General features: G+C 39.3%; 3 protein-coding genes, 1 long non-coding RNA gene and 1 other non-coding gene across 12 annotated transcripts; 2 read left to right on the plus strand and 3 right to left on the minus strand.

Moving 5' to 3' along the window:
• The first annotated feature begins 168,104 nt into the window (after positions 1-168,104).
• LOC132684534 (U6 spliceosomal RNA) lies at positions 168,105-168,212 on the plus strand. Its single transcript, XR_009612719.1, has one exon. It is a non-coding gene; the product is annotated as a U6 spliceosomal RNA (small nuclear RNA).
• A 66,912-nt stretch (positions 168,213-235,124) lies between these two features.
• VEPH1 (ventricular zone expressed PH domain containing 1) lies at positions 235,125-480,196 on the plus strand. Of its 8 annotated transcripts, none has more exons than XM_060639068.3 (13): positions 235,125-235,262; positions 255,877-256,092; positions 265,556-265,730; positions 289,350-289,516; positions 303,003-303,212; positions 337,386-337,606; positions 360,736-360,945; positions 361,762-362,159; positions 409,982-410,121; positions 414,460-414,594; positions 443,903-444,020; positions 467,876-468,012; positions 479,263-480,196. In XM_060639068.3, exons 1-13 carry the CDS (start codon positions 235,125-235,127, stop codon positions 479,356-479,358), a joined length of 2,361 nt encoding a protein of 786 aa, XP_060495051.2. In that variant the 3' UTR covers positions 479,359-480,196. The 8 variants fall into 8 exon arrangements, 7 of the variants coding, with proteins under 7 accessions (XP_060495051.2, XP_060495049.3, XP_060495048.2 ...); XM_060639066.3 differs by lacking the exon at positions 479,263-480,196 and adding an exon at positions 477,969-478,170; XM_060639065.3 differs by lacking the exon at positions 479,263-480,196 and adding an exon at positions 472,476-474,443.
• Positions 235,143-252,367, minus strand: LOC132683304 (uncharacterized). Its single transcript, XR_009612156.2, has 4 exons — positions 252,174-252,367; positions 250,761-250,829; positions 238,898-238,973; positions 235,143-235,229 (listed from the first exon to the last, which is right to left on the minus strand). It is a non-coding gene; the product is annotated as an uncharacterized LOC132683304 (long non-coding RNA).
• On the minus strand, positions 272,289-281,972 carry PTX3 (pentraxin 3). Its single transcript, XM_060639072.3, has 3 exons — positions 281,600-281,972; positions 280,744-281,145; positions 272,289-276,679 (listed from the first exon to the last, which is right to left on the minus strand). The coding sequence occupies exons 1-3, from the start codon at positions 281,727-281,729 to the stop codon at positions 276,066-276,068; spliced, it is 1,146 nt and encodes a 381-aa protein (XP_060495055.1). The 5' UTR covers positions 281,730-281,972; the 3' UTR covers positions 272,289-276,065.
• Positions 450,469-463,013, minus strand: LOC145715747 (uncharacterized). The gene is made up of 3 exons (XM_081796568.1): positions 462,883-463,013; positions 453,618-454,263; positions 450,469-452,168 (listed from the first exon to the last, which is right to left on the minus strand). The coding sequence occupies exons 1-3, from the start codon at positions 463,011-463,013 to the stop codon at positions 451,983-451,985; spliced, it is 963 nt and encodes a 320-aa protein (XP_081652694.1). The 3' UTR covers positions 450,469-451,982.
• Positions 480,197-518,410: the final 38,214 nt, after the last annotated feature.

The raw sequence follows: 518,410 nt of genomic DNA on the forward strand, positions 1-518,410 counted from the left end.
CACCCAATTCCAAAATATTCAGCTAATGAACAGTTTCAGTTCAGAAATTCATATTATTTTATTGACTACATGCTATTATGTTTCAGAAAAATACTAAATATAATGCTGTAATAAAAAGTTGAATTTTGTTTCTAAAGGAAAAATCAAGCATTAACATATACTGTAATTTAACATTTGTGAAACTCTGGATTTCTCTAATTTTTCAAAATCTGTACATTAAGTCAGAACTTAAATTGTAAAACCTGCTTTTTTTTCTCCATAAGATTTCTGCTTTTATTTCAAACAAACCATGAAGATTAAGCTGTGTGTCTTCAGTTATGGTCTTGAGAATCACTAATGAATGCATTCAGTTTGCTGAGCTCTAGTCTATTCTACATCCCGGGTCTGGAATAAAGACTATTTTTTATGAATTTTAGTTTTGAACTTTAAAAAGGAAGCATTTTCCTCAAACTCCCTTTTGGTGGGTTTTCATTTCTATCAGGGAATCGGTGCAGGATTTTAGGAGAATGAGGCCGTGAATTTTCAAGCCCCTTTTCATTTGATAGGCACCTGGAGAGCCCGGCTCCCTGCAGGGGCCAGGCTGGAAGCAGGAAAATGACAGGGTCGGCCGAGTGTGAGCACACGTCCTTGTCACATTTGAGTTAGTGCTTCTTAAGGGGAAAAAAATGAGTTATTTTGACCACACTGTGGTGGTCAACCAGCCTTCACTTAAAGAAAATAATTTTCTTTGCCATGGTAATCTCCTAGGTTGTTGTAGCTGGCTGGAGCTGAAGTTTCACAAGATGAATGTGGTGTGCAGTGTATGTAGCTCTAATCAGTTGCACGTGTGTGATGGCTTCAGCCCTATGGCTTTGCAGAGGGTTTGAGTGGAAACGTCGGACCGACTGACGCTCTGAGCAACACAGGAACATGGGTGGGTTCACACACTCCACTTGTAGCTGCTCAGCCAGAAGCTGGCAGTTTTCACCCGGGGGGGTTAGAAACAGCAGAGAGAATGCGACGCTTGGGTGGCTCCGTCGGTTAGGTGTCTGACTTTGGCTCAGGTCATAATCTCTCGGTCTGTGGGTTCGAGCCCCGCGTGGGGTTCTGTGCCGACAGCTCAGAGCCCGGAGCCTGCTTTGGATTCTGACTCCTCTCTCTGCTCATGCTCTGTCTCTCTCTCTCTCTCAAAAATAAATAAACATTTAAAAAAAAAAAAAGGAACAGCAGAGAGTAAAAAAAGAAGAGAGAAACTGGGTCCATAAAAAAGAGAGAAAGAAGGATGGAAAAGTAGCAAAATAATAGCAGACTTTGAACTTGCTCTTGGAGTTGCAAGAAAAGAAGAGAAAAAAAGAGATGCCTAGGGTCAGATACTTGTTGATTCGTTTATTATTCATTCAACAAATTGAACTCCTGCTTTGTGCTCGGTATTTGTGCTAGTTGTTGGAGATCCAACAGTGAACAAAACAGATTCTGTCCCTGCCCTTGAGGAGCTGATGGTCTGCTGGAAAGGCCAGTCTTAAAAGTGCCTTCAAGAACTACTTACATGTCTAGCTTTGCTCAGAAAGAGAGGAACTCAACCGATGAGCTAGAGCCTCCCAACCACCCTGAGAAGGTACTCCTGCAAGCTCTGAGTTCTCCTCCTCAAGCGTAATGTGCTCCTGTTAGGCCCGCCTCACTCAGCTCCTCAACTGCTGAAGCTATGTGTTTGAGGAAGCACTTTCCAATTTTCAGTTTGGAAGACTGGTTGGCAAGTCACAGTTTAGAGTTTTCTACTAGACAGATTTCTACTAGACAGATTTGTTTGTGTTGGGGGAAGAACAGTTATAGAGTGACATATGCATTGTCCTGAAATGGAGTTGGAATACTTCTGTAGCATAATCAAAGTATTCAGCCCCTGAGGTAAGAACGGGTGAGAACAAAGGAGGACAAAACTGGGACGCAAATTGGTGACTTTCTTTTTGCCTCTCTCTGGTCCTCTTCAAACTCTTACCCTACTGAATGCTGGAGAATGGCCCTGGCCCCCCAGATCAGAAATCCGCAAGTCCGGCTCTATTTGTCCCGTATGTCAGTTCTGGATCTTGCTAGGCAACAGGAAGCATCAAATAAATTTCCTCAACCTGAACTGTCACTAGCAGATACTGATGAGGCCAGGAGTAAGTTCTCCCTCTACCAGCCACCCGTTAATGCCCATGTGGCTCAAATGAGTTAGTGACAGAGGATTTCAGACAGTCAGCCAGGGCAAGGGTACGGGCAGGGCCTTTTGACAATTGACTCTACTCAATTGTTTGCTTATTCTGAAAATGCTTAAATCTATTGGGGGAAAGTTCTGATGCTCTGTGACCGATGGGGAAGAAGGTAGAAGCATCTGGGGGCAGTTCTGGCAAAGCTTCTCATTCTTCGCACATGAAAAATCACTACTCAGATCTTTCCAGTAGAAATTCTAACAACTTAGAACCAAATTCTGACTTGAATTAAAACGTGTCTTTCATTTTAAGACTGCGTAAGTACACCTCATATGTAATCGTTTTTGTCAGATCCTCCCGCATCAAAAAGCGTGGCTTTTTAGGCCAATCCCTGGATGAAAAGTGCTTTGAGTTTGAGACCCATCCCCCACCCCTTTCACCATTTTGCCCTTAGCCTCTGCTAGAGCTACCAAAAGGGGCAAAACATCTGCAGCCCTGTCCCTGGGCTCCCCAGTGATGGACTCAAAGGGGGGGGGGGGGCTGAAAGCATCTCAAGTTTATTCTTCTAATCACTCATTGTTTAAGAAATAAAGTTTTGCTTATTTATTGTGGATTTTCTAGTCTTTTTTTTTTTCAAGTGAAAGATAGGAAATAGAAATTTGAAAGACTATGTGGCAGTTATGTTTATAAATATACTTATCTACATGCCTAAGTTAAATTTAATACGTTTAAAGATTCTTTTAACTACCGTTTATGGGGTATTTTAGCATTGCCAAGGTCCTTCATATACATTTTCTCATTTGATCCTCATAGCAGCTCCATGGAGCCTGTTACTGCCTTTTCCCCACCACCCCCCCCCCCCACCCCCCAGGAGGAAGGAAGAAACTCCCTGGACGGCACTAGTCACTTTTATAAATATCCTATTCATATGTATATTCATACAGGTCTTACTGTGAAGTAGATACTGTTTATGTTTATGTCTTCGCAAGTGACATTCACCCCCCTTTTAAACAGAGAAACCAGGACCTGAAGGAGGTTTGTTGGGCCTCAAAGCCCTGTGCTCTTCCTCCCCCACCTCCCCCACCTTCCCAGGGCTAGCATGGTTTATTCTGGCCCCCGATGGCTATTTCCTCTCCAAGCACCACTAACCCCTGTCTGCAGAAACAGCTGGCTTTGTTCCCAGTCATGTTAGAGGCCTCAGCCTGCTTGGGAGGTACCGTGGGCCAATATGGCAGGTTCTCTCACTTAATAAGGAACTGGGTGGATGCTTCTCCTACAGCGCCCCCAGCCTCTGAAATTCTGTGCTGGGGACATGGAAAGGTGTTGTTTTGTGCCTCACTTACCAAAGGCAGGCATTGCAGCTTTTACCCACGTGCAATCAATTATTGCTTATTGCCCACCCATCGCCTCAATCATATTTCTCTGAAGTCACTTCACTCTCTGCCCAGCACCTGGGGCCACAGGCCTGGAAGCTGTGGATTTCTGAGTTACTCCTTCACGTCATTCTGCCTGCTTCCTTCCACTTAGTAACATGCAGATTTTGTGCGCGCCCCCCCCCCCCCCACCCCCCACAACACACATGCATCTCCTTAGCCTCAACCCTTTTTTAAAACCCAGAAATGTTGGCTCCAGTCAGGATAGAAGGCAGGGGATGTAAAGGGGGAAAAAAAATCAATTCCAGCCTCTGGCTATCATTTAAACAAAATAGAATCAACTTCTGTGGACATCTGCTATTCTCATGCTAAATTATGGTGTTAAAAGACTTGAAATTGAAGAATGTAAATTACAAAATCTGTTTTATAAGTGATACTTATGTGATTCCAATATTTTAAAAATACATTCGATCCCTTATTTCTTGTCCCATCCTATAAACCTAGGAATAGGCTAGGCCCACTAAAAAACTCAAAAAAACTTACCTGGATTAAAATGCGGTAACCCATTTCAAAGTCCACACAAGTAAAGCCATTTTGCCATAATTTTGGCTACTTTAAAACAAACTCTTGCGATTGTTGTCAACTCTAGTTTTCACTGAACCTTTCAACATGGCGCCCAGAGGGAGCTTTCAAACCTGACAACCATTTCCTATTTGTCATGAACAAGAAAGAAAGGTTTTAAAGAAACCAAGATCTCCCCCTTTCAGATATAGAATGATAATAAAAAAGACTCTATGGTCCAAAGAGCTGGCTGGGAGACACATCCAAGAAGAGGCAGTGTGAGGACCTAATGGGTCGTGACAGCTCAGATATAGAAGTTATCTACCCACGGTAGGGGTGGCCTCATTACCCACTTCTGGTTTAGTTTTGCTGCAGCAGCCATGAGTGATGAAGCCACTCGTATCTCACAGAGACGAAGACCATATTCTCCACCACTGTGACGTGTTCTTTTTGTGTAACCACTTATGGCACAGATTTCGTTTCCCAACTACACATGTGCAGGTCTCTCTGTCTGTCTCTCTGTCTGTGTCTCTCTCTGACACACACACACACAGCGGAAGAAACAACTGCCTGTCTTCAAGTGACATTCAAAGATGAATGTGGCACTGCTGACGTTTTGAGAGAGAACTCCCCCTGCCCCAATGCTGTAGGCACTTGAATGACTTTCAAAAAAGCCAACTCCCCTTTCTCTGTCAACACGGTTTTCACACCAGTTTAGCTCCCTATGCCAAAACATTTTAGAAATGGCAGCGGCACATATGAAAAGCCAAAAAGTGACACCGCTTGTCCGTGCGGTGGAAAGCAAGGGGGCTCCTTGTCTCTAAAGTTCTGCTGTATTGGATCATCCCTGTCCCATGAGTCATCGGCGTCACAAAGCTGACAAAATGTACATTCTCAGGTCAGCTCTTTTCTAGAGCGGGGCTCCTGGAGGGAGGCCTGGTGACATGAAGAGGAAGTCTTCGCCCTGCTTAAATCAACCGATCATTCTATGTTGTGCTTTCTCTTTTTGGTCTTAAATTATTTATTAAAAGACACCATGCCTGTTAGGGCAACCTCATCAGGATGGAGAACATGGATTCAGAGACTTGTACATAAAATCTGCAGCTTGAATGAAAACTGTGGGGAAACTTCAAACAGTGACAGAAGAGAAGCGACTCACAAGTGAGGTGTTTTCCTTTCTGATTTCAGGTCAGCAAAGGAGATGGCTTGTAAATATCCTGGTTTTATTCTCCAAATGTTTCCCCCCCGCCTTTTCAAGGTAAAATGCTTTTAGAAACTCCCAACTCGGCTCTTCCTCAGAAAAACACAGGGAACCCTGCTTGGCATCGGTTTTGTCTCCTCCTTCAGGAGGTGCATGAGGGTTGCTTGGGAGGTGAAGGAGGGCTAGCTGCTCTCTTTTTCTTTGCTTTGATGGATTCCTCCCCTCATAAACCATAGCCCAGCTCATAATTATAATGCAAAACAGCATCCCCACAGCCTGCTTGGTGCATTTCAAATCTGAAGTTCCTTGAAGTTCTAAGGATTTTTAAATATTGATATTCATTAATTGTGTGGCTTTTTGTGACATAAATGCACATTACATACTTTCATGTGCTGGAAACAGCTAAAAATGCCATGTCACAAATGTTTACATGGCTGTTATGGAAAACGGTACCATGCTAATATATGTCTGCTTCTTAAATTCTGTTAGCAGTTGTAAGACAGTCAGATACCACCCGTGGGATCTTGTGCCCTCATGAAACACAATTACAATGAGAATATCTCATTATCTCATTGGCTTTAGCTTACTGCTCTGTTACCATGGTTTCAAATACACAGAGGAGTCTGAAACTAAGAGTGCTGCTAACAAAGAACATATCCTTGTACAATGACATCAGATCATGTTAGACAGAATAGACTTAATTAAATACCCCCTGATGGAGGCCAAAATACAGAAGTTGGGTCTACTTTTAAAAAAAGGAAGCCAGCCATTTCAAAACATTCTGCTTAATTTACTTGGGAATTTTGTATTCTGTTCTAATAGCAACGACAGTAATAAAAACAAACAACGCAGATCCCGTTTAATATTCACCGCCAGGGATGAGAAGTTAAGGAGATGGTGAAGAAAAAGACAACTGTCAGAAAAGAATGATGTCAAATGCAGTTTTTCTTCCGAGTGTCTGGCTGCTGAGCCAACCAAACCTCAGACTAAGCAATTGGAACAGTTCTTGAAGGTGCAAACTATCCACCTCTCCGCCCGTGATGTGTTGGCGGAATTTAAAGCGCGAATTCTGGCCTTTGCAAACGGCATCCAGTTCTGCCAGACACACTTAGGGCATTTCACCCTCTTTTCTGACACGTCAAGTGTCTAACTTCGCAAAACTGGACTTTTTCTATCTTTCTTGATGGGAAGCCAGTTGATTTTATGAGAAGACAGCAACTTTGGACTCTTGGATTTCTGACTGCTGTGTATGTAGCATTACGCTTTGATAGATTTCCAGCCCCTGGCTTACTCTGCATTGAGGCAAGTGCCTCATGACTCTGGCCAACATGGCTTTTGTTTAAGCAGATCTTTAAAATACACTTCAGTACAAGAAATCATTTAGGCCTCAGAGTTAGGCAAGTGTATAATTTTCTCCCAAAGACCTGAAACAGTGGCTTGCAGTTTTCTGTTGTGAAATTAATTTCCCTCTAATGGAAATCTCCTTTGTCAGTGTGAAGCTTATCCCTCCCCTGTCCAACACGTGCATACACACATACACACACACACACACACGAATCATAGCAGTAAGAACAAATTTAAATCACTTATAGGCCCTGGAGACTATCGGGTGACATAATGTGACAATAATGACATCCCTAGTGGTGTTAATTGATTTTGTCCTGGTAGAGGGTAATTTGGCTTCCACAGTGACTGCCGGATCATGGACTTACTGATTGGTCTGCCTAGGTAGTATTACCATTAATGAACAGAAAACACACTTTCCTCCTTAAAAGATACTGGTAATTATGGGGAAGGGAAGATGGAAAGCCATAGTTCTTAATCATTTAAGGAAAGTTAATTCTGAGCTGTTTGCATTAAAGGGGATATATGGTAAAAGACTGAATTAGCCATTCAGAGTCTCACTTCATAAAATCCAGCTGCTTTTATGCTACCTTAGGAAGATCTGTGAAAAAGTCAAATGATTTGTAAAGTGCGCTTTAGCAGAAAAAAATAGCAATTGGCAGCCGCATGTGCTGTGTGATTAAAAGTGATACATCATCTGTCAAACTGGCTTACTTTATTGGTCTACATTCCTTTCTTTATGGCTTCTAATTGGTGTGATTTTAAAAATATTTTAAAAATGGAAAACACATCTCATTCTAAATTGTGTGTGCAGAATCGGATACTGAGATAATTCTGATCTTCAGAAGAGCTGGAGAGATTTGGGAATCATTCATGCCAAAATCAAATCAAATAATCAATCATGTAAGTAGAAATGATGTTACCCATATCAATTCAAGGCACATTATTCTGCATGTCACTAAGCTTGAAAACTTTACAGGGAGGCATCTCAATTAATTTCTCACCAGTTGCGTTCGGGCTGGATATTCAGTTCTATCCATCTGCCCACGCCTGATGTATGATATTCTGCCTATAGGCACCAGTTCTGCCATAGCAGTGGTTTATGGTTGGTATCCATTCTGATGAGTTAACATCTGTGCACACTAGTTGTTAAATGTTTTGTATATCATCCCTGTATCCACTGTTTAAATATCTTTCAAATCTGCCCCATTTTCTCTGCTGCTGCCCTAGGTCAGATGTTAGTTTTCCCTAACTTGACTCTAGTAACAGACTTTATTTTTTTAGGATGATTATGAGCTAGTAATTTTTTTCTCTAGTAATAGCCTTTCAATAGGTCCTTTTTTTTTTTTTAATTTTTTTTTCAACGTTTTTTATTTATTTTTGGGACAGAGAGAGACAGAGCATGAACGGGGGAGGGGCAGAGAGAGAGGGAGACACAGAATCGGAAGCAGGCTCCAGGCTCTGAGCCATCAGCCCAGAGCCCGACGCGGGGCTCGAACTCACGGACCGCGAGATCGTGACCTGGCTGAAGTCGGACGCTCAACCGACTGCGCCACCCAGGCGCCCCTCAATAGGTCCTTTTTACTCCAATCTCCCCCTACTGTAATCCATGTTCCACACTGTAGCCACAGTTACTTTTTATATTTATATAAACTGTTTTTTAAAATAGAAGTAGGGAGTACATATACTAAAGTGCCCAGATTATAAGTCTATAGCTATCTTGTTTTAGAATGGGGTTCCTAGAAGCATAACCTGAGATGGGGATTTTTATGCATGTGATTTATTGAGGGAACACTCTCAACTAAGACCTGAAAGAGAGCAAATGAAGCAGGAAAGGTGGGAGAAGATATAAAGAAATGTGAAGGATCTGAAATTAGACTCGACTTGCAAGCTAACAAATTAGCTGGCCATAGTTTCATAGATGCGAGGTCAGAGATAAAGGGCTTTATTCCTGACAGCAATAGCACCAACAAGAATATTAGCATTTGTACTGGTTTCCTGAGCCATAATTTCCACAAAGAGATACAAGAGGGCCAGGGTGTGCTGCACAAGTAGTGGATTATGTTACACAAGAGGACTCTGACCTCTGAAGTTTTTATAATGGGCAGTAACCTGTCTGAACTTTGTCCTTGAAGGAGATATTACCTTTATTATACTGGACAGTAAACAAACCTACCTTCTGCTCCAGAGAGATGCTATTTTTACCTTCCCAGGCTATTTAGTATATAGACATCCTTGTAAGGATGATGCAGAACAAAGGCATTCAGCCTCTATTTTATAAGATGTGCAGACATGTGAAAGGCCCATAGGGAACTGTCTCCCAATGGAAGAATACAGGTTCATTTATAGTCTAGCCTTATTATGATCCCAGGGGGAGCTCTGGAGTATTAATGGCTCCTCAGGAAAGGGGGCTGAACTTTTGCACTCCCATATCATTCAACCATTGGCCATGGATCACCTGTAGAGTAAGGCGTGACCTAGAGAGTATTTCCAAGGGGAGCCACCTCCTTTGGCCTAGGTTAATTCTCAGAACAAGGATGTAGCTTGTGAGCCACTAGTAGCCACCTCTTACATCAGCTGAGGAAAGGATAGATTCAGTAAAGGGGATCTGGGTGAGACATCAATAGCATCTACTATATTGATTAATTATCACAAAACATACATACTTAGGGTACCTGGGTGGCTCAGTTGAGTGAGCATCCAGCTTCAGCTCAGGTTACGATATCTTGGTTCATGAGTTCAAGCTCCACATCAGGCTTGCTGCTGTCGGTGCATAGCCTGCTTTGGATCTTCTGTCCCTTTCTCTTTGTTCCTCTCTTGTTTATGCACTCTCTCTCTCTCTCAAAAGTAAATAAACCTTTAAACAAAATTAAACGGAACAAAACAAATGTACTCATGAATTTTGATCCAAGACAATAAATGGAACCTTACCAGCCCTCTGGAGCCTGCTTTTGTGTCTCCTCCTGGTTATCTACCCACTCCTCCTTAAATATAACCACTATCCTGACTTCCAGCACCATGGGTTGATGCCTGCTGTTGAACTTTTACAGGTGGAATTATACAATATGTACTCCTTTATGTCTGGTGTTTTTCACTCAATGTTATTTTTGTGAGAGTCATATGGACGGCCCTAGTAGTAGCTCATTCATTTCCATTGCTGTATAATATTCCATTTTGTGGACATGCCACAATGCATTTATTCTTTCTTCTCTTAATAGGTATTCTTCTCTTAATAATTCGTTCTGGGTTTTCTTACTTATGAATAAAACTCTATAATATTCTTGTACATGACTTTTATGTTCACGTTTCTGTAGAATATATACTTCAAATGGACTTGTTGATTCATTGGATATGTATGTGTTCAGCTTCAGTACTTGCTGCCAACCATTTTCCCAAAGCGATTGTCCTAATTTATACTCCTGCCAACAGAGTAGTAAAGTTTCATTTAGTCCACAGCATTACCAACTCTTGAGTTTGTCAGTCTTTTACATTTTAGATGTAGTTATTTTTATTGTGGTTTTACTATGTATTCCTCTGATGACTCACAAGGCTGAGCACTTTTTCATGTGTTTGTTGGCCATTTGAATAACTTTTTCTTAAGTGCTTATTTCAAATGTTTTGCTCATTTTTCTGTATTGTCTTTTGCTTAGTGGTTTGTAGGAATGTATTATATATTCTAGATATCAGTTCTTTATCAGGTATATGTATGCAAATATACAAATTAATGTCTTCTCTCATGCTGTACGTGCCTTTTCACACTTTTAGTGATGTCATTTGTTGAATAAAAGTTCTTAATTTTAATGTTACCCAACTTATTAATCATTTTAAAGTGCTTTTAGTGTCCCATTTAAGAAGTCTTATCTACCCTAGATCATAAAGTAATTGTGTTCTCATCTCTGAAAGTGTTATTGTTTTATATTTCACCTTTAGATCTACAATTCATCTGGAATTTATTTTTGAGTATGATATGATGCAGAACTCTGTTCACTTTTTTCCCACATGTGTATCAATTGACCCAGTACTGTTTTTGAAAAGATCATCCTTTCCCTGCTACACTTGTTACCCCTGTTACCTTTATTGTAAGTCAAATAACGATAAATGTATGATTAGTTTCTGGATACTATATTCTGTTCCATGGGTCTGTTTATCTTGCCTTCTCATGTCTGGCCAATTTCACATACTCTTAATTATTGTCGCTTTGTAATGTCGTGATAGTTGGTAATGTACAGATTCTAACCTTCTAACATTTTTATTCTTTTTCAAGGGTATTTTGACTATTCTTTGCTCTTTGCATTGTCAAATAAAATGTAAAATTAACTTTTCTAATGCTAACGAAACTGCTATGGACAAAACTCACAAATATAACCAGAAATAATGTTTAATCTGACAGCCTGTGGTCCAGTCAAGCTGATACATAAAATTAAGTAATCATACCTAGTATAGAGTTTTTCCTCCTTTGATTTTTCTATCATTCTTTATTCTTCTGTTTCACATCTTTGATTTGTAATTCACATATAGTTGCATTTTTATCCAGTCTGAAAAATTTGTCTTTTAATTGGAATATTTAGTACATTTACATCTGATGTAACTACTGATACAGCTGTGTTTAAATCTACCACCCCTCTTTTATCTATTTGACATCTGTTTCTGTTCCTTTTTCTCTTTTTTGGGGCTTCTTTTTATTAACATTATATTTTTGTTATTCTGTTTCTTCCTCACTGATTAGTTATTTGTTTTTACATTCGTTTACTATCTTTGAATGGTTATCTTAAAATTACAACATGTAGGGGTGCCTGAGTGACTCAGTTGGTTAAGCAGTCCACTTTTGATCTTGGCTAAGGTCATGATTTCACAGTTCGTAAGATCAAGCCCCATGTGGCGCTCTGCACTGACAGCGAGGAGCCTGCTTGGGATTCTCTCTCTCTCTCTCTCTCTCTCTCTCTCTCCTCTCTCTCTCTGTCCCTCCCCTGCTCACACTCTCTTACTCTCCAAAAAAAAAAAAAAAAACTTAAAAAAATTACAACTTGTGTCCTCAATTTATAAATTTCAATACGAATTAGTATTTTTACATTTCCTGAAAAATGAAAGTATTTTAGAACATGTAAATTCCATCAACCTGTGCCATCTTCAATGTAGTTTCATATTATTTTCTTTTCCTGAAGAACTCTCTTTTGTCTAAAGAGCTTCCTTTATATATTTCTTTTAATCTAGGACTAGGTGGAGATAAATGATCTCAATATTTGTTTTTATTTTTATTGGTATTTTATTGAAGTATAATTGACATACAATATTATATTTGTTTCATGTGTACAACGCAGTAATTCTATATTTGTACACATTGTGAACTGATCAACATAATAAATCTAGTCATCATCTATCAGTGTGCAACCTTATTACAATATTATTGACCATATTCCCTATGCTGTATTTTTCATCCCTGTGACTATTTATTTTATAACCAAAAGTTTGTACTTAATCTTCTTCACCTACTTTTCACATTCCCCAACCTCCTTCTCTCTGGCACACACCAGTTTGTTCTTTGTATTTATGAGTCTGTTTTTGTTTTTTGTTTGTTCATTTGTTTATTAGATTCCACATATAAGCAAAATAATATAGCATTTGTCTTTCTCTGTCTGACTTATTTCACTTAGCATAATACCCTCTAGGTCCATTCATATTGTCACAAATGGCAAGATTTCATTATTTTTTATGGCAGAGTAATATTTCATTGCATCTATATATCCCACATCTTTATCCATTCATCTATGGATAAACACTTGGGTTGCTTCCGTATCTTGGCTATTGTAAATAATGCTGCAGTGGACATGGTGCATATATCTTTTTAAATGAGTATTTTCATTTTCTTTGGGTAAATATCTAGTAGCAGAATCGTTGGATAATATGATATTACTATTTTTAATTTTTTGAGGAACCTCCATACTGTTTTCCATGGTGATTTCACCAATTTACATTCCCACCAAAACTGCCTACCTCACTAACACTTGTTGTTTCTTGTCTTTTTGATGTTAATAGCCATTCTATCAGCTGTGAAGTGATACCTCCTTATGGTTTGATTTTCATTTCCCTGATAATTGGTGAGGTTGAGCAACTTTTCATGTACCTATTGGCCATTTGTATGCCTTCTTTGCAAAATATATATTTAGTTCCTCTGCCTGTTTAAAAAATTTTAATCTTTAATTTTAATTTTATTTTAATTCCAGTCTAGTTAGTGTGCCGTGTTATATTAGTTTCAGGTGTACAATATAGGGACTCAACAATTCTGTATATTACTCAGTGCTAATCATGGTGACTGTACTTTTAATCCCCTTCATGTATTCCGCCCATCCCTCCATAGCTCTCCTCTGGTAACTATCAGTATGTTCTCTGTAGTTAAGGGTTTGCTGTTTTTGTTTGTCTCATTTTTCCTTTATTTGTTTTGTTGTTACAAATGGCAGGATTTCATTCTATTTTGTGGCTAAGCAATATTCCATTGTGTGTATATATATATATATATATATATATATATATATATATATATATATATATATATCTTCTTTATCTGTTCATCTGTTCAATAGTTAACTGTTGAATGAATAAGTATTCAAACCATTAAATCTTCTGGTTTATCTCACTATCGTTTCTCACTTACATTTTTCTCCAAACACGTCACAGCAATAAAGTTCATTCATTCATTTAAATTTTTTCATTTTACTCACTCAACAAACATTTACCAGTTACTAATCATGTGTCGGGCACTTTTCCAGGAAACTCAGGAAACACAATAATGAACAAGATAGAGTCAGTTATTGCCCACAGGGAGCTTCTAATCTAGAGAAGTTAAGCATTTCTTCTGAAAACATGCTTCTTACATTGTTTGGCAGGAAGTAGTTGCAGCCAGAATATTTCCTTCTTGGCTTTCTTTCTTTACTCTTTGTCCTAGATCTGCTAAGCTAAATGTCATTATTTGCAGTATTTCATGCTCTTATCTATTATTGCACCCTGTGTGCCATGGAAAACAGAAGGGCTCACATGCTGAGACTTCCCATCTCAAAGAGCAATTAAAATATTTTAGGTAGATCCTGTCAGTCAAGTTACAGAGAGTGTTTCATTAAACAATATAATTATTTTATCTTCATTTTAAGTGACAAGAACGTCAAATCTTTGATGTTAATGATATTTCCAATTGAAAGGTTGTTAAAAATCTTTCATTTGATGCCAAATAGCTATTTTGATGTCGAACTTTTTTTTTCATCGAATTGATTCATTTTGTGGGGTGAAGACATGGAGGGTGTTGGATATCTGAATTTTGTAGTAATTTCATGACAAGTATCAGCTGGAATAATATCTTGAACATATTATTTCAAACACATGATGGTTTTCTAATGGTGATATTGTAATTTTCTTTGTTATATTTACTACATTTCCCATATCTCTGGAAATGAAATAGTCCATGGAAGTAAGGATCATAGGCTATAAAAGAATTTCTTCTAAAAAGAATTTAAAAGTCCTAAAATTTAAATTGTGATTTAAAATTCTCACGCTTAATAATTCTTATACTGTTTTGTTTAAATTGACCCACAAATTTAAATATGATCATTTTTTTTAGATTTACATCTACACATTTGTAACACATGAAGCAAATAAATCCTGAGAAATATATATTTTGGTTATATGAACTCTACACTGTCTAAGCTAAAATTCTCACTATTTAATAAAAGTTGTGCTTAGGATTTTAAACCCTGTAAAAAATACCGAGAACTTTAAAAGAGGTGTTTAGTGTGAGTCAGCACACAATTACTAGAAGAACACAAAAGAGCATCTTTTAACAGGTTGAGAAGACAGTTGACCCTCGAGTTTGTAACATGTTTATTTATATTAAAACATTAAAAATCTGTCTAGGGGAGAAATAAACAAGTAGATCAAAATATTTGAGGAGCAGAAAATAATGGGTGTTACAGAAAGGGAGCTATTCTGGAAGGAGTAAGATGTCTCTAAAACGCATACAAATAACACCTTTATTCTGACTTTATACCTATCACCCAGGGTAAGTTCACATTTTGACAGTACATTTCCCCATGATGACACTACAAAGAGGGGCAAGGAATGGGACCCAGTTATTATAGTAGGGGAGACGGGCCCAGAGTGAAAGCGTGTGTATGTGTGTGAGGGGGTGCAGTTCTGCGTGCAGATGTATCAGATATTGAGATCAGAGGGCAAGAAGAATACAATGTACACGGAGCACAGAGCAGTTACTCCTCAGCTGCGAGACAGCAGCAAAGCCTCATTTGGCCACAGGGATACGCAGTACCAAAGAGCATGTGTAGGCCAGGGAAATTAACTGGCATGCATTGTTTAGAAGCAGCAGAGAAGATAATAGACTGTGACTTCTGGAATATTTGCAGTTCATCTTGGGCTTTCCTTAAAGTATAAACTTTCCTCTGCTTGAACCTGGAGAGGGATATAAAGAAAGCACAAAATTCCAGTGGGATATTAGCTGAGAAGACTCATTCTCTCTAATTACTGGAGGGAAAAAAAACCCCCACAACTCAGGATCAGTTTCTGGGAGAGAACAGGTATGTGGAAAAGTTTTAAAGTAGGGACAAGATACTTCGCTGGGATAAAATTCGGTGCCCTTATTAACTTTCCTCGCAGTTCAAACTAAGCTTTGTTCTGGGACATCAGGACCTGGAGCTCAACTCACACTCCTGTCAATATAGCTAATATTTCCTGGCTTCTCCAGTTCTAGGGTTCTAGACCACCTCCTGATGGCCTTGCCCCTCCACGGGAAGCACCTTTGCTCCTGCTGCAAGCGTCTCCCTGTGAACCAGGAAGCAGAGTCTGGGCACCTCTAGTCATGCTGCTCCTTCACCAAGATGCTTTCTCCCCGCCCCTCTGGAAAGCTGCCCATTGTTCCGTATGGACCTCACTGCCCTGTGTTTCATGACCTGCCAGTTCCCCATGTCTCTGAGTCCTTTGGGCCCCCGTGTCAGTGATCACATCTGGCTGTATTCAAAGTTAGTTTTACACAGTTCTCCCCTCTCAGATGGTAGGTTCCTTGAGCATCTTGACCACAAGTTATACGTATTCGATTCACTCATAGCATCTAGCTACCAACAACATTTATATAGCATTGTGTAAGACACGCCAGTCACATGCCTTTTCTTCATTTGTACCTTACAACAGTCTTGTGAGGGCAGTAAGACAGGCAGTGATTTCTGTAGTTTGCAGAAGCAGAATTCGAGGTTCAAAAGATTCAGCAATTTCTCTTCAGTCATGCAGCCAGGAACTAGAAGTTTCTAGACTCGAATTCAAGTCTTTTGACTGCATTCTCATTTTTCCTTGCTCTCTTCTACTTCAATAAATGACTGTGAAACTGAAGAAAAGTCACCACTGGCTTAATCCTAACAAGAAGAAAATAAGCTCCAAATAACTACTTCTATGTATGTTTAAGCTGGTGAATGAGCTCATGGAGAAAGACCTTGCTTCACGGGTTGGGATTTGTAGCTGCCCCAAACCTATAACTGAACTTGACTTTGAATCAGTGAAAAGGGGTATTTTCAGCTTCATTTTGCTTGGGGTTTGTGTGATCTCTGATTAAACACAACCAATCTCTGCTTTTTTCTATTCATCTTGTCAAATCACAGGCTTTCCTTTTCTCCCTGAGAGGAACACTTGAATCTCATCAAAGTAAATGGCAGGGGTTTTACTTAACACACATGGCAAAGCAAACAGAGAGGGCAGGAGATCTCCAGGAGTGAATCCAGAGAAGCTTCTAACAAAAAGGACAATTTGTGCATGTAGGACTAGGGGGAAAAATCATCAGCGATACTGGCGGTATCAACTGAGAAAACACTTTGAAGGAGGTAAGCTGTGGCCTCTTGGTGCCTTGTAGCAGAATGATGTGGACACAGAGCTCAGGAAGAGGTATACACAATGCTCTTCCCCGGATGGGGCAAGACCCCCTTCCCTCTGTGTGCTCTTTTGTATGAAGTTACTAAAGCTAGAGGGCGCTAGAGGACACCCTTCTTAGGAACGTGTCTTAATCCCCTTTTATTGGAAACTGCTCTCATACAAAAATAAGAACACATCCTCTCTTGATGTTAAACATCTGACTTCTCCAGGACGTAGGTTCTAAGTTAGAATGTTATGCCTTTTATTTGCCAGTATGAGTTTCTGTTGGGCTGATACCACATCAGTGAAGGCACAGTCTATGAAAATTTTTCTGCTAACAATTGGTAACAAAGCAATTTAGAATATTTGCCTCACAGCTCTTTTACCTTAGGCTTAAATCTGGTTTAGATACCATATAGAAAAATTTTAGTAGTACCAGATACAAAGTTCCCAAAAAAGTTTTACCTTGTCTGAATATCATCACTTAATTCTCTGTTTTCTTTTGTGCCTATAAATTTATACAGTCTTTGGTACTATAATAAAAACCTTGAGAGCCCAGGCCACTCAGACTAGGTTAAAAGAGGGTCATAGGAAGAATGACAGCCTTGCCTCTCACCTATTCACGAAGGCCCATCAGTCGTCCACAAAGTTCTGTTCAACGATTTCCAGGAGGGCTCAGCTCTGATCATGGATAATTAAGGCCAATATCACAATGCAAATGCTGGGCATTGCTGCCTCTTCAAGACTTCATTTCACTGTATATTGGTGTCCCTTGTTAGGTCTCCCGATGTACCTACTATGCAAATGACCATATCTTCTGGGCTTTGCCATTTATGCCACCACAAACCCTGGACACCATGGTCCAAGTCACTGCCAGGCATCTCTGCAGCCTTTCTGAGGTTCCATAGCCCTTTGTAGCCACTCCATGGCAAGAGCACACAGTGGACAGGTCTCTGTTCCCTCCTGTGTTACACCCTGCTAGCAGAGCTCCAATACAATGCTTCTTTGCACTTGCTGCTTTATGGTGGTTTTATTGAAAACAGTTATTTCAATGATTGCTTTGTAACACCTAAGAGTTCCTCCCCAGGCGACTAGACTGAGAACAAGAGCCAGTGACGAATGCCATGTACACTCTTCCTCTCCTCCTCCTACCCCCAGACCCTCTGAGGTTTTGTCATGAGGCCTGTCTGGCCCACCTCATCCCCTCTAACACAAGCCAAACAGATTTAGGGATATGTTAAGGATCATTTTCTTTGGGTAATTTATTTGTTTCCTATTGCCCTTGTAACAAATTGCTATAAGCTTAGTGGCTTAACACAACACAAATTTATTGACTTGTAGCTCCTGAGGTCAGAAGTCTGAAATGGGTCCTGCTGGGTCAAAATCAAGGTGTTGGCAGGGTGTACTGTTCTGGGGACTTTAGGGGGTGTTCTTTTCTTCTGCTTCTAAAGGTTACCTTCATTCCTTGAATCATGGTCCTCTTCCATCTTGAAAGCCAGCAATGGATTGTCAATCTCTCATGAAACTATCTCTGGTTCTTTCTCTTCCGCCTCCCTTTACTACTTATAAGGACTCATGTGATTACATTGGACTCGCCTGGAAAATCCAAGATAACCTTTCCATATCAAGGTCAGCTGAATCCTTAATTCCATCTGCAACTTTAATCCCTCCTTACCATATAGTGTAACTTATTCGCAGGTTCCAGGAATTCTGGACATGGTCATCATGCATGGGCATCATACCTAACCACAGGTAGATGGAAATAGCTACTCATGAAGGCTGTGCATTTGCAATGGGCAGGCTGCGTTGGCTGAGTGAACATGAGTCAGTGTGCCTTGGAATTTCTTCACAGATATGCCCTTATCCCTGGAGCATATATCAACCACGGTTTGGTTACACTAAGGTGGCCACTTCTTGTTCTTGCAAAGGCTCTCTGCTGTCACACACAAACCGCCCTTTCTTGGAATCATCTATCCCCCAAACTCTCTGATGCCATAAATCTAACTGGCTACTGTAGATGCTGTCTTAATTTTGGCGGACCTTTGTCAAGGTCTCCAGACCCAAACTGATACTCTCATCCACATATTAGATGCCAACAGGTAGGCAAATAGAGGGTTACTTTGTTTATGTCTTAATATATCCCCTGCTGGTCAGTATGTTTTAGGAACAATTATTGTGACCTGGAACTATCACATTAGTTACTTCAGTTGGTCCTTACCTTGACTCTGCACAGACCTTTCTCAGAAAGTAGGCACAGCACAACTGGGACTTCCATGCTTTCTCTCCATTGATTTAAAGACCGACAGACCTCCAGGCCACTTACATTGACCTCAATCTACTCTCACCTCAACACAAGAGACCTTCATGACAGAGGAGAACAAAGATGATGCTTAAGGAAACTGTGACAGGGAGGTGGGGTCAGAGTTACAAGTCAGTGGAATTCTTCCTCCACACCCACCCCCCACTAGAGATCTGTGGGTTGATTGTCAGTTTACCTCAGCCCCAAGGAACATTCTTGAGTCAGTGATATTTTCTGAGATATTTATGGTGCTTACACATACAGGCTCTCCACCCTTTGCCCTACAGAAGTACATTTTCACGTTTGGTTGATGAGGGATGCTAACTTGTTCTCCCTTGCACCTTCCCTGAGATCTTTCATTTTGTTTCATTTCTGAACCTGTTCAGGTTTTGGTGTGTGCGAACGCACACAATACTAATAGCAGGGCTAGTCCTTGGTAGCATATGTTAAAACAAGCTCCAACCAAACAAAATACCAGCAAGTTTCCCTGATTTTGAGATGGGCAGCTCATTTTCTCTGAAAGCACACAATGTTCAGAGTAAGCATCTCTTGAGAATACCAGAAATCTTGCAGAAATTCCTATCTTGGCATAATTTTGATCTAATTTATATGGAAAATATGAGAACTTTAACTTAAGATGGAAATGTAACCCATTTACAATATCTGTACACCCTTGATGAATAATAAGTTGTCATTCTCATGTGGTGCAAATGCATCTCCCAAGTTTGAATTTTCAGAATTTCTCGTTTTGCAAATCCCTTGAGAAGGAGACTCTCAAGAGGAAAGTAAGAAACAGCAAGAGGCAGCAAGTGGTCCCTGCGCCCCGCAGCTAATTTGAGCATCAGTGATACCCTAAGCAGCATCCTGCTGCCACCTGTAATGAAGAACATGCTTATCTCTAATTTGTAGCATTTCTCCCCTTCCTGATTATACAAGATGGGTTCATTCATTATTAATCTGGTTTGTCAGACAGCACGGCCCTCCAAGTGTCAGGCTTCCTTGTTTCCAGGCAGTGAGTTTGTGTAGGAGCAGTTAAATTTCAGAATGCATAGATCAGCAAGCTCTCGTCTGCACCTGATTAAAGTTAGATAGACCAACTTAACAACCTTAAAATAATTCTACATGAAGCAGCAGGACACCTTTCTATATTTGTCCTTATTATTGGAAAGGAAATAGACTAAAAAAAATCATTACTTTCCTTCCAAACTGCACATGATTTGAAAGGGAAGTAAGGGAAAGAAAACGATCCTTCTTTGTCTACACCAAGTAGCCTAGAAATCAAAAATAGCGAAGGAGACAAAACTCCAAGTTTGTTGTAAAGAAAGTCAGGGTCATTTTAGCACACATACACACATGCACTCATACACAAACATTCTCACATACACACAATGATCCTTGCTTTGTGAAGCTTATAACTTAATGTTAACCTGATCATGATATCGTCTTGTCCATGAAAAGAGTGCTGAACTTGCCAGATGAAAATTTGGGTTGATGTGATTCTCAGGGAAGGGGCCTGAAGAAGCAATCTGGTCATAGGTCATGTGACTGGGCTTCAGGGCACAGCTGGAGAGAAGGAAAAAGTAATGCATGATGGGAAACAGTTACACACACCATGCATTTCAAAACAGTAATTATTATGTAAAAGACTAAGAAATAGATTCTAGCTGATTTCCAAGTCATTTGAATGAGCGCTGGAATTATATTTCTTTTGTAACCACCTAGCTTTAGAGGAAGTGGGTAAATAAAAGGCCTGGATGATAAAATCTTGAACTAGATACAATGAACAAATTTCCATCTATGCCTGTTGAGAATTTTTTGATAAAGGTGTCTCTTGACCTTCTTTTTCTTCTTTGTACTCATCCGAAATCCAGCACTTTTGTCAACCCAGAAATCTCTGGGCTGGTTCTTGCCCCTGGGGTGGAGGTGCCCACATATGTGGCAGAAAAACCATTCACAATTATGACTTTTGGATCAGCAGCGTTACCCTGGAGAGTGTTTGGAAAAAGAGGAACAACAGTATGTGAGAGTGATGACGGATTATTTGTATGGACTTGCCAGCCAGAAAAATTAAGCAGACACTAGGTAGAGCCTGAAGCTGGCACAGGGACAAAGAGGGCAGACTGTGACTGTTAGGGGGGGAGGATATGCTGGAAGTCCCATTTGCCTGAAGAGTGTGGCTGATAAATCCTTGACACAGGTTGCCAAAATTTTATCCCCCAAAGTTAGAGGAAATAACAAAAGCAGTTTCTACTCTATACCAGTGGTTCTCAACAGGGGGAAGGGGGGTTATTTTGTCTTCCAGGAGACATTTAGCAATATCTAAAGACGCTTCTGTTTGTCACAACTGGGAAGAAGAGCCTTGTTATGACCAGAGAAGGAAAGAGAAAGGGGCTGGGGAAGAGCTAGCGAGTCTTTGCCACAACCTCACTGAACATCAATTGTTCTCATCTGTGTGATGGATAGTATCATAGTTACTATATATTAAATGAGATAATGTATGCAAAGTACTTATCACATTGCCTGACAGTCATGGTCCAACAAATCATCACTATTATCATTAGCCTTTTTGCATTCTTTTTAGGAATGGACTTTCATTATCAGACCAAAGGAAAATGACTTGAGAATTTTGTGAGACATTTAAGAAGAGATTTTTGACAAATCCCAAACAAAGGGTGCTACTGGAAAACTAGGTGGGGGTATGTGTGTGCAGAGCTCAATGTTGCAGCAATGGAAGCTCCTGACTGAGTTCTATTTACTAGAATGCATACAAAGCATAAAAGAACACATTACAAAGAAGTTATTTTTAAAGGAATATAAAACTGAGAGAGCAATCTTAATGACTAGAGCCTAGAGTAACACTGTCCAATAGAAATGTAATGGGACTCCCACTTACAATTTTAAATTTTGTACTTAACCACATTAAAAATGTAAAAAGAAATAGGAAAATTAAATTAATGGCATATTTTATTTTACCCAACATATAAAAAATATTATCATTTCAACATGAAATCAACATGAGAAATTGTTAACCAGATAGTTTGCATTATTTTTACCACGAAGTCCCCCAAATCAAGTGTATGTTTTAGACTTAGAGCACAGCTCAATTTGGACAGGTCACGTTTCAAGTGCTTAATAGTCACATGTGACTAGTGGCTACCATATTGCACAGCAAACGTATAGAAGATGGTTTTAAAAATGTTAGGAATGACAAAAACCACTCTTTATATCCAGAGTAAGGAGGGTGGGAAAGAAAATATAAACCTGGTGATATATGAAGATAATTTAATGTTAGCATTCCTCAACTACTTTTAACTTCCATTCTCTCCTTCATGAAACATATTCCTCAGCAGGTACAGTTAGATCTCACTGTAGTATATGATGCTTAAAGGCCAAAGTATGTGATAAAATGTGAAGAGATTGTTTTGAGTGATAATAATAAGTTAAAATACCTTTTGCTAGACTAAATATGTTTTAGGAAACTGAAAGATTCTTGAATAGGTTGGAGGAATTGTGAGTGGCAATAGAGGTGTGGAGACATAATGTTAAAAATACGCAATTAAGGGAGTCTGGGTGGCTCAGTCGATTAAGTGCCTGACTCTTGATTTTGGCTCAAGTCTTGATGTCTCAGTTCATGAGATTGAGCCCCACTTTGGGCTTTGTGGTGACAGTGCAGAGCCTGCTTGGTCTTATCTCTCTCCCGCTCTGTCTGCACCTCCACCACTCGTGCATGCACACACACTCTCTCTCAAAATAAATAAATAAAACTTGGGGCGCCTGGGTGGCTTGGTCGGTTAAGCGTCCGACTTCGGCTCAGGTCATGATCTCACGGTCCGTGAGTTCGAGTCCCGCGTCGGGCTCTGTGCTGACAGCTCAGAGCCTGGAGCCTGTTTCAGATTCTGTGTCTCCCTCTCTCTCTGCTCCTCACCTGTTCATGCTCTGTCTCTCTCTGTCTCAAAAATAAATAAACGTTAAAAAAAATTAAAAATAAATAAATAAATAAATAAATAAAACTTAAAAAAAAGAGAGAGAGAACTATTAAAACAATTAAGCAAGTAATGCCTCAAAAGGAGGAGGACCCGTGGGCTCCTGTGCAAACCTGATACACCCTTTTATGAAAGCCAACCTCTGGATCCTAGGTTTCTCATCTGTAGACTCAGAGGTTGAATCACAGGAATTCCATGATGCCTTGTGTTCTAACAGCCTATGAATCTGTAAGATTATCCAGAGTTGGCTTTTGAGCATTGAACAAGTTTATAAACTATAAAGCAATAGTTCATGAAAAACAAGTAACATGAGCCTAACCTCATTTCCTCTTTGTAAGAGGATCTCTAGTCTTACATTGTTAGGGGAAAGCTAGGGTCATAGCACATCTGGGTTTCAGGAAGAGGTTTGGAACCTATATTTAATGAGCACATACTATTCATTTAACATTAATTCAACAAATACTTATTGAGCATATACTGTGTTTTATTTATTATTGTTTAATGTTTATTTTTGAGAGAGATAGACACAGTGGGAGCAGGGGAGAGGCAGAGAGAGAGGGAGACACAGAGTCTGAAGCAGGCTCCAGGCTCTGAGCTGTCAGCACATAGCCCGGTGCAGGGCTCGAACTCATGAACTGTGAGATCTGACCTGAACTGAAGTCGGACGCTTAACTGAGTGAGCCACCCAGCCACCCCTGAACATATACTGTGTTTTAGACACAAAGGCTACAGCAGTAGATAATGTTTTTCTTAAGTAACTAATTACACAAACTTGATCATGGAACAATGTGGAAGATGCAGGGGAAGTAGGTTTGAGGGGTCACTTAATTCAGTCACAAGAATTTATGGGAGGGTTTCTCTAGGAAATGGCATCTATATGGATACCTGAAGGTGTTAGTCAGAAAAAACTTTGGGGTGTGAGATCAGGAAGACTATGTCAGGAAGAAGAAACAGTAGGTCTTAAGACTCAAAAGTTAGAACAGAGCTAATGTGTAGAAGAGCAGTGCTTCTCAAGGATTAAGGTACACAGGAATCATCTGAAAAAACTTGTTAGAATGCAGACTCTTACTCTGAAAGTCAGGGGTGGGATCTGAGAGTCTGAATTTCCAACAAGCTCTAAGGTACTGCCAATGCTGCCAGCCTGTGGACCTCACTTTGAGTAGCACCAGTGGAGAGTGCACAAAGAGACAGGTAAGAGAGACTACTAAAGAGGTGGGGATGGGTGGGACCATGAAGGACATGGTAGGTCATGTGGAGGGCTGTGAACTAATATTTCAAGGGCATTCAGCAGAGACAAGATGTGATTAGCTTTGTGTTTTTGAAGGATCACTCTGACAATAGTGAGGAGTTGAAATAAGCAAATCTGGAAGCGTTCTGTTGAGATCTTGTGTGAATTCCTGAAGAGATGATGGTGGTATTTAGGAGATGAAAAAGGATGATAGATTCAAGGGGGGAATTTAGGAAATGAGATTGATTCGACTTGATGATGAATTTGGCATGGCAGCTGAAGTGACAGAAGGGGTCAGGAATGAGATCCTGACACCCAGAGGGCTCACCTTGGACAATGGGAGGGAGGTAAATTCAGTTAATGGGGAAAACAGGAGAAGGAGAGGGGTTGAAGGGGTTTAGGATAGCACACTTGTAGACATACTGGAATGGATGTGAAACAGAACAACTACATGGAGATGTCCAGTAGGCAGATGAATATGCAGACCTGATACTCAGAAGAGATTATGAGTTAAAGATAGCAATTTAGTAGTCATTAGCATGAAATGAGTAATGAAAGACCTGAGAGTAGATGAGATTCCCCAATGGAAGAAAGGATTTAGAGGCTGTCCTACTATGCTTAAAGTGCTGTCATGGGTTCAAGACTTATTTTGTGTGTTTCCAGATAAGAGGATATTACATGGAGGTGGACTTTGATTCTTTATAGGGGAAGGGATTTCTCATGGAATTAGCTGACCCATTAAGGCCCGGGTTATCGTATAGGGTAGAGAGTTCCTTATTTATGGAGGCATTCAAATAGAGAGGATAAAAGTCCATTTCTCCAGAGTGTTGGAAAGAACATCCATGTGTCTGCAAAGAGGTTGGACAAAGGGTCTCTGAAGCAGTGATTCCCAAGTTGCATTACTAGAGTGGAAGGTGGAGGGGAGGGGTCTGGGAAGAGATTTTAAAAATACAGATTCTAAGGTTAAAACAGGATTGTATAGGCATGAAAATGGACAGATCAATGGAACAGAATAGAAAGGCCAGAAAAAAACACACGTATATATGGTCAATTAATCTATGACAAAGGAGGCAAGAATATACAATGGGGAAAAGACCTCTTTTTATAAAATGGTGTTGGGAAAACTGGACGACTACATGTAAAAAAAGAAAGAAACTGGACCACTGTGTTATACCGTATACATAAAAATGAATTCAAAAGGGATTAAAGACTTAATATAAGACCCGAAACCATAAAATTCCTAAAAGAAAACATAGGCATAAGCTCCTTGACAGAGGTCTTGACAATGTTGTTGTTGTTTAATTTGACACTAAAAGTAAAAGCAACAAAAACAAAAATAAACAAATAGGACTACATAAAACTAAAAAGCTTCTGCATCAAAGGTGCAGCAAAGGAAACCATCAACAAAATAAAAAGACAGCCTACTGAATGGGAGGAAATATTTGCAAATCACATACCTGATAAGGGATTAATGTACAAAATACATAAAGAACTCTTACAACTCATTAACAAACAAACAAAAAAAGATCCTATTAAGAAAAGGGCAGAAGATGTGAATAGACATTTTCCCAAAGAAGACATATGGAGGCCAACAGGTACATGAAAAGATGCTCAACATCACTAATAATCAGGGAAATGAACATTGAAACCACCTCGTACCTGTTACAATAGCTATTATCAAAAATACAAGAAATGACAATTGTTGGTGAAAAAGGAATGCTTGTGCCTTATTGGTCGGAATGTAAATCGGTGCAGCCACTATGAAAAACAGTGATGAGGTTTTATACAAAATTTAAAATAGAACTATATGATCCAGCAATGCCACTTCTGGGTATTTATCCAAAGAAAACAAAAACGCTAACTTGAAATGATATACGCACCCTTATGTTCATTGACGTACTATTTACAATAAGCAAGATATGGAAACAACCTAAGTGTCCATTGACGGATGACTGAATAAAGAGACTGTGAGATATACACTTAGGGATATTATTCAGCCATAAAAGAATGAAATCTTGTCATTTGTGACAACATAGATGTACCTTGAGGGCATTATGCTAAGTGGAATGTTAGACAGAGCAAGACAAATCTGTATGATCTCTCTTACAGCAGAATCTAAAAAGATGAAAACAAAAACAAACCAAGCCCATAGGTACAGAGAATAGAGTAGTGGTTGCCAGAAGGAGGGGATGGAGGGTGGGAAAAATGGGTGAAGGGAGTCCAAAAGTATTTTATAAAATCTCTCTAGATGATTCTAAGTGCATCTGGGTTCTTAAACTTGGACTATGTTGCCCCCAACTCTGAATTTTTGAAGTAACTTTTTTAACAAATCATCCTCAGGATCCTAATGTGTACATTTGTGAAGAGTCAACCCCCTCACTCCACCCCCAGTGTCATGACGAGACATTTCCTAGTTCTCCAGCTACCACTTTTGGGGCATGGTTTTCTTTTCAGAGCCACCTAATGTCCCATGCTTTCCCTATGCTTATGAGATGATGTTACAGGTCTTACCAGAAGGGCTTGTTAAATGGGAAAGCCATGCTATTAACAAGCACAAAACTTAGTGGCAGAAAGGTCACTAGCTTTTCCTTAATTGACGAAAAGCAAACATGCATGTTCCTTTTATAAACACTGATATTTAACATTTAACTCAACCCTCATGATACATTAAGAAAAGGAAATTCAATACAGTTGGGCAGATGTGACTGCAGGAAAAACTACCCCCAATGAATCTGTCTGTTTCCAGAACTTTGAATAAAAAAGAAATCAATTTTTAAAATAAATGCAAATACAGATGGCGACCATCATTATAAATACTAGTTTTTGCTTTTTGTCCTATTGTGACTATCTTTCATATCTTATACAACCGTGTTTCTTCATTCCCTGGGAACACTTGTTAAAGAATCTCATTGTGTGTGAACTTTACACTCTTGGGTCAGAAAGTGAGTCATGATAGCTAAGATCCTAGCCATTTCTGATTTCCAAAAACAAAAATTGATTTTTAGGAGACTCATTTTGTGGGTCTGAATTTGTGGGAAATGAAGTAGGCACAATAAATTGGTGGCAGAGAGGAGGCAGAAAATAATAGAAAACAGACATAAGAACTGGAAAAGAATGGCCGTCTGGGACCATTTAGTGAAGGGGCAGACAGTTCTACACACCTCAACAGTCCCTGGGGCACCCCTGGGTCAAAGGGCATAATCTATCTTACAAAGCTTTCCATCCAAATAAGTTTTAAAAGATGACACTAAATAGTGTTTGTGCCTAAAAGGCATAAAAGGTGCCTTGTAGGGAGCAAACAAGGGGTGCTTGGGAGGAGAGAGACGTTTAGGGATTAAAAACCCTGGAGATTTTGAGAGGGAGATGGAAACAAGAAATGATCCATGATAGTATTTGCATTTTCCAAAGCCACACAGCTCTAGGCACACTGTTTTAAACCATCAGTTTTGCAGGGTGGTGCCTGGGTAGCTCAGTCGGTTGAGCATCGGACTTTGGCTCACGTCATGAGCTCACATCGGGCTCTGTGCTGACAGCTCAGAGCCTGGAGCCTGCTTCAGATTCTTTGTCTCCCTCTCTCTCTGCCCCTCCCCTGCTCTCGCTCTGTCTCGCTCTCAAAAATAAATAAACATTTAAAAAAACCCATCAGTTTGGGAAAATTATAAAGAATATTTTTTTATTTAAAAAATATTTAATGTTTATTTATTTTTGACAGAGAGAGACAGAGCATGAGTGGAGGAGGGGCAGAGAGAGAGGGAGATACAGAATCCGAAGCAGGCTGCAGGCCCTGAGTGGTCAGCACAGAGTCTGACACGGGGCTCGAAGCCATGAACCGTGAGATGGTGACCTGAGCCGACGTCGGACGCTCAACCGACTGAGTCACCCAGGCGCCCCTATGAAGAGTATTTTAAAAAGTACAATCACACACTGAAAAGTGGCAAAGCTTCAGTTAAACTTTCTGCCTAACTGGAACCTAAGAAATGAGACAGTGGCAGGTTTCACACCGGCTTTCCCAAGCCGTCCCCTTGGAATTATGGTCAGTGACTCCCATCATTTCCTCTTGCAGTCACGCCTTCATTCTGCTGGGCCAAATAAATACCACTGAGGTCATTTTCTTTTTCCTTCACTCTAATGCAGTTAGGGACAAGAGGGTGTGAGCTTGGAAGAGGAAGGCCGACGGCTGAAGTCTGAAGGACTCTGTCAAGACAACAGCAGTGATTCCGGTCTACCAAAAAAGCAGGTCAGAGACTTAAGACAGAAATAGAAGCAATCCCAGAACTGACAGTTAAGGAAGTGACAGTGAATGGGACCATGGCAATAGTCCCATCTCAACATGAACTCAAGGACCATTTAAAATAATGCTTACTGGTTTCTTCATTATTGGGTGGTTTTGTGCATATCCTGTCTTCCTAGCTGACCCAATATGCAAATATTCTAAAGAATGTGATTAGGAATGTGATTAGTTATGCTACAGTTAGAATATTTGAGTGAATTTGGGGATTCATTACTAGAGTGAAATCCTCTCATTCTCTTTTCCTCCCCTCCCTCCTTCTTCTTTCCTTCTTTCCCTCCTTTCCTCCCTTTCTTTCTTCTTTTGATCCTTCCTTTCCTTCTTTCCTTCTCACTTTTCTCCCTCAAAAAGTTTTTTTCCCCACTTTTGGTAAACAATGCGTTCTATCTAGAAGCAAAAATGTAGGTCTCTGATTCAAGGCCCTGATATGCATGATCAGATTTGAGTTTCGTGGGTGGTGACAGTATAGGGGGTTAAGCTGGAAGCTAAATTGGGCGAACCGTCAGACTTTGATGCTATGCCAAGGAGTAAGAGCTCTCTCATCTAATGCCCAATAAGGGAGTCACTCAAGATTTGATATGCAATGCAAGTTATTATGGTAGACTTAGACTTTATGACTTTCACTCTTGGAGAAAATGTTGTGTCCTATAATTGATGTTCAATTCATGCTTTGCTATATTTGCTAACAAGAAGTACTATATACAACGTAATAAAGCATTCTTTTTGCTACAAGTTTTCCATGGCATTCCCACATTCCACATATTGGAATGCTCCATGGAATTGTTACCTATGGTAAAGTTAGAAAAATCTGGGGGAGCCTGGGTGGCTCAGTCGGTTGAGCGTCCAACTTCAGTTCTCGCAGTTTGTGGGTTCAAGCCCCGCGTCGGGCTCTGTGCTGACAGCTCAGAGCCTGGAGCCTGCTTTGGATTCTGTGTCTCCTTCTCTCTCTGTTCCTCCCCTGCTCACGCTCTGTCTCTCTCTCTCAAAAATAAATAAAGATTTTTTTAAAAAATTAAAAAAAGAGAAAAATCTGCAGCAATTGGATTTTGTTACCAATGATTTACTAAAAAAATTGTTATACAGACTTTCCAATGTTGAAAATAATTATTTCTCAGGACATCGTTAACTGGTTAGATAGAGCTCTCTGGTTACAGAGAAGCAGCAAAGTTTAGTGGGAAGGGCATGGGCTTTGGACTCAGCTGGGCCAAGTTCTGAATTTTCTATTTTTTTTATTTTTTTATTTTTAACGTTTATTTATTTTTGAGAGTAAGAGACAGAGCGTGAGGGGGAGAGGGAGACACAGAATTGGAAGCAGGCTCCAGGCTCTGAGCTGTCAGCACAGAGCCCGACGCGGGGCTCGAACTCACGAACCATGAGATCATGACCTGAGCTGAAGTTGGACGCTCAACCGACTGAGCCACCCAGGCGCCCCTGAATTTTCTATTTGATCTTAGGTGAGTTGCTTATGTTTTCTGAGACTCATTTGTTTTAACTGTCAAGTTGGGATCACAGGGTCATTTTAAGGATTATATAAATTTATTTACATAAAGCACTTAGCACAATGTTTGGCATATATAGTAGTGATGATGATGGTGATGATGATGATGATGATGGTGATGATGGTGATGATGACGTTAGTGAGGAATATGGTATATCTTCTGAGAGGTAGAGTGGTATCATTATTTAACAGCACAGGCTCAGGAGCCAGACTCTTTAGGTTCAACTTTTGGCTCTGCCACTTAATAGTTATATAAATGTTGGGTAAATGTGTTAGTTATCTTTTGCTTCATAACAAATTCCCCTAAAGCAGAGCACTTAAAACAAATATATTATCTTAAGGTTGTAGAAAATTAGGAATCAAAGAATGATCTAGTGGTGTTCTCTGCTTTTTAGTCTCTCAAAAGATTGCAATCAAGCCCTTGGCCCAACGTCTGTGATCTCATCTGAAGCTTGATTGGAGAAGGATGTACTTCCAAGCTCAGTCATGTGGTTGTCGGCAAGATTCCATTCTTTGAGGACTGTTGGACTGAGAGCTTAAATTCCTTGCTGGCTCTTGGCTGGAGGCTGCCCTCAGTTCCTTGCCCCATGGGCATTTCCAACATACCAGACATCAAATCCAGCAGGAAAAGAGCCTGCTAGGAAGACAGATATCACAGGCTTTTGTAATCTAGCCATATCATCTAGCCGTGACATCCCATCACTTTTTTTTTTCTGTATTCTATTCATTTGAAGTGACTTATTAGGTTCAGCCCACAACCAAAGGGCGGGAATTAACAGTGTGAATACCACTTGGGGACCATCTTATAAGTCTTCCTCAATAGCAAGTTATTTACCCTCTCTGTACCTTAGTTTTTCCATCTGTTAAATGGGAGTAATAATCGTAAGTACTTAATTGGACTGTTGTAAAGAGTAAACAAGTTAATATTTGTAAAGTACCTGTGCCGGTCACATAGTAAGTGATTAATGAATGTTTGACATTATTTTTCTAAAATATTGGTTTATAGCTTTTCTGCTTGTTAACAAAGCACTGGCTCCACCTGCTTTACAGCCCTTGTCACTCTGTGTCAAAGGGTGGTTGTAGCATCGCCAGTTAACACAGGGAAATGACAACAAAGTTCATGGCGAGGTGTGAGAACACCAAAGGAGCACTGGAGAATGAGGATCCAGTTCAAGTTCCGGTTTTCTCTTAACAAGATGTGTAGGGTGGGCAGCTCACTATATCTTTCTAGGTCACTGTGTCTTTATCTGTGAATTGAGTGCTTCAGACCCTATCAGGAGTGATATTCATGATATTTAGCAACTGCTTGGGGTCAGGCACTGGCCAATCAGAACAGGCTATGAGTATGGTATGGTTTTGCTCATGTGGACTCATTGTATGACAGCCTCAAGAAGCTATCTTTGCAGTCCCTTCTTGCTCCAGACATCTGTGATCCCATGACCTATTTCCAGATGACTTAATGATCTTGTGGTCTACACAGCCCGTTAGTTTTGTTTCCCTTACTTTTATAACTTTTTGCCAAAGTGGCTTATAAGCCAGGATACCAAAACAATCTAAATAAAAGGCCATTTAATGTGATATGATTATCCTGTTCTGTGGGCTTAAACAGTGTGAGCAAGTGTATCTAAATATAATCATGCTATTTGGTTCAAGAGCTAATCCCATTAAGTGTGTTTTTAAAATTCAACAAATGTTATTTCAGACACTCATTACCAGAATAAAAATTTTAGTCTGTTTGTTTCTGGCAGACCTTCTGGATCCTCCTCAAGAAGCTCACATATGCCTTCAAACAAAAATGTCACCCAGTGCGGTAACGATGTCCTTGCTCGGTGTCTGTTGTGTCCCAGACTCCCTGTGTGACCTGCCTCTTTCCTAATGCTTTGCTAAGTACCTGATACTTTCCTATGCAGGAAGCTCATATGAACTAATTAACATTTAATGAGAGGAAACCAACTGATTAGAATGCTTTTCGTGGTACTTTAGCTAATAAATGTTGTATATACTTTTGACTACATCTAGGCAGCATGTGGCTTCCTCTTCCCAACTGCACCCTTCTTTTTCACAGCTCTGCCACGCTCAAGGGCTTTCTGCAGTAACCTGGCTGAACAGTTTCCTTCGTTAATTTGAGGAAAGTTTTGGGCCAAATTATTGAGGTAAATATTTTGATTGAATTTTGCTTAGAGCAGTGACTGAAGCTTCTGAATCCAAATCAAGACCAAATCATTCCAACCATGGTTGATGGAGAACAGCAAGAGTTTGATGAAAAGCAAAATCTGCCCAGCAGAGTCCCAGGCAGCTGAAAATGATTTTGCCTGTGTTTACAAAGGCAATTAGGGTTGTACTCGTGTGCTCTGGAGGCCCAAAGGGAGGGGTGGGGAGGTGTAACTTCAGAGGCTCAAGTATTTGCCATGGAATATCTGGGTCTAGTCATTCAGTATCTACCAGTGGCTTCTGAATTATGGGAAGTGCCCTGGGATGGACCAGATTAAGGTCTCCCGTATCAGCAGTCTCCATTTTTTTTTGTTGTTGTTCAGGTGTTATTATCAGTAAAAGGTTGTTGAGCAGCACTTCCAATGTATTTATAAAGCATTTATATGTAGTTCAGTAATTAGTTAATATCTCAGAGAACACTATATACTTGGATTGAGATGCACTGCTGATGACAGTGGATAAATCCACATTTTAAATAATTTTGATAATTTATGTTACATTTAATTTTTTAATGTTTATTTACTTATTTTGAGAGAGAGAGTGAGTGAGAAGAGAGGCGGGGGAGAGGCAGAGAGAGAGGGAGGGAGAGAATCCCAAGTAGGCTCTTCACTGATAGCACGGAGCACTATGCGAGGCTCAGAGGCTGACTCTCATAAACTGAGATCATGACCTGAGCTGAAATTGAGCTGGACGCTAAACTGACTGAGGCACCCAGGTGTCCCTCTGTTCTATTTAAATAAATACTCATGGTTTCTCATGATGTGGCTGGGATCAAACCAAATATAAAGAGTATCATAAGTAGGACATGGGTCTGCTCTATCATTTTCTTGTGGTTTACCTGTTTTTGCCTCATTAGTATTATCTTCAGCATCCACATACTTTGGCTGGAATATTTTAAGTCATACGACTAACTTTACTTTTTTTGAAGATTCATTCTATTAAAGCTAGGTAACAATTGGTTTTATTAAAATCAGTGTGATAGTTAATTTTATGTGTCAATTTGACGGGGCTAAGGAGTGCACACATAGCTGGTAAAATATTACTTGTGTCTGTGGTAGTGTTTCTGGAAAAGATTACCATTTTATTTAATAAACTGAGTAAAGAGATTCACTCTCACCAGTTTGGGTGGGCATCATCTGATCTATTGAGGGCCAGAATAGGTGGAAGAAGAGTGAATTCCCTCTCTCTCTCTCTCTCTCTTTCTTCTTGAACTTGGACATCCATCTTATCTTGCCCTTGGACACTAGAGTTCCTGGTTCTCAGGCTTTCAGACTCTGGGACTTATACCAGGAGCCCCTGGTTCCCAAGCCTGTGACCTCAGACTGGGAGTTAAACCATTGGCTCCCCTGGTTCTTGGGTGTTCAGACCCACACTGAATTACACCACAAGCTTTCCTTGCTCTTGAGCTTGCAGACAGCGTATTGTGGGACTTCTCAGACTGCATAACCCCACTGGCCAATTCCTATGGTAAATCTTCTCTTATATGTATCTCTCTATGTTCTATTGGTTCTATTTCTCTGGAAAACAATGACTAATGCAACCAGATAAGATAACATAACATATAAATCTACTTAAACAGGGCATGTGAATTGCAGTGTGTTGCAAAACAGCCAAATGAAAGAACAAGGGCTCTGCTCTTAGGCTGCTGTGCCATGGAACTACCATTTTCTCTCCAGACATGTCAGATGTGCTTTTTGTCCTGTGTGACATAGGAAGGGATGAGAGCACTGGTATGAGCCTATTTATTAGGTGTTAGAAAAGCTTAATTTCATGTTTAAAAATAGAATTACTATGTTAAGAGAAGTTCTTATATTTTCTTCTCATTTCCCAGTGGATTGTTATGAGCATCTCCATCAAAGACCATCGGTGTAGATTTATGTCTGAAGACATTAATCTGGCCAGTTCTGTTTATACTGGAATAAGTCTCTAATAGTCTCACTTATTTCTGTCAGTTCCCAGCTCTTTGACCAAATTTCATAGAGCTGTGTTGGGCATTCTACTTAGTTGAAAGTCTACTTACGCACCACATGCATAGCAAATAGTGGTTGTAGCCTCCATCGAGATGTTCATTTTAGTTCTGATATCCCTTGTTTCCCACAAACCACAAATGAACTAAAAGTTCAGCCTGGTTCAGTGTATAGAGGGACCTCCATGAATAGGTATCCTCTTACATAAGGTGATCTGAGAGCTCCTAACAAGTCTCTTTAGTATATAGAAATCTGAACTTATTGCAGTTGGAAATCTGGCCTTTGTTGTCATTAGGAAGGAGCATGATGTTGCAGAAAAAGTATGGATATGGTCATTAGAAAAATGTGAGTTCAAGTCTTGGTTTTGGCACATTCTAGCTGTGTGACCTAGGGCAAATCCCTAACTCTCTGAGCTTCAGTCTTTTTATCTTTTAATGAGTATAATGATATATTCTTTCCTGGACTTTTGTGAGAATTAGGCATAATATATGTTTGATGGTAGGCACTTAGTATTTTCTAACTATTGTTCTCATTCTTGCAATTATTTAAATTTTTTTTCTTGGAGAGAATGTTTTTTCATACCTTAAAATGCTTGCCAGATAAATTTTATGTGTTAGCTACTACTTACATCCTAAGGCTGAAATAGGTCACAGATCACGTAGAGGGATCTATAGGAGATTGCTGGGGAAGGACTGGCTGTGGTGTAGGCCCCAGGGGCTTGGTGGGACTCAGTTACTAAAAGGCATTGATCCAAGTGTCTGAAGATAATCAAGCAGAAAGTCACCAAAGCACAGAAGTGCAGCAAAGCTGTGAAGATAACTAAGACTCATAAATGCTCTGTGGATGTGGAACTTCGTGTTTTTGGCGTGTTGTGTTTTTTTTTTTAATTTATTTTTTTAATTTACATCCAAGTTAGTTAGCATATAGTGCAACAATGATTTCAGGAGTAGATTCCTAAATGCCCTTTACCCATTTAGCCCATCCCCCCTCCCACAATCCCTCCAGTAACCCTCTATTTGTTCTCCATATTTAAGAGTCTCTTATCCCCCTCCCTGTTTTTATATTATTTTTGTTTCCCTTCCCTTATGTTCATCTGTTTTGTATCTTAAAGTCCTCATATGAGTGGAGTCATATGATACTTGTCTTTCTCTAATTTCGTTTAGCATAATACCCTCTAGTTCCATCCATATAGTTGCAAATGGCAAGATTTCATTCTTTTTGATTGCCGAGTAATACTCCATTGTATATATATACCACATCTTCTTTATACGTTCATCCGTCAATGGACATTTGGGGTCTTTCCATACTTTGGCTTTTGTTGATAGTGCGGCTATAAACGTTGGGGTGCATGTGCCCCTTCAAAACAACATACCTATATCCCTTGGATAAATACCTAGTAGTGCAGTTGCTGGGTAATATGGTAGTTCTATTTTTAATTTTTTGAGGAATCTCCATACAGTTTTCCACACTGGCTGCACTAGTTTACAGTCCCAACAGCAGTGCAAAAGAGATCCTCTTTCTCTGCATCCTTGCCAACATCTGTTGTTGCCTGAGTTGTTAACGTTAGCCATTCCGACAGGTGTGAGGTGGTATCTCATTGTGGTTTTGATTTGTATTTCCCTGATGATGGGTGATGTCGAGCGTTTTTTCACGTGTCAGTTGGCCATCTGGATGTCTTCTTTGGAGAAGTGTCTATTCATGTCTTTTGCCCATTTCTTCACTGGATTATTTGTTTTTTGGGGTGTTGAGTTTGAGAAGTTCTTTATAGATTTTGGATACCAACCCTTTACCTGATATGTCATTTGCAAATATCTTCTCCCATTCTGTCAGTTGCCTTTTAGTTTTGCTGATTGTTTTCTTTGCTGTGCAGAGGCTTTTTATTTTGATAAGGTCCCAATAGTTCATTTTTGCTTTGGTTTCCCTTGACTCTGGAGATGTATTGAGTGAGAAGTTGCTGCGGCCAAGGACAAAGAGGTTTTTGCCTGATTTCTCCTCGAGGATTTGGATAGCTTCCTGTCTGTACATTTAGGTCTTTCATCCATTTTGAATTTATTTTTGTGTATGGTATAAGAAAGTGGTCCAGGTTCATTTTTCTGCATGTCGCTGTCCAGTTTTCCCAGCACCACTTGCTGAAGAGACTGTCTTTATTCCATTGGATTTTCTTTCCTGCTTTGTCAAAGATTAGTTGGCCACAGATTTCTGGGTCCATTTATGAGTTCTCTATTCTGTTCCATTGATCTGAGTGTCTGTTTTGTGCCAGTACCATACTATCTTGATGATTACAGCTTTGTAATAGAGCTTGAAGTCTGGGATTGTGATGCCTCCTGCTTTGGTTTTCTTTTTCAAGATTGCTTTGGCTATTTGGGGTATTTTCTGGTTCCATACAAATTTTAGGATTCTTCTAGCTCTGTGAAAAATGCTGGTGTTATTTTGATAGGGATTGCACTGAATGTGTAGATTGCTTTGGATAGTATTGACATTTTAACAATATATGTTCTTCTTATTCAGGAGCATGGAATATTTTTTCCATTTTTTTGTGTATTCTTCAATTTCTTTCATAAGCCTTCTATAGTTTTCATTGTACAGGCTTTTTACATCTTTCCTTAGATTTATTCCTAGGTATTTTATGGTTTTTGGTGCAATTGTAAATGGGTCCTTGATTTCTCTTTCTGTTGCTTGATTATTGGTGTATAGGAATGCAACCAATTTCTGTGCATTGATTTTATATCCTGTGACTTTGTTGAATTCATGGGACAGTTCTAGCAGTTTTTTGGTGGAATATTTTGGGTTTTTCATATGGAGTATCATGTCATCTGCGAAGAGTAAAAGTTTGACTTCCTCCTGGCCGATTTGGATACCTTTTATCTCTTTGTGTTGTCTGATTGCTGAGGTTAAGACTTCCAAAAGTATGTTGAATAACAGTAGTGAGAGTGGATATCCCTGTCTTCCTGACCTTAGGGAAAAATGGGAGCTTTTCCCCATTGAGGATGATATTAGCATTGGGTCTTTCGTATATGGCTTTTATGATCTCGAGGTAAGATCCTTCTATCCCTACTTTCTTCAGGGTTTTAATCAAGAAAGGATGCTGTATTTTGTCAAATGCTTTCTCTGCATCTATTGAGAGGATGATGTAGTTCTTGTACTTTCTTTTATTGATGTGATGTATCACATTGATTGTTTTGCAAATATTGAACCAGTCCTGTATCCCAGGTATAAGTCCCACTTGTTTGTGGTGAATAATTTTTTTGATGTATTGTTGGATGTGGTTGGGTAATATCTTGTTGAGGATTTTTGCATCCGTGTTCATCAGGAAATTGGTCTATAGTTCTCCTTTTTAGTGGGGTGTTTGTCTCGTTTTGGAATCAAGGTAATGCCGGTTTCATACAAAGCCTTTGGAAGTTTTCCCTTCATTTCTATTTTTTGGAACAACTTCAAGAGAATAGGTATTAACACTTCCTTAAATTTTTGGGAGAATGCGTCTGGAAAGCCATCTGACCCTGGACTCTTATGTTTTGGGAGATTTTTGACTATGAATTTGATTTCTTTACTGGTTATGGGTCTGTTCTAATCTTTATTATTTCCTGTCTTCTTCTGGTTTGGGGTTTTATTTGCTGTTCTTTTGCCAGCTCTTTAAGGAGTAAGGTTAGGCTGTGTATCTGAGAACTTCCTTCTTTAGCAAGGCCTGGATTGCTATATACTTCCCTCTTATGATGGCCTTTGCTGCATCCCAGAGGTTTTGGGCTGTGGTGTTATCATTTTCATTGGCTGCCATGCACTTTTAATTTCCTCTTCAATTTCTTGGTTAGCCCATTCATTCTTTAGTAGGATGGTCTTTAGTCTCCAAGTATTTGTTATCTTTCCACATTTTTTCTTGTGGTTGATTTCAAGTTTCATAATGTTGTGGTCTGAAAATATGCATGGTATGATCTCGATCTTTTTGTACTTGCTGAGGGCTGCTTTGTGTCCCAGTATGTGGTGTATTCTGGAGAACGTTCCATGTGTACTGGAGAAGAATGTATATTCTGCTGCTTTAGGATGAAATGTTCTGAATAGATCTGTTAAGTCCATCTGGTCCAGTGTGTCATTCAAAGCCATTGTTTCCTTGTGGATTTTTTTTATTAGATGATCTGTCCATTGTTGTGCGTGGAGTGTTGAAGTCTCCTACTATTATGATATTACTATCAATAAGTTTCTTTATGTTTGTGATTAACTGATTTATATATTTGGGTGCTATCACATTTGGCACATAAATGTTTACAACTGTTAGTTCTTCTTTGTGGATAGACCCCTTGATTATGATATAATGCCCTTTTCATGTCTTGATACAGTCTTTATTTTAAAGTCTAGATTGTCTGATATAAGTATGGCTACTCTGGCTTTCTTTTGGTGACCATTAGCATGATAGATGGTTCTCCATCCCCTTCCTTTCAATCTGAAGGTGTCTTTAGGTCTAAAGTGGGTCTCTTGTAAACAGCATATAGATGGATCTTGTTTTTTTATTCATTCTGTTACCCTATGTCTTTTGATTGGAGCATTTAGTCTTTGATATTTAGAGTGAGTACTGAAAGAAATGAGCTTATTGCCATTATTTTGCCTATAGACTTGGGGTTTCTGGTGGTGGTCCCTGGTCCTTTCTAGTCTTTGTTGCTTTTGGTCTTTTATTCCCCCATCTTTTCTCCCCTCAGAGAGTACTCCTTAAAATTTCTTGCAGGCCTGGTTTAGTGGTCATGAACTCCTTTAATTTCTGTTTGGGAAACCTTTAATCTCTCCTATTTTGAATGATAGCCTTGCTGGATAAAGAATTCTTGGCTGCATGTTTTTCTGATTCAGCACATTGAATATATCCTGCCACTGCTTTCTGGCCTGCCAAGTTTCTGTGGATAGGTCAGCTGCAAACCTGATCTGTCTTCCCTTGTAGGTTAAGGGCTTTTTTTCCCTTGCTGCTTTCATGATTCTTTCCTTGCCTGAGTATTTTATGAATTTGACTATGATATGCCTTGTTGATGGTTGTTTTTTGTTGAATCTAATGGAAGTCCTCTGTGCTTCCTGGGTTTTGATGCCTGTGTCTTTGCCTAGATTAGGAAAGTTTTCCACTATGATTTGCTCACATAACCCTTCTACCCGTTTTTCTTTCTCTTCCTCTTCTGGGACCCCTATGATTCTGATGTTGTTCCTTTTTAATGAGTCACTGACTTCTCTAATTCTTAAATCATGCTCTTTTGCCTTAGTCTCCTTGTTTTTTTTCTGCTTCATTATTCTCCATAAGTTTGTCCTCTATATCACTGATTCACTGCTCTGGCTCATCCATCCTTGCCTCCAAGGCCTCCATTCGAGATTGCAGCTCAGTTATAGCATTTTTTTTTTATTTCATCCTGACTAGCTTTTACTTCTTTTATCTCCACACAAAAGGATTCTAATTTATTTTCAACCCCAGCTAATATTCTTATTATCGTGATTCTTAATTCTGGTTCAGTCATCTTCCTTGTATCTGTGTTGGTTAAGTCCTTGGCTGTTGTTTCTTCCTGCTCTTTCTTTTGTGATGAATTCCTTCGTTTTGTCATTTTGAGGGAATAAAAGGAATTAATGATATAAAAAATAAAATCAAAAAAATTAAAATAAAAAAATTAAAACTAAAAAATTAAAAACAACACACACACACACACGCACACATGCACACACACACACAAATCAAATAAATGATGCTAGATCCTAGGTGTGTTTTGGTGTGGATGTTGTAAGGGGCTTGATAGATTAGAGAAAAAAGGGGGAAAAAGAGAAAAAACAAAGAAAATCGTTTGAAAATTTGAAAAAATGAATACAATGAAATAGAATAAAATGAAATGATAGAAGTAAAATAGGATTTGAAAAATGTACAAAAAAGTAGAATATATAGTAGAAAAAAATTAAAGAAACATATTTTTAATAAAAATCGACAATAAAAGTTTTTCTTTCTGTATTCAAGAAAAAGAAAAGAAATGAAAAAGAGAAAACAAAAAAGAAAATTGAATAGATGGGCCAGCAAACAGACTAAAATACTGTTGAAATTACTTTGTTTTCCCATAGAAATCAAACTATGAAGCGCTTTATAGTCTGTAAACTAAGCAGGCAGAGAGATTTGTGGTGTGTCTGAAGAGTGAGTTAGGCCCAGTTCAGAGAGGCTTAGTGTATTGCCTCCGTTCTCCACTAGATGGCGCTGCTTAGCTCACTTGGGCGGATTGTTTTGGCGTTGGTAGGTGTGTAAGCGCATGCGCGGGAGGAGTGAAAATGGCGTCACTCAGCTGTAGTATTGGAACTCTGTTCTCCCCGATCAGCAATTGTGTGCTGTTCTTTGTCTCTGGCTTCTGTCCACTCCCTGCTTTTACACTGTCAGTGACCAAGCCCCAAGCAGCACCTCCCTCCAGAGTTTTATCTCAGATATGGCTGTGTTTCCTGATGCCTTACTTCTGAGGGACTATGGCTTTGACTTGTTCTGCCTGTCTGAGGGAGGGTCTCACCAAGAAACGGCTGGGTGCCAGCCACACTCAGGAACATTGGTGGGACTGTGCTGTTGCCGATGCCCAGAGACTGTGGCTGGGTGCCAGCCCACCCCAGAAAAAGTTCACGTGATCATTTGGCAGCAGCGTTTCAGGGATTATGGAACATCACAAGTCTGGTACCAGGCTTCCCCTTTAACGACCTTGTTCTAGCACCAGCGAATGTGGTTGTTCTCCCGGGTCCACTGGGGACTTTGCCTGTGGAGGGGGCACACAGCCTCTACCAGATGTCCTCCCAGCAGAGGAACCGCCTCTTTCCGTGTGGTCCAAAGATCCCTGGACTTCACTCTGCTCCTGGGGATTTGCCCTTCTCACCAGAGCACCACCAGGTATTGAGCTGCAGAGTTTCAGGCTCTGCACTCCCCCTGTTTATAGAGTCTTAACGGAATTTAAACTCTCTCCTTTCTTCCTTTTTGTTTCAGTCCTGTGGCTATTCCCACTTTTCCACTTTCTCTCCAGCTGCTTTTGGTGGGGGGTGCTTTTCCCGTACACCCTCCACCCCCATCTCTGTCCACTCTCTGCAAGCAAAAACAGCTCCCCACCTTCAGCTCCCCGCCCTCTGCGGCTTCTCTCTCCCCCACTTCACCTCTCTGTGCCGTGTACCTGCTGAGTTCTGTGGTTCAGTTTGTGCAGATTGTTGTGTTAATCCTCAAATCAGTTTTCTAGGTGTGCAGGATGGTTTAGTGTTGATCTGGCTGTATTTCATGGATGCGAGATGCAAAGAAAATCTTCCATGCATTCTGCCATCTTGGCTCCTCCCCGGGGTGCTGTGTTTTAAAGGAGCTGGTGTAAGGCTAGCAGCAAGAGAATGGATAAACTTACGTTGGTGTTCCCTCTTATATCAGCCCTATAGTTAGAATAATTAAAACTAAGTGATATAACAAACTCCTAATCTCAGCAGCTTAATGCAAATGGTTTGTATTTTACCCTGTCACAGTTCAGTGTCAGGTGATGAGGAAGCAGCTTTCCACATACACATTCAAGGGCTCAGACTCCTCCCATCTTATGGCTCCACCTTCCTCTGGGTTCCTCTCTATTCAGTTACATGTAGGGAAAAAGCAAGAATTATGTTTGCAAAGTTTTTATGGGCAAAATTTGAAAGGAATGCATGGCATTTCTATTCACACTTCTTAGCCAAAATTCAGTCATATGAGTACACTTAACTATAGAAAAGGCTTAAATGATCTAACAGCATTAGCAGGAAAAGGAGAACATACTAATACTGGTGAATACTTGTATTTTGCCATAACTGGATTTCAAAAATTTTGGATTACTATCGACAGAAAGCATATCAATACCAAATACACACACACACACACACACACACACACACACACACACACACAGAACCCGTTTGTCAGACAGTACTTGATCCTATTACGTATGATACTTTTTGATGTTTTCTAATGCATTATGCTTAAAAATGCTGATTGTGCCACATTAAATTAATTCCATGATCTGGCAGAGTGAAAAATACTAATCTGGATTGTAAGCATGAATATAATATTCCACTAAATATTACTAGAGATAGAGAATGAGGCACTGCCTACCATGATCAGGATCTAGGGTTCCTGAGAGCCCTTTCTGAGGGGACCTGTGAAAAAAATTTGGTCAATGTGTCCAAAAACTGCAGAACCCTGAGACACTGCCTGTGTAGTATAGGGTACAGCCTGGGATGAGACACAGCATTCAAACATTTCCCTTTCAATACAACAGCTTTGAAATATAGTTTAAAAAAAAAAAAGGCGAGACAAAACTAAACGTAGAGCCATTATGCTTGGTGAATGTTTCTCCTCATCTCCTCCAACATTTACAAGTTGTGAAACAGAATGCCTTTCTCATTAGCTGTACTTCATATCCCATATCTTCCCACCCCCCATGAAAGCAGAGAATCGGTATCTCATACTTTACATACCACTATCTTAAGAAAGTGAAACTTGAAAATTGCTCCTGTAGGGTGAATCATGGATATATACTATTTGTACTTGGACATTTGGATTGCTGTACAAATATGGACTCCTCCATAGCTCATTGCATGGGATTGGCTTTGTATTACAGCAGTACTGAATTTCCACATGGGAACTGAGAGGGAGAGCTTTATTGAAAAGGGAACACCAAATCAGGTGCACTGAAAGATTTCCTATATACATTTTTTTCTGTATGCAGAGAAATTCTAGGAGGTACCAAGTCCCACACATATCTCCAAATCATATACTGCATGTAAAGTAAGTTGTGTGTAGCATTTCATCTAGGAATACCCTTTCCAAACCCTTCTTGCGTTCCCAATTCCATCAATTAATCATAGAACAAAGCTCTTTTTTGTTTTTCATAGTGTGGCCATAGCTTATTGTCTTGATTATTAAAGTAACCTGGCTTTATATATGGGCTGCTGGTTTCTAATCTTTAGAAGCCTAATACAAAATGAACTAATAGGTTAGGGGCAACATAAAACTGGCTATATATTAATGAAACCAGTGTGTATAATGGGAATAAATTAGCTTTCATTTAACATAAGTTCACTTCCAGGTATGTATTTAATGATGCCTTATGTCAATAGAAAGAGTAGGAGGTAAAATTTTGAGCAACCAAGACAATAACATCCTACAATCTGATGAGCAGAGTCCCTTGAGAGTATTGTGACACATCATTATAGGGTCTGGGTCCCTAAAATGTATCACCAGGAAAACACTTAAGTTAGATCATTCTGATTTCATTTTTATGTTAGATTTAATGTCATTGCAAATTGGTACTAAATATTTTTGGCCTTGGTAAACTTTGTCTTTCTTTAGGCTGACTTTAGTTGGGCCAGGTTAATATGCAATGCCTGGAACTTTGCTTTTATGATTAACAGTATTATATTCAAGGCTAAATTGGCCCAATGAAAGACTTCACCAGTCCCTTGCCCCACTGAGGAAAAAAGAAACAACCACTGGACACTGTTGTTTTTATCAATGACAACATATGTATAGTGAGAACTGTGGAGTCTTCAGTTTAAATGGAAACCATGTAGACCTACATTCCCTTGCCTTTCAGAATCTTCAAGGAAAAATAAAACAACCTGAAGGAGTAGCAGTTGACAGTTAAAACTTTAAAGCTTTGATAAATGAATGGTATTTTTTTTTCAAGTGGTAAAAATACATTAACATATGCTCTATCAATGAGCCCTTCAAGAATCTAATTTAAGAAGTGACAAATGTACAAATATTGTTAAAGTTCAGTGTTAATATTTTATTTTCCCCTTGCTCTCAACTACCTATTTATTCATTTATTTGCTTATTTGACACTTATAAAGCCTACAAAGTGCTAAGCTCTATTCTGAGTTTAAGGGATAGATCAGTGAACATATCAGACAAAACCCTTGCCCTACAGTATCTTATACTGCAGCAGGAAATAAATGAGCAAATAAAATGCAAAATATGTTAGTGCTGAAATCTGAGGAGAACTAATAGAGAAGGGAAGAGGGAGAAGAAGTGGCAGGGTGAGGTTGCAATTTTAGATAGAACATCCAGAGAAGGGTTCACTAATAAAATGACACTTAGGTAAAGGAGGTGAGAGCGCCAGCCATATGATATCTTGGGGGGGAAATGTTCTAAACACAGGGAACAGAGGTTGCAAAGACCGAGATGGGAGCATGCCTGTTGTGTGGAGGAACATCAGTGAGAAGGTGGCTAGGTAGGTAGAGTGAGGTGAGTGCGGTAATAGAGCTGTCTGGGGCCAGACCGTGTGGGGCTCTGCTAGAGGGGGTAAGTGCCTTGGCTTTTACTCTGAGTGTGTCAGGGAGCCATTGGAGGGTTTTAAGTAGAGAAATAACAGACATATTTAGTTTTTAAGGGTCACTCCAGCCACTTGTTGAGAATAGACCAGTTAGGAGATCAGTGCAGCAGTCTAGGAGGGATGATGATGGCTTGGACCTGGGCAGTGTGGATGGGAGAAGTAATTGGATTTTGAAGGAGGTTGGAAGGTAGAGCCACTTAGATTTGCTGATGAATAAGATATGGCCTGTGCGGGAACAGCAGGTATCAAGCATGAAGGGGGCTGTCTGGGGATGGGAGGAGGGGGTGGAGACTATGGGAGGAGCAGGTTTAGGGCAAGAGAAAAGCTCAGTTCTGGTCCTGTTAAAATTGAGTGGAGATGCCAAATAGGTGGTTGGCCATATGAGCCTGCCGTTCAGGGGGCATTAGGGTATTGCACAGAAGAGCAGTCATAAAGGAGTGGAGCAGCTATGTTTTTAAAGAAAAAGGATCTGACCCTTGGTTAAAGGTCAGGTTTCCCTTTTATAAAGAATAATTATTACGTATGGTACATTTCTTAGGATTCATCTTCACGGCACCCCAATCCCCCAAGTTGCATAATGATGGTTTTCTCTTTCTGTAGTCTTTCTCATGATTTGTGGGTTTTGCTTCTGACCACACCCAAATTAGCAATTACTACTTCAGTTACTGATATAAAGATATGTAACATACATTAAGCACAGGGCATAACCTCTTTGTTCATGATGTGATAATTATGCATTAGGTCATGACTTATCAGAACCTGCAAAGGGCTATTCTTTGGATTTCTGCAGGGTTGTGGCCAACTGCTAATTGAAATATAGTTAGCACCCCACAACTTGTCAAGAAAAGTGTTTTATTCTAAACTGAGCCAGTCAGGGCACCAAATGTGGGCATCTGAGGTGGCTGAGAATGCACACTCAGAAACATCAGAGAACCTGGGCTCAGCTCTGATGATAACACACAGCACAAGTGAGCCTCACTATCTTGGAGAGTGGATTTTTTTCTTTTGTGTATGATAGGAGGTTGATGGATTGTGTCTGTTGCAGAGACACAAGGAGAAAAAGGTGACTCAAGTCCCAAAATAGCCCCTTTGAATGCATTAAGAGAAAGCATCTCTGACACAGACAGGAAGAAAGGAAAGAGGGGGCAGGAATCGGTGACAAAATGTTCATAGAGAGTTGGTCACCAGCATTGATTCATATTAAGTTATTGTCCTCTGCTAAGAATGACACTGTCCTTTGCTTTTATGTTAAATTATAAAACCCTTTAAAACTGTACAATTGTCTGAAGATTAAATTGATTGTCCATTATTGTATCTTAACAATCTACTTGGTAAGTGTTTCCTATAATTTCTTCATCACTTCAGACCCGGTTGGGGTTTGGAGTGGGTCTTATGCATGACTCTATTTGATAATGTGGTGGTAACATATCTGAACTCTCTATAAAAGTAAGAATATCAGTATTGAAGTGAGACAAAGGAAAAGTCTTATTTAAGTTTGCTTTAAATAGACAATATCTGAAAGAAATTTTAGTGGAAGAAATTATCCCATTCACAACGGCAGCAAAAACCATTATGCATCTTAAATTAAACATGGTAAGTGTGCAGGAAATATATAAAGAAAATTATAAAATTAGTACGGACATGAAAGGAGACTTAGTAAGTAGGCAGAAAGACTCAATCATGTAAAGGTACAAGTAATTCCTAAATTAAGCTATAAACCTGATACAGTCTCAATAAAAATCCCATTAGAGTTTCTTTTCTTTGTGCATTGTTTGTTTATTTTGGAGCTTAAGGATAGTGAGAAAAAAGTAGGAAAATACTATTGAAGGAAACTAAGCTTACCATACATTAAAATGTATTATAAAACTATAAGAATTAAAACTGTGTGGTGTCAGCACAGACTAGAAAGATTAGACTAGTGGAACAAAATTGAGAAATAGAGCTAATTTTATATGGAAATTTCATATATGATAAACCCATGATTTAAAATCAGTAGGAAAAGTGTATTTTTCAATAAATAGTTTTATGAAAACTATCTAGGCTTCTGGGAAAAGAATAAAACAGAAATTATTTCATCTTCCTCCTAACAAAAAGATGAATTAAGATTTAAACATGAAAAAATGAAACCATGGGAATACTAGAAGCAAATGTGAGGCTTGTATATAATTTTGAAATGACAAAAGCCTTTCTAAGCAAGAAAACAAACCCAGAAACCATAAAGTTAATAAATTTCATAACCTAAAAATTAAATGTTCTGCACAGCAAAAATATCATCACAAATACACTCAAAAGACAAATGGCCAACCAAAGAAACATTAGAATGTATATTACTGACAAATGATTAATTTTTTCAATATATAAAGAGTTTTCTCAAGTTGATAAGGAACAAGAACACAAATCCACATTTTAAAAAAGGTTATAAGTACATGAAAAGATTCCCAATCTCACTAATAATAAAAGACATTCATTTTAACAGTTAGATACCATTTTGCAATTTTCAGATTGAAAAAGATAAAAAAAAAAATACAAGAGGCAAAGATCTAAGCATGCTCCTTCACTGATGGGAGTATAAATTAGTTTGCCCGAGCTATGGTCTGAATGTTTGCATACCCCTTTACTACCCACTGCTGCTGCCCAAATTCATATGTTGAAATCCTAATGTTCAATGTGATGGTATTAGGAGGTGGGGCCTTTTGGGAGGGGATTATGTCATGAGGACAGAGCCCTCATAAGTAAGTAACATTAATACCCTTAAAAGCAAATGCCAGAGAGATTGCTTGCCTGCCTCTACCATGTGAAGATATGAGAAGTCTGCAATCTGCAAAGAGGATTCTCACCTGACCAAAGTAGTAACATTGATCTTGGACTCCCCAGCCTCCAGAATTGTAAGCAATACATTTCTCTTGTTTATAAGCTACGCAATCTAAGGTATTTTGCTATAGCAGCCTGAACTAAGACAGTCTTCCTTCAGAGGACAATCTGGTACTGTCTACCAAATATAAGGTGCACATGCCCTTTTAGTCCAGCAGCTCACACTTTGGGGAATTTGTCCCATGTTGTATTCACACATGTGCAAGAAGTGTGAGGGATATGTTTATTATAGTATTAATGGTCATAGAAAAAGGTCGAAAAAATTGTCAACAAATAGGCTATTTGTTTAAAAAAATTTAGCGTATACATATGATGGAACACTGTGCAGTTATTTAAAAAAGAATGAAGCCATTCTATTGGTTGTATAGAGTTACAAGATATATTTTTTAGTTAAAATTTTTTGAATGTTTATTTATTTTTGAGAGGGGGGGGGGCAGAGAATGAAGGAAACACAGAATCCAAAGCAGGTTCCAGGCTCTGCGTTGTCAGCACAAAGCCCAGTGAGGGACTCAAACTCAGGGAATGTGAGATCATGACCTGAGCTGAAGTTGATGCTTAACTGACTGAGCCACCCAGGCACCCCTATATTTTTTATTTAAAAAAATTTTAAATGTTTTTATTTATTTTTGAGACAGAGCATGAGCAGGGGAGGGGCAGAGAAAGAGGGAGACACAGAATCTGAAGCAGGCTCCAGGCTCTGAGCTGTCAGTACAGAGCTCGACGCGGAGCTAGAACTCACGGACTGTGAGACCATGACCTGAGCTGACGTCGGATGCTTAACTGACTGAGCCACCCAGGAGCCCCTATATTTTTTATTTTAAATGCCAAGAAGTAGGCACCCAGCTAATTCAGTTGGTAGAGCATGAGACTCTTAAATGCCAGGCAGTATATGTACTATGCTCTAATTTATGTAAGCATAGAAGAGGATACACATATATGTATATTTGTATGTATTATTTTTGCATCACACACATACTTTTCATGCTTGTATATGCCTAGAACATTCCTGAAAAATGGTTCCCTCTGGGGAGGGGTACTGAGGAACTAGAAGAGGTTGGTATAAGAGGGAGATTAATTATTGTATATTTTTTATACTTATGTCCTTTTTTATCCTGTACATATATTATTTTTGCAATAAAACAAGTTTTTTGTAAATAAATTCTAAACATGGAATTTTATAATATATAAATTTCACATTTCAAATCAATAGGGACAAGATGAATTATCCAATAGGTAGCAATGGCACAACTGGATGGCCATTTAAAATGAATTTGGATAACAAAATAAATTCTAGAGGGATCAAAGTTTTAAATGTAATAAAAAAATAAAACCATTAAGGTTGTTGTAGATGATGGTGATAATATTTTATAATGTTTGATTGGGAAAGAACTTTATTTTTTTATTTCAGTATAGTTGACATGCAATGTTACATTGGTTTCATGTGCATAACTTAGTGATTTGACAAGTTTATACATTATACTATGTTCACCACAAGTATTGCTACCATCTGTTCCATTACAGTATCGCTATTACAATATCATTGGCTGTATTCCTTATGCTTTGCTTTTTGTTCCTGTGACTTACTCTTTCCATGACTACAGGCTTGTATCTCCCTCTACCCCGACCCATTTTGCCCAAACTCCTATCTTCCTCCCTTCTAGCACCCATCAGTTTGTTCTTTGTATTTATACTTTTGCTTCTGCTTTTTGTTTATTCATTTTTTTTAGATTCCATTTATGAGTGGAATCATACAGCATTTGTCTTTCTCAGTCTGACTTATTTCACTTAGCATCATACCCTCTAGGTTCATCCATGTTGTCTCAAATGGCATGATCTCAGCCTTTTTTATGGTTGTGTTATATTCCATTGTGTATAAATACCACATTTTCCTTATCCATTCATCTATTGATTGATACTTAGGTTGTTTCCATGTTTTGGCTATTGTAAGTAATGCTGCAGTAAACATAGGGTTGCATGTATCTTTTTAATGGAGTGTTTTCATTTTCCCTGAGTAAATACCCAATAGTGGAATATTGGATCATATGGTATTTCTATTTTGAATTTTTTGAGGAACCTCCATACTGTTTTCCACAGTGGCTGCACCAGTTTACATTTCCAACAGAGCATGAGGATTCCTTTTTCTCTATATCCTCACCAACACTTGTTTCTTGTCTTATTATAACCATTCTGACAGGAGTGGGATGATATCTCATTATGGCTTTAAGTTTCATTTCCTTGATGGGTATGGATATTGAGCATCTGTTTATGTACAGTAAAACCTTGGTTTGTGAGCATAATTCATTCCAGAAATATGCTTGTAATCCAAAGCACTTGTATATCAAAGCGAATTTCAAGAACTGTTGGCTCAGTTGTGATCATGTGACATTCGGCAAGACATATTGCAAGATACTGCTCGTTTATTAGGTTAAAATTTATAAGAAATGTTTGATTATCTTGTGGAACACTCGCAGGACAAGTGACTTGCAATCCAAGGTTTTACTGTATTTCTTGGCCATCTGTATGTTTTCTTTGGAAAAATGTCTATTCAGGTCCTCTGCCCATTTCTTCTTAATTGGATTATTTGTTTCTTTGGTTTTGAGTTGTATGAGTACTTTATATATTTTGGACATTAACCCCTTATCAGATATATTATTTGCAAACACTTCTCCCATTCACTAGGTTGTCTTTTAGTTTTTGACGATTTTCTTTGCTGTGTAAAAGCTTTTTATTTTGATGTAGTCCCAATAGTTTATTTTTGCTTTTGTTTCCTTTGCCTTAGGAAACATATCTAGAAAAGTGTTGCTATGGCTGATGTCAGAGAAATCAGACTGTGTTCTCTTCTAAGATTTTTATGGTTTCAGGTCTCATCTTTAGGTCTTTAATGTACTTTGAGTTTATTTTTGTATATAGTGTCAAAAAGTAGTCCAATTTCTTCTTTTACATGCAACTGTCCAGTTTTCCCAGCACCATTTATTGAAAAGATTATCTTTTTCCCATCATATATTCTTGCCTCCTTTCTCATAGATTAATTGACCATATAAATGTGGGTTTATTTCTGGGGTATCTATTCTGTTCTATTGATCTATGTGTCTGTTTTTGAACTAGTACCATACTTTGATTACTACAGCTTTGTAGTATATCTTGAAAAATGGAATTGTGATGCGTCCAGATTTGTTCTTCTTTATCAGGATTACTTTGGCTATTCAGAGTCTTCTTTGGTTCCATACAAATTTCAGTTTCATTTGTTCTAGTTCTGTTAAGAATTCTATTGGTATTTTGATAGAAATTGCATTGAATGGGTAGATTGTTTTGGATAAATGGACATTATGACAATATTAATTCTTCCAATCCACGAGCATAAATATTCTACTTGTTGGTGTCATCTTCAATTTATTGTATCAGTGTTTTATACTTTTCAGAGTGCAAGTCTTTCACCTCTTTGGTTAAGTTTACTCCTAGGTATTTTATTCTTTTTGTGCAAGTGTAAATGGTGGTGTTTTTTATTTTTTATTTATTTAAAAAAATTTTTTTAACGTTTATTCGTTTTGAGAAACAGAATACAGTGTGAGCGGGGAGGGACAGAGAGAGAGGGAGACAGTATCCGAAGCAGGCTCCAGGCTGTGAGCCTGATGCGGGGCTTGAACTCACTGACTGCAAGATCACGACCTGAGCCAAAAGCGGACACTCAACCCACTGAGCCACCCAAGCACCCCATGTTTTTTAATTTTCTCTTTCTGTGAATTTGATATTTGTATAGAACTGTTACCAATTTCTGCATATTAATTTTGTATCCCACCTTTACTGAATTTGTTTATTACTTATAGTACTGTTTTGGTAGAATCTTCAGGATTTTCTATGTATAGTGTCATGTCATCTGCAATTAGTGACAGTTTAACTTTTTTTTTTTTTTTTTTTTTTTTTACCAATATAGATGCCTCATTTCTTTTTCTTGTTTAATTCCTTTGGCTAGGGCTTCTGGTACTATGTTGAATAAAAGTGGCAAGAGTGGACATCCTTGTCTTGTTCTGACGTTAGAGGGAAAGCTCTTAGTTTTTCACCAATGGGTTTTCATATATGGCCTTTATTATGTTGAAGTATGCTCTCTCTAGCCCCATTTTGTTGAGAGTTTATTATTATTATCATTATTATTATTATTATCATGAATGGATGTTGAATCTTGTCAAATGTTTTTTCTGCATCTACTGGGATGATTATATTATTTTATCCTTGGTTTTGTTGATGTATTTTATGATGTTGATTGATTTGTGAATATTGCACTATCTGTGTATCCTAGGAATAAATCCTACCTTATCATGGTGAATGATATTTTTAATGTATTGTTGTATGTGGTTTGCTAATATTTTGTTGAGGATTTTTGCATCTATGCTCATCAGGGACATTGGCATATAGTTTTCTTTTTTTGTGGTATCTTTTTCGGATTTTGGATTAGGGTATTGCTGGCTTCATAGAATGTATTTGGAAGCTTTCCTTCCTCTTCTATTTTTTTGGAATAGTTTGAGAAGAATAGGTATTAACTCTTCTTTAAGTGTCTGGTAGAATTTACTTGTAAATCCATCTGGTCTTGGACTTTTATTTTTTGGTAGTTTTTTGATTACCAGTTCACTTTTATTACTTATAATCAGTCTATTCAGATTTTCTGTTTCTTCTGGTTCAGCTTTGGAAGATTGTATGTTTCTAGGAATTTTCCATTTTTTTCTAGGTTGTCCAGTTTGTTGGCATATACTTTTTCATAGTATTCCCTTATCATCTTTTGTATTTTTGTGGTATCAGTTGTTATTTCTTTCTCATATCTGATTTTATTTGAATTTTTCTCTTTTTTTCTTGATGATTCTGGCTAAGAATTTTTCAGTTTTGTTTATCTTTTCAAAGAATGGCTGTTGGTTTCATTGGTTTTTTTTCCTTTTTTTTTTTTTTTTTAGTCTCTACATCATTTATTTCTGCTCTGATCTTTATTATTTCCTTTCTTCTACTCACCTTCAGCTTTGTTTGTTCTTTTTCTAGTCCCTTTAGGTATAAGGTTAGATTGTTAATTTGATTTTTTTGCTTTCACTGTGTCCCAGAGATTTTAAACTGTTATTTTTTTCATTTTAATTTGTCTCCATGTATTTTTTTTTTTTAATTTTCTGAATGTTAACCTTCCTAGGTTGCAGGTTTTTTGGTTTCAGGTTTTTTCTTTTGAGCTGTTTGACAATATCATGCTACTCTCTCTGGCTTACAAAGTTTCTGCTGAAAATCAGCTGATAGTCTTATAGGTTTCCCTTATAGGTAGCTTTTTGTTTCTCTCTTACTGCTCTCAGGATTCTCTCCTTATCTTTAAACTTTGACATTTTAATTATTGCATGCTGTGGTTCATCTTGTTTGGAACTCTCTATGCTTCTTGGGCTTGGATGTCTATTTTCTCCTTAAGTTAGAAAAGCTTTCAGTTATTATTTCTTCAAATAAGTTTTCTATACCTTTCTGTTTTCTTCTTCTTGGACCCCTAGAATGTGAATGTTTGTTCACGGATGTTGTCCAAGACATCTCTTAATCTATACTCATTTTTATTTATTTTTTTAAGTTTCTTTATTTTGAGAGAAAGAGAGAGAGAGAGAGAAACAGAAACAGCAGGGGAGGGACAGAGAGAAGGATAGACAAATTTCCAAGCAGGATCCACACCATCAGCTCATAGCCTTATGCAGGGCTTGAACTCATGAACTGTGAGATCATGATCTGAGTTGAGATCAAGAATCAGATGCTGAACTGACTGTGCCATTCAGGCGCCCCAATCTATACTCATTTTTAAAAATTCTTTTCTTTTTTTGCCACTCAGCTTGTGTGCTTTCAGTTATCCTGTCTCCAGATCACTGATACACTCTTCATCCTCTAATTTACTGTTGATTCCCTCTAGTGTGTTTTTTACTTCAGTTATTGTATTTTTCAGCTCTGATTGGTTCTTTTAAATATTTTTTATCTCTCTATTGAAGATATCACTGAGTTTTTCAATTCTTTTTTTCAGCCCAGTGAATATCTTTATGATCATTACTTTAAATAGGGGTACCTGGGTAGCTCAATTGGTTAAACATCTGACTTTGGCTCAGGTCACGATCTTGTGGTTCAAGGATTCAAGCATCGGGGTCTGGGCTGACAGTTCAGAGCCTGGAGCCTGCTTCAGATTCTGTGTCTCCCTATCTCTCTGCCCCTCCCCATTTGCACTCTATCTCTCCCTCAAAAACAAATAAACATCAAAAAAAATTTAAAAATAATTTATCAGGCATATTGCTTATTTCTGTTTCCTTTAATTCTTTTACTAAGGGTTTGTTGTTGTTTTTGTTGTTATTCTTTCTTTGGGAGCATATTCCTTTCTCTTTCCATTTTTCTTGACTTTCTATGTTTGTTTCTATGGATTTGGTAAAATGTCTATTTCTCCTAAATTTGAAGGAGTAATCTTATGTATGGTGACCCCTAAGCAGACTGTGTGTACTTGGTGACCTTTGCTGGCTGGCTGAAGCTATGGTGGTATATACTTGTCACTCTTTTAAACCATGGCTTTTTACAGCAAATAAGGAAAAAAATAAAGAATATAAAGAATAATAATAAAATCAAAAAGAAAAGGAAAGGAAAAAAGAAGAAATGAACAGAAAAGGAGAACAAGAAAGAAAAGAACAAAACAAGAAAGAGAAAAAGAAAAAAAGAAAAAGAAGATAAGACAAATAAAACAGTAAAAATTTAAAACAACCTCCCCCCCTCCCACACACACAAAACTGTGGCTTCTTTTCTGACCTCCTCTTCCACAGATGTGGGAGAGAACATTCCCACAGTTCCTTGGCCCTTTAAACTGTGACTTTTTTCCTATGCCCTAGTGTAACCTGGCTGATGTGGACTTCAGAATCCTGGGCCTGCTGAGGTCATAAGCTCCCTATGACAATGTGCCCATTATAGTGTCCAGATCCTGCTCTAGTCTAGGCTTTTAAGGTGGGGAGGGAATGTAAACCATGTCAGTCTCCAGTCCCCCTGACCTGGAGAGCTTTCCTACAGCTCCTTCACTGCCTGGCAGAGTTCTAGTGTTGTGTCTTTTTTATGCTAGTTGTTATTTTAAATCATAGTTTTTTTTCCTGTGCCTAAGCATAGAGGAATCTGTTCCCGATTCCTCAGTGCTATCCCCTCCCCAGTATGGGGGGCTGGGAGTTCCCTTTGTTATCATGTCTCTGTCTCTCTTACTGTTCTCTGTCTTTGGTTGTTGAATAGTTGTTCAGTCAGCCCTCAGTTCATCAGGAGGAATTGTTCTATTAATAGTTGTGATTTGGTGTGTTCCATGGAGGTGAATTCAGTTTTCCTACATTGCCATGTTGAACTAGAACCAGGAAAGCACTTTCTAAGCATGTCATGAAAACTTATGAAATTGAGCAATTTGACTACAAAAAGTAAACTTTAGCTCAGTTAAAAATATAAACAAAGTTGAAAGATAAGCAAAATGGAAAAAATATTTGCAAGACAAATGATATATCACCAGTCAATATTATTGACTAAATATTCTTACAAATCAATAAGGAAAAGCCTAAAAAAAAAAAAGAGGATAGGATGTGGAAAATTCACAGAAGGAAAATTTTACACATGAAAAGTTTCCAACCATGCTAGTAATCTGTGAAATGTAAATAAAAATAATAAATTTTGTTTTCACCCAGAAAATGGACAAAAATAAAAAATTTAACTTAATAAAAGTTGTTGAGCAAGAGTTCTTTCACATACTTTTTGGTAGAGATAAAAATTGGTACCTTCTGAACATCTCCTTAATAGCCCAAATGCACAATGTGTATGTAGTATTTGTTCCAGCAATTCCTCATGTAGGAATGCACTCTGAAGAAATAATCATCCAAGTTCAAACTGAGAAAAATCTCTGTGATGGTCATTAAAATGTTGTTTAGGATCACACGCACACACACACACACACACACACACACCAATTGATATGTTCATCAATGGGGTATTTGTTATATAAAGATTGGCAACTCTTACAATGGAATATAATGTAGCCCTTTAAAATGAAATGGATCTATATGTATGGACATACAAATTTCTCCTTGACCTGCTGCCAAGTGCTTAAAAGCAGATTACAAAACATCATGTAGATCACAAAATACTGTAGAGAAAGAGCTCTCAGGAAGGTTGCTTATACAAATATAGTGGTTTTTATTAAGTGGGAGGAATTTAGGTCATTTTTGCTTTCTCTCTTAGACTATTATTTTTTTTAATGTTTATTTATTTTTGGTGGGGGGAGGGAGGGGCACAGAGAGAGGGAGACACAGAATCTGAAGCAGGCACAGGCTCTGAGCTGACAGCACAGAGCCTGATGTGGGCTTGAACTCATGAACAGTGAGATCATGACCTGAGCCGAAGTCGTTTGCTTAACCCACTGAGACACCCAAGCATTTTTCCCTTAGACTCTTTAAATTAAATCTGAGCATGTACCATTTTACTTCACTCTCTAATTAAGTTATTCCTGTGCAGACATTAAAAATAATGGAGAAAAAATGAAATGGAATGAAAAGATGCTTATAATTTATTAAGTAGAGAAATATAGCTTACAAACCAATATGTACAGCACTGTTCCATTTTGGAATAAAGTATACAAATGTATATCCCCATTACATACATTTGTGACTGGAAAAAATGAGCTCAATTGTGTTAGCAGTGGTCCTTTCTGTGTGGTGGGACTTTGGCTGAATTTTTAGAATATATTTTCTGTATTTTTTTCAATGAAATATCACTTTTTAGTGGAAATTATTAGAGTTACCTCTTTAAAAATTATTTTAAGTATAAAAATATCAAAATCTTGTCTTAATGAAAACAGAGAATTATTCTCTCTTTAGTTCTTAACCCAATATTTAAAAAATTTTTTTAATGTTTTTTTTTTTTAATTTTTGAGAGACAGAGCAGGAACAAGGGAGGGACAGAGAGAGAGGGAGACACAGAATCTGAAGCAGGCTCCAGGCTCTGAGGGGTCAGCACAGAGTCTGATGCAGGGCTTGAACCCATGAACCATGAGATCATGACCCAAGCTGAAGTTGGACACTTAACTGATTGAGCCATCCAGGCACCCCTTCTTAACCCAATATTTAAAAACCAAGTTACAAAACGGGGAAGGAGGCATTGAGTGATGGTGAAAACTGTATGACTTAAGAGTTTTCTGTGATTCAGAGTCTCTATTAGAGACTTTCCATTATGAAATTAAGCCTTTTCCATGATATTTTTTAAAACTACCTTAGGTAGGGTAGAGATACAACTATCATTTGGATGAACTCCCTCCCAGTACGGACAACCATGTGTGCAGACAGACTTCCATCTAGGATTGGTGAATAATCAGATGTCTCTTAAAGCCATGGCCACATGAGCCCTCCTCAATGTCATGAGCCAAGAAGAATAAAGGGTTAAATTGATCATCAGAACTACAAAAAGACCTGGAGTTTGTTTTCACACAAGATCCTTAATCTCACTCTGTTGTAAACTGGCATTTGAGCAGTAGAAGTCCTTTTTCACAGAGAACTATGGGTTTTCACATTCTGATTTTATTTCTGATTTGTTTTTCATTATTTCCTGAAGCTATTGATGTTTCAGAGGCAGTGGGGGAAGTGAGAAAGCCCTGGGAGAGTTTCAGTCTTTGAATTTCGGAACTCAACCATTCAGAAGTTCATACTCATGTTCACAAAAACAATGTCACAGGGTCACTTTGGCCAATGGAGTGTTTTGTACGAGGGCTGGCGCTCAGGTCCTGTGCGTGTTTGCCGAAGCAGCCTTTCACCCCTTCTACACTTCCCTTTTTCTCTTTCTTTTTCCCTTTATATCAACATGTTGTAGCCTGTGACACCAGCTAAATTAATCACTCACTGCACTCAGGGAAGCCACCGCAGGATATAGAATAACAAAGACAACAAAATTATTGCAAAGCTGGAGAGAAGGGACTGGCATGTGAATAGAAACAGCACACCCTCACCAGCTGTGTCCTCACAGGGGCTGGAGCAGCAGATTAAATTGGGACTGTTTTTTATTCTATTTGTGTGGATTTGAGAATGGCCACAATACAGTGCCAAGGACCCCTAGTGAAGGGAAATCCCTTCAGAATTCTCAGCCTACTGACAAAGCTGAGGTTTAGGACTTCAGGATTACCCAGGAGTGTGTCCCCTTGGGGATGCTCTGGTGAGTAGATCCAGCTGACTGATTGCTGAGTCTCCAGGATCCAGAACATGCGGGGTCCTTAAGTCAGAGCCAACAGAGAAATAAAATCTCTAGTGGCCTAAAATGCACGGTTTGAGTCCTAGTGGGCCAATCATCTGCATAATAACCAAGAAAACGATGGAGAGGATGGAGGCTGTCAGTTTCTTTGACCCGGGGGATAAAGAAGCCCCTGATGACAAATGTCAGCTGAATGAAAGGTAGTGTGATGAGTTCACCAGTGTTCTATTCCATACCTAAATTCATGGACCAGTGTCAACCTACAGGGGGCTGTCCCAGAGTGACCTAGAGCTCTGTTGGACCTTTCCTCTTAAAGATGTCTTCTAACAACTTATTTAAGGCAGAGAAAACTTAGTTGTGCATTGGACATACAGCTGAGAGTCACAGCAAGGATACAGAATGACAGTTTTAAGATTCAGAGGCTCTTTAAAGCAACAAACAAGAAGTAAAAAATAGCAAGAGGAACTATAATGAGAATGATAATAAACACGTATCTTATACAATCATCAGCAAAAACAAATGTTAACTATAAACTATTGCATTTGGGTTCAGAAATTCAATTGAATGAAGATAGAGTATGATTTAGCTTAACGGCAGAATCACCCCAAAGAAGTTCTAGGGTCATGAAGAGCCAGCTCAGTGACAGGTGTAAAGCTAATGCCAGTGGCAGAATAGAGTTTGGAACAAGGGAAGTAAGAGTTATATGCTCCTCAGCACTGCTCAAACCATATTAGAAGAAAACCTACCTCTGGATGACTAGCATGGGCAAGAAAGCATGCAACATATTCTGGGGACCAGAGAGAGCAGAACTAGGTCCAGTATAGGAAAAATGAAGAAAGAAAAATCAGGGCTTGTTCCAGGCTGATTTCTGTCTCCTCCAAATTCATATGTTGAAGCTGTAACCCCCAGTATCTAGAATGTGGCTGTATTTGGAGATAGGGCCTATAAAGAGGTGCTTAAATTTAAACAGGCCATTAGTGGAGATTCTAATCCAGCCTGACTGGTGTCCTAATAAGAAGAGGAAATTAGGACACACCAAGAGGCACCATGGGTTCACACACACAGAGGAAAGGCATGTGAGGACACAGCAAGAAGGTGACAATCTGCAAGCCAAGGAGAGAGCCCTCAGAAGAAACTAGACCTGCCTATACCTTGATCTTGGACTTTTAGCTTCCAGGACTGTCAGAAAATAAATTTCTGCTCTTCAGGCCACCCAGGGTTCAAAAGAAAGAAATATTTTCTAACAAAGTGGCAGAGATAATGTAGGCTGTGGTCACAGATGACATGGAATCTTTTCTTGAGTGAACTTTAGTCAGGCTCCTGAGTCTTCTTCTCAGTTAGACCTCCACTTTGGCCTGTTGAGCCTCATTTTAGCAAAGAATCCTACTAAATCAGTTTATCAGGAATTCCTTCATCTTGTGGAGAAAGGGGAACCCTCTTACACTGTTAGTGGGAATACAAACTGGTGCAACCACTCTGGAAAACAGAGTTAAAAATAGAACTACCCTACAACCCAGCAATTTTACTACTAGGAATATACCCAAAGGATACAAAAAGGCTGATTTTTAAGGGGCATATGCACCCCAATGTTTATAGCAGCATTATTAACAAGAGTCAAATTATGGATAGAGCCCATGTGTCCATTGATTGATGAATGGATAAAGAAATGGTATATGTACATAATGGAATATTACTTGGTGATCAAAAAGAATGAAATCTTGCCATTTGCAATGATGTGGATGGAGCTAGAGTGTATTATGATAAGCAAAAGACAGTCAGAGAAAGATAAATACCATATGATTTCACTCATATGTGAAATTTAAGAAATAAAACAGATGAACATAGGGGAAAGGGAAAAAAAGAGAGAGAGGCAAACCATAAAACAGACTCTTAACCATAGAGAACAAACTGAGGGTTGCTGGAGGGAGGTGGGTGGGGGGTGGGCTAAATGGGTGATGGGCATTAAGAAGGGCACTTGTGATGAGCACTGTGTCTTGTACGCAAGTGATAAATCACTAAATTCTACTCCTGAAACCAATACTACACTATATGTGAATGAACTAGAATTTAAATAAATATTTGAAAAAGGAGTTCCTTTATCCTTGATATCTAATGAAGTTCCTTTTAGTAATTTTCAATCCACTGACCCTCTCACTGTGCCCATTGGCTGTACATCCTTGGTTGTCTTTTCTGTATTGGCACTTAAGTTCAGTTCTATTCTGGTCTCTTTCCCCTATTGCAGTAGCTCAGATAGAATCTGTCTGGCCATTTTTAACAGGTGTTCTGGGAAAATTTTCTCTTTAACACAAAGAACCTCAAAATCTCAGTGTCTTAAGAACATAAGTTCAGTACACTTTCATGCTACTCATGCTCTGTGGACCAGCTGTGGACTCACTGCAGTCACTGAAGGACCCAGGCTGATGCACCATCCTGAGATATGCTTCCACAGTCCTCACATCAGGGGGCAGCACTGTGCTGAAACACACACTGGCTCCTAAAGGCTCTGCCCAGATGTGACCTTCACTCTGCCCACATTTTTATTGGCCAAAGAAAGTCCAAGGCCACACCTAACTTTCATCGGGATGGGTAAATAAAATCCTACCATGTGCCTAGAAGGAGGAAATTTGAAATGTTTGTTTTTAGCCCTAAAGTCTATAGCTGTATTTTTTTATTAAATTAATTCATGTTTTTTATGAATTCCTCTAGAAAGTGGTTTTATTAAGATAGCTAAGATGTGATGATGCTTATGATCTAGTAGAGGAGACAAACACGTCTACCACTAATTTTGTCGATGTGGTACCTGGTGTTTCACTGTCAGCCCCATGTGTTACCTAGAGAATCTCTTTATTCCTAGGTCCCTGAAGAAATTGCCTTTGACCACCACTGATTGGGCTAGGAGGAGGCACCTCATCCAGGGTGACTTGACTGGACGTAGCCAATAAAATATTTATTCTTGGAAATTTGAACTAAAGGGCAGAAAGTCTAGCTACTTAGTTGGGGCCTGTTTCCTCTTTCCTGATAAGGGTGCTTTTGGGGACCACAATCCCTAGAGCTGACCTCTGTGGCTTGGATCCAGAACTCCTTTTTGTGTGTGGCTCCAACGGCCTGGCCCCAGCCAGCAGGGGCCTGATCTGATTTGTGTGGCTTCAGAAAAATTGCTGCTGAATTATGCTGGGACAGAGCCATTATAGAAAGGGTTCTTTAGTTTGGGAGGCAGTTGGAGGAGGCACTCTGAGAGTATGGATACTATTACTCAGACTCATTACCAGAGTTGAATGTGTGCTAGGATTAGATGCCCACAGTTGTAAGATGGAACATTACTATAAGTGGTATTCACCGCAATTTCTTATATTCCTATGACGTGGGTCCCTGTGTCTTGTCACTGGACTGAGCCACCTTCAGTAAAACATAGACATTTAACCCATGCAATGGGAACTTGGAGGAAATTACCAGGCTTTTGATTTTTTTTTTTTGAACTTTCAGGGAGTAACAGAAATATTAATGCTGACTTTCCTGGTATATAGGCCATTTATCAGTCTGCACAGTGTGAAGTGATGTGTGCATGCGTGCATGTGTGTGTGTGTGTGTGTGTGTGTCTTTGTGCATTTGGCTCCATGACTGTTTTTGCCATCAATGCCTCCTCTCTCTCCCTCACATGGCTTGTTGGAGTCCTTTTATGTTAACACCCTCCATAAGAAGCCTTCAGTTTGGTAGTACTGCTCACTACTAACAAATGCATCAGAAAACAATGCACACCCCTGCCCACTAGTAATCAGAGCAATTACTTAACGAGCACATCTCTATTTCCTCCAGGGTGGACTAATTAAAAGGCTTCCATGCTGTTGTCAGGAATGGACAGAGAGTGTTTTGTATTACTTTTTGGAGAAGCAGAAAGCTAACATTAGGTTTTATGTGGAAACATTTTCAACATTACTCATAGGATTCTTCTCATCTCTGTCCTTCTAGGGAAGGCTCAATTGTTGGCCATAGATTGAAAAGACAGGGCAAACAGTAGGTATGTGAGTTGCACCTGTTATTTTGAAGACAGGTGGTCTTAAGCTGTAGAGGAGAAGTTCTCAAACTTCAGCACTCTTCAGAATTCCCTAGAAGGCCTATTAAAACACAGCCTGTTGGCCCTGCCCCAGAGTTTCTGATTCAGTAGGTCTGGGATGGGGCCCAAAAACTTGTACTTCTAAGTTCCTAGGTGATGTGGATGCTGCTAGTGGGGAAACCATACTTTGAGAGCCCTGCTACAGAGAAGAGCTTTTCTTCTCTGGTTTCTACCATTCCTCAAGGCAACAGGAGCACTGCTCATCCAGCAGAGCTCATGAGAGAGAATCAGCTTTAGACACCATTACTTTGCAAGATGGAATAGATGTTAATGGACACTTACTTCAGGTGGAAGGAATGTAAACTCTGGGTTCAAATCCCAGGTCTGCCCCTTGGAAGTTATGTGAATGTGCACTGATTGCTCAATGCTGTGATTCTCAGTGTCCTTGTCCATAAAATGGGGGCATGCACTTCATAAGATTGCTGTGAGGCTGCATGAAGTCGCCAGTGTAGGTTGTGACATGCCCTTTGTGCCTAGTGAAATGAAGGCCCAAGTTAGTTTCTTCCTCTCACCACTCCCTGAATTTCCCTAGGGGGTTTGAAGTGACTTACTTATTCCTCAAGGTTCATGTAATGTTCATGTGATAAATGTCAGGCACAGTTTACTTTATGCTGCAGTACATTAGTTAAAAATATTTGTTGAAGGTGAATCAAGTCTTAAGAGATAAAGGATAAACTCCCTTCACCAGAGATTTTTCATGCAGAGAGCTTTTTTAATAAATAGAAAAAGAAAATAGGAAGCTCCAAAATTTACTTTATTCCATGGAAACATGGGTAGAAAAAATATGTTGATGTAGTACTACCTTCTAAACTTGTACATCAAAAAGCTTAAACACACAGTCAATTTAAGCCAAAAGACTACAGTAAAAATATTTTGAACGCAACAGGTCAGTAACAAAGGAATGTTTTGGAAAGAAGATTGTGAAAGGGTATGGAGTCATCTAATTCTCTATGTTCACATCCTCAACCTTGTAAAATCCGATCAAGATTATTAATCCTGCTTTTAGTGCTGGTAAAATAAAATTACCTTAAAGAGAACATCGCTCATACCTACTTCTTACCGAGCTTACTGAGAAACCAGGTCAGTTATTAATATTTGACTTTTAAGTCTTTATCAACAGCTATATTTTATTGAGCCATTATTATGTGCCAGACTTGGGGCCATGTACTTAGCATACATTATTAGATAATTCCTACAACAACCTAGCAGAGAGGGTACTAAAATCTTCCCCAATTTATAGATGAGGAGACAGAAGCCTCGGGAAAGAGATGCTTTGTCCAAGTTTGTAAGAATTGGAGGGCTTGAAACTCAGGCCTGTCTGACCCTTTGAACATTTACAAGGCCTTTCTAAACTCCTCCCATCAAAGGACACCAAATGCCCAAAAGATAGTTTTATAAAATGGAGACAAATTGGATCCACTTGTCAACTCTTGCCTTAGCACAAGCATCTCAGGTTTTCATGAGTCTGGAAACTATGTCCCAGTGAAACCTAAATATGCCCAAAGGTTAGAACTGTCTGCGAGGTCTGATGGAAGAGGAGTTAGACCACAGACTTTTCATTCATGCCTAAATATCTCCAGTCTCCACCAGGTCAGTGCCTGGCATTTTCTGAAGAGAATCCCAAACAACTGAAATTCACAGGGTCTCTTCTAGTCTGTAACTTCTTCTAGTAGGGAAATCTAACCCTTTAAGAGTCAAGTTCTTGAAACTAAAGTGAAAAATGAAGGTGGATATCTAGAACTACTTAGTATTCTGTGACATAACTTCCCCAATACACACAAATTTAGTGCACTTTTGATTGAGCCCATAATTATAAAATTTGTTTAAAGCCGTTATATTATCTTCTTATTTGACACAATATGGCACAATTTTGTTATAGGATTGAAAACCAAATAAGACAAGTACAGTTGGTAGCATTTCAAAGAAATATTCCCTTTAAGATGAAATCAATCCTGTTTTAAGTTTATTCCCCTGCTTTATGGCTGAGGCTCTAGGGGTGTATTTTGCTGAAAAATGTCTTTTTGATTTTTTAGAAATTCTTTAGATTAATATGCAGCTGTCATTGCAAGGCAAATCTAGATCTGCTTTTATGTTTCCTCTTTCCCCAGGCTGCAACTAGTGTCTACCTCTCCAGGAGAGACGGTCCACTCATTTCTGATTGGGGTTTGATATTCTGGGTCAGACAGCAAAGAATTCATCAACTCATCATCATTTAGAGCATGTCATACTTTGTCTATTTATATTGACTGAATACATTTTTTTGCTTAATGTGTCCAATATCTTGGTCTTAACATTTTGTTTCTGTCTAATTTTAATACCTGTTCTCACACACACACACACACACACACACACGTGCTCACACACTCACACCCACGGTGCACCATGCCATATTATCACAATTTTCAACATAGTAAGAAAAACACAGTGCTTTGATGTGTTTCTGAGTATTGTTTCTGCACTTACTTAATTCTATTCAAGGTTTTTCTTCCTATCTTTCCTTCTATTGAATTTAAAGGGCAATGGACTCTCCTCTTGTGCTCTACTGCATATTTTCAATGCTCCCCCTCTCTAATTCCTCTTTTACAGATGCAAGCTTGTTTATCTGTGCATTTTAAATGTAGGTTAGATTTGTGCCCTTGATCCCATGATAGGAAAACACAAGGAGGTATAGAATAAAATAAACTTTTCTGAAACTTCTTTGTAATATATGTCTGTAACAAAACGTCTAAACGAAATGTAGCTGCCAGTCAGTTCCACAGCACCCGAAGGACACACATTTGTGTTGACTTATTTGATGAGTATCTTCATTGTACTTCTTTAGATTGAATGTGGATGTGATTCATTGGATTGAACAAGATCTGTTGATGACAGAAAGATTAGGAGCTTTGTTTGTAAGAAATGGGAGTGTATTTCTTTGATATTAGTTACCATATAATTAGGACCAACTGTTTTGTCTTTTGCTTCTTTTAACACTTGTAAAGAAATCTGGAAAATATGGATTCCATTTAGTCAGTTATCAACAGAAAATATTAAAACGCTAGATCTGGTCAACATGCTGCAGTCTACAGACCAAATCCTGCCCTCCTACTTTTATAAACACAGTTTAGTTGGAGCACAGCCACGCCCACCAATTTACATATTGTCTGGATGATTTTGCTAGAGCGGCAGAGTTGAGTGGTTGAAACGGAGACTGTATGGCTCGCAAAGACTGAAATATTTACTCTCTGGTCCTTTAGAAAAAGTTTGTCAACTCCTAATATAGATGTTCAGAGGTGGTGATATTTTAAAGCCTTTCTTTCCTCAGAAGAGGGCCAGTCGGTTTTGTTCATGAGTCTCAAGAAAACAGGCTATAAAAGATGTTGTTTTAAAAGCTCTATAACAGGGCAGACTGTTCACAAAAAAAATGGTTTCTGCCTGAAATTTATAAAGACATCCCATATTATTCAACCAGTACAATAAAATGCCTCTAAGATAGGGTAAGCATATAATTTATCATCCAAACCAAAGTGCTTTAGAAAGTAAAAAGGACTCTATTAACAATTATACTGAGACAGCAGACGAAAACTAGGACTGTCCCAGGCAAACCAAGATGTGTGGTCACCCAAAAAGTGCACCAGATTCAGTAAAATCGTAATATGTAAGATAAATACATATGATTTTAAGTTCATTTCTTCCACTAAAGCATATGAATCATCAAAGCCTTCTTTGTAACTGGAATTTTTACCTAACTGGTAGGAATCAAATGGGTGTTCCCAGTTCATTTGGGGAGTTAACGTAAGATCATTGGACCATCAGAAAACATTATGCAGTAATCAATACAACATTTGAAGAGAAAATTGAGCTTGAATAATTCTTGCTATGATTGCTCACCTGGACAATGAGGAAGTAACAGATATAAGTTATCTCGATTTTTACTGACACTTTCAGTTGTGTCCTGCATGATTGGCAACCTACAAAGGAATGACTTTGACCTTTCTGTCATTCTCTTCAAGGGCAATGTACTCAGATTCCACTGATCCATACCAGCATGGTATGGGAAGAAAGGAGAGAGAGAGAACCTAAAATACAAAGATCCTCAGCTTCATTGTTTAGAATTCAAGATCTTAAATATTTATTCCTTCTACACCTAAACAATTCTAAAGCAAATAAAAAGATTATAGTCTAGGATGATTATACTGATTCATTTATATTTTACAGTAAGGTCTCTAGTCGAATATTTATTCTAGCCTCAAAAACCATAATAGAAAATATTAGAAACTACCATATGTTTGAATCTTTAAAATATCTTCTTTGATAATTCTATCCAATATCTGTTTGTATAAAGAAACTTAGAATGTGACTCCTACATGTGAAGATTCTAACAGTACCCCTAAACAAACCAACACTTGTGTGGTGCTTTATCTCTTACAAAGTACTTTCAAATTCATTCTCTTACCTGAGTCCTACCACATGCAGATTAGTCTGTGAGGCAGGATTACTATTACCTCTTTTGGTTGTGGGTAAAACAGAGTCTCATAGAGGATAAATGAGTTGCTCTAGATCACACAACTGATGAGTCCTAGACCCAGGATTGGTCTAGGCCTTCAGACTATAGGTTGTAGGTCATACAACTCTACCACATTGTTTTCTAAGTCATTAGGAATTAATAATGTTATTAATAACCCTGAAAAATTAATTCAAATGGAAATGACCTTGGTCTATAGGAGAAGAGGCCAAAATGAGCATGAAACTTAACACAGGCTATTTACAAATATTAAAAGAAAAATATAAATATGACAGGTTAAGTGTAAGCCATAGTTGCAGTTTCACTGTAGCGTAGGTCAACATGACAACAGAGATAAAAGGAAGCATAATATATAAGTGATTAAGGAATATACCCTATTTATTTACTAGTTAGAATTAAAGGTTAATATATATTTTGTCCACTTGAGATTGTCTTCCAGGCTTGGCTACATATAATAGAAAGCACCTAAGTAACAATGTCTTAAACAAGACACATGTTTATTCCTCTAACAAAGGAAGTCTGGTCGTAGGCAGATGAAGTCTGCATAAAACCTCAATGAATCACCCGAACCCCCTCCAGCTGTCTATTCTGTCATCTCTACTGTGTGACTTTTATCCCTGGAGTTCAGGATGGAAGCAGAAGCTCCAGCTGTAACATTTATGTTCTAGGCAACAGGAAGAAGGGAAAAACAAAGCAGGATGCTCCTTTTGAGGAGACCTTCTAGTGGAAGATACATGACCCTTTGGCTTATATTGATTGGCAGAATTTTTTCACATGGCTATATATAGCTGCAAGAGAAGTTAACAAATGTAGTCTTTAGCTAGGTCAGCTCAAAATTAGGGCCTTGTTATTAGAAGGGTGGGGGGTTTCAGATTGGGATGGGCAAATAGCAGTCTATTTTATTTTATTTTATTTTATTTTATTTATTTTATTTTGGGGTGCCTGGGTGGTTCAGTCGGTTGGGCGTCCGACTTCGGCAAAGTTTATTTATTTATTTTGGAGAGAGAAAGAGAGAGAGAGAGAGAAAGAGTGCATGCAAATGGGGGGGGGGGGCTGAAAGAGATGGAGAGAGAGAGAATCCCATGCAGGCTCTGCACCATCAGCATGGAGCCTGCTGTGGGGTTCAAACTCATAAACTGTGAGATCATGAACTGAACCGAAGTTGGACACTTAGAGCCACCCAGGCACCTCTGCCATGCTGTATTTTAAAAAGAATTGAGTAACTTGGAAGTTTTAGAGGATAGAGATAAAATTTTACTGTGTTTTTCAACTTATGGCAGGCTTTTTATCTATGTTACACAACAACCCTGAGGTCAGCTTCATTAATCCATGTAATAAAGAAAAAAACTAAGCCACAGAGAGGTTAAGCAACTTGTTCCAGTTTGTATAATTAATAGATGTGGTGCAAAAGCCATTTTGTTTCCCTAGTATGTCCTTTTCTCCCTAGTTTTTACAATGAAAAATCAGTTAAAAAAAAAACCCTGAAAAATAGTGAAAAAAATTGAGGGAAATCTAATTGCTTGGTCAAGAAAATAGGGTTTTGAAGGGGTATAAATACATTTGTTCATTCATTCATTCATTCATTCATTCAACAAACATTCACATTACTCCTACATGTCAAAACTTCTGTCTTCAAATAGAGAGTTTTTGTTTTTTAAGAGAAACCAAAAATCGTCAATGAAGGGAATCAGAATTTTTAAAGTGGAGGGCTTTATAGATAATCTTGTCAGTCTTCCTCATTTTATAGAAAAGGAGATGAGGTCTGGCATGATGAAGTCATTGTCCTTCTAATTCTCAGAGGACAAGGACAGGAAATGGATCCCTCTTTAAGCTAGAACAGATTAAGTGTGTCCCAGGATCATGTGACACTGGAGTACATCACTGAGGGAGGTTATGGGATGTCAAATCCTAGAGATCAAGGAAAGACTGGAAAGCTTTCTCTTCTAGAAGGTTCCTGTTTACTTGGACCAAATGACTACTTCAGACCACTTGCAATTCTATGATGCCATGAGTGAGGCATCTGTGATGGGTCTAAACCCCACCTGAGTTTAAACTAAGAATTTGAACCAGGCTTCCGTGTATTCAAGAATATGGCAAGGAAATTATTTTCAAACAGAAAAAGACCAAAGTAAGAATTACTTCCTTGTCTTATTTACAACAAATACATTGCTGGAAGTGAGAAAGCTACGTTCTATGTTTCAAATTTCATTCTTTAGGGAGATTTCCTGACTCCTCTCTTTCTTTGCTTGGCTCTGTTTTTAAGCATTTAATTATAGGCTTTATTTTACTGTAGTTATCATGGTTGTCCAATTTAGACAGAAGTTGACGTTCCTGTGTGTAACTCTGTGGCCCTGGGTATCCTATTACTATAGAAATCATCTCTGGAGTTGGCAATTTACCAAAACGACTTTCCACCAGGAAAGGCAGAGTAGGGGTGGTGGTAGCAAATTGTAGCAGAGGTAGGAACAGCAGCTGTGGCTAAAAGCAGCAGACGTGTCCTGCCAAAAGAGGGGAAATTCAATCTGTGTATTTATACTAATGAGACATAAGCAGGTCACGCCAAACACAGAATCACCCTTTTCTCAATGTTCGAAAGACGGCATACTACACATGATGCCATGATTCGTATCTAATATATTTTTGAGAAGTCCAATTCTATCTCATTGTTCCTATTTACATAATTCTGTTGTTTTAATTGTTCTTGCATTGGCCACTTTACTGAATAAAAATCGAGGGAAAGAAGAGAGGGAGGGAAGGAGGAAGGCAGGGAGAAAGGAAAGGAAAGGAAAAGACAAAGAGAAAGAAAAAAAGACAAAGACAAGACAGAACCTCCAAACTGTGTAACTTTTGCTTAGATGCATTTTTACAGAACTGACTAATTACTGTTGTGTCTCTTCCTTAAAACTGTTGTTAACCCAACAAACAGCCTTCCTCTGTAGCTGGAGCCACACAGGGAGGAGAAGCGAGTGTGCATGTAAATAGAGGGCTGCTACTTTGAATTTTGTACACAAAAGTAGTCCTCTCAAGTTCTTCTCACTTCCCATCTATGTTCTCAGTTTGATTTTCCTGTTTCTCATCTTCCTGCCTTCAGGGCAAGTGCCAAGAGATGGTCAGGGCCATGACAATGCCAAGTAGTAAGAGCCTGAGTTTAATGAGGTTTGAAAATTTGAATTTATGACAGGTGACATCAGCTTATGAAATCGGTGTTTGTTATTTTCAAATGACGCTCATCGAGAAATATATTAGAGTCACAAGACATGGAAAACAAAGCATAGCTGATCCCTTTTAAATAGGAAAAAAATGCAATCCTAGGCTTTTTTGTAAACACTCTTTCAAAATCCGAGAAAATGACTTTGAACCCATGTTTCAAGGGATGAAAAACTGGAAACCACTTACTTTTTCATTTTGGATGAGTAGTAAAATTGGCATTTAAGTGAGGTGTTGAAATTTATTTTAATTCTAGTCTAATATTGTTGGGAAAGGAACAAGATGGTAACATTGACAGTGACTGTACCTATTCCTCCCTGCCACCCCAAGCTGTTTCCAAATTAAGTTTAATGTCCCCAGAGCCCCATCACCCTTTCCTACTTCCTAAGAGAAGGTGTGATCACTCTCCCAGGAAGTCACCATTCTGAAGCTTCAGGAGTATCTGCCCAATGTGTTTATTCTTGATTTTTGAGAAAAAAAAAAATACCTAGAGAAATGAAATATTGAACCACTCCCAAACTCCCTCACTTTTCTGTTCCTTTCCTTACATTTTATCTGTTTGGATTAAGGAGGCAAAAACATCAGGGAGATGGTGTTACCTAACTGAAAGAAAGCTAATGGTGGCTATGTTCTCATATTACCAGAGGTTAGCAGAGAGCTACTTTAATATGACAGCTAATATAACTCATTGATGCAATTACTCAAAAAGAAGAATGCCATTGGTGTCCAGTTACATCCCAGCGGTTACAATTAGATAGGCCAGATGGATGGGGTCCAGCGAGACAGACTGACAAACCTGCAGACAGGTCAGCAGGGACATGACTGGGGCAAGGTGGACTTCATGAATCAGACAAAAGAAAAGGTGCTCTAATTAATTATAGTCTTTTTAATCCTGAGTTTCTTAAATAAGACCTGGATAAAAAGAACTAGCTTTTGGGTCTATTTGCTAACTCTAAGCCAAATATTTTGAATAAGCAGTTTCTTATAATGGATGATGACTAGTGACTATTAAAGTCATCTTAGGTTGACTTTAAAAATATAAAATTGAAACTCAAAGCCTCCTTAGAAAAGCAGGCTACTATTCTTTGAACGAGTCTGTGGTTGTAAAATTACGCTGCTCCCATCAGCAAACATAGTCAGAAAACAGTAGGGCTTAAAGGGACCTTAAGGTTCAACTTGTCTGAACCCTTTATTGTACATATTAGACAATCCCACCAGACAGCCCCACCCCCACCCCGGGACTTAGCACACTACAAAGGCTTAATTTAAGGGAGCTTTTTGAAGGGACTAGTCCAGAGGTCTCAGCAGAATTAGAGTTGTTGAAGCACTCTGAGACTAGCAACAGTGGGAAGCTTTAACCATCCTTCAACTGAAGGAGCAAAATGGGGGACTGTTCCAGAAGCTGGCAAGAGCTGAAGCTGCAGACAGGGGTGACCTAATGGGAGCAGAGGCCATAGATGAACACTGGCAAACCACTGTCCTACCAGGAGGGAGAGAGAGAGAGAGACAGGCAGAGATAGAAATAGAGATAAAAGGAGAGAGACAAACAGAATAGGGGTAATAATGAAACCCACCTCCTTGCACCCTCTGATTTCCTGCAGGTGACTCCCTTTTGCCAAACCAAACAAGAAGCCACAAGGTAGGAAAGGCACCACAGGGGTTAGCTCCCAGGGCCCAGAGCAGGGCAGAGTAGGACAGAGAACAAAGCTGGGGGAGATCAAGGGAGAATCACCAGCTCAGCAGCCAGAGAGGAGAAATGCCTCCTCGAAGGCTAGTTGGTATAAGGGTAAGACTAAAATCTAGTCTTTTGATCCTCACACACTGAGGTTCTTGGCATGAACCACCATACTTTTAGCTATAGATGACCAGACCCTCCAAAATAAAATGAGTTGCAAAGAATATGAGAGACTGTCCTTTGGATGCTCTTCCTGAATGTAGCCAATCTGGGAAGAGGCTGGCTTGTCTAACAGCAGATGTTTGAACCTTAGGCCTGAGAGGTGTGAGGGCTGTGTGCTCCTGGGACACCAGAGCCTCGAGGGTTGGGGTCCCTGCTGAGCCAAGCATGAGGCAGCTATTAGAGGCAACTTGGGCTGGAGTCAAGGTATGATTTAATGAGACTGCTCTTATAAATCACATACAAGGATCAGGATTTCCAAATGAGCATTGCACCCTTCTGCGACGTTCTATGAGAGACCGACATTGTTATACCGATTCTGCTATTTCTCAAGTAGCCTTTGAACCTGTCTCTGGAAATGATCTTTGGAGCCAATCTATGTGTCACCTAAGAAACTCAGTGTCTTATTATGCTACTCACCAGCTGCATTCTTACTTCTGCCCATTTTTCTAACCAACTTCAATATTATTTATCAAACTTGATTTGACAAAATGTGATGAATTCCAAAAATCAAAACCACCCTCAGAATTAAAAGATTTATCACACTTGAGCTAGATCAAAAGCCTAACAGGACACTGAAAAGTAGTTTGCACAGTGGAAGCTCAAAAGTTGTTGGACGATGACAGCCTTTTGGAAATAATTAATTAATTAATTAAATTTCTTATTAAATAAAATTAATTTGATTATAGATAACTCTATATGTAAAAATTATAACAATGTTAAGTACTAATACACAAATTGGCAAAATTTGTCTTAGAGAAGAATTACATATTACCTGTCCATAAATATTACATATGCACATGGACAGAGATGGGATAGAAAAGGAAAAATGAAAGCATGGTTTATTGAGAAGTGGAATTATGAATGACTTTCCTTCTCTTTGGGAAATATCTGCTATTGTTATAATATTGCTTGTGCAATATTTACAAGTATAAGACCATAAAATAAAAAAAAAAACATGGTCTTATGGAGACATTTCATAAATGCTATGAAAGGAGATGAAATACAGAAAGGAAAGTGACCACACAGACATAGAGCATAAGTGTGTATGCTGCACACACAATGCTTGTACTTTGCTCAAATACAGATACATTCTTATTCTTATTGATGTCAAAGAAATATTGCATACATTTGCTCTTAATACTTTTCCCATACAAACCTTATGACACAATGGAAGAAAAGATGCTTGACAATCTTTGGGAGGGGTCCTTGCATACCGCGAAGAGATTATGGAAAGAATGATTTGGAAGAGGGAATAAATAGAACCGTTGGAATGGGCATTGACTAATTAAATTTGGGCACAGAACTCATTATGTAATCACAGTTCCTAGAAGTCCAGTAAATTTGATAGCATTTATGAGCTAGTATGTTTTAGTTACTATTATATGTTGACTTCGTCAACATCAGGATTATCTGCATTCTAGAATAACTACTACCGCCATATGCCTAAAACTTCAGAATTTTAGAAAATTGGTGAAAGGGTGTAGGGGACACACAAAAAGGAGAGAAAAAGATTTAAATGTTACTTAGAAGATGCTCTTTGATTTCTTAAATGTGACCACATCTATTTGTTTGAGGAGGAAAAGGTGAGAGGTCCATGCTGCAATTTTATCACCTGTCCTCAGCAAGTTTTACACTTCATTGAATTGCTTAGAATTGTAGCCATCCCTCCAACACATAACTCAGAGGCATGGATATTGGTTTTATTGTTTTGCCATTTATAAAGCCAAAAAAAAAAAGATTCAGAAGGTTTTATTTATTTGTTTTATTTCCTTCTGTGAGCAGATGTTGCTGTTTTTAAAAAATCTCATTGTTCCTTCTAAAAACATACATAGTCTGACCTCCTAATTCAAAGATCTGGACTGTCTACATAATTGAGACATCCCATTTTCCCAAATGGGCTCAGTTTAGGCAAATCAATTCCCTATTTACAATGTAAATTTACAAGTGTTGGGTAAAGCCAGTAATTCAATGTGACCCTTTGCCAAGAAAACCAGTGACCTGTCCCGTATCACTCCTTCAATTCTCCCCACTCCTATGGACCTGCTAGAGTTTGAACTCTGCGACAGATAAGTGGTGGGAGGAGGTTTGCTTATAATAAAGTGAAGTGTAGCTCATGCCTACATGAGTTCGAGTAGGAAGAGATGAATGTGTTTAATAATTAATTTTTAGGTGATGAATCCTTGGCAGATATTGACATTGACTTTTTTGAAATACAAATGTAAATGCTCTTCTCTGGTTGAATAGATGAAGTGGATCGTGGCAGTTGCAGTGATGAGGGGAGGGGCCTACATGGCTGGAGTGGGGGACTGGAGTCACATCAGGGTCGAATCCTGACACCTCTGCTCACTAACCAGGTACTCATGAGCACAAAATCCCTCTGAGCCTGATTGTCTTCATCCATAAATATGGAAATAATAATAATAATACTTCTGAGAGTTGTTGTAAGGCTCAAAGAAGGTAGCTTGTGTAAATGTCCTGGTATATGTAGGTTCCAATAATCATTTTTAAAATAAATAATAAACAGTATTTCTGTTTTCTCAGATTTTAGGATTAACTAGGTTATTCCACATGCAAAAAGTCATCCCAAATAGTTTTCCAGCTGGGTTTCCTAGAGACTACCTAGATAATCAGTGTATTTTTTTCTCTGCTACACCTGTTCAGAACCCACTCTGCAGTTGCCTGTATTTCAAGGTCAAGCTGGATACAAGGGAACTGAATCATTTCTCAGAATGATTTCAAACAAAAGATATTGCCAGCTCCCAAAATACTGGGGTGGAGGTAATGGTGGTCCTGAGTAAGGTCCAGTTCTAAAGGGAAGCCATCTAATGCTTTTTCTGCAAGGAAGCCATGTCCAAGGCACTAGCTGGAAAGGGTTCACATGAATGTAGAAGTGGCAGCCAGAGGACTTAACATAAGGAAAAGGGGCAGGAAAGGCTAGAGACAGACCTTCAGGAGTCACTGGATTGAGATGAAGCTATGAGATGGGCACTACCTTCTCAGAAGATGGAACCACCCCTGGAACTTACACACCTAAGCCACTCAATTCATTGTCATCTATTGTGGGTTGTCTAGCATGTCATGCATTTCCCAGTCATTCACACTGCATGTTTTGGGGCAAAAGGGGTATTACAAAGACAGTGAATAAAAGCCCTCATCCTTCTTTCACAAGAAGTCATTTTTGTACTTAAAAGGAATTTGATGAGATAACGAACAAAGCTGCAGAAATGAGTTAAGGCCTAGGACCTGTGTTCTATTGCCGATTTTATGACTCATGGGCTTTCACGCAGAGGTTGACATAGCTGACCCTCAGTTTTCTTACCTGTAAAGTGGGGTAAAAAGAAAGCCTACAGCATGAGTTGTGAGGATTAACTAAATTAACGTATTCCATAGTTTTTAGAGATTTGTAGATGTTAAGTAAACGTAGAATAGCATTGATAAGCCACTTTTCATGTCCTGCTCACTGATGCCAGCAGATAGAAAGTACTGGCAGCAGCAGTGATAACCTGTACTGAACTGTCTCTATTAGCTCTGGTGCTTTGTGTAGGAGAGTAAACCAGACTAACTAACTAACTAACTAACCAACCAACCGACCAACCAACCAACAAGCTAACTCATTGCTTAAAACCTGACTTTCGCTTAAGAAGAAAGGAAAAAGTCCCTGCCCTTCCCGTCTTCTTCCAGAGCCCACATATATGCGCTCCCCGCCCCACCCCCAGTGGCTCCTCTCTTAACATGGTTCTACATCTGAATCTCTTTTGTGTGGCTGGGATGCTTCTTTCATTATGTTCTTCCCCTGAAGTTCAGCTTCAGTTGGAATATGTATTCTTGAGCTCTTCTGACTTATCAATCAATAAATGCATATTGAAGTTCAATTCTTCTCTAGATGAAGACCAAGAGGTAGAAGACACAGGGCCACAGTCAGCGAGCCTATGGATGCCGAGTGGCATTTAATCAAATCTACAAAGTGAATTAAGTGCTAAGAAAGCAGTACAGGTGATTCCAGATGGGAGGAGGGAGGTCTCTGTGTGACAGAGTGGTCAGGGGGCTTCCACTGATCTGCCTTATGGACAGCCTCTCCCCTGGGACCAGTCTGGAAAGAAAGCAAAATCTCGGTGCATGGGATTGCTTTAAAAACAAGCTCACCCTGCACCCCGAGTCTCTAGGTTTTGGGTGGACCCAAGGAGATGGGACCAAACAGGGAGAACAGCCTTTTGTGGTCCACACATCAGAGACAATAGATTTGTTCTTCGTTTTCATAGCTTGTGCCCTCTCAGGCATTTTCCATATAGCAGGATTCACACACTCACTGTGTTTCCAACTCTCATCCCCACATTGGATTTTACTGCTGTCACTTTGTTGTTAAATCACTGTGGAGTTCCCTGCATTAGAGCTAAGGAGGAAATGGATTACAATGTAGAGGACAGCCTTGCAATTTCCAACAGGAGCTGTCTGAATGAACACATTGTCTCTTACTATTTCTCTGGAAAGAGCACACATTATAATCGCTATTTGCAATATACTGTGTAAAATGATCTTCGTTTGTTTTCTACAATAGATATTGTGTCATTTAATTAATTTAGACTAAAGAAGAGCAATCAACATTCAGTAACAACATTCCCTTCGGGGATATAAATGAAAAATTTCCCATACCCTACACAGTAGTTAGAGCAAAGGAAGTGCTGATATTTATTTATGAACATCAGTGTTCATAGTTGCAAGCAACAGAATTCTGGCTGGTTTCAGCACTGATACATGTATGAAAAGAATACTGAATACTTTTCAGATCACCCTGAGGGCTAGAGGGACACACTTAAAGCTACGCATCCAGAGACGACAGCCACAATATGCCGGAGAGCAGGCCTGAGGAGAGAAACCACACTGCTCCCACCAAGCACTTGATGATGCTAATTAAGGCACCGTCATTTCAGCACCTAAAACGTGGTGGCCTTGCAACCCCCTAGTACCACTGCCAACAGAGAAAGGATCCGTGCAGTGCCCACTTCTATCTTTGGCTTCTCATTCTGTCTGGTATGGTTGAGTTGACTCTCAGAGGCCAGTTCACCAGCAAATGTCCTGTCTTGTAAGGGAGGCCAGGAAAGCAAGGATGTGAAGGTTTTCATTTTTAGAGTTGGGGTGGACCCTACCTATCTCTGAATCTCAAAAGGTAAGAAGTCTCCAAGTGTATGAAGTACTTGGCAGGAAAAAAAAATGAGACAAATGATCACCCCAAATTGCCATTGCCAGGAATAAGACCTCTGATGCCCTCAATCAAAGCTACAGAAATGTGTCAGGCCTTCCCCTTGAACTACACAAATAACCCAGCAGCCTGGCCCTCCTTGGAGAAAAAGGCATGAATCACTGGTAGGGAAAGATGCAGGAACAAATTTTTTTTTTCACCAAATACTGTACTTGATCAAACTTAGCTGAATGAAGTCTGATGCCCTTGTGTTAGTATCCTTCATTTTGAGCTCATCTTGATCAGATTTTAAATTGGGTGGAATTTCCTATTTTATGCCTTGTTTTTATTTACTAAGAACAGCATGTTCTTTGATGGGCCCAGGAGACCAAAGACTTGGATGTGCAGCTGTGGTTTGAAAGAAAACGAAAAATGTGATTTTTTTAAAGAATATTTATTTGACCATTAGAGCTCTAACAACAATTGGTTTGGAACACCGGTGGAAATAAAAAATAAATGTAGGTCAAAGAGAAATCCTGGCAGTGGGTAAAAGGACCCAATAGCCTACCAGGCATTTATGCAGTGCAAGTTCAAGATTCCAAGATAGGGGATAATCAAATGAACACCTGCCTTTTCTGTAATTGCATTTTAAAATCTCATTCTATCCACACAATTTTCCCCCTACTGTCTGATGCATGCTTGGGTGGATACAATTTTTTTTTATTAAGATAGATTGATTGACCAAAGTTTTAATTTTAATCCCTGGGTTTATTTAAAAGAAAGCGATTTAGCAATCTGTGTTGTTAGGGATGTTTATGGAAGATGAGGCAAAGGAGCAGAGATAGCCAGGAGAAAAAAAAACTCTGCAGTTTAGCATTCTTGTCCCTGTAGGATCCTTCCTTATATTATGGAAATTTCTGCAGACCTTAGGCCATGAGTATTGAACAGATCTCACCTTCCACAGCTTCTCATTGACCTACAGCACAATATAGGGTTTTTTGAACATGAAAGAATCATTGACAACCTCTATATTACTCTAAGAAATTGTTTACCCATGTGATAAAGAAGCTTCTCAAACTTCCTTAATTAAAAGTATGTTACATCGATGACCCACCTTCCTGGTGGAGAAACTGAAATCCACCAAGCCCATCTCCCCCCCTGTTAGATCACTCCCTCGGTTTGTTTGCCTCTCCTTTCCAACTAGGTCTGTGCTATCACGAGGGTGATTGCTTGTGCTGTCTGCACTGCATTTTGACTGACTGAAGAACAGAATGCCCAGGGTCTTGAAGGTCTCTGGGCAGTTGAACCTTTTGCCTTTGGGGTTATTAATTTATAATCACATTATCCCAGGAGTTTGGGGGAGGAAAGGGCTGAAGATATGTCTTGCCTGATTTGTCTGTCCCGTTCTTTTCAGCTTACCACGCTGGGTGGAGACTATAATTTCAAAAAAGGGGGCAGATTTAAATTTCCCTTCCTTTTATGATGCTGTGTTGGTATATGGGCTCCCACAATTTCCACATTCTTTCATAGGATAACATAAACATTTTTACAGGGGAGAGAAGCAAGGAAACAGGTCATAGGAACAAGAAAGGGAGAAGAAACCCTGCTGGACCCATCCTTGCGGGAGTAATGATCATTTCGCACAGATGTGTGGATTTCCTGGAACAGCCAGCCAGGCCAACCTTTCAGACTGCTAGGAATTTGCAAAGTTGTTTTAATTTAAAAACAATTAAAAAAAAACAAAAGACAGCATAGGAAGGCAAACAAGAAAGTAGCAGTTCTGTGTGTTAGCATTACTTTACTCTCTACTAGTGTCATTCATGATGTTTCTTTTTCTAAAAAGGCATTCAAAATTCAGTAAAGGGCAATTTTATGTGTCACTTCTTTTAAAGGAAGATATTTCTTTTAAATAGGGATGACATATAAGGAACTCAAAGATAAGTAGATTATTAAATAATTTAACTACTGTAAAGCTTAGTTACTAAGGGTTTATTCTAATTATTTAAATAATGAATCTTTTTTTCACTTAAAAAAGTTTTTAAGTAAAAATGGCTTTTTTTTGGTACAAGACCTAATTGGCAAGATAAAAAGCAAACTGTTTAGCCATCCAATCATCACCAATATCAGTGTTTTCTCCAGTCATGTAGAATTCATCCATTCATTCAACATTCAGTGAAATGACATCTGTGTTCCAGACATCATGTTGGATGGGGGTGTGGGGTGCAAAATGAGGAAAGTATAATCCCCGCACATAGGAGCTCAGTCGAAAGAGAATTTGAATGTATTCCTTTCCTAGGGCTGCCCTAACAAAACACTGCAAACTGGGTGCTTAAAACAACAAACATTTACTCTCTTACAGTTCTGGAGTCTTGAAGCCCAAGATCACAGTGTCAGCAGGGCTGGTTTCCTTTGGGGACCCAGAGGGAATACACGCTCCAGTGACTGCCCATAGTCCTTGGTGTTCCTTGGCTTGTGGCAGCAAATTCCAATCTCTGCCTCTGTCGTCACATGCAGTTCTCCATGTGTGTGTCAGTGTCCAGATTTCCTTTTGCTTATAAAGAAAGGCACTGGTCATTGGGCTTAGGGCCCACCCTGGCCCCATATGATCTCATCTTAACCTCATCATATCTGCAAAAGACCCTTTTTCCAAATAAAGGCACATTCTGAGATACTGGAGGTTAGGACTTCAACATATCTTTTTGGGGGTGGGGGCAGGAAGGAACGGGACATAATGAAACCCATGATACCATCCAGAAGACCCCACATAGTGCAGAGACCTCAGGCCAACAAGACTGGAGGTGTACCACCAGTGTGTGGGGGCTGCAGGAGGCCTTGTAAGTGACCTGCCATAGATGACGCAGGGAAATGGAAGACGGGGATGTGGGTCACCCGAGAGAAAGAGTTAGCTTTAACTATCTGTACTAGCAGGATAAACCAACACCATATTTAAGCCAGTCAAGCAACACCTCTCCTATAAGGAGTCAGAAACGGAGACCACCAGACTGGATAAGGTGGGGAAATAGAGAGGAAGACCACTGTCCCCTCTCCTACCACAGGATTCTACTCGCAGCAAGATCTACCTGCTTGAGGAGAGAAGACATCACCCGAAATGAAGTTCAGAGTTTTTATTATCAGCTAGGGTGAAACACATTGATTATTGGTCTGAGATTTTTCAGGGCTAAAGTGGTGAGGGAATTTATTAGCCAAGGGTGACCAGTGGCCTGTCTGTTTCTTATCCTGAGGAGGTGGCAGGAAGAGCTGCCCTACAGGGGTGGGTGGGGCAGTCACGAGGAAAGAACGAAGATGCTTTCAGTCACACCCTACAGAGCCCAGCTCATTCTACACAAGCCTTACAATGGAAATGAATGTGCCTGGTGTCTATAGGCAAAGAGGATGTGTTATGTCCTGAGATAGAGGTACACTTACACCCTCCTATCTCCCACAAGGCTCTCTCAATTCTGGCCCTGGAGTATGCACAGGAAGTTTCCCAGGACCACTGGGCATGGGCTTGAAAGATAGTTGAAGTTTGGGAGAGACACACTCAGTCTTGATGATGGTGAGCTTAGTCTTGATGATGGTGAGGATTCCTGTGTCCTAGGCTGTAGGGTGGTTACCCCAAGCTGCAAACCTGATGCTGACTTGGCTGAGCCTCAGAAGACCAGCAGCTCCCAACGGCCAAGTCAGAGTGAAGCGATGCCATGGAACGGATATGCACATGGGCCCCCCTCTCTGCCTGTGATAGGAATTAGAAGTCTTCTGTGTTGACAGTTCAGTTACAGCACTCTGTCACAGCTGAGACACCAAGGGCCAGAAGGCCACAAGCTGCACCAGCTGGGAACGTCCAGAACAGAAGTAAAGATTGACACTGGAATGGGGGTGGATCAGGAGAGATAATCCACACCACAGTGCAGGGCGGAGGTGACCGAGGATGGTTAAGGATAAGAAGCCTCACTCCAAAGGCAAGGCAGAAATCCAACGTTTTTTTGTTTTTTTTTTTTTTTTTATTTATTTTTGCGACAGAGAGAGACAGAGCATGAACGGGGGAGGGGCAGAGAGAGAGAGGGAGACACAGAATCTGAAACAGGCTCCAGGCTCCGAGCCATCAGCCCAGAGCCCGACGCGGGGCTCGAACTCACGGACCGCGAGATCGTGACCTGGCTGAAGTCGGACGCTTAACCGACTGCGCCACCCAGGCGCCCCTCAAGGCAGAAATCCATAGTCAAACACTCACCCCCTTTTCCCTCAGGAAAGAGGGGAGAATTTTGAGTTAAATCTGTTATCCAGTCCATTGACACAATCAGAAGTAACTGAGTTGCTTGATGATTAAGTTTTTAGCTGCACAGGGAAATACGGCTTCAAGAGATACACTGAGTTAATTCGTAGAGAAACGAAGATTGTTCTGTTTAGGCACGCCTATGTTAGGGCTGTGTGTTTTCATCCTATTACTGAAAAAGTTGTGTTGGTTGAAGAGAATGGGTGGAGCAGCCAGTGGATTGTAGGTATAGCCAGTGAGTGTGGGAGGGATGCCATGCATTCAGGGCAACCTGGATCAACATAGAACAGATTCATCCAATACAAAAATGCTTTCTTTCACTGGCTAACAAAAATCAAGATGTGGCAGTAAAAAGAGACTTGCATTTCTACACTAGCAAAATTAAGTGCATTGTTTGCTCAAAAGCTGCAGGGAAGTGTCATTTCTGAATTATATCATATCTGTGGAGTTGGGCAGGCAATATGGCCCATAGGTTACTCTAAGCTTCCGTGGGATGGGTGGGCCTTGTGGCCGTGGAAATTTATTGTAAACACCCCAGGAAACACCATACAGATGCCAGATTTGCTGGAACTTGGCCCCCAGTGGTGTTAAGTATGTAGAAATGCAAATATAGTATTATAATTTATTGATATAAAAGCAGAGAAAAGGAATCCCTGGAATTCTCTGGCTCTTGGTCCCAAGCTTTACCCTTTTCAATGGTGCATTTTCACCAGCGTGAAAATAGTTCTATTTTGAATGTCAAAATGAGACACTGTAATTAATACGTAGGTAATGTTTAGTAGGTAGCAGGCACTAATCTAAGGGCTTTATGTAAAATAATTCATCTAAACCATACACTGACCCTATAAAATGGGTACAATTATTATCCCCATTTCATGTATAAAGAAACTTAGGTACAGAAAAGCTAAGAAACTTGCCCAACATCATACATAGCAGCCCTGGGAATCATATAGGTGGTATGATAAATAAAATGGAAACAGACCAGTCTTGGGTAAGTGCAATTTGCTAATATTCTGTTCTTTGTAAATTGCAGGGAAGGGGCTGTGACAGTTTCCCCTCACTCCTCCTTCTCTTTGCCTTGGAGAAGGGCTCACCTTGCATAAGCTGGGCTCTGTGTTTGTTCAGCAGCCTTTGCCTACGGAGGTCCATTTGGAGCCCTGACACATCATTTATTTCCTGAAAGGATGCCACAGAATAGGGAGGAAGAGTTTAGCATCCAGTCTCAGAAAAGCATGCATCAGTTCTTCCAGAAAATACAGAAGAGAAATTAAAAATGATAGCAGTATGTCGCTCATTTGCTATCTGCCTTTAAAGAAGTCAGCATCTCCATGGATTTTTCTTCCACAATTATTAGATGATCTGTGCATATTATTGGTGAGATGAGAGATGGAAGTAACGATCCAGTTTCTAATCAGACCATAAAGTTTGTTGCACATGCCAAGAAAGACTGACTCTGGGTTGAAATGACAGCATTTTGAAAATAATTGTGAGATGCAAAAGAATAATGTGTGTAGGTTATGTGCATGTAGTTCTTCATTTTTCCCTATTTTTTTCCTCTTCAGGAAGACAAATGGCCTCCAAATCATGGCTATGGTTCCATCTGGAAGTTCATCTTGTGGCTTCAAGGAACCCGAGGTTTTGCCAGGCTCCTCCTGCTCCCTTTTGGCTCAGAGCTTAGCTGGGGGTGGAGCCTGAGGGTGGCCTTCCCATTTTTACATAGCAATACAATATTCATTAGAACAAAAGCTTCTGGTCTGCGTTGCTGGGTTCAATATAAGTGGTTTGCCTGGCCCACATATTGCAGCTCTGTTCATATTGCAATGATATCGTAATAGCTCATGTTGTACGTTGAGGTCAAACTTGGCTATTGATCTATTTAAACATAAATACTACGATTAATTAGAGATGGGCTCGAACTAAAATAGCTGACCTTTCTGGGTTCTTGAGAGTAACACTGGGATAACCTCAGATAAGAGATAAAGAGCCTGAGAAGGGCATTTTTTACCCAAAGATATTCTCGACAAATGACTCCACTGGGCTGGACCAAGGATTTGCTTCATCAGTATTCAGTGAATTCTATCAGCTTAGCATGAAAAACCACGCCCTTACACCCCAGAAAAGCTTAGGATGGCTGTGGGACAGGCTGGTGAGGAAAAGGCTCTTTTCCTGAAATATATATGCTGAAGCACAGAAAGAATACAGGAAGATTTTTCACTTGGCTTCAAGCCTCCGGGAGTCTCTGTCACCTCCCAGTGACAGATGGCCACACGGGGTGGGAAGATGGAGCTCTGTGCCATCCGGAGAGCTTCATTCATATTCCAGTTATCTTAGCAGAGATCAAGAATAGACGGCAACACAAATGGACACCAAGGCTTCCGGACAGAGCCCTCAGTGGGAGAGTGGGGGTGGGTGTGGGGCACCCAAACTCTCCAAGCACAAAGGAATACACGTATGTGTTCCCCACAGTGGTGCCTCCAGGCTTTTCATTGGATCAAGAGTCAGTTCTACTTTTTCACTGTGGCTAATGAGGCACCACCACAACCTGGCCCCAGTCTCTTTCTTCAACTTCATTCCGTGCCCCCGAGCCTCGCTCACACTGTCCAGGTCCACTGCCTGCTGTTCCCGTTCCTCAAACGTGACAGGTCGCTCCTTGTGCAGGCTGCGCTGCTGAGATTGGGTGGGACCACGGGACACTCTGTCTGAAAGTTCCCAGGGCCGGTTGCTCCTTGTCATCCCTGTCTCTGGACTTCAGTTCACATGTCCTCCCTGGCCACCCTCTCTGATGTGTCCTTCCCACCCCATCCCTCTCATTTCCTGATTTTATTTTCCTCCCAACACTTTATTACCGAGCTTCTCTTGCTTGTTTGTCTCTTCTTTCTTGTCTCTCTCCCCTATTCTAGAGGAAATCTTGGTGAAAAGAGAGAGCTCTACTGTCTTTTTTATCACTGTGTTTGGCAGACAGACAGTTCTCAGTAAAGACTTTTGAATAAAGAAAGGAATATTGGAGTAGGGGTGCAGCAATACCAGGGTTTCCTTGTCAAGATTTCTTCTTCCTCCTTAACTTATCAGGCAGGACGGAGCTGTAAGTCACAAGAGTGAGACTTGCTGTATCGGTTGATATGGCAAAAGTGATTCTAGCATGATATTGACAATTGGGATAAAACTTTTATTTTTCCAGAGCCTCTGGAGACGCAGGCCATCTCAGTGATATTTTGGAATCTCATCAAGCAGTGCATCAGGCAGTCAGGGACTAGAGGCACCCAAATGGCCAGGCAAGGCCCCTGGGCTCTTGCTGCTCTGGCTCAGTCTTTCCTAAGTCTTAATCTTCACCCTCTCTGAGGCCACCAGCCTGAGAGGCTCCATCTCTTATGCTTGCACTTGCTGCAACACAAAAATGTCTTGGCTGAGTGGCTCTCCCTTCAGGAGTATTGGTGTCCAGATCTCATTTGGGGCTAAACTGTGGTTCAAATGCTGGCTGTGCCACTTATGTGCTTTGTGATCTCAAGCAAGATATATAACCTCACTAGACCTCAGTTTTCCCCAATTGTAAAGTGGGAATGATATAATAAAGTTGTTACGAGGCTTAAGTGAGAAAATGCCATAAATAAATACTAGGATGACTATTTGCCAGGTGCTATACCTTCTCTTTACGTCCTCTCATCACTCAGTTTCAGCTGTGATGAAACCTCACTCCCGAGGCCCCCTTGGCCCTGACTATAATAAACACTTGTTCATGCCTCTATCCCAGCCCCTGTTTTGGTTTCTTGCTGGCAGTAATAATCCCCAGCAGACATGATCTGGGTGGCTCATGTGTTTCTAGTTTATGGTCTGTCTGCCCCCACCAGGATAGAACAGGGTCCCTGTCTTTCTTGCTTGCCGCCGTATCGTCAGTGCCAAGAACAGTGCCTCGATCATAGTGAATGCTCAACTAATGCTTGTTGAATAAATGACTGAATGTTCCAGCTGCTTCCCACATGTCACTTCAGTTAATCATGACAATTCAGCACAATATTATTGCCATCAGTTTAAAGATAGTAAAAACAAAACTGACATAACCTAAATAAGGTAATCAATACTATTTTCTGAATGCTCACTACAGGTCAGACACCAAGCTCAGAGATATTCGGTGATTATCTCTTCATTAAGGAAGAGAGGCAAATAAAGGAGGGAAGGGCCCAAAAGGACATTTAGGGCTGATCACTTCTACCCTGGGCTCAGTACTAATTTTAAATGAAAATCACTTCATAGGATGAAGTCCAAGTTTTCTTTCACCCCACAATGTTATGAAATCCCACTCCCACCCACATGGCATTACTTTAACTGCAACACAATTGGAATGAACATCAGTTGCAATTGTATCAGGCCATTGGTAACAGAAACCCACCTATAGGGCTTTAGTATATTTTCCTTTTTCAGCTATTAGGAAGTCTGGGGGGTAGATAGTACAGACCTGTTTAGCAGCTATGTGTTGTCACCAATGTCTCAGTGCCCTTTTGATTTTTTGTTCTGTCCCTCTCAGCATTGGCTTCTTCGTCATACCTGCTGCCTCATGGTTGCAAGATGGCTGCTGCATCTCCAGGATTCACATCCACATTCTGGTAGCCTTGAACAGAGGCTGGAATATTGAGTTATTTTGGTGGGTATTTTAGCTTTCAAGGAAGAAGAAAGTAGCTATTGAGTAAGAAACTACAAAAAATGATGAGTAGTTCAGCTGACAAGATGACCAATTGCTCTTTAATAAATATATCAGATAATCAGAGATCAAAATGAGTTAAGGGAATATAGTTAGCTCTTGGTGTTTCAAATTACCAGAGAATCAATTTGCATTGACTCCCACAAAATATTTACAGCTTTAAAAATATGTTGACGCATGCCCTTTGAACCAGACACTCTCAGATATTTGGAGGAATGGAGGCAAGTTGTTAGCTGTCTTCCAAACATTTGACTGACCCTACCCTTACCTTGTGGCATCCACAAGGGCCATCCACCTGAACCTGGCTACCATAGTGAAAACCCAAGGTGGAGAGTGCCACATGCACAGTTTAGTCCTGGTCAAAGAAGGCCTGGGGGTGGGCTGGGGTGATAGAGGTGACATCAGAGCTGAAAGTGAATGATGAGAGAACTTGGTAGGCATAGCACTTGGTAAATAGTCATCCTAGTATTTATTTACATTGTTTTTTTTTTTTTTTTTTTTACTTAAGCCTCATAACAGCTTCATTATATTATTCCCGTTTTACAAATGGGGAAAACTGAGGTCTAGGGAGGCTAAGTATCTTGCTCGAGATTACAAAGCACATAAGTGGCAGACCCAGCACTTGAACCATGATCCCTCTCTACAGTGGGTGGAGATGGGAGCTAACATCTGTTGAATGTTGGCAGGTACTGTAAATTGCCTCCCTAATAGCCATCTCTATCCCTTCTTCCCTGTAACATAATCCCAGTTTATTCAGTTACTGAGTAGAGATACTTTCCACCCTAGCTCCAAGGAACAAATTATGATTAATCTAAATTAGTCATGGCCAACTCCTTATCCCTGGACAGTAAATGATCTATGGCAGTGAGAGGGAGGAATGCACCCAGTTCTGGCCAATGAGAAGTAAGGAAAATTTGCTAGTGGTGGTAGTTCCTATGGAGGGTGGGGACTAGGAGTGGGGTAAGATACTTTCCTTCCCTCAAAGACAGAGACTCTTAAGGAGAAAGTACTTTCTCTTCCAGCTCTGAAGGTAGGTCTGTCACTGGAACTGTGACACCATCTTGGGAGACATCAATCCTGGCATTGTTTTATTGCTGAACAAATCTGAACAAATATTTCCTCTGTATTGCTTGCAATTTGAAAAAAGAACATCACTGTTTAAAACATTGACTTTTAAAGTCTTTATTTATTTTTTATTTTTGAGAGAGAGAGAGAGAGGGTGTGAGTGAATGAGGGGCAGAGAGAGAGAATCTCAGGAGGGGCAGAGAGAGAGAATCTCAGGAGGGGCAGAGAGAGAGAGAGAGAGAGAGAGAGAGAGAGAGAGAATCCCATGCAGGCTTCACACTGTCAACTCAGAGCCTGAGTTCACCTGACGCGGTGCTCGAGCTCAGGAACCGTGAGATGACCTGAGCTGAAGTCAGATGCTTAACTGACTGAGTTACCCAGGCGTCCCAAACATTGCAGTTTTTTTTCTTCCTATTACTTGCAGTCATACACAATTTTAACTCATACACATACTCTATGTCAGGCACGGAAATAGCACTTTATCTCCCAGTTCTGGCTATGGACTTGACTTCAGTTTCCAGTTCTGTAAAATAAAACTAATAACAGCACCTGTGCCATTGAGTATAGTGAGGATGAAATGAGCAGTTCATACTCATCCTGTCACATTGTAAGCTGTCAAAAAGTGGTAGCCATCATTAGTATTCAAGGGCATTTCCTTTTAAAATATTTTGGAAGCTGGATAAGGCAGGCTGGTAGAAAAGGAAAACTAATGAGAGGGTTATCAGTGGAGCTGCTGGGGGCAAGATGGGGATGAAAACACAGAGTAGGAAACTCCATGAGATTGTTAACAGCTATGAAGCCTGACTGGAAAAGTCTTGGGAGGAAAAGAGGGAGCAGAATGGCAGAGGTGAGGGAAAGAGTCATGTAGTATAGCACTGTGAACATATCAGATCTACAAAACTGCAAAATAAGCAAGAGGACATAGGATATGCATGATGGAAATGAGATCATGGGACAGTGTGCTTTCTGTAGTCAGAACCTGGGATAAAAGAATATACTTTTTTTGCTATACTTTCATTTCCAAGTGCTTTGTGTATGTCTGATAGAAGGGAATATGTGCAAAAACCAAACATGCAAAACCAAACAAAAACACAAAACAGAGACAGAGAAAGGAAGCCAAGCCTAATGTGGGAAGAATGGCATCATCTAGGTGGTGGAAAGGCCTCCTGGAGCCTTTGATTCATTCCATGTTGGTGTTTTGTTCTGCCAGCGGTTAGAGTTAATCCTCCCTAATCAGAATTATTCAGTTAGAAATTCTACTCACCCCCGGGATTCTTACACAGAAGGCAAAGCAACCTTGCTAACTGATCTTCCCCAGTTTTAGCTGGTTAGCTTGAACCACAGAGAAGCAAGTGTGTTCAGCTTAAAGATGCCCCAGCTGAAAGTGCCCAGACAGTAATGCTGACCTCTTTCACTTTAGGGCTTTCAGCATAAATACCTGGCAGATCTCAGACATGAATCAATAGTGCTACCAATCCCAGGTAGTTGGAACACACCCCAATTCTGACCTGTCTTGGACACAAAGCATTTCTGCTGGATGTGCATAGCAACCACGTTTTCGCATAGAAATCCTCAGGGAAAGCCAGTCTCTTGGAACCAAGAATCATGTGTAAGTGTTTAGGTGGAGTCTTCCTTGAATGTTTAGTGACAGAAAGGACTCCTATAATCACTAAAGTATTCCTTCTACTATTATGGTCTGAAGATGTGAGGCTCTTCTTTTGTTCCTGATGACTCTGGGAATGAACACATGACTTTATGGGAATTTTATAGGTCAGAAATATTTCATTTGGCAGAAATTAGCCCATCCTTTTTAAAAAATATTTTTTAATGTTTATTTATTTTTGAGAGAGAGAGAGAGAGAGAGAGAGCAAGCACAAGTGGGGGAGGGGCAGAGGAAGAGAGGGAGGCACAGAATGTGAAGCAGGCTCCAGGTTCTGAGCTGTCAGTACAGAGCCCGATGTGGGGCTCAAACCCAGGAACCACGATATCATGACCTGAGTCGAAGTCGGATGCTTAACTGACTGAGCCACCCAAGTGCCTCAGAAATGAGCCCATCTTTTGTATATGACAGGTAACACTTGTGTGTGTGTGTGTGTGTGTGTGTGTGTACATGTGTGTCTAGCCTTCCGTCTTCTCTCACCTGGATTATTACTAGGAATTATGGTCTACTTTACTTTGCCAATTCATCCTCCACATTATAGTCAGAATGAGCTTCCTAAAATGTAAACCTGCCTCTTCCCTGCTTAGGACCCTCCCAATATTTGTACACAGGATAAAGTCCAAGCCATATCATGGCTTGTTAGTCAGATAACCTCCCTGGTCTCCCTGGGATAGTCCTGATTCATGCCTTATACTTATTAGCAATAAATATTAACTGTATACTTATTAACAATGTCTCCTTTCACTCTCAAAAGTAGACTGGGAAGATATGGTGGAAGAAAAAGTATGTGGGCAACCTATTTATAAGGCCCCAAACCATTCAGCTTTAGTTATCCCTACTCCCTTCCATTCCAAGTTTAAAATACAAATATGTCACATTTCTCCTTGCCTCGGACCCTTCTATATGCATTTGTTCCCTTGCCTAAAACATTACCCCCTCCTTCAATCCCATTCACTTGACTAATTCCTACTCATTCTGGGATACCTTCCCCAAATCCATACTTCTAATGGAGTTGAATGGCCTTCCTTTGGCTTCCCATCATGCCCTACACTTTCCTTACTTCAGCTTATCACATCATCTTGAGATTGCCCACTGTGGGACAGATTCTATCATCCCTCTCAGTTATTTACTTGCCTCTGGAGAAGGGTTATATATCCCTGCCTATTGCCATGTAACTTGGCAGAGTTTGTTGGAGGAGTAACCCTGCCTATCTCATTGATGGCCAGCTTGGCCATGTGACCTGCTGGAGCCAATGCAAGGGAATACAACATACAGTGGGTCTGATTGGAGGTTTCAAGCCATGGTGTGTCTGCACCAGCCCAAATGCTTTTCCTTGGCCATGGGGTCAACATATCTTATGTAAAAAGTTCTCCTTCAGCCTGGATCTCAGAACGAAAAGACAGGTGGGCAAAGTCACAACCAACATCATATAACATGAATGGAAAAAAATAAAGTAGTGATTGTAAGCCACGTGAAATTTGGGGGTTGTTACTGCAGGATAACAGTGAAGGCTCATTGCTTTGTGTAGTCTCCTTCATTTCTTAGGCAGTAAACAACCTAAGGTCAGGAAGCTTGTCTATCTAATTCATTCTTGTATCACCATTTCCTAGAGCAACACCCAGCACCGATCATTTCTCATTAGATTTTGTTTAATAAATGTATGAATGTGTATCTTTGGCTTTCTGGAATACTAAATTGAATATTAACTTTTCCAAGGTCCAGATTGGTTACATCTTTAGAAAACATTATGTCTCTTGCACAACATTCCCATTTACTGCTTCATTCAATTTCACATTCAATTCTGTAAAAGAAAGAGGTGTCACCAGTTTGTAAATGAGAACACTGATCCCAAGGAGATCTTTGCCCCTAAAATCACATAGCTACTTAGCAGCAAAGGAAGAATGAATGCTTTGATTTTGGGGTGCCAATTTTAGGGTTCTTTTCCATACTATCCTTGACCCAATCCCAAAGAAGACAGGAAATAACTGTTCCTCTTCACCCAAAGCCTTCTTAGTATTGGCTTTCATCTGTTCATCATGACCAGTCTTATGGGGAGATACACTGAATCCATCATCCTTTCTTTGGGATTAAGTGAAGGGGGGCAGTTAACTAAAATGTCTTCTCTGTTTTAAAAAAGAGACCATTTGAAGAATAGAAACGAAGAGAGAATCACCCAAATTTAGTTCCTGTCTGGTCTTTGTAGATTTCAGGAACAAATTCTGAGCTCCCACAGAGTGAATGAGGTTTTTTTGTTCTCCACAAAGGTTGTGTTCAAGAGAACAGGCTCCAGTCTGCCTCACCAATCCACATTCTCTTAATATTTCAGTAAAGAGTACTCTTATTTTTGGTGGTTGATTTAAGTCAAAGCTGATGTTTAAGTGGCACATCTTCCTACAGCAACAAATATTTATTGATTATCTCTATGCACAAGGCATTGTGCTAGTGGGAGTTGAGTTAATTTTAAGTGCTTCCTAATTGCCCTCTGGCTGCTTGAGGTTAAAGTAATTCTTAATCAAAACCTTTGCATCTGTCTTTACTGAGGAAAATGTAAGGGCAGTGTTTCTCTAATTGGCCGCACATCGGAATCACCTGGGGAGCTTTTAAAAATAGTGGTGCCTAAGTCCCACCTCCTGTGTTCTCATTTAATTGCTCTGGGATGTCACCTGGACATTGGGATTTTTAAAAGTTCCCCAAATGGATCATATGTATAGGCAAGGTTAGAAACCACTGTGTTCAGGAGTCCCATCCCCAAATTGCTTCTTGTAGACCAGTGATCAGAATCATTAGCTCAAACAATGTTATGTTCTGAAGATCTTCCTGACCCAATTCACCAGCTGGATTTGAGACAGGATGGGGTGGAAAGAGACCCCACAGAGACAGTGGTCAGGAGATCTGAGCTCCAGATCTGGCTCTGCTGCTCACTAAAAATGTGACTAATCTTGACTTAAGTGCTCTGGATCTCAGCTTCCTGGTCTGAGAAATGAAAGAATTAGATCAGTGTTTTCCAAATGTTATCATCAATGACCACCTTTTAAGCCTCCTCTTTCCAAGTGGATATGATGCTTTTAAAAACTCCATCTATCAAATTTCACTTATTAAATGTTAATTCTCCCTCCTCCAATTAAATAAATTGAAGATATTGTCAGAAGTGTAAAGAAGGGGTCTAGTGCCTAAATTCTACTACATACCATTTTTCTTCTCCACATTTTGGCTTACTCTGGATAAATGCAAAATACTGAGTTGAGTGGGCATCAAATGTTACCCTTTTTCTCGTCTTAGAAAACGTCTTAGAAATGACTCCCAATCTGGGAGCTGGGCATGGCTGGGCCATCCTCACTTATCATCCCTACCACCTACCCCAGCATCTGCCAATGACCATCATGGAAGCCTAAGAACAGTGGGATCTCTCCTCTTAATTCTTGGGTAACACAGGAAGCTCCAGGAGGAAGCACACATGAGATCCTGCTTCCAATGGGACATTTAATGCACTAACCCTGCTCAACAGAGAGAAGAGGCCCTGGAGAATGCTAGGCTCCTTCCAATGTTATCAAACAGACTCTTCTGCTTTCTGTGGAGACGAATAAGAGGATGGAAGGAAGGGTGGGAGCTGCTTCTACAGTTCTGCAGGAGAGCTGCTGGTAGCAGAAGGTTTTTTTCTATGGGGACTGAGGCAAGAAGGAAAGAAAAATTGGACTTCTATGGTTATAACTGCCCCACCTGATCCTCTGATTAAGGTAAATTGTCAGCATTATCATTGAGCAAATAATGTTCAAGCCTAAAGCAAAGAAAACTGGTGAGTTAGCCTGCTCCTGAGTTTTAATAGGGATAAATGTTGATTTTTATTAGGGTTTTTTAAACAATAAAAATAGCTTATAGATCCCCATGACTAGCTTTGAAATGAGGGGATGGCTGGTGCTGCTGAATTCAACACTAAAAACTTCTTCTAACACTAAAAACCAAACAATTATATCATTTAACAATATAAATAGAAGGGATTTTTTTAATTCTTGTAGGTGGTAAAGAGGGATCAATCAATATTAAAGAAAAATTATAGGCATTGTTTTAACCACCTTTGAAAGTGCTTTGAAAGTGCCCAAAACCACCTATGATTATAAGAGGGAACTTTTTTGGAACTAGATGTGTGTTGTTATAGATAAACCATTTGGAAAATCTCATGTATGTGGAAAAATCATTGTGTTTTTAGCTGAAACTCTTTGTCTACTGACCTTAAGCCACTTAAGTAGGTGTTGAAGAAAACAAACATATGCATTACATAGTATTCTTTGGTGCTGTGTTAACTTTGATTATTCAATGGCTAATTATTTCATTAGACGAATGCCAGAGACTCCTGCTTCCCTCAAACCTTACCTGGCTGTTTAAGTACTGGCCTCCTTTAAATACTATGATGCTTCACTATTTTACTTCTTTCTGATGAGTGCAAGTATAAATCTGAAAAGAGACTAAATGGATCCATGTTGATACTTGAGGGCATCTCCACAGCAAGTATGCCTGGCATGAAGGTGGTGGTGGAATGGGTAGACTTGTCAATTTTCCAGTCATGCTTGACTTCTCCTCCAAACTGCCCTGTGCACACATACAGGGCACCCATCTTTCCTTATGCATGACCAGACAGACCACTGTTGATTGGACCAATGATAGACAGCTGATTAAAGGGGAACAAAAAGGGGTGCCTGAGTGGCTTTGTCGGTCGAGTAGCCATCTCTTCATTTCGGCTCAGGTCATGATATTGTGGTTTCATGGGATTGAGCCCCGTATCAGGCTCTACCCTGACAGTATGGAGCTTGCCTGGGATTCTCTCTCTCTCCCTCTGTCTCTGCTCCTCCCCTACTCACACTGTCTCTGTCTCTCTCAAAATAAACAAATAAACAAAAAAAATAAAGGAGAACAAAATATTCATTGAGTTAAATCAGATTTTTCTTAAAATTTGAACCAAGTGACACAGTAACTCTAGTGTTCTCTAGATCTCAAAAGTCATATGGAGTCAGGGCCAAAGTTGACTCTAAGCCAGTCAAGGAGTGAGATGAAGTCCCAAGGAAACAGAAACTATAAACCCTGCAGAGGAAAGCAGTGGTCAAGAGAATGGAGCAGAAACACAGAGAAAAGCAAAGATGAGAGACAATGTAGCCACATGAGTGAACAAATATTTAACAGTCCACTATGTGCTAAGAATATTAAAATGAGTAAGAATATACCTCATGCTTGAAGGAGTGTATAGTCTAAGGAGACACACATACACTATTAGCTACTACATTCATCAGATTTATTCCTCAAACTCTTGTTAATCTCATTATGCATCCTCTAAATAGTTTGTGAAAGTTCTATGGGAACACAGAGGACTGTGGTAACTCTGGCTGACACATTGAGGAAAGCCTCACAGAGGTGAAAATAAGCAGTTGAAAGTGTGCCTAGTATACCATATTTTCCAAAGTGTGCTCCATGGAACACTAGTTCCATGAGATGAATCATTGTTAGTGTGACTGGATGGATGGATGTATGGATGGATAGACGGATAGATGGACAAATAGATCTATGAACAAATAAGTCTGAGAAATGCTGGGTGTTATGTGTAAGTGATGAATCACTAAATTCTACTCCAGAAACTAGTATTACACTCTTTGTTAATTAACTAGAATTTAAAAACTTGAAACAAACTAAAAAAAATTCTGGGTTTAACAAAGTTCACTATTTATTTATAAATATTTACTATAAATATTTACTTACTGTTACTTACTGTAGGCCATCTCAGGGCCTTTAATATTCAAATGTAAATTCTGACTCTTCAGGAGAAACTTATATTATATTGCACTGTCCCAAATTATTGGGTTACAAAACTCTTTTTTCCTTTGAGCATTTTATAGGGACCAGTGTTTTGCAGGTATAGGGGGAAAAATAGATTTTGCCCGATTCTGGTTATTTCCTACTTTTGTTATCCAGAATGAGTAGAATATGACCACCATTATGCAGTCATGACAACATTTTAATGTCAAGACTACACAGGGAGGGCTTGCTTACAGAGTCCTAAAAAGATCTACCAACAGTTCAAAATATTTGTTTTATTTTGGTAAGAAATTGACCTATCTGATAAAAGGTTACTATCCAAAATATACAAAGAACTTATAAACAATCCTTAAAAAATGGGCAGAAGACATGAATAGACATTTTTCCAAAGAAGATACAGATGGCTAATAGACACATGAAAAGATCCTCAACATCACTCATCATCAGGGAAATACAAATCAAAACTACAATGAGATATCACCTCATATCAGCCAGAATGGCTAAAATGAACAACTCAGGAAATAGGTGTTGGCGAGGATGTGGAGAAAAGGGAGCCTTCTTACACTGTTAGTGGGAATGCAAACTGGTGCAGCCACTCTGGAAAACAGTACGGATGTTGATCAAAAAGTTAAAAATAGAACCCTCTGTGACCCAGAAATTGCACTACTAGGTATTTATCCAAAGGATACAAAAATACTAGTGGTGCCTGGGTGGCTCAGGGGCATATCAGGTGAGCATCCCACTTTGGTTCAGGTCATGATCTTGCGGTTCCGTGGGTTCCAGCCCCACATCAATCTCTGTGCTGACAGCTCAGTATTCAGTTTCTGTGTCTCTCTCTCTGTCCCTCCTCCATTCACACACACACACACACACACTCTCTCTCTCTCTCTCTCTCTCTCTCTCTCTCTCTGTCTCTGAAAATAAATAAATAAAATGATACAAAAATACTGATTCAAAGGGGCACGTATACCACAATGTTTATAGCAGCACTATCAACAATAGCCAAACTATAGACAGAGCCCAAATGTCCAATATCTGATGAATGGATAAAAAAGATGTGGTATGTGTATGTGTGTGTGTGTATATATATATATATATATACATATATATGTATAAATGGAATATTAATTTGAAATCTTGCCATTTGCAACAGTGTGTATGGAACTAGAATGTATTATGCTAAGCAAAATAAGTCAGTCAGAGAAAGACAAATACCATATGATTTCACTCATATGTGGAACTTAAGACACAAAACAGATGAACATAGGGGGAAAAAAGAGAGGCAAACCATAAAGCAGACTCCTAACTGTAGAGAACACACTGAGGGTTGCTGGAGGGAAGGTGGGCAGGGGCAGAGGTTAAATAGGTGATAGGTATTAAGGAGGGCACTTATGATGAGCACTAGGTGATATATGGAAGTGTTGAATCACTATATTTTACACCTGAAACTAATATTACATTGTATGTTAACTAACTTGAATTTAAATAAAAACTTGAAAAAGGGAGAAAAAAGAAATTGAGCCAATTTGACCGGAATAAGATGTTTTCTCCTTTAGATCATCTTCTTTCAGCAAGTTGCTTGAAACTATCAAAATCACATTTCAAGGACAGCAGTGGGAAGTGAGGTCCCTTACACCTTAGAGGCTCTGGGTCATGTCAGTGTGCAGGAGAATTGCGGCTGGATTGCACACACCTCCTTGCTTACCTGTGCGATCAGGTTGCCATTAGCATTCCAGGATTATTCCTGTGATCATACAACTGGCTCCAGGGTGCATCCTGGGTGATGTTTGTTCAGCTCAGACAAGAGAAAGTTGTTGCCTCAGAGTCAATAGAAATTCAAAATCCTGACAGTCTTGTGTCTCAGCATGTTTAAACCTGGCTACTTAATCCAAATCTTTAGTTGTTTTTTTCCACTGTCTTGTTTTCCTTCTTGCTAAGTTTGAGCTATGAAATGACCTCCTCAATAGCCTTCATTTGAAGTTCATTAAAATTCTAGGAAGTCTTTTATTTTCTTGCTCCTTTACAGTTATTAATTTGCTTGGCCCATCATAATAAGAGGGTTAAGGAGAACATGGAACTACTTGGTATAACACTTCACTCCCATCCATTGTTACTAAACAGGTCAAGTCAGCTATGTGGGTTCATGCTACCATTGGCTATCTGGCTTTTTGTTTCTCTTGCCATATTTGTGTCAGTTATTAAAGAGAACACTACACACTTAGGAAAAAAATCACTGTGCTTTTTGTTTGTTTGTTTTGGTTTTTGTGGGTTTTTTTGCACATAGGAAAGAAGGTTGACAAGGCAGCTTCTGTAGGAAACTTGTTAGCTATTTGGTTCCAGTGAAACTTTATAGTTTTATGCTTCTTACTTTATACTTTTCAGATTTTCAGCAGATCAGCTACAGCTACCAAAAACAGGTGTTTCTTTCCCATTGAAAAATTGAAAAACACTACACCTTGACATCCAAAGAGTTTTTCCTTCCTATAAATTAGGAGTTAACTTCTATTTCCAACATCACTAATTTATTATTATAATATTCTATTCTTATTTTAGAACCTCCTTTTTTTTCACAGATGCAATTCTTTCCTTTATTTCACTGGGGATATTAAACCTGATTATTTTAAATTCTTGTTCTGTTTTATTAACTCTATTTCTTTGTATGTAGGTAGATTCTTTTCTTTCTTTTGTCTATCTCTTTTTTTTAAGACAATGACTTTCCTCAAATTATGATGATTTTTTATTGTGTATCCATTTTTTTTTTTGCAATAGATTTCTCCACTAACCACCAGAATGGAAGCTTCATATTGTGATTACCTAAACTTCATATGCTTTTCTTAGATATCGTCTTAGTCTGGTCCACTGAGAGTCCTCCATTGTGTTTGAATGTCTTAAGGCATATATTGCAGTGTGTGCTCAGTCTACCCCCTTGTCCTAAGACCATTAGTTATTTTCATACATGCTTACTTCCCTGGGAAATCTTATATAATAAACTTTAGAAAAGCAGGGTTTTTGTTTTGTTTTAAATTTATTTAAGGTTTCCCCTATTCTGAAATTCTGTGGTGACTTTTCAGGTTTGATTTTTGCTATGGCATGCATTCACATCGTTTTAAATGTTTATTTATTTTTGAGAGAGAGAGAGAGAGAGAGAATGAGCAGGAGAGGAGCAGAGAGAGAGAGAGAGGGAGACACAGAATCCGAAGCAGGCTTCAGGCTCTGAGCTGTCAACATAGAGCCTGACATGGGATTTGAACCCATGAACCATGAGATCATGACCTGAGCCAAAGTTGGACGCTTAACCAATTGAGCCACCCAGGTTGCCCCATGTATTCACATTTTTAAGGAATGTCTACTTATCAAAGACCTGGTGTGTATTTTGGAATCATGGTTGATTTTCCCACTCTAACTAGGATGTGTGGCCTTGAGCTCAGTAAGTCTGTTTCTTCCTCAGTGAAATTGGGAGAGTAATTTCCACCTTGTAGGTTAATTTAAGGATATGTGTGATACATATAAAACAACTAGCAGAGTCTGCCACACAGTAAATATTCAAAAGAAAAGGAAAAAAGGACTTTATATTTTTGCCCATATATTTACTAGTTCCATTGTTCTTCATTCCTTTTTGTGAACCTAGATTTCCAGCTGGTATGATTTTTCTTCTGCTTGAAGGAGTTTCTTTTGTTTTTTTTAAAGATTTTATTTTTAAGTAATCTCTACCCCCAATGTGGAGCTTGAACTTGCAACCCTGAGATCAAGAGTCACATGCTCAACTGAGCCAGCCAGGTGTCCCAGGATTTTCTTTTAACAATTCTAATGGAGCAAGTTTGCTTTTAATGAATTCTCTCATCTTTTGTATGTCTAAAAAGGTCTTTATTTCACCTTTATTTGTGAAAGATATTTCTGGGTATAGGATTCTAGAATGATAATTTTTTTAATACTAATAAATGTAAATCCACTGTCTTCTGATTTGCATTCTTTCTAATTCAAAGTTGTTATCATTCTTATCTTTGTTCCTTTGTACATAATAAATCTGTTTTCTTCTAGGTGTTTTTAAGATTCTTTCTTTTTACTATTTTAAAGAAATTTTATTATTATATGCCTTGGAGTATCTTTATTCAAGTTTCTTGGGTTTGAAGGTCAATTGAGCGATTTGGGTCTGCAGGTTTATAGTTTAAAATTTGGAAAATTTTCAGCCATTATTTCATCAAATTTTTTTTTTTATCTCCACCTCTTCTTCAGGAATTCCAATTACATGGATAACAGGCTCCTTGAAAGTGTTCCACTGCTGATGAGACTCTCTTAATTTCATTTTGGTCTCTTGTCTTTCTGTTTTTCATTTTGGGTAGTTCCTATTGCCATATCTTCAAGTTCACTAATCCTTGCTTTAGCAAAGTCTAGTCTGCTGTTAATTTCATCCAGTGGACTTGACCTACTAGACATTATAGTTTACATGTCTAGAAGTTCAATTTGATTAGCATCATTTAAAAAAGTTTTTTTAATGTTTATTTATTGTTTTTGAGAGAGAGAGACAGAGTGCAAGTGGGTAAGACACAGAACTCAAATAGGTTTCAGTCTCTGAGCTTTCAGCACAGAGTCCAATGTGGGGCTCAAACCCATGAACCATGAGATCGTGACCTGAGCTGAAGTCAGACGCTTAACTGACTGAGCCACCCAGGCACTCCTGATTTGCATCATTTTTATATCTTCCTGCACTTAACATGATTATGATTTCCTATATCTTTTTTAATATATGGACTCTCGTTATGACCATTGTTTTAAAATCCTTGTCTGCTAATTTTAAACATTTTTTTAAGTAGTCTCTATGGTAAACATGGGGCTTGAACTCATGACCCTGAGATCAAGAATCACATGCCCTACTGACTGAGCCCCAGGTGTTCCCTTTTTCTGCCAATTCTATCATCAGTGTAATTTCTGAATCTTTTCTGTTGATTTTTTTATCCTTATCATGAGGCCTATTTTCTTCTGTGTATGCTTGGTAATTTTTGGTTGGATATAAGACATTGTGAATTTTGCCTTGCAGGTTGCTAAATATTTTATATTCCCCTAAACACTCTTGAGCTTTCTTTTTCTGAGATGCAATGAAGTTACTTTGGAAGCAGTTTGATGCTTCCAAGACTTTCTTTTAAGATATATTAGGTAGGCCAGAACAGACTTCAGTCTAGAGGCAATTTTCTCCACTACTGAGGTAATACCTTTCTGAGTATTCACTCCAATGCTCTGTGAATTGCAAGGTCTTCCTTCTCCTGCTGGTAAGAAAATTAAGTTAGTCCTGGTCTGTTCTTTTCCAATAGTTATTTCCCCTGCCTTGGGTGGTCTCCTCACCTGTGCGCACTGATCAGTACTCAGCTAAAGACTATTGGGAAACATCTGCAGAGCTCCAGAGAACTCCCTTTTTGTGCAGCTCTCCCTCTCGGTGACTCTACCCTGAGAAGTATAGTTGCTTTGGCCTTCCTTAATTCTCACCCTTGTCTCCTCAACTCAGAGACACCTCTGGGTTCTGTTTGGGTTCTCTTTCCCTACACTGTGGAATGGGAACCCTCCAGGCAGTAAGCTGGGACAGTCATAGGGTTCATCTGGTTTGTGTCCCTTCTCTTATGGGCTGTGCAGCCTGTTGCCCAATCTCTGCAAATCTTTGTGTCATATATTTTGTTTGTTTCTTTAATTGTTTATGATAGAGAGTAAATTCAGTCCCTATTATTTCATCTTGGAAATCAATTCTTAATCATGGTTATTCATTTTTTGTTTTGTTGTGTGTGTGTGTGTGTGTGTGTGTAATTTTTCCCCAGCTTTATTGAAGATTGACAAACAAAACTTGTATATATTTAAGGTATACAATGTGATGTTTAAATATATGTATACATTGTGAAATGATTACCACAATCAAGCTAATTAACATATCTACCACCTCATACGGTTATCATTTTGTGTGTGGTGAGAACACTTGAGATCTACTCTTTCAGCAAATTTCAAGTGTATAATATCTTATTAACTATAGTCACCATACTGTACATTAGTTCTGCAGGACTTATTCATTGTATGACTTAAAGTTTGTACCCTTTGAGCAACATCTGTCATTTCTCCCACTCCACCCCCATTCTTTACCCCTGGTAACTACCACTCTATTCTCTGTTTCCATGTGTTCACCTATGTGTGGATTCCACATATAAGTGAGATAGTGCAGTATTTACCTTTTGTATGTGACTTATTTCACTTAACATAATGTCCTCCAGGTTCATCCCTGTCATTGCAAGCACAGGATTTCTTTCCTTTCTTAGGTTGAATAATATTCCATTGTGCATATGTATATGGATACATTTCTTTGTTCATTAATCTGTTGGTGGACACTTAGGTTGTCTCTTCATCTTGGCTACTGTGAATAACGCTTCAGTGAACATGGGAGTGCAGCTATCTCTTCAAGATACTGATTTTATTTCCTTTGGATATATTTACAAAGATTGTCAGATCATATGGATTAAAACTTGGATAAGGTTTTAAATTCTTGAGAAATCTCTGTAGTGTTTTCCATAATGACTGTACCAACTCATGTTATTCTTATTTTTTACTTTTCCATCTACCCAACACTATATTAGGTCCTATGGATTTTAAAAAGTACACAGCGAAACTGGGTACTTTCTTATCTGTGTATGTACTCTTTGTCCTTATCCTCTGTACATCTCTACATTTTTATTTTCTGCTTTCTTTTTATACCAGTAATTTTATCCAATATATTTTCCTGTGTTTCTGCCTACTCTTTGCAACAATTGTTTTTAATATTTGCATATTCTTTTATTGAAGGGGATGTGCCTAAATTATTTACTTGTGCACTAATTTTTGAGTAATTAGGCTTTTTGTAATTTTCTCTGCTGAAATAAAACCAAACTATAACACACACTGTGTGTGTGTGTGTGTGTGTGTGTGTGTGTGTGTGTTAAGAAATCACCACATTAGGTTCCTTTGCCACAAGGAAGAAAGCCTTAATGATGTTATAAAGTCAGAGCTCCACTTGTTTGCTCTATAATTTTCTTCCTTTATTTCCTCCGTCCATTCTCTCTCTCTCTCTCGCTCTCTGCTTTTGATTCTCCTTTCTCTCCCTCCTTCCCTTGTTTCCTTCTTCCCAATAATCATTTATTGAATACCTTCTATGTTCCAGGCCCTGTGCTGGTGCATATGGTATAATTGTGAACAAAAGACAGAATTTTTGCCTCAGAGGAAGTTGTGATCAGGCAAGGAACAGAAAGAAAATGGGTAAGTTCTAACAACATATAATAAGTATTTTGACAGTGGAAGTATATTTGAAGAATTCAGATAACATTGGCCCATATAAATTTTACACATCTCTTACAAAGAAGTAAGAGACAGGAGGAAGGAAGAGGCACTCTGGCCAGGCTCTTTGTACATGATGTGGTACAGAAACATGCAGGCAGTTTGATACCTGACAGGCCAGGCTTAAAGAGCAGGATCTGCTACCTACTAGCTATGGAAGCATGGGCAAGTTAACTCTTCTTGGTGTGACTTACCTCTAAATAAGAGTCATAATGCATTATATGGGTACTGTGAGAATTACAGATAATGTATTTAAGTGCAAGCACATAGTAGGTACTTAGACAAATACATAATATTATTACCAGCTGTTTGATTCTGGGCAAAACAACCGCTCTGGACTTCAGTTTATTTACCTATAATATGATTTTTTGTATGATGCTTTTCTAAAGTTCTGCAAGGGCAATGATATTGTACAAATGCCTACTGTTGGTCTCAGTGACACACTGAGAAGATATTTTAGAACCTCTTTTGAGCCTAGTTATCCTTCCTTATCCCTGATCTGGCCTTGCACTTAGGCTGCTTTGAAATATAGTGGGGTTCTTCCTTATCTGGAAACCTGGAATTCATCTGGGAACTACCCAATGGCCAGCTGTCCCTCAACAGCTGCCTAGAAACCTTGGCACCAGCCAGGGAGAGCTAAAAGTTAACACATCAGATAAATAAAAACTTCAGACATAAAACATTTCTGTGAATAGAAGAAAGAGTCCTCTCCTATAACAATAAAAAAATATCTTAGATTTTTAAAAATTTTCTGAATTCTAGAAATAACTTTTTTAACATTTCATTAAATCATGAGGAGCCTGGGTGGCTCACTCAGTTCAGTGTCTGACTCTTGATTTCAGCTCAGGTCATGATCTCACACTTTCATGAGGTGGAGTCCCCCCATTGGGGTCTATAGTGATAGCGTGGGGCCTCCTTGGGATTCTCTCTCTCCTCTCTCTCTGCCCTCCCCCATTGCTTGTGAGTGCATGCATGCATGCTCTTGCTCTCTCTGAAAATAAATAAATATTTTTTAAAAATTTCATAAAAGAGAACTTCCATACCCTACTAAATATAAGGATCATCCCCTGTGAGAATTTCTGGCAGCCAAGAAAGCAGAGAGACCAATAAGAACAGTTCCAACTTACGTCAAAACAACCTTTGGCATGGAGACCTCGCTTCCTGGCTGCTGAACATTGGGGTGAAATTTTCCATTATTTCTTTCTTGTAAGCACATTTTTCTGTTTCCTAAATCTCATATTTTATGTTTTACAAATTCCAGGTGCTTTGCCTGTATTATGGAGCATATAGACACTGGAAGAACTTTATGAATCCCCAGGTCCTTCCCCTTTACTTTAAAGATAAGAAAGCTGATGTCCAGGTTTAATAGTAAATTAATAATAATAATAATAATAATAATAATAATACTTAGTGAATGTGGCTGGAGAAGAGGAGGAAAGAAATGAAAATGATTGTTCTTCTCCACTCAGGACCTAACCATGTTTAGGAAACCTTAGTCCTATTTGTGAGCTATTAGATTTGTGCAGTTGTTAGGAGCAAAGGAGATCACTTTTTAGCATTTGGGTCAATCTCCAGTGTCAGACCAACATCACATATTGCTAATTGCTCTTTAATCCTTAGAGGGACTCAAGGTCTTTAACATTGCCTACTAGCCAGCTATACTGACAGCTTTTTAAAAGGTGAGTTTACAAACCTCTTTAAAAACTTGCCCTAGATAACTTTGTAAAAACAAGTCAAACCAACATCCTATGTCCCCTGATATGATGTGCTCACTTGGACATAACTCTATTTATGGAGAATTCCTGCCCAAAATGCATAACCTGAATCTAATCATGAAGACACATAAGACAAACCCAAATCAAAGCACAATATACAAAACAACTGACCTATAGTCTTCAAAAATGCCAATGTCAAAAAAACAAAGTATTAAAAATGGCTGAGGAAATGTTTCAAGTTAAAGGAGACTAAAGAGACATGAAAACTAAATGTACTACATGATTTATGGTTAGATCTTAAGCTTGAAAAAATGCTAAAAAGAACATTATTGGGATAATTAATAAAATTTGAATATGGGCTACATTTATATAATAGTATTGTATCAATGTTAAGTATCTTGAATTTAATCATCATACTATAATTATGTAAAAGATTATTCTTCTTTTCAGGTAATATATACTGAAGTATTTAGGGACAAGGCACTGTCTGTAATTTAGGGACAACTTTCTCTCAAATGGTTAAAAAAAAAAACAATCTTATGTGTGCATATGTGTTTGAGTGTGTCTGTGTGTGTATGTGTGCATACATGTATATATATAGAGAGAGAGGGAGGGAGAATAATAAAATAGGGCAAAATGTTAATAATTGGTTAAGATACACAAAGGGCATACAAGAGTTCTTTATATTACTCTTGTACCATTTCTTTAAATTTGAAATTAAAATGAAAAGTTTCCTATATACTAGCAATAAACAAGTGAAATTTGAAATTTAAAACACATTATAATTTAGATTTGCACCCCAAAATATAAAATACTTAGATATAAATCTTTAAAAATACAAGATTTATATGGGGAAATTACAAAACTGTTATGAAAGAAAACAAATAACTAAATAAAAGGGTAAATATTGCATGTTCACAGATAGAAACATTCAATACTGTCAAGATGTCAGTTCCTCCTAACTCAATCTACAGATTCAATGCAATCCCAATCAAAACCTGAGAAAGTTATTTTACGGATATCGACAAACCGATTCTAAAATTTATATGGAGAGGCAAAAGACCCAGAATAGCCAACACAATATTGAAGGAGAAGAACAAATACGGAAGACTGATGCTACTTGACTTCAAGACCCACTATAAAGCTATAGTAATCCAGTGTGGTACTGGTGAAAGAATAGGCAAATAAATCAGTGGAACACAACAAAGAGCCCAGAAACAGACCTCTATTAATATGGTCAACTGATCTTTGACAAAAAAGCAAAGGCAATACATTGGAGCAGAGATAATCTTTTCAACAACTAGTGCAGAACAACTGAACGTCTACATGAAAAAGAATCTCAACGTAGATTTTACACCCCTTCATAAATACTAACTCAAAATGGTTCATAGACCCAAATGTAAATTATAAAACTATAAGGTTCCTAGAAATCAACACAGGACAAAATCTAGATGACCTTGGGTGTGTACATTACTTTTTAGATACAATATTAAGGCAAGGTCCTTGAAAGACAGAATTGAAAATCTGGACTTTATTAAAATTAAAAACTTTTCTTCTGTAAGAGACACTGTCAAGAGAGTGAAAAGACAAACCACAGAATGAGAGAAAATGTTTGCAAAAGATATATCTGAGAAAAGACTGTTATCTAAAATACACAAAGAACTCTTAAACTTTAACAGTAAAAAAACAAAAACAAAACAAACAAAAATAAACCCTAACCATCCCATTAAAAAGTGGACAAAAGACCTTAACAGACACCTTGCCAAAGAAGATAAAAAGATGACAAATAAGCATATGAAAAGATGAACAACATCATGTGTCATAAAGAAATTGTGTACATCAATTAGAATGGCCAAAATCCAAAACCCTTAAAACACCAAATGCTGGTAGAGATGTAGAGCAACAAGATCTCTTATTAATTTCTGGTGGGAATGCAAAATAGTACATCTACTTTGGAATACAGTCTGGAAGTTTCTTGTAAAACTAAACATACTCTTACAATATGATTCAGCTATTGTGCTTCTTGGTATTTTCCCAAAGGAGCTGAAAAATTATGTGCACACAAAAACCTGCACGTAGATGTTTATAGCAGTTTTATTCAAAATGGCCCAAATCTGAAAGCAATAAAGGTATCTCTCAGTAAGTGAATGGATAAATAAACTGTGGTAAATCCAGACAATGGGACATTATTCAACACCAAAAAGACATGAGCTATCAAGACATAAAAACACATGGAGGAAACTTAAATGCATATTACTAAATGAAAGAAGCCAGTCTGAAAAGGCTACATACCGAATTATTCAACTATATGACATTCTAGAAAAGGCAAAACTGTGGAGACAGAAAAAAGACCTGTGGTTACCAGGGTTTGGTGGTTGGGTAGGGGGAGAGATGAATAGATGGAGCACAGAGGATTTTTAGGGCAGTGAAAATACTCTGTATGATACTATAATGATGGATACGTATGATTATACATTTGTCCAAGCCCATAAAATGTACAACACCAAGAGTGAAATCTAATAGAAACTATGGACCTTGGGTGATTATGATGTGTCAGTGAAGGTTCATCCTTTTTTTTTTTTTTTTTTTTTTTTTTTTTTTTTTTTTTTTAGGTTCATCCTTTATAACACACGTACCGCTCTGGTGCAGGATGTCAATAGTCGGGGAGACTGTGCATACCTGGGGGCAGGTTCATATAGGAAATCTGTGTACCTTCTGCTCAGTTTTGCTGTGAACCTAAAACTGCCCTAAAAAATAAAGTATATTAAAAAAAAAATTTAACTTAAACCTTTCAGTATCTTTCTAGGGTGGGTTGGGTCAGGAGATGAAAAGACACACATACGTACATGTGGAGATCACCAACTTGTGTCGTGATACATCAGCAAGAGCAGGAATTGGAAGGAGGGGGTGGAGGTGATCCAAGAGTGAGGTTGTTCCTCATGCTTTTGGACAAATGACTGGGTAGTGGCTGATTTGCAAACAGACCCTCTCCTCTAATTTTATTTCACTAATATTTCAAATTACCTGCTGGCGTATCTACAGACCAAATGGACAAAATGGCCTCTTTGTTGAATTCCCCATCCTTTCAAAAGGGTCATATGTAATTGACACTCTCAGTACTGTGTGTCATGTGCCAGGCACATACCAACTCATAAAAATGTCCTAGGGCATTAATTATCACAGCTAAGGAGAGCAAAGACAGCAGCTCCTGCTAATTGTCAAAATCCCCTCTGTGACTGCACGCTGCCGCACACCCAGTCGGGGCTTAAGAAACTTGAATTGGCAATGAAAGTTGCTATTCTTCTTCCTTGCAGGCCACAGCAGTGATTAAGTCTGGAGGGTGGGGGGAGGTTCGCCTCAAAAATCCCCCTCTGCCTGCTCAGGCTCAAACACTCTAGCAGCACTTGGATCCCAAGCAAGTGGCGGCTGCCCCGCAATAGTGATCAGCAATTCAGTTTGATTTAGGAAGTGCTAATCAATAGCAAGTTCAACTTTGGGAACTGCACTGGCTTAATCATTTTGCATCTGGCACCCAGGACTGACACACCCCAGCTGGAAGGAAGGGAGACCCACAGGGATGGAGGGAAGGACAAGTGTGTGTGTGTGTGTGTGTGTGTGTGTGTGTGTGTGTGGTAGGGGGCGGAATGAGACAAACGAGTTCATGAAAAACCCAGTAAACCTCTTTCCTGAGTTAAAAATCGTTTCAACTTTCAAAGGCGAAATCTCACCCCCAAGTGAAAGACATGACATAAATGCAAAGGCAAGTGAAGATAAACAAAAGGCCCCGCTCAGATGTTCCCGAGGTTATCCGTCATTGTCAAGGAATTCTTTACACATCATAACGATTCCAAGCACCCTGCCAGGTTGTCTCAAATTCTATTTCTATATCTTACAGGGTTTTTTTTCTTTTCTCCAGTAAACAGCAGTTTACAACACACGGTTTGACTGTAATTTTCATCAAACTGCAAGTTGTGCAGGTTTGTGAGAGATGCATTATTACTTAAATCCAGCTGTAATGCTCTTTTACCTTCAAGGACCATTCATTTTATACATTCTGTCAGCTGAGGGTGGCAGGATAACAATTAGCCTGCAAGTCTATCCATTTAAACTAATAATAAAATGCAGGAGGAGTGCATGCGGGGTGTGTTCAAACTCCCCTCTCATGGATTCAAGCTGTGTCCATCCATTCCCCTCTCTCCACTACCTCCCAACCCAACCAGGGCCTCATTCCCAGACACAGGGTCTCAGGAGGCTGGACTATGGGGTCTGGTGATGGAAGAGAAGAGGCACGATGCAGAGATGCAGACCCAGCCCCCTGGGCAGCAGCCGTGAGCCAGCCCTATGGAGGCAAACCTGCAGTTGAAAACGAGGCTGATAGTCCAACCAGCTTTCCATCTGAAGAAGCTGAGCACTGGCTGAGATGCGGGCCCAGGGTGAGGTAAATGGATGGAAAATCGAGAGCAAGAGGGTTCTGAACAAAAGGCCAGAGGTAGAACCTGGTCTGATTTCCCGAGCCTCTGGGCCTCCCAGTGCCACAGGCTCATTTCACAGATGCTTCTGACTACCAAGGAGAGGAGGAAGGCAGACAGGGAGGGAGGGAGAGATTGTAAGGGCCCGGGGCAGCCAGGATTCTGATGAAGGGAAAACACTCAACTAAGTTTTTTTGGCTCCTTCAATGATAATATTTGTGAGGTTGGCTAATTTCTCTTTGTGAAAATGAAAATGGACACACTTATAAATAGTATTGACTCTTGTGGGAATTTTCTTGGGTCTTGGTTAAAATTGGTTGTTTTCTTTCTTTTTTTGTTTTTGCTCAAAATTGATGACTTTTATGAATGAAAAGGAGACATAAGCAAGTAGAAACAACACAGATATCACTGCTCACCCATCAGGTTGGCGATGGAACTCTCACTCCATGCCGGGGGGAGAGAAATTAGTTCCCCAGTCGGACAGCAACTCAGCAGTTCCTGTTACCAATAGTGGATCAACTTTCACTCATTCACTGAGAAGTCTAGTCCCATGGGGTGATAAACATGGCAAGATTTTATTCTCTCTGATAAATGCCCCACTGTACCAGGTTGAGCCTCCTTGCCAGCTGAGGAACAGGCTCCCTTAATATCCTTGGCCAGCTTCTCCAGCTTTAGCCACTTTTACTTATTAGAATAGTCTCATTGGTAGGGGCACCTGCGTGGCTCAGTCAGTTGAGCATCCCACTAAGGCTCAGGCCATGACCTCACAGTTTGTGAGTTGGAGCCCTGCATCAGGTTCTGCGTTAACAGTGCAGAGCCTGCTTCAGATCCTCTCTCTCTCTCTCTCTCTCTCTCTCAAAAATAAATAAACATTTAAAAAAATAGTCTCATTAATGTGCTTAAAACGGTCCTGCTTGTTTAAAGCTTCAATCTCTTAAGCTGATGCAAAGCACTTTTCTTTCTCTCTCTCAAGCAGAAGTTGTTGTGAGGGAAGCAGGTATCACAGCAACACTCAAGTGCCATCTTCCCCTCTCTCTTCCCCCTCTTGAGTCGGGTAGGGAAGAAGAAAAAGAAAATGGCAGAGCTCCTTCTCGAATGATTGAATGAGGGAGCAGTTTTCACTCTGTCAACTTCTCTCTGGCCCACAGCAAGGGGTTGATCTCCCCTCCACATCGCAGGGTCCAAATGCTGGGTTGTCATAGGACACATATGTGAATTCTTTGAAGGGTTCCATGAAGAGCTGTCCCTTGAATAGTTGCCTGACATGGGATTTATGTGTCTGAACTTCTACCCTGCCTCAGTGTCTTCGTACAGCATGACCTTCCCCCAGAGAATGGCACTGCTGTGGGAGTACCACCAAGATGGTTCAAGCACAGCCACCTTCGGTAGTGTCCCCTCAATTCACATAGACCAACAGTGGTATATTTGTCATGCCAAATGATGGGAATGCCCACTGCTTCTTTCTCAGTCCTGCCTTCCCTCTTCTGCATCTCTTTCTACACCCTGGAAACATTGGGCCCCATACAAGTCCAGGTCCTCACCCAATTTCTGCATGACAGGACCACCAAAATCTGACTTAGTTTATGTATGGAACAGAAGGGGGATGGTTATGATCGATGTCCAGAAAACCTTTATCATTGATTATCTTTGGTCTTCCTTCCTTGGCTTGCATAGTAGATTTTGTGGAAGTGTGAAGAGAGAATAGCCTTTCTGTGTGAACTTGATATTCTCCAGAAGACCCCCCTCCTCTCTGCTGGTTGTCCCCTTAGGTTGACCCTTGTGGGGGTGGTTAGAGAAAAGACCTATTCTCAGCATAGGTCTCCCAATATGCCTTCCTGGGAGGTAGCTGGTCACAACTGCTATGACATTATGTTGGTTATGTGGAATGTGGGGTACTTAACATCTTTTGTCCTCAGCTTTAGGCCTTTGCTACAATTCTGATACAATATAAAAATAAAATAGAACATATGTGTAGCAGACCACCCATCAATTCTACTCCTAAGTGTATATACTAGAGAAATTCTCACAGACGTGCATGAAGAGATGGCTACAAGAATATTTCTAGCAGTATTGTTTGTAATAGTGCAATATTAGAACCAACTTAAATGTCATAATAATGAACAGGAAATAGCGTGGAAGCTGGTTTGATTCTCAGCCAGGGGTGCACCGGTATGCACAGGTACCCAGAGCTGCTTTGTTTATGATGAACACCTGTGTGTGTTGGTTGATGGTGGAACCATGCCTGTTGTTAAATATTTTGACTATCACTCTGATCATCTGACTACAATTATAGTAATGAAAATGAATGAACTATGCAAATACCAATCAGCATGGATGGATCTCAAACGTGAGCTCATAGGAAGAAGTGCAGAAAGAACAATGATACTATATATACTAATATATACTAATACACTAATATATATATTAGTTCCATTTGCTATCCACATTTCATTCTTCATATATATATGAAGATACATATATACATATATTATACATGTATATATGTATATATGTATATATATATAAAATATATATATATATATATGAAGATATTCAAATGTCCAATAAGCACATGAAAAGGTGCTCAACATCATTAGTCCATAGGGAAATGCAAATTGAGACCACAATGAGATACTTCATTTTGTACCTACTAGAATGGCTAGTGACCAACAAAAGAGGGAAAGAGGGAAATAACAAGTGTTGGTGAAAATGTGAAGAAACTGGGACTCTCCTACATTGTTGTTGGGAATGTAAAATGGTGCATCCACTGTGGAGAACAGTTTGGCAGTTCCCTAAAAAGCTAAGTATGAAATTGCCATACAATCCAGCAATTCCACTCTTAGTTATGTACCCAAAGGAATTGAAAACAGGGACTTGAACACATACTTGTATGCCAATGTCTGTTGCAGTGTTATTCACAATAGCAAGAGATGGAAACACCCCAAGTGTCCATCGATGAATGGATAAAATGGATAAAATATATATAAATTTATATATATATTTATATATATATAATGGATTATATATATATATATAATGGATTATATATATATATAATGGATTATATATATATATATATATATATATATATATATATATGATGGGGATTTTATCTAGCCATAAAAAGGAATGAAGTTCTGATAGATGCTACAACATGGGTGAAACTTGAAAACATTTTGCTATGAAATAAGCCAGACACAAAAGAATAGATAGGATATTATTCCACATATATGAACTATCCAGAATAGGCAAATTCATAGAGACAGAAAATTGATTAGAGTTTACCAGGAACTGAGGTGTGGAAGAGCGGGATTGATTGTTCATGGTTCCTGAGTTTTTATTTGGGGTGATGAAAAGGCTTTGGACATAGAGTGGTGATGGTTACAAAATATCATGACTGTAATGAATGCCATTGAACTGTAGGCTTAAAAGTGGTTAAAATGCCAGTTTTGTTATAAATTTTAGCATGATTTTTAAAAATGAATAACATAATATTCATGAATTGTATACTTTGAATGGGTGAATTATATGATATGTGAATTATAACAATAAAACTTTTTTAAAAAGATCTGAAGTAAATATGGCAAAATTTTATTAGTCCTTGGAAATTAGTAAAAGGAGCTTTTTAGTGTTGTCTCTACTTGTCCAAATATTTGAAAACGTTTTTCTGAATTAAAAAACAGAAGACAAAAAGCAAGTGAGTGAAGAATGATATCTGAAAGAGAATGTGGATAAACATTTAAGAAAAGGGAAATAAAACAGGCAGATTTTCTTTCTCATTGCACTTGGAAACACACACATGCATCGTTAAGCAAACCATCTGTTTGCCCGATGTTTATCTCATAATGGTGAAAGAAGAAAATATTCGCCAGGAAAGGATTTATTTTTTCTTCTATTTCTCCCTTGAACTATAAAGGTACTAATTAGGTTAGGGTTTGTTTTTCTGGAGCTCCTTATCTGACCGGGTTTACTATGAAGGGAATGAGGATCATTCTCTGGTGGGCAAAGGGAAAGCAGATCAGAAGCACTGGAGGGTGTTCTATCCTTCGCATGTTCTCTTACCTCACCTCAGGATTCCGAGGTACTCTGTGAATGGTCTTCCTGGGAACTCTGACATCACCATTCCCACCTCTGCTCCACTAAGTACCCCTTATCTAGAGCAGCGCTTCACTGAGATACAGCTTAGAATGTCAAATGCTAGCGCACAGGCTACTGGAAAAAAGGAGAAATCTGCCTATCCTCCTGCTTGGATAGGTGGGGTCAGTAGGCAGGAAATAGTGCTACAGGAGAAGCTATCTGAAAAGAGATACTGTCTAGTAGAGAGTCCATGGAACACACAAGAATGAGTGAGGTTTGGGGAATAAAAGATTAAAAATCCTCTACATTCAGGGTTCTTGTAGGATCTTCAAGAAACTCCTTTTGTAGAACCCGAGATCCTCTGAGCAAGTGCCTCTCGGTTCCAAGACGATGACAACAATGACGACAGGACTATTTCTTCTCCTTCCCCCCTCCTCTTTCTTCCTCTTCCCCTCCTTTTCCCCCTCCTCCTCCTTCCTCTTCCTCTTCCCCTTCTCCTTCTCCTCTCCTTCCTCCTCCCACTTTTTCTCCTTCCTCTTCCCATTTCCTTCTCCTCCTCCTCCTCCTCCTCCTTCCTCTTCTTCCCCTTCTCCTTTTCCTCACCCCTCCCTCCTCCTTCTTCTCCTTCCTCTTCCCCTTCTCCTTCTTCTCCTTCTTCCTCACTTGCCTGTCTCCTGAAGTGATGGAAGCTTCTGGACCTGAAATATATAGCTTATTGATACCACCTGCTTGTAATACACCAGTTTGAAGCTAGTTGCCAATGCTGTGTTTGAAAAAGTTAGTTTGATTGGTGCTTGCTATATACTGTTAAAGGATTGGGATTTATTTTGGCGTAAGAATTCTGGCTCCAGCTGAGCCTCACTGATTGTCAAGGAAGAACCTGGTTTTCTTGAAGGTTGTGAACCTACCAGAAGGGCTTCACCCCACCCACCCTCTGCCACCATCAACAGACCTTGTCTGCTGCCGGAGTGAAGAGAAATCAGACTTGCAGGAGTCCTTCTGTGCTGGCTACTCATCTGCTGTCTCCACTGACACTGAAACTGGCTGGTGTTCCCTCGTGTCCCACAGGTCAGTATTCCTTTTACTATGGCCCACTCATTTAGAAGAAAAACAGCTGCCTATAGCAGCAACTCCTGGAACTAGAAAGTCAGTCCTTATTTGTCAAGATGAACTCTTCTAAATTTCCTCAAATTTAGAAAAGTTAATGATAGCTCCAGAGGCCTGCATGAAGTTTATTATTTTATGTGTAGCTGCTTCCAAGGAAATTAACATCATGGATAAGTTACAAAAGCCTTAACTGAATATTAAATTATTAGATATGTCTTAGGAAACAAGAGTTAAATCTTTTACGAAAGGCAGTATACACTGAAAACAAAATACCTGACATCTGAAAGTAAGAGTAATTTTCCCTGGATCTGCTCTTTGTCCCAGGTACGCAATGGGTATAGGGCTTAGTGACAGTAACAAACATCTTTATAGGCCTAATCAGAGAGAGAGAATTCAATTAGCCTAGCCAGCATATTTCAAATATTTAACTGATTCATGCATAATTTCACATCACTTTGCTGACATCAGGGACACTCAATGATATGCCAGGAATTGCCTGCAGTTTATAGATCTTTGTTATTTTAAGTACTGAGAGCTGCTCTGTGAGCTATGGGATGTCCTGCCTCTCTTCCCACCCCACCCCCCACCACCTGTGGACATGAGGTTGTAACATTTATTCCCACAGAATGTAGATTAAAGGGAGAGAACTCAAGTTCACAAAGTCATGTGTACAATGATCTGGCAAGTGTTAGGTAAAGCATACTGGTGTTGGGCCTGGGTATGAATGCTGCACCCATTGGTTATTAACTAGATGACTGTAGATAAGTTTCTTGTATGAAATAGAATTAATATCGTATCATTTCCTAGGGTTTCTGTAACAAAATACTACAACTGGGTGACTTAAAACAGCAGAAACGTATTCTCTCACAGCTCAAGACACCAGAAGTCCAAATTAAAGGTATCAGCAGGTTGGTTCCTGAGTAAGCCTTCGTTCATCTCAACCACATCTGCAAAGATCCTATTTCCACAAAGGGTCGTATTCACAGATACTGTGGGGTTAGGACTTCAACATACCTTTTTGGAGGACACAGTTCAACTCACTACACCATGCCATGGACTTCTACTTAGTATTTCATTTGACAATTCAGGGAAGCATTCTATACAGTGTCTGGCTCATAGTACATAGTGAATAAATGCTACTTCCCTTCCCCCGACGATATGGCATTTAAAAAAAAAGTCTTCTTTTACCTGTTCGGTAATCAGCAAAACTATTAGATTGTGTTTCCAAATCACAGGCATAAAACTATGATTTGACTGGAAATCTGTGAATTTCCAAAGTATTTTTTTCTGAGACTCAGCTATTCCTGGTAGTGGAAGTGAAATTGCCCTCAACTTGAAAAAACAATGTGCTACAAATGTTTATCACTGCAACCATCTCTGTCACAGGAACAAATGTGGCCTTTCATGTCTGTCTACTTATTGGTAAATATTGAATGGCAGTTAGTCAATGACAGCAGTGGTGCTTTCATAATAGTCACAAGAACCTACCGAAGAGAAGCCATAGAAAAAGCACATTTTTACATGACCATAAAGGGTTAAGAAACATAGCGGAGATATAAAAATTGAATAATCACACTTGATATAAGCACCTTTTCTTAAAATTTCAATTGGATTAATTCAAAACCTTAGCCGGAATAAGAACAGAGCGATATGCCAGATTCTTTGGCTAAATCCTTCATTGTCAAAGTCTTGAATTATTGCAAAGACCTCAAGATTTCAGAATAATGATGATGTAGAGCAGCAACTTTCTATCACTGCACAAAATGTGCAGAGCTATAAATCTTATTATAATATAACATAGAGTTCTAGAAATGCTTAAAATTCCAGTTGGTAAAACATAGTGTCCACAATTTGCTGGTAGAAAAACTGAGGTGAATGACCTCACTATAATCACAGCAGAGGGAAGGGTGGATTTGCTTAGCTAATTACACTACAACAAGTGATCTGGTCTACAACCTCCTCTGTAATATTTATTTTTAATGAAATATACAAAAGTTTGCAAACATCTTGTCTGCCTTATAAGTATTTCCCTCAGGACTATTTAAAGATCAAAAAGGAAATTTCAAATGTGCAATCTGCTGAAAAAAAAAGTAAGCAAGTAAACAGCAAAACAAGCTCTCTATCTTCCAGTAGGCAAACCCCCAGCTAATATATTCTGTTCCACATCCTCCACCCACTCCTTCTTTCATTAGTCCAGTTATCCAAGGGATATCTTGAAATTATGGGTCTGGGAGAGCTCACCTGTCCCTTTCTTCTTTTGATACTTTATTTCCAGGCTCATGAGCTCCCTCCCCTTAGCACAACCACTTATAAAGTTTCCAAACTACCCCATCCCTTTGCATTCTGATCTTCACCCCTGTTCCTCAGCTGTCCAGCACCCGGTGGACACACAATCGATACTGCTTATCAATGCTGATGATTCCTGGCTCTCTCAGTTTGTCCCTTTCTCTTGCTGGGAATACCACTTCGGGATACAGCTCATCCAGGGGAAATGTATTCAGCCTCTCACCTTGCCCTATTCTTATTTAGGCCAGCTAAAATCAATTTAAGACGATGGTGAGTTTGCCAAGAATCCCAAGACAGCAGCACCCTGAAAGCCGACCTGTTGAAAAATCTTTGATCGTGAAATACAGCCAATGCAAGTCTTGTCATGTCACTGTTTATCCCCATGCTCCCATCCCTATCTTTAAGGATGAATCCAATGGCAACAAGAAAGTTTTGTGAGAAAAAAAAAAAAAGCCCATGTGGGCCTTTGCAAAGCACAAGTCTGGTGATTCTTTCTGGTACACATTTTTTTTCCGAGATTTCAGTTCATAAGGACAACATCAACAACAACAGAACAAAAGGAGAATGGAATAAACTGACCAAACCCACCGCCACAAAAAAACCAGGCTCACAGAGGCATCACCTGAACTTGTGTGTGTGGGAGAGAGTGTCTCCCAGACCTGAGTAGAAATCCCAACCACCAGTGCAGCCTCATCTAGAACCAGGTGTTTGTAACTGGTTGAAGAGGGCTGGGTCTGATCAGCTGTCTAGGAGCTGCGGTTGGAAACTGGTCTTCCTCGAATGTGCGGCCTTGGAATACTTCAAGTAGATACAGCCTTTCAGGCCCTGTAACCTCAAACCTGAGCTGGGAATGAGGTCATGACAAAACTCAGCCTCAAGGTGCAGGAAAATTAGTGAGGATTAAGAACAGTTTCAGATGATGGTGAAGTCAAACTCCCGGCCAGAGAGAGTTAGGGTGGAGTCAGTTTAAAGACAACATGGAGGTCCAGGAGTTTGCCCTGGCAGAGGGCTTGGGGCCGGTGTGGATGGAGGAGCACTTCATCACCCCCCCGGGTGGAATGTCGCAGGCCATCCCAAGCCCTCTCGATGGGGTTGAAATGGAATGAGGAAGTATCTGAATGTGGAATAGACAGGGGTATGAGAAGAATGCTGTGACAGGAGTGTCTAGGCCTCCATCTGCTCACCTATATGGTAAGGAAAGCATGCTTAGCATGTAAGATTCTGTTCTATGGATGCCTGGGTGGTTCAGTCTATTAAGCGACCAACTCTTGATTTCAGCTCAGGTCATAATTTTACGGTTCCTGGGATGGAACCCTGAATCAGGCTCTGTGCTGACAGTGCAGAGCCTGCTTAGGGTTCTCTCTCTCCCTCTCTCTCTCTGTGCCCTCCACCATGTGGTCACTCACTTGCAGGCTCTCTCTCTCTCTCTCTCTCTCTCTCAAAATTTAAAAAAAAAATCTGCTTTTTTAAAATATGAAATTTATTATCAAATTGGTTTCCATACAACACCCAGTGCTTGTCCCAACAGGTGCCCTCCTCAATGCCCATCACCCACCCTCCCTCCCTCCCACCCCCCATCAACCCTCATACTGTTCCCAGTTTTTAAGAGTCTCTTATGGTTTGGCTCCCTCCCTAACTTTTTTTTTCCCTTCCCCTCCCCCATGGTCTTCTGTTAAGTTTCTCAGGATCCACATAAGAGTGAAAACATATGGTATCTGTCTTTCTCTGTGACTTATTTCACTTAGCATAACACTCTCCAGTTCCATCCACGTTGCTACAAAAGGCCATATTTCATTCTTTCTCATTGCCACATAGTATTCCATTGTGTATATAAACCACAATTTCTTTATCCATCTGTCAGTTGATGGAAATTTAGGCTTTTTCCATCATTTGGCTATTGTTGAGAGTGCTGCTACAAACATTGGGGTACAAGTGCCCCTATGCATCAGCATGCCTGTATCCCTTGGGCAAATTCCTAGCAGTGCTATTGCTGGGTCACAGGATAGATCTATTTTTAATTTTTTGAGGAAGCTCCACACTGTTTTCCAGAGCGGCTGCACCAGTTTGCATTCCCAAAAGATTCTGTTTCCCAATGGGAATGGAGGCAGAGAAAAGCAAGCATTAGGAAACCAAAGATTTCCCTTAGTTCATTCCTTTCCAAGAGTCCAGTGGATAGGACTGTGCTCATGCATATTTCACACCCAAATGCTTGACAAATGAAGATGTCACTCACCCACCATTGGTAGATCATGTGTGTTGAGTTTTTGCTACAGATGGGGCAAGGGACCCTGATTACCCATGTAGACTCTCAATCCGAGTTCTTGATTTGGGGCCTTCATTAAAAAAAATGTCTGGTTGGCATAACGCTTGTGAAATAGACCAAAACAAATTGTTTAAATATTTACATTGAAACTCTTCCTTTGAACTAATTATCATATTCCAACTAAGCAAACTTATTGACCATGTAGTTCTACAAATGTATACGTGTTTATAATGTTTTTAAATACTAAACAGCTAATATCTTGAATTAATATAGTATACTAACGTTTAGCCCTCCTTTACCAAGGTTAATTGTTCATTATTCCAAGGCAATTATTTATGTGCTTGAAAGTGGGTTTGCTGAGCCTGGGTCCTCCGTGCTATGTGTTAAGATTTGTAAGAGGCAAATACACTTGCATAAAGGCAAATTAATTATTTAGGGAGGAAAGGCTTAATCAAGGCAGTGGGCCGCTACAATAATTAGACTTCAGAAAAGGAAGCAAACAGCAGCACAGTCCATGATTATTTATTATTCTGCCTCCTCCTCAAATATCAGAATTAGATCTCTAGCTGTGAAAATATTCAGAGAAATGCATATACTCCCACCTGTACCATCTTTTTCCATTATTGTAGCTGAACGACTGTGAGAAACAGATCACTTACAGCGTTTTAGAGCAAATAATCCACTTGGTCATTCCTCAAGGCTCCAAAAAATAGACCTTTGAACAATGACAGCTGGAAAATCCTGAGGCATCAGATGTAGCTAATAGAGGATTCAACTCCTGTTTTCAGGAGTCTTTGAAAACCAAAAGGCATAGTCCGCAGCACAACATGTGACAAGGCATTTATTTTCATCTATTTGCTGTAAGCTGTTGAAAACTAGAAATATCAAATTAGATCAAATGTTTTAAAATAGGTTAAAGTCGATTCTTTCTTGCATTTTGGGTTCTACCCAAACAGTCCTCAGATCGGAGTGTCTGCAGCATGAATATATATTTCATTATAAGAGGGAAAGAAAAGCTGTTACTGGTGATAATTACTGTCACCAAACTAGAAGGCTAATTGTCAGAGGAGTTCTCTCTATGCGGGGACATGTGTTTCACTCTGACGAAGGGCGAGGTGGGTGGACCAGCCGTCTTTGGGCAGAACCGTTTTCTCCTTTCGGTTCTTTCAGGATGTTTAAAAGCATTTCATCTATAGGCACAGATTCATCAGGTGAAAATCCAGTGAGAATTTTGCCAAACAAAGGCTTTATTAGGTATTTTTGTTTTGTTTTGTCCCTGCCAACCCTCTTTGAGGAATGGGAAATGTGGAAACCCACAGGGCACAGAGCCCTTGCGACTTTGGCCGAAGTGTACTTATTCTATTTACTTTTATTACTCCAATCCAAGGATAAGCAGCACCTTTCTCAAAGAAACTCCAGGCCCTTGACTGCCTTTCTCTCATCATTAATCCTCACAACTTCCCAGAGAAGCAGAGAAGAGACAGCTCTCGGCACCCCCCTTTTATAGCTGGAGAAGCTGAGGTTTGGGAAGGTTAAGTGACTTGCCCAAGGTTATTTAGCAAATTAGGAGAGGCCACCTGGGAACAGAGCTCTGGGTTCATAGGTTCTGGGGCTGTGGCCAGGAAACACCAGCCACAAAGAGGCTCTTTTGTGCTTGATTTTGTTGACATCCCTATTTGTATAGAGACGAAGTAAATGTTTCAGTTCTTCTACCTGTCTTCCCCCTTTTATGCCACACCACCAACACACACCCCTCCTCCCTATTCAATGGCTGTCGGGGTGGGGGTGGGGGGGAGTTTCCCTCTGGATTAGAACCTGCAAATAAATTCACTGATTTGCTGCAATGGGCTCAATGTAGTCTATTGTTTTAGGTCCTATTGCTTGGAGGTGTCACTCCTACTTCCTGTCCTCACTCTGAGAGCTGGGCTCATATACCTCATTATGGCCATATTAAAGAGCTGGTACAAGAACAACTAGTCCATTGATGTGGACTTTCTTTAAAAAAAAAGTTTAAAGAAAATTTATTGCTATCATCATGAGGGAGAGGAAAGGTGGTGTGTAATTCGTAGAGAAGAATGGATGTCCTACAAATCAAGGTGCTCTTGCGGGATGTATCAGATTAGCATCCAGTCACGGGACCCGAAGAAGTGGTGCCTTAGTGCTCAGGAGCGAGTAGTGTTGAGGTAGGGGGAAGAAAGAAACCACATCTTAAGGAATACATTTTTCTGCCCAGTCACAGGGCTAGGAATAGAAGGATGACACACACCAGAAGTTTAAAAAGGTGAACTCCTACAGAGACACTGCCTGTGGGGAGAAGTGACCTGTCCTGAGGAAGGAGGGAGAGGCATATCAAAGTCTAGGAAGAAAGAAAAGAATACCATCTTCAGGGCAAGCAGTGCCTTCTCATTTGTGTACACGCTGGTTTGTAAGTACAATAGATCCTTTGGTAAAATGCTTGTACCTCCGGGGCTGAGATTTTTTTATTTTTGAATTGCAAGTGCTCCATCTAGTGGTCAGTTTCTAAAACAACAAGCCCATGGTGTTAACTGATGTCATCCTTTGGATGCAAATTACTTAGTTCAAGATTTTTTTTTTTTTTTAAATGACTAATGCCTGCATCAATCATAGCAAGCTATTGAGAATTTAACTTCCGGCAGGCACAGTTGGCAGTAGCTTCTAAGAACTAAAAGTATCTGTATATTGGCAATTTAAATCACAGCATTTTTCCACTGCTGAGATCAACTTCCCTGATTCATTATTATCTAAAATTTAATTATCTTGACATTGTTTCTGGGGTGAACAAGATAGTCCCTTGGAAAATTTACCAAAATTTATGCTTAAATTCAACATTTATTCTACTATAATAATGAAGGAGTGTAGGGCATTCATTTGGCATTGAGTTACCAAACAAGATGCATGAAGCTCCTCGAGTGAGTGTCCATACCCTTGAAAGGCCTTGCTGCGCCAGGGAAGGGAGGAGTCTGCTGACATCTAAGGACTCACAGAGACCTGGTGTGGCAGCAACATGGACCGCAACGGTCTCAAAGTGGGAGCACATCCCACTGATTGTATCGACAAAGGTTCTTCTCCTTGCTATAAAAATGGCATTAAGTAGCATTAAAATCAGATCCAGAACCACTGTCATGTGTCCTACTAAATCTTTAGCACCTCTGAGACTTGCCATTCATCCTTTATAGTCAGAACAGGTTTCCAGCTTCTTTTCTTTTCCCAGGCAACAATACCTAGTTAGAATTCCATACAATTACATTTCACATTGTCTTTATAACTTTCTATCAATGGCAAGTGATACGCCTTTTTCACTAGGTAATTATATAAAATCTCCCTTTGAAATAAATTTATCTAAATGAAAATGTGACAGAATCTGAAGACAAAGTATTGGGTAAATGATAATACAGTAGGTATAGGGATATAGCAGAGTTCATGAAGCTGGACGTGGGTGCAGGACGATTGGAAACATAGTGTGAGGATAGACTGTGCTCTGGAAACACCTGGGCCTGTACTCTCACCTGGATCTGCCATTTTCCCTCTGTGATTACTTGGACATGCTACTTAATCTCTTTCGACCTCCATTTTCCTCATTTGTTGAGTGAGGCTTTGGTTTTCGGTGAACCCAAAGACACCAATCAAATTAGAGCTTCTTTAGGCAACTTTTAAAGTGGAATTATTTTTTACCTGAATTCATCAGATGGGTGGGAGATAGGGAAGGAAATAGTACATCCTAATAAAACTTTATGAGAGAATGAAGGGGGACACGTGGAAAATCCAAGAGTACAGAGTGGTGGTGAATTATGTCTGGTGTCTGAGTTGTGCTTAACCACAAGCCCCAAATTATAGTCATGTTCTTTAAAATTCTAGCTCATGCATACTAAGGACCCATCAAATCAAAGGGCTATCAAAATATATCATTTCTTATTATAGGGTATCAGGAAAAAAAAAGCAGTATTTTGCCCCTTAAAGCCATGCAAAGGACTGTCCAGTGGGAATATAATGCATGCACCTTTCAACCTACCTTCAGACAGGCTTTTCCTGGTGCAGAGGGACAGCTTGCTAGGGACTGCTGGGTCTAAGGGGGCGTCTAGGTCTGGGTTCATGTGACTTAAGGTTTTAATAACAGTGAAGCACCAAGTATGAGTAGGGAAGTGTCCAGTGAGGGTTGACAAGGCCTCCTGGGACCTGAGATGCGGCTTCATCTTCTCCCTTCACTGAGCTGCCAGCTGAGAGTAACTGAGCACTGGAAGCTGGGCCCTGTGTTCACGGTCTGCGTACGTCTAGTCCTGACACAGGCCCTGCAGTGCAGGTATGTTACTCCATGTTAACAGGTGTGGAAACTAGGGCCCAGAACCAGTAAGCATCCTGCCAGAAGCCACCGGGCTTATGGAAGTGGCAACACCAAGTTTGGGTCTAGGTTTCTGTGATCCTAGGAATGCTGATTCCAACACCAGGTAGAACAGGATGCCTGGACTCCACATTGGGAAGCCATGGCTCCCCATCTTCTCTATGAGGGACAGAGGCAGTGGGCATGCAGAGAGACTGGCCTTCCACCTCTGTTACTATGTTAATCAGTCCTGATTCTGCCTTATGATCTTTTTTATCAGCCCAAGTCTCCAGTATTCATGCTGTGGTGCCTGGAATTATGAACTCCAGCCTTACATTTTCTTCCTCCGAACCCTCCTCCAGCCATTCACTCCTACAAGGAGCAATCCCTGCCTAGGTTTGGAGAACTGAGCCACTCCCCATCCCATGAGGAGAACAGAGTCCCTCCCTTTTCTTCCCTCTCTCAGGAGTGTACATGATGCTTCCTTATGCAAGGGCAGAAGGGCCTCCTTGGGTCACCTCAGACCTAATCTATGGAACATAAAAAACATAACTATGTTCTTCCAGGTGAGAACAATACCCAATTGCAAGAAAACACAACGAGCTGAATTGTGTCACTCTGAAACATCACCCAACATACTGAGCGGATACCATGCATCAGGCACTGCTCTAGGCAGGGTGGGGCAAGAGAAGATGAATAGGACCCTCCTCCTGCTCTCAAGACCTATTAGGGAAGATGCAAAATGGATTGACATACTACACGAGAAGGTACAGTAAAATGACATGTTACTTATTTGCTCTCAGTGTTTTTCTTTCTTTGTAAAATGGGGATAGTAACACCATCTGCCTTGGAGGGTGGGTTTGAAGGTTAAACAGAAAAACCCACATGTTTAATGCACTACCTGATGTGTAATAATCAATGTTATGCACCAACATCTTTGTCATCACCATCATTTGGAAAAGGAAAGTGTCAGACTTTGGATGACATTTGGGGTGAACTTTGATGGCTGGATTTTGGCAGACTGTGGGGAGAGCAGGGTGGCATCAACATGAGATTGCTAATCTGGAAAAAAAGGCAAGGAGGTGAAAAAGCTCAAAAAAGAATAAGTGTAAAGAACTCTAAGAAATATGACTTGGCAGGAGGGCAGGTCTGTGAAAGACAGGTCAGCCAGCAGGATGGGGAGGTGGCGCTCTGGGACGAGAGTTTGCTCGAATTGGTAAGCAGCGAAGACCTACCACTAAAAACTTTCAATGGGAGTAAGATAAAGTTGGCCTTGTATACAAAAGGAGAGAACAAGGACAATCAGGGGAAAGGAGACCAGTCAACTGGCAGTTGTAGCATCCAAATGACAGGTAAACACATTAATCTCATGTGTCCTGACCAAGGTGATTTGGGAATGTACATACCATTACTCCCTGGCCTTTCTCCTCTGAAGTCTGGCTTCTACTCAAGCAGAGCAATGGGAGTCCCCACCATCAGAAGCTGAACTCACATTCCCATTGCCCAATGCTCCACATAGGAGAAATTTGAAGAAAATCCAAGTCCATTCCCTCTAAGACTGTGGCTCCTAGTCCTTCCTATAGGCAAAGTTTGGATGAAGGTTTATAAGCACTGTTGGCCTTTCCAAATGCAATGAGGATCTCAGTATAAAATCAGCTCCTGGTCTGAGGACAGCCTGTCTCAGTAGACCCCCTTTCCTCCTTTCACCAGGTTTATGATGAGTGGGGACAGCCCCAGACATAGCTGATTGGACAAATCACCTCAGGAGGGGATGGAGAGCTGGAGAAGGGCTTCTAGAGAGGCAGGTCCCAGAGCCATCTCCCCTCCTTGTTGCCTAGACATCTTCTCTTCTGGAAAGTCTGTTGGTCTCCCTCTGGCCCAGCCTGGCTATTAAGATAGGGGGATGAGTCTTTTGACAGGATCCATTGCAATGTTTGCAACACTTGGGTCAATCATTGTTCAGTGCTTCTAATTTGGCTCATGAACAGAGTGGGGTAGGAAACACCTAAAGCCAAAATCCATATTCACATCTATTCTTTGGTTAAATTTCACTTGGAAAAGAGTGTCAGTTCCCCCCTTGAGTGTAGAATGGTGGAATTTGAGGTCTAAAAAAATGACAGTCATTGATTACTTTAAATCACTCCTCCCCACTGTTTCTGTCCAATAGAATCAAATACGGCGAACTGTGCCACCACCAGGTATAGCCATGGAGAGGCCCCTCACACACAGAGTTGGGGGCCCCTCATCAGGCCATTTTGCCTCAGTAGTTTCATTTATTTTTCTGCATGGAGCTGGGGGCTGGGGGTCCTTACAGTCTCAGATTCAATTCCAGTCTTACAAAAAACAAGTGCCAGACATAGTCATATGGTCAATATTAGTCTTATCCCCAATCCTTTTCCCTCACTGATAACTCGGGACAACAGATTCAGGACTGTGGGAAAGGAAAACATGAGTCAAGAGAAGGCGCTAGCTGGGAGCCAGGAGCTGCCCCTGGGCGTCTGGGGCAGACACGTGCAGGCTTCTCGCAGACCAAGAGGGAGAGGCAGCTCCCTGAGGGGACAGCTATTGGTCAGATGTCTTTCTTCTCTGTTTGATCCACAAACCGCAGAAAAAACAAACCCTGTGACTCTGGAAAATTGTTTCCTGAGCCAATTATCATCATCAACAACATGTTTAAAAACATTTTAAAAAATCTCTGTCTCATTAGGCTTCTATGAATATGTGGACGGTGGCACCAGGAGCTTTTTACAGGGGCTGAGCACAGAGGTATCTGCAGCCGCACCCCTTATCTGCCCCTCTCCAAAATGGGAGCAACAGTACTCAGGCTTAGCATCTACAGGGAATGTTGCTGTGGACACGTGGCCTGAGGGACACCTTCTCAGAACATGGCATTCCTGGGAGTACATTTACACATTGCCTGCCCTCCACCTAAGTAGATAAACAGACCATCGAGGCATGATCTTGGCCAGCCAGCAAGGCCTACTGACTAGCAAAGGAACTCATTCCTGCCTTTCAATGAGGGGGATTCAAATCCACCCCTCATCAAAATAGCCACGGTCCTTCCACAGCGCATACTGTGCATACCGAGGACCCACTGCCCTGCCTTATTCCAAGGGAGAGCTGGCAGGGGGGATGCCCTGAAGTCCTTCCCCCTACCTTTGCAGCAGCCCCGTGGCTTCCTGGTCCATGCTGTACAGGAAACATGGTCCACAGTCTGAGCCCTCATTGGGCCCAAGTGACAGATGGGGGAACAGACTCCTTAGGTGCACGCTGCTCCTTATAGCACCAGAGCGGAAGCAGCTTGAGACCCTGGGCTATAAGAGGCAGAATGGAAGCCACATCTGTCTGTCCATGAGCAGCCTGGGCCTGGACAGGGCTGTAGGCTCCTGTTACTCACATTCCTTCAGGAGTGCTGATCTCTTTCTGCAAATAAGCCTGTTTTCTGAGTATCGGATCTGAGAGGGTGCCAGGAAGATTAGGGGAATTTCCTTTCACTTTCCTTTCACCCTCAAGGCCTCCTTATGGAACAGGAAACTGTCACCAGGCTTACCTGGATTACCTTCAAGAAGAATGATATGTGGTGCCCTTTCCTCCTTCAGGATAAATATTGTACCTGACTCATCAAAACCAAAATCTTTGGCCCCTAATCCCAAGACTTTGAGCCAGTGTCTGTCCTTTGTGCAAACCTGATTCTGGGTTTAAAGGTCAGCACTGCTTCTTTTGTGCTGAGGGCATGGAGTGAGAGAGAGGGGCATAGGGGCTGTTCCCTTCAAATCCCCTAGAAGGAAGCTTTGTCACTACTCTCTAGAGAATGATCACTATTGTTTTTACATTTGGGGCCTTAATCAGATGCTCCAGTATCTTTCTTTTATTGCTCGTCCCCTTGTCATCCTTAATTGAGGCTGCCGTTGCATTAGATAATTACATTTTGCCTCCTCGGCTCCCCCTTCACAAACCTTCTTGGAAGGCTGAGCTCATGACTCATCTTTCTCTGATATAAAGTGACTCTCTGAATTCATCAATACCTGACACGGGGCTGCCCCTGTCCCCATTAGGCACCGCATCATTGACTGGTTGGTTTCAGGATTTGGTTTAGGGTCATAGGAATGGCTGCAAAAGTTTTGTGACATCAGGCTCTTGCAGCCCATCAGTTTATACAGGATCCAGGAATAACCTCTAACGTTAAGTACTGTTAGTCCTTGCCAGTTCCTAGGTGAATAGCACTTGTCTGGGAATGAGCCATAAAAATGGCCACTGCTCCTCCTAACCAACATTCCCCACTGTGTCTTCACACAGTCAGGCTGCTGCATGTTCAGGGGGCTGCCATGAGGCCACTGCACACCCCCTCCTTCTGGAAATGTCTATCTCTCTACTCTTACCTGGAATAAACCACTCCTAATGGGGTCTATCTCAACCTTCTTTCCTCTCCTCTTCCCTTGGACAGCCACAGAATTCTGAAGACTAGAGATGAGAACCCCAAGGCACACAGGGATGGCTTCCTCCTTGTCATAGACAGAGCCTATACATCCGGGCTGTGCTTTCCCCAGAGCCTCTCATCCCATAGGTGTAGTGAGACCGGAGTCTCCAGCCTCCCTGCCCAGGCCACCACCTCCCAACCCTTCACACACTGAGGTCTCTATCCCACATGCCTCCAGACCTTCCCTGCAAGAATCCCTGGATGAGTCAGCCTTGGGGGATGAGAAAGTCTTATTTTTACAGGGGCCATGAAAGGAGCTACTTGGGAGTTGGCCTTACCCTCTCAGTTCAAATTCAGGGTGTGTTCTCTTACAGAGGCAATGTTTTTGAAGGAATGGGTGTTGTTTATTAATATGAGGAATATGTTCAGCTATATTATGGTATCTGTGAAATGGTCTAGACAGTAAGCCATTAGTGAGCTGAAAGCTATCTATAATCCAGTTTTGCACATGAGCCCAACATTCCTACTGACTGAGCCAAACTTCTGCCTTCTACTTGACATAAGCAATGGCAGTACCAGGATGTGGAGTCAGACACGCCCCTGGGACCCCTCCCTGCAGCAGAGGGGATCCTGGAACCTGGTGCCAGAGATATGGGTTCAGCTGCTAATTGGTCCACCTTGGACACTGCTCTGGGAGTGTCCTCTGGGAGACTCTGTCTTTCCTCAAGGGTATAATGACAATGGTTGTGAAGGTGGAGTGTAATCACTGGGAAGAAGCTCGGAGACAATTGTTGTTCAAGAACTGTTAGTTGAATATGAATCCCAAACAGAATAATGAGTGATACCATGAACTGCCAAGGTTATTAATAGGTTGTGCAACTCTAGAATCACTCTTTCTGTTTCCAAAGACCAATATCCATCCCCCCACCCCCCACCCTGCCGCCACTTCAAAATCTCACTCTCTTACCTTTAAATGTTGCCAGCTCCTCCTCACATGATCGGGGAATGTTTCTGGTGCCTTAAGTCTTATACCTTTTGCTTTGTGTCAGAGACCCTCAGAATAGCCACACACCCCCCCCCCACACACACACACACCCACCCTTGACTTGGTAAGGAGGCATGAGGAATATTGCCAGATTTAGCAAATACAAATATAGGACATGCAGTTAAATCTGACTTCCAGTTGAACAACGACTATTTGCACAGGACATCCTTATAATTAGGAAATGACTCATTATATATCTGAAGGTCAGATTTAAACTGGGTACCAGGTATTTTATGTCAGCCCTAGGCATATAGTGTATTCATATCATGTAGGTGATGGGTCAGATGTCCTAGGGACAGTGCCATTGGAGCCACTGAATGATAGAACTCTCTTCAGTCCTAAGTAGTTTCAGGATATTTGGGGGGCCCACCCTTGTATCTCCTCTATTTTTCATTCCCTGGTCAGGACATGCCAGCAGCTGAAGGCTTCCTTTCAGCCCAAGGCCCCCTGTCAGGCAGGAAATTAGTTCCCCTTCCTCCAGGAACAGCCCTCAGCCAGTGTTGGGTGGAGGTTGGAGGATCAATATCTCAGCCCTTTCGTCTCTGGGTGGTGGCGATAAATCAGAGGCGTGTGTTCTCTTCTACAACTGTCCCCAAGTTCTGCAGTGTTACTCCAAATGCCCACGGGGTAACCACTAACAGTGCACCCCTTATAGGCTTCTCTTCCCTTCTCTGTCTCACTTTCCGACTCTTCTAATAGTGCTACCTTGGCCACCTCCCAGATAAACCCCCTGCACATAGATCCATAGTTCTAGGTTGGCTTTTGAAGGCCTCCGCCTAGGACAAAGCTGAATGTTCTTTCTCTAACTCCAGACTCTCCAGCCACCTCAGCCCTCAGGAATCACCAAAGGTTAAATTCAAAGGGTATGTCTAGAAAATACAGAACCAGGAACCCAAGGATGATGTCAGGAGTCCTAACACACTGGTTGCTGAGATTTGTGGACACCCTAGCAACCAAAGGAGACACTCATGGGAGGAGGGCTCAGCCTTATTGTCCTGTTACCAGCCTACCAAGCCAGGAGCCCCGGAGTGGAAGAGCCATGTTCTGTGTTCATGGACGAAGGATGGTATCCCACGTCCTATCCCATCCTTCCAGGAAGTTAACCCTGTAGTCCATTCACATATTGATATGTCTCCAGAACCTGTCCTGTGAGTAGATTCCAGAGTCTGTGGGGTCTTAGTTGGCCTAAGATACTGGGAAGGGCAAGGGCTTTGAAACCAGAGCAATCTGGGCTTAAATCTTGGTCTGCTTCTACCGACCCGTGATCCTGGATAAATGGCCTCTGTTTCTTCACCTATAAAATGAGAGCGATCATGATTTTCTTGGGTGAATTACATGAAATCATGTACGTAAGGGCTGAACACTGGGTGGCAGTCAGTAAAGCACTCCACGAACGCTATTTCTCTTTCCCGATTGTAGTGTACCAGTAAACCAAGCTGACAAGAACATGTACCCTGGTATAATGCTGTCTGCGTACTAGCAGCTCCCACACCCCTGTCTCTCACTCAGACTGGAAGTCAGGCAGAGACCTTGTTAATTGATTCAGCAGCCTTGATCTGCTAAGCTCTTCCTCCCACCTTGTCTTTCTCTTGGTTATCAAGAAGGTTCTGCAAAGATTGCCATCAGCAAGGCCGTCCAGCCTTATTCTAGAGTGGATCACACCAGTAATTTGCTGTGATGGATAGCGTGCCTCAAACAGCCTGTGTAATTGTGGTGAGCAGGCAGAGCAGTGGAGCCACTGTGTTTAGGAAATTCAGACTTGCAAGGAACACGGCGCTGCCTAAGCCACAGTCATTCCAAAATTAGACCTTTCCTCTACTCCATCATTACATGGGTAAGCAGTCAGAGCACTTCCTGAATACGAACCACATATCAGAAGTGATTTATGGAAACATCCACATGTGTGTGGATGGGTGGCAGAGGGAGGGAGGGAGCCTCGGGGTTGGCCCCAGACCTCACTGCCACTCTGCACATTTCTGCTCAGACCAGTCACTGGTAGTCTCAGCCATAGCTCTAGCAAAAATGGTGGCTGTCCCTCCACTGCAGGGACAGGGAAGGGCCACAGTCTACTGGGGAGAAGAAATTTAAAGTTCTTTCATTCATAGACTTGCCAGACCATATGGCCCCTGGCCGTGCACATTAATAGTTCAGGTGCCCTGGATCCTGCCCTAAAAGTACTGATTCAATGGATCTAGCTTGGGGTCTGGGCATCTGTGTTGAACAGGCTCCCTCAGTTAGAGGTTCTCAAACTGCGGCTGTGCATTAGAGTCACTGGGGAACTTTCAACTATCCTCATGCCCAGGTTTCATCCCAGACCAACAACATCAGAGTCGCTGGGTGTGGGACCCAAGGAAGGGGCTCTTTAAAGAGCTCCAGGTAATGCCCAAGTGTGTGATCAAGTTTGAGACTCAATGCCCGGATAATTTGTAAATCGGACACGTTTGGGAAATACAAGTTGAGGGACAAAGGCCTAACTAGGAGAGACTTATTTATTTGTCATCAGCAAACTGCAATTCAAAGCCCCTGATGGCTAAGGCAGATAAAAATGTGTTGTGGGGGCCGATTCCAAGCAGTTGTCCTGAAACCTGGCTGATCATTAGCATCACCAAGTTAATACATTTTTTCTAATGCAGTTTCCCAGATCTCAACTCAAATTCAATGAACCATAGCTCTATATTTTTTAAAGCTCCCATAGGTCATTTGGATGCTCCTCAGGTTCTTGGAACCAGTGACTTCAGAGAATTTATAAAAGGTTGAATCTTTTGATTTATAATTATGTAGGAGGCATAAGGGTTTGAGCCACAAGGAAATTTAATGGTGACTAAGCATTTCTAGACATATTTTTATTTGTTAAATTTTTGTTAAAAAAAAAGATGCTTGGTTGACAAGTCGAAATTCTAAAATAGATGCCATGTTCTAAATTTCTAATTTGGTGTTTCCTTAATTAACTCTTGTGTCCTCAGACAGAAGCTGTGGTGAGGTAACTCCACCGTTCAAGTTGATTTCCCCTTCTTGGTGCCACTTCTAACCAAAGCAAGAAAAAGAGGTTAAAATTTCCCTTCCCCTCCCAATCACTACAACAGGAAAACAAAATTACCCAGTCAGAGGATCCATGAGGTCCCCGGAATCACCTCCTGGGTGCGGTTACGGTTACAGGCCCTCTGTTTCCTGGGGGGGGGGGCTCCCCCTGCTGACAACATGTGGGATAATTTCTGATTAGTGCGCCACGAGGGCTGTGGGGCTGCCTCCTCCAGTGGTCCCGGCCTACTAGGCTTGGGTTTATCTCAGTGAGGCTTCTCTAAACCAAGCACTTCTGAGGCTCCTGAATTTTATTTTCAGCCCTGCCAAGGGCAGATTAAATGGCTACATGAATGGGAAAATGCAGGAGGCTTTGAAACAGATGGTTGGCTGTGCAGGCTCAGTGACTTGCCAGGCCCTGGATTGTGTTGCCATATGAATGAAAATCCCACCGCGGCTGGGTTTTTATTTCTCCATCCTGGGTTTTTATTTCTCCCTGGTCCCCCTGGCGGTGCGGCCTGGAGCAGTTACCTGCTATTATTTGCCTCCCATCAGGGCTCAGTTTCTTGCCTCTCTGGATTTTCCTGGTTCCTTTCTCTGAAAAGGAGTGCCATTCTAGACTAATTTCCTGACGGTGTAAATGATTTAGCAGGGCTGATGAATATCAATAGAGCTGCAGATGGGTTTAAGGCTCCTAATGAATGTGACAGTCACCAGTGCCAAATATTTTTCCAACTTGCATTTAGGATGAAAACAAGCTTGAATAGTGCCTACAAAGGTTACTTCTTTAATTATGCATTATAAATTTTAGACTCAGTAAACAGGTGTCAGCAAATTATGTCACAGATGAGAAGCTGTGTACATGGCCATGTGCTGAATGCACAGGAACCAGAGAGCCCTGGGTTCAAATCCCAACTCTGCCGCTAATGAGCTGTGTGAATTTGAACAGGTTATGTAATTTCTCAAAGCTTAATTGCAAAATGCAGATAGTAATACTTGCTCTTAGGCATTTTAAAAATAATGAGCATGAGTGACATTCATAATTCAACAAATAATTATTATGTCCTACTATGTGGAAAGGGGTATACTGGGTGCTGGGGAGTCAGAAAATTCTGGAAATCCTTCGATGAAGAAAACAAGTAGATCAATGGTATGCCAAGGGCAGGACAGAGAGAGTCGCCTAGGCTCGGGCAATAGGGTGTGTGTTGTCTTAGAGAGTTTAAAAACAATAACAGAGCTGACTACAAGTTCATCTGCTTTTTAGCATCAACGTGTGCCAACAATTCTAAACAGTATCGGTGATGAGACTCTTTCCCCCCCAAAAATCACTAGTTGGTCTAAGTTCTACAGAGCTATTATGGCTATTATTGGGTTTTAATACTATAGATGCAAGCTTCAGAGTAAATGTCATTCTTAAAATTATCCTCTAATAAATATTGTATTCTGCGTGGAAATTAAGTGGAAAGAGCTGCCAGTTACACAGTGGGCCTCCTCCACCCGGCTCCCCCAACATTCATGCAATTGGCCGCAGGAGTTTATTCTAGAGCAAGTTTGTAACCATTGGAGATTGTTGGAGCCACTGGTTCTACAGCAGGTTTTGCCTTAGCCCCGGTGGTAGCGCCTTTGCCTGCATTTAGACAATAAATTTAAAACAAAGAATGGAGGGATGCCCTGTGGCTCGGTTGGTTAAGCATCCTACTCTTGATTTTGGTTCAGGTCATAGTCTCTCAGTTAGTGAATTCGAGCCCCGCTGTGGGCTCTGCACTGACAGTGTGGAGCCTGCTTGGGATTCTGTCTCTTTCTCCCTCTCTCTCTCTCTCGCTGCCCCTCTTCCACTGGTTCTCTCTCTCTCTCTCTCTCTCTCTCTCAAAATAAATAAATACACTTAAAAACTTTTTAAACAAATAATAGCTCCTTGGTGATTGTAAAACCACACATACAAATATCTTGAAGAATATCAGTTCTGTCATTTATGTGTAACCTCTTGGAGACTCTGTTTTAAATTGAAAATAAGTAGACGGAACTGTGAGGTATAATATTTTTCTTCAGCAAGCGCACATTTTAGTTTATACCTGAAACGTATTGGATTCGAATGATCTTTAAATATGCAGTTTGCTTTTCTTTTTAAATTGTTAATTATTTACTTTAAAACTAAAGAACAAATCTGGGGCACCTGGGTGGCTCAGTTGACTAAGCATCCAATTTCAGCTCAGGTCGTGATCTCACGGTTTGTAGGTTGGTGCCCCGCGTCGGGCTCTGTGCTGACAGCTCAGAGCCTGGAGCCTGCTTCAGATTCTGTGTCTCCCTCTCTTTCTCTCTCTCTCTGCTCCTGCCCCACTCATGCTCTGTTTCTCTGTCTCAAACATAAATAAACATAAAAGATATTAAAAAAAAACTAAAGAACAATTCAAGAAAATAATGATTATTGATGATTATTGTGATAATTACTGGAAATAATTTTATCAGATAAAGAAGGGAGCGTTAAGCAGTGATTCACTCTAGATATCAATTATGCAAGGTATATCACTGCAATGGATTACACAGTTCATTTTTTAAAAACTGCAGTTGACATAAATGGTGGTCCTTCCTCTTCTAACATGACCTTACTTGAAGATGGACGTTCATTATGGAAGAGTTAAGGTGTCTGTAGTCTTTCTGAAGACCCAACTCTGTGGCCTTTTGTTTATATCAAGCATGGAGCTGGCATTTTACAAACATTATTTAGGCTTTTCAATGGTACACTGAGATGGATATTAGTATGCCGATTTAAACAATGAAGAAATGGAGGTTAGGAGTGACAGAGCTGGAGTCATACCATGGATTACCTGTTTCTGAAGCATGTTCTCTTAACCACCATGCCATTAAAGAAGGGACACTGATGCTGACATTTCAGTTCCTGACTAGATGGCAGGAGAGGCTTTAGGCCAGTGAGATGTTAGATTCTGCTTGTCTAAACAACCAAGCAATTAGACAAGACACTGATGCTCTTAAATCAAATCAGTCTCAGAGCTGAAATGCAGCACACGGGAATTATGGAGAACTTCTTCATTCACAGGGAATGAAGCTGAGGCCCTGAGAAATTCTTGCACTAACAATGACACAACTACTCTGGGATCAAAAAAGCAGGTTTCCGTCCACCTACACCATGCTAACTCTGGCTTAAATTATACACTATAAGCTCTGTTTTCCCTTTCCATGTCTCTCCCTCTCTTATTTCCATGGGCTTTGGCTTAAAAAGGGGAGATTCTGGTTGCATGATGCTTTAGCCTTGAGAGAGCAGGATGACAACATCACTGACAGAAAGGAGAAGTGTGTGGACCAGAGTTAGTGCAGGGACCGTGGCTGCAATGATTCTGGATATCTTCTATTCTCCTTGAGCTGTATTATTCAGCTTCCCAAACACTGCTTAATATTGATGGTGAGTGATAGCCTGGAAAAAGCCTTACCTTTCCTTTCAATGTAGAAGCATGGAGGGGTTTATGTAGAACTGTGCTTTTTCTTCTTTTATTGAGTTGTTTTGTCCTAAAATTTTCTCCAACTTTGTTGCAGCCCAGTTTGTCTGCCTGGCTTTAGAGAATTGGTATCATTTTCTGGCGAGACTGCTTCTGCCTCTAGAAGATATGAGCCCCTAGCTTAATGATTCTAAAATTTGAATGCATATGACTGTTGCAAAATGCACGTTCCCAGGCTTCACCCCAGATGTCCTGATTCACTAGGTCTGAGGCGGGCCTTGGAATCTGCAATTTCTGTGAAGGTTTGTTGCAGGTGTTGTATAGACTCCACTTTGAGATGCTCGCAAACAGTGACATTGTTCTTCCACCCTTCCCAACTCTTTATGAATGACAGGCCCTCAGTGTCTGCTGCTTGCAAATTAAGGCCACTTTTATCCTTCTCTGCACATATGCTGTTTGGAAAAGTTTATGACTGTCTCAGGCTAAGCTTATTTTAAATAACACTGATATTGATTCTTAAGGCCATTTCTCTCAGACATTATTTATAGTTTTTTGTTTGTTTGTTTGTTTGTTTTTTAAGGACCCAGGGGCACCTGGGTGGGTCAGTTAGTTGAGCATCAGACTCTTAATTTCAGCTCAGGTCATGATCCCAGGGTTGTGGGACAGAGCCCAGCATTGGGCTCCCTGCTGAGTGTGGAGTCTGTTTGAAATTCTTTCTCTCTCGCCCTCAGCCCCTCCCCCACTTGTGTGTGTGTGTGTGTGTGTGTGTGTGTGTGTGTGTGTGAGTGTGTGTTGCACACTCTCTCCCTCTCTCTCTCTCAAAAAATTAATTAATTAATTAAAGGATCCAAAAGTTATGTGCTAAAGAAGAAGTTGCTTAATCAGCAATCTGGCTAGAAAAGCATTTGGCAACATTTATTTCATAAGCATTTCACATTAACTGTTAGGAAATACATTGAAAGATAGAATAAGAAATTATAATCCATTTGTAGGTACTCCTAACAACAAAAAAATGCAGCTTAGGAAAAAAAAAACAATGGATTTCCCTTTCCTGATAATATAGAGTCCTTTTAATATTTGTAATGTCAAAAAAAGAATTGATTAGAAAGATTCAGAGAACCCAAATTCAAAGGAAGCCCAACAGTCATTTTTGCAATAATGAGACCTCCCAAGCATAATGTAGTGGCAGAATTTGGAATCTAATAGAGTCTAGGAAATCTAGGATAGTCTCTCAAAATAAAAAACGTAAAATCCTAGGGTTCTTCTGCCAGTTTTTGTGACAGTCATTATTTTACACTTACACCAAAGTTTTAAAAGATGAGTAAAACAATGGGAAGCATATGTTTCTCTAACATCTGTCAACAGTTTGTAAGACCAAAAAAAAAAAAAAAAATTAACAGAGGACTTGATGATTTGCTCTACAAGATATTCCAGGGCATCAGACAAGGTATTTACCAATTATTATACACCTCCTGGCATTAGTGAACTGCTGGAGGATTTTACCATTATTTCCCAAGAAATTCAGGTTGGAAATCCATTTGTCATATGTGACTTCATGATCAAATTATGGTAGAGCCCAAATCTGAGCCACTTAGAAGTTTGGTAAGCAAAAGTAAACCTACTTCCTGTTTTATAAGAATTTCACCTAAAAGCTAAGGTAATGTATTCTAAACCAACCATCTGTGTGGTTCTAATTTCAAATTAAGAATAATTCAAAATTCAAAACTCTCAAGAGCCTTTTTTATCATGCTCTCCCAATCATGCCCTGTCTAAAGCTCTCTGAACTTTGCATCTGCGTTACTTAGAGGTATCTCTGTCTCTTGAAGTAGCAGAGAAATGTTTGCTGTTCATCTGTTAGGGTCTGTCTCAGTTTATTTTGCCCAAGTGAGGAGTCAGATTAGGACCAATCACATATCTTGAAAAGAACATCTCTAAATCCCAAGTTAAAAGAGCAAAGACAATATAACATTTTAATTTCCCTTGATGTTAAAGAATATTCTGGAGACATCGGTGTAAAAATAGAGCAACTAAAGCTTACACAGATTTACATTTTTTCAGAATGAACCACAGTGGGAACAAAAGTAGAAGAAAAATCAACTTCAGGACATAATATCCTCAGCCCTCAACTTCTCTAGATCGGATCTCCTATAGAGTGGGGGAAATAGCTTTCTTCATAAGAAATGCTGGCTAACTTCATTTTTTTCCAGAAGTAATGCTGGATGTGAAGATCTCTGTCACCCACACTTTCAGGAAAACAGGAAATGGAACACAGGAACATTATCTTGTGTTTACATTTCAAGATCACTTGTTCTTCAATTTACTTGAATTTAAAGACAAAACAGCCCTTTGGCTATTCATTCATCTAAAGCAATGAATGTTCCTACACTTGATAACTAAAAACTAAGTGATTCAAAAAGACCATATTTTTATTCAGGATCTTAAAGTGAGCCCCCCAAATAGATGTGGAGCCTTATGGGATGTGTCCCTTTTTAAAAAGTGTTTATTTGGTTTTGAGAGAGAGAGAGAGGGAGAGAGAGAGAGAGAACGAGCACAAGCAGGGGAGGGGAAGAGAGAGAGAGGGAGACACAGAATACAAAGCAGGTTCCAGTCTCAGAACTGTCAGCGCAGAGCCCAACACAGGGCTCGAACCCACCAACTACAAGATCATGACCTGAGCAGTAGTCGGACACTTAACTGAGTGAGCCACCCAGGCACTGCAGATGTGCCCTCCACCCCCGGCTTTTTTTAAAGCTATTTAACCCAGTCTTACTCTTCCATGGTATCTGTAGATATAAGAGCAGTACCAGAGGTTTTGCTCAAACACACTTGCAAGCTCTACCTGTCTGAAAAGTTCCAGACCAGGGCTGGTGGAAATCATATCAGGTTGGGGGTCAGGGGATTCATCTCAGGCCTTCCACTTTATCTGTATGACTTTGTCTAAGTCATTTAACTTCCTGAGGCCTTAATATCTATATCTGTAAAATGGGAGATTTATAGATGAAATATCTATAAAGCTCTAGCTTTCTAGGTTGTGTGACATCACTTGCAAAGTACCTCCACTACTCAAAAGAAAGATACAAACCTCCAAATAACAGGAAACTCTATGAATCGTAAAGATAACAGCTAACATTCGCTGAGGCCCTACAATGTGCCAAGCAAAATGCTAAGTACTGTGCACTCACCACACTATTGGAAAATAGTAAGGTTTTTTTTTTTAATTCTACACATTTCAGTGTTGAATGACCCAGAAGATATAATTGCTTTTATATACACTGCTTGATTCGGCCAATATAAAAATCATTGTTATATTATGGTCATATAACTTTTATGTATCAGCTTAACAAGATTGACAGTGTCAAGGATCAAAGTAAATTTTTGAAGTGACTTGTAAAGAATATCTCCTTTTAGAAATATTCATTGCAACATGATATAAATACATTTCGTATTCAGATATGCCTATTACATTTATCTGAAGGATATGAAACATACAAAGGGCGCAGGGCCCCCTGATGTGACAGTCCAAACTTCTTCCTGGTGATGGATTGAGGTTCGAGCATCCTGAGAATGGGAACACTGATAATAAAATATCACCCAACGTTTACATTTGAATTTCAGTGAATGCTGGTTTCCATCTCAAAACAGAATACCAACTTGCAAAGTTGCCAATATTTCATGGAAAATTTGATGAACTATTATATAAACTAACGCCCAAAACATCTCACCCTTTTTATGACCTTTTTGGCATCTGCACCTCTACCCACTTGAAAACGTATACTTGAGGTAACCGGCACAGAGCAGGATGAGACCAGCTAACTTGGAATATTTATGGTATTTATGGTAGCCAACATGTTGCTAATGAAACTTTTTGATCTTTGAAAAGCAAACTGAATAACAAGTTATAACTTATATATGTATATGGTGATAATATTCAACCAAAATTCTTTCATCATGTATTATAGAAAATGTGTTGTATATATAGAATGTTCAAAATTTTACAAGTTCTGCCCCAAATTTTAATTTACACGCACACACACACACCACCACCACCACCACCACCACCAACAACAACAACAACAAAACAAAACAAAGCAAAAACTAAATATTGTGAAGCTGAACTTCATCATGAAAGAAAATGAAATTCTATACTTATAGGAGGCATTTAAGATCATCAGTGTTAATTTAATTTCAAACTTTTATTAAGCAAAAAGCAATGTACACATACAGGAGTGTGAATGTGCTCCTAACCCCTGTCAAACATTACACTTGACTACCTACTTGCAAAGCTGTAGTAAAACGAAAAGGAAAAAGATTAGAGTTATTGTTATACTTTCCAAAACTTATAAACATTTCAAAATATTTAGATTAAAATTTAGGCCTGAACATCTCAGGGACGATGATGGAGTAATGAAAGGAAAGATATTATAGGTAGAATTGGGTCCTTTTGTAATGACTCCATGTAACTGTGTCTCCCACCTTCTTCAGTCTCTAGTAGACATGTGACCTTGCAGAAATATACTACAAAAGGTATGAAAATTAATAGAGTATTTTCTTGCTCCTTTCCTCCAGGCCCTACCTACATAATTCATCGACTACATACCAAAACTGTATCAACTACTCATAGGAAAATATCCATTGTGTCCTAACGAACAGAAGGATTGAGCCCACCTACTCAAAAATGGGCAGATACAGGCAAGCTTTGCACAAAATTCTTGCATCAGACCAGTAAGGTGTGTCATTTGAAGGATATAGGGATGGCCTCTTGGTCTAAGGATAGCCACAGCTATTGCTGATGCCAACTATTCTCACACCGTTGTACGAAAACTTGACCTTTTTCTAACAGTACTTTCAAAGATATAGGGTGAAAGTCTGGGAGAATCCATTCATTCATTCATTTTTTTTTTCAACCAATGTTTATTGACTGCCTACCATTCTCCTAGTAGGAAGTCCTGGGGATACAACAAATAGACAGCCAATAGACAGTCTTTGCTCTTGTGAAATCATATAAAATAGGGGAGACTAAGGTAGCATAGAACATAACCAATGCATTCGTGTGAATGCATTTTATCAAGTTACTTTATTCTATGGTATTAACACCTCGGGTACAAAGAACTGGACACTTGACTACGGAAATGAAATACAACTGTGTCCTCCTTCCATAACTTTTCTCTGGTCTGTATCCCCTTCAGTGGTACCACTCTAGAATTGTGTATTTGCCACTAAGACATGTTAGAAAGACATTTAAAATTTTCTGTAGAATAACAGTGCCAAGTATTAATGTTTTTTTTTTCTTTTGGTGCTTCCTTTTTTCAGTAATAGGGAAAAACTTAAATTCACATTGCTCTTTAAAATGACTTTCATTAGAGTCTTGGAGTTTTTTCAAACAGGCTTATAGGGAGAAAGCTAAGTAAAGGGCTTGATGTTTTTTTAACTAAATGAAGTCAAGGCCCTTATATCAGAGTAAAGTAACAGAATGAAGTTAGAGAGGCCACAGAGCTTGTGTGTATGCTACAACTTTAGGTGAGTGAACTTGATTTCTAGCAATAAACATTCTATCAAATTCAATTTCCTTTCACAAACTTATAGTGAGTAAATGCAATTTCCCACTCCAAGCAAGTATGTCTCTGAGATTAAGGATATAGTCCAGAGAAGATAACAATAAAGTTTAGAGTCAGTATTTCTCCAAGGAAATTCTTGCAAACTAGTCAGAGAATGATTTAATGACAACAAGAAACGGAATAAATATAAACATGGGGAGAAAAAGACCTTCACTCCAACCTTGCTGTTTATATTCTTAGTGTGTTTAAAGTAAACATCTTACATTTTCTAACCACTATAGATTTAGATGTTCTGGCTAACTCAGTGCTTTGTGTTCGCCAAGCCCCATGTCAACATTCTTTAAAGTTCTTCATTAAACTGATCCCTAAAGCTGTGATCCTCTGGTTTTCATCACAGGTTCAGCCAAGGCCTAATGAAATAGGTTTCAGAGCTCTAATTTTCTATCTCCATCACTCCTTAGTGTCACCTGATGTTTTTAGCTGGGTGCTTATTGCCTTGGGGAACAAGTGGTGGTGCCTGAAGAGAGGAACAAGCCATTTTATTTAAAAAAAATTTCTTTTAATTTAGAGTTTATTTATTTTTTGAGGCGGGGGGAGGGGCAGCGAGAGAGGGGAAGAGAAAATCCCAAGCAGGCTCCATACTGTCAGCGCAGAGCTGGATGTGGGACTTGAACTCACGAACCGTGAGATCATGCATGACCCAAGTCAAAACCAAGAGTTGGATGCCCAACATACTGAGCCATTCAGTTGCCCTAAGGCATTTTCTCTGATTTGTTCAAAGGTCCAACCCTCAAAGGAAAACCAAAAGGGTGCTTGTACAGAAACAATGCAACAGATTTATAAGAATGCTTGATTATGTAAGCGCAAGGCTTGCTGCCCCAGAGGCTGGAAAAGATTTCCTGGAGCAGAGGGAGAAGCAGCAGGGAGGAGATGCTGGGGCCTTGAAGGAGGCGTGGGGGGGGGGGGGCTGCAACCACACACAAAGTGGAATGGAAGAAACGTACCCCTCTTTCCTGGGCACAGCATGGGGAGCAGCAGTATCCCAAAACAGAAATGGTCACCCTTTGTATGGTCATAAATTTGCCAGAGGCAACCACATGGTGTACCCCTGCCCAGGGCAGTGTGGAAGAAGCAGACTCATCTTCTTATGCCCAGGAGATGCACGAATTAGTGGAGACCCAAAGTTTTGCAGTGGGGTGTGAGGGATGACATAGCAGCAAGGACCAGTCAGGAAAGAGGTCATTTCAAGGATGCGGGCAGGAACAGTTGATGACTCCAAGCTCATGGATAACCTCCATGCCACCCCTCCATCCCTGTGCCTTGGACTCACTTATATTCCCAATAACTTAGTGCAACCCCTGGGAAAGAGGTAGCAAATACTCCTTATTGACTAAAACTAAGATTTTCCTCAGCTAATGGAATGGAGCATGAAATAAAAATAGAGTTGAGTTATAGAAAAATAAAGTTCCCTTTCTTGCACATCTAAATTTATGGACAATATTCTCACCTGGTATGTTTCTTATAAAGAGATTGGTATTTCAACTGAATTAGGATTAGTTGGTGGTAATTCTGGGCAGGGAATTGTTTTAGTAAAACAATTTTTTACTAAAACAATATTTACTTAAAAAGATTTTCTATCTTTTATTCACATGGTTTTGTTTTGATCGGTTGGTTTGAAGGAATCAAGAGGAAGAGAAGGGGATCTCTTTAAATTAGAGCAGAACGTAGAAGTGGCTGAATTTACCAGTTTGAATCCTGGACTGCAAAGCTTTTACTAGAGAAACTAATAAAGTTTGATAAAATTGGAATCATAGGGATTAAAATTCTTTGGTATCAAATTTAACCTTGTCCTCAAAACTGTTATAAGAGTTTGAAAAGTTGAATGTAATCAGTGGTTACCTATATGTCAAAATCATCCACAAGACTTTCTGTATGTATATATACCCAGAACCTACCAAATCAGAATCTCCCTGGGTGGGGACTTGTTCTTAATTAAGACTTTTCTGGGCAGTCATTTTTAAAAATGTCACAAGGCTCTAGAACAGCTAGTGTCAATGGAGGTGTGAGAAGCCTCTTCCGATGCAACAAGATACAAGTATTATCAAAAACCATGCAAAAGGACGTTACTGCATTTATTTAAAAAAATAGTAAGCACCAATAATATTATAGGTTCTCTAGGAGTTATTACACACAGATAAATAGGCTTTTAAGGTTTGGATGCAAGATAAAATGCTGTTTCAGCTTCAACACCTAATGGGAACAGTGTCATATAAACCAAAAGATGAACTAAAGTTTAGTCTCCCTGCGAGAGTTGAGCTGGGACTTTCTTCAGAAGCCTAGAGCCAAACATGCCTCCTGAATTCTTCCACTCATGGGTCTGTTCCCTGCTCAACTAAAAACCAAAAAAAGTCAAGAAGCCTGGCATCTCTCTTTTATTGGCAGGGGATTATCAGGGGTGAGGTGGTAAGAGTTAGAACTTTAGGGGCACCTGGGTGGCTCAGTAGGTTAAGCGGCCGACTTCGGCTTAGGTCATGATCTCACGGCCCGTGAGTTCAAGCCCCGCGTCGGGCTCTGTGCTGATAGCTCAGAGCCTGGAGCCTGTTTTGGATTCTGTGTCTCCCTCTCTCTGACCCTCCCCCGTTCATGCTCTGTCTCTCTCTGTCTCAAAAACAAATAAATGTTAAAAAAAAAAAAAGAGTTAGAACTTTAATAAGGCAGTAAAGATGCTTTTTCACTCATATGCAGTGGTGAGTCCTGACTCTCTCCCACCAATTCCACTCACCCTGAGCAGTGCTGTCAGCCATGCCTGGGATCCCGTCATACTCCTGCTGCTGACAGCCACAAGGATTTGGCAGGTGTCAGGCCTTCTCTGACAACTCCATATAAAACAATGTCTCCAAAATGCTGCCTTTATCATATCATTGTTCCAGAGTCTTCCAATGAAGCCACTGCCTGCCAATGGCCCTCAAGGCCCTAAGGATCTGACCTACCTCTTCTAGCCTGTTCTTCTACTCTGGCCCTGCAGTAATTCTCCCCTAGCCAAACAGTCTTATTATCTCAAGGACCTGCCCACCTTTAAGCTTTGCACTTTCTCTTCTGTCTGCCTGGAATTTCTTTCTTCTTATCTTGAGCTACTAAGGTACCCATTCTTTCGAGCCCACATCAAATGCTTCCTCCTCCATGAAGACTTCTGTATTAGCTTGCTTGGGCTGCTGTAATAAAGTAGCACAGGGTGGCTTAACCAATGATGCTTATAGTTCTGGAGTATATAATTCTGGAGTATAAGTATAGTTCTGGAGGCTGGAAGTTTGAGGCTAAGGTGTCAGGAGAGTTGATTCCTTCTAAGAGCCATGAGGACAGGCTCTGTGCTAGACTTCTCTCCTTACCTTATAGATGCCCCTTCACTCCGTTTCTACACATTGTCTTCCCTCTGTCCATGTTTGTATTCAAATTTCCTCTTCTTATAAGGAGACCAGTCATACTGGATTAGGGCTCTACCTTAATGACCTCATGTTGACATAACTACTTCTTTACAGACACTATCTCCAAACACGATTACATTCCTAGGTACTAGAGGTTAGGATTTCAACATATGAGCTTTTGGGGCAACACAATTAAACCCATAACAGCTGTAGTCCAGTCACTTATTTCAGCCAGAAGTGATCTCTCCTCCCTTGTGCTGATTGTCTCTACAGCACATAACACTTAGCAACAACTGGACTTCTGTCTTTGTTCCCCAACTGGGGACTGTCACATAGTGCTCTACATGGTAAGCATTGAATTCCACTCTAGTAGAAATGGCTTCACAGACCCCTGCATATAAATTCTGCAGATGACTGGTCCCTTCCACCCTCGGTAAGCCTCCTCCTTCTTTGCCCCAACTCTGAGAACCAGCAGAGATCAGACCTCTCTCTAGAACCATGGGCTTCTACTTTGAGTTGTAAGTTCATCAAGAATCCATTGTTTTTGATCCCCAAACTGTATGTGCCCTGTTGGGCTTCATATAAGTACACAATTTAAGTATATTATGTGAAGCAATGAAATATGAGTGTAAAGGGAAGGGGGTGTTTATGTGAAAATGAGGCAGGCTGCTTTGGAAAGGCTTGCCAAAAGGGAGCTCCTAAAAGTAGTGTGAAATTAAGCACGAGTGAGGCAACTGTAGAAGTCAGGGAAAAAATAATTACAATCTGGAGGCCTCTGTTCTTAGATGACAGTCCAAGTGTTTTTAAGTTCTCATAATGAAGACATAACTTTAAAGAAGCCAAAAACTGGAAACTGTAGATGGTGCATTGTAAATGGGGTTTGTGAAAGACAGCTCCAGTATCAGACCCAGATTCAAAGAAAAGACTTTCCCCTTCCTACATGAAGTGATTCCTGAATGAATACACTGTTTTATACTTTAAGTTAAAAGAAAATGTTTATGGTATGTATGTATTAGCTTTTTAAGATGACTCTTCATTTTATGTAACTTTTCCGATCAAGGATCTGGCTCCCCCTCTCTCCTGAATAAGTTGCCACGTCAATGAAGGATTGCACTGAGGTGTGGTTTTCATAAACAAAGAAGGCACTAGAGCTGCCTGTACATTTGCTAAGCTCCAGGCAGCAGCTGACAGACCTCAGGCTTGAGGAATGATGTTTCTTTCCAAACAAAGGGCTCAGTGCAACAGCCTCAGAGGCAAGTCCTGAACAGAGACATTGTCTGGAGTGGCTGTCTCAGTGGCTGCAGGGATCATCACAGCCCAGCCCCCTCCTGCCCAGGGAGGAAGGCCTGCACTGTTCTGTCCTCCTAGCCATACCCACCCACCCGTGCACAGGTCAGTACTCTCCGCAGTGTTTTATCCAATGTTTATGGAACGCCTCTTCATATTAGGCAATTCTGCTTTGAAAACGCTTTGCAACCTTTTCCAGAACCAGTTCACTCCACAGATGATCAATACATTCCTCAAAGCCTGCTAGGAAATGAAACATTTTATAATTACCCACAACAGAAGGGATGTCTAATCCCCACGCAACCCCTGTCTGCTTTAAGAGACCACGTTGTCACACAGAACACATCTGAGTGGTTTTTTGTTGTTTGTTTGTTTGTTGTTGTTGTTGTTGTTATTCTATACATTAAAGAAATAAGAACCACTGTGGATTACTGGATAAAGTTAGGAATAGAGATAGTAATTCCTACAGATGTTGAGATCAACTGAAATGTAGCCAGTTGCAGAAAACCTTGATGGGAAACACATTCTTTATTTTGCAACCAACGGACCCGGTTGGGGCAGAATGTTGTACAATGAACATGCTATAGACAAGAAAAGGCAGCAACTGGTTCCTGCACCCAAACAATGTCAGCTAGAGGACGTTTCTCATCGCCTGGCCGTCAGAGGCTGTGGGCGAGGCTGCAGGTCGTACTCTAGGATGCCTCTTCATATAAACTAGCAATGGGTCTCCTTCCAGCACCACCAAACTGGGCTGCCGTGGTCTCTGCCTGCAGTAGAGAATCAACTGTGCAATCACCTGGAATGCTTTTCTTACGGAAGAAGTTAAAAGGATTATTAATTCTGACACTACTTACAGAATTACACTGCAAATCATCAGCTATTTCCCCCTCATAGTAAATCTGAGATATGGGAAATTAACCCGCCTCCCACAGTCCTGTCACCCCATTACTTATCTGTAAGCTTATTTCCTTTCATTCTCCTCCAAGTTCTTTCTCACTCTTGTTTCCCCTTCCTGATTTTTGCCTTCCTTGCCTCCTTCCTGACTTGCTTGCTTTCCTTTACATCCTACACCCAAAGGAATTAAACAAACAAACCCAGAAAGCTCTTGAGTTGAATATAGAGAATAGACAAAGAATCCTAAAGCTGGAAAGGCTATTAAGGATGTAATTGAATTCCTTCCATTATTGACAAGCACAGTGAGGTGCAAAGACTCGAAAGCTGGTTACGGCAGAATCTGTGACTCCAGGGGTTCTTGCTGGTAGCTTTCAGGTTGTATTAGTGCAGGGATTTGCTAATGCAAAGATTATGTCCTGCTCTTTGAACTTGTTGAGGGCCTTCCCTCCAAAGAGCAACGAGTCTGAGATGCCATGTGTGAAACTGCTCTGTCAGCTGGAAAACATTGTAAATGTTTAAATGTTTTTAAAACTCTGTGTATCACCAGTATACCGTAGTGACATATCCTCGATTCCGAAGTCACATCCAGGCACGATGAGGTCTTGTGTGAAAACCTCGTTTAATTAGGTCTCTGACACGCATCCTCAGTGGAAGGAGTTAAATGAACACCTCCATAGGATACACACTTAAATTCTCTCATTTAAAATAGCCCAGCCTGGTTGGCTCAGTTGGTTAAGCGTCCGACTTTGGCTCAGGTCATGATCTCATGGTTGGTGGGTTGAACCCTGTGTTAGGCTCTGTGCTGAGAGCACAGATTTGGATTCTGTGTATCCCTTTCCCTGGCCCTCCCCCGCTCATGCTCGCTCTCTCTCTGTCTGTCTCTCTCTTTCAAAAATAGACAAACGTTAAAAAATTAAAATTAACATAGCCCAGAGCTCTCAGGAAAGCAATAATACAAAGAAGGAGAGTACCACATGCTAGGGCTGTGTGTTATTCTTGTCAGCACCTGGAATCACGTGTAAATCCAATCTCTTATGGGAAATTGACATTTTTCTCAGTTTAAACAAGAATAAAATTCATCTTTTGAATAATCTGAACATTTCTTATTTACTTACTTACTTACTGACTGACTGACTTATTTACTTCATATTTGGCATCGTCACTTCCTGCCTTTGTCACTGACGTTCTCCTCCAGGAGATATTCAGCCTTTGGCTCAGGAATTTCTAGAATTAAGTTCATGGCCAGATTGTTTTACAAGTATAAGATTCTGTATTATGGCACAAGTAATGAAAAATACAAGAGCACTTCTCAGTCTCTCATCTGGTAATCAGCCCTGAGGGATACTCTATCCATTGTTCTCATTCCTTTTAAATAAAGGATACATTTTGCTGTTAAGGAATGGAGTGCCATTGTACTAACTTTTCCTCTCTCATCTAGGTTCACTTAGACCATGGGGAGGTTCTATGCTCTGGCATCCAACATCAGTTTGGATCGAGATGACTCATGGAGAGGAAGCGTACAGAAAGAGTCATTCCTTCAAGCTGGCTGAACTCAACTTAGCACCCTTAGGACCTAAAATTGTCCTACCCTTCCTTAGCAGGGCTGCAAAACCTTGGTATAACATCACGTGGGTGACAGAGATTCCACCTGGTGCCACAGTACGCTGACATAGAACAGAGGGCACACAGGGCACTAAACACGGACAGCTGACCTAAAGATGAGGGAGGAGTGGAATGGACACCCTTAACGTCAGCCATTAGATCCAGAATCAAAGCAGAAAGCAGGAGGGAAATGAATCCAAATCTCATTCCCTCTCAATGTAAAATAATTTTAAAAGAGTTTTCTGAGGGCAGAAACCACCACCAAGGCTATAGGAGTCAGGCTAGCTGTGGTCTGTGACTGGTCTGACAAAGGCTAACTCTTACCCAGATGTCCAATAAAAACACTTAGCAAGTATCATTTCCATAAGGCTTTGTCTACTCGAAACACAAGCCAATTGTTTGGGCCCAATTTATGAAGCAAGGTCTTTCGAAGGTTATGGGGTGAGGAGGCCTGATGACAACTAAATTGCCTTAAATGGAGCTCAAAATACCACCTTAAACATTCTCCTCTCCCAAGAAATGCTTAATCATAAATCAAGTGGCTCAAAACGTATTAAAAATGACAAATAGAGCAAGCACTTACATTTCATTTTTTTCTTTTAATTCACCAATGCATCAAAGATTTCTGAAGGATATTATTCCACACAAAAGGGATGAAGTGCACCAGGAATGCGAGATTCTAGGGATAAAAGAGGAGATTAAAAATCAAATGGTGGACCAGACTTAATGCTGAAAATTATTCTGAAAATAGACGTACTCATTTTAGAAACAGGACATGAGGATGGTCTGTTCTGAACTTGTAGGGAGTGGTGAATCTCACAATAATTGGACACATGTTTTTCATCTTAGGAGAACTTATGAGTCCATTTTAACGCATTAAAGTTCATGGGGACTATTTGTCCACAAGTGAGCTCTCTCCTCCCTTTCCCCACCATGCGTACTTTAATGGGGTTCTGATTCAATGGGGGAAGAAAACCTTCCAAAACTCACTAATGTTTCCTGAATTGCCATTAGGCTAGCTTTAGAAGGAGTTTTATAGCATGTGTGAAATGAAACTTTCTGGACAATAATCTTTAATATTCTAGTACTTTGGGGTAACAATTTATTTTTTATGTGCCCCTTCCTCTATATGTAGACATTAATTCTCAGTAATAAGAATTATTAAGTGCCTAACATAAGATGCAAATTTGTTTTGACCTGGAATAGATTAGGATGTGGATTGGGCAGAAAAGTCCGGACTGGCTAATCATAATACATTTTCTCAAAAGGCACTGGTTCTGAGCACTCGGAGGGTTCAGTAGAAGGAAGGAAGGAAGGAAGGAAGGAAAGAAGGAAGGAAGGGAGGGAGGGAGGAAAGTGAAAGGGAGGGAAGGAAGGCAGGACAAGCTCCCTGAGAACAACTCCTTATTTCTCCTCCCTTCCTGTTGATTATAAATACCTGAAAATTCAACCAATCCTAAAGGCAGTGAACCTGATTTTTTTTTCCACAACCTTTTTCAGTCTATTTGGAAACATCTGTTTTTAATTGTATTTGGATTTGAAAACTAATTTCAGGTGAGATTGAGTTCAGGCTCCAATCAAGTTGGAACTGAGAGATTATTGCTTATCCACGCATCCCAACATTCAGGGAGGCTTGAGGCCAAGGATACCATACTTTCTGAATGCAGGCATGAGGCCCATATGTTTAGAAATGAAAAAGGAATGGCCTAATTCTCTCTGGGAAACTTTTTTAAGGCCATGATTGGGGGTTTTAGGTTACAGCTTTCAGATTCAGGATTTGATTTTGGGAAAGGTCATTTGGAGGACAATACCCTCCCAGGCATTCCGATACATAGAGCAGGAGATTAAGCATTCATATGATCAAACCAAAATAAAAATAGTATTTTGGGTTGTTCATTGAAGAGACCATAAATCCACCCCACTCACCCAATATGAAAGAAATTGAAAGAAACATGCTGCTGCACCACAATTTCCCTGTCGGTCTGCGATGGCATGGAGCTCCTCTCTGCCTGCCATCGTCCTCGAATGGTGGAGAGAAGTATGACTCAAGATTTCATCTTTGTACAGGTTCTCGGACTGCCTTGCCCACTCCGGAACTTGCTGCAGGTTCTGGGGACCTTGCCCCTCACTCACAGTGTATTCCTAAGCTCTCTGCCTCAAAGTTTGCAGTTTTAAATGAGGATCTTACTTTCCTGCTTCACAAAAACATTTTGGGAGTACTCATTACTGATCTGTCATAAAGCACTAAAAATCATAAAGATCTGCTAAAGTGCAAGAGGCTATTTTGATTTTCTTTAAAGGCTGGGTCCAAGAAATAAAAGTAAAACTCAGGCCAAGAATTCTTAAGTGATTATTTGACATTCTGCTTGACAATCCAGAACATGAGGCTTGGGTCCCTCACTTTGCAATTCCAAACGAGAACTACTACCAGTTTTATTTAGCCGATCCACGATAAGCACCGCTACGATTTTTAAAACTCAAAGTACCAATGAGTAAAAGTACGTAAAAATATATTTCAATTTGACTATAAAGCTATCATAAATTTTCATAAGCTAAGATACTGAGAATGCAGAGTGCACTCATATTTGTTCCCTACATTCGCAGGACGTAGATAGGCTCAACACTACTGTTAGTTTTCATTAAATTAATAAGCCAATTGTTCCAAATGTTTTACATACCATAAACTATTAATGCGTAAGATTCACTTTTATTGATGAATGGCAGAGCACCAGCAATCATTTGTTAATTGTCCCAGTGTTCTAATTCTGAGGGAGGAACCACAACAATTTTCCCTGAAGAAAGCACTGTTTCCATGAAGCTTTTTTTATTCTCATTCAGAGCCTGCAATGTGATTTTTGTGGCTGATTATTGGTTTATTTATTCTTCTTGGTATATATTTAGAGTTATATAAATGTATATATTGTTCTTAAATTTTTTACCTTTTGTAATACTTCATTTCAATATATTGACAAATATGTAAGAACATTTGTACTCTGTGCAAATTCAAAGGCATTAATTAGAGAAAAATATTATTTTACTTTCATTAAACATTTAGAAATTTAGTTGGAGGTTTTAATTTCTAGGACCTGACGGAATGAGAAAATGCAGTATCTGGACGCCCACATAAATCATGAAGATAAAGTACACGTATCCCAGTTGGGTCATACCTGCATGGCCATAAGGTAGTGAACTGGCTGCAAACTACAAGGAAAGAGTGACTTTTTCACAAGCTGAAACAACCATAATATCTATGGCAAATGCTTCGTATAATTTACTGTGACTTTGTTATGTTGACGTTAATATGCGAGCCCAGCAAAAACGGATGTAGCTAAAATTCTGGCTGATCTAGGGGCACCTGGGTGGCTCAGTCAGTTAAGCATCTGACTCTTGGTTTCGGCTCACATCACAATCTCACGATTTAGTGGGTTCGAGCCCCACGTCGGGCTCTGTGCTGGTAGTGCGGAGCCTGCTTGGGATTCTCACTCTCCCTCTCTCTGCCCCTCCCTCACTTGAGCTGTCACTGTCTCTTTCAAAAATAAACAAATAAATTAAAAAGTAAAATGCAATAAAGTTCTGGCTGATCTAATTCTATTGCCTAAGCTGAAAGGAGTTTAACAAACAAACAAATCTGAACAAGAATCGTTTCAGCCTTCCATGTTGCTGGTCCCAAAAGTACTTGTTAGAATTCTAAGGTATCTTCCAAAAGTAGACAAAAAGAAATAAGCACTTTTGATTTATTGGAGCATACAGATCAAATAATGTACTTAACTGGGAGAATTGAGATCCTACTTAGAACATACAATAAACATAGCCAGAAATAAAGCCTGACATTCCAACATACCTGGGATATCCTAAAAGTAGTAACACAGAAAGAAATGATAACATTTAGGGACAATCTAAATATACCTTAGGATATGAATATTTTAAGGGAAACTGGGAATCATTAGAGAAAAGTGGGATGGAGGTCATTTTTTTCTGCATCCTCGTTATTTTAGAGACCAATGAATGTTAAACATCTCTTTCTAGGATGGGTAGTATCCCTAATCATATAGCAAGATCATTTATCTATGTACTCAAATATGCTAAGTGGTTTTGAATAATAGCAATATAAAAATGTTTCCCAAATAACTTCAGTAGAGATATATTTATCTGGTTTCCATCTGAATTTCTGCTTCAGTCCCCACGGGACCCCTTCTCTGACCAATAGGAAATCATCTGCCTGTAGGAGGGCCAAGCGGACAAGTTCACCCGCGGGATAGGTATCCTCACTGTGGGTCAGGCCTTCCTGCCCATCAGTTTCTGACCCATGAGTAGAGAGGGTGCTTTCTGGATTGTCATGTATATGGATCTTACCAAGCCCTGATCAGTTATGGTATACTAAAGTTCACCACCCACGAAATCCCAAAGGATTGAAGTTTCTTAGATATATTTTAAAAAGTGAATAAAAACTCTTTCTTCAGCTTTTTTACTGGAAGATCACAGAGGGGGTGGGGATTGCTTCCTAGCACACTCTCATTTCTTTTTGAGATAATTATTTCCTAGACTAACATTGGCACACGTACAATATCCGTGTGAAGTTATAAAATTAACAACAATGAAAGACTAGGCAAAAGTATTTCTTTTTTAAAATGTATTTATTTTGGGGAGAGCACAAGTGGGGAAGGGGCAGAAAGAGGGGAACAGAGGATCCAAAGCGGGCTCTGCACTGACAGTCTGACAGCAGCAAGCCCCATGTGGGGCTTGAACACACGAACCGTGAGATCATGACCTGAGCTGAAGTCAGACGCGTAACTGACTGAGCCACCCAGGAGTGCCTCGAGCAAAAGTATTTCTTAAGTGACTCCCAAAAATGGATCTAAAAGAAAGAGTTTATTGCTATTCAAGTCCCATGTTGCTTTGTTGATTCTTCATCATAGACTTCGTATTGCCACTGAGGGCACAATGAACACCAGCACCCCTGAGAAAACAAATTTTCAAGCTTCTACTCCCCAGTGCTTAGCAATAAACAAACACGGCAATGGAGAACAAATGCCACAAACAACTGAACCGACACAAACTGGCACACGGAAAGAAATTATTGCCGCTGAATAGCACTTATCTGGTATTTAATCTCCCTAATACTTGCGTTTCTGGAATGGTTCCACAACAAAAGGTATCAGGGTAAAAAATATATACCCTCACATTTTTATGCCCTTAGAACTCAGCATCCATAAGTGCATCTGGGAGGACAGCCACAGGTGGTGTCTGATGGACTGTGGTGATTGGCTGAATCAATTATAGGAAAGCAACGTATTGTTCTAATTGCCCATCTACACGTCTATATAAGCTCAATGCCTCCATACTAGCATTGACAGACTTTGGGAAGGGACTGCAGGCGAGAGAGAGAACACTACAGAGATGACGTAGGAAGAGAGTGCAGAACAGGATAGAGGAGATTAAAAGCAGTGTTAGTGACAGCGTTGTCAGCAGAATTAAGAGCAGTAACAGAGAGGGCATCCAGGCCTCGGAGAGGAGAGAGGCAGCAAAACTCCCTGCACTAGAGATAGGTAGATAGCAAAGCGACCAAGGGAAACCCAGGCACCAGTGGAATGTGTCAAGCTAGGGTCCTGTGCTGGGGGAAAAGAGGAGTCATTTAGCCAACACATTCTGAATAAACACTCACATCTCATTGTCTACTTGTAGCACTCAAGGTTAAGTCAGCAGTGCCAGTCGAGGTACGTTTTGAGAAACCCTCCGAGGCAAAAACTGAAAGCCCCTGGCCCATAAACCATTAACTACTGCAGAACAGAATGGCTTCTTCTCCACCAGCACTAGCTGGCTGTATTCTAACTTCAGCGGGTAGTAATAAAAGCAAAAGAACTTCCAGGAGTGATGATCAGATTAAATACCCTTGTTTAGGGAGCTAGGAAATACTGGGATGTAGAACCTTAGCAAATGTGAAAGGCAGAGCCAGAAACCGAAACCAATTATGCAAAGTAGAAAACTGGGTCCCGTGTAAGATCATCACCCACCACAGTTTGCTAGGTGCAGAAGAAGTCCATGCAGTTTTACCTCTGTATTCTATTTCTAATTTTTTAGTTATGTTGCATCAGTATTAGGGTTAGCATCAGGAGACACCAGGCACACAGACATCTGACTTCAAGATTCTGGGTAAATCATTCCCACTTGTTTAACATCAAACTGATAAAGCTTTTTTAAAAAAAACATTTGTGAAGTTATAACTGCAGAGGTAGAACGCACAGTTTCTTACATATTACAACCACATGTTAAGACAATAGACTTCAATAAAAAATTACCTTCAAACACATTTTGTATTTGGGGGATTTGCTTTATCCCCTAATGCTCCAGGTTAGAGAGACCATCGAGCACACGTTCCTTTGCAAAACTTAATTTTCTTTTGAACCCTGCATTGACCTTAAGTTTAACACCATTCCAAATCCAGTCTACTTTGCCCACACAAGATATTGCAGCTAAGCAGAACTGTTCCGGAAGCCTCATAAATTGTATGAGCGGCTCATTTTAGGCCTGAGGGAATAAACTGAAGAGAGCTAGTCTGTCATATTGTTTTAGGCTGTTTGCCACAGAAATTCAGGATTTGTTCTAGATTGATTGAACTGGTTATGGTGGTGACTGCATGTGTGTTTATTATAAAATATATACATATAATTCATACTCCATTACTGTAGTGATCTTTACCAAGTTGTCCCTTTATTTTAGTTCCTGATGCCGTGTTTATTTAATACACTCAAAGTGGGTTTGGTGTTGTGGGAGGTATAGGGGAGAAAACCGATTAGGGACTCACTAAGTACCAAATGTTTCACTAGGGACGTCCACATATTTTTCAGTCTCATGTTTTTATTCACCATTTTAGAACTAAAGATGTAACACTTTATTTTTTACTTTTTTAATTTATTTTTTAAATTTACATCCAAGTTAGTTAGCATATAGTGCAACTGTGATTTCAGGAGTAGATTTCTAAATGCCCCTTACCCAATGTTCATCTGTTTTGTATCTTAAAGTCCTCATATGAGTGAAGTCATATGATATTTGTCTTTCTCTGACTGACTAATTTCGCCTTAGCATAGTACCCTCTAGTTCCAGCCACGTAGTTGTAAATGGAAAGATTTCATTCTTTTTGATTGCTGAGTAATACTCCACTGTATATATATGTACAACATCTTCTTTAAACATTCATCGATGGACCTTTGGGCTCTTTCCATTCTTTGGCTATTGTTGATAATGCTGTTATAAACCTTGAGGTGCATGTGCCCCTTCGGAACAGCATACCTGTATCCCTTGGATAAATACCTAGTAGTGCAATTGCTGAGTCATAGGGTAGTTCTATTTTTAATTTTTTGAGGAACCTCCATACTATTTTTCAGAGTGGCTGCACCAGTATGCATTCACACCAGCAGTGCACAAGAGATCCTCTTTCTCTGCATCCTAACCAACATCTGATGTTGCCTGAGTTGTTAATGTCAGCCATTCTGACAGGTATGAGGTGGTATCTCATTGTGGTTTTGATTTGTATTTCCCTTATGATGAGTGATGTGGAGTATTTTTTCATGTGTCGGCTGGCCATCGGGATATTTTCTTTGGAGAAGTGTCTATTCATGTCTTTTGCCCATTTCTTCACTGGGTTATTTGTTTTTTGGGTGTTGAGTTTGAGAAGTTCTTTATAGATTTTGGATACTAACCCGTTATCTGATATGTCGTTTGCAAATACCTTCTGCAATTTTGTTGGTTGCCTTTTAGTTTGCTGATTGTTTCCTTTACTGTGCAGAAGCTTTTTATTTTGATGAGGTCCCAGTAGTTCATTTTTGCTTTTGTTTCCCTTGCCTCTGGAGATGTGTTGAGTAAGAAGTTGCTGCGGGCAAGATCAAAGAGGTTTTTGCCTGCTTTCTCCTCAAGGATTTTGATGGCTTCCTGTCTTACATTTAGGTCTTTTATCAGTTTTGAGTTTATTTTGTGTATGGTGTAAGAAAGTGGTCCAGGTTTGGGCCGCCTTGGTGGCTCAGTCGGTTAAGCATCCGACTTTGGCTCAGGTCATGATTTCGCAGTCCGTGAGTTCGAGCTCTGCGTCGGGCTCTGTGTTGACAACTCAGAACCTGGAGCCTGTTTCAGATTCCGTGTCTCCCTCTCTCTGACCCTCCCCTGTTCATGCTCTGTCTCTCTCTGTCTCAAAAATAAATAAATGTTAAAAAATATATAAAAAAAAAGAAAGTGGTCCAGGTTCATTTTTCTTCATGTCACTGTTCAGTTTTCTCAGCACCACTTGCTGAAGAGACTGTCTTTATTCCATTAGATATTCTTTCCTGCTTTGTCAAAGATTAGTTGGCCACACGTTTCTGGGTCCAGTTCTGGGTTCTCTATTCTGTTCCATTGATCTGAGTGTCTGTTTTTGTGCCAGTACCATACTGTCTTGATGATTACAGTTTTGTAATAGAGCTTGAAGTCTGGGATTGTGATGCCTCCTGCTTTGGTTTTCTTTTTCAAGTTTGCTATTCAGGGTCTTTTCAGTTCCATACAAATTTTAGGATTGTTTGTTCTAGCTCTGTGAAGAAAGCTGGTGTTAGTTTGATAGGGATTGCATTGAATATGTAGACTGCTTTGGGTAGTATTGACATTTTAACAATATTTGTTCTTCCTATCCGGGAGCATGGAACCTTTTTCCATCTTTTTGTGTCTTCTTCAATTTCTTTCATAAGCCTTCTATAGTTTTCATTGTATAGATTTTTTAAATGTCTTTGGCTAGATTTATTCCTAGGTATTTTATGGGTTTTGGTGCAATTGTAAATGGGATCGATTCCTTGATTTCTCTTTCTGTTGATTCATTCTTAGTGTATAGAAATGCAATCGATTTCTGTGCATTGATTTTATATCCTGCAACATTGGTGAATTCATGGATCAGTTCTAGCGGCTTTTTGGTGGAATCTTTTGAATTTTCCATATAGAGTATCATTTCATGTGCAACGAGTAAAAGTTTGACCTCCTCCTGGCTGATTTGGATGCCTTTTATTTCTTTGTGTTCTCTGATTGCTGAGGCTAAGGCTTCCAATACTATGTTGAATAACAGTGGTGAGAGTGGACATCCATGTCTTGTTTCTGACCTTAGGGGGATGATATTAGCGTTGGGTCTTTCATATATGGCTTTTATGATCTAGAGGTAAGATCCTTCTATCCCTACTTTCTTGAGGGTTTTTATCAAGAAAGGATGCTGTATTTTGTCAAATGTTTTCTCTGCTCATATGGTTCATGTCCTTTCTTTTATTGATGTGATGTATTACATTGATTGCTTTGCAGATATTGAACCAACCCTGCATCCCAGGTATAAATCCTACTTGGTCGTGGTGAATAATTTTTTTAATGTATTGTTGGATCCGGTTGGCTAATATCTTGATGAGGATTTTTGCATCCATGTTCATCAGGGAAATTGGTCTACAGTCCTCCTTTTTAGTGGGGTCTCTGTCTGTTTTTGAAATCATGTAATGCTGGCTTCATAGAAAGAGTTTGGAAGTTTTCCTTCCATTTCTACTTTTTGGAACAGCTTCAAGAGAATAGGTGTTAACTCTTCCTTAAATGTTTGGTAGAATTCCCCTGGAAACCCATCTGGCCCTGGACTCTTGTTTTTTGGGAGATTTTTGATGATTAATTCAATTTCCTTACTGGTTATGGGTCTGTTCAAATTTTCTATTTCTTCCTGTTTTGCTTTTGATAGTGTATATGTTCTAGGAATTTGTCCATTTCTTCCAGATTACCCATATTATTGGTGTATAATTGTTCATAATATTCTCTTATTATTGTTTGTATTTCTGCTGTGTTGGTTGTGATCTCTCCTCTTTCATTCTTGATTTTATTTATTTGGGTCCTTTCCTTTTTCTTTTTGATCAATCTGGCTAGGGTTTATTAATTTTGTTAATTCTTTCCAGGAACCAGCTTCTGGTTTTATTGATCTGTTCTACTGCTTTTTGGTTTCAATAGCATTAATTTCTGCTCTAATCTTTATTATTTCCTGTCTTCTGCTGGTTTTGGGTTTCATTTGCTATTCTTTTTCCAGCTCCTTAAGGTGTAAGGTTAGGTTGTGTATCTGAGATCTTCCTTCCTTTGGTAGGAAAGCCTGGATTGCTATATACTTCCCTCTTATGACCACCTTTGTTGTGTCCCAGAGGTTTTGGGTTGTGGTGGTTTTCATTGGCTTCCATGTACTTTTTTAATTTCTTCTTTAATTTCTTGGTTAGCCCATTCATTCTTTAGTAGAATGGTCTTTAGTCTCCAAGTATTTATCTTTCCACATTTTTTCTTGTGGTTGATTTCAACTTTTATAGTGTTGTGGTCTGAAAATATGCATGGTATGATCTCGATCTTTTGGTACTTGTTGAGGGCTGATTTGTGTCCCAGTATGTGACCTATTCTGGCGAATGTCCCATGTGCACTGGAGAAAAATGTGTATTCGGCTGGTTTAGGAAGAATGTTCTGAATATATCTGTTAAGTCCATCTGATCCAGTGTGTCATTCAAAACCATTGTTTCCTTGTTGATTTTCTGTTTAGATGATTTGTCCATTATTGTAAGTGGGGTGTTGGAGACCCATACTATTATGGTATTATTATCAATGAGTTTCTTTATGTTTGTGATTAATTGATTTATATATTTGGGTGCTTTCACATTTGGACCATAAATGTTTACAATTGTTAGGTCTTCTTGGTGGATAGATCCCTTAATTATGATATAATGCCCTTCTTCATCTCCTGTTCCCTCTTTATTTTAAAGTCTAGATTGTCTGATATAAGTATGGCTACTCTGGCTTTCTTTTGTTGGCCATTAACACGATAGGTGGTTCTCCATCTCCTTCCTTTCATCTGAAGGTGTCTTTAGGTCTAAAGTGGGTCTCTTGTAAACAGAATATAGATGTATCTTGTTTTCTTATTCATTCTATTACCCTTTGTTTTTTGATTAGAACATTTAGTCCGTTGACTTTTAGAGTGAGTAGTGAAAGAGATGAATTTATTGCCATTATGTTGCCTGTAGTCTTGGAGTTTCTGGTGGTGTTCTCTGGTCCTTTCTAGTCTTTGTTGCTTTGGTCTTTTTCCCCCCCATCTTTTCTCCCCTCAGAGAGTCCCCTTTAAAATTTCTTGCCGGGCTGGTTTAGTTGTCACGAACTCCTTTAATTTTTCTTTGTCTGGGAAACCTTTAATCTCTCCTATTTTGAATGACAGGATTTCTGGATAAAGAATTCTTGGCTGCATATTTTTCCAATTCAGCACATTGAATATATCCTGCCACTCCTTTCTGGCCTGCCAAGTTTCCATGGATAGGTCTGCTGCAAACCTGATCTGTCTCCCCTTGTAGGTTAAGGACTTTTTTCCCTTGCTGCTTTCATAATTCTTTACTTGCCTGAGTATTTTGTTAATTTGACTATGATATGCCTTGTTGATGGTCGGTGTTTGTTGCTCCAATAGGAATCCTCTGTGCTTCCTGGATTTTGATGTCTTTGTCTTTGCCTAGGTTAGGAAAGTTCTCCACTATGATTTGTTCACATAACCCTTCTACCCCTTCTTCTCTCTCTTCATCTTCTGGGACCCCTATGATTCTGATGTTGTTCCTTTTTAATGAGTCACTGATTTCTCTAATTCTTAAATCAGGCTCTTTTGCCTTAGTCTCCCTCTTTTTTCTGCTTCATTATTCTCCATAAGTTTGTCCTCTATATTGCTGTTTCACTGCTCTGCCGTAGCATCCATTTGAGATTGCAGCTCAGTTATAGCATTTTTTGTTTCATCCTGACTAGTTTTACATCTTTTATCTCTGCAAAGAGGGATTCTAATCTACTTTCAACCCCAGCTAGTGTTCTTATTATCACGATTCTAAATTCTGGTTCAGTCATCTTGCTTGTATCTGTGTTGATTAAGTCTCTGGCTGTCGTTTCTTCCTGCTCTTTCTTTTGTGGTGAATTCCTTCATTTCATCATTTTTAAGGAAGAAAAGGAATTAGTGAGGTAAAAAGAAATTAAAATTAAAAAGAATTAAAACTAAAAAATTAAAAACAACACACACACAGAAATCAAATAAATGATGCTAGATCCTAGGTGTGTTTTGGTCTGGGTGTTGAAAGGGGCTTGATAGATTAGAGAAAAAAAGAGGGAAAAAAGGAAAAAAAAAGGAAATCGTTTGAAAATTTGAAAAAATTAATACAATGAAATGGAATAAAATGAAATTATGGGAGTAAAATAGAATTTGAAAAATTTATAAGGAAGTAGATAAAGTAGAAAAAATTAAAGAAAGATATTTTTAATAAAAATTGAAAATAAAAATAAATTTTTTCTCTTTCTGTATTCAAGAAAAATAAATGAAATAAATAAGAGGGGGAAAAAAAAGAAAATTGAACAGATGAACCAGCAAACAGACTGAAATACAATTGGAATAACTTTGTTTTCTCCTAGAAGTCAGACTATGAAGCGCTTTAGAGTCCCTAAACTAGGCAGGCAGAGAGATTTGTGGTGTTCCTGAAGAGTGAAGTTGGCCCAGTTGGGTGGGGCTTAGTGTAATGGCTCCATTCTCCACTAGATGGCGCTGCTTAGCTTACTTGGGTGGATTGTTTTGGCGCTTGTAGGTGCGTATGCGGATGCCTGGGAGTGGTAAAAATGGCATCTCTCAGCTACCCAGTATTTAGTATCAGAACTCTGTTCTGGATCAGCAATCGTGCACCAGTACTTTGTCTCCGGCTTCTGTCAACTCCCTGGGTTTACACTCTCCGTGACCAAGCCCCAGGCAGCACCTCCCTCCTGAGTTTTACCTCAGATGCTGCTGTGTTTCCTGACGCCTTGCTTCTGAGGGACTGTGGCTTTGACCTGTTGTGCCCCTCTGAGGGAGGGTCTCACCGAGCAATGGCCAGGTGCTGGCTGTACCCAGGAATGTTGGTGGGACCATGCTGCTGCCAATGCCCAGAGATTGCGGCTGGGTGCCAGCCCACAAGAAAAAGTTCACGCGATCGTGTAGCAGTAGCATTTCAGGGATTATGGAAAATCACAACACAAGTCTGGCACCAGGCTTCCCCCTTAATGACCTTGTTCCAGCACCAGTGAATGTGGTTGTTCTCCAGGGCCTGCTGGAACCGGGTGGCCACACAGCCTCTACCAGATGTCCTCCCAGCAGGGGAACTGCCTCTCCCCATCTGACCCGAAGACCTCTGGACTTCACTCTGCTCCTAAGGATTCGTCCTTCTCACCAGAGCACCACCAGGTATCAAGCTGCTGAGTTTCAGACTCTGTACTCCCCCTGTTTATAGAGTCTTAATGGATTTTAAACCCTCTCCTTTCTCCTTTCTCCCTTTATAATTCAGTCCCTGTGGCTATTTCCACTTTTCCACTTTCTCTCCACTGCTTTTGGGGGGGGGGGCTGCTTTTCCCGTACTACTCCCTCCACCCACCCACCCCTCTCTCTATCCTCTCTCCACAAGCAAAAACAGCTCCCTGCCTTCTGCGGCTTCTTTCTCCCCCAGTTCACCTCTCTGCGCCTCGTACCTGTTGAGTTCTGTGGTTCAGGTTGTGCAGATTGTTGTGTTAATCCTCAGATCAGTTTTCTAGGTGTGCAGGATGGTTTAGCATTGATCTGGCTGTATTTCATGGATGCAAGATGCAAAACAACTTCAATGCTGTTCCGCCATCTTGACCCCTCTTGGGGACGTCCACATATTTTATAATGAATTCTATTCCACTGCTATTCATTGAAATGCCTGCTACATGCTAGGTGCTTGGGGCTCAAAACTGAGTAGAGACCCTCTTCTCATGAAGGTTATTACTCACATGATAGCATTTAAACTGTGAATTGGTCAGATAAATTCCTGATATCCCCTAATATTGATTCAGAAATCTAATGGCCTTGGTCCAGTTCATGAACACCTCAGTTTTCTCATCTGTAAAGTTGAGGTCACTATGAGGAATAAGTGACAGCAAAGAGCACATATAAAAGGGACACCACTGGGAGGTGTCCCCATGCCTTCCTCACAACAGTACCCAGTGAGATTGGAGCTGATTGTATAGATTTGTGCAGCTGTCCTCACCTTTGTAACAATTATAGACACCAGGGGGCAGTAGGAAATATGTCCCATCAGTGCCAAGGAGAGAAATGGGGCCACTTTCACTGATACAGAGCTAAAATCAAATTTTGCTTTTGTGCTGGTTCCTAGTAAACAAATGGAGAGGCACACAGATTAAACAGTTTTTAAAGAAATGGTAATCAGAGTAAATTTAAAAATAATTCGAGTCAGATGGTTATTCAATAAATATATGTTGAGGGCTTCGAAGATAAAACCAGTACCTTCCCTATGGAGTGGTGTCAGGATTAAATGAGCTGAAACAGTACTGACAAATCAGTACACATTGGAACCATTTGTAGTTCTTATTTTGGGGAGGAGTGTTTTTCGAGTAGCCAGGAGAGAAAAAGCGGTACTGTTGATCACCGACCGAGATCTCTAAGAGTATTTGACTTGTCTTGCCAATCTCTCCCTCATCTAGAGGAACCAAAATTTTCTGATTTGTCATTTCTGTTCACTTTTCACCGAGACCAATTGAAATAAAAAGTAATAACATGGAATCTAAATGTGCCGCATCCAAAAATTCTCCAAGGACTCATTGCGATGAGTAAGAGAAATGTTATGTCTTATCAAAGTATGCCTTCTCCCATTGAAAATAACTCTAAGATGTTCTATTGGTTTTTAAATGAGAAAATGTCAATTACAAATAGAAGTATGAGAAAGAAGGATTACCAACCTTACATTTTTCTTCTGATTCTTTAACTTGTAGTACATGAATTGTGAGAGCACGCTTATATCCATATTCATGTAAAAATCTGGGGTGGTAAATAAGGATGGGGCACTCATGAATATAAAATCCAGGGCCACCATTATCCAACATTATAATGTGGTATAGGAAGATGACAGTCATTTACATGTTTAAATACATTAACACGAAATTTTAAAGCTTACAAATCTTCCACTTTAATTTTTTTTTTTCCATTTGAATGCTGTCGCAGAGACATTTGCCTTTGGCCACTGACTATATTTTTAATGATTACTCTCATTGTGGAGTATCTGTCAGCATCTGTGGATCATTCTTTGGCCTTCGTATAGAAAAGAATAAGATATCCCCTAACGGCAACATATCATGTTCAGCTACCTTGAGGCAAGAAAATATTAAAGCCGGATGAAGACAAGAAATTAAAACGGGATGTAGATTTAAAAAAAGAAAGAATATCTGAAAACAGACTGGCCTCTTTTTCACTGTACACAAGTTGCAATATTAAGGCAGTTGCTGGATAAAATACAGGCTATTCATGCAATATTTAAGGCATGTTCATACTAAAAATTTAATCATTGTTTATTTGAAAATCACATTTAACTGGGTATCCTGAATTTTTATTTGCTGTATCTGTAACCCTGCACATGAAGTCCTCCATGTACAACACAGAACCTTCACTCTTTTGAAGATAAATCCTGAGAAGGGTCTATCTCAATAGGCAGTTGGTTAGTCAGGTAGCAGCCCATGAATTTTGCCAGGTCCCCACCTATCCGGCACCTCTGAAAGCCCGGAGAAAGTGTTTCATCCACTTTTCCATTTCTGTAGGCCATGCCAAGGTGGCTGCAAAGTGACAGTTGACAAATAAACACTCAGAGGACAAAACTTAATGAGCCAACTTGGTACCAGTTACACACAAAACTGATAGTAGACAGCAATGACACATGTCATTCACTTCTGGTCAAGGTTCTACGACTGTTCTCTAACTTCACTTTTTATGGCAAGCAGCAAATACATTTAGGATCTAAAGGAAACCCAGGGGCAATGCTAAAAAATTAATCTGCCTCCTCTCTCTGCCTTTTCTTTGACCATTTGTAGGGAAAGTCATATACACGTCTTAGGTACATGCTGTCCTTTCTTGGCCTCAAAATGAGGGAATTTATTAAGTTAGGTAATTAGAGACACTAGACATGTCACTAAAACATAAATAAGACCACAGTTTCAAAATTTCTGTCAGTGGTTAGACTTTAAACCAGCACCTTTCTTACAAAATAAAATCACTTTTAAACAAATACCCATGTTCACTAGTGTAGATAGGGAAATGAGTGTAAAGATCTATTTGACTCTTATGTGGAATGGTTAAAAAAAAAAAAAAAAAAAAAAAGCTTGAGCTCTGAGATCCAAAAGACCTTAAGCTGTGACTTGTCCCCTGGGGGAAACCAGACAATTTCTTAACCTCTCAGAAACTCAGTTTCTGTGTCTATAAAGTAAGATTAAATGATGACAGTCACAAGCCAGCAGTAGAACTGGACATCACCCTCAGTGTCCTGGCTTCTGGCAAATCTTCCAGTAGGACAGAAACTACCTACCTAAGAGTTAACATTCCCAGCACACAGATCTGAGACCATGAACGTCAATTCTGAGTCATTCTCCCAGTGAGTGCTGGTGCATGGGATACCAATGCATTTTCAAAATGCAGTTCCTTATGTTTCAGATTTCCAATGTATCTGATGACTGACTGTATTCTGTACTTTTCTATAATATTTTCTAAACAGATGACTTATCTAGACGTGTAATATTTTACAGCTTCCCTAGAAGCAGCTCTCACTTATAGAGATTATTCGTACAGTAGATATGGTTGGTGCCTGACTTCTAATTATAAATAAGATGGACAATTTGCATAACTATACTTCTCAGACTCTTCTGAGAAGCACTCCCTTGTCCACTAGAGAGGATAGCATAATTCACTATCTGACCAAAGGTGATTTAAATTTTGCCCTCATCAAAGAACATATTCAAAAGGAATTCAACATAGAATAGCAAAGAGATAAAGTACATATGCTTTATTGTCATTTTTTTTTTTTTTTTACTAAATAAAAAGGTTGGTACATCTTAATCGAGAAAAAAGCAGTCAGGGCAATATAACAACAACCTTGCTGTCATATTTCAAGGTGTTTTAGAATGATGTTTCTCTAGAACCTTCAAAATATATAACTCAAATAGAACATTTGTTCAGTAGCAGGCCCAAGATAAATAGTTCAAATAAGAATACAGAATTTAAATTTTTAAAAATATGTAAGCATATTATGGGCAAGAGTATTCACTTATAAACTTGAAATCCAAGATTCTTAACTCATGGTAGAGTAGCAAATGGAAAACCGACAATGGAAACCAGTCCTATAAAGGTGCTCCAGTATTCCCAGGAACTGGACACACAGTCCTATAGGAGATGTCAAATCAATGACATCTCATTCATACAACTTTTCCTGTTCTCTGCTGAAGAGATGTTGACAGCAAGCAAGTTCACTTGAAATTGCACCATTAAAGCATGGGTAATTGATGGTGCTATCTTCTGAGAAAGTACAATTTTAATTTCAGAATGAAGTCTTGCAGCCTAGTTGGGAAAGTAGACAAGAGCTATGACAGAATGCTATGGGAGCACTCAGTGTGAGTACTTTACCTGCTCTGGGCCCAGGGAGTGAGATAGGGAGAGAGAGATGTGTAGTCAGGGTTATATGGTGCTTAGAAAAGGCTCTGCACATTCTGCCTCCAAACTGCACAACTTTAACAAGTTGAGTGTAACTGCAGAAATATTCTCTAAGCTTCTGCTATTTGCAAAACTCGGCTTAGCCTAGTGACTTAACTTATATACATAAGTTGAATTATAAATTAAATTTAATGAAGAATAGGCAATGGTTAAGCCTGTTAAAGAGACACAAATAAAATAATATGGGAGTGAGGAACAGTGATCATAGTTCAGAGTTCCGGAGATGAGGGAGCAGTGTAGAGAAAGGGCTCCATAAATCTGCATATGAGTCACCTTGAATCTTTGGTTTATCATTAATCCAAAGTAGGACAAGGCTCTATGAAGCCAGGCAGAGAATAACTACCGGGGAAGCAAAACTATTGGGGCTCACACAGGACTAGAAGACATTTGGGTTCTGCCTAGGCAAGGCAGAGACTTTGTTGAATTACGAGGAACACTCAGTAGAGATCCCAGAAGGCCACACCTTGTAAGTAGGGGTAACTTGCCTTAGAGGAGGTCTCAAATTTGAAAGAATGATGATACAAAGTTTTGGTGAGGATATGGAATAACTGATTCTCATGCATAGCTGATGGGAGTAGGAGATGTTTCAAGCACTCAGGAAGAGGTTCGGTTGTTCTTTGGCTTTTTTTTTTTTTAAATAAAATTAAAACACATTTACCTCATGACCCAGCAATTCCACTGACAGGTATTTTCCCAAGAGTAATGAAAACATGCCCACACAAAGAGCTGTACAAAAATATTTATAGGAGCTTTTATTCATAATTTCCAAAATTTGGAAACAACCCAAATGTCTATCAACGGAGGACTGGATAAAAATTTGTGGCTTAGTTGTACAATGAAATCTACTCAGGACTAAAAAAAGAATGAGTTACTGATACACTAACAAAATAGGCAAATCTTAAAAATATACTGAGCAAAAAAAGCTGGCCCCAAAAAAGTAAAGACACACAATATTTGCAAGAGGTTCTAAAATAGGGATACTAATCTGTGGTGTGAGAAAACAGACTAGAAGTCACTGGTTGGGCATGCCAAGTGGTGATGTGACTGGAAAGGAGCACAAGGGAAACTTTTTGGGTGATGGACATGTTACATATCTTGATTGAGGTGGTAATTATATGACTGTGTTATGTAAACACTCATGGACATATCCACTTAAATTGAGTGCATTTTATTGCATGGATATTATACCTCAATAAAAGATTTTTTAATTGAGGTGAAATTCACGTTATTAATTTTATATTAACTACCTTATTTTTTGCCCTTTAAAATACTTTATTTTTTATTAATTTTTTAAATTTTAATTCCAGTATAGTTAACAGTGTTATATTAGTTTCAGGTGTACAATATGGTGATACAGCAATTCTATACATCATTACTCAGTGCTCATCATAAGTGTAATACTAACCCCCCACACCTATTTCTCCATCCCCCCATCTCCCCACCTCCCGTCTGATATGCTCTATTTTATGTATTAACTATCTATGTATTAACTATTTTAATGTGTAAAACCCAGTGGCTTCCAGCACATTCAGTGTTAGACAACCACCACCTCCATCTAGTTCCAAAACATTTTCATCACCCCAGAAGAAATCTTCATGCCCATTAAATAGTTACTCCACATTGCTCCCTCATCCTGGCCCCTGGCAACCACCAATCTGCTTTCTGTCTCTGTGGATTTACCTATTATGGATATTTCAAAGCAATGAAATCATACAATATGTGACCTTTTGTGTTTGGCTTCTTTCACTTAGCATATGTTCTCAAGGTTCATCTATACTGTAGCATGTATCAGTACTTCAGTCCTTTTTACAGCTGGTTAATATTCCATTGTAGGCATATACCACACCTGGTTTATCCATTCATCTATTGATGGATATTTTGGTTGTTTCCACCTTTGGGCTATTGTAAATAGTGCTACTATGAACATGCACGTGTTTGAACCTATGGGGTTTCAATTATTTGAGGTTTATAAAGAAGTGGGATTTCTGGGTTATGTGGTAATTCCATGTTTAACTTTCTGAGGAAACAACAAGCTGTTTTCCAAAGCAGGTTGGACCATTTTACATTGCTACCCGCAATGTGTGAGGGTTCCAATTTTTCTGTATCCTCTCTAATACTTATTTTCCTTATAACTATCCTAGTAGGTGTGGAATGGTATCTCATTATGGTTTTTAACCGTAGTTCTTTAACGACGAATTATGTCAAGTGTCTTTCAATATGCTTGTTTTCATATCCATATCTGCTTTGGAGAAATGTCTATTCAAATCACTTGCCATTTTTTAATTGGATTATTGGTCTTTTTGCTATTGAGTTGGAAGGATTCTTTTTTTTTTTTTTTTTTAGAGAGAGACAGAGTGTGAGTGGGGGAGGGGCAGAGAGAGAGGGAGACACAGCATCTGAAGCAGTCTCCAGGCTCTGAGCTATCAGCACAGAGCCCCACGTGGGGCTTGAACTCACAAACTGTGCGATCATGACCTGAGCCGAAGTCAGATGCTTAACTGACTGAGCCACCTAGGCTCCCTTTGAGTTGGAAGCATTCTAATATCTTCTGGATACTAGACACTTACCAGGTAGTATATGATTTGAAAATAATTTCTCCCATTCTATGAGTTATCTTTTTACTTTTTTACAGTGTCCCTTGATGCACAAAGTTTTTAATTTTGATGAAATCCAATTTATTTTTCGTTTCGTTGCTCATGCTTTTGGTGTCATATCTACAAATCCATTGCCAAATCAAAGGTCATAAAGATTTAACTTTATACTTTCTTACAAGAGTTTTACAGTTTTTGCTCTTGTACATAGGTTATTGATCCATTTTGAGTTAATTTTCATATATGGGTGAGGTAAGGGTCCAACTTCACCTTTTGCTTGTAGATATCCAGTTGTCCCAGAACCACTGGTTGAAAACATGCTTTCCCCATTACATGACCTTGGCACCCTTGTCAAAAATCAATTGCCCATAAATGTATGGGTTTACTTATGGCTTCTCAATTCTATTCCATTATTCTATATGTCTATCCTTATGCCAGTACCACACTGTTTTGATTACTGTGGTTTTGTTGTAAATTTTGAAATTAGGAAGTGTGAGTACTCTAACTTTATCCTCCTTTTTCAATATTGTTTTGGCTATTCAAGGTCCCTTGCAAGTCCATATGAATTTGAGTATCATCTTTTCCATTTTTGCACAAAAGGCTGTTGGAATTTCAATAGGGATTTCATTGACTGTGTAGATTTCTTTGGGGGGTAGTATGCCATCTGAACAATATTAGATCCTCCAATCTGTGAAAGTAGATGTTTTTCCATTTATTTAGGTATTCTTTAAATATATCTAACAGTGTTTCATGGTGTTCCGTGTACAAGCCTTTCACATCCTTGGTTAAGTTTATTCCTAGGGGTTTTATTCTCTAGATGTTTTGTAAATGCAATTGTTTTCTTAGTTTCCTTTTTGGATAGTACATTGCTGGTGTCTAAGAAACACAACTGATTTTTGTGTATTAAACCTGTCCCCTGCAACTTTGCCGAATTCATTTATTAGCTCTTCTGGTTTTTTTTTTTTTTTTGTTGTTGTTGTTATATTTTGTTTTGTTTTGGGGCCCTTTGAGATTATCTATATTTAGTACTATGTCATCTGTGAATAGAGATAGTTTTACTTCTTCTTTTCCAATGTGGCTTTCTTTTATCCATTTGTTTCATCTAATTGCACTGGCTAGAACTTCCAGTACAGTAACAAATAGTAGTGGCAAAAGCAGGCACCATTGTGTTGTTCCTTATTTTAGGGAGAAAGCTTATAGTCTTTCACCACTGAGTGAAATGTTAGCTGTGAATTGATGTTAGCTGTGGGTTTTCCATAAGTGCCCTTTATCATGTTGAGGAGGTTCCTTCAATTTCTAGTTTTCTGAGTATTTTTATCATGAAAGGGTGTTGGGTTTTGTCAAACATGTTTTCTGTGTCAATTAAGATGATGTGCTTTTTCTTTCATTCCATTAATGTGATGTTTTACATTGATTTTCTTATGTTGACCCACTCTTGCATTCGTGACGTAAATCCCACTTGGTCATGGTGTATAATCCTTTTAAGGTACTATTGGATTCAGTTGACTAGAGTTGTATTGGTGATTCTTACACCTTTATTCATAAAAGCTATTACCTGTAGTTTTCTTGTGGAGACTTTATCTGATCTTGGTTTCAGAGTAAGGTGTATTGGCCTCATGGAATGAATTTGGAAGTGTTCTCTCCTCTTAAATTTTTTAGAAATGTTTGAGTAAGATTGGTGTTAATTCTTCTTTTTTAAATTTTTATTTATTTTGGGGGACAGAGAGCACACACACTTGCACGCGGTGGAGAGGAGCAGAGGGACAGACAGAGAGAATCTTAAATAGGCTCCACACTCAGCACAGAGACTGATGCAGGGCTCAATCTCATGGCCACGAGATCATGACCTGAGCCAAAATCAAGAATAGGACACTTGGGTGCTCGCTTCGGCAGCACATATACTAAAAATTGGAACGATACAGAGAAGATTAGCATGGCCCCTGCGCAAGGATGACACGCAAATTCGTGAAGTGTTCCATATTTAAAAAAAAAAAAAAAAAAAAAAAAAGAATAGGACACTTGGGGCGCCTGGGTGGCGTAGTCGGTTAAGCGTCGGACTTCAGCCAGGTCACGATCTCGCGGTCCGTGAGTTCGAGCCCCGCGTCAGGCTCTGGGCTGATGGCTCGGAGCCTGGAGCCTGTTTCCGATTCTGTGTCTCCCTCTCTCTCTGCCCCTCCCCTGTTCATGCTCTGTCTCTCTCTGTCCCAAAAATAAATAAAAAACGTTGAAAAAAAAATTTAAAAAAAAGAATAGGACACTTAACCAACTAAGCCACCCAGGCACCCCAATGTTAATTCTTTTTTAAATGTTTGGTAGAATTTACCAGCGAAGCCATCTGGCCCTAGACTTTTCTTTGTTGGGAGGTTTGATTATTGAGTCAATCTCTTGTTATAGATCTGTTCAGATTTTATTTTTTTCTGAGTCAGTTTTGGGTATTTACGTGTTTCTAGGAATTCGTTCATCTCATCTAGGCTATCTAATTTGTTGGCCTACAATTGTTCATAGTATTTTCTTTTAATCCATTTTGTTTTCTGTAAAGCTATTGATAACAACCTCCCTTCATTTCTGATTTTAGTTATTTGCACCTTTTTTTTTCCTCAGTAAATCTAACTAAAGTTTTGTCAATTTTGTTGATCTTTCCAAAGAACCAACTTTGGGTTCGCTGCTTCCCTCTGTTGTTTTTCTTCTCTAATACAATACATATATTTTTTAATGGTATAAAGGGTATCGATGACAGATAAATCAATTTTAATTAAGGACTCTTGGGAGGCTTTCTTTGAAGGGTTAGAATAGAATTTGGCATTAAATTCCTAAAAAGCAAACTTATTTCACAGCTCTCTCTCAAACTGAGAAAAAGACCTGGAAACAATTTTCCCCTTTTGAAGAAATGCTGGTTTAGGGAAGGTGATGCATTTGGCAAACCTTATGTGTTTATTTGACATCTTATTTAGTGGCTTTTTGGTAGTGGTTAGCTTTTAAAATGCTAATACTAAAAAAAAAATCATACAAGCAGTTTATCTTACGGTTTACTACTTCTTTCAACTTCCTGATCCTCAACAACGTGGATCATGATTGTTATTTTGAAATCTGAAATGATACAGAGGTCTATCTTGTTCATCAAAGTGCTACATGCTTACTTAGATCCTGAAGGATGTATTTTGGAAATGAGTATGATCAAAAGAAGTGTCATTCAAAAAAAAAAAAAAAAAAGAGAGAAAGAGAGGGAGAGAGCTTAAAGGTAAAGAATACCCATGTTTCTACAATGAAATGAGAGTGGGAAAAATAATTCATGCATAAGTATGTGGGAAACTTCTCTTGGAATTTGGAGATTAAAACCTTTTCTTAGGGCCATTCCCTAAGAAATGCTACTTCTTTTAACATACACATTAAAGCAAAGAAGAATGTAGAGCCAGTAGAAAAAAAATTTTTTTAGAAAAGGTTTACACCCTGTTTCATCATTGTATTTCTCATTAAATTTACTCTCCCACATACAAAATACAACAATAAGCCACTAATCACCTTAGAGATACCAACTTTATTAGTATAAAAACTCAGATCCCATCTATAAAATCCCTTAGGATTTCATTTGAAGCTAATCATCAACAGCTATGTTTTCTTTTGAGATCACATTTAGCTTTGAGATACACACACACCCCACTTTCCATTTACTGCTTCTCACTCATCTTCTATCGTAAAAACAAAACTATTAGAAAATGAGAGTCTTTGGTTTAATCTTTTGCAAACTATTCTTATTTATTCTCTAAAAAGGTATAAAAGGAGAAAGCTCACATGCCTCACATAACCACACATCACTATCGGTTTATCACAGTCAGTAAGTGTTAGTCCAATGTGGCAAATACCACCCAATATGCCATTAGTAGGCTCTTACTAATATTTCAAATGTGTGGCTCTAACATCATTCTCTTGTGCTTAGAAATAAATCCAAGATGGAAATTATACATCAAAGAATATACCTGTATTTAGGTCAGTCTAGTGTTCTATTGACCAACACTCAGCTATAAACTAAGCCATTGTCAGGTAGAATGACCTAGATTTTGTTGTTGTTATTGATACTTTATGCAATTTATAATAAAAAACTGCTGGCAGTTCAAGTGTGAACAGATTTCTGTAAAGATCCTCTCCCTCCACAGGGTGTGGAGCTGTGACATCAGTCTTTTCCCAGAGATTCTAAATAAAACCCAATCTTGGCAGATTGAAATCATTATACGCATGATCAAAGCTATTCAGACATCTAAAAATTAAATATTATACACTGGACATTCTGTACTGATCCTTTGCCTGCTTGAAGAACACACTTTCACATTTTCCTCAGACCACATAAGAACAGTGAACTAGTCTGTTGAATGAAAGACACAATCAGAAGTTTCAGGTAAAGAGTCTCCAAAGCAAATATTTCACACTCTGTTCTTCATCCACGTGTCATCCATGCTAGTCAAATACTTTATAGCACACTGTGCCCCCTTTTCTCTCACAGTGTCTGAAATTAATTCTAGGGTACAGGCTTGAGAATTGGTGGTGTCTGATCCCCAGGTACAAAGTGCCAAGCAAACAGTTGTCACCGCCAGACAACGCAGGATAGGCATCGTAACATTTCTCTTCCAGCAGTTAGAGATGCTGCGTCTAGAGGCACAGACTAGCATGAAGAACTCATCCAGACAGATTCCATTCTTTTCTTGTGCCTAGGGGGCTTGGTACGTGCCTCACAACCACCATTCGATGTTCTGGGCTAGTGATTTCGGTTCTTGAAAGGGATATAAAGACACAACATGTGTCTGAGAGGGCTGTCAGCTGGCTTGTTGCTACAGGGCCTTATCTGAAGTCAGACAAGTGGGGGGGCGCCTGGGTGGCTCAGTTGGTTGAGTACCCAACTTTGGCTCAAGTCATGATCTCACGGTTGGTGGGTTCGAGCCCTTCGTTGGGCTCTGTGCTGACACCTGGGAGCCTGGAGCCTGCTTCAGATTCTGGGGCTCCCTCTCTCTGCCCCTCCCCCACTCGTGTGTGCACACTCTGTCTCTCTCTCTCTCTCAAAAAATAAATAAACATAAAAAAAAAAGTCAGACAAGTGGGATGGCTGCCCTGGAGCCCACCTTGGGTGCTAGAGCATCAGGATCTGGAGCAAAATATGTCCCTCCCCAACCACCACCCACAACCTAGAAACCCTGGATCTAGTAGCACCAGAAATCCCAGGCCATATCACCAAGGTATAGGGGCCAGCTCTCACCCTCATCCTTCCTGAACCTCTTCTACCCCCTTCCATTTCTTATCCATCTCCTAAGCTCTATTTTGAGGGCAAAATACCAGAGAGCTGTGGTCAAATGCAGCCTGTAGGAGGATAATTTGGGGGGCTTTAGTTGTAAAAATTGTTTAAAGTTGTTGCCAACATTTAAAACCAAAGAGATTTAGGGACGTCTGGGTGACTCAGTTGGTTAAGCATCCGACTTTGGCTCAGGTCATGATCTCATGGTTCGGGAGTTCGAGCCCCACGAAGGGCTCTGTGCCTCCCTCTCACTATGTCCCTCCCCTACTTGCACTCTGTCTCTCTCTCAAAAATAAATAAACGTTACAATTTTTTTTAAAAGAACAACAAAAAAACCTAAAGAGATTTCAAATAACAATAGAGACTTTGGGCTTCTTTTGGAAATGAGCTTTCTCCATGACAGTGGACTGAGTTGAGGAACAGCTTCACCTTCTAAGACAGGACAAGCACCCTACGTACCTGCTGACATTTGAGTTCGCAACTCTGGCTCTCTACTTCCCAGAAACTTTTAAAACACGCTCACAGAGTCTACAGCGCGAATGCTGAGGGATCTGTAAGGAAGGTATTACTTTCGGAATGGGAGGCATGGTTTTGTGTGTGTCTTAGTAAAACTGGCCCAATATGACTCTCTGGTCTCTTGTTCATCTTGTTTACTCACTTAAAAAAATCTCTCTGAGGGTGCCTGGGTGGCTTAGTGGGTTAGGCGTCCATCTCTTGGTTTCAGCTCAGTCATGATCTCATGGTTTGTGAGTTTGAGCCCTGCATTCTGCATCGGACTCTGTGCTGACATTGCAGAGTCTCTCTGGGATTCTCTATCTCTCAAAGTAAATAAAAAACTTAAAAAAAAAACTCTCTGTTACTTTCTTGAGTAGCATTTGTGAAATTGTTGCGCCTCACTTCATTAAAGCCATTTGTTAAATGGCTGCAGATACCTTTCCTGCTCTAACTTCTCTCATGTCCCTAGATGCCTTAATACTATTACCTGTGAGACAATCATGCTTGGTTGAATGAGCAACAATTAGCATCACTTGAGAGCTTGTTAGATATGCAGAATCTCAGGCTCCAGCCCAGACCTACAGAATCAGAAACTGTCAGAAACGGTATCTTAACAAAATTTTCGGATGACTTCTATGCGCATTAAGGTGTGAGAAGCACTGCCATAGCTCACATACTTGTCAATCAGGCACTTGATTTTCTCTGTTCAGGGTGTTAGCTGAGCACTTTTTATGTGCCAGGTACTGTTAGAGCTTTTGATATTCTTTAACCTTCACAAAAGTAAGAATTATTATTATTAATTATCTCTGCTCAAACTGAAGCTCAGAGAGTTTGAGTGCTTTTCCTAAGAAAGACAAGTCAAGAAAGGATCATGGCATCTCTCTAGGAGGACTTTACCCCTCAATTCTAGAGCTGAGGCTCTCAAATGAGTTTAAGAGGCAGGGCCTGAAAGCTATGGTAATCTCTCTGAAGAACGCCTTGAAATATAAGACATATAATTTTATCATATGAATGAGAAGTACCTTTACTAGCAGGATATAGGTCTAAATTATGTGTTTGTAATATAAAACTCACAAGCTAGAGCATGGGGGGAAAAGCAAACTGTCACACTTTGCAGTTAGCTGCTTCTGAATTTTGCCATTAATATTCATCTGCTCCCAGATCACTCACTTTGCCTTCTGCTCACACTCACGAGCCAACAAGCTGTAACAGGCACCAAAGCTTTAGAAAATACATATGAGGAAATACTTAAAGATAAGACAATTTTGCTAATTTCCCCTCCCCCCGCACCCCTGTGATTTGGTTGAAAACCATGCCCAGCCCATTGGGGCAGTCAGGTATTGCTGGGTGTAGCTCTTCGTGTTTTGAGGGGGGAGAAGTTTGAGAAGCATTGGCTGAGAAACTACTTAGGCAGTTTATGATGCAGAAAACCAGCCACGCAGCCTCTTTGGTACTGGAAAGTCTTGCTCCCAAATAGGCCCGTGGGAAATCATGGATTTTCTGTACACCCCATCCCCTGAAAGTCCCCACAGCCATTGGTAGACCATTAATGGCAGCCAGGTGAGACAGCACCCCTCTCAACACCTACAGATTTTAAGGCCAGGAGTGAGATCTAAACTATGACATCCCCTGCTCCTTCTCCATCTTCGATCTTTCCCCATATTTCCATGCATTCAACGAGGGCTTATTGAATAAGACAACAATGCAAGTTGATAATATAATATTACCATTTATTGGGCACCTGCAAAGTGCCAGACACTGTAGGATACCTTCAGAAGCCATCTTCTTCAGTTCTCACAAAAATGGAAAACTCAGGCTTGCAGAGGTTAAGTGACTTGCCCTTGGTCATAGAGCTAGTAAAGGATGGGGGTGGGGGTGAGCTCAAACTTCAATTCTTTTTGAAAGAAAAAAATTGTTAGTGTTTATTTATTTTTGAGAGATAGACAGAGAAAGACAGAGCATGGGCAGGGGAGGGGCAGAGTGAGAGGGAGACACAGAATCCAAAGCAGGCTCCAGGCTCCCAGCTGTCAGCACAGAGCCTGACACAGGGCTCGAACTCACAAACCGTGAGATCGTGACCCGAGCCAAAGTCGGATGCTTAAGGGAATGAGCCACCCAGGCGCCCCTCAAACTTCAATTCTTGACAGCCCTGCTAGGCCACACTGCCTCCTTGAGGTCAGAAAACTAGATGTAGGCTTCTCTGGCAAACAGCCTTTCTTCCCACTTCACCAAGTGATCTGTCCACAAAGACGATAGGACTCCTGGAGTCCTACTGAGCTCAGGATTTTTTCGGGTTTCTACAGCACAGTTCTCATAGTTTATTCCCTGTGGACCTGCATGTGGGGCCCAGGAATCTGAATTTTCCACAACCCCCCCCCCCCCCCCCCACTCAGGTGTTCTCAGATGCTCATGAGACTGAATGGACTGGGGCTTATTCTACACAAAGCTGCTCTTGGGTTTCCCATCCAAATAACCAAATTACCCAGGCAAAATCCAGAGTGGCCTGGGGCCAGTTTACCAATCTCACAGAAATGTACGGTGTTTGGGGCCAAATCTCAGACAAAGGGGCACAGCATGCACACAGGTGGCTGTACCACATGGCCCCAGCGGAAGTCCCCCAGGAGCTGGGAGGAAAAGCTGTTCTGCCTTGGTCCGAGGGGCAGGTGGCCACACGCCCTGTCCTCTGGGTGCCCGGGAAGGTGCACCCTGGTCCAGTAAGGTGCAGGTCTGCTGGCTCCATTTGCATAAGGTCCTGCCACCCCGAACACTGCCCTCCTTGCAGGCCAAGTTTAGATTTTTTTAGGCCTGGGACATCCAGGTGCCCCCTCCAGACCTCTGGTGTGTGCCCCATTTTCTTTCAAGCCCATTTTAAGTGAGTGGAATCTGAGCAATGGCTGCCTCTGTGCAGAGAGGATTTAAGGGGTCTTGTCCAGCCTTCTGTTTGTTTGTTTTTTCCTCCCGTGCTAGCTCCTGGAACCCACCCAGAAAACCCAGTAAGCCTTCGCAGCCCCGCTGTGATCCCGGTTGTATCTGTGATCCCAGCCCAAGATCCTGGTCTGCTGCTCCACAGCAGGACATTGCGGCCGCTGGCTCCCTCACACCCACCGGTGCTGGGGGAAGATGCCCCTGTGCCCACTGATCAAGTGGCCCCGAAGAGGGTTAGGGGGAGTACAGGCTGGTGTGATGCCTGTCCTGAACAGCGACCCCTGCAGGTGGCCAGACAACAACCCTGGCGGACAACCAAACTCCTTGCCATTGCTAGTGTTTAAGGAGCTGCATGTTGGGGTGCGCTCCATGCTCACACCAAGTACAGGCACATGCACTTCCACAAGGGTGCACACGTGCATAGTCGCATGTCGACTGGACTTATGCACAGTAAGGACACTCAAACATACAAACTCAGTCACTCAGCACAAGCCGGATATACATATACAGCTGTGCACTTACACATTCTTTCATGCACATGTTAGCACACACAGGCACTCTCTTATACACACACCCCATCCACACACATATACATGGCAAACACACACATATGCTCGTGCTTAACACATACGTGCACAGCAACACGCTTTTTACTACATACATTAAAAAGCTAGGCTTTCTGTGGGGTAGGCTGAATAATGCCTCTCCCTACCCACCAAGGCATCCAGGTTCCTGGAACCTGTGAATACTACCTTTAAAACAAATGTTTGTTTACTTATTTTGAGAGGCAGGAGGGGGAGAGAGAGAAGGAGAGAGAATCGCAAGCAGGCTCCATGCTGACAGCACAAGCCGGATTCGCAGCTGGATCCCACAGACTGTGACATCATTACTTGAGCCGCCTAGATCAAGAGTCTGATGCTTAATCAACTGAGCCACCCAGGTGCCCCTTGAATGTTAACTTTTATGGCAAAAAAAAAAAAAAAAAAGGATTGTGCAGGTGTCATTAAATTAATGCTTTTGAGATGGGGAGATTATCCTGGGTTATCAAGTGAGTCCTAAATGTAATCACCTGTATTCTTAGAGGAGGGAAGCAGAGGGAGATTGAATTTAGAAGAGAAGGCAATGTGAGCAGGAGGCAAAGTTGGAGTGATGAGGTCAGATTCAAGGAGTGCTAGCAGCCACCAGAAGCTGAAGAGGCAAGGGAGCAACAGAGCCTGGGGTGGGAGTGCTCCCATGCCAACATTTAGATTTCAGCTCAGTGAAACTGATTTCTGACTTCTAGTGTACAGGACTGTGAAAGAATACGTGTCTGTTGTTTTAAGCCACCAAGGAGTTATGCATTACAGAAATCATTGGAAATTAGTACTTTCTTCTTCACACTTCTCACCCACAATTCAGCATGCTGGAGTCTTTGGAGTCAAAATTAGGACCATGTCATTTATAATAGTTGTTTCACTGTAGCCAAGTTACTGAACTTTGGCAGTCTCAGTGTCGTCATCCTGAAAACCTAGACAATAGTGCCTACTGGACGAGGCAGGTTATGGTGAGGACTCATACATGCATTCTTGCTTTCATTCCCAATTGATAAGCCACCTCCTGCCTTGTGCTAGGCACTGTTCTGGGGGCTGGGTTAAGTGAGACTCCTGAATGTAGGTACAGAGCAGCACTGAATTCTACTTCTGAAACCAGTATTGCACTGGATATTAACTAAAAGTTAAAGGAAAAAAAATGGATCACCTAGGTGGCTCAGTGGGTTAAGCGTCTGACTTTTGGTTTTGGCACAGGTCATGGTCTCACAGTTCATGAGATCGAGCCCTGCGTGGGGCTTTGCACAGCCTGCTTGGGATTCTCTCTCTCTTCCCCCACTCTCTCTGCCCCTCCCCCACTCTTTCTGGCTCAGAATAAATAAATAAACTTAAAAAAATAAAATAAAGGGAAAAAAACCTCTTGGATTCGTGACTGTCTAACATACTGATGTTACAGCCATCGTCACGGGAGTTCAAACACCCAGCCCCACTTTAACGGGAGTTCACACCAGCACCTTATGGGGAGAGAATCTAAAGAAACAGTAATAAAAAAGCTGAAAGAGACTTCTTACCCTCAGAACACAATAACTGTCCTTTCCACTCTCCCTAAGCTCCAGTCACTTTTCATCTTTCCCTCCAGCAATGCTACACATGCTTCCGTTCAAGACTGAAACATCCAGCGAGCAGGGTCTGTGATTGACTATCTGTGGCTCTCTCTGCTGAATGAGGTTCATGTTCATCCCTTACCATAAGCCCAGCCTGTATCCATACAGAGCTAAATCTCTCCTGAGGGGACTTCCTCTTCTCTCTGCTCTCTATCCCACTTCAAATGGTCATTCCATCTCTTACTTGAGCTGTTTTCGTAACTGAACTTGCCCTAACCTGGCTCGTAAGTTGCAGAACAGTACTCAGGCAGAAAGCCAAGCCCAGAATCCATGCTCCATCAAAACCACTCTAATAGCTCATTCTGAACACACACACGTCTTTTCTTCATAGTGACATGTGAGCCCCTCACAGAATGGACAGCCTACTGTGTCTACTGCCACACAGAGGCACCACTGGCTTTTTGATTCAGACAGTTCTTCGTGGGGTCAAGCTATCTTGGGCATTGTAGAACATCTAGCAGCCCTGGCCTTAATCATTTAATTTGTGTGGTGTCCCAGTGTTTGTGACCATCAAAACTGACCACACGTTTCCAAAAAGAAATGGGGAGGTGAGGCCACATGGGTGGGACAGTCCTCATTAAGTTTTTCAGTTGAATTTGGCCTTCACATTTTCCCGCTGTCACATTTAATAATGCCTTATTTAACAATAGATACGCATAATTATAAACAAAGCAAATACCCCAGAATATGTAGTAATCTTTAAAATAGAGAATGTTTCCATGGAGTACAATGGCTCCACCACTGTGATCTCAGGCAAGTTGCTTAACTTCCCTGTGCATTAATTTCCTCGACTGAAAAATGGAGATGGTAAGGGCCCTCGAGGACACACAATTCTAGTACCCTTTCCATAGTATATAATTGTTCCATGAAGTGACTTCCTGGCCAGAAGTGACTTCCTGGCCATTTCCTGGCCCCCACTGTATCTTGGTGGAACTATGTGGTTATTCACTAAATGTGAGAAGTGATGTGGTTATTCAATAAAATGTAACGTGATGTGTATTGCTTTCTGTCAGTGTGGTTCGGAAATAGGTGCACCTTCTGCACCTGTTTCCTCATTTGCCAGCTAGATGTCAGTGTCCAGAACACCCTAGGAAGCCACACCTTGGAAATGAAGAAACAGCAATGTGGAAAGAGCCTGCAATCTTCATTTGGAGGAGAACTGCCTGCCAATCAGGAATACTCATACCAGACCTGGATGGACAAAGAAGCTTCTATGGTGTTTGACCACAGTACATTTTGGAATTTGTTAGAGCAGGTAGCATTGCCTTAACTAATGCAAATATTTACCTCCTGTTGTAGATTAAATAATGTAAAGCACTAAGGAAAGCCCCTGGTACATAGTAAATAATAAATGCTAGCTATGCTTATTATAATTATTATTATTGTCTCCTAGTGGAGCAGAATGTACTGAAATCTCCTCCATTGTTTGAGGGAAATTAAGTCGTGTAGGTGCTTTTGGATACAACAAAAAACTCAATCTGAAAATGGCTTAAATGATCATAGAGTATAATCCCATTTTGTAAGTTCAGGGTCAGGGTTTCAGGATTGACCGGACTGTATTGTCACAGACCCTGCTGTCTGTCTTTCTCCCTATCATCTTGGTGTGTGATGATGTCTATCCTCATGGGCGCAAGGTGGCTGCCATAGTTTTAGGGATTACATGCAGGCAGGGCAATGCCCAGTGAAGAAAAAGGGACTTCCTCGTAATTAGTGAAGAAAACTTTTTCCCGGAAGACCCCAAACTCCTTCTCCAGGATTGGCTTACATGCCCATGACAAAACTAGTCATTAATGAAACCATCGTCATTGGTTACCTTCCCTGAGCAGATGGGAGAGCAAGAAGCCAAGATAAATTGAGACTCAATGGATGCTGTGGGTGCCCCCCTCTTACCACTTACCCTTACCACTTTACAGCATGCTAGCCTGACTTGTAACTGCCAATGCCTACATTTTGCTGGCTGGGGCCTTTCTCTGGCCTCCAGAGCCTGCTTTGCTCAAACCTGCAACAGGAAGAAGTGCTAGGGGATTAGCACTCCAGAAGCAGCCCTCAATCAATGACTGATGGCAGTTGGTACATAAATACCCAACTCTCCCTCATCTTTGATGAGATCACTCCAAGGTACATGACTATCCCTGTTCCTGTGGAATTAAACTGTAGTCACCCATGGGAATAACCTTGCTAAATAACAGAGTCTTTATTACCCATTTTCTTTTCCTTGTCTGCCTCAACTCCCTGTCAATATTTCCTGGAAAAGCTTCCCAAATGATACTTATACCAAAGTTCTACTAAAGTTCTTGTCACAGGATTTACTTCCAGGGGAACAAAACTAGGATAGCTTGAAAGAATAACTAGGGGAAATGACAACCAACTACGTTTACCAGTTAGCTTCTTCACAAAACACTTTCTTAATATCTCTTCTCTACTGACAAAAATCCCATTGACTCTTTTTGTTGAATGGAAAACTTTTCAAGGTCAAGGAGTTGCTAATTGTCCTGGTACCATCAGTACCCAGAACAGTGCCTGATACACAGTAAGTGTTCAAAAATGTCATTTATGGAACTAAAGCGGTTTACTAGGCTGAGGGTGACCAACTGCTCTGGTTTACCTGGGACTGAGGGATTTCCTGAGACACTTTAAATGTGAAAACTGAGGATGGATTGGCCACCCCATCTAGGGCCTCTGTAATCAGTTTCCACCCTATCTTCCCCTCATGAGTTTATGGGTAGGAACTATATATTTTCTGTTGAGACTGTAAGGTTTGGTATAGTGGTTTAATAAAGGTAGCTGATTTCATCTGAATACTAACATTTACTTTTCTGTCATTATAGCCATTCTGCCACCTGTGGCATTGTCCTGGGTAGAGAATAGATAGAGCCACCTGCTTGGCCAGGACCAGGGCACATGGATATTTCTAAGTAGCCAGCTGAGATGTGAAAGCTGGGATGAGACACAAGCCTGGGGCTCTGGCTGGGGGCTCAAAGAGGTTACATCTCCCTGCCCCCTCGGTCTGTAGCAGGGGTAATCTCAAATGGGCATAAATCCTGACAGTACATTTAATAGAATAGGATCAGAAAGCCATACTTTAAAGGCCCAATTTTATTTACCTCTCTGATTGCATTTCCTATTAGTTTTGTTTTCATTTCATACTTGCCAATTCCTTCTGTGAATTTCAGCTGATCTTGCTGTACTAAAACAGAAAAGGAGGTTGGTCTATCCTTGGGCTAGCATTTTTAATTAATGGAGAATTTTCTGGCTGGAAGACAATGGTAATCTACATAAGGGATCTCCAAGGGGAAGGGAAACACCATGGTAAAGGTCAGACTGTTTCACTGACCACCTCCTCCCATTTTCCAGGGCTGAAACTTGATGGGGCATGCGTTTTGTTTTAATAAGAGTAACAATCTCTTACCCCCTTCTGCTTAATAGCATGGACTGGGTAGCCAGATTGCATGAATTCTTAGTTCATAATATACCACAGACTGGGTGGCTTAAACAACAGAAATTTATTTCTCATAGTTCTAGAGTCTAGGAAGTCCAAGATCAAGATCCCAGCAGCATTCAACTTCTGGTGAGAACTCACTTTCTTGTTTGCAGATACCTTCTTGCCATGCCTTCACAAAGCCTTTCTTCTGTGATGCAAGCAGAGAGAGAGAGAGAGAGAGAGAGAGAGAGAAAGAGAAGGCTCTCTTGTGTCTCTTCTTATAAGGGCATTAATTCCATCAAGAAGGCCCCACCCTCCTGACCTCATCTAAACCTAATAATCTCCCAAAGGCTTCCTCTCCAAATACCATCACATTAGGGGTAGGGCTTCAACATATGCATTGTGGAGTTGGGGGTGGGGGATGGACACAAGCATTCACTCCATAACGAATTCAGTTCTGCTTCTGCCACTTATAAGCTAAGTGACCTTGGATAAGTTACTTCTATCTCAGTTTCCTCATCTACAAAAAGGGGATTAAAAAAAGGCCTCAGGGTGTCTGTGTGGCTCAGTAGGTTAAGCATCCGACTCTTGATTTCAGCTCAGGTCATGGTCTTGGGGTTCATGGGATTGAGTCCCGTGTTGGGCTCCACACTGGGAGCCTGCTTGGGATTCTTTCTCTCTCTCTCTCAAAATAAATGAATAAACTTCAACAAAAAAATGAAAATGAAAAAACAAAAAAAGTCCTCATAAGATTATTGTGAGGATTAAATGATATAATAGAGGCAAATGGCTTAGTAAAGTGTTAGTTGTTATTTGCATTATTGTTTCCCCAAAGGAGTGCTTTATACTTCCAACACAAGCCTATTTTACTCATCTTGTAAGCAGCCTTTATCACATTTACCTCTGTGCCTTTGCTCATCATGTCCACTGGGATGGGGGGAACAGGAATTGGAGGAAAGTGGTCACAAGGTACAAACTTCCAGTTATATGAAAAATAAATACTAGGGATGTAATGTGCAGCATGGGGACTAGAGTTAACACTGCTCTATGACATGTAGAAATGTGGTTAAGAGTAAATCCTAAGAGTTCTCATCACAAGGAACACAATATATTTTTCCTTCCTCTTTTTATTGTATCAGCGTGAGCTAATGGCAGCAAACTAAACTTATTGTGGTAATCATTTCACAATATTTTGTACACCTTAAAATTACACAGTGATGTATGTCAATTATACCTCGATAAAGCTGGGGGAAAAGGAGGATTAAATCTTCTCATCCATGAAAAAATTTCTTATCTGGCTCACACACTTGGTAGATATGGAGCAAGTAATTTAATCACTGTGAACCTTGGTTGTCTTATGAAAAAATGGGAATAATAAATTGCTTTTAAAAAATTTACCTGAAATAGCGTACCCATCTGGAAAACAAAGAATCACTACCACACAAACTCGATTTGTACCGTGTTCATCCGTTAGTGTACCACAGTCCTCACTCTCAAGCACTGAAATAACCCCAAGGGGAAACTTCATCACTACAGTTGCACCAAGAATGTAAAAGTGGCATGTTCCCAGCAGGTCAAAAGACTCCCAGTCATTCTGGATATCAGGTGTAATCGTGTATTTCCTTCTCAAGAAAAAATGTGTCACCATTTGTCTCTTCTCTGCAAAGTGATCTAGGGCATTAAATCACAAAGAAGAGAAAAGACAGGAAGAATGGATTTAGGAAATCACTTAGTAGTTGCCTTAGGACTTGCACACAGAATATACAAGATGAAAGAAAGTGAAGACACAATCACTTTTAATAGTCCCTTGGAAAAACTCCATCCCCAAATGTCCTTCATTCTTGTTTCTATTTGTTGAAGGTTCGCAAAGCTGACTAAGAGTGTTTTATGCTAATTGGCTTTATCTGACATCCCTTTATCATTTGAAATTAATAGACAGCCTAGTAGATACAAGGTTAATGGAATATCTTCTCCACCTCAGATTTGCAACTTGGCGTTTTCCCCAAAACACCACTTTCATCTTTGTATAAATGGTCGTGTCTATAAAGTCTTCTAAGAAAGGCATGCTGTCTAATCCCATCAACCCATTTGTGAAATGTTCCAGAGGGAAATTGTTACACTGTCATTGTAGAAGCTGTTCTGTTCTTGGCATGCTCCTAAATGCCCAACAGATCTGACATCCTCTTAGCATGGTAGGGAGACAGCAGGCTCGTGTGCCAAGCACTAAGCAACAGCTGGCCCTGCAGCAAAGCCTCCTCTTCTTCAGCTCTTTGGAATGATTGCCATCTGAGAAAAGGAAAGCTTAATGTGAAGTAGAACCAAACTCCACCCCAAGATGCAGGGATGATGGAGGCCATCTGTCCTCTACTCCCCCTTCTCCTTTTCTAGGAACATGGGCTGAGGTGACACTTGGAAAGGAAGTATGAAAATGTTCTAAGATCGGAAAGACGTAGGGCTGAAGGAAGGCTTCCCTGAGTATCTGTGAGGAACAAGAACAGAGGAGAGGAGGGGAAGCAGACAGGGTGGCTGCTTTGTTCTTCAAGGAAGAGAGTCAAAAGAACCTGCAGGTTTCTTTCTGTTTGTCCGACTCAGGTTAGCAAAGGGAAAGGAGAATCGAGGGGGGGCAGATCAAAACCAGGGTCCATAATGAATAATTCCATATGCCTTATGCTCCAAAGCCTCCAAAGTCTTAAATAGTGTGATGCCAGAATTTAAGACACACAGAAAAGTATAAAGAATACAGCAAAACTGAGTCGATACGTGTTGTATAGAAGTCTCCCAACTCTTCCCCCTGCACCCCATCCCAAAAGTAATCACAGTCCTGAATTTGTTGTTTACCACTGCATGCTTTGCCCTACCTTCGCTACACGCTAATTGATTTGCGTGATTTTAAATCTTACTTACATCTGTATCAAGTGTAATGGAAACAAGTGGATGTAACACAGAAAAAGGAAGGAAGGAAGGAAGGAAGGAAGGAAGGAAGGAAGGAAGGCAAGCAGCTTAAACCAAATACAAGTTTATTCCTCTATTGCATAAAAGCAATCTGAAGGTAGGCTATCCAGGGCTAATACAGTGGTACCTAGGAATCTGTTTCATCCTAGCTCATGGCTTCTATTCTCAATACCACCTTCTAGTCTAAAGTTAGTTGCTGTAGGGGCGGCTGGGTGGCTCAACCTGTTAAGTTTCCAAGTTCAGTTGCGGTCACTGTCTCATGGTTCGTGAGTTCGAGCCTGTATTGGGCTCTCTCTTGTAAGCATGGAGCCCACTTCAGATCCTCTGTCTCCCTCTCTCTCTGCCCCTCCCTTGCATGTGTGCCCTCTCTCTCTCTCTCTCAAAAATAAATAAACATTAAAAAAACAAATGAAGTTAGCTGCTGGAGTTTTGGCCACTATGTTCACATTGCTGGCTAGAAGAAAGGGAAAAGGCAGAAAGGCAAGAAAGGGTCATTAACAGCTGAGCAAGGCCCCTTTAAGTTCCTGGAAGTCATAGTTATCCCTTCCGATTACAACCCATTGGCCTGAACAAAATCACACGACCCCGCAAAACTACAGTGTCCCCTTTATTCTAAGAAGCAATTTGCCAAGTAATACTGGCATTCTATTACATGGAAGACAGTAGAGAACGGCTTGAGAAATTGTAGTTTCTGCAAAGGTCTACATATGCTTGTTTTTGCTTCATTACATTTGTGAGATTCATCCACATTGAATGTTATGCTCTGGCTCATTCATTTTCACTGCCGTATATTATTTCATTTTGTGAATATCCTACAACTTATTTATCCAGTGTTCTGTTTATGCTTTTTTTTTCTCTTTTTGGGGTGGTGAAAAGAAGGGTTTATGGAAATAATATGAATGCTCTCGTGTGTTTCCTGGTTCACACATATGAGTTTCTCTATGGTTCCTAATGGGGAGTGCAATTGCTGGATCAGGGGTATTTACTTGTTTAACTTTATAAGATATTACTGAATTTTTCTCCAAAGTGATGGTATTATTTATGCTCCACTAGCAGTCAGTGGGGTCCCTTACATTCCATTTCCTCAGCAACTTTTGGTGGTTTGAGACTTTTTTTTTGCCTTTGATGAGTATAAAATAGCTTTGTGGCTTTCTTCTCCATTTTCTTGGTTATTAATGTAGGTGAGCATCTTTTTTCTTAATTTTTTTTAAACGTTTATTTATTTTTGAGACAGAGAGAGACAGAGCATGAATGGGGGAGGGGCAGAGAGAGAGGGAGACACAGAATCCGAAGCAGGCTCCAGGCTCTGAGCCATCAGCCCAGAGCCCGACGTGGGGCTCGAACTCACGGACCGCGAGACCATGACCTGAGCTGAAGTCGGACATTTAACCGACTGAGCCACCCAGGCGTCCCAGTAGGTGAGCATCTTTATTGTGTTTACTAGCCATCTATGTTTTGTCTTCTGTAAACTGTCCGTCTTTTTGTCCATTTTTCAAAAATAGAGTTGTTTGCTTTGTTCTTTTTGATTATTTGTATATCCTGGCTATTAATACTTTGCTAGTTATAAGTGTAGAAAATATTTTTTTCCCAGTTGGGATTTGCCCTTTCACTTACTCCATGGTATCTTTTGATTAACATAAGGTTTTTTTTTCTTTTTCCTGATGAGAATTTTATTTTATTTTATTTATTTTTTTAAAATTTTACATCCAAATTAGTTAGCATATGGTGCAACAATGATTTCAGGAGTAGATTCCTAAATGCCCCTTACCCATTTAGCCCATCCCCCCTCCCACAACCCCTCCAGTAACCCTCAGTTATTCTCCATATTTATGAGTCTCTTCTGTTTTGTCCCCCTCCCTGTTTTTATATTATTTTTGTTTCCCTTCCCTTAGGTTCATCTGTTTTGTCTCTTAAAGTCCTCATATGAGTGAAATCATATGATTTTTGTCTTTTTCTGACTGACTAATTTCACTTAGCATAATACCCTCCGGTTCCATCGATGTAGTTGCAAATGGCAAGATTTCATTCTTTTTGATTGTCGAGTAATACTCCATTGTATATGTATATACCACATCTTCTTTATCCATTCATCCATCGAGGGACATTTGGGCTCTTTCCATACTTTGGCTATTGTTGATAGTGTTGCTATAAACATGGGGGTGCATGTGTCCCTTCAAAACAGCACACCTGTATCCCTTGGATAAATACCTAGTAGTGCAATTGCTGGGTCGTAGGGTATTTCTATTTTTAGTTTTTGAGGAACCTCCATACCGTTTTCCAGAGTGGCTGCACCAGCTTGATTCCCACCAACAATGCAAAAGAGATCCTCTTTCTCTTCATCCTCGCCAACATCTATTGTTGCCTGAGTTGTTAATGTTAGTCATTCTGACAGGTGTAAGGTCGTATCTCATTGTGGCTTTGATTTGTATTTCCCTGATGATGAGTGATGTGGAGCATTTTTTCATGTGTCAGTTGGCCACCTGGATGTCTTCTTTGGAGAAGTGTCTATTCATGTCTTTTGCCCATTTCTTCACTGGATTATTTGTTTTTTGGCTGTTGAGTTTGAGAAGTTCTTTATAGATTTTGGATACCAACCCTTTATCTGATACGTCATTTGCAACGATCTTCTCCCATTCTGTCAGTTGCCTTTTAGTTTTGCTGATTGTTTCCTTTGCTGTGCAGAAGCTTTTTATTTTGATGAGGTCCCAGTAGTTCATTTTTGCTTTTGTTTCCCTTGCCTTCGGAGATGTGTTGAGTAAGAAGTTGCTTCGGGCAAGATCAAAGAGGTTTTTGCCTGCTTTCTCCTCGAGGATTTTGATGGCTTCCTGTCTTACATTGAGGTCTTTCATCCATTTTGAGTTTGTTTTTGTGTATGGTGTAAGAAAGTGGTTCAGGTTCATTTTTCTGCATGTAGCTGTCCAGTTTTTCCAGCACCATTTGCTGAAGAGACTGTCTTTATTCCATTGGATATTGTTTCCTGCTTTGTAAAAAATTAGTTGGCCATACATTTGTGGGTCCATTTCTGGGTTCTCTATTCTGTTCCATTGATCTGAGTGTCTGTTTTTGTGCCAGTAACATACTGTCTTAATGATTACAGCTTTGTAGTATAGCTTGAAGTCTGGGATTGTGATGCCTCCTCTTTGATTTTCGTTTTCAAGATTGCTTTGTCTATTTTCTGGTTCCATACAAATTTTAGGATTATTTGTTCTAGCTCTGTGAAGAATGCTAGTGTTATTTTGATAGGGATTGCGTTGAATATGTAGATTGCTTTGGGTGGTATCGACATTTTAACAATATTTGTTCTTCCTATCCAGGAGCATGGAATCTTTTTCCATTTTTTTTGTGTCTTCTTCAATTTCTTTCATAAGCTTTCTATAGTTTTCAGTGTATAGATTTTTCACCTCTTTGGTTAGATTTATTCCTAGGTATTTATGGTTTTGGGGGCAAGTGTAAATGGGATGGATTCCTTGATTTCTCTTTCTGTCACTTCATTGCTGGTGTATAGGAATGCAACCAATTTCTTTGCGTTGATTTTATATCCTGCAACTTTGATGAACTCATGAATCAGTCCTAGCAGTTTTTTGGTGGCATCTTTTGGGTTTTCCATGTAGAGCATCACGTCATCTGTGAGGGGTGAAAGTTTGACCTCCTCCTGGCTGATTTGGATGCCTTTTATTTCTTTGTGTTGTCTGATTGCACAGGCTAAGACTTCCAATACTATGCTGAATAACAGTGCGAGAGTGGACATCCCTGTCTTGTTCCTGACCTTAGGGGGAAATCTGTCAGTTTTTCCCCATTGAGGATGATATTAGCGTTGGGTCTTTCATATATGGCTTTTATGATCTCAAGGTAAGATCCTTCTATCCCTACTTTCTTGAGGGTTTTTATCAAGAAAGGATGTTGTATTTTGTCAAATGCTTTCTCTGCATCTATTAAGAGGATCATATAGTTCTTGTCCTTTCTTTTATTGATGTGATGAATCACGTTAATTGTTTTGCAGATATTGAACCAACCCTGCATCCCAGGTATAAATCCCGCTTTGTCATGGTGAATAATTTTTTAATATATTGTTGGATCTGGTTGGTTAATATCTTGTTGAGGATTTTTGCATCCATTTTCATCAGGGAAATTGGTCTATAGTTCTCCTTTTTAGTGGGGTCTCTTTCTGGTTTTGGAATCAGGTAATGCTGGCTTCATAGAAAGGGTTTGGAAGTTTTCATTCCATTTCTACTTTTTGGAACAGCTTCAAGAGAATACATGTTAACTCTTCCTTAAATGTTTGGTAGAATTCCCCTGGAAACCCATCTGGCCCTTGACTCTTGTTTTTTGGCAGATTTTTTATTACTAATTTGATTTCTTTACTGGTTATGGGTCTGTTCAAATTTTCTATTTCTTCCTGTTTCACTTTTGGTAGTGTATATGTTTCTAGGAATTTGTCCATTTCTTCCAGCTTACCCATTTTACTGGCATATAATTGCTCATAATATTCTCTTATTATTGTTTGTATTTCTGGTGTGTTGGTTGTGATCTCTTCTCTTTCATTCTTGATTTTATTTATTTGGGTCCTTTCTTTTTTCTTTTTGATCATACTGGCTAGTGGTTTATCATTTTTGTTAATTCAAAGAACGAGCTTCTGGTTTCATTGATCTGTTCTACTGTTCTTTTGGTTTCAATAGCATTAATTTCTGTTCTAATCTTTATTATTTCCTGTCTTCTGCTGATTTGGGGTTTCATTTGCTGTTCTTTTTCCAGCTCCTTAAGGCGTTGGGTTAGGTTGTGTATCTGAGATCTTTCTTCCTTCTTTAGGAAGGCCTGGATTGCTATATACTTTCCTCTTATGACCGCCTTTGCTGTATCCCAGAGGTTTTGGATTGTGGTGGTATCATTTTCATTGACTTCCATATACTTCTTAATTTCGTCTTTAACTGCTTTGTTAGCCCATTCATTCTTCAGTCTCCAAGTATTTGTTATCTTTCCAAATTTTTTCTTGTGGTTGATTTTGAGTTTCATAGCGTTGTGGTCTGAAAATATGCATGGTATGATCTCAATTTTTTGTATTTCTTTAGGGCTGATTTGTGTCTCAGTATGTGACCTATTCTGTGCACTGGAGATGAATGTATATTCTGCTGCTATAGGATGAAATGTTCTGAATATATCTATTAAATCCATCTGGTTCAGTGTGTCATTCAAAGCCATTGTTTCCTAGTTGATTTTTTGATTAGATGATCTGTCCATTGTTGTGAGTGGGATGTGGAAGTCTCCTACTATTATGGTATTACTATTGATGAGTCTATGTTTGTGATTAATTGATTTATATATTTGGGTGCTTTCACATTTGGCACATAAATGTTTAAAACTGTTAGGTCTTCTTGGTGGATAGACCCCTTGATTATGATATAATGCCCTTGTACATCTCTTGATACAGTCTTTATTTTAAAATCTAGATTGTCTGATATAAGTACGGCTACTCTGGCTTTCTTTTGTTGACCATTAGCATGATAGATGGTTCTACATTCCCTTATTTTCAATCTGAAGGTGTCGTTAGGTCTAAAGTGGGTCTCTTGTACGTCGCTCCTTATCAGGGAAATACAAATCAAAACCACACTCAGATATCACCTCATGCCAGTCAGAGTGGCCAAAATGAGCAAATCAGGAGACTATAGATGCTGGAGAGTATCTGGAGAAACGGGAACCCTCTTGCACTGTTGGTGGGAATGCAAATTGGTGCAGCCGCTCTGGAAAGCAGTGTGGAGGTTCCTCAGAAAATTAAAAATAGACCTACCCTATGACCCAGCAATAGCACTGCTAGGAATTTATCCAAGGGATACAGGAGTACTGATGCATAGGGGCACTTGTACCCCAATGTTTATAGCAGCACTCTCAACAATAGCCAAATTATGGAAAGAGCCTAAATGTCCATCAACTGATGAATGGATAAAGAAATTGTGGTTTATATACACAATGGAATACTACGTGGCAATGAGAAAGAATGAAATATGACCTTTGGTAGTAACATGGATGGAACTGGAGAGTGTGATGCTAAGTGAAATAAGCCACACAGAGAAAGACAGATACCATATGGTTTCACTCTTATGTGGATCCTGAGAAACTTAACAGAAACCCATGGGGGAGGGGAAGGAAAAAAAAAAAAAAAGAGGTTAGAGTGGGAGAGAGCCAAAGCATAAGAGACTGTTAAAAACTGAGAACAAACTGAGGGTTGATGGGGGTGGGAGGGAGGGGAGGGTGGGTGATGGGTATTGAGGAGGGCACCTTTTGGGATGAGCACTGGGTGTTGTATGGAAACCAATTTGACAATAAATTTCATATATTAAAAAAGAAAAAAAAATAAAGTGGGTCTCTTGTAAACAGCATATAGATGGATCTTGTTTTCTTATCCATTCTGTTACCCTATGTCTTTTGATTGGAACATTGAGTCCACTGACATTTAGAGTTAAGTAGTGAAACTTATTTGCCATTATGATGCTTGTAGAGTTGGAGTTTCTGGTGTGTTCTCTGGTCCTTTCTAATCTTTGTTGCTTTTGGCATTTTATATATATATGTATATATATATGTGTGTGTGTATATATATATATAAATTCATCTTTTCTCCCCTCAGAGAGTACCCCTTAAAATTTCTTGCAGGGCTGGTTTAGTAGTCACAAACTCCTTTAATTTTTGTTTTTCTGGGAAACTTTTTTATCTTTCCTTCTATTTCGAATGACAGCCTTCCTGGAGAAAGAATTCTTGGCTGCATATTTTTTGATTCAACACATTGAATATAGCGTGCCACTCCTTTCTGGCCTGCCAAGTTTCTGTGGATAGGTCTGCTGCAAACCTGATCTGTCTTCCCTTGTAGGTTAGGGACTTTTTTTCCCTTGTTGCTGTAATGATTTTCTCTTTGTCTGAGTATTTTGTGAATTTGACTATGATATGCCTTGTTGATGGTCGGTTTTTGTTGAATCTATTGGGGGTCCTCTGTGCTTCCTGGATTTTGATGTCTGTGTCTTTCCCCAGGTTAGGAAGTTTTCTGCTATGATTTGCTCACATAACCCTTCTACCCCTATTTCTCTCTCTTCCTCTTCTGGGACCCCTATGATTCTGATGTTGCTCCTTTTTAATGAGTCACTGATTTCTCTAATTCTTAAATTGTGCTCTTTTGTCTTAATCTCCCTCTTTTTTTCTTCTTCATTTTTCTCCATAAGTTTGTCCTCTATATCACTGATTCTCTGTTCTGTCTCATCCATCCTTGCTGCCATGGCATCCATCTGTGATTGCTGCTCAGTTATAGCCTTTTAAATTTCATTCTACTTTTTACTTCTTTTATCTCTGCAGAAAGGGATTCTAATCTATTTATGACTCCAGCTGGTATTCTTATTATCATGATTTTAAATTCCGGTTCAGACACCTTGCTTGTATCTGTGTTGATTGAATCCCTGGGTGTTGTTTCTTCGTGCTCTTTCTTTTGGTGTGAATTCCTTCGTTTTGTCATTTTGAAGGGAGAAAAGAAATTAATGAGGTAGAAAAATTAAAATTAAAAAAATATTAAAATTAAAAATACACACACACACATACACACACAAATTGAATAAATGATGCTAGATCCTAGGTGTGTTTTGGTCTGGGTGTTGAAAGTGGTTTGACAGATTAGGGAAAAAAGAGGCGGGGGGACGGAAATTGTTTGAGAATTTGAAAAAAATGAATACACTGAAGTAGACTAAAATGAGATAATGGGAGTAAAATAGAATTTGAAAACATTTACACAAAGTAAAGAATATAGTAGAAAAAAATTAAAGAAAAATATTTTTAATAAAAATTAAAAATAAAAATGAATTTTTTTCTGTATTCAAGAAAAAGAAAAAAAATGAAAAAGAGAAAAAAGAAAAAGAAAAAAAGGAAATCGTTTGAAAATTTGAAAAAATGAATACACTGAAGTAGACTAAAATAAAATGATGTAAGAAAAATAGAATTTGAAAAAACTTACACAAAAGTAAAAATAGAGTAAAAAAATTAAAGGAACATATTTTTAATAAAAATTGAAAATAAAAATGAATTTTTTTCTTTCTGTATTCAAGAAAAAGAAGTGAAAAAGAGAAAAAAAAAGAAAGAAAACTGAATAGATGGGCCTGCTAACAGATTGAAATAAGACTGAAATTACTTCATTTTCCCCTAGAAGTCAGACTATGAAGTGCTTTCTAGTCCATAAACTAAGTAAGTGGTGAGACTTGTGTTCCTGAAGAGTGAGGTTGGCCCAGTTGGGCGGGGCTCAGTGTAACGGCTCTGTTCTCCACTAGATGGCACTGCTAGCCTACTGGGGTGGATTGTTGCTGCACTCATAGGTGCGTATGCGCATGCCTGGGAGCGGTGGAAAGGGCATCACCCAGTCTCTAGTATCGGAATTCCGTTCTCTCCGATCAGCAATCGAGCACCCATACTGTCTTCAGCTTTCGTCCACTCCCCTCTTTTTCACTGTTGTGACCAGGCCCCAGGCAGTACCTCTCTCCCGAGTTTTGTCTCAGATGCGGCTGTTTTCCCCGGCCCCTTACTTCTGAAGGACTGTGGCTTTGACCACTTCCGCCCCTCTGCAGGAGGGTCTCACCGAGCAATGGCCGAATGTTGGCTGCACCCAGGAACACTTGCTGGACCCTGCTGCTGCCGGTGGCTCAAGACTGCAGCCAGGTGCCAGCCCACCCCAGGAAAAATTCGGGAGATAGTGTAGCAGCAGCTTTTCAGGGATTATGGAAAATCACAACACACATCTGGCACAAGCTTCACCCTTAACGACCTTGTTCCAGCACCAGCGAATGTGACCGTTCTCTGGGGTCTGCTGGGACCAGGTGGCTTCAACAGTCTCTACCAAATGTCCTTCCAGCAGTGGAACCGCTTTTCCCCGTGTGGCTCGAGAACCTCCCGGACCCTACTCTGTTCCTGGGGATTCACCCTTCCCACCAGAGCACCGCCAGGTATGGAGCTGCGGAGTTGCTGACTTTGTGCTCCCCTTGTTTACAGTCTTAATGGAATTTAAACCCTCTCCTTTCTCCTTTCTCCTTTCTCCCTTTTTAGTTTAGTCCCTGTGGCTGTTTCCAATTTTCCACTTTCTCTCCAGCTGCTTTTGGGGAGGGGTGCTTTTCCCGTTTTCTCCCCGTCTCCATCCTCTCTCTGCCCACAAAAGCACCTCTCTTCCCGGGACTTCTTGCTCCCCAAGTTCACCTCTCCGTGCCACATACCTGCTGAATTCTGTGGTTCAGGTTGTGCAGATTGTTGTGTTAATCCTCCAGTCAGTTTTCTAAGTGTGCAGGATGGTTTAGTGTTGGTCTGGCTGTATTTCATGGATTCGAGACACACAAAAACTTCCACTCTCTGATTAACAGAAGTTTTAAATTATAATATAGTTGAAATTATCAAACTTATGTATAGTTTATGTTTTTTATTTTAAGAAATATTTTCTGCTCCAATTCAAAATATTTCTATATTCTCTTATAAAACTTCAAAACAATTTTTTTTAATGTTTATTTAGCTTTGAAAGAGAGAGAGAGAGAACTCAAGTGGAGGAGAGGGAGAGAGAGAAGAGACACAGAATCTGAAGCAGGTTCCAGGCTCTGAGCTGTCAGCACAGAGCCCAATGCAGGGCTCAAACCCAGGAACCCTGAGATCATGACCTGAGCCAAAGCTAGATGTTTAACCGACTGAGCCACCCAGGTGCCCCTCTCTTCTAAAACTTAAAAAAAAAATTTCACAATTCAGTCTTTAATTTACTTACACATAAATTTTGTTTATGATGTAAGCTAAAGTTCCAATTTTGCTTTTATTATTTGACTAATCATTAGTCCCAACACTACTTATTAAATAGTTCTTATTTCCTTCCTTGGCCTGCAATGCCAGGTATGAATTATATTGTTTCCAAATATCGATAGGACTTCCCGTGACTCTTTCATTCTTTTTCACTAGTTTACTTGTTTATCACTGTCAAGAAGACACTGTCTTAATTAGCACGGCTTTAGTCACAAAGTTAGCATGGTGTTAATGGTGTTAGACAAGTGAAGCAAAGACACAGAATGAAAGAACCCATGTTCTTCTGTCTTCTGTGTTCTTTCAAGTCAGTCAGGGCAGCCATAAGAGGAGCCCTAGGAGAGACTTAGAAAAACAGAGTTTATTGTACTCACAGGTCCTAGAGAGGGGATCATCACAGCTCTCTCCTGTCAGTACTCGCTTGGCATATTCTAGCCATCTTGGCCTCTCTGGACTATCAGCTCTGTCTCCTGAACTCAGAGAGTCCACCTGACTCCCCTTAGGTTTTCATCTCTGCAACGAGGTGTGGAAACTCTCTCAAGGCAATAATCTGTGGCAAGCAAAGGGCTCATCTCATTTGTTTTCCATATTTCAGGAATTACTGTCCTTCAATGCCTAATGTTCAACATCATGAAAAGCATTTTTTCATATATCTTGTCAATTTTTTGTTTTTTTTAGGTATTGGATAAATCTGGTCCTTGTTATACCAGCCTGACTGGAAACAACAACCTGGTCAATTTCCATTTTGTCAACATCCATGAACACATTAGTTAAGATTTTTACTGAAATGATATTGAATTCATACAAATGACACCACTGTGATATTGAGTCTTCCTATTTATTAGTGATATGAAATACATACAAGTAACTTTGATACAAACATGGTGCATCTCTCAACTTTTAAAGATTTAAAAACAATTTTTTATAATTTTATCCATTAAAGTCTTGCACATTTTTGTTACATTTATTCTTAATACTTTTTCTATCTCTACTATTTTTTAATTTTTTAATTTTAATGTTTTTTATTTATTTTTGAGAGGGAGAGAGACAGAGCATGGGCAGGGGAGGAACAGAGAGAAAGGGAGACACAGAACCAAAGCAGGCTCCAGGCTTCCAGCTGTCAGCACAGAGCCTGATGTGGGACTTGAATTCATCAACCATGAATGAGCTCAAGACCTGAGCCAAAATCGCCTGAGCCACCCAGGCGTCCCTATCTATCTCTACTATTATAAGAGCTACTTTAATTAACTTTTAAAAATGTGTTTCTATATTTTTTGTAGTTAGTGTTTTGGAATGCAGTTGGGCTTATATATATTGATCTTAAAATCTAGCAACCTTGCTAAACTCTCTTATGAATTATACCTAGAGAGTCTTTTAGATTTTTTATGTAGATAATTATATCATCTGTGTAAAATTAGTTTTTTCCTTCTTTCTAATATCATATCATACTTTTTCTTTTTTTTTCTCTACCTTTCCTTTCCTCCCTTCTCCCTTCATCCTTGCCCTTCCTTCCTTCCTTCCTTTTTTGTGATTTCTCCTCTTCTCCCCCCACCCCCAATCACATTGGACTGACTTGAATGTCCATTTCAGTGATCAATACTGAATACACGTTGCAGTAGAAGATCTTCTTGGTTTATTCCCTATTTCAAAAAGAATTTTTTTTAATATTTCACCAGTTTGAAGTTTGCTATAGGTTTTCATGAAGTTCTGTATTGTTTTTGTTTTTGTTTTTTTTGCCCTCTCAGCTTAAGTATCTACCAAACTTTTGCAACATGAAAGCCCTTGTGCTAGGTGCTATGAAGAGAACAAAGATGCAGGGCATGATTCCCACTTCAGGAAATTGACCAGACCATTCATGATAGTACATACATTCAAATAATTTTAATACAGGACAGGTTGAATGGGAACAGTTGAAAGATACAAATCACTAGTTTAGATAATGTATCATCTTGAAGGATTAAACTCCATAAATTAAGTACCTACTCTGTGCAAGATTTAGGGACGTCTCTATACAGAGGTTATTTAAATCTTAGAAATGTTTCTAAAAATGGAGTGAATAAACTCTTAGGTTAGTAAAAGGATAAATTTGTGTTCAGTATTTTATTTAATGATTTAGCTCTTAATGTCCCAAGTTTTTAAAAAGAGAAAAAGACCAATTGTATCCCCACAATAGTGCTAAACTCTAAAATGTACACTGCAAAAAGAAAAAAAGACATCTTATATGTCAGTATTATGGGAAATATTGTATTAGGAAGAAGAGATACATTTTAGACATAAATTTAGGAAATAATATGGACTGGGGCACCTGGGTGGCTAGTGGGTTAAGCATCTGACTATTTCGGCTCAGATCATGACCTCATGGTTCGTGAGACTGAGCCCCAAGTTGGGGCAGAGAATCCTTGCTTGGGATTGTCTCTCTCCCATTCTCTCTGCCCTTCCCCTTCTCATGTGTGCGTGGCATGTGTGTGTGTGTGTGTGCGTGTGTGTGTATGTCTCTCAAAATAAATAACTAAACATTTTAAAAAAAGAGAGTAGAGATGCAAAAGTTGTAGTACTATCTTTAGAGAAATAGAGGCCAAAAAATACTGTCCATAAGTAATTGCTTTTAGAGCCTTTAGAACTTGATTTTGTGTGTGTGTAATTTTGGAGTCAAATTCAATTCAGTAAGTTACAAGAAAAGATAACCTTCTAGGGCTTGTATAAAGCTATTTTTCAGTATGTTTTTCTCATTGTAAGTAGAGATAAAACATGATTGTACCCTCTTCTGACTATCATACAAAGAAGTAAATATGCACTTTCCTAAATCATTTGTACTTGGCAATGTTACATGTATATTACCACATAGGAAAAAAAAAAGACTTCTTGCAACATTTTCCTGTACAAAACGTACATCTATCTTATTATTGTTAATATTTTCTAGATAAAATCTTGTCTGGCTCAGTTGTGTGTGAGAAGTCAGAAAAAGCAATCCCTAATTCTCTGGTGTAAAGTCTAATAGTAATACTAGAGAGAAACAGGTAAGAATACTGAGGATGATCAACAGTTTCCTATGCCAGTGAGATGAAGAAAGATGTCTGAGAAGTGTCCCTTTGATTGGACCACAAGGAAGTTACTGGTGACCTCATCCAGACCATTTTCAGTGAAGTGACAAGGGAGGGAAACCCCTAATCATGAAAGAGGAAGGTAAGATGAAGGACAGGAGACAGTGATTATAGACAACTCTTTCCAGTGGTGAGTCTGCTGCTATATTTCAAATTCCCTCAGGGGAGTTGGAGTCCTGAAACCAATGGCTCCCAAATACGAATCGTTGTTCCCATAAAGGAGCATGACAGAATTTTCACTAGTCCAAATCAAAATGAGAAAACTATGGACCATGTAGGAGGTTGTTCATAAAACTACGTTTATTCCGTTTCAAAAACTGGCTCATACTCTGAGATAATGATCTACTGAAGAATCCCTCATTCCTTTTTTTTTTAATACGAAATTTATTGTCAAATTGGTTTCCATACAACACCCAGTGCTCATCCCAACAGGTGCCCTCCTCAATGCCCGTCACCCACTTTCCCCTCCCTCCCACCCCCCATGAATCCCTCATTCCTTGTTGGAGATGGGGTGGGAATGGAGGTGGGGAAAGTGTGTGAAACACCCTTTCTCCTATGAAATGATGGGGAAAGAAGAAAGAAAATTTTTAGTTGTGGCTTTTTTTTTGGTAAAAATGTTCTAACTTAGTAAATATTTAAAAGTTGGTAGTTGTATATTCGTTTTCCTTCATTTTTGTTTTTGTTTTGATTTTGTTTTTTTGTTTTGTTTTTGCTTTCTAGGATTTCAAAAGTCTTGGAATCAGATTTTTTTTTTACCTGAAAGAGAAACTGGATAGACCATTACCACAGCAACCCACCTGGGATAGTACCCAGGCTTCCACTCAGATGCTTGTCTACTTTCCCCCAAATTTGCTTCCTCGGCTACCCTGACTTAGGGAGCACACAGGGTCCCACATGGAGGGCCACTTCCCTTTCTTCTCAGACCAACTGCATGGATCAATCACATAGAAGAGAGTGCAACTTGACTTCTGTAGTCACAAGATTGCTAACTACCAGCTCTGGGCTACTCAGAACACTACACGGTCTTGATCAGGGCATCTGTTTATGGCAGCTATGCCAAGTGTGGTAGTATTTTTAGTCATATGCCATGGGTGGTGAATTCTTGTCGAGTTCACAGTATGAACACAGTAGACTCTACACATTCTTTTAGTCCTCTTTTACTAGATGATGATGATGATGATGATGATGATGATGATTGGCGTTCCATAGACAGAAAGCCCTTTAATGTTATAAATCATGCCTATTAAATTACTCCTCATTTACGAAACACAATTTTGTTCAAGAATGACAAATAGCAAGAATAATGTGCATATGTCACAACATTTCTCAATTTAGAAGCTCTGACGATTGTATTTTTCAACATGGCCACACAAGATCCCCCTTTTTCCATGCTTTTCCTAAGATGTGATGTTGACACTCTTCCAATTAAGAGGGCATGTCTATATTACTACCCTTTGAATCTCGGTGAGCCTAGCACTGTGGCAGAAGTGATGCCATGTGACTTCTAAGGCTAAGTCTCAAAAGACGATACAACTTCCACTGTTCTCTCATGGGATGCTTGCTCTTGGAGCCCAGCCACCATGCCACGAGGAAGTAGACCACCTGTGGGTAATCTTGCCCACAGCTTAGCTGAGATCCTAGAAAACTACCAGCACTGATTGTCCAACATCTGAGTGAATGAGCCTTCAGATGACTCTAGCCCCTAGATGCTAAGTCACTGCAGATGTTCAAGTCTTCCCAGCTGAAGTTTGGGACATTACGAGGCAGAAACAAGCTGTCCCCACTGTGCCCTATTTTGTTCCTGGCCCACATAATCTCTGAGCATATCTCCGAGACCATTTGTTGTTTTAAGCCACTAATTTTAGATGATTTGTTATGCAGCAGTAGTTAAGTGACAAAGAAGCTTATTGTATTATTATAAAATAGTAATAAAAGCTAACACTTATTGGGCCTTGCAATAGGTAAGTACTTTATAGTACTTTCTCATTGAATCCCCAAAATGAGTCCTTGTAGTAGGTATTATTTATTATTAATCCCATTTTATAGATGAGCAAACTGGTGCATAAAGGCATAGATGTAACCTCATGGAGACAAATATGTTTTATATCCTCGTAATTACTGCCATATTACTTTTTTCCAGTATTTTGGCTTTTTTATATGTGCCAGTGACAAAGGATCATTTAATGTGGAATATTTCTCTTTTTTTTTCAATCTGAACTACTTTTAGAAAAATCTAAATTCTGAGTAAACCTTGAAGTAAACTTATGAATGCAAACACATAGTTTGCATTGTCTTGTAAAAGAGGTTATAAAACAATTTAATGGAAGAATCCTGGCAAATACTTTGCTCATAGAGAAGATGTTATAATAAACTGATTTCTGTAAAGAATATAAAGCATTACATTCTTATATTTTATTATAAGGAGCTCAAAAGACTGCAAAGTGGTTATCATTATTTCTTAGCCACATCAACCATAGTTCTGTCTCTATTTTGAAGGCTTGGAATAGTATAATTAAGTGAGCTATAGGGGATCAAATGCTCATCAGGAGGGTGAAGTATAAGACTTGGACCCCTAATTTGTATTCTGGCCTCTTTGTTTACCCAACTGATGTTTTCTGACATTGAGCATATATTTATTCAGTCATTTACTTATTAACTTTTAAAGTTATAAATACCTGTTCTATCCCAACAATGTACCAGGCACAATAATAGTTTGATAGAGAAATATTTTTGAACCATTACTTTATTAAAAAAAAGTTTTTTCCCCCTCCTTGTTCAGCTCTTTCCCCCAATTTGGCCAGTTAGGGTTTTCTGGGTTCATAGGTTTAGGAAAGTGATATGAAAACAGAAAGAGTAGGGGTGCCTGGGTGGCTCAGTTAGTTAAGCATCCAACTCTTGATTTTGCTCAGGTCACGATCTCATGGTTCATGGGTTCAAGCCCCATGTTGGGCTCTGTGCTGACGGCACGGAGCCTGCTTGGGTTCTCTCTCTGCCCCTCGACCGCTCATGTACTCTCTCTCTCAGAATAAATAAATAAACTTAAAAAAAAAAGGAAGCAGAGAATAAAGTTTCCCTTTGCTTCTGAGTTTCAAAAGATTAGGCCCTTAAAGGAACACGTAGGGCACTATATAGAAAAGATGTTTGAGAGAGGGACCTCAAAAATAAGAGCTAGCCTTCTATCTATCTGTCTCCTGTTCCTTCTAAGAAAAGTTTCTCTGAGCTGAGACAAGAGAGGAATTAGAGGAAGGCAGTAAGAGTGCAGATGTCGGTGGGTCCTAGAAAGGGGTCCCTGTGCCCATCCCCAAGTAGGAATGACTAAGAGTCAGACTGAGACAGACCAAGCTCCAGCCCGTAGTGCAGACTGCCCGGGGCCCAGCATGGTGTCAGAACTGTAGAATAATTTGTTTGCACCTAATGAAAATAGTAGTGAGAACAACTGGTTGGAAGGGCCTTGTGTTTAGGAAGAGGAGGTCTCTCTGATAGCCTTTGTGAGATACTTCTCAAGGCTTGGAAGGAACAGGTATCCAACCAGGTGCTAGTATGGACACAGAACATGGAGATCTTGAGGGGGTGCCTATGTAATTCCTCCACAACTTGGGTACAACCCCAGTGAAGTGGATGGGGGTCCACCTTGACTTAGATTAAATTGTCTATCTTGGTATCATGGGAATATGTAAACAAAAATGAAATATGTAAATAGTCATATTTTTGGACACCTATGTTGTGGACAGTGATTTTTACTGACTGAGCCAGGGTTAGGGATTACATGGTTGGGGAGAGAGATAATAAAGAAGCAAGCAAAGAAATTAATAAAATAATTATAGGCTGCAAGAAGCACTAAAAAGGAAATAAATAGGATGCTAGTGAGCAACCAGGGGGACCTACCTACATAGGATGGCCAGGAGAGGCCTGAAGGAACAGCCAGCCCACAGGTCCCAAAGTATGGAAAAGCATTGCTTGTTCCAGATGCCATAGAAGGCCAGCTGCCTGGAATTACTATTGTAATAAAGTTGGGAAGGTTATAGGCCCTTTAAGACCCTCATAGGGAGTTGGAATTTTATTCTATGTGCAATGAGAAGCCATCGAAGGGTTTTAATTAGGAGAAATCAGAGTCAAATCTACATTTTAAGAAGACGAATTGTGGGGGCTGGATTGTCAGATAGAGACAAGAATAGGAGTGGGGGTCCAGTGAGCAGCTCCTACAGTGGTCCAGGCCAGAGATGACAGAATCTTGAACTGAAGTGGAACGTGAAATGGAAAGAAAACAGAAAAAAAATATAAGAGACCTTTTCAATATAGAGTCAAGAGGAATGGCTGATGCATGTGAGGCAAAGGTAGATGTCAGGATGACTCCTCCCCCAGGGTCTGGTTTTATGATGCTAGGCCATTTCTTGAACTTGGGGAAAAGGTGATGCCTTTTTGGGGTTGTGGTGGGAAATCAATTGCTTCATTAAGACCTGTTCAGTTTGACATGGCAAGAAGCTGTCTGCATGGAGTTGTCAGGAAGGTATTTAGACATGAATTGGGTTCAGAGGGGAGCTCTGGGGAGATAGAAGTTTGAGATTCATTACTCTACAAATGGTCTTCAATGTTACAAAAATGGACAAGGTCCATTAGGGAAAGAATGTGAGGGAAAAGAAGAGAGGGTCTGGAACTAAGCTGGATGCCCAGTTAGAGGTCAGGCAGGAAAAGAGGGCACAGTCAGCTTTACCTCAAAGTGAGACGTGTGTTTACATTTTTTTACTCTTTGTGATGGCTTGGGTCAGTAGACAGGGAACCAATCAAAGGATCCCTGTTCCTCAGATAGGACCCCCTCCTCAGGCTCTGAGTAAGTCCCCTCAGGCATTAGTTTCCTCAGCTATACAAAAAGGTCCCTGTGGTAGCACACCTACCTTCCTTACACGGTTTGGTGAGAAGTGTCAAGATGGAATTAAACTCAGGCACAAAGATTTACATTCAAATGCCAGCCGTTTTCTCAGTCTTAATGAATAGTCCAGACTTTGTATTTTAGGCCTTTAGAAATACTAATAATGCAAACGGAATCAAAATCATCATTCATATTATTAACAAGCAGTTTTGAGTAATGTTTTGAGTAAGTGCCTAATAAAGTTTAAGAAATACAAGTAACTCATGTTTATTAAAGAAGAATTACTAGGTCTCCATTCATAAGCTTCAATATCCTGCTTAATGGATTCCATACAACTTAACATAGAAACCCAGTGAATGAATTATGGAGAAACAGTCCACAAAAATTATATGGTTTCCTTTTTTACTGTTGTTCCCCCCTCCATGAAATAACAATGAGGAGTGTAGCTTGAATAAAGCCATTTCTTGCAGCAGAATGAAGGCATTAGGGTGACACTGGTTGTATTTTAGCTGACCGGCAGGCACATCCAAAGCTTTGTGGTCAGAATGCGCCCCCTTGTGGAAGATGTGAATAAGGATGGTGGAGAGGAAACCGCATCGCCTTCAAGATCTTGTGAGAACTGAGGTGGGGAGAGACCTGAGGAGGCAATGAATAAAAGACTGTGGACCACATTTTGTAAAGAGCTGTGTAAGGAAGAAGGCACTTCAACAAATAAAAGGAGTGTAGCCGGATGGAAAGGAGAGCCTGGGGCAATTAAGCTTGCAGCCTTAGGTTCTAGAAAACTTGAATCATTTATGATGAATAATAAATAGAAAAGCCACGGAATGAATTGTAAAGTGGTGGAGGAGGGTGTTGTCTCTGGGCAACGCCTGCCTGGGTTCAGATCTTGGCTCCCGAAGTAGCTGTGTGATTTTGGGGAGTCATTTTGCTGCTCTCTAAGCTTCTGTCACCCTGCCTGTAAAGCAGAATTAACAACAGCACCTTGGTTGTTGGTTGTTGCTATAGATCAGGGTTGTTGTGAAGAGGCAATGAAATAAGGTATAAAAAGTGTTTTGAGTACAGTGACTGCTATACGAAAACAGCTCTCACTGCTACCTGCCAGTATGTGCATTTCAAATCGGAGAAAGACATTCGCATTTCTTGTTTTAAAAAAATGGCTTCCCGATATAGACATTTGTCAGCTACAGAGGGAAGCTTCCCTTCTGTGGCTCTGTGCAAGTTGCAAGACTGAAGATGCTTGAACCCTTCTGTGAGGTACCCCAGCTGTGGTCCGCCAGGTTCCACCCTGCTCATCTGCTGTGTGTGTGTCACCAAAGGTGTCCAGACACATTTGGGTCAGTGTGACCAATCCGTTTTTACTACAGGTCCGTCAGGGCTGGCTGGGTGGGTGGCTGGGGCAGGGGTCACCTTGCTGTGAGTGACAGGTTAAGGCATACATGGGAAGTTAAGCCAGGGCCACAGGAAGGGCACAGATTCACTGGAACCCAGAAAAGTCGTACTCCAGGAGGACACAAAAGAGTATTCTCAGGGCAGTAACTATTTCCATTCAAGTGGCAACATGGTGCCAACGGGCAAACAGACGAATAGCAGGATAATTATAGGAAGGTCTCTGAAACTTGATTTAAACAAACAAACAAAAAAGTATTTGTCTTTTAATTCCCTCAGATGCGCCGCCAAAAATTCAAGTATTTGAAAATGTCAAGGAGCAGTGGTGAAACTAAGAATCTCAAGCAGGGAAGAGAGGCAGGATGGTGTGTGTTGGGTCCGAGGGCCATGCGCTGGGCTTAAGGCTCTCCTTTCCGGGGAGGGTCCTCGGGAGTGGTGCTGATGGATGGCTCTGCACATCTCTCTCATTCAGTGAAGAAGTCCACAGCCTGGATCTGAAATCCAACTTCTGTGAAACAGGTCTCAGATGGGGAGTTCCATTTCAACTAGCCAACCTTTGGAAGACTCTTCCCTCATGTCTCCTGTTCTTCCATATCGCGGAATTATAGTTCAGTGAGCTTTGGAAATTAATTCTAGTAAATGTTATGAAATGAAACAAAATGAGCTTAACGATTCTAATATTGATGTTGGACCTCCGTGACCTTCCCAGCCTCCATGCCATCCTTCTGGCTTCACGTGTCTGCCTCCTCGGCCAGAATCATACTTTTTCTGACCCCACAGCACTCTCTCCAGCACCCACAATCCTTCTCCTCATTGGCCTTCTGCGGTTCCCACCTGCCAGTTCACACCTCTGAGTGACTCGCGCTTTCTTTTTTGTCTTTTCTTCATCTGGGCTGACAAGTGTTACTTGGGGGAAACACATCCCTAAATAGTGCTATTAGATTCCATCGTGTTTTTGTGTTCTCAAAATCGGATCTGGGACCTTGAGCCTGTTTCAAATTTTTTATTCATTTCTTATTGTTCCCTCACAGTCCCCATAGTGTCTGAGTCAGACTTATTCCTCTGCCCTCAGGTTCCCAGCCCCAAAGGTGCCACTTCTCACTTTCAGTGAATCATATTCTGTCCTTTACTTTAGAAGGAGTTCTAGGGTAATTTTTCTTGGCCCTTCCTTATCCACAGTGAACTAATTTTTGTTGTCATTGTAGATGTTCTCTTCTGTGTCTCAGGGGGATGTGGCCCTTCCTTTCTGCCAAGGCTGATCTTACATTCTGCTGTAGATCTCATTCTTCGGAGATTTCTTCAGTGCCCTACTCCATCAATTATTCCCTTTCTGCCCCTTCATCACTAGCTTTCAATATACTTTCTTCTCCTCTAACTGGTTCCAACTATACTTACCTACCTTTCAATTTCTACTTCTCTTTCAAATTTCTTGAAATAGATCTCTGTGCCTATTGCCAGTGACGATGGTCCTTACTGTCTAGTCTGGCCCTTATCACTCTATTATGATGCTTTCTTTAGGGCCATTGATGATCTGTCTTCAGACCTTATCTTTCTTTTTTTGTTTGTTATTATTGTTTAGTCTTCAGGTTTTTATTTCAATTCCAGCTGGTTAGCATGTAGTGTAATATTAGTTTCAGGTGTACAATATAGTAATTCAACACTTACATATAACACCCAGTACTTACCACAAGTGCCTTCCTTAATACCCATCACCCCTTTAGCCAATCCCTCACCCACCTCCCCTGCAGCAACCCTCAGTTTGTTCTCTATTATCAAGAATCTGTTTTATAGATTGCCTTCTTCTCTTTTTTTCCCTTTCTCCTATGTTCATCTGTTTTGTTTCTTAAATTCCACATATGAGTGAAATCATTTGGTATTTGTCTTTCTCGGGCTGACTTATTTCACTTGGCATACATAATACACTCTAGCTCCATGTATGTTGTTGCAAATGGCAAGATTTCATTTTTTGGTGGCTGAGTAATATTCCATTTTACATGCACAAACATGCACACATGCATGTCCACACACACATATACATATGTATATATGTACATATACACACATACATATGCATATATACACCACGCCTTCTTCATCCGTTCATCAGTTGGTGGACATTTGGGCTCTTTCCATAATTTGGCTATTGTTGATAGTGCTACTATAAATGTCACTGTGCATGTGCCCCTTCCAATCAGCATTTTTTGTGTCTTTTGGGTAAATACCTAGAGTACAATCGCTCGGTTGTAGGGTAATTCTACTTTTAACTTTTTGAGGAACCTTCCACACTGTTTTCTAGAGTGGCCACACCAGTTTGCATTTCCACCAGCAGTGTAAGAGGGTTCCCCTTTGTCCACATCCTCCCCAACATCTGTTTCCTGTATTGTTAAATTTAGCCATTCTGACAGATGTGAGGTAGTATCACATTGTGGTTTCGATTTGTATTTCCCTAATGATGAGTGACGCTGAGCATCTTTTCATGTGTCTATTACAGACCTTATCTTTCTTAAACCTCTCTAGAAAGCTCCAAACAACTGACCATCCTCTGTCTTAATACTCTCTCCTCCCTGGTCACATACTTCTGCCCTCTCTTAGTGTTTTCTTCCTGCTTTTCCTAGCATCAGTTTTACATGCCAATCCATTCTCCATGTGCTGCTGGGTATTCTGTCTAGAGCACAAAGCTGACCATGTCATTCCTCCACTTAAACCATCTAAGCTTCCTTTTAGAATCAACCTCAAATCTTCAAGATGGTTCACGAAGGTCTGCCACTCTTTAGTCTCTCTCCTCATTACTTTCATCCACTCCATAATCCAGTTATATTTAACTCTTCTCAGCCTGTTTCCTCTAATTAAACACTCTCCCCTACATTTCCCAGTATGGTCTTCACCTCTCATGATCCCCTGGACTCACAAAGTCCTACTGGCTTTTCATATTTCAGTCCAGGCACCACTTCCTCCTGGAAGCCTCATCTGGTGTCCCGTGTTTTGATCAGATGTCTCTACTCTGTGCTCCTGATTCTGCCTGTCTAAAGAAGTCATGACCTATAATGATCCCTTTTCTCATCTCTGACGCCCACCATATTTTGAATTCCATGACAAGAAGGCTCTGTCTGATTAGGTCACCCCTGAAGTCTCAGACCAGCATAGGAAATAACAAAGAGTAGAGGCTTAATAAGTATTAGTTGAATGATCAAGACAATGAATTAAATGAATTATATAATCATATTAGAACTACTAGTAACAAAAGTAATAACTAGTAGTAGCAAAATTAGCTAATATTTTCAGAGAGCTTACTATGTGTGAGTCATACTTCTAAGTACTCAAGTACTATTTATTTATTTTTTTTAAATTTTTTTTTTAACGTTTATTTATTTTTGAGACAGAGACAGAGCATGAACAGGGGAGGGGCAGAGAGAGAGGGAGACACAGAATCGGAAACAGGCTCCAGGCTCTGAGCTGTCAGCACAGAGCCCGATGCGGGGCTCGAACTCACGGACCATGAGATCATGACCTGAGCTGAAGTCGGACGCTTAACCGACCGAGCCACCCAGGCGCCCCTCAAGTACTATTTAACTCATATAATTCTCCTAACACCCTCACAAGGAAGGTACATGTTTTCATGTTTTCATTTTACAGAGGAGTAAACTGAAGGATGATAGGACAATTTTCTAGACCAATGGTTAACAAAGTACTACCCTTGGGCCAAATCTGGCCAGCTGACTGATTTTGTACATAAAGTTTTGTTGGTTATACAGCCATGCCCATTTGTTTACATATCTTCTAAGGATGCTTTCCCACCACAGTGGAAGATTTGGGTAGTTGTGACAGACTGCGTGACCCAGAATGCTCGAACTATTTGCTTTTTGGCCCTTTATAGGGCATTTGGGGCATGCTGAATATCATGTTTACTTGTGCTATCTTATTGTTGATATCCTGAGAAGACAACCTCACGTTCTTAAACCCCATTTTAATTTTTGATGTTTTGGTAGCATATTAAAGCAAAATCTATCAGTCTATAATTTAAAATCTTTCCCTTGGTGGAGATATGTTAAAAATCCATGACCTGGCTCCTACTACCTCATAGAATTTAGAAATTAAAGATGCCCATGGCCTGTCCCATATGTTTTTTTAAAAAAAAAATGGAAAACAAGGTCTGGAGATCCTGATTTATTTCCTAATAGTTATGTGAACAGCCCAGTGGAGGGTCTGGACAAGAGGTCCCCTGGCTTACTAACAGAGGCCCCGGCAGCCCAGCTCTTCCTGCTCATTGGCAGGGCTCCCACAGCACCCACTTTATCTGAGGGACTCATTTTGGAGTCAGTGATTTGGGGACAGAAGCAGGAGGTTGGACTATTTATTTTCCGAATGTATAGAGCCAATTCTAAGCCCTCAACATCAACAGGATCCAGAAAGTCTAGCTAAAGATTGTTATCTCTCTGCTTTACTCTATATTCTGTTATTGTTCTGAATTATTCCCTGATTTTTTTGTTTATCTCATTTATGCACAGAGTATATGGGGGAGGGTGTGGGTGAGTGTGAGTGGGTGTTGGAGGTGGTGGTGTGGAGTCTCCAGTTTTCATGACCAAACCTTAAGCGTATGAGAAAAGTGCCTTAAGGTCTAACTAGGACAAATGCAACGTTAGTAAATATTGGTTTTGATACCATCTGAGCCCTGGGGTACAGAGTATGAAAATTCCAAATGGTTATTATTCAGATCAATCAGTAAAGAGCACATTAACGCCTCGGCGGAGCTGCATGGCTCAATTAGCACACACGGCATCCACTCCTCGCTTCTCGGATGCAGCTCACATCACCGAAGACCCTGTGTGAGCAACACTGTGGTTAAGGATATGTCACAGCAAATCAACAAAATATGCAGTTTGATCAGCACATTCTGAGAGCAGATCATTAAAATATGCAACCAGATCCCCCAAGTGCATGAAAAATTAACTAACAAGTTTTGTATCTTGATCAGTTTAATGAGTGAGAAGTCGCTGAACAAGAGTGTCAAATTGTACAGCCCAGCAAGGGGCAGATGATTGTCTGAGAGGAGAGGGGAGGGCCAGAGCTAATACTGTTGGTTTTCAAAATACCGATCCTTAGAATTCAATGTCAGAGAGAGCTGATTAGTATTAAGATGTTGTACAGTCTGTGTCCACCAGGATGTGATGAGATGTAGAGCCTTCTGATGTAAATGAAACATTGATTCTCCTTTTCAGGCTTCACTAAACCTTAATGGGCCCAGCCATGCGCCTAGAAGCCCCTGCCAATGGCATCATATACACATGTGTGGGACTAAGAGGCAGTGGCAGCCTTCTGGAAATATCTAAACCATCTGACCTTGAAGAACAGCTAAAAGGAAGAGAAAAAAAAAGCTCTTTAATCAAACTATATCAGAGATGCGGCATGCCATGAAGAAAGAAACAGGGCTTAATAAGCCAGGCATGCCCCCGCTAGAAAGTTGGTGGAGAATTTGAGCAAATTAAGCCCAAGTGGTTGATGATCACTGAGGAAACATGTGAATTGGATTGTCACAGAAGCCTATGGGGACTTCTGTCACCCTGCTATTGGCAGGATGCTGATGGGGAGGCTGACAACCCACTTTTAAAGCAGCCACACATGCCCCCAGTGACTTGGCCCATGTATAAACAGGAACTTGAGCACCAGTCTGTTAATCCTGCTCTGCTACTTTATCTTGGCCAACCGGCTGGCATTGCAGCTGCAGGAGTGTCGGTTTCCCAGGGCATAAATTTACCCCCTTCTCTAATGAGCTGGGCAACAGAAAAATGGCCATCCTGAATAAAAGGCAGAAAGCAAACCCAAATGGGAAACATTGTGCAGACAAAGGAGAAGATTGGCACTCTGGCAAATACTGAAGCTGGAGCTGGCAGCCAGTTACCCTTGTGTTGAGCATGTACTGTTGGGGCAGAGGAGGTGGGAGAGACGTAGACTTTTTTTTTTTTTTTGGTCTTTCTAATTTTTTATTAGATTTTCCCAAAGTGTAGCACATGGACATACCTAGAATGACTTTTGGTCAAATGTGTTATATGGACAAACTTTTAAAATTAGTAACAGTTATGATTCTTTTTCATAAATACCAGATAAAATGGAAATAGCACATCAACTTCCTGATTTGACTAATATTCTTTTTTAGAGTGAGGTAAAGATAGCAAAAGTGAGTCAAATTAAGTTTAAAGGAAAGTACTACTTATGTCATAGGGCATGTGATAAATGGTGATGTCAAAAATCATAAAGGGATTTTCAAATGGCTGAAGTTTAGAAAAATTTGGGCTAGAATATGTTCCTTGGGTTAAAAAATTTTCATGCGGTTCAGCCTATCAGTTTGGTGTCTGTGTTGAAAAGATGTAGGTTTCTGTTTAAAATGGTTTTAAACAGAAAAGGAAGAACAAGGATAGGAATAAATCATGAAAACAAAAGAAAGATTTTTAAATTTGTCACTTATCCCATTTACATTTGTCAGATGGGCTAAGGGAAGTTCTTCAGCCATAAGCCTGAGAGGAGAAAAAAGTTAAGATCTAACAGATTTTTTTTCCATGCTGTGTTTCAACGACACATATTGTGCACTGCTTAATGCTTGCATGGGGGCCAGACCCAGGTCTGCAGAAGGACCTTGCAAGCATCTGTGAATCTCTTTCTTAGAGCAATCAGAAAATGTTAATTTCAAAATTTTGCAATATACAGCCGAAAGGATCTAAAAGCACATCACTAGCGTTCATTAGTATCTTGATTTATACAGAGATACAAAGAAGCTAAGACCGAGAACATACTCTTGTGCTAGCACATTAATAAGTTGTCATAATACCATGAAAATGCTCTTTGGATTACCAAAAATTAATTTGCAACTGTTGAAAGTTTTAATTAAATTTTTATGAAGACTTTTAAACAAATTATAACACGCATCAAAGGTATGCATACTCTCTGTGTATGTATGGCATGCATACTTACACACACAGACAGATTTATGTACATTTTAAAAAATGTATAAATGTACGTGTGTACCCTCCAGCCAGCTTAAGAAATAGAAGATGGGGCACCTGGGTGGCTCAGTCAGTTAAGCAGCCGACTCTTGATTTCAGCTTAGGTCATGATCTCACAGTTTGTGGGATAGAGCCCTGTGTCGGACTCCTTGTTGGGCATGGAGCCTGTTTAAGATTCTCTCTTTCTCACGGGGCACCTGGGTGGCTCAGTTGGTTAAGCGTCTGACTTCAGCTCAGGTCACGATCTCACGTTCCGTGAGTTCAAGCCCCGCGTCGGGCTCTGGGCTGACGGCTCAGAGCCTGGAGCCTGCTTCCGATTCTGTGTCTCCCTCTCTCTCTGCCCCTCCCCCGTTCATGCTCTGTCTCTCTCTGTCTCAAAAATAAATAAATGTTAAAAAAATTTAAAAAAAAAAGATTCTCTCTTTCTCCCTCCCTTCTTCCCCTCCCTCTCCCTCTCTCAAAATAAATAAACTTAAAAAAAAATGACTAGTATTTTGAAGCTGCCAGTGTGCCCCCTCAACACAACCCTGTTCAACCCACCCCTTCCCAGGTACCTATTTTACTGAGCTTCATGTGATCATTCCTTTGCCTCTCTTTATAATCTTACTATGCATGCATGTACTCTACATAATATATTATCTAAATGTCCTGAACGTCAATTTTATATTAAGGGAATCACACCACATGGATTCTCTGTAACTTGCCTTTTCCACTCAATATTATGATTTTAGCATTGACCCATATCAATAGGCATAGATTTAGTTCTTATATTTTCACTCCTATGTACTGTTCCAGTGAATACCACACAATAGTTTATTCACCTTACTTTTCACGGACATTTGGACTGTTTTCATTTTTTAATATCATGAGTAATGCTGCTTTTACAGGTCTCCTGGTGTCCATGGCCAAGAGCTTCCCTTAGGTATGTACTTAGGGCTGGAATTGCTAGGCTGTCAGTAGTGTCACATGGTTTTCCAAAGCAGTTTATCAGTTTATACGTCCATTGTTTATAAGAGCAATAAAAATAAAGTGACTGGACCTTTACCTTGTAAAATACACAAAAATAAACTCAAATTGATTAAAACTTAAATATAATATCTGAAACTGCAAAATTCTTAGAAGAAAACATAGGGAAAAATCTTCCTGACGTTGGTGTTGGCAATAATTTCTTGAAAATGACACCAAAAACTTAGGCAACAAAAGCAAAAATAATAAGGAACTAAAAAGCTTCTGAACAGCAAAGGAAACAAACAACAGAATGAAAAAGGCAACGTAAGGAATTGAAAAAAAATATTTTCAAACCATGTATCTGACAAGGAGTTGATATCCAACGTATATAAGAAACTTCAACAACTCAATAGCAAGATGATAACAACAACAAAACAAGTAACCCAGTTAAAAAATGGGCAAAGGACTTGAATAGACATTTCTTCCAAGAAGACATACAAATGGCCACCAGGTATATGGAAAGGTGTTTAACATCACTAATAATCATGGAAACACACAAAAAAACCCACAATGATATACTACCTCCACCTGTTAGGATTGCTATTATCAAGAAAACATGGCAAATGTTGACAAGCTTGTAAGAAACTGAAACTCTTGTATACCATTGGTGTGAATGTAGAATGGTGAAGCTACTGTGGAAACAGTATGGTTTATGTTAAAAATAGTAAAACCATTTCATTCAACAATCTCACTTCTGTGTATATATCCAAAAGAATTGAAATCAGGATTGCAAAGAGATATCTGCATTTCCATGTTCACTGTAGCATCATTTACAAAAACTAAAGTAGGGAAGCAATCAAAATGCCATTGATGAATTAACAGATAAAGAACATGTATATGCATACAATGGAGTATTATTCCGCCCTAAAAAAGACAACAATGTTGCCATATGTGACAACTTGAATAAACCTGAAGGACACTATACTAGATGAAATAAGCCAGTTGCAGAAAGACCAATAGTTCATGATTCCATTTGTATAAGGTATCTAAAATAGTCAAACTCACAGAAGCACAGCATAGAATGGTGGTTGCCAGGGACTGGGGGCAGGAGTGTATGGGAAGTTATTGTCCAATGGGTGTAAGGTTTCAATAATGCAAGATGATTAAGTTCTAGATATATTCTGTACAACATAGTTCCTATAATTAACAATATTGTATTGTGCACTTAAAAAATTGTTCAGAGGGAAGATCTCATGTTAAGTATTCTTACCACAAAAGCAAAACCAAAGACAATGGAGCACAAGAAAACTTTTAGAGGTGATAGATACGTCTATAACCTTGCCTGTGGTGATAGTTTCATGAAAGAGTGTATATGTATATCCAAACTCATCAAGTCGTATACATTAAATAGGTGCAGCTTTTTGTGTACCAATTATACATTAATAATGATATTTTAAAAGTGTTTGACATTTAAAAAACGTATAATTTGTACATGAAAAACTAATGTATTGAAAAACATTAAAGAAGATCAAAATAATTTAGGAGTTATCATATACTATGGATAGGAAAATTCAATACTGTGTAAGTATTAATTCTCAAATTAACTGTAAATTCTATGCTCTTCCAATCAAAATCTATAGAGTTTTACATGGAAGTTACAATCTTATTTTCAAACTTATGTGGGAATTCAAAGGGCCAAGAATAGCCAATATAGTTTTGAAAGAGAAAATGATGAAGCAAGTTGCTCTACCAGATATAGTAATTAAGACAATGTGCCATTGGTATAAAGATGGACTGTATCTAAAAGAACAAAACACAGAACCCAGAAACAAAGCATTCCCCAGAAGGAAATGGCATACATTGATATGGCAGTGTGGATTACTAGAGAAGGGATGAATCCTATGAACGGTTCTCTGGCTATTGGTTGACAATATGGGGAAAGATAAAACAGATCCTCATATATACAGAACAATCAATTCCTTGTACATTAAGGACTTAAATGAGAAATGCAAAAGTTTTAAAACTTTTAAGAGACAGTAAAGTAGAATATATTTATGGTCTCTGTGTAGGGAAGAATTTCTTTAAAAAGAAACAAAAAGCACAAAGCATATACAAACAGATTTATAATTTTGACCACATTAAAATCAAGATCTCAAAAGACATTTTAAAATATCATAAAGAGGGTGAAATTCAAACCACAAACCAAGAGGACATATTTGTGATACACATATCTAGAAAAGAACTCATATTAAAAATACATATAAAGAACTCTTCTGAATAATCTAAAAAAAAAAAAAAAAAGACAAATAGCCAAGTAGAAAAATCAGCAAAAAAAGAAAACACAAATAGGAAGTTCACAAAAGAAAAATATAAATGCCCAATAAATATTAAAAGATGTTCAAATTCATTAGTAATCAAATAATTGAAATGTAAAACCAGGGTGAGAGATACAACTTCATATTCATCAGATGGCAAAAATTAAAAAGTCAAGCAGTGTTATCTGTTGGTAATGATGTAGAGCTAAGAACTCTCACCCGTTGTGAACGCAAATGTAAATCAAGACATTTTCCAGTGCAGTGGGAGGTTTGCATATCCTATGACCTAACGGTTCTACTGCTGAATATAAATGCAAGAGAAACACTTGCACACTTGCATCAAGAGACATGCATAAGGATGTCCAGAGCAGACTCTCTGTCACAGCCAAAACCGAACAAGTTAGGCACCCATCATTAAAGAAAGGATAAATCAAGTGAGACAAAGGTACACAATGGAATACTATACAGCTGTAAAAATTTAATCAACCACAATACCTTGGATGAATCACAAAAATAGAATGTTGAGTGAAAAACACTGAATCACAGAAGAATATATATTCCCAATTAATAATTTTAAAATGTGAAATATTTAGATAAACACATAGGTTATAAAACTATAAAGAAAGACAGAATGATACACAATTCAAACTGTGCATTATTTCTGGATGGAGACAAGGAGGGAAAATTGGGGAGGGGCACACGTTTTGACTACAGTTAATGTTTATTTCTTGAGCTGGATGGTGAGTACATGAGTGTTGATTTTGTTATCATCCCTTAAATTGTATTTCTTAAAATATACATTATATATACTCTTCTGTACATATTGTAAAACCCACAGTTTAAAAAAGACAAAAGAAATTCTACACCTAACAAATATGGCAAAAGTTGTGAAGATACATTTGACCGTTCACATTAGGGTTGTTCTGTGCCCGAGAAAAAAAAGGAAGTGTGACTGCAGTATATAAAATGCCAAACATCCTGCTAATTCTTTCAGGACAGTAGTGCCTATGTGAATATTCAGCAACTGGCACATAACAGATATTTAATACAGTTGGTGAAAGAAAGGAAGGAAAGAAGAGAAGGGAGAGAGAGAAGAGGGTCAAGAGAGAGAAGGAGAAAGGAAAGGGAAGGGGGTGGGGAGGGAAGAAGGCTGGCCACCCTGGATTTATGAATAATTGATTCTATGCAATAAGGAGATTCCCCATTGTTTGGAAAGAGTTTAGCCTTGTTTTGACTGAGAGAGAACTGTATTCTCTTGCAGAATTCAGCCCGTTGTGTCTTCATGTTCCTAATGGCTGCATTGACAGTTATAGTACACCACTGAGACTTGCTTGTCAAACATTAACTACTATGCCATGTTATTATAGACTTTTTTTTCGGATAGAGTAATCACTACTACTTATGCAGAATGACAGAAGTTGCCTGATAGTATTTAATCTAATCCGAAAATATAAGAAATAGCCCAGCTCTGTAAGACGTAGAAAGAACGCAAAGGGAATTTTTTTTTTTTTTTTTTTTTTTTTTTTTTTTTTTTGTGAAACTCAGGACAGGAAGGGAAGCATTAAACACATAACTAAACTCTGACAGACTGTACCTTTTGCTTTGGTTTCATGAGAATTGGGGCAGCAGGTAAATAATTCAGTATGTTGACTGCATGTTTAAATCTGCGTTTTAAATATTAGTTTTTAAAGGTTGAATCAATATAACATAATATTCATAGCACATTTTAAACTATAAAAATAATGTTAAAAACAATAATTTGTGTACACGCCACACAGTTTTTAAAAAATTGAACACTGATGCAATCTTAGAGGTTCTTAATCCCTTCTGCTTTTTAAAAAAATTTTTTATTCACATTTATTTATTTTTGAAAGACAGAATGAGACAGCATGAGAGAAAGAGGGGCAGAGAGAGGAGACACAGAACCTGAAGCAGGCTCCAGGCTCTGAGCAAGAATTCAGCACAGAGCCTGATGTGGGGCTCGAACCCACAAACCGTGAGATCTTAACCTGAGCTGAAGTTAGACACTCAACCGACAGCCACCCAGGCTCCCCTTATCCCTTCCGATTTTCATCACCCACGGGAAACAGTGACTATCCTGAATTGTATTTATATTATTCCATGACTTTTGTTTATATATTCTTAACCACTAACTTCTTTGTTTTTACAGATTTTTAAACTTCATATAAAGGCAATAATGCTGCATTTTTTTCTACTATGACTTTGGTCTTTATCATTCAACACTCTGTTTCTGAGACTTGTCCACATTGATAGTGTAACGTGTCTATACCTTATTCATTTCCATTGCTTTTTTACAATCATATTGTATGGATATCACGACATGCATATTCATTTTTCCTATTGATTAATACTTACATTGTTTCCAGTTTCTTATTATGACATTATGAACTTTCTTGCGTATGTCTCCTGGTTCACATGTGCAAATTTCTTTGGGACTATATCTAGGACTGGAATACTGGGTGAGAGGGCATGCACATCTGCAACCTTGCTAGATAATCATTGTTTTCCTCAGTGGTTGGCTAATTTGCACCCCACCAGCACTGATTGAAAATTCCCATTGCCCCTTATCTTCACCTGTCATTTTTGCCACTCTTACAGATTAGTATTCATCAAGTTTTCTGATGTGCCAACTTATATCATACCTTTAAGTAACTGCAGATGTCATTTAGTCAGTATACAAACCATACGCTTAGATGTATGCCCATGATTTGAAGTTAGTGGCCCATGTCGAATGGAGCCCTGGCCTCGTTTGGACATTTGTCAAAAAGCAGGACTTAAAAAGGAGAACAACTCTGTTGTTTTCTCAATAAAGTGCTGATTGACAAATATGAGGAAAAAATCATGATGTTAGTGGTAGAAATGAAATATTATATTTGGCACTGTTGGGAAATCACCCAGGTTTTGTGGGTTTCTGACTTCATAACTACAAGATATTTGGATCAAAGTATACTTACTTTAGGTGACATGTGAATTCATAATCCCAGGGAAAAAGCCTCATAAAAATAACTTAACATTAAATATGTCTTGCAAAAGAACCATTTAACTTGGCAAAATATTAATGAAATAAAACACATGGGTTAGATTTCCCTTATAATACACATAGGAATAAAATGTGCTCAACAAAATATGCTTTGGCTTTTGCCAAACTAGAAACATCTGAAAATAACCTAAGAGATTTCCCTAAACCATGGCATGTTTCTGGCTTTGTCCACCATTTAATTAAGTGTTGTTTTAATAATGAAGCACATTAGGGATGGGGGTTGTATCCAACCTACAAACCATTCTTTATGGGGTAGTAAAGAAATGGACAATAGTACCGACATAAAACAATGTTTAATTTCACGGTCTTACCTTTATAGCATGTGTTTCATATCAGCCTTATTAGTTGTTTTCTGAAATCCCCTTTAGTTAAGAAAGTTAGCCATTGTTTTGTCCTTGAAAATGTGGGTGGAAGTCTATTATGGCTCAAGGACAAAGGAGGTAGGTAAGATGTGTCCCTGGCAAGTGCAGTACTTTTGTTTATAAAGAACCAAGTTATGTATGCTGGTAAATCATAAATGGAATTCAGAAATTTTTCAAGGCAAGCTATTGATTTTTTTAGTGTCTTCACAATATAAACTCCTGAAACTTTAAAAACTCAGTTTGTAGAAATGATACAAAAATATCTGTAAATGTCATTTTAGTACAATCTCGGTGCATGTGTAGACAATTTATCTTATGAAACAACAATGCATTTTAGAGATTAAAACTTAACTGTGTTAGACTTCCACCCTCTTAATCTAGGTAAATCTGATCAGTCCGTCTACTGAGGACAATAAATTCTGGATAAAATATGTAAATTTAGGTATTTGGAGAAAAACTGTGTTTAGAGGCATTGAAAAGACAGAAAGATAATAAAGTATCCAGGTGTGAGCCAAGATGTGGAGGTACATACATGCACACACACACATTATATATATATACATACAACATAGTACACATCTATACAAATTACACTCTACAAGGAAGAACTAAGGAATAGTATATGAGCGTATAATTTCCAAGCTTACTGAGGAGAAAAGAGGAATAAAATATGCTCAATCAAAATAAGAGCAAGAAAAGAGAGAAAAAGAATCATAAAACAAATAGAACAAATAGAAAACAAATACTAAGATGATACATTTAAACCCAAATATAAGGGGCGCCTGGGTGGCTCAGTCGGTTAAGCGTCCGACTTCTGCTCAGGTCATGATCTCACGGTTCGTGAGTTCGAGACCCGCGTCGGGCTCTGTGCTGACAGCTCAGAGCCTGGACCCTGTTTCAGATTCTGTGTCTCCCTCTCTCTCTCTGACCCTCCCCCATTCATGCTCTGTCTCTCTCTGTCTCAAAAGTAAATAAACGTTAAAAAAAAATTAAAAAAAAAATAAACCCAAATATATAATTAGATGAAATGAACATGATGTAAATATTCTCATCAAAAGACAAAATGATCAGATTGAGGAGGGAAAGAGCCATATGATGTAAAAAGACATATCCAAAACATACGGGTAAGGAGAGGTTGAAATTAAAAGAGAGAAAGCCTATCTTATGACCCAGCAATTTCACTTCTGGTGTACATCCTAGGCAACTGTGCACCAGGAAACTCCTACAAGGATGTTCCGTTTGTGTGTATTTAACAAACACTCATGTAGCACTTAACTACATTCCAGTCATGGTTCTAAGCACTTCACAAATATTACCTCAGGTAATCCTCATAACAACTCTAGGAAGTAGGTACAGTTAATACCCCTGCCTTGTAGATTAAAAAAACAAAACAAAACAACAACAACAACAAAAGCCTGTATATAAAAAGGTTAAAATTGTTGCCCGAAGTCATGTGGCTAGTAAGTGGTAGGACTGGATATGAACCCAGGCAGCCCAGCCTGAGCGTGTTCTTTCAACCTCAACCCCACCATGTCTCTCAGTAAAATCCTTCTCAGCACCTACAACTTCATCAAACAAAAGAATGGATTCACAGAAAATGCTGTATTCACAGGATAAAATGCTAGCAGCCACAAAAAGATTTTTGAGTATATATTTATATACCTGTGGATACTGTATATATAAGTAGCTCTCAAAGCACCTTATTGTGAAATAAAATTTCTGAAAGAATTTGTATATGATTAGTATTATTTATTTCTTAAGTGTTTTGTAGAACATACCAATGAGACCATCTGGACCTTGAATTTTCTTCAGATGAATGTTTTTAGGTATGATTCCAATTTTGATTTTAAAAATTTATTTTTATTCAAGTACAATTAAAATTTTTTTAAGTTTTTTTTTTTATTTTTGAGAGAGAGAGAGACAGAGAGTGAATGGGGGAGGGACAGAGAAAAGGGGAGACACAGAATCTGAACTGTCAGCACAGAGCCCAACACGGGGCTTGAACTCACGAACTGTGAGATCATGACCTGAGCTGAAGTCGGACGCTTAACTGACTGAACCACCCAGGTGCCTGTCAAGTATAGTTAACATACAGTCTTATATTAGTTTCAGGTGTACAATAAAATGATTCAACAATTCTATACTTTACTCAGTGTTCATTGAGATAAGCATGATCTTTTTTAAAAAATTTTTTAAATGTTTATTTATTTTTTGAGAGAGAGAGAGAGAGAGAGAGTGCAAGCAGGAGAGGAGCAGAGAGAGAGACACAGAACTCAAAAAAGGCTCCAGCCTCTGAGCTGTCACCACAGAGCCCAATGCGGGGCTTGAGCTCAGGACCATGAGATCATGACCTGAGCCAAAGTCAATCGCTCAACTGACTGAGCCACCCAGGCACCCTGAGATAAATTCTTAATTTCCTTTATTTTACAGTCTTCTTGCTCCCCTCCCCTCTGACAACCATGTTTCTTCTCTGTATTTCAGTCTGTTTTTCTGCTTGTCTCTTTTTTCTTTTTTTTCTTTGTTTTGTTTCTTAAATTCCACATGAGTAAAATTGTATGGTATTTGTCTTTCCCTGACTGACTTATTTCACTTAGCATCATACTCTCTGGTGAACCTATGTTGTTATAAATGGCAATATTTTATTCTTTTTTATGTCTGAGTAATATTCCATGGCATATATGTTATATATATTATTTATATATCTACATATTGTATATCATATCTTCTTTTTTCCATTCATCTGTAAATAGACACTTGAGGTGCTTTCATATCTTGGCTGTTGTAAATAACACTGAAATAAACATAGGGATGCACATATCTTTTCGAATTAGTGTTTTTGTATTCTTTGGGTAAATATCCAGCAGCGAAATTACTGGATCACATGGTAATTCTATTTTCAATTTTTGAGGAATCTCAGCACTATTTTCCATAGTGGCTGCAACAATTTGTATTCCCACCAACAGTAGGATTCCTCTTTCTCCATATCCTCACTAACACTTGTTATTTCTTGTGTTTTTGATTTTAGGCAGTCTGACAGGTGTCACTATGGTTTTAATTTGCATCTTCCTGATGATTAATGATGTTGACAATTTTTTCACATGCTTCTTGGCCATCTGTGGTCTGTCCGTATGTTGAAGACATGTCTATTCAGGTTTGCCCATTTTTTAATAGGATGATTTGTTTTATTTTGGTCTTGAGTTTATAAGTTCTTTATAAATTTTAGATACTAACTCTTTGTTGGATATATCATTTGCAAATATCTTCCCCATTCGGTATGTTGCCTTATTTTGTTTATGGTTTCCTTTACTGTGCAGAAGCTTTTTGTTTTGTGTAGTCCCAATAGTTTAATTTTGTTTTTGTTTCCCTTGCCAGAGGAAAGATAATCTAGAAAAGTGTTTCTATGGCTGATGTCAAAGAAATTACTGCATTTGTTTTCTTCTAAGAATTTTATGGTTTCAGCCTCTTATTTATTTATTTATTTTAAAATTTACATCCAAATTAGCATATAGTGAAACAATGATTTCAGGAGTACATTCCTTAATGCCCCTTACCCATTTAGCCCATCCCCCCCCACAACCCCTGTAGCAACCCTCAGTTTGTTCTCCATATTTATGAGTCTCTTCTATTTTGTCTCCCTCTCTGTTTTTATATTATTTTTGTTTTCCTTCCCTTATGTTCATCTGTTTTGTCTCTTCAAGTCCTCATATGAGTGAAGTCATATGATTTTTGTCTTTCTCTGACTGACTAATTTCACTTAGCATAATACCCTCCAGTTCCATCCACATAGTTGCAAATGGCAAGATTTCATTCTTTCTGATTGCCAAGTAATACTCCATTGTATATATATACCACATCTTCTTTATCCATTCATCCATCGAGGGACATTTGGGCTCTTTCCATACTTTGGCTATTGTTGATAGTGCTGCTATAAACATGGGGTGCATGTGTCCCTTTTAAACAGCACACCTATATCCCTTGGATAAATGCCTAGTAGTGCAGTTGCTGGGTTGTAGGGTAGCTCTATTTTTAGTTTTTTGATGAACCTCCATACTGTTTTCCAGAGTGGCTGCACCAGCTTGCATTGCCACCAACAATGCAAAAGAGATCCTCTTTCTCTACATCCTCGCCAACATCTGTTGTTGCCTCAGTTATTAATGTTAGCCATTCTGACAGGTGTAAGATGATATCTCATCTTGGTTTTGATTTGTATTTCCCTGATGATGAGTGATGTGGAGCATTTTTTCATGTGTCAGTTGGCCATCTGGATGTCTTCCTTCGAGAAGTGTCTATTCATGTCTTTTGCCCATTTCTTCACTGGATTATTTTTTTGGCTGTTGAGTTTGAGAAGTTCTTTATAGATTTTGAATACTGACCCTTTATCTGATGTATCATTTGCAACTATCTCCTCCCATTCTGTCAGTTGCCTTTTAGTTTTGCTGATTGTTTCCTTTGCTGTGCAGAAGCTTTTTATTTTGATGAGGTCCCAGTAGTTCATTTTTGCTTTTGTTTCCCTTGCCTCCAGAGACATGCTGAGTAAGAAGTTGCTGTGGGCAAGATCAAAGAGGTTTTTGCCTGCTTTCTCCTCAAGGATTTTGATGGCTTCCTGTCTTACATTTAGGTCTTTCATCCATTTTGAGTTTATTTTTGTGTATGGTGTAAGAAAGTGGTCCAGGTTCATTCTTCTGCATGTTGCTGTCCAGTTTGCCCAGCACCACTTGCTGAAAAGACTGTCTTTATTCCATAGGATATTGTTTCCTGCTTTGTCAAAGATTAGTTGGCCACACGTTTCTGGGTCCAATTCTGGGTTCTCTATTCTGTTCCATTGATCTGAGTGTCTGTTTTTGTGCAAGTACCATACTGTCTTGATGATTGTAGTTTTTTAATAGAGCTTGAAGTCTGGGATTGTAATGCCTCCTGCTTTGGTTTTCTTTTTCAAGATTGCTTTGGCTATTCGGGGTCTTTTCTGGTTCCATACAAATTTTGGGATTATTTGTTCTAGCTCTGTGAAGAATGCTCATGTTATTTTGATAGAGATTGCATTGAATATGTAGACTGCTTTGGGTGGTATCGACATTTTAACAATATTTGTTCTTCCTATCCAGGAGCATGGAATCTTTTTCCATTTTTTTTGTGTCTTCTTCAATTTCTTTCATAAGCTTTCTATAGTTTTCAGTGTATAGATTTTTCACCTTTTTGGTTAGATTTATTCCTATGTATTTTATGGTTTTTGGTGCAATTGTAAATGGGATCGATTCCTTGATTTCTCTTTCTGTCACTTTATTGCTGGTGTATAGGAATGTAACCTATTTCTGTGCATTGATTTTATATCCTGCAACTTTGATGAATTCATGAATCAGTTCTAGCAGTTTTTTGGTGGCATCTTTTGGGTTTTCCATATAGAGTATCATTTCATGTGCAATGAGTGAAAGTTTGACCTCCTCCTGGCCGATTTGGATGCCTTTTATTTCTTTGTGTTGTCTGATTGCAGAGGCTAAGACTTCCAATACTATGTTGAATAACAGTGGCGAGAGTGGACATCCATGTCTTGTTCCTGACCTTTGGGGGAAAGCTGTCAGTTTTTCCCCATTGAGCATGATATTAGCGTTGGGTTGTTCATATATGGCTTTTATGATCTCGAGGTATGCTACTTCTATCCCTACTTTCTTGAGGGTTTTTACCAAGAAAGGATGTTGTATTTTGTCAAATGCTTTCTCTGCATCTATTGAGAGGATCATATGGTTCTTGTCCTTTCTTTTATTGATGTGATGAATCACATTAATTGTTTTGCGGATATTGAACCATCCCTGCATCCCAGGTATAAATCTCACTTGGTCGTGGTGAATAATTTTTTTAACGTATTGTTGGATCCTGTTGGCTGATATCTTGTTGAGGAGTTTTGTGTCCGTTTTCATCAGGGAAATTGGTCTATAGTTCTTTTTATGGGGATCTCTGCCTGGTTTTGGAATCAAGGTAATGCTGGCTTCGTAGAAAGAGTTTGGAAGTTTTCCTTCCATTTCTACGTTTTGGAACAGCTTCAAGAGAATAGGTGTTAACTCTTCCTTAAATGTTTGGTAGAATTCCCCTGGAAAGCCATCTGGCCCTGGACTCTTGTTTTTTGGCAGATTTTTGATTACTAATTTAATTTCCTTACTGGTTATGGGTCTGTTCAAATTTTCTATTTCTTCCTGTTTCACTTTTGGTAGTGTATATGTTTCTAGGAATTTGTCCATTTCTTCCAGATTACCCATCAGGTCTCATATTTAGATCTTTAATCCATTTTGAGTTTATTTTTGTGTATGGTGTAAGAAAGTCCAGTTTCATTCTATAATTCCAATTTTTAAGTAAATAAATAGAAGGCTGTTCTGGTTATCTATTTTTTCTTGGATGAGTGTTGACAGCTTTTGTCCTTCAAGGAATTTATTAATTTCATCTAAGTCATCAGATTTATTGATATAAAATTTCCATAATATTTCCTTATTCTTCTTTTAATATAGCTGTAGAATCTGTTGTAATGTCAACTTTCTTATTTGTGATATTGGTAATTTGTGTCTTCTCTCTGTTTTTCCAATGAGTCGTGTTAGAGTTTTTCAGCAAAAGGATATGCCCCCTTCTTCTTTACCAGTATGGGGAAATTAAAAAAAAATGTTACCAACATAGCAAGAAAATAATTATATCTCAGCCAAGTGTATTTCTTTGCTATCCATCTCTTTATTTCTGCATCATAATTCTTTTCAATTATATAATTATTATTTTATTGATGCTTTTATAAAGGAAGTCTTCAATCATGAAATTTTTATTGAATCCCTCCTTTGTGCCAGATAGTAGCCTAGTAGCCTAGTGCTGGAGTCCTCAGATGAATTAAAACCTAGTCCCTGTGTAGTCCCAGTGTGGCTGGAGCAGGGCAACCAAAATCAAGAGTGGTATGAGATGAATTTGAAGGAATGGAGGGAGAAGGGGGAAGCTTTGTTATACAGGGATTTGCTGATCTTGAAAGGACTTTGGCTCTGACTCAGGGTGAGATGGAGAGTCATTTCATTGCAGAGAATTGGGCAGAAGGGAGTCAGTTCTGTCTTGTATCTTTATAGGATTATCTGGATATTCTGCTAAGACCATATTGTAACAAGGCAAGGGCAAAATCCAGGAAGCTATTGCAATAATCTAAGCGAGACATGAGATGATAATGTTTTGATCACTGTAGTAGTGGTAGCAAAGATTGTGAAAGGTGATGGGTTCCTAGATACATTCTGAAGGTACTGACCCCACTGCACAGGGTTGTGTGTACATGAGTGGTGGAAGCAAAGCTGGAGGGGGGTGGGGGCCACATTACAAACTCCTTTGTGTGCCAAGCCATGAGGTTTATATGTCATCCTCAGGCAATGGGATGCCACTTATTAATTTTAAGCAAAAGAGTTACATATCATACTTTATTCTAGAAAGCTGATTTGATGGCAGAGTTGAAAGGGCTGTTATGGAGGTAGTGAGACCTGCTACGAGACTCCTGTCAATATCCAGACAGGAGAGAATGAAGACTTTAACATAAACAATAGGTATCTAGCTATCACAGTGGAGAGAGGGAGTAGTTATGTATTAGTTTTCTATTGCTATATGACAAACTACCATGAACTAAATGGCTTAAAATGACACATATTTATTAGTCCACATTTTCTATGGGTTTGGAGTCCAGGTAGGCTTAGGTGGGTCCTCTGCTCAGGGTGTCCCAAGACACTTAATCAAGGTGTTAGTTGGGCTGTGTTCCCATCTGAAGGCTTAACTGGGGAAAGAGTCCTCTTCTAACTTCATTCTGGTTGTTTTAAGAATTCATTTCCTTGTGTTTGTAGGACTGAGGGCCCTGCTTCATGCTGGTTATTGGCTGGAGGCCACCTTAAGCTCCTAGAGGCCACCCATAGTTCCTTGTCATGTGGGCTTTCTCAACATGACCAATTTTTTCATCAAACCAGCAAGGAGAATCTTTAGAATGAGTCTGTCAGCAAGATGGAATCATATAACATATGGTAATCGCAGGAGTGACAGTCCATCATCTGCGTCATATGCTATTTGTTAGAAGCAAGTCACAAGTCCCACCCATACTGAAGAGTAGAAAACTCCAAGTTCTAAAGACTAGAAAATGGATCATTGAGGGTAATCTTAGGATGTATCCACTATAGACCATGCAGAATGCTGAGGACATGGAATGGACAAAATCTAAGATCATTGGCTGTGAGCGGGAAAAGAAAAGAGAAATAAAGGATAATGCACAGCCTTCTAGTTTGTGTGCTTGGTGGATTGTGAGGGCCCTTCACCAAGATAAGAAACAGAAGGAGGAGTTAGTTTAGGAGAATAATGAATTCTCTCAAATATGAGGGCAAAGACATTACTTTTACTACCATTTTTTAATCAAATTATTCTCTATTAAAATGAATCAAACTCAATAAACCTTAGCCACAGGTCTTGATTTCCCTGTTCAAAACAAAACAAAACAAAACAAAACACCCACTTGATTCTCACAGTCCAAGCCACATGCTATGTTACTGAGCCAATAGGGAGTTTCTGAATATATCTGGGTTTTTCTGTGCCTATAATGAACTCTTGCAAAGCTGGGAGGCTGAACACAGAAATGGTGTATCTGAAGGAGTGTCACTGATTTCAGGTAGAAAATCTATTTTTAGAAAATGAAATCATCTAAAAATTCTGTGTTTATATGTAATTTGCCCACTTAAATCTGCTTTAAAATGTATATATTTCTTGTAAAGGAAGCATCTTAATACAACTTTGTGGTTAGAGAGAATGTTGTTTATTTCAAGCTTACCAAAGGGTTTAGGGACTGTGCAGAAACAGAAGGGGGGAAAAATAAAGATAAAGCCATGTTCTGTGCAACTGATTACTCAGAGGAATTAATAAAATTCCACATGGATGGATGGATTCCGTGATCAGGTTTATTGAGTTCAAACAGTATGTAGCTAGAAACTACCAGACAAGTCTAGGTGGTTTAAGTGGAAGTATTTGGGGGAAGTGAACATGTTGTTGGTTAAAAGAATCAATTTAGGAAGTCACACTTTAGGTATACGGAATGACTACATTCGTTTCTAGGTCTTTCCTGCCTCACTGACTGTCCATGAAAGCCTGTGATTGTTATTGAAGGGGCTCATTTGTCATAGTTGGTTCCTAATACATCTCCTAGTGCATCTTCCTTTGCAAGGAGCTGCACTGTGAGGACCCAGAAGAACCTTCTCACAACCCGGGGTTTGGCTAATTTAGCCAACCAGAACTTTTTCAATGGCAAATGGCAGAAAACCCAATGTAAAATCACTTAAGCTATTAAGCACTTGGTCCACAGTGAAGGGTGGATCTTGTCAACCCTTCAGGGGCAGCTGGTTTAATTGGCCTAAACAAAGTCACTAGGATTTGGTTTCTTGGTGGCCATGTGGCAAGGGCAACCAGACCTTCTATCTTCTTGTCATCAAATCTAGCAGGAAAGACTCTGTCCCCTCAATGCCAAACATTCATCTTTCTCATGACTCTCGCTGGCCTGGAAGGGGTCACACCTCATTCTCTGAGTCAATCACTATGGTCAGGAGAATGTCATCTCTCTGATTGGCTAAGACCAACATGTTTTATCTGAGTGAGCTCTGCCCAAAGAATGTTGCTTCCCAAGGGAAATTTGGGTACAGTTTTTACCAGATAAGTGGGTGTTGGGTGGTAAACACAGGACAAAGTCCTCTTCGCCCCAGGAGTGTGCCTATTAATTGAGCCAGGAATTTGTGTACATAGCAGCACAATTGCCAATGACATAGAAATATCAATATTTCCAGATATGTACCTTACACCTTATTCTTCCCCACACATTCATACACTTGGTTTGACTGAAAGCTAGTTAGAAGAGGTTCCGAAATATTCTGTTGCTTTATGTGTAGGCAAAACCTCAGATCAATAAGGGGAGAAAACCCATGTCATATACATAAAAGGGGAGAGGATAGCCTCCAGATATAACAATCCACTGGGTACCACCAATTAATTTATGCATTAGAGGTTTGGAGAGCATTCTCCTTAAAAGAGAGAGAGATGTAAGACTGCTCATAAGGGATCCCCAGTGTATTAGGCCTGAGAAGAGGAGTTCTATATTTGGATGGCAAAAGGAAGTGAATTAGCAACTTGGATTGGCGCAAGAAAGAGCAGTGCTGGCCTGGAGAAATCCCCAGTGGTACTTGGGATGCTTCGTTCCGTTGTTCAGTGTTTCACTAGCAATACCAATAGCATAGTTAGACTTTGTTCCTTTAGACAAGCCATTTTGTTTCTCTTGTGGTATTTTCTTCCATCGTCTTTGGTTTAAATACTATCTCATTCCACTACTTCCCTCTTTCCATTCCACACCAAGCCTTTCACTGATGCCTGCCTGATAAAAGGCTCTACATCTGATATTAACCTAAAACTTCCTTGATTCCTTAAAGTGAGTTATTCATTAATGGAAGCTAAGTTACTGGTTGTTAGGCAAATCTTCTAAAACTCTCTCTCAAACTACCGATCTGCTCAGAGAAGCTCCTATAAACCTACTGTAGAAATAGGTGAAGATTTGTGCCAATTGTTAGCTCTAAGCAGAAGGCTGGGAGAGAGAGAGGAGAAGTTACTCATTTGCCCGATTCCACACGGTGAGTCCAGGGGAGGGAATCAAGTGTACAGCCGGCCTGACAAGCAGCGCAGGGAAGCACGGCGCCTGCCAGCAGGACAGGACAGGACAGGAAGGGGCAGGGGCTCCCGGGCTGCCTCTGAGCATGGTCATGGGTTCCAGCCGAATTACTCTAAAGATCAAGCATTCTGCCTTCTATTTCCTATGATGGCCAGAGTTTCCTGTACTAAGAGGTATGGCTATCTTTTCCCCTGTCCTTTTGTTCAGCAAAAACAAAAGCTAATTAAAGTAAATGTCAGCAGCTGCAGTGATGAAGGAGTGGGCTGCGGGAGTGGGGCAGAGAAACTTCCAGGGGCTGGCTGATTATGCAGATAAAGCACATTTGGGAGTTGTGTGTCTAGCCCTGTATGCATGCTTTTCGGTTATTAGGGTAAAAAAGCCACCTCTCTGTGGGTTATTAAAACATGTCTCTAGGCCTCAGGAGCAGAAATTTGTGCTTCTAGATTCATAGTATGTGCATTTTTGTTTTATTCCTTAACTGTCTGGGCTCATTTCTATTTCACACTTTTGTTTACCTCAAGAAACATCTTACAACCAGCAAAGAAGCTGGCCCTGCCTATGGTTTTCAAAGAAAATTCAAGCATCTTTCCAGTCAGTGGGTTGAGCAGTCACCATTACTGTTTATTGTTGCTGTCATTTTTTCCTTTGATATTTATTTTAGTTATCTTATAAATCATAATTGAATCTAACTACTTTTTTGTTCTTCTAAATACATATTTAAATTTCTATAGTAACCAACCATTGGATTCCATGACATTTTAAATTGAAGCATGTATGTTTTCAATTTAAGGAATAGAAAAAATACTTAGACATTATTTGAATTGGTCAATGCAGGTGTTTAGTATATGGAATTTAAATGTAAATAAAGACACATTTAACAGTGAATTTTCTTTGTAATTTGAGAGTTTGGGTATGTTTTCTGGGAAAAAAAACCCTACAAAATTGGAATTAAAAATTTTAGCAAGATTTATATTAACTACTCATATTTATATTTATATAATATTTATTCAATTTATACAAAGATTTATATCAATTAGGAAAATATGACCTGCAAAGTCAAAATTTACGAAAATGGATACACTATGAAGTCATTATTACAGATCGCAAATTCTTGGTTTAGAAAGTTTGTTAGACTTGAAGATGTTTCCCTCATTTCCAATGAAAGAAAGTATTTCCTATTTGTGCTTCAATAAGTTGCGATATGTATTCAAAATAAAATATGTTTTTTGAACTGTTGCCTAAATAAGTCACCAAGCCTATTTTTGTATGTGCTTATGATAATTAGCCCGCTACAAACTGAGTATGAATTCTAGAAAAAGACCAAGGACTGAGTCCTTTAGCATCGTTTGGAACAACCCAGCCTCAGAGGCTTTCAGTAGAAGTGAATGTAGCAAGATGTCATGGCAGAGGAAACCGAGAGACGCACAGGGAACAATAGACATCTTGTGGGAAGGGCTGAAATGTATGCGGCCAATTCCCATGGGAACGCCTGTAGTTCTTTCACACTGTGTGAAAAAGATGCTCCTTGAAAAGAGTCTTTAATCCTTTCTTTCAAAGGAAAATCTATCCGAGAACTTTATTTAAATTTTCTAGAACCCAAATGGGTCTAACCTAGTCAGTGGGCATTTATAATACAGGTGAATAAAATGAGAAAATTTTGATGCGCAGTAGTGTTATCCAAAGCATAACGTAAATAAATGTTGTTATTCTAGAATTTTCTAACGTGAAGAAACCAGGGAATACTCTAACCCGAAGTTGGAAGCTAGAGGCTAATTTTCACAGAATAAATTGGCTTCCTGAGTTAATTATGTTTATTGAAACCTCCCAAAGAGCTTCAATTTTTTCCACAGGTGGTATCCCGATAGTGGGTCAATTAAGTCCACTGGTTCATATGTATTTTTATTTAATAGATCTACCGGTGCATAGTAGAATAAACCAGCAATGTTTTATTAGTGCCCATTGAGTGCAGGTCACCTTGAAGAGTCCTAAAGAACTTTTCCCTCTGGTGCCCTAGAGGGAATTATACACTCCATCCTTGCCAATAAATGTGGGAGTGAGCACTACACTTGCGTAGGAAACTCAAGTATTTGGATTACCCAGCCACAAAAAGTCTGAGATACGTTGTATCTTAGTCCATTTCCACTCTGTAAAAAATTCATTTACTGTTTAGCCATGGTTGAGGGGGTAAGGCTGTCTCTCCAGGGAACAAATTTGCCAAAAAACTAATATGGACACATTCAAGATAGTGTATAAACTACCCAGATTTAGGTTGGGGGGAGAGTACAATTAGGCTATAAATATGACCCAAATGGAAAAAGGACTTTATAAAAAATCTTTAACATGTGAACTCAGTGTTGGATAGCAGTACAGCAGTATATTAGCTCTTAGAAGGGATGGCATAGGGACATAGTACAGGAAAATGACCTATAAGAATAATGGCATTATTAGGGATATGATTGCTGTTACTTCTTGTGTGGTTGTTATATGCTAGGTTCTGTGGTGAATGCTTTACATAATCTCATAAAACCTCCCAACAACACATATCACAATCCTCAGGTGCAAATAAGGAACCTGAGGCTCTAGGAATTAATTGATCGACCCCAGTAATGATACAGCTGAATCCAGTTGTGTTTGCGTTCCCACACATTTAACCACTTTGCTTTTCTTACTGGGTTTCTATAAAATGTCCAAATCTGGACTGGAGATTCATTCCTTTTAAAGGAATGTAGTCATTCCTTTAAAAATGGAAGAAAATTGGATAAAACCTAGCGATAAGAGCCATTAATAAGGAATGGAGAATGAAGAAGAGGGAAGCCTAAAGACATACAGTCTGTTCCTTTAAAAGAGAAGACTGCATCACTATCTGTAAGCCAGAAAATTACCAGTGAAAGGCTACACCTGCTCATGGGTGCCTGGCTTCTCCATTTTTATAAAGAAAACTCTTAAAGAGAATTCTCCATATGTGGATGGCATAAAAATGTGATTGACCACCAAATGTCTAGAATGATTTACAAGGTCATTCCCCTGGGGCATATGACCTGGTTCAATGGTAGTGTGTGACCCCTCTGACCACATGCCTTTGTGGGGTAGCACTCGCGGGAGTCACATCTTTGTGACCACACGGATGAATTTGTCTGCCGCACAGCTTCCTGTACGTTTTGCCAGCAAAGAGGTGATTTGATGGGCAGAAGACCCTCAATAAGGACAGATAAATTGGGAGTAGAGAATAATACAATTTAAAAGCATGTTTTTTAATGCACCATTAAGCATTGAAACCATTAAGTGTTGAGAGTTTCAGTACCTTTTCCTCCTCTGGAGTGTCAGCAAGATAAACATATTCTCTGAGTGTCGCTGCAATATTTAAAGTACAAATCTGACTTAAAGGGCAAATCCAAGTGGATTTTTATGAACCTCCCAGCAAATAGAGTGGAAAAGAAGGTATGCATTTTTGTTTAGTAGTTTGTTCCTTTTAGCAACTTTCTCCATCCTTAAGTTTTCAACAATATTAATCTAGAGGCAGAACAAGAGGATCAGTGCTTTAGGAGCTGGGACTCTTAGTGGACAAATGCTCTGTGTTTCAAATTCTGGGTGTGAAATCTTGAGAGGGAGGGAGGTGTTCATTAAGCCGCAGTCCTCTCTTCCCCAGGCTTTGTGAAATGGCTCCCAATAGTCATTCCATTCACCTGTTTGAGTTTCTGCTGAAACTGTTTCCTGCGTGGCTTTCTCTCCCCAACACCTCCCACCCCCTCCCCATTCTTCCCAGGGAAAGTATAGATTTTCACGAACACAGGGAGTTTTGTTTTCTCTGTTAAAAACAACTCTACTTTACTGGAGCAGGCTTTCTGTTTCACCCCAGGAAACAGAGCATTTCACTCAGAGGCGACTCTGCACTGGGTGAGGTGCAGCCTGTCACCTGACCAGCTCTGGAGCTGCCAGTGGCATCAGGCTGCATTCCTTGAATTCTTCACCCAGCACTACCGCCACCGCAATGAACAACTTCAGGTTCACTGAGCTGAGGGGATTCCATCTGCTGTGCCCTCGGAGTTCGCTGTCCGAGTCTCGCGCCCAGGCTCAAAACCTATAGCTGAGTAACAGCAAGCTGTCTGCCTTTGAGGATAGCACGCAGGTAAAGCCAGTTTGTGGGGACAGCTGGGACTCCCTGAAATGTGTCACCCTTGGTGCATAATCATTTTTTTTGTGTGGTGTCTGCTTCTCTTTACAGAAACTTGACTTACCAACCAATATCTGCTTAAAAATATATATTACAAATAATGAGAAAGTGGGCTCCAATTTAGGATCCCTTAAAGATTAAGGGCAGAAATTAGGAGAGCAAAAGCTGGGAGTAAGAGGAATTTTATAAGCCAATTTTTGTAATTCAAAAAGTACGAGATTTGGAGGCTGACCTACTTGGTGTGAATCTTGGCTCTGTGTGTAACCTTTGGCACGATATCTCACCAGTCCTGTTTCCTCTTTGGTAATAATATCTACCTGCAGGGTTGATGGGAGAACTGAGAAGAAAGTATCTGGCAAAGAGCTTGGTGCATAGAAAGCATCTGAGGTGCACACATATGTGCATTTGTGTACGTATGTGTGTGCTTGTGTGTGTTTGGTGGACACGTGTATACAGGCATACAGGTCACAGGACTGTGGCGTTCATGAGGGCAGGGAATTTTTCAGAGGATGAGGTTGAATTTGATCTGTCGCTGACCTTCTCTGCTGTAGCAGAGAGATCAACAGGAGAAAGAAGCCAGACACCTGAGCAAAACACTGACCAGAGCTGCTGAAAAATAAATTACATGCCTTGCTGATCCTTAGGCAGGAAGGGGGCAGTATAGTATACCATGTGGGGTGCTCTTTAAATGAAGACTGATGGAAGGGAGGCAGTTTAATAGTTATCACACATGGTCATGTACGCAACTGACAGGGCTTTGTTCTGGGAGATCAACTGCCTTCGGTTCTGACTCTGCAACTTATTACTCCCTGGGTGTTCCTGGGCTGGTTGCTTTCCTCTCTGAACATCAGTTTCTCATCACATGGAATCGTCGTGAGAATTAAGTGACTCAGTCCTTACGAAACACTCATAGTAGTGCCTGCCACATGGTAAACACCTGCTAAACATTAGCTGTTGGTGTCATTATTTGACAAGGGGCTCTTTCATGTGTTTTAGCTTTGATCTTCAAAACAACCTGGTGAGATAGACTAGGCATGTATTAGCCCCATTGTGCAGATGAAGAAATTGAGGCTCAGAGAAGGGAAAAGCACGAACCAAAGGTCCAACAACCAGAGTGACCAGGCTAGGACTTGAATCTCAGTCTGCAGACAAGCGGCTGACTTAGTATGTACACGGGACATGTACATTGAATGAAATCTATCCTAAAAATGTCTAGCCCAAACACCATTTCTTTCACAAAGTCATTCCTCATCATCTTTCCCTAGGAGAGATCTCTCTCTCCCTTGTACTTCCCCAAACTTCCTTTATAGTATACAACAGACTTTTCTCTGGGTCATCCTTGTATTGTAAAATGTTTGGTGTAAGTTTCACCTCTCCCTACCCCACCTTTTAATGTGTAAAATTTCTCACGGATGGCAGTGTTTTGAACAATAATGTTTTGCACATGATGGACACTCAATAGTGATAGCATGAATGTAGGACTTCATACCAGGTGTCATTGTAAGTGTGGAGAGTAAAGAATGAGCCCAGGGATGCCTGGGTGGCTCATTTGGTTGAGCTCAACAGGACTCTTATTTTCGGCTCAGGTCACAGTCTCACGGTTTGTGGATTTGAGCCCTGTGTCAGGCTCTGCACTGACAGTGCAGAGCCTGCTTGGGATTCTCTTTCTCTCCTTCTCTCTCTGCCCCCCCCCCCCCATTTGCTCTCTCTCTCAAAATAAATAAAGGAAAAAGGAGCCCAGGAAAAACCGGGGGTGCTCCCCTCCACCAGCATGTATTTCTGTCCTCCTCAGAGCTCCAGCTGTGATACATTTGGGACAGCTGAATGTGCTTCAGGAACAGCCAGATACTGACCAAGAAACTGACTGGTCAAGGTGAAATCATATCCAGTGTCCGTCTAATATCTTATATTTCTGAATATTATTTCACTGAGACCCTGTCACTGTAAATGTCTGAGGCTACGGGGAGAATGCATTAAGGGGAAAATTCTGTCCTAAGGGGAACATGACGTCCTAATTTTCCCTGTAGATATTGTAACTCGCCCTTCCATATTTCCCAGGGCGCATCCTACCTTGTAGGGCTCTCTGCTCTCTCTCTACCCCATGGAATTCTCCCCCTCATCCCCAACTCTCCTGCTTTTCTCTTCCTCTAAGCTTCTGTTCCTTGTGACTCGCCTGCTGTCTGGTAGGCCTAAAGCCCAGGGCGTAGAAGGGCAAGGGTGCAGGGTCAGTGTAGGAGGAAAGAGAAATTCATTTTCATGCTTTATGACTCTACCCATATCTTCATCCTCAAATGTTAATAATGCTCTGAGGGTCTTTACTTATAACAGTAGCCTCACATGGAGCCTTACGTGGAACCAGCATACTATAGTGGTTATGAACTTGGGGGTCGCACTGGAATCTCTGGATCCAAATCCTAGCTGTACAGTTTACTGGCTGTGTGGCTTGGGCAAGTTATCTAATGCCTTGGTTCCTCACCATTAAAGTGGAAATGAAATATCCTCATATAGTTATTATGAAGGTTAAATGAGTTAATGTTTACAAAGCATCTAGAACAGCACCTGGCATACAGACAAGCATGTATAAGTATTGGGTATGATTTTTCTGAAGCTGGTGAGCAACACAAAAGTCGCACGTAGGCAATACTACCCTCCACTTCCCTTCAATGTCCTACAAACTGCACTGAGTGCCTGATGAAGGATTTGGCTTGCGTTTAGAGACCATATTGCATGGAGAGTGTGTATCTTTAACCTTTAAACTTGCATTCAGCACACAGAGGTGCCCACACAGTGGGAGCTCAGAGGGGAAGTTTAAGATCACCCGAGGAAGCAGCAGACTCCCCTGTCTCTTTAAAAATCGTTCTGGGGAACACATTCAGAATGAAATGTTGGGCAGACTTGCCTATTGCTTATATTCTTATATGAAATAAGTCGCCCTCAGCTGTTACTCTTTGCACGTGGGTCTTCATTTTTAAGTTACACGAGATGATTCCACTTCATTGTAAACCATAGGGGAAGCCCGCTGGCCTGAAGTCAGGGGAACAGCGCTCCTGCAGTTACTATGGAGCCTTCGGGAAGTCATTAAATAAATGATTGCTAAGGTCTCTACCATTGCAAGTGGTCCGTGATTTTATTAGGCCCAGAAGGGAACTGATGAGAAAAATCAGATATTTAATTTGTGCCATTGCGCTTCTCTCTGTGGACTGTTAATTGAGTAAGAAGTATAGTGGGACTTTATTATTTCAACTGTGGGAGGAGAGGGAAGATTGCCTGATCCCAAAGCCCTTCCTCTTTACCCTGCCTGGCAATGCTGGGGGGAGTTTCTCTTGTCAGTGTAGGAAAGAAACCTGGCCAAGAAGGCAAGCACTGGTTTCCATGTCCAGAAAAAAAGAGAAAACCAGGCAGTGGGTGTTTTCTGTGTTCCCTCTTTCCTTTCATTGCCCTTTTCTGTTTGCTTTCCATGGGAATCTGGGGGAAATATGGCAAGGGTTGGGTGTCCACTTGTTTCCTTGTGGCATAGAATGACAGAGAAGGATACAGAAAGGAGAAAAATAAGTGTGAGGTTTAAGCAGCTTTTTAACATTCCTGTTAAATTCTAGAGAAACCTACACATTTTTGATAGGATCTTTCTGGGGGGAAAAGAAAATAAATAAGGGAAGAGCTCATTTGAAGATCACCAAGCCAGGATCTGTGACTCTCTGCACATTTCCAAACTGTCTTCCCAGTCTCTGCTCAGTGGAGAGGTTACATTTTGAGCCCATGCCATTCTACTAACAGCAACATTGTTTCATTTGTTTCTTTTCCAGAGAGTGTCAAAGAAGACCTCAAATTCTGGAGAAAAATGACCTTTCAAGGACTACAAAGTATATACTTCCTGCTGCATGTTTCTGTCTTACTAACCTGTGATAACTGAAACACGTGGTCCTGGGGCTGCCGAAGGTCAATTGCTTATCAAATTTCCCATCATGCATCAGCTGTTCAGACTGGTTTTAGGACAAAAAGATCTTTCCCGCGCCGGGGACCTCTTCTCTTTAGATGACTCTGAGATTGAAGACAGCCTGACAGAAGCTCTGGAACAAATTAAAATAATTAGCTCATCTTCCGTAAGTAAACTAGTTTTTAAACTAGACTCCCAAAATGACTTATTCTAGGGCCAAAGGATTGTACGTATCCTGTAGGAAAGGAACTTTGCAGGGGAAAGAGGAAAGACCACTTAATACTGGTTCCCTTAATACTGGTTCTGCTCTGTGGTTTAATTTGGCGTCTAAGAAATAACACCAGAGCAGTCTTGACCTAGCGGGAGGCTAGGCTGCCTTTTGCCCATTCATGGAGATCAGAACTCTGGAAATTGCAGACCAGAGTGGAATTATCACAAAAGCTTATCTAAAGGCTGTTTCTCTATCCTTGAAATGACATGGAGAAGAGAGGGAGCAAATCCTGGGAAAAGCAGATCTGCCAAGCTGCCAACAGCATCAGTAAACAAAGCAGGGTGTGTGGAGGAGGCTGAATAATGAAAGAAGGCAGGATGACGCCTCCTGCCGCATAGGTAACATAAGACAAGGACAAGGATCACTCTGTTGCCAGAAGTGACAGTTGCCCGGGGCTTGATAACACTGATTCTGTGTATTTCTATAGAATCTCCATTAAAAAAAAAAATCTTACTTTTTTACTCCTTTTCCTAACCCCCACCCCCATTTAATTCAACTCACTCATCATTAGCCCCCAGTGTGATCAGACAAATTTATAATCTCCCTCAAGTCTCCCATTCCTTTGCTTCTCTTCAATGTCAAGATTATATATTCTGAAAGTGCTTCCCAAAGAGGGTGGATGTGGAGTGCCCAGTGTGGTTTGATGTTGCCCTTCCTGGTTGTGCATGGGCCCTCCATGAGATCAGTCCCATTTCAAAGACCAAGTCTACCAAGCATCTCTTGTGTCAACAGCATTTGCTAATACTTGGTGCAGACAGCCCCCAGGCAGACAGGAAAGAGACAGGACTTGGGCCATAAAATACTGAATTACCAAATGCGTACACATTTCAGAGATCACAGCTTCCTTCCACATTTTAATGTTTAAAAGGTGTACCAGCAACCAGTGCGGCTTCCTCCTCAAGACTGTCAGCGCGCTCACTTATTGGCCGCCAGGAACATACTAAATCCCCCCGGTGGCCAATGAAGTCATTGCCCACACACTCTTTTCTCAGCTAATGTCTTTGACAGCAATTATGTGTCCACATTTTTTTTTCAGAACATTAATCAACTTAGTCTGACTCAAAACACAAGTATTCCTGGTACATTTCCACTTTCTGGGCCATATTTGTGTGCTATTTCTAGCAGTCCCTTCCTTCACACTCCTGCAGAAATGAATTGGCTGAATATGCCACTGATTTTCATCTAACCTAATACAAATATATATATACATATTCCCCTGAAGCCTGTTTCCACTAGAGGTCACTAGTGTCAGTGATTTCTTTTGTTTCCTTCATCAGTTGCTTATTTTTAACAGATGTCAAATTCAGAATTTTAGAACTGGTGAGTTCTGTTATGTGTCGCCACCTTTACCCATTAAGGCAGGCAGGTCCCTTGTCATCAGGGTGTCATCTGTCCCCTCAGATCAGCATCCTACCAGGCAGATCTGGAGGGCCAGTCGTTCTCCTGTGTTCTTCACCTACTAACTGGTGTCACATCTCACTTCTTCCACTGCTCTATCTGTAACTGTGGCATGAGCAGATGGATGGCAGAATAAAAAGAATTAGTTTTTAGAAGGATTGTGCAGATCGATCCATTTTTTATGTCTGCTATTCAGTCCTAGTTATAAGCAAGTCTCAGTGTGGAATTCCTTCTCCCTTTCCATTCTTTTAAAAGCCAGTTCAAGGTTTATTATTCCTGAAATGACTTCTATGGTTCTAGTTCTTGGTGATTACTTCTCTCTAAAAATACATAGTTGCCCTTTTGCAGAGTATATAATTAATATACTCTGTTCTTATAGAAAATCATCTATTCATATAACCTCCTGTAGTGAAACTTCTACATCCAAGATCTATGTTTCCAGCCTTGGCATCTCCCCCTAAGCCTCAAGCCCGAACTAGTTGGTATCCGTTATCTCAAATTCAATCTATCTAAATTAGAAGTTATCATCTTTCTTCCAGCTGTACTATCACTTTCTTAGATCTCCAGGTTTGCAACCTGGAGTCACTCTTGACCTTTTACTCTCACTCTCTCCTTTCCCTGTTAGTTCTGTGGACACTCCTTGAGAAATGTCTCTTCCCTTTCTCCTTCTTCTCCTTTTCCTGAATTACCTTCTCCTTCTCCTTTTGCTATCACTCTGGCTCAGGACTTCAAAACAATTGATCTTCTTGCCTTTGGTCTTACTGTTCTCTGGTTCCATGTACTAGAAGTTACCTAATTAAACTTCCTAAAGAAGATTTTATTGCATGTCTCCCATTGTTTGAAACCTTCCCATGATGCACCAATGCCCATGACATTCAATGGCCATTGTCAGTGATTAGTCCACTGAACCACTATGTCTACTCAGTAGCTCACTTCCCTGTTAGCTGCATCCCATCTTTCCCTTGTTATGACTTTCCTAATGACCCTGAATCTCAGTAATCAATTCTACTTCTCAACTCCTTTGTTCATTTGTTTGTTTGTTTTTTGTGTCCCTAATTTTTTTTAATTTTATTTTTTATTTTTTAAAATTTACATCCGAATTAGTTAGCATATAGTGAAGCAATGATTTCAGGAGTAGATTCCTTAATGCTTCTTACCCATTTAGCCCATCCCCCCTCCCACAACCGCTCCAGCAACCCTAAGTTTGTTCTCCATATTTATGAGTCTCTTCTGTTTCACTCATATGGGGACTTTAAGAGACAAAACAGTTGAACATAAGGGAAAGAGAGCAAAAATAATATATCAACTCCTTTTTAAAAACAAAGAACTTCCTTTTAAGTCATCTTTGCCAACTTCCTTCTAGCATAGAAATCCCTTCTCTATGATACCTGACAAATAGGTGACTTCTCCTTCTACATTTGCAATGATGAGAACATAGTAAGTTTCTGATATTTCCCTTTGACAAATTTCCCTTTTCCATTGCATGAAGCCTTGATGGAGCCTTTAGTCAAAGTTTTCTACCTTGCCCTTGCCAGGAGAGCAGAGAGGAAAGGAGTGGAGACACTGACTCAAGCTTTCTCCATAGTTCTAGGAAAGAAGTCAGCAGAGGGTGATTTGTCATGACAATGGTGCTCCAAAGAGATAGTCCTTTGCTGTAGTTTTCCGCACTTTATCCATTACTTATGGTCATAACCATAAAACCTACAAAGAGATAACTATTCCACTGTCAGAATTTAAAATTTTTAGTGTGTTCCTCCTTTTGGCTAGATGAAATCTTGACAACTCAGGAAACAACAGATATTGGTGAGGATGCTGAGAAAGGGGAACACTTCTGCACTGTTGGTGGGAATGCAAACTGGTGCAGCCACTCTGGAGAACAGTGTGGAGGTTCCTCAGAAAATTAAAAAGAGAACTACCCTACAACCCAGAAATTACACTACTAGGTATTTATCCAAAGGATACAAAAATGCTGATTCAAAGGGGGCACATGCACCCTAATGTTTATAGCAGCCCTTTGTATTTTCTATACATTGTTATTTGGTCTGTTCATTGCCCCAACAATCAAGAGAGTGTAACTCTGTTCCCGCGAGAACCTTAAATATAGAAAGATAGGTATAGGTATCAGGACTCACCTGTAGCTTCTCTTTTCTCAGCTAAATATCCTTAATGTCCTAGTGTCCTTAGGTATTTCCATGACAAAGAAGGAGCCTATGGCAGAGAAAGGTCATACAACCTCACATTTCCGGGTTTAGGTCTGGAAACTCAAATTTGTCAGTACATGATAAATACTATCCAAATGCAAGACTCAGAGGTATAAATTAGAGTGTTGACTTATTGATTTACAATGCAAATTATAACCCATGTTAGTCGGAATTATTGTGTGCTCTATGCTGTCCTTACCAAGTGCATTTACCCAGTCTTTCTCTAGACAATGAATATCACTATTGATTAGATTTCTTCCTCCTCTATTAGAATCACATTCCAGCCCTACCGCCCTATATTTAACTCACCTGTAGTCACTCATGTACAGATAGTATGATGGTTAGTCCAGTAGCTGGTCAATCCCACTCATATAAGTGGATTTCCCCCCACTTAATTCTCAAAGGGCAATCTTGTTTCCAAATTCTTGAGGTGTCTCATTGTAGCTCCCAAGTACTGCCTACATTCTCAACATTCTGGCTTCTTTCCCTTGGCACCTTCCTAATTTACTTTTGTAATTTATCATTGCCCTGCACTTAAACCAACTGCTTAGAACAATTACTGATACTAGTCAGATACTCTGTGTCTAAAATTTCTTTTCTACGGAAAGTCTCACAGTTGGCCACATTAATGTTATGATATACCAAAACCCTGAGGCTTAATCAAGACTTATAATTAGGCAACTTGAAAAACATTGTAGGTGTATTGTGTCACATTTTTAAACCATTACAACAATATTGTTGTCTTTAGGCCCTCATTCCAGGATATTCATACCTTCAAAAAATTATGATTCTGTTCAATATATTAGTTATTCCTATCTTTTTGGAATCTGAAAATTTGGCAAGCAAGTCTTCAATCCTTTTCCTAACATCACTCACAAAATAATTGAACCTTACTAGATTCCATTCTCCAGTCCATGCTCTCTTTTCCACTGGTTAGTCCAAAACACTGCTGGGCAATATTTTGTCCTTATGCTTTGCTTTAAAGTGCATCTTCTCAAAATTCTCTCCAGGTCCCCAAATGTATCTTTAAGTTTCGTCTTTTCATTTTGAGTCCCTTCTGGACTGCTTTCACCTAATAATCATTTCTCCTACTACCTTGGCTCTCCTCCCAGACTACTCATTGCTATCCAGTCATCTTTTCCCACTCCCACCACCCTCATTCACCACGTTCCTTTTGCCTAATCCACCAACCCACCTTCTATCTCTCTTTAACTTTTTTTTTACACCAATAAAAAATGTTAGGCATGCACGAATTGCCCAATTTTAAGAATTAGATAAAATTGAAATCATCTGCATGTTTCTATTTCAAACCTTCCTTTTCTCCCAAAGTAACCAATATCCTAATTATGGTATTTATCCATGAATGTTTTTATTTCTTTGCTATACACGCATAACTCAAAAATTATTTACAGCATGATACTCTACGTTTCTAAACTTTATATAAATAGTATCATACGGCTCAATATAATGTTTCTGAGGTTTATCTATGTTGGTACAGGTAGTCCCAGTTCATTTGGTTTTGGAGTGATAGAGTATTCCACTACATGATTATACCACAATTTGGTTATCCATTCTTCTTTTGATGGACATTTACTGTTTAAACAGTTATAGTAAACATTCTTGTAATCAGTGTTTTTGCCAAATGTGCTAGTATTTCTAGTGAAGACAGCTAGGAATGAAACAATTGGTTTTGGGGTTTTATAGACTTTCAGTTTTCTGATATACCACCAAATTGCTCTCCACCATGGTTGTACCAACCTGCACTCCCATCAGCCATGCTTGAGATTCCCAGTGGCTTTATATTCTCACCAAAGCTTGCGTTTATCAGATTGTTAACAGTTTTTGTCAATTTAAATGAACCATATCTGACTGTTATTTACATTTGTACTCCCCTAATTATTGGGAAGGTCAACAGATCATTTTTTGGTGTTTATTCGCTATATGTCATTTGGGTTTCAGTAAAGTATTTAGGATTTAGGGGGGTTTTTGTTGTTGTTGTTTCTTTCCATTTTTCTATTGAGGTTTTAAAGAAGTCTTTTCTTATTAATCTTAAGGACTTTTTGTATATTCTTGTACAAACCCTGTCACTTAAGCATGTTGCACATCTATTTCTAATGTAGCTTGCCTTATACCTTTTACTGTAATAGTCCTGACAGCTGGTAGGACAAATATCCCCAGACTTCTTTAAAATTGCTTTGTTTGTTTTTGTTCTTTAATAACTTTAAAGAATGATTCTGTCACTATCTTGATAGGAATTTTATTATGACTATAGATTTATTTGAAGAAAATTAACATCTTTATGTTACTGTCTTCTTATCTGTAGGTATTATTTATCCATATTCTTAGATCTTCTTAAGTATCTTGCCGTAAAGTTTTATGATTTTTTTCTTAAAGATCTTAAGAGTTTTGTAAGTCTTTTTAAAAATTTATAAGTATTTTAGGTTTTTTGCTGAGATTATAAAAATTACATCATTTTTTTTTTTTTTAAGTTTTTTTCTTAATGTTTTATTTTTATTTTTGAGACAGAGGGAGACAGAGTGTGAGTGGGGGAGGGGCAGAGAGAGAGAGGGAAACACAGAATCTGAACCAGGCTCCAGGCTCTGAGCTGTCAGCACAGACAGAGCCTGATGCAGGGCTCGAACCCATGAACCATGAGATCATGACCTGAGCCAAAGTTGGATGCCTAACTGACTGAGCCACCCAGGCGCCCCTAAAAATTACATCCTTTAAAAAATATTTTCCAACTATTTTCTTTCAGGTGATTATAAAACAAATGACACTTATTTTTGATCATATATCAGACTCAACTCTCTTTATTAATCTTAATATCTTGTCTATAATTTTTTCCATTTATTCAACAAATACTTCTTAAGCACTTACTATATGCCAGACACAGTACCAGATGCTGGGGATACAAGAGTAGGCAAAATAGAAAAAGAAATCTCTGCCAACATCCATTTTAATTGGGGGAGACAGAAAAATACACAAAATAAATAAGGAAAGTATGCATTGCATTAAAAGAGGATCCATAAGTGCTATGTAAAAAAACACAGAGCAGAGGTTGAGGACAGGGGATTAAAGGTATGAAATTTTAAACAGGAAGACAAAGTGGCCATATTGAGAAGCTGGTGTGAAGCAAAACTTGAAGGAGATGAAGAAGCAATACTTGTGGAAACCTGGAAGAACTCACTTCAAGCAGAAGAAGCATAAGATACAAAGTTCTTGAGGTTGAGGGCAGCCTGAAGTTCCTGAGGAATATTAAGGAAGCCAGTGTGGTTGTAGCAGAGAAAGCAAGGCAGGAAGGTCATAGAACATCAGGTCAGAAGGGAAGTGGAGGCCAGATCATGCAGGGCCTTGGGCAGCTATTGGAGAGTTCTGACCAGAGAAGTAACATGATCTTATTTTCCTTTTCCTGCTTTGAGAAGAGTCTGTGGAAAAGCAAAGGTGGAATCAGGAAGGCCATTTAAAAGACTATTGCAAAAATCCAGATAAGAAGCTCAGTAGTTAGGGCGCCTGGGTGGCTCCAACTTCGGCTCAGGTCATAATCTCACAGTTTGTGAGTTCGAGCCCCGCGTCAGGCTCTGTGCTGACAACCCAGAGCCTGGACCCTGCTTTGAATTCTGTGTCTCTTTCTCTGACCCTCTCCTGCTTGCACTCTCTCTCAAAAATAAACATTAAAAAATTTTTTTAATTAAAAAATAAGCAGAGACTTTGGCCATGAGGGTGTAATGGAATGGTGAGAGCTATTCAGTCTCTGGGTATATTTTAAAGGTAGAACCAATAGGATTTGTTGATATAGGGTGGCATGGAGGAAGACAGAGAGCGGGACTAAAAATTTTCGGCCTGAAAAGCTACAATGATGAAGTTGAGAGGTAGGAAGGAATCAGGAGTTCTGCTATAAGCATGGGGGCTGAGCTGTCAGCTGTCTCAATGGAGATGTCACGGAGATAGTTGCATATGTGAGTCTGGAGTTGAGGAGACAAGTCTGGGCTGGACAGGATAATTTTGGAACTCATTAGCTTTGAGACTGAATGAAATCATTGAGAGAGTGAGTGTTCACAGAAAATAAGCCCAAAGACTGAGCCCAGCCTCGAGGAGATGATGGAGGACCAGTGAAACCGACTGTGAGAAAGGGCCACTGAAGGAGGAAGAAAGAGCATGATGTCCTGAAAGCCAAGTGGAGAAATGATCAAGGACCGAGCGAGGTCAATGCTGCCAGTAGGTCAGGTGAGATGAGGACTGAGAATGACTGTTATTCAGGTCCATGAATATCACAATGAGAAAAGCAGCATCATTGGATACATAGGGGTGAGAGCTGAGCCAAAGTTAGTTTAAGACAATGGGAAGAGATTTGAAGAAAAGCAGTGACGTCTCTGGGCATTTTCCTTTGAAGAAGAGTAGAGAAATGAGGTGGTAATTAGAAAGAATTAGGGAATCAAGAAAGAATTTTTTTAAGATGAGAGAAGCACATTCTTTAGAATTTGTTTATGCATACAATCAATATCTTAATAGTTTTGTTTCTTCTTTTTCAATCCATATCCTTTCTATTGGATTTCTCTGTCTCCTTGTCCTGTCTAGTTCTCAAGAGCAATGCTGAATAGAATGGAGTTAGCAGATACCCTTTTTTCATTCTTTAAAGGTAGTTTTCTGACTTAACATAATTATAATGTTTGTTCCAGGCTTTTGATTAGTACCCCTGAACAGATTAAGGAGGTTCCCTTTTATTCTCGTTTTTTTTTTTTTTAATGTTTATTTAGTTTTGAGAGAGAGAGAGAGAGAGAGAGAGACAGACAGACAGAGACAGAGCTTGAGCAGGGGAGGGGCAGAGAGAGGGAGACACAGAATCCAAAGCAGGCTCCAGGCTCTGAGCTGTCAGCACAGAGCATGATGCGAAGCTCAAACTCAGGAACTGCAAGATCATGACCTGAACCAAAGTTGGACGCTTAACTGACCGAGCCACCCAGGCACCCCTGTTCTTGTTTTTCTAAAAATTGTTAAATTTTATCAACTTCTTTTTCTGCTCTTTTGAGATAGTCATATTTTCCCTTTTTCCCTATTTTCCTTGTTAATGTGGTGAATCATAATAATAGATTTTTAAAATATAAAACCATTATAACATTCTGGGATAAAGTGAAATTTGACATTAATTTTAATACATTTCCTGATTTGGTTAATATTTTTAAAGGAGCTTTGGAACCGTGAGATTGGCCTATAATTGTCCTATCTTCCACTGTTTTTACCTGGCTTTAGTAGCAAGTTGTATGTACTGGGGTCATAAAACAAGCAGGGAAAAGTTTCCATGTTTCTGTTATCTATAAGACTTTCATAGAAAGCTATAAAACCCTCTGGGCACCATGAGGGTTTGTATGTGTGTGTGCGTGTGTGCGTGTGTGCGTGTGTGTGTGTGTGTGACGGGAGTGGGGGTGTTGGTAGATTTTTAAATTATTGATTTCATTTTCTTTGAAGAAAATCAGGGGAGTTTTCCTTCAGTCACTTTTGATAAAATATATTTTCTAGGAAATTATACATTTTATCTGAGTTTTCAAATTTATTGGTATAAAACTTTTTAAATCGTACTTTTATGTTCTGCTGTATCTGTATTTAAGTGCTCTTTTTCACTGATTCTTTCATCGGTATTTTCAGAGATTTGTCTTTTTAAAGTTTTTGGTTTATTAATCATCTGTATAGGGTGTTTTTATTCTATCTCATTAATTCCTTTTTAAATCTTCGCTGTTTTCCTCTTTGTTCCTCTTTATTTGGTTGTATTCTATGCTTTTTCTAATCCCCTCAGTTGTACAATTAGCTTTTTTTTTTTTACTTTCTAATATAAGCATTTAAGACCCTAAATTTCTTGCTAAGTACCACTTAGTGTCATCCCATAAGTTTTTGAGATACAGTATTTTCATTATGAATTCTTAAATACTCTCTTATTTTTATTGTGATTTCCTCTTTGACTCATAAGTGACTTACAAGTTTGTGCTTTAATTTCCCAAAGAATTTTTGGAAACTTTTTGTTGTTAAGTTAAAATCTAGCTGCATTGTAGTTGGAGAACATGAATGGCATGATACAAATTGCTTAGGAGTGGTTGAGATTTGCTTTGTAGCACAGTTTATGGCTAAACTGTTTAACGAATAACAGCTAATACTTATGTAGCACTTAACTATATTCTAGGAATTGTTCTAAGAGCTTATCACATGTTAATATATTTAGTTCTTTCAGTAAACTTTTGAGATAAGTGTACTAATATTATCTGCATTTTATAGATAAGGAGACCGGAGCACAGAGAGGTTAATAATTGAACTTGTTCAAGGTTATATAGCTAGTGAATAATAGAGACAAAAATCAAGTTAGGAGAGTTTGGATTCAGAGACTACTCTTAACTACCACACTATGCTGCCTCTTTAGATGTTTCATTTGTGCCCCAGAGGAATGTGTATTCTTGAATTAGTGAGTATGAGATATTAAGTAAGTTGGTTAAAGAACTCCTTTTGATTATATCGTTCACGTTTTCTATATCCTCAATAAATTTGTGTCTGCTTGGACAGTCAATTACTAAGAGAGGTGTTTTAAAATTTCCCACTATAATTTTGGATTTGCCAATTTCTCCTTGTAATTTTGTCAATATTGCTTTATAAATGTGGGAGATTTTCTAAAATTGAAGCATAATTAACATACAATGTTATATTAGGTTCAGTGTACAACATATAGATTCAACAATCCTATACATTACTCAGTTCTCCCCACAATAAGTGGAGTCGCCCTCTGATACCACACATGTAGTTATTACAATATTATTAACTGTGTCCCCTATGTTTCACTTTTAATCTCCGTGACATTAATTTTATAACTGGAAGTTTGTACCTCTTAATTCCCTTTATTTTACCCATCCTCCCATCCAGCTCCTCTCTGGCAACCACCATTTAGTTCTCAGTATTTAAGAGTCTGTTTGTTTGTTATTTGTTTAGTTTTTTTAGATTCTACATGTAAGTGAAATCATATGTTTGTTACTCGTCTTTGTCCAGATTATTTCACTTAGGATTATAGTCTCTAGGTCCATCCGTGTTGTTGCAAATGGCAAGATATCATTTTTTTTATGGCTGAATAATACTCTATTGTATATACATACCACATCTTCTTTTTTATTATTATGTACAAGTTTAGAATCATTATTTACTCTTGGAGAACTTTTCCTCTTACCATTGTATATTGTACAACTTTATTCCGATAAGTTTTGCCTATTTTCTTTGGAGTAGTTGCCTATTTTCCCTTTTCCTGTCTTTTTACTTTTTATCTTCCCATGTCCTTATGACTTAAATATAATTTGTAAACATCCTATAGATGTGTTAAATATTACAAATTGAAAATCTGTCTTTTATTGATACATTTAATCAATTTGTATTTGTCATGATAAATTACATATTTGGCTATATTTCTCCATTTTTATTTTGAGTTATATTTCCTGATTTTCTAAATTTTTATCTTCTTTTCTGCACTTTTCAAAAAAAATTTTGTTTATTTATTCATTTCAAGAGAGACAGAGAGAGCAAGCGGGGGAGGGGCAGAGAGAGAGGGAGAGAGAAAGAATCCCGAACAGGCTCTGCACTATCAGCACAGAGCCCCATGCAGGACTCTACCCACGAAACGTAAGACCATGACCTGAGCTGAAACTGAGTGGGGCACTTAACTGACTGAGCTACCCAGGCACCCCACAGTTTTTTTTAATTGAATGCATTTTTAACCTTTCATTTTCCACCTCTATTGACTCCGTTGGTTTGAAAGTTACATATTCTATGTCAGTTCTTTTGGTAGGTACCTTTAAAATTTTAGCAAACATATTTGCCATGTTTTATCAATTCTAAGACATTTTTCACACACAACTCTGAAACAAGAATATATTTTATTATTGATTACAATCTTACAATCACCGTTGGCCAGGTATTAGGCATAATAAAGTTTCCATGGCCTACTTGTGCATAAATTTGTCGTAGCTTTCATACTGTTAACATTCCAACTGAATTAGGTGCATTATTGTTACTAGCAATCAATATTGGGTTAAATGTCTGCTTAAAATGTTTCCAAACTTTCTAGATTATAATGTGGTAACAAACACTTACTGGGTATTTGGGAAGGCATGGAAGAGAGCACTAGGGTATGCATTTTATATTAGTGAACAAAATATTCATCAAAATATTCGTGCAGGAATGATAGGAATTCCACATTTTCTTACAAAATAATAACTGAGAGCTTTATGGAAACTAAAAAAGAATATACTCTTGTTACTGAGATATTGGTAAAATATTGTCTATTAAACTACAACAAGTAATGCAGCTAAAAGCAGGAAACAGGCAATTCTGGAAGAGATGAAAGAAACTTCAAAGAAATAAGAGGTTAGTACCATCAATTTATGTCTTGCCTAGAATTCTCTTTAAGACATGATACAACTCACAATTTAATTGTTAGTCTTTTCTCTTCCTTCATAATGGAAGATCTTATCACTGATACCACCTTACATTTGATGGATTACAATGATATCTGAAGTTATTCAATAGCTCTCTTTTCCTATTACCATAAGAACCTTGAAATACTTTCATGCCCCTCTTATATAATAGCGTTAAGCAGCACTTTTCATTTTACCTTGTTTAATACCCTTGAAACATATTCTCTAAAATTACTGATTAAAAAAGAAATCAGCCAATGTTTGGTTCAAGAACCTATTTCCCCATTTTTTCTTATCATTCCTTTTATTCCCCATTGTCTTCCTCCCTTTTTTTCTTCCAAATCCAAGTTTCCACTTTCGAAAGCATCATAGTAAGAGTCCCTTCAGCCAGGATCTATTAGTGATAAACTGTCTAAATGTTTGTCTTTTCCGAAAAAGTCCTTGTTTTGCCCTTTACTTTGAATGGTGATTACCTGGGTGTGGATTTCTAGCTGGGCAGTCTTTTTATTTCTCAGTAACTCCTACTATTGCTGTTGGTTTGTCATTTTTTATACCTACTCTACTTTTTCCATGCTGTAATATTTTCTCCGTGTCTTTGGTGTTCTATGGTTTCACACTATTATGTGTCCGGATGTGATTTTACTTGTATATCCCTACTTAATCCTCGTTGTGTTTTGTGAGTTTGAAGTTTATGCTTTTTGTCACTTTTGGAAATTTTAAAAATATTATATCAAATATTTTCTTTTCCAACTAACTTTTCCTTCTGGAAATGCTATTTATTCATTCATTTATGCATTCCGCAAGTATTTTTTGAGTACCTACTATCTTCTAGGCATTGGGGATATAATAAACAAAGCAGACAAAAATAACTGCCCTCACATTCTTCATATTCTCTTGTTTCATTCTCCATACCTTCTGATCTTTTGTAGTTTCCATCTCTGTATGATCCATCATGTTTTCCTTTCCTCAACTCTATATTCCCATCCATTGAGTCTTTTTTCCAGCTGTATCTTATCCACTATTTCATTCATTTGTTGAGTTTTTCATTTCTAGAAGTCTCATTTGTTTCTTTTTAACATCTTTCTGTTCCTTTTTAAAGAGATGTCATCTTTGTTCATAACAAGAGTTTTCCTTGATACAATGAGTCCTTTTGCATGTCTAATTGCATAATTTGAGATCAATAATTCCATTATCTGGTTTTTGACTATCCAGTATGCCCCAAGTTTTATATGTGGATATGTGCTCATATTGGCTTAGTTCCTTGAATGTTTTCTGAGTTTGGATTTTCAAATTCAGTTTAAGTAGAATTTTACTTGTGTGAATACTGGATGGCTTTGTGGAGTGTTTTCCCCCTCAAAGTAGTTTTATGTTTGCTTCTGCTGGGAACCCCAGTGAGGTTATGAGCTCTGGGATCATTGCTGGTGCTGTTGGTGTTGTTATTGTCTTCACCTTGGAGGTTCTCAGAATGATAGAATAAATGAGGTGTGTATATATGGGTGCTCTTAAAACTAGAAAGAATGATTATTAGTATGGATGCCATGTAGAATGTAACAACAAGAGATGGGTAAGTATGTGGTCTTTTTGTGCTGTACATTGTTTAATAGTTGTGAAATGAATATATAAAAAATTATAACACACAAGGAAATATTTGTAACTCACTGTGTGTTATAACATCTCTCTGTACTTATTACATGCCAGACACTGTTGTAAATCCTTTCCCTACATTAACTAATTTAAACTGCACACTACTACTAGGAGATAGATACTAATAATATCCCAGTTTTAAGGATTAGACAACTGAGGGACAGAGAGATAAGTGATTGCCCAAGATTGCAGCTGATCAGAACAGAATATAGCTTTGAGCACAGGCAGTTTGACTCTAGAATCCATGCTTTTAACTGCTATGCTATGCTGTTTCTGAAGGAAGGGAAGGAGAAATGATCCTCAAGATGTCTTCCTTCTTCTCTTTCAGCTTCCACTCCTATGCTATTCCCACCGTTGAGTACTTTATTTCATTTATTTCATTCCCTTTTGCCACTGGGCCATTCCCTGAAGACTGTTTATAGCATCAAGAAGTGTGACTAAATGGTTTAGGAGTGTTGACATGGAGTTGTAGTGTCTGTGGCTGAGTGAGAATGACCCATCCTGGAAACTAGGCTCGAAACAGCACAATGTGTGGATTTTTCATTGTCCTACCCTTATAATTGGACCTCCCCACCACTTTAGGGTAAATTACTTTAAAATTAACAATGACCAGGTTACTGTGAGACTGAACCTCTAAACCCAGTTTGACGGGTTTGATATAAATAGATCTGGTTCTTAGAAGTTACTCATTTTAATGTGCACAGGTACTGACCCAATGTTGAGCTCAAACATAAACACATATGTACATACACACATACATTTCATAAGAACAGGGTGTTTCCTGGAATGTGAGTCAAGAAAACCCTAATTGCAAAGCTGATTTCATGCCAAGAATCTTTAAACTATTCAATGATACCATTAAAAGAATTTGTTTACATTTCTTTTGTCTTTTTGAATATTTGTTGAATGGAGCAGTTAACAGCTTTCCAGATTTTCACCTCTTTTTGGAGGAACTCTCCTTTTTGGAGAATGTTTTGCTTCGTGTCATATGTAGGAATGTGTAAAAAAAAATTCAAGCCAAAAAATCTTTTCTTTTTCATAAAGTGTTATAGGAAATTCTTAGGTACAGGATATTCACAGTAATATCAAAGTTCATAACTGATGCACCTATGCCTAATATATGAATATATTCAATGAAATGACCAGTGGGCAGTGATTTATCCTTATGGACATCTGCTTAACTTTTCTAGTTAGAAATCTTAGAAGCAGAATATATGCCTTTTGTTAAACAATCTTGCTGACACAGTAGTCTCTCCTGTGTACTCCAGCTTCATTCCAAAGCACTCCTTTCAGAATTCCGCAACAACTCAGTACTCTTTAAAGCAGGAAAATGGAATCTTGGTGTTCACGAACCAGGGCACACATGTTTCTCATGTACTTTTATTGAGTTGCAACTTCTGCTTTTATTGGCTTATTTCATCCAAATGGAAATCTCTCTTCTATTTATTGTTAAACTATTGTTTACCCATGGTTTGCTATGTTTCCCAGTGCCATCTATAAACACCCTGTTGCAATTGGGTTCCCAGAAAAACAGGTTCCAAAATGGCTGTCCCAAGGGAGGAACAAACTCCTGGGTGAGGCCATTCCCTTGGACAAAGAAGTTTATGCAGGCAGGTTTTGCTCTGAACTGGAAGCTGAGAATATGAGTGCCTTTGTCCCAAATAGGTATATGGGCAGTGTACTATAGTATCAGCCCAGTCTACCCTTCTCACCATTCAGATCCATTTGCTTTGTATAATAATTTCATCCCATATGGAAACAGCTTCTCTGAGATATTTTTCCTGAAAAAATTTACAAGAAGGTTAGTGAGAGGATCTGTCTACCACCCCAGTTGCTATCAAGGCTGCAGTTGGTACTGATCATCTCTGTGGTGGGCTGAATAATGGCCCCCAAAAGATGTCCGCCTGTGAATTTTATCTTACATAGAAAAAGGGATTTTTCAGATATAATATAGTTAAAGATCTTGAGATGGGGAGATTATGCTGTATTATCTGGGTGGGCCCAATATAATTACAAGGGAGTGAGAAGGTCAAAGGCCTTCTTTGAAGAAGGAGGTGGCCTGATGGAAGCAGAGGTTGGAGTGATACACTTTGAAGATGGAGGGTCATGGAATGATGGAGGGTCCTCATGGAGGACATGAGTCAAGGAATACAGGGAACCTCTAGAATCTATGCAGAAATGATGCAGAAATGGATTCTCTTCTCACAGCCTGCAGAGAAACCAGCTTTGCTGACACATTGACTTTTGCCCAGTGAGACTAATTTTCAGCTTTTGACCTCTGGAACTGTAGGCAAATACAGCTATCAACACAAATTCTTGAGCCACTAGGCATGTGATGATAAGTTACAGCAGCAACAAGAAAGCTAATACAGTTTCCCTCCTCTACCACCTATTCTATTCCCTATGCCTTCAGCTAGCACCTCTGCTGATTTAAGTTGCTTTCTAGTTGGGTGACTCCTATGCTTTTTCCTGAGGGATCTGCGTCCCTGGTCTCCATCCCTGTCTCAAAGTGTGATGACCCCCATGTCCATTTACCACCAAAATTAGGCAGGGGAGTACCTTGAGATGCCCCCCGTTACAGAACAGCAGCCCCACCTCCTCCTAATGATATGGTCAATTACCCTTATCAGGGTGGTCACTCTTTTCTTCTTTTGCTGATCTCTTGACCCAAGAGCTTGAAGTGACTGAGTTCTCAGGCTCATGTATTCTACCCATAGGGAATTCAACACCGTGTAATAGTCACTGTTTTAGTATGTATGTTGCCTCTTAGAAGATAGTTCCTCAACCTCATAAGATATTAGGCTAAGTTGCTCCTTTGAAGACCTGTTCCATTGATCTATTAGTCCAGAAGTTTCAGGGCAGGGGAAAGAAAGGTTATCATATGTGATAGGACTAATGAATCCATGATCAGGTGCCCATTGTTCTATCTCCTTTGCTATAAAGTGATTCTCTAACCTGATGCAAGTTAAGTAGGATCTTGTTTCAACACACCAAATACTCTGTGATCCTTCAAATAGAGGTTCAGGCTTAGGCCCTATGGACAGGAAAGTCAAACTCAAACCTGGATTATGTGTAAATTCCACTCAATATAACTGATGTTCTTTCCGAGGTGGAAAATGACTTACGTAAATAACTTGCACCAAATGATTGATTGGTGTCCTTGAGGGATGGTGCCATTCTGGGGCTCAGCATTAATCTCCATTGCTAACAAATTCCATATTTAGGTAATGGCAATAGCAAGAGCACGTTGGTGAATGGGAGTTGATGCTGTTGGGTAATGCATAGCTTTTATTCTTGGCACCAAGATTATTCCATTTGTTCACCTATTGGATCACACTGGGGTGGCCATGACAAAGGCTTGGCTGATGTCATTTGGAATATAGACTTCCTTGCATCTATGACATTGGTTCCCTGTTCTATCTACCCTTATGTATATATTCTCTTTATTACATAAAATACTCTTTATTGCCTATGATGCTGCTTGATATTTGAAGATAACGCCGTTAAAAGTAACTGCTACTTACAAGGGCAATTGTGACCAAAAATAGTGATTTTAGCCCAAGAGTATTCTCTGTTATTTTTCACCCTGAGAATGATTTTGGCTTTCCATGCAGCCACAGAGATTTTTGGAAAAGCTAGAATCATTTTTTGCTCATTTACATCCTGTGTTTTCTCTGTGACTTGGCTTCATAAGAACGTGTTTATTGCATAGCAGCATTCTGTTCTGGCATAAGTAATTATTCTGTTGCATTAAAATAAAGAATACAGTCACCAACAAAGGAGGAATGTAGAAAATATACTAAAACAGTCCACCAACCAAGTGGTGTTCATTCTAGGAATGTGGGGATGGATTAATATATGGCCGTTTCATACTGTATGTTAACATAACACATACATAAGTTGACTAAGAAAAAGTGCTTATTTATCTCCATAGATGCTTATAAGACAGTTAAAAAAATTAAAACAAATGCATAAACTTTGAAAATAGGAAGAAAGTGATACATCCTATATGCTTTTAAAATATTTACAGTATTTTCTTGCTTTTGACCATAACATTTTAAATCAAAAATCATGAACTAAAACCACAAACTAAACATGCATTCTTGCTTTTATTACTTTTGTGTGAAATAGCTTAGGAACTACTAGTCAACACAATAAGCTATGGGATATACAAAAGGTATAGATCCAATACAGAGATGTTTCTGGAAAACCCAAGAGAATGATCTGAAAAAAAGTATCATAATTAAGATGAATTGAGCTAAACAGCTACGTACAAAATAAATACAAAAAAAAAGTGTAGGTTGACTTATTCATCAATAACTAATTAAAAGTTCTGAGGATGAAATAATATAGATTTTGTTAACAGCCACAACAGAGACATAAAATACACTAGGACATATCTTTAAAATTTTGTGGAGTTTGTATGGAGGAAATGGCAAAATTAATATTGTAAAAGAATTAAAAAATCGTACAAACAGAAAATACAACTCTGAAATAGAAACTGATGTATATAAAACAATTACTAGGAATAGAATTATTCAATACATGGTGATGGGAACATTAAATTAGCTATTTATTGTAAAATGTACATCTTCTATAAATAGATTTAAGAGCTAACTGATTGGTTAGCAAATTAATTTCTAAAACCCAAAATGTTAAATGGTTTATTTTATTTTTATTTTTTTAAGTTTATTTATTTTGAGGGAGAGAGAGAGAGACAGAGACAGAGACAGAGAGAGAGAACAAGTGGGGAAGGGGCAGAGAGAGAGAATCCCAAGCAGGCTCCACACCACCATGCAGAACCTGATGCAGGGCTTGAAATCACGAACAGTGAGATGGTGACCTGAGCCAAAGTTGGACGCTTAACTGACTGAGCCACCAAGGCACCCCAAGTTTTTGTTTTTTAATCTAGAAAAAATTCAGGAGAATTTTTATTAAACCTTTGAGTAAGGGAAGTTTGAAGTTAAAAAACAGAGCCATTAAAGAAATAACAAGTAAGAAAGGAGTAAGTGTAGGTGGATATTTTCATGTGCCTGGAGTGCCTTTGCCAAACACAGGAGACCCTGTGAGCGTTGTTTTCCCCAGGGAAGGAAACCAGGGTGAGAGGGAGATTAACTTTTCACTGTAAACCTTCCTTTATACCTTTTGTTTTTTTGAACTAGGCCCATATATTACTTTTAGAAAAGAAAAGGGAAAAAAAACCCTCAAATTTCCAATTTAGAAAAGGAAAAACATTGAAATCCCAGAAGTTTGACAGTTTTGTCCACTTAAAAAACTTACCATGTCAATAGATAGGAGCAAAGAAATTAAAAATAATGAAAAACAGAGACGTATTCACAACCTATATGTCAAATGTTGACTTAATATCCTTGGTAGAAAAAGATCTCAAAGGAGGATCACCAAATTGAAGTCATCTAAGGAAAAACTGACATAGGATACAATGGGCAATTCCCAAAGGAATATATACAAATGACCAATAAACATGTGAAAATACTCAACCTCACCTCTGATCAAGGAAATTCCAAGTAAACAGCAGTGAGATAACTGTTTTCCACTGATCAAATTAGCAAAGATTAAAAATACCCTGTTCTGGCAAAGGCGTGATGGAGAAAGCATGCTTTCACCTAGCTGATGGGAATATACACCGTAAGACCCTCTCGGAAAATAGTTTGGCAGTAAGTATCATGAGCCCTAGACATTCTCCTGTGTTTTATGTCAGAAATTCCACTTCTGGAGGATCTAAGCCATAAATAATCTAAGTATGGAGAGGGCTTCATGCATAAGATGTTTGCTGTGGCTTTAGATACAATAGCAAAACCAGATTGTTCCAGCTGCAGCTTGCAGTGGACAGAAAAGCCCCATCACTTCCCATCTCTAACAGCTCACGAGGGTGTAAGGATCAAATTGCTTCACTGCTCGATTATGTTTTCATTTTTGTCAGTCCACCAGCCAGTGGCAGACCAATTTTCCAAATTAAAGTGATGGGCCTATTTTTCACATTTAGATGTTTTGGAGGGTCATATTACCTCTCAATAAAGATGATTAGATATTGGAGGGAGAATTAAATAGTTGAATGAAGGGAAATTTTTTCGGGGTAAGCTAACATGGATTTGGTAGTTATTTGAACCAAAGATGGAGAGCTGAATTGATGTGTTCTGCTGTGTAGAGAAAGAGAAATAAAGTTTATGTGGGGAAATTGGAGGGTGATTTGAAACATTTCACAAAAATTACTGAAATGTCAGAGTAAAAATGTCAACCCTGACCTGTAATGGGCCTAGGAACTGAAACAGCCTGGGGTGCCTGGGTGGCTCAGTTGGTTAAGCGACAGACTCTTGGTTTTGTCTCAGGTCATGATCTCACCATTTTGTGAGTTTGACCCCCACGTTGGGCTCTGCGCTGAGCCGTGAAGCCTGCTTGGGATTCTCTCTGCCTCCCTCTGCCCCTCCCCCACTCACACTGTCTCTGTTTCTCTCAAAAATAAACATTAAAAAAAAAAAAAGGAAAGAAAAGAAAGAAACTGAGACAGACTGAAGATTAAACCCGCTTGGCAAGTGAATAATCAAGCTGCTTTGAACTCTCCCTGCTCCCTGGCTATGTATCTGTGAGAGCAGGAACCTGCTCCATTTTACCTCATTTGCCTATCACCTCCTCCACAAGATTCTCATCCCCAAGGAAGAAGGCCCTCCTTGTATTGGAGCTTTACAACCTCACCCCTTAGCACACAGTATGGCACACCCACTTGCTAAATGAGTAAGTTGGCATTTTATCGGTCCTTTGAAAGATAACTTTCCAGAGCGTTATTTAATATGAAGGTTTTCTTTCAACTAGGATTACCAAACCAATAACAATGACCAGGCAGTGGTTGAAATCTGTATCACGCGAATCACAACAGCCATCAGAGAGACAGAGTCCATTGAAAAGCATGCCAAGGCCCTTGTGGGGCTCTGGGACTCCTGCTTGGAACACAACCTGAGACCCTCTGGGAAAGACGAAGACACTCCGCATGCAAAAATTGCTTCTGATATCATGAGTTGCATTTTACAGGTATGTCAGTGCTAAACATCACGCTATTTGATACTGGCTTTGCAACGGAGGTGAACACGTGGTGTCTCTGAACCAAGAGCTAATGTTTCCCTAGCCTTTAGATACCGTAAAAAGATACCACAAACCATTATTGCTGATCCCAACAAGGTTCTAGACAGCTTCTACGGTCTCAAGACACACTGTGGGGAATTCAAAGTAATACCACAGCAAGCTCCAATCTATTTAGATAGATAAGACATGTGCATATAAAAACCTAACATTAGTATATGCCAAGATTTAAATAACCAGTTCTGGAAAATTCAGGGAAAAAAAAGACCTCTTTCATCTAAGAACAGAGAGGGGGTGGAGTCTGAACTTGGGGCAATGAGCTTGGAATATGTGGAGAGAAGTGACTAAATCATTTTTAAGTGTGCTTCTACATGTGTTGTGAATTTTCCACGATAATAATGTTTGCCTATTCTAACTGCGCCTGGCTGGCTCAGTAGGTAGAGCATGTGACTCTTGATCTCAGGGCCATGAGTTCAAGGCCCATGTTGGCTATGGAGCCTACTCAAAAAACATTCCTTCCTCTGGTGAAAATATGAATTTATAATTTTGGCTTAAGCACAGAACAATTATGTAAGATTGAAATAGTAGGGAAGTCATTTAACTTCCTAAGCCACAGTTTCCTACCTATAAAATGCAGATGAAATTGACATTGTCTATGACAAATTTTACCAACCAGTAAATGTTGGTGATGTTGATAGGTATTTCTTGAAAGAGAATTCTGTGGCCAAATAAGTTTGGAAACACTGAATTCAATTTTTCCCTTTTGGGCTGTCATAATGTTTCATAGCATATTAAAGGCTCTGAAAAGTCCCGCAATTAAGAAAGCTGGTTAATTTTGTTCAGTACAGTGTTCTTCAATCTGAATTGCTTACGAACTTCTTTTCCCCTCCCTACCCTCAATACGACATCTATGAATATCTCTCAGAACTGTGGTTTCTGAGCATAGTTCAGGAAATTCTGGTTATGTGGAAGTGTTTAGCACTGTGTGTAGCAGGTAATATTAGCTTCCTTTCTTCTTCTCATCCCCCCCCCCTCCTCCTTCTCCTACTCCTCCCTCTTCCCTCCCTCCTCCTCTTCACAGTTGTCTGTACTTAACTGGAACATATTCCATTTTGTCTGTCTAGTCCAGACACTGTTCAACTGAACAAAAGACCACACACACTATCACCCTGTTGTTCCTTTATCCCCAGGGCTAGGGATGGGAGGGGAGGGAATGGGGATTTCAGCAAAATTAATGAAAGATGAATACTGCTTGGATATAGCAACAAAGACTGTTCTTCACTGATTATCTTAAATACGTTATCGACATTCATCAGAAACAGTTTGTTTTAGTCCAAAGTGCCATTCCACAGACATTCAGACAGAAATTCAGAAATCATCCATACTCTCTAGCTCCCACTGTCTTTTCAAAACCATTGGTCTGGACTCTAGAGTGGCACTATCCAATAGAAATGGAATGTAAGCTACAAACATAGGCCGTATATATAATTTCAAACTTTCTAGTAGCCGCATGAAAAAGAAAAGAAACCGATGAAATTTATTTGATAATATTTTTCCTTAACCCAATATATCCAAATATTATTTCAGCACATAATCAATATAAAAATCAATGATATATTTAACTTATTTGTATACCAGGCCTTATAAATCTGGTGTGTGCTTTAGCACATATTACTTTGGGGCAGTCACATTTCAGGTGATCAGTAGCCTCACGGGGGGGCGTGGCTCCTGTGTCAGCACAGTTCTAGAGAGTCAGGAAGCCTTTCTGGATGGAGACCACATTTGGAAAGGGTTGTGAGTACCTACCAGAATTTTCACCAGGTAAGAAAGGCAGAGCAAGAGCACGTCTCAAGCAGACAAAACGTTCCAAGCTTGTGCAAAAGTCCAGGTTTGTGAAATGAGATCAAGGTCGAAGATTTATAAGCAGGCTGCCCTCCAAAATGCCCCAAATTTAAACATAAAGGGATGTTTCATCCTGGGAAAGGCATTATGTCCCCTATTTAAAAAGGGGTTGGAGGTGTGGAGCAAATAAGAATGTTCAACTTAATGCTGATCAGTGACTCCAAGGAGATGACTCCGTAAGACTGTTGAGAGCAGGGCCCTGAGCACAAGCACTATTATGGAAAGGGACAGAGAACAGAGCTAAGGGATCAGCCTCTTGGTCGAGAGGGACAAGGGTCACAGAGATGGGCAACTCCAGCCTGCAGGGTGAGTGTGGGCACAGGCTGTTCACTGTGTGCCCTCAGAGGAGGACGAAGGGATTAAAATGGAAGGCAGGGAGCCCTGAAGACCAACTTGCTTTTTGGCAAAGTTCAGTGATTTCAGTGGATGTGGTTCCAGAAAGCCAACCCCAGGAACCAAAGGCAAGGCTGTGGTTGCAGCTTTGCCATTTTGCTTTGATCAAATTTCAAGGACATTTTTGGCCTGTGGTAAATATTGAAAATACGACTTTGTACTACACGTAATTTAGGTTCTTGTGGGAACCATGGAGAAATCCAGATGACTCATATTCTGTTCTGTTTTTTCAGTAAAATAAAACAGTAGACCAACTTTAAAGCCAACCACTTAGCATTCTGAGCTTGCACAAAACCCCCCCAAAAAACCAACAAAACAACAAAGAGTGAGCCCTTCTCCACCCATCCACCTCCCCAGATAAGCAATCCCAGAATCACACTATCAGGCAAGACCTACCAGTTCTTCCCACATCCTTGGCCATTTTACTCAATTTTTTTCTGGCCATTTCACTGTAATTTCAAGCTAAATATGTTCACATACACAGAAACCTTCTGTCTTTTTTTCCCCCAAATCCCTTTTTTAACCTATACTCCAAACCTACTTCAGGTGACTCATTCCTATTCCACTTTTAATTAGTAATTATATATTTAATTCTTTCTCTTTTTGGCCCCTAAATTTATGAACTTGATACATTTACCTTAAAACAATTTTTTAAATTCCATTATTCTTCTTCTGTACATTCCTCAATACAAAATCAGTCCATGTGTGTGACTGCATTTGCCTTTGGTGAAATGCTTTTGCCAACCTACCCCATGTCTTTAAACAAGTCTTATAACCTGTCATTTATAAAACAAAGGATGAACCAACTGATTTCTCAGCTCACCTCCTGGTCTGAAATTCTGACTCCTGTAGAAGATGCTGAGAGGTAAAATAGGAAAGAGCTTTGGACCTTGAGGGCCTTAGAGTCAAATACTCTTGGTCTTATATAAATGAGAGTTTGGAAAGTTATTTTCTCTCTCTAAGCCTCTGTTCTGCTATCTGTAAAATGGGCATAACAATATGTGTTGCTCATGAGAACCATCTTTTATTATAAAAGCAATCTCTATTTGTGGTCCAGCCACCGTCCAGAAGAACCTATGTCAAACCACAGCTTCCTCTGACTAGGATGCTATGTGGAGCTGGCCAATGCCTATTTCTTTGCCTCTAGAAAAATACCAAAAGGGAGGGTACCCCCTATAAGGCACGATGCTTTCTAGGATAAATTCGATCCTGGAGACTGATGAAGAAAATGAAAATGTACCTCAAGAAAGCTGTAATTATTGACATAGCTGATGTGCTGGAATGACGTTCTAGCTTGAATTGACAGGCCAACCGTTATGAGGTTGAGAGCCAATACCTGGTTTTACCAGTTACAGCAGTATCTTCCCCAACCAAACTGCTTATGGGGCTGTTGCCAAGTAAGCTCAGCATTTTATCTCTTCCTCCATGTATGCTCACACTATTGATGACTGTATAAAGAAGGAGATAGCTGCAGGGGGTTGCAGGGGGGCAGGAGGGAGGAATAGAAAAAATCCTGAAATTCACTGTTCGAAATCAGAAGGTCTTTTTTTTCTTTCCTTTCTTTCTTTTTTTTTTTTTTTAAGATGAACCAACTGTCCATTCACCTTGATTCCACACTTCAGTATTCTTATTTCCTCTTCAGTTAATGCTATATGATGATTCAAAGCCTCTCCCTGGCTGGCATTGCCAGCAAAGTGACTTAGACATTTTTGAGAGCAATTCCATTGCAACTCTTAGAGGCAGAATTGGTTGTCTTGATCTAGAAGTTTATTTAGTAGGCAACCCCAGCTCTACCATTTACTTGCAGTGTGATCTTGGGCAATTTTATCTTTCTGTGCCTTAATTTCCTCATCTGTAAAATGCTGTAGCTGCCTTATGAGTTTGTTGTAAGAATTAGATAGTCGTTAAACAATAGACATAAAATATTTGGAACACAGGAAATGCTACATGAGTATAAATTCTGGTTGGCATTAGCATTATCTGTAGAAAACTGTAAAATAACACTCAACACTGTCTAACAAGCTATTCATTTAATTATTTATTTTAGTCATTGTTCATTGCTTGTCTCCCCCTCCCCAAAATAGAAGCTCTGTTTTATTGATGTAATCCCAGCATCTAGAATTGTGAATGGTAAGCATATAGTAAGTGCTCAAAATGGTATTTATTGAATGAGTGAATGAATGAATGAATGAATGAAGTACTGAATAGATCAGGAGATGTGACTGCTCTATGCTTTTCTCCAGAATGGGTCTCAGTACTTATTCATCAGTTAATGCCACACAAGACAGTGACAAAAAAAAAAAAAAAAAAAGGGGAGGAGACTGTGATATAATCTCCCAGGTTACTGAGACCCAATCCTTTATTACCCATCTGAAAATACACTGGGAAAATATAGGTGTATGTTCCATTTAGATTTTATATATAGCCATGCTGCTAAGAACCAAGCATTTTAGATATAAATCCAAAATTCGCTTGATTTTCTGATCGATGATGCAGGATGAAAAACCATAAAACAGTGATTTTAATAAATGACACTTAATATTTCCTGAGATTACTCTTTTATGGCTTTCGGTTGAATTCAAAGCCCAAGAGCCAAAGAGCTTTTTAGTTGCTATCATCTCAGATAGATATCTCTTTTACTTAGCTTTATTCTTTTCAATTTTAAAACTCTGGGACATGTTCCCAAAGTGCATGTTTTCAAAAGGAAAACCTCCGCCGCCAATAGCTCAAATTGGTGCTAATCTAGTTAAGAAATACAATTCTTGGCATCCATAGAACAAAGACCTTTTGTTTTGCTTCTACAGCTAAAAATAACTGTCCCCCTGAGCAAGTCTTTATATCTACCCTGTACTTCACTGAATTTGTTCTCTGAGTACTGAGCACTGAATTGTGTGTAAGATGATATGCATACCAACATCTCACGTCTACACTGAAGGGCAAGGTCCATCATAAGCCCCAGCATTAACAGTTGCTGTTAAAGTGGTTTATTTGTACAGTGACCATAGGGCTTTCTCTGTGTGTGTACCATTGGCATTTCTGTGATCTAAATACTACCAAAGATAAAATAAATTCATGTGCCTGAGATCTACTGCATTAGCAACTCCTTTTGCTTCACTTGTAAGTGAAGCCCAGCCATTAGAAGGAGGTTGTATGGTACCTGTTAGGGCCCATGGGACCTGGTGTCTTTCTAGCCTCATCTTGACCTCCCAGGCTCTCACTGACATCCTGTTTCTGTCAGCATTGTCCATGGCTTCTGGACACACTAGCAATGGTCTAGACAGTATTTAGAGATTGAGAGCCTTTGGTAGGAATTCCTTGTTCCTACAAACAATGTGCTCTTTGCTTAATGTTTTACTTCTCCTGTCATTTGAAAAATTTCTGGATGACATATTGGGAGGAAAACAAAAAAGTTGAGTATGTTAAAGTTTTTTTTTAATTTTTTTAAATGTTTATTTATTTTTGAGAGAGAGAGAGAGAGAGCACGCATGAGCAGGGGAGGGGCAGAGCGAGAGGGAGACACATAATCCGAAGCAGCCTCCAGGATATGCGCTGTCAGCTCAGAGCCCAATGCAGGGCTCAAACTCATGAACCGTGAGATCATGACCTGAGCTGAAGTCGGACACTTAACTGACTGAGCCACCCAAGCACCCCAAAGTTTTGTTTTCTTTTAATAATGACATTATTTACCTGTAAAAACATTTATACATTTCACCTATAACCACACTTCAAAGACTTTAATAGCTGCCCACTACTTTTCTCTAGAACATTTAGAATTGTTTTAAGAAGAATTTGATCGAATTGGTTAAGACAGCCTGTTCTTTCATGGTTGCTGGCAAATATTGGCTCACTCTAGGGTTTAAAAACCTCAGTTGCTGCGAATACTGATTTTCATTGATCTTGTACCATCTGTGTTCATGATTAGTGGGGAACACAAGTTGTACTTCCAAATGCGACCATCTGTGCTTTCTAAGTAAGTTACAGGTAAATGTGCTTGAAGACATATTCCTCTAATGGAAGACGTGTACTTTTCTAGCTGCAAGTTGTTCTTGGCTGAAGATTCAGAGTAGGTAAAGTAAACCTGGACATGAAGTTTTTTGTTGGAAAGCTCTGAGAAAAACTGTGTGATTGCATTCCACTCTCAAAACTGGGGGTTTGATCAACCATGACAGGGACAAAGATTTGTCATCTAAAAGCTAAACTAGCAAAAATCTACACATAATGGAAAGACTGGCTGTCTGTGGGGGCAACCCCAAACATTGTACAGGTGAGACAATGTTTTGGAAAATACCAAATACTGTGATTGAGGTAACTTGAATGTAACCTCAGGGGAACAGTGATAGAATAAGATTATAATGGAGAAGATGGACAAATCAGTCAGCCTCCCTAACACGACCACTTCCTAAATTACATACTCTGAAGAGTACATCAACACAAAGAGGATGTTCAGTGGGGGGGTCATTGTTATGGTACAATTACTCAGTACTGTGTGTGCGTGTGTGTGTGTGTGTGTGTGTGTGTGTGTGTGTGTGTGTGTGTATTGGGGGGAGGGGTGGAGACTGACTCTGATGGACAGGAAAGTTCCAGTTAGTCACCAGAGATGGGGATTTGGTTATAGAGAAGGACTGTTATTTTAGTCAGGTTTCATCATGGCCTGGATGACATAACCCTCAGGATCTCTCTTTGCTTTTATCTGATTTTGTGCCCATCTGTGAACATTCTGGTTAGTAATCTGGTTCCTGATATCCTGATAATGTGAAAGAGTCTGACCCAGGAAAGACCCTCACTGTAGATGAGTAAACTGGCATGCTGGATTATGCACTGGGCTTTTAGAAATCCTTTGGTGTGAGTTAGCATCAGTGGATCCAAACAATTCTGTCTGGCCTGACTAAACACACATCCAGACTTCTAAAGCTGAAAGGCAGGTTGCAGCCAGCCTCCCAGGGAGACCTCACAGCTCATCACATCAGTAATGGCCCAGTCCAATCAGGCCCAATTAAATTCACCAGGAGAGGAAATACTCTAGATAAAGTCAAAGCCTGCTATCAGAGAAGTCTGGCTGCAAGCCATGGTACTAATAGACGTGTTAGGAACTCTAAGAAGGATAGGACAGAAACCTAGTGAGTGGAACTTCTATAGAAGCACATGATTTGTCAAAAAGGGGTAAAGTCAGAGCTTTCAACATGGCTGACTTAACTGTGGGGATATCTGTTAGGGTTTTGAATACTTACTTTCTCTGCTCAGGAGTCAGATTGACTCTTCAATCTGGAAAACGGGTGCAACTGCAGGAATGAATTAAGGATTTATAAGTCTATTTCTTGTTTCTAGGGACTGGGAGGGAAAAAAGCTTAAGTACTAAAGAGATAATTGTCTCAGAAATATTTGGGGCTAGTATTGGCCTCAGGCGCAGCCTAATGCATGGGGCCCAAATGATGTCACCAGGACATTTTTTTCCCTCAGTTTGTCTCTCAGATCCTGCTGCCTTGAATCACAGACAGATTCTCTCCTACTGAGGTCAAACCTGGCAGCAGCTACTCTTGGTCTTCCATTCTCGGCACTTCTGATTCATTAGAAGAGAGAATCTCTTGCACAGAGCCCTTTTAATGACTCCTTAATTGTAGTTGGGTAATTTGCCCATTATTGAACCTACTATTTGGACTAAGGAGATGTGATTCTCTGATTGGTCAATGTCTGAGTCATTTGACAACCTTTGAAGCCAAGAGGGCAAATGCCCTCATTAGAAAGAAGTAGCATGTGGCCTTGGCCATGGAAATAGGAATCTGTTAAGGAGTGTGTAACAACTCAGCTGCCCAATCAACTAGTCCTAAAAATAGATGGCATTGGAGGTTTGAGCCTATACTCAGCCATTGCTAACAGCAACATGAGCAAGACAGATGGGAGCAAAAGGGCCCCCTACCTCCATGCCTTCCTTCCTGTCACATTATGTTTCTGATGACAACTATCACAGTAGGTTTATATATTCTTCATTAGTTATTCAATTTCTCAGATGTTTGTTGAACACCTACCATAAACCCAGAATTGTGGGACATATTAGAGGGAGTAATCCACAAGTGGCAAGATATAAGCACTTTTCACACGAATAGACTTAAAAAAAAAAACACCTTTTATTTCTAATATAATAATATGAAGTCAAATGTAGTATGTGCAGTATGCAACATTTGCCTTATAATTAGGCTAAAGGATGGGGTTGATGATCAGAATAGCTAATGGTAATGAAGACAAACTGTCCACTTTTAAGAAAATGCTTTGTATGTTTTAACTATTATTCCCCCATAGGCAATTAAATGCAGATAGCACTATTTAATGTATAAGGACATTGATGGTCAATCACAAAGTATATGAAAAAGAGAATTGTTTTAGGACCCAGAATTTCTTTCATTTTTAGTCTCATGTTCGTTCACTTTTTTTCTTCTGAATCTCACTGGCTGAAACTTTAGTTTTTAAGATAAAGTCAAAAAGTGACTTGTTCAACATTCCTTGGGTTGTTTTCTCAAGTATAAATCTGATGAGTTATTTTTGTCATCAGTGACTCTTGATCAATTTCAAACTCCTTGGCGTGGAATGCCAGACCTTTCCTAATCATGTCCCTTTTACTCTTCCAGTTCCTGTGCTCACCTCCCTACCCCAACCTTCCCACATGGCCCACACTCCCACCACAGTGAGCTATTCACAATTTCCAAAGGTACATGTTCTCCCTCACCTCTGTGCCTCCACAGGTGCTTTTCCTCTGTTCATTCCTTTCCTTGCCATCACCCAGCCATCTCCTGTTCATCCACCAGGTCCAGCTCTGACACCACTCCCTCCAGAAAGTCTTTCTTGGCACCATCCAAGACTGGGTTAGGTGGTCCTCCTTTGTTCCCTCAGCATTCTGAACTTTGCCTATCAGTGCCCCCATCAGCGTACGGTGTTAGCTGCCTGTTTGCCTCCAAGTCTCCCTAATAAGGACAAGAATTCCCAGAGGCCCAAATACAATGAAAACAGGGTGGGGTCTGTGTTTTCACAGCTGCACTCTGGAGATTAGCTCAATAAATATTTTTTTGGATGAATGAATAAATGAATGAATAATGAGCCACTTATTTGTTACTTTCTTATGTTTCCTCAGAATTACAACCGGCCCCCTGTGATGGCGTTAGCCATCCCCATAGCAGTGAAATTCCTCCACAGAGGCAACAAGGAACTGTGCAGGAATATGTCCAACTACCTGTCCCTGGCTGCAATCACCAAGGCAGATCTTCTGGCTGATCACACAGACGTTATAGTAAAGAGCATACTCCAAGGTATGGTGCAAAGGCTGAGTGTGGGCATGTTTTTCTAGGAGTGATTTGAAAATATTTTCATGAAGCAGTAATGGATTGTGGAAGGGAGACCTAGAGTATTGAGAGGTACGTTAGATTCTCTGCTTTGCCACTAGCTGGTTGGTGAACGGGGGTGAGATTTCTTGGGCTGGTTGAGTCTGTGTCTCTTCACTGGGCAGATGAATTATTTTGACTCATAGAGGAGTTGTAAGCTCTCTCTCTTCTAACTCGACATTTCTCAGTTTGGGGAATGGTGTTTTCCATGCTTCTGGTCACCTTGTCCAGCTACCAGTTGTGGAGAACCTACTTGCCTGTCCTGAGTGGAACATGTCCCACTGTTCTCAGTGGCAGATGGACAACCTCTCCTGCCTTTGGTTTCCAAAAGCAAGGGATGTTAGGTAAAATATACCAGAGAACATGTGAAGACTTCTTCAATTGTGAACATGACTTGGGACTGATGTGTAATTGTGTTAAATACTGCCATAAAGAAATCAAATCAGGACATCTCTGTTAATTGTTTCATATTTGAATGAAAGAGATCAAGTTAGTCCAGTCAAATTATTCTCTTTTCTTAAGTTTTTTCCTTTGGTTTCAGATCTGTCAGAAACCATGGTTTTTTGGTATCTTTGATTTGGGATCAGAGACAATATATGGTATTATCTGATATGCACCCAATTCCCCCAATTCTCATTAATAATAACCAAAGGTCTATGAGTATATCTTGCCCCACATTCTACTGCCACATACCCCAAGCACTCAGGTTGAGCATCAACCCTCTGTAAAGTCCACTCAGACCAAGTGTTTCTTAGAGTCTCCATGCTCCACAAATGCTCCCTTTCTGAGGTATCCAGACCAATTCATAAGCCCACGTTGTTACTCTCCCTATGCTTCCTGGCCCAGCATGCTATGGTGGTGCCCACTTCTACTACCCCGAGCCCAGCAAACTCTGTGGCTGCTACCACGGAGGTTCCAGGAACTGATTTCACTGCATACTGCCTTGTCAAGGATGGCAGCCTCTGTTCCTTTGTGCCGCTCCCCCTGAAGCTTCAGGAGCCAACCCCCACTTCACTAATTTCATGTGGCAGCCTATGGCAGGATGGGGAAGAACACCTGTCTCTCTCCTTGGTGTTACACTTTGATAAAGAGGCCCCAAAGCGGGGTTGCTTAGCTCCCAGTACCAAACTGTTCCCAAGTTTGCAGTAAAATGTATCCTTCTGTTCTGTCTAAAAACTTTCTCTCTCATGCCTGGGCTCAACTATCCAGCCAAGAATCAAGCTAGCAAGAAATTAATCAAAAAGTTTTCAAAATGACTATGGCCCACCAAGGACAAAGGCTTTTTTCATTGTACCAGACATTCCTAAGAAGAGTTCATAGCACCAACCCTCGACATCTGACCAGCCACCTCAGTGGTCTGACAGATGCCCAGATATGTCTGAAGCCCAGCCATGACAGGGGAGATTCATCACTTTACCTGTGTTTCCCTCTGAAGATTTGTCATTGATATTACTAGGCAGTATCATTAATTTCTCCTTTTCTTTGGCTACAGGATTGAATTGCTAATTTAACTTTTAATCATGATGCTGAAGTTTCTAAAAGTCCAGAAAAGCAGTTATGCCTTTTTCACCACCTTGACTGCATATTTGAAAGAGATTTTATATGATATTAAAAAACACTTCTACACACCACACGTTTTAAAACCATGGTAGTTGACTTGCAAGTAACAGATTTCTTGAAAAAAAAAATGAATTGTTTCTTTGCAGCTGCCAAGAGCTTAGCTCATGTTTTTTTTTCTTTTTTTGTTTTTTTTTTCTTTTTTTGAAATGCACTTTTAATAACAAAGAACTCTTTTGAAACACAAATACACTTTTTGAATTCATTGCAAACATTTGAAATAAACAAATGATTTGGTTTATTCGATGTGACACTATAAAAATTACCATAAAAGACATGATAATTTGACCTATAAGAAGTTGGGGCTACATATTTCAGGGTTTAGATTTTTAAGACTAATGTGTCTGTATAACTCCACAGCCATTCACATGAGCCCATCAAACTTAAAGCTGCAGGGTAGAGAGGATCTTGCTGTCTCTGAGTAAGTTTCTGTTCTGCATATCTTTGTCATATATACCCTACAATCAGCCCTAGGAGACATCATTGGGATTTCTATTTTCCTTACCTATAGTTTTCTTCCCTTTAGATCTTCTTCCTTGATTTATATTATCCTAATCTGCACTCTCCCACTTTTCAATGTCTACAGATGACATTATCTACTCAGTAATAACAATAATGATTATGACAATTATAACTACAATGGCTAAAATTTATTTCATGCTCTCTTTATGCCAAATAATGTATTAAGCACTTTATATGGATTATATTGTTTAATCCTCACAAGAATTCCATAACAAAAATCCTATTACTATCCCATTTTACCAATTAGTAGTATTTTAAGTGATAGAAACACCAGGTATGAATAGCTTGGTGATGAGCAGGAGGATAGTGATAATGGAGAAGAGGAAGAAAAGACAAAGGAGGGAAGGAGAAGGAGGAAGAACTTATCAGAACACATGACTGAAAAATACATAAATACATCAGACTTCCCATATGACTTGATTCAGGGCTCAGTGGTAGTACCAAAAGTCATTACTCAACTCTGCTTCCTTTGGATTAGTTTCACTTTCTTTCTTCTCTCTACTTGTTTTTTGTTTTTGTTTTTGTTTTTTGTTTTTGTTTTTTTTTTTTTTTTTGAGAGAGAGAGATTTGGGGGAAGGGTGGAGGGAGAAAGATAATCTTAAACAGACTCCACACCCAGTGCTGGGTTCAATCTCATGACAGTAAGATCATGACCTAAGCTGGAAATCAAGAGTCAGATACTTAACTGACTGAGCCACCCAGGTGCCCCTGGATTGGTTTCATTTTCATGATCCATGTTATGGGTTCTGCAGCTTCCAGTTTACATCATCAAGAATACCAATTAAGCAAAAAATCTCCATACCCAGTCTCATTGTCTCTGCTTGACCTAACATGGGCCATATGCCTATTTCTGAACCAATCCATGCTTGTTCCTGGGAGCACAGTCTTTCAGTTGGCCGGGCTTGGGTAATGAACCCCCTCAAGGCAGGAAAGGGGGTCAACTACAGCAGAACTACATGGATGGGATGCAGATCACTGCTCCCCAAATCCAGGGTTATTGCCAGCAATGGTTAAAATGAATACTGGGTACCAACAAACAGCCTTATATACTTAATTTTATCCTCTTATACTTCCTTTTTTAGAGAATTACCCCATTGCTTTGGCATAACAAGACCTTATTGGATAATGATTCTTTCATCTCAGTGTATCTGTAGTTCTTCTCGGGTTCTTGGCATGTGTAAATTTTATGAACGGAACCATTCTACCTTCATTTTAAAATAGTAAGGAAAAAGTAGACCAGATAGGGCCAGGCAAGACTGGTGGTATACCAGTGGTGACTACTTCTTATACTTAGTTGATATTACTCCACTGATAATATTTTTCAATTGTTTTATACATGTTTGTCCTTAATTCCAAACCAAATGTCTCCTTTATAATTACAAGTCAATCATGAGAGACTGTCAAAGAGCTTGTGTATTTATCCCTGAAGGCCAATATTTCAATATTTCCAAGCCAATTTTTACTACTTTTCATTATTAATAATTATATATAAGTAACGTTGACTTTTACATTCAATGTAAATATAAATTCATTTAATTTAAATTGCTTAGACTCCATTTGTCTGTTTTATATTCTCTGAATTCTTCCAATGAGAAGGAAATTGTGAAAAATTCTTCCATTTGGAGAAAAAAAAATAAAGGCATGAGCAGTATCAGGGTGTCTGGGTGGATCAGTCAGTTAAGCATTAGACTCTAGATTTCAGCTGAGGTCATGATCTCACAGTTTGTGAGTTCAAGCCCCATGTCAGTCTCTGTGCTGACAGTGCAGAGCCTACTTGGGATTCTCTCTCTCCCTCTCCCTCCCCCTCTCCCTCTCCCTCTCCCTCTCCCTCTCCCTCTCCCTCTCCCTCTCCCTCTCCCTCTCCCTCTCCCTCTCCCTCTCCCTCTCCCTCTCCTTCTCCTTCTCCCTCTCCTTCTCCCTCTCCCTCTCCCTCTCCCTCTCCCTCTCCCTCTCCCTCTCCCTCTCCCTCTCCCTCTCCCCCCTTCCGCCCCCATGGGCATTCTCTCTAGTTCTCTCAAAATAAATAAATAAACTTAAAAAAGAAAAGGTATGAACAGTATTGCCTTGGTTCATACTTGAGAGGTAAGGTGCTAGAAAACCTGAATATCTCTATAAAAAATAAGACAAATCAGTATTTTTAAATCAACCCCCCAAGAAAATAAAAATAAATTAAAAAACCCTGTTCCATTTAGTTTTACAGTTGTACAATTAGAAAAAATATGCAAGTAATAATACAGTCTTAACAAAGCTTTTTCAGATAATTAAAAAACATTCTCCAACTAATTCTGTGAGCTGGTATATATGTGATACAAAAACCAGAAAGGAAAACACAAGAAAGGAAAATACACACCCATCTTAATTATGAACATAGATGCACAAATCACGAAACTCAAATAAAAATGACTCCAGCAATGCTTATGGAAAATAACATTAACATTTGCTGAGTGCTTAATGTGTACCATTTTCTGGCCTTTTAACTCATGTAATTGTCCCAATATCTTGTGAGGGAAGAACTATTGTTATTCTAAAACTCATAATGATTCAGTTGAGTTTATCCTAGGAATGCAAGAATGTCTTAATATTCAAAATGTAATTCTCCACAGTTAAAGACTAAAGAGCCAAAAAGTCATGTGATCAGTAAGACCATCTCATAAAGTTCGGTACCCATGCATGAAAAAAAAATTTTGCGAAGTAGGAATTTTGGAGACCTTTCTTAAATTGATTAAGGGGATATTGTATATCTATACAAGAGAATATTATATATACATATGTATATCCTTTTCTTTTGTAAAATGCAAAGTCTGTTCATGACAAAAAAAAAAAAAAAACCTCTAGCAATAGAAAGGAACACCCTTTGTCTAACAAAGAATATCTACAACAACTAAAATCATACTTAATGGGAAAATATTAAATACTTCCCTTGACTTAAAAAATAAGACAAGGATGTCATTTAGGTAATAAGTTTGTTTTCTGCTTAAATAATATCAGAAGTGGGGATCCTGGGTAGCTCAGTCAGTTAGGCATCCAACTCTTGATTTTAGCTTAAGTCATGATCTCAGTCATGGGATCGAGCTCCACACTGGGCTCCAACCCCACATTGGGCTCCGTGCTGAGCAAGGAGCCTGCTTGTGGTTCTCTCTCCCTCTCTCTCTCTCTGCCCCTCTCTTCTGCTGGCACTCTCTCTCTCAAAATAAATAAATATTTAAAAAATAATATCAGAAGTAATTTAATATTTTGTGACATCATAACTTTTTCAGAGTGGGAGAGTCATTTCTCGATGACTCTTGAATAATTCTCCAAACTTGTTCTTTGCCATTTAGATGCTTTGTAAAACCTGTCAATTACTGGCATATAAAAGCACAACCAATGCTTAGTACAGCATAATTTAGCACATCTTTTACCCAGGAAGCTGACAATATCGTGGAAGAGTATCTCCAACTGTAAGGGATCATTTAAGGGCTTGTAGGAAAATCCTTTCCAAACTTTGGAACTCTGTGATGCAATGCACATCACTACTATCAAAACTAAAAGTAGTGATGTCTCTTCCTCTGCATTTCTGAATCAATGGTTATAATAAGGAAATATGCCTCTCCATTAGTACGCCTTTTACATGGCCCTCTGGCACAAATCACAAGATGACCTCAAATGATTTGAAACTTAAGTAGAAAGTCTTTGGAAAGAAAATGTTATATTGTCTCAGCAAGAGTCCAAATTCCTTTCTGACTTACTGGCAATAGTCTAGAAAAGACTGTCTAGTTAATTATGATAAATTCACCTCATTTCTTTCTCTATGTGAGACAAAATTCAAACCACTGATTGGTGAGCTGTCTCAGAAAATAGAGATAGAAAATTAACCTTTCATTTATTATGGCAGTAATAATATGTATCACATAGGGTGAGGTGAGGCTTAAATAGATAAAGCAGCTATACTTTGCACAATGCTGGGCACGTAGTTCATCAATGGTTATAGTGATTCTTCTCATCGTCATTATCATAATCAACATCATTGTCATTGTCATCCCTAATTGAGCATCTGCCATGTACCAGGCCCCTATTAAAATATTAAAGGCAGAACCAGATTCTTTTGTGGAGTTTTATAATCCCTGGGGAGATACTTAGCCATTAAAAATTCATGATACAATTATTCTTAAAGAACAAAGTTTTAAGTTCACCATATTACAGGTTGTTGAGAAAGAATTTATTAATCCAATTTCTAGGAAACAGGCTATGAAGCAATCTTATTAAGAATATTCCAACCGAATATGAATACACATAGGGAAATATTAAAAATGATGTTCAAAAAAGCCAACCCAAATGTGGATCAAGAAATAGAGACACCTCTTGAAACAGAAAAGGCCCTCTTCTGAATTGTTAACTAAGTCTGGGCTCAGTTGCACTCCAGAGTTTGCACCTGCTTGACTCCACCAGCAGATGTTGCTGTGAAGTCAAATAAGGCCTGCACAGAGAGGAACATCCCTGGGCTGGCCTCTGAGAATGACTTCTCTGCAATATAAGGGAAGCTTTATGTTAGCTTATTCATATGTTATTTTCACGTGTTTGCTTCTTTTTGATTTAATCCACTGGTAACAACATGGAAAAACTTAAAGACAACTTTTATTTCAAATATTAGTTTAGGAAGCACTTTTAGATACATTATCAGTTTTTCTATTATTTTCATAATAACCCTGCAGCAAGGCAGGCAAGTCCTTTATCTCTAATGTCTTGGCTACTGTGAAACTCATCAAGATTACTTGGCAGGTCTGACTTCTTCTAGTTGTTAGGTGATGGTGTTCTAAGATTAGAATGCTGGATTCCTGAGCCCAAGACCAGCATGCTTTCTTTCACAGTCCAAATTTATGAAACTGAATGCAAGTGTCAGTAATCTATTTTCTAGTTCACTGAAATCCATGAATATAGATGTAAACGTATATCATTACTTTGACCAAGATTTTTAACTTTATGAGTGCTATTTATTAAGGGGCTAAAAGACAGTTCTGGAAACATTTGACCTCAGTAAGCTTCTCAACGAAAAGCTTTCTAACATAACATTTAATTAAAAAAACTAAACATCAGTTAAAATTTCTTTGTTTGCCAGTGTAATTGTTAAAGTGAAGTTAATTAACTAATGGCAAGTACCAAACTCTAAAATGTATACTTAGTAGTAAAATGTTCTGAATATATTTTAAAGGAATTAACATTTTACAAAAAGCCAATTTATATTGTAATAGGCAAGGAAAATATATCAACTCTGTTTTGTTCACATATTCATATGCAAAAATATTGCTCTAGTGACATACATACATATGTACTAGAGTGACAAAGTGACAAATGTCACAATTTGTCTAGAACTGAAGGGTTTTCTGAGACACAGGACTGACTCTCAGTGCTAAAGGGGGGACAATTCTAGGCAAACCAGGGCAATTGGTCACTCTAGTGCACATACACACAATATTTTATATTTTATACATATAACGTATTACATTTTTTCCTCCTAAAAACTTGAGTCATCTTGCACATTTTACAACACCATGATATAGCGATGCCCTTAATAACCATTCTGGCGAATGAAACTCTTTGCCGATGTGCCAAACTACACCAGCATACTGATATTTCTTTTTAGAAATTTTATGTCAGTTTTACACATTTCTTACTTCTTCCTTTTGATGACACTATGTATTCTGAAACTCATTAAATACTATTAGAAAAAAAAAAACAGTCAAATAGCCAACTTCCTGAGAATTTATAAAATGTATTTTCTAAGTATAGTCTATGAGTGTTTTGAGGGAATAAAGTGTGTGTGGTCTTTTCAACTAAAACAAAAATTGTTCTACTGGATCAGATTAGGTTGGTCAAACAATAGTGGATTTAAAATGCCAGAAGTGTAGTTTTCTCTCCTATAAAAGAAGTGCAGGGATAGGCAGCCCAGGACTGACAAGGCAGCTTCACAACATGTGAGACCCAAATTGCTCCGAATTTCACAGTCTAAGATGGTTGCTGAAACTCCTGCCATCATTCCCATATTCCAATCAGGAGGAAGAGGAAGGGAAAGAGATTCACATTCAATCTTTCAACATCAGCCAGAACTTAGTCACCTGGCCACACCTAGCTGCAATTGATGCTGGAAAATACAGTCTTACTATGAGTGGGCATACTCACTATTTAAACCAGAATGTTGTTACTTTAGAACAGAGGGAAAAGATAAGTATTAGGGAACAATCAGAAATCCCTTGAACCACTTATCTGGATTTACTGCCGTAGCAGATGAGATTTCTACTTTTGTAACCCAAGAATTCCTTATTTTTCTTCTGTTTGCTTCTTCTTTACCCTCAATGTGTGATCCCCATAAAAAAATTAAAAATGCCCTTATGCTTAACTCTGTCAGAATACGAGTTTGCATGTATTTTGGGAAGATCTAATGCTTGCATCTGGGATGTGGAAATTGAAGGCATGCCTAATTCTCTGCTTGTGGTTGGATCTAGTGTTTTTTTTCTTCCAGTTAAGTTTTCAAGTCATATAGATAATGGCTAAACAAGGACAGTGTGCCTACAACCTTGAATCATGTAACCTCCAAGGTTCTGAGACTGGCCTTTGACCTCAACTGTGAACACCCTTTTTGGAGATCCATCAGCCTGATTTTGTGGGTCTCACAAGTGGAATGAAACTATATTGATACCACAAACATCCTCAAGCATACCTAGATTCATGGCATTTTATTGATAAAGGCAATGAGAGACCAGTTCCCTTCTTTTACTGAGAACAGCCAGAAGAGTTAAGTGACTTGTCTAAGGACACTCAACTAGTTAGTTATAAAATGTGGTTTGATAACTACTCCTGGCCCTATTCTCCAAACCTGCCAAACCATGAAGACCTGTGGTTGCTAAGGCCCTGTCTTTAGGTGGACATATCATCACTGTGGCCCTACCACATTTGCTACTGACATTCAGAAACAGCTTTGCCGTAGTCTTCTATTAGCCCTGCATAACCTCGACAGGAGGAGAACATCAGTGTGGGAGAGAGTTACCTCACCTTCTGCAGGGTGAAGAGGTTTGATTGTCCTCTCCTTCATGCATGAGTATGAGAATGGGGTACGCTTTCAGGGTAGGAGTCATCGTTTCCTTTCCAGATTCTTAGATCTCCCGGGTAACAGTCCTCATCACATACATTTGGGGAACTATGCTAATTTATGTTTGTTGCTGTGTTACACAGGACAGAAAGTTGTGTATGGTCATAGATTTGCCAAATTGGAAGGGACTTAGAGATCATTTTTCCTCAATTCCTTGATTTCTCAGTGGAGAAAACGAAAACCCAGAGAGATGAATTGACTTAGCCAAGATCAGATGTTTTGCTTATGATTTATAGGAAGCCAAAGCTTAAAGCAACTCTATAGTTTATTTCTAACAATATTAGCTATTACCATTCACACAATAGATTAGTATCTGAAAACTGTTTCCTACCTCGAGTTTGGATTTGCTCCAAAACATCTTTTAAATTTATAGTTAGATGATACGGGGTAGTTTTATAAAATATTTTATTTACAGTACAGCTTTACAAAAATAGTCTTAATAAAATTAATACAAAACCATTTTACAATATAACTTATATAACTATCTTCTCAAAAAAGTGACATTCGGTTATAACACATAAACTACATTTGCATTTGTTAAGTCACATTGTAGTATAAATATGTTTTATCATCATTTTTTAATAAGGTACATACCAATAACAATGAACAATGGACAGCAATATGTTATTTTATTTTTCTTCCAATGTAAAAGTCCTCTCTGGCCAAAACAAAATTAACCAAAGGAAAGTAAAACAATTGTCCTTCTGTTCAACAATACAGTCCGTTTTAATTATTTGAGAGTTTATCTGACAAAGACATGGCATTAATCTGAAAGCACCTGGCATAAAGTCTAGTAACAATATCCCCAAAAGCATTCTCCAATGTCTTGTCTTCAACTGTTTATTCAGTATTTTGCCAAGATGAATAAAAATTGATCTCAACTCTCCCCTTCATTAATCTCAAGTGTGCTTGATATGCACGGAGGTTTTTAGACCTTCCCAACTGGCATATGTTGAAAACGTGAGTTTCTTTCTTTGGCTTCAAGTAGAGTTTCACAACACTTATGAAACATACTGAGCTCCTCCATGTGGCTGAATTTCTGTGACTCCCCACCCAACAACATTTCCCCGGATGTGACAAGAATCTGCTCCTGCGGTCTCTCTTATCTCTTCATTGCTGAGAACACGATCCCAGATATTAAAGCCTGTGAGTCTTCCAGAAAAGGCTAGTGTTTCATCAAAGCCACCACCTACACAGCAGCCGTTCTTTTCTTGGCCAATCTGCAGGATCCCTCCCTCAGGAACAATATGACCTATGGCCACCTCGACAGTGGTAGCCACCAGTTCACCGTTTACCCACAAGGACATGCGCCCCTTCTCTGAATTCCAGGTGCTGCACAGATGGGTCCACTTTCCCAGGGAAAACACAGTATTAGCAATCAGTTTGTTCTCCTCTCCACCCACCACAAACACTATGGACTGATAGCCAAGGTACAGCTGGATCTCATATGGATTTCTCTTTGTGCCATACGAAAACAGGATGGTTTTGTTTAATACATCTGTGGCTTTGACCCAAATGCAGGCACTAAAAGACTCAAGCTTCATTGGTGTCGCTGGATGCACGCTTCCAAAAATCTTCTTGGAACGCATTGGGAATAAAAGTGCTGTTTCACAACCTAGAATGGCAAGAAAGTAAGAAGGATAGGAGAGAAAATATAAATTCACTCAGAAACGATTCCAGCATTTGGGTCTTTTAGCATAGGCATTTTAATGACTACCACTGAAAATTATATGCAGTATTACACCATGACTTGAGCTTCAAGAGTGATTTCTTGGTAGAGCAAAGAAAACAGGAATAAGGAAAGTCAATTGTCAGGCTTGCTCAGTGAGGTATCTAAGTGGACACGATGACATGCAGAGGAGCCAAATTGTCCCAACTCAGAAAATAATGGAAACCATATTTTAATAACTAGTTCCCCTCACAATTAGCTTATTTCCTTTTACTGCCTTTTTTAAAATAAAAATGTTGAGTCACTATGCTTTAACTTCAAACAATGACACTGTATTTTCAAAAAACCTAGAGCCAAACTTGTTTCCCTCTTCTTGACTTCACCAAGCTTTTAGAATAAAAACAAAAACAAAAAACCTATGAAATTCAATGGACCTGGCTCACCCTATTTACCCATGGTCAACATGTATTTTTATTTTATGTGTTAATGTTTTATTTATTTATTTTGAGAGAGAGACAGCCAGCAAGTGAGCACCAGCACAGAAGAGGAGCAGAGGAAGAGGGAAAGAATCCCAAGCAGGCTCAGTGCTGTCAGTGCGGAGCCTGACTCAGGGCTCGATCTAGTGAACTGTGAGACTGTGACCCAAGCAGAAACCAAGAGTTGGTGCTCAGTCAGCTGAGTCACTCAGATGCCCCAAGTCAACATGCATTTTTAAGTGAAAATCTAGGACAGTCATATTGTCGCTGAATACATTTCATATACCTCATGTTCCAGATATTTGTAAACTTTGCAAAGTTTGTAGAAAGCTACCTTTGAAAGTCAGCAATAGATGATAATGATGACTAACTCTAATTGGGTAATCTCTGTGTGCCAAATACTGTTCTAATCCCTCTATATCATTTTAATCTTAATATTCCCATATTAAGGGATAGTCTTAATATTCCCATTCTACAAAGGAGGAAAGTATGGCATAGAGCACTAAGTAACCTGGTCATCTAAGGGATAGTCTTAATATTCCCATTCTACAAAGGAGAAAAGTAAGGCATAGAGCACTAAGTAACCTGGTCATCAGAGGCCACGCCCTAACTAGCACACTGCATTGCTTCTTAATGGTAGAAGAACCCCTAGATTTGACTAGGGGGGCTGGAACTCAGTTTGTTTTACTATTAGCAAGCATGCAGTTTTTGATGAGCCCCATATCTCTCTAGGCTTTTATAGGTTAAAAGCCTCTTCCAGTCTCTTCCTAATATTCTGCAAGTCTGTAAGCAACAAATATATAGTACTCGGGAAAAACTGAGTAGCCCAAGGATATGCTTAAAAACTCTTATTTTGTCCACAGGCTTATAAATACTGTTTAAGCAACAATAGAAAGCCTTTAAGGAAGAGTGAACTCTTTCAAGGGGCCTACTGGAGAACATATTTCTGCTCAAGAGCACTTGGAAGGAGACTTTGTGACATGGGAGTTGGGAGCTCAGTAAACTCCCACCTCAGTTCATCTCCAGGTCACATGTCTGGTCAGGAAGCTAGAGATGCTGAAGTGAAGATCTTCTAGGTGTCTCTGGGAAACATGCTAAAACCTTTCACGGGTGAGCTCTACTTTGTGATAACTTCATAGGTGTATGAGAGACCAGAAAAAAGAATTTTTTTAATGTAAATGAGGCCGAAGTATTCACTTTATGACAAACTGAAGATTTACCATAAAATAGCTTTGATAAGCAAACTTCCAGAGCATTTAGAGACTAACTGGTGAATGTGTAGAACTTGCAGGCACCAAACGCCCATGAAAAGTGTGCTGAACTAAGTTCAATGACTGCAAGTGATTGAGGGCTAGGCTCTGTCCTAAAAAGTTAAACAGATGTGGACCTAGAAATAATCAAAGAAATACTGAGATTCAGAAAATTGTATGAAAGTAACGACAACACTAAAGCACAAGTTGGTCCTGTTACATTTTGCTATTAACTTTTTCAGTGAGTAATTTGAATTTTTGAAGATTTTTGAAATTCTTAATGAGGCATTCTTTTTTCAAATGAAATTGGTAGATGCATTTTTTTCTCGTGTTAATTAAATCAAACAAAGATAATGGAATAAAAGATGCATAACCATTTGAGATCTTCTCTGTAATGTCCCAGTAAAGTAGTGTTCAAGAAGGGGCCTACTGCAGTCTAATTAACTGATTTCCTGTTTAAATAAACCCAGGCAGTCAGGATTGCATTCCAAAGCATTCCTTGATTGCCTCTCTGAGACCCAGCTTCCCCTGCAGGGTGCACTGGCCATAGGAGTTCATGGAGTGGAACTTGTTGTTCACAGGATTTTTGTGGATTTTTTGGTGGGGACCAGTCACTGAGGCTCTTGCTATCTCTTTAAAATGTCAGAGACTCTCATGATATGGCTTTTAACTAATGGGTTTTTCTGATTATATTATCAAAGACCGAACAAAATTAAAACCAGGTTCTTAGGAGGCCGACAACAGAATAATTAGGAATCCCTTAGGAACCAAGCTGGCAGGAAACCAAGGGAAGAGAAACCAAACCATGTGGAAAAAGTACTATTGGATATAAGAAATTAACTATTTTAGAATTCAGAAATACATTCCTCTCTGCTCTAACTAGCATACAGAGGTGAGAGTGAAAATTCGCCTTAATCGGGTACATTAAATGTACAATGATTTTACATGGTTTGCCAAAGACAAGAGATTTCATCCATTAAGACAGCCACCAGATTATAATTTGTCTCTTTGCCACTTACATTGAGGATCTATTGTATATTTGATTTTATGCTTTTTCAGTCTCTGAAACCACACATAATACATTCAAGAAAATATGCTCAGTACTGAGAAACAGTCCTCAACTATTTAGTAACTACTGATACTCTGGTATGGTTTCTGTAATTTTAAATGAAACATGCTCTCACACATGCTTATGATTCTTCCTCCTACCTCAACAGATGAGTTGCTTTATTGTAACTGTAAAGAGGAATGGCATTGTTTGTGATTGTTTTCCCTTCATGAGATTCTCAGGAACAGCGTAAATGATATTTTCTTACCCAAGTCGCTGATTTTCTAATATAACCCACAAATGATTTTTGCCCTACTATCTCCAAAAAAGTTTGACTTGTAAACGAGTGTTACTTGGCTCCAAATAAATCTCATTTCTTTTAGCCATCTTCCCAATGTATTTTTCAGGCCCATATGTGTTTGGAGATTCATGTAGTATCACATGGGACTTCCATCAAGTTGCATCTGGTTCGAACCGCCTGTCTTTCTCTCTCTCTCTCTCCCTCTCTCTCTCCCTCTCTCTCCCCCTCTCTCTCCTTTGGCTCTCACCCCTTAAATCACTGGGGAGGAGGGTTACCAATTGGCTCCTACCTCAGACCATTCTACCTTGGATCCCGCCCCCGCAAGTTTATCCCAAGCCTCCTCTCTCACAGGCTAATTCCCCAGGCCCCGGGGGCTGGGGGACCCCTCAGGAATTCCACTAATCTTTCAGGAGATCAGGTTCAGTCTCAAGTCTCTTGCTCAGAACCAGCGGGGAGGAGGGGCCGGCCCAGGGATTGGAACTTGTCCCTAAAAATTAGGCTGGGCCCTGAAATAGCGCGGGGGAACCGGAGCCCTTTCCCCCCTAAAGAGAGACAGGCTAAAATTAGAAGAAGTGGAAATCCCTAACGGAGGGAAGCCGGACAGCTAGAGAGGTCACGGTTATAACCGGCCAATAGAGCTCCTGCACCTCCTGGTCGGATCGGGTGTCAGGGGCCCTTGACGTCTATTTCAAGACTGTGATGGTTACGTGCACAGGTCTCTTCTGGGCTCCCCGCGGCCGGAGAATACTTTTTAAAGTCAGTTTTCGCGCCTTGTATGGTGTGTGTGATCCGTGTGAGCGTGCATAGAGAACTAGAGCTGCGTGTGTCCCCACTGAAGCTGGCCCTAGGGGGCTGCCACTAGGCTTCCCGCCACGCACGTTCCGAGGACAAAGCGGCGGGGGAGGGGAGGGGGCCGCTCCGCTCCGCGTCCTTACCTGCCGGCAGCCAGCGCCCGGCCGCCCAGCCCTGCACCGCGCGGAGGTCGGCTCGGGTCCGCCGCAGCTCTTCGAGCACCGCGCCCAGGGCGCGCCCCGCCTCCTCCCGGCGCGGCGTGTCGGCGCTCTCCAGGCGCGCCAGCCTGCGGCCCGCGTCGCGGCTCGCCTGCAGCAGCTCGTCCAGCGCCCGGGCCAGCCGGGCCTCCGCGGGGGCCGGCGGCGCGCACGGCCTCGCCAGGCTGCCCGCCAGGCGGCCCAGCTCCGCCCGCAGCCTCTGCAGCTCGCCCCGGAGGACGTCGTCGGTGGCCTGCAGCAGCATGCCCTCCCTCATCTGCGAGTCCTCCAGCATGATGAAGAGCTTGTCCCACTCGGTGTGCTCCCGACGGCAGTCACACGGCGTGGCTAGAGCGCGGGACACACGCGTTACCGGCCCGCCCAGGCCTTCCCAGGGCGTGCTTTGTAGAAAGCCGACCTCCCTCGGTGGTCCCAAGTTACTGCCGGTCCCCAGCACCCCCTCCCCTTTAAGGACACCTCCGGAAAACAGCGCGTGACTCTCTCGACAATGACAGAAACCATTCACGGAGGTACATATTAAGTGGGACGCTGTGAAATTGCCGTTCGTGAGGCTCAAAACAGGCAAATATCGGCGATTTCATGCGGTCCAAGCCATTATGTGTCTGTGACAGAACTTTTTGAAACCTCCCCCTTTCCTAAAGTGCTTCTTTTCTTTTGCAAAACAAGCTATAGTTTTTTTTAAAGCTCATTTCGTTGGCTACGAAGTATATGTATAATATTTAGACCCACAGGGATGGATATGTAGTTAGGGTTAGCAGAGAAACAGTTAAAATGAACTTACGGTCCTCAGTGGGATGGAGTCCATTGTCTATTTCGTTGTCCAAATTCACATACATGAGCTCGTAATCATCCGAGGTCTCGGCAGACACCGCACACCAGAGAGCACAAAACAGAATCGCAGGGAGATGCATTGCTGGAGAGAGACAAAGTTCTTTCTTTTGCCGCTTCCCACAGCTGGCCTGAGGGGACGAGGCGAGCTCTCGAGTGAGCAGTGTTTGAGCAGCGGAGAGGGAGAGTGAGAGGCAGGAGCAGAGAGCCCTTAATAAATGCTGGAGAAAGCCTGAATGGAGATGAATGAGTAATGCCGGTGGCACCGCGGTAACGGGAGTTCCCCAGAATTTGGAGGGGAGGGGGCTGGGTGGGAGGGCGAGGGAAATGTGGACGTTGCACAATAATAGACCGCAAAGGTTTACGCTGCAGTCAGATTAATTGGAGGAGGGTCAGAGGGGAAAGAGGTGGGGAAACTGGGCTAAGACTGTCCCCGTGAGGATTAGCTGTTGTAACTTGAATTGGTAACACTGAGGGATGAAAGGCAGGGGAGGGGAGGGGAGGTGGGGGGGAAGTAAGTCAGCAGGCGTAGAGGCATGAAAGCAAGATAATCATTCCAGCATTTCGTGTGGCGCTTTTACAGTTTCACAGCCCTTTATGTATAGAAAACTTTCCCACTTATCCTTTGTACACAGTTTTATAGGTCTGAGTTGTGAAAATTACTCTGTGATTCTGAGATAAACCAACTTGGTAAGGGTTTTGATGGCCCTAGAAGCCAAGTCCATTCTGAGTTATTCCATCTTTAAGCCTTCTGGAGTTGCAACTATGCTTTTATAAACATACGTTTAAAATGACAAACAACAAAGCAAAAGCGATAAATCTGAATTAAGAAAGAGCTGGGGGGAGAGGAATTAGATGATTTTAGGAATGTTTCTTTTCATAAACCAGTATTATGCGGAAATGATATGATTTCACTAGGTTTAGAGTCAAAGTTCATGTTTTTAAAGTAAATTTAGGGATTCCTGCTTCTGTGGAAATAATGAAGGTCTGTATAAGCTGAAAACTACTGTACGAAATGCCTAGAAATGCATTTACATTATAATAACATTAAATGTACAAATGGACTACCAATAAAGTTAGGGAAATATCCAGGGGCCAAAGGTAAAGGGGGGAACCACAACCAAATGTGTAAGCCCAAGAGCTGATGCTAAGGCCCCCCCTGGAGGGAGGTAAAGGGAGGGAAGGGTTATCAGTTCTGCAGCAACCAAGTATTAATGACCATGTGGGAGCAAAGCTTAGGCCAGAGTGGGGAGTTAGGAGTGAGACCCTCACCTAAAGCCAGACCCTCAGAGAGTTGTATATTGGATTTCAGTGGATATAGCCCCATTCTCAGTCCTACACCAAATAAGTGAAAAGTAAGCCTGTCTCTCTTTAACTGAACTTTGCAGAGTCCCTAAAAGTTTGTGACTGTGGGTCTGCCCTCACACATGTGCAAGATTCAGTGTGTACTATCTGTCACAGTAAAAACAAGTTCACAATAAAAATATTTAAACATATGAGGAAACAATCCACGACAAATGAGAATCAGCAGAAACAAAAAAAGGACTAAGCACCCCTCTCCCAAAAACTTCATTGATTTAAAATATCACCAAGGAACTAGAAAATAGGTGTGTTTAAAGTTATTTTAGATCCTTGGGGCACCTGGGTGGCTCAGTCGGTTAAGCTTCGCCTTTGACTCAGGTCATGATCATGCGGTTCATGGGTTTGAGCCCTGCGTTGGACTCTGTGCTGACAGCTCAAAACCTGGAACATGCTTCAGATTCTGTTTCTCTCTCTCTCTCTATGCCCCTCCCCTGCTCATGCTCTGTCTCTCTCTGTCTCTCAACAATAAGTAAATGTTAAAAAAAATTTTTGAAATTATTTTAGAGCTACAAGGAGTTGGAAACATGAACAAAGAAAAGACATTGTCAAAAGAAAAAGACTAGGCAGATTTTTTTTTTTAAGGACCATATGTAATTTCTAGAAATAAAAAAAAATAATTGAAAACTTAAAAACCTTAAGGAATGGGTTAAATGACTAATAGGCAAAGCTGAAGAGAATATTAAAGAATTGGAAGAAAAATCTAAGAAAATCATCCAAAATATACTCTTTAAGTTCAATAAAGTATTCTAAAGTCATTTCATTGTTCAGGAAGATGATAGAGAAATTAATTTTGTTTTGTTAGTTCCAGAATGTATCTTTTAAAGACAGCCATGAGAACCAAAAGGAAATAGAATGTTCAAATAGAAGGAATAGAAAGAATTGAACAAAACTTGTTCAATAGAAAGCAGTAAAGAATGGAAAAAGGCATAGACAAAGCAAGATGAATAACAAAACACAACACAGTGTTGTAAAAATAAATCCAAGTGTACCAATAATCATCATAAATATTAATAAAACAAACTTTCCAATTAAGAGACATAAGTTGTCAAGTAAGAATATTTTTAAAATCCTCAGCTATGTGTCATCTACAAGAACCACACATAAAACATAAGAACCTAGAAATGTTCAAAGTAAAAAATTTTAAAAGGCCAAGGGGAGAATGTATGAAACAGGTACAATTCAAAAAAGCTAGAATAGTTATATTAATATCAATCAAAAATAGACTTTAAGGGAAAGAGAATAAAGTATGATAAACACTTTACCAGGAAGATATCTCAGAATTATTTAGTAACATAGTTTCAAAAAATATATGCTGAAGACTGACAAAATAATGAGAAACTGAAAAATCTATAATTATAGAGATTTTAATAGAAGTCTTTCATAACTATGTCCACTTCTGTGATAACTGATCAAATTACAAAAACACTGCTAAAGGATAAAGAAACCTAAACTATATAAAGTTCTATATAAAATGAAATATATAGAACATTGCTCAGAAAGTTTGCTAAGCAAGTTCTACCAAACATTCAAGGAACATGTAATCCTCATTTTACACAAACTGCTTCTGAGAATAGAGTGTGCGGGAATGCGCTACATTCTTTCTATAACTTTCTATAACTTTAGTAACTAGGATACTAAAAAGAGACAAGGACAGTACAAGAAAGGAAGGCCAGTCTCATTCAAGAACATAAATGCAAAAGCTCTAAATAAAATATTAGCCAAACATACTCAACAATATAAGCATAAAAATACATTATAACCAAGTTGTGTTTATTCCAAGACTGCAAGACTCATGTAAATATTAGAATTATCTATTAATTTATTACATTAACAATTTAAACAAGAAATCATGGAATCGTGTCAACAGATGCAGAAAAACGTTTAATAAAATTCAACAGTTATTTATGTACAAACTACAAAACAGAAACTTAAACTGATAAAACAGAAATGCCAAAATCGATAGAAACATATACATACATAATAATGAATCCTTAGAAACATAATTTTTAAAAATAGGAATAACAAAAGGATATCCGTAGACACTGGTTCTACTCATAGAGCATTAGAGGTCTCAGCCAGTAAAAGTAGGACAAAAAAAAGAAACATAAGATATAAAAACAGAGAAAAGAGACAAAGCCATCATCAATTATTATGAGTTGATCACCTATAAACAGCAAATCTAAGAGACTCTGAAGACAGGTTATTAAGAGAAGTGAGCAAGCTTTGCTGGCTGAAAGAACACACAAAAATCAGTGTTTTCTTAATACCAGCAGACAATTGATAGAACATTTTTTAAAGCTTCCATTTATTTACAGTAGCAACAACAAAAATGAGATACCTGGGAACCAATTTAATAAAAGATACATACAACACAACTAATATCACAAAACTTCATTGAAGACATTTTTTTAAAACCCTACATGGATGGAAGGCCATGTTCTTGAATGGGAAGACTTGCTTTCACAAAGATGTCAATTATCCCAAATTAGTCCGTACATTCAGTGTGGGGAAAAAAATGCCAATCTAGTTTTTTGAGGAAGTTGACAAACTAATGGTAAAATTTATATAAAGGAGCCAAGAGGGATTTGAAGTAGAAGATGAAGAAATTTGTCCTATGAGATATAATGATTTATTATAAACATTTTGTAATTAAGAAAAAGTATAATTGGTGACGCTATGATAAATATCCAGAAACAGACCCAGATATATGAGAAACCTTCTGCATGAAAAAGGTATTAAAAATCAGAAGGGAAACAACTGACAACTTGATAAATGGAGCTAGGGCAATTGTTTATATACACACAAAAAATCTCTTCCTCATGTACAAAAGTAAGTCCCAGCTGGATTAAAGACAAATATGAGAAACAAAATCATAATGCTTTTAGGAGAAAATTTTTATGAACCTAGGGTACAGAAAGATATCTCAATAACAAAAAAAAAAATACAAACTATGAAGAAATTTTAAAAATCAACTATATTAGCAGTGCAACTTTAAAAGCAATCAACAAAAAACTAGTATGCAGAATAAATAAATGCCTTCTACAAATCAAGAGGAAAATATAAACATCCCAAGTGAAAATAGGCAAAGGATATGAATGGTCAAATCACAAGAGGGGAAATGACCTGTGAGCCTATTAAAAGGGTACTTAGTCACACAAGCAATTAAGAAAATGGAAATGAAAACAAGCACACACACAAAAAAATGAGGTACCATCTCACCCTCCATCAGACTGGCAAAAACCGATGTCTGTCAAGACCAAATGTTGGCAAAGATATGGAGCAACAGAAACACTCATGCCGCTGGTGGGTGTGTGAATTGTTATAGTCATGATGGTAGGCAGGATAGTGCCCCCCAAGTGTTCATGTCTTAATCCCCACAGCCTGTGGACAGGTTATGTTTCACTGCATTGAAAATGGAACTAAGGTTGCTACATAAAATAGGGAGATAATCCTAGATTATACACATGGGCCAGTGTAACCATAAGGATTCTTAAAAGTGGAAGAGAGAGGCAGAAGGGAGAATCAGAGGAAGAGATTGATGATGATAGCAGCAGAGTCAGAGGACTTGCTCTGTTGCTGACTTTGAAGATGGAGGAAGGGAACTCTAAGGAATGCTGACGGTTTCCAGAAACTAAAGAAGCCGAGGAAATAAATTCTCTTCTACCACCTCCAAGAAGGAACCTGACCCTTCCAATGCCTGGATTTTAGCCCAGTGAGACTCATGTCAGACTTTTGAACTATAGAAATATAAAATAATAAATTTGTGTTGTTTTGGCCCACTAAGCTTTTGGCAATTTCTCATGACAGCAATAGAAAACTAATACAACCACATTGCAAAGAAATTTTGAAACATCTAGAAGCTTAACCCCCAGGGACAAAACCACTGCTTTGCCACTTAATTATGGGGTATAGGGGACATCAGCATCACCTGAGAGCTCGTTAGAAATTCAGATTCTCAAGCCCAAACCCTTAACCTGCGGAATCAGTACCTATGGTTTAACAACATACTCAGGTGATTTCTAAGCACATTAAGCTCAGAAGCAGTACCCTAGCGAAGATCTCCCATTTATACACAAAGAAATAGGTATAAAAACTGCCACGTTGTTGGTAAAAGCTAATCATAATAATCATCATATTCAAAATAATCATAGTAATGTCTCTCAACCATAGAGTGTATGAATAAATTGTTGCCTATGTATACAATAGAATACCATACAGCTGTGGGAGAGCTCCTTGGAGCAAAACTTCAACACAATGTTGAATGTACAAAAAGTTAGCTATTACAAAGAGGTTTCTACAGTGTGAATTTTACTGTTATAAAGTTTTAAAGCATGAAAAACAACACTGTAAAATGCTCGTTGGTGCATATACGCATACAACGAAAGTGTAGAAACATTCCTGAAGATGATAAATACCAACTTTAGGATGCTGGTTGCCTCTGGAGAGAAAAAGATAGGAGTGTGACAGGATGCAATTCTGGCGCGAGGTTGTTTTGAAAAGATGGTTGGTGTGCACACCCTTGTTCTTTATATTATTGCCTACATTTATCTAATGGCTTCAAACATTCCATGATTTAAAAATATATTAGTTTAAAAATGGGATAGATAGGATTTCTATACCTATATCAGTTTCTAACTCAAAAAAAAGTTTTTAAAAAAATTTATTAATATGTATTTGTTTTGGGGAGAGTGCAAGTGGGGGAGGGGCAGAGAGAGAGGGACAGAGGATCCAAAGTGGGCTCTTCCCTGGCAGCCTGACAACAGTGAGCCCTATGTGGGTCTCAAACTCATAAACGGAGATCATGACTTGAGTTGAAGTTGGACGCTCAACCGACTGATCCACCCAGGTGCCCCTCAAAAAAGTTTTTATGCATTTATTTTTTTGCATCATTTGATAGAAATTCAAGTCAGCTGACAATGACTAATCTGGAGTTTTCCCCTTCAGGGCTCTCAGGACGTTTAGTGAGTGAGTATTGTACCAAAAAGCCTTACACCAGTTTCCTCTCTTCAATTCCAATGACAGTCCTATTTATCACAAACTTTTTTAGAGATTGATCAGGATGTCTCCATAACTAAGCTCTATGATCAAATGTACCCTGTACATTACATTTAAAATTCCCGATCCTTTAAAGAAAACTCTTGGTTAAAATAGAAAACAAACAAAATAAAGCAATGTTTTGGGACGGACACAACATTTTTTAAAAAGAAAACTCTGAGTATATTTCCAATACCTTGTACTCTGTGAACTCTTGTACTGTCCACAACCTGCTGGAGACCAATTCTATGAATCACATGTGAGAAAAACAATTCTCATTATTTATCATCTCCATAATCATTCAGTTTGATCCAGAATCACCCTTCTATTAAATTTAGTCACTGATATTCTGAAAATGATGACTTTCTTTCCTTAATTCTCACATCTAAATGTCCTTTTACATATAGACATGTCCCCACCATTTAAGAAAGGTCTACATATGTGTAATCACTTCTGTTTATTTGATTCCTTCTGTGTATTTCTTCTATGTACAAAGCCAAATTTAAAGTAAATAGACACAAGAAAATTTTTGTTCAAGAAATCCCTAGAAACCAATTCTCCTGAGACATGTAAGTACTTAAGAGGATTCTGAGGGGAAAAAAAATCCATACCATAAAGTGATAAGCAGATGTTTCCCATATGTTGTTTGCAGATAAGTCTCTGTAGCTTATGCAGTATCTTTTCTTGAGATTTTGCCATTTTAAATCCAGTTGTCCCTACATGTCTTTGAGGTAAATCATGTGTGACAAACAAAGCTGAGTCTAAAGTTCCCTTGAAATAGTGCAGAAATTGGGGATTTAAATTTGCATTGCTACTTTTCTAACTATTCATAAAAATAGAGCATAGTTTCCATATGTCAGTTGTCTAAATCATGCCTCCGTATCTCTCAGGAAGGTGAATACATTCCTCTGTGCTCTTTTTTTGGTTCAGTTTCATTTAGTCTCATGCTTACGGCACTGCTTAGTTTTCATTTAAACAACATCCAAATGTTGTGTCTCATCAGGAATCTTTATCAGAACTGTTTCCTTCTTAAGGGTGTGGTCCGGTTACTGTCAAATTTTCCTCTTTCCCCATGGTGCATTACTCAGGAAAATTTTTCATTAGATAATAAATAAATAAAATATTCCCTTTTATGGAATCAGTTTAAGCCATGCTCTAGTGATTTTTCAGGATAAGATACTGTGTTATTTTTAGCAGAAGACTTGGCCATTTAATGAATAAGTGCAAAGTTTACTGAATTGACACTAACGGTGTTTCTACTGATTGGGAGCTAATAGTCATCATTCCTGGTATTGTTCTTTCAACAGGTAATGCCATGTTGTTGAGGGTGTTACCTGCTGTGTATGAAAAGCAGCCTCAGCCAATTAACAGACACCTGACAGAACTCCTGGCCTTGATGTCTCAGCTGGAACAACCAGAACAGTACCATCTTCTACGGCTTTTACATGTAGCTGCAAAGAGAAAGCAACCAGAGGTAAAAAGTACACCATATACATGATGGTCCACATAACCATGCATGTTTCTGGGTTTGTGAGCAGGATGTGTGCTTCAGGCTTCCTCCCTCCTGTGTCTAAACACACCTATCCTTCAATGAAAGCACTCATTCACTTTTTCTGTAACTGTGAAAGGGGGAGGTAGGTGATGGCAGAGGTTGAGTACTGTTATGGGTCCCCAGAGAAACAGAACCATTAGGATACATATATCATGAACAATTGGAATTGGCTTATGTGATTATGAGGCTGAGAAGTCCAGAAGTCCCACAAATGCCCCTTACAAAGTGCCATTTGTAAGCTGAGGACCCAGGAAAACAAGTGGTGTAGTTCCAGCCTGAGTCCAAAAGCCTGAGAACCAGGAGAACCAATGGCTTAAGTTTTGGTCCAAATCTGAAAACTTTAGAACCCGATGGCTGATGGTGTAAGTCACAGTTCAAGAGCAGGAGAGGACCAATGTCACTGTTCAACCAGTCACATTCAGGCCCTCAGCAGTTTAGATGAGGCCCACCCACATTGGGAAGGGCAATCTGCTTTACTCATTATACCAATTTAAATGCCAGACTGATCTGGAAACACTCTCACAAACATACCTAGAATAATGTTCAGGCAAATATGTGGGCACTGGATGACCCAGTGAAATTGACACATAAAATTAACTTTAACCGGTATAGTACTAAAAACAGAAGAAAGAACAAACAAATCTACAGCCATTGCAGAACAACCTTAATTGAAGTTTGGTGTGGCCATGCAGTCCCAGGAATCTATGCTTTCTCAGATAGGGCCAAAGGAATGACCTGCACATGGGGAAATCAGTCTACAGTGAGAGCAAAGTCTCATTTTCTAGAGGGCAAGTTAGTTGCTTTTTTGGAATCAAATAAAATATTAAAATAATTAGGATAATTGTGATTATCAGTAACAGAGCACCCAATCCATGCTGGCTTAAATAATGAAAGGAATTTATTAGCTAATGTGATGGGGGAAAACAACCCTTAAGATGAGATTTGATCCAGCACCTCAAATGATATGAAGACAACAATTTTCCTATCCTCTATTTCTCAGATTTGATTTCTGGTTTTGGCTTCTATTTTCTGCAGGCTTTGACCTGTGGGCTTCAGACGGGTACCAGGGGCTCTCTAGGCACTGTGCTTCTTCTACCCCCTCCACCACCAACAACAACATGCAAACAAAAGTCCTGATAGTCTCTGTTTAGGACACACACTCTACCCCTGACGCTTCTGCTACCCCTCAAGGATACTCAGATGGAGACTAGAGGCTGCCAGGAAGAGGAAAGTAGAAATGGATTACGGAGGGTACCAAAACATGTGTACGAGTAAGATTAAAGGTCATCTCCAGGTCATATCACTTATGGCTGTATCCTGCTTCATTTCTTGATAATGTCAATACCCACCACTTGAAAAATCAGTGAACGTTAGGTGAATACTGGAACATTTGAAGTCAACATTCAAATTATTCAAGGAAAGACAGGCAAAATGGTCATATGCGTTATTAACTATAATAGGCTGCAAATGCCTTGTGGTAAGGAACTCTTTCTTCGTTTCTCCTGTATCCCAGACCTTGGCATAGTGTCTGATAGCACTCAATAAACATTCATAAAACCAAACAGAATAAAACAGAGTGGTAAGTGTTCTGCAAATGGTATAAACAGAAGGGGTGGCAATGAATTCTGCCTTAGGTAGAAGAAATAGGTGACATGAAGATTCATAACTGGGGTGGCATCAAGGCCAGACCTTGGAGAATGGGAGGTTTTGTTTCAAGTGGAGCAGAGGGGCAAAGGACCTTGAGGAAGTAGAGATGGGGCTGGGAGTCTTGGACACTAGAGAGCAGACTTGAACCCTACTTGTGGAAATTTCAATTCAGTAGGTCTGGGTACCCAGATCCTGCCTTTTACAAGTTCCCAGGTGATGCTTCTCCTGCTGCTCCAGGGACCACACTTTGAGTAGCTAGACTAGAGATTGGGCAGAAGACTGGGAACATCCATGTCACCTGGTGTACATTTTTGCTTTTGCCCTTAGAACAATATATATCATTATTTTTGCATGTCTGTCTTTCCCAGTGCACTCTAAACTCCTTGAGGGGCCTGTGTCTGAATATTTATATATACTCCCTAGCATAGTGCCGGACACATAGTAGGATTTCAATAAAATGTTAAATTCAGAAATGAATAAATGACCAAAAGAGACCAAAGAGATTGGAGAACGTGAAGAATCAGGGAGAAGTTGTGTTGTGGTCTCCAAAGGGTGTAAAGTGACTCAACAGGATCAAGATCCAGAGAAGTAAATGAGTCTGGAGATTGGAAATGTCCTTAGATTTGGCAACCGGGACTCCCCAGGACACTGTCTTTGTGGGTGGGGTGAGAAGTGGCGGTCATCGTCATGGACTGTGTGTGGAGAGAAGGTTAGGAACTGACTGCATGAGTGTACAAGTTTAAAGAAAATAAGGAGAACTAAAGAACAATCCAGTAACAATGAAGAGATTGAAGATGTGGAACAAAACACTAGCCAGAATCAGATGCTTGAGGAAGTTAGGGAATGAATTCCAGAGCACAAGTGGAGGAATCAGTTTGGGAAAGGATTAAGGACAGAAAGTTTGACCAAAACTGTAGATGAGTTTGGGCAAGGGATAGAGTTGAAAGATCACTGGATCACCTAAACGGAGGCTTGGAGTGAGGGACAGAGAAGGGGTGAGGTATTTGTTTCCCATTACCACAAACGCAGTGGTTTAAAACAGCACAAATTTATTATCTTACTGCTCTTGAGATCAGAAGTCCAAAGTGGTTCAGCAGGGCTGTATTCCTTCTTGAGACTCTAGAGGAGAATGTTTCCTTGCCTTTTCAGCTTCTGGAGGCTGCTTGCATTCCTCAGCTCATGGACTACATCCCTCTCCCCTCTTATTTTCTCATCACACCTCCTCCAGCTCTGAGTCTCCTAGCCTCCATCTTCTAAGGGTCCTTGTAATTACATTGGTGCCACCCAGAAGATCCAGGATTATCTCTCCATCTCAAGACCTTTAACTTAACTATACCTACAAAGTCCTCTTTGCCACATAAGGCTACATCATCACAGGTTCTGGGGATTAGGGTGTGCACATCTTTGTGGAGTCATGATTTTGCCTACCACAGATAGAGCCTGGAGACCAGATGATAGGGAAATCGTGGGGGGGGCGGGGAGTGTGACTAAAAGGCCAAACTTGGTTTCATAAAAGAGGCAGCTGGCATACCATTTTATCTGCAGCCTGCAAGCAAGAGCAAAACAGTTTTTGGAAAAGAAGGTTCAATAAAAATTCAAGGGGGATCTGGGGAGAATAACTTAGTTCAATTTATTTCCCATGGGCTAAAGGCTGGACATGAAAGTAAATTAAACCGGGGGAAGGCTCACTTACAAGAAGGGGGAGGGAAAAGTCTTGGGATCTCCCTACCTAAAAAGGTGGGGTCGAAGAGTGAGGATGGCCCCAAATATGACATTCAAAGAGGTCCCGTCAGACATCTGGTGGCCTCTGATAGCCTGAAGACTCAGGAAAGGACTTAGGAGGCCATTTATAAGGCCCCTGACATCTGTCCATTCTCATAGTGTCTCTTTAACTCCCAACACTTTGAGCAATTATACAGTCCTAAGCACCCACAGATGGGCACTCTCAGAGCACTGAGGTTTTACAAATGTTCTTCACCTGGAATGTCCTTCCCTCACCACTACCACTCTTTCTGGGATGACTATTCCTGGACTTTAGACAGATACTTAGATGTCCGTTTCTTACCAATAATCTTATCTGACTCCTTCCTTCACCCCCATCTCTGCCTAGCAAATTTCACATTGTAATGACTCTGCCTCTAGTGGTCTCTCTCTCTCTTTGGACCAACTTGGTTCTGATGCAAATGCTGGAGACATGAAGACCACCTTGTTCACTACTGTGTCCCTGATGCCCTGCATAGTCCCTGGCATACAGAATTCATTCCATGAATATTTCTTAACACAGATGAGTTAATATTAGTGCCTAAATTTACAGAGGACTTTATCATTCACAAAGGGCTTTTTCTTCTTAAATCTTTTTTAAAATTTTGTAATGCTTATTTATTTTTGAAAGAGGGAGAGAGACAGAACACGAGTGGGGGGAGGGGCAGAAGGAGAGGGAGACACAGAATTCAAAGTAGGTTCCAGGCTCTGAGCTGTCAGCACAGAGCGCGAGGCAGGGCTCGAACTCATGAACCGCGAGATCATGATGTGGACGCTTAACTGACTGAGCTACCCAGGCGCCACAAGGGCTTCTTTTTTTAAGATCTAATTCTACCAATTTACTCCTACCAACAACTCTAATGTGTGTTATTTTCCCCTCTGTTTTACACCAGTCAAAATGGTTGTTCTGGGAGGCTAATTTGCCCCCATCACACAGGTAGTAAGAGGTTAAGTGACTGGTCCAGTCCAGGACTCTTACCCCCTAACCCCCTTCTCTCTCCTCAGCTTGGGGAAAAAGACCAAGTAGCCTCCTCTTGAGAGGAGTACAGGCAATACCTCATTTTATTGTGCTTCATCATATTGTTGCACTTTGCAGATACTATATTTTTTACAAATTGAAGGTTTGTGGCAACCCTGTGTCAAGCAAGTCTATTGACACCATTCTTTTCCAACAGCATTTGTTTACTTTGTGTCTCTGTGTCACATTTTCATAATTCTTGCAATAATTCGAACATTTTCATTATTATTATATTTGTGATGGTGATCTGTGATCAGTGATCTTTGATGATATTATTGTAATTGTCTTGGGGTGCCCCAAACCACACCTGTATGAGATGGTGAGCTTAATGGATAAATGTGTGTGTTTTGACTACCCCACCAACTGTCCATCCCCCATCTGTCTCCCTCTCCTAGGGCCCCCCTATTCCCTGAGACACAACACTATTGAAATTAGGCCAGTTAAGAACCCTACAAAACCTCTAAGTGTTCAAGTGAATGGAGGAGTAGCAGCTCTCTCACTTCCAATAAAAAACTAGACATGAGTAAGCTTAGTGAGGAAGGCACATCAAAAACCGAGACAGGTCAAAAGCGAGGCCTCTTGCACCAAATACCATTCTCTTAGCTAAGTGCAAATGCAAAGGAAGAGTTCTTGAAGAAAACTAAAAGTGCTACTCCACTGAATACATGAGTGATAAGGAAGCAAAACAGCCTTATTATTGATGTGGAGACAGTTTGGCTGGTCTGGATAGAAGATCAACTGCGCCGCATCATTTCCTTAAGCCAAAGCCTAATCCAGAACAAGGCCCTAACTCTCTTCAATGCAGGTGAGGAAGCTGCAGAAGAAAAGTTTAAAGGTTGCAGAGGCCAGTTTGTGAGATTTAAGGAAAGAAACCGTCTCCATAACATAAAAGTGCAAAGTGAAGCAGCAAACGCTGATGTAGAAGTGTAGCAAGTTATGCAGAAGATCTAGCTAAGATAAGTAATGAAGGTGGCAACACTAAACAGCAGATTTTCAGTGTTGATAAAACAGCTTTCTATTAGGAGAAGATGCTATCTAGGACTTTCACTGCTAGAGAGGAGATATCAATGCCTGGTTTCAAAGCTTCAAAGAACAGACTTCTCTTTTTTTTTTTTTTTTTTTTTTTAAATGTTTATTTGTTATTGAGAGACAGAGAGAGACAGAGCATGAGCAGGGGAGGAGCGGAGAGGGAAGACACAGAATCCGAAGCAGGCTCCAGGCTCTGGGCTGTCAGCACAGAGCCCGACGCGAGGCTCGAACTCACAAACCACGAGATCATGAGTTGAGCCGAAGTCGGTCACTCAACCGACTGAGCCACTCAGGTGCCCCCAGACTTCTCTTTTGTTAGAGGCTAATGCAGCTGATGACTTTAAGTTGAAACCAGTGCTTACTGACCATTTTGAAAATCCTAGGCTCTTAAGAATTATGCTAAATCTACTCCCAGATTTGGAACAACAAGTCCTGGTTGACAGCACATCTGTTTACAACATAGTTAACTAAATATTTAAAGCCCACTGTTGAGACTTAGAGCTCAGAGAGAGAGAGACAGAGAGAGAGAGAGAGATTCTCTTCAAAATGACTGCTCATTGACAATGCACTCTATCACCCAAGAGCTCTGATGGAGATATACAATGAAATTAAAGTTTTCATGCCTGCTAACTAACACAACAACCATTCTGCAGCCTATGGATCAGCCTATGGAGTGATTTGAACTCTCAAGTATTATTTAAGAAATATATTCCATAAGGCTCTAGCTCACATAGATAGTGATTCCTCTGATGTATCTAGGCAAAGTAAACTGAAACCCCCCTGGAAAGAAGTTACCATTCTAGATGTTAGTAAGAATATGCATGGTTCATGGGAAGAGGTAAAAATATCAACATGAACAGTAGTTTGGAAGAAGGTGATTTCAACCTTCATAGATGACTTTGAGGGGTTCAAGACTTCAGTGGAGGAAGTAATTGCAGATATGGTAGAAATAGCATAAGAACTAGAATTAAAAGTGGAGCCTGAAGATGGGACTGAATCGCTACAATTTCATGATAAAACTTTAAGAGATGAAGTTTTGCTTCTTTTGGATGAGCAAAGAAAGTGGTTTTTTTGAGCTGGAATCTACTCCTGGTGAAGATGCTGTGAAGATTGTGGAAACGACAACAAAAGATTTAGAATGTTACATAAACTTAGCTGATAAAGCAGCATCAGGGTTTGAGAGGACTTATTCCAATTTTGAAAACAGTTCCACCGTGGGTAAAATGCTACCAAACAGTATCGCATGGTACAGGGAAATCATTTGTGAAAGGAAGAGTCAACTGATGTGGCAAACTTCACTGCTGTCTTATTTCAAGAAATTGCAACAGACACCCCAACCTTCAGCAACCACCACCCTGATCAGTCAGTAGCCATCAATATAAAGACAAGACCCGCTACCAGCAAAAAGCTTGCAACTCATTAAAAGCTCAGATGACTTTAACAATAATGTATTTTTAATTAAAGCGTATATATTTTTAGACATAATACTATTGCCCACTTAATAGACTAGAGCATAAACATAACTTTTATATGCATTGGGGAACTAAAAAAATCATTTGAGTCTCTTTATTGTGATATTCGCTTTATTGTGGTGGTCTGGAATATCTCCAAAGTATTACTGTAGTGTTCTCAGCTGGTTACAGGAGGCAGAGGAGAGTAAACAAGGACACTAATAGTGGTTGAACTAATGCCAAGTACCAGACACTGTGTAGGTGTTTTACAACATTATCTCACTTATTCCCCATAACAACCTTTCCTTTGGTAAACAGAAAAGTCAAAGTCTGGAAGGGTTAAGAACTGTGGTGGTACAAAAGGAGTGATAGTGAGGTGGCTTTTCACACCCTGCTCATCTGTAGCAGCCCCTCCAATTTTCAAATAGGCAATGTCCATGTCTTCCACTGGCCATTACAGTCACGATGCCTCCCATATGATGGCCATTTACAGAAAATCTGGGGCTGTCACTGGTTAGGTAACTTTTCTAAAGCCATAGAGATAAGCCTGAGGTACATCATAAACCCAATCTAATTCCAGCCATTGAGATCTTTTGACCTCAACACGCTGAAAACTTGAGGCTATAAGGCATGGCTTGTGAAGCAGATGGGGGGTTGAGAGGGCTCAGTAGACAAAGGCGGTCGGAAAGGTGAGCTCTATGGCAGAAGTAGGAGACCTGAACTGAATGAGGAGAGAGTGAAAGCAGAGTCCTGTAGGTGTTGTGCATGCTAAGTGTGGATCCCAGGATGAAGCAACAAGGGTTTAGGAAACAGGCACAGTGATGTTAAGGGACCTCACCTGTGCCAGGGCCCTAATGGGTGAGAAGTTGTAGCAGGGGAAGGACCCAACCTCTGTTTCTCACCAGCACTGCCCTTCATGTTAAAGTGGGCCTCCACCTGCCTCCCGCGGCTCGTCGTGGGGCTCTTCATGGCTAACACTTGGTTACTGAGGTGTGCAGACAGTGAGCCAGAGACATGCTGGATTCACCTCCTCTCTCTCATGTTCCTTAATTAGACAGTGCGCAAAAAGGAAGGGAGACATATATGGAGAAAGGGAGAGAGGAAATTGAAAACAATGGCAACAATCAGAAATGCAGACTGAGACTTCCAATTTAAGTCTAGTTATTATAACTTCATTGCAGATGAAGCAAGAAGCTAAATAAGAAGGGTTTGATCCTGTGGAACTGGGATTAAAGTGAAGTTTTCCTTTCTGCATAAAAGCTATGCCAATGCTCTGTAAATAGGAGGTAAACTGAGCAGGTTCTCCAGTGAAGACAAGGTTGAGATCGCAAAGGTGGCAGAGCTTCAACATCCATATATCTGTGAGCTTCACGTGTGGCTGGCCAGGAAGGTTGGTCCCCTTCCTCCATCACTGCCCTCTGGGTATCCCTCTTTCAGAAAACCATCCTTCCCAGTTAAAGGGAGGCAGTTCCTGGCTAGTGATTCATGGCTGGAACCTCCAGAGAATCCTCAGGGTTCATTTATAGGAAAAGGCTGGGTGGTCAATTTTCCAAGTGGCCTTTTGGGGCTAAGTCTGTATTCTTGGCTGCTATAAACCATGCTGTAACCTAGCCAACAAAAGGAACAGCATTTAGTAACACATAAGAGCCCATCTGTTATTATCCCCAGGACTTGGGCTTCTAGCCCCAACCGTACAGAGATGAGTGGCAGAAAATAGCAACTTCAGCCCTCCGTTGATTAATGTACAAACCCAGAGGAACTGCTTTTGTGGTCCGGTCCCTAGAGCAGAGAGTCATTTTCTTGGATTTTCAAGCTTACGGCATTCCTCTTCACATACCTAATCCTGAGGCACCTAACACAGCATCATCATGCTGACAATACTCAGAGGTCACTTTTGGTATTTATTTAAAATAAGCCATTTGCAGAACATTAAGAAGATGGAGTGATGGAATATATAGACTGTTCTACAACAGTCTTTGGAGCAGAACCATAATTTTCAGTATATATATTTTGTCACTATGGTGGGAGTAATTAGTAAATGAAAAGAGTGGCAGTTATTTTATAGGGTTTCGAAGAGTAATAGAAATTGTTAATGCTGGCCAAATCAATTAGAAGAGAAAATTGAGCCCAAGGAAAATTTAAGAGGGAGTACATGCACACACATGTACACATATGTGCACACACACAGTAGCTCTACCTTTTATTATATACATAAAAATTTAAATGTCATTTGCTGCTAATTAAGTTGCTATGTATTATGGTGCTATGTTTTCAGATGGCCCTACCCTCATGGCCCCATGGCCTGGGCTGATGAGATATGTCCACAAAACTTCAGTTCAGTGGCAAGACGCTAAAACTGTCAGCAGACTGCTCTGAGAGCACAAAAAAGCCAGCGGTTAGTTCCACTCAGGAAGGAATGGAGAGCCAGGGAAGGTGCCTTGCCTGGGCTATTTACTTTAGAGGATCCTGGTCTGGCCCTCATCTACATGTTCCCCCAGTTTCCACACATTCTGTCACCTAATAAACGTAGTCCAGGTCACTGGGACCTTGGAATTCTTTTCCTGTACATCTCTGTCCTCCTAAGGCTTCAACAGGCCTGGCCCCTGGATCTGTTCTCCCAAGGACAGGCCGTGCCAACAGCATGACCCCACAGGCCTGAGGGGTGTTTTAGATGAACTTGCATTTGTGGGCTGGGGTATTCATATACATGCATACAAGACTCCTTGCAGGACAAAGCCAGGAATAGAAAGAGAAGAGAGGGGCAAGGAATGGGGCCTAGAGGTCATTTCTTTCTGTTCCCTCTATACAGGCCAAAAATTCCAAATTCAAATCAGGCCTCCAAGATTGTTATAAAGGTACATGTGTCAGGTAGAGGGTAGCACCTGAGTATTTGAGTGTGTGGTGTAGGGCCCTTTATTTGCACTCTAGCCCTAGGTCCTGCATGTGTTAGGGTGGGCTATGGGGAAGGCTTCCCAGAAGTAGAGCTCTTTGAGATGGGCTTTGAAAGCATGAGCATCCTCTCCATGTTTAAGCCACTGTGGGTGATTGTGGCATGTCGCTGGGTCAGAGTTCATGGTGGAAGAGGCAGTAGATATGCCAGTCAGTGAAGACCCTGGAATGCCATGGCATTGGGATCCCAGCCGTAGGCCATGACAAACCTTTGAAGTCTTGACATGATTAGATAGGACAGCTTGGAAGCTCTTTCGGCGGTCCATGCCATGAGGCTATGGTCTCAACAAAGGCCGTGTCAGCTTGCCCTCTGCTAGACATCTACGCTGTCTTAGTGGCTGCTCTGCTCTCAGTGATGATAAGGCCTTCTCTGAGATATGAAGCAGCTCCCCAGTGAGGCAGCACGAAAGAGACCAGCCTGAGGAAATGCCTGTATTTAGAAAATAAAATTCCTTCTTATCTAAGAATAATCTGTCTAAAGCCCAAAGCACCGCTTTCCTTTCATGTGTGTGATAAACTTCAAGAAATATCTGTCTTTTCTGTCACCATCATAACAAGCTTTTGGGTTATCAGGAAACCACAAAATAATAAATTTTTGTTTAATCAGTAAAATTACTTTGTTTACACTATTCAAGTCTTCTCTACTCTTTGCTTCTATGGATTCAACTGTGCCTAAGCATATATATTTGTCTCGAACCAGCTTTATTTTTTTTCTTTTTCTTTTCTTTTCTTTTCCTTTCTTTTCCTTTTCTTTTCCTTTTCTTCTTTCTTTCTTCCTTTCTTTCTTTTTCTTTTCCTTTTTCTTTTTCTTTTTCTTTTTCTTTTTCTTTTTCTTTATGGTACAGTATATATAGTATATTCTTGTATGGCTTGGGATGTATGGCTGGAGTTTAAATAAAATTGGCATGACTGGAAGCACATGTCACAGAGACCTTCGTGTTCCAGAAATAGGACATGAAGGGTAAGGACTAGGAAATAGAATTTTATAGAATGGGGCAGGAAATGTGTAAGCATTTTCCATTACTAAAAGACTCAGGTTAAATATGCTGCCCTGACCTAGAGCAGCTGGCTGACACTTCTACCTTATGTGCCAGGGATGTCTCTTTGTTTCTCCGGAAGGACATACAACCATTCCCAAATGCATAGGCAACATTTGTAGACCTGTTCAATCATGTATGCTGTATACCAGAAACTAGCCCTGGCCCTTCCTCCATAAGTACTGGATATGAATATCCAGTTTAAATTTATATGTAGGATAATTTTAGTCCTCTCAAAATGTCTGCTTTCATGTCCCTGTTATGTTGTATATGACATGTGACAATATATCCATTAAAACATTATGTACAACTATTCAACACTATGGGGTGGGGTGTGGAGGTTATTCAAATGCTAGCCTGTAAAACCATTTAGATTTTTCTTCGTTCGGTTTGTTCCTCAAATATTTATTGACTCAGTTTCTGGCCAGGCTCTGTGCTAGGCTTTGGCTATACAATGGGGTACAAACTCTTATAGAGTTTTTAATCCAGCCTGCAAAACAAGCATCTAGACTAGCAATATGAAGAAGGCATGAGAAGGGTTTGCTGGGAGCCATGTAGGGTGTGATAGGGGCTTCAGCCAGGGCACTGGATTGAGGAGGAAAGAGAAGGGAGTGGAGGAAGGCTTTTAAAGGCAACAGCAGCTAATCCAAAGCCTCACGAATGAGAAGGAGTATCCAGAAAAAAAGGGGCAATAAGAATTACAGGCAGAGTGAATCACGTGAGTACAACCCTAGATGCAAGAGAAATCTTAGCAGGTCAAGAAAACATTTTGGAAAAATCCACATGGTTGAAGTATGATATCTGATGGGATCTGGATGGGGGGATACATCTAGAAAAATGGATAGGTATCAGTTTGGAAAAGGTATGTTAAGCCTCTATCTTGAGATTGATGGCAAATCAGTGAACTATTTTAAGCAGGGGAAGGGTTGCTATTGAGGCCACAAGGTAGAGAAGGAATTGGATGGACAAGACTGATGGCAGAGAGAAGAGTTAGAAAGCTGTTGGAATAACCCAAGTTCAGGATAATTGGATCAGTGGTCTCAGCTTAGATGTGCCTGCTGGGAGAGTACTTCCCTGATGCCAGATTAACCTAGGGCTCCAGGATAGTCTGTCACAGCACCTTGTATTTTGCTATATGGCATTTATTAAAATTTATAATTATGCATTTCTATTAAAATTACTCGTTTCATGAAATGTCTCATTTACTAGGCAGTGAATTGTTCCACTATGGCAGGAATCTGCTAGACTTATTAGCAGCTTTAGCACCTAGAATACTACCTTGCAAATAGGAAGGACTCAATAAATATTTGTAAATAAGTGAATGGAGAAATGAATGGAAATTAATGGAAGTAGACAGATCTGTGGCATACTTGGGAGGTGGAATCAGTAGGACTTGGTGGTTGTTTGGAGGAGGCTAATGATAAGGGAAAAAGAACAGTCAAGAATGATTCCCAGACTTCTGACTTGAGTAGCCAGGTAGATAATGGTGCCATTCATGGGGAAAAGAGACACTTGAAGCTAGAGCGGGAAGTGAGAGAAGCAGGGTTTTGGCAAAGGGTGGATTATTAAATTTAGCAGGTTGAGCTGAGTATCAGATTCTGTTTTAATACTCGAAGCTACATTTCAAGTCCACCTTACCAAAAAAGTAACCAACCAAAAAAGCAAACCAACAACAAACTAAACAAACCAGCATAGAAGTATAGATGGGCAAATTGTTTTTATTTTTACTGTTCAGTTTCCACGGGTTGTCCTTTCTAATTGTTTTATTTTAGCAGACAAAACAATTCATTAAGTTGTCAGTGTGCAATGTGTCTGTGTATTAACATAGTGACTTTATTCCACAAAAAGTCACATTTTCTTCAATATGAATTATTGCATCTTTATATTAATACAAGCATTCAAAATCAAGAACGCCATATTAGGGTGTCAGGAATATGGTAGAAATTATTTTACTTTAGTAATGTTTTTTATCTTAGTACTTTTTTGTGATCAAAATGGAATATTGAAGAAAATTTAAAGGCTGTTTCCTGCTTTCTTATTTTTATTATTAAATATTTCCAAACCAAACCATACTTCTCTAATTTGAAGGCTTTCACTGAAGTCATCAAGTATCTTTTGCATATTTATATTGCCCTTTAAGTTGTACTTTTATGGTGGATTGGAGGAAATTTAATATTCTGGTGAGGATATAACATATCAAAACTTGACTTATGAATAGCAGCATCTAAACATTTTATAATGTAATGTTGTTACTCTTCAATTTCACAGATGAAATGAAATGAAATGTTACTTTTCATTTCACAGATGAAATGAAAAAGGGAAACAAACTGAAGCCTCTGAAATTTTATCGTAAATTCTAAATTTCAGACTTGTATTTGCTTGAGTTCCAATGAGGGCAATAATCCCAGAATGTGTTGACTTCAGATTTCATAAAATCAAAAAATATTAAATTAGTCCTGATTTAATTAATTTTCCTCTTTGTTTCTCTTATCTTCCTCTCTCTTTTCTTTTCATAGGTGGTTCAGAAGTGTATTCCTTTCCTAATCAGGCATTTGAAAGACTCAACCCATAATGATGTCATCCTAAACATCCTCATAGAGATAGCAGGCTATGAACCTGTGGCTTTGAACAGTTTTCTTCCAATGCTGAAAGAGATTGGTGAGAGATTCCCCTACCTCATCGGACAAATGGCGAGAATCTATGGAGCTGTGGGGCATGTGGATGAAGTAAGTTTGACTTTTTTTTCTCTCTAAATTCCATTGGCACTTAATCCACTGGGGGCTCTGTGAGCTGCAAATGGGTCCTGGAACTTCTGAGAGCTCCCATTTTTCTTTCAAAACTTTTGCATGGACAGTGGCCTTTGGATCAAGGACACATTATAGCAGAGCTAGGTGGAAGGTTCAGGAAGTAAGGATCTCATTGCTGGAGTGTCACCTGCGGAAGGGAAAGGATTAAAATGGAGGAAGCACCAAGACAGATTAAGACCACTTTGTAATAACAATAACCAGTAAAAGAATTTCAACTCATTTCTGGTTGTAGTTCTGCTTAACTGAGGAAACCATCAGTAAGCATAGGGTTAGGCCTCAAACACTACTGATTAAAAGATCCCATTGCTATACTGTCAATAAGCGCCTGCATTCGTTGGTGTATTTTGAGCCCTCCGGATGATGTTACTTGGAAGAGTGAAATAAATGTTCATGGTTGTTTAAAAGGCCTAGCCTAAATATTTGCATAATAGAATCTTTTGGCAGGAACAACAGGATGCCATCAGTTTGTGGGGATTAGGTGACCGAGAAACGATTTCCAGAAATTCAGATTCTGAAGGGTGTGCACGCATGCATGTCTGTCTGATGATTTTATATTGGGCTTTAGGACTATTATCTTTTTAAAATAAAAGTAAATATATAATTGATAGAGGGAAGCTTTTATTTTCACCCACTTACATATAATACAGTTATAAAAATCGTACAACTCTTAAAAGGGAATCCATAGTCCATCAAGTTCAACCTCTTGATTCTACACAAGAGAAAATTAAAGGCAAGAAAAGTTGAATGACTTACCCAGACCGAGACTGGGTTAGTTGGTGACCCCGCTGGAATTAGATCTTTGCTATCCTTGGCACTCTTTTCAAAGTTTGTCTTAGAATGGATCTGTGGTTCTGTTTTATTTTATATCTGCTGAGATTTGCAGAGGGCCTAGTGAAGGAGAGGCTTCCTTCTGGTGGAGGGCCTTTGTCCTCTAGCTTCCCAGGCGAAGGTGGGAGAGCTGTGCTGCCAAGCAGCCTGTAACCGTCAACATGATGGGGGGATCTTGTAAAAGGATTACTTTGGTGTGGACATGCTGCTTAGTATAATCCCTCTCTATCCACTGCTGCTGGGAATGTCTCACGCCTGCCACCATCTGCCTTCTGGTAACACTTTCCCGTGCCTGTCACCTTGGCTGCCAGGAAAACCCACTAGAGTGCCCAAGTGCTTTTAGGACAACTTCAGCTGACAGCTGTTTGATGGAATCTGCTGACCTTGCAGATTTTTATATGCACCAAAAACTTCAACCTGTGATGTGTGAGACCCTGGAATCTTAAAAAAGTTAAGTCTTCCTGCACCTTAATGGTAGTTATTTTCATCACAAATACATTTATGATTCATTAATATGTAGTAATGCACATTAGAAGTGATTAAACTTCCCACAGAAAATGTTACCTGTTAAAACAATAACAAAAAACACAAACCACATACAATTATGTCACTGTAGGTTTACCTGAACTAAGGCTAACCTGACAGAGAGTAGCCTGTTAGTGTGACTTTTGCATGACCCTAGGTGGGTGCAGTGAGAAGATGGGATCCAAACGGCCAGTGGACTCACTTATTTCACAATTCAGAGCATCAAAATATTTGCCCCTCCCCCATCTCTCATTCTCATATGTCCATGAAGACATCTATGTTTGGGGGAGAAAACTTTTTTCTCGTGGTTCTGACTCACCTTCTCAACAAATAAAATTCTAGATCAAATACTTTCCAAATGTACCTGGATATCAGGATTACATGGGGAGTTTTTTTAATAATATAAGTTCTTGGGCCTCATAGAAAATCTACTAAATCAGAATCTCTAGGAAAGCAACCTAGGAATCTGGATTTGTGGGATCCTCTGACAGGTAATTCTTATGCAGCTGTTAGTGGATCAGTATTTGAGATTTCATGATGTCAAGTATTTAAAGCATATTCTATCTTAGACTTAAAATCAGGTCTTGTCCATCACTCTTTATACCTTCCTCCATCAAGCCATGTGAATCAATTAAGACTTTTCCAGACTACTGATACAGCTGATACTGATACAGTTTAGATTAGGTATGGTTGAGAGTAACACCAAAGTTCAAAATAATAGTGACTTAAATAAATACAGTTGTCTATTTCTCTTATACATAAAGAAGTCTAGAAAGCAGTCAGCCTAGAAATACATGTTTCAGAGACCCAGGTTCCTTCTACTTTATTGCATTGCCTTCCTTGAACACAATAGAAAACACATGACTTCCATGTCATGGTCCAAGGTGGCTACTCGTCTCCACCCATCAAGTCAGTATTTCAGTCAGCAGGAAGGTGAAAAAAAAGAAGGACTCTTCCAGATAGTCAAACACAACCTCCTATTCATTTCCCATTGCTACCATAGAACAAAACTACATATGACCATACCTAGCTGCAAGGGAGGCTAGAACATGTAGTCTGGATTCAAGTAGTTACATATCAAGAGAGAATCAAGGGCAGAAATAATGATGGATGTCACAGAATGTCTCTGGTGCACTTTGTCAAGTCATTTTGTTTCTCTGGGTCTGTTTTCTCTCCTCAAAAATAACATCCTTGCACAGGTATACCTCCTTTCTGCTCTGATATTCTTGATTTCATTATTCCATTTCCTTTAAGATCAGCCTGACCAAATTACCTATATAAATGTCAGTCAGGCTCCTTTACTGAGAAATAATACCCTTCTTATTTGTTTCTAACACTGAAAATATCACCATTAGAAAGTCTTTCTTTTAGTTTTAAAGAATACTAAAGCTCAGATGTCCCAAGAATAAGTGTAGTAGTCTAAGCAGCTATTAACTGATTAATTTGAGTGAGTCTGTTCAACTTTCTAAAATTCTCATAGAGCCATATTCCCAAATACCAAAACCAGCAGGGAAGATATATATGTATTTCTGTCCAGCCTCCTTCTAAAAAGAAACATGAAGTTACTGAAGGATATTGCCAGGTGGGCCTGAGGGCAGAAGTTAGGGTCCTGGACACCTATGGAGGAGGGAAGTGCAATAAAGAGGAAGTAGCAGGAACTTTGCCCTGGAAAAAAACCCCATCATTTTCTGTGTGGGGAACTTGGTCTCTGGTTAGATAAAGATGCATGAGAATATATAAGATATAGAAATGTTTAGGGTGTTAATGATAAGACAGTCACAGTACCCTATTGACCTCAGGCCCTAGGATCCTCTCTCTCATCCTGTCCTGGTTTTGTCTAAAAATTGACTCCATTTAAAAATTTTTCTCTTTGCACAAAAGTAGAATTTCTGGATGTATTCAGGGGTTTCAGCATCAGGTGATTACACTGATAGGATTTAAAAGATTTTGGAAATGCAGAAGAGCCAATCCAACTTTGAGAATCTTGCTCCAACTTTTGGAATGCACAATCTGTGACTGACTGGAGCCTACTGTTTCATCCCTGCCTTGTTACCTGGCCTCCAGAAAACTGCATTGTTAGATCCTTAAGAAGAAAAGGGGAGTCTCCTGAGGGTATGCAATCATCAGGTGAGGCATAACCTTGGAATAGAGCTAGACTGGAATTAGTCACATGAGTTATTAATCAACTTATGCCTCACCTTCTGTATTTGAATGAAGCCACGTGTGAGAACTGCCAGGCCTGGCTACAGGGGATCCAAGCTGGATGTGCCCTGTCTTTCAAATCAGGGCCCATCTGGGTGGGCACACTGTTTTCAGCAGCTTGATAGCAACGTCACGGTTTTTTCATCTGCATTGCACCTCACAGAGGAAAGTTGTATATATAAACCAAAAACTAAAGCCCAATAGATCCTTATACTCACTATCTCCCAAGTTACCTCAGGAATTTTTTTTCCACCCAAATTTAAATGAAACCATGTTTAATAGCTTGATAGTGCTTTTGTCAATATGTGAGGCAATACAGTGTCTCCTGAGCCATTTTCAGGTTTGTGCTTATGCACAAAGCACATCTACTGAACAGAGAATAAAATGGAAGAAACACAGGCCAGAGAAACCTGCTTCTGGGGCAACTGATGCATTGTTGCCCCTGAGTTGCCTCTTCCTTGTCACTGTCAAGAAAAGGACACAGATGGTTTCCATCATGCCAGGATTTAATCCACCTGTGTGGGATGCTCAGTTGAAGCAGATGCACAAATAAGAAATATCACTATATTAGATATGTCCTCACGTTGGCAAAAATGCACAGATCCTTTTGTCTTTCTTCAATGAGAAGTCTGCAGTGGAGACCTTAGGAGACAAAGCAGTTCTCAAGAATCCATCCCCAAAGCACCCAACAGTTTGGTACTACCACATCTCTGGCAAACTCCTGGTCTGACCTAAGTCAAGTGCATGATTGCTGATCGGGAAGAACAGAGTTCTGATACTAGAGACTTGGTAGCTGGGTGGGGCAATTTTCTCCACTCCAAGGTATGCGCATACGCACCTACAAGCGCCACAACAATCCACCCCAGTAGGCTACCAGCGCCATCTAGTGGAGAACAGAGCTGTTTCACTAAGCCCCACCCAACTGGGCCAACCTGGCTCTTCAAGAACACAAGTCTCACTGCCTGATTAGTTGATGAGCTATAAAGCACTTCATAGTCTGACTCCTAGAGGAAAAGGAAGTAATTCCAGTCATATTTCAATCTGTTAGCCAGTCCAACTATTCAATTTTCTTTCTTTCTTTCTTTTTCTCTCTTTTTCATTTCTTTTCTTTTCTTATATAAAGAAAGAGGAAAAGTTCATTTTTATTTTCAATTTTTATTAAAAATATTTTTCTTTAATTTTTTTCTACTATATTTTTTTACTTTTGTGTAAATGTTTTCAAATTCTATTTTACTTCCATCATTTCATTTTAGTCTACTTCAGTGTATTCATTTTTTAAATTTTCAAATGATTTCCTTTTTTTTTCTACACAAGAACACTCAGATCAATGGAACAGAATAGAGAACCCAGAAATGGACCCACAAACATATGGCCAACTAATCTTTGACAAAGCAGGAAAGAATATTCAGTGGAATAAAGACAGTCTCTTCAGCAAGTGGTGCTGGAAAAACTGGACAGCAACATGCAGAAGAATGAACCTGGACCACTTTCTTACACCATACACAAAAATAAACTCAAAATGGATGAAAGACCTCAATGTAAGACAGGAAGCCATCAAAATCCTCGAGGAGAAAGCAGGCAAAAACCTCTTTGATCTTGCCCAAAGCAACTTCTTACTCAACATATCTCCGGAGGCAAGGGAAACAAAAGCAAAAATGAACTATTGGGACCTCATCAAAATAAAATCTTCTGCACAGCGAAGGAAACAATCAGCAAAACTAAAAGGCAACTGACAGAATGGGAGAAGATATTTGCAAATGACATATCAGATAAAGGGTTGGTATCCAAAGTCTATAAAGAACTTCTCAAACTCAACACCCAAGAAACAAATAATCCAGTGAAGAAATGAGCAAAATACATGAATAGACACTTCTCCAAAGAAGACATCCCGATGGCCAACTGACACATGAAAAAATGCTCCACATCACTCATCATCAGGGAAATACAAATCAAAACCACCATGAGATACCACCTTACACCTGTCAGAACAACTAACATTAACAACTCAGGCAACAACAGATGTTGGCGAGTATGCAGAGAAAAAGGATCTCTTTTGCATTGTTGGTGGGAATCAAGCTGGTGTAGCCACTCTGGAAAACAGTATGGAGGTTCCTCAAAAAACTAAAAATAGAACTACCATATGGCCCAGCAATTGCACTACTAGGCATTTATCCAAGGGATACAGGTATGCTGCTTCAAAGGGACACATGTACCCCCATGTTTATAGCAACACTATCAACAATAGCCAAAGTATGGAAAGAGCCCAAATGTCCATCAATGGATGAATGGATAAAGAAGATGTGGTGTGTATATATATATATATATATATACACACACACACACACACACACACACACACACACACAAAGGAGTATTACTCGGCAATCAGAAAGAATGAAATCTTGCCATTTGCAACTACATGGATGGAACTGGAAGGTATGATGTTAATTAAGTGAAATTAGTCAGAGAAAGACAAAAATCATATGACTTCACTCATATGAGGACTTTAAGAGACAAAACAGATGAACATAAGGGAAGGGAAACAAAAATAATATAAAAACAGGGAGGGGGACAAAACATAAGAGACTCTTAAATATGGAGAACAAACAGAGGGTTACTGAAGGTGTTGTGGGAGGGGGGATGGGCTAAATGGGTAAGGGGCATTAAGAAATCTACTCCTGAAATCACTATTGCAGTATATGCTAACTAATTTGGATGTAAATCTAAGAAAATAAAATTAAAAAAAAAAAAGAAATCCAGATGTAGGATGCAAAGAATGCCCCAACAAAGTCAACCCAGAAAGGTCCACACAAAGACACATAGTAATTAAAATGGCAAAAAAAGTATTGGTAAAGAAAGAATTTGTAAAGTAGCAAAAGAAAACAGTTACAATCAAGGGAAACCATATAAGGCTATCAGCTGATTTTTCAGCAGAAATTTTGAAGGCTAAAAGGGATTGGCATAATATATTCAAAGTGCTGAAAGGAAAAAAAATCTGCAACAATAATACTCTATCTAGCAAGTCTATCATTCAAAATAGAAGAAGAGATAAACAGTTTTATAGACCAAGGGGAAAAAAAAAAAGAAAGAACGAAAAAAAGAAAAAAAAAGAAAGAAAAACAGTAAGAAAAGAAAAAAGCTAAAGGTATTCAAGACCACTAAACCAGCCTAACAAGAAATCTTAAAGGGGACTCTTTGAGTAGAAAGGAAAGAAATAAGTAGGAGGAAGAAAATTAGGAAAGATAAAATCAGTAAAATTAATTATATCTATAGAAATTAGTCAAGTGACTCACAAAATAAAAGGATGTAAATTATGATACCATATATCTAAGATGTAGGGGAAGAGGAGTAAAGATGAGTTCAAACTTATGTGACCATCAAATTTATATAGACTGTTATCTACATAAAATATTATATACAAACCTAATGATATCCACAAATCAAATACCAGTAATAGATATGCAAATAATAAAGAAAAAGAAATCCAACCATATGACTAAAGGCTGACAAACCATGAAAGAAGAGAACAACAGAAGAAAGGAACAGAGAACTACAAAAACAACTGTAAAACCACTAACATGGCAATAGGCACATACCTATCAATAATGACTTTGAATGTAAATTGACTAACTGCTCCAATAAAAAGGCATAGGGTGACAGAATGGATACAAAAAGCAAGACCTATCCATATTCTGCCTACAAGATACTAAGTTCAGACCTAAAGACACTTGCAGATTGAAAGTGAGGAGAAAAAAGAACTATTAATCATGCAAATGGAAGTGAAAAGAAACCCAGAGTAGCAATACATATTATCATACAAAGCAGACTTTAAAACAAACACTGTAACAAGAGACAAAGAAGGCCACCACATAATCATATAGGGAACAATCTGGGTGCCTGGGTGACTCAGTTGGTTGAGTATCCAACTCTTGATTTCAGCTCAGGTCATGATCTCAAGATCATGGGATCAAGCCCCATGTCAGGCTCTGCACTGAGTGTGGAGCCTGCTTAAGTTTCTCTGCCTCTTCCTCTGCCCATCTCCCCTGCTGGCGCTCTCTCTCTCTCTCTCTCTCTCTCTCTCTCAAATAAAAAAATAAAATCAAAAATAAAGGGAACAATCCAACAAGAAGATATAACAACTGTTAAAATTTATGCACTCAATATGGAAGCACTCAAATACACAAAGTGTTAATAACAAACGTTATAGATGTCATTAATAGTAATACAATAATAATAGGGGACTTTAGCCCCCCAAATATCAATGGACAGAACATCCAAACAGAAAATCAACAACAACAACAAAAAAAACAAAACAGTGGTTTTGAAGGACACATTGGACCAGATGGATATAACAGATATATTCAGAACATTCCATCTTAAAACAGAGTACACATTCTTTTCAAGTGCACAGGGAACATTCTCCAGAATAGACCATATATTAGGCCACAAAACAAGTCTCAACAAATTCACAAAGATTGAAGTCATACCATCCATCTTTTCTGACCACAACATTATAAAACACAAGAAAAAAATCAATAAAGGATACAAACATGTGGAGGTTAAATAACATGCTCCTAAACAATGAGTTGGTCAACCAAGAAATCAAAGAGGAAATTTAAAAAAAAACCATGGAGGCAAAAAACAAAGACAAACAAACCAACTAAATACATGGAGACAAATAAAAAAATGAAAATATAACAGTCCAAGATCTTTGGGATATAGCAGAAGCTGTTCTAGGAGGGAAGTTTATAGCAATACAAGGCTACTTGAAGAAGCAAGAAAAAAAGATCTCAAATGAATAACCTAAGCTTACACCTAAGGACAACAAACAAAAGAACAACAAACAAAACCCAAAGCCGTTAGAAGGAAGGAAATAATAAAGATTAGAACAGAAGTAAATGAAACAGAAACTAAAAAAAACCAATAGAACAGATCAATGAAACCAGGAGCTGTTTTTTTTTTTAAAGATAAAAAAAATTGGGGCACCTGGGTGGCTCAGTTGGTTAAGCGACTGACTTCAGCTCAGGTCATGATCTCACAGTTTGTGAGTTCAAGCCCTGCGTCAGGCTCTGTGCTGACAGCTCAGAGCCTGGAGCCTACTTCAGATTCTATGTCTCCCCCTCTCTCTACCCCTCCCCTGCTCATGCTCTATGTCTCTCTGTCTCTCAATAAATAAACATTAAAAAAATTTTTTTAAATAAAAAAATTGATAAACTTTTAGCTAGATTCATCAAAACAGAAAAGAGAAGTCTCAAATAAATAAAATCAGAAGTGAAAGAGGAGAAATAACTGACACCAAAGAAATAAAGAGGATTGTAAGAGAATGCTATGAAAAATTATATGCCAAAAAATGGGCAACCTAGAAGAAATGGATAAATTCCTAGAAGCATATAGCCTCCCAACACTGAATTGGAAAGAATTAGAAAATGTGAACTGATTATCAGCAGTGAAATTGAATCAGTAAGCAAAACACTCCCAAAAAACAAATGTCCATGATCAGATGACTCCAAAGATGAATGCTAGCAAACATTTAAAGAAGAATTGATATGTATTCTTCTATTCCAAACTATTGCAAAACAAAAAAACAAAAAAACAAAAACGAACAAACAAAAACAATAGAAGAGTAACAAAAGCTTCCAAATTCATTGTATGAGGCCAGCATTACCCTGATGCCAAAACCAGATAAAGACAATCAAAAAAAGAGAAAAATAGGCCAATATCTCTGATGAATAAAGATGCAAAATTCCTCAACAACATAAGGCAAACTGAATCCAAAGATACATTTAAAAAATTATGTACCAACATCAAGTGGGATTTATTTCTGGGATGCAATAGCAGTTCAATGTTCACAACTCAGTTAAAGTGATACATCATCAAGAGAAAGAATAAAAACTATATGACCATTTCAATGGATGTAGAAAAAACATTTGACAAAGGACAACAACCATTTATGATAAAAACTCTCAACAAAGTAGGTTTAATATTTTAATTTTTTTATGTTTATTTATTTTTGAGAGAGGAAGAGAGAGAGACAGAGCATGAGAGGGGGAGGGGTAGAGAGAGAGAGGGAGACACAGAATCTGAAGCAAGCTCCAGGCTCTGAGCTGTCAGCATAGAGCCTGACGTGGGTCTGAAACTCACGAACTGCAAGATCATGACCTGAGCCAAAGTGGGAAGCTTAACCAACTGAACCACCCAGGTGCCCCTCAACAAAATAGTTTAGAGGGAACATACCTCACTATAATAAAGACCATATATGAAAAACCCATAGCAAATGTCATACTCAATGGTAAAACACGGAGAGCTTTTCCCCTAAGATAAGGAACAAGACAGGGATGGTCCACTGTCACCATCTTTATTCAACAAAGTACTGGAAGTCCTAGCCACAGCAATCGACAAGAAAAAGAAATCAAAGACATCCACTTTGCTAAAAAAAAGAAGTAAACCTTTTTCTTTTGCACATTACATGATACTATGCATAAAGAAACTATAATGACTCCAGCAAAAAAAACTACTAGAAACTGATAAGTGAATTCAATAAAGTCATAGGATATAAAATCAATGTGCATAAATCTGGTGCATTTCTATATATTAATAATGAAGCAGTAGAAAGAGAAACTATGGAAACAATCCCATTTACAGTTGCATGAAAAACAATAAAATACCTAGGAATAAACTTAACCAAGGGGGTGAAAGACGTGTTCTCTGAAAAATATGAAACACTGATTAAAGAAAATGAAGACAAGACAAACAAATGGAAAGATGTTCCATACTAATGGATTGGAAGAGCAAATATTGTTAAAAAGACCATGCTACCCAAAGCAATCTACAGATTTAATGCCATCCCTATGAAAATACCAATAGCATTTTTCACAGAACTAGAACAAATAATCCTAAAATTGGTGTGGAACCACAGGAGACCCCGAATAACCAAAGCAATCTTGAAAAAGAAGAACAAAACTGGAGGTATCACAATCCCAGATTTCAAGATATAGTACAAAGATGTTGTAATCAAAACAGTATGGTACTGGCACAAAAATGGATACAAAAGCCAATAGAACAGAATACAGAACCCAGATAGAAACCTACATTTATATGGTTAGTTAATCTTTGGCAAAGGAGGCAAGAACAGTCGATGAGAAAGAGACGGTCCCTTCAACAAATGGTGTTGGGAAAACTGGACAGCTACATGCAAAAGAATGTAGCTGGACCACTTTCTCACATAATACAGAAAAATAAATTTAAAATGTATTAAGGACCTAAATGTGAGAACTGAAATCATAAAAATCCTAGAAGAGAGCACAGGCAGTAATTTCTTTGACATTGGCAGTAGCAATATTTTTCCACAGATGTCTCCTGAGGCAAGGGAAACAAAAGCAAAAATAAGCTATTGGGACAACATCAAAATAAAAAGCTTCTTTTCAGCAAAGGAAAACATGACCAAAACTAAAAGGTGGGGCACCTGGGTAGCTCAGTTAGGTGTCTGACTCTTGATTTTGGCTCAGGTCATGATCTCAACAGTTTGTGGAATCAAGCCCTGCATTGGGCTCTGCACTGACAGTGTGGAGACTGTTTGAAATTCTCTCTCTGCTCCTCCCCTACTCAGGTGCACATTCACTCTCTGTCTGTCTGTCTGTCTGTCTCTCTCTCTCTCTCTCTCTCAAAAATAAATAAATAAATAAACAAACAAACAAACAAACAAACATTAAAAGAAAACTAAAAGGCAACCTATGAAATGGGAGAAGATATTTGCAAATGACGTATTTGATAAAAGGCTAGTATACAAAATATGTAAACAACTTATACAAGTCAACACCAAAAACATAAACAACCCAATTTTAAAATGCCAGAAAACATGGCATTTCTCCAAAGAAAACATCCTGATGACCAACAGGCACATGAACTCATTATCAGGGAAATGCAAATCAAAACCACAGTGAGATATTACCTCACACATGTCAGAATGACTAAAATCAATAACCAAAGAAACAACATGTGTTGGCAACGATATGGAGGAAAAAAATCCTTAAGTACTATGGGTGGAAATGCACACTGGTGCTGCCACTGTGGAAAACAGTTTGGAGTTTCCTGAAAAAGTTAAAAATAGACCTACCATATGATCCGGTAATTCTACTACTTGGTATTTACCCAAAGAATATGAAAACACAGATTCAAAAAGATATGTGCAGCCCTGTGTTTATTGCAGCGCTATTTACAATAGCCAAATTATGGAAGGGTCCATCCCTAGATGAGTGGATAGAGAAGAAGTGGTATATATATATATATATATATATATATATATATATATATATATATATATATTGCTGTGACTATTACTCAGCCATAAAAACAAAGGAAATCTTGCTATCTAGAGAGTGTCATACCAAGTGAAATTAGTCAGAGAAAGAAAAATACCATATGATTTCACTTATATGGCAGATTTAAGAAACAAACCAATGAACAAAGGAAAAAGGAGACAAACCAAGAAAGAGACTCTTAACTAGAGAGAGCAAACTGATGGTTACCAGAGGGGAGGCAGGTGGGGGGTGGGTGAAATAAGTGAAGTGAAGCTATCTTGATGAGCACTAATATATGGAATTGTTGAATCACTATATTGTACACCTGAAACTAATATAACACTGCACATTACTGGAATTAAGATTTAAAAATAAAATTAAAAATATAAAAACTTTTCTGTCTAAAAATAAATAAACAAACAATCCAATGAACCCTCTTAAGATGAGAAATTTGGGGCGAGGGTGTTTATTTTCTCTCCATGTTAGTTCATGTATACTCACTAAAGTATTTCTTGATTCCCTGTAACCTAGTCACATTTCAAAAATTAAAGATACCTTTACTTTTGCAATATATTTCAGAAATTTCTATAGCTGGGATCATTGAATCTTAAAAATATGGAAAGCACAACATATACCCCAACATGCATTTATTAGATATTGAGCATTACAAATCTCAAAACATGTAACTGTTAGAGGAATAATTTCTCACAAAATTTCACTAGTTTTTTTTTTCCTTTCTACATAAAGCTTTAGGTTATATCCGTATTTAAAGCAATAGCGTTTTCTTCTAAAAACTTTGAATTTCATGTGATTATAGTATACCTCCCTAGATAGTTTTATTGGATCTGTTTCTGAACTTTTTTAATGCATATATTTTTTCACTTACAGAGATCTTTATTTTATTTTTTTGTACTCTTTATATCCATCTCCCTATCTATAAAATGGGGGAAATAACTGTAGTTAACTCACAGCGTCATTGTAAAGATGAAATGACAGAATCAGTGTGAAGCATTGCTGCTAACACATAACCACATTGGGGATTAAAAGGACACTCATCATGATGAGCACTGAGTAATGTATAGGATTGTTGAATCACTATATTGCACACCTGAAACTAATCTAATACTCTATGTTAATTACACTGAAATTAAAACAAAATTAAAAAGAGACCATCCACAAACATACACCCAGATAATTCGTATAAAGCCTTTAGCACAGTGTCTGGAGTAGAGTAAGTGCTTGATATGTTTCAACTAGCAGAAAGTTGTATCACCTCTCTGGACTCAGTTTCCTCATGTGTAAAATGGAAATAGCAATATTATTCACCACATTGGCTTGTCGTGAGGATTTGATGAATTATAACATGTGGAACAGTGTCTGGCTAATGGTAAACAGTAAATAAGTACGAGCAATTTAATTAATTTATTACTTCTTCAGTGTTGCCCGAACCTTTCCCATTGCACTTATATGGATATAGACTGAAGCTTAAGCCTAACAGACTGAAATTAGGGAAGACAGCCACCAGGGAAATGGCTTGCCTCTTCCCTGCTTCTCCAAAGAAAGAGGCTGACTGGATGGGTATGCATGGGACAAGTCAAAACAAGGATAGGTCAGAATGGAATGAGCTACCATAGATAAGGGCACGTGTCATTACAGATGCAAAGCAGAATTGACTATAGCTTTTTTTCTTTTTTAGAGAATAACTGGTATATGTTGATTTTTTTTTCTGAGTGGAATGCATATCTGCTTTATATTTATTTTGCAGACAATTATTCCTGAGGGGAATAAGAGTGACAAAAACAATAATAAAACCACATTTTGTAAAAACTTTATAACTTAAAATAGGCCTTCCTTGTATTCTTGGGGGCACTGGAAGTGCATGGCTTTCCATAAAGGGTGGGTTGTCCTCAGCTCCTCACCTATAAAAACAGCTAAAATAATTTTGCAGCATTTTTTTTAAAAAAGCTCTTATTAACTAAATATGAAGTGGTTTAAATTAAACCCAGGCCAGACTGACTTTTTTGTCTGTGGAGAACTGAAATAGAACTTCAGTGCTAAAATATTTTATTTTTTGGCACAAAAACAGACACATAGACCAATGGAATAGAATAGAAACCCCAGAACTAGACCCACAAACGTATGGCCAACTCATCTTTGACAAAGCAGGAAAGAACATCCAATGGAAAAAAGACAGTCTCTTTAACAAATGGTGCTGGGAGAACTGGACAGCAACATGCAGAAGGTTGAAACTAGACCACTTTCTCACACCATTCACAAAAATAAACTCAAAATGGATAAAGGACCTGAATGTGAGACAGGAAACCATCAAAACCTTAGAGGAGAAAGCAGGAAAAGACCTCTCTGACCTCAGCCGTAGCAATCTCTTACTCGGCACATCCCCAAAGGCAAGGGAATTAAAAGCAAAAGTGAATTACTGGGACCTTATGAAGATAAAAAGCTTCTGGGGGCGCCTGGGTGGCGCAGTCGGTTAAGCATCCGACTTCAGCCAGGTCACGATCTCGCGGTCTGTGAGTTCGAGCCCCGCGTCAGGCTCTGGGCTGATGGCTCGGAGCCTGGAGCCTGTTTCCGATTCTGTGTCTCCCTCTCTCTCTGCCCCTCCCCCGTTCATGCTCTGTCTCTCTCTGTCCCAAAAATAAATAAAAAAAAAAAAAAAAAAAAAAAAAGATAAAAAGCTTCTGCACAGCAAAGGAAACAACCAACAAAACTAAAAGGCAACCAACGGAATGGGAAAAGATATTTGCAAATGACACATCGGACAAAGGGCTAGTATCCAAAATCTATAAAGAGCTCATCAAACTCCACACCCGAAAAACAAATAACCCAGTGAAGAAATGGGCAGAAAACATGAATAGACACTTCTCTAAAGACATCCGGATGGCCAACAGGCACATGAAAAGATGTTCAACGTCGCTCCTTATCAGGGAAATACAAATCAAAACCACACTCAGATACCACCTCACGCCAGTCAGAGTGGCCAAAATGAAGAAATCAGGAGACTATAGATGCTGGAGAGGATGTGGAGAAACAGGAACCCTCTTGCACTGTTGGTGGGAATGCAAATTGGTGCAGCCGCTCTGGAAAGCAGTGTGGAGGTTCCTCAGAAAATTAAAAATAGACCTACCCTATGACCCAGCAATAGCACTGCTAGGAATTTATCCAAGGGATACAGGAGTACTGATGCATAGGGGCACCTGTACCCCAATGTTTATAGCGGCACTCTCAACAATAGCCAAATTATGGAAAGAGCCTAAATGTCCATCAACTGATGAATGGATAAAGAAATTGTGGTTTATATACACAATGGAATACTACGTGGCAATGAGAAAAAATGAAATATGGCCTTTTGTAGCAACATGGATGGAACTGGAGAGTGTGATGCTAAGTGAAATAAGCCATACAGAGAAAGACAGATACCATATGGTTTCACTCTTATGTGGATCCTGAGAAACATAACAGAAACCCATGGGGGAGGGGAAGGAAAAAAAAAAAAAAAAGAGGTTAGAGTGGGAGAGAGCCAAAGCATAAGAGACTGTTAAAAACTGAGAACAAACTGAGGGTTGATGGGGGGTGGGAGGGAGGGCAGGGTGGGTGATGGGTATTGAGGAGGGCACCTTTTGGGATGAGCACTGGGTGTTGTATGGAAACCAATTTGACAGTAAATTTCATATATTAAAAAATAAAAAAATAAAAAAATAAAAAAAATAAAAAAATAAAAAAAAAAAAAATAAAATAAAATATTTTATTTTTTCCATCATTTTCTTGACTCATTAGACTGTCAGCCATGCAGGTGGCCTCGGCCCACTGGGTTGGGTACTGCAGTTATCATAGCTCTTTCCTAACATGGTTCAACATGGAAAAGAGACTCCATTAGGAATGGCTTAGATTTTTTTTTTTTTTTTGAGAAGCAAAATCGGATTCATGTGTTCTATTTAGTTAAGGCTCAAGTAAACAAACTGAAACAAATTTAGTTGAATAGTTGAATCCTCATTGGGACCCAGTCTCATTTGAAGGCACACACTAGTACGGAGAAGCACACGCTCCATAGCTATGTTTTATTCCCAATGCCAGACCCATGAGGCAGCAGACCTGTGTAGTGGAAACAGAGACAACATGCTTTAAAATGCTCTTTATAAGTGATTTGGCACACGGAAGGATGCTATGCCCGGTTGTTTTCCTTAGCTAGAGACCAACACTCTGCACCTGTGAAGAATCAAATGGCATGCCCTCCCAGTCCAGCCGCTGCCATGGTGGGTGTTAAATCCTGTGTCTTCTGCCTTGTTTTTCTAACTGGCTGGAATCCGCTGGCCAAGCACCTGGGTGTGTTTATTACATCCTCTCTGGGCTCAGAGTCATGGACACTTTTCAAGTAAAGAAGCGACACACATCTTGCCCAGGTCGCATTTCTGTGACATCCGGCAGGCCTTCTACAAAAACACTTTCAAGAGGAAAAGGAAAAGAATGACAAAGGCAACTGACAGCCACATTACTGTCCTCATCCTGACTGTGGAAAAACATCCTGGGAAAAAGGAGCTGGATGGATGATTTGCTCCTTTAACTTGCAAATCAAGACTGAAGGATCTGGGGCCATTCTATGAGAGGAGGAAACTGCGACTTAAAACTACACTTTACCCAAAGATAGAGAATTTAGTTAAAAATTTGGTAGGCTCAGCGACTTTGGGGACTCATTTTCTTAAGCCTTGGTTGGTGCCAGCCAGCTGCTGCTTAATCCCACAGAATTGTCATCAACTGGGGAAGCCTTCCCCACCCCACCCCCGCCCCCCGTTAAAATGCAAATAGCTTTATTGTTTTTTATATTGTGAAAAGGTTACATGCTAATTGTAAATAATATCAATAATAAACCTCTACCAGAGTGTAAGGAAAACAAACAAACAAACAAAAAACCTATGAGTATATATAAAATAAGCTTTCAAATAATGGTGCTGATATTCTACACCCTCCCTCCCTTCATGATTTGGGTTGAGCTGCTGATTCTTTCTGGGTGCAAGCCCCAGTGCTGATGATGGTGACACAGAGAAAAGAAAAATGTGGTCCCTGCCCTATAGGAGCTCTCAGTGAACGTGGGCCAAGGGAGATGTACAGATTATTTGAATTTAACTTGGTGTGTGTTACTACTACTAACCCTCCCTGCATGAGCGAGTTTGGGAGAGTGTTATTATCAAAGCTTGGTTTGTCAAATGATAGGGTCATATCATGGGAGGAAGAGGTAGCTGTCTATGGGAGGACATGGCATGTGTAATAGCAAGCAGCTGGGAAAAGACCAGGAGTCTTTTGGAAACCTTGAGAACTTCAAGTGCCTGGAGCGTTGAATGAATAGTCGAAGAGAGGGGGAAGGATGAGACTGGTCCGGAGACTGGGGTTAGATTATGAAAACTCCTCATTGATTAGCAGATAGTTCCTGTCTTCTACCTTCTCTCTCCAAAGTTATTCATCACTGGTGCCCAGATGACCTTGGAACAGTATTTTGTTTCCCTTCCTATTGTGGACTAGTAAATGAATACCGTGTACCTCAGAGTTCCCAAGAAACCAAAGAGCCTGGTAAAAGGACAAACAGTCCCCACAAATAGTTGCAAACATAGAGTAGTAAATAATGGTTACAAAAGTTACATGTTGCAACAATTTTCAACAATGTCTTGTAATTATCAACTGTAATTTAGGCCAACTGACCAAATCCACAAAGATCCCTCAGTTCCTCTGTGAGCCAGGCAGCTTGACAAACCTTATGATGCGGTAGCAGCATCTAGAAGGTACCTCTGCCTGACCAGTCTCCCCTTAGGACTGAACCCCAAGAATGATCACCCTGGTCCCCACAGATCTGATCTCCTTTCTTCCAAGAGGGACCTTTTGACTTTTTTACAACGATATCTGTGAGGAAGTTGGTGAGCATATTTGCCCCAGGGAAGTGGAAAGCTCCCACTCCATGACCACCTCTTTAGTCCTGAACTTAAGAAGTGATTGAATCCTGGATTCACCAGGACAACTGAGCCTTGGCAGCGGGGAGATTGAGAGGATGAAGCAGTGGCTAATTCTAGCTCAAATCCTGCTGCCTTTTTTTTTTTTTAATGAAATCTATTGTCAAATTGGTTTCCATACAACACCCAGTGCTCCTGCTGCTCTTTTAAGAAGGTGGCCAGTAGTCCTCACCCCTCCCGTATCCCCCACAGATTTAATCACTTCAGTTTAAACTGGCTACTTTAACTACCAGCATCTGCATTTCTTTGCCTATGGCTTTCCTCACCTTCACAAGCCACTGGGATAATATGTCTGACAGGATAGATGTGTGAGGAATCAACAGCCCTCAACCAATGATAGGGGTTGAGGTATGTGCCTCAAATGAGATCTGCCTTCCCCAGAATTCCTAGGTACCCTTTCTGAACTAGTTCTCTTCTACTCCCCTGCTGGTCTCCTGCAGTTTCCAAGTAGTTGATTGGCACTTCAGTCATCTCAGGGATCACAAGCCAAGGAGAAGGCCTTTACTTACCTCCCCAGGCCATTGTGCTCTCCTCTGCTCTGAACACTTGAGAGTATATATCTGTGATGTCGAGTTTAACATCTGATTTTCTTCTGGTTGCATTTGCTTTTCATTCATTTAAACTGGAACTTGACGAAGCATCAGTGTCTTGTACTGGTGAATTGCAGCTGATGACATGGCACGTTGTGTTTAAGGAGGGCCAGGAAATATATAGACATTAGGTTCCAGGCATGGCTGGTGGCTACTGTTTTTCAGAACCTGTCAGTCTGCTTCCTGTGTGGTGGCCAAAGTGTGGTCACCAGACTAGGAGCAGTGAGTATCACCTGGGAATCAGAATCTACAGCTTAACAAGATCCCCAGGTATTCTGCATGTACCTGAATATGTAAGAGGCACTGGTCTCAAGGACCCAGGCCCTGCAGGATTTATCTCCCATAGAATCCCCTAGAGATTTGCTTATCAAAACAAATTTAAGCCTGCTTTATTTTGTAGTAAGTAGCAGTTAAGAACTTGGTACTGGTTCATATCATCTGAGTTAAAGCCTCTAAGAAAATTACATGTGACAGCTGACTGATCAGCAGTAGACTGTCACACTGAAATGTTCATGTTATAGTTCTTAGCATTAACCAGAATGATCCTTCTTATCTACATGAATATGTAAAGATAACACATGAGAAATTACACTGAAAAGGGTGTCTTGACATCAGTTTATTTCTTGGTAAGTAATAAATAAATCTAAAGTAGATAAAGACATAGTTATTGCTATTTAAGACTGATAAACTTGAGATGACTGGAAAATAAATTCTCCCAGAATACAAGTGAACGGAAATGATCAACCTTCAATGCTGTGTAGGTCCCATAGAGTTTCAAATATCTGGAAGTTTACTCAGAAAAGTGAAAGACAAACTTTCCTAACTATCTCATGTCATTGAAATCTTTATTTACTAAGTATGGTTGATTTTAGAAAGCCCAGAATTATGCTAAGCTGATACTGGTTTCTCCATTTTCTCCTGCTATTTCTTATATTGACATCTGCTTTGGAGGGCAAACTTCCTTCAGATGCAGATGGCATTCTTCGTGACAATGTGATGATTCTAGCTCATTCAAAAGCCCCCTTCTTCTTTCAAAACACTTCCCAGAGCCCACCTTTTCTATGACAGCTCCACATTCCTGAAGCACTATTTGGTTATAAATTTGCTCTCTCCTTTCTGCCTGGTAGGTACAGATTCAACTAGCAGGAAAAGAGGGTGATGAAAGGAAATAGTACAAGTTACAAAGATTTTCCAAAGGAAATATTCTAGCTTCCATCACTTTAGAAAGTGAGAATGACCTTGAAGGCAAGATGCATGGATTTTAGTATCCCGTACAGTAGATAAAATAGACACAGCAGACATAGTGAGGTGACTCTTCTGTTCTTCTGTTAAGAAATGGCAAAATTAACCCATGCTATACTCTGAATGTGCCCCCCTCACCCCTCACCAAGTCATATGTGGAAACCTAATCCCCAAGGTGATGGTATTAGGAAGTGGAGCCTTTGGGAGGTGATTAGGCCATGAGGATGGAGACCTCATGAATGGAATTAGTTCCCCTATAAAGAGCCTAAATGTCCATCAACTGATGAATGGATAAAGAAATTGTGGTTTATATACACAATGGAGTACTACATGGCAATGAGAAAGAACGAAATATGGCCCTTTGTAGCAACGTGGATGGAACAGGAGAGTGTGATGCTAAGTGAAATAAGCCATACAGAGAAAGACAGATACCATATGTTTTCACTCTTATGTGGATCCTGAGAAACTTAACAGAAACCCATGGGGGAGGGGAAGGAAAAAAAAAAAGAGGTTAGAGTGGGAGAGAGCCAAAGCATAAGAGACTCTTAAAAACTGAGAACAAACTGAGGGTTGATGGGGGGTGGGAGGGAGGGGAGGTGGGTTATGGGTATTGAGGAGGGCACCTTTTGGGATGAGCACTGGGTGTTGTATGGAAACCAATTTGACAATAAATTTCATATATTGGGAAAAAAAAAAAGGAATTAGTTCCCCTACAAAAGAGGCCCAAGAGAACTCCCTTGTCCCCTTCCTCCATGGAACCAAACAGCACTATGATCTTGGATGTCCTAGCCTACAGAACTGTGAGAAATAAATGTTTGTGGTTTATAAGCCACCCAGTATGTGGTGTTTTGTTATAGCCGCCCAAATGGATCAAGACAAACTATGAGCCCATTCAGGAACTCAACACAACCCCATCTAAAAACCCTAAAAGGCTATTGTACTCTTTTGTCACTGTTACTAAAAGTCAACTCACAAATAAGTGGAAAACAATTTGAGAGTTAATAGTTTTCTTCAGGCTAGTGCGTTTCAAATGTTTGAGCACACCATGGTCAGATATAACTTCAAAACCCCATCCTATTCATTGCAATTTGTTTGCATATTTTTATTTACTTGCTTGTTTATGCCAGTTAAGTTGCAATAAATTAAGTTAAATATGTTTATCTCAGCAAGCAGTTAAGGCAGTTCACAATGGAAATGTAGTTGCTATGAGACCAAACATCATTAACCCAAGGCAAAATCCAATAACTGAAAAGGGAAGCATTGCGAGAATGGGGAGCAGGGTACCAGAAAAACTATCTCAAACTCTCCTAGCTAATCTCAGGCAAAGTTTCCCCTGTGGCAAAATGAATTTTTCCATTTTATTCTCTGCTGTAAGTAATGAAATACTACCCAAATATTTTCTGTCTAACCTGTATCTCAGGAGTTAAATCTCAGCTACTATGAATAAAACTTCCTGGCTATTTTTTATGAAAATAAGTAGGTGCAAAGAAAGATAGGCATCTTGTATGTAATTATATAATAAGTAAATTATGTAATGTAATGAGTAAATTACGGAAAGTTCAATTGTAGCTGATGTGTAGTTCAACTGAGTTAAATCTTACCATATTTTTCCTTTTCTAATGAGCAAAAAGCATTTTTTTTTCCTGGCAAAGTGCTCAAACACTATTTCTCTTTTCCTTGCCTTGCCTTGCTTTGCCTTGCCTTTTCTTTTTTCTTTCTGGGCCCATAATAAGCATCTTTCTTCAAAATGTTTCCATGATTGGGCCAGAAGGTCTGTGGTTACTTTTTCTATCATTTTGTGATTACCCTCCATTTGCTAAACAGATATTGTGTAATTAAAGATGGGCCACTTCTTGAGGTCTCTAGAAATGTTTCAATGCTAAAGGCCCCAGTGGTCTTTCAAAAATGTTTGCTTAATTAAAGCAAAAGAAATAGTGGAACCATTGTTCAGGATAATCAATGAAAGGCCATTTACATGAGGGGACCATGGCGTGGTGGAAGAAATCCTGGCTCAGTATAATTCATTCTGGGTCCCTTGAGCCCACACAAAAGATTTACCTTTAAGAGGCTAAGTTCCCAAGCCCCCATGTTTTTAGAAAGTAAATCCAAACTATAGACCCTCTAAATCTTTTATCAACCCTCAAAATAATACTACGTTAGAAGCTCAAATTAGAAGGACTTCTGCAAGCTTTAACATCTGTATTTGGGGGTCAGTGCAAAGAAAAGATGCTGGGAAATAAACCCTCAGGACAAATGTAGAGCGATTTGAGTTTTCAAATATAGATGTGGGCACACTGAATTCTGTTTTAGGAAAAATAACTGCAAATTGGAAAAATTTATTTGATAGCAGATCATGTCCAGTTTTTTGCCCTTTAAAAAAATCAATCATACTGGGGCGCCTGGGTGGCTCAGTCGGTTAAGCGTCCGATTTCAGCTCAGGTCACGATCTCGCGGTCCGCGGGTTCGAGCCCCGCGTCGGGCTCTGGGCTGATGGCTCAGAGCCTGGAGCCTGCTTCAGATTCTGTGTCTCCCTCTCTCTCTGCCCCTCCTCCGTTCATGCTCTGTCTCTCTCTGTCTCAAAAATAAATAAATGTTAAAAAAAAAAAATTAAAAAAAAAAAAAATCAATCATACTAAAACCATTAATTTATTTGGCTGCATTATTATCTTAAAAAGCAAGACATAAAGGTAAGCTGTCTTTCACATTCTCTGATTTCTATTTTAAATGTCTTTTTGAGGAACACATACTAAGTCCCATGTTTAAATAAAAGCTATAATTGGTTTATAAATACAAAAATTATACCTTTTTTTTTTAACAAGGGTGGGGTTTACTTTAGCACTCTGTGCCAAATGCATGCAGTTGAACTGAGTCCAATGGTCCTTAATTTTTGCCATGTTACAGAATTTGAGGTTCATTCAAAACAAAGGATACATCTGTTTTCATCAGCTGTTTCTTGACTTTTATTACTGGGACTTATTTTTTAAAATTGTTTTGCCTACATGGTATTGTTTTACTAGGCATGATTTATTGCTCTCCCATGTGCCCACAGAAACTATATGTTCAGAAATAACGCAAACTGAACCAAAATAAGAGGGGAAAGATGGGAACGATTTCATTTACATTGGATTAAATAATCATTTAGAATATGTGAATACATTTACATTGCAATGAAGTTTTTATTAATGGGAACAAAAATATGTTCAATTTCTCCAAGCTGATATACAGAAAAATTGAGGCATGTTCAGAGGACAAAGGGAAGAATTGAGGAATGTGAGTTTTGGAATGCTATTTAAAAAATCAGCTCAGGGGTGCCTGGGTGGCTCAGTCGGTTAAGCGGCCGACTTTGGCTCAGGTCATGATTTCGCGGTCCGTGAGTTCGAGCCCTGCGTTGGGCTCTGTGCTGACAGCTCAGAGTTTGGAGCCTGTTTCAGATTCTGTGTCTCCCTCTCTCTGACCCTCCCCTGTTCATGTTCTGTCTCTCTCTGTCTCAAAAATAAATGTTAAAAAAAATAAAAATTAAATTAAAAAAAAATCAGCTCAAAATTGGAGGATTATCTGCCTAACAGAGTCATTAACAATGTTTTAGTTTATTTATTCTCTACTTGACTCTACAAAAGAAGATTTCAAGCAGCTTGCCCTCTCAATGTTCTGTTAAAAAATTTATTGAATCTTAGCTTTTGATCCTTATAAACTAACAACACTTGATGCCTACTTACTCTGAAAGCATTTTGCTTATATTTTTATGCTAATTTTTAAGGCTAGAAGAGCGTATCTTTGGGTAATATAACTTTTAAAGAGTAAAATGTATTAGTTGTACAGTTATTTTGGTTGGCATTTATAGATCACTGGATAGCTTGATCATCACTGCCTTGACTACTTCAAGAGCAGTAATTTTTTGTGGATTTGGAAATGTTAAAATAGTAAAATATTTTTAGTTCAGACACAGGGAAATATTGAAAAAGACTGGGGAATAATTGCAAAGAGAAAAAGATCTATATAACTATAGATAATGAGCTAAAATTTGGCTCAAGTCACTAAGAAAATCTTAAGTTGTGTAGTAGTTTTACTTAATCATGTAACATTTTTAAAAAGGGAAATGGGTACCTGGGTGGCTCAGTCAGTTGAGTGGCTGACTCTTGATTTCAGCTCAGGGCATGGGATTGAGCCCCACATTGGGCTCCCCACAGAGCGTGGAGCCTGCTTAAGATTTGCTCTTTCTTCCTCTGCCCCTCTCCCCTACTCACTCACTCTCTCTTTAAATAAATAAATAAATAAATAAATAAATAAGGAAACAGACTTTCTCAGTAAAATGTAGAGCATATTTCACTTCTAGGTAAACTTTTTTTGTAGGTTACTAATACACTGGCCCATATACTGAGCTGATATTGGGGTTTTGGACCTTTCTAGAACTTCGAAGCCTTCTTGATTCACAAAATAAGTTAACTGGGGAAAATTACGGGTATATGGCTTCTGAGACAGCTTGTTTTTGTTTTTGTGATAATTCAAATATGCCTGCATTTGCATTTATAATTTTTTTAAGTTTATTTATTTATTTTGAGGTGGGGAGGGGTAGAGGGTGGGAGAGAGAGAATCACAAGCAGGCTCCACGCTGTCAGTGCAGAGACTGACGTGGGGCTCTATCCCAGGAACTGTGAGATTGTGACCTGAGCCAAAATGAAAAGTTGGATATTTAACCAACTGAGCCACCCAGGTACCCCTGCATTTATACTTTTTGACACTCAAGCAATAATAGCTAACATTAATTTAGTATTCCATGTGCCAGACATTATTCTGAATGCTTTGTTTTTAACTGAATCTTCACAGCCATTCGATGGGGCAGGTGCTCTTATTAACCTGTTTTATAAACTAAGCCATGGAGAGGTAAGTAACCTGCCCAAGCTCCATGACTGGCCATCACAGTGCCATGACAAACTCAGGAAGGAGCTTCTGAGCCCCCTTTTGTGACCACCACAATACCATCCACTCCTGCTTGGACAAATGAGGAATAGCTGTGAGGGCTTTACATGGTACTGTCACCTTTCTGTTCTCTGAGGGTGAGATTTTCTCTGTGAATATTTATCCAAAGGAAATCTTTCATATTTATTGACAATTTGAACAGCCAATAATCTTATTTGCCTTGCTAATCTCTTATTGTCATTTCTGTTTTACATGAAGGAAATAAAGCTTCTGGAAAGCCAAATACTTAACCAGTCCTTTTTTCAAGAGGAGATTTTAGGCAGTGGAACAATTTAGGTTGTTGCTAGTAGATATCTCAGAGGGAACTATAAGTCTCCAGGACGGGTCTGAGCAGCAGCTGGAATGAAGAAACTTAATACATTGCTCAGACCAGCTAAATCCAACAGAAAAGCAGTGCTAACAAGTCTCTTATGACTTGGACTCAGTCATTTTGGATTTTCTAAAAAGGGTGATTATAAACTCATCAGTCAATAGAATATTTGGAATTAAAAAAATTTTTAATGTTGATTTATTTTTGAGAGAAAGAAAGAGAGAAAGAGAGCATGAGCAAGGGAGGGGCAGAGAGAGGGAGACACAGAATCCTAAGCAGGCTCCAGGCTCTGAGCTGTCAGCACATAGCCCAATGCGGGGCTTGAACTCATAAACTGTGAGATCATGACCTGAGACGAAGTTGGAGGCTTAACTGACTGAGCCATCCAGGTGCCCCTAGAATATTTGGAATTTTATTTTAAAGGTTACTACTTCAAATTCTGAACAGAAAACAGAATAGAAGATATCAAAAATCTTCTAGCATAATAGGACAAAGAATCATATACCATTAGTAAGTGGAACTTTACCTGCTCCAAAGTGATTCCCATTGATTAAAAATTTTCCTCAAATATGAGTTACAATTCTCATGCAGAGAGGGCTCCATAATGCAGTATCCCAGACCAAAGGGATCCCCCTTTTTAAATGGCATTTTCTAACATGTTTTTTTTTCCTTTTATGTGGAGAACCAAGAAAGAAATAAAAAAAGGATTTCAGAATATGTCAATGTTACCCATATTTTCATCTTCTTCTATACATAACTGAGTTGTAAGAAAAAAGCAAATGGCTGTCCCAAGTCTTCAGTCTGCACACCCAAGCTGGGTCACATATACAAAATAATCTGTAATGGGGAGAATTAATATTTGATGAAAAGCAAGAGTTCAAATGGATTTGAATGTGTAGTAACTTGTTACTGAGAGAAAATTTCAATTAGTTTAAAGTCCCATGATGGAACATAGAAGGAAAGACAAACTGGTAGATGTGCTTGAGACCAAACTCCATCTGACCTCAGTAAAGGTGAACTTGCATTTCTCTGGACATGATGTCAACAGCTTATGGAAAGTCATGTCTTAACAATTTAGAGTGTCTTTCAACTCTGACCAACCAAGGTAAAAGCAGATATTTCCTTTTGTAGGAGATCCAGAAAGATTTGAAATAGATCAATAGATCCTTCTACTGACCTACCAACTCATATTCCATCCTTCCTTGCTTCCTGTCTTCTTTCCTTCTTCCTTCTTTCCTTCCTTGCTTTCTTCCTTCCTCCTTCCCTCCCTCCCTCCCTCCCTCCCTTAATTCCTTTCTTCCATAAACTTCATTGATTTTGTATGTGTGAATTCACCCACCAATAACATGTGTTTGTAACCCCAGATCAATACCTTACATGCTACTGAGATCATTCACAGACATGCACAGAGCAGCAAAAAATTTGAGTCACTTGACTCACAGGTTCCCAGTTGAGGTCGAACAAGGTACTGTTTTGTCTTCTTGTTTCAGCTCTCATACTATAAACAGGTGCCTTTCCTTTTCATAATCTATTTAGTGCTACATTTTACTCATTTTTGTGTGTTTTTTTGTTGGCAATTTGCTGTTTAAAGTGTCTCACAAGTATAGTGCTAAAGTGCTGTCTGGTGTTCCTATGTACAAGATAGCTTTGATGTGCATTATGGAGAAAATGTATGTGTTACAGTAAGCTTTGTCCAGGCATGAGTTACAGTGCTGTTGGCTGTGAGTTCAATTTAAATGAATTAACAATATATATTAAGATGTCTTTAACACGCATAAAACAAGGCTATGTCCTCATCAGTTGATGAAGATGTACGACCAGAGCTTGCAAGAGGCTAACCCTGTATTTTCCCTAGTGACAGTGCTTCTGTGTTTGCTAATTCAGTGTTCCCAGTGACTTTATAGAACATAACTACCATGAATAATGATAATTGACTGCGTGTACACACACATACACACACACACACACGCAGGTATGTACAATGATATATCATTATATCACCAACAATGTGAATAAGAGTAGAATCCTCTGAGATGAAATAATTTCCCACCTTCTCACAGGCTGCAGAATAAGGTGACCAACTGTCTCAATTCACCCATTTACCCTTGATTGAGGGGGTTCCCCAGATGAGGGACTTTCAAGTGCTACAACTGGGAAAATTCCAGGACCAACTGGAAAGAATTAGCCTCCTACTCTAGAATTTCTTGAAGCCAAAGAATTGGGGTGGGGGTAAGGTCCATACAAACCCTTCAACTCTTGCTCTGCAGCTAGAAACCCCACCATCATTAGGAAAGAGACTCCTAAAATAAATATACGCCAAGCAATTAAGCACCACTGGCCCCACTCATGCTTCTGAGGGTTCCTGAGAAAAACCTGAGGCCTCCCTGGCAAAGCTTCATTGAGAAAGCATTAACAATAAGTTCATTTGATTTACATTTCTATGGCCCTTGTATCTCTTTGGGTGTGTGGAGACTTCAGAGTTGAGCTGTGAAGAAGTAGAATGATTTGACCCAATAAAAAAGCAGATGCCCAAGAAATAAAATATTTTCATTCAGGCAGCTGAATATATTCTTTTCCATTAGTCTTTTGTATGTTGATAAAGGATAAAGGAGAGAAAGTGTGGATTTTAGGATTTAATACTTGTTTCCTAAACCAGCAAATGCTCAACTTTCCAGAAATTTGTGACTCTATACAGACTAGTGAATCTCAACCTTGGCTGCACTTTAGAATTATTTGGGAGGTTTAAAAAAGTCCTGTGCCTGGACTCCCCCCATTACAATGAAATTAAAGAAGAATGGGTGGTGAGGATGTTACTGTGCATTAGAATTGTTTTAAAAGGATGATTCTAACGTGCAACCTGGGCTTCTCTGAGAACCACTGTGAAGGAAGACAGTGTTGAGAATAGGTCTCAGGAAGCTTCCAGGTTCAGCAAAGAAAACACTATAATCAATTGGTAATGCCTGTAGTGGGTGGAAGAGAGGAAAGGTTGCAGCATGCAGGGCTGTACTAAACCATCTTTTCTAGTCCAGGCAAAACAGAAAGGTTCTAACTCTGGAATCAGGCAGATCTTGATTCTCTCTTGGCTCTGCCATTACGACTCTCCTACCTGTGTAACCTGGGTCAAGTGATTAGCCCTCTTATCATCAGTATCCTTATCCTGATACCCATTTTGCAAGATTTGTTGTGAGGATTAAGTGAGGAAGCATATGCCGAATACCTGGCATGCACATGCTTATTAATATAGGGAAAATATCATCATCATTACAGGCACCCACACTTTCATTTTTGGCCACTTTCTGAGTTGCATTCTGTTATCCTGACAAAGAACAACAACAGAGGGGCTTTATGAGGTAGGAGTAGTAGCAACTTTAAAAACAAAATGAATAACACTGATACAAATGAATGGTATGGCCAAGGCAATGTTGTAAGCACATGATCTAGTTCAGGGGTCAAGAAATTACTGCCTGTGGGCCAAATCCAACCATACCCCATTCATTCACTTCTTGTCTGTAGCTGTTTTCCCATGACAGAGATCGCATGACCCCTAAATCCAAAAATATTTACTATCAGATACTTTACAGAAAAAGTTTGCTGATCTTTGATTCTAGTACATCAATTCTCAGTGGGTTCATGGGTCCCCGAAACCCCCTTTCAGGAGATCTGTGAGGTCAAAGTTATTTTCACAGTAACACTCATACATCACTGACGTTTCTCACGGTGTGGACATTTGTGCTGGAAGGACAAAAGCAATGGTGGGTAAAACTGCTAATGCTTTAGCACCAATTGAGACAGTGCACTTTATGTTCTTGACCACCATACACTTGCAGGGAAACAAAACAAACAAAAAGCCGGTTTCACTTAACTCTGGGTTTCTTAGGTTTGGCACTATTGACATGGTGAGCCAGATGATTCTTGGTTGTAGGGGGCTGTCCCGTGCATTGCAGGATGTTTGGCAGCATCTCTGGCCTCCACCCACGACATTCTACCAGCCTTTCTTCTCATTTCCTGGCTGTGACAACCAAAAGTGTCGCCAGACATTTTTTTTAATTCCTCAGTTTTAACTCAATATATATGGTAATAAATGGCAAATATGAACAGACATAACTCAGATAAACAAAAAGTCTTTAGGGTCTTCTATGATTTTTGAGAGTAAAGAAGTTCTAAGACCACAAAGTTTGAGACCTGCTGCTCTATTTTGTATTCACAGAGTATTTATAATGTTTATGTTGCTAAGTCAAAAATAATGAAATGAGGGGCACCTGGATGGCTCATTCGGTTGAGCTGCTCAGGTCATAATCTCACAGTTCAAGCCCCACATCAGGCTCTGTGCCGACAGCTCGGAGACTGGAGACTACTTCGTCTTCCTCTCTCTGTGCCTCCCCTGCTCAGGCTCTGTCTCTCTCTGTCTCTCAAAAATGAATAAATGTTTAAAAAAATTTTTAAAGAAAATAAAAAAATAATGAAGTGAAAAGGACCATGCAACTGATGATGAACAAGATACAGAAACAAAAATTGGAAAAATATGTGTGTGGGTGGGTTTGAGTTTTTGGATGGGAGGGGTAGAGGGTATCGCCAATGAGGACACAGCTTTAGAGACAGAGAAAGCATATGTGACCTTGAGCAAGTTAGTCTTGTATTTGTGCTTCAGTTTCCTCCTTATAAAATGGCAGTAATCACAGTACTGACTTCAGAATATTAATGGGAGGATTACATGAATAAACACATAAAAAGTGTGTAGAATAGGCTTTGCACTTAGATGAAGTATACTCTGTGGCCCAGCTATTAGTATTATCATAATAAATAATTTGTCAGAAAGGACGAGGTCAGGCCTTCAATTAAGGCATACAGGTGCTGCTGACCTTACCGCCAGCAGAAAGACAAAGCAGAAAAAATGAAGTCACTGGCTCCCTATAGACAAAATGTCATGGAACCCAGAAAGAAATCAGAATCTCCTCACCCCCTTCTTACCCTAACACCACACTTTCTCGTCCAAAATCACATCTGTTACCCCTGTAAGGTACATGAACATCCTCCAAGGTTTCAAAACAAACGATGTGAGGTTGGCTTGGTTTCATATGTTAGTTCCAGAGCAGTTATAATTTTTCTTGTTCCTGCATTGTGATTAATTTTCCCCAGCTCAATTTGGCTGCCAGAAGATCATCCAGAATTGTGTTGATTTCAGCAAATACCCACATAGTCACTTTCACCTTTGGGAAGACACATGCTTTAAAGCAAGTGCTTGCTAATTTTCATAGTGAGAAAAATCCTTAATAAAACTATAGGGACACTTGGATAAGCAAATGAAATTTGCAGCATGATTTTAAAAAAAATGCTGAAGAAGAATCTGATTCTGAAAATGAGGAAGCTACCTCAAATGTGAAATTATGTTCTCAGTAGTAAAGTGACCCATCTCCCGTGTTCTCCTATCTTCCTACCTTCCTGTTTCATGCAGGACACGTTTTATTGTCATTGTTTACTATGGCTGTTGAGAATGTTGGGTTAGATTCTAAAACCTAGTTGAATCCAAATGTCACCTTTTCTATGAGATCTGACGACCCTACACTATTTAACATTGACTTCCCTCCCTGCACCTCCCCGTCTTGCTTCATTTTTCTGTAAGGCATATTTCTTCATCCAATACATTACATATTTTACACATGTATTTTTTTTATTGTCTGCTTGACTCATTGATGGCAGAGGTTTTTATCCTTTTCCTTGAATAATGTGTTCCTAGCTTCTGAAAGAGAGCCTGGCACGTGGTAAGTACCCCCACATTAAACTTTTGCCTTTATTTATTTATTTATTTATTTATTTATTTATTCATTCATTTATTTATTTTTATTTTGAGAGAAAGAGAGTGCACGCACACCCCCATGTGAGCGTGTGGGGTTAGAGAGACGAGGCAGAGAGAGAATCTGAAGCAGGCTCTGTGCTCTCAGTGTGGAGCCCAACACAGGGCTTGATCCCATGAACCATGAAATCATGACCTTAGCTGAAATCAAAAGTCAGATGCTTAACCAGCTGAGCCACCCAGGCACCCCTCAGCTTTTGCCTCTAAACAGGAAATGGAAAATGTCCCTGTGATGTATTGCATACTGTGAATTCACATATGGAGACCTTGCATGAATGACAGCATCTATGTTTTGCAAAAAACCTATTTGACTCAAGAGCATTTAAGTGTCATTCTGCAACCTGGCAATTGTATGAGCCAAAGTATAAAATAGGCTGTTAGGAACTTGTTCCAATGGTCTCTATTTTCTAGTCATCTAATATTCTTATCCTTTAATGAATAAATGTCTCTTCAGTTAGCTGTCCAGGTCATGAAATATGAGCCTCTACCCCCACACCCAGGCAGAGCACTGTGATTTAGTGGTTGTTAACAAATGATTATTAAGGGATTGATTGGCAGATGTACTCCACATCCCCAAGAGATGTGTTCCACTGCAGTTGTACATGCAGTCTTTGAAAATCAAGTTAAGTAGTAAGGACTAGGGAACTTCACTACTTAAATCTGTTCTATAATAAATATTTCTTGTAAAGCACAAAATTCCTTTGCAACTACATATTTTATTTGTAAAGTCATATTTTGGCATACAAGGTTTGCTTAAATTAGTGAATCAAGACTTATACTCTGGGTGTAGACTCTACAGGCTCAGTTCTGTGCCAGGCTGATGACTGATGTTGAGAAATAGCCCCTTTAGGAGACCTGACTCGGGTATGTAACCATTAGTGAATTATAATTGGAAGGAGGGATTGCAAGTCTCTCAAAGGCAGAGTCTACCTCTTATTCACCTTTGTCATCTAGAATCTAGCACAAGCATATTTTAGGCATGCAATACCTATCTGGTGATTGAATAAAAGCATGAATATACAATTGATCAAATGTAATCAGGTACTAACAAGATTTTTTAAAAGTCTATAATGCAGTGAAAATTCAGACAGAAGAGGTCACTAGGAATGGCTGCATGGAGGAGATAGGACAGAAGTTACATCTGGAAAGAAATTAAGGTTTCAAGTGCAAGAACAAAGGGTAAAAGGGAATGCCTAGCTAGAAAAGTAATTTAGACCTGTACACCTATCAGTCTAAAGGATATTGAACATCAACTTCCAGCATATATTTATTTATAATTACATGTATATTCTGCTACATTAACATAATGAATAGTTTTTAAATACATTTTAAAACTGGACTTTTAGGGGCGCCTGGGTGGCTCAGTCGGTTAAGCAGCCGACTTCAGCTCAGGTCACAATCTCGCAGTCCGTGAGTTCTAGCCCCGCGTTGGGCTCTGTGCTGACAGCTCAGAGCCTGGAGCCTGTTTCCGATTCTGTGTCTCCCTCTCTCTCTGCCCCTCCCCCGTTCATGCTCTGTCTCCCTCTGTCTCAAAAATAAATAAACGTTAAAAAAAAAAATTAAAAAAAAAATAATAAAACTGGACTTTTAAAGAGGAATTAAAGATGAAATAAGTCCTGTTTTAAATTATCTTTATTTATTGTATATCATTATTTATATTGGGTATAAATGTACAGTTCAAACAACTCCCTTGATAATTTTGAATTTTTTTGGCTAACTTCCAGCTATGTTGGATTAAATCATGGTGTCTCATGGCTCATGTGAAGATATAGGAGACCTATCGGCGAAGATATTTACTTGTTACTCACCCATGCCTGAATTCATATGATCCTTCATCTTCCGTTTCCCTGAAGGAGCCTAGTTCAGTTACTTGAGAGCATTAACTTGATTAAACGTAGATAATACAATCTGCTCACTAGACCAGTAACCTAGAATCCATAACATGTTGAAAGATGCTTAAAATGAACAAATGAGTGAGACTAACCTGTGGAGAGGATGGAAACTTACACATCGGTGTGATACCTGGCATTGTCTGATAGAAGGATGGATCAGGGGTGCCATTGACCAGCCTCTTCCTTGCAGGCAGTTACTGAGTCACAGACATGGAGACTGGAGGACACAAAGTTGGGAAGAGTAGATGGATTGGGCTAGATTTTTAATGGTAGTTGAGAGGTTTTGACCTGATGAGACAGGCAAATGCGATTATTCATGTATTTTTAAGAAAAGAATAATGGGGAAAAAAAGTTTTATTTTAAAAAAGTTTGTCCTTAAAATAAGGAAAAAATTAAAATCTCAAGCCAGTTCAGAGGCATTGTGAATGAGACATTATTTCGCTCTAGCTAGCTCTCTCAACTCCCCATAGAATTGTCATCTGCTGGTCATGGGACTGTAATTTTCCTTTATAATATAGGTTTTTGTTTTTCACTGTTCTTCTGTTCCCCTTTAGCTTCACTTGATGTATAATTGACGAGTACATTTGTAAGATATTTAAAAGGTACAGTGTGATTATTTGATATACATATTCATTATGAAGATGTTTCCCCCACATTGAGTTAACTGACGCATCCATCACCACACATATTTACCTTTTTTTGGAGAAAGGGGTGAGAACATTTAAGTTCTATTTTCAGCAAATTTCAATTATACAATATAGTATTATCAATTATAGTCACCATGTTATATGTTAGATCCTCGGAGCTTATTCAGCTTATAGCTGAAAGTAAATTTGTACCCTTTGAACAACCTCTCACTATTTCTCCCACCCACTCCAGTCCCTGTTTCTATGAGTTCAACTTTTTTTTTTTTTTTTAGTTCCCACATATAGGTGATACCACATGGGATTTGTCTTTCTCTGTCTGGCTTATTTCACTTAGCATTATGCCCTTCACGTTCATCCATGTTGTTGCAAATGGCAGAACTTCCTTCTTTTTTATGACATGATTATGGATGAATAGTATTCTGTTGTGTATGTATACCACATTTTCTTTATCCATTCATCCTTTTATGGACACATAGGTGGTTTCCATACTGGTTGGAATGGTCTTGGCTATTATGAACAATGCTACTCTAAACATGGGAGTACAGAAATCTCTTTGGGATAATGATTTTGTTTCCTTTGGATAAATACCCAGAAGTGGGATTGCTGGCCATATGATAGTTATATTTTTCATTTCTTGAGGAACCTCCATGCTGTTTTCCATTGTGGCTACACCAGTTTGCATTCCCAACAGCGTACACTGGTCTTCATTGTTCTTGGCAGGAGAGAGCCAGGAGCTGCCTGCCATTCCTGGTGAGCCAGCTGGCCAACATGGAACATTCGTTTCATCATATTCTCCTGCTGGAGATTAAGAGCATCACTGATGCTTTCTCCTCCATCCTGGGCCCTCAGAGCAGAGATATCTTCCGCATGAGCAACAGCTTCACTGCCATTGCCAAGCTTCTTACCCAACAACTGGAAACTACCAAGGCCAGAAGCAGCAGGTGAGCAGGAGGTCCTTTGTACCTGAGGGATATGTCATAAACCCATGGAAGCGTAGCACAGGCAGTAACAGTTTCTTTTGTAGGCATTCAACTTCCCAAATAAAACCAAACCCACTAACAATCTCAATGCAGAGTAACTTCTGAATAAATTATGGCATTTGCCAGAATTCTTTTTAATTTGTGAAAACCAGAATGTAACAAAGGATTTTCTAGAAAGTGAACAAAATATGACAAAGGAATAAGAATGTAGTACAAATAATGATATTTATAACACTCACTTATGTAGTCAACAAGTGTTTAGCAATTGCTTACTCTGTACCAGGAACTCTGTTAGAAGCTAGACATATATAGAGAGATAAAATATATTCCTTGTACCCAAAGAAAGCTCACTTTCTTTTTTTAAAAAAACCTTTTAATATTTATTTATTTTTGAGAGAGAGAGGGCAGAGGAGGGGCAGAGAGAGAGGGAGACACAGAATCCAATGCAGGCTCCAGGCTCTGAGCTGTCAGCACAGAGCCCAATGAGGGGCTTGAACTCATGAGCCATGAGACCATGACCTGAGCCAAAGTCGGACGCTTAACCAACTGAGCCACTAAGGCACCCCTAAAAACCTCACTTTCTAATAGGGGAGATAAATATTTAAGTGACTAAGAGAATAGTGGGAAGGTTATGCTTAATCAAGATGCAGCCAAGGAGTCTGGGGACCATAGAGATAGGGATATCTACTTCTGTATGGAATGAAGAGGAATAGGAAACTGAGATCAGGGAAGGCTTCCCAGAAGAGATGATATTTTGAGCCAAGTCCTAAAAGATGACCAGATTGCACCAGGCAATCTTCTGGGCAGCACGTGAAAGAGCACACACTTTCTAGAAACATAAGCCATTTTGTATTGCTCGGGTATGTGTTAGAAGGTAATGTGAGTGAAGTGGTAAGCAGGGACCAGATGATGTTGGGTCTGACCCCTTCCTAAGGAGTTTGAATATTACTCAGTAGGCTAATGAAGAATCATTGTGGAGGTTTGTACATGGCAGGATATTATCAAAATCCATGTTTGAGGAAGCTTACTCTGATTCCAGTGAAGAGAATGTCTCAGAAGAGGCAGACTGAAGTCAAGTCCAGTGAGGGAAGGACAGAAGAGTGTCTCTGGGTATTGGCCATAAGGAAATTATTGAAGATTCTGAAGAGTGAGCTGCCAGTGGTATGGCTGGGCAGAAAAAATACCTGGGGTTGAAAGGAGAGAGTGAATACAATGCATCAAACTGGCCCTTTCAAGAGGTTTGTGGGGAAAAAAATAAAGATCATGCGAGACTGAGGAAGAGGTTTTATTTTATTATCTTGCTATACTTTGAACACAGATGTCTTAGAAGTTAAAAAATTTTTCAAATATGTACTCTCATTTGATACTCATGACCATCCCCACAAGGCAGATATTATTCCTATTTTACAGAAGAAGAAACAGAGGGTTACAGGTGAGTTAAATGTCTTCCCAAGGTTACACAGTGAGTAGGTGATAGAGGATGGACTCAAACCTTAGCTTCACACTTCAGATCCTATACACTGGAAGGTATTCAGTTCTAGAGAAGGGACAGGGCTAATTTGAGACTAGTGTCAACTTTTGTGACTTTTTGGGGGTATCAAGTGATGCATACCATTTCTAGTATGAAATAAGGATTCCCAAAACAAAAGAAGGCATCTTGACAAAATAGTGAGCATTTAATCATGAGGGTCCACTTTATGTCCAGCCTGGCACAAAGTCTGGAGGTTCCAAGAGATATAAGACACCATCCCTGCCCTCAAGAGGTCTGTAGACAGGTATGCAAAGAGGTTCTGGTAGAAGTGCATACAACAGACTGTGGAGCATGAGAGATATATTGTCTAACAGCCAGGAAATTACAGAATGTTTTACAGAGAAGGTCAAATTTAAGTTCATACCATATTTATTGAGTAGCTTCATGGGCCAGGCATTTCTCTAGATACTAGATTAAGTCGCACAGGATGAATGAGAGTTTCTCAGACAAGGGTAGAAAGGTTACTCCAAATACAGAAAAGAGCATGTGCAAAGATACATGCGGTTAAGAGTGTGTGACCCAAAGTAAGGAAAAGTAATTGGTTCATTGTGGTTGAAGCAAGTACATCAGGGTAGGGTGGGAGAGTAAGCTGAAATGTTAGGTCAGAGGCAGATTATCAGAGGCTTTACACACTGTGTCGGGAAGTGAGGCGCTCATCCCTTAAGCAGTATGGAGGCTTAGAATGATTTTTATCCAGGGAGTGATCACAGCTCCTAACAGAGTAATTAGCAGATGGTAGGCCCTTTTAAACGTTTCTTCACTGAAGGACTTGGTAAATGAGGAAGTGGCTCAAGATGTGGAGCACTGAATGGGTTTGGCTGGAGCAGCAGGAGAGTGACCAGGATGCTATCGTTGGAGCCCGAACAACAGGCTCTTTCAACTATAAGGGAGGCCTGGACTAAATCATTAACGGAGGACCTAAGAAGTCAGGGCAAATCATTATAGTGAGGAGAACACAGAATTATGAGGAATCGATTACCAGTAGGAAGGTAGGATGAGGAGAAGAGGGGGGGAGTAGATAAAACCCAGAGATACATAGTTTGAGTGACTGCATACATATGGAAGATGATGTTAATAACCATGAAAAGAGGAGCAGGAGGGGAGCCCAAATGGCAGGCTCTTTTAGCCCCCTAGAGCCCACGGAGATATTATGTGGCCAATAGGGCCATCAAAGTCAACAATAGCTATTCATCCAAAGAAGACTAATTGCAAGTGCCCTTTTCTCTCAACACCATAGTTTTGATCTGTTGTTGCCTGGCTCAATATATAAATGCTTGTAAACCAGGGTTTCTAATTTTGGTACTATTGAAATTTGAGCTAATTAATCCTTGGTTATGGGGCTGTCCTGTGCATTATAGAATAGTTGTCAGCACCCCTGGACTCTGTCCACTAGATGCTGGTAGCAGTCCTCCCCCTAAGTTGTGGCACCAAAAATGTGTCCAGACATTGCTAAATGTCCCCTGAGAGGCAAAAATCGCTTCCAGTTGAGAACTACCACTATATACATATTCCATTCAAAACAATAGCATTTTAACAGACTCACGACCTGCCTAGCAACAGCCTAAACACAGCAGTATCCAAGAAATCCAAGGCCTGCATCACAAAAGGGTGATTTGTCATTTGTATGCAAGCACAAAGTCACTGTTGGCCAATTTTCATGATGTGGTTTTAGAAATTTGGTTGAGAGCCTCTACAGCAGGTGTTTGGAGGAGCCATTTTGTATTCTGTGCACAGCCAGCCTGCTTATTTCTTCTTCCAGTGATGAGTGACATGTGTATCAGATGTGAAAGCTTAGGCACACATTCTGGCCAGTGTTCTATGTGTTCTCTATTGCCTCTACAAATGCAAAGCTGCATGAGGCCAGTTGGCATCCGTAAGAGTATATATTGAAAAATATTTACATAAAGGAAAAACACGTTACACAAGAGTGTTACATTGGGCACTCTAACAAGAAAATTGACCCTTAATAAATAGGCCCAATCTCAGATGCGTAGGTGGCTAGTGAGTTAAGCATCCAACTTTTGATTTAGGCTCAGGTTATGATCTCACAGTTCATGAGTTCAAGCCCCATGTCAGGCTCTGCTCTGTGTCAGTGTGGAAGCTGCTTGGAATTCTCTCTCCCTCTCTCTCTGCCCCTACCCCACTTGTTTGTTCTCTCTTTCTCTTTCTCTCTCAAAACTAAATAAAACTTAAAATACGTAAATAGGCCCAATCCAATTAGCGATAAACACTTTCCCCATGAAAAGAAGAATTTAGGAGATACGTACAGAGGAGGAAAATTATAAGGTTTTCCTATTAAAATATGAATCTGTATGTATGAGAATGCATTTCTATTTCTCCTCCTTTTGTTATTTTTCTGGAGAAAAAAAACACAGAGAGAAAAATTAAATGTGACGAGATCAAAACATCACCACTCACCTCCATCCTCAGTACTTCAGCCTTTCTCAATTCAAAATATTCACTCTGCCAATGTTCAACACTCACTGTCAGTCTTCCACTCGACTGTAATTATTCAGCGGGAACCTCAAAACACTGGTGTGGGCAGCCAGCCTTTTGTATCAGCTGCTCATCCTCTCTGGGATGGTTGCTAAGGCTTCTCTCTGAACATCTTTTCCCTGAATAGCCTTCATTGTGACCACTTAGCTTCAGTAATTTTAATCTGTGTGTCCCCCACAGAAGAAAGGTCTATACTTTTGTCTAAAGTACCCAACAAAGTCTGATCTTTACAATTAAAGGGGAAATGAATAAGTGAAGAGAGTTTGAAAGAAAATTAAAGATGATAAAATTCAAAACAGATGTCATCTAATTTACAAATCTGACCCATCGCCCAGCAGGCCAGATTTTAGACTTCAGGCCAAAAATACAAGAGTATCAAAAGAAAAACAATTAGCATCCTAGAGAGAATAAAAACCTGAAGTAGACAGGCACCTTCTTTGTGCCAAATCATTCTGAATTAATTGGGTGAGTTTTATTAGATGCACCAGGTAACATACTTGCACTTTTTTTGTTCCTATGTTTTAAAAAGAATGTCTATATCTAAACAATAAACCAATGGGAGCTAAATAACAGGACAGCCAAGCAAAACATTTAGAATTTGAATCTAATTCTGGAGGAGCAGAAAGAGGTAACAGCAATTGTGGATTAAAAAGGAAGATGTCAAGATAAGGGAAAAGATCTATACCTTTTGAAATTGTGGGAGCCCTAAATCGCCTTCTGGGAAGCCACTAACCATTGAACCATATGCCATCCAGGACCAGGGGAATCTAGGGAAGGAGAGGGTGAGCTTCTGGCAACTGTGTGCTGGCTGAGCATTCAAGTGGTCCTTTGACTAGAAGACATCTTTGCCCCGTGCATGTGATTCCAGGGAGGCTGCTCTAATCAGGCACCATCAGATTTGGGGACAGTTTGTCCCAGGTGGTCTTAGTAGATATTTAGGCTCAGGCTCCAGTTGGTGATAGAAACTTTGAGGGGTGGAAATTGTGAAAAAGAAATCAGGGATAGGGGGTCAAATAGGAGAAATGAGAAAAGACAGGGAGAAAGGGTAGCAACGAGAAAAGGCCCAGGGAAAAGCAGAGGACAAGGAGGGAGGGCATCTGAACACAGCCCAAGTCCCAGGGTTAGGTGGGGTGTGTGTGTGTCAGGGGGTTTCCAATTCCCTCAGATCCAGCTTTCAAACCCTAGCCAAAGCCATCAAGTCATGGGGAGAAAAAGTTGCTTATAAGAAAAGTTTTAACACAAAGCATGTGGTTAAAGCTTTCCCAAACATCTCTGGCTTGGTTAAGTGGGTGGTAAGTTCTTTTGTTGTTTTGGTGATAATGGTGGTAGTTGTGGTAAAATTTTGTGTTTATTCTTTGTTTTTAAGAATCAAGCTTGGCGAGGTGGGGGAAAGGAGAATGAAAGGTAAATTGTAGTCAGAACTAAATGGGTGGGTGTAAATTTGATTTGGGATAAATGGAAAGAGATGGCACAATGGAGGGAAGGTAATAAAACAACAGTATGTTGGGGAGAATGAAGGGAAAACAGGATAAGAAGATTATGTTTATAAGAGAATGACTCCAGGAAATCTGTCCTCCTTGGAGTTGCCCCAGAGTTTTGGTTTATCCTAAATTTCATGCAATAAACATCAAAGAAATGGATTACAGACGAGAACCAGGGATTTGAGTCAGGCTGTGGCCCTAATGTATAGCCAAGCAACATGGCCTGCAAAGACTCTTTCCAAACTGTGAGACCTTGTATAAGCAAGGTTGCAGAGTTCCCATCTTGATATCCTGGAGGTCACATCAGAACCTACCCCTGATGTAATACACAGTCCCTGAAGGCATTGCCCAAGAAATTGAGAATATGGCTTTTTATTGGGTCCACAGCAGAAATTGTAGAAAGCAGTGGTCCAAGTTCTTTACAACTCTGCAAAGCAGTTATCTGTAGGTCTGATCACACCTTTAACTAGCTCCCACCACATGATAGATTTTGTGCTAAGGATTTTTAACTATGTTTTATTGTTTAATCCTCACAACAAAGTCTTCCAGTATGTATTAGAACTACAGACGCTTCATCTTAAAATATAATGGAGTAAACCTTGTGGGCAGGCAAGAATAAAGGAAAATTCTCTACCCAATACTTACTCCCCTCTAGGTCCATGGCAGTTCTTGGAGTGCAATAGTGCAAATGCCCAGATGTTGGCTCATAGAATTTCCTTTCATTTCTTCCTTTGGTCTAGTCCAGTAGATCTCAAATGTTAATGTGGATGAGATTTACAGTGCTCACAGTGCTTCAGAGATAATTCAAAAAAATTTTAAAGGAATGTCAAAGGTGACTTTTGCTTACTCCTCCCCAAAGTTATACACTCCCCCCCCCCCCCGCCTTTTATCATTATCTTCTAGAACACCCTCCATCCCTCTTTTCCCTTTGAAGGCCTGCCTTCTCTAAGACTCTAATTCAGTACCACTTCCCCATGAGATGTTTCTCACCCACCTCTGCCCACTGTAACCTTCTCTGAACTGTTACAGTTCATCCTGCCTTTTCATTCTTCTGCACCCACAGTCCTGCCCTGAAGTGTTAGGTAGCTTTCTGTGTGCCTCTCTAGTTTTCCCCAAACTTGAGAGAGCTACTTTTCAGGGCCTATTGCTCTATGGAAGGAAAATAGAGTCTTAAAAATGCTTATAAGAGTTCCCACTTTTTTAGGCAAGACATGTTTATACAAAGAGAAATTGATTCTTTGAGAGCAACTCTTGGCTCAGGGAATATACATGAGGAGGTTCAGGACCATAATTAAAAACATGTGATGTTCTGGTCAACATTGCCCCCTGCTTAGGAAAAGCTGAATGTAATTTCGCCCCACCAAGGTAACCAGAGTTTTAAGAAAAAAACAAGTATATATCTTTTCAATCTAGAGAGTTCTATGCTGGCCTCTCATATAAAAAGTGAATTGTAACAGCTGTTTGTGGCAGTAGCTGTGGCTGTTGTTACTCCTCCATGTGCAGGGAAGGAAGGGCTTCAGTTTTTTGCCCCTCTTCTTACTGAGGAGATTAAGCCTGACATGTGGTACCATTTATGTTCCATGTGTTGTTCATTTACTCCACCATTTGTCCTTCCTTAAAGCAGCATTTATGGTGATGTGAAGGTCTGTAAAGGTATTTCAGGAATTCGTTTATCAGCAAGAGATGTAGGTGGGAGACATCATTATCAGCTTTGGAGACAATGAAGCAAGCCCAGGGAGCCTGAGGCCCCAGAGGGGCTGGCCGCGGGAGTGTGGACAAAGAGGGGTGGAGAAGGGAGGTGGGGCAAGGCCCTGCCAAGGAGCATGAGCAACGCAATTGCCACTTTGCGAGGGGATCCAGGCTTTTTGCCCATAACACAGAAGTGTTTAAAAACACAAGACACACCAAAAAGGAAGAGACCTTTTCATCAAGCTCCCATGGCTTGGCTTCCTCTTTCAAAAAAGACAGGAAACACCAAAGCTTTAGCATGGAGAAAAGGAAAAAATGCACTTGTGGAAGAGAAGGTGAGAGGGACTTGACCCTCTATAGCCTCTTGCAGGAGGGGTAACCCTCCCTGGTTCTTTTTTGATATTAATCATAATTGAACTGTGAGGTTGCTATTTGCGTGACATGTCCTGAGTTTTGAACACCTTTTCAGTTTTGGTTAAAGGGGATGCCAAAAGTCATTTTTCAGATCACTATGAAGGGTTGCTCAGTGATTGTATGTCAACTCTGTTCTGGTGTCTTGTTTCCCATAGAATGTTACTCAAAGATATGAAGGTAAAATGATTCTTGCTAGTTACTGCATTATCACCAATGCCATTATATGTATTACTTATCCCTGGGGTAGATTCAGATGCAGCCTGAACCACACACCTACAGAGAGGCAGGTGGGAAAGCCATGTGAAGTGGGTGCAGTCTGGAAGCAGATACTTTGTGCTGGGGTTTACTAGTTGACCTTCAGTAAGTTACTGAACTTCTCTGTGCCTAAGCTTCTCCATCTGTAAATGGAGGAAGTAGCAGGATTTGACCCACTGGATTATGTAAGAAGTAATACATGTAGCAGACCTGAACAGTGAGTGGCTCATGCATAGAAAGCCCTCAGTAAATATTAACTATTGGCATCAGTACTGTCTTCCAGGTGGGCACTATAGTAGGTGCTTTCACTTAACATGTCCCTTATACCAGAGCTGCTAAAAGTGTAGCTCATGAACCAACACCAGTCTGCAAACATTTTTACTAGCCTGTGATGAGGTTATTGCAGAAACTGAAAATAAGAGTTTAGCAATTTGACATTGCTGCAATATCCAAACGGATGATCAGTGGGCTTATACTCAGTTCTTTGTCTTATTCGCTTTATTTCTCTGGTCATTTATTTTTATCATATTTCACAAAAATATTGCTCTGTGACATATGAAAATTAAAAAAGCAAAAAGCTGGTTCTCTTCCACAGGTCATTTGAAAAGCATTGCATTAGATCCTCGATGTAGCTAAACCCAGGCAGAGCTTAGAACTCTCTTCAGTGACTAATATTTCGCTCTCCAAACTTTCCTTTGGGACTTAAAGAAAGACATTTAATAAATGAGAGAGAATGAACACAACACTTCAGCGATGATTGAGATCGACGATTGTGGGATAGCTCAGCCTAAGAAAAATAGTTCTTAACTATTTACCATCAGGCTTTACCATCAGGCAAAAGGTGGACTTTTTATTAGGTTGAAGGCTGTTGGCTAGACTTTGATATAGGTTGGCAGGAATTGAATCACAGGATTTTGTTTTGTGTAGTGTTCTGTCCCCAACTCAGTCATTGGTGTGTTTTGACTGACTTTACCCCCCCCCCCCCATTTCTAGGTAGCTATACATTTCTACCTATTAAAAATGGGGTAAGATATATTTGGGGTGGAAACTATGATAGGATGTATCAAGTAGGAAAACAACGATTATTTTGTTCTTCCAGTGTCAAAAGCTGGCAAGTGAAAATGTATCAACTTTTTTCTTCTCCTGTGATTTCATTTTCATGGTAGATAACCTCTCTTTAATCCTTTTACCTGCTCTCATCCCTAGACAGTAATGTTAGCCCAGAAAAAAAGGAGCATGTTGTTTTTACAGTTCTTACCCTTGATTCAAAGCATTCTAATGACATTACTACTTTACATTTTTATATTCCTTTATACTTAACAGAGTGCTTTTGTGACTTGGGCCACATTCAGATGCCAATTCATTAAGATCCAGCTGTCTTCTGTTAAGGCTGCTATTCATCTGACCTGCCCATTCTAGTCTCAGGACTCCTGACTAAAGAGTTAAGGCACATCTGAACCACCAGTCAGTGGCAAAACTGACAAGGTACCTTTACCTTGGAATCACAGGGGCTTTGCACTTTTTGCTCATGCTCTTTCCATGTCCCATTCTCTCTCATCCTGGCTGAATGAAAAGTGAGCAAATAAATGCCTGAACATCTGCATTAGAGAAGCCACTTCCTCATATGAGAGCTTTTAACTTTTATTCTAACTATTGGGAACTTTCTGTCTACAATTGCTCAGAATTTATACTTACAGCACAGAGGGTTTTTTGTTGTTGTTGTTGTTTTGTTTTGTTTTGTTTTGTTTTTAAACTACTTCTGCATCTCAGTAGCAAGGGCAACTATCCTTTAGGATAATACAGAAGTAAAAGCATTGTATGGTCCCCCTGGCTCTGAGCAGGAGACACTCATCTTCCAAGTTTGGTATCACCTACACAAGCTGTCTTCCTCTGGTGTCACATGTCCACACGGGGCAGTAGCCACCCAGGGTTTTACCATTTGATTTTTTTCATGCCCATTCTGTATGGGCTACACTGTCAAATCCAATGTATAATGCTTTCAGCAATCTGATGATGCTCTGTCACTAATTCCATCTTTATATGACAAGAATGAGACTTAGATTTCTAAAAAGATTTGCCACATCACTAATAAACAGGAGATTGGAGTCGTGAACCTTCCCTGTAAGGCTATGTTCAGTTCATTTCCCCACAACCATCTCCTTTTGAGAACCCTTTAAAAAGTCTTGTGTGAATGAAATAAACCATGGAATCATTTCATTTTAGGCAAAGTTGTATCAGTGGCATGACTGGCTCCCATATAACCAGGCATCTAGTGGACTCTGCATTTGCCCATTCAGTCAGAGGCCAAATTGAGTACCAAGACCTGGACTTATCACCATCCTTTCCCTTAGTATTTGAGTGTGACTGTTCCAGAACTGTTACCTATTATAGTCCCAAAACAGATGACAGCACTGTGGTGCTGGGGGATCCTCTGTCATTCTTATGATGACCGATGAGCCAAGAAATTGCTAAAGAGTAAAGAACATAACATCCTAAGAATTTAGGACTCCAATGTGGATTTGATCCATTATGTTCTTCTACTTCACCTCTAACAGAATTAACTTTGCAGGAGTACATAATCTGGACATGGGATCACAAGCCAAGATTGTCAAACATTAATTAATACTACTTTCCTTTGACTTAAGGATCCAGGAAGTGCAGCTGCCAGTCTCTCCACCTCTGCCAGCTTCATAGTCCCATCTTGAGGTACAGTGAGAGCAGTGAGCTAGCTGCCCAAGGGCTAATTTGTTTCCAAGGGAAGTCCAGCTCACACAAGAGGGGGGTAATTAGGCCTCCCCCTGAGCATCCCTAGAGGTACTTTTAAAAACTTTACTTTGGCAACAAGACCAGAAACTGTTCAGAGTGGAAATCATCTGAGCCTCTTGTAATATGGCATGTTGAGTTAAAGCCAAGTTAATATCTAGCGGATTATAGAACTCTGACAAAGATTTCTGTGAAGTTACCTCTGGAGTTAAAAGTGACAAATGGAAGAGAAATAACAACCCCCTGCATGAGCCCAACCCACTGGTCCCCAGCAAGTAAACACACACAGGACAAATGGCTCCACCAGTGTTGTTTGTATTTGTGATGCCTTTCCTTGCTCTCCGAGGAAAGCAGAGTTTATCTCCAGAAAAGGGTTTTAGTTTTGAACAAATTCTCTCCTGTCTTTTTACAACAAATTAAAAACTAGAAGAAGTGAAGGGGCAGTGAATGTTTATTATAAATTCTAACTTCTACCTACCATTTCCTGACCTTCTAACCTATCGGAACGAACACTGATCCTAACTCCCTGACAGCAAAATCCTATGACAAAACCCAAGTGGATCGATGGCTAGTGACAAAAAGTTCTCTTTGGTCCATCTTGTGGCTTCGGCTGCTTTGGTGACTCTTCATTACCATCTCTGTCCCCTAACTCCTGTGTTATGCAAATCTCCAAATCATAAAAACAAGGAAGATTATGTATAAGAGAAACTCTTTGTGGTGAGAATTCCACTTATCAGAAATGCTCACCAGCTTCAAATGAAGATATCACTTCTCTGACCCAGACATTTTATTATTTCTTCACTCTTCTTATCTGGCCTTTTGCAAATCCCTCATTTTACTCCTACTCTTGCTCCCTGCTTCTCTACATTTGATATTTAGCAAATGACATTGCCCCACCTCCAACCCCCTATAGGCCAGGGGAAGTGGCCAGTGCCTCATGGACATCTGGTGGAATTCAGGAAGTTTTTGACGTGCAAAGAGTAGGCTGGCTTTAGAAACCAAGGTGGTCTTAGTTCATTTATTCCACAAACATTTCAGGTACCTGTGTGTGTGTGTGTGTGTCAAGTACTATTTCAGATACAAGAGAACAAAGATGAACAGTACAGGTCCCTGCCCACCAAGCAGTAGGGATTTACCCCAGGATAAGGTTGCCAGATTTAACAAATAGGACACCCAGTTGAATTTCAGATAAAGAACAAATAATTTTTTAGTATAAATATAATCATTTTAGTATAGTAGAATACACTTTTAGTATGCCCCACTAGAGGTATACCTATACTTAAAAAAATATTTGTTGCTGATCTGGAATTCAAATTTGGCTGGGTATCCTGTATTTCATTGGGCAACCCTACCCTAGAGGCACTGGACTTGCCCCTCTTAGGGCCAGTGGATGTCTAGGGACAACCCATAACTTCTCTCGTGCCCAAAGTCCCCTCTGAGGGATGTGACAAGGCAATCTGAAAATGAAAGAAGGCATGCTCCCAGCTATTAGAGGTCTGACTCACTCAGGCCATGGCTTCATAGCCAACACTTGGTAACTAGAGACAGGGGCAGGGAAAGGGAGCTGAGTGTCCTCTCCTAAAGTCTGAACAGTAGTTCCCTCCAGGTTATGGAATATTGGTCTGCCTGTGTCTAGACCACTGATACTTTCTCTATATATTAACACAAGAAAGGCAGGGCAGATGAAGTTTCTAAAGGAATAGTAATAATAATTATTGTTATTAATAATAATAATAATAAATTAATAATGACAGTAATACTAATAATAAAATCTAACATCTACTGAGCAGTGTATCCTCTGTCAGAAGCAGTGCTTCACATTGATTCTGTTGTTTCATCTTTGCAACGACACTTGAGTAAAGTACAGTTGTTTTTCCTATTGTATAGGGACATTGATATAAAGAGTACAAAAAATAAAATAAAGATCTCTGCAAGTATTATTTTAAAAAGCCAGAAACTGATCTAGTAAAATTATCTAGGGAGATTTACTATAATCATATGAAGTTTGAAGTTTTTTTGGAAGAAAATGCTATTGCTTAACTCTTATTATAACCCAGAGCTTTATGTAGAAAGAAATCAAAAACCCTAGTGAATTTGTGGGAAACTTCCTTTAACAAGTCATATGTCTTAAGATTTAAAAATTTGCATATTGTTCAATATCTGATGTATGCACATAGGGTATACTTCATGCCTTAAAGTTTTATAAGGTTTAATAAGCCAAGCTATAGAAATTTCTGAAATAAAGTACAAATATAAAGGTATCTTTCACTCATGAAATGTGATTAGAATCCAAGGAATCAGAGAAATACTTTAGTTTGGTGACTATACATGGACTATCATGGATAGAAAATAAATACTTGCTCCTCAAATTTCTCATTTTGAGACGGTCATTGATTATTTTATTTATTTATTTAAATGTTTAATTCTATTCTAGTTAACATACAGTGTTATGTTAGTTTCAGATATACAATATATTGATTCAACAATTCCATACATGACCCCATTCTCATCATGACAAGTACACTCCTTAATCCCCATCACCTATTTCACCCATACCCTACCCACCTCCCCTCTGTTAACCCTCAGTTTGTTCTCTGTAATTAATTGATTCTCTATATATGATTGGTTTCTCTCTCCCTCTCATTTTTTCCCCTTTGCTTGTTTTTGTTTGTTTCTTACATTCCACATATGAGTGAAATCATATGGTATTTGTCTTACTCTGACTGTCATATTTCACTTTGCATTATACTCTCTAATCAATCCATGTTGCTAAAAATGGCAAGACTTCATTCTTTTATATGGCTGAATAATATTCCCTTGTGTGTGTGTGTGTGTGTGTGTGTGTGTGTGTGTGTGTGTGTGTCTGTACCACCTTTTTATCTACTCATCTATCAATGGACACTTGGGCTGCTTCCATATTTTGGCTATTATAAATAATGCTGCAATAAACATAGGGGTGCATATATCTTTCTGAGTTCATGTTTTTGTATTCTTTCGGTAAATATACAATAGTGGAATTACTGAATCATAAGGTAGTTCTATTTTTAATTATTTAAGGAACTTCCAAATTGTTTTCCACAGTGGCTGCATTCCCACCAACAGTGAGAGAGGGTTCCTTTTCCACCATATCTTCACCAAAACTTGTTTCTTATCTTATTGATTTTAGCCATTCTGACAGGTGTGAGATGATATCTCATTGTGGTTTTGATTTATATTTCCCTAATAATGAATGATGTTGAGTATCTTCATATGTCTGTTGACCATCTGGCTGTCTTCTTTGGAGAAATGTCTATTCATGTTCTGCCCATTTTTAATTGGATTATTTGGTGTTGAGTTCTATAAGTCCTTTATATATTTATCAGATACGTCATTTGCGAATATCTTCTCTCTCATTTGGTAGCTTGCCTTTTAGTTTTGTTGATTATTTCTTTGGCTATGCAGAAGCTTTTTATTTTGATGTAGTTCTAATAGTTAATTTTTGCTTTTGATCCTCTTGCCTTAGGAGACATATTTAGAAAAATGTTGCTATAGCCAATGTCAGAGACATTATTGCCTGTGTTTTCTTCTAGGATTGTTATGGCTTTCAGGTCTCACATTTAAATCTTTAATCCATTTTGAGTTTATTTTTTTGTATGATGTGAGAAAATGGTCCAGTTTCATTTTTTTGCATGTGGCTGTCCAGTTTGTTGAAAAGACTCTCTTTTTTCCCATTGGATATTCTTTCCTACTTTGTCAAATATTAATTGACCATATAATCATGAGTTTCATTCTGTGAAATCCTTCCTCTGTTCCACTGATCTATGTGTCTATTTTGGGGCCAACACCATACTGTTCTGATTGCTACAGCTTTGTAGTATATCTTGAAACCTGGGATTGTGATACCTCCAGTTTTGTTCTTTTTCAAGATTGATTTGATTATTCAGGGTTTTTGTGGTTCCATACCAATTTTAGGATTATTTGTTCTAGTTCTGTGAAAAATACTATTGTATTTTGATAAGGATGGCATTAAATCTGTAAATTGCTTTGGGTAGTATGGACATTTCAACAATATTTGTTTTTTCAATCCATGAGTATAGAATGTCTATCCATTTGTTTGTGTCATCTTTAATTTCTTTCATCGGTATTTCATTTTTTTCAGAGTATAGGTCTTTCACCTCCTTGGTTGGGTTTATTCCCACATATTTCATTGTTTTGGCACAATTATATTAGGATTATTTTTTTAATTTCTCTTTCTTCTACTTCATTATTGCTGTATAGAAATGCAACTTATTTCTGCATATTGATTTTGTATCCTGTGACTTTATCAAAGTCATTTATCAGTTCTAGTAGACTTTTTTTTGTTGGTGTTGTTTGAATTTTTTATATATAGTATCATGTCATCTGTAAATAGTGAATGTCTTACTTCTTCCTTACCAATTTGTGTGCCTTTTATTTCTTTATCTTGTCTAATTGCTGTGGCTAAAATTTCCAGTATAGAAGTAAGGAGAGTGGACTATCCTTGTGTTATTCCTGATCTTAGGGGAGGAGCTCTCAGTGTTTCACCATTGGGTATGATGTTTGCTGTGGGATTTTCATACATGGTCTTTAATATGTTGAGGTATATTCCCTCTAAACCTATTTTGTGGAAGGTTTTTATCATGAATAAATGTTGTAGGTTGTCAAATGTTTTTTTTTTTTTGTATCTATTGAAATGATCATATAGTTTTTATTCTTTCTCCTGATGATGTGATGTATCCCTTTGACTGATTTATGAATACTGAACCACCTTTGTGTCTCAGGAATAAATCCCACTTGAAGGTAGTGCATGGTTTTTTTAATGTATTGTTGGATTCAGTTTGCTAGTATTTTTTTGAGGATTTTTGCATCTATGTTCATGAGAGATAGTTGCCTGAAGTTCTCTTTTTTTGTGTGATATCCTTATCTGGCTTTGGAATCAGGGTGACAATGATCTCCTGGAATGAATTTGGAAATTTTCCTTCTTCTATTTTTTTGGAATAGTTTGAGAAGAATAGGTATTAACTCATCTTTAAATATTTGGTACAATTCACCTGTGAAGCCATCTGGTCCTGGACTTTTGTTTGTTGGGAGTTTATTGATTACTGATTCCATCTCATTATTAAAAATGGGTCTGCTTACATTTTCTATTTTTTTCTGTTCAGTTTTGAAGATTATATGTTTTTGGGAATTTATCCATTTCTTCTATATTGTCCAATTTGTTGGCCTAAATTTTTCATAATATTCTCTTACAATCCTTTGTATTTCTGTGGTGTCACTCATTATTTTTCCTCTTTCATTTCTCATTGTTTGAGTCACCTCACTCTCTGTCTTTCTCCCTCTCTCTCTTTATGAGTCTGGCTAAAAGTTTATCAATTTTGTTGCTCTTTTCAAAGAACCTGTTCTACTACTTTTTGTTTTGCTTTGTTTTAGTTTCTATTTCATTTGTTTCTCTTCTAATCTTTATTATTTCCTTCCTTCTACTGGTTTTGGGTTTTGTTTGTTCATCTTTATCTAGCTCCTTTAGGAGTATGAGTAGGTTGTTCATTTGAGTTTTTCTTGCTTCTTGAGGTAGGCCTGTATTGCCACAAACTTCCCTCTTAGAACAGCTTTTGCTTTTGCAAAGATTTTAGACCATTGTGTTTTTTATTTTCATTTGTCTCCATATTTTTAAATTTTTCTTGTTGACTTCTTGGTTGATTCATTCATTGTTTAGGAGCACGTTATTTAACCTCCATGTATTTGTATTATTTCCAGATTTTTTTCTTGTTGATTTCTAGTTTCATACTGTTGTTTTAAAAAAAAAAAGGTATGCATGATTTCAATCTATTTGAATTTGCTGAGGCTTCTTTTGTGGCCTAATATATGATCTTCTGGAGAATGTTCCCTGTGCACTTGAAAAGAATGTGTGTTCTGCTGTTTTAGGATGGAATATTCTGAATATATCAGTTAGATCCATCTGGTCCAATGTGTCATTCAAAGCCACTGTGTTCTTGTTGGTTTTCTGTTTGCATGATCTGTCCATCAGTGTAAGTGGGGTGTTAAAGTCCCCTACGATTATTGCATTACTATCAATGACTTTCTTTATGTTTGCTATTAGCTGCTTTATGTATTCAGGTTCCTCCATATTGGGTACATAAATATTTACAATTGTTATATCTTCTTGTTGGATTGTTCCCTTATTATTATATAGTGTCCTTCTTTGTCTCTTATTACAGTCTTTGTTTTAAAGTCTACTTTGTATGATATAAGTATTGCTACTCTGGCTTTCTTTCAACTTCAATTTGCATGATAAATGCTATTCAGTCCCTTCATGTTCAATCTGCATATGTCTTTAGGTCTTAAGTAAGTTTCCTGTAGGCAGCATATAGATGGGTCTTGTTTATTTATCCAATCCGTCACTCTATGTCTTTTGGTTGGGGCATTTAGTCCATTTATATTCAAAGTAATTATTGATATGAATGTACTTATTGCCATTTTGTTACTCGTGTTTTGGTTGTTTTTGTAGTTTTTCTCTGTCCTTTCTACTCTTCCTCTCCTCTCTTATGGTTTGCTGACTTTCTTTAGTGATACACTTTGATTCCTTGGTCCTTTTTTTGTATATTTATCGCTGGTTTTTGATTTGTGGATACTAATAAGTTTCCCTATAACATCTTATACACATAGCAGTCTATATTAAATTGATGGTCATGTAAGTTTGAAACCATTTGTACTCCTCTATCCCCATGTTTTAGGTATATGATATCAAACTTTATGACCTTTTATTTTGTGAATTGCTTCACTGATTTTTATAGATATAATTAATTTTACTGGTTTTGTCCTTCCTACTCTTCTTACTCCTATTTATGTCTTTTCTTTCCACTCAAAGGGTCTGCTTTAACATTTCTTGTCAGGCTGGTTTAGTGGTCATGAATTCCTTTAACTTTTGTTTGTCTGGGAAACATTTATTTAGGTTTACTTCTTTATGTTGAGAGAGAAGGAGAGCACAAGTGGGGAAGGGAAGAGAGAGGGAGAGAGAGAATCCCAAGCAGACTCTGCACTGTCAGCATGGATCCTGATGTGGGGCTTGAACTCACAAACCATGAGATCATGACCTGAGGCAAAATCAAGAGCTAGATGCTTAACTGACTGAGCCACCCAGGCACCTGTGTCTGGGAAACTCTTAATTTCTCTTTCTATTTTGAATGATATCTTTGCTGGATAGAGTATTCTCAATTGCAGATTTTTTTTTCCTTTCAGCACTTTGAATGTATCATGCCATTTCCTTCCAGCCCTCAAAGTTTCTGCTGAAAAATTAACTGACAGCCTTATAGGGTTTCCCTTGTAACTTTTCTTTCTTCTTGCTGCTTTTAAAATTCTCACTTTATCACAACTCTGCTATTTTATTACTATAAGTCTTTGTGTGGATCTCCTTGGGTTGGTTTTGTTGGGAGTTCTCTGTGCCTCCTGGCTCTGGATTTCTGGGTTTTTTTCCCCAGATTTGGGAAATTTTCAGCTATTATTTCTTCAAATAAATTTTCTGCCCCCTTTTTAATCTCTTCTTCTTCTGGGATCCCTATAATGCAAATGTTACCACATTTGATGGTGTTGTGGAGTTCTCTAAGTCTTTTTTTTCGTTTTTTATTTTTTTCTCTCTCTTCTCAGCTTGACTACTTTCTATTACTCTGTCCCCCTAGTTGCTGATCTGTTCTTCTGATTACTATTTATTCTATCTAGTGTATTTTTATTTTCAATTATTGAGTTCTTCATTCTATTGGTTCTTTCTTATGTTTTCTATGTCTTTGTTAAAGGGTCCTCCACTCTTTTTGAAGTCCAATGAATATCTTTATGACCATTACTTCACATTCTCTGTCTGGCATATTACTTATCTCTCTTTCATTTAGCTCTCTTGCTGTGACTTTGTCTGTTTTTTCATTAAAGACATATTGCCTTGTCTTCTCATTTTGTCTAACTCCGTGTCTCTCTCTATGTGTTAGGAAAGTTAGCTTCATTTCCTGATCTTGAAAGTAGTGGCCTTTCAAGTCCACTTGACTTGAAGAAGAAGTCCTGTAGTACCCTGCAGTACAATGTCCCCTGTTCACCAGAACCTGTTGTTTCAGGGGTGTCTCCTATGTGTATTGCATGCACCCTACTGTTTTTGCTGAGCCCCTTTTGCCTTCAGCTCTGTCATTTGCAGTGGCTTTCTTTGCCTGTTGTGGGCAGGGTTTGGTCCCTGTGTTGTTGTTTGGTCAGTTTGGGTCTGCCTTGATCTTGAGTTGAGTCAGACCAGGAATTTGCCAGAGATGCAGTAGCATTGATCAGTAGCATGCTTTCCCTGTGTTGTCCCCTGGGAAGGTTTAATTTGTGGCTGGGGCCTGTATTCAGACCTGATGGCTGCCCCTAGCCCACTGGGGGCATGTCTACAGGAGAATGTGTGGACAGAGCTTATGGTGTTAGCATGGTTTGTGCAGGTGTGTCATGGGAGGAGACCTTGATCTGCTTTAGGAAACTGGAGCAGAGCCAGAGGAGGCATGTCTTCAAGAGAAGGCAGGGGTGGGGCATGGTGTTAGCATGTTAGGTGGAAAGTGTTCCATGATGTGCTGTTCCCCCAGATGTCCATGTGTGTAGGCTGGGGGTCGGGGGAGGTGGGGGATGTTGCTTGCCATCTCCTCTTTTCCTGGAAAAGTCTCCTAAAGACGTCTGACCCTCCAGCACATGCTGAGATTAGGAAATAAACCTTCCTATATATCCCAACCATGTTTCAAACTGCTATTTCTATGCTGTATCTCTGCAGAGCTGTTTGTTGTCCTATCTCTTTAAGGACAGTAACTCAGTTTCTTCTTGCCCTCTGGTTCTCCCAGAGTGGAGCCTACTGAATTTTAAAGTTCCAGATGTTAATCTCCTATTGTAAGAGCTCACAAAATTTGTCCCCTGTGGTTTCCAAAACAACATGTTATAGGAATTCATCTTACCTGTGTGGGTTCCCCATGCCTGAGGTGCTTGGTGTGAGGGTTTGTTACTCTCCTCTCTTCATACCTGTGGTGCCTCTTCCTCTGTGGACAGTCCTGTGGGTCCATTATCTTCCACTATGTCTCTACCCTTTCTACCCTCTTCAATGTGGCCTCTTCTCTTCATTTAGCTGTGGAGAGTCTGTTCTGCCAGTCTTCAGGTCATTTTCTGAGTTGTTTACACTGATGTGGGTGTCATTTAATTGTATCCTTGTGATGAGGTGAGCTTAGGATCGTCCTACCCCACCATCTTCCCCAGAAGTCCCATTGGATCTTTGAAAATTAGCCTTGGTAATTATCATGGTTTGTAAGTTACCATCCAGTGATAGTACCATCTTTGTTTCATTTGTAATAGGAGTATAAAGTCCATCTTTTAGAATCATCTGGCTGGAACATGTCAAAACCTCCCATCTGTGATGGGTAGCCAGTATCATATGTATCATAAAGGGAAACATGTTCATGATTATTCCCTTTATTCCCATGTACTGATTCTTCAAATCTACTCATGTATATTTCAGTGAAGCATGATGTGGATAATAAATTTTGCATTCTGTATGCAAAACCAAGGAAGCCTATAAAAACTACACAAATATGTATTTAAGTTTTCTCAGCAATAGCCTATTAGACAATAAACAATATCTTGGTTACTTAAGGGATAATCTACGTGCTTTCCCAGTGGCACCATTTACATTTGTCCCTGAGCTGGATTAAAGGGTAATTATAAAAACTGTGGGCCCAAAACTATGAACCCTCCCTCAAAGCCAGTACTCCTCTATGGGCCAGCCAGAAAAGCTTCCAAACAATCTTCCTCAGTACCCACCATACATATGACCCCAGAATGGGTGGCATGTAATTGAAAAAAATCTGTCACCATCCCTATCATGTTGGTTTTCCCTAAAAAGCAGTGCCGTTAAAAAACAAACAGAACAACAAAACAAAAACAAAAACAAAAAAAAACAAATTGTATTTTCTCACCCTCACCTACATACTATGCCAGGTTCACTTTGGCTTTTAGGGGGAAATAGCCATATGTTTGAAAAAGCTATGATTGTTTTGTATGCTTGAGGCCCTTTTCATTAACCTCCAGGAAAAATGATAAAGAGGGCCAAGTAAATATACATAGACAAACCAACAGAATCATTAAGCCATCTTGATGAATGGATTTCTAGAGATTATTAACCTTTATGTTTATTAATAACCTCACATGATAGGATTGATAGTGATTGTTAAATAGAAAGTAAAGTAGCTTTAGGATGTCTAAGGCAGATCAAGGAAAATAAACACGTATTACTTCTCTGTAATCATTCAGCACCTTGGTGAGCATCAGTGAGCTATTTCTGCAGCTTATCAGTAGGCTTCCACTCTGTTTAAGGCACATATTAGTCCTTAGAAGGGTTCCAAAGTTATTCCACAAATAACCCCTGCGTTAAAGGAGGTAATTTTAATGAGTCACAGAGTATTTTCACAAATGCTGCTATAAAAAAGATAGTTGGGGGCACCTGGGTGGCTCAGTCGGATGGGCGTCCAACTTAGGCTCAGGTCATGATCTCCCAGTACGTGAGTTCTAGTCCCGCGTCGGGCTCTGTGCTGACAGCTTAGAGCCTGGAACCTGCTTCAGATTCTGTGTCTCCCCCTCTCTCTTTTCCCTTCCTCTGCCTGTGCACGCTCTCACTCTCTCTCTTAAAAATAAATAAACCTTAAAAAAAGATTAATTGGAACTATTAATATCATTCATGGAAAATGTCTTTCCTCCAACATATTAAAATTCAGAAAGAATTTTCTTATTTCATAACATAAAAGGGTTACAGTGATAGCCATAAAATTAACAAAACCATGACTTTACACAGTCCATTGAAATGTTCTTATTCTATCAATTTCATTGCAAACAAATCAGCGCATCAGAGTTTTCTAAAAAATGTCTGGCATGAATTTCATATGAAAGCCATGCTTTTGTAGAGCTGGATAAGAATATGGTAGATAACCATAAAAACTGCTTTTTATTCTCTGATTTCTTCCAAAACTCTCCTTCTAATGTAAAATTGATATAAGTACCAATATTTATAAACTTCTGGCAGAAGTTATAGAAGCAATTTCAAAGATCCGTGTTCATTGTTCACCTGGAAGTAATGTAACATTGTGTGTCAACTATACTCAAATAAAAAACAAAAATTTAAACAAAGAGAAGGAAGTTTATTTTTTTAATTTTAGTGTTCTTATTTTATTTTTGAGAGACAGACAGAGAGAGAGACAGAGTGTGAGCATGGGAGGGGCAGAGAGGGAGACACAGAATCTGAAGCAGGCCCTAGGCTCCGAGCTGTCAGCACAGAGCCAGTGCAGGGCTCAAACTCATGAACTGTGAGATCATGACCTGAGCCGAAGTTGGACGCTTAACTGACTGAGCCACTGAGGTGCCCCAAGAGAAGGAAGTTTAACACACAGATCACTCCACTGTTGGCAACAACAAAGAGCCCTAGAGTGTAAATATCAGTGCAGGCAAAATTGAGCAAAGGGTTCAGATGACACATAGAGTGATCTGTGGTGTTAGGGCTACAGAAGGATAATTGGAAGCTGAAGAAGATCTGTATGGTTGCATGAAGAAAGCCTCCTACTCACACCACTCCCACAGCAGGCCACGTACCTGCCAGGACATGATGGTTGTATAGTTCAAGGGCTTGCAGATGGCCACATAGCAGCCATAGGCCATCATACTAAGTAGGATGACCTCAGCAGCTCCAAAGACATGTTCTCCAAAGACTTAGGTCATGTACCCCTTGAATAGGATGGTCTTTTCATAGAGTGAATCTACAATCAGTTTAGGGGTGTTTATAGAGGAATAGCCAGCATCAATAAAAAAAGAGATAGGCCAGGAAAAGGTACATGGGAGACCCCACTGATGGGCTGGCAGTGATGGTGACCATAATGAGCATATTTCCTACCACAGAAATGATGTGGGTGACAGAAACTAGAACAAATATAATTTTCTTTAAGAAAAAAAAAATATGGGGGCACCTGGCTGGTTCAGTCAGTGGAGCATGCAACTCTTGATCTTGGGGTTGTAAGTTCAAGCCCCACATTGGGTATAGAATTTACTTAAAAATAAAATCTTAAAAACAAACCCTATATCCATCGTAGTTACTCAATAAATATTTGTTAAATGACTAATGAAAAATGTATCAGGGGCACCTGGTTGGTTTGGACAGTTAAGCATCCCACTCTTGGTTTCAGCTCAGGTCATAATCTCATGGTTTGTGAGTTCAAGCCCCGCATCAGGCTCAGTGCAGAGTCTGCTTGGGATCCTCTCTCTCTGCCCCTCCCCTGCGCTCGCTCTCTCTCTCTCTCTCTCTCTCTCTCTCTCAAATAAACTTAAAAGATGTATTAAATACTTTTTGCTATTTTGAACAAGAATCAGTTAAATAGAGAGTAACACTGTTCTGAGGGTATATGTGACCACATCTAATGCAATGATTTTTGGTTTTTTAGGAGAAAACCCAGCAATGAAATTGAATTCCCTGAGAAGCTGGAAGAAATCAAGTTCACTGTAGCTGAAGATGAAGACCATGAAAAGCTCCAAGTTAAAATACAGGCTTTTGAAGACAAAATAAATGCTGAGAGCAATACTCCTAGCTCTATAAGAAGATATAGTTTGGGCCAATTTTCTAAGGAAGAAAGAAAAGACATTAGATTTAACAGGTATAAATTTTGCTTGGCTGTTTTTTTTTTTAAAGTATGCACTTTGTGTTTGCTGTTAGTTTTGTTATCGCATTATCACAGGGTGTTTTTTTAAATATCTTTTACCTATAGCACCCAAAGTCCTGTCTTTTCATGAATGAAATGGCATTCACAGTGCTTCTGTTATCCAAAGGAGCTTGCTATAAATACAGGGTCTCCTGGGTGGCTCAGTCAGTTGAGCAGCCAACCCAATTTCAGCTCAGGTCATGATCCCAGGGTCCTGGGCTTGATCCAGCATCAGGCATCAGGCTCCATGCTGAGTGTGGAATGGGCTTGGGATTCTCTCTCTCTCTCTCTCTCTCTCTGCCCCTCTACCCCATTCATGTGCTCTCTCAAAAAAAAAAAAAAAAAAAAAAAAAAAGAGAGAAAACAAATGGAAAACAAACCTGTGGCTTATTTTTTAAAAATACTTTTTGAACATAAATGTTATATTGAGAATGACTATCAGAAGCTTCTCTTGTTTTCTGATGAAAAAGCAGACTCCGAAGTAGAAAAAAAGAATACAAGTGTATAAGTCCACCATTTTCCAGTTAGTTTTGCCATGAAATTGATTTTTAAATCTTTGTTTTTGGAGGTGGCCTAGATCTTCAAAGATTTGGCTTATTACATAACTTGTTGCTGGTCTATGTGTTTTATCAAATCTGTTTGTAACACCAATTTATGGTCTCCCTTTCTAGAGGAAGTAACTTTTCCCCACTGTTATTATCCTTTCTTTTCCTTCTCAGTGGATGCTAGCTCAACTTCTTTGCCTGTCTTCGCTTTTTGTTTATATTGCAGGTCAAAGAGTTTGGCTTTGCACACTGTGCTAACAAAGAGCATGAGTTCAGATGATGGGGAAATTGTAGAGAGTGGAGACATGCCAGCTAGGATCATTCTTTCAGAAACAGATCCACTTAGCCAAGGAAACGACAAGTTGCCCTTTAAGGCAAACTCTGACAGATCACAGCTGAGAAATTCTTCAGTTTCACACCCAAGTATTATACATACAGAATCAGAGAATTTGCCAGAGACAGTTAAAGAAAACTGCCAGGAAGAAACTCCAGAAACAACTGCAAGTCCTGTAGAATACCAAGATAAGCTCTACTTGCACTTAAAGGAAAATTTCAGTAAAGTAAAGGCATATGCTGTGGAAATCGGAAAGAAGATTCCAATCCCTGATCAGTGTACCATTGAAGGTAAGTTCTTCGAATACCCTAAACTTGAGAAATTTCAACTATCACTGGGGAAGAAACAAAAAGGCTCAAATCATAAAAATTGCCATACCCTGGATTTTTTGTAAAATAGATCATTTTAAAACACCCTTAGGTTATTTTAATTGCTTTTTTCCCCCCAATAAGGTCAATCATCTTTTTGATTCCTATTTGAATCTACTTAGGTACACCTAAGCTCACCGACTCTGACTTTTTCAGACCTGAAATATATTGTTCCTGATTCCCTGTCCCTAGTGTTTAGGAAAATTCTGGAAGAGGTCTGTGTTTCCCAAAGCAGGCTCTCGGGTGAGGTGCAGCCAGAGACATTTTTTTCATCCACATAATAATGCAAGGAAGCCATGTACAGCATTGAGCCCCAGGACATTTTTCTCCCATTCATTCAATAGCACTTATGAAGCAATTACCGTGCGCCAGGCACTGTACTAAAAATTCAGCTTTGTGTGAGATTCAGCTATGACCCAAACAGACACAGTCCCTGGCTTCTTGGAAATTATAGAAAGGAAAAAGTGAAATCATAGTCAGGAGATGATGTATGTCAGGAACCAGTAACAGTGTGAGCTAGTCAGAAAACAGAGAACAAAGTAAAAGATGTCAGGAACTGAGGCATCCCTTGGGTGCACAATTTAAGGAGGTGCCAAAAAAGCTCAGCAAAATTTTAAGTAAAGAAAGGATTAGTATGTCTTCCTAAGTCATATTGGAGCAGAGGCAAAAGGAATATGAAGTAATATTGATCATGTTTCCACTTACAATTTTGATATTTTGTTCATTATGAACTTTTTGTGTTAATTTTGATTTCTTAAAATATTACTTATTTTGACCACTAGATTTTCTGGTGCTTCTTAAATTTTGTGCCCTGGTACCGAAAAAGATGATAGGTTTGAGGCACAAGTGCTAAAATGAAAGAGTGCCCAGGGCAAGCTCATCCTTCTGGCAGTGGGTTGAACAGGTTTGGATATTTTGAAGGCACTATCAGGCTAATTAGATTTTTCCTGCGGTTCTTCTCACTTAACAGCCATGCTATTCCTTTCAGATTAAGACGAAGGTCCTGGACCACTTGTTGGGCATGACAGCTTTTCACAGGCGATGCCCACGTAGAAAAAGCTAGGCAGCACATCTTTCAGAAAGAAACACAGCTGAAGAATAATGAGTCCAATTCATATTCACCCACCCATTGTCATCCCCCTCAGGGGATGGTACTGGGAAGGTCCCATTTTCCATATTCTACTTTCTATCCCTTCTCCCACTCCAAATCAGAGGAAAGAATGTATTCTCATGCTAACAAAGGGAAAGGAATGTATTCTAATGCTCACAAGGACTTGGTAATGACAAATACTGTCTGTGTGTCTGTAGAATCTGACATTTTCAGAAGTGTTTACAATAATTTATTGATTAGGAGTCTTAAAACTTTTTTAAAGAGTGACAATAAAAGCGGTATTGCTCATATTCAATATAAGTTTTGGACAATTAAGTATAGTAGGACTTGAGAATAGGTAAAGTCAATAAAACTCAATTAACACAAACTTTTTATGATTTCCCATTTCACTAATATTCTATGTATTTAATGCACAGGTTGGAGAACTTAATAGAAATGAGGTTACATGAATTTCCCAGCTTAAAAAAGGAAACCTGTAGCAAATATAAAGTTAGACACATTTCCACCTGCCAGAATAGTTTTGTTTTTTAAGTTTAGGTTAAAGCATTGAAGCTTTAGAGTGAGTTTTAATCTTGTGAAAATGTAAGGCAGTCTCACAGTTACTTCAAGCATCCAGTTGTTAAAAACCCATGTTATTTCTTATTGCCTTGAATTATTTGAGGACTTTGAGAGTTAACTAAGTGGCTTGGGATTTTTTTCCAAAATATTGAAGGAATCCATCATCTTTACTAAAAACAAACAAGAATCAAAAGGTATTTTCTTTTGATGTTTCCTGCCAGGAATGACCTAGAACTGAGTATGTCTATTTTTTTTTAAGTTGACATTTTGGAATTTGTTCACATTTTTGTAACTTCCTGGAAGTTCCTGGAAAATTCCTTGCACAGAGATATGTGTGAGGGATTGAAGATTTATATGACTCACTGTAAATACATCCACTGAGAAAGGACTCGTACTGACTGCAGGGGACATGTTGTTACTATTCCAGGGATTGTGTAAACCATTCAGAAGAAAGCCAGCAGTCATCTGGCTGACACAGTTTTGCTTGCTGTCATGAGATCACTCAGCTCAGCAATATCACATTTCTTTTCTTAGAAATTTATTAAAGAAAGATTTAGGGTTAGAAACTGTGTTATGTTTAATGTGTTGTGGGTGTAAAAGAGGCATATTTGGTCTTTCTTGCTGAATAATTCAAGGCAATCAAGAAGCAAAGGGAAGAAGCATAAAAACCACTTCTACAACAGGGAGAGTTAAAAAGATAAATAACCAGCAGGAAACAAGAACAACAACAACAAAGTATTAAGAATAATTTTAGACAGATGTCATAATGTCTATAGTATAAGAAAATGATAAAACAACCTTTAAAGAAGTTCTTTTGGTATTGTTTTGAATCATATGAAGAAAAAAAAACCTGATATCTGATTTCCTTACTCTGACCTGCAAAAACATCACTTTAATGTGGTTCAATCTAATACTTCAATAATAAACTGTGTTGAAAGAACAGGAACCTCACTAGTCACAGCACAACAGAATCCAGTATTAGGTGAGTCAAGGTCAGAGATACCATTCTTATCCATAGCCCACCATCTTATTATTGCATGATATTAATCACAGTGGGACAGGCAATGGAGTATAAATAGAGCAGCACAAATCTATCATCATGTCTGGAAAAATTGTCAAACCCCAGGTCTTATTGAGGTTGGGTCAGCAGTGTCATTTTGGATATGAAAGAGCCTGTTATTCCCAAGTCAGTAATTCTCTCCTTGGTCTTATAGGCCTCTCGTGTGGGTGCAGGTTAGCCAACCATGGAAAGTTATATATTCATATCCAGAGTGATGGTCTGACATCACTGACTGATTGTATTTATATACAAGACTGAAGGAATTTAGTTCATTAGCCAAAGGGTATTTTAAATATCTGAATCACTGAAATTCCTTTATGTGAACAAAAATAATTAGAGGTTAAAAGAATCCAGAAATGCATGATATTGAAATAAATCCTTGAAAATCTGGCCCATCACTGGTGTTCTATAAAGGATGATATAAAAGCTTACAAGAACCCATCAACGCTGCTTTGGTTTGCTTTGAAGTATTTCCTGATGGGGTGAAAATACATCCCATCTGTAAAGCATATCAGCAAGCCTGACTTGCAGAAAGCTAATTTTAAAGCTAGTAATATCTTCCTTTCTCTAATAGACCGACATGAGTTGATTTTTCAACTTGAACAGATATAAGAATACAAAAAAATAAAAGTTTATTATAAAATCAAGAAGCAGCTGTTATTTCATAATTAATTACAAATAAAGATTTCTTATTGAAAGTTTGCATATAGTCAACTCCAACCTCATGTTGGCATGACCAAGGAGGCAAAGCCAACCCAGCCCTTACCTCTTTGTCCTCGGTTGGTCTAACCTGAGGGACGATGATAAAACCCATTCATTTAGTGGTTCTGGAGGAGGTTTCCTTCTTTTTTAAAATACATTGGTAATTGTGGGATTAGGATCATTTATCCCTGAGGAGAGTTGTAAGATTTGGAGACAGAGGAAAATCCTAAAGCTTTTCCACACAATTTCAGAGGGAGAAACAGCAAATAAGAAAATATTGCAAATTCCTTGGTGTCTTATTCATTGATATGGTCCACTTGGCCCCTGTTTGAAGGACAGTTTTCCCTAACAGCTTTCCTTGGTAGGGAAAACTTTTCTAGAGAATTTTTCTTGGTGCTTTGGACTTTATCTTAGATTACCTCTCTGCCAATTCCCATTTTTCCAGAGTGAACTTTAGTCAAAAGAAGATAGATATAATGGTGACCAGATTCTCCTCTTAACCTTCTCCTGTCACTCCTATCCTGGTTCCAGTCATCCTCAATGTCCCATGAGAAACATTTAAATAATATGGCTAGAGGAAGACCTTACAAATCCTTTTGAAAAGATCCCCTCCAAACTCTTCTTTTGAGTTAACATCAGATTACTGTCCTTGTTCATCCCCAGTAGAGTAGCTGCAACACCCTGGCAGGCAACCACATCACTGGTAAAGATGTTATGCACTTAAATATACAACTTACTTGTTTGCAAAGTTCCACTAGAGAACATCACATAACTTCTTTTCTCGTTAGTTATATTTTCAAAAGCTACTTCTAAAAAGAAGGAGGAGGAGAAGAAGGACAAGTTTTATTTTCTTTGAACATTCAAATAGATAAGGAAAAATGCCCTGGGGCACCTGGGTGGCTCAGTGGCTTAAACTTCCGACTTCAGCTCAGGTCATCATATCACAGTTGGTGAGTTCAAGCCCCGCCTCGAGCTCTGGAGCCTGCTTCAGATTCTGTGTCTCCATCTCTCTCTCTGCACTTCCCCGCTCACGCTGTCTCTCTCTCTCTCTCTCAAAAAAAATAAACATTAGAAAAAAGAAAGAAAAATGCCTTAACCATGCTTTTGAACAAAATGGTGTGCTACTTATGTGCATGTTGGTTTACCTGACATATATCTATGAATGAGAAGTATCTTCAACTAGGAGACAGTACAAAGGAAAATTGGTAAGTATATGTACACTCAGGCTATTTTGTATGGAAATCCAGGAGTGATTATCTGCCTGTATATCAAATGACTCGTCCAAACCCTTGAAATGGTCAGTTCCCCTAATATAGTGCCCACCTTGGATATGTCTCTAATAGGTTTAAAAAGACCTTGATAATAAATAAACAGAAGTAAAAGTAAATACATAATAGAGCAAAAATGCACAGGAGTGCATTTTGATATATCTCACCCAAAGGCAGCCACATTAAAAGAAGGAGGAAGTGGGGTGCCTGGGTGGCTCAGTCGGTTGAGCGTCCGACTTCAGCTCAGGTCATGATCTCACGGTCCGTGAGTTCGAGCCCCACATCAGGCTCTGTGCTGACCACTCAGAGCCTGGAGCCTGTTTCAGATTCTGTGTCTCCCTCTCTCTCTGACCCTCCCCCATTCATGCTGTGTCTCCCTCTGTCTCAAAAATAAATAAACGTTAAAAAAAAAATTAAAAAAAAAAAAAAAGAAGGAGGAAGGGAAGAAAGTGAAAGAGGAGGTGTCTTAGGTACAGAAGTAGTTGTTGTGAGAGATATAATATTCTCAGCTATATTCTTCTAAATGTATTACTTTTAAGATAGAAAGATATGGCATTATACTCTTATATCTGTAGTTAGTATTTCTTAATCTTTTTTTAGGGAAGCTCGTACTCGGAGATTATTAGTAGTAATCCCTTGTTGTCTGGGTGGTTGTCTTTAGTCCAAAGCATACAGTGCTGTACAAAAAGGTCCTGAGCCACTGACTGTCAACAGCACAGGAGTACATTCCAATCCAGCTTGCCACAAACTAAATTTCAGGAAGTGAATGTTATTTTTCCGTTTGCTTCCATTATGAAACTGGCAGTATATGCCCTGTAGGGAAACAAAATGGTCCCTGGATATCATCAAATCTCACTTAAAAACTGAGCAAATCCATATTTCTGAGCTCTGTTGATGTTGAAGAGCTGACAGCCAAGGAAACTGAAAAGAGTTTTGATATAATATAGGAAAAGGCAAAAAAAAATTAATTTCCTCTTGTTTGATCCACAACAACCATCAAACTTCAGATGATGGAGGATTTTAAAGTGTTTTTCCAAAAACGCAGGCAATTACATAATTGGCAACCAGGAGTCCAGGTATTGATAATTTGGAAGGTATTTATTTGTGTCACAGTCTATATTCATAGAGTTGTGTGTTTACAAACAGCAGATAAGTCTCTAAAGCAGACAGAATCTCATGTCATTTGTTGGAAGATCCATTTGGAGTAAGAGAAAAAGAACTATGTAAATGACACCAAATTCCTATGTTTCCTCTGCTCACATTTTTGCCCTGTCCATATTAGAGATCAGTAAGAAATCATAAAATGAATTTTTTTCTTTTTTTAAAAAAAGTTCAATGCACTTTTAAAAATAAATTGCTTTATGGGAACATCATTTTTCATGTGAAACATTCACATCAATTACCCAATAGCCATTAAAATATTATGCCACCATTAAAATAAGCCACAAATGTGGGAAGCATACCATTTCAGAAACTCAGAGTATGATTCTGTTTCTCATACCAAACATCCTCATTTCTAATAGCCTTTTCATTTCAGCTTCTGTCATTTAGTAATATGCATTTATGCTTCCTTTATATCTTTTTTGTGGTTTGGTAGCTCATTTTTTTGCATAAGTAATATTCCAACGTTTGGATGTATTTACCATTGCAGAATCATAGAGAATAGCTTCACTGCTCTAAAAATCCTCTCTGCTCTGTCTAATCCTGATTCTTCCTTTTTCATTAATTCTACAAATATTTCTGAGTGCCTACTCACACCAGCATCCTTCTAGGAACTTGAGAAATGTCTGTGAACAAAATAGGCAAATATCCTTGGCTTCAAAGTGATAAATAAATAAAGTAGGGTGTTGGAAAGTGTTAAGTGCTACAGTCAAAGAAAATATAGAGCTGGCTAAGGAGAACAAGGACAGAAAAGGATTTACATATATGTATATGGAGAGGGAGGCACTTCTAGAAAGACACACATAAAACTATCACCACTACTTCTTTCTGAAGAATCAAATTGGGGTAGAGGTAGAGAAGAAGTGGAGGGTAAAGGCGAAACTTGCACATTTTTAAAGTACACATTTCTGCAAGGTTTGGAATTTTGTAATTCCAAAAACCCTGTATATTACAGGGTCATGGATTTTTAACCTGTACTGGTTAAAACTGTCAGGGGCCCCTCGAAAGGGTCCCAACCCCCCTCTTTCCTTCTTTCTTTGCCCTGCAAACAGAGCAACTGTGATATAGTTGATGTTATACAGGGACCTTCCTGATTGATATTTAAACCAAGAATTCCACAGCTTAAGGAAACTTGAAAAGCACTCAGTTGGATCATTTTTAAGGTCCTTTAAAAGAATCTTGTGTGCTCTAAATTAATTAATTCTAAGTGTCTTATATCAGAGCTAGAAAAATGTAAATGTTTGTTATTTGGCCAAGTTTTTCATCGGCCTCAAGTTTATTGCTAATTTTATATCTCCAGTGTAAACCTAAAAAAAAAACAAAAAACAAAAACTTCTCTTTCATGTTAATTTCCAGTCCTTTTTTTCCAGACATCTGTATCCATCAACTTACAATAGTTTATTGGGAGAAAATAGACCAGATTGTTCAATACTTTTGAAGCTTGTCACACTGTCTACCTGGATTTATTGATATCTATCAAACAGCAAATGACCAGCCATGATAAGCAAATCAATGCATTGTGCCTGTATTGACTGGTCTATTTTTTTTTTTTTTTTACTTTTTTCTATTTTAATTCCAATATACTTAACATACAGTGTTATATTCATTTCAGATGTACAATATGCTGATTCAGCAGTTCCATACATCATCCAGTGCTCATCACAAATGCACTCCTTAATCCCCATCACCTATTTCACCCATCTCCCCACCCCCTCCCCTCATGTAACCATCAGTTTGTTCTCTATAGTTAAAGAATCTGTTTCTTAGTTTGTCTCTATTTTTTTCTCATTTGCTTTGTTTTTTAAATTCCACATATGAGTGAAATAATATGGTATTTGTCTTTCTCTGACTGACTTAATTTGCTTAGCAATATACACATATGTGTATGTATGTATGTATGTATGTATACCACTTGATCCATTCATCAATTGATGGACACTTGGGCTGCTTCCATAATTTAGCTATTGTAAATAATGCTGCTATAGTCATAGGGATGCATTTATCCCTTTGAATCAGGCCTTTCGTATTGTGGGTGTAAATACACAGTAGGGCCATTGCTGAATCATAGGGTAGTTCTGTTTTTAACACTTTGAGGAAACTCCATCTATTTTCCAGAGTGGTTGCACCACTTTGCATTCCCACCAACAGTGCACGAGTGTTCCTTTTTCTCCACATCCTTGCCAACACTTGTTGTTTCCCGTGTTTTTGATTTTAGCCATTCTGACAGTGTGAGGTGGTATCTCCTTATAGTTTTGATTTGCATTTCCCTGATGATGAGTGATGTTGAGCATCTTTTCATGTGTCTGTGTGACATCTGGATGTCTTTTTTGGATAAATGTCTATTCGTGTCTTCTGTCCATTTTTTAATTGGATTATTTGTTTTTGGGGTGTTGACGTGTAAGTTCTTTATATATATGTTCAATATGGAACCTTTATAAGATAAGTCATTTGCAAATATCTTCTTTTATTCAGTAGTTGCCTTTTAGTTTTGTTGATTGTTTCCTTGGCTGTGCAGAGGCTTTTTATTTTGATGTAGTCCCAAAAGTTTATTTTTGCTTTTGTTTCCCTTGCCTTAGGAGACATATCTAGAAAAATGTTGCTACAGCCAATGTCAGAGACATTACTGCCTGTGTTCTCTTCTAGGATCTTTATGGCTTCAGATCTCACATTTAGGTCTTTAATACATTTTGAATTTATTTTTGTGTATGGTGTAAGAAAGTGGTTCAGTTTCATTCTTTTGTAGGTAGCTGACCAGTTTTCCCAACACCATTTGTTCAAGAGGCTGTCTTTTTCTCATTGGATATTCTTTTCTACTTAGTGAAAGATTAATTGATCATATAATTGTGAGGTTATTTCTGGGCTTTTATTTTGTCCTATTGATCTATGTATCTATTTTTGTGCCAGTACCATACTGTTTTGATTGCTACAGCTTTGTAATATAACTTGAAATCTGGAAATGTGAGGTTTCGAGTTTTGCTTTTCTTTCTCAAAATTGCTTTGGTTATTCACGGTCTTTTGTGGTTCCATACCAATTTTAGGATTGTTTGTTCTGGTTCTGTGAAACATGCTGTTGGTATTTTGAAAGGAATTGTGTTAAATGTGTAGATTGTTTGGGGTAGTATAGACATTCTAATAATATTTGTTCTTCCAATTCATGAGTATGGAATGTCTTTCCATTTGTGTCATCTTCAATTACTTTCATCAAGTAATTTCAGAATACAGGTCTTTCACCTCTTTGGTTAGATTTATTCCTAGGTATCTTACTGTTTTTGGTGCAACTGTAAATGGAATTGTTTTCTTAATTTCTTTCTGTTGCTGCATTATTAGTGTATAGAAATGCAACAGATTTCTGCACATTGATTTTGTATCCTACAACTTCACTGAATTCATTTATCAGTTCTAGCAGTTTTTGGTGGAATATTTTGTGTTTTCTATATATAGTATCATGTCATCTGCAAATAGTGAATGTTTTACTTCTTTCTTACCAATGTGGATGACTTTTATTTCTTTTTGTTGTCCGATTGTCTAGGACTTCTAGTACTATGTTGAATAAAAATGGTGAGAGAGGACATCCTTATCTTATTCCTGGTCTTGGGAGAAAAGCTCTCAGTTTCCCCCCATTGAGTATGATGTTTGCTGTGGGTTTTTCACATGTGGCCTTTATTATGTTGAGGTATGTTCCCTCTAAACCTACTGTGTGGAGGAATTTTACCATGAATGGATGTTGTACTTAGTCAAATGCTTTTTTTTTCTGCATCTATTGAAATGGTCATATGGTTTTTATTCATTCTCTTACTGATGTGACATATCATGTTGACTGATTTGCAAATATTGAGCCACCCTTGTATACCAGGAATAAATCCCACATGATCATGGTGAGTGATTTTTTTTAATTTACTTTAATGTTTATATATTTTTGAGAAAGTGTGCAAACAGGGGAGGGGCAGAGATAATGGGAGACACAGAATCCAAAGCAGGTCCAGGCTCTGAGCTGTCAGCACAGAGCCCAACACAGGTATTAAACCCATGAGCCGTGAGATCATGACCTGAGCTGAAGTCCGGCACTTAACTGACTAAGCTACCCAGGTGCCCCTGGTGAATGATGTTTTTTAATGTAATGTTGGATTTGGTTTGCTAGTATTTTGCTGAGAATTTTTGCATCTCTGTTCATGAGAGATATTTGCCTGAAGTTCTCTTTTTGTTGTTGTGTCCTTATCTGGTTTTGGAATCAGGGTAATAATGACCTCCTGGAATGAATTTGGAAAATTTCCTTCTTCTATTTTTTGGAATAGTTTGAAAAGAATAGGTACGAACTCATCTTTAAATGTTTGGTAGAATTCACCTGTGATGTCATTTAGTTCTGGACTTTTGTTTGTTAGGAGTTTTTTGATTACTGATACAATCTCCTTGCTGGTAATCAGTCTGTTAAAATTTTATATTTCTTCCTGCTTTAATTTTGGTAGGTTGTATGTTTCTAAGAATTTATCCATTTCTTCTAGGTTGTCTAATTTTGTAGGCATATAGTTTTTCATGATATTCTCTTCAATTTGTATTTCTGAGGTGTTGGTTGTTATTTCTCCTTCATTTGTGATTTTTATTTGAGTCCTTTCTCTCCCTCTCTCTTTGATAAGTCTAGCTAAGTTTATGAATTCAGTTGATCTTTTCAAAGAACCAGCTCCTGGTTTCATTGATCTATTATTTTTTTTAGTTTTTATAGCATTTATTTCTACTCTAATCTTTATTATTTCCTTCCTTATACTGGTTTGGGGGTTTGTTTGTTCTTCTTTATCTAGCTCCTTTAGGGGTATGAGTAGCTTGTTCATTTGAGTTTTTCTTGCTTCTTGAGGTAGGCCTGTATTGCCACAAACTTCCCTCTTAGAACAGCTTTTGGTTTTGCAAAGATTTTAGACCATTGTGTTTTTATTTTCATTTGTCTCCATATTTTTAAAATTTTCTTGTTGAATTCTTGGTTGATTCCTTCATTGTTTAGGAGCATGTTATTTAACCTCCATGTATTTGTATTATTTCCAGATTTTTTTCTTGTTGATTTCTAGTTTCATACTGTTATTTTCAGAAAAGAGGTATGTATGATTGCAATCTATTTGAATTTGTTGAGGCTTCTTTTGTGGCCTAATATATGATCTTCTGGAGAATGTCCCCTGTGCATTTGAAAAGAATGTGTGTTCTGCTGCTTTAGGATGGAATATTCTGAATATATCAGTTAGATCCATCTGGTCCAATGTGTCATTCAAAGCCACTGTTTCCTTGTTGGTTTCCTGTTAGTTTGATCTGCCCATCAATGTAAGTGGGGTGTTAAAGTCACCTACTATTATTGTATAGTAGTATTATACTACTATAGTATAGTATATAGTATATAGTATATAGTATAGTAGTATAGTAGTATAATTGTATTATTGTACAATTGCTGATTTCCTTTATGTTTGTTATTAGCTGCTCTATGTGTTTGGGTGCTTTAATGTTGGGGACATAAATATTTACAATTGTTATATCTTCTTGTTGGACTATTCCGTATGATTATATAGTGTGCTTCTTTATCTCTTGTTACAGCCTTTGTTTTAAAGTCTAGTTTTGTCTGATATCAACATTGCTACTCCAGCTTTGTTTTCACTTCCATTTGCATGATGAATAGTTCTTTATCCCCTCACTTTCAATCTGCAAGTATCTTTCGGTTTGAAATTAGTCTCTTGTATGCAGCAGATAGATAGGTCTTGCTTTTTTATCCACTCTGTCACCCTATGTCTTTTAGTTGGACAAGTCCTCAAGTCCTGGCCCTTCCTACCCTCTTTGATGTGGCCTCTTCTCTGCATTTAGTTGTGGAGTTTGTTTGGGTCCTTTTCTGGGTTGTTTGCTCTGGTTCAAGTTTTATCTAGTTGAATCTGTGGGATGAGTGAGTCTAGGGTCCTTCTACTCTACCATCTTCCCCAGAAATCCCCTGGGTTGTCTATTTTTATTGAAATTCTTTGGTTTACCTTATTTAAAGGAAACCAATCTTATTTCAAATCATATATGAAGGAACCTATGAAAATATAAATTAGAGGAGGTGATTCATTTAATGTTGGAGGAAAAAAGAGAAATAAAATAAATCTAATAGTTATTTCTGAAAAATGTATCCCTGTAAATTTTCACAATTCCTAAATGTGGTTTGCAAATTTACATCTGAGCATGCTGGTGACCATAGTAAGAAAGGAAATAAAATCAGTGAAAAATCTAGAGTGTCCATAAATAAAGTATTATAATTTCTCAGAGGAAAAAAAAAAGAAAGAAAGGTATTTATTTAGTTAGTTAATGATGCAGTATTCACGGAAGCTAGTTCATCAAAAAAGGTGTTTATATTATGCAATAAATATTTAACCACTAAACATGAAAATAGAGCACTGATTCTCAACTACAGGCAATTTTATCCCCAGCTTTGGGACTTTTGGTAATGTCTAGACACATTTTTGGTTGTCATGACTGGGGAAGTGGAGGCAGGTGCTACTGTCATCTAGCAGGTGAGTAGAGACCAGGGATACTGCTAAACATTCGAAAATGGACAAGACAGCCCCCTGCCAAAACAAAGAATTATCCTGCCAAAATATCAGTGGTGGTTAAGACACCCTGCAACAGACCTTGCTTCTCAAAGTGTGATCCATGGACCGGCAACATTGACATTACCTAGGTACTTTTTAGAAATTCAGATTCTCAGGCCCATCCTAGACCTACTGAATCAGCATTTATAAGATCCCTCAAGTTATTGAGGGATCAATATCAGTAATTAATATCAGTATTAATAAGTATTATTAATATCAGTATTAATCAGTAATATCAGTATTAATAAGATCCCTCAAGTTATTCATATGCACATTAAAGTTTAAGAAGCACTGCTACTGTAGGAATGAGAAATTCCAGTGAATCCCAGTAGTAGAGAAAGTGATTTTCTTCCTCACAGTGAATTTGTGATTTAGTTAACTGACTCTTCATTAATAATCACCTCTTAATTGAGGAGATGACTATTCTTCTCAAGGACACTCAAGGTTACAAAGCTTTGTCATCTGGACTATTCATTAAATTTGTGGTTCCAGTCATCCTTTGATTCTTCTCACGGGTTATAGGGTTAAGAAAGAATGAATAGGGTTCCAAGCCAGGAAACTACTCCATGGTGCATGTTTGAATTTGTAGTGTGTTTGGCTCTGACTCCTTATGAATGTGGAATTTAGTTCCTGATGGAGGTAGTTTTAATAGCTTCAAAATATCTTGGGTATCAAATATGCCTTCAATGATGATTAGTCAAGTTGTATAAATGAATTAGAAACATATGGATTACGTTCCCCTTAAAATATGCAGAGAATTAAAATTAAGCAAAAGTGTGCTAGAGGCAATGTATGCTTTCTTAAACCCAAAACATTGAAAAGTGGATTGAGACAGTGTATGTGCACTCACCTATCATTGATATTTACAGATTAATCCAGCTGGCCTTCATTCTTTTTAAGTATGTAATTATACATTGGACCATCTCCTCTCTGCTGAATCTAACCTGATTTTTTATAACTTCTTTTAAAGAACCGTAAAAATATTGAAATCAAATCTATCTTTTCCAGTAAATGTAGATAGGACATTCCTATACCCCTAGCATGTCTTTCTACTGAATTTTTATTTTTCAGTCACACCAGTTACACCCGGATGTTTTTTGTTTTATTTATTTGATTGTTTTTAACAAATCCTTTGAACTCTTAGAAACAATTGAATCTACAGTAAAAAAAAAATCAAGGCAAATCTTTATATTCTTAAAACACTGAAATTGTGCAATCTCTCCATAATTCCAATATCAAATGTGCATTGAACACTTAAGATGTTTGTTAATGTTTTCATAAATTTGATCATGTTTAACTTTGCATTTCCTGAACTATTGTGTGTTTTTAATTTCTGTACAAAGCAAGAAGAGTTATTCTGTCTTCATAAAGCAATTCAATAACTTATCATTTAAAGGGTTTATTTGAATATTTAAAGCACTAGAATACAAAGAAATTTCCAAAGCAAAGGTTAAAACAATAGCATATTGCCCTTGGTTTGTTGAAGTGTTATCTGTGAATACCTTTAATGCCAATTATAGTGCCCTAATGTGTAAGAGAACCCATCTAAGTTCACCTTAGAAACTGGGTTTTCAAACCCTTAAAGCTTAAGAAATTTCCAAATGCTTTTAGTCAAGCACTATTATTGTTAACTTTTGAACTCATGCACATTTTAGGGAAATGTAAGCCATGTGTTTCAAATTTATTTTCACTTTATCCATCAAGATATGGTTTAGTAAACTCTTTTGATCCTTATGAGGTGTTTTACTGATAAAAATATCATCAAGAAAGGATCTTTGCTGGTATTAAGAAGAAACTGTACCCAAATTGCTGTAATGATGACCCCAGTGACTTTTGGGGAAAAAAAAATTTTTTTCTGGTTTTGGTCACACTCCTTACTGTTAAAGAAACAAACAAATCCACATATCTTAACATGGAATCATGGAATCAACTAGTTGTGGGCAGAGTCTGTACAGGGAGAATGTGGGTAGGCTACTTTGTTCATTCATGTTAGGCAGGGTTGGTCTTGGAACTACCCCTGTAATAAAGCAATGATGGGAGTTAAATCAATTAAAAGATCTGAGAAGAATTCCCCTTCTCTTTTTCAATCCGAAGTCTAAACTACCACCTTCTTGGACAGGAGACTCAAATAATTGCCATTAGCGATGCGTTTCTTTGCATTCTCACCATTTGTCCCTTTCCTCTAAACAGAATTGGCTCACATTCTCCAGACAGATGAGGGTTTGGAGACACAAAGACTTAAAAGGGAAAGTGTGGGGGTGAGGTGTCCTGAGTGAATGGGCCAGTATCATGAGAGCAGTTGGAGCCCTTAGCTACCTTTGCATCTGTCACTCAGTGCAGGGCCCAGTGCTTGACAATAGCAGCTCTGGAGGAAAAGCAGGTGACATCTTCGGTGGGCAGCTGACCAGAACAGAGAAATCCATGCAGCAATGTGTCCCACCACAGGCAGCCTTTGCAGCCATTGTAGGCCTTCTCATGTCACAAATCACTGCCTTTATCAGACAAATGAGCTTCCCAAAATACTTGTTTGTGTCCTGGAGTCTTTCACTACCCCTGCATGAAGTTCCCAACTAAACAAGCAGAAGCCCAGGGCACCAGACATAGTCTTCTCAGCCCCTGGGGGCCTCAGCCAGGCCCAACGTGATACAGGAGTAGCACTTGGAACCCAAAGAGATTCCCTGGGCCCTAGAGTAGGACTCAGGGTTCCTTGTTTTAAGGTTTCCAATAACTTGGCTTTTAGGGCTTTTTAGGGCTCTGGCTTTTAGATTGCCCAGTTATCTAATACCCTGTACACTTACATACCTTGTGAGACACCTGCTGAGGATGTCAGGCAGGGTTTGACCTCTCAGACACAGAGAGAGAGAGTGGGATACTCCAACCACAGAAACTAAAATGAGAAGTGGTTGGAGGCACCTGGGTGGATCAGTTGGTTAAGCGTTCAACTTCAGCTCAGGTCATAATCTCATGGTTCATGAGTTCAAGCCCCGCATCTGGCTCTGTGCTGACAGCTCAGAGCCTGGACCCTGCTTCAGATTCTATGTTACCTGTTTCTCTGTCCATCCCCTGCTCATGCTCTGTCTCTCTGTCTCAAAAATAAACAAACATTAAATTTTTTTTAATGAGAAGCAGTCAGCACCATGACTCTGAGTCTATATCCCTTTGACATCCTTGCAGACTCTGGACCTTCTCTATCCGCAGTGTCCAACATAGTGCAGAACAAGTGTTCAACACACACAACTGAATGAAGGAATGAACAAATGAACCAACAAATGGAGCGCAAGATGCAGGCCTGACCTAGGAGACAGTTTGTATGTCATTTATGTGCAACTGAATCCCAGTCTCTTTGTCAAGTGGACTTTAACATTGCATGCAACTTTTCACTTATGGTTAGGTTGATACCCTGTATTTAATTAGGAAAAGAAAAACTAACTGTCTTGTGCAACTCAAAAGGTTGAAAGCACACAGACTTTTACAAATAAATTATATCTCAAACTCAGCATTTAAAAAGGGGCAAAATGGTTAGTCATTTGCTGGGAATATGTGTGTGGTATTTTTTAAAACACTTGATATACTGAAGAAAATACTGAATTAGTGGAAAGTGATGACCATTGGTTCTTTTAATAAATGAGATTCCTTATAGTCATTTATAAACTCAGAGGAGTGGAGCATCTGTATGGCTCAGTCAGGAAGTGTCCAACTCTTGATTTCAGTTCAGGTCATGATCTCACAATTGTGAAATGCAGCCCCATGTTGAGCTCTATGCTGGGTGTGGCACCTGCTTGAGATTCTCTCTCTCCCTCTCCCTCTGCACCTCCCTCACTTGTTTACATGGGCTCTCTCTCTCTCCCTCTCCCCTCCCTCCAAAAATAAAATAAAATAAAATAAAATAAAATAAAATAAAATAAAATAAAATAAAATAAAAATCAGAGGAGACATTCAAAAGTAAGGCAATTGGATGGGATGGTTGGGAGCATGGGCTTTGGCAGCTAGAGTAGAAACCAGAAGTCTCTTTTCTACAATAATGGCTAATATATTGCATATCTGAGAATTAAGTGAGATGAATATCCAAATATTATTATTCATAAAGCTTTTAGCACTTTTACCTGAAATTCAGTCAGTTTTCACATTGCAGTCTCCAGCTATCATGGATATTAATTACATACAGATTTTTTACTGTAGAAAAATGTGAGATGGGGAACAAGTGCATGGTGTAACTCTCTGAAACCCCCACTTCCCATATCCAGGAAAGGCATAGGCTAAGAAGGAAATGAGGCCAAGACTTTTATTCTCCAGAACAGTTCCACAGGCTGTGTCACCTGTGGGGAGGATGGTCTTATTCTCCAAACTACAACTGGGACATGTGAGCTGGAGAAAACAAAACTGAACTAAAACTGGCTGCCAATTATTTATAACAATGGTTTTCAGACACAATTCTTAGTCTCTGAGTATTTTGCACCACTGAGATTTGTCTTGCCTGAAATTGTTTCATCTACAAAACAAACTTAGCTTATCATTTGTCTCTCAGAGGGCTAGCCCCCTGTGACACTAACTTTGTGACAGCTGATAGATAAATTGAATTTATCAACTAATAGCACAACACAATTCTAACCCATTTCCTGGTAGAAAAAAAAACTCCTTGTGAAGTTAATTTTTTAAATAAAAATAAAAGTGTAATGTCCACTATAAAAATTTTAAAAATAGAGAAAGAGATAAAGAAAATTACCCTTAATTTTACCATTTTACTACTGTTAGAAATTTTATGTATTTCCTTCCAAGTACTTTGATCTTTCAAGGAAGTGCTATCACTTTTTAAAAGTGAAGATGCTTCACTTTTTAATTAAAATGGTGAAAATTTGGATTTGAAAAACCTGGACTGGTTTATAAGTCCAACTCAAAGACCTAGGCCAGCAATGTGCAATAATAGCTACAGTCTGCCACAAAATTTTAGCAGAATGAGCTTCTAAATGGAATATTTTTGTTGAAGCACTGGAAATAATAGGCCTGCTAGTCAACTAACATTTCTTTAATTTAATATATAAAGAGTTGCCAGGTTTCCCTCTATAAGTAACATCATCTTACATCTATATCAGATATAAGATATTGAACCTAGATCCGTACTTTTCTTTAAAAAGATACTCTTACTATACCTTAGTAAAAAAATATTTTCTTCCTGCCCATGGCATTCACTTTAACCCTAAAACTAAATGTAATAATTCCAAAAATTGTAACACTCTTCAAACAAATTTGAAATATAGAAAAATGTTTACTTCATCTTGCAATATTAAGCATTGTTACCAGCCTGCATTATAGACCAGAGTTTGGCAAACCTTTTCTGTAAAAGGCCAATTACTAAATTTTTTTTTTGGTCAGAGACAAACCATTCTATCTCAACTACAACTATTCAACTCTGCCATTATAGTGTAAAAGCATCCATAGGTAATACATAAATGGATTGGCGTGACTGTGTTCCAATAAAACTTTATTTATACTACCAAGCAGAGTCAGACTTGGCCCACAGCCATAGTTTATCAAGCCTAGTTCTAGGCAGTCATTTTTACTAGCTGCTGCATTCACCTGGAGTTTTATGTTGGATGATGTTTAAGGGTTTCTGACCCACCCCCCACTCCTACCCCCTACACACACACACACACACACACACACACACACACACACACACCTTCCAGTAAACATAGCTGATTGAACACATGTTCATCTTCACTGTCACTAAAATTCCACTTAAATAATAATAAAAGGATTAAAAACTATAAGCTTAGGTAAATGGAGGCTAAAACAGCAGACAAAGGATGTCAACAAAATGTCTGACAGAAAAGGAGATGCAAAGTTGGCACTAAACAGGGGCTGGGTTGTGGTCCAAGAGAGTTGCCCTCAGGAGGGATTTTTGTACTGTTCTGCTGATATCTCCCAGTGACCTACTGTTGGAGGTCCAGCAAACTGTTTTTCAGGACAGTTGTTTCTAACCTGATGCTGTCCTTGTCGGAGCTGCCATACTTAGCGTGCTTGTAAAACTCAAAGTAATTGATGGGGGGTGAGGGGAGTGGAGGTCTTGACTCCAACTGTGAACGTTCTGTTATTCAGTGGGCTTTTGGAATGAAAAGCATAGTGCCAACAAGAACTAGCAGTTTGACTACTAGTGCTTTTACCGCTCTTAGGCTATTTTGAAACCCTTTCTCTCCAGCCTTCTTTGTACGGCCCAAGGGAACTATTTGCTCCTATTTGCAAAGTCACTTCTAGTATTGACAAGATTCCATCATGTGAGGAAGTGTAGGAAAGAAAATTGGAAGGTAACTAGTGCAGAAAGAAGGCTTCTTATTTGGGATGCTGATTTGCATGTCTGGTTCTCTGTCTGCAGAAGGAAGCACAGAGAGAAGCAGGCTGATAGCTATGGTGCTGGTGGGCTATTTGGGTGTCTCACTAGATGGCCCTGCATGAATCCAGCGGACAAAGGCAGTGTATGAGGAAGCTGTGTGCTGTGTTGTGACAGATGCAAACTTCAAGGGTGACTGGGGTCAAATATAACAGGATTCATTAACTCTGAGCCAGTAATTCTCATCCTCTTTTCCCAGCAGAGTATTTAGAGAATTGATGAGAAAAAAAAAAAAACATGCAAAGTTAACTGAGGTGGATTTTATTTGTTCTTACTTTTTATTTTATTTTATTTTATTTTATATTTTATTTTATTTTATTGAGACAGACACTTTTTGTATTCTGTTCTCCCTTTTGTCCCAAAGCAGACACTAGTTATATTTAGGTCCTGTTTTCTCTATTCAGAGGGGAAAAAAAATATTGGACTTCTTGGGTTATTACTACCACCATCACATTATTGTCTTTCCTTTGATTTGAATTCCTTTCCTCATAATAAATCTTCCTGTCTTCTCCCTCTCTTTGATGTTCTCATCTCCGTCTCATTTCATTGTATTTGCATTTCCTTATTCCATGCCCATTCCTTTCATTCTTTAGGTTGGTCTACTCTCTTTGAGAATGTCAAAGAAAAAACATCCCTCAATACCTGCATACACACAAACTTCTGGCCTTTCCAATGATAGCTTTTCAGAGAGCATTGCCCTGATCATAGAGCATCATAATATTGATGAAGGTGATTAGGGGGTGGGCTGGTTAGTGATTTTCAGTTTTGACAGAAAGCAAAATTAAAATCTAATAAAATTCAGCAGCACCACATCCCCACGTAGATTAAGAAAGGCATGAAATACAAGGAATCATGTATCTTTCATGGTGGTGGAGCAGTATGTCTGTCATCACTTCCTGCCAGATTCTGTGTGCTCAACGTGGTATCTGGTTCTCCAGACAACTGAATTTTACATTCTAGCCAGGACCCTATGTAAGGACATCTGCAGACAACCTGTAGTTGTTGACCATTGGGTTTATGTTAAGTGGTAATTGTATTTGGGGAAAGGTCAAATCAGCACATTTAGAGGGAGGTAAATATCAGGCATTTGCCATGTTGGATCTGCAGGAAGAGCTTTGGCCATTTCACTCTGTACGGGGTATGTAGTGGTTCAAGCCAGGAGGAGGCAATATGTAATTGGTAAGAGGCAATAAAATTAACCCTATCACCTGTTGTTACACTCTTTATTACCATTCTATTATCAGAGCACAATATAGTTGCAGCATTCCCTCTAAATTCACTGAGTCTGATTTGAATTGCTTTTTGTGAATGCGATCTCTTGAAGCCACAGGGCCTTTTTAAAGCCATCCTTCTATGTATGCTTGGGGATTAGAGTACCTCTGTTGCCAGAATTAATATTTGAAGTTCTATTACAAGAATGGCCAATGGATTTCAATCACCATCAGGCTGAGTTGACTTTGAAGTCATCTGTTGTGGTCAAGGTTTATGAAAATTAAAAATATATATACATACAGGCTACCAGGTCTGGCATGGTCTTTGAGAACTGTGTACACCAGCCCCATTGCCCAGGTTCTTTCCCACCAAGGGCCACTGGACCACTTTGTCCTCTCCCTACGCTTTGTTCACTGCTGCCTGTCCTTGAGGCCTCAGCACAAACACTGCTTCCTCAGAACAGCCCTCTTTAGCCCCCATCCCAGTCTAAATGAGTTATTCCAATATTGTTCTTTGGGGAAATTTTCCTATTTTATTTTCCTTCAGAGCACTTATCACATTTGCTCTTTTATGTGTATTATTCTTTATTGTCTCCTCCACTAAACAAAATAAATAACACTTATTTTATTTACTGTAGCATATCCAGTGTCTATACTGGAGAAAGTCAGTAAATGCATGTTGAATAAATGATCTTTTTAAAATTCCTATAAGTCAATGTCTATACTATATTAAACCCCAGCCCTCTTTAATACTTTTTTTTTTACTGCTTAGAAAAATGAAATTTTTATAAGGAACTCTATTCATCTAGTATAACCTTTGTATATCTGGATACTTTTGATTTTATTTTTACAGATTTGACTATCTTCTTCCCAGATAACCCCTACCTTTGTAAAAACAAACAAGAAATAGGGAATTACCTGTAAATTATTGAATGAAGGAATATACATGTTATAAATAATAGAAATAGACCATGACTTGGTTTTTGCTATCAGTTTTTCTTTGTATCAGTGTTACTAATTACTGTCATTTGTATTTAGATGCAGCTTATGCCTCTAGTTTTAGGCTTCAGTAATTTCCTACATGGACTTGCTCTTTCCAGATGAATAACTTATTATTTGTAAAAATAGCTAACTTTATTCAATAAATATTTTTATGGTGCATAATGAATATTTATTGAATAAATATAACTGAATAAGTTTATTTATTTAACCATGATGAAAAGCCTGCAGCCTAGTTATGATTGTCCTCATTTTACAGATGAGAAAATAGACTCAAAGTCAAATAGGCTGTCCAAGGTACTATAGCCAATAGGAGGCAGAGTCAGGACTCAACTCCGGATTCATGGCCATGCCACTGCCAGGCTATCCCACACTGCCTTTTTGGATGCGCCATTTTTATCGACACCTCCATGCCTTTGTCCATGCTACTGCTCCATTAGGTGCCCTCTGCTCCATTTATCTAGGCTCATCATTCATCAAGTCTAGGTCAAATCTTACTTCCTCCGTCCTCAGTGATTCCAGGTACTGCTCACTTTACATTTTACCTTGGATTGCTATTTTTTAAAATATTCTTAATATCTCTTTTTAAATGAAAAGACTCTCAATGAGTCTTTTTATAGTTTTAGTACCCAGATCAATGCTGCATACTTGGTAAATTGCCAAAATATTTGTTAATAATGATGATGATGTTAGATGTTTCCCTTGTATGGGATAACAAATGAAATCAACTTTCTTCAAGCTTAATAGCTGTCTATGTTGTTACAGCAACTACATCAATAAAAAGTAATCTGTAACATGTTTCAGAACTTATGTTCTAAGAGTATAGTTCATATGAAAATGCCTTCCTCAGACACTTTCAGTCATATTTGTAGACTGCAGTATTGAGTTTCCCTTAAGACTAGAATTATGTTCTAAAAATAGCTTACAAATTTATGGCATATCCCCAGGACCGGTTGCCCAAAATTAGCTGTTTTCTCTTTAGTGAGACCTCATTTAGCAGCAGTTAATGAAACAAAATTCTCCCTAATTTTCCCATGTCAGACACATGATTACGAAATCAACTTAGAGTAGATCCCCAGTGTACATCCTAGGAAAGCCAGGCTTGGCTAGGCGTTGCTAAAGGCCACTTCCTGCAAGAGCTTCAAAGAGCTTGAGACGGTTGATATATACTCTATGGAGGTACCATGCATCTTGCGCCAACCTATCTGACATCATCAAACTTCTTAGAAAATACATATCCCTCTTTCAAGAATGCTCTCTTGAGGCTGTTGGGTGGTGGCTAGGCCAGAAGGTCTTAGTTCAGAACTGTCAGATGGAGAGCAGTGAGACAAATGACTCACACATAGACAACCTTGGGCTTGTCCTTTTTTCCTTGGGGAGAAAACAGGTAAACAGGCTCATTTTAGTGGAGTTGAATAATAAAATATCCTAAAATTTTCTGTACCCTAAATCTGGTTGCTGTTATATATTTTGCAGAATTGTAAAGTAATTGGTCACACATGGACTGGTACCTGCAGGGGATCAAGTCTTGCCTGCCTTGTTTGCCTCTGCACGACTTTTGATAAATCTCTCCTTGGTGGAGCCAAATGTTTATTTATAACACATGGGCTTCCACTGACTCAGTGTGACCACAAAGTGACTCTGTATCATTGCCAGAAATCAACTACATTAGCATCATAAAAAAATAAATATATATATAGAGAGAGATGTATGTATGTATTTGATTTAAAATTCATATAAATTCCAAAATTACTTTCATGTCTGCAAATTGTGCTAGCTCCTATGAAAATATCCCAAATTTCTTTCTGATCGTATTGATGTTGACTACTTTGTATTCTTACTGTTGGGACAACTAAATTGTATTTGGCGACTGTCAAGAGTGCATGGTAGGAAACAGTTGAGCTCTTCCAAATGAATTTTCCCTTGAGGGTTTGCGATGTATAAGTGCTCCAGTTCCTCCTCCCAGAGCCAAGTCAAAGTCATCATTATTGTTGGAGGGTGCATTCTTTCTAGAAGTAACCAAAACTTCACTGGAGGAGTAATAAAACTATCAATATAATCATTTAAAGATATGCTCAATTATAAATTAGCTACATAATTTACATTTTCATTATTCCTGTTTTGGGAGAAGTATTGACTAAATTCCTGAAAATATTAGAAACAACATTGAAATTAAAACAAAAATATGAGTCATGTTACTACAGTAACTGTTTCTATAATGATAAGCGACCAGTCCTGACCTGAGCAGCTCAATTTGAAGACTATTTGTAAGAGTTGCTGCTCATCGGTCTGTGCAATCAGGACAAGAAAGTGATGGCAGATGCCACTATCCAGTTACATCTCCTTTATAATTAATATGATGGTTTCATTCCTGAGTGAAGTATTATCATTCCTTAATTACAAATTCAGAAACTGAAATATATAAGAGAAAAAAAAATTGCCCTGATCACACATAACTGGCAGGTGGGTGGTAGGCCTGAGGTTGATTCCAGGTTGTCTAACTGCAGAATCTGCACTGTTAGCTACTGTGCTGTTCGGTTGAGCTGATCTTGTCCTGTGATAATAAAGCTAATTGTGCTTATGGCAGCATGTTCTCAGGTTCTCAGAACAACACTCATATAGTTTTAGTTCTTAGAGAATACTCTATTTTTATTCAAATCTGCAAAGTACAAAGATATTTCTATTGGCTTTATTATTTATGTGCCTAACTACCATTGAACATACACACCATATGCCATGAAATAACTACAAGAACTACAGTTCCTTTACATGGCAAAGTCATTATGCTCTATAAGGCTATTTGCCATGGTCAGAGGTATCCTGTGGCCTTCTGTAATCTTCTGTTGGAACAAGAGATGTATACAATTTCTCAAATATATTTATCCTCCCTTGTCTTCATTCCTTAGTAAGCTAAATTAGGTTTGGTTGAGTCCTAAAGAAAGGACGTGGCAAATGTTCATTAACTAAAGAATGGATAAAGAAGATATGCCGTATTTATATACAATGGAATATTACTCAGCCATCAAAAAGAATGAAATCTTGTCATTTGCAATGACGTGGATGGAGCTAGAGTGTATTATACTAAGCAAAGTAAGTCAGAGAAAGACAAGTACCACATAATTTCACTCATGTGGAATTTAAGAAACAAAACAGATGAACATATGGAGGGAGAGGAAGACAGAGGGAAACAAACCATGAGAGACTCTTAAAGATAGAGAACAAACTGAAGGTTGATCAAGAGAGGTGGGTAGGGGTAAGCTAGATGGGTGATGAGTAATTTTTTTAAGTTTATTTATTTTGAGACAGAGAGGCAGAGTGCACAAGCAGGGGAGGGGTAGAGAGAGAGGGAGAAAAAGAACCCCAAGTAGGCTCCATGCTGTCAGCACAGAGCCCGACATGGGGCTCAAACTCATGGATCGTGTGATCCAGACCTGAGCCAAAATCCAGAGTTGGATGCTTAACTGACTGAGCCACCCAGGCACCCCTAGATGGGCGATGGCTATTAATGAAGGCACTTATGATGACCACTGGGTGTTGTGCATAATTGATAAATTACTGAATTCTACTCCTGAAACCAATATTGCACGGTATGTTAACTAATAAGAATTTAAATTAAAAAAAAAAATGTTACGGCCATAAAACATGCGGGGGGCTAAGAGAAGTAAATAATATCATAAGCACAAAGAATAGGGGTTAGAAATCATGAATGAGAAAAAAACCTAAAATAGAATGTCAGCCTATTCCAGTGATCTCCATCCAACCCCAAATCACATTGTCCAAGGAGTATGACTCACTCCAAAAGTTCCTGTGCAGTGGCCACCTTCAGAAAGGAACCATTTACACTGTGGCCTGTGAGAATGACTTCCCTGGACTCATGCAGTAGACAAAGCCTGTGTGGCTGTGAACAGTGGCCCTGCAGATAAGGCCTAAAGTCATATCTAAAAGGATGAAGTTTGCAGAGCAACCAGAACTCTTGGATAGATGTAGTTCTCAGCAGCAAATGAATGCCAAGGGCATGTTTCCAGGATCATCCATTCAATGGACAGGGTAGATCCACAAACAAGGCCTATCTCCAGATGGGAGGGCACTAGCAGCAGCTAGGCAAGATTCAAAGCCAGCTCCCATTTCATTGAGGAGATGGGATGGGTTCCAACACTGGGAAGAAAGTGAAGACCCATGGCTTTACTGTTCATGTTTCTCCATTTTTGTTCATCCCAACCTAGTCTCTTTCCAACCTAGTAGCATTAGTGGTGTCAGAGCTCCTGGTTAACCACAATGTCTGCCTCCCTTGGTTCTGGAAGTGGCTCAGGAAAAGCCTGCCATCAAAGATTATTGCTTTTGATGGGTGGCCAGGGCTGGCATAGGCAAGGGCAAGTTCTGTGATATTTGTACCTGAAGCACTGTAGCCATTCCAGGCTCCTCATAAGTGCAATTGGAAACAGCACATTAGCTATTTCTTGCCTTTTTGCCACCCAAATTTTAAGAAAAACTCTTTGTCATTTATCCTACCTGCTCTTTTGCTCCTGCTTCTCTCAATCCAGGAGACCAGCCCAGGACTTAACAGTGATGAAATGTTTCCTTAAAGAGTCTCTCGTACGGAACAATACCAGATACTACGTGGTTGCTCAGGTTGTGCACTTCGTGAATGTGGAAAGTCTTCTCCTGAGGGCACCAACCCAATGGTTCTTTGCTAAGATTTCATTTCAGCAAGATGATATCATACAATATATATAGGTTTTAAATATCTCAACCATTTTTCAGATACCTCCCATCTTGTCTTTCTGATTCTCAGATTCCCCTTTACAACATAGGGCTCTCAGTGAAGCAGAAAAACTGACTATAGAGGTCTTGCCAAAGTAGAAACATTTAATTTCAAAATTAAGCCATTATATAAGATCTAAATATACAGGAGAAATTAAATTGTGAGCTTTGCTATGCTTTCAAGTGTGTTTCAATCTCAAGATTTTAAAGAAAAGAATAGTTTTCTGAGCTTGTTCCATTGCAATTCTGTCTTAGAGAAACTACAGTTCTGGGATTTTATCATGTTTCCCACACAAGGCAAATATTTGAGATGCCAGAGTTTCTGAGGACAATAGGCCACTCCTACAGCCTCTGTTGAATGCATGTTGATTGTCTTTTCACCTCAAAGTTTATGCTACCCCATTAACCATTGAGAGCTAGCCAATTGAGGCAGGGATAACTCAACTCTATTCCCTCTCACTTTAGTTTGTCAATAGATCTTTCTGTCTTCCTGTATGGAACAAAATATATAACCAGCTGGTCCAAATTTACAGTTAGAAGTTTGAGTTTCTGGAAGCTGTATAAGCAGTCATAAGAAAATTAAGATAGAAATAATTAACCAGAAAGAATTAAAATGTTAATAATGATGAGTCTCATTAATGTTAAGTATGATGATTAAGGTCATCATCCGTGGATTTTAGGTTACCTAAGAATGAAAAGAGTTGCACTTAAAATATAACTTGAAAGAAACAATGAAGGAAACTAAGGCTTTCAAAGATATGTTGACTTCTGTCATATGTAACACTGATTTATAGAATAATAATTTTATGATTATGACTTTTGCTTCTACTGTAGACTTTCTACTTTCCAAAGCTAACTTGACAGAGGCAGTTTATCTCCCTGACTTATTTCCTTGATTGCTATGCTTCCAGTTCAGATGTTTCCCATTGGGAAGCAGTAATATCTTGAACAGGGATTTCATAGGTCAATCACATGTGCATCCCTCAAAAGAGGTTTGAGCATGAATGCGAATGTACCACATAACTCATCCAATTGTATGATAAAGATCAAAACTGCAATCAAAACCAAAAATAAACTATCAATAAATCTCTAAATACAGCATAAATGAGAGTGATACACAATTTATAAGAGGATTTACATAATTAAAATGCCTGGGTATGAATGAAATCCCTCTTGGACTTCAAGTGTTACTAATTGCTGTTTAACCCAAGCATAGAAAATTACTTACTATCGTTGAGTTTCAGCTCCTTCTCTAAACTGGAAGTATCCATATCACAGGATTGTTGTGATTGTTAAGTGGCAATACACACATAAAGCTCTTAGAACAGTGCCCAACATATAAAAACCAAACAAATAATGTGAGCTATTTTTTCCTTCTTCTGCTGCAAGAAAGTCTTCCTCTCACTTACGATGCTTTGAACACAGCAAATATCAAACCTTTTCTCAGAGCTTCCTGGTGGCATTCTTGCCCCATTTATGTGCTTCTGAGCCTCAAAATAGCATTAGCATCAAAAGCTTCACTTGTTCCTGCCTGGAGTACTAGCACTTTGGAGGACTTCGGAGAGACCAAGTGGATGACTTCAAGCACTGTTGCTAGATCTTCTTTCTTTCTGGATCTTCTTCTGTCATGTCTCCAGAGAAATTTATTTCAGTTATATAGAGTTTTATTTCAAACTGCACTTCAGTATTAGCTCTGTATTAAGTTCTTTTTAAATAAACAATTAGGCAAAATTTTCAGTACACTAAGCGACTTAGAGATTCCAAGGGTCGTTATGCAACCTCTTTAATCCAGATAGCATAGCATTATGGCAATGTTTAAATACTCCACCTGGCTGAGGAATCCTTTCTTTCTTTATATTCAATAGTAGTAGTTGTAATAGTGATCATGATAATGGTAACAAACATTACTGAGCACTTGCTCTGTGCCAAGTACACTTCTGTCAGAGAACTTCATATGACTTAATTCATTTTATACTTGTATTAACCAGGGTGACCAATGTCTCTTGGTTTTTCCAGGACTTTCCCAGTTTTAGCGTGGAAAGTCTCAAATCCCAGCAGCGATCTCAGTCCCAGGCAAACCAGAATGGTTGTTCACCCTAAAGAGTCCTTAGCAATAAGTGTTCTGGGGCGCCTCGGTGGCTCAGTCAGTTAAGCATTGGACTTCAGCTCAATTCATGATCTTGTAGTTCGTGGGTTCGAGCCCCGCATTGGGTTCTGTGCGGACAGGTCAGAACCTGAAGTTTGCTTCAGATTCTGTGTCTCCCTCTCTTTCTGCTCCTCCCCCACTTGCTCTCTCTCTCTCTGAAAAATAAATAAAAATTAAAAAAAGAAAAAGAAATACGTGTTCTTGTTCCCATTTAAGTCACAGAGAGGTTATGTAACTTTCCCGAGGACATAAAGCTATTAAGTATGAAAGTCTTGACTCAGAATCTGTGTTCTTAACCACCACCTTGGAGAAGCACTGGACTTTGGATGAGAGGTCAGAGCAATTGGTCTTAGAATGGCTTCTGAGGAAAGGGCTTTTCCTTCCTGTGTCAGGGCAGAAAGATTGGTTATAAGAGAGAGCATCCAAGATTCTCCATCACCTAAAAGTTAATGAGCAGGTCTAATTCTGTTCTTTAATAGTGACATGAAGTAGAAAGCTGAAATAATTTCTGAAAAGTTTTCACATAAGAAATTTGCAGGTGTGTATTCACCAAGAGACACTACAAGCCACTGTATGATTAGATTTCAGCCTCATGTGCCAAGTGTCCAGTTTCCTTCCTTAAGCCAACTCCCTATCCTCTATCCTTTGCTGCATGACTCTTAGTAAGACTTCCTGACTTTCTTTTAGGACAAGATTTCTCTCTCCACCCAGTGTTCTTATTCAGTGTAGTTTTATTCTCTATCATTATTTTTCATTTATTGTAATATTACAAAATTTGACAGTACAACTCATACTTGTAGAGAACATATACTATCATTTTGTCCAGAACTCATAAGGAATAACTAACCACTGGCTGGTGAGGTGGAAAATAAACTGAGTCTTGTTTACATTTAATCCCATGGGATCATTTGAGTAGTACAGTTAGGAAACGATTTCTTATTTGCGTCAAAATATTCTTTTATTTTACCCCCTCCCATGCTTATCTCCCAAAGGTGGCATCTGGAGGTGCTCTTTTTGTATGGTGGAGGGAAAGCACTGTGCCTGGGAGCGGAGGGTGAGGAAAGAGTGTCTTCTTGCCTAAAGGATAGTGTCTGTTGCTTGCCTGATCACCGTATCCCAACTTAAGTTAAGAGTGGTGTAATATCATACAGGAAATGTACATAAGGACAGGCCAATAGCTCTATCTGACCATTCTGACCCCACCTCAGTACCCACTGATGCTGTGGTGCCCTCCAATGTCTGCCTTGGACAGTTATCCCTGTAGCCCATCATACAGAGTTTTCCACACCACACCCCCACCCTCACACACGCACACTGTGATGATTTCTCTAAAAAGCTGTCTAGCCACAGTTGCAACTCCTTCCTCCTCCATCTACTTAAAAAAAGAGACAAGGGTGGTCCATGAGAGCTGAACCTCAGACTTTCTCTGCTTAGTTCATGGAGCTGTGCTTGTAACTTAGTTGACTGCTCTGTATTGGTGCTGAGTGCCACCTGGGAATGTATCTCATCCTTTGTAAGGATCACCATTGCTCCCAGTATTACCATAACTTATCTAATATACTCCCTCTTCCCCAGACTGAAGTCCAAAGATTGGGAAGTCAGGACTCACGTCTGATGGCTTCACACTTGTCTCTCTCCTTCTCTCCCCAATCTATCCTACCACAACTGAAAAGCTTTCTCTTTTACTTCTTCTATGTTATGTTCTCCCATAACAACTCAACCACAAAACTGACTTAGCTGCCATTTGCTCCACACCACCAATCTATACAAGTCCTCCAAGTACAGGAGTTGATAGACTAAAGAGAAATAAATAAATTAGAATATCCTTTACCAAGACAGAAGCTTTGCTAGCAAGGCTAGTCATCATACCATATAATCCAAATTTGGCAACTGAATTCTATTTCATCTTGGTCATTCTCTCTGTACTTGTATAATTATCGGATGTCTACTCCCACCACTCCCATGCCCATTTGACTGACAGGTAGGTGGAGGCTCACAAGGATTAGGGCAAAAGTTGTGAACTCAAGAAGGCAAAAGAGAAAAATGTTTTTAAAACTATAAATATTAGCTCCATTGCATGGTAATTTTAGTGAGATCTTATTTAAATTTCCTGCTTTAATCAATATCAACTTTTTCATTTTATATAAGTTTTTTCTTTTTAAATTATGTAGGTACACATGAATATAAACCCACAAGGAGACAATTACAATAATATAAATTCCATTTATATGCAATAAAAAGTATATGCTCCCACACCCAATCCCACTTTTCAACCCAGAAAAATCACTGTCAATGATTGATCTGTAGCTTTACAGACCTTTCTCCCATGCATTTATATGAATATATATGTTCATATACTAATATATAATTTTGACTTGGGGTGCCTGGGTGGCTCAGTCGGTTAAGCGTCTGACTTTGACTCAGGTCATCATCTCACGGTCTGTGAGTTCAAGCCCCACATTGGGATCTGTGCTGACAGCTCAGAGCCTGGAGCCTGCTTCCCATTCTGTGTCTCCCTCGCTCTCTGCCCCTCCCCCACTCACACTCTGTCTCTCTCTGTCTCTCAAAAAATGAATAAACGTTAAAAAAATTAAAATTATATATATATGTGTATATATATATATAATTTTAATTATACATATATATATACACACATATATACACACATATACACACACACACACACATATATATATATACATACATATATATATATAATTTTGACTTCATCAGGGTCTTGTACTGATCTTGTACACCAATGGTTTGTACATTTCTGAATATGCAATTACCAAATTTCCCTTTGCTTCTCTGAATTTTATTGGTATTATTAAAGCAATCACTTGCAAAATAACTTTATTTCATTTTTTGGATAATTCCAAACAAAAGCATCTGTCATGCTTGTTTGGCAGCTAGCTGGAATTTTTGCCATGAGTAGGAAAATGAGCCTTGTACTTTGGCTCTGGGGGGATGTTGCACACATGTGCATGTGATATGGCCAGTAGCCAGTCAGCTGCTGAGAATAGACAATGTATTTCCCAACCAACACTGATGTAAGTAGAACTTCATGAAAACAAGGCAAAGTCTCCTTTCCCGTCAGTTTCCTGCCCTACATTCTTCATCAAATGAGAAATTCGGTGAAATGAGAAATTTCCTTAAGCACATATCAGTTCAAGAAATCACTGATTGCAGAACCTAGCCCTGTAAATACCATAATAATTAAAACAATGTCTACTCTTAAAGAATTATTTGATATCATTTCAAACAGTCATTTCAAAAATTCATCTTTGCTTTGAGAATCTATTTTTTTATCTTGGAATGTCTTTCCTCTATTTCCTACATCAAAGTTATAAAATAATGGTTATTATTTTCAAAGCATCTAAATTTTAATTTGGGAATGACAGAGAGTACACTTTTCGTCTAAGATAAAAATATGTATTCGCAAATCATTTGGAATTAAAGTTTAATAAGTGGTGCACACTGGCTTGTCGTGCCTGCTTCCATTTTTTTTTTAGGCAAAAGCAAAAGTATTTTAAAGTAATAAAGCATGTTCTACATTTTTTCCCCAACATTGTAATTTATGGTTGACTTTAAAAACATGCTTTATTTTACATGATTTGGAAAAGCTCCCATCAGATAAATTACCAGTTTCATTTCCTCCTACTTTTTTTCTGTTTAATTTAGGATATTTATACAGTGAAATGACAGTATTAGTTAGAAATTCTGATTTAGTATTTTGAATTTCATGTCTCTGAAATACATCGAAGAAGAATTACATGCGAGATGTAAGAAATGGCCTCAGTGGTTCTTGTCTGTCTAGTATCAAGTAGGAAGAGGAAATCTACTCTTACAGACCCTGTTGCCATCTGTCCTGTATTGAGTACTGAAAGCAAGTTGTGGTAGCCCTGGGCAAACATCCAACCCTAATTTGGGAAGTCATCAGAGGTTCATTTCTTCATGGACTTCTTAGCCCCTCACTGAATTATAGAATCTCAGAGCTAAAAAGCACATTCCAGTATGAAAGTTCCCCCAAAATTGAACATAGAATTGCCATGTAATCTGATGATCCCACTTTTGGGTATGTATGTAAAAGAATTTAAATCAGGATCTAAAAGAGATATTTACACACCCATGTTCATAACAACACAATTCACAATAGCCAAAAAGTGGAAATAATCCAATTGTTCATCAATGGATGAATGGGTAAGTAAAATGTGGTAGATACATATAATGAAAATTATTCAGCCTTGAAGAGGAATGAAATTCTGATATATCCTACAACATAAATGAACCTTGAAGATGTTATGCTAAATGAAATAAGCCAGGCACAAAAGGATAAATGTTGTATGATTCCACTTACACGAAATACCTAGAGTAGTCAAATCCATAAGGACATAAAGTAGAATGGTGGTTGCCAGGGGCTGAGTGGGGAGAGGGAAATGGGAGTTATAATTTAATAGATACAGAGTTTTAATAGGAGAAGGGGAAAAAGTTCTGGAGATGGATAATGGTGATGATTGAACAATGATATGAATATACTTACTGCCATTGAACTTTTTACCTAAGAATGGTTAAAATAGTCCATTTCATATTGTATATATTTTCCCACAATAAAAAAAAAATCCTTACCTCCATGGAGCTTACAATCTAGGAGAGAGAAAGATAATAAGCGGATAAATGTTAAGATTTAAAAAGTACTTTCTGGATCAGCTTTTGACTGGCCCCATTTTATAGATAAGAAGCCCAAGGACAGACAGAAAAGATAATAGGAGGCTACTCACTAAGACCCTGGTTGTCTGACTTCTGGGCCAATGATATTTCCATTGAACAATACTTCCTTTTTTAGGTACTTGTATTACCACTATTTTATCTGAGCCATTCAGTAATACACTGGAAAGAGACGGGCTTTAGAACCTGGGTTCAAATGCTCACTCAGTTGCTTGCTGGAAGTTTGATCTTGAAATTTCCTTCTCTATAAAATGGGGATAACAAGACCTACTTCATAAAAGTTTGATTTGTTTATTACACTTACACCTAAGTACAAAGTAAGAAGTCAATGAAAATTAGCTTTCTTGACGCTAAGTCTCTCAAAATGCCTTCTCTGAATTTGTTGTGTGTTTATGTTATGTTCAATGTGTGAATACTTTCAGTCTAGAAATTTCAGCAAATACCTTCCTGTGTTTGAGTTTTTACAAATCATTCTGGAAATACAGTTTGGCTATGGAGACAAATGGCTCAGCTAAAAAACCTGGGAAACAAGCCAGATAACATTTATCTGATCCTTATTTAGCTGGCAGAGAACTTTCAAAGTATAAGTTTGGTAAAGAATACAAAACAAGAGTTAACATTCTTTTTTTCCAAAAACTAAAGCCAACTCTTTGATATTTCTGCTAGCTACATTAAAAAAAAGTCAATGCTGTATTCTATATTTATTCTTAAAAGGTATTTATCTCTAAATAAAAAGCATATAATGCCATAGATTATATATAAGAACCACCCTGGGTGATGAGTTATAAGTGTCTAGCCTCCCAAGAAGAATGATGTGTTTCTCAGATCCAGTATAGATATTTAGAAAAATAGTCACACTTGTCAGCTGCTCTCCGAGCATCAGGGGGCATTAAAGTTACCACCACAGTCCTCCTTCACCTGATTCTACAGCTTTCTCCACCTCTAAGGAACTCTAAGCAAATTCATTTTGATTATTCTTTCAGGGTTTGTAACTCTCTCCTATTTCTGAGCACATATATGGATAAAAGAGACCAATTATTCCCATTTTACACAGGCCTATAAAGAGCTTCTCTTTACAGATTTTCCACATCTCTGTAGATTTATGAAGATTTGTCCTACCCCCAAGTTAGAAAATTATGTTGGGGGTACCTGGGTGGCTCCATCACTTAAGTGTCCGACTCTTGATTTTAGCTCAGGTCATGACCTCACAGTTGTAGAATTAAGCCCACGTCAGGTTCTGTGCTGGGCATAGAATCTGCTTAAGATTCTCTCTCTCTGTCTCTCTGTCTCTCTCTCTCTTCCTCTCCCTGTCTCGTTGCCCCTCCCCCTCTCACACGAGTGCATATGTGTGCACACACTCTCGAAAGAAAGAAAGAAAGAAAGAAAGAAAGAAAGAAAGAAAGGAAGGAAGATAGAAAGAAGGAAAAGTATGTTGACTCTATAGTAATTGCATAGAAATTAATGCCTCAGTTTATATTTCTAAAGCTGGACAACTTATGTGGTGTCGTTAAAGATATTGGCAAATTATTTTGGATTGTCGATTCTGTCCCTGCAGAAGATAACTCAGCTGGGGAGGCAGATTCAAGTCTATTAGACAATGTGACTTTGAAAGAGGTAGTATTGCTTTGTGAACAAAACATGGGTTTAGCATTTTAATAAACTTGGATCCAAATTGTAGTTCCACATCTTACTTAAGTCACTTAACTCTCTGAGCCTTTAACCTTTTAAGTGAAAAGAGATAATAATAGATAAGTATGAGGATTGAATAATTGATTGAATAATATAAAACATCGAACAGAAATTGGTACAAGGGTAAATGCTAATATTAGTTATTCTACATATTGACTTGCTCTAATATTTCAAGTACATCACATACATTCACATATGAACTAAAGTCTAATTTTTATTTTTTATTTTCGTTTTGCTTGATTCAGAATTTCCACTAGACTTAAAATATTATTCTAAAATTATAACTCCTTTCTGAAATTTTAGGATGCCATTTAGGACCATTTCTTTTTTTTTTTTTTCCTTTCTTTCTTTTAGAAAGGGAGGGTGCACACATGTGTGAGAGGGAAGGGCAGAGAGAGAGGAAGACAGAAAATCCCAAGCAGGCTCTGCACTCAGTCCAGACCCTAATATGGGGCTCCATCCCACAATTATGAGATCATGACCTGAGCCAAAATCAAGAGTTGAACACTTAACCAACTGAGCCACCCAGATGCTGAAGAACCGTTTCTAATCTTATGTTTTCTAAAAGTTCATTTCCAAAAATGTATACTTTTTAGATTATTTTTTAGCATTTTACAACCATGAAACAAATAAAGAAGTATTTATTTACTAAGATCATAACATAAGATTACTGGCATCTGGGATACAGCTAAAATACAAGTAGCTAAACTGAGGAAGAATGTTCACATTGACAAATAGTTGTATCTCTTATGTTAGATATGACATTGTGAAGCATTTAAAGTGAGATAAAATTTCAACATGAAAATTAATATGGTATTATTGTTATTATGATTTCTCATGTTCATGGGGTTGTTTTACTGGTTTTATCTTTATTGTTCCAGAAGAAACTAGAAAGAGTGTAATAAAGTATCATTATGATGTTTTGAAGTGAGCCTCTCTATGCCAGGCACTATAGTAGATGTTAAATATACAAAGATTTTTAAGAAAGAAGGTGGCAGGGAAGGAAGGGAAAGAAAAGGAGAGGGAGAGAACTCTACCTTCTATAGTAGACAGATGATACTAACAGAGCAAGAGCCAGGTTCATGTAGAAACATGTATACATACCTGGGTTACTATACACACATAATTTCCTTGTTTTATCAGCTGAGAGGGCCAAGGAGCAATGGCACTCCAGTAGCAACAAACATACCTAGTACCCAGATCTTAGTTTCTAACACCATTTTCCAATAAAAGGAACCCGAAATCCTTGGAGAAACAGCTGATTCTATAACAGGGCAGGAAACAATCATGATGAGCCTGGAGTATCTTTTATTTAGTGCTATAAAGTAAGGAAGTGCTCAAAGACAAAACAAAACAAAACCACACACACAATGGTGGGAGCACTTCAAATGAACATAGAAGCCAACGAAAGAGCTCCTAATGGCCAAAGCTGAAACAATTAGAGCAATAAAATAAATAAAATAGTCCTGAATTATAAAATAAATATCCACAAGTACATACTGATAGAATAATTGACTAAATTGTTTGAATTAAATAACTGCAGGAGGAAGAGACAAATATGTACAGAATCCTACATAATTTATGTAGCTATTCTGACCACAAAGAGGTGGAACAGACTTCCCACACCTTAAATGTGAGCTACACATAATGACTTCCTTTCAAAGAGTATAGTGTGCAAAGTGGGGGGAAAGGAGTACATTTATAGTAGACAAACCTGGTAAACACTACCTCAGCCAGGTGATCAAGGTCAACATCAAAAGTTATGTCATGATCAGCAAATGTACTCTTGACATATGATGAAAATAACACTTTACCTCTGTGGTCTTCCTCTCCAAAACTCAAAATCTCAGTCTAATTGTGAGAGAGAAACAGACAAACTCAATCTGAGGGACATCCCACAAAATATATAATGAAAGTACTCTCAAAACTGTGAATGTCATCAAAAACAAGGAAAGTCTGAGAAATTGCCACAGCCAAGAGGAGCCTAGAGATACACAATGAATAAATGTCACCTAGTATCTTGAATGGGTGGGATCCTGGAACAGAAAGAAGACACTAAGTATAAACAAAGGAACTCTGAATAAACTATTGACTTAAGTTTGTAACAGTGTATCCATATTAGTTCATTACTTGTAATAAATATACCATATTAACTTAAGATGTTAATAATAGAGAAACTGGTTGGTTAGTTTATGGGAACGATTAGTTATTCATAAATTTTCTGTAAATCTAAGTTTTCTAAAATAAGAGTTTGTTTGAAAATACTAACAAAATGTTAATATGGCACAATGCAGTGCAGGAATAAAGGTGTATGAACTGAGGGAGAAAAGAGATAAAAAGAAAATTCCAAATAATTCCTAAAGACTTTGAAAAAAAGACCAAATGTTTTGTTGTTGTTGTTGTTTTTTAAATTTTTTTTAACGTTTATTTATTTTTGAGACAGAAAGAGACAGAGCATGAACAGGGGAGGGTCAGAGAGAGAGGGAGACACAGAATCTGAAACAGGCTCCAGGCTCTGAGCTGTCAGCACAGAGCCCGATGCGGGGCTCGAACTCACGGACTGTGAGATCATGACCTGAGCTGAAGTCGGACGCTTAACCGACTGAGCCACCCAGGCGCCCCTGTTGTTGTTCTTTTTAATATAGCTGACACGGGTCCTGAGTTCAGTCTCATAGCCAACACACAATGTTACATTTATTTCAGGTGTATAACTTAGTGATCTGACAAGTTTATACATTATACTATGTTCACGACAAATTTAGCTACCATTTGCCCCATGACATCGCTATTACAGTGTCATTGGCTGTATTCCATCTTTTCTACATTGTATTCCTGTGACTTTCCTCATTCCATAACTGTAGGCCTATATCTCCCTCCCCCCCCCTCACCTATTTTGTCCAAGCCCCCACACCCCTCTTGTCTGGCAACCATCAGTTTGTTCTCTGTATTTGTAGTTCTGATTCTGCTTTTTGTTGATTTATTCTTTTTTTTTTTTAGATTCCATTTATGAGTGGAATCATACAGTATTTGTCTTTCTCAGTGTGGCTTATTTCACTTAGGATAATACTCTCTAGGCCCATCCATGTTGTCTCAAATGGCAAGATCTCATCTTTTCTTATGGCTGTGTAATATTCCATTGTGTATACATACCACATTTTCTGTATCCATTTGTCTATTGATCGACACAGGTTGCTTCCATGTCTTGGCTACTGTAAATAATGCTGCAGTAAACATAGGGGTTTACATTTCTACCAACACACACAAGGGTTTTTTTTTCCCTCCATATCCTTGCCAACACTTGTTATTTCTTACAATTTTCATTTTAGCCATTTTAACTGGTGTAAGGTGATATCTTATTGTGGTTGTGGTTTGAATTTCCCTGATGATTAGTGATGTTGAACCTCTGCTCACGTGTCTGCTAGCCGTTTGTATATCTTCTTTGGAAAAATGTCTATTCAAGTTCTCTGCTCATTTTAAAATCAGATTTTTTTTAGTGTTGAGTTGTACAAATTCTGTATATATTTTGGATATTGACAGCTTATTGAATATATCATTTGCAAATATCTTCTCCCATTCAGTAGGTTATCTTTTGGTTGATGGTTTTGCTGTGCAAAAGTTTTCTTTTTATTTTGATATACTCCCAATAATTTATTTTTGCTTTTGTTTCCCTTGCCTTAGGAGATATATCTAGAAAAATGTTGCTATGGCCAATGTCAGAGAAATTACTGCCTGTGTTCTCTTCTATTTTTTTTTTAAATTTTATTGATTTATTTATTTTTAAATTTACATCCAAGTTAGTTAACGTATAGTGCAATAATGATTTCAGGAGTATATTCCAGTGATTCGTCCCCTATGCATAACAACAGTGCTGATGCCAACTAGTGTCTTCCTTAATGCCTCTTACCCATTTAGCCCATCCCCTCCACCCATAACCCCTCCAGCAACCCTCAGTTTGTTCTCCGTATTTAAGTCTTTTATGTTTTGTCTCTTCCTTGTTTTTATATTATTTTTGCTTCCCTTCCCTTATGTACATCTGTTTTGTATCTTAAATTCCACATATGAGTGAAATCATATGATATTTGTCTTTCTCTGATTCACTAATTTCACTTAGCATTACACACTCTAGTTCCATCCACGTAGTTACAAATGGCAAGATTTCATTCTTTAGGATTCCGAATAATACTCCCTTGTATATACATACCACATCTTCTTTATCCATTCATCTGTCATGGGACATTTGGGCTTTTTCCATATTTTGGCTGTTGTCAATAGTGCTGCTATAAACATTGGGGTGCATGTGTCCCTTCTAAACAACACACCTGTGTTTCCTTGGATAAATACCTAGTAGTGCAATTGCTGGGTCCATATTGAGGAACCTCCATACTGTTTTCCCAAGTGGCTGCACCAGTTTGCGTTCCCACAAGCAGTGCACAAGAGATCCTCTTTCTCCATATCCTCGCCAACATCTGTCATTACCTGAGTTGTTAATTTTAGCCATTCTGACTGGAGTAAGGGGGTATCTCATTGTGGTTTTAGTTTGTATTTCCCTGATGATGAGTGATATTGAGCATTTTTTCATATGTCAGTTGGCCATCTGGATATCTTCTTTGGAGAAGTGTCTATTCAGGTCTTTTGCCCATTTCTTCACTGGATTATTTGTTTTTTGGGTGTGGAATTTGGTGAGTTCTTTATAGATTTTGGATTCTAACCCTTTGTCTGATATATCATTTGCAAATATCTTCTCCCATTCCGTTGGTTGCCAATCAGTTTTGCTGAATGTTTCTTCACCATGCAGAAGTTTTTTATCTTGATGAGGTCCCAATAGTTCATTTTTGCTTTTGTTTCCCTTGCCTCCAGAGACTTGTTGACTAAGAAGTTGCTGCAGCCAAGGTCAAAGATGTTTTTGTCTGCTTTATTCTCTAGGATTTTGATGGCTTCCTGTCTTACATTTAGGCCTTTCATCCATTTTGAGTTTATTTTTGTGTATGGTGTAAGAAAGTGGTCCAGGTTCATTCTGCATGTTGCTGTCCAGTTTTCCCAGTGCCATTTGCTGAAGAGACACTCTTTATTCCATTGGATATTCTTTCCTGCTTTGTCAAGTATTAGTTGGCCATATATTTGTGGCTTCATTTCTGGGTTCTCTATTCTGTTCCATTGATCTGAGTGTCTGTTTTTGTGCCAGTGCCATACTGTCTTGATGATTACAGCTTTGTAATACATCTTGAGGGATTGTGATGCCTCCAGCTTTGGCTTTCTTTTTCAGGATTGCTTTGGCTATATGGGGTCTCTTCTGGTTCCATACAAACTTTAGGATTATTTGTTCTAGTTCTGTGAAGAATGCTGGTGTTATTTTGATAGAGATTGCATTGGATATGTAGATTGCTTTGGGTAGTACTGATATTTTAAATATTTGTTCTTCCAATCCAGAAGCATGGAATATTTTTCCTTTGTGTGTGTGTCTTTTTCAATTTCTTTCAGAAGCTTTCTATAGTTTTCAGTGTATATATTTTTCACCTCTTTGGTTAGGTTTATTCCTAGGTATTTTATGGTTTTTGGTGCAATTGTAAATGGGATCGATTCCTTGATTTCTCTTTCTGTTACTTCATTATTGGTGTCTAGAAATGCAGCTGATTTCTGTGTATTGATTTTATATCTTGCAATTTTGCTGAATTCATGGATCAGTTATAGCAGTGGTTTTGTGGAATCTTTGGGTTTTCCATATAGAGTATCATGTCGTCTGTGAAGAGTGGAAGTTTGACTTCCTCCTGGTCGATTTGGATGCCTTTTATTCCTTTGTGTTGTCTGATTGCTAAGGCTAGGACTTCAAATACTATGTTGAATAACAGTGGTGAGAGTGGACATCCCTGTCTTGTTCCTGACTTTAGGGGAAAACTCGTTTTTCCCCATTGAGGATGATACTAGCTGTGGGTCTTTCATATATGACTTTTATGATCTTGACATATGATCCTTCTATCCCTACTTTCTTGAGGGGTTTTATCAAGAAAGAATGCTATATTTTGTCAAATGCTTTCTCTGCATCTATTAAGAGGATCATGTGGTTCTTTTCCTTTTTTTATTGATGTGATGCATCACATTGATTGTTTTGCAGAAATTCAACCAGCCCTGCATCCCAGGTATAAATCTCACTTGGTTGTGGTGAATAATTCTTTTAATGTAGTGTTGGATCTGGTTGGTTAGTACATTGTTGAGGATTTTTGCATACATCTTCTAAGATTTTTATGGTTTCAGGTCTCACATTTAACTCTTTAATCCATTTTGATTTATTTTTGTGTATGGTGTAAGAAAGTGGTCAAGTTTCTTTTGCATGTAGCTGACCAGTTTCCCCAACACTAATTGTTGAAGAGATTATTTTTTTTCCAATTGGATATTCTTTTCTGCTTTGTCATAGATTAATTGTCCATATAAATGTGAATTTAGTTCTAGGTTCTCTATTCTGTTCTATTGATCTATGTGTCTATTATTTGTGCCAGTACCATACTGTTTTGATTACTACATACTTACAGTGTATCTTGAAATCTGGAATTATGATACCTCTAGCTTTGTTCTTTCTCAGGATTGCTTTGACTATTCAGGGTCTTCTGTGGCTCCATACAAATCTGAGTATTATTTGTTCTAGTTTTGTGAAAAATGCTATTGGTATTTTGATAGGGATTACACTGAATCTGTAGATGCTTAGGTAATATGGACACCTTGACAATACTAATTCTTCCAACCCATGAGCATGTAATATCTTTCCATATGTTTGTGTCATCTTCAGTTTCTTTCATCAGAAAGAATACCCCTAGGTATTTATTCTTTTGGTACAATTGTAAATGGTGTTGCTTTTTAAATTTCTCTTTCTGTGACTTCATTGTTAGTGTATAGAACACTACCAATTTCTGTGTATTAATTTTGTATCCTGCCACTTCACTGAATTTATGTACTATTTCTAACAGTTTTTTTGGTGGAATCTTTAGGATTTTCTATATGTAGTATCATGTCATCTGCAAATAGTGAAAGTTTTACTTCTTCCTTACCAATATGGATGCCTCTTATTTCTTTTTCTTGTCTGATTACTATGGCTAGGACTTCTAGTAATATGTTGAAGAAATGTAGTGAGAATGAACACCCTTTTCTTATTCCTGACCTGAAAAAAAAACCTCAGCTGTTTACCACTGAGGATTATGTTAGCTGGGGTTTACCATACATGCCTTTATTATGTTGAGGTATGTTTCCTCTAACCCCATTTTTCTGAGTTTTTATCATGAATGGATGTTCAATGTTGTGAAATGCTTTTTCAGCATCTATTGAAATGATCATACTATTTTTATCCTTTGTTTTGTTGATGTGTATGACATTGATTGATTTGTGACTATTGAACCATCTTGCATCCCAGGAATAATTCCCACCTCATTGTGGTGAACAGTCTTTTTAATGTATTGTTATATATGATTTGCTAATATTTTGTAGAAGATTTTTGAATTTATGTTCATCAGGGGTATTGGCCTGAAGTTTTCTTTTTTGGTGGTATCTTTGTCTGGTTTTGATATCAGGGTAATTAATGCTAGACTTACAGAATGTATTTGGAAGCTTTCTTTCCTCTTGTATTTTTTGGAATAGTTTGAGGAGAATAACTATTAACTCTTGTTTAGATGTCCAGTAGAATTCAGCTGTGAATCCATATAGTCCTGGAATTTTATTTTTTGGTAGTTTTCTTTATTACCAGTTCAATTTAATTACTTATAATCAGTCTGTGAGATTTTCTGTTTCTTCCTGCTTCAGTTTTGGAAGATTCTATGTTTCTAGAAATGTATCTACTTCTAGGTTGTCCAGTTTGTTGGCATACAATTTTTCATAATATTTTCTTGAAATCCTTTGTATTTCTGTGGTCTCAGTTGTTACTTCTCCTCTTTCATTTCTGATTTTATTTATTTGGGTCCTTTATCCATTGTTCTTGGTAAGTCTACTTAACGGTTTGTCAGTTTGGTTTATATTTTCAAATAACCAGCTCTTGGTTTCATTAATTTTTTCATACTGTTTTTTTTAACTCTCTACATCATTCATTTCCACTCTGATCTTTATTATTTCCTTTTTTCTACTCACCTTGCACATTGTTCTTTTTCTAGTTCCCTTAGGCATAAGGTTAGATTGTTTATTGAGGTTTTTTTCTTATTTCTTGAGGTAGGTCTGAATTGCTATATACTTTTCTCTTAGGACTGCTTTTACTGTGTCTCTGACATTTTGAAACTTTGTGTTTTCATTTGTCTCCATTTATTTTTTTTTTCTTCCTTGATTGTTTCATTGACCCATTGGTTTACTATCATGTTGTTTAGTCTCCATGTCTTTGTGTTTTTTCCAGTTTTGTTCCTGTGATGTATTTCTAGTTTCATACCATTGTGATTGGGAAAGATGCACAGTATGGTTTCAATCCTCTTTGATTTATTGAATCTTGTTTTATGGCCTAATATGTGATCTGTTCTGGAGAATGTCCGTGTGCACTTGAAAAGTGTATTCTGTTGTTTTTGGATAGGATGTTCTGTATATATCTGTTATGCCCATCTGGTCCAATGTGCCATTCAAAGACATTATTTCCTGGGGCACCTAGGTGGGTCAGTTGGTTAAGCGTCTGACTTCGTCTCAAGTCATGAACTCATGGTTCGTGAGTTTGAGCCCCACATCAGGCTCTCTGCTATTAGTGCAGAGCCCACAGAGGATCCCCTGTCTCCCTCACTCTCTGCCCCTCCCTTGCTCACTCGCTCTCTCAAAAATAAATAAACATTTAAAAAAAATGTTTCCTTATGGATTTTCTGTCTGGATGATCTATCCATTGATATAAGTGGAGTGTTAAAGATTTTCTTTTTCTTTTTCTCCTTTTCTTTCCCTTTTTATTCTCTTCTCCACTATATATACATATGTATACGTATATACATATATGTACATATACATATATATACATATATATATATGTATATACGTATACATATGTATATATATGTATATACGTATACATATGTATACGTATATATACATATATATGTATACATATGTATATATATGTATATCCACTATATGTGGATACATATACATATGTATATATAGTCATATTTTACATCTTTTTATTCATACTTTTCCACTTCTCCACTATATATATATATGTGTGTACATATATATATAGTCATATTTTACATCTTTTTATTCATATTTTTCTTATGCCTAATTATGGCCATTTCTTTTCCACTTGAAGAAATCCCTTTAACATTTCTTATAAAGCTGGTTTCATGGTGATAAGTTCCTTTATATTTGTTTGTCTGGCAAACTCTTTACCTCAACTTCAAATCTGAACGATAACCTTACCAGTTAGAGTATTTCTGGTTGTAGGTTTTTTTCTTTTCAGCTCTTTGAACATATCATGCCACTTCCTTCTGGCTTGCAAAGTTTCTGCTAAAAATTAGTTTATAGTTTAAAAGCTTTTCCCTTGTAAGTGACTTTTTGTTTCTCTCTCACTGCTTTTATGATTCTCTGTTTATCTTTAATCTTTGACATTTTAATTATTATGTGCTATGGCGTAGACTTACTTGGGTTCATCTTGTTTGGAATCTCTGTTTCTTGGACTTCAATGTCTATTTCTCTTCTTAGGTTAGGGAAGTTTTCAGTTATTATTTCTTGACATAAGTTTCTACACCTCTTTTTTTTTTCTACAATGCGAATGTTTTTTGGTTTGATGTTGTCTGAGAGATCCCTTAATTATCCTCATTTTAAAAAATATTTTTCTCTTTTTGCTATTCAGCTTGTGTGCTTTCTATTACCCTGTCTTCCAGATCAATGATACGTCTTCTGCATTTTCTTGTCTATTGTTGATTCCCTCTAGTGTGCTTTTTGTTTCAGTTATTGTATTCTTCAATTCTTATTGGTTCTTTTTATATTTTCTATGTCTTTATTGAAGGTCTCTGCATTCTTCCATTCTTTTATCTAGTCCAGTGAGTATCTTCGTGATCATTACTTTAAATTCTTTATCAGGCATATTGCTTATCTCTTATTTCATTTAGTTCTTTTTCTGAGTTTTTTTTTTTCTTGTTCTTTCTTTGGAGCATATTCCTCTGTCTCCCCAGTTTTCTTGCTTTTCTCTGTTTGTCTCTGTGGATAAGATGAAATGACTACTTCTAAAGTTGAAGAAGTGATCTTGTGTATGGTGTTCCTTAGGCAGACTGTGTGTGCTTAGTGACTTTTGTCAGCTGACTGGAGGTGTGGCTGTATATCTCTTATACCATGGGATGTCTCCATCTCTCTTGCTGTTTTCTTGCCATTCTTTCTATTTTGGTTGCTCAGTAGCTGTTCCGTCAGCCCTCAGTTCTTCACAAAGAATTGTTCTATTAATAGGTGTAATGTGGTGGGTTCCAGAGTGAAAGTGAGTTCAGAGTTTTTTCTTATGTTGCCATCTTGAACTGAAACATGCTCTTGTATTTTGTATCATAGCTTTAAATCTCTCCATGTGTGTGATGTATATTTTGAACATTTCAGCTTATAATACATTGTATTATACAATTATTGATGTTCATGTTAACTTCAGTATTTATAAAGACCACAGCAAATCCTTTATTTTTTACAAAGATAAGCTGTTATCTACAAAAAGAAAGAAATAATCAGATTTGGTGGAATATGCAAAGCATTCTATATTAAGCAAAGCATGGCCTTCAACATTTACTCTATAAAAATAAATAACCCTTTTGACATCAAATGTAGAAGAAAAATTATCATAATGACCCAGATACACTATCTCACTACCTGGAATTACCTTAAACTTCATGCCTTACGTGATTTTTTTCCTGGATGTTCCCTTCATTTAAAATGCTGGTCTCCTCCCAACTTTTTCTAAGTTCAAAATATTGGTTATCTTTCAAAGTGACCCCAAATATTTCCTCTTCCATGAAGATTCCTCTTATTCCCCAATGAAAACAGCTGCTCATTTCTCTGAGCAATCAGAATTGTGTGTTCCTCCATTATCCCATGGACTTACAACAATTTATGTTTTACTTATAGATGTTTCTCCCATTTGGCTGTAAGCTTCTTAAGAACAGGGTCAATATCCTGGTCCTTTTTGCTCTCCACATAGTGCCTGACATTCATTATTCATCCAGCAATCATTCACTGCATGCCTACCATTCAATACCACAGAGTGAACATAAGGGAGAAAATTGCAGCAAAAAATCAACAACTAAATGTTAGTGTTGTGGAGAAATTTTCCAAGTTAGGAAACTCTGAAAAAAATGAGGAAAAAAATGTTGCCACAGATCAGGTTATGGAAAGAATTAACAGAAGATATCACAGAACTGGTTTATTTTTATAACCAGCATATCTGCTTCTAAGATACAAACCCCTCTCCTCTACTGCTTTGCCCATTTTTGTGATCTGAGACCCCTGTGATTTGTGTATAGAAAGCTGGTAGACCCAGGGTGAGTAAAATAAATCTAATCAATGTTCATCTGCAAAAGAAAATATGAATTAGCAGTGAGAATCTAAGGGAAGGAAAAGACAAAACCTTTTTTTCTTGGCAGAGGCCTGAGGCCCAACTTGTGACTGTCAAGCTACTGCATAAGTTCTTAGAAAAGAACTTGTTCTCTTTTGAAACCTTCTGTCAAAGCAAAACATATTGCTGTCTCAGCATGTACATCAGAGCTAGATTTATTTCAAATACCATTTTTGTGTGTATATTCTTATAGAATACTTGGCTTCCTGCTTCTCTAGTATTTATTAAACTCAATTTTTCAGAACATCTGTACTAAAATATTTTTAGTTACCATTTTCAAATAATTTCTGGTAGGGCAATGTTAGGCCAATATTGTGCTTAATTCTATACTCTGAGGACTTTCTTTCTCAATGCAGGGCCTCCTGGTCTTTTCCACTGAACCTTCAGTCACTCTTTACATCTCATGATCCATTCATCCACAGAATGCAGAAATGCTTTCTGATTTTATACAAGGTTATTGGATACTGAACCCAATTTTTTAAAATTCCCTAAAGCAATTAACCTCACAAAAGCATCCTCTTCCATACCAATGTCTTAGAATCACAGAAAGTTGTTAACTATTAAGATCTCTGTATATATTTCTAAATTGACCTGTGGCTCTATTTTATTTCTAATGCCTTCTCTTCTAATGTGTCATTGGCTGTTCATCTTTAATTCTTCCAAACTCTTTCTGAAAAACCTGTTATTCCTTCACAACTGAGCCCTTGTGGTGCACAGATAAGCCTCCCCAATTTTCTAGGGAACCCCAGGGTACTGTCTTAGGTGGGGACTGACTGTCATGTTATTAGGGTCCCCATCAACTTTTAATAAATTATAACCCATATTTCCATTTTTAAAGTAGTGCATACTAAGATCCAATGATTTTCAAAATATTTCATTTAAAATATCAGCTTAACTCTGAAAGAATAAATACCCTATGCATTATCAAATAATAGATTTAAAAATTCCCAGTATAGAAGAGCCTAAAGTATCCTAACATGGCATCAGCTCAGCTGAGTTCAAATCCTGGCTCTGCCCCAGATTGGGTAGACTTGAGGAGTTTTTCTGGATCATTCATCTTTCTAGATGCCCTATCAAGCATCTATTGCATGCCATAAGCCAACATCATAGTGGTAAACAAGTCATTCACAGTGGTTCACTAAGCTGACATGCCAATGCACTAAATTTCCTCATTTTTAAAATAAAAATAGTAACACCCATCTTGTAGGGTGTAAAAATTAAATGGCTTCTTGCCACCTCTGCTCCATGGCACCACCACCATCCTCCCCCCGCTTTTTTATCCATAAAAGATGATCTCAGTAAGTTTCCCTGCTGAACCTCTTCAATATGAAATAAGCTTTTCTAACCAGACCAGGCCAGCTCACAGGAAGCCACACCTCCAGCTGAGTTATTCTGGGGGCTGTCTTTGTGGCCCCTGCACAACTACGAGAACAGTGTCACTGGTTCATGTCATACTATCCACTGCCCAGAAAATGCCTGGGTTTCCTCCATGCATTTTCTTATCCTTCCCACATTATCATTTCAAAGTGCCCATTCAGATGGAAACAACACTGTATCTCCCTTATTATTGGCAAGAGGTTTTCTTTCTTCCAGGTGAGTTGCTTAGAGATTCCTCATGCATTATTAGTTGAAACAAGGGAAGGATGGATAGAAAGAATATACCTTGTTGAAAGCATCTTTTAGTTAAATCTACATTCCATGAAATGGATCCACACCCAAATACACAGTTGTTTGGAGTTATTGGTTCAAAGACTGAAAACTGAAGAATGTATTTTTAAAGGTGTTTGTATGTTGAAGTATAAAATGTAACTCTGGAAGGAATCCATGTTTAATGCTATGTACATTTGTTTCTAGATTCTGTTAGAAGTTGTGTAGCAAAGTTGTTCTTTACCTGCTCCCTGAAGGGTCATTACTGCCTCTACAGTAAATCCAGTTTTATTCTCATCAGCCAAGAGCCTCAGCCATGGATCCAGATCATGTTCCTCTTTCAGCAGGTATGTATATCCATGCTTGTCATGGCTCCATAGTGAGTTGGTGGGGTATGAGTTTATAATCATTTTTACTGAATTTTTCTTTGACTAGAGTTCGATGTAAATAACAGCAACACATACACATTTCATTAGTAATTTTTAACATGGGTTTTCTATATTTTAGGATAGTTTCTTTATAAAAGACCTTGGATTAGCATCAAGGAGGCCAAACCTATTAATATCATGAATATTCTTAGTTTAAAAAGGAAGAAGAAAAGAGAAAATACTTCTGTTACACAATAACAAAAACAGCTTATTTGGAGGAATAGCTTTCTTTATGTAGAGTTTGTCTTTATTTCTCCACAGCCTTCCAATCTCCAATTAATTTTAGTGTCAACATATCCTTTTTGACATTATTAAGATACGGGAATGCCACCTTTCCCCATAGATGTTATGTATATAGGTAAAATTACATAAAGAGGAAATTTCAACTTAATGAACAACTTAATGCAAACATTTTAGCATCAAAAGAGATTCTTGAATATTTGGAAATACTTATCTTGAATATATTAAACTTTCACATAAAATTTAAATGTAGATTATAAAATGTAAATAATAGAAGGAATATCAGACATCATTTTTACAGATAAGAAAATTAAAGGCAGAACTCAGAACACCTGACACCTGACTCAGTGGTCTCTGTGGTCTTTTCCTAGTAGCACATGTGTTAAAAAATGAAATGTGGAGTCGCAGGCAGGAGCAGGAAGGGGTGAAACAGAACATGAATGTTAAAAAATAGATAAAAATTAGGCAAGGCATGCCTGGGTGGTTCAATCGGTTAAGCATCCAACTCTTGATTTTGGCTCAGGTCGTGATCTCAAAGTTCATGAGTTTGAGCCCCGCATCAGGCTCTGCACTGAGCATGGAACCCACTTGGGATTCTCTCTCTCCCTTTCTCTCTCTGCCCCTCCCCTGCACTCTCTCTCTCTCTCTCAAATAAATTTTAAAAAATAAAATAATAAAGAAATTGTGGTTTATATACACAATGGAATACTACTTGGCAATGAGAAAGAATGAAATATGGCCTTTTGTAGCAACGTGGCTGGAACTGGAGAGTGTGATGCTAAGTGAAATAAGTCATACAGAGAAAGACAGATACCATATGTTTTCACTCTTATGTGGATCCTGAGAAACTTAACAGAAGACCATGCGAGGGGGGAAGGAAAAAAAAAGTTAGGGAGGGAAGGAGCCAAACCATAAGAGACTCTTAAAAACTGAGAATAAACTGAGGGTTGATGGGGGTGGAAGGGAGGGGAAAGTGGGTGATGGGCATTGAGGAGGGCACCTGTTGGGATGAGCACTGAGCGTTGTATGGAAACCAATTTGACAATAAATTTCATATTAAAAAGATAAATAAAATAAAATAAAATATTTCTATAAGAGCACGTATCAAAGTCACCAACCAGATAATTACATTTCTTTATAAAGAAAATGAAAGCTTACTAAGGAAAATGAATTTTAATGCCGAATAGATTGTAATCATAAAATGGAACTATAGTAATTAAGAGACAACTTAGACATGCCTTAGGAATACCATCTTTTCCTATATGAAGATTTAAAAAAAAAAACACTTAATAATATCTCATAGAGAACAACTCACAGTTTGATGTGAACCAAATTTATGTGAATATAAAAAGCAGCATTTTTTTTCCTTTTCTTGAACTGACCTTATTATTCTTCTACTTATATTTTTCAAATAGTTTTCATCACTGATTTTGTATTTGGTTTCATTGTTGGCTTTGTTCTTCTTAGTTGTCAGTTTTCAGAAAATAAACCAAAAACTTGATTTTATTTTTGCCCCTTCAGTCTTGTTTTATTGATGTAGTCTGATTCTTATGTTTCTCTTTAAGCAAAAGCACACAAAAGTATCTATAGTTTATGCTGCTTTTCTTCTTTGTTAATTTTACTATGTTTCCTCTCTTTTTCCACATGCTTGTTATTGGGTAGTCTGGGTGAATCCTGACTTGTGATTAAACAATAATCAAATCTTTGACTTGATTGATCATTACAAACCCAGTACTAGCCTTATATGCTGGGTCAGACTCTTTCTTTTCTCTGTCAATTTAACACATTCATGGAATTCTCAGCTTCACAGATTCCGATCTCAATGATCCTCTTTGGAATGGTGATTAGTTAAATCAGGTCCTATTTTTATTCAAGTGAAAAATCATACGCTGCGTAAGTTTCTGATAATAATTAAGAAACTCCCAGATGTGTCCACATTATGGGTTGTATAATTAATCTGTTATGGGCTCTTAGACTTTTTTAATCTGTAAGCTACTTATTTGGGGTATAAGATCCTCCACCTTTCTTCACTCAGTATAAAAAACAGCTTATCTTGGTGATGATAGTAATTAAATTTTTCTGAGAAAAAACTTATTGGTTTTCATTTAGAAAATTGAAACTTTGTACACACAGACCACCTAAATCCCCATAAGCTAATTCTTGGGCAATCACTGACACAGAAAATAAAATTTTATAAACCAATTCCATTATTTTACCAGACCTCACATATAAAGGATAATACACATGGTATTATTAGTATGTAAATAATATTTTATGCCCTTTATTATGTTCTATGTTTTTATAAAATTGTTCCTTTGAATTAAAATACTTCTCACTTTATAGATAGCACAACACAATGTTTAAATGACTATTAAACACGATTGATCAGTAAATATATAAACAACTTAAATCTTCCTTTAAAACTTTGTTTTCACTGACTTAAATGAAATATATGTAAATGTGTTTTTTTAAAAATTTATATCCAAGTTACTTAGCATATAGTGCAACAATGATTTCAGGACTAGATTCCTTAGTGCCCTTTACCCATTTAGCCCATCCCCCCTCCCACAACCCCTCCAGTAACCCTCTGTTCTCCATATTTAAGTATTTCTTATGTTTTGTCCCCCTCCCTGTTTTTATATTATTTTTGCTTCCCTTCCCTTGTGTTCATCTGTTCTGTGTATTAAAGTCCTCATATGAGTGAGGTTATATGTGTTTGTCTTTCTCTGACTGACTAATTTTGCTTAACATAATACCCTCTAGTTCCATCCACGTAGTTGCAAATGGCAAGATTACATTGTTTTTGCCTGCCAAGTAATACTCTATTTGTGTGTGTGTGTGTGTGTGTGTGTGTGTGTGTGTGTGTGTATACATGTGTGTGTGTGTATATATATATATATATATATATATATACATACACACACCACATCTTCTTTATCCATTCATCCATCAATGGACATTTGGGCTCTTTCCATACTTTGGCTATTGCTGATAGTGCTGCTATAAACATGGGGTGTGCATGTGCCCCTTCAAAACACCATACCTGTATCCCTTGGATAAATACCTAGTAATGCAATTGCTGGGTCATAGGGTAGTTCTATTTTTAATTTTTTGAGGAACCTCCATACTGTTTTCCAGAGTGGCTGTAACAGTGTGAATTACCACCAGCAGTGCAAAAGAGATCCTCTTTCTCCGCATCCTCGCCAACATCTGTTGTTGCCTGCGTTGTTAATGTTAGCCATTCTGATAGGTGTAAGGTCGTATCTCATTGTGGTTTTGATTTGTATTTCCCTGATGATGAGTGATGTTGAGCATTTTTTCATGTGTTGGTTGGCCATCTGGATGTCTTCTTTGGAGAAGTGTCTATTCATGTCTTTTGCCCATTTCCTCACCGGATTATTTGTTTTTTGGGTGTTGAGAAAGGTGATTTTCTCTACATAAATAATCTTATTTTTCAGAACTTAGACTATTAGATCTAGGAATAGTCACCCCTAAACACCCAAAAAAACACCCAAAAAAGTGTTTTTGTTTCCCCCACCACCCACTCATACTGTTCATATTTGAGCTGTTGTATAATGAACTTTTAGTCATTTTACTTCTAGCCTTCATGATCTACTCTGTATAAACTGACTTCATATTTATACTTTAGTTTTAATTTTATGCCATAATTATCAGATCTTTGAACAAACAAATATGAATATTTATATTAAGCATTTTCCAATTAAGTACCATGTTTGGGAAATGATCAAGGTAACACTATGTTACAAAGGTTGGACAAATTTAGAGATCAGTATCAACTGCCTTGGAGTCCTATTCAATAATTTTAATCTTCTATTAAAAAATGAAAAGCCCAAAATGCATCATGTGTTTGATCTTCGAGATAGATTTCTTTGTTGTTTTATTTAAATTTAAACCATGCTGAAGTTCAAACCAAGCCCAAATGGTACCTTGTCATCAATCAAACTTTATTGTTCAGGTAAGAGATAATGTTATGGTTTTCTCATTAATGCCTTTCAGAGCCTGTTTCCTGAGCCACTGTCTATACAGAGTCATTCTGTACAATTCCTCAGAGATCTGTGGGAGAAGACCCAGGCAGATGGTACTCACAGCTTTGAAACAGCCATGATGGAGTCCACATTTCCACAGCAGAAGGTAAATGTTTCTTCCCTTGGACATGTTATTTCATTATTTTTTAAAAAAATTTTTAATAAACAAATTTGATTTATTTAAATTCACATTAGCTAACATATAGTGTAGTATTGGTTTTAGGAGTAGAACCCAGTGATTCATCACTTACATATAACACCCAGTGCTCATCCCAACAAGTGCCCTCCGTAATGCCCATCACCCATTTAGCTTGTCCCCCAAGCACCTCCCCTCCAGAAATCCTGTTTGTCCTCTGTATTTAAGTCTCTTATGGTTTGCCTCCCTCTCTGTTTTCATCTCATTTTTCCTTCCCTTCCCCTATGTTCATCTGTTTTGCTTCTTAAATTCCATATATGAGTAAAATCATATGATATTTGTGTTTCTCTGACTTATTTCACTTAGCATAATATACCTTGTTGCAAATGGAAAGATTTTATTCTTTTTGATTGCCAAAAGATATATATTCCATTGCATGCATATATATGTGTGTGTGTGTGTGTGTGTGTGTGTGTGTGTGTGTGTGTGTATATATATATATATATATATATATATATATATATATATATCTCACATCTTCTTTATCCATTTGTTAGTCAATGGACATTTGAACTCTTTCCATACTTTGGCTGTTGTTGATAGTGCTGCTATAAACATTGGGGTGCATGTGCCTTTTCAAATCAGCATTTTTGTATTCTTTGGATAAATACCTAGCAGTGCAATTGCTGGGTCATGGGGTAGTTCTATTTTTAATTTTTTTGAGGAATCTCCATACTGTATTCCAGAGTGGCTGCACCCATTTACATTCCCACCAACAGTGCAAAAAAGGGTACCCCTTTCTCTGCATTTTCACCAACATCTATTGTTTCCTGAATTGTTAATTTTAGACATTCTGACAGGTGTGAGATGATATTTCATTGTGGTTTTGATGTGTAGTTCCCTGATGATGAATGATATTGAGCCTCCTTTCATGTGTCTGTTAGCCATCTGGATGTCTTCTTTGGAAAGTGTCTATTTATGTCTTCTGCCCATTTCTTCACTGGATTATTTTTTGGGTGTTGAGTTTGATAAGTTCTAATAGATTTTGGATACTAACTTTTTTAAAAAAAAATTTAATGTTTATTTATTTTTGAGAGACAGAGTGTGAGCAGGGGAAGGGCAGAGAGACAGACAGAGAATCCAAAGCAGGCTCCAGGCTCTGAACTGTCAGCACAGAGCTCAACATGGGACTTAAACTCAGAAACCGTAAGATCATAACCTGAGCAGAAGTAAGACGCTTAACCAATTGAGCCACACAGGAGCCCCATTTGATACTAACCCTTTATCCTATATGTCATTTGCAAATATCTTCTCCCATTTCATCGTTTGCCTTTTAGTTTAGTTGATTGTTTCCTTTGCTGTACAGAAGGTTTTAATCTTGATGAAGTCCCAATAGTTCATTTTTGCTTTTATTTCTCTTGCCTCTGGAGACATGTCCAATGAGAAGTTGCTGTGGCTGAGGTCAAAGAGGTTGCTCCCTCTTTTCCCCTCTAGGATTTTGATTGTTTCCTGTATCACATTTAGGTCTTTCATCCATTTTGAATTTATTTTTGTGTATGGTGTAAGAAAGTGGTCCAGTTTCATTTTTCTGCATGTTGTTGTCCAGTTTTCCCAGCACCATTTGCCAGAGAGTCTGTCTTTTTCTCATTGGATAATTGTTCCTATTTTGTTGAAGACTAGTTGGCCATTCATTTGTGGGTCCATTTCTGGGTTCTCTATTCTGTTTCATTGATCTATGTGTCTATTTTTGTGCCAGTAACATACTGTCTTGATGTTTACAGCTTTGTATTACAGCTTGAAGTCTGAAACTGTGATTCCTCCAGCTTTGGCTTTCTTTTTCAATATTACTGTGGCTATTTGGTGTCTTTCATGGTTCCATACAAATTTTAGAATTACTTGTTCTAGCTCTGTGAAGAATGCTAATGTTATTTTGATAGGGATTGCATTGAATGTATATATTGCTTTGGGTAGTATAGGCATGGAATGTTTTTCCTTTTCTTTGTGTATTCTTCAATTTCTATAGTTTTCAGCATACAGAATTTTTATCTCTTTGGTTAGGTTTATTCCTAGGTATCTTATGGTTTCTGGTATAATTGTAATGGATGTATTATTTTAATTTCTTTAATGTTTATTTATTTTTAAGACAGACCGAGAGAGCACAAGTGGGGGAGGGGCAGAGAAAGAGAGGGAGACACAGAATCTGAAGCAGGCTCCAGGCTCTGAGCTGTCAGCACAGAGCCTGACATGGGGCTCAAACTCATGAGCTGTGAGATTGTTACCTGAGCCAAAGTCAGACGCTTAACTGACTGAGCCACCAAGCACCCCAGAACATATTATTTTAAGCCAACATTCAAGATTATCTTGAAACAGTTTGCCTTTTTCTAAAGTTTCATTTTTTTCTTCCTTCCTTTAACTTCTTTCATCATTATCAAAAAACAATTATTAATTAATGATTTTTCATGTGGTAATCTTTGAAAGGACAAAGCGATATTGGTAGACAGGGTCATTGCCTGTTATGACTGTTAAATTACCATTTGTTAAATGTAGCACAAAGTGCCAGATGGTGAATCTCAGTTCAAAAACAGACCACAGGAGAAATTGAAATAGAGAAATTGATTACTCACAGGTTCTGAGGGAAGTACATGGCACACCTTGAGGAGCTACATGGGGAGGTCAAGACAAGGTGCAGGCAGAGAAAGAGGCAGGACCTGGGACACATGCCTTTATAGCAGCTACAGATAGAGAGCTTTCGGGTTCCCAGGATAAGGCCAGATTGGTCAATTCAACAAAAAACAGGTTTCTGTAAGCCTCACCAGAGTCTATCTAGCAGGCATATCAGGAGAAGGCCCTAGGAACCAGGGGAAACTGTTGATCATGAGAGCCACTGGAGGCATCATATCAGGGGTATGTATTTGTTTGTGACTCTGCAGGCTGTTTTCTAGGGCATGATTGTGCATGAGGGGATTAGTGTCAGTTTAAGGCCCCTACCGCCCACTTGGCCAAAGAAAATGGATGCCAAGGCAGCAATACTATGGAATAGCTTTGCCATATCCTCAATAGTGTTGTTTGAGGCTCACAGACTGACATAACACATTCCACTCAGAGACACACAAAAACTGCAGAGTGGTATGGAATAGAAAACATTTTACAAAAGAAGACCATGGACTCTAGGATTAAAAGGAAAAGAGCATCAGGAAACTGGGCTCCAGTTCTTTAGTGCTTTTTAATTCTTCCCTCCATACTTCCCTTCCCCTTGTCCTCTGCAATTGCCACAAAGCAAGGAAATTGAAATAAGGTGAACAGAAGAGAGAGAGCATGGTCAGGGTGAGAAAGAGCTCTATTGAGACAAGCAAGTATGACTTGAGACACATTTTAGGAGTTGGAAACAGGGGCAACAATCTCAGGACACAATTGACTGAGACCTCCTGGGCAGACACCCATAGTGGGAAAAGCCCAGAATGTGGAACTACAGCCATTCGCCAGATAGAGTGAAACAGGAATTGTACATATACTGATGTGATCAGATTTGGATTAGAAAACTCACAGGCCTGGGTATGGAGAAAACAATCTGAAGAAACCTGGCTGGAAATAGGAAGACCACTTAGGAAGCTATTACTAGAATTAGGTAGGACATGAAGGTCAAAACTAAAATTGGAAGTTATAGGGAGAGGATGGATTCAAGAGCTACTAAAGAAGTAGAACCAACAGGACTTGGATCTTAATAAGGAAAATGGAAGAACTAAGGATGACTCCAGGTGCTTCGTATGGCTGAATGGATGATCGCACCATCCTGAAAAAAGAGACCACAAGGGAAACTGAGGTGGAGGAAGAAGATAAAGCATTGTTATTCATGTTTTGAGTCTGAGTTATCTGTGTATATAACCAGCTGGTGGTGGTGTCTGAAATGCCTGTGTGGGCCTCTGGAAGAAGGCCATTAAGAGAAGCACGGATTTAGAAATCATAAGGTAGCCCTTGAGGTCATGGCAGTAGACTGGATCACTCAGGGAGAATATATATAATGAAAATAGAGAACGGTTATTGATCTCTCCTTAGTAAATATAACCAGCTTATCTAAGCTCTTCCCATACTCAAAGATTCAATTACTCTTACTTTGCCTTTAAGAAAGCCCAGAATAAGTACTGGAGGCTTACTGGGCAAACCAGAGGTTCTGAGAGGATACAATCATGGTCTCTGTCCTTGTTTTACTATTAGATGAGGAACAAGCATACCAATGTTAAATAAATTCAAAGTATGAACAAGTAGCAAATTAATCAAAAACTGTTATATTGTGAAACTAACTCAATATCTCTTAAGTGCTGAAGGATTGTAAGAAGGATGACAAATGAATGTGATTAATCAGAAATTTATTTACAATGCACTGAAGATGCATCCAACTATTGCATCACTTTTTTGGCTTTGGTTTAAGAATTAGACTTGCAGTTTTAAGAATAAAGGAAATGCCATAATTGCATCAATGCAAAGTAGAATGGAATTTTTGTGTGTATTTCATTCAAATCTTAAACTGTTGCCTCATGATCAAAGACAATGCCTAAATTCTTATAAATTTTTCATGAAAACTGTGTTTTCACTACAGGCAACTAGTAAATTAAAACTTGGCAGCCTGCTTCAAGTCCTAAGAGATTTTTTTAGAAATTGGCAAACCAGTTTTGTGCATATTCACAAATATACTTCTTCATATTTCTTACATTTTATACCAATAAATATTCCTCTAGGGAAAAATTAGCTGCAAATCAAAAAGGCTTTGAAATCTTTCGTTTTGTAATTTTGTTTATTCATAAGTAATAAAAACCACTTTGATATCTAGAATGTATATTATGTAGCGAAGTTATCTGCATAGGTATTTCTCAATCAAATTGATTTTCTTCTGTTTTTTTATGAAGTGTTCTGCTCACTAAGTTCAAAATAGCTGGGAGAATAATCCAAAGTCTGCTTTATTTTCCCCACGTGTGCCAGTATGTACATGCACTAGCAATTTGAAAGTGATGTGCATGTGCATCTGTTGCTGTAAATGAGTTAACGCTGCTGTCAGGTGGATTCACGTCCCCCAAAAAGGAAGAAACTCTTAGGAAAATGCCTGAGTCTCTAGAATGTAATGCTCTGGAAGTTTTGTTATTGTGGTTGCTTTTTAATTGAGTCTTGAAATTTTAGAACTGAAGATCAACAGTGAGATAACGATTAAATTGCAAACTGAGGGCAGGAGTTTACCCCATTTACTATTGCATTTGCAGGGTCACATGGTAGCTGGCATACACTGGGGTCTCAACAAATAACGGGTACCAACTGAATAAATAAGTGAGTGCTGCCGTCTTCCAAATATTAAAATTAGAAGTAAAGGGACCTGTTGAAAGTCACACAGCTAGTCAATGGCAGAGCTAAAACATGAGCACATGCCATGGTGACACCATAGCTGTCACCGATGTATCTGATTCTTCTCTACTCTGGGCACATAAGAAGATTACACTTCCCTGCCTCTTGAACCAAGGCTTGGCCATGTGACTTGCTTTGGCCAATGAAATATGAGAAGGGATATGTGTCACTCCCCACAGAAGCTTTTAAAAACAACTACATGAGTCTCTGTGTTCCCTCTTTTCACTTACCATGGTGATTGTAGAAGCAGAGGTTGATATTAAGTTGCCAGCAGATGGGCACAGAATTCTGAGCCACCTCCATGGAAGACGGCTCTCTGGAGAGCCATCCAGACCCACTACACTTTGCACGAGGAAGGTACAATCTTTTGTTCTGTTAAAAACTAAGGTTTTGGTATTACTGCAGCATAACCCACCTATCTTGACTCATACACCTAGCAGAGTAGGTAAATGTGGCTCTGAAGTCAGACTTCCTGTCTTTAAATCTGCCTCTGCCACTTGCCAGTTCTGAAGACTTTGGCTCTGAGATCCAGTTTCTTTATCTGTACCATGGCAATAATATTTGCTCCTAACTCATAGAGCTGTTTGAGGATTGAATAAATTAATACACAGAGAGTTCTCAGAACAGTGGTCATTGTTGTGGTTTCTCAATACAGGTTAGCTAATATTCTCCGGCCAGCATTTCTCTCTCTCTTTCTCTCAAGAATAACAAAGACACTATATAGATAACTCCAGGTTGATTCAAAGCCTACATGTTATCAATGAAACCTTATAATTAGAAGAAAATATCAAAAGTTGTCTTTATGACCTCGGGATAAGAAAGAATGTCTTAAGATGTAAGTAAGCAGAAATCATGAAAAATAAATAAATATTTGACTACATAAATGTTTAAATTTCTGTATTACAAAAGACACTGTAACAAAAAAGGCAAGCACAAGGTATGAGAAGGTGTTTGAAATATGTGTCATTAACACAAAAATCTGCTACATCAACAAGAAAGAGACAAATAATTCAAGACAAAACTGGGCAAAGAATGTGAACAGAAAATTCACTGAACAGGAAACTCAAATGGCCAATAAACATAAGAAAAAATGTTTAGTCTCACTAAAAATCATTGAAAATATTGATTTAAATATTTTAAAATGATATGCCATTTTACAAAGAGCAGACTGGCAAGAATGAAAAATTGTAGCAATACAAATCTTGGCAAAGATGTGGAAAAAACAAGAATGTACATACACTATAGATAAAAGTATAACAGATTAATACTTAAAAAATAAAAAAGTACTTAAGAAATATATAATCATTAATTAGATTCATAAATGACCATTAGTGACAGTCAAGGAGGGTGAGTAATTAGCTTTTCAGAATCTTAATACCACTGTGGGGCACCTGGGTGTCTCTGTTGGTTAAGTGTCTGACTTCAGCTCAGGTCATGATCTCATAGTTCATGAGTCTGAGGCCCACATTGGGTCTCTGCACTGGTGGTACAGAGCGTGCTTGGGATTCTGTCTCTCTCTGCCCCTGCCCACTTGCACTTTTTCTCTCTTAAAATAAATAAATAAACGTTAAAAAAAAAAAAAACAGAATCTTAATACTACTCAAAGCTTACCAGAAAAATGTTTAAGCATTTTATCAGAAATGCTTATTTTTCACCAAAAAACATAAAATACCTAGGAATAAATCTAACCAAAGAGGTGAAAAATCTATACACTGAAAACTATAGAAAGCTTGTAAAATTGAAAAAAGACACCAAAAAATGGAAATATATTCCATGCTCATGGATTGGAAGAACAAATATTGTTAAAATGTCAATACTACCCAAAGCAATCTACATATTCAATGCAATCCCTATCAAAATAACACCAGCATTCTTCACAGAGCTAGAACAAATAATCCTAAAATTTTTATGGAACGAGAAAAAACCCCAAATAGCCAAAGCAATCTTGAAAAAGAAAACCAAAGCAGGAGGCATCATAATCACAGACTTCAAGCTATACTACAAAGCTGTAATCAACAAGACAGTATGGGACTGGCACAAGAACAGACACTCAGATCAATGGAACAGAATAGAGAACCCAGAAAGTGAACCACAAACATATGGCCAATTAATCTTTGACAAAGCAGGAAAGAATATCCAATGGAATAAAGACAGTCTCTTCAGCAAGTGGTGCTGGGAAAACTGGACAGAGACATGCAGAATAATGAACCTGGACCACTTTCTTACACCAGACACAAAAATAAATGGATGAAAGACCTAATGTAAGACAGGAAGCCATCAAAATCCTCGAGGAGAAAGCAGGCAAAAACCTCTTTGATCTTGACCAAAGCAACTTCTTACTCAACACATCTCTGGAGGCAAGGGAAACAAAAGCAAAAATGAACTACTGGGACCTCATCAAAATAAAAAACTTCTGCACAGTGAAGGAAGCAATCAACAAAACTAAAAGGCAATTGACAGAATGGGAGAAGATATTTGAAAACGACATATCAGATAAAGGGTTAGTATCCAAAATCTATAAAGAACTTATCAAACTCCACACCCAAAAACCAAATAATCCAGTGAAGAAATGGGCAAAAGACATGAATAAACATTTCTCCAAAGAAGACATCCAGCTGGCCAACCAACACATGAGAAAATGCTCATCACTCATCATCAGAGAAATACAAGTCAAAACCACAATGAGATACCACCTCACACCTGTCAGAGTGGCTAACATTAACAATTCAGACAACAACAGATGTTGGCGAAGATGCGAAGAAAGAGGATCTCTTTTGCATTGTTGGTGGGAATCAAGCTGGTGTAGCCACTCTGGAAAACAGTATGGAGGTTCCTCAAAAAACTAAAAATAGAACTACCATATGACCCAGCAATTGCACTACTGGGCATTTTATCCAAGGGATACAGGTGTGCTGTTTCGAAGGGACACATGCACCCCCATGTTTATAGCAGCATTATCAACAATAGCCAAAGTATGGAAAGAGCCCAAATGTCCATCGATAGATGAATGGATAAAGAAGATGTGGTATATATATACAACAGAGTATTACTTGGCAAGCGAAAAGAATGAAATCTTGCCATTTGCAACTACATGGATGGAACTGGAGGGTATTATGCTAAGTGAAATTAGTCGGTCAGAGAAAGACAAAAATCGTATGACTTCACTCATATGAGGACTTTAAGAGACAAAACAGATGAACATAAGGGAAGGGAAACAAAAATAATATAAAAACAGGGAGGGGGACAAAACAGAAGAGACTCATAAATATGGAGAATAACTGAGGGTTACTGGAGGGGTTGTGGGAGGCGGGATGGGCTAAATGGGTAAGGGGCACAAGGAATGTAGTCCTGAAATCATTGTTGTACTATATACTAATTTGGATGTAAATTTAAAAAAATAAAAAATAAAATTAAAAAAAAAGAAATGCTTATTTTTTTTTACCACAAAGAAGTTTTGTATTAAAACATACAAAAATGTTCTATCCTAGTCCAAGTTTAAGAAATTTTTCTTTATAACTGTTTAAAATGAATAATCTGGAAATAAACTCCTCTACCCTATTATCTTTCAATTCCATTTGTAGGTGAAACATCAGGAGACATGTACAGATGTCAACTGAACATTATTTGCACCAAAACATCAGGAGCAATGCAAATGTTCATCAGTATATAAATGAAGAAAATGTTGTGATATAATCATGCCATACAGGCAATGAAAGTGAATTAATTAGACCGATATGTAATAACATGGAGTAAATTTTGAAAACAGGATATTAAGTTTTATTTTATTTATTTATTTTTAATATTTATTTATTTTTGAGAGAAAAAGCATGAACAGGGGAGGGACAGAGTGAGAGGAAGACAGAAGATCCAAAGCAGGGTTTGCATTGTCAGCGCAGAGCCCAGTGCTGGTCTCCAACTCACAAACCATGAGATCATGACCTGAGCCGTAGTCGATCACTCAAGCAACTGAGCCACCCTGGTGCTCAAAGGATATTAAGTTTTAATAAGCAAGTTGCAAAAGTATGATAAATAGTATGATAGCTCACATAAATTTTTATAACACTCTAAGCAGTATTATGAATGCTTATTGGTATATATACCTAGGGTTAAAATATAATACCATATTTGGAATCACACCAAAATTCCTGACAGTAGGAGGTGGATAAAAGAGAGAAGGAAATGTTACTAGAAAGGGAATTAAGGAAATCTCAGTTTCATCTGTAATTTTGTTTTTTTAAAAAATCATGCAAAATATCAGTATTTATTAATATGGCAAGTACATGAGTATTTGTTACATTATCCTTTGTATTTGCTTTCCTGTCTTTTTAAAAAAATTATTTAACCTATAAGTAAAGTCTAAGAATAGAGTGTTGATAGATTTGACTACATAAAAATATAAAGCTTATAAAAAAAAACCTATCATGCACAATAACTTAAAATGAAAATATGTGTAATAATCATGAAAGACAAAGTTTAATATCCTGAAGATACCATAAGTTCATGCAAGTCAATAATCAATGGGCCAAAGGCACTGAGCAAACAACTCAAAGGAGACTCAGTTCAAAAAAAGTATTCTTCTTCATCAATAGTCAAAGATACGAAAATTGAAATTAAAATAACATTCACATTACCCCTTTTAATCCATTTTTAGAAGGATAATAATCAGTTCTAGCTAGAGCAAGGGAGTTTGGACACTCTCACACATTTTTAGTTCAAGTATAAATTATTTCAACACTTCTAAAAAACAGTTTAGCAATACAGGTCAAGAGTCTTAAAAATATTCATATCCCTTAACACAGTGGCTCCATTTCTAGGAATCTATTCTAAAGAAATAATCTGAAATTTGTACAAAACCTAAGATATGCACATCAAATAAATATTGTGGAATTATTTATAAATAGCCTAAATGTCTTAAGACATACACATATATGCCTCCATATGGAAGAATATTAAGAAAACAGGAAAAATCATATTTATGAGGAATGTTTAATGACACAAAACAATGCTATGTCAAATGCCACATTGCAAGATAAAAAATTATTTATATAAAAAGGATTATTTGGAGGATTGCCCATTAAAACAACGAAAAGGAAATATACTGAAATGTTAGCAATGGTTAACTCTGGTTGATGGGACTAGCATATTTGAAATTTTCTGTTAGAAGTTCGTGTTTCTTTTATAGCCAAAGAAAAAAATTATTGCAGAAGTATGACTTTTAGTTACATTGCTTTCTGTAAGTAAATGTAAATGAACAGTATATTTAAAGAAAAATCCATGTTAAGCTCCTCAATTTTCATTATAAAATAAAGATTTTAGAAAGAGGGCAGAAAATCCATTAGTCTACTTTAGAAATGAGGAGGATGGCCTCTGGGAGCAACTGGAGATACCATTAACAATTTCATGCTAGTGCATGTGCGGCCCAGCCCTTCAGAGGGAGCGGCGTTCTGATTATCAGAGACCCAGACAGTTGACAAAATTGATTGGGGATTGCTAAAAGATTGGAATTTGAGAGAGAAGTTTCCTTTATTGACACACATGTTCCAGTTCCCAAAGCATGGAGAAATTCCATATGCCACAGAAATGAGGTCTCAAAACTGCCCATTATGGAAACAAAAAAAAAAAAAAAAAATTAAATTTACTGCTGAAATAAAACATGCCCCATCTGGCTAACATTTGGAGATTTGTTTTCAGTCCACATTGCTACAAACATACTTGACAGGTCCCAGGGTAATTGACTGTAGTGTCAAAGCATAAATAAAACTGAAGCACCAATTCTGGGTATAACAAAAGGAGACATTCTGATGCTCCCCAAGACTTAGATTTAATGTGTTGAGTTGCAGTATTAATACAGTGCTCGAGGAAATAAGTGCATAAATAAGGAGTGTGTTTATTGTATATAGGCTGTAACTATTCACATTCTTAAGGGAAATTTAAGTCTACATGTGTGATGTAAGTGACAAGTGTCGTAGGTCAGCCTCGAGGGAGACCAGGGTGTATCATGGTGTTTGAGAGAGATTAGTTGTGTTGAGCCCTCCCTTTCAGGGCAAGCTAATGAGGATGGGGTAAATGGGAATTGGGTTTGTGATTTGAAAAGCCTAGATTGGGGTGAGGACTTCTAGGCTGTAAGCTGAGAACCAGGAAAATATGATTGGCACTATCTAGGAAGCAAAGGCAAGGTAAAGAGAGAAGATTAAAAAGAAAAAGAAATGAAAAAAAAAACAATGTATGAATAAAATCTAGTGATTAAGAGGTAAACTCCATGAGAATATAAATCATAATAGGAATATGAAGGCAAGGGGGTTGAGAGGGCAGATTGAGGGTGGAATGTAGACACAGATGCAAATGTCTGGGACACCCCTGGCTCAAACACAGAACTGGTTGGGAGAATGGTGGACATTAAAATAAAGTCTGGGCTGGGGCATCTGGGTGGCTCAGTTGGTTAAGCATCTGACTCCTAATTTTGGCTCAGGTCATGATCTCACGGTTCATGAGTTTCAGCCACGCATTGGGCTCCATACTGACAGCATGGAGCCCGCTTGGGATCCTCTCTCTCCCGTTCTCTCTCTGCCCTCCCCTGCTCATGCTCACATTCTCTCTCAAAATAAATAAATAAACTTTAAAAAATAGAGTCTAGGCTTTAAAAAAATTTTTTTTATGTTTATTTACTTTTGAGAGACAGAGAAAGCAAGAGCAGGAGAGGAGCAGAGACCAAACAACATGGTCTGGGGTAATTTACCTCTGCAATTTTATTGCAATCTACGGGAAGTCACTGAAGAGTTTTGAGCAGCAGACATTATTACCCAGCCTGATTTCAAACGATCAACCTGTCTGCCATGTGAAGACTAGATGAGAAAGGGGCAAAAGTGGAATCAGGGAGATCATGAAGACTATTGCCCACCCAGATGAGAAAAGAGAGTAGGTTGAGCTGGGATGGTCCTGGCAGGGATAGAAATGAATGACACATTCAGTATAAATTTTGGAGGTAAAAAGGACATAGCAAGCTAAAGGGTGAGTGTAAGGGTGAGGGAGACTTTTGAATATCTTAAATTTAAAATGTCTGTGAGATGTCCCAGTGTAATTGTCTAGTAGGAAAATCTGTGGTTTAGGCCACAGATGAGGGAATTGTTGGCACAGAGGTGGTGAACACCACAGGAAGATTAAGGCAATCTGACAAGGCAGTCTAGACAGCCAAAGGACCCAATGAAGAATTGAATCCAGAGAGCAGTCCAAAGACAAAAGAAACTCAGAAAGTATAGAGGTCACATGTCTCAAGAGAATCCAAGAAAGAGAGAGAAAGAAAGTGAATGGGATTTGGCAGCCAGGTCAAGGCAGCAAAGTACAAAAAAGTGCCTATCCAATTGGGCAACTTGGAAAAGGCAGTTTTAATGGAGTTTTAAAGGCAAGGTTCAAAATGGAGTTGCTGAAGAAATGAAGAAGGAAGAATGAGGAAGGAGACAGCATCTGTAGAGAAATGTTTTAGAGGCTGGAGTTGAGTGGGTTCACAAATGGAGGAAATATGGAGATGGCTTGGAATGGAATTCTCCAGCACATGTTTGCAAATGTTGGGATGATACAACAGAGAGGGTGAGGGTGATGAACAGATGAAAGAAAGCGATTGCACACAGACACAGATTTGATGGGAGAAACATGAATGAGTTCTGTTTCATGACTTTTCATCTTTTTCAGTGACATAATGGGTAAGGCCATCAGCTGAAAGTGTTGATGGGGGAGGGAGGATGGAATATAGGAAGTTTGAGGAAATAAAGTCTAAAATGAAATTCTCAGACAAAAGAACCACGAAGTTACTAGGGAACTATAGCAGGACTGTCAGACCATGAGAAACATCCATTTGGGATCTGCAGCAATGGACTTAAAGTAAAAATGGAGGGGCGCCTGGGTGGCTCAGTCAGTTAAGCGTCCAACTTCAGCTCGGGTCATGATCTCACGTTTCGTGAGTTTGAGCCCCACGTCAGACTCTGTGCTGATAGTTCAGAGCCTGGAGCCTGCTTTAGATTCTGTGTCTCCCTCTCCCTCTGCCCCTCTCCCACCCATGCTATCTCTCTCTCTCTCTCTCTCTCTCTCTCTCTCTCTCTCAAAAATAAATAAACATTAAAAAAATTGTTTTAATTTAAAGTAAAAAAGGAAATATGATTTTCTCCAGTAGTGATCAGCTATTTAGGTGCTAAAACAGAGTTCATCCAAGCTTGAACTTCTGTCTTTTGGTTGAGTGGTAATTAAATGATGAAAGATCTCAAGGTAGGGGAGATCTTTAAGAAGATAGAGGGCCATGATGCTGACCAAAAGAAAAGGTTTAAAAGACCAAAAAAAAAAAAAAAAGTAGGAAACCCAGTTTGAGAAACAAAAAGATGGTCTTTAGAGCCAAGGGGAAGAAAAAGTTATTTTCTTTTTTTTTAAGTTTATTTCTTTATTTTGAGAGAGATAAGAGAGCACAAGTATGAGAGGGACAGAGAGAGAGGGGGACAGAGGATCCGAAGTGGACTCCATGCTGACAGCAGAGAGACCAATGTGGGGCCCGAACTCATGAGCCATGAGGTTTGAGCCAAAGTCAGATGCTTAACTGACTCAACCACCCAGGCACCCCCTAAAAGTTATTTTCTGAATGAGGAAGAGGATGGATTTCTGTTGAACTTCTCTTCACAAGAATCTCTGCTTCTCCTCTCAGCCCCAACCTGTGCTCTACTACTCCCCTTGGAAACAAGAGTGCAAGCTCATCCATAGCACTACTGGCCAAGGGAAAAGCAGACAGACAATGGCCACCAGGCGAGATGAGGCCAGTGTGACCGTAGCTGTACACCCTACTGCGTGTGTGAGACTTGCAATGCTAGGTGGCTCTGCGAGAGTATTAGCTTAACCCCAAGATGAACTTTTATCATAGTTTCTGCACTATCAGCAGACTTGCAACCCTCCGCCATAGCCACATAACAGTTCATCAGGGATTAACGTGATTAACATAAGAAGACAGGCTCCAAGGTGAAGAGAGTCCTTGAGAACAGCACATCCTCTGGAGATTTTTATAAGCATGCCTTTTGTTGATGTCTTAGGACTACAGAGTTTGGAAGTCTAGCCAGATTCTAAACTTTACCTCCCTAAATGCTGTCTCTACCTTCGTTCATATTTTTTCCCCTTAAGAGCTATACATTATAACAATCTTTAGGACCCTCATTTAAACAGTTCTCTACACACAATTCATATTAAGTGATTGCACATGACTTTATAAATACATTGAACCTAAGTGACCATTAACTATTTAAAAATTAGAAAATTGTTACCCTTACACTTGGCTAATTAATACACACTATCACTATCTCCCTAACCACCACCCACACATATTATGCTCATGTTTTACATAAGCTTTTTTAAAGAAATTAAAATTGGCAGGATAAATATTTTCTCAGTATAGTTTAAAACCTGGTTTATCACATGTATTGTATTTCCTTCATTTTTCACAAGCCAGACTGTCCTATAATGAAGCTTATCAATTTTACTACTGTAGTGAACATTCCTTCACAGTCAGCCAGATGTTCTGCATCAGTCAAGGAAATTAAAAAAACACACACACTTTAGAGAATAGTTAACAAAATAACTCTATTCCTGGGGGAACAGAGGTATGTCACTCCTCCGAAAAGTCTATTTCAATCCAAATAGTCGTTTGGGTTCTTTTCTTAAACGATCAGTGCATGAGTAAAATATTTTACTTTTTCCCTTGATGCTATCATGGATATTGTGTGAGTGCTTACAAATCCCGGCCACTAAACTATTGGAATAAACAGCACTTTATTTCAAGCAAAGAGGAAGCGTGGTAGTTAGGAGCTCAGGATCTGGGTTTGAATCCTGTCTCCAGTGCTTACCAGTTCTTTGATTTAAGTCCTCTGTGCTTCATCTTCCTTAACAAGACACTAATACCCACTTCATAAGGATGTTAAAAGATTTAGAAGACATCATACATGTAGAGCAATTGGGTGGCTCAGTTGGTTAAGCATCCAGCTTTGGCTCAGGTCATGATCTTGTGGTTCATGAGTTCAAGCCCTGTGTCAGGCTCTGTGCTGACAGCTCAGAGCCTGAAGCCCGCTCCAGATTCTGTGTCTCCCTCTCTCTCTGCCCCTCCCCTGATCATGCCTTGTTTCTCTCTCTCTCTCTCTCTCTCTCTCTCTCTCTCTCTCTCTCAAAAATAAACACTGGGGGCGCCTGGGTGGCTCAGTCAGCTAAGCGTCCGACTTCAGCTCAGGTCACGATCTCACAGTTCGTGGGTTCGAGCCCCGCGTCGGGCTCTGTGCTGACAGCTCAGAGCCTGGAGCCTGTTTCGGATTCTGTGTCTCCCTCTCTCTCTGACCCTCCCCCGTTCATGCTCTATCTCTCTCTGTCTCAAAAATAAATAAACGTTAAAAAAAATTAAAAAAAAATAAACACTGAAAATTTTTTTTTAATTTATAAAAAAAGAAGACATAATACATGTAAAATTCTTCGAACAGTGACTAGCACACAGTAAGAGCTCAGTACATGGTAACTAGTATCATTTTATTGTACTTCCTCTGCAAGACCCCTTAAACAAAATGAATAACAAAGGTTTCATCCTTTGAGACTGAGATCTATTTTCACAATAGCCAAAAATTTATGTAGGCCCAGGTCTATTATAAAAGGAGACTGTTCATACTGAATAATAGTTATTGTTTAGCAAAAGCTGGGTTTCACTAAAGTAATGAAACTTTTGTACATGGCTCATGAATATACCCTACAAAATAGTTTTGGAAGAGACTTCTAAAAATGTTTTGAGCAGAGGCTGTGTCACTAAAATATGAGCAGTCTTTCAAATTTAACACTCATTTCAAAATATAAAATCCTGTTTTTTTTAATGTAAAAACTCAGCAATTTAAGTATCTCAGTAATTGACATATCAAGAAAGAGAACAGTCAGTGGCACTATTTGCCTTTTTTTAAAAGATTCTGTACATTGCGTGTAGATTAGCAAACTCTTGGTTCTAGGGAGACATTACCACATTACCTCTTTCCTTTAGGGATTACGAAGTAACCTTTATTTTTTTTTAAAATTCAGTATACAAATATTTCCTAAAGTCTAATTATTTTCAATATATTGTTACATTGTTATGCTATCTTCACTACAATTTGGGGTTATTACTGAAGGCCATTCCTAGAGATAGGAGCCTTTTTTAAAAAGTTCTTTGCTAAATACAGTCAATAGAATCATTTGATGCCTCATTCCAGGGGCTGGTAATTCCTTCTACACAGTCTCCCTTGTAGCCATGACAAATTGCTCATGCTCAGTGTGAGCCCCTTTCTTCATGGTCTTTTCCCAGAGCTGATGGGAAACATTAGAACACCACCCCCACTCCAGTGCTGCTGAGTAGTTCTTAGACCTTAGTCCATGCACGAGTCCCTGGAGACCTTGTTTAAATGCAAGTTCCTGGGACCTCTGTGGATCTTGCAAGTGGTAATTTTGGGGGTGGGCCTGGGACTCTGCATTTCTGACACACATGATCCAGGTGATTCTGAGGTAGAAGGTCCCACCAACTATTCTTATGGAAATACTGGAAGAGAGGCAAAGGCAACTGGAATCCAATTGACTCAGCTTGAGCTGAGCACATCTCTCCCACCGACATGCATTGGGCATCTGGGCAAGTTGGTTAACCTCATCAAAGCTTAACTTCTTCATCTATAAACTAGGAACAAATTCATCTGCCCGATAGTGTTGCTAGGAAGGCATTATGAGATGATGCATCTAGTTAAACACCCGGCAGAGCACCTAGCACAGTGAGTGCCCCATAAACAGCATCTATAAAATCATTGCTTTATAACCTTTGAGGCTGTGGTTAAGTCACCTGTTTAGTTTTCTCTTTTTTGGATTTGTAACAACTTAGATATCTTTATGGCCCTGCTCTGACTTTGTAAGAACTGAACGTTGTAGTCTGTGTCTGATCAGGGCCCAGGTACCTCATTATAAACCTATATATGTGTCTAATGATTCCCCAAATGGGCACACCTCGTTGCACCCTTTAATTTCAGCATCTCATTAGTGTTCCATTTGCTCACTTTGTTATTTCCCATTCCCTCACTAGTGTCCCCTTCCTTTTTTTTTTTTTTTTGCCTTTCCTTTCGGTCCCCACATCTTCCTATGCCCATTTCTTTATTCACGGCATTAAATCCTTCCTTTTATGCTTGTCATGATTCCTTCCTTTCTGCACAGCTCATTACATCCCTCCATCTGTGAACCTCATTATGCCATCCCATTTTTATCTTGTTACATCCTCATCATGCACATATTATTAGCTCCTCCATTCATGCATAGCACTGCATTCTTTCTCTCTGCTTCTTATCATGACCTGCCCTTTCCACCCTTCCCATTTAATGCTTCCATTTATAAATCACATTACATCCCCCCCAAATGCCTTCATCATTACACCCATCCATTTATGCATCTCATTACTTTTGCCCATGCACATTTCTATGTGCATTTCTATTTGTACATCTCATTATGGCCCCATCAAACATGCACATGTCATTACTCCCCTTTCAAATGTTAATGTTGCATTACATCCTTCTATGTTTGCATCTCATTACATCCAATATTCCTAGGTTTGACAACAAACTAACAAAGACAGATAAGTGTGTTACTTGCTTTTAGAAAACAAAATATGTTTCTCAGGCGCCTAACATCAGTGTTTCTTAAACAAGTCACTCATTTCAGAAAGATTTACATATTTATCTAGCTAAGAGATTAAAAAAAAAAACACCCTCTATTTTATATGCATAAAAAAGAGCTCCTTATCTTGTTTTGTTCAACTCATGGTCATTATCACTACTTTGTATTATTTCTGTACAGTTTACAAAGTGATGCAATTATCCATGAATTTATTTGTGGCAACAACCCTCTGAAAGAGACAGCTTAGGGATCCCAGTCATTTTACAGAATGAGAATTGCATTGAAAGCACCAGGAAATTAAGTTATTTCCCAAGAACTGCTAGTGAATGGCAGTGGCGGGGCTCAAAGTCAGATCTTCTGTCTCCAAAATCTACATTCTTTATGCCATACCACTCCGCAGAAAAAAAAAAAAATCCCTTATTTCTATGTATCATGTGTCATTTAATCCATTCCATAACACTTCCCTATGACATACGCTGGTGTTTGCACGCTTTAGGTGCAAACCTAAAGCTTTAGGTTTGCTTTATTTTCTTTTCTAAAACAAAATAACATAACATTAATGCTTTGAAATAAAACACTTAGCATTTTGTGTTCATCTCTTTGTCCCTGAGTTTGAAGAACTAGATTACAAGAAGCTTTAGTGCGGAGTCCCCCAACAAGAAGAAATGCACATAGACTAAGATGTAAAAGTCAAGAGAAAGAGATGGTCCTTTGCTGATCTTCCCCACCAAGACCAGCCTCATACAGGCAAAATAAGGGGACTTCCCTATAAGAGATTTGAGGGATACCAAGGAAGCCCCCCACCAGGTTCTGCACCTTTCTTCCTGACAGATCCTAAACCTGGCCAGTCTCTGCTTCATTGAACTGTGTTCTCTGCCTCACTTTTATTTTCTATTTTATTATGAAACAGCTCATAAATTCAGTAAAGTGCAGAAAGATGATACCCATTCCCATCACAAGATAGAAGAGATGTTTACATTTCTTCCATATTTACTTCAAATATTCCCCTTTGCCAGAAGAAAGGAATTGCAAATATTCTCTTGAGGTTGGTGTGTATTATTTCTATTTCCACAGATATTTTTGTACTGTTGTTTTAAAATTTTACATATGTGTTATAGTGCACATATCTTTTGCATATCCTTTCTGTGCTTAACATTATGTTTTAAAAATATATCTGTCTGTTCACACATGTGAAGCTAGCTCATTCATTTTAGTATCTATAAAGTTTTCCATTGCGTAAATAGACCAGAGTTTACTTTATCCATTTCTCTATGAGGGGGTAGTGCAACATCACATCTGCCTTGTTCTCTTATTACTTCATCAGTGCTGAGTGCTGTGCTCTACCCATTGAATGACTAAGTGGAGACATTTGAAATTCTCACATCATGGGAAGCAATGCCTTCTCCATAGATCCATAGCAAAGTACGTTTTTTTCCCCATTGTAACTGCTCCAAGTAGTAAACACATCAACAAAATGATAGTTCTTAAGTAAAACTGGACTCTGGCCAAATGTTGGTATGTACTTGTGTATTAAAATAATTGTACCTAAAATGGGTGGTCTGATTCCCAGATCTTGGGATACTTCTTATGTTAGCAAAAGGCAATAAAGATGGAAAAAAATGCAATATTTGCCACAGAAATGTGGTTGATTTTTCCTCTGGTTAAGAAGCAATGGTTTAAGGAGTCATTGGAGACTACTTACTGCCAGCCTCTGATGCAAGCAGACCAATATGACTGTGGCCACCAAAAGTATGGCCTATTTCAGATATAAGAAAGGACTGTTAGATAGTAATCCTTCCAGAAACTTCAGAGCCTAGAAAAGCCTTCCATTGTGGTGCAGAAAAGAAATTCTTCATATTGTGCTGGTGGGAATGTAAATTGGATCATTCTGACAAGTAATTTAACAGAACTTAGTGAAGTTAAGGATATGCATTATGTTCAATTTTTAATGCCTCATGCAAACAAGATTTCTGGAGCAGAGCAGATTATTTACAGCTAATAACCTCACTGACTCCCCTTTGCTTCCATTATTAATCCTGGGCAACACAATGAGAACCTGGTGTCATCCTACACATGCAAAGGTCCATACCGTAGGAAAAGAAATACTGAGAATATGAATGTGGATATTTATATGGTGGGGTGGGGGTGGCCAGCACCCCCACTCATCTGAAAGAAGGAGGGAAAAATATTTGCTCCTTGGGAAAGATTCTGGGTTTTTCTACCTTTTGGAATATAAATAAATCACTCCAGGGCGAGGATAAGACCAGTGTCTCCAGCTTGACAGCTTAGACATGTCTCTAAATCCTGGGTCTCATCCCCACCTTGAGATGTAAACACACACTTCTGGGAAGATAAATCTCTCTAAATGGTCTCTCACTTTCGAATAAGTCATAAATTAACTTCTCAAGCTTGTTCTTTTAGCCCGAGTCCCAAGTTTTAGTAAAATTTGCTCAGAAAGCCCAAACTATGCAGAAACATAAAAAAAAAAAAACCAACAGATTTTCTGTACATTCTTAAGCATACCCTGTGATCTAATAATTCCACTTCTTTTTTTAATTTTTTTTAATGTTTATTTTTGACAGAGAGAGAGAGACAGAGCATGAGTAGGGGAGGGGCAAAGAGAGAGAGAGACACACACAGAATCCAAAGCAAGCTCCAGGCTCTGAGCTGTCAGCACAGAGCCTGACATGGGGCTCAAACTCACGGACCATGAGATCATGACTTGAGCCGAATTGAGATGCTTAACCCACTGAGCCACCCAGTCGCCCCAACAATTCCACTTCTGCATGATTATCCAGAAAAATTCTTACGTCCACAAGGGGATGTGTATGAGGATATTCATTGTTGCATGGTTCATGTAAGTGTAAACATGGGGCACAGTTGGCGCCTATCACTAGAGGAATGGTTACATTAAAATGCGACAGTGGCAGATGTGCACCACATCATTCTATGGCAGTGGCAACAAACTAAGTACACATACGATGCCATGTACTCTTTTTTTTTTTTTTAATTTTTTTTTTAACGTTTATTTATTTTTAAGACAGAGAGAGACAGAGCATGAACGGGGGAGGGGCAGAGAGAGAGGGAGACACAGAAGGGGAAGCAGGCTCCAGGCTCTGAGCCATCAGCCCAGAGCCCAACGCGGGGCTCGAACCCATGGACCGCGAGATCATGACCTGAGCTGAAGTCGGACGCTTAACCGACTGAGCCACCCAGGCGCCCCACGATGCCATGTACTCTTGAGAGTAACAAGCAAGAAATGGAATGTGGTCCATGGCATAACATTTATGAAAATGAAAAACACAGTAAGCATATTTTTCAAGAACCCAGACATGTTTGAAGAAATATATCAAACCCAAAATCACTTACGTAAAGGGGACGTGGAGCATCTGGGAATGAGAATGGTATCAGGGATAATGAGGGGGAAATAAGAGAAAATAACCTGCATGGCTGCAGACTATGGTTATGTTGCTAACTGACTTCCAGAGGAGAAAAAGAAAGCCCCTTCACTGAGCTCATTCCATATCAGCACCCTCTTTGGTCTAGTACCACGTGGTAGTACAGTAATCTCCCTGCTGTATTCTTGGAGATACATTCCAAGACCCCCAGTGGATCCCTGAAACCATGGATAGTACTGAGCCAAATATATACTATGCTTTTTCCTCTACATACATACCTATGATAAAGGTTAGTTTATAAATTAGGACACCTGAAAAACAAATAATCCAGTGAAGAAATGGGCAGAAAACACGAATAGACACTTCTCTAAAGAAGACATCCAGATGGCCAATAGGCACAAGAAAAGATGCTCAACGTTGCTCCTCTTCAGGGAAATACAAATCAAAACCACACTCAGATATCACCTCACGCCGGTCAGAGTGGCTAAAATGAACAAATCAGGAGACTATAGATGCTGGAGAGGATGTGGAGAAACGGGAACCCTCTTGCACTATTGGTGGGAATGCAAACTGGTGCAGCTGCTCTGGAAAACAGTGTGCAGGTTCCTCAAAAAGTTGAAAATAGACCTACCCTATGACCCAGCAGTAGCACTGCTAGGAATTTACCCAAGGGATACAGGAGTACTGATGCATAGGGGCACTTGTACCCCAATGTTTATAGCAGCACTCTCAACAATAGCCAAATTATGGAAAGAACCTAAATGTCCATCAACTGATGAATGGATTAAAAAATTGTGGTTTATATACACAATGGAGTACTATGTGGCAATGAGAAAGAATGAAATATGGCCCTTTGTAGCAACGTGTATGGAACTGGAGAGTGTGATGCTAAGTGAAATAAGCCATACAGAGAAAGACAGATACCATATGTTTTCACTCTTATGTGGATCCTGAGAAACTTAACAGGAACCCATGGGGGAGGGGAAGGGAAAAAAAAAGAGGTTAGAGTGGGAGAGAGCCAAAGCATAAGGGACTCTTAAAAAATGAGAACAAACTGAGGGCTGATGGGGGGTGGGAGGGAGGAGAGGGTGGGTGATGGGTATTGAAGAGGGCATCTTTTGGGATGAGCACTGGGTGTTGTATGGAAACCAATTTGACAATAAATTTCATATATTTAAAAAAAATAATACAAATGACAAAAAAATTTATAAATTAGGCACAGTAAGAGATCAACAACAAATAATAATGAAATAGAATAATATAGCAATATACTACAATAAAACTTATGTGAGTGTAGTCTCTCAGAATATCTTATTATACTGTACTCACTATTCTTCTTGTAGTGACAGGAGGTGATAAAGTGCCTAGTGAGGAGATGAACTGTGGTGAATGATGCAGGGAGTATGACGTAGTAGCTTTAGGCTACAACTGACCTACTGATGATACATCAGAAGAAGGATTATCTGCTTCCAGGCTGGGGTTGACAGTGGGTAACTGAAACTTTGGAGAGTGAAACCACAGATAAGGGGGGACTACTGGACACAGCAGTGCTAAATGCTCAATATACAGTTATTAAATGCAGGTGGCAACCATTGATGCTGGCTGTCATGCCAGTGGTTCCAATGATTACATTTTACTGCTATCACCACTGTAAAAATGTCAAATTTTCTTCATATTTTGAACACTGGTAATCTTTTGCCCTTGCTTCCACTCTGATTAAAAAATACTTTGCTGCCTTTAATGGACTAAATTTTAAAAGAAATTAGGTTCATAAAGAAAGTAATTGTGGGTTTAGCAAACATTTATGAAGCTTCACCCAATTTTCCACCTTTAGTTTCCACTCAATCCATATGCTTACATTAGCTTTTGCCTAAACTGCTTTTTTTAAACTCTTATAATGTTTACTGCCAACATTTTATATTCACATTATTTTCTCATGATCCCTAGGTGAATGTGAAAACTTTACTTTTTGAATCAAATCAAATAATCTATCATATTTGTTGGTTCTTACATGAAAGAGTTCTTCAAAACTTCTCTCGGAAATGAATCAAACATGCTTTCTTCCAGCCACTTGGAGCCAGACCCATGGTTGGAATTGCCACAACTTGCCAACAAGCAGTGTCCCAACACACTGGTACTCAAAGGATAGGGAAAAAGTCAAGTCTATTCTGTGATCTATAGTACTAGTAAGGAGCTGGCCACATTAACCTTATATACTCATATGTACCTAGAGTTCCCTTATTAGTCTGGGATAGAGAAAGGAGAGACAATGGAACAGAGTGCGTGTGTGACACCTACATTGAATACAGAATTATGTTATGAGTGCTTCTGGCTCAACACCCTTGCTGCCTCTGCTCAGAGCCTGTCTCCCACCTGTTGCCCACTCCTTCCTCACACATCCCAGCCTTCTGCCAACTTTCAGATAAGCCTAAACAGCTTCAATTTTCACGCCTCTTCTCTTCTTTCCAAGTTGTACAATTTGGAATAATAATGTCTCTGATCTTCAAGAATGGAATTTTTGCTCTTGCAACCAGATTGTATATGTTGTCATTTGAAGCCAAACTACTGTGGAAAAGTATAAACATATGCACAAGAGGATTGAAAAATTCCTCAAATACCGATTAATGGAAACAAATCAGTCATCCTCATCTGTTCCCAAGGATGTAGGGTTAACCACCAGTCATTGCACATCAGAATAACCCAGGAGCTTGTTTAGAAATTCAGATTCCCAGGCACAAACACAGGCTAGTCACATTAGGTTTCTAGGAATGGAACCTGTGTTTGATGTTTGTAACAAGTTTCCCTGGGATTCCAGATACCGACACCTCCTGAGAACCAGTGATTTGGAAAAGCTGAGAACAAGCAGTCAACATGCTATATTGATGGATTTAGACAAATATTCTTCAATTACTAACATTTTATTCTAAAAACTTGTTTTATAAAATTAAATAAAATGAATTCCTGTAACACACATAGAGATGCAGATATATTTTTTAAAAATATAACTGAAAGGGCTTAGTGGGCATAATTGAATAGACATGAAAGTTTAAAACCTAAATGCTACTGTTGATATAAATGGGAGATAAAATCTGTGTGTCTCAATTAGTAAACATTTACAAAGATTCATTGAACATCTATTATGAGCAAAGTGATATATTCAGTATTTTCAGAAGCTGTAAAATAATATGGAAATTAATCTTCTTGGGGTGCCTGGGTGGCTCAGTCGGTTAAGCGTGCGACTTTGGCTCAGGTCATGATCTCACAGTTTGTGAGTTTGAGCCCCGCATCGGGCTCAATGCTGACAGCTCAGAGCCTGGAGCCTGCTTCGGATTCTGTGTTACCTCTCTCTCTGGCCCTCCCCTGCTCACTCTCTCTCTTTCTCAACAATAAAAGAAAAAAGAAAAGAAAAGAAAGCAATTAGTCTCCTTGCCAAGGGGGCTTTAATCCAGTTGAGAGCTGAAAGAGTCACACCAGAAGAAGATAAAATCATAACCAATCACAAATAAAGATGTATTTCAGCTTTCCTCTGTGAGGAATACTATGCACCCAATGCATTATTGTATCACATCCTTGGAATATAGGACAATGTCTCCTTCATCTATTTATCCTTGGTTCCTGACACCAGGTGCTATAAATACTAATTGCTATAAATTGAATAGTAATATTTTTCAGAAGTTGATTTAAAAATTAAATTATAGCATAAATATTCTTTAGAGTTTCTTTTGCTAGTTTATTCATTCAGTGCACAGTATGTTTCTTACAAGATGCTATGTATGCTTGCACAATGTGGGACAATATGAATAACATAAAGATAAGTGATATAAGGATGACTCATTAATTTTTTCCCTCAATAAATTTTTGCACACCCTGGACTCCAAATAGTTAGAATTCGTACACTAGAAATAGCTGTAAAGACATAAAGCCCTCCTATTTTGTGCAAATATTGGAGATTGTTAAAAAAGTAAAAAACCTCTTGTTTACATATCTTAAAGCATACTTGAAGTATGTGCCTAGAGTTGATCCCATTAACCATAGGCACACAGAACACATGAGGCAATCCTATGTTTTGTATCTGTGCAAAAAATAGCTTTAAACAGAATTTAAATGTACCAGAACCCAAAGTTCTTCCAGATGTATGCTTTCACTGATTTCTGGAAAATTGTTTCCCCATACCCTCTCACACTACATCGACCACTGTATAAGACCCAGAGGCCACTTTGCACTTTTACAGAATCCATAGCATTGACTCATGCTGTCGTTATCATCAAAATAACGTTGTAAATATCCTCTCATCTTTCCAGGCTATTTGGCTATTTTTCCCCTAAGAGGCTTTGCAAGAGACTTTTTATATAGTTCTCCAAATTCCTACTCCCGTTAATGATTTTTAAAAAAATAGAGAAGCGTTCATTTAATCGGCTATTTAAAAACATCATTTTTCCTCCAGGGACCTCTATCCCTTTTGAATTCGATGGTATTTATCAAGAAAACCTTTCTTACTGTATTCTTACTATGATTATGTATCTTTTTCTTTATATTCTTCTGGTTTTATTGAGGCCTGATTTGGAGCGTTCTCAGAAGAATGTGACCTCTCTAAGTAAAATCATCATTTTCATTGAGAATTGGCCAACAGGGTGTCTGTCACCTTCCCTTCTTCATGGCACAATGTCGGTATTGAGTCTTTGTGCTACATAACAAATTACCCAAACCTAGAAACTTAAAAAAACATATATTTGTTATCCCACAGTTTCCTTGGGTCAGGAGTCTGCTTGTGACTTAGCTGGGTCTTCTGCTCAGGGTCTCACAAAGCTGCAGTCAAGATATTGGCTGGGCTGTGATCTCATTTAGAGGTTTGACTGGGAAGGGTCTGCTTCCAAACGTGGTTAAGCTGTTGGCAGATATCATTATTTGGGATTGTAGGACTAAAGACCTGGAACTCTTACTGGCTATTGGCTGAAGGCTGCCTTGAGGTCCAAGAGGCCACCCACAGTTACATGCCTTGTGGCTCTGTCCATAGGCACTTCATAGCATGGCCTTGCTTCTTCAGGCCAACAGGAGAGTCTCCCTTATGCATCTGCTAACAAGATAGGTCTGTGTGTGTGTGTGTGTGTGTGTGTGTGTGTGTGTGTGTGTAGTGTGTGTGTGGTGTGTATGTGTTTGTGTACATAATAACATAATCATGGGATTGATATCATCTTTGTCATTTTCTCAGAAGCAAGTCACAGGTCTCTCCCACACCTAAGAAGGGTTTACATGAAGGAATAAGCACCAGAAGATGGGAATTATGGTGTGTGTGGGGGGGGGAGGGTCACCCTAGGGTCTGTCTACCACAATGCCATGGAACTAAAGTACTTCAGGGAGGAACTATATTTAGATATGAATGATTTTTATTATTCTTCTGGGGTCTAGTTGTTTTAAAATAAGCTTATAATTCTCTAAATAAGTCAATTTTAATTCTCTTGGTATTAAAAAAAAAAGCCATATAGTAATTCTCGGGCAAGGCCTCAGAAATTATAAGACCCAGGAGGGTAAAGAAGATAAGTAGGAGAGAGAAATAATGACCTCAAGCACAGTCAAGAAACCAAAATTCCAAAAATGTACGTATTGCTATTTGATGGTTTGTGTTTGCTTGTTTTGTGATTTATTTTGCTTTGATTTTCCAACAATATTTGGAGCTACATGTGTTGCATCTGTCTCTCTTCAAGGTTGGCTGTTATTGCTGATTTCAACAGTTCAGAGAATTACCCTCTATCTTCTTCAGTCAGTTCCCTTTGCATAACACCTAAATCCTCTAAAGAATTAGCCTGCTTTTGACTTCAGAACTTGAACGCAGGGATGTAGCTTGCCATCTGTCCTAAACTTTTTAAGTAACTTATTGCCAAGACAAATGTGGATTGTAGGCAACAACCTGGGACATTTCTGGTCTCAGAACAGGAAAAATAAAGGAACCCTTAAGTATTATTTTAAGTACTTTGTTTGTTAGCAGTGTTTGTGGTGAATGAAAAATTGATCCTTGGTTGTGTGTGAAATAGAGAAGTGATCTGCATGCCAATGGCCAATAGACTTCAGAGACTTCACAGTTCTGAAACTGAGATTTATGAACATCTGCTTTTCCCCCATAAATTTAAATATAGATTTCATCCTTTGAAACCTGCAAAACTCCCAGGTGCTTCTTCAGTCTTTATCTTGGGAACATGCTTTAAAAAAAAATGGTATTAAATGTTAGCAACTCAAAATACTATATTCAGCATGTTGAGGCTCCAAGATGTCTAATGCCAGAACACAAGCCATAATAGTCTTAATAAAGAATGCTGAAAAGTATTTCTTTCTAGTCCCAGTTTATGCCTTTCATAATTCCACAAATATTTATTTCATGCTTGCTTATGGGGTAGGCATTTTTAGCGCTGAGATCATAGCAGCCAATATAACAGAGAAAATCCCTGCCTTCATTGTGTTTATGTTCCAGTGAGTGTAAATGTTCTCTTAAAAGAATTCCCTTTAAATGTTCATAATACTTTCATATGGTTCATTGGAAAACTTTGCACTGGGCTTGCAAACCAATGTTAATCCATTCCTGATGTTGGACTAGATTCTGGGGATACAACTGTGAACAAAGTAGATCTTTATTCTCGCAGGGTTCTTAGGGTTTGGCATATTTCTCACCTCTGTTAAGAAACATAGGCCTGGGAAACAGGAGCTTTGGGGTAGAAACTGAGGAGCCACTTGCCCATTCTTTATTTTTGAGCCATCGTAAGCAGCACAAACAGTGCCTCCATCCTTTGGCTCTTGGGCTTACTAAGAGCTGTTACTATGGGTAGAAGATAAGAATGTGTGGACCAGAGGAAGGGGAATAAAATCACAACTCTGCAGAGGACAAACACATAAGTCAGCTAGGCACATGGAAGGCTAGCAAAGACATTAAATCCCTCTGAGGAAAGCAAGCTTTTAAGAGCGCAGTTCTGACCACCCTGTAGCAGAGGACACAAGGCATTTACATAATAGGAAAGCCTCAGGAGGACAGTAGAGCTATTTAATTTGGTTAGGCTAATAGTATTCCATCCATTTACAGTGTAATAGAACGTTTCTCCTCTGCCTCTTAAACAGGAACATATTGGCACGATGCCACAGGGCACATAAAACAGCGCCAGTCTTCTTGGTGTGTCCATTCAACTCAGCTTTTGGGAGGGGGAAAATTAATTAATTTACTGATAAGTAATTTAAGACATTATTTTCTATTAAAACCAATACAGCTGCGCCATGGAATATAATTCAGGATTTGCATATACCGTTAAGATAAAATATAAAACTAAAACAGTGCCGGAGCAAAGGGCTGAGGGATTAAGCCCTCTCCCATATTTCCCACCAGCCACCTACGAAGCCAACCTAACAAAAATAATGTTTTGATATGGATAATGGATCCTCAATTTTGTGCAAAGTGTAAATAACAGACAAACTCCCCTACAACTTTCCTATCAACCACGCTGTCCCTTGCGTACCCCTTCTTTTTAGAAATTCTGGAGTTCCCATTAGATGTAAGAAAATGTTGGACACCTTCAGGCCCCACCCCCGAGCCCTGGGGCCTAGCTCTGGGGCCCACGATCACTGTCCTCTGCATTTAAGAGAAGTCCCTTGGAAGGGTTTGAGATAGGTGCTCTTTTGCAAGATGGGCTCAGACAGGTTTTCTCAATGCTCCCTCCTTGTCCTTAGCACTGAGTCTGAGTACTGGCCATACTGCTCCCATATCCCTTTTTTCCAGTCTCTGAATGCTACGTAGCAGGCAGATCAGCTTATGTGCTTTGTGCTTTGTGTTCCTGGAACAGGATCTGGACCAGGTACAGCTCCATCTGGAAGAAGTGAGATTCTTTGATGTATTTGGCTTCAGCGAAGCAGCAGGAGCATGGCAATGCTTCATGTGCAACAACCCCGAGAAAGCGACCGGTGAGAGACCCCTCCCTTCCTCTTGCTGCTCAGAATCACTTGTGCCCCTGGGGTTTACAGGGACCTATGAGCCCTGCCATTCTAACTGGCCTTCTTCTTGCATGAACGTCCTAAGTTGTAATAATGCACAGAGGTATGCCTGGTGGCCTCTACCTCATGGTGAGAGAGGTATTTCCCCAGAGTGGGAGTGAGAGAAAGGGAAGATGTTGAAAGGGAGAGAAACATAAACCAGAAACGAGCAAGAGAAACAACACCTTATGTGTAGTCATCAAGAAAGTAGTACCGGCTATTTTGTCCTGAAAGCATTCATTTCAGTCCAGATGACCCTGAGGGTTAGTGAAAAAGAGGTGTTCTGTCAAAAATCTCAAAGAAAGGAGATGCCGCTAAAGGAGTGAGTGCATGCACAACCCTGTCATCTCGTGGTCACCCCTTACACTTTTAAAAAACATTTTTTTAATGTTTATTTATTTTCAAGAGAGAAAGAGACAGAGCATGAGTGGGGGAGGGGCAGAGAGAAGGAGACACAGAATCCGAAGCAGTCTCCAGACTGAGCTGTCAGCACAGAGCCCGACGTGGGGCTTGAACCCACACACCCTGAGATCATGACCTGAGCCAAAGTCGCACCCTTAACTGATTGAGCCCCCCAGGTGCCCTACCCCTTACACTTTTGCTTGTGATTCTGCTGTGAAACATTTCAAGAGTGAGGAATTAATTGAGGAATACCTTCCTAGCTGTTATTCACCCTTTCCCTCTGTTTCTGCTGCCCAAAGAATTTGGTCTACTGATTTTGCCTAAAAATAACAATTAGTGAATATAAGCCAAGCCCTGTGCTAAACATGTCAGCTATAGCTCATTAACATTTACAATGATCTTATCAGGTTGGTACTGATATTATCTCCATTTTACTTATGGGGAAACTGAGGTACAGAGCAATTTGATTAACTGAGGTCAGACAGGTAATATATTAATAGCAGCAGGTTTTGAACTCAGTCTGACTGCAGGGCCCATGCTCTTAACCACTCCACCATTCTGCCTTCCTGGTTACACTTGCTCCAATCTGACCAGTGGAGTTAGGTTGATAATAAGTCTGTTTTCACAAATTATGCTGTCCTTGGAGTATTTCATCACTCATTTGCCTTCTGAGGACAAAGAGTTCTCACCGCTGACAGTGCTCGAGAACTGCAGTTTCAACCAAGAGAACAACGATAAAACACTGCTGAGCCCAAAGCCACTTTGTAGATGAGCCACTCTCCAGAGAGCCACAGATTGCACCACCTGTACCCGTTCCTTTCGTTTTAGGATGTTGAGCATCTTAAAGATTACCCATTGTGGCAAGTCTATTTTCTTGCTAACTGCCGAGAAGTTAAGACTGAATGGAAGAAAGTCTGTTTATTTGGCCAGATGGAGCTGTGAGGGGCTCATGGAGAGGCACCAGCTGAATTGTATTCGCCCACGGAAAAGTTGTGGATGGAAGAGGCTGGCAGTGCAGGATGGCAGGCTTTGTGAGGCACAGATTGTTGGCTGATTACAGAGTCTGCACTGAGCTGATGCCAGAGTGAACACCCCAATTTTTAAAAAGTTAATTTGAGCAAATAAGGAATTGGGGAATTGAATGTCTCCATTATAAAACTTTCTCATTAGACCTTATTCCACCTATGGAAAACAGCATACAAGAAACTTTATTTGAGAGCATGGCGAAGTAGGGTGCTTATCCTAGATGGCTCTGAGAGACCCTTAAGAATTCTCATTCCAAGTAAGCTGAGTCCTTAGCTCAATAAGCATTTAATCATATCTGGCCAACGGAGGCCTCAGAAGAGGGGCTGGAAGTTAAAAACACAAAGTGTTCCTTTAATATATGCTTTCTCAAATTCTCTGCCATACACGTGAAAAGAACAGTTTGCACATTTACTCTTTCTTACTTGTGTTTCTCACAGTTAAATATAGACTGAGAACATATAGCAATAAAAATTCAAACAAGGCCAAATATTTTATAGCAGAACATATTGAATCAAAATGCTTGGCCCTAAAAACTTCAGTGTGCTTAGCTTTCTTTGTTCATTTCCTTTTGCTACATGAAAGGGGATGTGAGTCTGAGAGAAATCCTATGTTCAACTATTATTTTCACCAAAAACTCTTGATTCCCTGAAAAATGTATGTAAGTTGTTGATCTCATCTTATTTTTATGTAAGCATCTAGATTATACATTTCATAGAAATGAAAGGTCTAACATAATGCTGCCGACACATATTATTCATGGAGACAATATTTACATTCATGTTCTTAAATTTTAAAGATGATCGAGACATAGGAATAAATATTTTATTATTTTGTTATGCACAGCAAACATAGTACCCGAATCCTACTTTTCATTTACGTAATGTATGTTTGTTGTATTGGTTGAATGTCTTCTGCAGGCCAAGGCTTGGTATAAAATATGAGTAAGGTGCAATATCTCTGCTCTGAAGGGGTTCATAATCCAGTTAGGGCCAGAAGGCATATATGGAAAAGGCTAGCATACTTCCTTGTATGTTTATAGCAGGGAATGAATACTTGCTGAGTGAGTGAATGAATGAATAATATTTGGAGATGACAAAATCAAATATGCCTCAAATATTAAAGTAAGATGTTTCAAGATTGTGATTATGTATTAATCAAATCAAATACATCACTATAGCATACCCAGTGCATTGTAAATCTGGTAAATGAAGATGGGGCTTCTTTCCTCCCTGAGGTAAGTCAATATATAAAAAACAAATAGCCCCCAGCTTAGCCCCTGACAGACTGTACCTGAGTCTTGTTACTGCTCTGGATTTAATCAATGCCCTCAGAGTCCAGATTCCCCTCACGGGGTTCAACCTCTGAGAGGATGGGTTTAAAGAAGTAGGATAGGGGAGCCTAAGACAAAAGAAATTTTTTAAAAAACTGTATTATTTTTTAAGTACTGACAAATGGTAAAATAATTGCTGTCAAGTATTCATTGTTCCAATATAAAACAAAAAGTGCTGTTTAACATCTCCATAAATGAGAAATAAAACATGAGGCATTTATAAAATTTCAATTAGACATCAGGAAAGACATCCTAAAATATAAATCCTCCTTAACAGTATGTAGACCAAACTAGAGGACCCATTCAGAAATTGACAGCAAATCATCTGGCTTACATGGTCACCTAAGTACATTCCCTTTTTCAGATTAAAGTCTTATCGCCCACCAGCACTCCTAGCAACATACAGACATTCACAGGCATTTAATATCTGATAGTCAGTAAAATATACTTTGAATCCATTAGATGCAGATAAACTTAGAAAAAACTGAATGCTACAGTAGTCTAAAGTCTAAAAATGAAATTGTTATAATTGCTGTCATTTATCATACCAACAATGAGCTGAGTATTTTTCTTATTATTATTGACTCCATTTTACAGATGAGGAGGCTGAAACACAAAGAGGTCAAGTAATTTTCCCAAGGTCACATAGCCACCAAGTGGTAGAACCAAGATTCAGTGCAGCCTAATTCCTGAACCTGAGATTTCAACCTCTTAGGCAAATCCAAATTGAGGACATTGAGTATTGGAAATTCCAATTATATTCCAAGTATATTCCCATTCCAAGTATTGGAAATTCTACAGTGTTATAATATCTACCTCTCTGATGACTTATTCCACTTAAAGAAGAACAAGGGCTTTGTTATGATAATGTGTGGGAAATCATCACATGCAGGAAATACGTACGTAGAAGCTATTTCCAATCCTTCCAATTGCTGACTCAGTTTCTGATAATCATTTTATAAAAGTACAGAATAGACGATTAGAAAATCACTGTAATAACTCGAGTCCTCTGAGATTTGCCTGGTGGTGTTTATTGCCAATCCTATTACTACACATGAATGAGAGAATAGAGATTGAGCAAGTGGATAGAACAGAACAGAACTTACTTCTGGAAAACCAAGCAAATCCCCTTTATCAGTTGCCCTCATGTCTTGGAACTGCTAGTGCATGTTAGCAGTAACAGTTAGTCAGCATCATCCTGGAACACATCTGGCTTCAGTCACATTTGTTAAAAGGAGGAGGAAGGACTAGATCGTGACTTTCACTCTTATTTCTCAAGACACGTGGGATGCCTATGTTCTTACACCCTAGAAAAAATAACTTAGAGACATCTCGGTTTTGGCATTCGTGTCCTCCTCTATAAATCTGAGCACTCCCCAGTGTGATTACTCTCTTAGTCACTAGATATTTAGATGTTGAATGTGATCATCTGTAAGAGGTCTCCTTAGGTTATAAAAGAAAATGAAAGCATTTTTTTTAGACAGCCTTCTATCACGATTCCTCTTTAGAACGTGATTTCAAATATTTGTGCTATAGAAGCAGGCTCCATTATACGGGCAAATGGAGATGGTTGCAAAATGATATGAAGAAAAGAAAGAGCTCTCCCAGGAGATTTTCTTCACACACCGCAAACTGGTAATAGCCATTGTGTCTCTCCTTTGCCGGACACCTTCAGTGTGGGCTAGATAACTTTCCACTCCAAATACCAATGTGAAAATGGGCTCAATGGCCTCTGAGGACCCAATCTATGGGTCACAAATACCTCTGTGAGTCCATTAGTATGGAAACATTGAATGTCATTATCAACTTTCACAGTAATTTGAAGGTAACAAAAAAGAAAACTCCATTTTGGATTTATGTAGTGGCTAGGTTTGCCCTGTGATGCCTTCCCTCCTACTATGTATGTTAGAATATTGCCTTATGTCCTACACATGGGTAGAGTCCCAAAAGTAGGACAGTGCTTATGTAGGATAACCTCACATTTTCACATTTACCTACTGTTAGAGACTACTGAATATGCATTCACTGCATAAAATTGAACGCCAGCTTGTTGTTTGAAGATACTTTCAATTATTTAATGACAAAATAAATACATACATAGTGACTCAGATTAATTATTATCCTGAAATCTTTTTTCTTTTCCCTCTCTTCCCATTTTCCTGTTCTATGCCTTTCTGACACGGGCATGCCTCTCTCTTTTAAACCTTCCCACACACTCACAGCTCACTTGCTCTCTCTCTCTCTCTCTCTCTCTCTCTCTCTCTCACACACACACACACACACACACGGAAACACCACTACCCCCAGATAATAAATTCCTCTCCTCTGTTCTTTCTATTCTCCCACACTTCAGCACACACAGCATGTTGCTACTAATCTTCCCTGACTGGACAGTGAACAGGAGAAGAGGAAGTATGGGTTATTCATCTTTCTATGCCCTACACAGTACTCAGTACCCAGTACATAGTAGTGTTTAACAAGCATTTGATGTATGGATACCAAGTAATTCGTGGATTATGTAAATGATAGAGTGAGTGTGGAAGATTTGTTTTGAAATGCAACTTTAAAATCCAATACCTTCTTAAAATTAAATAGACACTGAACTGAAACCTTAAAGTAGCAACTTTTGCAAAATAAATCTTTATAAGAAGAAAATGTTGCTGTGCACAGGATTTTAACATCCTATGGATACCCAATTTCAATATTTTACTAAGAGGTTTCAATACACACATGTACACAGAGTCCATAGTAAACGCGCTAAGAACATGTCAGCCTCGATGGGAAATAAACTAAGCTCAGTAACCTAGCACCCTTCAGGGGCTAATTTCTATTCTTTATCTCTCGTCACTTTCCTGATCCTTCTGCCTTATCATATGGGGTTAACAATCTTATCCTGACATAGGGTAAAAGCGTCTGATGGCCTTATACTTGTAGCCAAGCATTAGTCAGCCCATGGTTCTCCACAAACAAATCATCACACATGGGAATGTGTCCTTTTCACTTGGAGAATAAGCTGAGTCAAGCCAGTCTATGGAGCAGAAGCATGCTTTCAAAAGGCAGACTAAAAGGAGTAAACCAGTCTCTTATCACTACACCACCTTAAGATAACATTGATTTAAAGAACTTTTATGTAGTTCTAAAATAAAGCGCTTAAAATATTTCAGGAGAGCTGTGGCCATCACCTTGCAGAGTAATCCTAACGTTTTGTTCACCTATATAACTAACGTTAGGAAAGGAAAGAAATGTGTTTTTCAGCCACAAACTCATCTATGTAAATGACATATAGGTGCCTTTAGCAGCCACAGAGAATAAAGTCATCCAATATCTCAAGAGGATGGTAATATTTGCATAGGTGGGATCTCATCCTTCCTACCTTCTCCTATAGATTACCCTCTTCCCTATTCAGTTTCTTCCTCCCAATTGATTCCTCCCATTGGCTTTTAAACACACTCATGTGGCTTATCCTTTCCTTTTCCTCCACCTACTGCTCTACCTCTCATCCTCTCTTTATTTGTTTTTAGTAATAATAAGAATAGCATGGGGCACCTGGGCGGCTCAGTCAGTTGAGCGGCCGACTTCGGCTCAGGTCATGATCTCAGGGTTTGTGAGTTCAAGCCCCGCATCGGGCTCTGTGCTGACAGCTCAGTCTTCTGATTCTGTGTCTCCCTCTCTCTCTGCCCCTCCTCCACTCGTGCTCTGTCTCTGTCTTATTATGCCCAGAATTCGTGATCCCCAAAGACCACCAGGAAGCCGAGTCCGATGCAAAAGCAAAGAGCCTTTATTCGAGCTAGCTCGAGCTCAATACCCTACTGCACCGACGCAGCGGTGAGATACCTGGGAGAGAGAGCGAATTCCAAAAGCACAAAGGTTTTATTGGGGTCTAGGGGCAGTTGGTGAGGTAATGGCTGTGGCCTCAGCTGATTGGCTGGGGAAGGGTCGGAGTCCTGTTACGCAGGTCGCCGGGCATGTTTTGATTGGGAAGTTTGAATGGGTGAGTGGGAGGTTACTCAAGGGGAGGAGGCATGGTCAAGGTGGAGGACACAGAACAAGATGGAGTAGGCCGGGGTAGGTCCGCCCTTTCATTCCCCCTTTGTCATGTAGCTTACGGACCCAATCATGGGACCGGCTGCATTTATGGTGACAAGGAGAACAGAGTTTGGAGGTTTACGCAAAGTTCTGGGAACCAAGTGTCCCTGGGGTGGCTCTGGGAGGTCTGATTAAGTATTGTCCCCAAGCTGGTGTCTATGATCTGCCAGGTGATGTTTTGGGGGGCGTGGGGACTCCTGGCAGCATGAGCAATGACAAGCAGAGTTAACAGAGTTACCAATATTAGGTGGGCCGAATGCGCTGTAGCTTGAGCTTGAGTGGGTTGTGTTGGTCCCAATTGACAGCCCATAGCGTGACGAAGTCCTTCCAGATCAAGGAGGGGTCTGCTGGCCAAATGTGGGTGTGATGGACCCAGGTCGTGATGCCGTCTACTTTGAGAGCGGTGGGGGTTGTCAGCACCACGATGTAGGGTCCCTTCCAGCGCGGCTCGAGGGTCTCTCGGTGGTGCCTCTTGACGTAGACCCAGTCTCCTGGCCTGTACTGATGAGGTATCGGGGTCGGGCCAGCCTCGTAGATGGCACGGAGGCACGGCCAAATGTCCTCGTGCGCCCTCTGGAGCCCTCTCAAGGAAAGAAAAAGTTCTTGATCTTTAAACTCCGCAAGAAGTTCAGCTCAAAGGTTGGGAATAATAGGGGGTGGCCTGCCAAACATGATCTCGTAGGGAGTAAAACCCAAGGTGTAAGGAGTGTTCCTAACCCGGTAAAGGGCATACGGTAGGAGAGTCACCCAGTCCCCGCCAGTCTCCATGGTTAATTTCGTAAGGGTCTCTTTTAGGGTTCTATTCATTCTTTCTACTTGTCCTGAGCTCTGGGGCCTATAAGCACAATGTAATTTCCAGTTTGCCCCCACCGCCTTGGCTACTGCCTGTGTTATCTGTGAGATAAAAGCTGGTCCATTGTCTGATCCTACCATGGCAGGAAAACCATACCTGGGTAAGATGTCTTCTAGTAGCTTCTTAGCCACCGTCTGAGCCGTTTCATGCTTGGTTGGGTATGCCTCCACCCAGCCAGAGAAGGTGTCTGTAAATACTAAAAGATATTTATAACCATACTTTCCTGGTTTGACTTCAGTGAAGTCGACTTCCCATTGGGCTCCTGGTCTGGTGCCTCTGAGCCTGGTTCCTTTTTTTTATTTGAGGTGGCTCTCACGTTGGTGAGTTGGCAGGTCTTGCAGGCAGATACAGCTTGCTCTATTTTGGTGTCCTGTTGGTGAATCTTGATTCTGGCATGTCGGATTAAGTCTTTTAATTTTCGGGCCCCCATGTGAGTAGACTGATGCATGTGCTCTAATACTGAGACTCCAAGCCGGTCTGGCAGCACGAGCTCCTTGTTAGGTGTATACCACCATCCCTTTATCTCCTGGGCCATGGGGAGTTTCTTGATCCGCTGTAACTCCTCCTGGGAGTATTTGGGCTGGTCTGGTAAAACTGGGTCTCCCGGGTCCGGTAGTTGTATGGTCATGGTGGGGACTGAAGTAAGGGCTACTGCCTTGGCTGCCTGTTCAGCCTTTCGATTACCTCAGCTTTTTGGTGCCCTTGGCAGTGGATAATGGCTACCTTGGCAGGAAGCCATAAGGCTGTAAGCAGGTTAAGTATCTCCTGCTTATTTTTTATAGTCCGTCCTTCTGCCGTCAGTAACCCTCTCTCCTGATAAATTGCCCCATGAATATGAGCTGTGGCAAACGCATAACGGCTGTCTGTGTAGATGTTAAGCCGTTTTCCAGCTCCCAGCATCAGCGCCTTGGTGAGGGCTATGAGCTCCGCTCGCTGGGCTGACATTCCGGAGGGTAGAGCCTCTGCCCATACGGTGTCCGTTTCGGTGACCACCGCTGCACCCGCATACCTGTGTCCGTCTCACACAAAGCTGCTGCCATCAGTGAACCAAGTAGCCTCGGCATCCAGGAGGGATCGGTCAGGTCCGTCCGGAATCCATGTACTTGTTCCAGGATTCCCACACAGTCATGTAGTGGAGCAGGGCCCACTAGGTCAGGGTCAGGGTCGGGCAGGGTCGGGCAGCAGGGTTGCAGGATTGAGGGCTGCACTGGGGTGGAACCACACTCATGGAGGGTTGAGTAGGAGGCTCTGGTAATGAGTCATACATGTGTTACTCCTCCATCTATCAGGAGGCTGTTTCAGGACCCCTTCAATAGTGTGTGGGGTCATGATCCAGATTTCCTGTCCTAGGGTCAGTTTGTCAACGTCCTTGACTAGGAGTGCTGTCGCCGCAATAATTCTTAGGCATGGCGGTCACCCGGCAGCCACTGGGTCTAGTTTCTTGGACAGGTAAGCCACTGGGCAGTTCCAAGGGCCTAAGGCTTGAGTTAGAACCCCTTTTGCTATTCCCTTATGTTCGTCTACAAAGAGGTGGAAGGGCTTCGTAATGTCTGGTAGGCCCAGGGCTGGGGCACTTAGGAGGGCCTTTTTTAACTGATTAAAGGCAGTTTCTTCTTTTTCAGCCCATTTAAATGTTTTCCCCACTTTGGTAGCTTCATATAGGGGCCTGGCGATCTCAGCAAAACCTGGAACCCAGAGGCGGCAGTAGCCGGCTGATCCTAGGAATTCCCTTACTTCGGGAGGTGGGAGTAGGGATCTTTAGGACAGTCTCTTTTCTGGCATCTGATAACCGCCGCTGTCTGCCCTCCAGGATATATCCCAGGTAACTTACCCTCTCCCTGCATATCTGAGCCTTCTTCGCAGATGCCCGGTACCCTAAGGCCCCCAGGGTAGCCAGCAGGTCCTGGGTCCCTAGCTCACAGTCTTTGGCCGTGTAGGCAGCAATCAGGATGTCATCTACGTACTGTAGGACGGTGAGGCCAGGGTGCTCCCTTCTGTACTCACCCAGGTCCTCGTGTAGTGCCTCGTCGAAGATGGTGGGCGAATTTTTGAATCCCTGAGGCAGCCGTGTCCAGGTGGGTTGCCCACTGTAGCCCTCCTCCGGATCATGCCACTCAAAGGCGAACAAGGGTTGGCTCTGGGGTGCCAGCGGCAGACTGAAGAAGGCATCCTTTAAATCTAGTACAGTATACCAGACCCTGGAGGGCGCCAAGGAGCTCAAGAGGGTATGTGGGTTGGGAACAGTTGGATGTATGTCCGTGACCCCCTTATTTACTTCCCGGAGGTCTTGTACCGGTCGGTAGTCATTTGTGTGAGGCTTTTTGACCGGCAGTAGGGGGGGGTGTTCCAGGGAGACTGGCAAGGAACTAGTATCCCTAGGCTTCGTAGTCTCCGGATGTGTGGCTCGATCCCCTTCCCGGCCTCCTGAGACATGGGGTATTGTTTGATCCTTACCGGACTCTCTCCTGGCTTGAGCTCTACCAGGACCGGGGTCCTGTGAGCGGCAAGTCTTATCCACCACCACCCCCCCCCCACCCCCGCGTCTCTGCCCAAACCAAGGGGAATTCTTGTAGCCATCTGTCTATATTATCCTCTCTCGGGAGCGCCTCCTGGTGGAGGCAGTATTCATCCTCCAGTTTCATGGTCAGGACCTGGATGGGGTGGCCCTTGCCATCGGTGACCTGAGGCCCCCCCTTGTCTGAAAGTTATGTGAGCTCCAATCTTGGTCAGTAAGTCCCGTCCTAACAGCGGGTAGGAGCATTCTGGTATTACCATAAAGGAGTGGGATACCCGGCCCGTTCCCAAATCTACTGTTCTTCGGGCAGTCCATGAATACTGGCTCATACCAGTCGTCCCTTGTACCCAGGACTTCTTGCTGGCTAGTTTTCCTTGTGGGGTGCAGAGAACCAAATGTTGTGCTCCGGTGTCGACAAGGAAGTCAACAGGGGTCCCCTCCACTTTAAGAGTTACCCTGGGTTCGGGGAGAGGGTCCGAACCCCGACTCCCCTAATCGCTTAGTTCATCTAGCTCTAGGACTTTTACTCAATCAGTCTTGCTTCCCTTCCCGCCGGCCCATTTCGGACAATCTCAGGCCCAATGCCCTATCTCCTTGCAGTATGTGCACTGATCTTTCTGCAGCCTCTGCTTCCCCCCCCCCCCCCCCCCCCCGGCTTGGTGGTTCCTTTACCTTTTCTTGCGTCGTCTGCCAGCTGCCGGAGACGGCGGTCTCGTTCCTCAGGGAAGTCAGCAGTGGTAGCTAGTAGTATTCTGGCCAGGTCTCGAGTCTGCTTACTGCTGGCAGCTGCCATGGCGCGAGCCTGCTTGTCCTCAGGAGGCTCCCGGTTATTATATACCTTTTTGGCTACCACCAGTAAGTCCTGCAGACTTTTTTCTCCTAGTCTATATATTTTCTGTAATTTTCTCCTAATGTCTATGGCCGATTCGTTTACAAAGGCCATGATAACAGCTGCCTTGCTTTCCAGAGCCTCTGGATCCATGGGGGTATAGGTACGGAATGCCTCCATGATCCGTTCTAAAAAGGCAGTGGGAGATTCATCTTTTCCCTGTTGTACATTTCCTACCTTGGCCAAATTGGTTGGCTTTCTAGCAGCCATTCGGAGACCCCCCCATTAGAGTCTGGCAGTAGACCTGGAGACTCTCCTTACCTTCTGCCGTGTTGAAATCCCACTGGGGCCAAGTTAAGGGGAAGGAGGCATCTATCTGAGTCTGGTTGGTGGTGGGATTCCCGTCTGTGCCCGGAACTAGTTTTCAGGCCCCTTTGAGGATTCTTTCTCTTTCTTCAGTAGTGAACAGGACCTGCAAAAGCTGCTGGCAATCATCCCACGTGGGCTGATGGGTAAAAAGAACAGAGTCTAATAAATCGATAAGCCCTGCCGGTTTCTCGGAAAACTTGGGATTCTGAGCTTTCCAATTGTAGAGGTCACTAGTGGCGAAAGGCCAATAGTGATGGGGCTGATTCCCCTCCACGTCTGGGGGTCCGGTGGCTCTCAGGGCAGAATAGTGGAGTCGGTGGCAGAGGCGGATTGCTCCCTCCAAGCCCTTTGTCTGGTAAAGGGCGGGCGGATTCCCACTAGAGCGTTTCAGCCTCCCGCTCTCGGAACAGCGTCTGCCTCCCCCGGAGGGGGAGGATGGTGTTCTTCCTGCATCCTAGGGGGGTTATACGGGGGAGGAAAAATTAATTCTTCTTCAGTCCCCCCCCTGTAGGACAGGGTAGAGGGGTGTTGAAGGCTGGGTAAGACTTTTCTTGTTTTCCTTCTTCTTTGTCCCTTGCAAAGCAAGAATGGGTTTTGGCTCCAGAGGGAGTGGGGCTAGGAAGGGCTTAAGCCAAGAGGGTGGGTCTTCTACAAGGTCCTGCCAAGTGATAATGTAAGGGAGCTGATCAAGATGGCCCGTCTTAGGCCGAGAGATGATACTCCTGACTCGGTGGATGGTAGGGAGGTCGAAGGTCCCCTCTGGTGGCCATCCGACATTGAAAGTTGGCCACTCGCTAGAACAAAAAACCTGCCACCAGCCCTTTCAGACTTCCACACTGAGTTTGTTAGCTCTTCCCCTCACATCCTTAAAGTGATCAATCATAATACTTAGAGGAGTAGTCTGAGTCTGTCCCATAACGTCCATCCAGTAAGTCCACAGAACAAAACAGAGAAACACAAAAACAGACAAACAGAGGGCCCCTGGAAAGTCTTCCAACTCCGTGGAAGCAAAACTGAAAGCTAGCTTAGACCTTTGAGGGGATTCCATGTCCCTCCAAAACCGATGAGGGGATTCCACGTCCCTCCTAAACTGAAAGCTAGACAACAGCCTCACGCCGACCAGTGGGAGCGACCCACCTCATCTCAGACCTTTGAGGGGATTCCACGTCCCTCCAGAACCGATGAGGGGATTCCACGTCCCTCCAAAAGGGAGGATCGGAACGTCTTCCAAAACTCCCGGCCCGTGGTCCTCCAGTGCGTCCACTTAGACCGCATCGGGCACTACCAGAATCTCAGAAATGAGCTCACACAGAAAAGATGGAACGAACAGACACTAACCGTGGCCAGTCAGGCTCTCCGGGTCGGGGGTCCCTCGAGGATCTTGGGGATCCTGGGCCGAGCCCCCAAATGTTATGCCCAGAATTTGTGATCCCCAAAGACCACCAGGAAGCCGAGTCCGATGCAAAAGCAAAGAGCCTTATTCGACCTAGCTCGAGCTCAATCCCCTACTGCACCGACGCAGCGGTGAGATATCGAGGAGAAAGAGCGAGTTCCAAAAGCACAAAGGTTTTATTGGGGTCTAGGGGCAGTTGGTGAGGTAATGGCTGTGGCCTCAGCCAATGGCTGGGGAAGGGTCGGAGTCCTGTTACGCAGGTCACCGGGCATGTTTTGATTGGGAAGTTTGAATGGGTGAGTAGGAGGTTACTCAAGGGGAGGAGGCATGGTCAAGGTGGAGGACACAGAACAAGATGGAGTCGGCCGGCGTAGGTCCGCCCTTTCAGTCTCAGAATAAATAAACATTAAAATAAATAAATAAATAAAAATAAACATTGGAAAAAATTTTTTTAAAAATAATAAGAATAGCAGCCACCATTTATTGAATGTTTATTACGAACCAGCTCCATCTTAAGAAATTTACAGACAATACTTCATTTTTGGGGCTATTTATTTATAATTTAAATTCAAATTAATTATTAATTAAGCCATACAGTGTAGTCTTGGTTTCAGGAGTAGAAACTAGTGATTTCATCACTTACATATAGCACCCAGTTCGTGTCTCAACAAGTTCCCTCCTTGATGCCCATCACCCATTTAGCCCATCCCCCCCATCTACCTCCCCTCTATCAAACTCCCTTTGTTCTCTGTATTTAAGAGTCTCTTATGGTTTGCCTCTCCTCCTCTTTAAACAAAGGGAGGTGTCAATGTTCATTCTGCCTCTCTTTGCATCCTTCTCCATCTGACCTGACTCTACTCTGGCTTCTAAACCCATTGTCTCTGTGGACATTGGAGTTAGGCAAGTCTCTCGTGCACTGTGTATGCCACTGTCCTTGCGTTACTGCCTTTTCGCAGCACTCAATTCTGCTGACCAGTTGCTCCTTCTTCCAGCACCCTCTCTCTGTAACCGTGTGATGCAGCACTCTGGTCTCCCTCCTACTCTCCAGATACCCCTTCCCAGCCCCCTTTCTGGGCCCACCTTCCTCCATCCCCTATTCACTGCTGAGAGCCCTCTCCTCCTTGCTGTACACTCTCTCCCCAGCCAGTCTTTGCAGGGCCTGCAGCTTCAGCAGCCACTTCTATGAGACAACTCCCAAAGGAGTATCTGCAGTGCAGGCCTCTCCTCCCAACTCTGGATTTACATTTCCCACCACCTACTTGGCTGCTTCAAAGGCACCTCAGGCTCATTTCATTTGAATTAAATTCATGAGAAGTGTCTATTCATGTTTTCTGCCCATTTCTTCACTGGATTATTTGTTTTTCTGAGAAACTTAACGGGCGACCATGGGGGAGGGGAAGGAAAAAAAAAAGGTTAGAAAGGGAGGGGGCCAAAACATAACAGACTCTTAAAAACTGAGAACAAACTGAGGGTTGATGGGGGGTGGGAGGGAGGGGAGGGTGGGTGATGGGTATTGAGGAGGGCACCTGTTTGGATGAGCACTGGGTGTTGTATGGAAACCAATTTGACAATAAATTTCATATTTAAAAAAAAGAAAAAGAAAAAGAATTAAACTCATGATTATCCCTCCCTTGCCCCTGAAAAAAGTCTAGGTTTTCTTTTGGCATTTTCTATATGAGTAAACACAACATCAGTCATTCTGCCACACCAGTCAGAGACCCACTGCCCTCTTCCTACCTCCACCCAGTCCCTCACCCAGCATCATGGATTTGACCTTCTCAATGGCTCTCAACTCTGGCTACCTCTCTCCATCACACAGAGTAAGATACCATAACCTCTTACTTAAAATAATGGAAATAGCCTCCTAACTAAGCTACTCTGGACCTGCCAATCAGCCTCCCACACTGCAGCCAGAATGACATCTTCAAAACACAAATCTGACAGTGCCTCCCCCCCTTGAAACCTTACAACAGCCCACAGCTCTTAGCTTAAAGACCAAACTCTATAACATGCCTCTCATAGCCTCACATCCAATGGTAGTGCATAGTACCCATCCATTTCAGTCCCTAGCACACAATGCTCAATAAATATTTACCAAATAAGTGAACATCCAAAGTTTGTATCTTCTCAGAAAATGTTTGGTAAAATTTTTCTCAGGCAAATGGTGACAGAAAACAAATTAATGAATTCACAGTGATTCATTTTCAGAGACAAAGTATTCATATGATAACATTTCCAGTGTAATTTTCATATTAGATGTTTTCACTGAATAAACAGTATCTTCTTAAATAAGGTCTTTTCGAAAGCAATATGGGCAATCATTGTAATTAACAGAAAGTGATGTGTTGTGTGTGTGTTATATGTCTGGTCATGAGCATGAGCATGATGGTATGCATGTTATAGATAAAGCTTCCAATGCCAACATTGTAAAACTTCTTTTTTTGTCAAATGGTTTGAACCATAACAGATGGAACTTGTGTTAAATCATTCTACAAAAGCATTGTAGACAACACCTTAGGATCTTCTAATATACCAAGAATGTACAGGGAGCTAGGACAATAGCTAGGATGTGCTCAACTTGCACAACCCAAACCAGATGACAAGTATGTCATATCTCTTTTTCCCTGTGCAAGGAAAGCAGCTCTACAGTACACAGTGTGGGAAAGTACTCAACATTTACAACTGTCTAAAATCCTATGGCCAGGTTTGCCAGGAAGACCTATCCATGAGATCATATTAATAGAATAGCAGTGTGGGACCAACATAAGAAACATGTGTGGAACCCTTTCTTATTCAAAGCTCAATCCTGAAATTAAGCAATTATCTTCATTCATTTCCACCATCTCTGATCTTTTCCCATTGGTCTCTAGCAGTCATTACTAGGCAAGTCTGGGCCAGTCCTCACTGATAGCTTCCCATAAAAGGCACAAAGGTGATCGTGGTTACTGCGCACAACTACTGAACAGATTACCTTTTTATCAAGTGGCTTTAGAATTTTTGTTTCACTGATGATACAATAAATAAGCCAAATTCCACAGACATTGATGCTGAGCATTCTTTTTCTGTAACTCTATTGATTTAAGCCAAGGATATGCGTATTATCTTATACTGCTATCCTATTCTTTAATTTCATAAAAAGATCATAACAATTTTCTATTCATTATTGGTTTTGCAGTTTAACAATTCTGTGTATTCTATGACCTATTACTGTCATCTGCCATGAGGCTGCTATCATTTCCTAGAAGTTCTTGAGCTACATGAAAATCACCTGGGTATCTTGTTAAAAATGTAAGGTCCCTCACCCCACCCCAAAATTATGATTCAGTAGCTTTGGGTGGTACCTTGGGATGTGCATTTTAACAAGCCAGTGAATAATTCCAAGCCAGCGAATAATTCTGAAGGTGGCCTTCAGAATACAGTCTGGAAAATATTGTTCTACAGGCTTATAAAATAATAGTTCTGAGGCTTCTTTAGATCAATATTTCAGTGACTGGTAGAGAAGCCTAGAGAGCATACTATGTTCTGATGGGTATAAAATTATTAAGGAAGGAAGCCATTCAGTTACATGTGAAAATGTCATCAAAGAGCTGCTGTCAAATTGAGTTTTTTTGTCCTATTCTGGACTTCATAGCATCTTGTAGGATGTTTCAAAATCTATGCTGGATTATGCCTCCTCATTCATTCACTACTGATAAGTAAATATGGCACTCTAAAACACTGGCAGGATATTCACTAGAAACATACCATTTGTTACAATCCTTAGTGATTTCAAAAACCACAGATGCTCAGTTTACTAAATGTGGCTCCTATGCCCTCCTCATTTTAGTGCTTCTACCCCTCTTTAAGCATTTCCTCTATAATTATAGTTGGCTTTATCAGAACTGACACACACACACACACACACACACACACACACACACACACACGCAAATTAGTAAAACCACAGAAGGGAATTCAAGTAAATCTGAGACTCTCCGTGCATACAAAGAAATACCCCACAGACTGTATAGGAGTTGTAATTCCCAGAAGCAGTAATTTCAAGGGCAAGTTTTTAAAAAGATACTTTTTCTTAGTTCTTATTTAAAAGCTAAGTATTTGAGATGTATATATATTTTTTTCTTCCAGAAGTTGCCTTCTTTTAAAGGTATTTAACAATCAGGAAAGAATGATTGAGAATTCAAATATCACAAATTAAATTCATGGCAATCTCAGTTATGGGTTATTCCTGCACATCCAATGTTTTCAAGCAAAAGTTACATAAGCCAAAAAGCATACAGTATAATGGATTTCTGAGTCTGAATGGCAGTCACTTTGCAATGTGAATAGTAGTTATATGGGGGTTACCAACTACTGTCCTAAGAACAAGCAGGAAGTCTGGAAGAAAAGGGAGCAACCACAGATGATGTAGAAAACACTCCCAATGCAGCCCAATCCCTACTGGATTGGTTTCAAAATGGCAGTCTTGGTGAATAAATGAACTAGTTATACAAAAACAGAAGAGTTTACCTCCCTTTTGGGACTCTTTGAATTGCCTGTCACATCTTAAGTTCAAAGCCTAAAGTCCTTGAACCTTAAAAGTGTTCCCTGTCTCACTCTGAATTCTCTTGTTATTCCTAATGCCTTCATGTGGATTTTACTTCATTCTTGATTTGAGGGAGGGAGGCAGATTTTATCCTGGAACCATTAGGATATGGTATTTATAAAAAACCATCTGTTCATCATCACAATAAAAGGATGGTGATGATCATTTTATATTGATGATGATATCGTGATCATGATGATAGTAGCTACTATTTATTTATCCCTTACCATGTACCAGACATTCGGTTAAGGTTAGCCTTAAAGACACTTTTGTGTGCCTTTATTTATGATGGATGAAATCCACTTGGGAATGGATGGTGAACAGCAAAATACAAGCTGAATTTCAGACCCTCCTCACCACCTTGGCTGAGTGCTCTTGTGCAGTGAACAACCTGCACAGCCATTTGTGGTGGCCCTGTGGCTAAGCATTACAACTCTAGAGGATGAAGCTGAAGTTCAGTGAAGTAGCTTGCACAAGATCAGTCAGTTGTTAAGTAGCAGATTCTGAACTTCGGCTGAGGTCTGGCTCCAAAATCACTGTCCTTACCCCATAAACTATAGGCCTATATCAGAGAAACTTTTTGGTATAGCTCTGTATGATCTATTATAGTGGTGAGTAAACATGACATTCAACACGCTATGTTTAAATAAATTATAAATTGCTAACGACATATTCAGAATTGCAACAAACCTTAAAACAAGATGGAGACCTTGAAACACTGACCTCTAGTGCACTTGAGATAAAAGGGATTGTATGACTACAGAAATTATTATTTTTCATTATGTTCTATCACAAAGCATCAGATTCCATTTTGCACAATGTCCAAAGATCTTTAGGCTTAATCTTTCCCTGACTCTCACACCTCATCTCCTGCCCTCAAAGTCCCACCAGGCTTCCATCACATAGAATGAATTAGTTTCTAGTATGCATTGCATGACTCCTATCTAAGCCTTGCCCTTTTGCAAATAGCTTTGGCTTTTTGTTTTTTTCAGGATATCTTTTCTTCCTTTACCTTCCTTATTGTTATTTGTTCTTCAGAATTCAGCTCAGACACATTTATTCCAGATGAAGCTTTCCTGCTTCCTCTGCCCCGGTTAGGAGGTATCCCTCCAGTGTGTTCCAGTCTCCACTACCTCTGACTTTCAGTTACAGTTGACCACTAGGGACAAAGGCAGATGATCACAGGGAGGAAGCAGAGTGAGGTAGGGTTATTTGTTCCCACATTCCCCTCTGCTTGGTTGCTGCAGGCTGACTGTCCTGTGCCCAAGGCCACAGCTCATGACAAACAGTGTTCTCCATATAAGTTTCCCTCCAAGTCCTAACTGTTCTCTCCCCTTTCCTCTTCATGCAGAGGGTGTTATGCCTCCCCATGGTTCCTGGCCCCAGAGTACTATGGTGCTTTTCCTACACCTTGCCCACATCTGTGTAAATAGCCCCTTTATTAAGTCCTTCAATTACCCAGCTTGAGGTGTCCTCTATTTCCTGCTGAGACTCTTCTTGACATATAACTGATCCCATCTGGGGCCCAGGAGGCCTCATGCCTATGCTGGCTGGACCCACACAGGCTCTAGGCCCCTGCTTAGTTCTTAAGAAAAGCAAAGTCCTTTCTAACAAATATTCAAAAGGACCTTCAATTAAAGTCCAATATGACCTCACCATGACAGTTTGATACCCAATCTCTTTCCTGGATCTTACACCTAGAAAATCTTGAATTGCCTTCACACCCTCAGCCTTCCACATATGGCTTTCTTCCAAAGCAACAGTTTTATGAATTTGCTCATGTGTTCATGGATCTTTCCAGATTTTTAGGTTCTTTTCTTTTCATGTGCTTTCCCTTACACACCCTTCTTGTACCTCAGTCCTTTTCTGCCCTCTTCCTAGAATACCCTCTCTCCTTTCCTTAGCCAAGACCCAGCTGCCTGGTCACCTCCTCCCAGCCACAAGTAGAATTTCCTGACTTTGCGTATTGTAGTGCTTGATTTTTACCTCTCCAATGGCACTGTATAATTTGTAAAATGCTTTACCTCCACCTACAAGATGATAAATTCAAGCTCTCTCTGAGCTGAGCTTTGTAACTCCATCAGATCCAAACACAGTACTTTACAACTTATCTGTGAACAAAAGTATGTATGCGATGGCTGGATAGCTGATAGATAAACAGAGAGGTATTCTTTATTGCATTACCCTTTCTGCTGTAGGGCTTCTCAGCTTTAAGGTATCTGTCTGGCATTACTTCACTCTTAATCATCCACTTCATGCTGAGTAAGATTAGCATCTTCAAAATTCATTTTTTATCAACATAAATATCTTCAACTCTTGGTGCACAAAAGAAATATAGTTAATGTATAAACGTTTATATTGACCCTCAGAAAGACTTTTAAGTTGATAAACACAATAACAGTTTGGGTTCCAGTTGCACAAGAGAAATCAGTTTAATATCCCATAGCTATTCAGCCACTGACATTTAAAAAAAAGAACAAATCCGGGGTGCCTGGGTGGCTCAGTTTGTTAGGCAACTGACTTTGGCTCGGTTCATGATCTCACAGTTTGGGAGTTCACGCCCCATGTCGGGCTCTGTGCTGACAGCTCAGAGGCTGGAACCTACTTCAGATTCTGTCTCCCCCTCTCTCTACCCGTCCCTTGCTCATGCTCTGTGTCTCTCTGTCTCTCAATAATAAATAAACGTTAAAAAATTAAAAAAAAAAAAAAGAAAAAATCCAGGTTGGTAGATAATGTCTTAGCCACATTGTGGTGCTTTAAATGAAATAATGCATTAATTGGCAAGAAAGAAGATGATCCTGTGTGTGTTCCATGCAAACAAGAGAGTTTCGAATACATGATCGTTCTCTCATAGTCATATTCCACATGTTATTTTTCAAATCGAATATAAACACCCTTTGAAAGAGTTAATTCCCTGATTTGATCACAAAGAGTCAGTGTTATCATGAGAATTATTGCTTACAAGGACATGATATGGGCAATAGACCTAGTAAAATGACATACGACCTCTGGTGCATATGCCAGACATACTTGCAAAAAAAAAAATTAAGACGTGGGATAGTAGCAAAAAATTTTAAGTCTTTTCTTTTCTTTTTTTTTTTTTTTTTTGCCTTTTGAAACTATTATTAAGTTAATACTACAGCTACAAATAGCCTGGATTTTATGAAATTATCTGAAGCTGACTTTGATGCATAAATTTGGGCCCTAACATGAAGCTTGTTTAAAGTTCTGCTAACATTTCCTTCCTACAACCCTTTCCATGGACTTTTTCCCTGAGGTAGTTTTGGCTGGGCTACAATGAAAAGTCTCTGCTTAGTAGCACTTCTTGATAGTCCTCTATCCTTTTGTGCCCAAGTAAGCCTTTCATTTTGTCTTGAGTCTTTCATGATCATTATTGTTATATGGTCATTATGCAGGTCTGTGGGTATGATATGTTACCCACTCCATGTCTCAAACAATTCCTTCAGCTGTTTGCCAAGTGCTTCTTGCAAACTTTTGTCACACACTCTTCAAGTGCAACATTTGGATCTGCTGATATGCCCCGATTCGAAAGACCCCCCGAAAACAAACCACCAGAGTCCAGAGTCAAAGCCAAGTGGCAAGGGTCATTTATTGCAGGTTCGAACCCGGTCCTCCGCGCACTCGTTGCAGGTGATGCTAAGAGACCCCGAGTAAGGATCTTACAGCTTCTTTTATAGACAGGCACAAACAAGTTAGGGATTTTTTTTAGAGGTTACAGAGCTGTTGTTGGTTAACATTTAAATCTGAACGCTCAGCAGAACTCGATTGGTTCCCGCCTTTATTTCAAACCATTCAGCAGAACTTGATTGGTTCCTGCCTTTATGTCAGACTACAACCGGGCGCGCCCTGGCTGGTTTCAGGAACGGCGGGGGGAGGGGAAAGATCTTTTCTTTGCAGTTGTGAGTACACCTGGTAATTTTTCTCTTAGCCTCTCACTGCCTTGAAGAGAAATACTTGAAGTTAATCCCCTAGGTCAGATCCAGAAGGATTCATGTGCTTGAATATTACCTAAATCAACCATGATTTCAAATCAGGTCAAATATCATGACTATTTCAAATGCTTCTTTGAGTAAACATGGAAGATGGAGACTAGAAAAATGTACTCTTATGAAGCTGTTACATTAAGTCATCTTGCCATTAAAACCATTGTAAGAAAGAAATGTGATTACAAACTATGAGGTAAAGTCTTCAATAAAAGCAGGAGATGGAGGAGAAAGTAGTGCTACTTACCTCGTGTCCTCACATAAGTTTCTTAATTTTGAATTGTGATCTCAACCTTTTTTTAAAGTAGGTGGGATTGAGCTGATCAGAAAACTGCATTTGAAAGGACTCCAATCTAACTCTTCTGAATTCTTATGCAAAAATCCTTGAACATTATAATTAGGTTAGCAATTTTTCTCTACTGTGAAAGCATAGGAAATGGATGTTTTAGTTTAGGAAAGATTTTAATGTAAATTCTGGCCTGGGTTTTTCATTGTTTGTTAAAGTTTGTTTTCTTCTTCTTGGATCTTCCCTTGGACCTTCTGTTCCTTCTGTCAGACAGGCTGCTGCCCCCTTCATGACTCAGCAGCACACTGTGAGTAAACACTGAATCTTTGGTCCAGGCCCACACTGGGAGGCTCTTCTGACTCTCTAGGACATACAGAACAGTGAAGACAGAGCATTTGCAGTAACTGCAGAGTGTGGAGGTTGCACAAAGGAAGCAAACACTGTTTATGGAAAATTTAAATATGCAAAGAGCATTATTGTCTTTAAGAATACTCTAAATCAGATGATCTCTAGCAAAGCAAAACAGAACACTGATATCATTTTCTTGTATCTATTGTCAATACTGCTTGAGTTCCTGCTTTCCCTATGCTCTGCTGTGCACATTACTAGCCACCATGAAGTTGCTCTAGAGATGGGAGAGATTTCTCAACACTGACGTCTCAGAATAAAGGTCCCTTTGAATGTCCAAGCTCTTTCTTAACATATGTGCATGTGCACCAATCCTGCTTCATTTTCATCATAGCCCTGTCACTATCTAACAATATATTTGATAATGTTTTCAGTTTTTAATTTGGGGTTGACAATGGAACATCCAATTGAAGAGTCATCAGACAGGAAGGAAACATGGCCAAACTAGCCTTAGTAGAATTTTGTTTATGGAAACTATGTATTTCATATATTTCATCATTCTTATCCCGAAAATGCTGTCAAGGTGGACAAATCCTCCTTATCTAAGGTAGTTATTTGACTTTTACTAGAAAACAGAAATGGTAGGATAGGAAGCCTAGGTTTTATTTGCATGGTCAAACAGGCACTGTCTAAATTTCCAAATGAAGGAACACATTTCATTACTTTCAAAGTGCTATGAAAATTGAACATAATATATATAAGTAAGTATTGTCATAGTCCCCAGAAATCAGAATTCATATGAATTTGGAGAGTGAATCTTATGTAGTTGGCAAAAGAAATGGAATTCTTTAGTTGAACATTATAACTTCTGATATTGTAACAAATCTAACTCTATGATGATGTGCAATCATATGCATTCTACCTCACTATAAAATAAACCTTTCCGTTCAACAAATATTAGTAAATTCCCTATATCTGCCAGGCACTGTATTAGATGCCTGGTGATACATGAGCGAACAAAGCAAAGATCTTACCCTCACAGAGCTTTCAGTTTAATGGGAAAGACAGACATGAATCAGATAAACACCATAACTATCTACCAGTAATGCTTGATGTGAAAGAAACATGCCAGATGCTACAGAACATATGGCAGATGAATGCACTCTGGTCTAAGTTTGGGGAAGGTCTCCCAAAAGAAGTAACATTTGAGCTGATACGTGAAATAATTAGTTGTTCAATGGGTACATGCAGAGTGGAAAAAGGAGTGTGTGTGTGCCAGAGAGTGGAAATACCATGTTCAAAAGTGTTGGGCTTGCCTTTGCAATGTTATGTCTTCACCTAACATCTTTGAGGGCACAGCTTTGACTTTTGCTGTTAAATAACTAAATATACTTGGTTTATAAAGTTGCATTTCTAAGCAGTTCATGTGAACAGAATATCATGAAACAAAAGAGTTAAGCACAGCGGGCTGGATGTCTGGATATCTGGATCCCCCCTAACCACTGCTAACCAGATGCTCTTTTAGTGAACTATATTCCTTTTGAAAATCTCAGTGAGGTCTTTCAACACTTTCTCATTATCATATCTAAATTGTGCATTCCTTTAGGGACAAAGGGGGAAAGGTTAACCAAATTCATAATTTATTAGCACACTCTCCAAATATGCTTACTGGGTTCAGGTTCATTGTACAATTCTGACTTTTGATCACTTGCCAAATAAATAATGGAAAATAAAAGGCTTGATCATTTTCTTACCTTCAACAGTTGTAAACCAAGATGGCCAGCCTCTCATGGAAGGAAAACTTAAAGAGAAGCAAGTCAGATGGAAGTTCATCAAAAGGTGGAAAACTCGTTATTTTACGCTGGCCGGAAATCAACTTCTGTTTCAAAAAGGAAAGTCTGTAAGTTTCCCTCTTGTCTTTTACACTTGCATTTTTAAGGTCCTGTTCTCCACCAAGCAGCTAGGCATTTTGTCTTGAGTTAAAACACCAATAATTTTTCCTTTTCCATTTATAATTTTACAGCATCATTTTACTGCATATGCCCCTTGGACTGTCTATTCTGTTCAGCCCTACATTAGTTGGTTCACTGTCTCTCTTCAATTTATTATGGTAGATCTTTTTTGTTGACTTAAGTTTTAGAAAGATGAACTGCAGAAGAACTACACAGCGAGCTTGACTTGAACAGTGTGCCTTTTGTTTCCTCATAGATCAGCTACATAAATTAATGTCTTATGATATGGACCTTGATTTCATTTATACTAAAGGTTATATTTGGAGGCAGGGACCCAAGGAAGGGGGACAGTAGGCTGGGATAAAGAAACAAAGGCTGAGTTATTTAAGTCCTTTTCGTAGTCTGCTAAGTTCACATTTTAGGTATTTAGTATTCAGTTAATGAATAGAATATGATTCTAAAAGAATTAATAAATATTCATGTAATATAACTTTCAATCTGAAACTAGGAGGCTCAGTAAATATCTGTATTCTGAATTTCTAGTGGGAAACTTCTGAAGCAGCATTCTATTCTAATAGACAATGCAAAGTTATCCCCTTCTTTTCAAATCAGTTTTATTTATCGTTAAATTCTACTTATTCAGGATCAGGAAGAAAGAAAGCTTGACCTACTTCTTGGATATTTTGAATATAGTAATAATAGCTTATCACATGCCATGCTGGATTGCCTTCAAGAATCCTCAGAACAGTCCTTTGAGGTCAGCACTATTGTTACTGCCATGTTATGGATGCTGCGTCTGGGGTGACTTGTCCTCCCTCCTTCCCTCCCTGCTGGAGGGTGGAAGCATGTTCCTTTGGGCTGGGCCATCCCAGCGGCTTCCACAACTGAGAACCCTTACTTGCCTGTGTCTTTCCTGGGAGGGGCAGGCACCAGGTTAGTTTCAATGCCAAGATAGCCTTGTGGAATCTGACTTGAGCAGGCAGTGGAGGCACTTTCAGTCTTATCTAGCTACCAGGCAAGCCAGGAAGGGCAAGACGCTGGCCTTTGGATTCTTGTCCAGTCCCACTTTTACAGGTATTATTTGAGCCCCAGAATCAGAGTGATGGAGAAAACATGTTCATATGCCCACATGGCCATCTACTCCTGTGCAAAGATGCGCCGAGAACACACATACAACACCCTGCTCACTCCTCTGTACCCATTGTGCTCCACTCATGGCCTTTGGGACCCAGGATCTGTCAATTATTACCAGGAGTTGTCTTTGGTCCTGGTCAAAGACATCTGGGAAATACAAAGGAGCTAAAGGCTCTGACAAGTCTTGCAGGAAAGGGCCCACTTAATTTTGTTTAGTGTATCTCAAACTTGTTCTACCATATGGTTCCTTAACATCATGTAACATCAGACCCTGCCTCACTCCCTTCCCCTTGTGAGAGAGACAGAGATAGAAAGAGACAGAGAGACAGAGACTCTGACTGGCTTGACCAAGGATAGAGCCAGTAAGGCAGAAAGGGATAAAACTGGAGTCAGACACAGGCCGTGTGACATCAAAGCATGTTGTTAAATGAAGGCACCGTCCTGCTTCCCATGAACACTTAAAATACAGAGCCAGTGGCAAACCAAACTGTTTCTGAATTAATTAATGAAAGATTTTAAATTATTTAAAATTATGAGTCAATGAGAACATAGGCACTGTGTCTTTAGAATGCTCATTATAAAATTTATTTGAACTTTTTACTCAATAGCTATATAGTATCGTATATCTGAATTACAACAAATTTTGATCAAACGCTTTTTTAATCAATAAAACTTGAAGTTAACTTTCTGAATGAAAAAAAAAATTGGTGATACCTATGCTAAGCTCGTGCTGCTTTCTTCATCTGTGTGTATTGTAAAATGTACAGATGGACCTTTCTGTGGCTGAAGATCTTTTTGAAAGGGAAGTAAATGATGTGCTCAACTTAGACAGTTATTTATTGGCGGTTTAAAGAAATTTTTTGTTAGCACTGCTCCATATTGAAGTACTTGAAAGTGTTTAAAATGACCACCTGAATTTCCTGTTTTTATTAAAGTAATCAGAATTAGAAGTTAAGATGCAGTGATCTCTTAGATCCCTTGAGATGGAGCAGAGTTAGTGCATAAGAACGTCTTTCCTGAACTCAAATAACCACCTTTAGACTTCTTGATTCAGAGCTTTTTAATAAAGCTTAGCGAATAAGCTATCTTATAGTTGGCTAACTTGTTTGACATCTTTAGAGGGAAATAATGGCTTGACATTTTAGAAATCTGACAGAACGTGTGGCTCAAATATTGGGAAGTGATATAATGTACTCTAAAGACCACAGCAACTTCCCTCTCATCCCCAGGGACACAGGAACCTAGCAGTGGTCACCAATCCAGCCGAAGCTTCTGCCCCATCAAAAAGGACCTTTCTTGTAAATGAGAAAAATGTGCATTTTTAATAAGAATTGAAAGACTATGGTGTTATTTTTTTACTTTTGCATTCTTAAGGTTTTGATCTCTACCAACCAGCCAGGCAAGGTGCCCTTTGACTTCCCGCCCATGTCTCTTGGGTAATTTTCACTGTCCCTCTTTAGAGAACTGTGGTAACTTTTTGTTCTCTTGATCAATTCCTCCATGTATCAATTTCTATACTACAGACTAATTCAAAGAAATATAATCTTATTGCTGTCAGATATTTACTAGAAACCAAAGTAAACTAACAAAGTATTAGGTAATACACATATCTTCAAACTTTATTCTGTCTATTCCCTAAAAGAATTTTGAAAAATCTGTGTAATACCTTGTAGCATTTTTTTTAGTCAATCATAAGTTTAAAAAGTCACACAAACTGTAATTTCTGTTGAATTATAAATATTATCATTTTCTTTTTTAGGCTTATTTACTTATTTTGAGACAGAGAGTGAGAGTGGGGGAGGGACAGAGAGAGAGGGAGAGAGAGAGAATCCCACTGACAGTGCAGAGCCTGATCCAGGTCTTGAACTCATGAACCATGAGATCATGACCTGAGCCGTCATGAGTTGGACACTTAACCGACTGAGCCACCAAGGCACCCCTAAACATTATCATTTTAAGATAAAAAGACCACACCTCTCCTTTCAATATGACCACTGGGCTAAGATACCATAGCAGTTTGACACCTAACACCGTCCATTAAAAAAATACATGAATTAGTTCATCTTTAATCAAAATGGTTACATGATATCATTTTTCTTTGAAATAATATTTTTTCTACTCCCACAGCATTTATCCTGATCACCCAATCATTTTTCACTACCATAAAACTACACATATAAATTGAAATTTAATTATTTTAATTTTTTATTACTACCAGTCACTCAATGCTAAGATTTTTAAAATATTTTTTAAATTATATCACTTATGCAAAGTCAAAAGTGTAATACAAAATGTAATAAATAGTTACTAAACATTAAAGAGTGAAATGCTATTGGAAATGCATCTCTTAATGAAATAGCTGGAGAGTGATTATGTTGCTTTGGTTGAAGGACACTTCCCTGAGATCAATATTTTGAGTTGCTTTTCTTATTTGTTTGATTCTTCTGAGATTTTCCAAGTTGGACAATACACCATGGTAAGTTTGGGATGAGTGAGAAGGTGCCTTTCCATTGAAGAATGAAAAAAGGGTGACTGCCTAGGGGAGGTGGCAAAGGAGAATTGGCAAGATCCTCAAGAAGAGACGCATGCTCTAGGAGACAGATGCGTTCAGGGATGTTGAAGAAATTGCTGTAAAGAAGTATTTGATCTCTTGAAACCATTCATACTAGCCTGTTGTGATGACCCTCGTGTTGCAGTGATCTTTAAGCCCCTGCTTTGATTCAAGAAAAATGTAAATCATTAAGTATTCTTTCAGTTAATGTTCATAGACAAATCATGCTTCCAGAGCTCCAGTGTGTTTCAAAAACAGTTTGATCTACATAAACATTAGAACTCTGTTTCTTCAATTAATACCGCTTTCTCAGAGATAACACGCAGGAAAATTCAATTTCATGCTTCCCCAAGTATCTCAAATGCTGACTTAATAGTACTCTATTGTACTGTTGCATTTTGCCCTATTGATACAGTGTTGGTATCAATAAAAATGACATAAAATCTAAGAAATATGAATTAAACATTTCCCAAAACTCACCGTATAATAATTTCTTCCAAATTGGCCATCTTGTCCCAACTTAATATACTGTAACACAGGGTCAATTGCTCACTCCTTCCATTGGTCTAATGACTCTGTGAGGCCTTAGCATTTAAAGTAACAAAGCATATAACAACTATATGCAGTGAAAGGCTTCTAATCCTCTTGGAAAATTCTCCAGTTGCCAAAGATCTTTTCATACTGTGGGAACCAGCTCATGTTCTTTCCTTCCCATATGCATTTCAGAAAGATGATCCTGATGACTCCCCAATAGAACTCAGCAAAGTACAGAGTGTGAAAGTTGTGGCCAGGAAACGCAGGGACCGCTCCCTCCCTCGGGCTTTTGAAATCTTCACAGACAATAAAACCTATGTTTTCAAGGCCAAGGATGAGAAGAATGCAGAAGAGTGGCTCCAGTGCATCAATGTGGCTGTCGCCCAAGCAAAAGAAAGGGAAAGTAGAGAAGTAACCACATATCTGTAGGGATTTGCAAGCCGACCTCACACTGATTGTATACAATGGGCATTGCGTTATCACTGCCAATGTCAAGAAAAAAGAGATAAGTTAGCCAAGTCACATTGTGTTTTTACTGAATGGAACAGTTTTCCCTAAAAAGCAGAACCCAAGAGTGGCAGGATTTTTATACATTTCGTATTCTAATGGCACCTGCATTAACTCCAGAACATCTGTATGATGCATTCAGAAAAAGGAGCTACAGATGATACAGGGAAGAAAGGGGAGAGTCAGGGATCTAGGAACCCCTGTAGATATGCCATTGTAAGTTGTAAGAATACAACTTCACAAGGTACCTGAAATACTTATCCCAAGGAAAGATCAAGCACCTCTGATGAAAACTACAGTCTGTCAAAGTATTAGAAGAAAAGTACAGCCCTATGAGGAAAAGTCAAACACATAACTTAATATAGACATACAATTATGTTTATTCTTTCCTAATGCAAATGAGGTTAACACATGGTAAAATTGTTCTCAAGTGAAGACAGTTATGTAATTAAATGTCTGTCTTTCTGAACAACTTATCTGATTGTTCTGTTTAGGTTCACATAACATGATCTAAAGTTTAGGTACTTAGATATATCTATTGCCCAAGGCAGTAAGTGTAAGCTACAACAAGCACAGAAAACCATTTTCACCATCTTCAAAGTATGTGCCATTTCCATCGAGTTTTGAGATGTTACAGTTCTATACTTTTCTTCTTTATATTCAGACTTTTAATATCTCCAAATTACATTTTATGGTTTTTTCCATCACTCATATTAAAAAAAAAAATTAAGCTGTGGCGGGCAGAATTATAGGATGATTCCCAATGGTCTATACCCTGACCCTTCCCCTTGACTTATAACTTGCTTCTAACTAATAGAATATGGCAAAAAGAATAGGATAGTCTCTCCCATGACTATGGTACATTACATGGCAAAGGTGAAGAAGTTTCTTAATCAGCTGACTTTGAGTTAGTCAAAAGGATATGCACAAAAGTGTGCATGATCTAATCACATGAGCCCTTTAAAAAAGAGTGAACAAGTCAGAGACTCTCTTCCACTGGCTTTGAATAAGCAAACTGCAATGAATTCTACGACTTTAAGGGAATGGATTTTGCCAACAGCCAAGGAGCTTGGAAGAAGATCCCAGCCCCAGCCAACACCTTGACTGCAGCTTTGCAAAACCCTGAGCAGAGGACCCGGGTAAGCCATGCTTAGACATTTGACCCAGGAGAACTTTGAGATAATAAATATATGCTGTTTTAAGTGACCAAGTGTGTGGAAATTTGTTCCATAACTATAGATAATTAATACAAAAGCTAACTTGGAATGCATATAAGAGGACTACAGAAACCTAGAAAAAATGTAAGTAGTCAATTCCCTTAATTCTACCTTGACTCTACTGATAACTCATGAGGACAGGAACTACATAAGAGGCCAAGTTTGAAAAAGGAAACAATTGAATTTTAACATGTAAAGTTTGAGGGTATTGGGAGTCACAGAAGTTATTACAAATTGAAAACAGTTCTGGGGGGGGTCAAGACTTTGCCTCATGGGATATATATATGGTCACCAAAGATGTGGAATTTGCTGAAATTACTCAGGAAGAATAAGACAAAAGAACTAATAAGGGCTTCTTTGGGATACCTAACTTTTAAACAAAGGAACACTGGATTGGCTGGTTTGTGTTCAGAGATGTTATAGACCAGGGGAAATAATGTCACAAATGCCAAATAAATAAGGCTTTCAGGAAATGGGAGAGATTAACAATGTAAAATCCTGAAGAGTAATCACTTAAGATAAAGAATGAGCTTTACAATTAGGAAGCAATTGGCATTATTGGTAGGAACAATTTCATTGGAGTAATGACATAAAAGTCAAATTTCAGTGGGTTAAAGAATCAAAAGGAGATTAGGAGTTTAAAGCAATAATTGGACTCTATTTTCAACAAATTGGGGCTAAGATACAGAAAGTGTTTTGTTGTTTGTTCTAAAGATGAATTAGACTTGGGGCGGGGGGGGGGGGGGCGGTTGTTAACATGCAAAAAGAAAGAAGAAAAACAACTCTGCTTGAGCAAAGTTTCCAGAAGTGATGGGAAAAGGATTAAAATTCATGCCGTAGCAATTTATGGAACAGTTAGCAAGCAACAGGTACCATGCTTGGCCTGGAGATAGAAAAATAAAAGACCCAGCTCTTCCCCTCAAGGATTTTATAGCGTAGTAGAAGAGATAATCACATAGAACAAAAATTGAAATGCTCAAGTGCCTTGATGAAAGTTTGCACAAGGTCCTGTGGAAATACAGGAGAAGACACCACTGTAATTGACTCTGAACTCAAAGCCAAAGCATGGGCTCCCTCACTGTTTCCCAGAGCTTGTTAGAAAATGAACTTGTCCTAAAGAGCTAAGAGTGTTGTGGGCAGACAAGGAAACAATGGTCAGTAGAGGGAACCACACTGCAAAAGCACAGGAGGGAAAGGGAACATGGTCCATTTGCAAAACAGCAAGTCCTTATGTAGGATGGGAACATGGGTGGGGGGCAGGGAGGTTGCTATTGTGCTGTTGAGGAATGGTACATAATGATGCTGGAGAGACCTATAAGGCCACAGCATAAAGAGCTTGGTTCCATACTAAGGATCTTGAACCTTTCTTTCTTTTTTTTTTTTTTTTGACGTTTATTTATTTTTGAGATAGAGACAGAGCATGAACGGGGGAGGGTCAGAGAGAGAGGGAGACACAGAATCCGAAACAGGCTCCAGGCTCTGAGCTGTCAGCACAGAGCCCAACGCGGGGCTCGAACTCACGGACCGCGAGATCATGACCCGAGCCGAAGTCGGATGCTTAACCGACTGAGCCACCCAGGTGCCCCTGAACCTTTCTTAAAAAGGTTTTAAGATTTGCATTTAGAGAAATAATTTTGATAGTGGTATACAGAATGGATTGTAGAGATATACAAAGTTGTAGCAGGGAAATCATTTGGGACATTCTTAGAAGTGGTGAGGTGTAGTGGCAGAGGAGACAGAGGGGAATGGAAATGCAAGAAAAATAGTGAATTAGTAAAATGAATTGGATACTGGTGGTCTGGATGGAGCCGGGGTATAGGAATGGGAAGGAGTCTCTCATGACCCCTACGTGCTTTCTTAGGAAACTTGATGCATGGTGGTAGCATTTACTGAGATAGAAAATTCAGAAGCAACAGTTTAAGAGGTGAGGCAAATGGTAAATTTAATTTTAATGTATATATTTAGAGTATAGATACATGATTCATCTTAGACTAGGGAGACATCTTCTCCTATGAAGCCAGGCAGGAAAAGGTGAGCAGACATACAGTTGTAAATGAGTCTCTAAATATTATGTTGAAATCTACCAGCCATTCTTAAGAGTCAGTTGAGTAACCAAGCTGTTTAATTAATTAGAAAAAAGCTGGTAACAGACAAATAGAATATTAAGTGACACCACATTAGTTATTAATTTAAAGGCCAACAATGTGTTCAAACCTTTCGTAGCAGAGAGATTACGGTAAAACTCAACCTGTCTATATACTGATTCTGTTTTCACTGAATGCTTATCCTAAGAAAGAAAAGAATGGACCCACCAGCTCAAGTTGAAAGAAATGAATTATTTCTGTTACTTGTTACAGTCCTTGTGATTTCGTTAATTGGATGCCTCTAGTTTAGAATACAATTCTCAGAGCCTTTGGATCAAATCTAAAGAGAAATAAATGTATGAAGTATGAATAATGATCTTTCTGGTTTCATTCCATGGTGCTGTAGTAATTCTAAATGCAAACAAATTCTCCCAGGTTTAGAATCACACTGCAATTTCAGAATCATCAGCTTCCCACTGATATTTCTGGCACTTCCACTGCCATTGCCAGCTAGCTCACCACAGAGTGCCCTTTCCCAAGAGGGCTGTAGCTCCTGATCCTGAGCTAAGAAGAAACCACTCTTCTAAACATATTTAAACCTTTAAAAATGTTGGGATGAATACAATTATAATCATGGTTAGAAATTCAAGTGGTTTTCATTTTCATTCTATTTCGATTCTTTTTCCCTCTCAGATAGCTGTGGAAACAAACGTTTATATGTGAGATTCTCATCTGGTTATTTCTTGAGAACCTGGAGTTTGGCGAAAATAAATGTTCCATATTTTGCTAACATGACTTTTCTGAAAGATCCTTTGTTGGTGAGGTTGAGAGACATTTATTCGGTCATCTCCAATTCACCTACTTTCTGTAGGCACTTTTGGGCCTATTATTGTAACTTTATTCTCAGGCATAAATAAAAGATTACTGGGTTGCAAAATTACCCTTGGGAAATTTATCTTTCAATTTAAAAGTAAATTTACATTTAAAAATTACTTTTAGGGGGGCGCCTGTGTGGCTCAGTCAGTTAAGCTTCTGACTTCGGCTCAGGTCATGATCTCACGGTCTGTGAGTTAGAGCCCCGCGTCCAGTTCTGTGCTGACAGCTCAGAGCCTGGGGCCTGCTTCAGATTCTGTACCTCCCTCTCTCTCTGACCCTCCGCCATTCATGCTCTGTCTCTCTCTGTCTCAAAAATAAACATTTAAAAAAATTTTTTTAATTGCTTTTAGGAAACAGTTGCAAGATGAGGTAAGGGAATATATAGGCGGAATTCATGGTGCATTGCAGAGAAGTGAATACCATAAATTCTCTAGCCAGGATTTCTAGTCCCCAAAATCTAAGTTTTGAGATGAAAAACTCAAAATGTCATCTTGTTCCAGAATAGCTCCAGTTTATAGGCCTACTGGAGCGACTCTTCCCCAAAGGTGCTTGTGAAGGACAGAGGGGTTGGAAAATCAGGGAGATTTCGACAAAAGCAGTGAAGTCTAGAGAAGGTGGCACAGGCTGTGAGCACAGACACACGAGGATTCAAGTCCTAGCTCTACCAAAACTAAATTACCAGCCTGAGCAAATTACTCATCTCTCATCGCTTGCTTGGGAACCATAACGTCTATGGAACAGAACTGCCATGAAGCTTAAATGTCAAGTAATAGCATCCAGCAGAAAACCATGGGTACTTGATGGCACTCCATTTTTTACACACCACTAAGGGAGGAAAAAATCCTACAAATGAAATTATGATGCTATGTCTTAATAACAATATAATCAGTGCTGTTTTACTTCCAAATGTCTTTTATCTACTCTGAGAGATTTAGCAGTTTCTTCTGACTTTAGGTACCTTGAGTGATGTGTGACAGGTAATCCTTTTGTATCTATTTCAGCAACAAAATGAAACCCAGCCTCATCTACATGTTGATCTCTTCCTTTATTGGATAAAACATTTAGTGGCTGCTTTGCAAGACTTGTGGATCTGTAGTCATTTCTCCAGTGATGGCTCTTCGGTTCCCTGATGCCATATTTCATCCCACCCTTCTATTTCTTTGCCTCTCTATGTACATGATAACTTTTTGTCTCAAAATCAAATGATCTTATTATTTTCAAGACATGCTAAACAGCAATTAACATGTGTAGTGTCGACCATGCACATAACTCAATTGAAGTAACAACACAGAGCACTGGGACCAAGTTTGAGTGACACCCAGTCGTAGTCATTCCTGGTGGATTACAACTGCAAAACACACTGATTATCAGGCACATCCCAATTTCAGAACTTAAAATATGGGAGAAAAAATGTAAATAAATGAGCAAAAGTATTAGTTTAAGAGTTCTACATGCATTTGTTTCACAGTTATCAAAACTGTATATAAAAGTTTTTTTGTGAACAGTAAAGCATATTACAAAGGTATTTTTTGTATTTAAAAATGGTTATAATTTGCCCAATACATCCATTCTCAAAGGTATGAGATCAGCCATTTCTGTGAATATTTACCTTCTGTATTATTGGAGATCTCCAGAGAAAATAGAACAAATAGGATATATAGAGAATGATCTATAAGAGGGGATTTATTATAGGAATTGCCTCACATGGTGACAGAGGGCAAGAAGTCCACAATCTGCCATCTGCAAGCTGGAGACCCAGGAAAGACAGTGGTGTCATTCTGTCCAAGTCAAAAGTCCTGGGAACCAGGGAGCCACTGGTTTTGGTCCTGGAGTCTGGAGGCCCAAAAACCAGGAGTTATGATGTCCAAGAGCAGAGGAAGATGTACATCCCAGCTCAAGAAGAGAGAAAGAATCCTCCCTTCCTTTGCCATCTTGTTTCATTCAGGCCCCCAGTGATGCCCACCCAAATCAGGTGAGGCTGGATCTCTTTACTCAGTCTATTGAATCAAATGCTAATCTCTTCCAGGAATACCCTCAGAGACACACCCAGAAATAATGTTTTTCCAGCTCTCTGGGCATCCCTTAGGCCAGTCAGGTCGACACATAAAGTTAACCATCACACTATCTCTTTTGATGGAAATAAAGATGGTTACACAAGCCATGTTTCTGGTGCCTACCCTCCTGTGTTCTCCTTTATCCACGTTCTTCTTATGGCAGGGAAGCTAATAGGGAATGGGCCAAGGTGGCAGGAGTGAGGATATGGGGCACTGATATTTCTTTTATTCACTGTCACAGATTGGAGAGCATGGAGGTGAAATTAGGATGGTGTGTAAAGAGGAATTCCAGACCAAGAGGAGGAGCATTTCCAGAAGAGGCCCTCAAGGTCAATGATACCAGAGACAAAAGGAGAGAGGAAAAGCATCTGATGAAGTTGTAAGCTGGGGAACTAGAGAAGAGCAGGGGGAGGCACAAGGCAGAGCAGGTGGAACTGATGAGGGCTTTAGGACCTTTAAAGGAAGACACTAATTCCCAGGGCCGGCTTTTCTTAGGCACTTGCCCAGGTGAGGAGAGCTCTGGTCAATGTCCTATATACCAGATCATGTAAGGCCCTCTAGCTGTGGACTTGGCCAAACAGGCAACCAGCTCCCCCAAAGGCCTTACAGAGCCTGGTCCTGCCACGAGACCCCAGCCTTGCAGGGCACGTTCCATATTGACATTCTTCTCATTCTATACCCCCAACCCAGTACATATTGAACTTGTCTACTTCAAAGAAAAACTTTCTGATGGTATGGGGAGGGGGAGCTGGAAATTCTGAAACCTTATTATGCATTTTTCTGTAAGAATATAATCAGACACATTGTGTTTACACAGTTCCTTATGCCTTTATGGGCAAACCTTTTTAAATTTTGAATCCAATAGAAAGAAAATGCATTTCCTCTGTCTTGCGATCAATGAAATGATTAAGATTCACTTTGGTACTGAGAACCGAGAAGAGTTAAAAGAAGTCAAATAATGTAAAGATATAAAGTACTCAAACAAGTGATAGACTCATTTGTTCATTGGAATAACAGTACTCCACTGGAAACTATGGGTGGGGGGCAGTAAGAGTGAATTCTAATTTTTCCCTTTTGAATTCTTTTTTTGCCTTATTTTATTTTTTGACTACCAGTCCACTCACATCAGTAATGCCCAAGGTACAACACATTTATACACAAAAACAAACACATGTTCTTTTATATGGGCTTAATGACAACAAAACAATGGTTTTCACCAGGCATTGTAGAAATCAATCTTATTACTTCATTATCTTAGGTTTCTCTCTCTGTGTTTGTCTATCTAGGCTGGGATTTCATGTAATCAGAAGAATATTATGTGTGTTTCACTGTTTTCTGCACAGAGATTCACTTCTACACACCAGATTTCCTCTGGGAGTATTCTGTTCCCTCTTAATTCTAAACTATTGTAATATGGAGGAAATGGTCTAAATGCCCTGTCTCTTAAAAGAGAAAAACAACGGTCCTGTTTGCCAAACTAGCCCATAAACACAAAAATCAGAATGGAGCTCATCTTTTTAATTTAACCAAAACCACAGTTTGGCAATGTCTATTTTTTTAAAAAAATAACCATTAAATATAATACTTAGGGTATGTGTGATTTAAGTGCTGATTTGAGAACATTTTAATCAGGACTCACTCAAACAATTCAGACAGATATCTAATGCTATCCCACACAAACATATTCATGCTCTTGGCATCACTAAATCCTGCTGCATATCAGTCTCAGTTGAACACAAATCAGATTCAACTGCAGCTAATCCTGTCACGGTAAGGTTCCGGTGTAAGTAAGCCACTGGAAGCATGTCAGGCAGCCAAGCACTCTAGACCAAGTTCTTCCGAGAAAGGGGACTCAGCATTTATCATTCAGTTAACAGTATCAAGGGCTATTGGAGTCGGAAGAATCTCAGAGCATGTGGACTCCATCCACTCCCTTCCCAATGGAAAAGTCCCTTCCTTGTCATCATTGGCAGGTATCATTTATTTCCAGCTGCTCAAACACTTCTAGGGACAGAGAACCCATTACCTTGTTACCTGTCCATATCTTTTTTAAATAACTTTTTTCTGATTTAATTATTGGATTTATTTATTTATTGTATATGAAAATAACAGACTATTGTAGAAATATTTAGAAAACACAAAACTACTAAAATATAATAAAAATTACCCATAATCCTGGAACCCAAAAACATTCCATAGAAGTGTTTGGATGTGATCCCTTTCAGGTTACTCATCATTTGTATTAATTTTTGAAAATTCTTCCTTTCCTTAATTTTTAACCTTAAATCCTGGTTCTTTCCCCAGCAGCCACACAAAATGTCTATTCCCTCTTCCCCCAGACAACCCTTCAAATAGTTAGATTTGGGCATTCATTTAGCAAATACTTAGAGCATCCAACATATGCCACATACTATGGTAGGGCATGGGGGCTCAAAGAGGACTAATACATTGTCCACGCCTTTAAGAAACTCAGTAAATAAATATATATTTATCCAGTAAGGAAATCAAAGCATAAAACACCTCCTATGTGTGGGCCCTGGGCTAGGGATTAGGAGTGCTGAGGTGATCAAAATGTCCCAAACTTTGGAGGTGCTGGATGGCTCAGTCGACTGGTAAAGCGTCCAACTCTTGATTTGTGCTCAGGTCATGATCTCACAGTTCATGAGATTGAGCCCCACATCTGGCTCTGTGCTGACAGTGTGGAGCCTACTTGGGATTCTCTCTCCCTCTCTCTCTCTGACCCTCCCCCCGGTCGTGCACATGCACATGTGTGCATGCTCTCTGTCTCAAAAATAAATAAACTTTATTTTTGTTAATGTTTATTTTTTAGAGAGAGATAGCACAAGCAGGGGAGAGAGAGACACAGAATCCGAAGCAGGTTCCAGGCTCCAAGCTGTCAGCACAGAGCCCGATGCAGAGCTCAAACTCCTGAACCATGAGACACATAACCAACCGGGCCACCCAGGCACCCCAATAAACTTAAAAAGAAATGTCCCAACCTTTGTGGAATTTATATTCTAGTAGGAGAAAAACATGTTAAACTGTTTTCTTAATTAACTATGAAATTGCCATGTGACCAGTACTACAAAGAAGCACAACGGAGAGAGATTGTGAAATGAGACATCTGACCTAGTCAGGAAGTTAAGGATGGCTGACCTGAGAACTGAAAGATGAATAAGGCTTCCAAATCTGTGGGAGAGATGGAGGAAAAGCAGACAAAAAAAGCACACAGTGAGAGAAGGTCCTGGAGAGAAAAGGTGCACAGCCCATTAGAAGAATCAAAACAGGCCAAAATGTGGCCACAAACCAGCAGTAGGGAAAGGAAAACTGATGAGGGTGTGAGGCTGAGGAGGTGGGCAAGTCACACGAGCCCAGAGCGAGAGCTACTGACAGGCTTAAAACAGTGTTCCACAACTAGGTCAGCATTTGCTGTCGTCATTGTCGTTGTTGTTTTTGTTATTGTTGTTGTTGTTGGAGTATAATTGACATGCAATGTTATATTAGTTTTGGGTTTACAACTTAGTGATTTCAACAGATCTTTCCATTACCCCGTATTTACCACAGTAAGTGTAGTCACACCGTCTGTTGCCATACAATGTTATTGCCATATTATTGACTGTATTCCCTATGCTGTAATTTTCATCTCTGTGAGTTGTTTATTTTATAACTGGGAGTTAATACTCTTAACCCTCTTTATCTATTTCATTTTTATAAGAGCACTCTAGCTGCTGTGTCAAGAATGGAGTGTTGGGAAAGCAAGAGTAGAATCTGAGAAGAAGATAGGAGGCTATTCAGATAGCACAGGCAAGAGATATAATGAGAGTTTGAAAGAAGAGAGTGGCACCAGACATGGAGAGAAATGGAGGGCCAAGAGAGACAATTTAGAAAAAACACTGTAGGACATGGTGAGGTTTGGAAACTCCCCCTCAGGATTCTGGCACCGGTGGGTGGGTGGCAGCACTGTTTGTGATAAGGAGAACACCCAAAGGGGATCAGATTTGAGGGGAAGCCTTGTCAATAGAGAATGCATCACAACACTGCGATGTGGGGGGCATGGCAGAGACAGAGCAGAAAGCGGATGACCCTGCCTGCAGGCAGTCAGCAAACCCTCCACTGAAGAGGTGATACTATTCTGGGCCTTGAAGAAGGAATCCACTTTTCTTCTTTCACACTTTCATACTTTCTCAAAGGGAAAGGGCATTCTAGTCTAGGGAATAGCATACGCAAAGATTAGGATCAAAGTTAAGAGACAACATAAATGGGCCAGGAAGAGAACAACGGTCACTTATTTTTAGCTATTTATTTTATCTGTGCCCTTGTTCCAAAAATTACTTATTGTTCTCTTAAAATATGTACTATAACAAATTACTATAACAAATTACTCCAGAATGGGGGGCTTACAAAGAACAGAAATTTATTTCTCATATTTCTGGAGGCTGGGAAATCCAACATTAAGGTGCCAGCAAATTCAGTGTCTGGTGAGAGCCTGCTGCCTGTTTCATAGATGGCTGTCTTCTTGCTGTGTCCTTACATGATACACGGGATGAAGGAGGTCTCTGGGGTCTCTTTTGTAAAGATACGAATCCAATTCGTGAAGGCTCTTCCCTCATTACATAATCACTTCCCAAAGGCCTCACCTCCACATACCATCACATTGGAGACTAGGTTTCAGCATGTGAATTTGGAGAGACACAAACATTCAGTCTATAGCACTGGTGTATCACCAAGCCCCCCTCCAATGAAGAATTTGTTGTTCCAGCTGCAAGGAGTGCTTTCGGTAAACACCCTTAAGCTGTCATTTCCTTCAAGGATTGCCTTAGCATGGCCAATGTCACAACTCTTCCTGGAGCATCTGACATCTAACAAATGGTTATTGGAGAAATATAAAGACCTGGCCATTCATGCCCAACTTAGGACAAACTTGAGGGGTCATTCTAGCTCCAGAGCTCCCTTTGAGGTCAGCTGAAGCTATCTTTGGGACTGCATCAAAGCTGGACTTCTTCCTTTCTTCAATCTTGATTCCTCTTCACACCCTTCCATACGTGTTGATTGCAAGGGTACTCCTTAATAAACATTCTGCACCTTAAATTCTGTCTGGAGTCTGCTTCCCAGAAAGTCCAACCAGAATGAAAGTAAGTAAAGGCATAGGGCAAAAGGAATACAAGACAGGAAGAAGAGTCACCAGGATGAGGGAAATAGATGAAATCTAAGCCATGAGATCCTACTCACTAGCAAAATGTAGGTAAGGTTCAGAGCTGACTCTGTGCTTCCATGCAGACAAAATTAAGAGAGACATTCAGTCAGATTCCTAAGTCACAGTTTCCCAGACTAAATATAAACCGGTTGCCCAGAGGAAGAAAATATTCCCAATACTTATACCCAAGAATTTTTTCCCAATGGGCCTCACAAAGTGAACACTGTAATATATCAACAGTGGCCTCAATATCTCCCTGATAAGGACAATAGCATGCTTAGGATGTGTAGGGTACAAACACCAACTTATGAATTTAAACATGTGAATAACATAACTCTCTTTGTATTTGAGCTTAATTTGTATTTGAGCTCTCTTTGTATTTGAGCTTAATAACATAACTCTGCTTTGTATTTGAGCTTAATTTGTGAATTGAGCCCTGGATCCCATTTCACATGGTGGCAAAAATGTAATCTTAGTCCATTCAGGGGAAATTTTGTCAACTCAGAGGATTCTCCGTTTATTCAGGTTTTTCCTAGTCCCCACTCTTTACAGTATTCCCTCGTGTATTATTTATGCCACAAGGTTCATATTCTGGTCTTTCAGGTTCATGAATGTTTTTAACCTCAAAATCTTGCCTTCTGAGACAAAATCCTATTTTCTCAAAGTATTATCTCAGCTGTGAGTCTCAGAAATCTATTCTGAAATTCAAAAGCTAACAGTTCACTGTTACTTCTCTCTAACTTCTTTCCAACTTCCCTTTTTTGAGGCAACGGATGCCTCCTGTCTAGTGTGAATGAGGGGGTCGGGGTGACTGGAAGGGCAAAATGGTCTACAGGAGATAAAATGGATAACAAGGAATTTTTCTTTAAAGCATATTAGCTAATTGATTGTTGCAATTTAAAAAAATAACATTCTCCAGTGAAAACGAATAGCACAGCACTAGTATATGGAACAAATAAAAATAATTTGGGTGTAGGCTCAAAACTGTGTAACCCAGACACACAGCATCTGTAAGCCATAATTAAGGCAGGAATACATTTTAGAAAAGAGGAACAGACAGACTGTACAACTTCCAAGCAAACTTCTACGAGGCCCATCCAAGTGGAGTGAGGATTCTCTATTATTTACTTATACAGTATTTCCATATTAAGGATATCTGCTTCAAATAAGCAAAGAGCTGCAAAGGTTTGTCTTTGTTGTTTTAAAAAGCAGCCCCTGAGAAAAACGTGACATTGTCCCCCAAAATGAAAAAGTCGCTATGAAAATTTTGTTTGTTTTGTTCTCTGCCACCACTAAGCTCAGCCGGTTTGTTTCAAACCACCAGAAAAGACAGGCTGTGGGGGGGAGGGGCATTGGTGGGTCAAAGTTCAGAGGCATTGAAGTTTCTCTGATGGTAACAGAACAAAGTTCAAGAGGCCAAGGGGGCCCCCTGATGATGGAATTCAAATAGCAGATGTACACAGAGCTCACCTGCAGAGAATGCTGCAAACATCAAGAGGCTAAATTGATGTTCTAGAACACAGTGAGAGCAGACACATTAGGCTTATACCTGTAACCAAAAGCAGAGGTTAAGAGATGCTTTCTGTGGACAAGAATGGATGCCTTGAGGGTAATCTTAAACTATCTAAATAATGAGTTTGGCTAGTCATTATCTCTCAGGACAACAAGCAAACCTGAATATTTTGTGGGGTGGGTGTTATTACAGAGAATTACACCGTTACTGTGAAGTTTATCCCTGATATCGTATCTGCTTGTTAAAGTTTCAATAGTAACTCACCTATAAGACTGCTTAACACCACAGCTATTATTTGAAAGAACATAATGGGTATGATGGGTATTAAGAAGGGCACTTGTGATGAGCACTGGGTGTTATATGAAAGTGATGAATCCCTGAATTCTACTTCTGAAACCACTATTGCACTGTATATATTAACTAAAATATAGAAAAAAGAATATGATTGTAGATAGGCTACCATTTATTATGAAATTCTTCAAAATAAAAACAGCTATAAAAATAATACAATAAACTCTTCATACCCACCACTCAGCTTCAGGAAAACAAGCATTGAAAATGCATTGGAAGCCCTCTGAGATTCCTCCCGAAATGCAGTTCCTACCCTACCTTATAGGTAATGACCGTCTTGAATTTGGTAATGATCATTCCAATGCATTTCTTTTTTTTTTAATGTTTATTTTATTATTTTTAAAAGAGAGAGACAGAGCACGAGGGGGGAGAGGGACAGAGAGCAAGAGGGAGACACAGAATCTGAAACAGACTCCAAGCTCTGAGCCGTTGGCACAGAGACGGATGCAGGGCTCGAACTCACAAATTGTGAGATCATGACTTGAGCCGAAGTCAGATGCTTAACTGACTGAGCCACCCAGGCGCCCTTCCAATGCATTTCTATACAAGTTTACTATATTATGTTTTATATATATATATATATATATATATATATATATATATATATATATATACACACACATATATATACACACACACACACATACATATATAATATATATGTTATATATACATATAACATTTGTTTTATACATATATAAACATATATATGTTTATATATATAAATATATTTGTTATATATATTTATATATATAGAACATTTCTAAAAAATACATAGCATTGTTTTATACATAGTTAGACTTTACATAAAGAGTTTCATATTTCATGAATCTATTTTTAGATTCATGCTCTATTTTTAAGTTTCATATTTCATGCTCTATTTTTAAGTTTCATGTTTGTGAGACTTATCTATCTCGGCATATTTCTAGTTGATTTTCAGTGCTGTAGATGATTCCCTGTCATACCATTCCACTTCTCTATTCATTTTTCTGGGTGGTGGTTGTCTCTGGTCTTTGCAATAACAAAAAAAATATGAAAATATTGGTTCTTTGTGTGTAAAGTCAAATATTTCTTTGGCCAGTGACTGTCAAACTGTGATCCACAGACCCCTGGTGGGCCTAAGCCCCTTCAGGCAATCCATGAGGTCAGTCATTTTCCTAATAATACAGAGACACATTTACCGTTTTCATTGTGTGGACATTTGCACCGATGATATAAAATTCTTGCTGGGGATTTTAATAAATCACTTAACAATAGTAATTTCATTAAAACTCAACTCTTGCATACTCATCTATTTAATATTCTGTATGTCAAAGTGGGGAGTAAGCACAAATTACTCCTGTTGTATTCCAGAGGACAACAGTGTCTCAAGAGATATCATGCAATTGTTTGAGTTACAAGATGAACTCCCACTTTTTTTCATGGAACATCATCTTTATTTTGAAAGAATGCCTGGCAGACAAACCATGATTATTTCAGTCTCCGGTATTTGGCAGATATTTTCTCAAAAAAAATAATGACATGAGCTTTCAAGCAAAAATTAGAGTTTTTGAAAACGTGAATCCAAATGTGAGTTTGAGGGCTTCCCAGTATTTCAGAATTTCTCTGATGAGATGCGTGGTGATTTTCTGATATTGTATAATGTAATTAAATCTATCAACATTTAGAAAATCTGTGTAATTCAGTAAAATATTTTCTCAGTTTCCACTGCAAGATGTTGCAAAATGATGCATGAGTAAAAAAAAAATCCATTCAAAGTGAAAGATAGATCATATATTTTAATTCAACAGAGTATGAAAAGTTCATTGACATGATTTTTAAATTCCAGTTTTCAAGGAGCCTTTAAGAAGCTACTATTTGTTGAGTTTTAGGTATAGTATCAAAGAAAGATAGAAAAGACTATTGAAATACTCCTCGCTTCTTTGATTCCAGATCTGTATGAGTCTATTTTCTTCACATACTTCAATCAAAGCAATACACCACAAAAGACTGAATGCAGAAATACACTCTAGCTGTCTTCTGTTAAGCTAGCCATAAAGGTATTTGCAGAAATACAAAATAATGCCAATTTTCTCACTAAAGGTTTTGTTTGGGAAAATATAATTATTTTATAAGAGTATGTTATTTGTGTTAACATGCAATAGGCTTATATTACTTTTCAAATGAATAATAAAAGTTTTAATTTCTCAAATTTATTTTCTAATATAGTAAATATCAATAGATAGAACTCACATAAACAAAAGCTCTTTGGTATCCTCAATAATTTTTAAAAGCTTATAGCAGACACATGAAAAGATGCTCAACATCACTCATCATCAGGGAAATACAAATCAAAACCACAATGAGATACCACCTCACACCGGTCAGGATGGTTAACATTAACAACTCAGGAAACAACAGATATTGGTGAGGTTGCAAAGAAAGGGGAACACTTTTGCACTGCTGGTGGGAATGCAAACTAGGAAAGCCACTCTGGAAAATAGTGTGGAGGTTCCTCAAAACATTAAAAATAGAACTACCCTATGACCCAGCAATTGCACAACTAGGTATTTATCCAAAGGATACAAAAATACTGATTCTAAGGAGCACGTGTACCCCAATATTTATAGCAGCACTATCAACAATAACCAAATTATGGAAAGAGCCCCAATGTCCATCAACTGATGAATGGATAAAGAAGATGTGGTGTGTGTGTGTGTATACACACACACACACACACACACACACACATATGTACACACACACACACACACACATACACAATGGAATATTACTTGGCCATCAAAAAGAATGAAATCTTGCCATTTGCAACAATGTGAATGGAACTGGAATGTATCAGGCTAAGTGAAATAAGAGTCAGAGAAAGATAAATATCATATCATTTCACTCATACGTGGAATTTAAGAAACAAAACAGATGAACATAGGGGAAGGAAAGAAAAAATAAGATAAAAACAGAGAAGGAGGCAAATCATAAGAGACTCTTAAGTACAGAGAACAAACTGAGGGTTGCTGGAGGGGTGAGGCGATGGACTAAATGGGTGATGTACATTAAGGAGGGCACTTGTTGGGATGAGCACTGGGTATTACATGTAAGTGATGAAGCACTAAATTCTACTCCTGAAGCCATTATTACACTATATGTTAACTAACTTGGATTTAAATTAAAAAAAAATAATAACCAATTACAAAACAATGAAAGAAATAATTTTTAAAGGTATAAAGTGTCCTGGGACCAGAATGTTTAAGAACTGATAATGTAGGATACAGCCAAGAATTGAATTTCTGGGTTGTAATTTATCTTTGCTAAGTATTTCCTAATTGTCTTCAAAAAAATTGCATCTAGGGGCGCCCGGGTGGCTCAGTCAGTTGAGCGACCGACTTCAGCTCAGATCATGATTTCATGGTTTGTGAGTTCGAGCCCCGCATCCAGCTCTGTGCTGACAGCTCAGAGCCTGGAACCTGCTTCTGATTCTGTGTCTCCCTCTCTCTCTGCCCCTCCCCCACTAATGCTCTGTCTCTGTCTCAGAAATAAATAAACATAAAAAAATTTTTTTTTAAATTGTATCTAAATTCTTACTTGCAGTGTATGAGAATGCCCATTGTTTACATAGTTACCAGCATTTGGAACTATTTCAGGCTTAAATCTTTTTAAATCTAATAGGTGTCAAAGTGTTGTTTTAACTAGTATTTCTCCTATTATTGGTGAGATTATGCATTTTCTGTGTATTGTCTCTACAGATCTTCTCTTGTTTGAAAATCCTTCCTATATATTTTTTTGCACCTTCTTCTATTAAGTTGTCTTTTCACATTAATTTTTGAAAAACATTCACATTTTCCAGACATGTATCCTACTTGGTTTCTCTCCTTTTTTCACCTTTAAATTTGTAATTTTTTATTGAGATATAAATTACATGCAATAAAATGTACATATTGTAAATGTTGAGTTCATGAGCTTTGACAAGTGTACAAGCCCATGTTATCAACACCCAATACAATATATAGAATGTCACTCTCATTCCAGAAATTTCCTCATGCTTCTCTGCAGAGGAAACACCATAGATTAGATTAGTGTTTTCTATAACTTCAAACAAATAGGATCATATAGCATGTGGTCCTTTGTGCCTGGTTTCTTTCTGTCAACACGTTTTTGAGATTCATCTATGTGGTTATATGTGTCAGTAGTCCATTGCTTGTTATCGATGAATACAATTCTATTGTATCAATATACCAAAATTTGTCTATCCGTTATCCAGCAGATATGCATTTGAGCTGTACCTGGGCTATTGTAAGTAAAATTGCCATGAACATTCTTGTACACATTTTTTTTTTTTTTTTTGGTAACGCGTTTTTATCCCTTTTGGGTAAAACACCTAGGAATGGAATGGAATACCTTCTAAATGTATGTTTGACCTACAAATGTTATGTTCCTTATGTTTTAATTTTTCTTTTCTTTTTTCCCCCATATCATTGTACTATATTATACATAAGTTATTTGAATATCTCCTGGTTCACTCATTCTTTCTCCAACTGTGTCTACCCTGTTGCTTATCACATATACCAAGCTTTCATTTCAATGATTATATTTTCATTTCCAGGATTTCTCTTTCATTTCTTTTTTGAGTCTTCTAGGTATTTTTAAATAGTATCTTCTTCCTTTCTCTTGTTGTTTACTCCATATTTTGCTGCTTTAATTATTTAAAATAAAATATCTTATACTCATTATTTTCACTTTCTGATTTTTTAGGGCCTCTAATCACATTGTTGGTTTTTTTTTTTTTTGTTTGTTTCTATTAACTCTCAGTCTTAGTAAGTTATTTCCTTGTGGTTTGTAAATCCATGTTGTAAAGTTTATCTGTGAGATTCATGCTGTTATCTTGATTATATATATAGGTGTGTGTGTGTGTGTGTGTGTGTGTGTGTGTGTGTGTGTGTGTGTGTATAGATAGATAGATATTTAATTAACTGTCTTCCACCCCATCCTGGAACTGGAGATGAAGAGTGAAACTTGGAGCCTGCCACAGGAAGGACTCAATCTGAGCAACAGGCAGGAGTTCCTAAAGGTCCCTCCATCCTGGAAGCCTTGTCCCTGGTAGGCAGGGAGAGGGGAACAGTGGAAAGACCAAACCATTACTTTGACAATGCTGGTGCCCAGCATAGTGACTGGCTACCACTCTGAGCACTGGGACTCTGCTCTAACCTGGATTCCCTGGGGACCTGAAAGATTTCTTTGTTGAGAAAAGGGAAGCCTGGGATCTGGCCCTTTTTGAGGGTAAAGGTGCTTCTATACTTGAGCTTGGGATGAGAAGCCCATGTGCACTCTTCCCCTTCCTCTCTATCCACAACATGGGATCACCACGTTTCAGCCTTCATGGGGCTGCCTCAGGGTGAGAGGTGACTGGAATAACCTTATAGCGGAGTCTTGAGGGAGAACAGGACAGGGGGCCCTTGGTGAGCATGTATGGCTGCCACAAGGGATTTTTTTTCACTTTCAAATTCTACCAATTGGCAGAGATGTTAAGAACCTCTTCAAGTTAATATCTTAACTCAGGGTTTCTAACCACTCAGGGTGTATAAATTCAAACCTCAAAACCATGTCTATGCACATTTGAATTCTTTTTTTCTACCCAGAGCCCAGATAAAGCAGATAATTTTTCTTATTTCATTTTGCCTGGACATCTTTTTTCTGGTGGTATAGGCCTTTGGGGGTCTAGCACTTATGCAGAGCCTCAATTCTACCTTCCCACCATGGCTCAAGGCCTTGCCTTTTGTCCTCATGTGTCAGAAATCCAAACCTCTTGATTACCAAGATTACCAAATGTCCCCAAAGCAAGGTTGGGGCTAAAATTAGCACCTCACCACTTTTTTTTTAAGTGTCTGGAAGTTTCTCCTTTTTCTTGGGAGCTTGAAACTTTAAAAGCTCTCTGTTACATCTGATCCATCATTTCTAGGTGTTTTGTATTTAGAGGTTTTTCAAGGCACATAGTCTGTTGTGATGACAGAACCAGGAGTCTACAAGCTGTTGTTTTTTCCCACCAAAGTCATCAATGAGTAATGACCACAATTCTTTCTCCAAGTCAGAAATCAACTGCTTTGTGATTAGGAAAGGGACACTATCCAGATAACAAAGAGACATATATCTTCCTCATATCTGAGAAGCTCCTGCCTAATCCCTTTACTTTATCAGGCTCTAAGGGCTCCTGGATTACTGAAAAAGTTGATGAATGTGGAGAGCATCCTGTGGGAACATTCTGGGAAGTTTAATTGGGAACAGAAAAATATGGAGCCATTTGAAGTGATCCCAGGTCTCAAGCAAGTTCCATGTTCTTTCAATGTAAAGATTCCACTCCATGTTATTTTGTTTTGAGTCAAGGAAGTACCTGAGCTGAAAAGAAAAAGGAAAAAAATGTTTAAAACCTAGACTTACCAAAAAAGACAGAATTTTTCTAGTAGATCTCATGAGACAGTATCTGGGAAAGAGAATATTGTTAATTTGGAGAAAATGTGCCCTGTTGAACTTGATCATTTAGCAGTGTACATTGGTCTGAGGAAAAAGACTGGGCCATTTCCCTATAATCTCCAGCCCTCACATGAAGTGTTTTCTTCCCTAATTGTTATTTCAAAATCAAAAGTTCTGTGTTAAAGGCCTTTTACGAAATGGCAAACAAGAGGACAAGCATAAACAAGTGGTCAGAGAAGAATGGTTTTTAAAAGTCCCATTTACACAGTTTTAGAGAATAAGAGCAAGCCATTCATGGCACAAAAACAAAAACAAAATCCCCAAAAACCTGTGACAGTGGCTACTTACTGGTATGAAGGAAGTAAGATCCCTATGAGGATTAAATACGCAGAGTCAGACCTAAAAAATATTCAGGGGTAGGAGATGAAATGGGAGGAAAGAAAGTAATGTCATAAAGAGAGTCACTGACTACAGAATACGTCAAAGCAATGGTCCATAAGGACTTTAAGCTACTCTGGATTCGACAGGGCAACATTATGATGCTTTGTTCTTGGTGATCTACCTCTGCCCATCAAAATGATGGCCCAGCCAAAGAGAATAGATTCTGAGACTCTGCTCCTTGGGAGGATTGGTGGTGAGGGAAGCCAGGCAGAATCCCAGTTCGGAAAACGGTAAGGACTAAGCAAGAGCAGAGAAAAGTAACTGAGAGGAGCAGAAAGGAGTCAATTGAAATAGATCCCTTAACCAGTGGAGTGTGATCATGAGGGTGGAGACAGCAGTCTAGATGTTGGATCAAGGATTCCATGTTGCAGGTAACTTTCTACTAGCAGTGGCTCCTCCCAAGCATCCTTTCCCAGGGTTTCTTCATGCCCGTTATTCCTTATGATTCAGCAAGAACAAAGGATCAAATTCTTGTCCAGGAGTTCCAAAATAGGCTCTTAAAATTCATAATGGAAATGATCTTATTAAAATCCAAAATATTTTTAATTGTATGAATTAGGCTTTTCAGTGACAAAAGATTGTTTCGGTTCCAAAAGCTTGGCTTTGAATATCAGGATCTAATGGTCTGAACAAAAAGTTTACGCTATAGTCAAAGTTTGTTCTATAAACAATGGAGTTGGAGAGATTGCAGAGTGATGAATAAGCCACCTTCCTCCTCCCACGGCAGCCACTGCCCCCACCCTCCAAAGACCAGTGGAAAATCTCACAGGTTGGAGGAAAGAAGATACTTGGGAAAAGAGAGCAAGAGAGTGAGTAATTGATATGAATTACTGAGAAAGGGGCCTCCATATCCTGCACATCCCAGAAAGGGGCCTCCATATCCTGCAATCCATGGAGCTGGAGCCAGGGCCTCTAAGAGAAATCCCAGATGGATTTTTAGGAGAACCTGAGAGCACAAGAAACTTCTGCCTCCCTTTTCGGGGAGTAGTCGTGAGACACAGAGCCAATGAAGACCCATGGATGGGGTCATAAACAGCTGCCAGTGCACAGTGATAAGGACCAGGCAGATTGAGTTATAGCTTGCAGACACCAGCAGAAGATGGGCAAAGTAGAAGATGGCTATCAAATAGATTCACTCCCTTCAACAAAGCCAGGATGAAAGAGAAACTGTTGTCATCCCGACTCCCAGAGCTTAGATCACCTATGGGAGACAGAGATACCTTGAATTGACTGAATCCAGTGTTCTACCACGGAGTGGACAGGTGAACTCAAGGGCTAAACTAAGATTCAGTTGTAGAGAAATAAAGGTACATCTTTGCACACCTGAGTTTTTTGACTGTAGTATTTACACCTGTTGAAAGATCTGGATCCAGAGTAACACTGATCTAATGCCAGACCTCCTAAACTGGTGTTTAGGAAACCAAACATTGTCTCTAATTAAACTGTATAGAGTTCAGAAATACACCTAACCATACACCAGAATTTAATGTAAAAGCTCCACTTCAGGCCAGTGAGGAAAAGATTATTCAACTAATAGAATTGGTATAACTAGGAACCATTTGGAAAATAATTAAGGAAAATCTCCATCTTGCTCTTTAGACCAAAATAAATTTCATAAAGATCGAAGATTTAAACTCTGCAAAAGAAACTATGATAACACTTGAAGAAAATGGGGTATATTTATTTCTAATAGTAGAATGGGGAAGACTTTTCTAAGAATGACACAAAACTTAGAAGTATAAAGAAGATTGATACATTTGACTACAACATTTTTTATTTCTGTACAATAAAAAATAATGAGCAATAACTGAAAGGAAATTGGTAAATTTGGAGTATCATCTATAACCCATATTGTAGGGCTAATTTTCTTAATTTATAAGGAACATATATAATCAGTTAAGAAAAAGATGACCAACTCAAGAGAACATTAAACAAAAGACATGAACAAGGAAGGCAGAAAAAGAGATACAAATAGCTAATGCATATATGAAAAGATGTTCAACCTCATTAATAATTAAGGAAATGTAAGCCAAAATAACATTTTTTGCAACAGTGATCATTTCATTACTTGTAGGCTCAAATGAGTATTCCATTTGTACATAACAACACTTAAGAGGAAATGGAAAAATCAAGGGATTTTATTACTAATTTTCATAACAGTAGCACTTTAATATGTTTTTTAAGTTTTATTTGTTTATTTTGAGGTAGGGGGTTTGTGGGGAGAGACTCCCAAGCAGGCTCCACACTGTCAGTGTAAAGCCTGATGCAGGGCTCAAACTCACAAACCATGAAATCATGGCCTGAGCCAAATTCAGAAGTTAGACGCTTAGCTGACTGAGCCACCCAGGTGCCCCACGTAACAGTAACACTGTAGCTAAGCAAGTTTACAAGCACAAATGGATGTAAAAAACTGAGTAAATATTTACAAATCTTTGAATTAAAGATAATTTCCCACATTTTTTGACAGAATGGGGTTACATTACATTTTCTAAAAGCATATTATAAGTAAATTCACATTTTAAAATAATCCACTTCCTATGAATTTCACAGTTATTAGAAGAAACCAATGCAATGCTCGTCTGTTTTAATGCTCTCAAACAGTACAACAGCAGTCTTTCAGGAATACCTCCTTCCTTTTTTGTGTGTATATGCAAAATTATCATAGTCTTGCCCCCGGGCCATTGATATTTCCTTCTGAAAGACATACAGAAAAATCCTTAATTCTAGTGAACCAAAATAACATTTTTTAAATCTATGAAATTGGCAAAAATCTAAGCTTGATAATACTTTTGCTAGGGCCGTGGAAACCAGACATCTTCATACACCTTTGGTATGAGAATAGTTGCCATAATTTGTCAACATGTATGAAACCATTTAATCTATGGTCCTTTCAGTGCCAGGAACTTACACTACAAATACACCTGAAAAAGTTCATGAAGTAGGTTCATTGCAGTATTGCTTTTAGTTTTGTTTTCTTTTGTTTTGTTTTTTTTTAAAGGAAATTCTCTTTAAGTAGGGATCTAGGGAAGGGACTGCTCAAGGCAGGGCACAACATTGCAGGAGCCTGGGGGAAGGAGGAGCGTCATGGACAGTAAACCTGACTCACGTGGAAGTTAAATTCAGTTCTATTTCTCAGCTAAGTGATCCCCCATCTTCTATCTGTGCCATGAGGTTTTGTACTTTCTTTTTCACTTAATTCAGCCCTAAAAATGTTAATTAGAGTCCTACTATGTTCTATACATCCTGTATCATGTCTCTAATGAAGCTGGACTTTGAGGTATTGGTGTAATTTGAACAAGTAGAAAAGGTAGGAAGGTCATTAAAGGAGGAGAAACAAACGTGGGGCTGTGGGAGTGTATGATATGCTTGAAGAACAAAATACATCACATCTGAATTCTTTTTGGGGACAGGAGGAGTGTAGTTAAAGAGTAAGCCTATGGTCAGACTATGCTGCAGGAACCATCTCTTTATCAACAAATGATCATTATTATTACATTTGCGTTTTTTTGCAGAACAACTCTGGCAGCCAAATACAGGGTGGAATGAAGAGGAAAGAAGGCAAGGAGGCTAATTAGCTGGTTGATGCTATGGGTAATGAGGTCAGAACAAGGTCAATAGGAGGTAGAATGGAAAAGGTTGAGAGGGTTGGAGACAATTTAGAGATGGTAGAGACATAAGATGGCTACTTATCAGATGTGGGAAGTGGAGACGAAGTCATTTGAGATAGCATTTGCAAAAGCTCGTTGTTGATTGGAGGGGAAAAGGTGCAAAGGAGGTGAAAGCATTTCTAACTTTATAGATAAGGAAAAGTTGATGCTGTTAACCAACATAAGGAGTCTGGGAAGGAAAGCATTTGGTTGAGGGCTGAAAGACATGCTAAATTTTGGAGGTGTTGAGTTTGAGGTATCTAGGTAGCGTCCAGGAACAGACGTCTGATTGATATTTGGAAAAGATGATTGGAACCTTCCAAGTGAAAAAGATTGCTCCATGGGTAATGCCAAGAAGAGAAGAGAGTGGAAGTAGAACTTTGGAAAATACTTGTATTTTAGGGCTAGGTCAAGGATGGGGTGTCAGCAAAGAGATTGGAGGAGGAAAGGTCGGGGCCCATAGAGAAATAGTGCTCTGGGAGCCACAGGTGGAGCCAGCCAGTAATGACAAACAGCGGGGCGAGCCCTACAGAGCCCCAAAGAAGTCCAGCTGGGCAAGCTGCCCCCAGCCCCACTCTGATGCTCTCCAGCTGCTCTCTAAAGTTTAAAGCACTGGCAGTCCCTGCTAACCCACGGTTTCACTTTCTAAGCTCTGGAAGCAGATAACCTTCCTTCTGACGTGTGCTCTAATGCTACAGCACGCTGCCTACGTCATTCATCTCATTTCATATCACAGAGGCATTTCGTTATCTCACAGCATCACAAGAAGAGAGGTGAGTACAGAACAGTAAGATATTTTGAGAGAGAAAGACCACATTCACTTAACTTTTATTATAGTACATTGTCATAATTGTTCTATTTTTTAAATGTTTGTTTTTGAGAGAGAGACAGACAGACAGAACGCGAGCAGGGGAGGGGCAGAAAGAGAGGGAAACACAGAATCCAAAGCAGGCTCCACGCTATGAGTTGTTGGCACAGAGCCCGACCTGGGGCTCAAACCCATGAAATGCGAGATCATGATCTGAGCTGAAGTCAGACACTCAACCTACTGAGCCACCCAAACGCCCCTTAATTGTTCTATTTTATTACTAGCTATTGTTGTTAATCTCTTACTGTGCCTAATTTATAAATTTATGATAGATGTTTGTGCATACGAAAAAACATAGTATACATAAAGTTCAGGCATCCACTGGGGGTTTTGGAATGTTTCCCCTGCAGATAAGGGGGACTACTGTATTGTTCAGCTTTTTATATAAAAACTTTCAAACAGGTTCTAAGAAATAAGTGCTATAATCCCCCTTGTCCCAGGAAACACAAATATAAAAAGATGCAATTTCCTTATACCCTTTGGCAAGTCCAGGGCAATGGAGCTCACAGTTCTTCAGGCCTTAGTCCAAGGCCCCAACAGCCAAAACCTTCCAAGCAAATAAATAAACAAAAGCAGCAAAAATACACCAGAGTCCACAGAAAGTCATGCAAATGAAATTACATTTCTTTTTCCATATGAGAAAACTTGCTTCTGACAAGAATATTGAGTTCCTTTCCTACGTTTTATAGCATAATGTTCCTGTTCTTTCTTATATTTCGTAAGAATTTCTCAGCAATCGTTATGCTCCTTAAATCCTGACAAAGCCAAGGACATTCCTCAAGGCTGGCTTTTGTTAGAACACCTAGGGGACGATTTCTAGACATTTCACTTCACTGACTTTTTGGGGAGTTACTAGATATTTAAGTGTGTAATTAATCCTAAAGCCCTTCTGATTATTTGCTTGGAAAAAAAAATTGATTTAGATGGCTATGACAGACTCCTAGACATGTCTTGCAACTTATATAAGAAACCAATGAGTTATTACAAAAATAACTCAAATCTGTATATTATGACATAAAGCTGCCAAAACAAACTTAAGATGCAAAGATGTTTTTAATAAAGAATGTTTTTAAAAACAGCTGCATGTGATGTATCCAAAATAAGAGTACTTTATTAAATGGCATTTTTTGAAGTCAGAATGCAAACCAGGCACTGGGAGTGAAACCAGGCTCAGCAGGTAAAGAATAGTTGTTTCCTAAAATAAAGTACTAAGGACTCAGGAGCATAACTTGGAAAACTTATAGTAATTTTGTTTTAGAAATCCAATTTTATTTATAAGTTTAAGGAACAATCCTCACCTTCTCACAAACTGTCAGATATGTGGACAACTAGAAAATTTAATTGAGTTAATCTAACTTAGAAATGGGCTTTATTTGGTATCGATGTAATAAAGGAAACTTCAGTAAATTCAAGTAAATTGAAGGGTATCTAAATTTGGCTAATCTTTCTCTGTGGTCTGGAAGTAAGCAGTGGTCCTTCTCCTGTTTAGAGTTGGGCCTTTAGCTCCTAGACTTTAGATCCAGGCTCTCCATCCTCCTCCAAAAATTACCAACTCGATTGGTGCCTTCCTTGTGGCCTTTTCATCCCCTGGCTCTACCGGATCCTTTAATTTTGTCTGTAAGTGGTCTCTCTGTCCTGGAAATAAATATACCTGTTAACATAGCCCTGTGATCCCCGTGGGATCTATTCCTTTCTCTTGTTCCTTTCACCAAACATTTCATGATTGGTTGTCCCATAAGTTACTGTCCTATCAGTGCCACCCACTCAGGCCTTTACCTCCTGCTGCAAAGCTCCTGTCCACCATTCTGCTCAGAAATCTGTTCATCAAATCAGTGGACTTTTCTCAAACATCATTCCTCTTGAACTCTTTAGCATCTGGCCAGCCCTTCCTCAATAACAAGCTACCCTGCATCTATTGGTGTAAAACTTAGATCATCTGAGTCTTGACAATGGTGAAGAACATGATTTTGTTGTCAGGGAGATCTGACATCACCATTTTGTAGCTTTTTGTGGCTCTTTTCCCTTTGGGGGAAATTCTTGCATTTCTCTCAGCCTCTGTTTGCTCATCTGTAAAGTCCAATAACTCTTCCTCCCAGGTGAGGCTGTGAGGATTAAATAAGAAAATACACGTAAAGTTCTCAGTACATATTAAATGCTCAATAAAAATTACCTCTACTAATCCCATCTTTCTGATTACTCCCTCGTCTCCTTGCTGACTCCTCTTCATTCCCCTGTTTCTAAATGTGGATTTCTCCCAAAGCTTTGTGCCACCCTCTGTCTGCAAGTTCTCCTTTAGATGCCCCATCTAGTCCTTATGAGCACTACACTAGAACCTTCTAGTTCAAAGTGACTTCTCTGCCAAGCTCCATCCAATCCTACTTCACAGACTGCCCTTAAGGACGTTCCTCCATGAATGAGCTATCACCCCTCAACCTCAACCCCAACCCACAACAAAAGGATCTTCTCTTCTACTTCCTCTAACCTCTACCAGTGGCATCACAGACGTGGGACCTCCGAGCCCTTTCTAAATCATTCCTCTTCCACACCTTCCTGCCCTTGGCATACACAATAGCCTGTTTTTATTTTCTAATCTCTTATTTCTTGCTATGCCTTTTCTTTCCAATTATCAGCATTTCAGCCGAGGCCAAACCCTAATCATCTCATCCCTCGATTAATGAAACAGCCTCTCAACTGGTCTTCCTCTACCATCAACAGATTAATTTTCCTAAAATGACACTTTAATAATAATGCTCCCCTCCTCAAAATCTGCCAACACTCTTGCCTCTACCAATGTCTACAAGGTGAAATAAAATTCTTTGGTCCTCCACACCCAACAATAATCAGCCTTTCCAAGTTTGCCTTCCAACTGAAATCCTCCAAGTTAGCAGTGATGTGATCCATCTTTGCCATCCCCCATGTAAATCACAGGCCCAGTCAATAAATGTTGGCTGAACTGAGCTAATGTAACTGATATGTTCCTACAATTATAGGCATTTGTTGATTGAATGTCAAATTCACTCTCTATTCATTCATTTAACTAGTACTTATTGTCTAAGTGCCTGAAACTATACAAACACTATAATTATATAATATTTATAATGAGTAAGCATATTGATCAGGATAGGCCAATTTATGCTGTGTTAACAAATAATCCCCAAATCTCAGTGGCTTTACACACAGTATGTTTATCACTCACCTGGGGCAGGTGACCTTCAGTGAAGCTGTCTTTCATATGACGTTCTAGAAATCCTGCATATAGTCAAATGGATGTCCATATTAAAATATCCTTCCACAATCACCATGGCCAGAAAAGACAGCGTGGAAAATCATATGCTGGCTCTTAAATACTTAAACCTGAAAGGAACACACAGCATCTCTATTTACATTTTATGAAAGCAAATCATATGCCTAATGTCAAGGAAATGGAGAAGAGAGACCATCTCATTTGTCCAGGAAGTGATGGAGAACCAGAGGACTGATGTATTAGGAATGAGCACAGTGAGACAGTCAATGAATCAGAGTTTAATATAGCTGTTCTCAAACTTTAACATATGTCTGAATCAGTTTGTCAAAGCAGAGATCACTAGGCCCCATCCCCAGAGTCTCTGATTCAGTAGGTCTGAGCTGGGACTGAAAACTTGCATTTCTAGCTGGTTTCCAGGAAAGGTTGATGCTGTTAGCCTAGGGACCACACTTTGAGAGCCACAGGTGCAAAATGTATCTAAGTGATCTTTTCTTATTTTAAATGGTCCTTGCTCTCAAAGAACCCATAATTTAAATTGGGTTAGAGTGAGAAGAAATTGTTGCTAGTGAACGGAGATAAATACTGGCTGGAAATGATCAGGATTGACCCAGAAGAGTCAAAACAACAGCTAGAGCCACTGCATCCCACACCTCCTTCCCCTTGCTGAACTTGACCCCATCTTTTTCACTTCTTCCTTCCCCATTCTCTTCCTCACCTTTTTCCCCTCTGACCAGGGATTTCTCCCTGCCCTGTTGCTCTACTCTCCCATGGATCTTCTCTAGAGTCCTACCTTTTCCTTCCCACCTGGTCCCCTTTTTCTCTGTCACCCTGAACCCACATTTCTGGCATTTACTCCCATCAATGGCCATGCAGAAAATGTTTGCTGTTATCATTGAAAATCTGAAGGAGGATCATCAGCCACTCTGATCAGTGGAACAGTTGTCGCCCATTCAGCCTAAGGCCCAAATGGGTGCTTCTGCATGTTTTAGGCAAACATTTATCTCTTTATTTTCTTTTCTTTTTTTAAAAAAAAATTTTAATGTTTTATTCTTGAGAGAGAGAGAGAGAGAGAGAGAGAGAGAGCGCATGAGCAATGGAGGATCAGAGAGAAAGAGAGAGAGGGACACAGAATGTGAAGCAGACTCCAGGCTCTGAGCTGTTAACACAGAGCCTGATGTGGGGCTCGAACTCACGACCCATGAGATCATGACCTGAGCCGAAGTCAGATGCTCAACCTACTGAGCCACCCAGGCGCCCCAAATATTTATCTCTTCTAACCACTGTGGGTCTCTTTGAGAAAGGTGTGTATAAGATGGAGGAAATAGGAGATAGTAAAAAAAAAAAAAAAAAAAAAAAAAAAAAAAAAAAAATTTCAGGACCTGGAGGCAGGGCAGGTTGGAAACAACTCAAGTGAATAGGCCATCCCTACTGTTCCCATGACAGCATCCACAGCTGATCTTATGGACCAGAAATTCTGTGGTCTTGTTGGAGACTTTCTCCAGTCCCCCTGGCAGGCTTGACTATCCAGTATCAGCCCAAGCTCTCCAGCTCTCTGGTGATCTGCAGTTGTCAGGACAGATGTAGTCCAGGTAACAAGGAACACTTTCCCCACACCATCAATGAGGCACCATCCATGTACCTTAAATCTGACCTCGAGGGGCTGCCTCTGGGATTGACCAAGCTGCACCAAATGGAAATGCCAAAATCTTATTTCCCTGTGCTATGTGACTATATTAGATTCAGTGGAGCCTGATTCAGCTCACCAGGGGTGAAAAGCAATTGGGTCTAATTGGATGTTCCTGCATTTGAGTTCCCATGAACTCACTTTTCCAAAATATTTAATTGGCTATATAATCAGGAGTCAAATTATCAAAATTCAATGAGATCTGTCAAATATTTGAAGTATAGTTTCAAATTAAATCTGCTACCAACATTAACCTGACCCATAGGGGACACCCAGTACCCCTTCTGCTGCTCACCACTCAAAATCTATCTGTAGAATTTCTGAAGAGTCAGAATTTCCAGATTTTAGTTTATAAATTCTAAGTTTCTATATTACTTTATTATCAACTTGTGATTTTTTTTGTTAAATTATTGTAATAGCTTTTTATGTTCAGATGTTAACATTTACTTTCCTGCTAAGTTTTATAACCTTTTTGTTGTTTATTTTAGCTCTTGCCCATGAGTATGCTTTCTTCTGTTTTGTCGTAAAAAGGTAATAAGGGGCTCTTGATATATTTCACTTTAGTTCTATAATGTCAAAAAAAATTTTTTAATGTAAAAGATGGGCTAGAAAAGAAATTGAGGGTAAAGTATCTATAAATCAACATTTTTCTGTTCCTAAAAAAATTTATTCTCCAAGCCAACAAGTAAAGTTTTACAGTTGTGTTTTCAAAATGGTGACAAGTGAGGGGTAAAATCCACTCTCCTGGTGCCAGTGGGGCTGTGTTTACCTTATGGTATGCAGATGACTTTTCCTGATTTGCCCAAAAATACCATATAGGGCTCCAGTTGTCCTGCTTGCTTCTTCTACAGATTCAACCTACACAAATAGATACAAAGCAGAAAACCAAATCCCACCATCCATTCCCCAGGATGTAACCCCTATTAATATTCTGGTGTATATGCTTCCAGATCTTTCTTTTTTAAAAAGAAATTAATGTTTTATTCATTTTTGAGAGCAAGAGTGTGAGCAGGGAAACAGCAGAGAGAGAGAGAGAGAGAGAGACAGAGGATCCAAAACGAGCTCTGCGCTGACAACAGTGAGCCCAATGTGGGGCTCAAACTCATGGACCACAAGATCATGACCTGAGCTGAAGCCTGACACTCAACTGACTGAGCCACCTAGGTACCTAGGTGCCCCCAGACCTTTTTTTTTTTTTTACTACAAAATTATTATATTTGAATAGGTAAATTTAAAAAAAATAGAACCGTACCAAAATAGACTCCTTCAACTTACATAAAAAAAACAAACAAACATATATATATGTCAGGGGGCGCCTGGGTGGCTCAGTTAATTAAACAGCCAACTTTGGCTCAGGTCATGATCTCGAGGTTCACTTAGTTCGAGCCCCACATCAGGCTCTGTGCTGAAAGCTCAGAGCCTGGATGGAGACTGCTTTGAATTCTGTGTCTCTCCCACTTTCTGCCCCTCCCCAAATTGTACTTTGTCTCTCTCTCTCAAAAATAAATAAATGTTAAAAAAAATTTTTTTTAAATATGTCAAGAACATCTTCCTTAGAAACATGTTTCTACCAGGCTTTCTTCTAGGGAATAGGGATACAAAAGTGAAAGTAAAAAGAAAAGCCTTCGGAAAGTGTAGGTTTTGGAGGTGGGGGCAGAAAATAAAAAGCAAAATAATAATAATAATAATAATAATAATAATAATAATAATAATTTCAGTCAATAGTATGTATTGTAAAAAAATAGTTAAAGGGATAAAAAGTAGAGAGGAATGGTATTTTAGGGATGGGTAGTATAGCGATCAGAAGGAAAAGAACCTCACCTTCAGATGACTCAAATGAAGAGACTTTGATGAAGGAGCTGTGAACAGAGAACTGTGAAGAGACTTTGATGAAGGAGCTGTGTGAAGAGAGGTATAGGGCAAAAGAGAAAAAATGATACTACTATCCCAAGGGCTTAAGGGACAAGGAAAGGAAGAAAGGGTCACAGGAGAGCCCAGTGTAAGTGGGGCATGGAGGAGGGGCCTCTGGAGTTGTCGGGATGCAGCTATCCCTAGAGAAACAGGCCTGAAGCAAGTAAGGGAGTAGCAAAGAAATACCGTGGCCTCTCTTCCCGCTTACTGCCATCCTGCTGGGGCCACCCATTAACAAACCCAGAAGGAACCCAGATGTATGGGAGATGCAGAGAAGTAATTAGATTTCAGATAATTTGAAGGTAGAGCCAATAGGTGTTGGGGAATGAAGGAAAGAAAAATACCAGATGTGACAGTAAGGTTTTTGGCCCAAGCTACTGATTGAATAGAGATACTACTATTGAGATGAGGAGGGTTAGGGAAGAAGCAGATTATGGAAGTTAAAAGATCAGGCTCAGACATGTCTGATTTGGGATGTCTATGGCTAGTAGGCAGATGGGTGTATGAGTTTGGAGCTTAGAAAATATATTAATTTGGGATTAATCTGAAAACAGACAACCATGGGCTGGTTAAGATTGTCTAGAAAGGGTATGCCAAATAAGCAAAAAGAATCAAGGATGCTGTCCCTGGGGTCCTCCGACACTCAGAGGTCCAGGAGATCAGAAGGAACCAGCAGAGGTAGGGAAGGGTCCAGTAATGTGGGAAGAAGTTGGGAGAGAATAATGAACTGGAGACCCAGTGAAGAGAGTAATTTCAAGGAGAAAGGAGTATTCATCAGGGGATGAGTGTTCCGATGAAGTCCAGTGACCCTGATGACAAGATTTTCATGGAAGCAGTGACAATGAAAGCCAGATTGAAGTGAGTTTTAGGGAGAATGGGAGGTGAGAAAGTGAAGACAGCAACTACAGGCAACTATTTTAAAGAACTTTTGCAATGAAGAGTTATAATGGAGGAGAACTTCACTAGAGAGGTTTTCCAACATGAGAGCCATCTTATGCTGATGGGAGTGATCTCTTGAGGGGGTGAAAACTGAGTGCAGAGAGGAGAAGGCATGATTGCAGAGGCAAAGTTGTCAAGGAAGCAGGACAGTGACTTGGCATATAGTGGAAAGGTTGTCCCACACAAGCACAGACTGCTGGAATGCCATGACAACAGGGAAGATGATATAGACGTAGAGGTAAGTCGAGTTGGAGGTGGGAAGATAAGTTGGATCTCTCCTGACTGCCTCTATTCAGTAAACTAAGAAGCAACATCATCAGCTGAGAGTGAGGCTAGGGAGAAGGTGCTGGAGGTCTGAGAGGAGAGGAGAACATGTGAAATGGTCCTTCCTGGAGAGAAGAAAAGATAACTTACCATAAAAGTGTGCTACGACTGTCCGACTCTGGGAACAGTAAATCTTAAGTGAGGCCAGCCAGCAGAGTGTGCTCTCTCCATCCGTTCCCTCTTTCACACTGAGCTGCTCAGGTGCAGGTGTGGTAAAGGGCGAGAAATGGGTGGCCCTGGAGTTTTGAGTTTCCCTTTATAATGGCTGCATGATAGTCTACTTTTTGTGGGTAAAATGATTTCAAGCTTTGACTCTGAGAGTCCAGTTATGGTTTATTTAGCCATCATAATAAGAAAGGGAGCTGAAATGTTTAAGCAATATTAAGCATAATGTATTAGGCATAACTGATCTAGGATTCAATTATATTTTTATATTTGAAGGCTTTGAGAAAATTTATCTCGAAAGAACATTAGAAATATGTAAGGTCGGAGCACCTGGTGGCCCAGTCAGTTAAGCCTCTGATTCTTTTTTTTATTTATTTTTTTTTTTTTCAACGTTTTTTATTTATTTTTGGGATAGAGAGAGACAGAGCATGAACGGGGGAGGGGCAGAGAGAGAGGGAGACACAGAATCAGAAACAGGCTCCAGGCTCTGAGCCATCAGCCCAGAGCCTGACGCGGGGCTCGAACTCACAGACCGCGAGATCGTGACCTGGCTGAAGTCGGACGCTTAACCGACTGCGCCACCCAGGCGCCCCAAGCCTCTGATTCTTGATTTCAGCTGGGGTCATGTTCCCACAGTTCGTGAGTTCAAGACCCGTATAGGGCTCTGTGCTGACAACACAGAGCCTGCTTGGGCTTCTCTCTCTTTGCTGCTTCTCTCTCTCTCTCTCTCTCTCTCTCTCTCTCTCTCTCTCTGTCTCAAAATAAATAAACTTAAGAAATATGTAAGTTGATTATGCCATTATAATGTCATTTTTAAGATTTATACTATGAAATAAAGTTTGTAGATTTCTAATTTTTTTTAATTTTAAAATTCTAATTCCAGTGTAGTCAACAGTGTTCTAGTTGTTTCAGGTGTACAATACAGCAACTCTACAATTCCATATATTATTCAGTGCTCATCAAGATAAGTGTACTCTAAGAAGTAAATCTTGAAACCAAGCTGGTCAAATAATTTATTAGTCGGTGGCTTACCATCAAACCTTTATATATTCCTTTAAGGTAGCGGAGCTCATGATGGGCCAGATTGAAATGGGGTCTTTCAGTTGGTTCAGGTGGATTCCTCAGGTCTCCTTTCTCAGCCTAAAGCGGCTGCCACTACATAACAGCATGCTTTTCTCATGGCAATGAAAGAATATAAGAGGTGGGTCCAGAAGCATGTACTACCCCTTCGCTCAGACCTGACGAAGCATCCCCTCCTCCCACATTCTGTTGGCCAAAGGAAGTCACATGGCCAAGCCCAACATCAAAAGGGTGTGAAAGTAGAATCTGTGGGAAGCACTTCAAATTTCAATGGCAGATAACATGGATCTATCATCTTCTTATAGGAGCGAGTGAAGAACTGAGAACAATAATCCTGATTATTGCTTATAGGAAGACTTTTGGTCATTGGGAAACATAGACTTCATAGACACATGAGTGGGGTTTTACATGTACAAGAATTTGATATTATGCATGATACAGTCTACCCGAAACCTCCGAAATTCTCAGAAGTTCTGTGTTCAGAATGATTGGTCACTGGTCTGAACACCCATTCATCTCTTTCTCAGTCTCCTAAACTGATACTGAATTGTTGTCAAATGGGCCCCAGTGGTTCTATACTTATGAATTGAACACAGGCTGGCCCTCACAAAGGCAACTCTTTCTTCCTTCCTGATCAGGTTTTGTGCTTGGAAAAGTTCCCCGTTTAAAATCCTTAAGCTCTATAAATTTAAAATCACTTCGTTTCTTCAGGCAAGCATTTTTAAATTCCGATATAGTTTCCGAATGGGGTCTGTCTGGACATGGTCCAGGAGGGCAGGGGATGGGTGGGGAACAGAGATTTACAAGGAATATTGCAGATGACTGATTTACAATAGTGAGCATGAGGCAGTGGTTCCACTAAGTCCACTAAGCCATTGTCAGATACAGCTCTGTCACCAGGTTCTTAAAGATTTAAATAAAGAGAAATGAAAAAGGAAGACAGAAAACATGTTTTCTTTGAGGTCTGCAAGCCAAAGTGGTGTTCTTGTCTCTTAAAGAACACTTCCTAACCTACGTCACTTTATTGCTTTTCTATCTTCCCAGGACTCAAATGGGGGTTTCGTTCAGTGGGTACTAATCTTTTTTCTTGACTATTTCCAGAGACGGTGATCTTTTTATCCTTGTTAATAGTTTCCTTCAGTTTGTTTCTTTTGATTGTGTTACTTGAAGCTCTTCACAGATTATTGGATCTTTGAAACTGTATTCCGACTCTGTTTAATATTTTCAAAAACACACATTCATGTAAAGAAAAGTGAAATGTATTTTGATGATGAATTACTGAACATATTGTTGGCATTTTGGTCATTTTTCCTTTACCGTGAGAAATCTCAGCTTCCTGGATGCTATGTATTCTGCAGAAGTACTTACCTGTGATTTCAAACCTCTTATTGCACTACCAAGTGCAAAATGTCTCATTTCTTTTTGGTCTGTGAATTTAAGACAACAATTCCAGCATCCTGTCATGCATTAAGGCCCTGCAATTCTTCCATGTCATGGTTAGTTAGAATCCCCACCCAGAACCCCAAAACAATGCAAGGTGAAGCCAGTCAGAGATTAAAAAGCCTGTATTTGCTGTTCTGTTGTTATTTAAGAAATTGCTTGGCTTCTTGAGTTTTAAAAGAAAACAAGTGATGAGTTAAGGACATTTTTAAGCCTTTTGACTTGGGGGTATTTAATTGAACCTGACCTTGTTACTACTTTTTACCTATGAAAAGAGACAACTGGGTATACAGATACATTTTTAAAATCCAGTTTATTAGCTGGAAATTAAAATTCTCAGACAAGGCATTGGATTTTCCAACTTTCAAAAAATTAAATTGAGATGTTTGCCATATTAAGAATTGGCATCAATAAAATTGTTATTTAGTTCCCCTAAGGCATCCCAGCTCCCAATAGTAGAGAAACATTTTATTTAATGAGCACTTATTAAGTGTCTTTTTACTTACATGGAAAGGATTGTTCCTCCTCTATTTTCTCCCCCAGACATAATTTCTCGAAGGTAGATATTTATATCATATTCAATTAATATCCATTATAATATCCTAGGACAATTTTAACTCCGTGGTTATTCAATTAACAATTACTGAATGCATTTTTTCAGACTCAATCCCTGATCACTTGGTAGTAATAACCTCAGCAGAATGGCAAAATGGAGTCAGAAATAACTGTTGGACTTCATCTGGATTAAATCAATAGGCTTTACAACACATTTCAATGGATAGAGACAAGGATAAATGCCTTTGGGGCAAACTGCAGAAGGAATTAAAGGGAGCAATGTTGACCCTTATTTCAAACTATAATAACTTTACAATCTAGTCTCTTCACCAATAATTGTTAATTCCCAATATTTTCCAGTCCTTCTGGGCATATTAAAAAAGGAAAGATTGTATACTGAAAGACCCTTCCCTTCTGGCTCCAAGTAAGAATATAAATAAGGAACCTGAGTCTAATTATCCAGCTTTACATGAGTCTCCAGAAAAAAAGTAAAACTTAAAACATTTTAATCTTTTAGAAGACGTAGAGAAAACCTCACTTCTTGTTGGCATGGAAAACAAATATATAGTGTTTTATTTCCTTCAAATTTTAGAATATAAAATAGACTTTACTCTTTGTTTTCTTCCTTCCCCCCTCCTTCCCTTGCATGACAACTCCGTCCTGAAGGGGGGCAGAATAAATTAGTCATCTGCCCCGACTGGGAGAGTCACAGTGCCCTGGAGCAAGGTGCTGAGCTCAAGTTAAACAAGGGATTGACCACCCAGGATGGCTGCCCCATGTGGGTGTCAGAGACAGAGTCAGAGCTAGGTAAGGAGGGTGCCCACAGAAAACGGACAGCCTGGTGTAGGCTGTCAGAGAACGAGCAGGGTGAGGAAGGCATCCAGGAGTGAAGGCTGCCCACACAGAGTGCCGAAGCCCAAGCAGGGTAAATAGGTGTCCATGAGGTGGGGACAGCCCAGCCCAGAGGGAGATGAGTGCTCACGTGAGCAAGAGTAAGGCAGCAGAGATAGGTAACAAATGAAAAGACTGATGGAATAAGTAAATAAATTAAGGATATAAAGACTCAGATTATTCATTGTCAGAGAAGGGAGAAAACTAGAATGAAGCCCATTGGTGTTGGATTGGAATTGAAGGGTATCAGTGTGAACTCATGACTTTCAATATACGTGGGTATAGAGATGTAGAAAAGCTTACGAATGCAAGTGTGTCTTTATGTAAGAAACATATGCTTTATATATATACTTTATCAAACATATATCCTAAGTCTAATTATACCAACTTAAACACAATCTTTTAAGAAATATTTTTTTAAAGTTTATTCATTGATTTTTGAGAGAGAAAGAGAGTGACCAAGCATGAGTGCAGGAGGGGTAGAGAGAGAGGGAGAGAATCCCAAGCAAGCTCTGTGCTGTCAGCGCAGAACCCAATGCAGGGCTCGATCTCAGGAACTGTGAGATCCTGACCTGAGCTGAAATGAAGAGTCACTTAACTGACTGAGCCATCCAGGCACCCCAACTGAAACATATGCTAAAAAATACATATGGTTATCATATATGTGCTCAAATTTATACACACACACACACACACACACACACACACACACACACTAGTCCTATCTACTGAGGGGACCTGGGAAATAGCCAAATTCTAATAGCAATGAACATATCCAGCAACCAGACCCTGGCTTATAAATACGATTCTCCTCTCACAGAAACCCAGATTTCTTGGGAATATGGATGATTCTAGAGCTGGAGCAAGGAGAATATGTGATGAGCCTATAACATCTTATTATGTGAGAAGGCAGACATGCTCCAAGAATGAAGGGGGAATGACAAAAGGCTACAGAAGCCAGCTTGAATGAGCTGTCACTGCCCAAATCAGGGATAATTTGAGCACCAAAATAAAAATTAATAATAGTCATAACCTACTGAATAAAATAGGAAACCATGAATCCAAACAGATTTAAATAATGAGTGAATTGAAAGTTTGATGAGAAACATAGTTTCAGCGTGCCAAAGGGAGATAAAAGACTTTCAGTTTAAGAGCCTGACAGATGCCACCATAATCAGGTGATCAAAGTGAAATTCATTAGTAATGGAACAAATCTAAATTGTACATCACCTGATAGAATGCAAAGAGAACACTGTGATATTCCTACGAATGATGTATAACCTGAGCGTCATCATGAAGAAACGTCAGACGAAATAAAGGGACATTATTTATTTACAAAATAATTAGCCTGTGATCCTTAAAAGTGCCAAGGTTGTAAAAGGCAAAGAAAGACTGAGGACTTCATCAAGACTGACAAGAGACTAATGGACAAGTGATTAGAACATGGGATTCTGAACCAGATCCTTTTGCTCTAAAGTACATAACTAGGATACTTAGTAAAACTAACATGAGGCCTGAGGATTAGAAGTTAGTGATACCTCAGCATTAGTTTGCTGATTTTTGAGGGTTATTTTGTGGTTCTGTAGGATGATGTTCTTGTAGGGAACTGTACACGAAAGCATTGAGGGATGATGAAACACCAGCCACTTCCTCTCACATTATTCACGAAAGCAAAGAGTTTTCTGTCCTGTGCCTGCAACTTTCTGAAAGTTTATTACTTACCGTTCCAAATTTTTAAATAAAAGATCATATTTGTAAAAGATTTAATTTAAAGATAAATGTCCTTCCATTTGGACAGTTCCTACTTTTTACTTTTGTACTATCAGTATTATGGACAATGCACCTGGAACTTCTCAATGGTAAAGGGGGCATCTCTATCAGCGTCACCCCCAGGGTGCCTGGAACATCGCAGGCACTCATTAGCGCCGCCTGGACTGAGAGAACGAAGAGATCTCTACAGACCACCTTATTTAGGTTTGCAACTGTTGTTACTTTTTCCTGTCAACTTTAATGATGCTTCAGGAAAAACACATTAAAAGGCAAGGTTCTGAGAACTACTTCTCACTTTTCTCCTATTGCCTCAAAACAGGTCTCATACCCCAAATAGAATTAAATTCAATAATAGCCGCCCATATCCATTTATTATATCTGCCATTTATTATATCAGCCCATATCCATTTTATCATATCTGTATTTTATAAAAAGGAGTGGAAAATGAGAAAATGGAATGGTTGATATTAGTGAAAAACACAGGTTTCGTAAAAGTAATACTATTGAGACGAAGATAGAAAAGAGTGGACATCCCAAAAACTGTAGATTTCCACCTTATCTGGATGTTCGTTGGACTTGACCCAGGTCACAGAGTGTTCTATTATAGGAGGAAAGCAAGATAAAAATTTCAGCACAAAAATGATATATCAGAAATACATATTTGAAAATTGTGTTTACTCTGATGTAATTAGACTTAGTTTATATGTATGTTTGATAGTCCATTTACTTCCACGCACTCAGGAAGGCTATATATATATGTATGTGTGTATATATATACACACATACATATATATATATACATATATATAAAAGTAGTAGGTTCATGAGAGAAAAAGTCCACTCCTCGTAAAATTCAGACAACATTCCAAGGCTGTGATGTTTAGCAGCCATGGCCTGGGAATGGAGAGATAGTTGAAGAGAAATCATGGAGGTGGCCAAGACGATCACCCCCACCCTCAATGCTGGCATGAGATTATAGATCACCCACCCACCCATAAATCTCATATATACATGTCCAGGAGAAAGAACCATTGTTTCTTTCTTTCTTTTTTTTTTTTTTAAGCTGTGGCCCTGATTAAAGCCAAGATTGTCATAGGTTTTATATAAGTTTTTCACTGGGATTCAAAACTCAAACTCCACCCTAAGGGTCATGTCCTACCATTCCCCACCCCCGCCATTTTAACATGGCTAGAATGCAGGGCACGTAAAGGTAAGGGAGAAGGAGCAGAGGGAGGAAGAAGAGGAGGAGGAAGGAGAGGAGGGAGATGAGGAAGAGGAAAGAAAGAAAAAGGGGGAAAAGTGGAGTTGGAGAGGAGGAAAGAGGAGGTCCATGCTCATAAGGATAGAAAAGACTTGCTTGGAGGAGTACCATCCGACTTCATAATGTCTAGATCTGGTTGCCAATTTGGAGTGTTCCTTCTAATTTCTCCTCTTTTCCTCTTATTTTCTCTCAGTATTAAAGGGTCAAGAGCACATGGTCAAGACCCTGGTCATGGGGCTCTCATCCAACTTTCAGGCCACCGTGTTCGTTAACCAGGACAGTAACATTTGCATTTGTACCATGCATCCCTCTTTCTGAAGCACCATCACTTTGGTACCATTTTTACTTTGTGGAAACTGAGACCTAAAAGGACTTAATTTTTTTAAATGGGAGAGGGAGAAGTGCTAGTGTGAATGTCAAATCTCCGGCCTTATGCATAAAGCTTTGTTTTTGTGTTTTTCTTTCCATTCCGTAGTATCTTAGGATAGTTCTGTCTATATATCCAAAGTAAATTAATTTCAGAGAAAATTAATAGTTTTACTTAATCATAAGTAGAGAAACTGTGGTGCTAGTTTCTATGGCTGCAGTTTGGTGACCCTCATAAAATTAAGAAACTAAGCCAATGCATACACCATAAAAATTAAGATATATGCTATATACATATGCATTTCAAAGTTATTGCAAGGTGATGAGATTTGAGGCCATTTGTTTCTGTACTGTCTAAATCTTCTGTACTGATGATCAGTTTCATAAATGTTTTAAGAGTCTAAAGCAAACACAGGAAATACATAAGCAATTTTTTTTAAAAACCTCTAACCTCTGCCCTCTCTCCTTTATACACATACTAGATGGTATAAAAGAACTATTCAAATAAACCATATCAAGTGAAAGTAAGCAAAAATAACTACTCGGTACAATTAAGAGAAGTCGTATTTCTTTCTGGGATTAAAAATACATATGCTATTCTTCTGATCATGCATTGGCTATATACGTCAACTGGCAGAGTAGTGTTGCCTATTTTAATCTAGAAAAACAGCATGTTGCCATCCTCCCTCCCTCAAAGACTCCCAAGGCATGGTAAACCATAAGCATCTCCACAAATGGAAAACAACTCCTTCTGGAGGAGAATCAGCCAGCCTCAGGGCACACGTGTTGTGGAACAGCCACCTGAAATTCATCACTGTGCTGCCTCGGGGGATGTTGCAGAGGACTTTGTTAGTATTTTACGACAGCCCCTTTATGAGAAATTCCTCACTGTTCTTAGAGTTAGGAGTGGTTCTTCTCCTTAGTCTGTTTGGGGCCTACGTCTCTGTCTCCATTAGCTGCTAAGAAGTTCAGAGCAGACTTTGTAGCCCAACACGGGCAAAGAGAGCCATCATTACAGCACCTGTTGCAGGTACGGACCACTTCCACTTCATCTGCAGCTTTCCTACGCCTCATCTGGGGCTTGGCACCTTCATCATTTGCTTTTTTTTTTTTTTTTTTTAATCTCTTTGTATTGTGTATATTTGGGGAAATAATCTTAAATCCTTTCCAGGGTAAGAAAGGGCATAAATACATAAATGTACACATTCTAATTCTAATATTTTAATTGTGAATAAGTGAAGCATTGATCTTTGGCTGCATCAGTTATGTTTTTCACACCATGTCTACCTACGTAGAAAATGGTCAAGTAAGTCAAACATACTACCCTAAATTCTTGTTTTTTATCCTCTTTGCAGCCCATAGCCCTTAATATGTCGTAAACAATTAGTAGCAAAGTCATTTATATCCAGACTAACTGCTTCAGGATCTAAATTCAACCATATGATCCCTTTGGCCCTGACATACTGATTCACACCTCTTAGTGTGTTAGCAGAATTTGCTAGATTGCCCTCACGAGGAAGTAGAAGTATTTCCTCCCTGAAGGTACTCTCTGAATGTAAAACCATGGATGGTTTGTTTCCAAAGTTGGAGGCAGGGAAAGAGTGGGGGCAAGAGTAGGAGGGAAACAGGGAGAGAGTGTAATTTTGATATAATTCTGTCTAATCATAGATGTGTAGCTATTGCTAGTTTTTGAAAAAGAAAATCAGATGCAAGTTAGGTAATGGTAAAATTACAAAGCATGTTTACTGTATTAGTGAGTAAGTGTTGACATGGGGTCTGACCACATAGAGACAGCATTTTCTTCAACTATTCCAAACAAAAGCGAACAACAAGCGTGTGTGTGTGCGCGCGCGTGCACGCACACACACACACACACACACACACACACGCGCGCGCGCGCGCAATATGTTAATAGGGCAGGACCAACCAGGGGAAACGAGGACCACAAGACAGTCAAAACTTGCTATAGCGCGAAGCCCTTTATTTGATTATATACGAAATAAGGAAGATCCCCAGCTTGATATTCATGAAGAAAACGTTTTCTAAGAAAAATATGGTTTTGATTTTTTAAGCTCTGATGATTACTTCTACATGGAGCTAACACTCAGATTTATTTCTAAGCAGTCTTCACTTGAAATGAATATGTATTTGAAATGCTGTAGCTCAAAGGGAATATAAAATTGTGATGTTAAACCACCTTCTTGAGATGTGGTTTAGGAAAGATTCCAAGAGAAACTGCTGATATTGCAGGTAGTGTAGCATTTGCTTCTATTTCCAAAGCCTTGAAAGCTGTCTTTTGTTTTGTTTTGTTTTGTTTTGTTTTCTTTTGTTTTGTTGGTGGAGTCTGCCCCTAACATCAGAGCTCTAGGTAGTTCAAACTGAAACCTCAGACCTTAATAAGACAGTACCCAAACTTCCACAAACCTTGAAAAGGCACAACTAAATTGCATTTCCTAGAATCATAAAAACAGGGTGCAGAGTGAAATTGGAATCCTAGAATTCCCACTCAGACATTCGAAGAAAATGTTAAAATATTCCAGGAAAATGTCTAAAGATATTTTACACAAAAATTTCACAACTTGTTCCACTAAGCACAGAATGAAATGGGTTTAGATTTCCTCTAGCAATTGGAGGCCAGAGGCTATGTAAATAAAGAAGGAGGTAGAGTGATTAGATGCAGCATCACCTGACCTAGAGAATGGCCTATGTACCTCCACCCGCTCTGCGGGTTAGCTAACATTTGCTGCACTGTGTGCCTTGGGTCTTTCTAGGTCTAAGTAAAAGTCAATCCTCAAGGCCCTCAGAGTTGAGAGAAAAAGGACAAGTTAACCAATAATTAATAAAAGAGGCAACAAACAGGATGACTAAGATGCCGCAAATGTTAGCTAACCCACAGAGCGGTTGGAGGTACATAGGCCGTTTGCTAGGTCAGGTGATGCTGCATCTAATCACTCTATCTCCTTTATTTACATAGCCTCTGGCCTCCAATTGCTAGAGGAAATCTAAACCCATTTCATTCTGTGCTTAGTGGAACAAGTTGTGAAGTCAGGTATCCAAGTTCAAATTCTAACTCTAATATCTGACTTATATGGACTGTGTGACTTTGAAAAGTTACTTAACTTCTGTGCCTCGTGTTTTATACACACACACATGCGTATGAACATTCAGCTAAATACACACACACACACACACACATACACACACCGAAAAAAATCAATAGTTCCCTCCTATGGTGATTGTGAGAGTTAAAATATGTTCATCACCACAAACAATCAGCAGAACTAAAAGACAATTTACTGAATGGGAAAAGATATTTGCAAATGACATCCAATAAAGAGTATCCAAAATATATAAAGAACTTCTACAATTCAACACCCAAAAACAAATAATCCAATTTTAAAATGGGCAGAAGACATGGACATTTCTTCAGAGAAGACATACAGATGAACATGTCATATGAAAAGATGTTCAACATCACTCATCATCAGGAAAATATAAATCAAAACCACAATGCGATACTTCACAGCTGTAAGAATTGCTAAAATCAAAAACAAGAAACAAGTGTTGCTGAAGAATCCTTGTGCACTGCTGGTGGGAATGCAAACTGATGTACCCACTGTGGAAAACAGTTTGGAGATTATTCCAAAGGTTAAATATCAAACTACCATATGATCCAGTGATCTCTCTACCAGGTATTTTACTCGAAGAATATGAAAATCCTAATGCTAAGGGATATATGTACCTCTATGTTTATTGCATCATTATTTATAATAACCAAATTATGGGGGCACCTGAGTGGCTCAGTTGGGCATCCGACTTCGGCTCAGGTCGTGATCTCACAGTTCGTGAGTTTGAGCCCCGCGTCGGGCTCTGTGCTGACAGCTCGGAGCCTGGAGCTTGCTTCAGATTCTGTGTCTTCCTCTCTCTGCCCTTCTCCTGCTCATGCTCTCTGTCTCTCAGTAATAAATAAAACATTAAAAAAATTAAATTTTAATAACCAAATTATGGAAGCAGCCCAAGTACCAATCAATAGATGAATAAGAAGTGGTGTATGTATGTATAATATATATATATATATATCAATATATACATCACTATATAACATTATATATATGTATATTGGAATATTCAGTCATTGAAAAGAATGAGATCTTGCCATTTTCAACAACATGGATGGATCTAGAGAGAATAATGCTACGTGAAATAAATCAGAAAAAGACAAATACCATATGATTTCACTCGTGGGGAATTTAAGAAACAAAACAAAGGTGGGCGGGGGAGACACAAACCAAACAACAGACTCTTAACCATCTGTTTGTCCTCTATAGTTATCAGAGGCAAAGTGGTGGGTGTACGGGTGAAATAGGTGAAGTGGATTCAGAGTACACTGATCTTGATGAGCACTGAGTAATATATGGAATTGTTGAATCACTACATTGTACACCCGAAACTAATAAAACACTGTGTTAACTACACTGAAATTAAAATAAAAATTTTAATATGTTCATCACTCAGAATAATGCCTTGCCCTTAGTAACTGCTGTATATGTTTGTTAAATATTTAAGTAATGAAATTTAGACAAGGTGCATAAGAGAACCATGCATGGCTCTAAGAATGAAAAAGAGGTATCTTCTTCAGGAAGAGGACATCAGGAATGGCCTCTGAAGATACGAGGCTGGAGCAGGGTCTATGTCAGACTCAGAACAAGTCCAAGTGAACCAGATGTTCGAGACAAGTGGTGTTTCTTTTTTTTTTTTAATGTTTATTTTTGAGAGAGAGAGAGAGTGAGGGAGGGAGGAGCAGAGAGAGAGGGAGACACAGAATCCAAAGCAGGCTCCAGGCTCTGAACTGTCAGCACAGAGCCTGACCCAGAGCTCCAACTCACAAACTGCAAGGTCATGACCTGAGCCGAAGGTGGACACTTCACCAAAAGAGCCACCCAGGTGCCCCACAAGTTGTGCTTCTTAAATCTTCCTTCAGTGTATTTGAAACAGCAAAGGAAACCAAACTAGGAATGGAGCAAGAGTTCTACCCAGTTTACAGAAGAAATTTTCTTATGGTTATAGGCCTAAAATTTAAGAGGATTTTACATCCTATTCCCTGACACATTCATGTTTGTTCCAAACTAGAAATAATAGCTTTTATTTCTTACTAGTGAGTAACACTGATGTTGAGGCAGAGGTGCCGTGCATCTCCTGGGGGTAGAAAGGCCCTAATCTGAGAAGCAAGTGGCAGAAAGATGAGATCTAACAGTACGGAATTATTAGAAAGGGTGACACATTCGG

This window comes from Panthera onca, chromosome C2 (assembly GCF_046562875.1).
Source record: "Panthera onca isolate mPanOnc1 chromosome C2, mPanOnc1 haplotype 2, whole genome shotgun sequence".
Taxonomy (NCBI): domain Eukaryota; kingdom Metazoa; phylum Chordata; class Mammalia; order Carnivora; family Felidae; genus Panthera; species Panthera onca.

Bases quoted from the DNA above. Each gene is read 5' to 3' on its own strand.
- VEPH1 (XM_060639065.3), top strand. From the start codon at position 235,125: ATGCATCAGCTGTTCAGACTGGTTTTAGGACAAAAAGATCTTTCCCGC. The intron at 265,731-289,349 runs GTATGGTGCAAA...TTCTTTCAACAG, and splicing joins AGTAAAGAGCATACTCCAAG to GTAATGCCATGTTGTTGAGG. The intron at 337,607-360,735 runs GTGAGCAGGAGG...TTGGTTTTTTAG, and splicing joins ACCAAGGCCAGAAGCAGCAG to GAGAAAACCCAGCAATGAAA.
- LOC145715747 (XM_081796568.1), bottom strand. From the start codon at position 463,013: ATGAGGCCTCCTGGGCCCCAGATGGGATCAGTTATATGTCAAGAAGAG. The intron at 454,264-462,882 runs GTAGGAAAAGCA...CGGTCCTGGTAG, and splicing joins TACACAGATGTGGGCAAGGT to AGCTCAAGCCAGGAGAGAGT. The intron at 452,169-453,617 runs GTAAGTTACCTG...GCCAGAATCAAG, and splicing joins CTCAGATATGCAGGGAGAGG to ATTCACCAACAGGACACCAA.
- PTX3 (XM_060639072.3), bottom strand. From the start codon at position 281,729: ATGCATCTCCCTGCGATTCTGTTTTGTGCTCTCTGGTGTGCGGTGTCT. The intron at 281,146-281,599 runs GTAAGTTCATTT...CCCGCGCTCTAG, and splicing joins ACTCCATCCCACTGAGGACC to CCACGCCGTGTGACTGCCGT. The intron at 276,680-280,743 runs GTAAGGACGCGG...TTGCCATTCTAG, and splicing joins CGGGCGCTGGCTGCCGGCAG to GTTGTGAAACAGCACTTTTA.